General features: G+C 40.6%; 16 protein-coding genes and 3 long non-coding RNA genes across 42 annotated transcripts; 5 read left to right on the top strand and 14 right to left on the bottom strand.

Annotated features, from left to right (window-relative positions):
- Positions 1–2,204: 2,204 nt before the first annotated feature.
- Positions 2,205–4,792, bottom strand: LOC148326102 (putative G protein-coupled receptor 148). The gene is made up of 2 exons (XM_088311319.1): positions 4,596–4,792; positions 2,205–3,438 (listed from the first exon to the last, which is right to left on the bottom strand). Exon 2 carries the CDS (start codon positions 3,386–3,388, stop codon positions 2,426–2,428), a length of 963 nt encoding a protein of 320 aa, XP_088167445.1. The 5' UTR covers positions 3,389–3,438; positions 4,596–4,792; the 3' UTR covers positions 2,205–2,425.
- Positions 4,793–5,611: 819 nt separating this feature from the next.
- mterf4 (mitochondrial transcription termination factor 4) lies at positions 5,612–7,648 on the bottom strand. The gene is made up of 4 exons (XM_088311317.1): positions 7,561–7,648; positions 6,926–7,340; positions 6,674–6,858; positions 5,612–6,180 (listed from the first exon to the last, which is right to left on the bottom strand). The coding sequence occupies exons 1-4, from the start codon at positions 7,585–7,587 to the stop codon at positions 5,779–5,781; spliced, it is 1,029 nt and encodes a 342-aa protein (XP_088167443.1). The 5' UTR covers positions 7,588–7,648; the 3' UTR covers positions 5,612–5,778.
- Positions 7,649–8,210: 562 nt separating this feature from the next.
- Positions 8,211–18,039, bottom strand: pask (PAS domain containing serine/threonine kinase). 2 transcript variants are annotated; one of them, XM_088312129.1, is made up of 22 exons: positions 17,702–18,039; positions 17,531–17,622; positions 17,398–17,461; positions 16,743–16,942; positions 16,334–16,504; positions 16,057–16,191; positions 15,188–15,322; positions 14,867–15,068; positions 14,367–14,548; positions 14,164–14,275; positions 13,819–13,996; positions 12,840–13,048; positions 12,608–12,737; positions 11,887–12,428; positions 11,527–11,669; positions 11,262–11,429; positions 10,951–11,076; positions 10,230–10,364; positions 9,951–10,150; positions 9,455–9,588; positions 8,916–9,065; positions 8,211–8,803 (listed from the first exon to the last, which is right to left on the bottom strand). In XM_088312129.1, the coding sequence occupies exons 2-22, from the start codon at positions 17,600–17,602 to the stop codon at positions 8,643–8,645; spliced, it is 3,549 nt and encodes a 1,182-aa protein (XP_088168255.1). In that variant the 5' UTR covers positions 17,603–17,622; positions 17,702–18,039; the 3' UTR covers positions 8,211–8,642. The 2 variants fall into 2 exon arrangements, with proteins under 2 accessions (XP_088168255.1, XP_088168254.1); XM_088312128.1 differs by having other exon boundaries at positions 17,398–17,622.
- Positions 18,040–18,731: 692 nt separating this feature from the next.
- Positions 18,732–53,493, bottom strand: kcnab1b (potassium voltage-gated channel subfamily A regulatory beta subunit 1b). 2 transcript variants are annotated; one of them, XM_088311398.1, is made up of 19 exons: positions 53,357–53,493; positions 51,969–52,138; positions 51,128–51,321; positions 49,480–49,651; positions 46,801–46,975; positions 45,480–45,942; positions 35,109–35,152; positions 33,167–33,204; positions 32,350–32,429; positions 32,016–32,060; positions 31,584–31,628; positions 29,614–29,657; positions 24,862–24,948; positions 21,914–21,999; positions 21,000–21,120; positions 20,823–20,917; positions 20,600–20,720; positions 20,326–20,414; positions 18,732–19,702 (listed from the first exon to the last, which is right to left on the bottom strand). In XM_088311398.1, exons 6-19 carry the CDS (start codon positions 45,692–45,694, stop codon positions 19,613–19,615), a joined length of 1,200 nt encoding a protein of 399 aa, XP_088167524.1. In that variant the 5' UTR covers positions 45,695–45,942; positions 46,801–46,975; positions 49,480–49,651; positions 51,128–51,321; positions 51,969–52,138; positions 53,357–53,493; the 3' UTR covers positions 18,732–19,612. The 2 variants fall into 2 exon arrangements, with proteins under 2 accessions (XP_088167524.1, XP_088167523.1); XM_088311397.1 differs by lacking the exons at positions 49,480–49,651; positions 51,128–51,321; positions 51,969–52,138; positions 53,357–53,493 and having other exon boundaries at positions 46,801–47,123.
- Positions 53,494–58,329: 4,836 nt separating this feature from the next.
- Positions 58,330–59,457, bottom strand: LOC148326098 (ras-related protein Rap-2b-like). Its single transcript, XM_088311234.1, has one exon. The coding sequence runs from the start codon at positions 59,123–59,125 to the stop codon at positions 58,577–58,579; it is 549 nt and encodes a 182-aa protein (XP_088167360.1). The 5' UTR covers positions 59,126–59,457; the 3' UTR covers positions 58,330–58,576.
- A 2,607-nt stretch (positions 59,458–62,064) lies between these two features.
- On the bottom strand, positions 62,065–118,131 carry mbnl1 (muscleblind-like splicing regulator 1). 13 transcript variants are annotated; one of them, XM_088310564.1, is made up of 15 exons: positions 118,064–118,131; positions 113,157–113,366; positions 112,216–112,514; positions 107,277–107,437; positions 99,368–100,298; positions 78,679–78,849; positions 77,222–77,443; positions 75,035–75,274; positions 73,504–73,557; positions 72,086–72,239; positions 70,467–70,502; positions 69,171–69,262; positions 68,840–68,884; positions 68,139–68,210; positions 62,065–67,136 (listed from the first exon to the last, which is right to left on the bottom strand). In XM_088310564.1, exons 5-14 carry the CDS (start codon positions 99,539–99,541, stop codon positions 68,154–68,156), a joined length of 1,245 nt encoding a protein of 414 aa, XP_088166690.1. In that variant the 5' UTR covers positions 99,542–100,298; positions 107,277–107,437; positions 112,216–112,514; positions 113,157–113,366; positions 118,064–118,131; the 3' UTR covers positions 62,065–67,136; positions 68,139–68,153. The 13 variants fall into 13 exon arrangements, with proteins under 13 accessions (XP_088166690.1, XP_088166691.1, XP_088166692.1 ...); XM_088310565.1 differs by lacking the exon at positions 107,277–107,437; XM_088310566.1 differs by lacking the exons at positions 107,277–107,437; positions 112,216–112,514; positions 113,157–113,366; positions 118,064–118,131 and adding an exon at positions 111,352–111,494.
- Positions 118,132–118,219: 88 nt separating this feature from the next.
- LOC148326096 (cullin-3-B-like) lies at positions 118,220–127,651 on the top strand. 2 transcript variants are annotated; one of them, XM_088312179.1, is made up of 16 exons: positions 118,220–118,550; positions 120,929–121,126; positions 121,208–121,321; positions 122,308–122,468; positions 122,885–122,999; positions 123,079–123,307; positions 123,383–123,528; positions 123,884–124,060; positions 124,143–124,313; positions 124,384–124,491; positions 125,352–125,476; positions 125,544–125,640; positions 125,716–125,850; positions 125,933–126,119; positions 126,934–127,079; positions 127,152–127,651. In XM_088312179.1, exons 1-16 carry the CDS (start codon positions 118,446–118,448, stop codon positions 127,281–127,283), a joined length of 2,346 nt encoding a protein of 781 aa, XP_088168305.1. In that variant the 5' UTR covers positions 118,220–118,445; the 3' UTR covers positions 127,284–127,651. The 2 variants fall into 2 exon arrangements, with proteins under 2 accessions (XP_088168305.1, XP_088168306.1); XM_088312180.1 differs by lacking the exon at positions 127,152–127,651 and having other exon boundaries at positions 125,933–126,036; positions 126,934–127,077.
- Positions 127,652–128,413: 762 nt separating this feature from the next.
- On the bottom strand, positions 128,414–131,583 carry dhrs12lb (dehydrogenase/reductase (SDR family) member 12-like b). Its single transcript, XM_088312182.1, has 10 exons — positions 131,397–131,583; positions 130,639–130,772; positions 130,479–130,561; positions 129,866–129,961; positions 129,713–129,794; positions 129,572–129,633; positions 129,367–129,471; positions 129,200–129,290; positions 128,698–128,835; positions 128,414–128,624 (listed from the first exon to the last, which is right to left on the bottom strand). The coding sequence occupies exons 1-10, from the start codon at positions 131,450–131,452 to the stop codon at positions 128,458–128,460; spliced, it is 1,014 nt and encodes a 337-aa protein (XP_088168308.1). The 5' UTR covers positions 131,453–131,583; the 3' UTR covers positions 128,414–128,457.
- Positions 131,584–132,611: 1,028 nt separating this feature from the next.
- Positions 132,612–138,463, top strand: ap1s3b (adaptor related protein complex 1 subunit sigma 3b). Of its 2 annotated transcripts, XM_088312183.1 has the most exons (6): positions 132,612–132,865; positions 134,107–134,285; positions 134,429–134,537; positions 135,581–135,718; positions 137,734–137,792; positions 137,978–138,463. In XM_088312183.1, exons 1-5 carry the CDS (start codon positions 132,863–132,865, stop codon positions 137,776–137,778), a joined length of 474 nt encoding a protein of 157 aa, XP_088168309.1. In that variant the 5' UTR covers positions 132,612–132,862; the 3' UTR covers positions 137,779–137,792; positions 137,978–138,463. The 2 variants fall into 2 exon arrangements, with proteins under 2 accessions (XP_088168309.1, XP_088168310.1); XM_088312184.1 differs by lacking the exon at positions 137,734–137,792 and having other exon boundaries at positions 132,613–132,865.
- A 48-nt stretch (positions 138,464–138,511) lies between these two features.
- scg2b (secretogranin II b) lies at positions 138,512–141,979 on the bottom strand. Its single transcript, XM_088312181.1, has 2 exons — positions 141,832–141,979; positions 138,512–141,009 (listed from the first exon to the last, which is right to left on the bottom strand). The coding sequence occupies exon 2, from the start codon at positions 140,988–140,990 to the stop codon at positions 139,224–139,226; it is 1,767 nt and encodes a 588-aa protein (XP_088168307.1). The 5' UTR covers positions 140,991–141,009; positions 141,832–141,979; the 3' UTR covers positions 138,512–139,223.
- A 6,719-nt stretch (positions 141,980–148,698) lies between these two features.
- Positions 148,699–174,826, top strand: LOC148326091 (uncharacterized). 2 transcript variants are annotated; one of them, XR_015846128.1, is made up of 5 exons: positions 148,699–148,907; positions 159,088–159,198; positions 166,697–166,837; positions 169,178–169,390; positions 172,681–174,826. It is a non-coding gene; the product is annotated as an uncharacterized LOC148326091 (long non-coding RNA). The 2 variants fall into 2 exon arrangements; XR_015846127.1 differs by having other exon boundaries at positions 159,088–159,213.
- acsl3b (acyl-CoA synthetase long chain family member 3b) lies at positions 151,338–165,664 on the bottom strand. The gene is made up of 15 exons (XM_088310952.1): positions 165,435–165,664; positions 162,980–163,445; positions 161,122–161,299; positions 160,929–161,038; positions 160,097–160,235; positions 159,559–159,709; positions 159,115–159,238; positions 158,912–158,983; positions 158,700–158,839; positions 157,978–158,150; positions 157,647–157,721; positions 157,387–157,578; positions 156,871–156,985; positions 156,648–156,805; positions 151,338–156,063 (listed from the first exon to the last, which is right to left on the bottom strand). The coding sequence occupies exons 2-15, from the start codon at positions 163,328–163,330 to the stop codon at positions 155,906–155,908; spliced, it is 2,136 nt and encodes a 711-aa protein (XP_088167078.1). The 5' UTR covers positions 163,331–163,445; positions 165,435–165,664; the 3' UTR covers positions 151,338–155,905.
- Positions 174,827–178,270: 3,444 nt separating the features above from the next.
- On the top strand, positions 178,271–203,154 carry pax3a (paired box 3a). The gene is made up of 9 exons (XM_088310420.1): positions 178,271–178,601; positions 178,814–179,049; positions 180,086–180,215; positions 180,301–180,444; positions 192,802–193,001; positions 194,344–194,509; positions 195,037–195,260; positions 198,573–198,836; positions 201,971–203,154. Exons 1-9 carry the CDS (start codon positions 178,517–178,519, stop codon positions 201,986–201,988), a joined length of 1,467 nt encoding a protein of 488 aa, XP_088166546.1. The 5' UTR covers positions 178,271–178,516; the 3' UTR covers positions 201,989–203,154.
- A 6,948-nt stretch (positions 203,155–210,102) lies between these two features.
- On the bottom strand, positions 210,103–214,605 carry LOC148326089 (collagen alpha-1(XII) chain-like). The gene is made up of 9 exons (XM_088311287.1): positions 214,590–214,605; positions 214,412–214,432; positions 213,370–213,390; positions 212,101–212,115; positions 211,842–211,862; positions 210,985–211,578; positions 210,756–210,779; positions 210,366–210,433; positions 210,103–210,300 (listed from the first exon to the last, which is right to left on the bottom strand). The coding sequence occupies exons 1-9, from the start codon at positions 214,603–214,605 to the stop codon at positions 210,211–210,213; spliced, it is 870 nt and encodes a 289-aa protein (XP_088167413.1). The 3' UTR covers positions 210,103–210,210.
- Positions 214,606–217,498: 2,893 nt separating this feature from the next.
- On the top strand, positions 217,499–334,795 carry LOC148326086 (uncharacterized). Of its 6 annotated transcripts, XR_015846189.1 has the most exons (8): positions 217,499–217,625; positions 218,508–218,668; positions 219,552–219,712; positions 220,654–220,791; positions 246,016–246,093; positions 256,025–256,112; positions 259,659–259,836; positions 259,926–260,786. It is a non-coding gene; the product is annotated as an uncharacterized LOC148326086 (long non-coding RNA). The 6 variants fall into 6 exon arrangements; XR_015846192.1 differs by lacking the exon at positions 256,025–256,112 and having other exon boundaries at positions 217,500–217,625; XR_015846191.1 differs by lacking the exons at positions 259,659–259,836; positions 259,926–260,786 and adding an exon at positions 334,429–334,795 and having other exon boundaries at positions 217,504–217,625.
- On the bottom strand, positions 224,721–227,564 carry LOC148326088 (uncharacterized). The gene is made up of 7 exons (XR_015846096.1): positions 227,490–227,564; positions 226,886–226,909; positions 226,303–226,317; positions 226,011–226,025; positions 225,408–225,428; positions 225,092–225,106; positions 224,721–224,741 (listed from the first exon to the last, which is right to left on the bottom strand). It is a non-coding gene; the product is annotated as an uncharacterized LOC148326088 (long non-coding RNA).
- Positions 228,824–244,831, bottom strand: LOC148326087 (uncharacterized). The gene is made up of 44 exons (XM_088311522.1): positions 244,748–244,831; positions 244,597–244,649; positions 244,440–244,514; positions 243,901–244,115; positions 243,731–243,812; positions 243,017–243,414; positions 241,756–242,269; positions 241,450–241,646; positions 240,977–241,366; positions 239,828–240,120; positions 239,469–239,737; positions 239,283–239,360; positions 238,939–239,076; positions 238,602–238,858; positions 238,432–238,516; positions 238,279–238,338; positions 237,853–237,987; positions 237,513–237,769; positions 237,336–237,420; positions 237,030–237,248; positions 236,728–236,787; positions 236,298–236,432; positions 235,958–236,214; positions 235,781–235,865; positions 235,475–235,693; positions 235,173–235,232; positions 234,744–234,878; positions 234,404–234,660; positions 234,227–234,311; positions 233,921–234,139; positions 233,619–233,678; positions 233,190–233,324; positions 232,850–233,106; positions 232,673–232,757; positions 232,371–232,586; positions 232,153–232,290; positions 231,530–231,786; positions 231,363–231,447; positions 230,683–231,291; positions 230,237–230,448; positions 230,006–230,159; positions 229,616–229,923; positions 229,405–229,537; positions 228,824–229,180 (listed from the first exon to the last, which is right to left on the bottom strand). The coding sequence occupies exons 1-44, from the start codon at positions 244,822–244,824 to the stop codon at positions 229,038–229,040; spliced, it is 8,181 nt and encodes a 2,726-aa protein (XP_088167648.1). The 5' UTR covers positions 244,825–244,831; the 3' UTR covers positions 228,824–229,037.
- A 13,835-nt stretch (positions 334,796–348,630) lies between the features above and the next one.
- ephb1 (EPH receptor B1) lies at positions 348,631–493,226 on the bottom strand. 2 transcript variants are annotated; one of them, XM_088310307.1, is made up of 17 exons: positions 492,910–493,226; positions 452,830–452,894; positions 436,057–436,738; positions 406,055–406,210; positions 397,433–397,768; positions 385,830–385,954; positions 379,125–379,287; positions 373,411–373,519; positions 372,502–372,566; positions 367,261–367,449; positions 366,688–366,935; positions 364,502–364,717; positions 356,167–356,316; positions 354,008–354,201; positions 352,869–353,024; positions 351,524–352,704; positions 348,631–349,012 (listed from the first exon to the last, which is right to left on the bottom strand). In XM_088310307.1, the coding sequence occupies exons 1-16, from the start codon at positions 492,968–492,970 to the stop codon at positions 352,596–352,598; spliced, it is 3,024 nt and encodes a 1,007-aa protein (XP_088166433.1). In that variant the 5' UTR covers positions 492,971–493,226; the 3' UTR covers positions 348,631–349,012; positions 351,524–352,595. The 2 variants fall into 2 exon arrangements, with proteins under 2 accessions (XP_088166433.1, XP_088166434.1); XM_088310308.1 differs by having other exon boundaries at positions 367,261–367,383.
- Positions 493,227–500,455: 7,229 nt separating this feature from the next.
- Positions 500,456–572,684, bottom strand: gpc1b (glypican 1b). Its single transcript, XM_088311447.1, has 10 exons — positions 572,051–572,684; positions 532,307–532,465; positions 519,007–519,234; positions 518,744–518,907; positions 510,372–510,537; positions 510,147–510,277; positions 508,070–508,198; positions 507,624–507,757; positions 506,503–506,678; positions 500,456–503,884 (listed from the first exon to the last, which is right to left on the bottom strand). Exons 1-10 carry the CDS (start codon positions 572,208–572,210, stop codon positions 503,673–503,675), a joined length of 1,659 nt encoding a protein of 552 aa, XP_088167573.1. The 5' UTR covers positions 572,211–572,684; the 3' UTR covers positions 500,456–503,672.
- Between the last annotated feature and the right edge of the window lie 4,032 nt (positions 572,685–576,716).

Here is a 576,716-nt window from a genome sequence, read left to right as displayed (position 1 = left end):
CGTGGCGGCAAAGCACTACTTTTGTCCAAATGAAGCATCTGAATTTATTGCAACATACGTTTTTGGAACCACGATACCACAGTAATTTTGTCTAAACTGGCTTCAAAACGCTTCCTCGACACCAAGGTAACACCAAAGCAATACTTTTCTTCTTCCTAAATCAATGAACCGGTGAATTTCCCAGTTCACTGTGAGGAAACACTGTCAACACTTGCATTCAGAAAAAGCATTTACGGCAAATAATAATACAATGTTCTTATAAATGAAACCCCGTGTGAAGGCCTAGAAGGTGACCAATGCTGTTTTGGTTTGTTGACAAGTGTCTTGTGTTTAAAGTAGGTCACCTCATCCCACGTCTCACTGCACGCCCTGAGCACATGGCTGACACCGGCTCTCTCTCTCTCTCTCTCTCTCTTCTCTCTCTCTCTCTCACTCTCTCTCTCTCTCTCGCTCTCTCGCACTCTCGCTCTCTCTCTCTCTCTCTCTTTCTCTTTCTCTCTCTCTCTCTCTCTCTCTCTCTCTCTCGTTGCATGCGGTACTCCTGTCAAAGCGGCTGCTGATGCTGTCAAACATCCGCCCCTGCGCTGTCACACACATACGCACGAGCACACACACAAGCACATCGAGTGATGGGGAATTTAGTCCAGTTGAAAATCTGTGACACGTAATTTTTTTTCACCTCAGTCTTTGTTTCTATAGCAAAGCTTTACCATGTTGACCTGAAAACACATAACATTATACATCTATTACATGGCAAACTGAAAATCCCGCTTTTACTAAGGGGACTTGCCAGTGTCGGGCTCTTAAAATCATGATCACTCACATTTAGAATGAAATGCTTTGCTGGTTTGTTGATGACCTGCCATCAAGAATGTTTATTGTGATGTGGCACAAGTCCAAATCCAGAATTTATTCCAACGGATATTAATCTCCCGCCAAGATAAATGGCCCAAACGAGCACAGTTATTAATTAGCACCGCTCGCACTGCCTCCATCAATAGAAATTTAGGGTGTGCAGCCGTGAAACTGCTGCCCATTAGAGAATAATCACGTCGTCCAAACTGTTTTGTCAGTCATCAAACGGGATTAAAGAGCATTTCAAAGTGTACGTCAGTTAAATGCGATTTGGCTGGAAAGCATCCGTTGGCTTCTCCTGGCAGGTTGTTTCGTTCCAATATATGAAGAAAGGCTGCCATCTAGTGGTAGGAGAGGAATGACATGTCATTTTTCAATCGTTTTTTTTAAGGATTATCTGTAAATTCTTTTCAGAGTTTTCAGGATTACATTTATTACCATGTTTCATTCACTCATTCTCCAAACCACTTATCCTCACTGGTTTATTTGTTTAGGTGAGAATAAGAGCGTCTTTGGGGAGTGTTTTTGATGGGTGTGAGAATATTTTGGGTGATTTAAATTTTTTTTTTGTTGTGTGAGTTTTATGAGGAAGAGTTGTGTGTAAGAGTTTTTGTTGCGTGTGGTAGGACTGAGAGTCGATTTAGATTAGGGGTGTTTTGGTGAGGGCAAGTTTTTTGGCGAGGGTGAGAGAGTATTTTGTTGCATGTTGCATTGTCATTTTTATTTAGGTGTGAAAGTATTTTTTGTGTGTCATTTGTTTTAGGTTGTGAGTGGTCTCTCAGTATGCACAAGAATTCCTTGATGAGTTTTTATTTCCTGTATGAGGTTTTATTCGCATTGAGTTTTTTGCGTGTGTGCAATGTTTTTTTTTTTGTAGAATGTGAGGGGTTTTTGCTGTGTGTGTTTTTTTGGTATTGTGAGGTTTTTTTTGTTGGACTTTTTTTGGTATGAGGGGTGGTATGTGAGAGATTTTTTTTCCTGCCTGTGTCCTTTTGTTTTGTGTGAGAGGTTTTTGTGTTGATTTTTTTTTTGGGTGTGATAGTTGTTTTGGTATGTGCAAGAGATTTTTTGGGTCGGTTTATTTTGGCTGGGTGCAGCACACTTCTCTCTCTCTCACTGCTGTGCTGGTGGCCCTGCCTGCAGAAGCAGATTGGGCTGCTTTAACATGTTATAAATCACGAAAGTTGTTCAATAAATATGTGCTCAAAGGCATTTAAACAAAGTCAAGTTTTGGACTTTTTATTTTTCAAAAATTTTACACCATTTTACCCCTTTTTTCAACACATGAATATCGGCTTCAAATACCAGTTATCGGCCTCCATGATTTCTAATAATCAGTATCGGTATCGGCCCTTTAAAAAGCATTTCGTTTGTTCAGTAATAAAAACTCGGAGCAAGCCCTGGAGACATTATCGGAGGTGCTTGTGGATATGCTCATTCATCCAGTTCCATTTAATTCTCGGGGCATTGAATCGATCGTTAAACTTTCATTATTGGACACGCGTCAGACCGTCGGATTCCAAGAAATGGTGATTGTCGTTTTTAGCCGACATCACTAAATTAAACGTGATTACGCAACAGTGATCTGGCTGAGTCTTCGGTGGCGATGCAGCAGCTGTAGTAGCGTGTCGGAGATCTCGCGGTAGCGCAGCCCGTACAGATAAGGAGCAAAGGCCCTGGGAAGCAGCATGAACACGCACATGTTGACCGTGCTGAGCCACACTCGGGCATCCTGGCTCACGTTTTCACTCTGAAACAGGAGCAGCTCCAGGGTGAAGACGAAGCCGGGGGCGAAGTAAAGGAGGAGCAGAAACCCGTGGGCCAGCACGGTGACCCGCGCTCTGGAAAAGCGGCTCTGCCAGATGCCTTGGGTTCGGGTTTCCATGTAGAGGCGAATGTAGCAGTAGAAGATGAGCACGGCGCAGATGAGAGCGCCCACAAAGAAGTAGATGTTAATCCCCGCCGTGTTTTTGGCCTGAATGAAACCCAGAGAGATGAGGACGAGGCACACGGCCGCGTTCCCGTACAGGTTCTCCCTCTCCATCTCCGTCAGGATGACCAGCGTGAACGGGTAGCTCGCCGCCAGCACCCACGCCCCCAGCAGGATTCTGTGGGTTCGAGCGGGCGGGAGTAGGTCGTGGTAGTGCAGCGGCCAGCGCACGGCCGCGTACGTGTCCACCACCATGAGGGTGACGGTGAGGATGGCGCAGCAGTAGGCCGTGACGGTGACGGCCGTGACCAGCTCGCACACCAGCCACGGGACCTCGGCCTGAGCCGCGTTGAGGATGGCGGTTGCCAGGTTGAGGGTGAGGAACAGCATGTCCGCCGCCAGCGTGTTGGCTAGCAGGAGGTAGCGCGTCTCCCGGCGTAAAGCGCGAGAGGCGAAGATGCACGCCAGCAAGACGGGGTTCACCAGCATGGTGGCCAGGGTGACCACGGTGGTGGGGATGAAGAAGAGCTCCAGGTGCCACCGTCGAAGGCTCGCCACCCATTCCAGTGTCAGGTTGGTAATCAGGATGGGCTCGGTGGCCATTTTGGCTTTCGCTATTCTTTAGCTTTTCAAGTTTTTCTTTCAACAGCGTCCTGTTGGTAGATGGTAGCAGCATTGTTAATGAAGGGGATCATCTCAGAATATGGACAGTAAATGTGAAAATTAGCATTCTTTTAATACAGTATATGGTTTGTAAACATGTATCAGTTACAGTAAGTGTAAAAGGTCCACACACCCCTGTTTAAATGCCAGGTTTCTGTGATAAAATGAGACCATGTTCAACATTTTTTTTAAATTGAACATTCAATGTCACCTGTAACCTTTAAAACTTTTGGAGCGAGAAAAAAAGAAAAAAAAAAAGAAATACTGTGTTTGCACAAGTGTACACACCCTCTTATAACAGGGGCTTCAATTAGAATTAGACAATCACATTCAAACTAATTCATTGGAGTTCATTCACACCTGCAAAATATACGTCTTTGACACACCCCAGTATAACATTAACAAGGTTTATTTATTTAATTTTTTTCAAGTTCGGCTGGCCGGATTAAAATGTTAACGGCCCCCGGGCCGTAGTTTGCCCACGCCTGCTTTAAGTAGTCTGATTTCAAATTTGCCTCTCAGGGCCAACTATCTGGCCGATAACAAAATCAGCAATTTGCAGACTTTTGATTGGTTGGTCAGACAAAGTCAAGCTCGGCTTGCAAAACACATCTGTAACTCATTAATACTTTTAATCTTTGGAAAGTATATTTTTTGGGGGGAATTATATTTGTTTTTTGTCATGTTAATGATTCTGTCTGAAGTCTTAACGGCTCCAGATGACCTAAATTGCGCAATTGTATGATTATGTTGCAGTGATATTTTTGCTTTGACATAAATGGATCTGTTGAAAACAAAACTGCCATTTGGAACATTTCAAATCAGAAGGGTGTTGCTTTGAGATAATAGGACCACCGTGTGTTATATAACATTTAAATGTATGCAGTTTGAAGATGGGCTCAGCCCTCTGTATATGACGTCAGTCTTGCTCATAATATGCAAAGTCTAATTCATTGTGAGGCTGATGGGAACAAAAAAAAAAAAACATCCATTGTAAAAATATCAATACAATACACACATATTGTGACTTTTAAGTACTATCAGGATATCTAAATTACACCATAAAACATTTAAGACAAAATAATGAAAATCGATATATCTATTAAGACTTCAACATCCTTATCTACAAATAATTGCCTTTTCTTACCTCACGTCCATGCGAGCGCGGTGCACGTCGCGCGTCCATTCGAGCTGAAATCTTGTGTAAATCACAGGGTGTTTTTCTGCCGCCTGAGCTTATCTGATGTGTTCCTTGTTGACCCGAACAGATGATTATGGCGATGCAGCCAAGCCACGGCCACTTAGCCGTCACATAGTAACAGGGTGGAGCTTTAACAACATTACTTACAAAACGCTTTTTACTTTTCCAGCGGCATCACATAATTGTTGAAGGAACTTGCGGGAAACTGGACTTTTAGTTTGCATTGGAGTTAAAAGACGCAGTTAGTGTAGGCCTCTTGATATATTTAAAAAATAATAATTAAAGGCTGACTTAAGATTTTCACAAGGCCACGCAAATGCGGAATTATATTTTGTATAAGTTGTAGAATTACAAGTGAATATTAGGATATTATGACTCATCATTTTCCAAGGATGTCCGAGTTTTGTTTGTGCAAAAGATAATTTTTTTTTGTAAATATCAGTTTTAATTTGCGTGGAAGGGGGAATCACAAACAATTCAACATAAGAAACATTTCAACTGGACGCTTATAATGGCAGGATTCATTTCATAAAAATATTAATTTTGCATGACAAAATGACAATTATATTTTTATTTTTAAATTGATTACAAGAAAACAAATCATTTAGAAGAGGTGCAAAAAAATAAGTTATATAATATAACTTCTGACTATAAGTATTTTTTCCAACCCCAGGGAGTTAAAAATGTTTACTTGCAAAATTACAACTTTATTTTTAATTTCACTGATTTCAAGTTTTACTACAAGAAAAAAAAAAGTAATAAACTTGGAGATTTTTCAGAGGAATATTCTCAAATTTTAACTTTTTTTCTTGCATATTAAATAGTTTAACTTTTATTATGGAAACATAAATATTTAGAAAGTCTGTTTTATTAAAAAAAAATCTGAATATGACAAGTCCATACTCATATTTCTGTGAATTTATCCTTGTTGTATTTCCTTCCTCAAGTTAACATACAACTCATAAGAATATTATCCATTTTTATTCTTGTAAATTCACCAGTTTTAAGTTGCAATATTACCCCCCCAAAAAATTTCACTCATCGCAAGATCATCAGAGTCAACATTTTGATGTGATTGAACATTTCATTACCATGATGTATTCTTTGCCGTGCCTTCATTCATGCGTCACTACTTTCTTTTTTTCTTCCTGTAGCTTTCCTTGCCTTCCATCTCAACTTCCTCTTCCTCATCATCATCATCATCATCGTCGCTGTCCTCACTCTCGGCTTGGCTGTTGCCGTGGTGACGCTCCTCTTCCTGCCACTCTCTTGCCACCAGTCTCCGAAAGACGTCATACTCCTCGGCTGACGCGTTGGCCGCGTGCGACAGCAGGAAAGCGTCCAGGTCCACGTTGAGGACGCTGTCCAGTTTGGGGTTTACGATGGCGGTCTGCCCTTTCTTGTCGGGGGTTTGGTACAAGCCCCGCCGCTCCAAGAACAAGTGGCGCGTGCGCAGCTCTTCCAGCGCGGAACGGAACAACCTGTGCTTCACCATCTCTGCTTGTTTGATGCCCATTCGGAAGTAGACGTACTGTGGAAAGAAAAAAAAATAAATAAATTAAAAAAAAAAAAAAAATCAGAAAACGTGTTGAAAGAAGACACAAAAGGAGTTGGCTTCTTTGTAAAAGTCAATAAAAGCAGCAATAAAAGAATATGTTGACAATGATTGATCAAGTTCAAAGGAAGTTTTTTTTCGAACTGCCCTCGATTCCATTATGAACAATGTCGACAAATATGATCAAATAATTGGTAACTTAATGGATAATGTGGATTGAGGCGGTCATGTGACTAATTTACATGATATAAAACAAAAGTGTGCGACTTGCAGTTCGAGGTGGCTCGAGACCCCCAGCCTCAAATTACAGACCACAAAACTGAACTGCTGTGTCATGCGCTGATCCGCCATGAAAAAGAGACTGTGAAGGCCCGGTTTAACTTGCATTATAATTGTACTCAAACAACATTGGAAGTATCAGCGAGTGCACCGTAGTTAAGCGTGGAAGTGCGACTGATGTAATCCTGACCTGAAACTTGAACTCCAGCTGAGCCTGGTCTTCATGCACGATGGCCGGACTGTCTCTGAGGATGTGGGTGACCTGCTGCGTCGTAAAGAGACACTTCTCCTTGAGGAAGATTGTCACGTGCTTGATCGTCTTCACCGGCAAAGTCAGGATGGCAGGGTGGTGCACCACCACCCGCTGCAGACTGCCTGGATGGAATTACACTGCTTTAATACAATCACACACAAGGGGGGAGGGGGGGGCGCACCAGCTCACCTTCGACTAAACCGAGTTTGCGTAGATTGCTTATCCGCTGATGGAGAAGTGACTCCTTGATTGTGTAAAGATCAGGACATTTAGTCAATACCTTGAGCACGCTGGAGGCGTTGATGCCCAACATGAACAGAACTGTGAGTGTTGACAGACAGTGTTTAGCAGCACTCCCTCCTCTGGCTTTGGACACCGATTCAAAGATTTGCTCAGCCTGTGTTTGCGTGAACCCCATGTCAATTAGACAAGGGAGGGACAATTCTGTCTGCAGGGATGCTGGGTCATTGTTGGCAACATTCGGTTGCAGGTTGTAGCTCGGAGAACACAGCAATCTACACTGCATGCAAGGACGTTGCAAACATCTACTGGACTGAAGCGGACTGAGCACGGATGAGGTGGCATTTCTCACAAGCCACAGGACCTGTGGAAAGATAACATTTCTCTTAATACTGCCAATTTAGTTAACAACTACCATTGGTACTAGTGAATCAAGGTTAAAGCGGTTTGGGGGATGTCAATCGGTAGTATTGACGAACAATATGAATCTCTTAAATATACATATATGATTTTGAAATAAAATATATTCTAAATTAAACAAAGTAAAAAAACGTCAAACTAATGTTTTGGTTGTATTTACTCACCCGACGAGCTGCAAAACCAGCGTTCATGCTTTGTCCGTCTCGAATATACGTCCGTACATCAACGGGCGCGGTAAATCAATAGTTCCGCATCACACAAAACAACATTGGTTAAAATGATTTGTTTTGAATTTATATACATTGGCTTGATATAGCATAATACAATCGCAGAATGCCTAATGTTTTGACATATATTTTATATTTATGTACTAAAATAAAAATTATATGTACTTATGTATCTATTCTTTAATTACATACTGACCGAAGACAGCGGTGATAGGCTCCAGAACATGAATGGATGTTTAATTTTAATTCAATAAAGTTATAATCTATTGTGCATGGTAAGAGATGGGTGATAAGTAGATTCAAGTTTTACATAAAATATAAAAAATAAAAAACAAATTTACAGTTTTGTTCAAAACTCTTGGGCCAACACTAGCTTGTAAAGTATGAAATAATTTGATACAGCAAGTTGCATTCTACTTAGCTCCTTTCTATCTTTTGCAATAATTATAGCATTAAAACAAATCTAATGGTGGCCCAAGACATGCACATCGTTTTCAGAAAAGAACTCATGTCCCCGATATAGCAACATTTCTTTGACAAAATATAATTTGTGTGACAAATTGGTTAGCATACACAGGAAACTGGACTTTTTCCAAAAGCTTTTTTTAATGTGAATAAAGTCACAGAAACTTATGGCAATTGACCACATGAGGTAAAATAGTGTTCCATGTCAAGTTTGTTTCATTTATTACACAGGAAAACATACACTTAAAATCATAGGAAAATGAATTGCATTCATGTATAAAAATAAATAAATATTATACTTTGTATTTCATTTAGTGTTAAAATAAAATTGATACTTATTGAACAAGAAAAATAAAAACTTCCTTCAATTAGAGGTGTCATATTTTTAAAGTTTGAATCATCGGGGTGAACTCAAATATGTGAGGTACTGCTAAGATTTTACTGCTTTAAAAACAACTAAAAGAATAAATAAAAATTAGGCAAACTGAAGAAGTTACAGTAACTTCTACAGACAAAACAAACATTGGATGGACGTCTGGCCTTTTATTCAGTCTCTAGTTTTCATTGAGGTACTTCTGGAGCTCCGATTCCAGGGCCACCATGGACAGCCGGTCTTCCTCATCCTCCTCCTCCGGAAGAGTGTCATCACCTTGATCTGGGAACAAGTCTTGGGCTCCAAATGTTTGGGGAAAGCACTCGTGGCGTGGCAGTGAAACTATTAAAAAGAGGAACACAATTCGATGAGTGCATTGTTATTCCTAATCCTGCACATCCAACACATTTGGGAGTGCGTGTGCTGCTTTTTAGATTCATGCTCGAGTACTCACAATTGCTTTGAGTTGCGGGGAACACCTCCGTCCAGGTATACTCGGCCAGTGAAATGGGCTGGCTGATCCAGGACTGCAGAAGCAGCTGGTCCAGGGTCATCCTTTGGGTGGGCTCATGGTGCAGCAGCCCACATAACATGCTGTTCAGTTCTGATACATACAACAGATTTGGGTTAACATACCTAATTACAAACTGCATTTTGTCCAATTATTTCTTTTGCTATTTGCGGCAGGCCTCAGTTACCTATCTCATGCATTGTATAGGAAAATCGCAGTAAACATTAAGTACAGTTGACTTATGAATGCCCCACTTTCTTTTTGATGAAACATCCAGTGAATTTTGGCAAAAAAAAAAAAAAAAGAAAAATCAGCTCATGTGGTTATCTTGCAGTGAGTCTGTTGTGTTTTGAGTTCACAATAACGGAATGATGGCATTTCCATTCATTTCAATGGAGCAAGTTGATTTGAGCGACAAGACGTTACCTTCATGACCATGGTACAAATTAAACTTTGAAGTGAAAAGGTACCCATGTAATTACCTGAGGAGAGTGGAAAAGGGGGCTTGAGTTTGGCGTCCAGGATCTCGGCCACACCACAGAAGGGGTTCTCACTGAACAGCAGCGTGTAGAGCAAAACCCCCAGAGACCACATCTCCAACTCGGGACCCTTGTAGCTACACAAAAGACGCATCAGCACACATTAACCACCCGCCAGATAGATTTCAGAGGAACTCGGTTGTGTCAATATGACAACACAGCAAACGTGTGTTCGTCACTTCATTCACGTCTAGCAAACGTTTTAAATAACTTTATGATTGTTGTATGTGTGTGCAAGTTAAAAGGCATGTCGACAAGGTTTATGGTCCATAAAAGTCATAAAGGAGTGGAAACGGTGCTCTCACGGCCTGATTCTCTTTTCAGGTGTAATGCTTTGGGGGAGCAGTGACAAACAAATGTACACTTTGGCCAACACTGTGGTAATAAAAAGAAAAAGAAAAAGAAAAAGTATTTTTGCAAAGATGGTATACACACGTACGGGTTTCCTTGAAGCACTTCTGGGGAGCAGTACTCCAGCGTGCCACAGAAATTGTAAAAGAGCTTCCCCGGTGCCATCGTTGCCGCAGAGCCAAAGTCGATCAGGCGGATGTGGAAACACTTGTCAATGATGATGTTCTCGTCTTTAATGTCTCGGTGCAGGATGTTCTTTGACCTGAGGTAGAAGACCGCTGCTACCAGCTGTGGAGTAGAAGACAAAACATGCAGTTTAGGAACCATTTAGGACCTCGCACCATTAGACACGATGCAATGTACGGACCTGTCGAAAGATGTAGCTGGCCAGGGGTTCGTCCAGGCGTGGCTGCATGTCGATGAATTCAAAGAGGTCCAAACCGTCTCCGTGTTTCTCCATCACCATCTGGAAATAACTGCCGTTCTCGAAAACCTCCAGCACCTGGTGGCAGAGGCACGCAAAAACACACATGAGGCAGACTGTTAGAAGAGTAAGAATTTGCCCGAATTTGCGCTTTTCCCACTTTTTGGACATTTAATGTTCTTTGTGTGTGTTGTGACTGTTTCCAGCATTTATGGCTCTTAAAATTATCTAATGAATCCTAAAATGAACAGAGAGACAGTGCAAAGACAACAGAATGGCAATGTTGTGGCTGAAATACAAAAACTAAAATTGAGGGGGAAAATAAATAAATAGAGTGCTTAAATAAATAAATAATTGGGATGCGCCGTTCACATTGTTTTTTATTACACAATTAGTGACAAATATTCCATACGACAAAAAAAAAAGAAACCAAAACTAATATGAAACAAAAAAAAACTAATCAAATAATGCTTAAAAACCTGAATTTAAAAAGCAAAGCTCAGAACAAAATCCAAACCATCACCAAATTAAACGCTAAATCCCCAAACTATTCTAACCCTGCGTAGAACCCGTGAGATCCAGACAAAAGCAAAGCGGCGACATGTTGAACCAACTGGACTTCTTTTCATTACAATCCAGAGGTTTTGGAAGCCAAAGCGGTTACCTTGACGATGTTGTGGTGTTGCACTCGAGTCAGGATGGCAATCTCCTGACTGACTCGCCCCAACATGGGGTCGTCGACCCAGCAGTCGCTCACGATCCGCGCCTTGCTGATGAACTTCACCACAGTCTGCAAATGCGAATGATTCACTGAGGTTAAGTCGACTTTTCTACCACGAACACATGAAGGTACTTTACATTAAATTACTGTATTTTTATTTAGCACAATAATCTGTCCTGCTACTTCGACTTTAGTACAAAGTGTGACTATTTTAGCCACCTTTGACCCATTTATGTGTATGTGATTATTCTTACCTCTTGTCCATCACAGCGCCGAATTGCCTTCCAGACAAAACCAAAGGCGCCTTTGCCGACAGCTTTAATAGGCTTGTACTCTTCTTCAAACTGCCCATCACATGCCCGAGAGTTTTCGAGGTCCAGGGTGGAGCGCAGAGCCTCACCATGACACGCCTCTTCGATCCTCTGAGGGCGCGATGCAACAATAAAAACATACTGACGTATTAAGTCTATGAATGTATTACTTGAATAGCCCCCCCCCCGCCTTATTTTCCAAACTGACCTCCCCAAGACTGGCTGGCGATTTGTCGAGCAGGGATCGGTCGCTTTGCGACATCGACCAATGCTGGCCGGGCTTGCTCAGCCACACGCAGAACATGCGTTTTCCATCGGCAAGGTCAGCTCTCACCACGTCACACTGCACCACTGGAGAGATTATTTGAAAAGTGAGCCCAACTATAGGAGAGAATTCAAATAATAATACGACAAAAGTCTTTCATTTGCTGAGCCAGTGGGATGTTTGTATTTTATTGCATTTTATCTTGATGTGAAAGTTTATGGAAGAGCATTCATTCCACTCGGGATAATCTAGTAACCACGAGGTGGAAAGAAAACTATTGAAATGAGGTGAATACAGCCATACCAACTCTTGTGCCGTCTCTGTGGTAAGCACTTCCTTCAAAACGTCCTTCCAGCAACTGCGGGGCATCTGACTTGAGAACATCTTTTTCCATCTTCTGTTTCTTTGGGGTGGACGTAGCAGGGAGGTCCATTGTTGACGCGACCTCACCATGATCGCCATTCAAGCAGAACTCCTGGCCGCTTTCTTTGTGAACGGACGAGAGAGCAGGCCACTGATCTGTCCCTGCGTGGTTCTCCAACTGCTCCTCAGTGGAGCGATTCTTGGCCTCCACTTTGATGTTGACAGGCCGATCTTCCGGGTCAGAGTCGAGCGGGGAGGGTGCGCGAAGGAGTTCGGCCGTATCGCAAGAGGTCATGGAGTGCTGGTTTTCATCATTGCCCTCCCGGAGGCTGATAAGCACAGCACTACTCAGATCCAGGTCGGCCAGGGCTCGGGTCACCAGGTCGCCGTTGCTGTTGAGGTCCAGGAAACAGCTGACCCCTGCCTGGCATGGATCAGAACCACCGTGGCCAGCAAACTTTTCACAAAAGCCGGAGGAAGATCTGGAAAACAGAAGCATTTAATATTTTGAATTTGTCCACAAGGGAAGAAATTAACTCATAGTAAAATTTTGGAAGAGTGTGGTTTAAACACACTAGGGAGGCAGGTCAATTAGAAAAATAAAACACACACAAAAATATATATATATTCTTTTTATTAGTGTTAAATGTGAGATCCACACCTGCTCTCCATTGAAATAACCTCAAAGCTGGAGTCTTGCAGGATGGATGGACATGAGCGTCTGTCTTTGGCAACACCAGAAGACTTGCCCCCCCCACTTCCAAAAGCATGTCCATTCTGAGTAGGAGGGCCTAAACAAGGTGGGAATACAAATTTGAAAAATAACATTAAGAATTCATTTTTATTTTGCAGCAATTGATTTAGAAGGTGCAAACCTGTATGATAGCTAATACCTGCAATAATGTCGTTCGCCGGGAGCAGTTGTTCATGTTTAACTTCTGGTTGCTCAGTAGAAAGCATGCAGGTGGTGACGCCCTCTGGGTGGTCCACCCAGGCAAAAGTCTTCAGGAGAGCTTCAGTGGTATCGCCTGTGCCTGACGAGTGGCTAATGGCAGCAGCTACCTGGGCTGCTTGCTGCAACAGCTCGTCGGTGTCATTAGCACTGTGGAAAGAATGGATAACACCTTAAATCGCACTCACTCTGATTCTCCAGGTTATCTCCCGGCAGCGTTTTATTTTTGTTTTTATTGAATGGACTCACAGGCTGTTCTAGTGAACATTGTATCGCACTACACCGAGGGTTTTATGTTGCCCACTCAGCATCCAATGCAACCTCCCCACTCCACCCACCATCTGTGGTGTCGTCTCAAGGCTTATTAGCAAAATGTTTTTATTTTTCCTCATCTTTTGGGATTTAGATCCGGCGGTGTCGTTAATATTTAGCAACTGTAGGCCTGTAAAGCCCTTTGACACACTTCTGAGAATAAGGGCGTTGTAAATAAATTTGACTTGACCTCTGAATAACAATGCTGCAGTGCATGTCCACCAGATGGCGCAAGAGACACAATGAACTCCAATCTCAAGCGTCAGTCTTCAGTGACTCATTCATTTAGAGGGGGTCGGAAATTCTTCAGTATACAATGCTGCAATGACCTAAGCAAAATGTCTACAAAAGTCAGAACGCATCGCTGTAAACTATCAGCCCGACATAATGCATTAATAAAGTCAGAATTAGAGCATACAGCAGTTATAAAAAAACTTAATAAGTGTGCCGTATTTTGATGCCAGTGGTTTACTCATTTATGCCACACCTTGCGTAACCTCAGAATGTCATATGGTTTGTGTACTTTTTATGCAGAAAAAAAAAAAAAAACTCCATCAAAGTCCTACGGATTAACCGTATGAAATGCCTCTAATGAGCAAATGACTTACTTAAACACGCGTGTGGAAGAGACAGCAGGGGACGAGAGCGTGGACAGGGCACTTCCTCGTTTGTCAAGCCTGGTGCAGTTCCCGGTGAATATTCGGCCTCTCCCTGTGGAGGATCTCCCTCGGCAGGCCTCCTGAACCATGGCCATGTCCCCCGCCACCAACGAGGATGGGTCGATGACTGAAGTCAACGGAATAATGAGTAGAACAAACAAACAAATAATGGAACAAATGAAAGCACTCTTGATCCTCTAAATGTACGGTGGGCCTACTAAAGAATGGAGCGCCTGTGTATATTTACATGTAAACCACCGAATATGGTAAAACACGTGCGTTTTAAATGCTCACCAGATTTCGCTGTACTTTTGACAGCTTCTGCTTGAGACTCTGGGAAGGGACTAATCTTCCTGACCGAATCAGACATCCATCCATAGAAACCGGGCATGAGGAAAGTGACACACTGTTGACGACAGAGAGCAGCGGTGATAAACGAGACTTGTCAAAAGACGCCATGGCCTTCCGGCCTTTCGCATCTGCTCTCATTGGCCAACCTTTCCTAGCAGCTCGCTCTTGCTGTAGCCAAACAGACTGAGCGCCTGTTGATTGTGGATGCTGCAGATTGAACCGTCAGCTTGCAGGAGGAGGAGGCTGCTCAATGGGGCAAACGCCCAAATGGTTCCATTGTACTCCAGTGTGGAGCTTGGGGAGACGACCCTGCTGTCTCCCTCCATGTCTGTGTATGGAAACCCATAAGAAGAAAAAAAATACATTAAATCTCGGGCAAGACGAGTCGAACCTTTCAAGGACTAGGGACTATGGTAAATATTGCATAATTTCACTTTATTTTTTTTTTTTTAGCCCACACCAATTAAAATGTTGAGCGTAATTATTACACCTGACAAGTAGGTGAAAGTTGTTGGAATTTTTAGGTCAGAGAAGATCAAATGTTGGAGCGGTTCCATAACGCAAGCGGTCAGTTTATTATATAATATCAAACGGCTGTGGTCTTGACGTTTTTAAGTGCGCCGCAAGTAAAACATGAACAATTTACCAGACTGCTGACAGTGTCCAGGTTGCAAGTCTTCTGCCTTCTGTGCATCTTCTCTGCCAAGGCTCTCTGTAGAGCACGCAAGCCTCATCCCACTGTGTTGCTGCTGGGGTCTTGCGCACTTTACCGCCCCCTGAAGCTTAACACACAGCGGCACTGATGCGCCCTCTCTACTTTTACCACACACTCTCTGAAGCCTCAGCATCTATGGAGGAGCAAGAAAGCAAAAGTCTGATATAACAATCCAAAACAGGAGCATGAAGTGATTGTGAAACGCAGCTTTCCTTTCCTGAGTGGTACCGTGTTAAAGCAAAATGTGCTTACTTTCGGCAATGCCTGACAGTGCAGGGGGATTTGTAAGGAGGGGATTAGCTCCATAACAGAAAGTCCTTTTAAGTCTTGCGGATGGTGGTATCCATGGAGATGAGCAAATGCCGAGTCACAGGTAAGAATTTTGCCCTAAAGGAGGATAAAACCAAAAGCGTTTTTAAAATAGGTGCAGTGGCAATGCGTTTTCACACACTCCTAACATCATCAAATGAGAGAAAGTTGTCAGCATGGAAAGAAGGACTGAGACATTACAAACTGGTAATTAAAGCAAAAAAAAAAAAAAAAACAGTGTGAAAAATATGAGGTCAGAAAGTAGGTGCTGTTGTCACAAACCCAAACTATGAGTTTTCACATTTGATGTTATTTTGTTCAGTGCGCGAGAAGAGGAGAGTTCTGGGAGGAGAACTCATGGCTGCTGTACTATTAGAAATTTCTGTATCGTTGGATTGGTCACCGTTGTCCCGTGGAATGGGCTGCCAGTTCACCTTATCTCACACCAAGTGTTTTTTTTTCTAGTAGGGTCAAGTCGAAAGACTATCGAACAAGGCCCCTGGATTTTTCCGACGCTTGACGAATGCATCAAAAACGCATGCACGTAGGTGACTCCCAATAAGTCGTGAGACGGTACTCAGGCATGCATTGTATTTTCAGGCACGTTATCTCGTATTTTCATTATTTTTGTACACTTTACTACATATTGTAGATATTTTTTTTCCAAGGTTGAATTTGCTTGTATTAAATTATGTAGGTGGACTTAAGGCAGTAACTGGCCAGTACCACATACCCACAGTATGACAACATTATACACACTGCATGTTTAAAAAGACTACAGGTGATAAAAAAAACAAAAAAACTTCACTTACATCTTGAGTAAATGTGAGAGAAGCGGAAACCCGTTCAACATTCTCCATCTTGACAAAGAGATGTTCTCCATTTTGTGACACTGTCTGGGTACACACCAACATTGGTATCTCGCCAGACATTGTCACAACATCAACCTACAAAAAGAGTAAGACAATGGAGAATGAACATTTCACCATGAGAACAGATTCCAAGTATTCCGATAATCATCGGTACACATGGATGACAAGGAGTTGGTTGCGATTAAGGTCGAGATGTCTGAGTGGATCTGCAACATACCACTTTCCCAGATACCGATGCAACACTGCCATCCATTAACAGACAGTCCTCAGGCAACGCTTCTTCCAAGACCTGAGTGGTTTTCTTCAAAATGGACATCATTTTTTTCCCATTCAACTCTTCTGGGGTGCATGCAAACAGTTTGTAGGCTTCATCATTGGCTGATATAATCTAAAAAACAACAACAACAACAACAACATTTTTTTATTATTATGAATTAAAACAGTTCCCCCATATTTTATGAGCCAAGGCACATATTTTGCATTTTTCCCCCTTTATATTGCATCTTATAATTTTCTACTTCATCCAGTAGATTTCCCTGGAGTGGGGAAACCAAACTCATCTTCTCACTAATATGCTGGCTGCAGCAGAGATTGGATTCACTGATGGAAACACTAGAGAACTGTACCTCTCTGCTTTTGCGATCTACAGTCAGAAGCACTTTGTTTGGGTTGAGTTCCAGCGGCGAGACAGGCAGCCCCAAGTCTGTTGAAACAAGCTGACCATAAAGCTTGTCCTGTGTCTCCGACATTGTGGGTGGGCGTGGTAGGGCGTCAACAGATGTGGCCGAGTCAGGAGGCAGGCAGGATGATTGGGGCTTTGTTGCTGCTATTGAAGTACAAACATCACAAAATGTAACAAAAATTGAACATTGACAGCTAAGAGAAATGAAGCGAACGAACATTGGGAAGGACTGAACACAATTTCATGGAACCATTACTAGAACTTCGGTGGCAAACAGCCAAGGAGGTTTGCTGACCGCCCACGACTGATCAATAAATTGCAGCTTATATAGGTATGCGATAGGAAAAGGACCCGGTTCTGAGACATTGATTTGTTTTGAGTTGGAAAAAAAGTGGTAATTTTTGCCCGCTTTTTGAAGTCTTTAAAATGTCATTGTCAATGTCCATTAACATGTTGACAGTTTTTTCCCCAAGATCTCCTCAGTGGCATTGGTCTTGTTGGTTTAAAAAAAGAAATAAATAAAAAGGTTTGATTTGTCACGAACCCTTCTTATTTCGTTTTATATAGCGTGTTACGCGTCTTATGCGGCCCTCTCTTACCAGGGGATGAGCCACAATAGTAACGTCGCTGCAATTCCAACAAGTTTCTTTTCTGGAGTGGTCTCTGCGCACAAGGGAAGGACCTGTTCAAGTCGAACTCGTCCACCAGCAGGTCGGAGGCGAGATCAGGTACCACGCAAATAGTAGCTCCTCTCTCCACGAAGTGTCGTGGGGCTTCAAAACGAGACTCAGTGGCGAGCGACATTGTTGTTGTAGGTTCTTCAGCTGCAATCGGTGACCCACGAGAACGGAATTACTGGCTTGTAAATGTTCAAATGAGAAGAAATGTTGATGCAAGACTCACCAAATCAAATGAAATGCGTCAGAAACATACAATGGACGCCGTGGTTCGTTGACGATAGTCGACAAGGAAACGCTAACTCCCCTGTGTTATTAGCTTAGCCAAGTTAGCATGCTGTCTACCAATCGCACTTCAAACTAAGTTGCGTTTCAGCGACCTCAACGCGGAGTCGATACAGCCGCCGTCGTTTTTAAGACGTCGAAGCCATGGGCAGGAGAAAGTTTGGAATCAACACATTATGTTTAGCTAACGACAGACTTTTTTTTTGTTGTTTTTTTTTTAGTTTTCGCAAATCGCGGGCTTCCAGCACCAGCTGAATAAATGATATATACGGAAGTGCTTTGGAGCCAATCAAAGGTTACGGTTCGAAACAGCTTGAAACAGGAAGCGCTTATTGGATAGACTAAGTGAAAGAACCGCCTTTTTTCCCCGATGGTGACAGCGCCACTGGCCAATCAATTCAATTTCATTTTATTGAATTAGAACTTTACTTTAAAAAGTGTTCAATTCACCCAAAAAGTTAAACTGAATAAATAATGTAACACAATGAGAATAATAAATATATTATTAATTCTAACAAAATTATTTTTTTAAAGCGCATCAAGACCAAAACTGTCACACTCTTTTAAATTGGGCCAGAGACTCCCTTCACATTAGGATACAGGAGCTGCAGAGTTTTATTTCACTGTAGTTGTACACTCTGCGTTTTGTGTAAAGCCGATTATTGCCACAACTACGTCTAAATATGCACCAATTTAACTTAACCTCATGAGGGTCATGGATGGATGAGTTTTCTATCCCAGCTTATTTTGAAGGAGAAGTGGTACATATATATTTCAGAGTGTCATACAAAATGCTGGCTTGTCTTAACAGGGCTACACTCCCCGGTGTGACGATGTCCCAGTACATCAGTATCATGTATTGTATTGCATTCAATTTTCCACATTTTTTTATGGTTTACCAGGCTTAGTTTTCAAGCTTTCATAACCCTATAAAAATTACGTGACCCTTTAAAAAAAAAACATGGCACCAGTTAGTTATAATCGCTTTATTTCTATGTACAACTCCGATGAACCACGCCGAAAATCCACATGAACAGAGAAAGCAAAACAAAGACTGATTTAGTAAAATGGCTTCTGGAAGAAACTGGTCGGAGCACGGCGTAATAATGTGCCTTTTCATTAACTAGGTCTATATGGCTTTGTTGCTTTAAAAGCTCCTCTTACACTTTCATCATCTCGCCAACCCTGACAATGTTTAACCACAAGAGTTGAACTAAAAAGAGGTGAAGGTAAACAATAGGAGAGAAGGCGATTCCTGGAGGATAGTTAAAACTGATCATCAAGTAAAACACATTACAATCAGTACAGCACAGGTGTTTTGGAAAATATATTAGCTGAGATCTTCTCAGTTCATCCTGTACAGGAACAATTTATCAAGTTGACACTTCAGCTTGAGCTGCAAAAGGAAATGCAAGGTAGCATCGAGTCTGCCGAGACGAGGCACAATTACACCGGTTACATTTCGTTATCAACGCCTCACAAACATCTAGTGAGGCAAAATTCTATCTTTAAAAAATAGATGCAACTTTAAGTTATTCACTGCACGGCAATGATGTCGCTTGATTTTCGTTACCTCATATAGACTTCATTGCACTATTCTCCACGCTCCACAAAAAAAAATAGGATGACTCCATTCCGGAAATGATCTCGTTGGATTTTCTCACTGCCGTGTCTGCTCGCTGCCATGGGTGGAAGCATGCATTCTTTGTCAAGGAGCTCATTTTATGATAATGACAAGAGGTTGAGGCATACACACTCACGCACAAGGCCACACGAGCAAAGTTGGCCATGGCCATATGTGTGACCTCTGATACAATTTCCAGGGACAGTTTTCGAAGACTGTTGGCTCATCCTAATGGTGGTAGTCTTTTTTGCTGTGTGGACGATTCCCCAGTATGTGATCCACTTCTGAGGCGATGCCCGCCGTCATCTTTGGAATCACCTAAAGTTCACACGGCATTGCTTTAATACATGATCAAACAAACACTGACAGCACTCGCTTGGAAAACGACTAAAAATATACGTAGCGGAACCTCGACAGTCAAACACAAACCATTGCGGGATGCAACACGATTTTTGTTGAGTTAGGTGCGTTTTTGGGTGCGGAATCCAACGAATTGTTGCAAGCTTTGAAAAAAAAAACATGAAATAGAACTTGCCCATGGTGACAAGGTTAAGAGAAAAGCCAGAATTAATTCTCTTAATTCCTACTATACTATCTTTGTGTTTGCAAATAACGAGAGTGCGGACCTATTGGGAGCCGCACACACCTCTCACCCCGTCTCAATTGTGACTGCACAAACAAGTTGCCACGTAGATGGAGGTAAGTCCAATCGTAATCAGCTCTTCTTACTACAGTCTTACTATCGCTAATCAGTAGAATAGTTGGAATCTGAACGTTCACGCAGAGTTAAACCTTTGATGTTGGCTCACTTGAGGTTTAGTGACGTCTCATTCCATCGATCATGCATGGTGACGCTGCTAAAAAGTACGACTTTTGGTGCAATCCTATTTTGAGATTCCGCTGCAAATAATCAAAATTCAATATCATATGACTCAGTCTACCTGAATGGCTCCGAGATTCTCTGTTAACTGGCTTGGATTGGAGGATCCCAGCAGGACCGAGCTCACACCCTCATTCCTCAAACACCATGCTGAAACGGAAAGAAAACTAGATAGATAAACTTTATTAAATCCTGAGAGGGAAATTAAAGCATCGGGAGAGAGGATATTGCAAAAGCAAAAATGAAGAAGTGCATTTCAGATATTGCAAACAAACAAAAGAGTTGCAGTTTACGGCCCTCGGAAGTACTGAAATTTTAAATAGGAAGTCTCTCACCTATAGCAAGTTGGGGTAACGTACAACCAAGTTTCTCCGCTATATGAGCTAACTCCTTCAGCTTGGCTTGTTGTTTTCTTCCATCCTCGCTCATTATTTTTTCCCTTAACCACTGGTACGGCTACAAGATGAAGCAAAGAAAGGAGATTAGTGCAGACCAAATGATCCGGTTGTTGGATGTTTGTGCACTAGGTTGGTGGTCAAAATGAAGTTCAACGTGTACCTTCATGGAGGCCCTGGAGGACTCCGGCACACCATTGTCATATTTCCCAGTGATGATGCCGCAGGCCAAAGGAGACCAGGAGACCACACCTACCCCTGTGATTAAACAACGAACGGGTCGATGTGAAGGATTTCAAGGGAAGTCTTGGAGGATGGCGGGGTGGGTGATGAAACCAACCGATTTTGTGGTAGAGCTCCGGCAGCTGCGTTTCCACTTTGTCCCTTTGGAAAAAATGATACTCGGCCTGCTCACAGACTGGCGGAATGAGATTGAACTGCCTGGCCACTGAGTAGGCCTCCTAAATAAACCAGGATAGACAGAAATGGAGGAAAGAACCAAATAAAGTGAACAAATATTTATCTGCGGTCTGGCATTTGCAAATTTGCCGATTTATGGATTTTTAGGGGGAACCCATTTAATGTTTCTGGCGCCATCTTGTCACATGTTGTGTTGAAAAGAGGGGGGGGGGGCTTCTTTTCGCCAGGCATAGCCTCGCCAAATAGAAAAAAATACTTTGTGACGGTGGCTCTCCTTTCCTACATGTGAGAGCATAACAGCAAGTAAGAACTTCTGGTATTTGCCTACCCACAAATGGCAAAAATCCATGAGTAGTTGAAGTTCACCCAAAACTGATTTGTAATTACCTATAGATGCCACCAGGTGGCGGAAAAGTAATGATTTGGTTTAAATTAAGCTCCTCAACTCACTTCAATTCGTTTCTTTGGCACCAAGATGGTGCTAAACCAATACTTAATTGATTGCCTGAGCATAAAATTAAATAACGGAGGATAGGCTTCGAAAAAAATCTGAATAGGCAAATTTGTGATTAATGAGCGACAACTATGTAAGTACTGTCCCTCTGTATACTGTAAAAAACCTGATCGTTGAAAAAAAAAAATAATAAATTGCGGTCCAAACAATTACAACAGTACTCATACCGGTAATCTGGCAGAATTTGAGCATAATAAATAATAAATTAGCAAAGGCTTGATTTTCAGCTAATGCTAAAAGATTCATATAAGCAACTGCTCCGTCATGTAGGGTGTGTTAAGGATTTTTCCAATTAAAAATGATTTACTGTGATCACTCACCATGATCTCCATGGCAGACCACCGTGAAGTCCCCCAGTACATGGACATTCCCTGGTTGATGACATGGGTCATGGCTCTCACGATCTCTTCACAAACACACAACGGGGCAAGAATACAAAAGTGCCGTTAATTATAAATAGTTTCTTTTTTGTGTGCACAAAGTAACTATTTAGTGAAGAAAACAAAAGAGCCAGGGGGAGTGAAATATATATGATAATGCTTTTGTCTCTAATGGACCTTTAAATTCACTAATAAACCATCTGCCATACAGGCAATTAGAGTTATGGATGCAAGTACGGAAAATCTGTATGAGAAGAGAACACAGCAGGGTGTGATTAAAAAAAAAAAGTGTTTCTTTTTCTTTTCATCAGAAGTTCTCCCTCTGGGCCATCATGTGCCTCAGCGAGAGACAGCATCATCAGTGTGTGTGCGTGTGCGCCAGTCTGTCTATGTGGGTGAAGCAGGTGGGTGGAGGAATAACAGCTCCAAAAACAAGGGGGAGTGATAGATCAGGAAGACTGTAAATCCTGTTAATCAAATGTATTTTTTTTATGGACAGTATAATACAAAGTAAATGCCACTATAAAATAACTTGAGTCACAATAATATGTGTAATTTCCCTCGACAGGATCGCAACGATGCCTCGAACACCAGCTCAGGTGAGATATCAGGCATTCATCAACAAAAACCTGCTCGTATTTCAAAGAAGACATTGCGGGTGATGTTTTGAACACTTGAACTAATTATAAATATGGCTATTGTTACTGACTTGATAAAATGCACGAATCCCAGATACAATCTTGACAAATCTCAGAGCAGTGGAGATTGATTTACAAATGCAAAGGATTTATAATGGAATTTATTCATTGCTTGCCGCAAGTCTGTCTCCTCATCTGATTCTGTCTGGTCTATTCTCACATTTAGTTAATTGAATGAATTCAATGTGCTGGATTCGGGTCCGTCAAATGAAAATGACATGGAGTGGGAGAGTTTGGCTGCAGGCTACGCAGTCTATCTATTAAAACAAAAGAATGATTTTGACATTGATGAGTGCTTTTGTTTTCATTCGCCTTCAGGTGCCGTCCCATCAATGATATTAAATGGGAGTCGTTTTTGTTTTGTCGGTTGACACAATGATTGAAATGACACTGTTGAAATGCAGTTTTATACGGTGCTGTGCTATCACTCATGGTGAGAGGTGCAACAATAAATTGCCTTCAAGAGAAATATGTCACGCCTGAGACTGTCAAGCCTGTTGGATCAGGGCATGATTGTCTTTGTCGTCCTAAAAGCTAGATCAAGGATCAAGCAAGGGTAAAGAAAGAAAAAAAAGAAGAAGAACAACAGAGAGTGATAAGTGGATCTGAAAAGAAAGGCAGTGATTGTAACAAAGGAAGACGTCGCCCCCGTTACATCACTTTTTGGTGCCTTAAGTGACATGCGTTGCCTCGCACAGTCAGGGACACTCAAAGTCACGGGAACAAATACAAACAAACTGCAACTGTTAGATGATTTTGCATATTTATTCAGCACCCTGTTTGTAGTAATGCCATGGGTGCATCATTTGAATAACATAATATTGTGCAATACGGTATATATGCAGAGGGGTGCAAATAAGTGGTGCGCGGGTGCGCATATGTACTCCAGTTTATGTCTATCACCGAACATTTATGCATCATGCATTTATTTATTTATTTTTGTGCGTAATGTTTTGTTTTTCGTTCAGCGTGCCAGACTGCCCCCTAAATTTTGGCATTTTACCCCGAAAATTTGAGACAATAAAACTACTACTAATGATGTATCCTTGTGTGACTATTAAATTTGCAGCCTTTTTTTTTCTTTTTTTTTTTTCTATCCTTGAATATTTTTTGCACCATACTTCCGCCTATTGGTTACTAATATAGTGAAAATCAGTGGAAATATAAGCCCCTTTTATTCTTGTGCGCCACTAAATTTACTAAGTTAGGTGCCATGGTGCTTTGTAATAAATAAAAATACAAATAAAAATAAAAATAAAAAATAATAAAAAAAATAAATATATAAATGAAGTTGTCTCATTCAGGAACAACTTGTTCAAACCATTGAGTCTTTTCTCAAATCAGTAGAACTCCGCCATACACCCGTCTCTCAAGCTCCCCTGCAAAATGCAACACATGGCGCAGTGGTGACGATCAGCAAAATATATCTACGTTAAACTGTAGTTCAGAAAATATAGGGGACTGGAGTCGCTGCCCTGGAGAACTGCGCTAAAGTTGTGCAATAGCAGAAATCTGCACGTACACTCAACTTGAGTGATGTGACACTTGAGATACGCACAACCACAAACGAGAAACGACAAATGCAAATATCAACCATGTTTCAAACTCATCGCACGCTGATCATCCTGATAAACTCTCAACAGGTCAGTTTATCTGGACAGCGAGGGTTTAGTTACCTGATTTTAACCCACAGGCTCTACCCCCCCCCCCCCCCCCCCTCAGTGACGGTCACAAAGGAATAACATGTGGGGAAGAAATTCAAGGTGGTGTTGTGTGTCGAATGCAGCACCGAATGTTGGCGGAATAGAACACTTGTATCGAGAGAGTCCGACCCAAAAATACACCAGCTTCCCCTAAGGGGACCAGATAATCCTGCTTCTGAAGATCAGGGAGGGCTCAGAGACCCCGTGGAAAGTGGTGATCCCACCGAGACAGAAAGAGAGTGACACCCGGAGGCAAAAATAGAGGACGAGAGTCAAGGCGAAATTGTCCGATTAGCGGGGATGCGTGTACGTGTGACAGAGATAGATACGCAACCACTCAAATGCTAATCCTGTCAGGCCACAGATGTGGTGAGGCCCTTCCACTATTTTCTCACCTTCTCAAGTTGCTGGATAATGCGCATCGTCCCCGCCGCGACCCTCAACCACCCGCCGACTACCTAGCCACGCCTCCCCAGCAACCGCTTACCCTCCATGGGGGTGTTGCTGTCCGGTCGGTTGGCAAAAACCACATCGACGTACTCTAGCTGCATCCTCTGGAGAGAGCCCTTTAAACCTGCAGTGGGAACACAGACATACGTTGGAGCAATAATTCGATATTCTTAACATCCATGTCCTCGCTTTGTCCACGCAACTAAGACAAAATTTTTCCACTTCGCTGTGTGACTTCTGCACACTAGAACAAGGGTGTACAACTCCGCTTCTTGAAGCTTGCTATCCTGCATGATTGGATGTTTCCCCCCTCCAAATGACCGGATTGATGTGTTGGAGGGGGGAAACATCCAAAACATGCAGGATCGCGACCCTCAAGGACCGGAATTACCCACCCTTGCACTAATGGGACAAGGCTGGCACATAAGTCGAACAACAACATGTTACGAGAGAGATAAAACGACCATTCAAGTTCCACTAGTAGGCTCCAAGAGACTACTAGTGCATGACACATGTCTACCTGTTGGAACTAGTAGTGTTACTAGTGCAGAAGTTTATTAGTAATATTTTATGGAGTCATATTCGGTCAAAGTGGCACTAGGAGCGGAAAGAAAAATATGAATGAGACACAGTCGTTCGACTAGCGTGCTAAATTGTCTTTCTAGTGTGTAGGAAGAGCGTACTAGTATCTGGACTGGAGCTCAAGGTTACTAAATAAATGCTGAAATGGCTTTCCATGAAACGGAATTTGATAGTGTGACAAAATTCATATTGGATATGCAGGAGTCAATATCAGCGCTTTGTATTTCTAACACTATCATTCCAAATATTCAAAACATGAATTTGGAGTAGAATGCAGCATACAAGTAGCCTTGAACTTTTTTTTTTAAGCATCAGTGAAGGCAAAGTAAATTGTGCAAACAATCAGTGAGCCCGACGACTTTACTTTTGTCAAAAGTTCAGGATTTTTTTTATTTATTTATTTTTTGGCTACCAAGGCTAAGTAAATGAAGCATTATGAAAAATGTGTGACTGCTCGAGGCGGTAATACTTTCATTACAATATCACATTTGCGAGCGCCACACATTCTTCTTCGGCGAACTGAAAGTAATGTTCGTATTATAATAGAACGCTGGATGTTTGCAATCAACTATGAGAGCTTGCACGTCTACAATAGCTGAAAGAAATACGGATGTTATGTCGCAAAGAGGGAGAACAGCTGAGAAGCAGTGATTAAGTTTCGGAGAAATAAATACTTTTCCTGTTGGATTTGGCACGGTTGGACGTGCCGCTTCTCTTTGAAACCAGAAAGCGCACGCAATTTCTCAATATTTTAATTTATTTCTTCACATTTACTTTTTTAGATAAATTATATTATTTATTTTATATTTCTACAAAACAGCGAGCTTACAACAACAAAATCTGGGTCACCTCCAAGTTTTAATATAGAAAGTATACATATAGTAAAATGACATCAAAAAATGTTACGTGCTGTTGTAATAAAAATGTATTTGTACATTTTAAGGCCTCACCAATATTGCGTAAATTACAAAGTTATTTTGACTTAACGTTTCAAAATTTGCCAAAGTAAAGCAGGAAGAGTGGACCATTGTCCATTTCAGGAGACTATTCAGTGTCCCATTTGGCACATGAACAAGAACAGCTGGAAGATGGAAAGTTGTCCCAAATGAGGGCAGCAAATTAATAGATAGTCAAGGCGGACGCCATACGCAGATTCCACTGTTGGAGTGCGCAAGGGAGATTAGTGCCGCAGGCTTGCTCAGCAGCCACTAATCCCGATGGAGATTTCAGCCTTTCCCGTCACTCCTCATTGTACGTTCCCAAAATCTGAAACACCCAAAACATGAATCCTAATCTGAGCCTGCACTGTCATGGCGAGCAGCGTCCTCTGTCTTGTAGATTATCTTAAATGGCTCGGAAGGGGAGTCTATTTTTGGACCACGAGGCAAGATGTTGAACAACAAAGATATTCTAGTGTTTGCTATGATAATATATTCACATTCCACGAGAGCTTCTTTGAAAAGATGAGCTATTCAAGGAATTACTCGGTTCTCTGGGCTAAATTTCGGAGAAGACGCCAAGTCAGACTCATCTTGCAGTCATCTCAACAGTGCTCATCTGTGGTCCTCATTAAAAGCGTTTTAGGGATGAGTTGGAGGGTAAAACTCAATTTGGCATTTAATTTAGAAACCAAAGATCGCCCAAGGCTCCGAGCTTTGGGTATAGTGATAAATAATGTTTATAAACACACAACAGGAGCAGAAATTAGCTTCTTAGTGACTTTCGTATGAGCTGCATTGAGATGCTGAGGAGAAAATCGGCAGCGAGATGTCATCACTTTGTTCTCATGAGACCAAACAGACCGAGAAGACTCTTCATGGCATTGCTAACGACCTCTTTAAATTCTTCTGCTAAATCACGCCAATTAACTAAGGAGGTCCATGAGGCTTCACATATCCATTAAATGTAAATGGAGATTTCAACTAGTGGCAATTATTGGAACAAACTTTTTTTATTTATTTTTTTCCATTTTTATTATTCTCGTTTTTTTTTTTTTTAAAGATGCTGTAAAGTAAGTTCAGCGATTTGTTTGTAAATAGTAATAATAATAATAATGTTAGAACTACTGTATGTACTAATCATTTATGGCGCTATAGTGTTAAACTATTATTCGCCATTTCACATTTACAATTTCTTGAGGGCGTGGCTAAATGGTAACAAGTGACACACTTTGGTTCAGACACAATATATGCCTTTAAATGAGTTCCTCCGTTCACTTCAGTGGTTAACGGGAGCAATTTGCAACAAACAAGCTAGCTAAAATAGCTAGCTAGCTCTGCCCGAAAATGCACTTTCCCTTCAGGTAGTTTGCCGCAAGTGGCCGCTTCACACAGCCTTATTTATGGCTGTGAGTGGCTCCACGTCATGTAGATAAAGCCTGAAGATTGAGGAGGAAGGGGGGGGGGGGGGGGAAGTACAGCTAGCGTGCGTTTGAGCTGGCATGGCTGCTTTAGAGCACCCATGACGACCCAGTGGGATTTATTCAAGCCACAGGAGGGTTTAGGAGGACAGATTTATTTTGGAGGCTCAAAACATGGAGCTAGGCTGGCGGAAATAATTTTCCAGGTTATATTCATGGTATTTGATTGACACTTGAGAGGGTTAGCATGGCGTGCTTTCAGCGAATTTAGTGGACACAACCACAGCATTTGAGAGTGGAAAACTACTTGATTTTTCATCATGTTCATGCCTAATTTTCAACACGTTGCAATTTGTTTAATTTTTTAATAATTTAAATTTGGCAAGGTTGTAACTTTGACCTGTGTGTGTGTGTGTGGGTATGCTTGGGAGTTGCTGTAAAGAGCAATAAAAAAAAAGGTTTTAAAAAAGGTCGTTTTTTTTTTTGTTTTGTTTTTTAAACACTCTTCTCTAAGGTGTGTTAAATGTAGAAAATATTTATTTTCACGCCAAAGGGCCTTTAAAACAAAAATGAAAAAGTGTATGACATTTTTTGTCCACCTTTTATGATGGCATTTAAAACGCACACACAAGCCAGAAAAAAAAAAAAAAGCCACTTTTGCAGTGAATCTTAAGTCCCAACTTTCATGAGCATTCAAATTTAGAGGTTCCACACTAATTTGATTATAAACCATTACAATACAAGCCAATTATGTTCTTGATGTCATGCTTCGCTTTTGCCGATTGGCTGGTAGACTTCGATTATTATTTTTTTTTTGTGCGTGTCACACTTACAGTATATTGCTTCTGAACTGGCTTATGTGTCTGGCGTACTTGAGTGATGCAGCGATGTTTTAAACGTTGCTTAATGACACCATCACCAGACAAGAATCGCCGTTCATCTCACTGGTGCCACATCTACCCCATAATATCCTCAACTCTCTGCCGCTTTAACATGGACCATCCTTGTGCTTCATCTACGCACAGAAACTCTCACTTGTTTGAAGGAGAAAGTTGGAGTAGCTGCTGTGAATGCTAATTTTGTGAGTGAGCGCTGAGTCACTGCGAGAGGTGCAATGCGCAGTGGGCTAGAAGGCATGTTTGGAGGAGGATTGCGAACATATGGGAATTGGGCCACAAGTGTTTTGTCAAGCCAAGTATAGCGTCAAAAATATTGTATTGTCTTTGACTCAGAGGTTAATTTCCCCCTTGGGTTTCAGGGAAACAAAATAGTCGATCACACCCTGAAGTTGTGTAAGATGTATTGAATCGAAAATGTCTTCACTTAGTAGACGATTCATTTCACACCTGCTGCACATGTCTAACCCACGCGGGCCCAGTCATTCCCTCGTTAGCATCAACCAATCGGCATCGAGTATATAATTTCCACGTCACACGAGCAGACATGCAGCCAAATAAAGAAAAGTGATTGAAAAGTATACAACACGCTTATTTTTAATTTATTTGGCTTTATGAGTACCGTTATTATAAAATAATTTTCCATATGCAGGAAGAATTGCACACAAATTGGCCATCAAATTCCCCTAACTAATTAATAACCAATTTATAAACAATTTATTAACCTTTCAAATGGGTGGCCCAGTATTCAGACAATTGTTGCAGACTGCAGTCATTATTTATTCTTTTTTTTTTCATGAATACCTTCTAACAGACAGGATATCAGTGAGGTGGGATTGTACAGAAAGAAAGACGAGGCGAGGTGCGTGCAGATAAAAAGAAGAAGATTGGGAAAGGGCAGTGGGGATCGGCGTAATGAGGTGAGAAAGCGGTTGGGGAGAACATCTGTTACCTTCAATGATGTGTTTTCGGTTGAGGCCTCGCTCTGTCTCTGCCCTGCAACATGAGGGAAAGAAATTCATGTGAGCAATAAAAAGTCTACACACCTCTGTTCAAATGCAGTTTTTACAAGTAAAAAAAAAAAAAGGACCAAGCTGATTAATTTCAATTCCCTAAAAGAATGTGCCGTGGTCCAATGAAACCGCGGTTGAACTTATTGGCCATAATTTAAAAATAAAGTAATTTCGGTGCAAACGCAACAGTACTCATCATCAAAAGAACAGCATTGAGACAGTGAAGCATGTTCGTGTCCGGGTCATGCTTTGGGCCTGTTTTTGTTCGGCTGGAACTGAGGTATGAGAAAAGGCGGAATGAATTATGAACACTGTCGGCACAAAACCTTCAGGCTTGTGCGAGTAAGAAAAGAAAGGTAAGGAAAAGTCTACAACTGAACTTTAGAGTCAATCGAGCATTTGAAATTATGGCAGGTATGTGTTAACTCTTATTGAACATAAGTTTAAATGTGATTGGTTAATTTTGAACACAGCCACATGCCAGTTATGAGGGGGGTGCACACTTTTGCAAACACAAATGTTGACTATTTTTAAGTTCCCACTTCAAAAAAAATAAATAAATAAACAACTGGTGGAAAAAAGATGACATATTGGTCTCGTTTCATTTCTACAAGGGTGTGTAGACTTTTTACATCCTGAAGCAAAAAACAAAAATCAAACAGTCATCTCATTTTTGTCCAAACTTTAACACAAAGTGCAGGCAGTGTTGATTTTACGGTGACAGAGGACAACATTAGCATTCCGCCTTGCTTTCGCTATAATTGAAATTCGATATGCAGCTACACTGGAGGGAGCACCTAAATGCTTCTCTATCTTATGTTTGCAAGTTACTTGACATCGATGCGGTCTTTTGGAGACATACCAGTTTCTTACCAGTTATTTTAACTTCCGTTCAAACTTTTCCACGCTTTATTCTCTCTTCTGGGTAATAATTGTGTATTCCAAACATGTGTAATGATAATTGCATACATCCGTGGCTCATTTAGCTTTTGAGCGCATGAGTGCATTCAAAATAATCAAATACAGAGAGTACAATAAGTGTTAAGTGGTTTTAAATATATCCCATGTTGACGATAGCTTGTAGAATTCAGCGGTGCCCTGAGACACTTTCCGAGTTGAATTTGTTTATTCGTCCGGTCTCATTAAGATGCAGTAAAATGAGTCGTTCTTCACAGAAGGTAAAGAATATTATCTCTCTTAGGCAGGTCTGCCCCCAAAAAGTATTTAATTCCAAATACGGAAAACAAGGCAGTGAAGTCCAAAGAAACGCGGATTAAAGTAACAACACAAATACTATGAAAAAGACTCCTCTGTCTACATGTGTTTCGCCACCGTTTGTGTTCAAGTCAATATCGTTTCCCAATTATGTGTTAGCATTCAGATAGCTTTCATAAAATATGCAACTTGATTAAACGCATCTAATTATTTTTATTTAGCTTGATGATCAACTTCAGTTTGAAGCCTCTTTTTTTGAAGCCTTGTTCACTATCTGCCAAACAGCTGCTTGTCGTTAAGTAAATTAAGCTCAATGCCACCATAAATAAATTGTAATCCGGGTCATTTACATCTCAAGGCACCACTGTACTATTAGCTTTAATTTGATTGACCCACTTGCTGCTACACTTGGATAACGTGATCTATCTTAGATAATGTGAGAGAAAAAAAAAAAAAGAAGATAAAATGTGCATGTACAAATGGAGGCAAACTTCCACTTGCGTTGTGACTAATACAGGTTGAGCAGAGACTCCAGCAAAAAACAAACGCAACAAATGATGGAGCAGGGACAATTTGTGTTGCCTTTGGGTTTAAAAAAAAAAAAAAAAAAAACTACAACAACCCCCGGTCATGCTTGTAGAGAATGTTGTGTAATGCCCATCTTGCAACACACATTCTTCACAGACACACTTACTTTCCTCCCCAGTAGAGTTTCGTGGTGATCACCAAACTGGATCGCCTGAGGGAAGACAAGCACAATTTTGAAAACCAAGACCTTTTGATTTGAAATCTGTTACTGTGTGTGCACGCATTCAGTGCATTTAAAAAAAAAAAAAAAAAAGCTCTTGTGACACCAATCCAGGACCTTTTCCGAGATGTCTTGTATGAACTGTAGAAACGAAGATGAACCTCTAACAAAGTTTTTAAAAAAAAAAAGGAGACGTATATGAACTAGTTATGTTTCTTCAAGTTTCAACAAAGTTTGTGTTGCCATGCTGTTGCCGTGTCACACAAAGGTCAGATTGCAATGCGAAACGAGTCATGTAAACACGCTTTTACATGTTTGATTAATTTCATGTCAAGTCACAAAAGGGTCTTGGGAATGTCTACGCAGCATATACAGTACCTCCAGCACTTTTTCCTGATGATGTTTCCCAAGATTATCTCTGCTCTGTAAACAAACAAAAAGCCACAGGGGGGGGGGGGGGGGCACAACAGATATAAATGATGATTAGATGGAAGTAATTTCTTTGAGCGCATGACTGTTATCTAACATCAACAGCAAAATCACAATATTATTCCTGCTTATTATTTACAGAGGCTATGAAAGTAAAAAAAAAAAAAAAAAAAAAACATGAACATAATGTGCGTCCCCAAATGAGGAATACATTCCACAAGGCCTAGTGCTGCATTGTGGAATGAATAAATTGTTTAAAAAAAAAAAAAAGACAATCACTCACTTTCCGCCTGAGTACACCTCTGCCGTGTCAAACAGGTTGACCCCGCTCTCGTACGCAATAGTCATCAGCTGCTCGGCCACCTGGCACCGACAGGGAATGATTGGCCTGGTGAACTTTGATGCACTTTCATCACACGTCACACAGATTGCAAACACCCACTCAGCTTCAGACTTCAAAAAGACGAGCCTTTGAAATTCCCTCAAGAAATGAACTCATCATCAAGTCTGCAGGCTGCGAGCTGATTAAAGTTTTTTTTTTTTTTAACGTCGCAGTCTATTCTGGCCCTGGGCTAATCGGAGCCATCCACGGATTGGCTAAAATCAATGGGATGGCGTTCTTCAATTGTGTAATAATTTTATAGATTCACGTTATGACCATCAGTTTATTCAAATGGCGCTCCGGTGAGTTGACACCCGGTGAAAAATACTTCCACCCTCTGAATTAAAGCCTGTTATAAGCTTCGCAAAAAATTGTTGAAAAATGTGATTAATTGCAACTAATCATGGATCTATTTGGGGATTAATTTTTTTTTTTTTTTTTAATAATCACTTGACAGCACTAATATATATATATATATAATTTTTTTTTTATTATTATTTTTTTCTGCGCAAGCTTTTATTTCTACCAGTTTTATCGGTTAATTCCTCCTTTGGTGTTTTTCCCAATGAAGTCATTTTACAAATGTGCCACATGGGGAGCATTTAATTGGGTGTCACAAGAGCTCAGTCGCTACAGTTTGGTGACATTAATGAATGAGTTTGAACGTCTGCTCGTGTCTTGTAATTGCTGAGGGACGGAATTTGACGCGACGTCTTACCTCATCGGAGATCTGTCCGCCGAATGTCACCCACGTGCCTGTTGAGCCAAACATCAATGTCAAAATGTTTGGAATGCTCAAAATAGCACAGCCAAAGGATTAATCCTGTGAGCTTTACAGCATGTCTTAGAATGTCAATTTTATTTTTAGACTTGACTAGAAATTTTAAAAAAAATAAATCAATCCTTCAAAATGAACCACATGATGAGTTTGAGGGGAGCTCCTTTTGTTCTTATATGTTTCGTGTAGAATGCTAATGATGAATAGAAGCTTTATACAAACATTATATTAGAATCGCATAATTCTAGACACAGCCACTGGTAGGTGTCACGGTGCCAAAACATGGTGGGTGGAATTCCAACTACCGAATTGTACATGTCTGCAATATAGTCTATCTATTTTTTTTTCACTCAGACATTCCAAGTAAATTTTACAAGAAGAGTTTTTGAGTAAATTTATTGAATTAAAAAAAAAAAAAAGCCACTCTCTTGGTGTATGAAATGTGTGTACAAAAATGTAAAGTGGATTCAATCTTGGAGTGACTTTTTCAATGTAATGTATGGTATTGTAAAATGTAGTCAAAAATTCTTCGTGTAAAATTTACTAAAAAATTCTGAGTGAAAAAAATTCCTAGGAATTTTCAAGTAAATATCACTCCCCATTTTTTTACAGTGTAGAAACAAATAAAAACAAATGATTAAAACAAGAGTTTGCCTGTACATATATTACATTTCTGGCAGTTGCCACTACTAAAAATAAAAAAATAAAAAAATGAACATTCTCTTGAGCATGTTTCTATAGATCTGAGGCTCTGGCAGTATTGCGCAAAGATACAGCAACAACTTTATTTGCAGTATTAACCTTTTATGTCCGCATTAAAAGTCTCAAATTGGGCCGCTGCGGCTGCACAGGCAACACCTGTTATCTGCCCACAGCTCAAAGAGGCTCAAGAGTGAATCACGGTATTGCAGCCATCTATCAGTACGCATCCCCGTATGAAGGCTCATGTTCGCTCGGAGGCCATGTGCGAGTGGATTTACCAGATAATGGCCACAGTGTTCGGGATATCTACACAATTTAATGAGATCCAACAGATGAGCTGCATACAAATCGACATTTGCAAAAGATAATAAGATTCAGTCTTGGTGTAGCTCCGTAATGCTCCACACAAAAGCTGTTCCTAAGAACACAATTATTTCATTATAATTTATTAATCAGAGTACTGATGTTATAAAAAAAAAAAAAAAAACGAGTCATGCATGCTTGGTGACTCAAAAAATATTTATTTACATATCTCATTTATTTTTTCTTTTATTTTTCAACATATAGACCTATTTTATTTGAGGAAATTGATTTACAACACCCTGTATATGTATACCGTATAAAAGTGCGCCGATGTTTCTGTGTGCTTTGGCCGCATTCCTTTAAATATCACTGCACATATGACGACCAATCTCATTCACGGAATTTCTCTTCAAAAAAAAAAATATGCCTCAGGGTTTGCTGGTTCTGGAAAACACTCAATCGTTTCATTGCTTTGTTTTTGCTGCGTTTTCTTTTTTTTTTTGGTGCCTTCACAGACGCCATGTCCCGCAGGCAACTTGGCACACGCACACGCTGCAGTGCCGAGTACACACACAAATTAATATCCAGCGAGTATGCACACCCACACGCAAGCATTGTACAAAATGAATCCATGTTTGATGAGCGATTATTGTGCACCTCTACAGCTAAAATATTAACGAGGAAGTATTAAAACACATTTGCATTGTCTCACTTTCAATACGTGCGAATGATGCATGCGACTACGAGATTATAAGAATGGAAAAAAAAAAAAACATCCTTCTGTGCCTGCGTCTCGTTCTCCCTCAAGTCAAGTTTGCACTTGACTGCTTGTGAAAATCATTAGATGTGCTCTCTAATGCTAATTAAATGTACTCACCGAGGCCCAGACAGGAGACACGCAACCCAGATTTCCCAAGATTCCTGTGGAGGGAAACAGAATATGACTAATATCGCTTGTGTTTCAGGCTCCAGATGCGATTTGTTGCATGAGACAGCAGTTGTCGAGCATCTGTGTTTTGACAGATTAATTTTTAGTAATTATCAAAACCGGCACTTGCGATGCTGCCTTGACTTTCAAGTAGAATCCGTCCCACGGCCATGCTCGTAAGTCAAAAACACTCGTATCTCTCCGTTTGCTTTTTCGTGAAAATGCAAACTTGCTCTCAAGGAGGCACCGAGGCCATTGGAAAACACGCTTCTCTGTTGACGATGATCGCTCTTTAATTCCCTCCTTCCTAACTTCCGAAGCGAAAGACGCAGAGCTGCACTCTCATTTCTCGTTAATGCCGAGGAAGATGAGCTAAGTTGTTTTTTTTTTTTTTTTGCTGCCTCCCTCGCCTCCAACATTGCAGATGGGCCCTCGGTCTCGCTTACCATCAGAGCGCCAACTGCGAGGCGACAACATGTGTGGCAATTCTGATGACAATAGCGCAGAAAGTGGCAGTGAGAGCGGATTATTCTCCGTCCAGCTGCCACTCGTGTCTTCCCGCACGAGATCTTAAAGAAAGAGCGCGAGGAGGCCATTCAAACAATGAGATGGATTTTTTTTTTTTTGTTTTTTTTTACACACTCAATTGAGGCTGCATCCGAAGGGACAAACTTATTTGGCGATGCAGCATGGAGCTTTCATTGATAACTAATGATCTGTCCGATTCAAGCTTCCACTCCTAATAGGCAACTCGATCATCGTCGAAAAATATCTAAGAGAGATAAACGCCAGTGTCAACAAAGCAGTCCAGTCGTCTGTGACAATAAAACCACGATAACAAATGCGTCCTTAAATCGAAACTGAGCAGGTGAGAGAACGTCACTTTGGTGCAAGGCATGAGTAAATCGCCAAAGTTGAGTGCCAACTAAATTTCAATTTCAAGCAAGTTGATTCAATTCATTAAGTGGGTTAGACAATTTTTTTAAGTCAAGCCAGACAGTTGTGTTCAGTCAAATAAAAGCCTAAGAAAGCTTTTTTTCCTCCCATTTTTTTTCAATAAACATGAAAAACTGAACCAAATTCTCCTTATATTTGATTCATTGATAATCATTTTTGAGGGGTAGAATTGAATGATGTATTTTACTAAGGATGTAGCTGATTTTTATCAAAATCAAATGTTGGCAGCATCCTTAGATGTTTAAGGCAAAAATATTTTAAGAGGGTCTCGATATATTCAAGTGATAATTAGGGATGCACCAATTCCAATTTTTTGTACTCACATTTGAGTCGGCGCAGATGCAAGGTATTATTATGTCATCAAATTGTGACGAAAAGGGTTAAATTAATTGACTTTTTGACGTCAATATCCGTCAATGGCAACGAATGAGTCAGCCAAATATTTTTTAAAATATATTTTTTTTAACATAGCACAAGTTAAATACAGATACAGCACTTTTTAGATTAACGACTTGCTATTACTGATATTTTAAGATCCAATTTTGTGTTTCGAAAATAAAACACCAGGTAGCCTGTGCGGCCTTGCAGGACGGAGGAGGGTCACGCAGGCGAGCAAGCCTCGTGATGGCAGCACGGGCTGACTCGGCCGAAGCTGAGCGGCATGAAGTGAGCGACGGTGCTTCATCATCCATTTTGTGATGCGCAATTTGCAGTTGGCTAAAAAGTGTTATCTTCTGTTTTCTTAGGCCTGTTTGCAACTCAGCGGTGACTCAAATTGAGAAACCAACGGGCCGCTAGAAATTAGTATGAATCATCGCGTTTGATGACTTAGAAAGCAACGCCGCCGAATTGTTTGGGAATGTTTAGCTGGCTAATGAGCATTAAATGAAACTTTGAAGCAATCGGTCAATCAAGCACATTATGACAAATCATCAATCAAACTTCAACCGGAGAGACAAAACCTAGCTTAGTGCTAGCTAGCTGGTACAACAGAACACAGATGGATTTAAACTTTTTACCAAAAGCTAAAAAAAAACACAAACAAATTTTATGATTTCTGTGGCAAAGCGACGGCGAGTCCAATTCCTATCCAGCTTCTTCTGATAAAACTATTCAACCCAAGAGTGTCTGCATCTGAGTGATCTTTGCACTCCTGTATAACAAAGGCGATTAAGGTAATCAGAACAACATTTTATTGATGACTAACTGCAGAAAAATAGAGAAAAGAAGTACGATTTGGGGGGGGGGGAGAGAATCTAAAAATAAAATTCTAATTTACTAGGAAGAATATTAAACATCGTGAGCATCTCACATGTAAAAAAATAAACCAAGGAGACGGGCCCAAATGCAAGTTTGGGAGATAGCTTGGGAACGTTGGCGATGAAGCCTCCTTTCTTGTGATTTATAATAGAAAGGGTGCTCTGATCTTTGTGTGAGTATGTGAGTTCTCAAAGGGTATCTGAAGACAAATCTTGCTCCTTGCATGCAAAGCGCACACATGTACGACAGTTTATCTGAATGTGTTGTTTACATGGGATTTTTTTAAATGATATTTCTCTAAATCCCGAAATAAAACTGAATGCAATTCATGAGCCACAACATTTAAAATGTGAACCTTAACGACTGCCAATACAGGTGCTGTATTAAAAGATCTGCCACTTTATTTGAAGCCCAAAATAATTCAAATATACTGTATAGCTAGATAACTAGCTAGCTAGCTAGCAAGCTGTATAGCTAGCTAGCAAGATATTATCTCGCACTTTCTCGTCTGCTTTCTTCCCCGGAGTGTGATTGAAGCGCATGCCTGGCTTCCGTTCACCAATTTAGTCGGCTTCTGATTGGTTCTCTTCTCACTTTGTTCGTCTGTTCCATTTTCTGAGTACTTTTCTCCGACCCGCGTCTGATTCCTTCTTCTGGACTCTTTTGTTAATTGACGATTTAGTTAGTGTCATCATATCGACGAACGACTTCTATTTTAGTTTTCCTTTCGTTTTGGTTTTAAAAAAATATTTGTGACGAAATAAATTATTTTTTTTAGTCAACGAGCCGCATTCTGGATGTACTGCAGCTGTCTTTTAGCTTGTTTAGAGAGACCAGTTAGCAGTCTGTTCCACTAGTCTAACCTGCTCTAGACAAATACATGGATTAGTCAGTCTTTCTGAGCCAAGTACAGACACAATTCCATTTATTTGGCAATATTTTTAGACAATAAAAAGGTGCTGCTAAAACATGGCCGCAAAATTCAGGTCAACGTCTAATATTCCCCCAAGGGTTCTTCTTTGATTTTTGGGTTTTAGAGAGAGTGAGTCAAGGTGACTGATAACATTTTCTCTTTTTTTTTCTGTGGGCAGTAGACAATGATTTCAATTTCGTCTTGCTAGAGCTGAAGAAAATTGCTTGCATCCACACATTGATCTGTTTGATGCAGTGACAGAGTAAATCTACAGGCACATGTTCACCTGCCATCTGTGACATTTAGATCTGAGAGTCAGATACATACTTGCGGTAGATCACATTAATAGCTGCATAGTAGCTGGCTTTAATGGAAGCATTTAGAGATTGAACAACAGGGGGATCGAGATTGACCCAGGGGGAACGCCACAGGTCAACGTATGTACTGTGGTCGGGACAGGCTTTAAAACCAGTTTACAGCAGTAGCAGCGAGTCCCATCCGGTCGGTGTTCAACATGGCTTCATTTGCGAATTTTATTGTGAAAATTTCAGAATGCCGGGAATGATTCTCCAGACCATCGTGAATAAATTTATTATTTTGTGAAAATGACAGGAGCTTCCATGATGTCATGAATGAGCTCACCATCTTGAAGATGAATGGTTTTATATCTATTACATTTTGGGATTTGTGCAGAATTTTTGGAATGTACAAATCTCTTAAATCATTTCCACAATTACTGAACTCGACACAATGCACTAGAAGCCAATCGTCCGACCGTGTATAAAGAATGATAAAACACAACATTAAACAGTTAAGACTCCATCTGAAGGACAACCTGACTGTGCACATTTAAGACATCAACAACTTTGCGAGCCAACGACTGCGCCTCAGTCCCTCGTGGCTGGATGGTGCCCCAAAGAAGCCTTGAAGAAAGATGACAAATGAGTCACTTGAAGACGCCCACTCACACAAAACCTGTCACCACTTATGAGCATCCCGCCAGCCAGCCGCTATCCAGTATGGAGCTTCCATTCCGACATGATTCTATTCCAACATCGATATCCTGCTAATAAATCAACATCTGGCTGTTATTGTCCTTAAATCCTCCGACAGAGTCATGCGGTCAAACCAAGGCCTTTCTTGTCATTTTATTTTTCATAAATTTCCTTACCCCAGATTGCTCTAATCAATATTTGTCATTGAACTCTTTTGTCAAGTAAACAGATAAAACTCCTTGTGCCCCTGAGGGGATTATTGTAGACAAAACAAACCCACACAAGTCAACAGTGATGGGCAGAAAAGGATTAGCCAAAACCCGCCTCTTCGGTTCCCACTCGTTTCCCTAATGGCCACCACAATGTGCTCATGAAAGCAAACAGGGGAGAGAGAGATCTCCAATCGCGACATATAAAATGCCGTTGGGAAATGGAGCAATTTGAAATGAATGGATAATAAACACGACAAAGGAGGAACAAATTAGTTAGGAGGAAAAAGGAAGCGGGGCAGACACAAGCAACGGTCTAATAGGGCCGCAAATCCGAGCCTGGAGTCAAAGCACATCACACACCCTCTACGCATAAAGCATTCTATATGACAAAGAACGGCAAACAGAGAATGACAGGCTGCTCCCGACAGGCTCCTTGCACAGTGCGCATGCTTGCAATGAGCGTTTGCGTGTGGAAATGTGACAGCATTTTTTTGTATTCACTTCCAAAACTTTGAATGTAATTAAAAGTCCTTTAAGACTTCACCCCCCACAATTTATGCTCACATCGGGCATTTGAGAAAATGTTATTGATGCTCAAGGGAGAGCATTCTTTTTACATTGACGACTGTTGACTATTAACCATCTAATGCAATAAAAGTGAGTACACACCCCACACGTTTATGTACCGTGTTTTCCGGACTATAAGCCGCCTAGATTTTGAACAATGCGGCTAATAAAATGGTGCGCTTTTCTGTGGAGTTTTCTTTCACAGGTAGGGGGCGCTCTATAGTTCAGAAAATACGCTAAATGAATCTAGATTTTTTTTTTTTCTCTTGGGTCTGTTCTGTTGTTGCCGTGTTAAACGGCACTGTTTTAAAAATCTGTTTATGTACCTTTATGTGTATTTACAGCACAAAATCGTTCTGTACATTTTTTTTTAACATAGAAAACTGCGGCTTATACCCTGGCGCGGCTTGTATATCGTTATTTTTTTTCCCATTATTTATTTATTTGTTTTAAGAGTTGCTGCGGCTCATATACAGGTGCACCTTATAGCCCGGAAAATACTATAAATACATTTTCCTATTTATCTTTTCATAGGACAACACTGAAAAAGTGACACTATGTAAAAAAGCTAGAGTGTGACTGTAAATTTATTGTCCCCTCAATAAATAAATAAATAAATAAAAACTCTCTCAGCAAAAAAGTGAGCAAACCCCTGAGTGAAACTGTCCGACTTGGGCTCAAAATGTAAAAAAATATTTACAAAATGTGAAGGGGGGGTCAATTAACTCTTGTGAAACTATATTGGGGTCACCAGTTTGATAAACAATTCTCAAATTCGCTCAAATTGCCATATATTCCATATTTTTTAAGACAGGAATTTACGGCCAGCGATCATATTTAAATTATTCAGATCCAAGGTGATAGCCGTTGACTGATTGATTTTGCAGGTTACAAATCTTCCAACCATGGCAAAGGTCTGTGTGCTCTCGCTTCAACAAACAAAGACATTAAAAGGATGCGTGTGGGAAAAGCTACAAATCTCCCCCACACTGAGTAGCTGTATTTCAGAGCCGGTGGCCTGTGGGTTGATCCTTTATTGAAGAACATGTGGGCAGATCTGAAGTGCCTGATTCACTGTGTTGTGAATTTCAAGAGAGAGCTTCCACCCTATCCCCCCAAAAAAAAAAAAAAATCACATCAACAGAACCGAAAAGCAATCACGCAGAAAGTATGTCAGAAGATCACCACAGGTTTCAAAACAAAGTGAATCCAAAATTAAAATCTGGATGGACAGACGTACAGATCGATAGATTAGATCTTTAATTCCCACGAACGAAGCACAAGTCCGAGTCATTATATTCTCAGGGCATCAGCAGCTGTGTTTTGTATCTCCTTCATGCTTTTCCAATTATCTTTGTAATTACAGTCTGTTTGCAAAAAAGGAAGACTCAGTTGACTCAAGTGGAAAACCATTACGCTTGTATCAAACAATCGATGTTTCAATTTGAATGCAAGATGAGTTCAAAGTTTTTGCTCATTTAAGTGAGAGCAAGGACATCTCGGCAAGAGGGAAGCCGGGTTTGCTCGAGGCTCATATTATCACAGCTCAGGTGCTTTGCGTTCTAACGCCAGTTACATTTTGGGTAAAACGTACTTTTGCAGTAAGAGCAGCATCAGAAGGATGAACTCCTACCAATTTTTTTTTCTCTGTTAATCATTGAAAAACTCACCAGTTTACGTTTTTTTTTGTATACAATTATTTATTATTATGTCATACAATTCATTTCACAAGTGAATTTCTGCTCTGTACTAAATAAGGATAATAATTAAAGGCATAAAACAACCTGGCGGGAACTGCTCTTTGCCCAAAGTGGAGATAAAAAATAAATATATAAATTCATTAAAAAAAAAAAAAAAAAAAAAAAAAGAGCAGTTTGGCTGAACTCACCCAGTCAAACTGTGCACCGGAGCGAAAAGCCACATGATGGCCTCTGTCAGTGCGCACAAGCATGCACGCAGCCAAGCGACAGCAGACATGCGGGCACGCATCCATTGTCAACATTATTAAAAAAATTAAAAAATACAAACACCGAGTGATGGCAGACAGTATGTGTGTGCTTCAATTTACCTCAAAATTTGCTCTTTGGATTCCTCACGACCAGTAAAATTATTTCAATGCTAAACAAAGTTTGAAGTTAAAGTTTAGCTTTGGGAAAAAGTTGCGAGTAAAATGTTCTCATCTAGTGGTCAGGAATGGAATTGTGGGGACACTTTAACCAAGTGGGCGTTTTAACGTACTCTACCCTGTACTTTAACAATTTATTAAAAAAAAAAAAAAAAAACATTGCTAACAAATTTGCGATTTGTGTACTACAAACAACGATATAGCAGGAGAGCACAGTTGTGTGGTCCACTTTCCAAATCATTAACGTCACCCCAAATAATCGTCCAAAACCTGCATGTGCATCGTCCCAAAAAAATTCAGATTGGTCGGGCCGACTCCTAACTCTTCCAGGCCAGACTCAACGCAAGCAAAAAAAAAAAACGGAAATAAGCGAGAGAATTTTCAATCTAGCAACAGCAGCATCCTCTGCTACGTCACATTTGGGCCAGTTTTAAGCTGCGTGTATTCTCCCATGTGTAAGCAAAGGTCAAACTGCTACGAAAGGTTGCTCGTGAGGGACCCTGCAGTTGGATCTGCACTATTTTGGGATCGCCATGACAACTAAAAAAAAACGCCGCAGGTGGTTGTATTATTAGTTTATGCTCCGTATCTTCTTTTGCTTCGACTTCCTACGCCTTCGGATGCGCCCGCTGTGTCTCGCACATCCAGTGCAAATACATTATTGGCTCATGTATAGAAGGCAGCGTGCCAAAGCCAGCAGTTACAAAAAAAAAAAAAACACACACAGGCGCGTCTGTCAGAGAAAACGTTTTTGGAAGAGGTCAATCTTTTTTTTTGGTGTGTTTCAGTGAGGAGGAAAAGATTTTCCAGCAAATGTCTTCCATGCGTTACAGAAAACAGTATAACAGTGAACCTCAATTTGTCCTCAGGGATACGTTCCCGTCCTACCCGATATATGTGAAAAACGACCGCCTAGAGAGACCATATAAAAACTATATTTTAGAGTTTTGCCAGTCATGCTTTATAAGCATTTGAACTTTTCAAAACACAAAATTGTAAACGTACTTGAATACACGAAGAAATTGCAAGCATAAAATATATAGAAAATACTGCATATCCTAGTGTCTGTGTGTTAGATACAATATGTGCCTTTGAGAGGCGGAGCCTGGTCAATTTGAATTTTCTTCGACACTTTTGTGGTGCAATACTGTTTTAAGTAAGTTTTTTAATCACAGTTTGAAACATTTAATTTAAGAGTTTATAATAATCAAATCATACCAGCTAATACAATGAAAACAACAGGGGCCCCAAAATAGAACCCTGTGGAACACCATGTGGCACTGGGGCGGAAAGGTACTCGCAGCAGCCAAGACTAACACAAAAAGTCCTGCCTGCCAGATGTGCAAATTGACCTGTGTCAAAATCCCTGGTCCCAACCTGCCCGCCGCCAGAATCATTTGCTTAAAACCGCCACTTGTCCTAATACGATGCTTCGTCATTGGACTTGCTTAGCGCTGATCTGCAATTCCCATGTCGTTATGGAAACGAGATGAGATTAGGTGACAAGCAGACGCTTATCACACACTCAGCTGCGCACATCTGTTATGTTCTGCTAATTGCTTCTTTTCCATCAGCTGATTTTAGTTCCCCACTTTTCTTTTTTTCCGGCGCTCTCCTTTTGTTCCGTGTGTCCAACTACAATCCCCATCCTCTCATTGGGTCCCGAGGCCTGAAAACAGTGTTAAAAGTTGGAAGCCAACCTATGTTCCAAGTTGAGAGCCCACTCATTAAGATACGAGAGTGTTGTTTACTCAGCCCAGCCTCGTTACAACTCCCACTCGGGCACACATGGACGGCTCTACCGCATGGCTCGATTACACTTAACACTATATTGTTACATAAATCGTCTGCTCAATTGAGGGCTTGCCAAGCAAATTAGTACCTCTTTGTTCACAAAGCTCACTTTCTGGTGACAAGATACCCACTACGGTATTTACAACCTTAACAACAGTGCTGCAACCATTAGCTAGGGGGTTCACAATATAATTTATATAATTTTTTTTAACACTTTTAACAATACATACCTACATATGTGGATCAGTGTTCAGATAAAACAAACATAATAGACTAATCCCAACCCTGCTAATTTAGCTTTGGACCAAATAAATGTCATTAAAATCTGAAATCCTTGCATAAATGAAGTTCTTTTTCAAGTTTTATTTTTTTTCATGAACAAAAGCTTTATTTTGGCTTCTTTTCCAGAATAAGAGGCATAATATTAGATTGCGAGAAAGATACAGCTAGCTAGCAAGCTAATGAGCTATCTCACTCGCTAGCTCGTTAGCTAGCGAGTGAGATAGGTAGACAGGTAGAGCATTTAAAATTTTAAATTAAAATTGCAACTTTTTATCCTCATAAAATACATCTTAAATCTTGTTAAAAGTTTTTTTTTATTTGGGGGGGGTGGTATGAAAATATTCTCATACTAATACCAACACTTATGTTTCAATATATTCTCTAAAATATATACAGTTCTTAAATTCATTGTATTTCTTTCTCAAAAAAAAAGGCAACATTTTTAATCCCAATGGCATTTAGGAGCCTTTAGCTATGCTCTTTTTTTTTTTTTTTTTTTCAAAGCAACAGGCGTTTTTATGTTTAGTGTATCGGGGCTCCCTGGACACAAAAAGTTGAATAACCTATGCATTAAGCAACTGGAATGTGGTAGTTGAATCTTAAAATAAAATCTTTAAATAAATTGAATTCATTGCCCCCGCTGGGCCTGTGTGTGCATAATATATCAACAGTTTAAGGCGGATTTATATTAATGATGGTGGCTTTAAGCCTTAATAAGAAAGGAACCAAGTGTTCTGCAACAAACGAGTGTTGTGTCTCAGCATCAGCTATGGTCAACAGCAGGTCCTTGTTTGTGTTCTTATTTTTCATTTGTCTATTCGTTCTATTCACCAATCACTTAAAAGTGCGTTTTTTCCGAAGCAATTAAGTGAAATTGGATCATATCCCACAGCACACCTGACGAAGTCTCACCGCACAATGGTTGGAAATCACTGTTCTCCAATGGAGTTCACCGAGTTCACATTCAGTTGGTAAATAATGGTAGAAATCTGCAAAAAGATCGCCATCTTCTTGTTCCTTTAGACAACGTGGGCACTCACCCACATCCTCCCACTGAACGCCTGTTACCGCTCATCTTCATATTCACAATCACGCCTCCAGCATTCATCTCATTTTCTATTCCCACAGAGCTTTGTGCTCTCTCTCATTCAGCTTACTCCACGCATCTGAGTTTTGATGCAAGAATCGAACAGGGAAGATCACGAATAAACTTACCGGTACTTCATGCCGGTGAGCTTGGCGGTGGACTCTTTGAGGTTGTGGTGGTAGCGATGGGTGAAGGAACCCAGGCTGCGAGCGATCAGCGCCACGGTGCGAAAGCGAGCCCGGGCCTGGCTGGTGGTGTTGGGGCTGGTGGTGTTCTGCTTGCTGTGCTCGCCGTTGCGCGGGGCCTTCAGCCCATGGTCTGTGCACGCGAAAGACACCTGCATGGTTGTGGGCACAAACAAACGCCGCAGCCACGAGATCCAGGGAGCTGCTCCTTTTTATGACGACGCGAAGTTGAAAGTCCGGGCCAGCTCTGGTCACAGTTGTGGAATCTCATACGGAGGTCACAGGCAGGAGTGAAGGTGCATGAGTGTCGTTTTTTGGGCGGGGGGAGGGAGAACTCAAGTTGATGTAGCAGCCATGCTGGTGTGTGAGGACTTAAGAGTGAGATCCTGCGAAAGGATGACACCACCTGAAAATGTGAGAAAAGATGGAGTGGAAAGGAATGAGATCATTTTTGCCCAATTGTATTCGCCCCAAGTCTATTCATAATGTCTTCAAAATTATAACAATGTCTCCTGCTAATCTTTTGTTTTTTTTCAGAGCATTGGCTATTGGCTTCTAAAAGTTATAAAAATGGAAACGACTGATTTTGCTTTCATACAGCATTCCCCTAAAAAGCGACAAATAATTGACGCCACCCCCCCAAAAAAAAATTATATTTGCCTATAGATGCCACAATATGGTGAAAATGCGCAACAATATTTTAAATGAAGCTCCTCAACTCACTTCAACATACCTTCTTGGCAGCACGAAGCCACAAGATGGCGTCAAAGCACTATTTTTGTTGAAATGAAGCTGCTCAACTCACTTCAACATACTTTCTTGGCACCAAGAAGCCACAAGTTGGCGACAAAACATTATTAGGGTTATCTTTCTCTTTGGCCCTGATTGGCTGCTGCTAAAAAGTTCAGAAGTCCTAAACTGTTCTCACTTTTGGACCTTCGTGTGGCGTCACTCTTAAAGGTTTTGCTACTTGTATGTATGTATGTATGTATGTATGTATATATATATATATATATATATATATATATATATATATATATATATATATATATATATATATATATATGGGGGGGGGTGTCTGTATATGAATGGGATCGTACTTCTATTTCAGTCAAGCACAACACAAATAGAGTGACACTGTATCGAAACGCCGCAACAAGCTCTGCTGCTGGAAAACTCCAACATGCTTCCACAGACAAAACCTCAACATTGCATACCCAAAAACACAATCTCCCAAAATCTTCAAAGAAAAAAGTGCCCTTACATGCAGTGACTTGTCACTAATGTGTCTTGGACGAGATTGCTGACTGATGAGTGTCCACACTTGAGCTCTCGTCAGACCCCAAAAACCAGCTGCGTCCTGACCCAAAAGTCCTCCGGAAAGGTTTTAGCGACCCCGGCGTGGAAGTGCGAGCGCTGGGCTTGATGATGAAAGGACTCTGAAACGATGGGAGACGAGCAGAGAGGGAGAGGAGGAGAAACTAAGATGCATGGTAGCTCACTTGAGAGAGAGGAGGACGGATACAGCGAGGCGGCGGAGAGCAGCGTGCGGCGAGCGTAAAGGAGAGAGTCTGACTGGAAGAACTGCGGTGTTTTGCTTTGTGGAGAGAGAGAGAGACAGAGAGAGAGAGAGAGAGAGAGACAGAGAGAGAGAGAGAGAGAGAGAGAGAGAGAGAGAGGGAGAGAGAGACAGAGAGAGAGAGAGAGAGAGAGAGACAGAGAGAGAGAGAGAGACAGAGAGAGAGAGACAGAGAGAGAGAGAGAGAGAGACAGAGAGAGAGAGAGAGAGACAGAGAGAGACAGAGAGAGAGAGAGAGAGAGAGAGGGAGCGAGAGAGACAGAGAGAGAGGAGGTGTGCTCTAAGTGAAAGCGAGTTGATGGACATTTATTCATGCAAACACCTCCGGAATGATGCTAAGATGCCGTCTGGAATAATCAACATTCGACTTTACAATTCACCCCATCTGTGACACACAGTCCCTTTGCGCCAATTGCGCTTTCTCGCTGAAATCAAAGGAGGCCAAGTCAGACACGGGCAGATGGGGAGTACATGTCGTGGAGTGAGGCGAAGGCGCGGGGAAGTAAAGCATGATGAACTAAACGTTTGAGGAAGGCGTCTTTACTTTCCTTCCCCCCACTGAGCTGTAATGTGACAATGTAGGATTTCATGCTTCATTCAACACTCGTGTACCTCCAGGCCGATGCAGTTTATTTATATCCTCACGGTTGTGTTTGATGAGGGCGAACCACTTGTGTCGCTATTAAAGACAAATAAATCAGCTCAGATGCAGTCAGGTACTTTTTAGAATGAATTTCTGCGATACGCAGAATTAATTTGGACATGTTGACAGGAGTGTATAAGCATTTAATGTAGGTGAATCTTATTCAATAAAAAATAAATGAAAAAAAACATGGCGGAAATACACTAAAGGAAGCTTCCAGTATGTGCATGTTCGATTTATTTTTCTGTCAAATCTGCCGCCATGTCAATTTATTTTGTCAAGGACCTTCAGAATCATTAGAGCTGGCACATGTAACTGAAATGACTGCTTTCCCTCAGAGGGCCAGCGAGCTGTCCAACAATATCGTCAGCATTTTTCCATCCTCTGATTAGTCGTTCAGAGCAAGCCAAGTTCGACCAGTAAACAACTGTAATGACTGACGGATCCCGATTTGAGATTAGCACAGTTTTTGAGTTGAAGAAAAAGATTAGAGGTGAATCTCAGTCAGTTTTTATTACAGTGATTATGAGGAAGTGGAATGCAAATATGTCGGAAGTTGGACATTTATGCATGGGAATGTTTCATGGTAAGTATTCTGCTACATTTTTATCATGATTGATTGATTTTGACGAGGAATACCAACGGCACCTTATAGCGATACCGCCCCAAAGGGGAAAGACGACATTTAGCCACCCGTCCTCACAATTCCTGTCTTCCTGTAACAAGCCATCACTCGCGCCACTGAGGCTAAAAACGCCCCTCAACGTCGATCCCATTTCAAAGTGTGTCAGTCAAAAATCGTCAAGTAGAACGTGACGTTACGTTCTTGTCTGGAGTCCCCGGAGGAAAGAGTCATTCACCCAGAGGCGAAGTTCTCTGCTCTAATTGCTCCAGTGAGACCCTCTGATCGAGTTATGTCAATTTTGCGGCAAAGACGCGGTCCTCACATACACAGCGAGTATGAAGATAAGATGCTGTGCGTATTCTGGGCATGACGGCTTAGATTTAAAACCCGCTTTGACCTGACTTTCTGTGTCACACTGTGAGGAACATCTGGTAGTGAGGCTCAGATAGAGCTGCCAAAACACCGAATACAACCATTAGATAACCAGTTGAGCCCAAACACTTTCAAAAAACGATGTTCAAAAGTTACCTCCGTTTAAATACAGTGCTGAGGTTGAATACAGCGCAAGTCTATTTTTTTTTCTAAGCCGCTTCTCCTCACGAGGGTGCTGGTCCTATCCCAGCTGTCTTCGGGCAGTAGGCGGGGCACACTCTGAACTGGTCGCCAGCACTCATCACTCTCACACTCACACCTAGGGACAATTTTGAAAGTTCACTCAACCTAACATGCACGTTTTTCGAACGTGGGAGGAAATCGGAATACCCGGAGAAAAGCCACGCAGGCACGGGGAGAACATGTAAACGCCACACAGGAAGGCTGGGAGCTGGAATCGAACCAACGACCGCTGCACTGTGAGGTCGTCGTGTTAACCAGTTGTCCTCCGTGCCGCCCCCTCATGCAACATATTTTATTTGACGATGAACAAATTACGCCATGCCTCCCGGGGTCCATTATAAACTCCTATTCAAGTTCCGAAATGTGGTTCCCCGCCTGATAAAGCACAACAAGCATTCTGCAAGCCTAACTAAAAAAAAAAAAAATGTCACACATTCAACTGGGTGTCCAACATGTTATTTCCCCCCTTATCAGTACTAACCTCCTGTTGAGATTAAGAGCGAAAGCCTTTTCCAAGCCGCACGTGACGTCACCGATGCTGCAGTCCCAACGTTCCCTCCTCCGGATCACTTCGAGCTGAAATGGTTTTTCCTCCGCATTCTCACCCGGAATGTGTCTGTTATCTCCTCTCGCCTCACTGCGCTCTGCCCTCGCTTGGAATCAACAGACAAAGTGACAGTAACGCTTAAAAACATGACTGAGTTCTATATAATGCTCTTATGTGGTAAAAGTTAAATACAACTGAACTGTACTTGTGAAATGTACTGAATTAAATGTATTTATTTATTTATTTAAGAATCAGTGATTATGGCAAACCACTAGAGGGAGCCCTCATACCACACTTTGAGTATCACAGAACGTACTTAAGAGTTGGCGTGGCTGCTTAAGAGCGCCACGTTGTTGCGGTGTGGGGAAAAGTCCCGCAAGCACCCAGTAGATAAATTCCAGCCACCAGAGCATTTAGCACATGAAGGCACAAGAACGACGCTAGACGAAAGTAGCACCCCATGATGTTTCCAGGTTGTACTCATGGTGTATGATTGACACAGCAGAAAGATTGCTTGATTTTTCACAATTTTGACATCTCATTTTACACACTTCCCTGTAGTGTGTCAAATTTAGAAGACATTTATGGTTTTAGTATATAGATGGTTTTAAGAATCCATCCCATTAGTACTTTTATATTGCACGTCACATCTTGATATCAAAAGCCATTTAAGACAATGCGAAGGCTTTACAGAGACACTGACTGAATAGCACGTTGCGCGTGTGCAGCCAATTATCCTTCAAGGCAAAACATTTGCACCTCCTATAGTGACAATTGATCAAACACACTTTGAGCACTTTATGATTAACGACTCAACTGGCGGCGTGTGGACTTTGGCCATGTTGACTTTATGGCTACTTTAATTTGTAAAAGGGTTGCAGCACAGTCTAAAAGCTCCCATGGTATGATTTAGTAGCGTGCAATAAACCTGTACGTAAAATAGATGGACTGGACAGTTTTATTGATATTAAAGAGAGAGAACTGAGAGTAAACAAATCACAAAAACAATGATTTGATGACACATGCGTTAGCTTAGCATAGCATAAAAGGGGCAGAAGAAAGATTAGATTGGCTACCTGGCTATAAATAGTCAGAAAAAAATTGCATAGCAGAGTAAAACACTCAAAAGTGAGAGAAATTAAGAAATAGATATATTATAATAATGCATATTATAACTACAGACAAGAACGCACTTCTCAGTTTTCAATGCCAAACACACTTGATGCGATCCTGACCTCATTTCTTATTCAAATCCTCACGCTCTCATAGCATTGAAAATGTTTTCTTTTACATCAAGACGTATTATGGAGGGAATTAGCATTAAGGATGACTTTTCCTGATCAGAATATGATGGAGGTGTTTCTGTATTTAAGAGGCCTGTTCAACTCTAAGCCGTGCTTCTAGTGGTTCATAAATCATGCAAATTATTTGAGTTGTCAGCATCGCGCATGGGTAATAAATGCCTCGACATGGGGTGCAATACCCTCAAGCTGTATTAAATATCTGAAGTGAAAAAAATGTCATGTATATACATGGAGCGTATTTTTAATTTTATGAAGGCATGCACATTGCTGTGTCGTACCTCAAGAGCATATTGCCCCAAAGTCTGGACACAAGCACATGGAAAAAGCTCCTCTTAAGCTCCACTGGCTGCAAAGCTTCCTAGAGGACAGCTGGTGGGATTCTGGAGTGCGAGCATTGGGTGCTCCTTTCTCCCCACCCCCGCCTGGTGAGCTGGATGGAAGTGTGACAGCAGCAGTCCAGCTTGCACTTGTCCTGAAATACATACAGGAGGCATGGATCATTCCCCGCAAGATGACAGGACACTTTATGGATCATCATCAATATGCTGAGTAAAAATGTGGCCTGGAACTTCCAGGAAATATAAATCTAAATAGACAAACTACAAAATGGCATTTATAGTCTCTATTAAATTTTGTTGTGTAGTTGCAATCACCCCATGTGCCAGAATGATCACACTTTATAACTGTTTTATATATAAAATTATATATATATAAAATTGTATATATATATATATATATATATATATATATATATATATATATATATATATATATATATATATATAAAATTGTACATCTATATACATATATATATATACACATATATATATATATATATGTATATATATACACACACAATCATATATATATACATATAGATATATATATATAATTATGCATGTAAAAGGTCTTCATAAAGGTCAACAGCACCGAGTGCAACATAAAGCCCAAAAAATAAAGACTGTCTAAATATAAGTATGACTGAATGACATGAGTAAGTTGAGTAAAGTGGAATTTCACATATTCCATCAATCAAGATGAACCACTATAAGAGGATATACAGGATGTCAACCAACCACAGCAGGAGCCATTACTATATTACCAACTGTAAGACCATACCTGTGAGGTCACCTTTATTCTTGGTTGACGGACAAATGAAGACAAAGGAGGAATCTGCGTGAGCCCCGTGGCGGCTCCAGCGAAACAAGCCCGTTCGTCTGGGAGGAAAGCCAAGCCAAGCCACGGGGATATTTTTGTCCCAAATATCAGCATACATCTGTTGTTGTGCACTGTCAGGAAAAAAAAACAAAAACAAAACAAAAAAAAGAAAAATTGCAGCTGAGCCATGTAATCTGCTCTGGTAACACTTCCTGAGAGTAGATTATGAAATGGTGTCATATTTTCATGTTCTCCTGCACAAAATGTAAATGTGATTAGTTGTCAATATAATGTATGTTCCTATTTAAACAGTTAAAAATAAACGTAAAAAATACTGAATTTGATTTATTTATTTTGGTTATCTATTCAATATTTGTATTCCAGTTCTTTCACAATTCCAAAATATTGATGTGGATAATGAATGCATGTTTTGTATTTACATTTGAATACTGTACCAGAAATTAAGTCTCAAACCTGATAAAGTTGGTCTGAACCTGTCCGCCCTCTAGTGGTCCAAATGCGACGTTACATCACACTTTCACAACATAAGGCAAAAAAGTCGGAGAGCATCATAACATACCAGAAAAGATTGCCTGGCAACCAGTTCAAGATCGAAATTAAAATTCAATAACATAGTTAGCCTAAATGGGTATTTTTTTATTTCATTCAGTTTGGCCATTAGAAAAAAACAAAGGTCGGTTGCTTCCGAATGTGATTGTTGAGCAACAAATATGTCCAGTTCATCAAGAAATGTCTGATTGCAAAATGTTTGAACCTTGGACTGCTAAATTGGATTATTGGTCCAACAGTAGAGCACGAAAAACCCCACTGTACCAGAAATCATATATTAATAGCACTTAATTGTCTATAGGATATTTTTCATAAATCTCTCATGAAGTAGCAATAAAACCTTTGTGATATTTTTTTCGCTCTAAATATTTTAGTGAATAACTATGAATTTATTCAGAACCGTCCACCCTGTTTCTCACAAATAAGTAAATAAAGAAAATAAATAAATAATAAATGAGTCAAATTAATATTAATATATTGTGTCAGAGAGCATAATTATTTCAAGAACTTAAAATAATTCAATCAATAAACTATTCAAAAGTAGAACAAAACCGAAAAAAATCGACAAATATGCGAATCTGCGACTGCGAATATACAGAGATCGACTGTCGTGTTAAGTTGTAATATCACCAATCACCACGAGATGGCAGACGTGTCTTAGTTTCGCTTACATTAACCTTTATACTGCTTTATTGTACGACGGAAGTAGGCCGAATATTTTATTTATTTGACGACTATGAATTCTGTGCCTGTTTAAAGAGGGTCAACATTTAGTTTACCTGCAGCGCTGGCAATGGCAGGTGAGTCCAATACAGGACTGGCAGTCTCGGCCACAATTGTTGCAGATGTGGCTAGTTGGCTCGCTTTTCGTTGGCTGTGATCTTCCTTTTTTTCAGCTGTTTGCGGAGAACACTGATGATGATGATGTCTGTAAAGCGTGATATGAACGCCCTGGACATGAACACAAAGAGCTGGGAAGATGTACTGCAACAGCTGACTTCAATTAATGGCGCAGTGTTCTCTGTAGGGAAAAACATACCTCAATAATGTTAAAACTTTGAGTGAGTTGATTTTATTTATTCTAACAATGTTCAACGTATTTTGCCCGTTTGCACGTCTTCTGTCCAGATATAAAACGGCATTTTTTTGTCATCAAGTTAGCAAGTGCGCGAGCCTCTAATCTCGTTGCACTCTTGAGTACAATGACAAAAAAGGGATTTCTAAATTCTAAAAAAAAAAAAAATTCTAAAAATTCTATGCCGCCCCCCACCCTCCAGTTGAAATGATGTTTTTTTAACATTGCCTTTTCCGACAGTTGACACTTGAGCAGCCGTGAGGTGAAGTCATGGGACCAGCTTCCTGACGCTTCTACTCAAATCAAATCACCAGAGCCACCGCAGTGAACTTCGATCGACCTTTCCTCGTCTGTCTTTCTCCTTTTTGTGCATTCCCACGGTCATGTCACTTGTAAATGTTTGGAAGATCGTGCTACTTTGTGTTAAGATCCTGACAGGACCTCATTTTTTTTTATCTTGCAAAGCCGTGCAACATTTGACATTATGAACTCATTTTATTCGACCCGATCTAGAAGAGGAAGTAACAGTCGGTTGCAACATTTTGTGAGCGACTGCAACACCGGAAGTGTGCCGTCACCCTCTACTTCCTGTCAGCTATACTTGACATACTGACACTACATGCATGTGATGAATACTATGTTTGTTCATGTTAAACGCACTTGCCAAGCCATATAACGAAAAAAAAAAAAACACGCACATCTGTGCATCAGATATTAAATTGGACAAATCCGAAACACAAGCCATATATACTAAAGACACATATTACAAAATGAATTCTTTTCAAACTAGCTTCAAATACAGCTTAATAAAGTACCATTAAATATGTAATTTAAACAGGGGCGTGCGGTAATGGGGTTTCAAATTATTGTTAATTTAAGTTATGTAGATTTTATAATGGTGACATCTTATTTCCATTTTACCCTCTGGTCAAAGTTGCAGTTGCAGTGTCACATTACAGATTTTCTGGCCTTGGATGTGCCACTGTGTTACAGCCTCACCACGATAATGAACATACCACCAGCCGAAGAGCAAAATCGCCAAAATCGTTTTTTAATTATCTAGTGATTTAGCAATGATGCTAACGTCACCTTTAAATAACTATTTAGAATAGAATAGAATAGAAATCCCTTTATTGTCATTGTACTCAAGTGTGCGGCATAACGTTACATTACTTTCGATTAATACTCACTGTACAAGAAGTGCTTAGACCGCAGGTGTCAAACTCAAGGCCCGGGGGCCAGATCTGGCCCGCAAACTCATTTTATGTGGCCTGCAAAGGGCAAATCTTGTGCATCAACTTCCTGTTTCTAGCAGATTTTCCTCACTTTTAACAACATTGAGATATGACATATTAGCATTTATTTGTTAACAATCCTCCCCTTTTTAAAATAAATTGAAAAATTGTTGAACCAACACTTATCTGCTTCTGATTTCAAAACTGGCTTTCCATCAATTTGTTGTATCTGATCTAACACATTAAACAAGTCCTACTAATCAATGTTTCGTTTCTGCCATTGCCGTAGCGTCCATTTTTCCCCTCAAAATACCGTTGTTCATATTTGTTGCGTGTCTGGCTACACGGCTGACCGACAGTATGAATCCATACAGTGTTGACAAGCTGCAGCATTGACAAGCGGCGGCGCTGATGGTGACAGCGAGAGGACAAAAGCTTCATTGCCGAAGTGAGAGAAACGCCTCTTTCTCCACATTGCGAGCGCGTCTTTTCATTCCCGCTGGCACGCTGACCTCCAGTCTGGGCAACGAGGCGGAGACACTCATTGGCCGCTTTGAGGAGATGCCGGCGGCCAATTGACGGCGGCCACGGACGCCACAAAGAGGCCTCTCTGTCCTCGGCGCCTAGGCCTAGAAAACATGCGGCGGGAAGAAGGAAGCGGCTCTCCTCGGCTAAACACACTTACTGGAAAGGCAGACCGCTACTCAAACACTTCCATGAAGTGTTGTTGGGACGCAGACAAGCCAAGCCAAGATGGCCTCGGTCATTTATTTGCCTTGTAAACAAATTGACCATGGTGGAACTTATTAATTTTCATGTCATGAATGCCAAACGTCAAATTCAGCATCAAGTACTGCAAGAGAAAACCAAAGAAAAATGTCGTAATAAATTCATTAAGTTAAACAATTAAGAACACCTGTCAAGAGTTTAGTGCATTTTAGGTCAATCCTGAAATGATACCAGGGATTGTATCGGGCCGATACCAGCCATAAGGTATCGATGCCTTGCAACGGCAGCCGATACCAGTAACTGATGTTTTACTACCAGTAAGTAATATTATATTACTATTTTATATTATTTTAAGATTCAAATACGTGTTCTTTCCAATGATCTTACCACACATTTACTTAAATGTAGCTTGTAAGACAAGATATTTCAGTTATCAATAAATTATATATATATGTGTAACGTGGATTCAGTGAGGCAAGCACTCATTGGTACATAAAATGACTTTTTTTTTTTTTTGTATTACAAGTCTCAAAACTGACAAGGTTCATCACAGATTTTGTCCAAAGGTAGAATCATCACAATAAAAAGTTCTCATCACATCTTCAAGGAAAAACAGAACAAGTGAACACCATCGCTCATGGCTTCTTCACCGCAGTACCTCGGCATTGGGGTCTGATTGGGAAAACTCTGCAACTAACGACTATAAATAAAATCAAAAGTTCTGATTGCCATGGAGACGCACTGCAGAGGAAAGGAGGGCTCGTCACTTGGCACAGTCGCAGGGAAGGCACTTGACATGCGGTCGACGTGACGTGACGTGACCTCATGCAGCGACAGCAACGCACTTAAGGTCCTTGTTCACTAAGTCCAAGTTCCGCCGTTAATACACTTCCGACATATCGGAAAAGGTTTAAAAAAAAAAAAAAAAGAAGTAATTATCCAGAAGTTCATACTAGGGATGGGCATCATTCACAAGTGTGGATTTGATTGTCGAGTAATCACATCCAGGGCCGGCCGGGTACACCCTGGACTGGTTGGCAGCCAATCACGTTCACACATGGAAAATTTTGAGTCTTCAAATCGGCCTGATGCCACAATAAAAATAATAATGCTCACCGCTAAGACACATTGCTGCTCATCAAATCACATCCTGTGGCGAAATTAAGCGCAGTACCTGGCTGCAACCAGCAGAGGAGCTGTTGAGTCAGCCTCAACTAGTTTGCAACCTTAAAGGAGACAAAAGATGCTAAGTGGTTGTTTACTTGGAAAACAAAAAGCGGGAAAAAGATTATTCCATCCATCCATCCATCCATTATCTGAATTTAAAATTGAAAGATTGGTATTTTCTTTCCTTGTTAACAGCATAATTGCCCACATCATTTTTAACTTGCTGTCAAAATGTTTAAAAAAAATACCAAATTGCGTCCTAAACATTTTTTTCCACAGTCAAGTCAAGGTTTGTTTTTTTCCCACCCAAAATGTTAAAAAATGACTTAAGCAATTATGTAACCATGGTAACAACATTTAAAATGACAGGCCATCGTCTCCATCGTCACAATGCCCATCCCTAGTCAAGTGCCCCATGCTTTTACGGATTTTCACTCAATATCCGTTTCTGCCACTAAAACTTATTTCAAAAGTGACCGACATAACACTGACTTCACCACTGAGCACAAAAGATTATTAAAACAGTACATGTAAGAAAAAAAAAAAGTCTCTTAGGTTTCACGATAAGACATTCCCACTGAGGCACATTTCCAGAGAAGTGTCAATACTATACAAAGAAAGCTATATTTGGAAGAAAACAAAAAATTCCCCAAAAAACATTCAAGTACTTTGCCATGTAAACACATTTCCATACTAATAGGGTTGCAAAGTTCTGTGAATTTTCTAAATTGGAGACTTTCCATGGGAGTTAACTTAATTTGATTTAAAGGAATGAATTGGTATTCGGGAAACTTAAAATGTTGAAGGTTGGCTCTTGTGAAGGATTAAAAAAAAAATTAGGACTATTATAAGTAAGCGGCAGTTATTTGCAGATTTTCATTGTTTGCAAAGGAGAAGGATAGAGCGTATCGCGGGGGTGGCCACGCTAATTGGGGAAAATATTTTTAGCAGAATCCACACTTCAAGTACCTTGATTTACAAGTTTTTCAAGTTATGAGCTTGACGCTATGACAGTTAGTCCATTTTTTTCCTTTTCCTGCTTTGTGTTGCCAGCTAAACTTTGCTACGCAATTAAGGTACTGTAATGCGCTCACATCCACATGTGGAATCTTATTTACAATGGTAGAGACCAGGATAGGCCGCAAATGGCGAAAATCTGTGACTCATTGATGCCCATTGAAATGAACTTGGGGGTGAGGGGGGTTACAAAATCCCACAATAATTCATTACCCCCAAAAATGCTGTTATCAGATTAATGCTTGCCTGGAAAAAAACATACACACATTATCACCTTCCCAAAATAATGGCCTAGGTGGTTTTTCAGGGAAAATTTAAAACTTACCTATATCCTGCCTATATTATAATATTAACTAATAATTTAATTTCAGGAAAAAAATGACTATGTTCAGTTTTAGCAGGAGGCCAGCATTATGGGGTGATAAAAGCTAAACATTTTTTGGGGGTGAGTATGATTTAGGCCAGTATTTTAAGAGGGTCGTGATATTAAAAAAAAAAAAAAAAAAAGAAAAATTGAGGAAAAAAAAAAAAGACAAATCAGAGAATATGCAAATCCAAGGGTGCCAAACATGTCCATTAAATGCCCCATTGAAAAGTTTCCACTTTGGAATTTGTCCAACTGTTGCTCTCCTCTTTGCAACTGTAATTATTATACATTGTTGGTCCATTTGTGCGAAACCATAAGACAACAGTGTGAGTAGAGATACTTTAAAAAATAAAAAGGCATGATTTAAAAAGCACAACTATCTGATTGCGTGTTTTGTTTAGTTTTTTTTTTAGAGCAGAACACAAGAACAACACTGGTCACCTCCCGCAGGAACAGTGGAGTAGTTCATCTGTCGGACAATTTCTGCAAACAGTTCATCCACAGAGCCTTTGTTTTTGGCCGAGGTCTCCATAAAGGGGCAGTTCCAGTCCTGGGCCAGCGCTTTGCCTTCCCCGGAAGACACCTCTCGCTCGGCCTCCAGGTCCACCTTGTTGCCCACCAGGATCATGGGCACCCTCTCGTACCGCTTCACCCGGATGATCTGGTCCCTCATGGGTTTGATGTCCTGGAAGCTCTGCTGGTTGACCAGACTGTAGACCAGGATGAAGCCCTGTCCGTTCTTGATGTACAGATCCCGCATGGAGGCGAACTGCTCGGTGCCGGCCGTGTCCAGAATCTCCAGCACGGACGGGGACGAGTCCACCTCGATCTCCTTCCGGTAGAAGTCCTCGATGGTGGGGTCGTACTTCTCGATGAAGGAGCCCGTCACGAACTGAACCGTCAGGGCGGATTTCCCGACTCCGCCCGAGCCCAAAACAACCACTTTGTATTCCCTCATGGCCAAGTGTCGAGAAAGAGGAAATAGACAAAAACCTCCTTTTTGTTATCCCGCGACGAAGCCTTTGAGGCGAGCAGGCCGGGAAGGTTGCCTCCTCGCCGGGACTCGCAACGGAGAATCAGACGGAGCGCGCGGCCCCGCGGGAGAGTGGCCGCTCCCTGGACGCTGGCGGCGTCAACCGAGGCGCATTTTCGGCGGTACACCGATTGTGCAAGTGCGCCGAGTAGCCCGAGAAGCGTTCACGCTTCTGCTCGCTTTGCATGGCATTTCCTGCCAACATCCTCAGCGCGTCCGAAGCCCACAGCCTCACTTCCGCTTTCTTAAAGGAGACGTCACTCCCGACATGCAGAACAGAGACGTGAACATAAATCAGCCTTGATTTCAACTGGTGGGCGGATCGATACAGTTATCGGTAACCAAGACAGTATCAATATCAGATCGATAATGTACTAGCAGTTGGCTCGAGTCTGCGCTGCTGTGAGTCACTCACAAAAAAAACTGTAACCAAAACCTTTGTTCTACAAAGGGTGGCTTTTTTGCCTTTGGGTGTTGTTTATTTTGATTTACTTAATTTATTATATTTTAACGATGCGTGGAACTATCAATGTGGAGTCAACATTTTTGTCTTAGCTATGACTGTAAAGTCATTCAAAAAGTCAAACGTAATGATAGCGTCGTTCAAACCTCTTGGTAAAGTTCTTAAAACAAAGGCTAAATGGCGTTTCCTTTGGCAAAAAAATGGAAAAATGTTTTATCATTAGTCTACGTCTTACCAAGACATTTGAACAATTTTCTTGACGACTGAATGACTTAATCAATATTCTGTCGCTAATATTTGATTGTGGATTTTTTTTAATATTATGACTATTGTGGAATGTACTCCAATATGACGGAATAAACAAGCATGACAATAAATGAACAGCTTTTTGGTGTGTTTCAATGACATAGCCTAGTCAAAAATGTTTATGAACTCCACATTGACAGTCGCATGCTTCTGTAATTTTTTTGTCAGTTGGTATTGTTATTTTGTTTGTTTGTTTTGTATTTTTCATGAAGGCAAAACGAATGCTCCTGGAGATAAATGTTTTATTTTTGTATTGACTCCCTTATCATACATTGTAGTTGGAAACTAGTTGGATTCGTACGTCTTTGGAAGGCAAGGACTACGTTTTTGAAAACGTATATGTACGTTTTATGTATTGAATGAATTTAAAGGAGGAAAAAAATATTTTCTATTGACTAAGAAACATCATCCTTTGTCCTTTAGTGATAAAAGGTAAACAACATAAAGGCAATTGAAGGTCATGAAAATTAACCAAGATTTTCCAATTTCATCTAATTAATTTCTTCATGCATCTACCTTAATAGAAGAAAACTATCAGTAGCTTTATCGTTATTGATGATACAACTTGTATTGGATCGATACCAAAAATGTGGTATCACTCACCAGTATTGACTACCACGCAAGGAGGGGAACGGGCCATTGTCCAGACATGTCCAAGGCCGTAGACATGTCTGGACAATGACCCCCGCCCCCAAGGGACATGAGATAGCGGGATATATACACAGAGGTGACCCAAGTACTCAAACTCCTGAATGTAAATATTATTTAAAGGGGAGGCAAAACCCCAACAATCTGTTACGCTATTGTTTCTTATGCTCACTTCACTCAGTACTGCGAGACACACACTAATTCACACCTTGCGAGAACAAACTGGATTTATTAATCACTACTCCACTTGAAGGTGTGACTGTGTGGGGGGATAGTGTGATAGAAATGCGAGAAAATGTGTTCACTGGCATTCTGCATTTTCAACGGATGCTTTTCCAAAGCAACATTATATGCATTGAGTATAATACAGCTTCTTGGATACGATTAGAGGGCCTAGTTTTTTGTTTGTTTTCTACTTATGTAAAAAAAAAAAACAATTTGCCGAGTTGTTTTTGAGGTATATTTTTAAAAATGCAGAAAAGCCAATTTTCACATTAGCAAAACATACATTTTTTTTGTCAAAATTTGTTGCCTTCAAAACTTTTTAAAAAAATTTTTAACAGTGTGACTCTGGAATAAATTCAATATTTTACACCCTTCAAGCCTGTGATTGATGGACTCCCTCTATTGGCGTGGGAAAAGAATCACTATCTGAATAAAGTTGAGTTGTAATCAACTTTCAAGTTTTTTTATTTTTTGGTTTTGTTAACAGAATTTTTATTTTTAAGTGCTCGAGTGATCATAATGAATTATATAATTGACATGTAAGCACATAAATATGACATCACTAAATGTTTTCTTTTAGAAAATGTGTAATACAGGATTAAAAAGCTTTTTTTTTTTAGAAAAAAAAAAAGGTGGCCGTCTTATTTTTATGAAATAATATATTATTAAAATTATCTCGTGGGAATAAAGTATTTTTTAACTAATTAACGTTACCTCATTAAACCTTTGAGTATCATAATTTTACGATCTTATCTTGGAACAATCCGGCGTATTAAATGACACGTCACATTGCAGATGGACAATAACCCAAAGTGATACTGAAAAAGCAACCATTTTTTTTTTTTAAGGCAAATAAATAGAATGTCATGCAATGGCCAACTCAATCCCCTGACCCGAATCCAATTGAGCATGCATTTCAATTGCTGAAAAAACAAAACTAAATACAAGATTATTGTACTCCGCGGAACATATGACATTTCAATATCAATGTTCATCACAGGGTTCATTTCCCGTCATTTTCAGTCGTGACCCAGATAACAACACGGGCGGTCTCGTGGGCACCATCAGCGTACCCTTCCACATCTGTCACACACGAGCCTCAATGGAGCTGTTCCAGAACTAATGTCACGAGGTCACCCCGAAGGCAGCGTGTGATGCCGCTCACATGCGCGCACGTCACAGCAAAGGTCGCCCTACATTGAAAATCAAAGACACACGCATGTTGCATGAGCAAATCAAATAAGTTTTTATTTATTTTTTTTTTTTTTCATCCATACAGATAAGAGTCAATTATGGCAACAATCAAGTGTGCATAAACAAATCAGACATCATCTTGTCGCAAGTGTTAGCGAATACATAAGTGGTAGTTGCACTTACAAGTAAAAAGCGGGCAAAAAGCATTGGCGCGCGCGCGTGTGTGTGTGTGTGTGTATGTGTGTGTGTGCCCCCAGCAGGGAAGAGACGGTCTGAACGTCTGGTTTTGGAGAATCTGGTGCTTTGGTTCTATAGCAACAATACAGCAGCTGCTTTACATTCATTTTCAAGACTTGCCTTTGCCCAAATGTGCATTTGGCGAGGCCGGCCTTCACCTGCTGAGCGCACAGTCTGGAGAGCAGAGCAACACAACTTGCTATGAGTCGACTGGAAATATATACTGGATATGGCTCTGGAAAAAGTATTTGGGTTGGATGAGCGCTCATATTTTCATTATTCTTTAAATAACATATTTGCTCGGAAACTATTTAACCACACAAGCGTAAGATGAGTTGTTTTCGGAAAAGTGTTATTTCTCCCGCCCCGCTGTGGATGTTATCTACTGTACGGATTATTGTGAACTTTTTCCTTACATAGGTTTGTGTTTACATGGTTTTACATGCAGTCAAATCATAATGGAATACAATTTTTTTTTTGCATTTCTTTCTTTCTTTTTTGGATCAAGTGAGCGGTGTGAGCAGTGATGTGGCCAACAAATGAAAGAATGTGATCATTTGAAGGGGTGGGTGAAGCAGGACATGGGGACCATTACCCCCCCCCCCCCAAAAAAAAAAAACAAAAACAAAAAAAAAAAAAAAACACTCCCAGGCAAAACGAGCCACTGATAAAAGAAGACAAAAAGCGCATAGCTTTCTCCGAATGCATTGGCCAAGAAACTAGTGCCCTTCTTTGCAAGCAATTTTAGCTGGTCTTCTAATTTATGAATTTAAATTAATCTAACAAAATTCCTTATAATTATAGATCTTTTTTTTTTTATTCAAAATAATCTCAATATGATACACATTTGTCTCTGTTTATTTGACTATATACAGAAGTGCAAAAAAGTCACAACCTTCGTCCCTTAGGTTTGAACTCATCATCTGCAGCATTTCTGACTTTACCAGCAGGGGAAAGTCTTCTCTCCGATTCTCACCAATCACCCCTCCCGGAAAACAAACAAACAATAATAATAATAATAATAATAATAATAATAATATCCAAACACCCCGAAATCTCAACTGCTCATTTTGGCCTGACATTCAGGGCAAATTTAAGAAATATTTCCAACCAAACGACATAATTTTTCTTTGAAATGGATACAGTAGAAAACAAGGTTTACCCTAAAACATGGACAATCTATAGATTGATACAATATATTTTCAAACATGATCTTGACACGTCGACAAGGAAAATGGTCGCTGCTGCGATCACAGCCAAACCAATTCCGCGTGTTCCACATATCAAAACAAAACATAATAATGTAACACCAACTGAAAAAAAAAAGACATCCAGCTATATGAATGACGTGAATATTTAAAACGTTATCATTTATAAATGGTTTGAAAACAAAACAAAAAAAAAAATTATGAATGTCATACGACCTCAAAATCTACGACGGCTATATCGATGCTGTCAAGTAATATAGTAATATAGTAAGGCAAAAAAAAATAAAAATAAATCTACAACTATGCATCTCAAAAAGATTCAAATCCTTAAGTAGTACATAAAAGCTCTTAAATGGATTTTTAAGAGAAGAATTGTTACCTAGAGAAAAAGAGAAAGCACAAACGTATTGTAAGCGGCGTGTGAGATAACTAGAAAACATCATTGGTGCTCTTTACCTGCATGGTGATTGACAAGTTTGGGCCGTGACCCATTCATGGTCATCTAAGGCTTTGTTAGGTACAATACAATCGCTAAAGACGCACAGTCACACCTCTGTGGCAACACACCAGACAGATAAAACAACAACGGTGGTATGAAGACAAACTCATGAAAACAAAGTGAGACGCTGTAACGACTTTTGGTTTCTGCGGTTAAACTTTCGGGGGGGGGGTTTAATCCCATTGTGTGTTTTTGCTTAAGGCAGCGATTCCCAACAAGAGATCATTAGGTGGGCTGCGAAATTATTTCTTTGTTCATCTATGCCAGCAACATACCAAAAAAAAAAAAAAAAACAGGCCCAGAATCCAGAGGAAATCAATTTGTGAGAAAATTGAGACAAGATGAAAATTGAAAAATAATTTTAGTACTTTTTGCGAGATTTTTGCTAGGCGGTGAGCCAAGGCATTTTTCTAATCGTCGCGGTATGCCCAAATATGGTCAATCCTTACCACATAAATCGCTGGTAAATTCTACGCTATATCGACACATTATTATTCCAATTTAAAGTGTTGAAAATAGCTTGAGGACAAATATTTTAACTCTCCCGGAAGTGTTGTAAAATCCCGCCTCTTCTCTCCATACGTGGAATCCGTGCATATTATGTCACCTCAAGATTGAATAAAGGTCTGGATGTTTTTTTTTTTTATAATGAGAAGATAGTTAGGTTTGACAATTTTTTATTTATTTTTTTTGGCATGAAGATGAATTTTTTCGTTAAGTTTATTTATTGCATCGTCCGTGGCTCTACAAAAAGTGTTTGTGAAGAAGATGTAACCTGCGTTTGTTTGGTTTGGGGCAAAGCTACATGATAGTGATGGGTAATTGAAGCTTCAAATCTGCTTCATGAACCAGTTGTAGTATTCTTAGAGTCCAGCAGATGGCGCGCTCAGTTCAATATTTGGCTGAAAGCACACTGACTTGCCATTTTTTGAAACCCTTTATTGAAACCAACAGTGCCATCTACAGGACGCAAAAATACAACAACTGGTTCATGAAGCAAATTTGAAGCTTCATTTTCCCTTCACTAGTAAATGACAGTAAGACAAAGAAATAACGGCGCCAGCCTTAACTGTGAAGAATCGACGAGAATTCATTTTGAAATTTTCACTCAAATATAGTGCACTTTAAATTTATAATTGATGGATATTAGTGCTACAGTGAAAAGAAAAGAAAATACAGGGGTTTGTTGGACATTCTGAATTTAAAAAAGGCCAGCAATGAACTATTTTGCATTATTGCCCAGGACAAGAACAAGCACGCAGTTAGCGCCTTACGGTATTTGTTTCATATTCATGGCCGAGAAGTGTTTTTCAAATATTTACTGCGGTAATGGCTTCAAGTGCCAGCATTGCAACTAACGCTCTAAAGTTGTAATATTGTGAGGAAAGAGTAACACCCAAGAAGAACGTTAACATTACAATAAAAGAAAAGTCGTAAGTACTAAAAGATAAAACAAATAAATGTCATGATTTTTTTTTTTTTTTTTTTTGCAAAAAGTTGTAATAACACGAGAATAGCTGTAATATGAGGAAATATGTATTTGTTATAAGAGTAAAATTGTTGAAAATGTTCTATGAATAAATGTCCGACATTACAAGGATAGTTATGAGGGGGAACATTTTTTGTTGCAAAAATGGTGTCAGAAAATAAATGTATTTTTTCAAGAACGAAAAATATATCAAAGAAACAGCTGTAATATGAGGACAAAAGTATAAATCTGAGAATAAAATTGTACTTGAGAATAGTCACGAGAAAAAAGACAATCCAAGAATTCTGTGATTTTTTTCCATAAAAAAAAGTATGTAGAAAATGTAATATGCAATATTATAATATGAAGACAAAAGTCTGATGATGTCATCAGAATAAAACTGAAAAGTCAAAGAACGGTAAATAGATTACAAAAAAAAACATTGAAATGCGGTAAAGTTAACATTTTGCTTGCGGCTTTTCACGTTTTCTTCTATTTAGGACAATTTTTCTGTCCAGTGTAGCCCTAATAACACTTTTAGGATTTTAACAAGGGTGTGTTGGGAATCGCTGCCGTTTGTTAAGTTTGACTCGATAAACAATCAACAATTTTTTTCCCGCTATCTTTTCAATGACCTAACAGACCTTTGTGTCTTACATTGCCACTAGCACGCAGCTCAACAGTTTCTTTTAACAACAAGCCAGCTGAAGCTGCACACTCCGAATCAACAGGCTTTAGAGTCGATGGACTTGAGCGACAAGACAAAAAAAAAAAAACAACAACCAAAAAAAAATAAAAAAAAATAACAGCACTCTAGCTGATGAACTACACTTATTTTTATCTCCATAATTAAAAGATTTAAAAACACAAAAATTAGCACAAAACCCACTTCTAAAATTATTAACATTTCTTAAACAATATTAAGATCCATAGAACATTTTTTTTCTTTGAATTTTTACCCTCGGTAAACAAAAAATAACACTGCTGAGACAACACTCTGTTTTTTTTAGCTGTATGGCCTCCATGGCACATGACAAGGTGAGAAGAGCAAGCCTGGCTGTGCTTTCAAGGTACACAGGTATGTTGGTTTACCCACAACATTCATATGTCCACAACCCTCATTTATTCATCCATCCGAGTCTAGTTTGACTAGTAGCTGTCCACGCACACAATACTGCACCCGCTCCATCGTCTTAGCAGATTCCCCTTTCAAAATGGCTGTGCCGTTCTCATTTCGATTCAAATTCAAGGTGCATGTCTTTTTGTAAACGATGTAATATGGCTGATTAATTAAAACGAAAAGAAAAAAAAAAAGGAATAAAATAAATCTTGGTCGCCTGACGTACCAGAGGTGTACTTTGACTCGCGCAACGTCACTCTTTGACCTTCCCCGCGTCCGGTGAAGTGAATTACAACCAATCGAGCGCTGTGATTTCGATGTACAGCGGTGTGATGAGACCCACTGAGCCGTCTCCCTTCGTCCCTCCCTCCACCCCCCCGCAGGCACCAAGATGGCCTCCTCTTCTCTCTTAGCTTTTGACATGTGGGCAGATGACACAGGTCGCACCCTGGATGTTTTTAACAGATGGCAGACCCTCCTCAGCCCCGTTGCTTGACATTCTTAAGTTTTATGGAAATAAAGGCTGAACTGTTTCGGCTTGGACGGTGCCAGCACACATTCATATGATCTGTAATGGGAGGGAAAAAAAGGGTTGGGGATTAGATACTATTTGGAGGTTTTGACAGGAAGACACACAAACAACAAAAAGCTTGCGATATGTGGCTTTGGAGTTCAATTTCAGGATGAACTTAAACTGGATCATAACTTTATGTACACTTGAATCTATGTCCAAGGTTTTGCACAACTTGCTGATGGGTAACAAGGATCTGAATGGCCAAATTCTCATTCCAATCAGGTTTGAAGCCCAAACCAATGAAAATGCTCCATATAAACCCGAAGCCCCAAATCACAGCAAAAGCTGAGAATCTAGGAAAAAAGTAGCAATATAAAACAACCTACAGAGTTGTCATAGACCGATTTTTGGCGGGGCCGATATTTGGCATTTTGCCGATTATCGGCATTGGCCTTTTTTTTTTTTTTTTTAACTTTCAAGACCGATAAATTAAAAGCTGGTTTATTTTGGCTGGCTTCAGCACAATTCTCTCTCTCTCTCAGCTGTGCTGGTAACCCTGCCTGCAGAAGCAGATTGGCCCACCCACAGGATCATCTGATTGGTTCCTTGTGCAGTAGGTAGCAGCCAATCAGCAGTAAGCTGCTTGTTTGCTTTTTCATCTAAAAAGATCGAAAAAGGCTTTAACATGTTGTAAATCACTAGTTTTTACTTTTCAAATTTTGACACCATCGGACCCCTTTTTTCAAAAAATGAATATCGGCTTAAAATATTTTTTTATCGGTTTACATGACTACTACTATCATTACTATGTAGGATTTAAAAATCTGTGATACAGTGAAGTTGCATAAAGAAATTGGACGTCCTTGACGATCCTGCTTTTTTTTAAATTTTTTTTTTTTATACAGTTCCTTGTTAGAGAACAGCAAGTTGTGTAAGAACTACCGACACATTAAAAAATTTAGTGAAAGCCAAATGAAGTTTTCTCGTAATGTTTAACCAAATATCCCAAACTTTTTATGAGTAGCGTTTGTGTGATGGATATAAACAGAGACTCACTGTTCTTGAGAGGAACTACATTTGAGTCAAGTACTTGTGACTACTCAGATGATCTGCAGATATTATTGGAATCTGGGGAGGGGGTAGAAAGCAGACATGTGATTAAAGTGAGTGCGATTCAAACACACAATACAACTGCGCAGTCCTAGAAAACACAGATTCACGTCATCCTGCCATTTCATGAGAAGTTCTCAGCTGGAAAAACAAACAAACCAAAAAAGGATAGAGATGACAGTAGAAAAGCTATTAGACTACGCTCAAGTGAGAGTCAGCGCATCTTGGACGGCATGAAGAAGGGGAGAGCATTATTATCATTAATAAGGCAGTGAAGGGTCAGTGAGTTGGCTCCCCCATGCAAATCTTAAGTCCTCCATGTTGTTGACCTGCACAACTCAACAGCATAATGCACAAAACTGGCTCATCCTCAAACACGTCTTTATACAGACTTGCGCCCGGAACAATATTCAAACTGTTGGGCTGGAACATGGTAAAGCTGGGATTTACGTGCTTGGAAGCAGCGGCGAAAAATTTCAAATGAAAAATTAAAAAAAAAAAAAAAAAGAGGAAAAAAAAGCCAAGCACCAAAGGGCACAGAGAGCAGCTGTTGCACGAGCTGTGCGAATGGTGAATGTAGGGGGCGGTAGGTTAAAAAAAAACCCAAAACAAAACAACAAAAAAAACAACAACTACCTCATACATACCAATTGCATGTATTCGTTGGTAGTCAACTTTGATAAGGAAGAGTCCTCAAAATAGGAAAGGACAAAAACGGGAGTTACAACGAGGACACACATTAAAATGCAACACAATTTGTTTCTCAAGAAGGAAAGACGAGTATTCCTGGTACACATTGGCAAGTTGGACTCTAGTGTAGGCCAACAAGAAGGAGCACCGCCTATTTTTCTTTTCTTTTTTTTTTTTTTTTTGGCAACCCACCCGCTCGCTGTGAGCATCCATTGATCGTCCGTGTGAAGTGAGAGCGAGTGAGCGAGAGAGAGGGAGAGAAAAGAGAGAGGCGGTTGAGGTGCAAACCTGATTGGTGGAGGCAGTTGCGAAGGGAACGCTTGTGGCAGATGTGGTGGCTGCAGACACAGTGACTGGGGTACCACCGTGCATCATGGGAACTTTTTGGGAGGGGAGAATCATGTAAGCAAAAATACACAGAGGAGCAGTGTGGCCACATACACACATATAAACACACACACACACACACACACACACACAACGGAACAGAAAGGGAAGGCAAGAGAGCGCCAGACAGGAAGTACTCGAGGGATTCGATTTAACGCAGTCCCTTTTGTTTTTCTGCCGACAGACGGTGAAAGTGTGAGTGAAGTTTTTTTTAAATTTTTTTTTAGTGTGAGTGAAGTCTGAGGACTAAACGAGACAAGTCATTCCAAACAATTGCACGGCAGGAAATTATCCCCCAAAATGATTCATTTGCTTTTCACCTATCTATGCCAACGCCATATATTGACAGGCAGAGCAATTAAATCACAGGTGTCAAACTCAAGGCCCGGGGGCCAGATTTGGCCCGCGACCTCATTTATTGTGGCCCGCAAAGGGCAAATCATGTGCAAATATAACGATGCTTATGCGGCTGCAGAGCGAGGACGGGGTGATTTGCTCTCAAGCCATTTCAACACTTTAAATTGGACATTAATTTGAAAAAAAAAAAAACGTAAATAACCATCGAGGGACCAACCCATGGAATCGATTGGTGGAAAAATATGAAATTAACCATATTTGGAAATTTCCACCCGACAGCGAGGATATGTTGACCGACAGCTTACTGAAATAGTTTTAGCGTGTTTCAGAAACACAAGATCAAGTAGGCTGCCCGTTCCTCGTTCTCCGTCATATCGAGCCGCTTTGTGCAGATGACAACAGAATATCAATAATCCAAAATCAATCAACAATTAAGTCGAATAGTATCTAGAAATAGTCATGCCGGCAGAGGCGGGAATGTTCAAATGGATCTCCCTCGGTGTTTAATGGTTTGAAAAGTGTCTTGTACTCGTACGTTTGACAGCCAGAAGCAAGGACAAGAAGCGCGAGAGGGTAAGTGGTCAAGCAACACAGCAAAAAAAAAAAAAAAAACATCACTTGAACTAAATACAACAAATACACGTGAATGAAGGTCAGACAACACTGAAATATTTGTCTATTACACACACAAACACACACACACAAAAAGTGACTTTTGTAGTGGTGTCAGCAGCGTAGTTTGCCACATGTAACTAACACAACTCAGATTACATTTTGGTGTCACATGCGAGCCACAGACAGGAAGTCACACAGAACTGAAAAAGGAGAATTGGAACCTACCAACGCCGGCTGCAGGGGTCATGCACAATATTGAGCCTGCCCATCATGCAGTGCAACAGGAAGTGGATTGGATAAGGGGAAGAGAAATCAAAACAGCCCGTCACAAGGTTCGTTAGAGTGAGAGGGGAGAGATAAGATGGGGGAAGCTTAATTTGGCTTGGTCAGTCATGGTACATGTAAATATCTACATGTCGCAAAACATTCGAAACACACGCGTGAGGAAGGGTGAACGTGTACAGAAGGCACACTGGGCAGGCTGTTAGATTACCGTTAGATGTCAACACAGCCAGCATCTCAGCTCCACCACCAGCCCCAGTCATTAAATAGGAGTGACCACATCAAATCAGCAAACTCGTAAACTGTTTCAACTGAAAACGGTCCGTTTTTTTTGAGGTCATGAAAATGTACACAGGTGCCTCGTTTCCACCAAGCGGGACAGTTTGGTTCGGTTTGATACGTTGTTACCTTGACTATATTTATAAGTTCTCATGTAGCTAGAAAAAGAGAAGTGTGAGGAGTCTCTGTTTGGTCTATCATTGCCCATAGCCTCTCAAATTCCCACAGTGTCGCCTTTATTTTCACCTGATCCTCTTTGAACAATACTACAGCTACAGCTATCAGGGCGCCATGTTGTTTGTGATTTAAAATAAGTAATAAATGAATAATATATTAGGGAATGTACGATTTTTCAAAACATATCCCGATAAATGTGCAGCAAGAGTCGTTGCCTGTAATTGGTTTGCGATTGCTCAGTTGAGTCACTTTAAGCGCGTAGACCCTCACGAGGAGCTGAATTGCAAAATTCACAACAGGTGTTTGTTCCATGAATGTCCCAATAATTGTCCCAGTTTACTTACAATTGGTCAATATACAGCGTTATCTAATCGACGAACCCTAAAAATTGGTCAACGGTATATCGCCAGTGCAAGGCTTTATAACGGCATGTTCACGGACGGAAGTGGTCGAGAGGTCCAGAGAGACTGGAAGAGTCACAGAAAGGCATAGAAGCGGCAGCCTCGGAAACGTATTTTTCATTTCGCACATCATACACCTGTTGACAATTTTGCCTTTCAGCGTTTTGTTAGACAACAGAAACAAAAAAGAATTCAAACGTCGAAAAGTGGTTTCTGTGCATTCAACAGTTCCGAGAGGGTGAAATCAAATTGGATGAAGGTTAAAGTGCATTTTGGGTTCATTCTGACATTTCACCCAAATATCTCAAACTTTTTGCGACTGGTGAAATTGAATGGGAAGATAAACTGCGTACGAGAATAAAAGGAGGATTCAAATTCAACCTGCGCTGTGATGAACCGAAGTGAACTATCCCGCTTGGCGGAAGCAATGCGCTTTGAGAGAAATTAGTGGGAGGTTTGTGACTTCTAAGCGGCAATGCAAAACGAACACTGGGGCGTCTTGAGTAATCTATCTTTGTAATGTCCCTCTACCCAAAAGTAAGAAAACAACAACCACAAAATAAATAAATAAATCACACGTGCTGAATAGATGTTCCGCAATGTTATGAACAGCCATCAGTCCAACTCCAGCCAAGCGGCAGCCGAGTTAGGCCGATCCGGGCGTGGTCCCGCTGATCAGAGGGGGCAAGCTTGCGGTTTGCATACCTGATGGGAGGAAAGCAGCCTGCTGTTGAAACTGCATGCTGGCCAGGGCCTGTTGGTACTGGAGCATGCTGGTGTTAAACACAGCAGAGGCCCCGTTGGCTTTCTCCAGGGCTGCCCGCTTTGGCAGGGGAGCCATGACACTGGGGGCGATACCCTGCCCAGCCAGATGAGCGCAGGTCAGTGATAGAGAGATAAGAGTGTGTGGAGGGAAAAAAAAAGATGAGTTGGGGGAAAAAAAAACAAAAAAAAACAAAACAAAAAAAGGAATATATGTTAGAGGACATCATAGGAGACGCATTACATCATCCTTGTGTGTACATCAACAACATGATCATATCATCAGTAGCAAGCAAGCAGCACTCTTGACACATGTACTACACAAGCAGGAGCATGGTGCCTACTGGAGCTACTGGCTAATAAGCATTCATGAGTTCTCATCTTCACCGGGAATATTAATTTGGTACTGGCGGCTAACTACATGCAACATAAGCAAGCATTAACAATTAAAAGAACGACAATACAGCTGCTAACAAGAGGTGGAAGCACAGAGAGAGAGAGAGAGAGAGGCTGCACTGCTAGCTCCATGATAAACTGTGGAAGCCGTGTTAAGTGATGGTTCACGCGCAGACTAAAGTGCAAAAAAATAATAAAAAAATAAAATAAAAAAAAGGGCTCAGGTAGTGATGGGTAAATGAAGCTTCAAATCTGCTTCATGAACCAGTTGTAGTATTTTTGAACTCCAGTAGATGGCACTCTTGGTTCCACATTGAGCTTGAAAGCACAATGACTTGCCATTTTTTAAACCCTTTATATAACGCAACAGTGCCATCTAGAGGAATTAAAAATACAACAACTGGTTCATGAAGCAAATTTGAAGCTTTATTTTCCTATCACGAGGCTCATGCCAAAGAGCAAAAATCTCCTTGGAATGAGGCCACCTTTGATGTCTGACGGCGTGACCCATGTCTTTTGAATCACCCGGGATGGTGTGATCCACCCACCCCCCTGTTAGTCTTAGCCCCACCTGACGTGCACTAGCAGCGACACATTCATGCACACAGTCGATAGCTCCAAAACAGAAAACGTTTGGACAGAAGACAGAGAGCCATGCGACCATCATAAAGGCTTCCCTAACCCTCACTAGCTTTGAGTTAAAAACACACGACAGGAGATGAATTGATTGCGGCTCTTTGCGAATTCATATTTGAGGTGACCTCATTTGGAATTCCCCTCCACCCGAGCACTCCACGGAAGCGCCGCAGTCACTTCATCGCACGCATTCAAGACAGAAGGAAAAAAAAAAACAAAAAAAACAAAACAGACATTGCACTGAGACGGAGACGACCAAATAGCATTAGTTAAAACACTGCTGTACAACAAAGCCACATGCCAAGCTAAAAGGTGAAAGGTCATAGTACCAGGTCAAAGGTTGCGTCGAGGGGTCGCTTCAGTGATTTGACAGCCGACTGAGTCTTAATTAGCAGGCAGCGAGCACATGATGGCAATGGGCCAATGGGGTTCAAGCGCATTAACATAAACCAGCAAGCAGAGGTGCATCATGGGGGCAGCAGTGCAGTTTGGGTATAGGTGAGAAAAAAAAAACAAATAAAAAAACAAATCATTGGAATGCATTTGTACAAGGGGATTACAGGACTAAGGCATGCACAATGTGGAGACTAGCTCTACTGCTCAACGGTTACATGATCATCATGATACTACGTACAGTACTGCTAGTCTACATTAGTTAACGTCACACACAAATGGATGGACGTAGCAACGAAAACATTGTTCACTCAGTATTTAACTCGGTAAGCAGATTAAACAGAAGACAGTGAACCCCCTGTGACATCGCCGTTTATCGTTCGCGCTCAGGCTTTATGTAACATTTTTAAGAAATTATTTTTCACAGCGTACAAGCAAGTCTGAATCTAGAATTGCGCCTTCAGTGTCGTACCGCGTTGTGCCACAAGAGGCTGAACTACACTGAGGTCTACTAGAAAAGCTGCATTGTAATTAAGAGCAAGAAAGAAGAGCCGGAGAAGGTTCCCCACTGAGCTATAACATTTTAGACATTATTGGAAGAACAGCGAGAATATGCCCGTGAGTTTGTAAGTGTTGCTGCTCCATTTGTGTTTGACGGCAATTTCTGTCACATCAATGCTAATTTCTGACAGTCCGTGTATGGCAGGCGTGGGCAAACTACGGCCCGGGGGCCACATGCGGCCCGTTAACGCATTCACAACCAGCTAAATAAAAATAAATAAATAAAAAAATGGAAATTGACGTCTTTTGGTATTAAATGAGTTAAACGTTTTAATCCGGCCCGCCGAACTTGATAAAAATTCAATGAATAAACCTGGTTGATGTTTTATTTTCTAAATACTGTGGCGCGTCAAAGCGAGATATTTTGTTGTAATGCTTTTGTTCACTTTTCCTTTAAAATTAAATGTAGTTTTTTTCTTCGACGAGGTGAGTTTACCAAAACACTCCATCTAATCTGCTCCTCGTCCGGCCCCTCTGTCAAATTTTAGAACCCATCGTGACCCGCCAATCAAAAAAATTTTTAACATGGTTTCTGTGTCGGGAATTGTCAGCTATTGCGAGTCGTCTGAAACATATTCGCCGCGATAAAAGGGGGTTCACCGGACTACATCTGAGGACGTTGCGCTGTGCACATCCTAGTCAGAGTCACTTTGCAATAATTCACTTCCAGCTCTCAGCCGCTCTACATCAACAGTAGCATATAAGAAACAAAACCAAAACAAAAGACAAAATGGCTGTGCGAGTGCTAAAAATGCACAATAAAACCCGTTTATAAAGTCAGGAGGAAGGGAAGTAATCAACAGGAAGCACCAAAAAAAAAAAAAAAAGTCCTCCAAGAAAGGAAGGAAACTATCTTTCTGTTTGTGGGCTCGGATAAATGTGACCACATTCGGCAAGTTTGCTCACCATGGCAGCGGCGGCTGAGGCCTGGTTCACCTGGTGCTGGGTGGCCTTAATTTTAGCCTGCAGGTGCGCCGGCGGGTGGAAGTACTTGCACTTCTCGCGGGAGCACCGCCCCTTGATGTAGTCCATGCACACGGTGACAGTGTTGTCGTTGGTGTCGATCATGGTGCTGTCTGCGGGGTGGGCAAAGCGGCAGTCGTCCTCCCCCCGGGAACAGTTTCCCCTCTGGTACTCGCGACACACCTAAGCCAGAGACACGGTCATAAGAATATACAGTGGTATAACAAGTGGTGATTTGTTTTGAAATCAAGATCATAGCTTAGTTTATTCATATTCCCCCCAACCCAAAAAAAAAACTGAATAAAATCAGGGCTGCAACTAATGACTATTCTAATAATTGATTAATCTTTTCATTAATTTGTCAATTAAGCGATTTATCAGATATAAAAAAAAACCAAAAAAAAAAAAACACCTCATCTGCAATGGTATTTGATTGACAGGTGAGCGAAGCGTTGCATTCATGGACACGCCCACAGCGTTTGAAAACACAAAAACAAATGAAAACAATACAAAAATTGACGCCGCCATGCTGAGTTAGCGAGTTACGTGACTAATCCACTTGCAGTTGTAACGTCCGACATGTATTTTGTATTTAATACAGAGCAGTGACACAAATGCAGGTCAACAATCATCATTGTGATGCTTTTGGAGCTTCCTTATTCTGGCTTCACATTATTTAAACAGCATTTCATTGGCCTATGAGGTTACACTGATTATGCCTGACACGATAAAAAAAAGAAAAATGTAAAAGCAGCTGGTAGACATTTAGTGCGCTATTTCTTTTATTGTTGCAAAGTTGCTCATGCAATTTATAATTACATTTTTGTTATAATTTGCCACAATTTTACTGGCATGCAAGCACTTTATGCTCCACCATTTTTTTTTTTTTTTGCTCTCATAAAAACAGCACGGCGCGAAGCACAAATCACTCTGCTTTTTATGTTTATGCAGATTAAGTATGAGTCATCAAGGCTTTTATCTGTCTCTGTGGCTGGTGCGCAGTTCCAAAAACTACAATAAAGTTAAAAATGGATGAGACCTGCAGTCTTTGAACAAGAAAAAAAAAAGGACTCATTTGATCATATTCCTCCTTGAGGTGCGGTAGAGTCGAGCAGTGACTCCCAATCACTATGCTGCAGCACATTAGTGCCAGCTGTCGTGCAGGAAATTTCCTAAACTCACCTAACTGATCCGAGAATTATACTTTATTCACTACAAATATATTTATTCATTTACAGATGCTATGCCAACACCAGGCAGAGTAATACAATGCGCTTCCACTAGAGGGCAGACGACAAGGTTAATCTGTTGCCGTCTCGATAAGACTTTATGCAGTATGGGAAATTCAGTTGTCATTCTTATTAATAGACACAAACAAAGAGCTGCAATGAGGAGGGATTAAAAATCAATATAAATATAAACAGGAGAAAATAAAAGAATCAGATGTTGCATGGTAATGGTAATTATAGACAAAAAGTCTCAACTAATTAGCCCATATTGCATACTTAGTACCACCGGTCAGCATATGCGAGTGTGTGAGAAAATTGCGACTGAGATCAAGATTATTTCAGCATACGGTGTATACTTTGGAATGTTTTTGTTTGGTGGTGTGCAGTAAGATCTTTCTAATAAAAAATATGTGCCTTGGCTCAATGGAGGTTGGCAAACACTGAAGGAAAGCAACTTTTGAAGTTCTTGTGAGACAATTTCTGTTGTTCACGTTTGGGACAGCAGGGGGCAGCACAATCCAAATTAAAAATAATAAATAAAAATTCAACATGTGTAGTTTGTAGCGTGTTTTGGTTCAAACAAAAGCTCAGTATGCACATCTGGATACTCGCTTGCTGATGTAAATGATTGCAAGCATTTGTGGTAGTCTTGCATCATTTCAATCAAGATCTAAATTAGGAATGATTTGTATTCATCATGATCTCGCCACTGCTGATTTGAGCTGATGAAATACAAAACGTCTCTTGGTAGTTTCTGTGATGAAAGCCACATTTGTTGTTAAAATTGTACATTTCCGAGTAAAAACAACAAATGCCCCATGAGGAGTTTTCGTTTGAGTTTTTTTTTTTTTTTCAGACGCGTCCGGTTTATGTCATTTCAAGAGAAGAAGGCTGCAGTTACCTCAAGTCTGTCTGTTCTCAGCAGTTTCTGGGCTGCAGCGGCAGCGTTGGGGACTTGGCTGACGGCGGGGCTGGAAGCCATGAGGACTGGGGTGCTGGGTAGGATCTCTGGAGGCATCAGGCCTGGCGACACGGGGCTCAGGTAGGGATTAAACGCCGCGACGGCAGCTGCGGCCGCAGCGTTGCCGTTGGTGGCCAGGCCGGGCGTCACTGAGAACATGGGCTGAAAGATGGAGGAAAAGAGTTTAGGGTGATCTCGTTGTGCAGACAATAAAGCAGAAGATAAAATCTGCTGCACGCAGAGATATTAAATGAGCTGCATTGTCTCCATTTTCACAAGTCTGCAGTCTCGCTGGGAGACAAAATGTGGGTACGTTCATGCGTGTGCTGAGTGTTTTTTGAACGTGACACAAAAAATGAAATGGAAAGTAAAAACACAAAAACACAGCACTTTGCTTTCTATATTCAAAAAGGAGTGGGAAGAAGAAATTGCGTCCCTTCTTTATATACTGTTAATTCAAACATCCATTCTCCTACGATATTATTATTATATCATTATTATTATTATTAAAATTCAAAATCTTTTCCGATTGTTCATATTTTAAATTATATTTCACTCCCCTCTCAAGCGCTAAATAATTTTCAAAAATGATTTCTGCTAATATTTTATGATTTACTTTGTACACTGTTTGCAATTTTGACTAAATCTGCGAGTTGTAACAATTGTGGCTGCAAGAGTGTGATCCAGATGGCCGACTGGATTACCCTAATTGACCCTTTTTTTTTTTCAGTCAAAAGTAAACTGATGAAATGTATGTAGTTTTGGCAACAAATCTGTACACAGTAACTAAAACAATGTTAAAATGTTAAGCTTACTAATGACCTAGAACCTCTTTGACATCTACTCAAAAACAGTTTTTAATCTTATAGAGCCCACCAAATGGCGCCAAATGACAGCTTTTATCTAAATCAAGCTCCTCAATTCACCTTAAATGACGCCCAAGATGCCAGTAGATGACAAAAAAGCAATACTTTTATTGCTTTGGCTTGAGTACAAAACCAGCTCGGAGAGTTTAGGGCTGCATCAATCAATCATAAAACATGACTAATTTCATTACAAAAAAAAAAAAAGGTCAAAGCAAAATCCATCCATGCAAGATAAAGTAAAATGTGTCCCACAACAGCACTTCTACGATTGCCAGCGCAAGGTAACGCGTCCATGTTAGCACTAAATCGTTTTAGTGACGAAAACAAACATACACGAGCTGCCAATTGGCCACCTGTCAAGTCGCTCAAGAAGTAGACTTGCTAACGGGTTAGCCAACTCTACACTCTGACACCCATGTCACTCACCGGGTCACAGATACTACATGAAGTACAAAATTTCCATGTAGGTGAATGCCGAACCTCCCATGAGTGGGTTCGTTGTTTTGCATGTTTGTGGGCGCGTCTCCTCACCATAGGCGATAGCTGCGTGGCAGGCATCATGGCATTGGCGAGCTGCATCTGCTGAGCCAGCATGACCATGTTCTTCTGCTGGATCAAATTGTTTCTGCCATTGATCTCCAGCTGGTTCTTTAGGTGCGGTGGAGGGTGCAGGTATTTGCAGTTCTCTCTGGAGCAGCGGCCCTGAAAGAGGAAGGACAAGGGTTTTCCTTATCTTATCTGTATTTATGGGCATTTAAAAGGTGAAACCGCTCATGTGGAGTCGTGAATGAGTATCTCAAATGTGTCTAAGTTAGTCGACTTGACAAAACTTAGTTAGCCCTCAAAATGGACTGACCCGCGATTGGTCGACAACCAGTCCGATGACTGTAAGAGTTTGCATTTTTTTTTCGCACCCAAGTCAGAGTCAAACTCATTTGTTTTTAAGTACTTGCCGACATCAAGACTGGGGTTCGATGCATGACAAGGGAAAAAGAGACCAATCAAATTGTTGTAATTGTCTTATTAGTTTTCAATTTAAATAAATGTATCCAAACATGACAACTATTTATATGGCTGTAAGTCGACAATGGATCAAATAAAGTAAAAAATGTAAATATTTTATTCTTAACTTTAGAAATTATGAAACTTGAAAAAACAACAACAACAAAAAAAAAAAAGATCTTTTTCAGCTCCAACCAATCTCATGACCAGATCGGACAACTTTTCAACTTTTTATCATCATGAAAACAATCCCGCTTGTTTCTTAACGTAAATTAATGTGGTACATTTTCATTTATTTTTTGGGGAAAAGGCGCCAAAAGACGACCAATCATGGCTCACCTCCAGAAAACAGGTGAGCTGCGATTGGTCGCCATCTGAGCCCCTAGCAACCATGATGTCATTTTCAGTCAACAGAAGTGAAAAAAAAAGAAGTGAAACGGCCAAAAACGGGTGCATTTCACGATTTAACTCATTTTCCACAAACGCAATATTAATCAGAATGACATTTTCGACCGGTGAAGACGCATAGGGGGGGGGGGAGCCCAAACACAAAAGGCATTAACGCATGAACTCAGGGTCATGCAACAGGTGGCCTGAGCACACGCCACACATTACGTGACGTAAAGGCCAACACAGACGTTTTGGAAGAGACCGACAGGCCCGGTTGACCTCACTGAACAGCCCCCACTGGGAGACGTCTCAGTACTCTGTCATGACTTCACTCTCCTTCGCTTTCAGTCATACTGGATTACCAGACAGGTGCAAGGGTGAGAGAGGAGTGGGGTCACGGCGAAGAAGTGTACTTAGATTGCAGGGGGCGCTTTTGGTCCACTTAGTGTGAAGTTGCTGTCTCAAGTTGTTATTGGATCTCGTGGCGACTGAGATGCACACGTCTGTCTATATATAGTGTTGAAATACAAAGTGGATATGCAGATGCAACTCAACAAATTAGAAGTGCTTCTTTATTTTTGTGGTTTTATGAAAAAAAAGTGAAACTGAATAGAAATTCATGGACAGCCAATTTTATTCATATTTAAAATCATATAGTTTATGTCAAATTTAATTCCGGGGGGATATTATGACCAACATTAGAAAAAATATAATAAATATTTCACTCAGTGTGTACTGGATTTATACCACACATTTTGATTTGAACTATTGAAATCAATTGTGTTTACCACAATATTCAAATTTATTGCAATGTACTTGTACAGACATGACTAATTGATAATAAATCGAATTGTAGAATTCACGATATTGCTGATTTTGGACTTACTATTTTTTTTTGTCACAGTTGGCTTTTTATCGTATGGTAAATCTCGATTAGATCTTACTCCTTGTTTTGACGGTTGTTTAATAATCCTTGCTATTGGAGGGGGACAGGGACTTAGCAATACCGCAAAAAGGAAATGGAAAAAAAAGTGGAAAAACTGCAAATGATTGATGCTCCCTAAAAAAAAAAAAAAAATACTATTATTACAACCGGTAATTTAAATTGCAAATATATCATAAGCTATAATCCCAAATCACCCTATAACATTTAAAACATTACGCTTAACAAATGAATACACAAAAACACCTAAATCACAACTTGCATTTGAATTTGTACTAAACAGACCCATGCAGCGAAAAGATTGCATGATTCATGAACATTTTTGCAAAAGGTTGATTTATTTATTTATTTTTTTGCTTTTTTTTTCACGATTGATGTCAACGCTAAATCTAAGCCGAGCTGCAGGATTCTCCTCACCTGGGTTGAAAAGTGGAAATGACACTTAAAGCGTGTGTGTGTCATTCAAAGAATGCAGTGGGGGCGATGGGGGCAGAATGGGCTCATGTGTGTGTGTTTGTGTGTGCTGTGCAGAGGCGACAGATCACGTTGCGTTCACCCTGTTTGACCCGACACATTGACAACCGGATTGGCAGGTCAAACGCGATTATAATGCCTAATAAACATCCAGTTTTGCTGGTAGCCATTAAAAAACAACAACTCATGTCCAAATAGCTGAATCATTTGCATTAGTGGAGGCGGTGCAGCCATATTCACTGAGCAGTGAGCGCTAGCCCGCGTCAGGGGGAATGTTAGAACTTGCGCAAGTGAAGATCAATACGGATCACCGCACGCCGAGTGAGAACACAGATGTGATTGAAAGAAGAAGGATGATGATTATGATTAGCGAGGAGAGAACATCACCCCTTCCGCTATGTTTGTGGTTGTCCCTCTGATCGTGACATCAACAGCCTCGAGTCGCGGCTCGAGACGGTAACCACGGCAACAGAGGAGCCAGACACTCTCAACGCGACATCATAGTGATTCCTTGAGTTGTTCTGATAAGTGAGTTGCACAGAAGCTTGACAATGAAAATACTGAGAACATCCTGCCCCGCAGTACGGACCATGAGGTGGCCTCCTGATGACAGCCCCTTTGGTCCGGTGTTCCTTTTTTAATTAAATTTTAATTAAAAGTACACGCAAACACTGGACAAAGTTAAAAAAAATAAATAAATAAATAAATGGTATTCGGCATGCTGTATGACATTATATATGTGACAAAAAGTATGACATTATATTTGTGACAAAATTCTAAGCAAATTTGGAGCACAAATGTGTGTTTTCCCAGCAGATATTTTGAATGATATTTTTATTCTTTATTTTTTTAACTTAGATCAATTCAATTGTTTTTAATTTGATCTTATTCGATGTAATTATATTTTGTTTTAAATAAGTAAAAAAAAAATTCAAGACAAAATGAAGTACATACATTGTGATTCAGCACATAATGTTTAAAGAGATTTACTTAATCTTTAAATTGACCAGTTCATTTGACCTTTTCATGGTTGTTCTGACCTACTAGTTTAGGTCAAATATTATATTTAGAAAGAAATATTATACAATAACACTGTGCCTTATGCTGGCTATAAAAAACTATATATAATATATAAATATATAAAAATAATATTTTTAGCCGTCTCAGGGGGGCGGCCATTTTCTCACTTCAGTCGACTGAAAATGACATTACAATTGCTCAGAGCTCCGGGAACAACCAATCAAGACTCACCTATTTTCTGAAGCTGAGCCATGATTGGTCATTAACTGAGTACAGAGCAACTGTGTTGTCATTTTCAGTCGACAGAAGGGACAAAATGGCCGCCCTGTGACATGTTTAAAAACAGTTGGATTTTACTGCTTAATTCACATTCCGCAAACGCAATATTAATCAGAACGCCATGTTTCCACTAGTGGGCCTACAGAGAACATATTCTTGCAAAGACAATTTTTGGTGTGACTTCCCCTTTAAGAATTTGGCACAAACTTAGTATTCGACTTTAGTGCTCGAGGTGGTACTAGTACACATTATAAAGCAATTGAGAAATTTGTAAGATTCTTCCATCTTGGGTGGCGCTTAACATGCGCAAGGTTCTGGTATCATATAGACACGTATCTTTTCCCCTGGGTGAAATCAGACTTGCCAAAAATACATAATGTGGCTACCGTGCGGCCTGATTGATGATGCTAAATTGTAAAAACACGTCCCGCCCTGATGGCGCACTCGTCCTCCGAATGGTTACACACCCTTGCTTTTGAAACTTTGTGAGGTTTGAACAAACAATGAAGTGAGGTAAAAAGAATGCTGGGTGGGGCTGCGTCCCATCCTTTTGGAGAGGAGAGGAGGCATGCGGCAAGTGGTATGCATGAGTACAGATGCACTTTGCTTCACCTAACCATCTGAACAACATCATACTCCCACGGCGAAAACAGAAATATTCTACCCCCCTAAAGGAGAAGCGAGAGCACAGCAGATAATGCGACTCAGTTATACAATACTGCTGCTGTTTGGAAGATTTAGCAGCATTTTTGGCTGATGTGTAACATTCAAAACACTCCGAAGGATCAATTTGCTTTTCAAGTAACAGTCAACCCAGTTGTTAATAAGTGCTTGCACAGATGTAAAAAAAAAACAAAACTAAATACTACTCACAGAGATTACTTTCACAATTATTGGTACCCGTACCGTTTATGGATCAATGCATTATATTTGACTTTGGCTTTGCAAAGTGCGCAAATGACTTTAGATTTCTCCAACCAGCGTCGAGCAAGTTAAGAGTCCATGTTTGTTCATCGTTGCCCCAGTGACACGTCGACCCCCGGAGGCATTAAATAGAACTGCATCAACTGTGTTCTTAACGCTATAAATATATTATATTTACACTTGACATTGACAGTGCTAATTAAAGGGGACGTCAACCCCAAAATTTTCTAGACAAAAATATGTTCTATGCAGCCGCACTAGTCAAAAAATTGCATTCTGATTAATATCGCGTTTGCGGAATATGAGTTAAGCAGTAATATCCACCCGTCACTTCTGTCAACTGAAAATGACATCACAGTTGCTCAGGGCTCAACTAACGACCAATCATGGCTCAGCTTCCGAAAACAGATCCCTGAGCAAATGTGATTTCATTTTTCAGTCGACAAAGTGAGAAAATGGCTTTCCCTGAGATGGCTAAAAATAGGTGCATTTTGCTTATTTTAGCTCAAATTTTTGGGCGGGTTGACGTCCCCTTTAAAACATAAATAATCTATAGAGGACCTCCCAAAAGTGAGTACACAACTCACATTTTTTTGGGTAAATATTTTATTACCTCTTGAAATGGCACAGCTGTGATACAAAGTAGTCAGCGTAAAGCTTCTAGAAGAGTGTAGGTTGACTGTCCCATCGAAAATAAAACAACACATAGCCATTAATGCCTGAGTCAGCACACGCCCGCCATGATTACCCTCAAATAAGGCTTTTGCTTTTGTTGCCTAACAGACATTTTTGGCATGCTGTGATGAAACCGAGCTTGAACTTTAGGACGATTATTCCAAAAGATATGTTTGGCGCAAACAACACGGCTCATTATCAAAAGAACACCAAGTAAAAGCATAATGCTCTGGGGTAGTTTTTTTTTCTTCAGTTACAACTGGTAGAGGGAATTATGAACAGTTCCAAATAGTCAGCATTCGCACAAAACATTCAAGCTTCGTGTGGAAAGCCAAATAAAGTGTCAGGAAAAGCCTACTAGAACATCTGAAATGGATTTGTGGTTATCCGAGGCACTTCAAATTGTGTCGGGTGTGTGCTCACTCAATTAAGTGAAAATGTGACTGATTCATTTTGAACACAACCACATCCCAGTTAGAACAGAGACTATGAGTCAGGCCCTCGCCAACGTCCATGACCTTAATGGTGGACGGGTAAATATTCCCACAGACGCACTCCCCAATTTGCGGAGTGGAAGCTATTAAATCTGAAAAAGGAGGATTCTATTTTTGTGCAATATCAGGTTAGTTCCAAGTCCATGAGGGACGGAGAGATTTGCGGTACTCTCTGTATCATAATGTTTACATCTCATGATAATTAGGATCATTGGAATCTGTCGTTCGGTAGGGATGGCTCGGATCCCAGTATGTGAGGCTCTACTGTTCTTTGGCCCGCGTTCCAGTGACTTCTGTCCAAACATACCCGGAGATGAAAGCGCTTTCTCCTCTCGCGCACACTGTGAATGAAGCTTTGTGTTGCCGGCCAGCAGCAGCCACTCAAAGGCTCACGCCCGGTGGTTGGTCTCTTGTTGAACATGCCCTACCTCAAATCCAGCAGAAAAGTACGGTAAAAAAAAAATATTTAAGTTGATAACATGCCAACGATGTGCATATTCACGACGTTGGAATCTTTTGAGAAGCACTAAAATAAACGACAGAAATGTGATAGTTATTCAGTGGTTAGTCACTGACAGGGCAGCGGTTGACTTGCCACTCAGTTACTTTGAGAATCTGTGAATGAATGGATTTCGGTTTCTACGCGCTTTGTGATTGACAGGCGACACGCTCGGGCTATTTACCCAAAGTCAACTGGTATGGGCGCGAATGAAGTTTCGATACTGAACATTTGGCACCACAAACTGAATGCAAACTCTTAGTAAAAAATAAATAAATAATAGCTGCAGACAAGCAAGTGATAGCTGTGAAGAGATGAAGATAAATCAACCGTCTTTCATCAGAGAGAACATCGGTGCACTGAGCCCAGAGTGACCCGGCCAAAGTTTTTTTTGGAGATACGAGTCATCCTTTGGCCTTTTTTTTTGCTCTGACAAAATTACACCTTTAAAACAACCTCATAGGTTTGTCTTGAAATCTGCTAGCTTAACGCTAACACATAATGGGAAATACCAAATACAGCCTAAGACAATAGATCAACATGGGGTTTAATTCTTTACATTTGGTTTAATTATGATCATTTTTTTATATATACAGAAAAATATTGAAGTTAAAAAAAAAAACATTGCAAAATATGTGTATGGTTTAATCAGGGGGAGGCTGGAACGGATTAACAGCATTTCCATTCATCTCAACCAGGACAGATAATTTGTGATACAAATTGAGTTAAGAGCAACATAAAAAAAAATTAAACCCATATCTCAAGGCGCCACTGAAAATCCATATTGAAAATGAATACTGCTGACAGCAATAAGTCTTGAAAGTCCTGACATGGAACATGCACTTTGAGAATATAATTAAATATCAACAGGATACTTGCTTTGACGCAGAAGAAAAAAAAAAAAAAAAACTTTCTCTACAGAATGTGGTGATGGACAAAAGGCAAATCCCAGTGCTTTACTAGAACCACACTTAGCAACTGTTCCTAAAAAAGAGTGAAAAAGTGAGCCACGCCAGCTCGGTTTCTTGTTGCCATTGCATATCTATTTCAGACCCGGCACAACACTCATACCCTTATGATTATGTGCATAGCACACACTGATGCTCATTGCACTGCCGAGTGGTCAGGGAACGGATATGTGATCAGGACGGCTTATGAAGACGTGGAAGGGTGGGAGTTGTTAATCTACGATAATAGTTACCGTTTGCCCCTGGTGACGCATTACCACCCTGCCTGAACAATGGCACAAAAGATTATGGGTGAGAGTGCAGCTATAAAACTAAGATACACGGAAGCATTCTAAACATTGAGGGATAAAATGTGCGGGAATGTGAGTTGTCTATTCTAGATGGAACTGGCAAATATTTGGACAACCATATCTGGACATGTGATCATTGCAGTCAGAACGAGTTGGTCCTTCAGTCTCTGACAGCAAAAAATTGTCCAAAATGTTCAATTCAGGAGAGCAAAAGGTCGAGCACAAACAAACGTGATGCGTGCTACGGAGGTGCAGCATCTTGAGATTTTTTTTTTTCTTTTAACCTATTAAGTTAACTTCAGCAATGCCAAAGGCTAGACCAATATGTTTTTCATTCTGATGGGTGCTTGAGTCAGAATATACAAAATCTGTGAGTAAGCAGCGCAATTTTGTGACCCATTGGAAAACATTAAATCGTCTGATTTTTTTTTTTTACAGACTTTTAAAGTGAAATCAAAGATTTGTTTCCAAACAAATTAATCATGTCCGACGATACTGAGATGAGTGTTGAACTTCACTCATTCACTCCCATTGACGGGTATATACGTCGAAAAGTCCATTCATTTTACCTATGCAGGCAGTGAATGTAATTGTGTGTATGTGTGTGGGGGGGGGGGGGGGGGTGAACTGTCTTACAGAAAATTTCAGTTATTGAGATTTTTGAATGAGGCTAAAATGGCGCCCAGTGACACATTTATGCCCCTCCCCCATTATACAAAAATTTGAGCGCGACAATTGCACTATGAAGTTCGTATGCTTACACTCGAAAAATTATTCTTTCTTTTAGGAGAGCCCGCTCACACATACTAAGATACATTTGTGCAGCTCAAACATAGTAAAGTGCGAGCAAAAGAATGATTCCAGACGAGGAAGCATCCACGGGTGCGTTTTAGCGCTTGGCTTGTTTTGTCATAATTTTGAAGCCTCATTGAAATGCTTGGGGACTTTTTTTTTTTTTGTTAATCATTCAAATGTGTCTAGGTTGTTGACAATCCTCTCTGCAGTGAGTCAAATTTAGATTTTCACTTGACAGGGACTTTAAATTTTGCTATACAAAAACATTTGCAAATTGCTCTTGGAGGCTTTCGAGTAGTTGATTCCGTATAGTGCTCGTCACGGGGCGGCAGTCTTATTATTTGTGTACACACAAACAGTCGAACAGCGTGAGTTATTCACACCCGAGAGGGTGTTGTTTTGAAGAAATGCCTCAGGTCAGATGTCACGTACACAGGAACTCTGTGTCCAAAGTTAGACCGCTGTGGATTTTTTTTTTTTTATTATCTCACCCCTTGCACTGCATTTGTTTTCCCCTCCACAAATGCTTTCCTGTGAATTTATTGTATGGCGCTTTTGTTTGGGCATTGCTGAGGGGTGCTCATTTCTCGGCTGTTTATCTCAATCGGGCATTTCTCTTTTGAATTTTTTTTTTTATTCAAGACTACTATTTTTTTCACTGGTATTGTACAGACACACAGACGCGCACACACACACAATAAGGTACGAAACGTGAACTGTAGACGAATAGAGACTTTGAAGACGACACTGGTGGCAACTTTGTGTAACACACCTCAGCACTTCAAGAGGGGGGGGGGGGGGGGGGAAACCTGAGCGACACGCCACTTCCTATCTTTGATCCGTGCGCTCCTTTTCTATCTCATCTGCAGTTTCCATCTGAGCTCTGCGGCGCCTGCATTGTAAAATGTACACATGTGCTCCTCCAAACAGTGAATTTACAGAATCAATCCGGCACATATTACACTAATCTGATCTCAAAAACGCTAATCCTATCTGCAGCTCTAATCCCACTGTCAACTGGCCTAATCCTGTTTCTGTATGTGATTATCCCCTTCGGACTTGGCACCAGCTAAAGCAGGATGTTTTCACCCCCCCCCCCCCCCCCTCGTCTTTCTATTAAGGACGAGAAAGCCGACAGCAGAGTAGGAGTAATTCAATTTGTTTCTGACACTATTTTTAAAATTATGTGAAGATTTTAACCTGAAGTAAAACAGGAGAATACATTTGGTGCTTCTTAAGGCACTTTCTCATTTAACTGAGTTAAGCGCTTAAATTGGATTGCTAATCGAGATGATATACGAGCACTGTATGGTGTCAGAACAGAAAAAAAAGAATAAGAGACTCATTTGATGGTGCATTGCAGCATGGCTGAGCATCGGCAGACCCGATCAAAATGAAGCATAAACAGCACAGATGCTAGACACAAGAGGAATTTATAGAAAATTCCTTCAAGGATCACCTGGAAAATTATTATGTGGGTGGATGACCTTTAAAAGAGCCCGTAACGGAGAGAGACTGCCATTTCCAAGACAGTTTCGAATATGTGCTTGTGCAAAATACTGTCAAGCGTGTAAATAAAGACCGCACCCAGACATCCAGATGGATTCTTCGTCATATTCAAAGCAGTAAAAAAGGCGTTTAGCCTCAAGGTTGGACACCATTAAAAAAAAAAAAAAAAAAAAGCTGCATCTCTCTGCTCCTCCCAACCACAAATGAGAGGCTAATGAGTGGTACGGCTAAAATTCCCAGTGTTTTTCCAGAGTGGAAATCTATTTTCAGTATCGCTTGTCCTCATTACGTTTGACGGGTGAGTTGAAGCCGGCACCAGCTGATTTGGGAGAAGAGACGGGCTAAACCCTGGACTGGTCGTCAGTCAACTGCACATATAGACAAACAAGCATCCAAACAACCACACACACACACACACACACACACACACACACACACATCAGCACCTATGGCTAATTAAGAGTTGATTAACCTGACATGCATGTTTTGGGGGAAATGGGAGCGGTGAAAATCTACGCAAGGACGAGGAGAAAGCTCGTTTAGAAACCAGAATCTGTATGTGTATTCCTAAAAATGATGATATACTCGTGAAAGTTGAGGCTTCAGGTCAAGCCTTACATGCAAATATACCAATTATACAAACCAAATGTAAAAAAAAAAAAAAAACAAAAAAAACAAACTAAAACTGCAGCGTACAAATTCAAATGCACCGTTCCCCTCGAGCCCCGCTGCAAGTAGTAAAAATCCTAGAGTGTTTGACACCACTAGGGAAAAAAAATCATCATAGTGAATAGGTTTACTTATATAAGGGCTTAATCCACACCATCCGGCACCCAAAGCACTTTCCAAAGCCTCATATGCACACATTCACACATCAATGCGTGGCTGGCAAAGAAGCCGAACCGGCGACCCTTCGGTCACTGGGTCAATGTTCACATTGTAGCTCAATTATGATATTTTTTGCCCATATGGGACACATATCTGATATTAATCGGATACGTATGTGACGCATCGGCGGTATCAACGCTCATCGGCAAACATCTGATCAATACATCATCAATCACGCTCTGCACGGGCAGGAGAGAAAGCTCGGAAGAGTGCCGACATGGTCATTGAAAAGTTCTTCTGAGTAACAGTAGTTATTTTTCCATTTGGCTTTAATTTAAATCGCACTTGAAACGTGTAGCATAAAGTGGACACTTGTGGTGATAGTCGTAATTCAGCAACGCAGACGGTTCATTTATTACCCGTGGCAATGACGTGATGTCTCCATTAAATAAGGCGATCAAGGAGCGTTGACTCATATCCCCAAAATATTTCGACCTCCTCCCGTCTCATTACTCCGGCAACATGAGATGGTCAAATGAGCCCCAACACTCGTGTCACATCATGCATTGTGTTCACATTAGAAGTCGCATTTATTTATAATGCGAATGAGTCCATTAGTTGATTGGATTTCACAGTTAAAAAATAAATAAATAAATAAATAAGAAGTGATCTTTAAAGACTTAAAAAATAAAATAAAATAAAATAAAATTAAATTAATAAATAATACCATTCAGCATAAACCTGACAGGAGTACTGTAGTAAAAAGCTCAGTGGAAAAAAAAAAAAAAAAAGAAGAAAAAAGAATCAGCACTCAGGTCCCATCGTATACCTCTAATTAGGTTTTTTGAGAAACCACCGTGCCTGAGCAAGAACACCCAATCAAAGCCAGAAGGTGTGACCGACGTGGCGTCAACCCTTTGCTGTGCACTCGCAGGCACACACTCCGAGCCGGTCACCGACACACCCCTGCAGTTTAAAGATGAACAACATGACATCAACATTATTTGGATCAAAACAACACCGGCACTGAACTGCACTTCACAACAGAAAAAATGCCCAACCTTAATCAAGACTTTGATTAGAGTACTTTCAAACTCAAAAGGCAACATGTTTAAGCGGCAAACGAGTTTGGCTAACATCCATCGCCGCCCATGGCATGATTCTTTTTGTCTACATAACTTCAAGACCAAGTCAATACACAGCATAACCGCAAAAATATGCACATCAAACTTCGGATCCAATTTCACGAGTGACATTTTAACAACTCATCATAAAAAAAAAATTTAAAAAAAAGAGAATCTTGTATATATTGGACGCAAAGCCTGCATGAAGAAGCTAGAAGAATAAAAACTGACAGGCCCAGACACTTCTATCCTATGAAGGAATGCGCTTATGAAAACAAAACAGTCGCATGGTTAGCGCAGCTGGGTTGAATAATAAAATAAGTCAGTTATCAACTATGATTCGCATGTCGGCGACAAGCGCTAGCGGCGGCCGCGTGTGTGCGTGTAGCTTCCGGCATCTGTCTTTCATGCTCGGCAACAAGAGGAAGAGAAGGGACTGAGTAAACCTGACTGACGGTTTGAAACACTTCACGTGAGGGAGGGGCGGCTTTGCACGAGGGTTGAGTAAATGACGCTATTGCCCCGGGGTGCTCCGCGCACCTGCCAAGTGGGAGGATAATGGCTGAGTTGGGCTGTCTGTAGGTGGGATTGCAGGCGTGCGAGAAAGAAATGAAGAGATGTCATTAGGAAAAGCCAGAGCGCTTAGAAAGTTCCTAACTTGGAGTGCTTTGATTCCCTTGAAGAGTGCGCCTATCTGGACTACGAATCCGGAATATTACCCTAAAAAGGGAGGTGGGGGGGGTGCGGGGTTGTTGTGCCAGAGTTTACACCAGTATTTCCTGGATATGGCCAATCATCGTAAATTTAGGCTGCAGCGAACGTCTCCTCCCCTTCAGCGCGAACACGAGCCAAGACATTACCACACAGGCACAAGCAAACATAAAAAAAAACAGAGCCAAAGAAAATATTAGAAAGTCTGTTCAGAAAATAGTTTCTCACAATATGTACCCTTGTATTCTAAAAGTCCGACAAACATGTTTGGAAACTTTGGGTTGCTAATGCACTTTGTGGCTCCCCAGATCCCTCAGTGGTGATGGAAGAGATTTGCAGCATGCGAGAGGCAGCCAACGATAATGTTCTGCGTGAGCCGAAGCGTTGAAATAGCCTTCAGGAAATGATGATGAAATAATGAATGATTCTTTCACAGTATGGAAGGATCCTCAGCTAAGAATTGAACTAAGATTTGAAGAAAATCAAATTACAATTGAAGTAGAATGAGAAATTTTTTTTTTTTTTGCTCTAGTGTTTGGATGACTCACGACTTCCAAAACATTTGTGCTGGCGAATATTTCCTTGACTGAAATAAATCATATACATGGAATCTTTTATGGAACACGGCACAAGTTTACCTCTTATTTAATTTTTAACTTTAACTTTAAAAATCCAGCTGCATGATTTTCTCACAGCCACACAAGTGACTTAAACGTAACCTGTAACACGAGGCAACTCAGTCACGTATCTCAGTATCTCAGTCTGAGCAATAGGGGCATATAAGAGATACGAGAAGAATGTAGAGTCTGGTGGATATGAAAAAATAGGACGGCAGACGCCATGTTACCTCAGCGTGTTAACTACAGAATACAGCCAGTAAAGAGAAATACAGGATTGCGTCTTCAGAATACGACAAATTATAAATTGAAACTGACAGCACATCTGAAGTGACAACACTATCATGTGCTGTATCTGTGTCATAACATCGGCGTATTTTGTTAGAATATGAGTACAGACGTAAAATTATCTGCATCATTTATGAAGCCAACCGACAAACAGTAGAAACTACTTTTCCGTTGTTTTGTCTTGCAAATACCATATTTTCTTTGGACTATATGTCGCACTTAAAATCCTTTCATTTTCTCAAAAATCAAACAGTGAGCCTTATAAGCAGGTGTGCCTTTTTAGAAATAAATTTTACTTAGAATCCGGTGTGCCTTATACAATACGGTCAACTACGGCAGACGTGTGCGACAAACAGCCAGGCAACATTAAATGATTTGAATCTCGGCTCTCCGTCATCTCTACGGGAAGTAATCTTTCAGAAAATGAGGATTTAAGATTATTTAACAGGATAACCCGAGTGTCAGCTGTCCAGGCATCAATATTGGTTCCTCATCTGAACACGCACACCCAGAGGTGTTTATGGTGAACGGGCATGTCCGGGGCGCATACACACGGGAGGTGGGATGACAGAGAAGTGCTCATTGTCTTAGCAGTGTTATAAAGGGACTCAGTGTGATTGTGGGACAGAGTCAGCTGACACTGAGAAGAAAAAGGGTCAGTGATCTGATGAGGGTGTACACGCCGCGGAATGGTCAGCAAAAGAATGCCTCAGTGCAAGAGCGTGTAAGGCATAAATCCCCCCCGCTAAACATAAGGCCCTTTTGGCACAAAAGTGACAAAGCTATAAGAATAGAAGCATCAAAAGCAATTGCGAGACAAAAACAAAAGCCCCTGTAATGTAAGTGAGCTCTTAATAAAACCCGAGACGACAACACACCCCCGCGGCTTTGTGTCATAAAGAAAGCTCACTTTGAGAAAAAGCTTTACACTTTATGGATGACTGAATTCGGGGTAAATTCTTGAAAGGATTTCACCGTGGATGCACCCACAGATATCCAATTAAAAATCCAATTAGGAGGGGAGAATTTATGTGTGGAGTGAAACAGACAGAAGTCCGTGTGGACCCCGGAGAGGGTCGGGCATCACCGTAGGATTGGCTGCAAATCAGCATGGTACGACTGAAAACATATCGGGCGGATCAGAGGGGTGAAGAACTCGTCAACGCGAAAACATTCGTCTTAGTCAGATTATTTTGGGCATTATGATACTGCAAATACATGTTTTCTTTGGACAAGCGCGAGGGAGCAAGCAAACAGCCAAGCAAGCAATGGTAGGATCACTTTTATGAAGTCCTCATGCTGCAGATAAACACTGAATCAACATATTGATAACAATCAAAAGGAACGATTAATCTGTTTAGCATCAAATCACCTTTCGTAGGCAGCACACAAGTTTCCCACGGGTTTGTTCACACTGATGAATATTATGACACATATTTTTAATAACCCATATAACTAATAACCATCTCTATAATAGTAGACTTTTATTTTTCAACAATATATTTTTTTCCTCATTTTTATTGAACATATAAACAGAACAGAAATGAATATAGTCATAAGTAAAAAGATTTAAAAAATAAAAATTATTATTTTAAATATAACATATAATAACAGAAGTTAATAAAATATCAAGAATTAAGGATTTAATGCTGCAATTCAGTTTATTGTGCTGCTCCTACTGGTGTGCACACCTTGGCCACAGGGGGGCAGACTTCATCTACGATTACTGCAGTGCTTCTCAAATAGTGGGGCAGGCTCCCAGGGGGAGAGGCGGGTTCGATGCTGAGGGGAGCGCGTGTGAACCTGGGGAACATTGTAATTGCGCATACACTCCAGTAGTTGGCAGTGGCGCTCTCCTTGCCCAGTGTGCTTAGCAAGTTTTAACTCTATGGGGTAGGTTTGTTTTGCAACGAAAATGCTATTATATATAGTTGCGGCGAAGAGTGGGTGGTGGTGGGTGGGCGTGAATTGTTTTCTTCTTCCTAGGGGGGCGTAAAAGAAAATAATTGAGAAGCACTGTGTTACTGTAAGTGATTCGGATAGATGCTGTTTGTATTATTAATCTTTTTATTTTCTTTTAAATCAAGGATTCCTTCCACAGTCCAAAGACATACTGCAAAAATAGGGAGTGATATTTACTTGAAAATACTAGTATATTTTTTAAACAAATCTCACAAGAGTATTTGAACAAACGTAACAAGTTTATCAAATTAAAAAAGTGACTAGAGGGTTGAAGCAGATTTTTTTTTTTTTAACAGCAAATTTCATACACAAGCTGACTCAAAAAGGTGGAGGAGGATCAAATGCAACATCCAGGTTGATAAACGTGGATGAAATCCATCCAATTCCATATCTTTTTACAACCCAAAGGTACTGCCTAGACACTGGTAAAAGTCTAAACAATGTGAAAATTTTCCATTTCTTGTAAAGCCTCCTTTATAATACCCCCCTTTCAATTTGCGATTTTTTTTTTTTTTAAATGAGTGTTACTCATGAGAGTTTACAGTACATCAAGCTGGGCAATTCTCCTTTATAGCAACTGCTCCATTGGCTACTAAAAAGGTAACGGCAGCTTGAATGGGGCCATGTGCATTGTGTCATTTGATTTAGTGTACGCCGTGTGACAGAAGTGTCAAATAGACATTAGCCCCCTGAACCCAAAACCGAACACAGCAGCACACTGCGCGTGGCATGTTGATTTCATTCCCAAGCAGGATAACCGCTGTCGAGTAGCAACGTAACTAATATTTACACCACCGTGTATGTGTTTTGTGTTTTACCTGACTGTGCTACCTAACCACTCCACATAAACATGCTGTCATAGCATGAGGAGAAAAAAAAGGGAGCTGGAGAGAAAGACCAATAGAGGGAAAGGGATAGAGAGAAGATAAGGTATGAGGCCTTCGGCTCTGTGGGAATGTAATCTTGGCTCCGAGTGGAAACCTGCTCCAACAGCACCACGAACGCAGACAAAACACGCATGTGCGTGTGCACACGGTCGGCCTGTTTTTCCTCAGACATGATGGTGGTGGGTGTGTCGGGCGAGCAAGCAGACAGACTAAGAGGTTAATGGCATGGAGGTATGTATTCAAACTTTGCTTGTTCTAGACCGTTACCGCGCCGCTTGTTTTACGACAGAGTGGGCCTTGTTTGGTTAGACGAGGCTCTGCTGCTGGTGGGTTCACATCAGGTCAGGGTGGATGTCGTTTGCCTAAAAACACATGGATCCGCGTGCGCGTGCGTGTGCATGTGTGAAATGTGACCCATGGGTGTGGCCTGAGGTAAAAACCAGAGTGAGCGGGAACTCAAGATGGAGGGAAAGTGAAAATAAGCACCAGTGGAAAGAAAAGGAGTGACAAGAGTAGGCTTGCTTCAAGTGACTTATTCAGTACATATTCTTTCGAAATAGAAATGAGAAAATTCAATAGAAATAGATAAATACGTTTATGTCATGACAATAAAGAGCCCACATAATTACCTAAACGATGTGGTTGCAGGTAATTAGACTCCACCCATCAAGGTTAGCATACCTCTCATTACTGTTTCTCCTTCTGTATTGGAAGTTGGTTTTTAAATATTTTTGTATATTAAAAAAAAAAGTGCGTTCTAAAATGTGTTTCTTTCTCGTCTTTCCAAAAATATTGAAAAATGACTTCGAATTATGGATGACGAGAAAATAGAATATCATAAAATAGCAAATGCCGCTGAGATCACAAAATATAACCAGTATACATTTTCAGCAGAAACGATTTAAATTCCAAATAAGTCAACATAAACTTCACCGACTAGCACACCGTTGTTTCCGTGTTTTTATTGAACACAGCATACTGTATAAACACTGCAGGGTGGAAAAAGTATGGGAACCTTTGGATTTAATAATTGTTTGCCACTCCTTTGGCAACAATAACCTCAAGCAAACATTTCCTGTAGATCAGACCAGCATAGCAGCAAGAAGGAAGCAGAACAGGAAGAGAACAATTCCGCTTTACAAAACAGTATCAATTTTGCATTACTCCCTCATGAATGAGTCAAATTTTTGAAGGATGATGCCTATGCGTCCAGGGCCTGGGGTAGCAAAGCAATCCCAAACTATGATGTCCCCTCCACCATTTAAAGCAAGTAGAAGCAAGTTTTTTGTGTTTGGTTTCACACGTCCACAAAAGTTTGCCAGCAGTGCTGTGGAACATTCTTCTATTTTTTTTACACCTTTTTTGGACAACAGGAGCTTCCTGCATGTGTCCTTCAATGACATCCATTGTTGTTTAATGTGTTACTTATTTTAGATTTGTCAACATGGATGTTAGCATGCACCAGATTTCTGTAAGTCATTAGCCAACACGCTTTATTTATTTTTTTGTTCTTACAGTCATCTTTTACAGACACTCCTTGGGAAAGTTGCTTCAGTGCTGAACTGTCTTAATTTATAGACAATCTTTCTTTTTACGGACTGACGAAAATAAAGGATTTTAGAAATACCGTTTCAGCTTCATGCTTTTTGTCTCAGGCAGGGTTAACATCGGACAATGCTTCTTTGCGAAGAGAAAACATGTTTTTATACGGCTGGGCAGCTTTAACCAACATGTCCGATCTCGTCGCATTAATTGGACTTTATGTTGAATGACTCCTGAATCCAATTGGCTCTCGGAAAAGTCCATAGCCTAAGGGTTGGTGTACTTTTTCTAAAAACATTAAAACATATAAATATCTATTATTATTATCAGGATAAAGATCACATCATAATTTGTAAATCTAGGCAAGTCCAGAAGGTTCACATACTTTTCCGGATGTGAAAATAAATAAGTGGAATCCTGAAAGTTGAATGACCAAAAGAACACAGCAAAAGAAAGTAAATAAACTGGTTACATATTGACAGGTAGCATCAAAATCTATTTGTGGCAGCCAAAATTTATTTGTGGTGGGCTACCAAAGATAAATGTAGATGCTGTAATGTAAGAATTCGCATATTCTATCAGTTACGGCAATTTAACTCATTCAAAAAAAATAAAATTGGATCCTTGACGTCTTTAGCCGTCAATGGCAGTAAATGAGTGTCGGATGTGTTCCACTTATTGCACCCGCATGCCCACTGCAGGAGCCTCACTTTCCAATTTGCGAATGTTACAAGTGTGACTATTTGCAAGGATCGCACTTAACCTTTCGCTCAGGAGTTAATCATTAAAAAGTTACAAGCCAACTTTAAAATGAGGGGGTCCAGCCAGCCATTAGCCTTCTCTAAATATTTACACCTCTTCCATGTCACTGAGCCGCCTGCGCTGCACCAAACAGAGACGCAGACAGCAGGGAGAGAGCAGCGTGCTGGCTAATTTGCACACACAGCAAGGCCTAGTTGAACATATTGATTATCTTATTTGACGGAGATATCTAATTAACGTCATGAAAACCTTGTTTAAAAAAAAAAAAAAACAGCGACCCAAATTCCCTATTCGACAGCTAAGTAACTTGAAAAAAAAAGAGGCCAGAGAGAGAGAGAGAGAGAGAGAGAGAGAGAGAGAGAGAGAGAAAGAGAGAGAGAGAGAGAGAGAGAGAGAGACAGTTGGTGAAACGACTCTGGTTTTGGGTGTGACCTATTCAGCTATGCACTGATGATCATGTGAGACCTGTTCTAATTATACACTCTCCAGAAGAAGGTCGATCCTCACTCACATGCACTAAGAGTGAGCACACGCAGCTCCAAGGGGCTGCAGTACAGTGAAGAAGTGGGCGGAGTCAAACCATGGCATAATGGGGGCGACAAGCGACATGTTAACCATGAATGTGTGTGCTGATTGTTTTAAGTCATCAACTCGAGTGTAAACCTGTGACGAACAAACCGAGATGCAGGACAACCATATTCGCTATGTTTCATTGCAAGAGGAAAAAATATGTTCATGGTTTAAAAAAATAAATAAATCACCTTCATTAAAACTCCCACATGAACAATTTATGGTCTTTCGATAATGCAAACTATTGGCAGTATAAAATCTTTTGAGAAGACTACGGACCATAAAATATCATTTGACCCCTTTAGAAATGGAAGTGCCACGAAAGCAAGTCGAGATGACCCTCATCTTTCTGAATGCTGTGATCCCTGTGTTCAATACAGGGTAGACTTTCAACTGACACAGCAGTCCACCGGCAACGTGCAGGCTGAAACCTCTCCATATGTGAACACGTGTTTAAATTGTCATTCCTGCTGACAGAATCAGCTACCGGCCGGGAAAAAAGTAGCTGGCAAACATACACGGGGTTCTTCGGGGGAACCCAGGGACTTATTTTGGTACTCAGATGTGCACTTTAATTTAATTTTTCTTGCAAATTAACACATTCACAACCAGCCGAGTAAAAAAAAAAAATAAATGTATCTTTGACGTCATTAGCTGTCAATGGTAGTAAATGAGTTAACTCATTCACTACCAGCCAAGTAAAAAAAAAAAAAATCAATCTTTGACGTCTTTAGCCGTCAATGGCAGTAAATGAGTTAATGAAGGAATCACCAAAGCCCACGCTCGTCTCATTTCTTTCCGCTCGTATATAATTTTCATTCACATGAAGTAATCCGGGAATAGCCCAGCTCATGCCCGACGACATCCCCTCTGACCACATCTGGCTGTCTTCTTTCCGAGTGGACCGACCAACTGTGCTCATCCTCACCCTGCCCTGTTCACAAACTGCCAATGACCATGAGTCACCATTGTCTGCGGGGAAGGATGCATGCTCAGAAAATGCACAAGTAGGTCAAAAGTTAGAGGTGAGGCCCCGCCCATGTTTTGAGATTTGAGCCCTGATAACATTTGGCTGAAAGATAAAGGGAAAGTTCGATTTCTTGCTTTTGCTTGAAAAGTAAACGCATGCACGGTAGTAAACGTTTGTATTCATATCAGACAAACAAAGCCCCCTCGAACTGCCTCAAGGCACAGGAAGTGGTTTTAGCGCGCAACATGATGGCGCTATCACCTCGCTTCTCTCTAGTCGTTCAGGCATGTGGAGCAAAGGGCATCTGAGTTGCTATGTGACAATCTTTTTCATGAGAGCTTTGTGTGTTGATGCTCTAAGATTCACGCAACAGTGTTTACAGTGTACTCACACACAAATGTGACTGACTGGATGAGAAAACAAAACAATTTTAAATAAAAAGTCGGCTTCCTGAACCCAGCGAGATTTGACTCCTCTCCCCACCTCTTTGGGCTCTTAATCACATGTTCCCATCACCTGACCAGAAATGGGCGGAACGAGGGAGAGCACACGCTGGGACCAGATGGTGCGCTCTCCACTGGCTGTAAAAGACTATTTGTAGCTTGTGACTTTATGTCTGCCACTTATCAACGGCCTTTATCATGCACGTCTGGCCCTGCGAACGCTCACCAGCAACTCGCTTCGTTCGCTTTCTTACCTTGAGTGAGTCGAAGCAAGCGATGACCCGTCCGTTTTCCACCTGGCAGCTCTTTGCCGGATGAGCGAACTTGCACTCCTGGTCCGAGCGGGAGCACGTGCCCCTCTGGAACTCCCTGCATACCTCAAGCGTCAGCCACTTTGTGTCACGGATCTGTGCTATGTTCATCGCCATGGCAACGTGCTGGCACGATAAACAACTCCCAGCTGAGATCGGTTCGAGGGTTGATCAAAAGTACCGCTGTGGGTTTTTTAATCCACGACTTCGCTTTATGTTTGTGTTTTTATGCTGATTTCACCAGCCAGGTTGAGATGACTCGTTTAAAAAAAAAAAAAAAAAAACTTCAGAAGTGTCCAGGGTGAAATGTTGCAGGACGAAGTAAGGCCGTGAATGTTATTGCGCCATCTTCCCGATCAAGTACGTTGATTTTATCCAGGAGGTAGCCTGCCTGAATGTTCACTCGTATTACTCACTGACTCCTCTTTTCTGAAACATTCACGAGCCAAAGTGGCATAGGAGAGAAAGCCCTCTGGTTAGGATGCAGTGAAGCAGGCAACAAAGGTGAGAGTCTGGGTGTAGTCTGCTTTGGGGGTAGGGGGGATTAAGGACACTGAGGACCGTGTGGAGGCTTAAAGGGTCCAAGGCGAAGGTAAGTAAAGGCAAGGTGTGTGATGCTCTGCGTGGGCCTTATGGCGGATTTGGGCTGCTGGGCTGTCAGGTGAGGCTTAGTGGAAGCTGCAGCCCACCGGGAGGGGCGGATGGTGATGATGGCGGATGGACGAACGGGTCGGAGCGCAGTCAGAGGAGGGCGCGGCCACTTTCCCTTGCGCTATGGCAGCAAGCGAGCGAGGCAGGAGGGGCGGGGAGAAGATAGAGCTTCAGCGGTAGAAGCAGGTCAAAGCTGCGGCACACATCAGCAAAGGCACTTCCTCTGCGGGGAGAGAGAGAGAGAGAGAAAAATGAGATGATACAGTTTTTTTTTTTTTTGCGCCGCTCTTTGGGATCGTGTTGTGAACTTTTGTTTTAAGGTCCGACAAAAGTATGCAACGGTGTGGATGAAGAATGTGTAAAAATGTCAGAAATGCGTCAGTTGTCAGCTAGACAAATAAAACTTTCACCCGCCCTGCTCTAAACACACATGGTGTGCACACACGCTCATCACGCCACGCCGCACACACTCAACACACTGGCGCGTACAAAGCAGCCATTCAAAACTTTCCACCACGTCGACGCAATGAAATGAGATGAAAAAAAAAAAAAAATGAATAAAAAATCCCGTGTCACTTACAGCGGGGTGCAGCCGAGCTGGCCATTGCAAATATGTCTGAAGATGAAAGAGGGGGAAGAGAGTGAAAGAAAAAGGGGAAGTTGAGGCAAGGCACGAGGCGAAAGAGGTTAGTCATTTCCCTCCTTGCAAAGTTCCGTGAGCGTGTGGGCCAATGGGAGCTAGCAGAGTTGCAGCAACATTCTGGGCTGAGCGCCAGGTGAGAAGAGGCGGAGCCTAGCAAAGGCTGACCTGCCTGCTGCCAGAGTGAAAAAGAGTCAAAACCAATCACTCGTTTTTTTGTCAATACATTCAAACATAGGAAGGTGTTCTGTCATCTCCAACAAATGAGTTTCGAAAGAATTTTTTTTTCTTTCTTTATAATTTGCAAAGTACTTTCCAGTTCTGGTGAAACCATGAGTGGAATTTCAAATGTTAGGCTCCCGAGGGATGATTCTGCCCTTATCAAAGAAGGGGAGGGGGGGGGGGGGGTTCAGTCACCACACCCTGTTTAGAGAAATCATTTTTCCTAGTACAGCGTGTGCACTTTCAGTAATGCGAGGAACAGGAACTGCGAATGTTACGGCACTGCAGCACTGCAACGTGCTGTAAGAGAGCTCTGCACCAGCGCAGGCCAGGTCATGATGACCAAGCATCACGGTTAGTTGTGTGTTTCAAACGAGGAAAGTTGCGACTCGCTTGACATTGCACGGCACCTTGGTAGCAAAAGTAGCCTCGTCGCTATGATTGACCTTTGAAATGCGGGTGTTATCTTCATACAAACACTGCACTGCACACAACGAGCATTATTTGCACACTAGCAAAAAAATCTAATTATACAAATTTAAAGCCGTTTTTTTTTTTTTTTTCAAACTTACAAAAGTTACTATTCTGGCCATCTAGTGCAGGGGTGGGCAAACTTTTTGATTGGCGGGCCACAATAGGTTCTAAAATTTGACAAAGGGAGCAGATGGAGTTTTTGTAACCTCACCTTATCGGAGAAAAATAAATACATTTCATTTTAAATGAAAGTGAACAACAATATCTATGTCTTAAAAAACCCCACAGTATTTAGAAAATAAAACATTAACAAGGTTTATTCATTTAATTTTTTTCAAGTTCGGCGGGCCGGATTAATACGTTTAACGGGCCGCATGTGGCCCCCGGGCCGTAGTTTGCCCACACCTGATCTAGTGGAAGAGCATTTCGCTGTTCTGCCAGACACTATACGTCGCTGGAATGGATAGATGCAGAATGATGCATTTGTTTAAATTAATCATTTTTGGATCGAAAGCCACTTTTGCCACAATTCAGCCAAGGTTGGTAGCGCAGACGAGACTTTTTGGAACATACAAAAAACATCCACCCGGTATGTTAAAAAAAAAAAAAGAAATCATCTGATCCAGGATAAAACATTAACTACCTCAAATCAGAATACATTTTGTTTAACCTACGACTTTTGGATTTTCGGCCACCGTTCATGTAACCAGCTCGTCGGCACGACTGATTGGTGCCACTCAGTGTGTATTTCAACTAAAATAAACGGCATTGCCACAGAAAATGTTTTCCAGCAACTGCCTTATAAGCTTGCGTTTAAATTGACAGAGCCAAAGAATGATAAAAGTGCAAGAAGGCAATAAGTCTATTAAGTTGATCATTTCTAATTAGTTTTGTTGTGCAAAAAGACACCATACTGCACCACTTTCGGCACCCGCCCCTTGGAGTATGAGCTGCACCGGTATGACGGCGATGTTTTATTCAAGTAGTCTTAACAAATTATGACAGCTGAAATGCCCCAAAGAAAAAATGCATACCATGACCAACGGAGCTGTGCTGCTCTTTCAAAACTGGGCTGTCGTCACAGCTAATAAAATTGCCGCTCAAGATATGTATTCATACACTCACAATACACAAACGAGACACAAGCAAACACTTGAAAAAGTGAATTGAGATAAACATTGACAAACATCTACAGCTGTGCAACAGCTAATGAGGTGGAGTGGAGCCATCACTTGCGACGTTGTTCACATTGACGGCGCCATGGGCTCGCTTCAGTCAAACCAAACGCGCTACTAGCTCAATATATGAAAAGCTGCCAACCAGCCAAGTTTTTTTCGACTTTGCCATTTTTGTGTAAACGGCGAGGCTTCAGCGCAGTGAAGTAATCCTCATAATAAGCGCCCGATATGATCCATCATGTCTGAACATGGATATCCTTCCCTTATTGATTGCTTCATCTTCTACCAGTAGGCCAAGCCCTTTTTTTTTTTTTTGCAAATTCATTCAAATGGTCCCGAGACCTCTCTGGTTTTGAAGATCGACTTTTTTCCCCAATAAATGCTGTTTCACAAAGTGAAGCCTTCACTGAAGTCACTCACTCTATGGAGAAAAGCATACCGCGATATGGTCTCCGTTCGAGTGCAAGGTCTTAGAAAGCTGGTGCAAGGTCAACGGCGCTGGCAGAAGGGAAGACGGTGAGAGAGCTTCCTCTCACAATGTAGAAACATTGCAAGGCAGAGACATGAGGAAGTGCTTCAAACATCAGATCATGGACGGTTTCTGACATGAACAGCAAGGCGAGCATGTCTTTCTTTTGCTTCACTTTGTCGGTGAGTCATAAAAGCAACTTTGTGGTGAGCGTGCCCTCACGCTGCCAAGCCGGGCTAAGCGAGAAACCTGCCAAAGCTTCACACCGACGACGGGGCACAGACGAGCACAGACAGAAATGCAGGCACAATAAAGAGTAATGTGTTTAACACAGGCAGGTCTCGGAGTTGTCAGGATGACTAACTACTTGAGCACCGATGAGAAAACAACAGAGAGGAGGGCGCGGTTCACAGTTGAGATAGGCCTTCCTGAAAGCGCACATGGGACGATTCACTATTAGTCAAGTGACACTACAGCCAACAGTCGAGTTGAAGTTTATGCGGCATTCTGAGAAATCCACGTATCGCGCTTGTTTTTCTGCAACATCTACTATGGCAACGGAACGTAGAAAATGATAGCTTCCAGCCAGAGCTTCTATTTTCAGCTTTTGACTGCAGAGGAGAAGGTTTGCTTTTGTTTGCTGCTGCTGGGTTTCAGCATACTGATAGAAGTGGAGGCAGGGTGACAGAGCGCTGAGATAGGTCATCAAAGTGGAGGACGCCAGGAGGAAACGCAACACCGCAGGGCTCCATGATGATGCCGATGCAGCTACTCGGAATATCATACTATGTCAATAACGCCCTCTCTGACCTTTACATATATGTTTACCGCTGTGTCTCTTGAGGGTTCCACAAACACAAACAGGACATTAAGAGAGGACAGTATAAAGAATATAATGTGATGGAAAATTAAGTGAATTTTTTTTTTACATCTATATATAATTTTTTTCATAATATATATATATATATATATATATGTATATGTATATGTGTGTGTGTGTGTGTTTCTACCGTATACCCGTAGCATTAATCCCCCTTCTCATCCACAAAGTCATGGTTACCTCACGACTATTGGTTAAACTTGGTTTGCAGAGGCATTAAATAATGTATTGAGGTCGTCTTAGGCCAAGATCGTACAAACAATCCCCATTTATTCTTCCGTAAGTCAACGTCTGGAGACAAGGAGGCCTCTTGTTTTGCATGCAAACATACTGACGAGCTGTGTCCCATGGGTGCGTATACTAAAGTTCTCGTGAATATAAGATTGTGTGCAAGACTGCATTTTTTTTGCATGTTCGTGTGTGTTAAGGATGTCGTGAAGTCAATAGATATTAACGACAATGGCCGGCCTTATGGCTTAATGAGAAGCTCATTGGCTCTCGTTTATGTCGTCTGGGTCATCGTGCTGGAACATCAGCAGCAACTCACGGGTTGATTTCGATAAAGTCGCGGCTGACACAATTAGGGAGCGGTTTGATATCATGTAGTCATGGTTGATCATCCACTTACAATTGGGTCATATTAGCCACTACGATTAACGGGAATTTCCAACCTTTCTCGATAGGCTATTCATTGCCTTCATTCAGGAAAATTCTGCAATTATTTTTTTAAGCATATTAACTCAGAGAGAATTTAAAAAATTGTCACATCCACAACAACAACTAAGTGCTTCTTCATTGGCTTTGTGCCTCCTAGAAATTTGTAATTTAGTTTAATATTTTATAAAATGTAACAAAAGAAACCAAGTATGACAAATCAAGGTAATATAATTCTAGGGTTTTGTTAAAAAAAAAAAAGACACCAAGAACAAAGGCATCCATACAAAACATAAAACTGGAAAATTAAAATTCTAAATAAATCTCTAAGGGCGGGTGAGAGCACAATAACAATAAGGCCTTTTCCCCGCTACCGTTATCTGTATGACTTTCATTGAGTTAATAATTTTCAGGGAGCACAACCAAGCTCATGAGGTGCGATGAGTGCTTGCCTGGCTATCTAATAATGCAGACGCAAACACGTCCAGTGGCCTGCTGGGGGGAAAAAAACAAGGGTGGGAGCGATAGAGTAACACTTTCGAGGTCTCATGGTGTGTGATTAGAGAGGGAGTCAGCGATAAAAAAAATTATCTATTAGTTAAAACTGTCACATGATTAAAATGCTCTGGGAAAGAAAATCTGCAATATTTCTGTTCTTGTTGATTTTTAATTGACTGTACATAAGGCCCCCCCCCCAAAAACAAACAAACTTCAAACCGATATATAATAACACTCCGTTACAAATAAGTTATGCTACCAACGTAGCGTCCGTGGCTAACTTGTTTCAAGTGATAGTGTTAGTTTAGTGTCGGTAGTGCTGCTAATTTGTTGAAGCTAAATATTCATTTGCTTGCACGCGATTATAAACGGCCATGTTCAGATTCCTTTTGACTTCTGCATGTCTGGAAACAACAACACAAAAGAACACGACAGCCACTTGCTAATTTCTCCAGAACCAGCATGACTCAGACTGTCTTTTTGGCAAACAGCTGGACTGAGGTTTACGGTCAACAAGTCTGATTATTATTACTCATGTAAAAAAAAAAAAAAGTACAAAATGAATATTAGAAAAGGTTTGTTTTTCCTAAGCAAGGAATTTCATTAGAGTTAGAACGAGGGGCTCCCAGTCAGCCGAAGTTGTGACATAATGCTGAAAAGTGGTCATAACACAGTAATAACACAAAGAAAAGCCCTCTTGTAATAAAGGCTTAACCTGTCAGCACCAATGCTGTCAAGCATATAATCCCGCCTCCATATCATGGATGCAGAGCTGTTCAGTGAGAAGAGCACACACCGAAGGCTTCTGCGTGACTAAAATTAGTTTACTAGTCAAATTATCTTGCTGCACACGTTTGGAATCTAGCAAAGATCTCTCGCTGCATTTGTGTACATACTTGTGATAGTGCGAGCGCATGAACGCCACCGTCTGAGCTACCTGCGGACTCCCACAAAGTCACAACAAGAACATTCCACATCACTGCCTAAACCACAGACACACTACCCGAAAGGAAGCCAGGAAAGATGTGAGGGAGGCGAGTGGGGAGGGGAACGAAAGATAATTGTTTAAGCCTCACAAGACTAACTCACTCATCTTCGCTATCATGACTTTAGCATGCAGTCATTTGGGCCGTTTCTGAGTGAGGGCAACTTTTGAAAAAAGTCGAGACTCTTCTAGGCCCACACACTCGCTCAGACATTTGGAACATATTTTGGAGTGAGGTAATGTCATATGACTCGAAAACCCCCCCCAAAAAGAACTACTTACTTACAATTCAGTTCAAACATTGAGGAGTACGTTCCCTTTGCTTGTTTTCCTTCTCCGACTTGCCCCCCCGTTTCCTTTTCTCAACTTTGTCCCTCTCTTGGTAACTCCCCCTCGACCAGACACATGCAAACACTCACTGAGTAGCACAAACACGCACACACCCCTACACGTACACACACTCCCACAGACAGAGTCACCCTCCAATACAAGCACAGACTCTCCTCCCGCGACCCGGAATGCTTGGCAAGATTCTACTGTACTGAAATACTGTGCATACCATATAAGGTAGCAGCAGTTTCACATGTCACATATAATTTACATGCAGCGGGGTGGTATTTTGCAGTGCACACACGTTGAAACACACACACACACACACACACACACATGCAAAATCATGCTTCCCCTTTTGGGCTGACGCAGCAATGGAGGGAGAGGCAGAAGGGAATCAAATGTTAGCCGTACGCTCTGCAGGACAACTCCAAAGAGTGTTGAGTCAGACGGGGTGGGGGGGCAACGAGAGACGAGTGGGTGATCTATTGATCCCCGCGGCTTCCTGGATCAACAACGGCCCTCCGCACACATGCACGCGCTCCCATACACACGTTAGAAAAGCTGCTCGTGAACCAGCCTCAGGAATTGGCTAATGAGACTGACCGCTTTAAGGCAAGAGTGTTTCGTACTGCGTGCGTCAGTGCTAGTGGTGATAAAACAAGCTGTAACAAACAGACATTAACCCTTCAGCACAAATGCTGGCGAGACACGGCAATCATGGAATGCATGCTGGATACACAAAACAATCCCCGTATTGTCGCCGATGCACAGACGCCCACTTTGGAAAGTCAAGACTGCAGCACCCACAGGAGGAAAGATCGAGATTAACCACCGAGGCTGGGAGGAGGGTTACGAAGCGAGCTCTTACCTCTCACATTGCTCTCCAGATAATGTCTGAGTGCTTCCGCGTGTCGACCCGACTCTCGTGTTTGTGTGTGTGTTCAGACAGGCTGCGACAGCAGACCCCCAGGCACCGGCTGGACCATTCTCAGGCAGGCAGGCAGAGCACAGCACAGCACGGCAGAGCGACTGGCAGAGGAGAGGCAAGCGGGTGAATCAGCAGCGAATGAGTGGAGGAGCTGTGCGGAGACCAGCGCCACAGTGCGAGAGGGAGGGAGGGGAGGGGAGGGGAAGAGAGGGAGGAGGAGTGTGTCTGCAATTGCGTGTGCACGTTGCAGCGTTGGCAGTTACGCCAGTGTCTCGCCACCGCTGCCTCCTCAAGCGGTCGAGCTAGCTGTGTTGAGGGGAGAGCTGGGCCGGTAGGTTTCTCCCTAGCCTTTGGATCGTCTGTCTGCCGCCTGAGGAAAGCGTATGGGTGGGATGTCGGGGGGTTCAGTAGCAACAGCTGTGAAGGAGGACGGCGATTAGGAGAAGGCGGAAGCTCTGACAGCGCAGGGCCTGCAGTCCCCTCATCTTCCTTCGATATCTTGCTGCAGGCGGGCCACGCCTCCTCCCCGCCGCTCCCTTCATAACAGCAAAATATTCAGACCCGGAAGTAAATAGGGAAGACGGGAGGAAAAAAATGTGAGACTTGGGGAAAACACGGCCGTGAGATAAAGGGGATACAGGGAGATTGGTGACAAGAAGCCATAAAAAAAAGAGAAAGACGAGGCATCAAATGGAATGAGATTTGTAGAATCCAGAGAGGAAAAGAAAGGAGGGCAAATATAAGCAAAACAAGGAAAATGACGAACAGTTCCCTTACTGCTGCTTAACGCTGCTTTGCACAATCAGTGGTCAAAACTTATTTTCATATTTTGTTACTGTACAACCAGATGAACTAAAGAACAAGGAAGCATCACCTCCTAGCAGCAACAAATTACAGACAGAGAAGCGGCAAGATCTGCTATCGTTCAGGTTTGGTGCAACGCAGAACAATAAATATTTTGATTCGACCATGATGTGATAAAATTCAAGCGGAGTTGATTGTTCAATTAAGTCATTGACATTTTTTTCAACCCAGTAGAGCGGTCCAACTATTAGTTTTTCTTTTTTTTTCCAGTTTTACATAAAAACACATTATTAGTCTGGGATATAAATAAAAAAAAAAAAAAACGATTACAAATACAAGTCACCATTATTGCTGAATGCAGTTTTTCCTGCATCCGTTTTTCTACAACGAGCTGGTTATGTTGATCGATGGCTACTTCACCCATTCGGGCTCAATCTGAATCAGATGAAAATGATGCTTGTTTAATTTTTTTTTTAAATTATAAACAAATTGAAATTCATAGAAACTGGACTTGAATAGCTATCCTTCCAAAGACATTATAGCGAACATAACAAAACCTGAAACAAACACAAGCGAATAATAAAACCTGAGACAATAAAAACCTAAAAGCAGCAACTGGAAAGACAGACAAAATAAGAGTGTAGAGAATTGACAAATTTAATGACATTGACTTTTGCTCCTCTCTAACTGATGTTCTCGTTGCCATTAAGCCCTCCAACACACCGACTCCCAATCAGAAACCGACACTAAATCCATCTGGGGTACACCGAAAGTTCTTGTACATTCCGAGGAACATTGGCCACCTATCACATGAAAACAAACGCTTCCAAAAGAAATGCAAACGGTTGCAGTTTCCGGTCAGCAAGATCATTGCAAAAAAAAAAAAAGCAGACACAACAAACCCCGGTACAAGGTTTTAATTTCTTTTAGACTGCTTGGCATTGCTTGATGACTAAACTCCAATTCGAGTGCTGAAAGTGCATTGGAAGAGCTTTGAATGCATCTTCCCATTCCCTCCCAATCTGAAAGAGTTTCTAATTTGACACCGTTTAAACACAAAGCTCGTGAAAAGTCATCTCCAATTAACGTGCTGAGCCGTTAAACCAAGTGGTAGCGGCAGGAGTCACAGCTGCAACACTAACTTCCAGTATGTGGTCGCAATGTGCCTGCACACCATGACAACAGCGTGTTTAATACACAGGAAGACACGCACAGTTACGCGATTAGGATTGGGCAAAAGACAACGTGATGGAGATAATGTGTCACAATGCCACCAAAGATCTGGGCTCTCCAAAAACTGATGTGGAATTTCCCCTTTCGACTCAACGCCTTCTTTCCCCATCCTTGAAAATGATTATTGACTTGTCCATCATTTTGGCTGAAAGATTAATTCTCGAATCCACATCTCCTCCCCGACTACCACCAACACTTGCACGTGTTACAACTGCAGCCTTGTCCAAACGAAAGTGTGATCCAAGTTTTGCAGACGCCAGATGGGTTGCTCATTTAAGCGATTTAAGAAATGTTTCCATCAGGAAGAAGATCTGCTCCAATGTACAATACAATAGAAACCAGTTCGGTGTTTGTTGGCTTGCATCCGGTAAAAACGTCCTAGTTGAATTCAGTTTTTGACAAAATAAATGATGTGAACCTCGATTGGGATCCATTGATGTTTTTTTTTTTAATACTACACTGATTGGTGTTCAAAATAACTAATTACATGTACAGAAGGAATAATACTTAAATGCAACTAATCAATTCTTTTTATTAATGAAAAATTAAGTGGCATCTCAAACTAATACTATAATAAAAAAATATTTGAAGCATTTGGAAAAATGCTGCTGTTAAGGCTCAATGGGAATAAAAGAAAGTGAAAATTTAAAAAAACAAAAAAAAAACGTAAACCACCGTTAACACTAACCAACCGAAAACAGGAAGTAGCGTGCGTGTGTGTTAACGCAAAATGGAGTTTAAGGGGATTTCCACTAACTGGACACATCAAAGCAGTTAATTTTCAACAGTTTGAATGCTAAATGACTGCAAGATAGTAAACGGATGGAATGTTCCGCTAAGGGATGAACACAAGGAAGGAGTTAGTAGGTTGTGTGCTCACATGAAACCCCCTTGACAAATCACCACTTAACTTTTCACCATTGTTCAAATGGATTTTTCCACTTTCTCTCCTTCCCTGATGAGAACAAATTTCCACCTTAAACCGTCCTATCGTGTCAGAGCTCTGCTATTTCCCAACCTCCTGTAAATGCCACTGGCCGGCTAATGTGAACTCTCACTCTCCTGAGGAAATGTCCCCGAGCATTGGTGTGCCAACCTCTGACTGCTCATCTATCACTAAGCCGCAAATACACATTAGGCTTCCATTACAGAGCATCACAGCGATACGACTGCAACGGAGCACACAGGCTGCCTGCAGAAAGGCCAACAGCTGGGAGCGGCAATCAAACTAACCTATTTAACTCGAATTTATTTTGGTGGCGGTGGAATCAAAAAGCGAAATAATGCCAGCCGGGTCATTTCCTGATTGTGTTACATGTTATTTTAGGACCCGGTGAGGCGTATGCTATGTAAACAACTAGGCTATAAATATACAGGGCACATTTGTAAAAAAAAAAAAAAAAAAAAAAAAAAGACAAGAAAACGAAACAAGACAAGTTGTAAATATATTACTGCTGAAAACGCGCCGTGGAGACCTGTGAGGTTAGCGCTTTTCTTACTTTTTTTTTTGTTCAAATGTATTTTCTCTACAGAGAGGGACAGAGGGAGGCAGGTGTAATTCAAGCAAGCTGTCAAGTTTGAAATACAGAGCGAGGAAATAGCACGCTGCCTCGTCTTCATCTGGCACTGGAAAGAATGTGTGCGTGCATGTCCGTGTCTGTGTGCGCGCCTCCAAACACAAGCTGAAAGCTTATCTTGCAGATAAAAAGGAATCGAATAGAAACACCCTTTTCCGAAGAGGCCTTTCACTTGGGGCTTCTCGCAGGTTCTCTGTCTAGATACGGCGTGACATACGACTGCAAATAGGAAAATATCGAACAAATTCCCTGAACGCAAATAAAAAAAACGTGGAGACACTTTGACAATTGAACTGGACGTATGAATTTCATAAGTTGAAAAAAAAAAAAAAAAAGCCAAACTGATTCATTACAAACACAGCAATGAGCAGAAATGAATAATATGCTTCCAGTGAGCTTACCTGTGTGTATCTAGCGCCGAGGTACCACTTGGACGAGCAAAACCACTTTAAGCAAAGGTCACGCTGACGCAATGCACGGCACCATGAAGGAGCATATTCGCTTCCCCCATCCGTCTGCTACTTTCCTCACTCTCCCCTCTCGCTCACTCACAATAGCGCCTTCTGCTTAGCAACGGCCATACTGCAAGTGTGGTCAGGTTTACAGCGAACCATCACTGCGCAACATCACGTCTCCATGACAACCACGCCGTTATCTCATTTGCATCTTCTGCTTGCATTATCTCATGCCAAATATAGTCACCTTATTTAGCTCTCTCTGCATGCCCTTTTTTTTTCCTAACTTCCTCTTCCCCTCCACTTTCACAACTGTGGTTTTTAACGTACGCTACAAACATATTGAGATGCAGCTCTTAAGTCAACAAATTAAAAATGAGAATTTAAATATTTCACCTCATCAAGACATTGAGTAAACTGTCTAAAAATGATCAAACATCTTTGGGATGACCTACAACAGACATTTTGAGCCAGGCCCTCACTCAGGTCAATCATCAGCAAGCTTTGACCTAAAAAAAAAAATATTCTTCTGGATAAATGGACAAAAATATCCAGTCATCCCTAACTGTTATGGCTGCAAAACTGACAAACAACCTCAAGTGAAAAGACTAGGCATCCCAATACTTTAGTGCTCACAGTTATGTTTGCATTCTTGCTGCCAGTGATTGTGTAGCGAGAGGAAGTGGTGGAGAATGAGAGCAGTTTGCACCGCGCAAAGATAAAGGTAAATCAGGAAGTGGTTGCTTTTCAGAAAGCCCAAAAAGAAAAGGGATGTGATAACATTTTCAGAGTAGGCAGGTTTCAACTCACCACCTTCAGTTGGTCTTCAGTCAGGGCCTCCACCTATTTCTCCCCCCAAGGACTGCGTCGCTGGAAGTATCACAGGAATGTCGAGGCAGGCCTCTGGAGCCTACACAAACACAAATACACACACCCACACACACACACACAAGCAGGGCCACTAAGCAGCACTCAGCACCTGTCTATAGCTGCTAGTGCACAGAAAGCGACAGTCAATCACGCTGGACAGCACAGCAAAAGAGTAGAAAAGGGATGGGTGGGGGGAAAAGAGGGACTGATGGGGAATGGATGATTGTGACTCATCAGCACTGGAAAGACAGCACAACACAACATAGGTGGCACATTTGTTACAAATTACATTCAAATCGTGTGTTTTATATTTATATATATATATATATATATATATATATATATATATAGATAAATCAGTAATTAATTGCAATTAATCACATTTTTCTATTTTTTATGAAGCTTGTAATTTACTTGAATAATGTCTTGTAATTAATGTAAACTCACCAAATATTAACTCATTCACTACCAGATGAGTTAAAAAAAAAAAAAAAGCCGTCAATGGCAGTAAATGGGTTAAGTGTATTTTCATTCAAAGACTGTTCTAAAAGGTATCATCTTCACAAGCTTTTTCCTTAGAAACAATTCTCAAAATGTTTACATTTAGTTCTGCCCACAAGAAGCACACTCCAGCAGTGTTGGTTTGCAAGGCCCAGTGGTACCTCGAGCAGGGTGTTTTGTTCGGAGATGATGTATTCAAATTGTACACCTAATATGGCACAGTATTTGAATTTGACTTTGCATGATATGCAAAATGTAAATAAAGCCGAGTTAAAATATTTAACTGAGTTAAAAAATACAATACAATACAATCCATATATATATATATATATATATATATCTCAACAAGGTTTCTCAGCTCCTCATCTCATCTGACTCACCAGGCAGGGCATCAGAGGCTGAGAGCACCGCCCGGCCTCTCCTCTTCTGGGCTGCAGGGATGCTGGGACTCAGGGAATTGGAAGTCAATGAAACCATGCCTAATTTAGTCTTCGCTCCTCCTTGAGCTGCCAGGAATCAAGAGTGAGACTCCTTCCCTTTTAGGGCTCCCAGGACACAGCAATCGGCGAGTGGCACGCCTGCATTCCGAGCTACGCGAAGGGGTGGTGGATGAGAAACAAAGAGGGGATGGTCACAAATGTGATTTTTTTTTTTTTGTAGCTCTGTAAACTGTGGAAATGTAACAAATTGTAACAAAGTACCTAACTATTAATTTTTCAGTTTCAATTCACAACTATATTATAAACCCATTCAAGGATTTGGCAAAAGGAGCATTTGGCAGTCACAGATCCCAATAACTAGGCTTGATAAATAATCATGAACTCTATACTTAAACAAGCCGCTTAAACAGACTCCCACACCATGTCACGTTATGTCATCCTTAAAAGCCCATGTGCAAATGAAACTGTGGGCTGAAGTCTATTTTCTCTTTTTACCTTGATGGTACTAAAATGTATTACCTGTATTATAGTTTATTCTAAATGGCGACAAACTAAGGTTGAAGATATTTTTGTTTCAAACATTAGACATTTTTTATATGCATGTGCTAAAATATGAACAACACAAGGATATTCTATTTAACAAAACTGTCTGTTAGCGTCACATTATCAATTTATTTTTCAAAGATACCTACGCATAACAACGGGAAGGCATCTCTGATAATTCATGCGTATTTAAAAAAAATATATACAAACAAACTAATTACGCACAAAATGGTCTGGGCAAAAAAAACAATCTAAGCAACTCTGAACCATTTCCTTCGAATCCCTGATGCATCAAACACAACTAACTTCCACATATTAATTTCTTTGCGCAAATGTACTGTTCGTGTTTGCCTGCAAAGTACAATGTAAAGAAGAAAGAACTGACATGAACAAAATCTTATCAAGTTATCTTGACTCATCGGAGGATTGCCAAGACTGAGGGGGACTATATCAAATACATCATAAGTGAGGTAGCAGGCAGGCCACTTAGTAACCTAGCAACGAGCAAGTGCAACATGGCACCTATTGTAATTCTAAAAACTCTGCGAGATGAGTGCCCGGCATTATTACATCGCCTCCGCCAATCACAGGAGGATCTGAGCCGTAAATAACAAGACGGCTCCCTGGACCCAGCGCACGTCAGTGCCCAAAAAAAAAAGTCAACAAAAGCTCTCCTCTTGTTCTCGCCTGGATTCTTCTGCTTAAAGGACGACCAACAGAGGCAGACATTTCGTTTTATGGAGTGCTCCGACAAGAGAGTAGATAGCGACCAAAAGGGAATCAAGTGGAGCCTATGATTAGTGAGTCATAATGAGGGTTGTGGGATGGGACTATATTATTAAAGACGAGCAGGAAAACCTATCGGTCTATATGTGAAACACTGGCATGCTGGATGATGAGGACGAGTAACGCAAGGTTAAAAAGTCTGCTAAAACAGCTCTGTAAGCCTCTAAGTAGCAAAAACACCATTATAAGCACTTCTCTTGTAATTTGAAGAGCAGACGCTCCCTTGAAGAGTCGAGAATCTTCTTTATTATTACCACTGAGAGTGCGGGTGAGTCTGCGAAACAGCTCAGCCACCGGGGCCTTATATTTAGATTTTATGAGCAATATCGAGTTCTGACCTAAGACGTTTTCAACGGGGTGATTAAAGATGTCATGTCCACTGGGCAAGAAGTTACGACAGCAATTACGAGCAGCCCACATCACACGGCGCGGCGAGGACATTGGTACATACGATCACCCCGATTCTCAGGTGATAACAGATGGGATGAATGCCTGTAAATAAGACCAAAAAAGTAACCACAGATTTTAGCAGCCATTTTGAAAGTCATCTAAGAGAGTGGTCCAAAACCACCGGGCCACGGCCGGATACCGGTCCACGGGCCACTTTGTACCGGGCTGCACAGATAAAAGAAAAAAAAAAATTGCAGTACTCGCGGCTTATTAGTCGATGCTAAAATTTTTTGAAAAGTGACCGTTTTTTTCTCCGTTACATGTCATGATGCTAATTGTCTCAGTTGCATTACATCGCATTACAATATTAAGCTAGCAAAATGAGTAGGACCACATATCAAGCCTGCTTTCCACAACATTGGGCGAGAACCAACCCCAGTCGACGGTCCGCAGAAGTTTGGGACCATTGTGGGACTAATAAAGGGAATATTATTATTATTATTATTATTATGAACCCGTCCGTGGTGGAAAAAAAAGGTTGGTGACCACTGATCGAAGTGGTTGCATGATGGTGGTTGTCAAGCTTTTTACTTACTTAATACCGCCTAAAAATTTTTTTTTATAATAATTAATTATTGTAAAATAATTTATTAATTATTCATTTATAAAGTTAGTCGAGTAAATGTTCCGGATTAAAGTAGCGCATTACTAGCGACCGCTGAGTACCACTGGACAGGATGGAGCCACTGGTACACGCGCGACACTTGGAAAATCACTGTACAAAACAATTTGACTCATGATAACAAAGACACTATTGTGCCTTTTTGTCATAAAAAAGTCACAGATAGATTTTTATCATGATGTTGTTAAAAAAGATTTTCCAGGATTGTCTTGCATTTTGTAGCACCTTCAGGGCTTTAGTGTGTCTGGTTCCGGTTAGTTTGACTTCAGCATAATCAAAAGTTCGAGAACTTGACATTTCTCAAAATTATGTTCAATAAGTATCTTATGATCGGTCACAGGAGACTCTGTCATACCTAACAAGAGCTCTGTTGACTGGGCAAGCATTCAATTCATTCAATGCGTTGTTTTGTTTTTCTCCATTTTTCTGCAACACTTAAGAGAGGAAGAACAAGAGAAGGAAAAGAAAAACCTTGGTATGTCAATGTTGTGAATCAGAAAGACATTCGGTAATATTAAAATTCAATTACTGATATCATCATATTAGCTGTCGGACATACAAAGGACAAAAAGTATTTCTTTAGATGCTCGGAGATTGTATGTTGAGAATCCTCGTCCCCATCGGCTTCCAATAGCCTACATTCCCTCTTTCAAGGTCGACAGCAGACGCAAATTAAATTACTTGTCCTGTTTTGTGCCGCTGGCGCCAGGTCAACAGCAACTTGGCTAAAATGATGAGCGGGGGGATTCTGAGGGGAGCGGCGTTTTGTCCTGACCCCTGTGGTGTCATATTTGCAGAGCAACGATGAAATCGAAAACAGCGTATTAAATTCAGCTTTTGCAATCACTTGCAATGAAAGAGAGAAAAAAAATGACTTTAGCTTATGCTATCATGCTACTGAAGTATGTCATCCGTCTGCACACAGAATCCCAGTTTGGAAATGAGTTTAGGGCAAGACAAGGACACCCCTTCAATAAAATACACTTCCATGTTTTGCCCATTGAGTATTACTTGTTCCTACAGAACAGTCAAATGTGTTTAAAGTTGTAAAACCGTATAAAAAAATTAAAATTGTATGGAGTCTGTAATTCCTATGGGTGGGTCTGGAATGTACCCGTAATTTGCATTCCACCTGCTGGGAAAACTGAAGTGGATGTAATATCAATGGATGTACGCAAAGAAATGCAGAATTATCCAACGCTCTGCAGAGCCTTCTGGCAAGTCTGTGAACATGTTGCATGGCTGCCTCTACTGAGAAAAGTTTCTCTACTCGGCTGAAGACGTTGCTTGCTATCAGCACTCAAACACACAATGATGAAACGTAAAATAATGAAGCCCAAAACAAGCACAGAGCTACAGCAACATCATAATTGGATATCATCGGAGGATACAAAAATCAGCCAGTTCATAAAAGACGGCCCTGACTTTGGTGGCTGATATTAAAAAAAAAAAGTGCTTTAGCAATGCAATTCCGCAAGCCACAGACAGAGTTAAACAGCGACAGCATTACAAGATTTAAAAAAAATACAGATGTTCTTACATGCCAAGCGCAAAGTTTGAAAATAAAATAAATGCTGAATGAAAAAAGCATTCTGCTGGGAGGATAAACTATTCTTAATAGAGGGTTTAAAATGTATGGGTTGAAACCTGATGCAGACAACGGAAGTGTAAAAACAATGTACACGAGAAAAACAGGAAGAGCCAAGGACAAAACATTTCACAGGTGCAATCAGCGCATGAAACGATCCCATCTACAAACAACTTTTTTGCAGCCGCCAAAGTCCAAGTTGTACATAGTATTACAGCGACTTTTTTTTAATCCGGTTAAATAAATGTTTTAAATTTTCATGTAAAGCTCAACACAAGTTATAATGCACTATTTAGTTGAATTTAATTATTGAGTCAAATACATGGTACTTAAATTAATAATGTAATATTTATTAATGCCATGTTAACCGTTCATTTACATGCAACTGTGATTTTAACCACGTATGTGCAATACAGTTTTATTGACTGCTTACAGTTTTTTTCTTATTGTTATTATTATTATTATATTATTCAAACTATCCATAGCGTGCATTAATAGATTTAGGGGTAAAGCCTCTGCCTTGTTTTTGATGAACACGTGGGCCTACTATGCTAATTTATTTTAATAGTGGTCATGAAAGTTTGAAACACTACAATACTAATGTACCATTTGTAGGGTCAACTCCATTTGCTTATTTAACTTATTATTAATATTATTAATTAGCAATTTAATCGTCCATTACGTGTGGGCACAAATAAGTAAAACCGATTGTATTTGTGCGCACGTGACTTTATTCACTGCCTCAAATTAACATTTTATGCGTACTTTACATACCAGTTGGGGACACAATTAAATATTCTCAAATCTTCTTCATTTTAACAGTCTGAAGTAGCTGCTACTGAACATCAAGGTGCTTACCAGATTTTCATTTTTTTTCCGTTTCATTTTTGCCGCATGCAACGCCGCTGTTTTGGCCTGACTCTGCTGTCACGTAGAATATCGCGAGACTTTAGTTTATATTACGTCATCAGTCGGGTCTGCTGTGGGTTACAGGTTTTATTTATTTATTTTTTTTTAATAAAATCAAATAAATAATTAAATTTATTCCTCGAGGACGATTCTTTCACATTGGCTAGTGGCAAGCGACATTTTTAATGATCGCCCCCCTAAAATAGGCGCAGCAGCTACGTAATTATTTGTCGACAACACTAGCTTATGAGGTCATAATGTCGTTTGTAACAAAGGCAAAATCTCCGGCCAGCGCGCGTCCTTATACAAAGCTCGCCCCCAAACGCATCTCATGCGGTCTCTTATTATTTGGGAGCGTCACTTGTCCATGAGAATCATGGCCAATCTTAAGGGCGAAACCAGGAAAGAAGCCAAAATGAGGATCCGCGCCTTCCCTGTAAGTATGTGACTTCCACCTCCCAGACAGTTGAAAAAAACAAACTTAAAAAAAACAAAACAGTGCAAGCAGGTTCCCCACTGGCATGTGAAAACGAATACAATGCCGACACTGTGACAAGCGAAAGCTGCCACAAAACAGGACCGACGCCATGTCAGCCACATTAGTGAGTTGATCGCCTCTGACGAGACAAACTGGACAGCAGTGAATTTGTTCAAGAAAAAACGAGAATAACACTCTAAAATGCAACAAAAGTGTTGTGCAATCAATATAGAGGTAACCCTAAAATACCATAACGTTTACACACACGCAATAAAATAAATAAATTCTAAAATGGAGATCCATCACATTGAGCGCACATTATTAAACCCTGACTCTCAACCCAAAGAGATCATCAGGTGTGCAGCAGGAAATTATCAAATTCACTTGGTCTGAAAATGATTTGCTATAATGTATCAATATTCATCTAAGTATTCCAGCAACCTGTAGCAGCAAATAGCACACTATGAATCCTTACTTTTTACATTCGAAAACATCTTATGACTCACCACCAGCTGAAATGTTTGACCATGTTTAGTTGAACACAAAGCTACATTTAGTTGTATTAATGGCACATGGATACTCAAGTTTATTGTACCCTCTGCCATCTAGTGGAAGAGCATTTAGGTACATTAGTTCAAGCTATCAATTGCAATGCCCTTGCAGTCATTTTACTTTGTCAAATGGGTTGAAACTGATATTTACTGCACGTGTATCACACAAAATCCTCATACCTACACAATCACAAAAATGGCAGATTTTTTTTCAATTATTAACATTCCATGGTCAGTGACCTTGGCTTGTTCATCCTTGTAATTTGCAATAAATAAAACCCTGCCCAATTGGATAGACTTGTGAAATAATATTAAAGTCACCAAATTGTGGCATAGGTTGGTACAATGTTCTAATTTTCGTCAAAATGGTGAAAAAGTGGTGAGCATGTCTGCCATACAGTTCGAAGGTTCAGTGTTCAAATCTCAGCTCTTGCTTTGCTGTGTGTGGCATTTGCATAGCCAGGTGATCTCACTTACCCGCATTGTCCAAACACATGCATGTGATGTTTGTTTAAGAGTTGAATGACTGTGAATGGTCTTTGTATGTGCTCTTCGATGTGCAACATGTATAGAAAACATGTATAGAAAATGATTGGATGGATATTCTCCACTGTACCATTTACAATTATGGGTGTTTTTTTTTCAGTGTTAATGGTCAAACAACCGAGGACTTGGCTGAGTGTTTTTTTAGTAGTGTACAAATCAAAAATTAAGTTATTACATCGTAAAAGCTCTGTCACTCCCGTTTTAAATAGTGGATGGTAGTCGTGGGAGGGATCGATCCAAAAAATTGATCCAAGTCAGTATCAACATCGGATTGATACGAGTGTGATGCAGTAGTTTATTTAGCTCTAGCGCGTAAAATGCAACGCAAAAGCTGGTATACCAAAAACGTTTGTTCTGCACAAGGTGGTTTATTTGTTAACTAAAGATTTAGGGGATTAAACAAAAATGTTTTTGCAAGTTGGTTCAACTAATGAATAGAAGGATGCCTTTGTTTAATTTTTTTGTTTATTTTTTTTCCATAAAGGTAAAAGTGCACTTCTGAGCGAAGTGCTTAATTTTCATATTGCATTCCCTGAACGCACATTGTATTTGAAAAATAATTGGTTTCTTAAATGTTTCATGAAATTTGGAGTGATAATCTTAAACAGCTTGTTTATTAAAGAAAAAAATGCTGGAAAAAAGTGCGACAAAAGGATTTTTTTTTTTATTTAATGTCTGTTTACTCATTTCTGAACAGTCCCAGGACTGCGGAGGAATAATTAGTTTTCCGCTGATTACTTTGTGCGCTTTGTTCATTCAAACAAACCCGCAAAAATGTAGACATAATAATAAAAGGGGGAAATAGTAGTATTTTCTATTTACTGATAAACTCTGTTTATGTCCTATAATTCAAATAAAAGGAAAAATCATAAAAAGCACACTTGAGGGTTATGAAATGAACAGAGATTTAACAATTTGGTGGCACAGCTACATTGAATAAAGAAAAGTATCAATATAGGCATCAGTGTTGTTGTTGGTTTCGGATTGATACCAAAATGTGCAGCATCAAACACCATTTGTGGATCGTAGCTGATGAATTTGGGAGTGTATAAGGCAAAGAACCAGCAGATTGACTTTAAGGGCCTCACATTTAATGTCTTAAGCTGTTGTGCTTCCTCTTCAAGTCCTGTGGCGCCCTCTAGGGGAGGCGAAACACACACACATGGAAAACATCTGCTTCATCACCACATTGAGCTATGATCTTCTTACATTAAATCTGCTTTCATCTATCCATTTTAGATGACAATGGATGAGAAATATGTGGAGAACATCTGGGCCCTGCTAAAGAATGCCATCCAGGAGATCCAGAGGAAGAACAACAGTGGGCTGAGCTTCGAAGAGCTGTACAGGAACGCCTACACCATGGTGCTGCACAAGCACGGCGAGAAGCTCTACACAGGCCTGAGGGAAGTCGTCACAGAACATCTCGTCAACAAAGTAAAAAAATAAATAAAATGATACCCTTGTGAATTTGTGTATGAACCTGCTGTTGATGAATACATTCTATGCCGTTTACAGGTACGCCAGGATGTCCTCAAATGTCTAAATAATAAATTTCTGCAAATCCTAAACCAAGAGTGGAATGATCATCAAACTGCCACCATCATGATCAGAGACATCCTCATGTACATGGTAGGAAGGCAGAATGTTCCTTTTTTTTTGTGTGATGTGATCCGCCCAGATCAGTCATAAGCACTCCTACCTGTGATGGCGTTTTTACGATGCTTTTATCTGATTAGTATATTTTCATTCTTCTAGTACATTGGCAAAAAGAATTATTCTTTTGTATCGACAGCTTGGCCAACCTTGAAGTGTGAAATATTTTGTTTTGGTTGGAACAGGAGATGGCTTGAATGTACTTGAAGCCTGATGTGTTTGTAGAATTGCTTGTGAGATGTTGATATGGCGAGGAACCATGCTGTCAACACCCTAAAATCCTTTGCAGTAATATCTCAATACAATATTGCGTTTGTGGAATATAAGTTAAGCGGTAAAATCCACCCATTTTTAGCGGGGGCGGCCATTTTGTCAATTCCTGTCGACTGACAATGACATCACAGTTGCGTGGTGCTCAGGTAACAACCAATCACGGCTCACCTGTTCTCTGAGGCTGAGCCGTGAGCAACTGTGATGTCATTTTCAGTCGACAGCAAGTGGCAAAATGGCCGCCCTCTGAGTTGTAGAAAAAATGGTGGCTTTTATTTCTTAACTCATAATACAAAAACCCAATATTAATCAGAATGGCGTGTTTAGAGAAGTGGGCCTGCATAGAACATGTTCTTAACTTCCCCTTTAAAAATTGACCCCATGCGCCATGTTAGTTCTTGTAAGTGCTAAGTAAGGGATGGCCGAGTGGTCTAAGGCGCCGCGTTCAGAACCCAGTCTCCCCAGGAGGCCTGGGTTCGAATCTCGAATTTCCCCATTGTGGGACTAATAAAGGGAATATTATTATTATTATTATTAAATATTCACATTTCCTCTCATTTGTCCACTGATACTTTGACAAGAAAAAAAAATGTAAAGATTATTTTTAATCTGGCAGCGCCCTTGTCGCCATCAAATTTCATGTTCCCTTCATGGTGTGAACATCAACAGCAGAATTTGCTCTGCGATTCCAGGACCGAGTTTATGTTCAGCAAAACAGCGTGGAGAACGTGTACAACCTCAGCGTCATCGTATTCAGAGACCAGGTGGTCCACTACAACTGCATTCGAGAACACCTTTGGCAGACGCTACTGGACATGATCAAACGAGAGAGGAGAGGCGAAGTTGTAGACAGGTATGGAGGATTATTTGGTCTGAAAGAGTGCTCCCGTAGATGCGATGAAATGCTTTGAAGGTTGCACTTTTGTATATCGTGATGTGTGTATGCTGTACATTGACAAATCAAACGTGAATAACGCTTCTAGCATGCGCGAGCTAGCATGCGCGAGCTAGCATGCGCCCCGTAGTGCGGCACGCTCAGTATAAGTATTAAATACAGAAATAGCACCCTCTACTGGTGCTGCACCCTTTGATACAGCGCATCTTTTGGCCGTAAAAATACGGTAATAGCAAGGGAGTAACTCCTGTGGGGAATGTCGGAGTTTTTCTGTAATAAAGTTGAGTTGAGAGTATACAATGCTTTAAAACCTCAATTTTCCATAATGTGCTGCCCGGCGGCGCTATTATTGACGGTAAACATTTAAATTGCAGGGGATCCATCAGAAACACCTGCCAGATGCTGATGGTTCTCGGCCTGGACAGCAGGATTGTTTACGAGGAAGACTTTGAGCGTCCCTTCTTAGAAATGTCAGCCGAATTCTACCAGGTGAGTCCCTTCCGGGTGCCCGTGTCCTCTTGAGGGGACCCGGTGTCTATCAAGTAACACCCCATATTGGCCCGCTTAGATGGAAAGCCAAAGATTTCTCGCAGAAAACAGCACCAGCATCTACATTAAGAGGGTGGAGGCCAGAATCAACGAGGAAATTGAGCGCGTCAAACATTGTTTGGACAAATCGACGGAGGATTCCATTGTCAAGGTGGTGGAAAGGGAGCTGATAACGAAACACATGAAAACCATAGTGGAGATGGAGAACTCCGGCATGGTCCACATGCTCCAGAATCGCATAACAGAAGGTAGAGTAACAGTGAAAATATTTCCCATGTGAACTTTCACACCCAATTATTTTTCTCCTTACTTCTGCCCTGCAGACCTTTTTTGCATGTACAAGCTGTTCAGCCGTGTGCCCAATGGCTTGAAAACAATGTGCGATTGTATGAGCTTGTACTTGAGAGAGCAGGGCAGGGTTCTTGTGTCAGAGGAAGGAGAGGGCAAAAACCCAGTCGACTATATCCAGGTACACTGATTGGAGACGCAAACGCCACATTTGAAACTACTGGGAAATATTTTCAAGTATTTACATTTAAGTACTTGCCGAGACCAAGCACCAGTACTTCGTGATGTCACTGCGTCTTTCAGTTTTTAAAAAAAATTAATTTATACCAAAAACAAAACATGTTTTTTTTTTTTAATGATGACTTAAGTGTCATCCTGTTTTTAGAGAAAAAAAAACTGAATTTTAACGTCTAATTTCATGTTTTTCCAACACAATATTTCACTTAACTCATTCACTGCCATTGACGGCTAAAGACGTCCAAGATTTGCAGCTTAACTCATTGAGAAATGTTGTTGTGTTGTTGCTTCCTTAACAGGGCTTGCTTAACCTGAAGTTGGTGTTTGACCATTTCCTCCATGAGTCTTTCAACAATGACAAACTATTCAAACAAACCATAGCAGGAGACTTTGAGTATTTCCTTAATCTCAACTCCCGCTCACCAGAGTACCTGTCGCTCTTTATCGACGATAAGCTGAAGAAAGGAGTGCGAGGGGTATGCCGATAGAAATATCACACATCCTTCATCCTGGAAATGCGCTTATGTTATTCTTTTCCTCTTTGGTATCGTTATGAAGTTGACAGAACAGGAGGTGGAGTTGATTCTGGACAAAACCATGGTGTTGTTCAGGTTTCTGCAAGAGAAGGATGTGTTTGAAAGATACTACAAGCAGCACCTGGGCCGGAGATTGCTGAGCAACAAGAGCGTCTCGGACGATTTAGAGAAGAGCATGATCTCCAAGCTCAAAGTAAGATAAGGTCGGTTGTCTGAACATCACTCGTCCAGTCGTTGGGGCTCATCGTCTTTGCTCTTTGCAGACAGAATGCGGCTGTCAGTTCACCTCGAAACTGGAGGGGATGTTTCGAGATATGACCATCTCCAACACTACCATGGATGAGTTCAGGCGACACATACACGTCACGTCGGTAAGACCCTAAAATGGTATTTTGCTTCAGGTACCAAGTCAAAATAGGCCGAGTCTAAATCTCTTCTGAAAACGTTTTGTTTTGGGCTATTCCAGTTTCTCCCCCCACGATATCAGAACTTGAGCGCCGTCGTTCACGTCACAATTGCGTCGCCCATTTTCAACATTTCTCTTAATGCAAAATTTTCTTTCATAATGATGTGCCAAAGAATATTCGAAAATACTTTCAGACTAAAAAACTAATTATTCCACTCGGCAAGTTCATCAATTTTTAAATAAAAAAAAAAATTACAATTTTTGCTCACTTTTCAAATCAAAAAGGAGCTAATTGAAAAATATCTACCCTGAACCACCATTATTCATTTTTTAAATATAGACTCTCTGCAAATATCAATATTTCATATACAAGATTTAATTTAGGGTTGTCGTTATGTTTATCGTCACAAAAAAAGTCAGTTATATAGTCATTTATTTTATTTTATTTTTTTTTTTTTTTTTACTCATTCGACCTAGATGGACCTGTGCAAGTCAAATGTTTGGGAGCAAACGGGTCACAGACATACACAATTATTTCAACACAATATTTTATTTTATTTTTTTTATTATTATTATTATTTTTATTTATTTATTTTTATATATTTTTATTTATTTATTTTATAATTCTTTTCAATTTAAAAAAAAAAAATTCCTTCGTATTTAGCACACTTGTTAGCAACGTCCTCTGTGGTAAAGTTTATAAGACATTTATTTTCACTTTCAAAAATTATATGGATAGTTATTAAAATAAAATGAGATTGCGAGCAGTGTATGGATCATGACTGTGTTCAAAATGACTCAATTCTCTGCCCCAACCTTGCTCAGGCTTCTCTATGTGGTGTGGACTTGACTGTCCGAGTCCTCACAACCGGTTACTGGCCAACGCAGTCGGCGACGCCCAGATGCACCATCCCACTTTCCCCTCAGCACGCTTTTGAGGTGTTTAGAAGGTAAATAAATTGACGTATCACCAGCTTTTAGTTAGTACTTGTTTTTTGAGATGTTTCTCTTTGGCAGGTTTTACCTCGCCAAACACAGTGGTCGACAACTCACGCTACAGCATCACATGGGTGGGGCAGACCTAATTGCGACCTTCTTCGGTGCTTTGAAAAAAGTAAGTGTCCAATGCAAATGTTCGGGTTGTTAGAGGACTTTTCTTGGGTTGATGTATCAAAATGATCATCTCAAGGATGACGGTTCCGAAGCCAGCGTGGGAGGTGCCCAAGTGAGTGGTTCAAACTCCCGGAGGACCATTCTACAAGTTTCCACCTTCCAGATGACCATCCTCATGCTTTTCAACCACAGAGAATGCTGCACTTTTGAGGTTTGTTGCATCTAAAGCTTCATCCTTTACCTTCACCTAAATTATATGTTTACAAGGATTTTTTTTTTTGATTTTTTTTAAGGAGATCCAAAATGAGACAGATATTCCTAGATGGGAGTTAGTGCGGGCGTTGCAGTCTTTGGCCTGTGGGAAGCCCACGCAGAGAGTTCTCACCAAAGAGCCAAGGTCCAAGGATATTGAAAATGGACATTTGTTTACAGTCAATGACCAGTTTACTGCCAAAGTGCACAGAGTCAAAATACAGACAGGTGTGTGCATGACACGACACATTCGCAGCCTCTGCACTATTTAGAGCAGCGATCCTCAACTGGTTGGTCGCGGAGCCAAAAATGGGTCGCGGAGCTATTTTAGGGTGGGATGCGTATGTGACTTGTCTGATTTTTTTTTTGGGACAGTCCGACCATCTCAATTCCGACAATATCCGACCGTGGTCACTCTCATATGAGGTCGAGTATGTATCTGATTTTTCCAATGCACCATTTGGGTAGCACAGCCAATTGACAATTCTTCGTGAATCCGCAAAGCTATTTTGAGTAGCGGTATTTGACTTTAATTTAATCACATGGAACATGACGGATAAAGTGGAGATTGTAGTAATTCAGCCACACACACGACTCATCTTTAGTAGACGTCGCCATGAAATCAGATAAAAAAAATCTAAATATTTCTACCTCCTCCCGCATCACACCTTTGTAGATATGAGAAAAAGACGAGCCCCTCGACGCTGGACCATATTTACTTCCGTAAACACAACGTTTTGAGTGTCGTCATCTTTTTTTCTGCGCATGATGCGGGTCACTTGGAGATGCATTTAGTTCACACTCCAAACAAACTGAAGTCGCAATTGATATGCAATGTGAATGATTAGACCCACAAAAAAAAAGAAAAATCAGATTTCACTCCAAAATCCAAATTGAGCATTAATACCTTCAGTCTGAATTTCGCTCATTTTTATTACTATATCGAACTGAGCCTTGACTTGTGCCACATGAAGAATTCTTGCGCTTTTTGTGTTCAAATCCAACCTGAAACAACTCAACTAGTATCCTGTGTGCTTCCTAGTCGCTGCTAAACAAGGAGAGTCCGACCCGGAGAGGAAAGAGACACAGCAGAAAGTGGATGATGACAGGAAGGTTATGATCGAGGCAGCCATAGTACGCATCATGAAATCCAGAAAGAAGATACAACACAATGTCCTGGTGGCCGAGGTGAATATTTCTTCCTGGTGTTGCCAGCTCAAATTGCCGCTATTTGACATTGTGTGTCTTGGATGTGCTCAGGTGACTCAGCAGCTGCAGGCACGTTTCCTCCCCAGCCCCGTGGTCATCAAAAAGCGCATAGAGGGACTTATAGAGAGGGAATACTTGGCAAGGACTCCGGAGGACCGTAATATGTACACCTACATCGCATAGAGGGGGCTGTGCAGAGGGGGGAGGATGGACAATTTTTATTTTACAACTGCAACATACTCAAATGGGAACGAGATCTCCGCGGAAAATCCATCACATCCTCAGAACGCGTCTTCCTGTAATCAAGGGGGCGACTTTCATTCTTGAACCCCGGAGATGAGACTGACCAATCCAACACGAAAAGAAATCTGCACCTTATTTTTGTTGTTTCAATAGTGTATAGAAAGTAATTTATTTTCAAAAATCTAGATTGTTACAAAACAAAAAAAATACATAAAATGCTCAATCGCTTATAATTTAAATACGGTGAAGGCAGTTTCATTTTGTATAATTGAATGTCGACATTGTAAATAAAAAATTTCAGTTTGCTGCCTGTAGGGGATTTTTTTTTTTATAATTGTTCTCTTGGAAGTACACATGCTTTTAAACTGCATGGGTATAATTACAAAAAAATAAAATAAAATAAACAGTATTTGATACCTGGAGCCATGTGAATATTTTATATATGAATTCCTCCCACACAAATATTGTGTCAATTGAAGATTCTAAATTGCCAGACAAGTTTTGAAGTTACATCGTGGTACATTCATGAAATTTGCCAAATACTCAAATCCCAATTTCGAAATCACTTTTGGCCATGAAAAATTCCGTGATGGCCCTAAAATCCCAAATTGAGTTTCTTCCTTTATAACTGAAGATGTGTTGATTTGAAGCCCCTTATGTACTAAAGTTGAATGTAATTGATGTGTAATGTAATTATCATATATCTGTATAAAGTGAACGTCTATTACGGTGCTTGGGGTGCAGAATATTAGGTACTCTTACAACCTCGAGACCAAAAAAAAAAACAGGTTTATGAGCCATAACTTTGAAAATAAAGATTTTTTTTACTCAGTGTGACCGTTTTTGTACCAAATTATCATGTGTCTGCAGTTATTACGGTTCTTAAGATGAGTGTCTCTGTACTGTATAAGAATGACATCTTTCTTAAAACTCATTCGCTACCAGCTAAATTAAGAAAAAAAACATCTTTGACGCCTTTAGCCGTCAATGGTAGTGAATGAGTTAACGAGCCCTGGTAGAATGAGTCTTCAGAATACCGCAGTACTTTAAATAACCAACACCAAAATGTGTCTCATTCCCCATACTTGATTTAATTGGTTATAATCGTCAACATTTATACTATTTGGGCTTTGCTGGGCCCCAGTGGGTCATTAAGCGCCGCATTAGGCTTCGACTGTACAGCTTTGGCCAGCATCTCCAGCTGAGAGATGAAAGTCAGAACTTCTACTGTAGAACTGTGAGTCCAAGCGAGAGGCAGGTGCGTTGGGACGGCCTTCCGATCTGCAATACAGAACATTACGTGTCAGCGCGTGACAAAGACGAAGGAAGACACCTTCCAGAGTGCGTTGCCCACCTTGATAGAACTGCCCGCTGCGGGTTGTGCCAGCAGCTTTGGATAAGGCCAACCATACCACGGTGTCGGCTCCTTGCTCTGGACTGCGCAGCCTCTGCCCCATCATACTGTGGAACTGAGGCATTGACGAGGACACGGCTGCGGATGAGGAACAGGTCCATTTTAGACATGCCATACACTTTTTGTACTTCCTGCAGATTGGTATTTTTTCATTTAGCAAAGTTTAATTTAGAGGCATGAATCCCCCCAAAATAAAAATGAAAATAATAATAATGCCAATAAAAAAAAAATTCTATTTTGCAGTTTTTCACCTTTTGTTGGGTGTGTGGATTCTGGTCCCCACATTTGGGGATAAACGAGGAAATACTGTATTGCTACTGTGACATTTTCTGTTCTATCTAGCTATCTAGTCTATAATTTTATTTCTTCAGGGGGACTGACTTGCATGATTCCTCACATATTTGATATACCTCATGTCGGTTCTGAACGTTTTTGACAGTACCTGGTGTATCTACCCAGCCAGGGTGCATCACAGAGAAGTGTACATCAGGGTACTCTTTGGCCCACTGCTCTGTCAGCACCACCTGCTGTCTCTGTGAAGAACCACAACAAATCATTTATTCTTCAAATAGGCAAATCCTGATTCAAACACATTGTCCCCCTACGTACTTTGTTTTGGGCGTACACCATGAGGCCATCAAAGCTTCCTTTCTCTGACTGCAAGTCATCACTCTGGAGCTTCTGGACCAGCATCCCCCCCGACGACACAGTGATCTAACAGAGACATAGTGTGCTTAGAGCCTTCGACAACGGGTACTACTAAGAGTGTACACAAAAGTGTCACTGTGCGGTCCACTGGTGTGCTGGTTCATACCACCCTCGGATGCCGGCTCTTTTGTAAAAGTGGTATGAGACTTTCAGTGAGAAGGTACATCCCTGAAGAGATGGACAAAGGGCAGATGTTAGAAGATTGTCTCATGCATACTGTATGAGTGCAGTACATGAGGTCTTTTACCCATTGTATTGATCGCAAAATTCTTCTCCAGAGCTTCGGCATTCACCTCTCTCTTGTGTATCATGCAGCCCGCATTGTTTATCTATTAGATAATAACATTAAGCGTTGGCTTTTCCGGAAAATATGACTACTTTGTTGTTAGTCAGTACATACCAAAACATGTAAAGATGGATACTGCTTCTTGAAGGCCTCTGCAAATTCCCATACTTTACGTGATTCTGACAAGTCCACAATATGGACGTACACCTCCTGCAATGAAGATGATTAAAAAAATACTGACGTTTATCAGGAATTTTCCGCCCCAGGTTGATTAGTAGCAAGAAAATTGGTTCTGATAACCAAGACTAGCTTGAGTCTTGCTGAATATTGAAAATCCTCGCTGAGACACAGAGCAATAATTCCTGAATTTAAGAATATTAGAATTAATCTAGTCACTACCTTTGCTATTCAGTCCTCATTTAAAATAAGTATAGTTCTTGCTTGCAAATATTGTAAATAGCGGACTGAAATTCTTAATAGATAAACTCTCATTAGGAGCAAAGAACTTGCATGTACATAATGTGCGGCTGTTCAAGGCGCACAGTCCAGAGTTTCAGTCGTACCAGTCCAAAAAAATGGATCATGAAGAAGGAAAAATCCAAGTTGGATTAAACAAAGTCAGATTTTGGGGGGGAATTTATTTCACAAAAAACAAGACCAAAAACAGAGCATCCATAAAAGGTGTGGACAGACAGCTGCCATCAGCATGATGTCGACGACTACTTACAGTATTCCCAGATTCATTAACGATATCACCCTTGGCCTCCTCGGCTTTATCTTTGTTCCTGCAGACCATGTGTACTCTCCCGCCTGCAAGCATAAATGGTTTCATTTAAATTGGACATAACAAAATGGAGCAATGGGAAGCAATTTACTTCAGCGTGTACCTTTCTTGGCTATAGCCATGGCAGTGGCTTTGCCAATTCCACTATTGGCCCCGGTGACCATGAAAGACCTCCCCACAACCGACACATCCAGGTCCTCGGGCTCAAAGTTTTGAGAAGCTGCTTCATATCCCTTCCTAAAAGAACAGAAATATAAGCACACGCTTAGCAAAAGGATCGGAATGGTATGGCAACCACGTGACATTTTAGGTCATTCATCTCAATCAATGATCGATTCAACACCAGCAATTCCCAGAGAGATCACCAGGTGTGTCGTCGGAAATTATCCAATTTCACTTAATTGGTTCGGAAAATAGTGTACCTTTGTTCTGCCATCGATCCTAGTGACGTAAAGTGACAAGCAGAACGTGATAATATTTTTGTGTCCAACATAACGGCTAAAATTCACACTGAGACAGTACACTTGTGAATACATTGAGACCATTGCGTCATTATTTCAGTATAGTATATATTTTTTGTGACATTTTTGTTTGGTGCTGTTTAAAGTATGTGCCTCAGCCCAATAAAAGTTGGGAAACACTGCACAAGACAAACCAACTGTGAATGGGATGATTGTGATGGCACATAAAGGATGGCTTGTGTGGTGCCATTCGGTGATCAGGCCTTTCATAATTCCTCTACATAAGACCCTTTAACTTAAAGAAATACACACAAAGAGAACAAAACCAACACAAATAGGAGATCAGTGATACTATACAAACATTTTGCATCAGGAAGAGAAATTAAAATACTTGACTGACCTTGTATATTGGTGTATTCCATTTAAAAACCAGATGGCGTTTCGGTAAAGGGACATGGCATCAAATGGTAACTTTGCAGGAGCCTGAAGCCACTTGCGTCGATTTTGGACAACAACTGTGACAGATGAGTGTCACATGGAGAGGGAGGAGGAAGTAGCGTCATGGCGCCCTCTGTCGACACCGCAAGACTCTTGCCCGCAGCTCTAGAACGTCAGTGCATCCGCCGTATTGGATGTGGCACAACTCACCATAGAGAGATGCACTTGGGACTTTTATTTGCCACAAATTCAGCTATGAGATACCTCAGAAAAGGATGTTGCAATGGCCGAGCATGCTTGTGAAATGCGGAACTAAACTCGAGTGCGAATTTGCGAGAATGTGATGAATGTTCACCAATTCCTGCCTACTTTATTTATTAGGAAAACTACGCATTTAGTAAATATTCAGCAACAACACATATTTGATTTGATTCCATGCAAAAATGTTATATACAAAACAATGATCATAAAAGTCAGCATCTAACATGCGGGCCTACTTGCTGAGTTATTCTGTTAATTCTTATTCCACTATGAACACAATATTAATCAGAGCACTGTGTTTTGACGAGTGTAACCAAATACAATGTATCTTGCTTTCAAAATATTACGGCTTGGTGCCATTCTACAGCACATCACTGTCAGTAAAATACTTCCCTCTTGCACTAGTTGTACACTACTTCTGTGGCATACTTTTTTTTTTTCATTTTACTTGCAACAGACCGACAAGAAACACCTTAAAATTATTTTTTTTTTTTTCGTTTCTACCTGGTAAGATTCAGGAACGGTGCTACACCGGTGATAGTGGGCGCTAGAGCGCTGACAGAAATCTGCGTTGCCCAGTAAAGCAGTGAAGCCCCTCCTATATTTTATTTGATATTCTAAAATATGAGTGTAACACTCCTACTGTCGAAGTCAGCTGCCCTATCTCAAATTATCTAATTTAGTCTTAAACCCGTGGTTCAAGTACAGAAACCTGTATATGAATAATGTTGTCTCACTTGTCACATCCAAGATGGCGGCGACGTTGACGCACAAATTCCAGTCAAAGACATAATTTATTTTTTTACACTGTCGATCCTGTAAAACTCCGGCTAGTTCTAGTTTTGTTTTAGATTTTTCTCCAAATCGCGAAGTGGATCGCGTGATATTTCTTTAAAACGCCTGCAATAGGACCAAGCGTACCCCTTACAATAAGCCAATCAAGGTGCTCGCGGTGTGCGCTTCCCACCTCGTACAGCGGCATGCACCGCCCGGTAGGAGGCGGAAGTAGGGCAGAGCTCAGCAACTTTGTTCACTTGTGGCTGTCGACGGTAGACGGCAGGACGGCGAATTTAATGTTATGTTTTTTAAAAGGATATCGTGACCCCGTGTGAGGGTTTAATTCAGATATTTGCATCTGCGGGACGCCTCGATTAACCGGCTGACAACATGGTAAGCGAAGCTCAACGCGTGCGGAGAAAAGATACAAAGTTAGCATCACCTGTTTGCACCTGTTGCCACCGGGAGGTTGTTGGCATCAGAAACCTAACAACGTCATCGTTAGCCAATAATCTCTCTTTTTTTAGTGTGTATGTTTTGTTTTGTTTTTGGACTTGCAGTCACCTTTTGCTGAGTTTAAAGGAAATATGTAAATACGTTCTTGTTATCGTGAGAAAAAAAATCTCCAACCGTCGAACAGCAAAACAGGTTTGGTCACTTTGCGTTGTTTTATGCCTTCATTTCCCGTTCAACTGAAACTGATCTTTTTGTCACTTTTTTTTCGCCCCCTCCACGCTTGACGCATGGTTTTTACATATAGATACGCGTAATAATAAAATAAAATAATTGCAGTATAATTTTAGTAATAATACATTGTACCCATCTCATGTCTAAATGTGAAAAATAGTTTATGTTTAAAAAATATTTTAAAAAACCCATTGTGATTTACTGAAGTTTTACATTATAACAGAAACAAAACTATATCAATTATAGAGGATCAAGGAGATAAAGATAGAAATTAAATTCTCAATACATTCTATCCAGTTAGTGTGGGTTCATGCATTGTATATTTGCTCATTTGGAAAGAAAACACAATACTCTAAATAGGGGTTTGCTGATTTGATTCTCGTATAAATGTTCTGATACTACACACCGATACCACGGCACTACCCTGATGGGCATGTTCTAGGTAGGAGCCTTGTCGCGATACGTTAAAGGACAGTGACGACGTGACAACATTTTTAAATAAAAAGAAAATAAATAAATAAAAAAACTGTAAGAAATTGATACCCAACAAAAGTTTATAATGGCCTATAATAATATTTTTTTCACAGTAAATGTACCACACGCATGCTGATTACTCTACAAACCACACTTTCCGAAATGCATATTCTATAGACAGGGTAATTACATCAATAATGTGCACAAAAATAACATTCTAATACCATACAAATGCCTCAGTCATTTCTTGTAGTCTTTCAGGTTGTACCTGCAGAGGTGTTGCAATCATTAAAATGTTTGTTTGGGCAGTCAAGGTATTCTTTGAGCCGTGGCACTAGCAGAACACACATTACTCTAGTTAATAATGTCCTTGGGTAATCAGGCGTACAACTACTTTTTGTGGTATGAGGCCTGCGTTCACCCCTCTGACTCGATATCCCCCGCTGTCCTTGCTGTGTGTCCTGTGTCATCAGATGCGCTTCCTGCTACTCTTTAGCCGCCAGGGCAAGTTGCGCTTGCAGAAATGGTACACGCCCATGTCTGACCGGGAGAAGAAGAAGATCATCAGGGACATGACCACCGCCGTGTTGGCACGGCAACCGCGTACCTGTAACTTCCTGCACTGGAAAGACCTGAAGATTATTTACAAAAGGTGGGCGGGCCCTTGCATTCTTTCTTTACAGCCACTTACAAAGCAAGCGTGTCTGTTTCTTATCTTCTCACACCCTGACTTTATAATGGATCACGTTACCAACTGACTTACTGATCTTATTCTGTCCCCTTTTCCCTTTTTAGATATGCAAGCTTGTATTTCTGCTTGGCTATAGAGAGCCATGAGAATGAGCTGCTTGCTTTGGAAGTAATTCATCGCTACGTTGAGCTGCTGGACAGATATTTTGGCAATGTATTTTCCCGTTCGCCTTCTTCAATTCTTATTCAAGTCGCAGTAGTCGTGTGGACAATCTACTCAGTTCTATTAATAATCATAATAATCAGTTTCGGTTTTGATTTTAAAGCAAATTTCCCATTTAGGTTTATTATATTTGATGTATTACAATTCCCTGCCTATTCTTGGTTAGGTATTAGTAAATTTACATATCAGCATTTTTTAGGGGAGTGGTGGTGAATCTAGCTCTTGTTATTCCCCCCAAAACACTAAACATGTTTTTGTTTTTGTGGTCTTTCTAATGATCGAAGATGCCACATGATGGCGCCAAACCCTAGGACCACACACTTCCGAACCAGATGAATGGCATAAATGGCACTTTAAATATGGAGATATGCGTGGCAAAATATGTCCTCTTAATATATTTCATTTTTCACAATACATGTCTCGATGCATGTATAGAACATCCACTTTCCTAACCCAAACAACAAAATATAGCGTAATTTTTATTTTATTTTTGTTTTGTTTTGTTTTTTTGTGAAGGCCTGCTTTGCACAAAAATTAGCGTGCGAGGGTGGCACAAAACTGCTCAGCAGCAAACGAACATTAGGTGAAAGAACTAATTTTGTGTATTTTTTCACAATAATCAACTCACTCAAAATTCTATTTTTATTGACGTACTATGTTTGCCCTGCCTATAATTCCGAATCCACAAAAATATTAGACCTACTCACGTTGTAGTATAGAAGTGTAACATTCAGTAAACCCACCCCCCAAAAAAAAAATATATATATATTTTTCCGAGGCTTGCAAGAATACCCATTGTGAACAACTAAAGTGTTAATCTTCTATTTATAAAATGTGTGAGTCATAAACGGTCAAACGAAAAGGCTACTGTGAAGATATTTTAGTGCAAAATCCTGCGGAGTGCCGCTTTAATGAGAGATAATGCTGCTTATCGAAAGCATATTTTTCCTAAAACATTGTTTTAAGGTGTTAGGGGTGTATCTGTTCCACAGTATCCTGTATGATCTGAAATAATCCCTGGCCTCCTCTTCCAGGTGTGCGAGCTCGACATAATCTTTAACTTTGAGAAGGCCTATTTTATCTTGGACGAGTTCCTCATGGGAGGGGAAATCCAGGAAACCTCCAAGCAGATTGTGAACCGCTCCATCGAAGCCTCCGACATGTTGCAGGAGGTGAGATGCTCTGACGCGCAAATCGACACGACACAATGGTGGCATGAATGCGGAACATCTGTTTGTGACGTGCGGCATCATTAACAAGACCGGCCACGAAGGCAGCCGAATGAAACGCCAGTATTTTTAATGAGCCTGCTTTACTTTCACTCATCACACATTGATGAGCTTTTAGAAATCCCTCTGTCTGTCTGTATTTTTAAATCAAAGTAGCAATCGCGTTTTACCCGAAAAGATTTAACACATTGTTTTGAACCACTTAACTGCATTTGCATCAGTGTAAGTATTGCAGTATATGACTGCACATCTCTATTTCGTCCCACCCCTAAAACGCACATGTAAGAGGCATTTACATGGACAGCAGTAACCTGACACCCCTAATACATGGTAGCTGCTTAATCAGATATGGACTGAGATTTTCTTTTTACCTGGTAGTGTCTAATTGAGAACATTTCCTGAAAGTGCTCACTAATGGAGTATTGCTGTCCATGTAAGCATTGCCACCGATGCGCTCAAGGTGAAGGCAACACCAGTCACACACAGTTGCGGCTTGTAAGAATAACTTGTTTGAATCTGCTGCGGACCGGCTTCAATAAAGCTAGGCATACACTATTATAGCAACAAACTGGTTTGATTTGCACAGTGTATGCCCTGCTTTTGTCTGTGGGCCTCTCTCTCGGACTCTCCAGGTGGCATTAGTTTGACTCTTTGTAAACATAAAATAAAATGTTTGGGTGTGTTTGGTAGATTATTTCTTGTTTATAACACTGTTTAATTCCCTTTGAAATGACTGGAGAGACTAATAATGTAATTACTTTGTATGTTTTTACACAAATGATGGCGCAACACATATAGACAGACTATTACAACGCTTGGGCTAATTTTATTTATCCTCTACAAAGAATGGCTAATCTTACTGCAGCCTGCTGAGCAATTGTGACTAGTTCTTTCATGTACAGTATAAGCGTATTTCTGGATTATACTTCCCCCAGTGTACAGTTTTCTACGGAGTCTACACCACAGGGGTCAAACTACCATCTTACATGGTTTAGGTTAGGGGTGACGACCCCGATTATTTGAATCCGCTGTGTTGGAGGAAAACACAACCAAAAACAGGCTTACTGCTGGACTTTGTCTATAAAATTGTTATAGGTACACATTTGCATAAACTTGTATCCAATAACACACACACAAAAAAAATGTACATCGATCTACAATAAAGAATCATTTAACGTTGCTTTTCAGCCTGAAGCAGAAGACTTAAAGTACTTAAAAATAAAAAATCAAATCATGAGTGCCACCTACTGCTGTGGATATGCAATTACACTTTTCTAGTATGGCAAGAAAAAAAAAAAACACATTCGCCTGTCTCAACTGCCTGAGCCAAAAACAAAATTAAATTTTTACATTTGGCCCGCACATCCTCAAGCTTAATGTTTTATATTTGTTTTCCTTAGTAGTTTACTTTTTTCCGGTAGTCTAATAAACTCCAAGCACATTTACTGCCGAGACGTAATCACCCAAACACAAATGGCCCAACTTTTTGTTTTTATGTTCATCTTGGGGAGCAGTAACTTTCCTACTAGTTTTTGCATTGAGCTCCAGCATGGTGACGTGTTGTTTCAGTGTAGTTGTTTGAATGAATGCGAGCGTCTGCACTAGTCAGTGTGATGGTCCGGTTCGATTAACGGCGGTGCCGCTAAATTGCCTTCTGGGTGTTTGCTGTTGTGTTTGTGCTGCCTTTTTTTCCACCCTTGTGAGTGTGCATCGCTCTCCCTCCCTCTCTCTCTCTCTCTCTCTCTCTGTCTGTCGCTCCCTGCCAGTGTTAGTTGCGAGCGGGAGACAGATTTTGCGTGGGAGGGGTCGGGGTGGCGTAGGTCTGGCGGACAGCTCTATGTGGTCAAGTCGTTTTCTTGGGTGTGTTCTGCTTCTCAGTAAGGCTCGACTAACACCTGAATTTGGAATTGATGCCGTAGCCATTAGGCTCCCATTGATTATGATCATTATCGCTTCAGGATGGCAGCAATGATTGGTATGAGGTGGAGCTGTTTGGACCTTGAATATGGACAGACAGGTTAGATGTTCTGCTTGTGTTAGTGACTGTGTGTCGGTGTTCTCAGCACCTTTTTTTTAATTCCAGGTGATGTGTAAACGTGTGCCTCTGAATATTCATCCTATCACACAATTGAGCGTTAAGACCCTTAGAAGGTGATTTATCCTCTCTTGTGTGCTTTTCTCCCCCCACCCCCTCTTTTCTAGACAATGGAGGAATATATGAGCAAGCCGGCGTTTTGACTCAGGAAAAGGGACAAAGTAAGCTCAGGGCCAGAATATAAAAATACAACGATGACATGGGAAGTGGATTCATTTTGATCCTGCTTTAACATTCTCAAGAGAAGAGAGAAGGCTTCATTTACAAGTACATTTTTTTTTTTGGTCCTGCACTCATTTGAAAGTGAAAGGGGTGCAAATATTTTACAGGTGTGGTGAATGTTATTAATATATGTGATTGGTATTTACCATTGTGATTATTTATGATCTAAGTCTATTTAATACAAACAATTTCATAGTCAAACAGCAAGAAGCACATTCCCGAATGAAATGTTGAATCGCTTTTTAATCCGTCTAATCTCAGATTGATTGTGCCTGAGTTGTTGCGAGTGTGGGTGTGGAAATTATTATTATTTTTTTTTATATAACAAGTAAATTGTATCTTCTAATTAAATGTGTATTTTGAGAAACCAACTTGCAGTTTGTTTTTTTTAATAAGCAACACAACTCAGCAAGAAGAAAAATAATACCACTGATGCTTTATTCATCTGTGCTTCATCACACATTATTGAGCATGTACAAAATGGTTTAAAAATGAGCATACATAGCACAACCACTGGTAGGCCGACAATGCAGAGCTTCGCGGTATGAAAGCGATCGGAAGGCAGGCTGATATTTAGACTAATAAATAACTATCCATAATCATAATTACAATAACTTCACGAACCCTGAATATACGCAGAGCCACGGCAGCACTCATTCCAGTCAACTCCAATTGAAAAGAACCCAGATTATATTCTCAAATGTTTGGAAAGTCCTGGGATCTTGAGAGGATGCCATAGTTTAGAGTTATATTCACACGTACTTAAATGTGACAAACGTCAATTCCTTTTAAAGATAATGTAGACTGTTTCTACAAACACAATGTAAAACTTTAACAGTGTCACAAAACTCAATTAGAAACTCTTATTCGATATTTATACTCATTAAGAATTTAGGACGAGTACAAGTTGCAAACCCTGTCTTTTGAATATGTTGGTTTCATCTCCTATGACGTCATTATATTTCTACAATGACCTTGCAGCAAATAGGGACTATATGTATACTAATATATATATATATATTATTTTTTTTTTTAAATTAAGGTGATATCAGCTATGATTTGTACAATAAAATTTGTAAACTAGATCACATCCACCATACAGAGAAAGTTTAAATACTATAATCATAACGTTTACATTCCAGCCATAGCTTTGTCACGGTGCTCCTCTCCTCCTCCTCCTCCTCCTCCTCCCGACGCAGTGCCTGGGGTGGAGGTCTTGGCCTTCATGCCCTCCTCCTCTTCCTTGCTCTGCACCTCAGTGGGCTTCTCCTCCTCAGCCTCCCTCTTGGCCATCGGTCTGCTCCCAGAGTCCGCCTGGCTCAAGTAGTCCTTCACGGCCCTCTCGTACAGCTCGTAGGGGAAGTGGCTCTTCGTCTGCGCCTGGGTGTCCCGTTTGGCGATACCGTTGGGCGGGTACTCGGTGAGGATTTTGGCCGCCAGATAGGTGGTCACCTCGTCCTCCACGTCGCCGTCGTCGGTGTTGTCGTCGTCGGCCTGACGCCGAAAGGGCATCTTGTTGAGCTCGGACAAGAACAGATTCTCCCTGCGCCCGGCTGGAGGCGGGATTTTGACCGATCCCGCGTTTGGTTCAGGGTTGGTCCCCGCTGAGATCCTATCCGAGGATGTCTTGACCGGTCTGGGCATCACCGGGTACTCGTTACTGATGGTCTCCACGCCGATGATATCCAAAAAGTCCTCTCGGTCCATGTCCTCGGGGGCGGCGGCCTTGCTCTTCAGGGGTAGTCTTCGGCTAAAGTAGCGGACTTTTGGGGTTTGTCCGGTGGTGTAGCGGGACAAAGTGGGCGGCGGGTTGCGGTGGAGCTTCCGTAGCTCCTCCGTGAGCAGCATATCGATGAGGTCCTGAGGGGGGACGTGGAGCTTCAACGACAGCTCCAGAAGCTCCTTCACCGTACGAGGATCCACGATGGAGGGGCGGATGAGTCTCTTTCGTTGCTCTCCAGTCTGGTCTCTCTTCTGTGTCTGATCGGTCATCTCCAAAACTTTCAATAGGTAGTAATCGACCAGCTTGGTGTCATCGTCGGCGTCCTCCTGGTCCTGACCCGAGCGTCGCTGCACTCCCTCCCCGTCTTCCTCCTCCTGATCCCCGAGGGCCCTGTCTGCTTCCTCGTGACTCCCGTTCACCATTTCCTCGGTCTCCTCTCGTTCCTCCACGGGAACCCACTCCTCCCCGTCCTCATCAGTCTCCTCGTCCTCATCCCCAAAGATGTCTCTCTTCTGTCCTACAGCCATGGGCATCCTCTCCAACTCCTCGAAGATAGAGCGGAGGTTGGCGAGGCTCTGGGGTGTGTACTTCTGGTCCAGATCCTCTGTTGCCCGCTTGGAGGCATCAGTGTTCTCCTCATCCTCGAACATCAGCGGGTACTTCTTGTGAGGTCTCGGGTAATTGGCGTAATCAGCTGGTGAGCTCTGAACGGTTTCTGTCCCTTTGGTGCGGTGTCTGTATAGGCGGCGGTCATTCTGGGGCGTTGTTGCCGGGCTGAGCTTGGCCTGATCCTGGAGGGACTTGAGCAAGGATCTCATCAACTGTTCCGCAGTGATGTCCTGGCGCTCCGCGGGAGCCTCGTCCTCCTCCCCCGCCTCCTCCTGCTGTTGCCGCTGTTGCTGGGAGGCGAGCTGAAGCAACACCCTGAACTTGTCCACTTCGTCGTAGTCGGAGGGCGCGGGTCCGGGGCGACCCGCGTTACGCTGCTTCAGGTTCTCGATGTACTCCAGAGCTTTGAGCAGATCAGAACCGGCCGGCTGCCCTTCGTCACCGTCACCGCCTCGGAGACGGTACTGGCGGGGGAGAGACGCAGCCTGCACGCTGCATCCATGGAGGAGGATGGCGAGCAGGACCACGGCTGCCCCCGCGGGCAACTTGTGGTGGAAATGCAGCATATTCTAGGAAATTGATCACCTGTACACAGAAAAACAACGTAGATGGTTATCGAGATGTCCTTAACCCATTGACGGATATTGACGCCCAAAAGTACATTCATTTTACCTGGGCTGGCAGTGAATGATTTAATTATATCAACTAAAAAAAAAAAATACAGTTTTTGCACTTAGGGTTTTTTAAACAAAATCTCACTTTTCTACTCATTTTGTGTGGAAATTCCTTAAATTTTCTGTCTCGTTTTAGAGCTATTACACACACCATTAAGATGTTTTGATTTTGTTAATATGCGCATTGCTTTTGTTCGTTTTATAACGAAATGTGACTTTTTTACTATATGAGATTTTTTTGATGAGTCTTGTTTTGATTTTTCGTATAACAGTGGAATAAAAAATAAAATAATTGGTTTTCCTGAGATTTTTTAAATATTATACTAGATGGAATTTCGTGAATTGATTTCATATTCTGACGTCATTAGGTTCGTAACAAATTGGGAAAAATACCTCTGGAATATGTTGTCTATATTTGTCATTGTTCGTCATCTTATCACACACTGCTTAAATTCAAACAAATGTATGTATGGATCCTCCAAATCTCCATCTAGCTGTATCCATGCGTTTGCTCAGGAAGCGTTCGTTTCTATCCATCCATCAATCAAATCTCTGTATGACTCATTCCTCGCGTTCCGAGGAGCAGCGTCGAGATCTAATTGGACGGCAGCTCAAAATAACAGGACAATTCCATCCAAGATATCCGAGATTTCCATTCCAATAATACACATAAAATACATTATGAATCCGCTGCATTTAATGGGTGAAATCGTCGGAGAAATACGCTTCTTACCTTTGAAGAGGACGCTCAGGCAACAGTGGAGGTGTTGGGCATGTCCTCTTGCAGCTTTGTGTTGTGTTGTGTTGTATTGTGTGTGCAGCGCTTGGACAGCTCCTCCGCATATATGAGCAGACACCTGACTAACGCGTCATCGTACAACGCACACATGCAAGAACCGCCCCCCACCCCTCCCATTAAAAAAAAAGAGCCCGTATAAATGATTCACGTTTTTATGGCATGGCATACAAAAAAGCTCGCAGAATTAAAAATAGCCCTCGAATCTGTCTTGTTGCACGGTGAGAGCTATTGATCGTCTATAAGGAAACACACTTAGTTAAATGCTGCAACAATAGAAATAGAAATCCCTTTATTGGGAATAGGGTGCAGTTACTTTAATGCAGAACAAAAATAATAATTTATTGCTCTACAGATGGGAAATTAATGTTAGGATAGAGCAACACAAAATATGTTATATAGACAAAAACAAACAAGGACCAGATAGAGAGAGAGAGAGAGAGAAAGACAGACGACGGTGAGAGAGAGAGACAGAGAGAGAGAGAGAGAGATCATCGTGATTACATACAAAAGCAAATTAGAAAACAGCATTAATAAGCATTAGCACAACTCAAAGTGCTTAATTTTTCCTGACAGTTTTATCATCTTTATGTAAAGTTTCTTTCTGCATGCCAGCGGTTTAATAAGAGTTAAACCCTCCAGTATGACTCACAGGCGCTGTCGCAGTTTTGCAGCCCCTCCTCCTCCTGCTTCTCCTTCCTCCTCCTTCTTGAGATGAACCAACCAGACAGTGATAAACAGCCTCCGGTTGACTAGGGGCCAAAGCTGCGGCACTCCCACCGGTGAGAAGATGGCGACGCAGCGTGCCGCCTGCCAGATGAAGGGCCACGCATGTGGAGAGTGACAAGATTTATGGTGAGCTCCACCAGGCTTCTAAAGAGCACTTGTTTCCTTTCATGTGATGGTGGTAATCAAATGTAAACCCTTGCATCACAGATCCATTTTATACAGGTCTCGTCCTCAACAGAGTTGTACGAGATTGAAGCCTGGATATTTCTCCCCATATTTCAAAAACACACTTTTTAGGTTCATCGAAGCTGCAGATCACTAGCGACCCAAATGAAGCCCTACAGAAAACACACGGATGACACTCTCATAGGCTCCCATCGTCCATTTTTTATTGCAACACAGCTGGTTTTACATCCCATTTGCATCTCAGTCAAGTCCATTAGCGCCGGTAATCAAAGTCGAAGCCCTCTCTTGATCCGCTCCTTTCATCGTGTCATCAGAAAAAAAAACATCACTTCTTAGTTGTCATCAGCCTCTTGCGCTGTCTGGGAGGATGAAACACAGATTTAAATCAGTCATAAAAAGACAGATTGTGTGTTTGTAAAAGTGCTTTACGGTCCCACAGTCATGACATCACATCCCTGCGCACGGGTTAGGCAACAAACAAATATCAGTCTGTGCTTGCGGTCTCGATAGCCATTAGCAGATTGCTAGATTTAGGCAGACGAAGGCATACAAAAATAGAAAGGGGCACTAAACGACCAATCGTTGAGTATGTCACATTGTTGACTCTTTGTGGATGGGTTGGAAATGTAAAAAATGTAAATCCCTGACGTCCTGGTGTTGGAAGAGGAACTGGTCCTTTGACGCCTTTGAAGGCTGACTAATGAGCATTCCATGCAGCGTTCAGAGGACAGTTTAAAATAAAATATCACTTTCTTTCAGTAGTGGGGTGGTCAATGCGTTCAAGGCCTTCTCTGCTGGCCTAACATAATCACAAAATCATGATCATATTCTTTACATGGATGTCATAATATATCCTAGTGTTGAATTTTTAGGTTAGGATTTTTATCCAATCAGAATTCAACAAGCTCGTGTTGCTAGGTAGATTTCATAATACCGGAAGCACGCGCTATCGCTCGGAGGCTTTTTTTTGCGGGTGTCTGTTCCGCATAAGCATGGGCGTTTTTACAGTTGATAGACAGTTGCGATAGCCAATCAGATCACGATTTGGTTACAGTGAGCCTTCTCGCTGAACGTGATAAACGCGTCTTGTGATTGGATAGCGCTATGCGTAATCAACACACCCGGGAGTCCGTTCCTGGCGACCGTTTGAAAATCGAAAATATTTTCTTGCTTTTTTTACAATACAATACAATACAATTGTGTTTTTATAGCGCAAACCACAATGGCCGAAGGAGGGAAAAGTATGGATTTATTTTCAAATACACTTGCGAGGCAGTTTTCAAGACGGACATTTCACGAGAAGCTTGGTCGTGTCCAACACTCACTTAGGACTGCGTAAGTGTGTTTCTGTATATCATTTCTCCAGCTGTGGTGTCATAAATGATGGCGATATGTGGGGGATTTATTCAAGTGAAATGCACGCTTCGCCACTGCTTTTTATGTATACTTGAAAAATATTGACTTAATGTCTTCATTAGAAGAGCCATACTGTACATCAAAGCATTTCTCTAATTTGCTGCCCGGTTCTCGGGAGGAAGACTTACAAAGATGACGTACATTTGTGGTGGTTAGTTTGAGCGAGTCCTCTAAACACCGTGTGTAGAATAACGTAATTTTTCAAACTCTCAAATGGCTAAGCCGTGTTTCAACAACGCGGCAGATTATGTGCCTAGAGTCCATTGTGGCCACTGAACTAAAGATTGTATTCTTCGTGTGCCCCCCCCCTAAAAAAAACACAAAAAAAACCACAAGATGTGACAGCCGTGAGGAAGAGAGAAAATCAAACACCTCTGAGGAGTGTGAGGGCGGATGCGTTGCACAAAATTTTGAGGGACTCACACAATTTTTAGTTTTGGAAAAAATGGGTCACCGATGGTGTGATGCTATACTTCATGGAAATATTTCAAATACAACACTGAATTCCTTGTTAGCCCCTCCCCTACCTCGTTAAAGAGTCCGTCATGATGCTAGCCACTTATTAAGCTTCTTTGGTTCAAATTGGAATATTATTAGAATATTCCCTTGGCCAACTGACATTTATGTTATACACTGTCTGCAATTGAATGGACACATTTGGTTGTTATAAACTGATGCGATTTGAAGCCTTGACTAAGTATGAGCATGTTGTAAGGTGCCCTTCAAGGGTCAAAAAGGTTCACTGCTGTCTCAGTTGACACAGGCAGCGTTATAGTCAAAAATGATTATAAACCCATTTCTCGTGTGAAATGGCTTCAGAGAATTCAACATAAAATTAACCTCCCCCCCTTTTTTTAACCAGAGTGGATGCTCAGTTGACAAACAATTCAGTCAGTTCGCATGCTCCGTTGTGCTTTTTCTTTTGTCACAACATTGCAGGTATCTCTATTGTTTTTGCGCTATATAAGCCCGCAGTATGCCTCCAAAGAAAGTGTGAACTGCGAACGAGTGAGAGTCTTAATAGGAAGAGTAATCGTGTTCCTACTGGGTTTAAAAATAATAATAATAATCATAAAAGGACACAAGAGCTACACATGAAAACGCTGTTAGTGTTTGTGATCTTGCTGCGCAGTTTGGTATCTATACTAAATTGTTCAGATGAAAGTGGCAATAAAGGCAGCCAGTGGGGCGCAAGTAGCGACTGTTATGATGAAGTAGCCACTTTAAATTTAATATGAGGTAGAAGATCACTGGTGGTAGGGATTGGGATTGCACAGTGATTTGCTAGTCATTGTATTGTGTTATTTTTTTTCATAACTATGTGTATTTTCTCTTCTATAGTTACTGTATTTATTTTGAACTAAACATCGATTAAAAACAAGTGACATAGGTGGATCATTTTTCTTATTCATGTTTGTGTTTGAAGGACTCAACTCAAGTATCAATTCAAACAATGAATCCAGATTTTGCTTTATTTTACAATCCAAAGTCATTCAAATATGAGTCACTGTGAGCAGAAGATGGACTCATGCTCTTTTGTTTGTTTTCATCCTCGTCTTCATCACCACTACCCCACAACACATACAACCCCCCCACCTACCACCTAAGCAAGGAGAGAATGGCACACCCGTTGTCATGGCACATCTTCTTTTCATCCCACGTCTCCATGGCGACGCCGCCTCACGGCCTTTCAAGTGCCTCCACCTTTTGTTTCTTTGCACGGGTTTGTGTTTGTCTTCTTCTCCTCCAACAGGCACCTCCTCTTCCAATAGAGTCACTTTCTTTGCTGATGCACCAATTATGGTGCCGGAGACATTGTGTTGCCTAGGCTGTCAGAAGGGAGAATGGAGCATTAATTGAGTGTAAGGTTGGAGCATATTAGGGTGGGAGTCAGTGAGATTTGAGCAGACGAGTGGGATGGAGGTGCAAAGTGTGGCTCTGCATGCGTTTCCTGTTTGAAAAGGTCACGTGTCGATGTACTGTCACAAAAACAGTGGGAGAGGGCAATTTCTGAATTAATGAGCTCAACCGGGCTTCAATTCCTTTCGCCACTAATGGACATCATTTGCGTAAAAGAAGTCAGCTCCTGTATACACTTATGAGTTTTGAGGTAAAGATGGCAAGCTTTGTGCTAAAAAGACTTCTACTTCTGAGACTGTACAATGATGGGGAAATGTTTAATGCATATAAATAATCTTTTCAGGTTTTTATGTCATGCTCTTTCATCCCAACACATTTTAAATATAGCTTGCCAATCTGTTAGTGAGCAATTTTCATTTTACAAAATAATCTACTCAATGTTCCGATGTGTCAGACAATTAATTAATAATTAATTAATTAATAATGCCTTTATTAGTCCCACAATGGGGAAATTCGAGATTCGAACCCAGGCCTCCTGGGGAGACTGGGTCCGGAACGCGGCGCCTTAGACCACTCGGCCATCCTGGCAGCCAAAAATTCGAGATTAGTCATTATCTGGATGACCACCATTTGTCACCATAAAATGAATAAACTAAATTGCAAAATATTGCAAAATACTTCTTTACAAAAATCAGTTGGTGACATGGAAATTTATGGAGCACCTCCTTTGCGTCTTGGGACTATTGTCATAGACTTTATGTTGGGTGCCTGTTGTTCCATCAAAGGTCTGTTGGTGGTCTCAAGGTGTATGAAGTTGGTCAGATTCACATGAGCATACAGAAGGTCTACTTCGACTCTACTTGCTAAATTTGTCTACTTCTAGTGCTCTAGCAAATCTACTTTGTAGTAGACTTCTAGTCTACTATCTGAACTATTCTAATTCTAGTCTACTAGCTGAACTTGTCTACTTCAAGTCAATGAGTTAATAATATTTCTAGTCTACTAGGTCATTTCGTTTGTTCATAATCTACTGGCTGAATTTGTCTACTTATCTACTATCTTAACTAGTCTACTTGTAGTCTACTAGCTAAACTTGTCTTTTTATATTCTACCCTCTAAACTAATCTGCTTCTAGTTCACTAGCTCTATTAGTCTACTTATAGTTTATTCCAACTGCTTACTTAAAGGTCATACGACAGCATCCCAATTGAATGAAGTCCTGGCTTTGACTGGCCTCTCCAAAAACTTAATTTTGTTGTTTTTATCCATTCAAAGGTGCACATGCAAACAACACAAAAGTCTTTTTTGTGAATTATTTTGTTTTTTTATTATTATTATTATTATTGTTATTAGCATTTCATTTACGTACTCTTTTTGCCATTTAGGCTTTTATGGAACCCTTTTTTTTGGCCCTAGAGGTCCACTCCACTGCATTTTATGATATTATTGGGTTATATCACTATAAATGTTCTGGAATGAGGGGCTTGTTAATGATCTGAAAGGACAAATGACTTCTTGATTGCTTCTTGTCACTTTCAATGTCTTAAATGCTGCTCCTCCACATGGCTCTTTTCCTTCTTTTTCATGGATGTGCGTCGGCGGGTGGGCTCCTCGGTGCTCTGCCTCATCCCTTTCAACAGTAACGACGCTGTTGCATACGAGCAAACAGATTATGTTAGTGTCTATGAAGGGCGAGGGGAGGGCAGGGGAGGGTAGTGGGGTGGGCGTGTGACGCACACACACTGACGTCATTGGAGCGGCTCAGGCACGATGCATTTGGGATGAAGAAACAATATCACGCCAAGGGAGCATCATTAGAACGTACGCTGTCATTCAGTGAAATACATTTTCTATTTATAACAGCGAGTGAATGCACCACAGTGTGACAAACATTTAAATGAAGTTGGGTCGATACGGCCACATTACAGCCTTTAAAAATTTATTAAAGCGCGGTTTTGATTGCCAGAATCAGAGAGGAATTAGTTTAGCATTTATTTTTGTTCTTCTTGTTGTTGTTATTATTATTATTATTATTATTATTATTATGTGAGACCATTCTAGCTTTATATGATAAGTTGGAGTGGTGATGCATCTCACTGGTGCACAACACACACACACAAAAACTAAACCTAATACTTACTCATACAAACTAATATGAGGCATTTTATAAAAAATAAAACAAATAAAAAATTAACCAAGCCTCTTTGAAACTAATTAAAACTAACAAAAAAAAAAAAAAAAAAATCACCCTACAACTCATCAAAGCTGAAATTTGATTAGCCCGAATAGAATAAAATAAAATAAAAAGTAAAATAAAATAAACGGGAAGCTGCAAAACCAAGACACATACTCAGAAATGAAGCCAAAGACTGTTGGAAAAAAATAAGCATTCCATGTAGACTAAGTTATAAATGTAAATTTAAACGTAGGTCAGTGATTCTTCTTGAAGGCTTGAGTGGCTGACTGCGTGCCACCGGTTTACAAAATGTGTCACTATAATAATTGGACTGAATCTGCATGCTTCATAGTTAAGTGTGACACACCCGGTAGTTGTTTGCTTCCGCGTGACGTTTGATTACTGTCAGTCCTTGCCTTTCTCCGCAGTACATCGATGCTCTCAACCCTCAACAGAACTTCATTCATACACCCACGGCTTTCATTTCGCCTGCTCTTCGACCTCCTTCCAACAATTTATGCTTCTTCCCTCTCAGCGCTCGCTTCTACAGCCACTCCCAGTTGGCCGTGTGATGATGCTGTCCTCAACCTTCTAAGTAGACCACCCCCCCACCCCCCTTCGTTGATGCTATAAATACCCAGCATTGGTGAGTCATCGCCCGGACGTATCGCCGCCACCCCCCCTCATCTTCCTCTCGAGCTGTCGCGTCATCACTGCTTTGCTCTGTTTGCACAAACGTATTAACAAACCTCACGCATTTTCGCACCTCCACGATGGCCCACCTCTACTAACGATGTATTTGGTAGTGCTCTCTTGACTGTGTTTGCTTGGTACTTTCAATGGTACTTGTCTGAGCCTCCTCGCGAGACTGCGACCTGAATGCAGCGCCTTAGACTACTCTGCCATCCTGACAACTGGTCGTGTTCTCTTGGCAGAGCGATCTAAAGCGCCGCATCCAGGTTGCAGTCTCCCCAGGAGGCGTGGGTTCGAATCCCACTTCAGGCAATTCCCCTTGAAAGTACCAACCAAGAACCAGTTGTCCGGATGGCAGAGGGGGTCGGCTTCCCAGGAGGAGTGGGTTTAAATCCCACTTTAGAGTGAACTGGGGGTGAGAGCAGAACAATTAATCAAATTTAAATTGACATTACACTGTAGTAGAAAACAATTATGAAATTGCAAAGGCTGCAAATTGGGAAATTTTTACATCATTTATTTATTTAGGGTCTACGTAAGTTCAGTGCTTGAGAAGTGCAGTTCACATGTTTAAATAACATTGTTTCATGAAAAGTTGAAGTGACGCCCCACTTGTTTTGTCGAATTTTTGTGAAGTTGTCATTGTAAACAGTTAACTGTAATTTAAGTACATCATTTCATAATCGAAAAACTTGGAAGTTCGCGCATTAACGATGAAACAAAAAGACATCGTTCTTGCGTTTTTCCATCCCTTTAAGCAGCACAAATGGTGCAGCAATACATGTAGATCGAGCAGGTAACAATGCTCACAAGCATATATTATTTATCCTCTGCAAAGAATGACTACTATTACTGCTGTTTACTGAGCAATTGCGACAATTTAATTCAACTATTATACTAGCTCAAGGCATCCCTTTATTTGGCGACTTCTATTAATTCCCTGCCTATGTTTTCATAATGCCGATTATATTCAAATATATATATATACCAACATCCACACAACAAGGACATTTTCGGTCTTGTACTTTGGCCTAATCGCAGTTTATCCCTTTGCTCTGATGCACCTCAATTGGACCCCGGGACTTAATTATTGCTTCCTCTAGTGGAGCTATCCTTGAGTAAACTCCAATATGGTGGAGCATGCCCAGCGAGTACTTCTGAGTCAGACGAAGAGAGAGAGAGGGGAAAGGAGTTGAAACTTGTTACATTAGCAGTGGGACAGCAAACAGAGCGACCGCAATTATTTCATCTGGAAGATGTCCTTCCTTTTTCCGTGGTCTTAGTGGCGCAGTCACGCCACCTCAGTTTCAAGTGAGGTGATCGTTATGGGCAAGAATTAGATGCATCCCGGCAAGGGTTGTGTATATTTTTTTATGCACATAATTGAATATCCATAATGATTATATTGGTTTTTGATATATTGTCACTGTCTGGCAGAGAGCTAGTGTCTCAAAATATGATCATTTTACAGTTTACTCCAAAAGTAATGGAACGGTAAGATCAATTTCTTTGTTTTTTTGATATACAGCATACTGAAGACATTTGAGTTTCAGATCAAAAGAAAAAGAAACCAAAGTTCAGAAGTCCAGCTTTTATTTCATTGCATTCACATCTCAATGTGTGAACCAACTCAAGACTCCAAACTACACACAGGAAGGCCGGAACCGGAATCGAACCCACGACCTCCGTTTAGTTATTTTTAATTTTGTTTTTATTTTTTTTGTTTTAATTTAGTTAGTTTTTAGGGTGGCTATTAAGTTTTTTTTTTTTTTTTTAATTTTGTTTTTTTTCCCCAAAAACACAATTTTTGTCTTAGTTTTTTGTTTAAGATCTTTAAAAAAGACCATGGATAGTATTGTGTAGTAAACAATTAAACAAAAATATTTTCCAACATTTTGAGAATACAGTGTACATTTTTAAGAGTGCACATGGTTTAAATTGCAATAAGCGCAGTGCATACAGCTTCTAAAGTCAGTAGCAGGCATGCATGCATGCATTCGCCCTAAAGCTTGTTGGCCAATGTAATGTGGATTTGTGGCTTGAATTGTGTTCGTTTTTTTTCTTTTTTTTTTTGGTTCATTGTTCTGAACAGTAGACAGAATGGAGAAACTCCCAGAAACAAACAAATCATACTGTATATTTAAATCTTGAAGTGAGCTTCTTGTGAGACTGCTTCAATGAAATAATCGCTCATTTATTAGATTGCATTAAGCTCTGATTAAAGTACGCATCATAGAACGGCGTGTTCTGTAACCATCGATAAACCACACACACACACTCAAAGCTCTTTTGTTGCCATAGGAACACCAGTTTCAGGATGATCGGAATCCATGTGGCTGGTCATACTCGTCGCATGCCGCATCTCACAGGAACAAAGAGCACACAACTTTTAAAAATTTTATTACATAATATCCAAGGCCAAATCACACAGATAAAGAGACGCTTTAAGAAGCCTCTCGCCCCCCCCCAGACGTTGAAGAAGAGGACTGTTAAATACTGTACACCAAATTATTATTCACAATTCATAAATTATTATTAACCTATTCACCATTACACTGTGAAATTTGACCCATTTATATGTAATGCACCAAGATACCACAAGATGGTGCCCAAAACCCATATAAGAAGCAACGGATTTCGAGGAAGTACAGTGAACATCTGCAAATTCGGAATTCGGCTATTCAAGGCCATTTGGGGGATCGTTGGTGTCAATGAAACAATTTTAAGCGATTCAACGAGCTTCATTTCGACAAAAGAAGTCCACCGCCATTTTGTGGTATCTATAGACCATTACAGGTGATACCTTTTGGCGAGTGTCAATTACTCTAGACTTTATTTCCTATCTTTACTCTATTGAATTCATACATCTTGACTGAAAAGATGTGTGGGGGCGGAGCTAAGTTTAGCCTGGGTTGTTGGTTGGAGAGTCTTCATGTGTGTATGTACACTTTTTTTCAAAATAAAATTCTAAATGTAAGATGGGTTTGAAAAGAAATGTTAACATTTTTTGCAAGATTGTAGTGTATTTATAGACCAGTATAGTTATATTTCACACTCTTAATATAGGCGGTTCTTAAAGCTGCACTCCGCAGGATTTTGAGTTTCGAATCGCGACTGCCGAAAAATGAACTTTCTTAAATGGGAGGTGAGGAAGGGAGCGGAGGGCACTGGACTTGTGCTGTCACATTCATGTCAGAAGGCAACAAGAATAAACGAGCAAAAATATACAAGCAGAATTTGCATTGCTGGGTGCTCAAATGTCTGAACTTCATTCCATGAACCCAATAAATTTGGGTTTGGGGGTGGGGGAGAAAGCAAATGTCGCAGAGAATCATCGCCACAAAGCTACAGTGAATAATTGTACATGAATTAAAATATGCATTTTTCAGAACCATTTATATATATTTATATATATTTACAAAATGCACTTACAGCATCACACATGAATTTTCATTGTTACATTAAATCTGTAAAAAACAACAACAACAACAAAAAAAACAAATCACACCACACAAGTGAGATTAATTGTGTGATATAGAGGAGTGTATGTACTAGTACCCTCTGGTCTCACTAGTAGAACAACTGACATTGTAGGAAAAACTTCACACTAGTTAACAACTGCATGCTACTAGTATTACTCGTGGCGTTAAAAATTTCAACAGGAAATTCACTCGTAGTACTAGCAGCACGCAGATGTCTAACATTCGGTTGTCCTATTAGTATGCCAAAGTTGTGCAGAAATCATTTTACTAGTATAGTGAGGATATGGACTACATCCTCTAACCGCTTTCCATAGAAGTGTTCGTTTCCTCACGACGCTCATTTGGTACAGTTGGGCACATGCTACAACGCCAATATTCACTGTCTACGAGGGATGGGCGTGACTACATTTGACTGAGGGGAGGTTTTTTTTTTTTTTTTGGTTTTGGTATATAATTTCAATGGGAGACTTTCTCAGAACTCTGCTTTTCTGCCAATGTCACACTGAGCAATATTCAGCAGCATTAACAATTCATTTCACATACTGGACCAAATTCTTTACCGATGAATTCATCAATTATCATCCCCAATTGCCCATCCCTTCAAGTTTTCAAATACAACCAAAGCACAGTAACAAACCTAGACATGCTTTTCAGTGTCGCTCTACCATCCTGCGCTTTACTCCTACGTGTTCCTATGTCGTTCTACTGGACTTCTATGACACCGCTTGAGAACTGCCTTTTAAAAAAAAGTTCCACGGTGGGGATGCAGTCTTTTCTCTTCTCTTGAAATATTCCTATGTAATTTAGACTAAAACTGGAGAATAAATATTGCACAATCATTTTCTATTATTTATATTCACAGGTATTTAAAAAAAAAGATGCCTGAGGAGGGAATATAAACGTACTTGTAACAAAAAAACAAAAACAAAAGTAGTGGGAGGAAAGGCAAGGTAACTACAGTACATTCCCTTCGAGACATCCTTTCCCATGTGGTAGCTAAGTCACACTTAAATGCTTTATTGGTAACTTAAATGTGAAATTTTGGTGGTGGGAAGCGAACTGTCCATGCTGCAACCCGACGAGAAGGAAATAACGTAACAAAAAAAATATCCACAAGATGACAAGGCGCATCGTGACGTGAAAGTAACCGTAAGATAGTAATGAAAAGAGGAAGATAACAGCAAGTTAGCTGCAACCCAACACGGCGCAACATGATGAGAATATAATGTAGTAAAATCAGTTGCGGCTCAATGATGTGTATCATAACAACAAACCGATAACAGTAAGTTATCCACAACCCGACAAGGCGCCTCATGACAAGAGGAACTTAACATAGTAAGTTAGTTGCGACTGGCTAAGGCGCAACATGAAGAGACAGAACATAGCATACTAAGCTAGCTGCAACCCAACCAGGCGCAGCATGATAACGACAAGAACATAACGCGCAGTAAGTTAGCCGCAACCTGACAGGGTTGACAACCTGACAAAAAGTTTGCTGCAACCCGACATGGCGCCTCATGACAGGAGGATCACAGCGTAGCAAATCATTTGCAACCCAACAAGGCGCGGCATAAAAAGAACACAACGCATTTAGCACGCTGCAACTAATTTGGCCCAACCCGAAAAGACGCAACACAACTTGAAGTTACTCGCAACCCGACATCATGCATCCTGACAAGATTACCACGCATACCAATAAAGCGCATCATGACAAGAATATAACAAAATACCCTCAACCCAACAAGGTGCATCATGAGAACAGAACGTCACAAGACAGCCACATCCCGACCAGGCGCATTAAGACAAGTGTCACATAACGTGGTAAATTTGTCGCAACCCGACAAGGCGCAGCACGACCTCAATAAACGTGAGCTAGTCGTAACCCGACACAGACAAACACGTACTCAAGTAAACAAATCATTGGGATACGAGTTTAAAAAAATATTTTAAAAAGCATCTTTGGGGGGAGGAAACATGCAAAACAAAAACGAGTAAAAGTAGCGACTAAAAAAAAAAGATGCTGTATCATATTAAAAGAATAAAACCCTCAAATGAACACAAAAACATATGACTGATCTCTCACGGCTTTGCAACACTTTCTCCACAAAAAAAAAAAAAGACAAGAAACAATCAACGAAAGCAAAGATTTTAGATATTATTTGGAACGAAACGAGAGTAGAAGATCACAATCATTCCAGTATGGTGCGAGAACCATGAAATTCGCATATCGCTGCCGTCGGGCGGAATCCTTGCACCTCAGAAATCATTTCAGGAGAACTCCCAAAACATGGACATTGCATCATCAGAAAGAGCGCAAGCGTTTTCCAACACTTGTGATTGGTCAAAAATCTGTAAAAATAACAACCGTACGTGCAGAATGACCAATCGATAACATTTGTGAAAATATACTAAGTTCACCAAATTGTGACGAAGGAGGTTTCGACCCGACGCCAGCGATATGCTTTTTACTAACGAAAAAATATATATATATTTTTTTTTTCGTGACATTTTTCAACCAGATATTTTACTTTAGAAAAAAAAATACTGAACAATGATGTCACAAAATTGATTAAAAAGGTCATTTGCCAATTTCGTTGTTTTGTTTGTCACTATAAGCCATTAGCATAGATAGATAAACAAAAATACATTATTGCTAGTGAAAAACATTTTCGGATCAATGAAGTCAAAAAGGACAAAATTCGTTTAATTTGACTGAAAATTACTATTAAGCACAATTATTTTTATCTATGCCAACAACATAGTGACATAAAGAACACTTTAATGTACTAGATGGCAGAAAGTACAAAATTAAATTACTATTTGTAGTTTTTCAAAATTTTAAAGGCGCAAATTTTAAAAATCTCTCGCTTCATCTTCCACCCATGTTTTTATTTGAATATTGAATTAGAATATTTTTCTGATTTTGTTCTTGGGGGGTGTGATGACCCGAAATCACAACCACTTTCTTTGACATTTTTGTTTGGTGGCGAGCGGTGACATTTTCCAAACCTAAAATACGTGCCTCGGCTCATTTAAAGTCACAAAACCCTGACCTAGTGTTCTCACTCTAACTCATGAACCGTTAATGAGGCGCCGCTCACATGAGCACAATTCCACCTCGAGTTTATTTTGGCCAAGGCCGCGCTGTACCAGTGGTCGCCTCCAGAAATTGGTGGAGGTGCAACAAAGGGGAGGGCGGCTGACGCTCAACTGCGTCCGTCCAAACCTGATATTTGTCTCCCTTCGTGCAGAAGTCCGCGCATGGCCTTGGTTGCCACGGCAACTCCGAGGGCGAAACGTATCACAGAGCGTGCGAGTCACTGGTTGTAATGAGGTTAGGAGGACCAGTTAAGATGGTTGATCGATCTTGTGTTTTTATCGAAATCATAAGGCACCCCCCAAGTTGTTCTTTCAGAGGCATCGGAGCTGCTTGTGTTGGTACGTGCGCTCGTGCGTGTGTGGCCGTGTGTTATTTCCCTCCGTACATCCTCTCAATGTCTTCTTGGTAGTGCGTTTTGAGCTCTTTGCGTTTCAGTTTGAATGCATCCGTCACCAGGCCGGTCTCTGGTGTCCAGGCTTCCGCGCTCAGCCGCACTTTTTTGGGGATCTCGAACCGTTCCAGTTTTGCTGCGTGGGGGAGAGCAAAAGGTAGGGTGGGGGGTGGTGAATGCGACCTTGACAAGTAGACGTGTAACAGACAATCCCTGCTGCTTCACAATTCATTTTACGCTGATTTTCTGTTTTTATTTCTTTCTGAAAATGTTGTCACTATTTTTGCACTCAGGCCAAATCAATTAGAGTTTTGATTTGGCCCCATCTGGTGTAAGATTTAATTTGTTTTTTTCACCTACTTTTGAAATGTTTTGTTGGCACATCATGCTTCGTTGAAAGTGAAATTTAAGTGCAGTGACTGATGGTCCATGTGGTCTACTTTGCTGTTACAATTTTCACGTTTATTACCGTTGCGTAGACACCAAGGTGAGTTTTTGTTTGCCAATGTGTAATGTCATGTCAGTTTGTGAAAATGTTATTCAGGCAAGCGTGCAATGCTACTGATAAGGATAAAATGTGTCAAAGTAAATTGTTACATTAATGCTCGTTTAAATGTAATGTTTATGGAAAATTATTATTATTTTTTTAATACAGCTCTTGTACTGAATTATTATTGGTCATGCTATTATAGTTAGGAAAGGAGATAGAAAACTCCTTACACGAGATAGCAGCTTCTGTGAGGATGCGGAGCACTTCCTTCTCCATTTGCGGATTGTTGCAGATGTCTTCCCACGTTCCCCGCACCTGCAACCGCTCCGCCAGTGCCATCAGCAGTTTGTGGTTGGGCACCACAAAGCTGATCACATACGACTGGTCACTGCAAACCAACGCAAAGACGGTTAAAAAAAAAAAAATTACCTCTTTTTGTCAAAAGGGCGTTACCTGTTGGCATAGGCACAGATGTTGTCTATTAATGGGCAGTTCTTCAGAACAGCTTCCACTTTTCCCAAAGAGACGTACTCGCCCGCCTGTAGTTTCACCAAGTCCTTTTTGCGGTCTGTGGGAAGATAACGTGTCACTATCATAAAAGATCTCCTCTATATTGTTCATTCTGTGGTTGAATAGCAAAATGTGGGAACATTTGACACCCCTCAAGTTTTAATTGCCTCAACAAAATGATGGTTTAGAGGTACTTTACATTAGAGAGTAAACAAAAATTTTGGTGGCAGGGAACTCTCCTTTTTTTTTTTTAAGAGGCTGTGTCTGTATGACTGTATTATACTGCCCCCAGATGGCCAAGTTGTGCACACCAGAAGGAGCAGCATGATGCACAAACGTTTTTTTTTTTCTATTCAATTATGTTGTTACTACTGTATACGTTTTTCACCAAACCCATTAAAATTACGATTTCACCGTTCATTTTCATTCAAACATGACATCTATTACCAAGTTTCTCACCAATGATCTTAAGGCATCCGTCAGGGTGAACCTCTCCAATGTCTCCAGTGCAGAACCATCTCTGGCCTTTAGCGTCCACGTAAAAATCCTCGCGGTTCTTGGCTTCATTTTTGTAGTAACCCATTGTCACATTGGGTCCGCCAATCAAGATTTCCCCGCGCGGGTTGGGCTTGTCCGTGCTGAAGTAGCCTCCTACAGATGCACAGATGCACCTTCAGAACCGGAAAACTTTGATTCGAAAGTTGCTTTGCTGGACTTACCCTCTTCCCAGTCCTTGAGCATGATTTCTGAGCAAACAAGCGGCGCGCCTACCCGTCCGGTGCTGTAGTCCCAAACTGAAAAACATAAAAGAACGCTAAATGCATTTACTGCTAACGCTTAATACTGTAAACACCCATTGTAGGCAATAGCGACATTCGAGATAAATTCAAGACTTCCCATCGAATGTTAGGATAAAATTTAGTAGGGATGTAACGATAACCGCAATATTGCGATATTAAAATTGCCACAATATCGTCGCCATCATGTCACGATATTAATTGGAGTAAATCTGTTTAAAAAAAATAATAATAATAAAGAAAAAGCATGTACCTTCACTGATGGTGCCTGCTCCACAGGTCTCCGTGAGGCCGTAGCCTTGCCCCACGGGGCAGCAAAGGCAAATGTTCATAAATCGCTGCGTGGCGGCCGAAAGCGGGGCTCCGCCTGAAAGCAGCAGCCGTGTGTTGCCCCCCAGCAGCGCCCGGACCCTCTTGAACACCAAACTAAGACATTCAAAAGGATAAATGGTGAAAATAATTTAAAACACATTCTGCTAAGAGGAAAATTAGACATCAGCCATTAGAATATTGATTCTCAACGTGTTCTAAAAATGGACATGGTGAACTTGTCTAATGTGCAAAGGGATGTCATTCCATTATTTGGGATGATCCATCCCTTCCAAGCTTCTGCTTAGACTTCAGTGTAAGGATAAAACAATTAGCAGAATTGTGATGTGCTCCCTCTTACCTATTCCAGTTAAGCGGTGAGTTGTTGCATTTTGAACTAACTGCAAACATTTGAGGGAGGACTGCTGACTTCCAAGTAAAGTGCATTACAGTAATACAGCAGAGATGTGATTAAGACAAGGTATACTGTTTCAAAGTGCAGCTGTGTAAGAACAAGCTTCACCTTTGCCGGATGCCTAAGGTAAAAAAAAAAAATGCAGGACTCTGGACTTTGAACTGTTGCTTGTTACATTCACCAATGTCAGCAAAAGGAATTTTGCCAAGGAAATTTTTTCCTTTTTTTTTTGTGTGTCAGACGGGCATTACCTGTCACAAAGAGGCGTGCTGTAGCCTTTGGAAATCTGCTCCATCTTGTAGTTGTATGCCAGCACAAAGAGCGTCTTCTGAAATTTGCTCATTCCCTCCACTTTTGTCATCACATTCTTGTAAATACGGTCCATTATTTCCTGCACGTCAGGCATAAAGGACATTAGTTCACATTCAGCATGCGGAAAACGCAACAACATTCAAAGACCCACCGGCACAGCCGCCATGAGTGTAGGTCTCAACATGCTGGTGTCTCCTTTACTGCCCTTTTTTATTTTGGTGGACTGCAACAATGAACAACACATCGCATCAAGTCTCTGTCAAAGTGACGTTAGGATACACAAAGAGTGACTTTGACGGTTAAATCTGCTCAATGTAATGTTTACAGGCGGCACGCATGCGGTTTTACGCTGACCTGGTCGGCGAGAGTCTGCGGGGAGGAATAGCCGATGCGACAGCCGTGAGAGACGCACACCAGCTCGGCGCTGAGTTCTAAAACGTGAGCCAACGGCAGGTAGCCAATATATGTGTCTGTTTCACTGCCAACACACAAACAGCTGCTCAGTGTCTTTCTTTTGCACTTAATGACATCATTTTCATGCTTTTTCACTTCAAAATTAATCTAGAAAGAGTGCTATTAAGGGACCATATCAAAAGATTGAGCATAATTAATTTTCACTTCCTGTACAAGTCCCAATATTTTTGACCAAGCAGTGTATTGTTTCCGCGTGCTAATGGGCCACACGTGTTTGTCAGCAATTATCAGAGGCCATTTAGCTCTGAGGTGCAGTGCATTAGACGGTGGTAATTACACAGAGGAAGACTCATAAAGGTCTTGGTCAATTTGATATTTGCATACTTGAGGTTGGGGATTCGCTGTGCCATCCCAGTGATGCCGGCGATGATGTTGCCATGGGAGATCATGACACCCTTGGGGATGCCAGTCGAGCCGCTGGTGTACATGATGACGGCGATGTCCGACGACTGCGGCTGCCTGCGGTTGGTTGCTACTGTGCGCGCAGACAAAATGGCAGATTCGGGTTAGGCAAAGAGATGAGTGAAGCCATCTTGTGCAATTAAAAACTGGCAGTCATAAACTCATGGACAGTAAACTCCTTTTTTCTTGACCCACCAGTGAAAATCTGCAATAGAGAGATTAAAAAAAAAAAAAAAAAAAGCGGATACATACGCGTTCCCCTATCACAACTTTTTTTTTTAATTGAAATATAATACAATATATACACAGTGAGGTCTCACTGTAAGCAGATACGGTGACAGTGCCTTTTTGTGCGCCGAACATCAATCCAATTTCACATCAGGGTGTTGGCATTTAGCCCCCTCAGACCCATCCCATCAGCGTACATGCAGGCAAAATGAGAAAGCTTTTTAATCCTCACAGTTTTCAGGCCTGGATCCCATCTCTTTAACAGCGTCCATGCTGTGGATCGTGATGCCTCTGGGGATGTCCTGCCAGCTCGACAGCTTCTTGTCGACGACAATGACATATTGAAGCCTCGGAACATCGCACAATATCGCCTGGTGGGAGGAACAAAGTATTACGACAAATACATTGATTTCATTGAAGCCCGTACTTTGAAATGGTACAGTGAACCCCTTTATATCAGATTAGAGCAGATTTATAAGCATTTATTTCCCTTTTTTCAAAATGGGTTTTGAGAGCAGTTCATCTTGGTCGTTTCACATTACAGTGGACCCCCGACAGGGATGGGGCATGATCACAAACAGAAAATCCACAAATTATTGATGCTTTCTTATCATGACCTTGACAAAGTGATCAATTCTATGGCAAACAAAAAATGTGAATAAGCAGGGGATCAGGTTAAAAAAAATGCATGCAAGTGGAAATTTACACAAATATCAAAATAATCAACAAACACAAGAATTTGCAAATGCCAAACCACAAATGGGTCTACCAGCATTAAGCAAGCCAGCGTTCATTGTTTTTGGTTTGATTCCACATATACAATGCTGAATTAGTAAACGTCAACGATGGGTGACAAAGAAACACCTTGCAGCAAGCACGCCATGCATCTTATTTAGAAACCGGCGCGAATGACAGCCTTCTTTTTAATTTCTTCAAGTGATGTTATACGATAGACTCGCATTTATCGTCAGCCAGGGAGGGAGATCAAGGAATATGGAGTTTTATTGTAATACCTTGGTGTGTTTTAATACGTTTAATGTGTAGGTACGTTTAAAAGCAGGTACCTTGAGACGACCCTGCAGCAAGTCTTTACTAGTGATGATGTGGGTAACCTCGGTCTCGTTCAGACCGTGGGCGATGGCCAAGGGTCCGAGAGTGGCGTACAGGGTGACGACTGTCAAACAAGGGAGAAAAATTGCAAATCAGACAGAGTACTTTAACATCTTGGGTTGGAGCAAAAAAAAAAAAACTACTCACGTGGGAAATTGTACATGAAGCAGGCTTGAGCTGCCACGATCCACTCGGCTCTGGTCTCGCAAAAGATGGCAATGTTGCACTGAGGTTTCTGGCCGAGAGCCGCTAGGCCGCTTCCGAACATCCTGGCTGCCTGGTATGTCTCATCATACGACAGCCAGTTGTAGTTCCCAAGAATGACCTGCGCATAGCAAATAGAACGGCACTGCGTGTGTGATTGCTTCTCAGATCACTTTGTAAGCAACGGTCCTTGTATCCAAGCTGATCGAATTCTACAAATGATTCTTGAGACTTTTGAGGATGGCCGATGATGGTCTCACTTCATTCCTATTTTGTCAAACAGTGCCACATGCAGGGCCCTTGTTGCTATGGCACCGACTGTCCTCAGTGCACAAAACGACTTTTGTTTTCTCTTGTTGAAAATAAGCTCAGTGTTTGGTTTGTGTACAAAACTCTCCTAATTAATTACACTGCAGTGAAAATGGTGGAAAACATTTGACAGTGCAATAAGTGAAGTCGACTATTTTCAGCAAAGCTCACTTTCTCTTTTCTTGAACAGCGCATGTCCATTTTTTAGATGTACACTAGCTTGACACACAAATTGAATCGATTCAGTGACCTTGCAAGGGCATTTGAGCCTTTTTTCACTTCAGACAAGCAGCTGCACAGCCGAAGTGTTCTTGAACCTAAAATGTTGGCTCGCGACACACGGAAAAAAAAAAAAACAGAACAAGTGACGGCTCATTACTTATAAAAAAAAAATGGGGCACTGTTAAGATGAACCACGACAGTTTTATTTTGTTTGACTCTAACCTAACATGGTTCACACTCTCATAATTAAATGTTCAAATGTCAGTTCAAACATTACCTGTTAAAAGTAAATGGATCGAGGTTTGTTCCTAAAGCCGCAAAGTAACCACCCAAATTTGTGCGTAAACTGAAACATGCTGTAGTTACAAACATGCGCAAATGCAGGAGTGAAATCTTAATTACACTTCCAGGCCATTAGTTGGTATGAAATAATTCAATCGAAAAACAGCGTTCATTCTTGTGCCACGTGACGATTCTTACTCTACGCACCCTTGGTAATCTTGATGTCATCATGTTGGGACCGTCAAGGACACTTTGTATTTCATAAGGGAATATTATTCGAAATATGAACAAATTGGACGTCAGTCATCCGTTTGGAACGCAATGTGTTTGAAGGTTTAACTAATTTAAACGAAGTGCCAAACCTTTCACCAATAAATGAAGTGACAAGCACTGGATGTGGGCAGCTAACTTTGTAACAAGCAGTAGTGAACCATTTCTCCTAAAATAAATAAATAAAATAAAAATGATAGTTTCATTCGGTTTAATTCAACCCCTTGGTTAAGTTTAAAAAAAAAAAAAAAATTAGTATTCAATCAAACTGCATGAAGCACTTTTCACACTGCACTCGCTCAGTGAGAGAGTAGCGCGGCAACGCAAAATTACTGTTTGCCGGCGTGCCCATATATGGAAGTGCTGACGTAGCAACCTGCCAGCAAGTAAAAAAAAAAGAGCTTTTGCAGCTGGTTCGACCGCATCTGGACAAAATGTGTTTTTCATTGCTGGAAAAGAAAGCCTCAACTTTCTGCTCAATTTAAGGAGGAGGAGCAGCAGAAGAGAAAACTCATGGCTCGTCGGGAATGTGGATAGTATAATCATGCCGCGACTTGTATATAAGTCAATAAGTCTGCCGAAAAACACTCAATCACCCTGTCAGCTCCTCTCCAACTGGCACATTTTCCAATTTGATGATTAGCGATCCGAGTGTTTTGAGCACGGGCAGCAAATTCAACTCGCAAGTCAAGGCATCACTCTATGAATGTTGTCTCACCTTCTTAAAGACCTTCCCGTTAGGTTGGGGCTCATCCTCCTCACTCAGGACTTCCCTGGTCCCCAGACAGTCCCTCCGGGGGAACCTCTTGGCCGCATATTCAAACACTTTATCCAGCGTGTCCACCCCGGGGTGCAGCCACGCCACCAGCTCCTGTCGGCTGTTGATGGCCCTGTACGGGCCGGCTGGGTGTCCGCTGATGGAGCGCGCTTTGATGCGGCGGGCCCGTTCCAAGTTGGTGCCGGCCCCAGAGAGGAAGTACCAGGGTATGAAGGTGATCACAGAGTAGACCCAGACCACAGAACGGAAGACCTGCAGGAGCAGGGGGTTGATGTCCTCCTTCAGCTTCATCTCGGGAGGAAAAAGTCACTTGGAGAGGAGAAGCAGACCAGGAGATGTTGACAAAAAGCAGAAGTGGCTGAAGATGGGTGGGAGTGTTTGATTTCTGGGAGCGCGTCAACACGACCTGCAACGCAAGGAAACGTGCACCTTAGAAAAGTCGAAAACTCGACTCGTCGAAAAGAAGAAAACTATACAACCCCGCAGACAATGGTAAATGAATCCACTCGTGCCTGAAGCTCACCTCGGTCTATTTTTAGCACCTTTTCTCAGTCAGCAATATTTGTCTTAGGAGACCTCAAAATTATTGGTCGGTGTGCATGACACTGAGAACGGCTGTTTGTCTTGGTCAGCCAATAGTTTTGACGATTAAATGCCGATATAATCTTACTTTCTCATGAAACAGTGAATAATGTGGCGCAGGTATGGGCAGGAATTAAAGGACATGCACGGCTGACAATATGTTATTCTCCATCCTTGCCAAATAAGACACAATGTCTGCAAGTACAGTAAGTTGAAATGGTTTTCATTCATGCTTAGTGTGCGTGTTAAAGTTGGCTCCTGTTTCAGTTGAACTTTTCCTGTATATCATATTTCAAATGCAACTCTGTCAAAGACATTTTTTTTTTCATGTTAGAAAGCGCTCTGGTGTTGATTTTCAAGACATCACCTCATGGCTAAGAAAATAATGGGAGTATAAATAAGATTTTAAGTTATTAGGCACAGTGCAGAAATCATGTTTTGCCGGTTACTATTTTGCTATATTTATGGACTAATTGAAGTTGACCCAACTCTTGATGCTGTAATGCAAAATAAAGGTATATTTACTTGTGCAGCTAAGATGCTTATACGGGATACCTTTCAGCAAACTAATGTAACAGTCGAGAGTAGAATGTAACACTGGACAATGAAGAGGGTTGGGCAAACATGACAGAATGCAAAATATCTGTCTGAAATGGTGTGTGTTGCTTCTCTGGATGAAAACAATTATGTTCCATCCCGAGATCTGTGATCTTAACACACTGGTCCTTTTGGTGACTTTGAGAGCTAAAAAGAAGTCAGACGGAATCTAAAGCATTCTCTATTCAGCCTCCAGTATGCTGGAATGCCCTAGGAGTGGAAAATAGAGCAGCTACATTTTTAGAAATCTAGACTTAAGACTTTTTTTTTTTTACACTCTCAAATTAGTTCAACCACACATAGTCTACAGATTGCCTCTTTGTCCTTTCACACTTGAGATCTGGATTTGGCCTGTTTTACTGCCGCTTCTCCTCTTACCTACCCGGTCATCTCTATTGTGGATGAGGTGGCAATGATCGATGTGAGGCTGGAAGGAATCTGCAGTGACCGGGACGGTCCTGAGGAAGAACCACCTCCACAAAAGTGTCGCCGTGCGGCATGTAATTTCATTAAATAGACTTTCATGCTGTTTAACTAATATTGCACAACACAAAACTAATGTGCAAAGTTGCCTAATTGGCATACTTTGTTGCCTGGCCATCGTGCAAGGGGTATTCCTCCATCTGTGGTCCCTTCTCAAAGTTACTTTTTCCCCCCTTCTTGCCCGGTTGTGGGGTTTATATGAAATGTTGGCCTATGAAGGCCTTTGAGACTCTTTAGCCATTAAGAGCAAACATAAATCAACTTGACTTGACTTGAAATGGAGAGGTTGTGATCAAGTATCGATTACTTTGGCCTTAAGACCCACAGATATCACTTGACGAGCTCAAGACACATGACTACGGACTGATAAAATAGATGAGGTTTTTTCCTTCCCATAAAGCCTATGTGAGGGAACGTGGTTTAAAACAACATATAGCGCCCAAAGGGACATGAGGTTTAAATTAAAAAAAAAAAAAAAAAGTCTCTTGCATGTATCCAAGCAACTAGCTTGGAAACGCGCTTGCGAAAGCGAAAGCAGAAAGCATTTTAATCGGTTTCCATTTAGACACACAGCAGCCGTTGATGCGATCCAAATACGTTTAAAGCACGTAATTAATTCACAATTAAAATGGTATTTGGGGATTGCAAGTCGCGCAATGTGAAGTGCCGCGCGCTTTAGCATTCCGGTTGCTAACAATCGGCAATATGTGCAAAGCGTTCAATACATCCTCACCTCATCCGCTACGTCTGGGCTTCTGCCGGATCGATTCAGATCCTGTTATCCTTCGATGCGAAGTTCCGACATTATGTTGAGACAGTTTAAAAGCACCCTTTATTTGGCTTAAGGTCAATATTTCAAGTATTTTATAAAACCCGTATAAAATTGAGTAAAATGGTACATTTTAGTGTCAGCCAGGCTTGAAATCCAGCCCGGAAGCGACTGGATGACGTCGTGGCGTTTGGCGGCCCGTGATTGGAGGACTGTCGGTGGCGCGTGCTCGAGGAGCGGAGACGTCAGTTGGGTTACTATCGGTCAACTTGACAGAGACAAAAGCAGAAATGGGTCGCTGTTTATTAACCCATTTATTTCGTTTCGCTATTAGAATGTATTAGACTGAAACCTGTTTTATGTTTATATGAGCAACTATCAGCAAACTCATCAAATGTAGCCATATTAGTGTTTGTAATGATGTATATATTTATGTATGTATGTATGTATTTATTTATTTTACCTATTGGTAAGTCAGATTCACTTTGCTCAATCCATGGCGTTTGGGCACTTTTTAAAATAAATAAAACCAAACAACGTTATTCAGCAGTCTAATGTCGGATAATGCATTGGGTAATTTCGCTATCATGAGTATTTTTCTCCTTTTTTAAGAACATTAGTCGGCGGGGGGGGGGGGCGGAAAACACATTTTCGTAATCAGATACGTATTATTAGATTTATTTAAGATATTTTATGTATCTTTTTAAGGTAATTACTGTGTTGCAGCAGCGACTGAATAATACATTGATATTCGATACGTATGATGAAATTGAAGTGAAAAACAAGTGATGAAATCCAAAAAATAGTTACTAAAAATATAATTGCGCAGTACTGTGTAAAATAAGAATAGGATGTGCAATGCAGGTTCGTGGACCACAGATACACATGCTAAAACACTACATGTTGGCACCAAATATTGGACATGACATATAATGCTTATATGTTGCGATTGCCTTATGTTGAGTGACTAACATTAAAAAAAAACATCCAACCTCACCTCATCGTTTTTATACAATCTTACTACAACGTCAATGCAATGTGTGCGTACCTAATGAAATGCCCAGTAGATGCAAATGTTAAATTTAAAAAAAAGAAGAAGAAATGCCCAGTGAATACTTGCGCTGCATTCTCTCTTTTACACAATAGGAGGCAGTGAGCAAAATGTTTTTGGTAGGTTGTGAATGTTCATCCATCCAATCCATTTCTATAACCTCTCATCCCTACAGGGTCCTGGGCAGTTGAAGTCTATTCCAGGTGACTTTGTGCGAAGGGCAGTCTACAAACAAACTGACAGAATGAGCTGCAACTGCCTACACAGAAAGCAAGCAAGTGAACAACTACACCAATCACTGGGGCAGACACTAATTGTAAGATTTCTTCTACCTCTACATTTCTAGTATGAAGAAAATTGAAATTGAAGACGCAATATACAAAGTTCAATCTTGAAATACTCATTTCATGAGTGTAGAATAATTTATACTGGCATGGCCAGCCGTATGCCGTTAAAATCTTCAAACGTGCCATGGGAAATTGGGTGTGGTTTGGGAGTAGAATAGTAGTTTAAATTTGAATTACAGGAAGTAGAATTAAAATTCAAATAAATTCATGGTGCAAAATTAAAGTGTATTTAACAATGAAGCTTTACAGTAAGCCTACATAGAACATGAATTTTATACAAATATTATTTTTTAAAACTTTATGTGCACGATGCATAATTATACTAAAGTGTAGTGTAGTAATAGTTTTTTTTAAATTTAGCCTACTCTAATAAAACAGGTCACCAAAATTGTAAAAATTTTGAAATTGTTTGATGGGATGAACAACACTTCATTTCCCTGCGTACCTTGCATTATTTCATTTTATGACTTTGAATTAAATAAAATAAATGTATATTGCCAAGCTTTCCAACATTAAGGAAACGTATCCTTAATGATAGTCTCTGTAATTCCATTTGAGTTGTGAGATTCAGAATTTCGCACAGCACTGCATGGTGTGAAGCATTTCTTCCACATCTTTCATCGGGCACATTGAAAGCGAAAAGGCCAGGTAATCCGTGTTTGACCCTTTGATCGTGGGCACTTCCTCGCTGCCCCTCGGGAGCATTCGCACACTTGTTAGGTCATACGTCCACTTGTGGGTCCAAGTCAGATGAAAACGCAGAGACGCGATCACATGACGTGTCAAAGCGTGTGTGTAATAATGTCACTCCTCTGGGCTATGCCTCTGAGATGGTCTTTGACATGGGCAGATGTTCGTATCGAGAAGAGCGCTTTCATCCCCCCCCCCCTGTGAAATGTGTGTCCAATCTGATAATGACACTATGATGCGCACGCTCGGGCCACATCTTAAGAGCGACACGGGCAGACAGGAAATGTATCCCCGTCAGTGTCTGTTTCTGGGTGACCTCTTCTTCCTGAAAGGGCTAAATAGCGGTTCCTTGGGGAAACACCTTTGACTGAACTGACCTGTGTCATGTGACTTTTTGGGCTTCCTTTCAATGACGTGAAAGCAGCAGATTGTTAGATAGGGGGGGGGGCAGTAGAGGCTCCCAATAAGGCAATCTTGTTAGAGTCCAATCAAAGCTAACCAGGTAACTCCTAACTCGGCGCTTAATAATGAAGCCCCTTGGTGTCCAGTTGGACTCCCAGAAATCAAGAGACGCGGAGGAGGGAAAAGCTTGTGTGGGGATTAGGGAACAAAAGGATCCTTCTCTGTCATCAAAGAGGATCGGCTCCCAACTCATCCCTTGCTCCGTGGCGACAGCTTTTTCTTTTTTTTTTTTTTCGGGAGAGGGGAGTGACGGCTGGAGGGAAGTCGGGAGGGAGGGCTGCAGCCGAGCAGTTTGATGGCGGGGATGCAGATTTCAAAGTAATCTTTAACTTTAAGCCCTGCGGTCCCCTATGAAATGAAGCTGGCGGCCCCAGACACTGTGTTGCCTGTGGCTCTCAGTGGTAGGCTGCCACCCCTCCTTTTCTCTGCTGCTTTAGTCACGGTGGCATTTAAGTGGTGTTACTCACTGACTGGATGACCAAATGAAGGGCTGCCTTTGAAAACCTGAAAGAGGTGGATTTTTTTTCTTCTTTCTGCTCCCGAGACCAGTGTCGCCTCTTAAAACAACACTAAGCCCAGATAAATGCCCACTGTGTTAGTTGGATTCCACAGACTCTTAATCCAAAAGGAGACATCTTTGTGACTTGTGATCAAATAACACAAATTTTGCTGCTTTACCGTTTTATATACATACGCAATCAACTTTTGTAGACAATATAGCAGTCCTCAAAGTCGTGTATTCTTTATCCTCTGCAAAGAATGACTGATATTAATGCTGTACTAATTAGCTGAAATGTATTTTGTTGTTTTGATGAAAATTATCGCCATCTCTCTGCGTTATACTTCCACCAGGTGGCCACTCAAAGCCATCGCTGACTCAACTATACATTCCACTTGCTTCTCTAATCGTTATCTGTCCGTTATTGGTTGTGTGTTTTATTTGTTTTAGTTTGCCAGAGAGACTTGTGGCTTAGGCGCGACTGTTTCATCCGTCCAACATGACCTCTAGTGATGTTTGGTTCGTTTTGACGCAATCAAACGGAGCCAGGCAGTCACATGACCGCTCACAAAGCCTTGGCAGTCAGCTAAAAACAATAAAGTGGATCAGTTTGAACATTAAACGTTTCCATGAAACACTTCATTTTCTAAATTTGCAGATGATAAGAAAGATTCCCTGCAAGGATCCCTGGCCGCTACAAAGAGGGAGCAGAGATGATGGAAGAATTTTGGATCCAGGTGGAGCTGGTACTTTGGACAAGCGTTCAAATACGTATCGTTTCTTTTCATGTCCATTCCCGGCTTGTTGAGCCCATCACTCGCGTCAACGTGGCCCTCATTTCAGCTGCTGCACGACAAATAAGAGCTTAACGGTCAGTCTCCCGCTGAATGAAAAGCTTTGGTTCTCGTTTTTTATAGCTTCTGTCACACTTCATTTTTTTCCCCGATATTTAATCGGTTTAGACAACCGGACCTGTTACTGCCATGTGTGCACGTAGCAGGTCGTTAGTGGAGTTGTTCTATTCTTGTGGGTTATATGACTCGGAAAACAAACTTAAGGCCGTGAGATGATTTAAAACCCCTGGGAGGTCATCTGCACGTCTTTTGTCCCGCTACTTTACAACACTACTCATTTTGGCCCCCTGCCCAAAAGTTATTTCTCTCATCTTGTGAAGGTGCATGTACCCTCAGGGTCATTGGCTCGGAACCCCCCGCTGGGTCAGTCCACTGTGGGGAGTCAGGCATTGGTACAATAGCTCTTGTTGGAAGAAAAAAAAAAAGTGGTGGCGAACAGGATTTTAGAGTACATCAAGCCTGGTCACTTTTTGATAAAGAAATGGATCACAGCATTAGAAAACATCCAATACTCACTTGAGTACTCATCAGTACCCAGTACGGCACGGGGTAGAACATCCACACTCCACACAGGAAGGCCGGAGCCAGAATCAAACCCACGACCTTTACTGTGAGCCCATCGTGCTAACCTGTCATCCACCGCGCCGACAGTTGAATCAGTACTTCTTCTTTTACCGGTGTGCGTGTGAGTACTTTTTCAACCTGTCTCTCACAAATCATGCTACGCCATCTTAAAAATTTTAAAAAATCCTTTAAATGACATGACTACAGATACAGTCCGCTACAAAAGTATTGGGACGGCAAGGTTGATTCCTTTTATTTTATAGTGTTAAACAACTCAGTACCATCGCTTAGTTGCTTTCTTTTTCCAAGTCATTCCAAATTGTTGTATCGGCTCTGAACTTTTGTCACATTTATCATTTTTCTCCGAAACCCGAGTGTCTTCATTGACCTTGCTGTTCCAATCTTTTGGAGGGGACTGTCTACTGTAAGCTGACCCCCGCCTCAGTAACTGCCGTCATTGTACCATTTACACCTCTAAATACAAAACGGGGGCTTCTGCTTTCGGATCCCAGCGTTTATTACCGCGACCCACTCGCTCTAGCTGCTTCAGGCACAAACCCTGGACTCGGAACTCACACCAGAACTAACCACCATCCTAATCCTGTTGATGGATGCCGTGAAATTGATTTCCAAATCCCTTCCCCAATTTGTCACAAGTTGGCGTCATGTGCTTACAGTAGATGAAACCGAATGGACGATATGTTAGAATGCCAGCAGCCATTTTTTGTTCTTCTGTAATTCAGCACCACAACAACGGACAGCGCCATCAAGTGTCCTCCTTCATCACACCAGCACAGGTTCTTAAAATTTTAGGGCACAGGGATATTTTTCCAAGCACAGCTTTATAATCATAACGCTAAATGCCATGGAAATTAAAAAGCTTCTTATTTTGGAGATAAAAACAAAAATTCACGATACTGTGAAAATGTCGTACTCTGGTGTCTTGAGATACAAGTGACCTGATTTTTTTAATTTTTCAAAATGCAAGCCATTGTTCTATCAATTATGTGCTTTGCCTCGTGAGCGAAAAATAAAATATAAATCACTCATGACAAGCAGCAGTTTATCAGATATTTTATTTATCAATTAAAATATTTTGCTAGTCACTCCCAGTTAAAGATGACTGTCAAATTTAACATAAAATGACGAGTATTACGCCTATTTAAAACAACCTGCCACTATCTTAATCCTAACACAAATGCCATAGACAGGGTACTGACTAGCCATCCTTTTTGCGATGGATATTTGAAAACAAATGGTGCAACAAAATATCTAGGGAGACAGCGTAACAAAAATTCTTTATCTGCCGCAATAATTGACAAATATTATTTCAAGTTACTCTTTTAGACTACTGAACTTTAAATTGGCCCAAAGCTAAGATAGAAAGGAGGAGTTGGTGTATTGTGTTTGTTTCATCGGCATGCCTGTTCCCATATGCAGGTATGCTCTGTATTAAATAATACGACGTAATCAATTATTCCAAGTGATTGTGCGAACCCACGAGCTACGGACCGCGGACCTCCGGTGATGCTGTCAAGCATATTTAAATATTTGTGATACTTTATTTTATGCTGCGCTCACATTGGCATCTTCACTACTTTATTTTTTTCATATTCATTTGGAAGTGGTCTCATCGCGATTCCTTGTGCTTTTATTTTATTATTATTTCTTTTAAATAAAGGCATGTCCTAATCATGCGACTTAAGTTAAAAAAATATTTTTATTTTTGCTCTCAATTTTTTTTTATTTAGCATTTTAATTTTCATAATTAGGCGTCAATAACAGTAACAACAGTATTATAGGAAAGCGCATGTCCAAAATACTGTGAGTTTGTTCACAGTGACCAGCACAATAATGAAATATTCTTCCCCAAAATGGTAAAATGTACAGTTAACATGTGCATGCAGCTGTTTCCATTCAGACAACTGAATAAGAGCTTTGTGTTCAACTAAACAGGCCCAGATCTAACACTAATTACATATTTGAGTACATTGAGATAACATCATCATTATTTCTGTTTTTCGTGAGGTGAGATAATATGTGCGTTGGAAACACAGACAATTTCCTGTATTGAGTGGATTAGTGCCCTCGTGTGGCTGAATTCATCAATGCATCTCTCTTGCAGATCTGCATAAATTGTCATGCAGTTAATTCCATGAAGTAAAGTGTGGAAACCGCAATGAGTCACAGACATTGAGCGCTGATAAATATTATCACTTCTGTTGGTCACATTTTGACAACCACCCACAACATCATGACCACCTGCTACAGGAAAATGTTGAGTATATCGAATGCATTTGTACAGAATGTTACCTTTCTTCAACTGATAATGTTCAGTTTGGGTTGACACTGTCAAAGAGGTGTCAATTGTTATTTTATTATTTTATACTGTATGCAATTGATGCAAATTGAACAGATTCAGTGCAAAAGCCAATGTTTTAATAGTCAATTTGTGATACACTATATTGCTTTGCAATCAATGGTATTGATTGCATCAAGTGCCCGTGGAAGTGTCAGAAACACAATTCAAGGTGTCTCACACGCATGCACACAGCATGAGCTGTAGAAGGTATGCCACCTGAAATACAAGTAGATAAGAATCTCTCCTTACCTTTTTTTTCATGATGGGACCATAAAACCATTAGCTGTTTCCAGTGGTCATTTGCCAAACTATTAAGTGTTCCCTGCATGACCACAGGCTGCATTGTTAACAAATTCTGCTCTTCTTCTCTTTCTTTTCCAGCCAGCTCACCTGGCTTCGCCTCACGGCTCCCTATTGTCATGGTAACGGCGCTCGGTTTGAGCTCGAGCCCTCAGCTGTTGTGGGTCGTATGTATTTGATCACATCAAACACATCGGGAAAAAAGTCCCTCTTTTCGGCCGTCCGTCGTAACGATAACACCCCCAGGCGAGTAATCAGAGAGTGGATTTCCTCCTGAATGACATCCCCTTTCTCACACTTTATGGCGCAACATCCCACTGGAGATGTCGGTAGAGCTCATCCAACAAGGTACAGTTTGTAAAATGCAAATGGACAGTCATTTTAATACCTCCTGAAAGTCTACACACCCCTGTTCAAATGCCAGTGCTTAGTGGTATGAAAAAAAAGTAAGACCACAATAAATGATTTCAAAACTTTTTCCACCATTATTGTGACTTATACCTGCGCAACTCAATTGAATCAAAAATCTAAATCATTTTCAGGGACGAAATAAAATGAACAATTGTAAGAATCCGGTTGCAAAAGTGTGCACACCCTCTTACACTTGGGATGCGGCTGTCTTCAGAATTAACCAATCGCATTCAACCGCCTGTTCAATGGAAGCTCGCACACCTTGTAATGCCTCTGATTGGACCCAAGCCAAGTTCAAGCAGTTCTGGTAGGCTTTCCTGACATTTTCTTGAACAGTTCTGTTTTGTTTCTGAGAGTTGTGTGCTAACATGGACTGCTTTTTTGTGCCATTTATAATTCCCTCCACCAAAGTTTCAGTTGAAGAAAAACTGCACCAAAGCATGACGTTGTCACCACCGTGCTTCACTTTAGGTCTGAGATTTTTTTTTTTGTGGAGATGAGCTGTGTTGTGTTTGCAGCAAACAGAACCTTTCGGAGTTATGCCCAAAAAGTTCAATCTTGGTTTCACTGGACCATAACAAACAAAATGTATTATGGTCAAAAAACCCTGTCATTTGAACAGGGGTGTGTAGACTTTTTATATGCATGTAGTCAAGTATGTTTTATGTTTTTTAACATTCATTTTTTTTGGTTGTTGAAATAACTGAGGGGAAAAAATGTTTTTTAAAGAATCAGTTTGTTGACGCAAAATATAATTGAATTTATTGAAATGTTCAAAACAGCGCAAGTTAAACTTTTTCCAGTATTTTCTTAACATATACATTTAACTTGAACGTCGCATTTTAATCTTTGAACGATATGGATTTTGATCGTTACGTTACAGTACCTATGTCCAGATTGCGTTCCAATCAGCGATAGAAATCTACATTGTTTTAATTACAAGGATTCGTTCGCAAAATAGCAAAATGTCCCTAATAATTTTAAATTTACTGTCACAATATAAAGAAAAAAAAATCCATGCTAAAACTTTTTTTTCTTATGTCTTTTCAAATGCATTCAGGGCATGATAATCCACTCAAGTTCAATTGAGGCAAAAATGTTCAGAACGGCTATTAAACAATTTTTTTTTATTACTGGCATTCCTGTACTGTTTGACTGCGTAATAAATATTAGTGTTTATCTTCCTGATTTCCTTGAAGCGGTGCATAGGATTCACGACTCAAGATATTTATGTCATGTGCCCTGTAAAAACAAAAAATATTACAGAAAAAAAATATGTAAATGTCATAGAATAAAAAATGTAAGAACAATTAAAAAAATAATAATAATAAAGATTCATGTGCTTCTAAAGCTGACTGTATAAATCCAGAGGAAAAAAAGGTAACACTTACTATTTGTAGTTCGAGTAATAACTGTGGCTTTTTCCCATATGCATAATGCCTATTTTAGTTTTGGAAATGAATTCCTTTGGTGTAAGGCAGACAACCGCAATGATTATCTAAATTTGAGCATGCTGAGCGGTACAATAAATGAGGGATTTCTTCTCGGCAGTCCGAGCAGGGCCTCTTGCTTATCACTTTCCACGCCAAAATCCACAGCATTTGTATGAGAGCCATGAACTAACTTTGTCTTTGGGGAACAGCAAATGACTACTTCTTGTAATGTGTGCACTTTGAAGGGCTGTAGCCCTGAAAGGCCCGAATGGCTTCTTCTTGTGTTTAGTGAAGGCAACACACTGTTTCTTTTCAGGGACATTTTGTACTTCATTTTTAATGCATTTTGTCCGCCGCCACAGTACATTTCTGACTCAGCTTGCTCTGCTAATTGATTTGACACGCTGGATCCAATGTCCTTTTCATGATAGTCAAACTTTACTATGACTTTTATGGACATATAATGTTTCCACATGTTCTCTGTCCACACAGCGCTGTGTTTTTTTTTTTTGTCTGCCTAAAGCAAAATGCAAAGAAAATATTGAATATAAGATTGAAAAAAGGGAATGCAAAAAAAAAAAAAAAATATGACAATATTTATTTGGTGTATTTTCTTGCTTGATTTGCGTATTCATCAATTCCTTTCAAAGTTATTAGATTTCTCTTAATAGTCATTTTAGGGAACGTTACTTATAACAATGCACTGATTTGTCCTGCGGGGGTCATGACCAGTTATATTTTAGGGATGTCGGCCCCTCAGCAGCCTATTGTCTTATTCCTGGGGGAGAAGGAGGCAAAAATGTATCGGTCTGTTAAACACGCCCAATTATCATAATTATCACGACTTGACAAGGTTTCAGTAAGTCAAATGATCCCTCATGTGCTTCTATGTGTCCCTAATCGAGCATTTGCACGGCTGTGTTACACTGCCGTGTGTCTCCACCACATGTCCACGCAGTTCCCATTGTTGCTGCATCTATTTGATGGAAGTTTTTTTTTTTTTTTTTTCGAGGGTGTGTTGTGTGGTTTTAAAAGAAAAAACAAAATAAAGAAGACACTCACCACATTTTAGTGCACTCATCATGTGCAACCCCGCTTTTTAAGGTGTTCACTGCCTTGTTGTAATACTCAGCCTTCAACATATTAAACGGAATGCTGAATTAATAGAAAAAGCAACTAGTATGGATAATCCAATGCATCACAAAATCTCAAAACAAAGGCGTAAACTGAGGAAGTAACGGAGAAATTTTCAAAAAGTGAAACTAAAAGAAAAAATGTCAATTGTAACTTAATATAAAAGGGGGTGGGGGGGGGGGGGGGGTGAATGTTTGCCCCGTGTTTTTCATCTAATACCAGCGAGTGAAATTAGAGCCATGATTTTTACGAGTGTACGTTGTAAGATAATAATGTTCTGGCCTTAAGGGGGGGGGGGTCTTTGTCAGCCTGATTTTTTTTTTTTTTTTTTATCCCTACGCAATGGCTGTCGAGTGTTTTGTTTTTTCTGGGACAATAACAGGATATGATTTTCCTCCCAGGAGCAGTAAATTGTTTTTCAGCAAAGTATTTCATCAAAACTTGCCACAAAAAAAATATTATTAGACATAAAAACACGAATCTGTCTATTTATTGGCAGTCATGGATAATTATAAATTTAAAAAAAAAAAAATCACAGTTAGTTTTAGCTGTCACAATATCAATGAAAAAAAAAATTAATCACGCCTCTGATCAAGTGGTAACCTTTGGCCTTGAAGTTCTTCTCAGCTTGCATAAAAGAAAAGCATGATTCCGCAGAGCTCATCTTGTTGTCCAGGCAATGGATTTACTGTTGATATACAAAAAATAAATAAATAAATAAAAAACTACTCACCCCAATTTTTATAAAATAAAAGAAAATTTTTTCACACTAAATGAATCATTTGACAATATTCCTCATGACAGAAAGAACACCAAATCTTCACTGAAGCATGGCGGCGGCAGCGTCACATGCTTTGGGGCTGTTTTCCTTCCGCTGGAACTGGAGACTTAGACACGGTGGAGGGGAATGATGAACAATTCCAAAACAAAAAGTAATGAGTGTTAGCACAAAACCTTCAGGCTTCTGCGACAAAACAAAACAGAAAAAAAACTCTAGTCCAACATCTGAAATGGATTTCGCGTTGATCGGAGGCACTTAAAATGCCGCCAGGTGAGTTGAGATTGAATGTGATTGGTTGATTCTGAAAAGTCACAACCAAGTTATCAGAGGGTGTGCGCACGTTTGCAATTTGATATTTATTGTCGTTTTCATATCACAAAAACCTAGCCTTGGATCAAGGGGTGTGTAGACTTTTTATAGCCACTAAATTTTGAAATTGTACCTTTTAAATAAAAGCACCTTATTGATAAATTTAGTAAGATAGTTCGGCCTTACATTCATCAGTCACATCCATTTAAGTGAAACTTTATCGTTTATTTTCAGATGCAAACATTCCATTCATTATCCAATGTTGCTTTTGATTGGAGGAGGTGTGTCCTAATGCATAATTAGTTGATTTGATGGCCACTTCTGTCGGTAAACAATGACGTTAGTTACTTACAATCCAACGTCATTAATAATAAAATTCTGACAGTCAATAATGCAATTAATTTGTTTTATTATTATTTTCGCAAAGATATATAAAAAGAATTGGGAACAACAGTGAGAGCAGAAGCTAATGTTAAAATCTGTTGAATAATATAATGAACAAATATCATTTTAAATGGTTTCTAAAATATCCAAAATACTACGGTTTATTTTTTTAAGTATATTAAAGTAATTGTAAATACTATCTTAACATGGTCAAAAAGAACACTAAATGATGTTCAGTAATAAAAACAGTCCTATACACAACAGTGTGTTTTCATCGGAAACGAGAATTTGTCCGAGTGATCTGAATGTTGAAAAGTAGTGCACATATTTAAAAAAAAAAAAAAAGTAATGCGTGTGTATTTTAGTGTGCTCAGAGAAAACATGTTTGCAAATATCTCTTTTTAAAAATGGCCTTGTAAACATGTTTATTAAAATGTGTGATTCTTAAAGTGTGGTCGGGGTCCCTCTCGTGGTACACAGAAGAATCACTGCTCAACTACAGTTAGTTGTATTTAACTTGTTTGGACAATATATTTATATTTCATTTGGAAACTGTTTGTTTTGAAACTTTTATTCACATCTCTTTGGTATTCATGTGTAATGCATTTTAATTTAATCATTGTTCATGTCTTATCATTTGACATATTTATCAGTGCAGTCTCAATAATATTCATACTGTGTACATTTTTTGTGTGGCCTACAATGACATTTACGAGGAAAACCTTGTTTTTGATCAACTTCGACTTAATGAACGTGACCTACGCTAATGTATTTACTTAAAGAGTTTTAGCTATATTTTTAGGGAGTACTTGGTGTAAAAAAAAAAGTTCGGCTAACACTAATTTAGATCATCCATTGTTTGCAAGTAGTCTGAATCCCACGTGGGAAATTAAGGTAATCACCTGACAATGTGTGGTTGTGTTCTGATCCTACAAGACAGCAATCTGGTAAAATCGTTAATATCCTTGCTCTTAAAAAAAAGCTGTGAAAAAAAGTTGCAACCTGCATAAACTTGTGACATCGCAGCCAGATGACCCTCGTGAGGTCAATCCACCCTCCAGAGGAGTTAACACGGGGTCCAATCAGAATGCCCCGCAGCCTCTGGACGTCCGGAGCCAGAACCAATCAGCGGGCTCGCCTCCGAATCAGAGACACAGCCACCACAGATAAAATTGTTTGACTATCCTCCATCCTCCCAAAACATCCTCCCAATCCTCACGGGGACGTCTTTCCGAACTCCATGAAGTTTGCTCCAAACCTCCAACAGAACTTTTCCCAAGTTCGGTTCTTATTGGTGCGCGCAACCTATTGAGCGAGGAAAGCAAGCAGGCAGGCGGGCTATACCCTGCAAAGCGGTGTTGTTCCACTTCTTTTTGGGAGGGGTGGGATTAAAAACGAGAAGAGAACAAATACTTTTGGGACCAAGTTTTTTTTTTTTTTTTTGCCTGACACACGGTCAAGAGGAATGACAGCACTGGCAGGAGGCTTAACGAGAATGATGAGACCCGGTCCACATCAGAATTACGCACGGGGAGGCTACTCTCTGGAAGGTAAGTCCATTAAAATTTAAATAAATAAATAAAATAGAATTAAAAAATTGCCTATATATAGGATATTTATGTGCAATACATATACGCTTTTTTTTAGTTAACGGCAGCACACGTGTAATTGCCTCCCACTATTTTCCTACTTTCCCATCATGTTAATATTTGTCCGCATTTTTTATTTTGGGGATGACCCCACTTGACTGACCCATCGGCAGTGTCCACCCCTCTGGGCCAGGGTCGCGTCAACCAGCTCGGCGGCGTGTTCATCAACGGCCGGCCTCTGCCCAACCACATCCGCCACAAAATCGTGGAGATGGCCCATCACGGTGTCCGGCCTTGCGTCATCTCCCGCCAGCTGAGGGTCTCCCACGGCTGCGTGTCCAAGATCTTGTGCCGCTACCAGGAGACTGGATCCATTCGGCCCGGAGCCATCGGCGGGAGTAAACCCAAGGTATGCAGGAAATTGAATTCAATAGATTGAAATTGTATTTCGACATTAATTTGACCTTTTACGATGTTGCTTTTTTTGCATTGACCATTACCTCCAATTGTCATCGGAAAACTTTATTTAAAAGGGTGTTGATATGTATTACAAAAATATTCGAACAAACAGCATATTAAAATATGCTCCTTGGTATTATATTAGTATGTTTCTCCTTTTTAAATATATTTTAGATATGGATGCATTATATCAGTAATATAAGCATGCATTTTTTTACAGGGAAAAAATACACATTTTTTAATGCTGCATATAATGAGTCATCTTTTTATTCCTTCCCTTTTAATTTCGTAATCCTAAAGAAGCAATGTACATTTTGGGGTCATAAATCTGAGCATATATATTGGATTAAAAATATATATATAATTTTGGAGTATTATTGCATATCTATAGGAATGAGCAGAAGCGTTTTTCCAGGGATGTAAGCAGAAAAAAAACATGGTGGATGCAAAAAGTGATCGATTTTATTATCATTCCCTTTCGTGCAGATTTGTTATAATACGTTAAAAATAAGCATGCATTTTTGCTTGCACAAATTTGAGCTCAAATAGCATTACTAAGTGTATAAAAAGTCGGCATGGTTGTTTTTTGTTTTGTTATTAAAGTGTTATAATGCATGCTTATAGATATAAGAATGCTTTCGTTTTTTTGCAGAAATGTGGGCTCCAACAAAAATGCTGTATATAAAAAGTTAACATATTTTTATTATTACTTTTTTGGAATAAAGAAATCTATTGGATGATAATAGAAATAAGCATGATTTCGCAAAAATGTGAGCTCCAACGAGAAAAAAAAGTGCTGGATATAAAAAGAGATCAGATTTTTATTACAAGTAATTTATTGACTGTAGCTCATACTTTCGATAAGCTTCATAGAGCTACACCATGTGTAATCCTTTGCAGAAATGTGAGCACAAACATCATTTTTTAATGAAGTGCTGGATATAAAAAGTGATCATGTTTATTTTTATTATTCCTTCCTTATAAAGCAAAGTGCTTCTCTCGAATTGGACAAGAAGATTGAAGAGTACAAGAGAGAAAACCCGGGAATGTTCAGCTGGGAAATTAGGGACAAGTTATTGAAAGATGGCATCTGTGACAGAAACAGCGTTCCTTCAGGTAAATTAATAAAAAAAAAATCTCCACAGTCGAAGATAACTTTTGATTATTTCCTTCAATGTTTTTTCCCCTCAAAAAAACAAAGTGAGTGCCATCAGCCGCGTCATGAGGTCCAAATTCGGCGGTTTGGCCGACGATGATGAGGATGGCGATGAGGTGGTGAAGAGGGAGATAGAGGAGAACGAACCGAGGACTAAACACAGCATCGATGGCATCCTGGGTGATAGATGTAAGTCCGTTTCGTATTTCTGTGGCACATTACGCAACAATGGTCAGAGCCTCTATTTTTGTTTTATTTATTTTTTTAATTCAACGAAAATGCAAATTTATTTCTCATAACATCGTGGTCAAAACTGTTTAAAATCCGTTGAAACTCACACCTCCGTTTGAAGCCGACTAAAGGAAAATAATTTGAACTAAACGCCAAATAAATAAATAATAAAAAAACATTAACGTTCGTTGAAAAGAAAATTAAGTGATAAATAATTCGCCTATTAAAAAAAAAAGCACAATTCGATTTGTGGAAATGGAGTGGAGCCAATTGACACCTGTTGATTTAAGACCTGTTGCATTCTCTTTTCGCTCGAGGAAATGGAGACTCAATGGAGTTAATGATTGATGACGACTGTAACTCCCTGTTGGCGTCCTTGTCAAATCACGCACGTTTACACACACACATTTCCCCTCCACGTAAACACGTCGACGTCCTGTTAAATAATAAAAAAAAAAATATATAGGATAAGCGGTTCAGAAAAGGAAAGGATGAATCTTTGATACATCGTAAACACCAAAAACAGGTGATTTGCGCTCAATTTTGCGCATCTAAATTGCGCTTTTGTCACGGCTCCGAGCGCAAGGAAACACGCTCCTCGGTCCTAGATTAAAATCCCAACCCTTTTTTCTTCTTCACTTTCATCTCCTTCGAGGATTGAGCCCCCCCCCCACCCGCCCCTCTTGCCCCCTCACACCCCCCCCCTCGCCTCGGGCGCCCACATTCACGTTTTATCTGGGGGCAATTCTCGTCCCTAAACTTCATCCAACAGCTCCTATTTAGAAATGAGTTTGGCAACATTGTAAATAAGCAGTTTAATATGTGCACCCATTTATACTAAATAAAACTTAAAAAAAAGCAATTTAAAGCACGTTTTATGTATACTGTGCATGTATAAAAATGTTGTCAATAATAACCAGGTGTAATTGTCATATAAAACAATTTGTTGTTCATCTAAAACACTTTTTTTTTCACCGTAATTTACCACACAGACCATTTCTTCTCATTTCCTTATTTCCCAGATTTGTTTTGTTGATATAAAATCTAAAGTGCATGATAAAGCTAAGCATAAAAAAATAAATATGGAACATATTATAAAACATGACAAATAAGAATAAAGTGAGTGTTTTTTTATGTTGAGAAAATGTAAACATATACAGTATGTTCTTTTTGAACATACATCAAATATATATAATCATGCATGCCAAACAGATGATACATGTGGTTTGTTATCAATGTTTTATGGTAGATAGATAGATAGATACGTCGGTTGATAACGAGATAGCTAGCTAACTTGCTAATGAGCCAGATAGATAAGAATTGGCATACTAAATAATGTGCAATAATAAAACATAATAAAAATAATAATTAAAAAAAATAATCAAAGGAGCATGGTGAAAAAAATAAAATAAAATAAAAAATTTAAAAAAATAATTAAATGAGGGTAATCTATGCTAATATGCAAATATCTTGGACTTTTTGGAGTTTGTTGATGGACTCCTCATACGAAGTATTTACATCAAATAGGTGACACACTACAAACAGCTTTCCTCCCATTCATATACAGAACAGCAGTATATCTTTCTTGTGTGTCTTTGTGGAAGTAGTTGTTGTTTTTCCCTTTTATGGCTCCTCATTAGAATGTGAAAAGGCAGCTTTCGGGGGCCGGGGAGGGGGGGACTCGAGGAGAGTGTCTTCTGGCCAAATATTGATTAAGTAGGTGTTTGCAGAGGCCATTGTTGCGGCGCAGAGAGGCCTGTTGCTCTCTGCCCCTTTCTCCTCCAGCGCCATTGTTGCCTTTCCTTAAGTGCTCACATCAAAGCTGACTCATTTAGATTTATTTGTCTGGGAAAAGGACAACGAAAAGGTTTGGGAGATGCTTCCAAAATGCCGGTCCGGTTTGGCCTGGGGTCTGCATGGCATTAGCAAAGCGGGGCTGTAGAGCTGTTGTTTTTGTTTTGGGCGTTAAGCGTGTGCAGAATTTTAACAGCAGCGCTCAAGTGAGTTGTTGGTGCCTATTTATCGCATGTGAGCACAAAGCTTTTGAATTCGTAAAGGGGCGATCCATTACAGATCCTGTAAGGTCCATTTAGAATTTTTTTTCTGAATACATTTATAGATAAATGCGGAAAATGTGATAAGACAGAGAATTATGTGGCACTAAATTCTGGTGGTCTTAAATTGTTTCCCCCATTTCGGTTTTCCTGATTTTTTTTAAATTTAATTTATTTATTTTATTTTTTTAGCTTTGCTTGGCATCCGGTACAAATCTCTTCTCCTCTTGTGTATAAGAACTTGAGAAGTTATTAGTTATAATTACCTGTTATCTCATGTGCTATAGTGGCAAGCGCATTACGACAACCTCACACTTTTCACTGTCAAATATAGAACACGAATTTATTTTCACGTAAGTGATCGCATCCTCGCTTCTGTTTACTACTGTTTGCATTTTAGCGTCATTGAACTAATTCAAGCAGGCCAAGAAAGAGGAGTCGCCACTCTTGCAAATATCCATTTATGGCAGCGGGGGAGAGCAAGGCAGGAAAAAGAAAAGCTCAGAAATGCAAACAGTCAAAGGGATAACTTTTTCTTTTCAAGGGAATCCCGCCGTGCCACGATGAATGAGGGCCCACTTCTTTCAAATGTGTCATGGTGAACGCAGTCAACATGTAATAATTGCGCTCATTGAGGTGCATTCCAGCAATCTGCCGCCATTCTGCGGCCTCAATTGTGCGGCGGGGCAGGCGAGCAACCCCGAGGGCCAGGAGGAATCAAGCTTTGACAAAAACATGAAAGATTGCACCGCCGAGCGGGACTCTGTTTGTGTAAATACGCCGACTCGCCGCCATTCCGGCGTGAGGTAAACTTGGAGCAAGCGAAGCGAAACCGTAATCCAATTCAAAAGCTTTCCAACATCCGAGAATATAAACACCAACGTTTTTCTAGCAGGGCCGCAACCTTGTTAAGGGGTGATGGCGTTTCCACGGTGAATGTGTTTTAATATGGGATGTTTAGCGAGACAGTAGGCCTCAATGCTGCCCGTGGAATGTCTGCTCTAACGGCTACAGTTCCGTTTTTCCTCTCAGGGCAAGGATGGAGACATTTCGATGTGGGCCTCACTCTTTGTGTTTTTAGGGCTTATAATGGCAGTTTCGTCAAGTGGGCCAACCTGAAAATAGTTTGCGGGGACTGTGCAAAAAGTCTTAGGCCTCTAGCTTAGCTTTGTTGTTTTTGTGTCATTTTTCACAGCAGCTTTCGTGTTGACATAGTGAAATGCTAAATGCGTGGGACAAATTCCATTTAGAGGCGAGTTCTAGCAATTTGATGTTTGAGGATAGGTTCTTGCTGTATGTGATCCAAATACTGTATGGTTAGGCCCCAAATTTGTCACATCCTGGCCAAATTTGATTGAAAACACTTTTTATTTGGTGGGCTCGGAATCTTATGGCTGGAAATAATAAAAGGAAGCGACCCCAAAAAATTAAACATGTAAGATATATATATATATATATTTTTTTTTTTTTCTATTTTTTTTTAAATTTTATTTTAGAAAACCATTTTGCCAGAAATTTCTACAACCAATATATAAATTATAGTTTTATATCGCCCAGTCCAGTCATATCCAACATTCCATATTTGCAGTTGATTAGAATGGCCTAGATCACAGGTGTCAAACTCAAGGCCCGGGGGCCAGATCTGGCCCACCACCTCATTGTATGTGGCCCACGAAAGCAAATCATGTTCATCCACTTTATGATTCTTTCTAAAATACCAAAATTGCAAATCCTAATAACTTTTAAAAACATTGACAAAATGCATGTATTTTTTTTTTTTACCAACCTCCCTTTTAAAATAAATGTAATAATATGTGAACAAACAGTTTTTACGGATCTGTGATTTCAAAAATCGTTATTCCTCATTTTTTTTCTGTACAAAATATATAAAATGAGGCAATCATACATTTATTTAGGGTCATACCAAACCATAACAATGATGTTCCCCATGACAAAAGTGAGTTTGACACCCCGGCCCCATGCCGCTAGATCAATGATTCTCAAAGCATGATGGGTACATGGACTCCACTGCCTCAGTACAGTCCCGTTGTATTTAACCTTTATGTTCAATATATTTGCATTTACTCTCTAAGAACTTTTTTTTTTAAATATTCATTTAAATCCTTTTATTTTAATTAAACTTATCCACAGTTAATTTTATTTATTTAAATTTGCCAACATTTAAAGCCGATTGTTAATGTTCCGCTTCAAAATTGGAATTAATGTTACTGTGGCTTATGATGTACAATATACTTTTTAGGAGTAAAACCTGTCTCGTTTATGAGTACTTGATATAATATGAGTCATTTTACAAACGTAAAAAAAAAATAATAATAAACTGATATTTTTGTGCAATATTGCTAACACTTGCTAGCTCATTTTGGCACTGTATTGCAAAAAAATGATGGCTAACTCCATATATGGCCAGGGTATAAATCCTTTTGGGTTCAACTACCGTGTATTAGCATTGCACGTGTATTTTATTTTGAAACAATATTCTGATACACAGGAAGTGATTCGTTCCTATATACCCCAACAAAAACAACTCTGACTTTTGCACACGACTGTGTACACAGAGTGCTGGAATGCCTTCCCACTGTCCCTCTTCTCTTATCTAAACACGCTTAACACTTTCATTGGAATGATTCTCAAGACTCTCCATTGCCCCCCCCCCCCCCCCAACCCAAAAAGAGAAAGCAAATCCACTCGAGCTGATCTGCAACTGAATGCGACTCTATGCTTCATTAAAGCCTCTTTCTCTGTTGGCACCAGCATTGTGATCCTCCCAATATTAATTCAAAGGACAATTAATGAATTCAAGCCAACTTTGAAGTAATGGGCCAGGGTCTTGCCCTGTGCCGGCCCCCTAAGCACTGATGTACTCTCCTCCGCATTCTCCCCACTAACCCCAGAGACACCGTGAAGTGGCTGAAAGAGAAGCCATGAGCAATGGAAGGTCAAGGAGAGGAGCCCCAGTAAAAAAGGAGCTCTCTATTTCCTTGGAAGTATTAGCCAAGCAAAACTCTGTGATGGGGAGGATAAAGGAGTGGGAAGAGAAAAAAAAAGGGGGTCGGGGGGGCGAGGAGACTGTGCAAAGAGGAGCACAATGGGATAGTTAATTGACTAAAGCCAGACAGCGTTGTCAATCACTTAACTTTGTTTAGCCTCGCTTCTTTTTTTTTCTCTCCCTTTTTGCCCTTTTTATCATTGAGCACATTGCACATTATGGACATGCCAGCACCACTGGGCCCATGTTTTGAGTTATGCCTTTTTGATTCAGTCCCGAAAGTAATCGTTTCAAGAATATGTCAGTATAAACATGGATGCTGGAGGCTTGCAGCTTCCTACCGTTAGAATTTGCCTTTATACGCCACCACCATTGAGTTGGGAAGAAAAAAAAAATATATAACACCTGTGTACAATTTCAGGTTTCATTTTGGAGGCTTTGCATAAATGTTGCATTGGAATGAGCAGCATCATCATACATGAGTGGTGTTATTAGAGGTGTCCAACACATACCAGTACAATGATAACTCTTGCAAAGTGAGGTTGTAATCTTAAAATATATATATATATATTGGATGTACTTGATTTTGACGAGGCCCACACTCTGCTACTCTTCTAACTATGGTGTGTGTAACAAGTGGTTAAGTGATACAAAGTGGTTTTATTGTTCCTAATAATTATTTGATTTATTTAAAAAAAACAGTTGTTTGTATCTTTTCTATTTTTTTTTTTTAGTCATAAAACATTTTGTTTGTCATTTCCGGTTAAATTTCCACTTTAAGAAATCATCTATGACAATACCTGCAATTTTTTCCAATAGAACAGAAACACTGGATAGTTGCACAATAAATTGATTATTTTCTTAATTTCCATCATATTTTGTATGTTGTCAAACATATCATGTTCACCTGTCATAGTGAATTTTCAATTGACCTAAAAAAAATAATAATCAGAAAATCGAAAATATATTTGTACTAAATTACATTATACTAAATTATGTTGCTAAGTGAAGGTCTTCTATTGTTCATTAAATTCCAACATGAACCAAAAATGTCCATTCTGTCATTTCCATTAACATATCTTGTTACAGTCTTTAAATCCATTAAAATACTTGAGATGCTTTTCCACGTTTCAACTCACTCTCACGTGCTCATTGACTTGGCTTTTGAAGAATTTCAGTTTTTATCATTCAATCACAAAAAAATGGTTATAGTCACAAATATTTATGAACACCTGAAAATGTAGCGACTGTGCACAAAATAGAAATGCATTCAATTCCTATATGACCTAAACCCGAACGTCTACTTGATTGTTTTATTTCAAATCTCTTGTGGTGGTCTTTGAAGGTAAAATCCATAAAAATCGTTATGGTTTAAATACGTAGGAGCCGAACTGTAGTTAAAAGGGGACTGCGAGGGAAAAGTGCAGGAATGTGTTTCTTGTGCCTCTGTGAAGTGGACTTGGCAGGTCAGCAGTGAGGTGATCTTTGCAGCAAAAGTGCGCAAGAGCTGTGAAAAGGTCAGGGGCTAACCGAGGGTCACTTGACTGTTAAAACTATCAGGCCCCATAGAGGAGGTTAGAATAATGTTTAGGGAAAGGAGGACTATTGGCCGCGCCGCTAACTGTCTCTTGTCGGAGGCCGTTTACATCGGGCGTTTTTTAAGTAAAATCAGGTCAAACAATTTGTTTGTTCAGATGTTTGGAGGACTGAAAATCAACAAAAATTGGCTTTAAACGTTGCAATGAGTACACTGAGTACTGTATAGTCGTGAGCCAAAAGTATTGACAGCCACTCCATTGTTTCACTTGCTTTGCAACTTCATGTTTGAATTAGCATTAGCTTTAGCATTAGCTTGTTCAAATTATAAAAATCTGTAGCATGATTGAGAGAACCTGAGAAAGAAGGGTAGATTATATTTAAACAAAATCTATTTATTTTATTTATTTATATATAGATTATATTTTTTTTCTCAGCATACGTTTTTGTAAAAAACATGCACAAATATTTTTGGTAAATACTGGGGAAGCAAAGTGAATGAAACATTTGATGTTGTGTTGCAATCGGATGAGATGCAGTATGAAACTAAGAATAAGAAGAAGAGGCAGAGAAGGTGCCCAACTCATTTCCAGTCATGGTTATTATTCCCACAGGGCGAGAGAATATATGCATGAGTATTATTGGATGCTCTATTTGTGTGTGTTGCTGCTCTGTGTGTGGTAATTAACGTGGTGGTTTTTAGTTTTATAATTATGGCAAAATTTATGCTAATTCACAGTAGCCCCTCTATCGCACCTTCAAGTCAAGGTGGTGGTAATGAAACCAAAAGTAGAAGAAGAAGATGAAGAAAAGAAGTAGTCGTCATGGCAACTAACGCGTGATGTATACAGTTTAGCATTTGGCTTCCGCCACAACAAGGATTTACTATTCACAGCGCCAAAAAGTGCAAACACTAATCGAGATTTTCACTTTGGCCACACTGCAAAGCAGGATTCCATTTTTTTTTTCCACATCACTGTGATCAAGGTTTGTTTTGACAACATTGTACCCAAAATTGTCAAACTAGTTCATCATGTAACCGTCCCCCCCTCCAAATCTCGTGTCACTACTTTGGAGGCTTTGTTGTGGTTACTTCTGGTCGTCTGTCTCACGCAAACACAAGCAGGCTAGTTAGTGCCCAGTTTGAATAGAACATGCCGCCTGTTGCTGCATCCCGCGTGGCTTCTCCGCTGCTTGCTTTGTCCCTGCCTCGAGGGTGGATGAACCACCGTGAAAGTGTCACCTAACTGCACCACAAGTGGAACTAAATAATAAGCGGCGCACACCGGGCGCGTATAAAGCCCATGCGCTACCATTGACGGCCTTTGTTCGTCAGCAATATTCGACAGAGATACATCTCTCAATGTCGCATCGCCAGCTAGCTCTTTGTGACACGTCAACCGCCTTCGGGCTTATTCACTCTATCTTTTTATGTCCATCATGACCATCGTTCCCCCCCCCCCCCCCGCTTTCCCATGCAGGCAGCTGCAGGTTACTGCATGGGGGCTCTTTAGCAAGTCAAGTGAGCAGCCCACTCACTCTCATTTTTACCCCCCCCCCTCCCTAACTGTTAACCCCAACTGAGCCTATAAGCTGTCAGTTAACTATTCTTTTCCTCCCATGCATCTGCTCGCTTCGACTCTATGTGGGCCTGCCAATATTTTATTCAGGGTGCCGACTCGCACTATGAGCTGCGCTCTGAATAGAGCCAGATCTACTTCCCTGGGCAAATAACTAGTTCATTTGTCTCTTCTGCCCTTTGTTTTGCATTGCCAACACATGTCACAGGCTCAATTACCTTCTCTATTAACAACTCTTGGAGGAAGGGCAAGCCGGCCCCTACCAAGACGAGGCTGTAAAGTGGCCCATATGCTGCGCTTCCCTTTTCCTTTGCGTCACTATCACTTTTCATTTCCCTGTCCGCTTTCCTTTCTCTCCCTGATTCATAGCTTGCTTTCATAATTCTCTGACCATGCAATAGAATAGAGAGCATTTATTGTCATTGTGTGGTGCAGATATAAAATGAATCAAGGTGCAACTCTAGGTTTGTAAATTACTGGAAAAAAAAAAACCTAGAGAATTGTAATATAAAAAGTGGACTAAGGTGAGAATACTGTTGTGAATAGCAACACGGCACAACGGAATAACTTTATACATAAAAATAGCAGAGTCACAAATATTTTAATTTTAATTTCTTATCCGTTCGAAAATAATTTTCAGACTGGAAACGAGTTTTAATTGCCCGCACTCTTTCTGCAGATGTGTCATACCCGTTTTCGTCGTTGTCTCACAGTCGCGACCAGAAGCTATTATTTCGCCATAATAGATCCTACATCTGTTCAGAAGAGACCGCCGTATAGCACACCCCACACACCCACAGTTTCTCCGAGGGTGGCAAAAAAAAAAAAAAAAAAGAAGGAAAACCATGACACGTGCACGTAAAGAATGGAGTGTGCAATTTCATTTTGTGGCCAGAGGGGGCAGTAGTGTTAAGAAACTCAAAGTCCTGCAGAGTCCAGCTATAAAACTAAAGTCGGGCACTACAAATTTGCAGATAGTTTGATTGAATCACCTGCGTTTTTGAAGATTTTTTGGTGTTTGTAAAAAAAAAAAAAAAAAAAGGGGGGGGGGGGCGTCATAGTGTAGTCTCGGGCCATATGCAGCTCCGGGGCCGCTAGTTGCCCATCTCTGGAATAAGTGTTGGTGTTACTGTGAGTTCAGTGCAGTACCTCCACCGCTAATTTGCAACATTATCCCCAAAAAATTTTAGCAATTTTGCCGTCTTAAAAAATAAACATCTTTAGATTTAGCAAATCTACTCTACGACTGTTTTAGTGTAAGGATAATTTTTGCCAGGTTGATGCCAGAAATTTTTCTGATGCTCCATTCCATTCATTCAAGTTTATTTTTGAAATTGTTTATTCTCTGTTAGATGTACCAATGCTGCAGGTGCAGTTCGAGGAACTGGATGTTCCTCAAATTATCCTAATTACCCCTCAGGAGATAATCTCCTGCGGCCTAATCAGCGTCGAAGCTTCACGGGTGGCTCAGTGGCATAATCCACCCGTTTGCCGGGGCTATGTCGAGCCCCAACAACCTGCAATAGTGCTAACCTGTTGAATTCACCCGATGCAAAACATGACCCAAAGTCTCCACTATCAATCCAGTTGTTGCATGCTTGTTATGAGCCGATTAACCCACATCTTATAAATGTCTGTTTTACGGCTAATTCTGCAGTAGCCCCAATTTCCGCCCCCGCAGTAATAATCTATCTTTCTATTAAGATTCTTGTCGGAGCCACAGCCAAACTGTGAGCGGCCATGAAGTATTTTCAGCTCCCCAGAGCTTTAGCTCCAGCGTAAAATTTGATTTGGGTGTTTAAGTAAGGAGGGCGAGGCCTCCCTTTGTGTGTTTAGTATCCTCTTCTGCTGCTTGTTATGGAGAATGTGTGGGAACAAATTCGCGACCGCGTGCGATCCAAAGTGGCCTCGTTCGGAAGGTGGCGACGCAGCGGGGAGAGCTTGGCGCCCGAGTACCCATTCGCCGGCATCTTCAGGTGCCACCAACCTCCTCTCCAAGTCGACCCCCACACTTTTGCCTCGCCATCCCTCCCCCCACAAAAGCCAATGCCCCTCAGGCAGTCGAGGGAGGGGGTGAAGGGGTTCTCCCCTGCTGTGCCCCTCTGCATCCCCCAGTGGCCCTTCTTGGACCCCTTTGTGGCCCAGGCCTCCCTTCCACCCTTCATTCCCCGACTACAGCCCCCCCCCCCCCATTCCTCCCACTCACTCCCCTGCTGGGCAGGTGACAGGCCCCTGAATGCGGGCCCGGGCGTCCCTGATGGCTCCTACAGATGGAGCGTGGTAATCGGTCCAATAGAGGCCTGCCACGGGCTTTTCCCTGCGAAGATACAAAGGCTTGGCCACATCACTTCCACAAAAAAAAAAAAAAAGACAGAGTGAGAGAGGAAGAGTGCAAAAAAGAGCGCAAAGTAGAGGATGACAAAAGCAACACTGTCATCCGCCATTAGGATCCCGTCTGTGACGGAGTGTTTTCTCTAGTTTCTAATAATAAAAACAAGGAACAAGAGAGGGGGGGGGAATAAAAGGGGCAAAGGAGGCAAGAGCCACCCCCACCCTGCAGTTAACATGACTTACTGTGCCAATGGGGGAGCTTTATGAGCTCCATTTCCCTCCTCCAGGAATCCATTTTGCGCCATCCTTACTTTTCGGACGTTTTTGTTTGACGCTGATTAAGGAATGTTGCAAATCCACACCAAAGCGACGCTAATGTTTGAAGAGTATCAAGTGATGTTTTCCTGCCCACCGCATCAACAAACCCCAAATTCAAAAGGGATGGAAAGCGGGACCATCCCTGCTTTAAGACTCCAAAGTTGTGATGCATTTAACATTAGAATCTTTAAAGTCTGTGCACTGTTATGCAATACCAGTATTTGATCTGTGCGTGGTTTTTTTTCAAAATAATGTTTTAATTATTAATACACAATATTTCCTGTGATCTTTTTTTTTTAATCTTGCAGGAATAAACCACATAAGAAAATCTAAAACTAACACAAAAACTAATAAAAACTAAAGCAAAATCTTAAAAAAATAAATAAATAGAAAGAAATGTAAAAAAACAAAACTCCAAGTTAAAAAAAAAGACTATAATGAAAATTCCCAGCCTCAGAATCTGCGCAGGCAATTCGGAGCACCGCAGACTTCCCAGGGCCCAAATCCGTGCGTAATGCCTGGTCAGACGCACACTGGCAACCGGTGGAAACATTTCCTGCTTGGCTCCAGAGGCAAAGGGAGATCCCTGCAACCCCCCTCTCTTTCGTCTCTGTCTGACTTGGCACTTTTTAATTAAATCTTTAAATCTGGAGGGCAGGACGAAAGTGAGGAGTGCGTCTGGGCGGGAAACAGACGAACCTCTGTGCCGGCGCTTGGGGTAACCTTCTCGCTTCTTGTTTTGCAATGTCAAAAAGGTGCAGTGAACCCTCCTCATGAGCTTGAGAGGTCCCTCTGGAGTGGATTTGGGAGTGGATTTTTTCTCTCTGAAGTCCATCTGTGTCGGACACATTGTGCCAGACAGTGTTCTTTGAGCGAAAGCCTGCAAAGGCGGAGACGTAGCAGATGCATGTTTGTGACTGAGAAAGAGAAGGGAGACTTCATACGCGTAATTGGGGACAATAGCGGGCTGTCACGCTAGTTTGCGAAGCCTAATCATTATTTAATAGACGGGGTAACCCCCCCCCCCCCCCCAAACAATGCAATAGTCCTCGTCCTCTACTCGAAAGCCTTCATTGATTCAAGTCTTCTGCTGAATTAGACCCCAAAAGCCATCCCTCAGTCGCCCACTCGCCCTCTCCGGCCTTCAACTGAACAAACAGATTAAGAAGCACCTGCAAAGGGCCGAGGACCCTTAACTCTGGTACCCTATCGGGATCGCGCACAGCATGGCTCAGACCGGGAGAGACACAGAGTCCCGGGGAATGGAAGCCCCGATGAGATCTAGTCCTCTTTAATCCGTGTTCAAGCAATCTCCGGCTTTTGATCCCATCAGGAACCACCGAGGAGTTTAAAAGAAGCAGGAGAAGACAATTTAAAGTGGCTCCATGCGCTGCATTCACTGAAACCTTTTGTCTCGGATTTGGCTTTTATATCACGGCTTAGTGCGCCTCCGTGGGACTCCTCAAGTAACACTTTATTTGTTTTGCAGCCAGCCACTCGGACGAGGGCTCCGACGTGGACTCCGAGCCGGGCCTGCCGCTCAAGAGGAAGCAGCGGCGCAGTCGGACCACCTTCACGGCGGAGCAGCTGGAGGAGCTGGAGAGGGCCTTCGAGCGCACGCACTATCCCGACATCTACACGCGGGAGGAACTAGCGCAGAGGGCTAAACTCACCGAGGCTCGTGTTCAGGTTCGCGCTCTCGCATCTCCCCCTAAAAATCCAATCTTGACTGTCGGGTGATGAGTGGCTCTGTTATGGATCATGCGGGTGTTAAATGGCCTTGGGATGTTGCCACGCATTCCATGCAGCCGCAAGACATGTGTTAAATCCTCAAACCCTCGACCCCGCTCGAACCGGGAGGCGGGGGGGGGGGTGTCCTCAGACTTGTAGACTGACACACTGCGCCCACTGTATGTGAGGACAGCTTCCTATTTTTGTTAGCGCTGATGTAAAGATCCCCAAAATACATCACGGCTAATTCAAATGGTGTGCTGATATTGGCTTTAACAGCTGGAACAGCCCTCTGGCTTTATTTGAACCCGGTGACTCGCCGCAGTACACAAAGATGTCTGTGGTTTCACTGCACGCTTCACATGTTAAGATCTATATCACTTCAGCTCCCTGTAATGACAAAGAGAAGCTTTTTTTTTTTTTTACACGAAGCGTTGGAAAAAGTCAACTTTTCTTTAGTGAGGTCAGCAGATAAGGCAGGGTTTCCCAACCATTATCGAGTCAATGCACCCATTTAGAAAGCCCTCGTGGCACAACACCAAACAGAAATGTCAGAAAAATTATCTATACTGAAATAATGATGAGCTCGTCTCTATTTACTCACAAACCGACTTCAATTGTGAATTGTCAATTCTGGGCCTTCTGAATTGAACAAAAAGGTGATATACTTGCAGGAAGCCATGACTTATTCCAATGATTGCTCTCTGAAATGCTGGAAGGGGGTCACAATTTTTCAGCAGTGTTACTGGTGGGGCCACTTCGGAGCACGGACTTCCTAACTGTATAACAAAAATGCTATTTTGAATTTTTGCATTTGTGGAAAATACGTGCGCTTATTATATTTCATTTTTGATCATACATTAATAAATAACAAAAGAACTATATACTGTGGGTTTTTTTTAGTTCAAAGGGCTTTCTTGTAAAAGTAATTACCACTGAACACAAAATCAACATTAAGTTTTTTTCCACAAAAATCAACTCACGCAAAATTGTAATATTATTGAAGTGGTAATTTTTTCGTGCATATCACTGCATCAACTGCAAAACAATTTTTGAACCTACTAACTTTTTGATATAGGGCAGTATAAGACCCAGTGTAGTCGCAACTAAGAAATATCTGCCATCTAGTGGTGACTGCTGAAATTACACTTGCACATTTGAATATTTGCAGATTTTTTTCCCCCCTTATTTTTCCCAATTTCTTTTCACATTTAATTCAATTATCTTGAATTGTTGTGTGTCACACGGCACCCTGGTTGGCAATCACCACTGACCACAGTTTTTTTCTCTCTACTCTCAGGTGTGGTTCAGCAACAGAAGAGCCCGGTGGAGGAAGCAAGCGGGAGCCAATCAGCTCATGGCGTTCAATCACCTCATCCCGGGCGGTTTCCCTCCATCAGCCATGTCGGGCCTGCAGCCCTATCAGCTGCCTGAGAGTCCCTATCCCGCAACTTCAATCGCTCAAGGTGAGCCTCGATGGAGAAATTCACTTTATTAGATGTGGTAGTGTTGTGATGTGTGTGAGCGTATATTGGGTTATATTTGTCACATCGTCACCAAATGTCACATGTTTTTACAAATCAACAATGTTGGTCTGTAGCCAAATGTTGAAAATAGCTTGGAAAAAATCTATTGAATGTTGGTCTAAAAAATGTTGTAACATGCCGCCGCTTCAACACTCTGCGCAAGCTGAGCAGCATGATGTCGCCTCAAGATTGAACGGCTAAATGTTTTTTTTTTTTGACTGACCATTTAGATAACAATAAATGGAAATAGGCTGGATACATTTGAGTAAGCCCATTTTGTTCAAATGCATTGCTGTAATGCTTCAGTGCAGAAAAATGTTCACTAAAAGCAGTTGTTTAACTGCTTTGTCAGCTCTTTTTTAAAATTGTATCACTCATCAATTATATGCGCCTCACCTACACACTTTTCATAATCTCCACTTCTTGAACTTTAAAAAAAAAAAAAAATCTTTTTTTATTGCGAACAGCAACTGAACAGCCCAGCACGGTCCACCGACCGCAGCCCCTGCCGCCAACATCTGTGCACCAGAGCGGGCTTAGCTCGTCATCCAGCGCTCAGGAAGGAGGTTCGGCGTACTGCCTTTCCTCCGGACGTCACGGCTTCTCAGGATACTCGGACAGCTTCGTGGCCCCGACCGGACACGGCAACACCGTCAACCCTGCCGCCATCGGCAACAGCCTCTCACCTCAGGTCGGTCCGCGCAGTTTGACGTGATTTTGCCTTGACATTGATGAGATCCTTGTTTGTGTTGAAAAAAGGTTGCTTTTCATTTGTGTTCACCCAGATGGGTTGATGAATTTGCAATGCGGCAAATGTCAGTCTTGAGAGGACGGCGGTATAATGTGTTTGAGTGTGACTCTGGCGTGATGACACAAATCAAAACTGAAAAGACAATTATGAGCGATTACACAGTCATCAGGCTCCATCAGTGGCTTCCTACCGGGCCAGAAGATGCTCTAACAGGCGGAAAACGAGCTTTTAGCCCCCACAAAGGCTGCTCGGGCTCAAATGCAATGCATGGTGGGTACTAATTCCCATGAGAGAGAATCTCAGCGTCCTGTCAGGCGCAGATAAACCCAAAGTGCCTCGGGCAGGTTTGTTACGAACCTGAAGGTGTGAGTTTGTATCCCAACATGAAGGGTTATCTTTAATATGGCCTTGCACTGTGAGGAAGTGATACGTGGCTCACAATCAAACCGACGGCTTTGAAATGAAGAAGCAGGTGTTGCCGATAAATCGTTTTTTTTGCTTAAAACATTTGTGATATTCAAATATGATAAGGTGTGATAAACCTTTATGCCGCACATTGTTGGTTTGCATCAATATTTTGAGTGGATTGCACCTTAAAGCTTGCAGACTGTCCTGTCCTGTCAATAAGTATACTCACGGGGTCAAAAAGCGACTGGCATGCTCATAAAAAAAGGCCAAAGGTTGTGTGGCCTACTGGCTGGTTTCAGCATTAACCTTTAGCAGGCAGCGCCGCACACAAGGTCTTCCATGGATACGGTGTGGCAGGAATGTCAGTCTGGAATTGCAATCACACATTTGCCTCGTGTCTTAATTGAAGGGAATGAAGTAATCTACCCTCTTATAACGCGGTGCGTAATTTATGCAAATGATTCACTTTGTTGGCTCATTTCTTTTAATTTGTGTATTCATTGCAGCTGTTTGAATGCATATTGCAATGCTGAACACGCCACCTTTCAGATTAGGAAACAATTAATTTTCTGATTTGGGCTAAATAAGAGAGCAGAAGTGATTACGTTCAATGACATTGAGAGTTAATGAAGACTTTAAGAAGTTTGCAGTCATGTTTTTTTAAGGCTTAGTTTTTGTGAAGGGGAGCGTTAGCAACGTCGTCGTTTGTTGAAACCCTCCTTATGGGTTCTCCCTTATTTCCTTATCTGAACAGCAACTTTGTGAGTGAGCCGCATTTGTTGTAGATTCAGATGTTCGGTTAACTCCAGATATGGTCATATCAGGACCTAGTGGCTGATATGGATAAGGTTGTCTTTAGATGAGCGAGATAGTTGTCGGAGAAATTAGAGAGCTGTGATCGGAGCAGTCGCGGCCTCCTCTTTAGGTGCAAGGTCTCTGACAGCCCTCTGCTGATCTGGTGCATACCGAAGCAATCCGTTCTCACCAAGGAAGCGAGCGCCTGGGATTTGCACCCCACTGAGACCTAATCCCCGGAACAACCGCAAAACAGACATGCCATCACCAACTGCTGCCGGAGAAATGTCGGATCACCGACGCGTATTATTTCCTAACCCTACACGACTATACTTGAGAATAAAAATTGTGCAATCTAGCAATGCATAATTTTTTCATGCGATATATAATTAAGTTATAGCGATTAGTTTTATTAATTTTTGGGTGGCAAAATATTCTCTTTTCATTTCTATTTTCACAGAATAAATCAGTTTCACTCTATCCTACTCTAGAATTATATTTATTTATGTATTTATTTATTTTATTATGCAGTTTAACTGGCAATTAGATAGCTAGGTAGCTAGCTAGCTAGCTAGCTAGATAGATAGATAGATAGATGATAGATAGCTCGCTAGCTATCTAGCTAGCTAGCAAGCTAGATAGATAGATAGATAGTTGAAAATTTAGCCAGCTAGCTTGTTAACTTCCTGGTTAGCTGTTTAGTTCTCTTTCTGTAGACTTTACTTTATATATATATATATATACATATATATATATATATATATATATATATATATATATATGTATATATATATATCTATAAAATTATCTCATTAGTTAGTTAGCTAGAAATCTAACTAGCTAGCTTGTTTATTCCCTAGCTAGCTGTTGAGTTATCTATCTAACTAACTATCCAACAAAAGAAGTATTGTATGAATGATGAGCCCGATGTTTCTTTCTCTTACCGTTGATAAAGTATTGTGATCAAATCTGATTGTGTGTTAATGTCGAGGTCAACACGAGTTGACAATATGTGATGTCTGATGATTGACAGCCTAGCGGTACATCACATACATCAGTCATCAGTCATGATGAGCGCACACGTGCCAGCTGGCCTCCAGTTTGGGAAGCCTCATTTTCTACATCAAACAACCTTATGTCTTTGTCATTCATTATTTCCATTTCAACCCCTCACCTCTTCTTTTCATTACACAAACTGTAACTCTTTCTCTGTAAGCCTTGTTCGATGTCACCCCTCCCCCGCCCCCCTTTTTTAAAAGACAATTTCATGACTTTGATTCTCACGCAAACCTGCGCGCAGCTGCTCGTGATGTATCACCACCGGCGCTACACCCTTGACATCAGAGCAAAAAAACGACAAAGAAAATATGCGCACAAGTTGCAGCGCCGGTTCGACATATTGGCGACGTCTCACCCTCACACACACACGCGCGCACCCCCGCACACACACACACACACACAGGCCTACCCCTCGTTCCCACGTACCCTTTTGGCCTCTAGGCCTCACAAGGACACGGTGATTTTAGGGCATCAAGAGATTTTGAAGAAGGCCGTGTCTTAGAACAGACACACCAGTCTGAGCGCAGGCATAAACATAAATTTAGGACACTTCAAAGTTGCTTGGAATTTCATTTTTTTTCTCCAAATTATTGAATGCAAATATTTGACTAGATTAGGCTCGAACAACTGAACAATTTCTGATTTCTGATTTATATATGGAGTTGTGCTTATTTTATTATTCTTTAGAATGAATTATCACTCTCTGTCTCTCGCTATCTTGCTATCTGTGTTGCTTGCTCGGTCCGCAAGTCTGACAGTGAAGATCTAATGAAAACCTCCCAAAAGTCATCAACTCTCCTTGTTCCCGTGTCAGTGAAGCAGAATAAAAAGAAACCACATGTATGAGGTTAGCCAGTGTGGTCTGACAATGAACAATGACTGTGCCTCCGCTTCTCCGAGCCCACCTGAGTAGAGTTGATTGAATGCCTTTTTTTCTGTCTTCTAATCCCCCCCCCACACACCCTGGCTTCCCTCTGTCTCCCCCCACAGGTGATGGGCCTCTTGAACCCCGGCGGAGTGCCTCATCAGCCCCAGAGTGACTTCGCTATCTCCCCTCTGACCGGAGGCTTGGAGCCTAACGCCGGCATGGCAGCCAGCTGTCACGGATCCCAACGACTGGAGGCTTTACCGGGTCTGACCGGCATGCCCACCTTGCCGAGCACTCAATCTTACTGCCCGCCCTCCTACACCTCGCCAGCCTACGCCGTCGACCACCATCCATCGTACCAATATGGACAATACAGTCAGAGCAAGGTAGGCCTGAAATCCATGCATCTATTTTCTAAAGCGTGCAATATTTCACAAAGGAAGTCATATAAATCCAATCAATGTCACAGGAATTCATGAATATTAACAAAAGGTATATTTTATGGAGAATAACTTTGTATAAATAAAACTACTAAAAACCTTTACTGAAGATTCTGTGGCGTAAGGAGTCCAGTGTAAAACAATTTTTTCATTTATTTTTATTTCAACCAATTAACATGAAAATTTAGAAAAATGACCAAACTGACATCCATGTTTTTCACAGGAAAGCTGCTTTTTGCAAATTTAAGATCCATATTTTTTAGGATAAAATGCACTCTCGACTATTCTGCATTCCCATATTTGATTTTTTTTCATTATTTCAATATTTTTAAATATTGTTTTTTTATCGTTTTTTGGGGCGGGGTTCATACAAAATGCATATTAAATTTTTACCATCATTTTTTCATGAATATTTTTGGAAGTTGAGTTTTTTTGTTTTCTTTTTTCACAATGCATAATCTGTGTTTGTTGATTTTTGGTTTAGTATGTCGTTTCATGTTTTTTCCTCGTGTTTCCTCTTTTTAAAACCGATTGCGTCCACCTGCGATTGTCGTCCTGTTCCCAAATGTTAACCAATCAGCTCCCTCCAACCCGTTGTGGCTTGTCCAGGTGTTCCTTGTTGTCTCGTCAATTTGTTTGTATTTAGTTCCCTATTTCATTTCTCTTCCTGTCGGGTCATTGTCCGTGTCGCTTGTTGTGCTGAGTCTCTTGTTTCTTAGTATTTGTTTGTGAATTTCCACCATTGTTTTTTTTTTTTTTTACAGTTTGATGTTTTTTGTTTATCTGAGAACCTTGTTTGGCTTTTTTGTTTAAATTAAATACCCGATTGAACCACTCCCTGCCTCGCTTCGCTGCATTTGGGTCCTCCGCCTTAATCCTCCACCGAGCCAAAACCAAAACCTTGCCAACTTGATTGAAAATGCACCTAGTGTCTTGTCACGTGGCGTTGATGTGAGTGTCAGGGTGTGAGCTGTGGCCGACAGCAGCTCCTATGTGTGCGTTGATTTGTTTTACTGTCCTCACGGCATTTGATAAACCGCTGCAAAGCGTCTCAGAGACTTTGGCTTTTCTTTCCCACATGCAAAGACATTTCCTGGAGTATGTATTAGAAATAATCCAGCAGTTTTATCACACTTTTGTCCTTCAGTTCTGGTGTGTGTCCCTTGGTTGCTTTTGGGCAGTATCAGACAGACAGATGTACTTTAGGTTCAGGTCCATGCTCAGCTTCTTAGTATGACAATGCAAGAAATAATTACCATTCTTCGCAGAGGATAAAGAATAGATGCCCATGATGCTAATTGTTAGCCTGCGTGCTGATGTCTACCCATGCTTTGTTTTTTTTTTTAAAACAATATATAGATTTTTAGTTTCGACTAAATATATCTGCCCAAATAAATCTTGCTTGTCACTTTGGTAAGTCAGCCGCTGACTTTTTCACAAAATGCCAACACCATGAGAAAATGTATAAGTTGTTCTCACCCACTATAAAATGATTTTTTTTATATATTTACACAAATTTTACACTTGTCGGCCCTGCAATTAAAACGGACAACATTCTTTTTCTACAAATATGATGCATTCTCTTTTTAATCGTAAGTATGCTCGTCTATTCATTTATCTCCGCCTCGATTGAGCAATTGGGTCTAGGATTTCGGACTTACATAAACAATGCTAATTGCACCGGCCCTTTTGATGAGTGCCCGTCTCGAATGGGCTGGGCCTGTGCTGAGATTACATGTACGTACATTGTTGGCCTGCTTACCTCCCGTTTACATTACACTCATCAAACGAGCCACGTCGCTTGATGACGCTGAGGCAATCCGGGGGCCGTGGGGGCTCCCTCGCTGTCCTTTCATGACCCCCGTGATGATGAGCTGGCCCATCGGACCCGAGTGCGGCTCACCTATCCATGTAATGACCCCCGTGTTGGCTTGACTCAAAGAAAGGAGCCACTTACCTAAAAGTGTGTTTGACAGGAGGTAGGGGAGCGGGTGGCTCCTCGTGGGGTACACTAGCACATGTTGACTGGCCCATCAGTGGCTACATCTTGATCTCATTAATTTCGCCCGTCCTGGGAGAGAACCGCATGTAGGTTTTGGGGCATGTGTGTGTGTGCGCGTATGTGTGTGTGTGTGTGTGTTAGGGAAGGGGCTCTTTAACAGGGGGCGATTATGACCCTTGGCAGGCCGGTATTGAAACCATGTGTCCAACAGGAGGTCAGATTTAGTTATTGATCAACGGAGCAGAACTAGAGCGATCCAGGCGGGGGCTTCATTCTACCGACCATGTTGGGTTCAAAGGGAGGCTCAAGAGATCCCCAAAGCTCTTCACCTGTTTTTGTTGGAGGTTTATTGTTCAACCGGGGATGACACTTTCCATTCTCACCTGCTCTTAAACACTTTTTTTTTTTTTTTTGCTCAGCATCACACCTCGAAGAATGGAGGTGGCGGGGCGGGAATATGCTCTATGCTTATGGAGAAGTTTAATTGTGGAAAAAAAAAAAAGTTTCTTTAGTAAAAGTTTTGACTGCGAAATGCACTTAAGTATGAGATTAAAAAGTAAAAAAATGCTTTTACTGTCAATTATAAAGATTATATTTTTCATATTTTTGGGGATATTTCTGTGAAAGCGCCACACCAAGCAACAGTTTGGCGTTGTGAACAAAATTTCAGGAATGCGGCTTCAGGTTCACTGTCGAACTAAACTTAAAATTGTCAATCTAAGACTATAAGAAAGATCATTAGTTGTTGTGTATTTAAAACAACAACAGCCTAGCTTAATGCTAACAAACATTTACTAACAGTCAGCACTGACAGTCATAGTTTTACAAACAACAATTTTTGGTGTGATTATTTAGTTAAAAAAAAATAAAATGAAAATAAAATATAAAAAAATATAAAAGATTAAAAAAAATAATAATAAATCATTATATATATATATATATATATATATATATATATATATATATAATCATGCCGCACAAACATTCACATGACACCACTGTTACAAAACATCATTCATCCATCCAACCACCCGGATTTTTTTTGAACCCTCATTTTGTCTTCCCTTCTCATCTTCAGGTCCCTTTTATTATTTAAAGCCGCCTTCTACTCAACCTGGAGTCTTTCCTGCACCGCCAGTCTTGACCCATTCCAATGCTACCCCCACTGAGACCCCCATCCGCTGCTTTTGCCAACCACCCCAAGGCTGACCAGAGGACTGAGAAAGAGATGGCAAGTGGTGCTGGTGAAGGAGGCTTCATCGCTGTGATGCAGGACGTACTGATGGCGGGCTGGACGGGAATAATTAGGACCAACGGTGCAGCCTCTCCAGTTACCTCGTGCGTCTCGTCAACCGCCGAGCCCGCTTGTTCGTGCTTGGAGCGGATAAGGAAAAGCAGGATTGAGAAGGGGGCGTTTGGGGGGTTCTTAATACATTCAAGATTCTGTACTTGATTTTCGCAACGTGAGGCGGACTAGCCCCATTTCCACCAAGCAGTGCATTGTCAAAAGTTTTGTAAGGGGTACGAAAATAACACAATGGGTGCAATCAACAGAATCATCGTCTTATCTAAACACCTTTGATTAATTTTTTTTTTTTAAACCAACTGTTTTTTGTTTTTTTTGTTCTCCGGGACCAAGTTGACCGAGGTTGAATGGATTTTTTTTTTTCCTCGGAAAATGGCCAGATGTTCTTCTGAAGGTCGGCAACGATGGAAAAGACATAAATCTACCCTGATGTGGTTTCTCGTTGAGGACGATTTAAACACGACCGTGCGGGGAAGAACCACAGGTCGCGTGTGAAACGAGACGAGTAGACTACCCAAAGAAAGTGCAATACCGTCATACCTCATAAACGAGCGCAGACCACATGTACACGATAGTGTCCTATAAAAAATGCTCCGATTATTTTTTGGGGGGATTTTTTTCTTGTACCGTCATTCATTTTTGGTTGTGTGCATGACCATTCAGGGGAACTTGTGCAGATTGATTGAAAAATTGAAGCCAAAAATATAAGAAAACATTCTCTACAGGTGAACTCGTTTGACTTTTCTTTTGCATGTATTGAATTAATTTCCATCAGGATTTCTCTTCCATTCCTTATTTATTTAGTTTTACTCTGTCTTGTGTAATTACATACTCGCAAGTGCTTACGTAAGTCTTAAAACAATGTTTATTATTCCTGTTTTTTTTTTTCTGAAATGTTTTTGTATCATTCTCGTTTGTCTTAAATATGATTTGGTTTGAAGACTTTTTTGTGTACAATACAGCACTATTTACTATTTATAATAAACAATGTAAAAAAAAAGAAAACGGTCACGTTTCCCCATTGAATTGAATGGAAATGCCATTAATCGATCCCACAAAAACCCAACAAAAAATATTGTAATGTGTTTTAAGGAAAATCGGACTCTTCACTTAAAAATAGAGTAATATGCCGGTTTCATGATTTCTTGCTTAAATTCAGTTCACTGTAATGCTGCGTGTGTCCATCTTGGCCACCGGGGGCAGTATGATGCAGTCATGAATTACAGTCACCACTTCTCTCAGTAAGTAGGTGAACAGCAATATTAGTCGTTCTTCACAGAGGATAAAGAAAATATGTCATTTTGATGGTATACACATTTTGTTCCTTCATTTGTGTTCAAATATCCGTTGCATAGAGCTTATAATGAGACGTATGTCAAATACATTTTGGGGGGAAAACAAGGAAAAAAAAACACAACAAATGATGCAACTCTGGTTGCTTTGGTTCATCATTTAAGGATCACCATACCCTGAATGACACCTTTTTCAGCAAGCACAATGCATATTTTTTTTTTTTAAATGACGAAGGCTATCATGCTATTAGGCTAACAATTTATATTCCACAGAATTTTTCCTGACAGCATTCGCAATGTGTCCGTGAACTGCACAACTGGTCCACTCTCCTGGAGCACTAAATCATAAATATATCCCATTTCATAACCACTCCTTTTGGACAAATTCCTTCTCTCGAGGGGCTCCTTCGCACCCCTTGATGACTAAAGCAGAGCTGCGGTAAATCACTCGGGCACCCACTGGCCCACAGACACACTTGGACATCAGTCACTGACATGGCCGCCTGGGGTTCAGAGGCTCCTATTGCCAAAGAAGAAAAAAAAAAAAAAAAAAAAGAAGAAGAAGAGGGGAACACCGTTAGCCACCTCCACAAAAGGCTGCGAATATCACTGGTGAGTTTTTATCACTTTTCTTTCTGCTCATGTGGAGGATTGAGGGATCAGGTGTGCAGCTGTTCGTGTCATTCATGTGTCAAATGATTCAGTCTGCTAGTGTGGGAATACATACACGGAATGCATATGTTGTTTAAAGACACTTGTCGAAGCGTTTTTGGGATGTGCTGTATTTATTTAAGTTGAGGTATGGTGACCTTTATTAGAAATTTGCAAATAATCGTGAATAGATTATAAATTTAAGAAAATTATAGATACTTAAATAGAATATAGAAGTCTTTTTTTATTAATTACTCATGTATTATTTTTTAAGTAAATATATATATATATATATATATATATATATATATAGTTTTGTTTTTTTTTTAATAGTGATTATTCTTTTTTATTCTTTTTTTTTCATGTTTTCAATTCATTTTTTTAAACTGCATTAGCAATTTTATTCCGCAGGTGATTCTTTTTTAAAATGTTTTCAATTTTATTTATTTATTTTTTTAACCTACATTAGCAATTTTATTCCGCAGGTGATTTGATTAGCCTGGCCATCCCAGAGAGTGGATTCCCTGTATCTGTGGTCCCTTCTCAAGGTAATTTGCGTTTTCTCTTGCCCTCTTGGGGGGTTTAGATCAGGGCATGTTGTCCTATTTGTCAACCGCGGGCATGGGAAGCCCTTTGAGGCTCTCATGATTAAGAGCTATTTAAATAAATTTCACTTCACTTGACTTGAACTGTAGAATCGCATTTGTTTTGGGATTTTGGCTAAAAACTGCCAAACAGTTTTTGACCAGTTTTCTTTAATTTCTCAGCACAGAAAAGATGAATCTTAATGACAAAATCAAGGCATACACAAGAGGTCGCTATCCGGGGAGTTTTAAAATTAATTGCTGATTGAAATTAGAATTGCTTTACATTAATTATTTTTCTTCTTCTTTCTTTTCAAGAGTGAAACTTTAATTACAATGAGTAAAAAAGTGGACGAGGGGAAGCGTTGGGGTGGTGTGTCAGTCAAGCAGCAACACACTGGAGACAACTTAACCTTTGACCCCGGCCCTCTTTGAAATGAGTAGACTACTTGACCGGAGGTGACAACAATCCATGAGTCGGTGCGCCTTCCAAGCACTCAAATTGAAAGTGAAGTAAAGCGGACAAAGGAGTTGAAAAAGAAATGTTTCCAATGGGAAGAAAGCCAGCGAATGCTTTGAATCACAATGTCGGAGTGGAATGTTGATTGTAGAGTCACTTCTCTTTTTTTGGGGATGGAATTTAACCGGAAAAAGAATAAAAGTAAGTCACCAGTCTTGGAAGCCGAGTTTTATCAGTGCAAGCGAAACCTTATCGGAACGTTCAGCATGCTTCTCTAAAAGTGGTGCACTGCCTGCTGTGATTGCTTTGTGCGCCTCCCTCCATGACACTTTCTTACCTTTTTATTCTTGAAAATAACATTCGGCTCAGCCGTCCAGCAAAGCTTTGGACATGAACCAGACTCTCCCGTCTGCTCTTTTGTGCAGATGCCAACGGGCACCACGTCAACAACAGGCCTGCTTCCAGCCACCCGAAGACCACAGAGCGCTGCAACAACATCAATGTTTGCATTATGCTCTCTTCGAGTGTTTCAAAATATTTGTTGAACTTGGACAAAAAGTGCAGCCCGTTAGCCACAAGTTTACCCAAAGCAGGGGTTTTAAAACTTTTTTTTTTTTTTTAAACCTATCCTACATTATTTGCTGAAAACTCAGGCCAAATCCTGGTCTAATATAAAAGTATGGCTTTGGTGCCATCTTGTGGCAACTTAACACCAAGGAACGATGCTGAAGCAAAAGATAACGATGCCAAACTGCTGTGAGCTTAGTTGAGTTCACTGACAACACAGAACACGTTACAGACATTTTTCTTGTGGTTTTTTTCGGTGGGAATAACGGATTAAAAGTGTTCCCATTCATTTCAATTGGAAACGTTGATTTGAGATCAAAGATGCTCGTAATTGAAGGCACCAATGTAATTAGTTTCGTAATTTAGTTTGTTTTATTGGCAAGCCAGTCCCCATAGACTGGTGTGAACTTTTTATGATACAAATAGACTGAATTGAAACGGAAGAAGTTTGACTTGTAAAATGAGATGAACCCTTGTGAGGAGAATCAGTTCAGATAATGGAAGTAAAATGAGATGACTGTTCGTAAACCATATCACACTCATACATACATATTCAATCATTTTTATTGTAGCGACACACACCTTAACCTCTTTGAAGGAAATGCCACATTTAACGTACAGACAAGTTCATTCCTATGTTAAAATGACAGCAAGAAACTCGCTCACACCCTCTCAAACTGAGCCGAATCGTAATCCCACAGAATCGAACCGAATCGTTCCACATTAAAATGAACCGTCGTTGAATCGTATCGCATTCCAGGTGTTAAGATACAGTATGTATCGAATCATCTTTGATTGGAAGGATGCACCACGAAGGATACAGCAAGATCATTTTTTGCGAATTCTCGGCCTCGCCGTTTGAGGACTAAAGATTGGACGAGGGTAATGTTTTGATAGTTTCCAAGCCAAAGAAACGTCAGCATAGACTACTTTAGCCAAAACCTGCTTGTGATTTTGGAAAAAAAAAAAAAAGTACTAATGTTCTCTCTCTCTCTCTCTCTCTCTCTCTCTCTCTCTCTCTCTCTCTCTCCCCCCCTTACATTTAACAATCAGAAATGTCACGCGAGCCGGCCCGCTGGCAGGAATAGACAGCTGCCTCTGATGATCGCAGGGAAGGGTGGAAACATGGAGAAGTGTGGGTCAACGGCCGGCTGGAATCTCCTCCCGTGAGGCCCAATCAGGATCAATAACACACACCCATGCGAGCGCTCACACAACACACACGCAGTGATGCCTAATCAACTTGATGTGTGGTGGCGTTGGAAGGATTTAAAAGTAGTTTTAATTTCACAGAACATCCGACATTGTGGTCTCAATGCAATGTTTTGGTTTATTCAACTTTGTCTGTTTTTTTTCCCCAAATTCTTAATTTAAATGGGAGGTTGACCCCAAAATTGTCTTTATAATGATATGTTTTGTGTAGTCCTGCTATTCTAAACACAGTACTTGTGTTAATCTTGCTTTTGTGGAATTTCGCAGCAAAATTCACCCGTTTTTGTTTGTCTCAGGGGTCGGCCATTTTGCCACTTGCTCGTAACTGAAAATGACACCACAGTTGCTCAGGGCTCAGGTAATGAACAATCACGGCTCAGCTTGCGAACGTCATGTGACTCTCATATTAGTCATTTTTCATAAAGAATAAAATCAATTTTAACCTGAGAGCACTACTCTATGATCTGTTTACAAATGTTGCACCACCATTTGTGTTCAAATATCTGTTGCTTTAAAAGGTTAAACATCGCAATATGGATACGATTAATTTGCTTGTAAGCATTATGCTGAATGGAAGTTCAAAGCAAAGTAATACACAACATATTCAATTGTCTTTGTTTCGTGTTTTGCTTGACAGTAAACTTTCACTGTGTGGGGCATAAACAGTTTGAAGCCCCGATAGAAAAGAAAGACTCGTCTGAACGAGAGTGCGTATATCGAAAGATGAGTCATTCGTATTTGAAGGTGCGACTGACTTTATTGGAAAAAAGCTAAATATGCTCCTGGTGGTTGGCACGATGTCCTCACAGTGCAGAGGTTGTGGGTTCGATTCCGGTTCCGGCCTTCCTATGTGGAGTTTGCATGTTCTCCCCGTGCCTGCGTGGGTTTTCTCCGGGTACTCCGGTTTCTTCCCACATTCAAAAAACAAGCATGTTACCAGGTGTGAGTGTGAGTGTTGGTTGTTCGTCTCTGTGTGCCTTTCGATTGGTTGGCAACCAGTTCAGGGTGGTGTTGATGATGCAGTTGCCACATTGATATCTCTCGAACTGTGTCAAAAGTAATAATTTTTTTTTTTGAAGAAGATTTTTTTTTTCATTCAAGTGTATCTAATGTGAGTGTATGCACATGCATGTCAACATCGCTTCAGAATAAAACACAATGACGTCCCTCACTCAAATTGGCCGTAATTAAGACCAACAAAAAAAAAAAAGGCAATAGTCACCAGAAACTGGGCGACATTCCTTCACCATTACATGGTAACTGATCTTTGGTGCGTGGACGCACGCTTACAGGGCGGCTGCAACCTCGCGCTGACCTCGTCCGATCTTAGTTTACAAAGTGGTGACGAAACGTCAACCGCAGACTGCGGAATTAACTTCAATTGCACAGCCGGAATTTGTGGAGGGAGGAGGGTCCGAGATCGTGTGCGTGCGTGTGCGTGTGTGTGCGTGTGCGTGTGCGTGTATGTGTGGGCGTGTCTTACTTTAAAAGAGAACACACGCTTCTAATTTGAGCACGCGCACGCAAATATGACCTGTTCTGATCCGGGGATGATGAGCAGAGGTGGGAAGTAAAACTTTTGACTTTGACGCCCGATATTTGAAACGGATATCTGTATTTTCAACTCTTTATTTTGTCAAAATAGGCGTGTCGCTTGTTTTCAACCTCTTGGGTCGATGACACAATCTAAAAGTGTAATTATTGTGTGCTCACCAACTTCCGCGTTTATTTTAGTGTACTTCCACGAAACGGAATTTTAAAATTGCATAAACATTCGAGTTTAACTCAACAGACAGCTGCAACTCCATAATGCCCTTTTTCATTGATAAAATGCCAGTTGCTCTACTTTTCCACTCCCCAATTCCTGAACTCATTCACAAATCCACGTCCTCGAATTTGCCTCACGACTTCCTCTCATCTCCGCCATGATTGTATCGTCATTGTTCCAAATTTCAGCTGTCACTTTCATTCTAAAGAAACCCGGTTCCGACCCCAACCACTAAAATAACCTTCGCCCTATCTCCAGTCTATCATTCATTTTAAAAGTCCAGTAAAACGTCGTCACCGCTCCACTCAATTCACTTCTAACCTGCAACAACCTTTACGAGCCGTTTCAGTCTGGTTTCCGTCCCCTCCGGTGCGGCCTTTGACACCATTTCACACACCATCCTTTCTTCCATTGGCATCGCCCACACCGACCTCGACTGGTTCCATTCATACTTCAAATACCGGACTCAGCTAAAATCCTTTTCTTCCAAGTCCTACCCAGTAACCTCAGGTGTGCCACCCTGTGTGTGTCCTTATTTATTATTTTACCTTGGCACAATTTTCCAAAAATGTTTATTCACTACTCCGCCAATGACAGCAGTATTTCTCCTGCAAACTCAGCATTTCACTCCCACTCACCTCCCTCACCTTCACCAATGCCTGCGGTTCGCCGTCGATTAGCTGCTTGATATCAGATTCACCAACGGCGAAGGGGTGAAGAAATGAACTCATTTACACATGCTCTTCATGCAATTAAATCAGCCAGGTCAAAGGTTTGTGAGGACGGACAGCGCTTGTCTAATTTGAACGATCCGCTCAGAGAGGTTGCGGCAATCCCCGGGGCTATGAGGACCTGCTTCCATTTCCTACAACGTAATTGCCTCATCCTCTTTTAGAAGTGGGGGTCACCACATAAACTCTCCCTAAAGTTGTTCTTCTTGAGATGTCGTGTTGGAATTTGTCTTTTTGATGGAGACTCAGCACACTTTGGGTACGTCGTGAACCGGTTGCTTGTCAATCACAGGGTAATCACATTAATCGCAAGGAACAACGTTTGACAGTAAAACAAAGAGCAAAGACAAGATTGTCCGCAAGCTTTGGCTAGTTCACCCGTATGAATTATGGGTCCATATGAAGATGGACTTTTTAGTGCCGGCACTGGGCAGAGGCGGGCGCTGTGCCTGGGCTCCCCGCTCGGACGGCGTACTCCCTTTCAGCCTTCAGCCCGGCAACACAGGCCCATCGCCAGCTCAGAGGAGGCCATCTCCTCACGCTGTCAAAGCGTGCTGGAAAGTGCGTCATTAAAATGTAGACTCAGGAATGGATTCATTCAAAGTGAGGATTAATCGACTTTTTTTATTGTCAGGTTTACGTGAGCATGCAATGTCGTCGTCGCCGTGTACACAAGCACACAATAGAATTGCCAAACTGGAAGAGAGGGCATCTTCTCTGTTTGCACACGGACAAGTTAAAAGTTGGTCAGGGTGGTATGATCTGGTCCGGGGTTACCGTTGTATTAAAGTCAAGTTGGCAGTCGGTGCAGAAATCACGAGTTATGTTCAAGATGAACTGTGAGAGAGCAAACATTCAGAACGAGAGCAGGAATATGGACTTCTGTGCTATACGCCACTTACTTGTTGGAGGATTTCTGTCACGTTGACTCCCTGGACAAAATTAACCCGAGCGTTTAGATGCATGTACACTGTTGGGAAATATAAAGAAACCAAGTTACAAAGTGACTGAAAGTACACACTTTGTTTCTCCTTTTGTCTTTTCAGTTGAACACTACTTGCTTGTGCCTCTGACGCACAGCATTTTCTCAGAGAAAAATACAAAGAGTAACAATTTCTAGATGCTGATTTGCTGCCATCTACTGGCGAAGGTAGAGCAATGCCAATTTTTTTTTTTTTTTGGTGGTGAACAAGTAGATTTGCTCCTATGAATTGCCAGTACAATGTGTGCGTGCACGTGTGTTTGTGCGTGCGCGCGCGCGCGTGCTTGTGCGCGCGTGTGACAGGAGATACCTTGTCCTTGCCTCATGGGGTCGTCTTCACCGAACAAAAGACAAAATTACATTATTTTAGTAGCAGTATTCAAAACTATGCAAAAAAACATTAGTGTATATATATATATATATATTTTTTTTTTTAATTTTATTTTTTTTAAAGCGCTTCTGTCCTTTCATTTACCCATGCGCTACGCCACAGATTGTAACCCAGAAACCTAAACTCAGGAGCCTCTGTATGTGCTCACCTGGAATCGGTTTGTCGTCGACTATGGTAGTGCACACGGTTTGCAGCACAGCATCGCTTAGTCTTTGAAGAGTTTGGAAGCTGTCAATAAAGAATGTGAAGTTGTCAGACGGTCGGCTGGCAATGGAAATTAGCTCCGGCTGGTTGACTAGTCCCACTCCGATAGCGAAGACGATGACCCCGTGTTGTCTGAGGCGCCGAGCGGGCTCCGTGACGTTGTCCCCGGAGGCTCCGTCTGTGAGGACCACAGCGATCTGAGTCACCCTGTCGTTGGCTCGGCTTCCGGCGCTTTCCGTGAAGTACGTCGTCCGTATGAAATCAATGGCTTTGCCCGTCAGTGTAAATCCCATCCGGTAGGGGAAGTTGTCCAGTGCGTCCAGCAGAGATTTCATGTCCATGTGCTCTGTCAACGAGAACTCTTGAATAGGCTCTCCGCTGTATTGTGCCAATCCTACGCGGACATTGTCAGGACCAATTTGCAAACTGGACACCACGGTTCGGAGAAAACTTCGGACCTCCTGGAAATTCACAGGGCCGATGCTGGAGGAGCCGTCCACCAAGAAGACCACATCAGCCACGGTGGCATTCTGACATTCTGAGAGGGGAGAGTAAGCACCTTTTCATTTTTTTACCCATACATTTCCTTGAACAATAAAATTAATCAATGGGGAAATTGACCGTGTTTCAGAAGCAGAGATGTGCGTAATGTAGCCGTTAATGTTTAACATGAACAGCAAAAATTCGAAAAAAAAACCTTAAAAACAACTGTGGATAATGTGTGGACGCAATTGTGCACTTTTACGTTTGATTTTTCTTCTGCACAATATAGTTAAGTATAGTATTTGTGTGAGAGGTTACCTTCGATTATGTTAGGAGGAACTGAAAGTAAAGAAAAGAGAAAAACAAGTTTTTTATTCCATTTGAATTTCCTGAATGCACATTATTACCTTACCTGTGAGGCATTTGATAATTTATTTTTCTTTTTTTAATGACTGTGGCAAAGAGATAATGTGCAAGGTTGTGAGGTGGATATTAGCTGGTGCCAGGCGATGAACTTGGATTTTGTAGATCATTCTTTTTGGTGTGCAATGTGCAAAGTATACGTGTGGGAGGTTACCTGTGGTGTTGTCTCCTTAAAAGTAAATGAAAGAGAGAAAATATGAATTAAAATTTAGGAATGGACAGTATTACCTTACCTTACAGTATACATTAGGCGAATATTTTTAGAAATAATTGCAGGTATTTTTTTGTTACGTTTTCAGGCATTTATTTGTATTAATATCGATGGCAATTGAAATCAAATGTACTTGTGCTGGTTCTCCTCGAACAGTGATTTCCAACCTTTGTTTGTATCTTGTTATATATTATAGTCATAAAGTTGCTGTACCCAAATTATAAGTTCGATATAATGCAAAAATAACAACAGGCTTCATCTAAGATAGTTGAACAGAATTGCAAAAGTCTAGTTGGACGCAGTTGGGCATGTGAGTGTTTTTTTTTCACTTTAAAATCAAAGTTCTGGTGTACAATCTGGAAAGTAAGTTGCTACTATCGCTACATGTGACAAGCTAGTTAGTTAGCTAGTTTTTGTTGGCGGTCATTATACGTTATAAACCATCACTAAACGTTTTGTGAACTTACCACAAGGCTTTAGTCTTGTCTAGTCTAGTTTTTGGTTCGGTGAAAAACTTACAATGACGAAAATAATTTTGCATAGTTGTCGCCAACGAAATGACGAAATACAGGATTTTGTAGACATTGTTCTGGTGTACAATCTTCAAAGTTTACGTGTGGGAGGTTACCTTTTCCAAGTTCCTTGTTTGCCTTAGTTTTCTGTTTAATAAATGCCCTTTAAGTTACCCCTGCCTGGCTTCCCTGCGTTTGGGTCCTCATCTTCCTCAACCCTGACAGTTTTTGTCCGGTGAAAAACTTGCGTTGATGAAAATATTTTTGCCCATTTTTCACTTCCGAAATTAACATGACCTTGTAGATATTTTTTTGGTGTACAATGTGCAAAGTATACGTTTGGGAGGTTACCGTGGTGGGCGAATCTTAAAAATAAAGAAAAGAGAAAAATGTGTTAATTGTTACATTTTTAACTCATTCACTGCCATTGACGGATTAATACGTCAAAGATCCATTTTTTTCACTCGGCTGATAGTGAATGAGTTAATTCGTGATTGATCATTTTTCCAAAATGAAGAGATAAAAAAAGTGTAAAAAGCACTTAACGAATTTCAGTTTCCTGATCAAAAAATATATAAATTGAGCTTTGTTTTTGAAAAATGGGCCACCGTTGCTCTTTACCTCCTTTAAAAGTTTAAGCTACCCTTGAAGATCTTTTTTTCCGGTGTACGATGTGCAAAGTATACGAGTTGAATGTTACCTGGGCTGGTAGGGGTAGAATCTGAAATGTAAAGAAAGGAGAAAAACGTTGCAAACTGTTATTTATTTCATTTTTATACATTATTACCTTATTTGAGATTTCTGTGGCTATGGGATCATATGTGTAATTATTTGTAGCAAAAATAGCAACAGGCTTAATCTAAGAATTTTAAACCTATTGTACAAAAGACTCATATTTCCTTATTTTTATGCAGGCAGTGTTCGGGCAGCTAGGCGCGGTCCTTCATCGCTTTGGCGCCGCGGTCGAGCGAGAGAGAAAGAGAGAGCCGGACAGGGCAGGAGTGCGACCAGTCGGAGCAGTTACGGCGAAGCCTCCACAACACCTACTTTATTTGCTTAATTCTTTGGGTTGGACGTAAGTGGGCACTAAAAAGTTTAAGCTACTCTTGTAGATCTTTTTTCCCGGTGTAGGATGTGCAAAGTATACGAGAAAATGTTACCTGAGCTGGTAGGGGTAGAATCTGAAATGTAAAGAAAGGAGAAAAACGTTGCAAACTGTTATTTATTTCATTTTTATACATTATTACCTTATTTGAGATTTCTGTGGCTATGGGATCATATGTGTAATTATTTGTAGCAAAAATAGCAACAGGCTTAATCTAAGAATTTTAAACCTACTTTATTTGCTTAATTCTTTGGGTTGGACGTAAGTGGGCACTAAAAAGTTTAAGCTACTCTTGTAGATCTTTTTTCCCGGTGTAGGATGTGCAAAGTATACGAGAAAATGTTACCTGAGCTGGTAGGGGTAGAATCTGAAATGTAAAGAAAGGAGAAAAATGTTGCAAACTGTTATTTATTTCATTTTTATACATTATTACCTTATTTGAGATTTCTGTGGCTATGGGATCATATGTGTAATTATTTGTAGCAAAAATAGCAACAGGCTTAATCTAAGAATTTTAAACCTACTTTATTTGCTTAATTCTTTGGGTTGGACGTAAGTGGGCACTAAAATGTTTAAGCTACTCTTGTAGATCTTTTTTCCGGTGTACGATGTGCAAAGTATACGAAATGAATGTTACCTGGGCTGGTAGGGGTAGAATCTGAAATGTAAAGAAAGGAGAAAAACGTTGCAAACTGTTATTTATTTCATTTTTATACATTATTACCTTATTTGAGATTTCTGTGGCTATGGGATCATATGTGTAATTATTTGTAGTAAAAATAGCAACAGGCTTAATCTAAGAATTTTAAACCTACTGTACAAAAGACTCATATTTCCTTATTTTTATGCAGGCAGTGTTCGGGCAGCTAGGCGCGGTCCTTCATCGCTTTGGCGCCGCGGTCGAGCGAGAGAGAAAGAGAGAGCCGGACAGGGCAAGAGTGCGACCAGTCGGAGCAGTTACGGCGAAGCCTCCACAACACCTACTTTATTTGCTTAATTCTTTGGGTTGGACGTAAGTGGGCACTAAAAAGTTTAAGCTACTCTTGTAGATCTTTTTTCCCGGTGTACGATGTGCAAAGTATACGAAATGAATGTTACCTGGGCTGGTAGGGGTAGAATCTGAAATGTAAAGAAAGGAGAAAAACGTTGCAAACTGTTATTTATTTCATTTTTATACATTATTACCTTATTTGAGATTTCTGTGGCTATGGGATCATTTGTGTAATTATTTGTAGCAAAAATAGCAACAGGCTTAATCTAAGAATTTTAAACCTACTTTATTTGCTTAATTCTTTGGGTTGGACGTAAGTGGGCACTAAAAAGTTTAAGCTACTCTTGTAGATCTTTTTTCCCGGTGTACGATGTGCAAAGTATACGAAATGAATGTTACCTGGGCTGGTAGGGGTAGAATCTGAAATATAAAGAAAGGAGAAAAACGTTGCAAACTGTTATTTATTTCATTTTTATACATTATTACCTTATTTGAGATTTCTGTGGCTATGGGATCATATGTGTAATTATTTGTAGCAAAAATAGCAACAGGCTTAATCTAAGAATTTTAAACCTACTTTATTTGCTTAATTCTTTGGGTTGGACGTAAGTGGGCACTAAAAAGTTTAAGCTACTCTTGTAGATCTTTTTTCCCGGTGTACGATGTGCAAAGTATACGAGATGAATGTTACCTGGGCTGGTAGGGGTAGAATCTGAAATGTAAAGAAAGGAGAAAAATGTTGCAAACTGTTATTTATTTCATTTTTATACATTATTACCTTATTTGAGATTTCTGTGGCTATGGGATCATATGTGTAATTATTTGTAGCAAAAATAGCAACAGGCTTAATCTAAGAATTTTAAACCTACTTTATTTGCTTAATTCTTTGGGTTGGACGTAAGTGGGCACTAAAAAGTTTAAGCTACTCTTGTAGATCTTTTTTCCGGTGTACGATGTGCAAAGTATACGAAATGAATGTTACCTGGGCTGGTAGGGGTAGAATCTGAAATGTAAAGAAAGGAGAAAAACGTTGCAAACTGTTATTTATTTCATTTTTATACATTATTACCTTATTTGAGATTTCTGTGGCTATGGGATCATATGTGTAATTATTTGTAGTAAAAATAGCAACAGGCTTAATCTAAGAATTTTAAACCTACTGTACAAAAGACTCATATTTCCTTATTTTTATGCAGGCAGTGTTCGGGCAGCTAGGCGCGGTCCTTCATCGCTTTGGCGCCGCGGTCGAGCGAGAGAGAAAGAGAGAGCCGGACAGGGCAAGAGTGCGACCAGTCGGAGCAGTTACGGCGAAGCCTCCACAACACCTACTTTATTTGCTTAATTCTTTGGGTTGGACGTAAGTGGGCACTAAAAAGTTTAAGCTACTCTTGTAGATCTTTTTTCCCGGTGTAGGATGTGCAAAGTATACGAGAAAATGTTACCTGAGCTGGTAGGGGTAGAATCTGAAATGTAAAGAAAGGAGAAAAATGTTGCAAACTGTTATTTATTTCATTTTTATACATTATTACCTTATTTGAGATTTCTGTGGCTATGGGATCATATGTGTAATTATTTGTAGCAAAAATAGCAACAGGCTTAATCTAAGAATTTTAAACCTACTTTATTTGCTTAATTCTTTGGGTTGGACGTAAGCGGGCACTAAAAAGTTTAAGCTACTCTTGTAGATCTTTTTTCCCGGTGTAGGATGTGCAAAGTATACGAGAAAATGTTACCTGAGCTGGTAGGGGTAGAATCTGAAATGTAAAGAAAGGAGAAAAATGTTGCAAACTGTTATTTATTTCATTTTTATACATTATTACCTTATTTGAGATTTCTGTGGCTATGGGATCATATGTGTAATTATTTGTAGCAAAAATAGCAACAGGCTTAATCTAAGAATTTTAAACCTACTTTATTTGCTTAATTCTTTGGGTTGGACGTAAGCGGGCACTAAAAAGTTTAAGCTACTCTTGTAGATCTTTTTTCCCGGTGTAGGATGTGCAAAGTATACGAGATGAATGTTACCTGGGCTGGTAGGGGTAGAATCTGAAATGTAAAGAAAGGAGAAAAATGTTGCAAACTGTTATTTATTTCATTTTTATACATTATTACCTTATTTGAGATTTCTGTGGCTATGGGATCATATGTGTAATTATTTGTAGTAAAAATAGCAACAGGCTTAATCTAAGAATTTTAAACCTATTGTACAAAAGACTCATATTTCCTTATTTTTATGCAGGCAGTGTTCGGGCAGCTAGGCGCGGTCCTTCATCGCTTTGGCGCCGCGGTCGAGCGAGAGAGAAAGAGAGAGCCGGACAGGGCAAGAGTGCGACCAGTCGGAGCAGTTACGGCGAAGCCTCCACAACACCTACTTTATTTGCTTAATTCTTTGGGTTGGACGTAAGTGGGCACTAAAAAGTTTAAGCTACTCTTGTAGATCTTTTTTCCGGTGTACGATGTGCAAAGTATACGAGATGAATGTTACCTGGGCTGGTAGGGGTAGAATCTGAAATGTAAAGAAAGGAGAAAAACGTTGCAAACTGTTATTTATTTCATTTTTATACATTATTACCTTATTTGAGATTTCTGTGGCTATGGGATCATATGTGTAATTATTTGTAGCAAAAATAGCAACAGGCTTAATCTAAGAATTTTAAACCTACTGTACAAAAGACTCATATTTCCTTATTTTTATGCAGGCAGTGTTCGGGCAGCTAGGTGCGGTCCTTCATCGCTTTGGCGCCGCGGTCGAGCGAGAGAGAAAGAGAGAGCCGGACAGGGCAAGAGTGCGACCAGTCGGAGCAGTTACGGCGAAGCCTCCACAACACCTACTTTATTTGCTTAATTCTTTGGGTTGGACGTAAGTGGGCACTAAAAAGTTTAAGCTACTCTTGTAGATCTTTTTTCCGGTGTACGATGTGCAAAGTATACGAAATGAATGTTACCTGGGCTGGTAGGGGTAGAATCTGAAATGTAAAGAAAGGAGAAAAACGTTGCAAACTGTTATTTATTTCATTTTTATACATTATTACCTTATTTGAGATTTCTGTGGCTATGGGATCATATGTGTAATTATTTGTAGCAAAAATAGCAACAGGCTTAATCTAAGAATTTTAAACCTACTTTATTTGCTTAATTCTTTGGGTTGGACGTAAGTGGGCACTAAAAAGTTTAAGCTACTCTTGTAGATCTTTTTTCCCGGTGTACGATGTGCAAAGTATACGAGATGAATGTTACCTGGGCTGGTAGGGGTAGAATCTGAAATGTAAAGAAAGGAGAAAAACGTTGCAAACTGTTATTTATTTCATTTTTATACATTATTACCTTATTTGAGATTTCTGTGGCTATGGGATCATTTGTGTAATTATTTGTAGCAAAAATAGCAACAGGCTTAATCTAAGAATTTTAAACCTACTTTATTTGCTTAATTCTTTGGGTTGGACGTAAGTGGGCACTAAAAAGTTTAAGCTACTCTTGTAGATCTTTTTTCCGGTGTACGATGTGCAAAGTATACGAAATGAATGTTACCTGGGCTGGTAGGGGTAGAATCTGAAATATAAAGAAAGGAGAAAAACGTTGCAAACTGTTATTTATTTCATTTTTATACATTATTACCTTATTTGAGATTTCTGTGGCTATGGGATCATATGTGTAATTATTTGTAGTAAAAATAGCAACAGGCTTAATCTAAGAATTTTAAACCTACTGTACAAAAGACTCATATTTCCTTATTTTTATGCAGGCAGTGTTCGGGCAGCTAGGCGCGGTCCTTCATCGCTTTGGCGCCGCGGTCGAGCGAGAGAGAAAGAGAGAGCCGGACAGGGCAAGAGTGCGACCAGTCGGAGCAGTTACGGCGAAGCCTCCACAACACCTACTTTATTTGCTTAATTCTTTGGGTTGGACGTAAGTGGGCACTAAAAAGTTTAAGCTACTCTTGTAGATCTTTTTTCCGGTGTACGATGTGCAAAGTATACGAAATGAATGTTACCTGGGCTGGTAGGGGTAGAATCTGAAATGTAAAGAAAGGAGAAAAACGTTGCAAACTGTTATTTATTTCATTTTTATACATTATTACCTTATTTGAGATTTCTGTGGCTATGGGATCATATGTGTAATTATTTGTAGCAAAAATAGCAACAGGCTTAATCTAAGAATTTTAAACCTACTTTATTTGCTTAATTCTTTGGGTTGGACGTAAGTGGGCACTAAAAAGTTTAAGCTACTCTTGTAGATCTTTTTTCCCGGTGTACGATGTGCAAAGTATACGAGATGAATGTTACCTGGGCTGGTAGGGGTAGAATCTGAAATGTAAAGAAAGGAGAAAAATGTTGCAAACTGTTATTTATTTCATTTTTATACATTATTACCTTATTTGAGATTTCTGTGGCTATGGGATCATATGTGTAATTATTTGTAGCAAAAATAGCAACAGGCTTAATCTAAGAATTTTAAACCTACTTTATTTGCTTAATTCTTTGGGTTGGACGTAAGTGGGCACTAAAAAGTTTAAGCTACTCTTGTAGATCTTTTTTCCCGGTGTACGATGTGCAAAGTATACGAGATGAATGTTACCTGGGCTGGTAGGGGTAGAATCTGAAATGTAAAGAAAGGAGAAAAATGTTGCAAACTGTTATTTATTTCATTTTTATACATTATTACCTTATTTGAGATTTCTGTGGCTATGGGATCATATGTGTAATTATTTGTAGCAAAAATAGCAACAGGCTTAATCTAAGAATTTTAAACCTACTGTACAAAAGACTCATATTTCCTTATTTTTATGCAGGCAGTGTTCGGGCAGCTAGGCGCGGTCCTTCATCGCTTTGGCGCCGCGGTTGAGCGAGAGAGAAAGAGAGAGCCGGACAGGGCAAGAGTGCGACCAGTCGGAGCAGTTACGGCGAAGCCTCCACAACACCTACTTTATTTGCTTAATTCTTTGGGTTGGACGTAAGTGGGCACTAAAAAGTTTAAGCTACTCTTGTAGATCTTTTTTCCGGTGTACGATGTGCAAAGTATACGAGATGAATGTTACCTGGGCTGGTAGGGGTAGAATCTAAAATGTAAAGAAAGGAGAAAAATGTTGCAAACTGTTATTTATTTCATTTTTATACATTATTACCTTATTTGAGATTTCTGTGGCTATGGGATCATATGTGTAATTATTTGTAGTAAAAATAGCAACAGGCTTAATCTAAGAATTTTAAACCTACTTTATTTGCTTAATTCTTTGGGTTGGACGTAAGTGGGCACTAAAAAGTTTAAGCTACTCTTGTAGATCTTTTTTCCCGGTGTACGATGTGCAAAGTATACGAGATGAATGTTACCTGGGCTGGTAGGGGTAGAATCTGAAATGTAAAGAAAGGAGAAAAACGTTGCAAACTGTTATTTATTTCATTTTTATACATTATTACCTTATTTGAGATTTCTGTGGCTATGGGATCATGTGCAGTGGTCATCTCATTAACTTCTATTGTAATAATTTAACTTAAAACTGTTGTGGTAATGTTTCTAGGCTGAAATAATTGAGCGTTTCTTGTCAATCAATGTTCAAGTGTGCAGTGTGCAAAGTACTCGTGTGGGAAGTTACCTGTGTTGTCGTCGCCTTCAAAGTAAATAAAACAGAAAAAAATCCATTTTAATTCATGAATGGACAGTATTACCATATCTAGACATTTAGTCAAAATTAAGATGACAATACAATTCCAGTTAATTTATTTAGCGTATTTCACAACAGCTGGAGCATATACAATAAATGCCGGAAGAAAAGCAGAACAACGACAGTCTCATGTTGAGTCGAAAGCTAAAGAATACAAATGTGTCTTCAAACGGGTTATAAAGGTTCACAGAGAGGGGTCTTGCCTAGCATTTAATTGAAGCTCATTCCATAGGGAAGGACCGGCGACAGAAAAGGCGAGATACCGCCAGAGGCTGAGCTTAGTCCTCGTCACCTCAGCAGCATTTGGTCCGCAGACCTGCGGCAGCGGGCAGGTGCGAAGCGGTGGAGGAGCTCAGAGAGATACGTTGGGGTAAGGCCATTTAAATATTTGAGACGAACAGAAGTATCTTAAAGGGACCAACAAGTTGCTACTATCGCTACATGTGACAAGCTAGCAAGTTAGCTAGTATTAGTTGACGGTCCGTTTTACCTTATTGTTTGAACATTATCGCTGTTTGTGTAATGTATATACCATCGTTAAACTTTTTGTGAACTTACCACAATGTATTTGTGGTGAACATTGTGTGTTTTCAGGTTTGTTGTGTTTTTTCCCCGCTTTATTGTGCCCACATTCCTTCCCTTCAAAAAATCAAATATCCTCTTTTTTTCTCCAGTTCAGTATAGCAGAACTGTGTTCATACACCACGGTGCCTCTTTCTCACGGCTCAGGAACTAAAATGTCCATATATTTTAGCCCAGATGAACCATTATGAACTATATTTCTATCTCGTTTTAATTAGTCCACGAAAAAATCATACTGATGTCGTCTGAGTTATTGATTAATAATGGAGGCTTTAGTCATGTCAAGTCTAGTTTTTGGTTTGGTGAAAAACTTACGTTGACGAAAATAATTTTGCCAAGTTTTCGGCAACAAAATGACGAAATACAGTATCTTGTAGACATTGTTCTGGTGTACAATCTGCAAAGTTTACGTGTGGGAGGTTACCTTGGCCGGTGGTGGTAGTATCTGAAAAAATAAAAACATGTTATTTATTCCATTTATTAATTCACGATGAAAAATTATTCAATTTTTACTGTAGTGGTAATATTTCTAGGCTGAATTTTTTTGGTAAGATTTTTATGCAAAGTCATTAAGGTTTGTGGGACTTGTTCTGGTGTGCAATGTACAAAGTGTACGCGTGGGAGGTTACCTGTGCTGTCGTCACCTTAAAAATAAATGAAAGAAGAAAGTTTAATTTTAATTCACGAAGGGGCAATATTACCTCATCAATCATTTGCCTTTTGGTGAAAATAAAAAAATAAACGATTGTGGCGATGGGATCATGTGTGAATTATTTGTAAGATGCAAAAATAGCAACAGACTTAATCTAAGAATATTAAACATGCTTTTATTTGCTAAAGACTTTGGGTTGGATGTAAGTGGGCACTTAAACATTTGAGCTGCCCTTGTAGATCTTTTTCCGGTGTACAATGTGCAAAGTAGACGTTTGGGAGGTTACCTTGGCCGGTGGTGGGCGAATCTTAAAAGTAAAGGAAAGGGAAAAACGTGTTATTTATTCCATTTTTAATTCATAATTGATAATTATTCCAAAATGAAGAGATAAAAAAGTGTAAAAATTGTTACCACTTAACGAATTTCATTTGGTGAAAAAAAAAGAAAAATAAACAACTGTGGCTATGGGATCATATGTGTAATTTGTAGCAAAAATAGCAACAGGCTTAATCTAAGAATTTTAAACCTACTTTATTTGCTTAATTCTTTGGGTTGGACGTAAGTGGGCACTAAAAAGTTTAAGCTACTCTTGTAGATCTTTTTTCCGGTGTACGATGTGCAAAGTATACGAGATGAATGTTACCTGGGCTGGTAGGGGTAGAATCTGAAATGTAAAGAAAGGAGAAAAATGTTGCAAACTGTTATTTATTTCATTTTTATACATTATTACCTTATTTGAGATTTCTGTGGCTATGGGATCATGTGCAGTGGTGATCTCATTAACTTCTATTGTAATAATTTAACTTAAAACTGTTGTGGTAATGTTTCTAGGCTGAAATTATTGAGCGTTTCTTGTCAATCAATGTTCAAGTGTGCAGTGTGCAAAGTACTCGTGTGGGAAGTTACCTGTGTTGTCGTCGCCTTCAAAGTAAATAAAACAGAAAAAAATCCATTTTAATTCATGAATGGACAGTATTACCATATCTAGACATTTAGTTAAAATAAAGACGACAATACAATACAATACAACTTAATTTATTTAGCACATTTCACAACAGCTGGAGCTGTAACAAAGCACTTTTCATATGCTGTAAATTAAATTAGCAGGAAATTAGATCACAAGTTAAAACACATAAACAGTAGAAAGCAGACGAACATCGAGTCTCATGTTGAGTCGAAAGCTAAAGAATAAAAATGTGTCTCCAAACGAGTTTTGAAGTGGACAGAGAGGTTGCTTGCCCAATAAGGCAAGCTTTAGTCTCGTTTAGTCTAGTTTTTGTCCGGTGAAAAACTTGCGTTGATGAAAATATTTTTGCCCATTTTTCACTTACGCGTTACCTGTCTGAGTGGGAGGAGTATCTTTAAAGAAAAAATATGAAAATGAATAAAAACAAGTTGATGAAATAAAAACAATTTGGGACAAAAGTCATTAAGGTTTGTGGGACTTGTTCTGGTGTGCAATGTACAAAGTGTACGCGTGGGAGGTTACCTGTGCTGTCGTCACCTTAAAAATAAATGAAAGAAGAAAGTTTAATTTTAATTCACGAAGGGGCAATATTACCTCATCAATCATTTGCCTTTTGGTGAAAATAAAAAAATAAACGATTGTGGCGATGGGATCATGTGTGAATTATTTGTAAGATGCAAAAATAGCAACAGACTTAATCTAAGAATATTAAACATGCTTTTATTTGCTAAAGACTTTGGGTTGGATGTAAGTGGGCACTTAAACATTTGAGCTGCCCCTGTAGATCTTTTTTCCGGTGTATAATGTGCAAAGTAGACGTTTGGGAGGTTACCTTGGCCGGTGGTGGGCGAATCTTAAAAGTAAAGGAAAGGGAAAAACGTGTTATTTATTCCATTTTTAATTCATAATTGATAATTATTCCAAAATGAAGAGATAAAAAAGTGTAAAAATTGTTGCCACTTAACGAATTTCATTTGGTGAAAAAAAAAAAAAAATAAACAACTGTGGCTATGGGATCATATGTGTAATTAGTAGCAAAAATAGCAACAGGCTTAATCTAAGAATATTACACATACTTTTATTTGCTAAAGACTTTGGGTTGGACGTAAATGGGCACTAAAAAGTTTAAGCTACTCTTGTGGATCTTTTTTCCAGTGTACAATGTGCAAAGTATACGAGATGAATGTTACCTGGGCTGCTCAGGTTAGAATCTGACATGTAAGGAAAAAAGAAAAACATGTGATTTATTCCATTTTTATTCATGAATGTACATTATTTCCTTATATTAGGAATTCACTGTGACATTTCAATTTTCAGTTACTGTTGTAAAGGGATCATGTTCAAGGATCTGAGGTGGATACTTGCTGGTGGTAGTTTGATGAACTGCTAATAATGCGACCTTACAACTAGTTATAACTTTACTAAACTTAAATAATTAAGATATGCAGAAATAACAACAGGCTTCAACTAAAATCTTTTAACATATTTGCTGAAGATTTGGTTGGAAGTAGTTGGACACTTTTGTTTTTAAGCTTCCCTTCTAGATCATTTTGCTGGTGTGCGATAGGATACGTGTAAAGTAAAGTAAAGTACACGTGTGGGAAATTACCTGGCCTGGTTGGAGGAGTATCTTGCAAGTAAAGAAAAGAGAAAAACATGTTATTTATTCCATTACAATTTATGAATTTCCAATATTCCCTTATCTATTAAACATTTAATGATTTAATTTTATTTTTTCCACCAACGACTGTGCAAATGTGTGCGCCGCATGGTAACTTGTGAAAAATAGTTTCAGCGTCCCTTTTAGATCGTTTTTGTGGTGTACATAATATACGTGTGGATGGTTACCTGTGCTGCCGTTAACTTAAAAACAAAGAAGAGAGAAAAATATTAATTAATTTAGGTTCACAATTAATCAGAACATTTCCCCACATGTTATCTATGCCATTTTAATTAATGAATGCACTGTATGACCTCTTTTGGTGAAAAAAGTTACGTGCTAATGATATGCTTAAAAAAAGTTTAAAATGACATTTATTTGATCTGGTAAATCATTTTTCTGGTGAACAATGTGCAAAGTATACGTGTGGGTGATTACCTGGCCTGGTGGCATCAGTAGCTTAAAGGTAAAGAAAAGAGAAAAACTTATTTATTCAATTCCAACTTATGAATATACAACATTCCGTTATCTATTAAACATTTGGTGATTTTATTTCATTATTTTTTTCCCCCCCAACGACTGGCGATGGATCATGTAAAAAGTTGCAAGGTGGATTTTGGCTTGTGGCAATCTGATAAGGCAACCTCACACTCAGTGTTCACTCTCAGTTGCTCGCATAATCAATCGTGTACTTGTTTTCACCCTCACGGCGCACAGCAAATGTGTGTACCGCGTGATAACTTGAAAAATTGTTTGAGCTTCCCATGTAGATTGTTGTGGTGTACTAAATATACGTGTGGAAGGTTTACCTGCGGTGCCGTCATCTTAAAAGCAAAGAAAAGAGAAAGATGCTCTTTAGAATATGAATGAATTTCAGTTCACAATTAGTCGTGGTTCAGACTCAGCTGTGCATATTCTTTGCGCACAGTTATCTGAGTGTGACTAACTTTGCCCAATTATTTTAAATCATGAATGTACTGTATGACCTCATGCATTGGACATTTGGTGAAAAAAGTTACATCCTAATGATGTGCTTAAAAAAAATGTAAATGACATTTATTTGGTCTTTCCTTGTAAATCATTTTTCGGGTGTACAATGTGCAAAGTATACGTGTGGGAGATTACCTGGCCTGGTGGGAAAAACAACTTAAAAGAAGAGAGAAAAAAAACCATGTTATTTGTTTCATTTCAACTTATGAATATACAATATTACGTTATCTATTATACATTCAGTGATTTTGAAAAAAAAATATTTCCCAACGACTGTTGCGATGGATCACGTTCAACGTTGTCAAGTGGATATTAGCTTGCGGCAGTCTGATGAACTCCGAATAACTACTGTACTGTAACTGACATCATAACGTTTAAAAGGCTCAATTATTGGTAAGATGTGCATAAAAAGAACGACAGGCTTCATCTAAAAGATTTTCACTCGAAGATGCGCGCATGATCAATTGTGCACCCTTTCCAACCTCTAACGTGTGCAGCGCATGGTAATTATATTTATGATAAATTTGAAACCTGTCACTGACGGATGGACTGACGAATGACAGAACTGTGTTTTTCATCCGTCAGCGGAATCGTCGTTCACCGCATCCTGACTGACAGACCGACCGTCACCGGACGGACGGCCCTTTTCTGATATTTTTGGGCACTTTAGTGTTTGAGATTTCCTTGTAGATCATTTTTCTGGTGTACAATGTGCAAAGTATACATGTGGAAGGTTACCTATCTCGCCGTTATCTGAAAAGTAAATAAGAAAGAAAAAGCAAGTCATTTTCACTGCTTTGGAAGGGACCAATAATACTCATTTGGGGAAAAAACTAATTGACCAAATTTGATCCTTATCATATAATCCTAAGTGCATTTTTGTTTTCCAATGATTATGGCGATGGGATCACGTGCAAGCTTGTCAGGATGATTTTCGCTTGCAGCAATCTGATGAACTGAAATGTTTGAACTTTCCTTGTAGATCATTTCTCTGGTGTACAATGTGCAAAGTATACATGTGGAAGGTTACCTATCTCGCCGTCATCTGAAAAGTAAAGGAAGAAAAAGCAATTCATTTTCTTTGTTTTGGTGGGGTCATTATTTTTTACAGGAAAACAACAGATCCACTGCAAAGTAGTATTCATTTGGGGGGAAAAAAAAAAATTGACCACATTTGATCCGTATAATATCCTTTTTTTTCTGCTGTACAGTGTGCTAAATATACACGTGAAAAGGTTCCATAATAAGAATAACTCTGACACTTTTAATTCAGTTGAATATTGGTACACTGCAATGATAAATGAAATGAAATAATTAAAAAGTAAAATAAAACAAAAAAATTGTCGTATTTAGTGCAGAAATTAATATTCTTTCCATAGCTCTGACTTTTCATTTAAAATACATTTACGTAAATTCACCTCCTGTATTTTTTTCATGCTCATGTTTTATAAATAATTTTTATCAGAATAACAAAATGCAATGTAACAAGTCTTGTGTGTATGGAATTTTTGTTTTCGTGAAACAATAATACTCGGAATTCACTGGAGGAGGTTTCAGAATCCCAGTGAGGCTGGAAAATGCATACAGTGCCTGGATGTAGAAGTGGATCTTACCAGGTACTTCTCCGGTTAATTGCGCTGGAAAAAAAAAAAAACATTTTACCTTATGACTTAATGATGATGAATTCAGTCCAATTTTTTTATTATTATTTTTTTTTTTTGCAATTTAGTTCAAGTCTAAGTCAAGCATCGATTCGATTCCCGGAGGCTTAACTTTCACTTTCACTTTCCTAGGCGTCGTCACTTTGCATTTATTGTGATACATTTACATACACATTTTAAAACAGTTAAAGAAAAGGCCACGTTTGTGCTTTCTTAAACCAAGATATTACTCACTTTTTTTTCTTTTTTGCACATCTTTTGAATGTGCCACTCGTCTTACAGTTTGTGTCCAGGCATGGTCACTAATCCTTTTATTCTAAATCCAACCCTGCCTACATGCTCCATGCAAAGATTGGGATAATTTCATATCCTTTCAGGACCTCAAGAAAATGTTATACAACAATTAAGAAACTCTAAATCCAATATTCCATCGTCTCTGTGTTTTTGTCAGGTATTACCTGTACCTAACTGAAATCGAAATTTCTTTCATCTTTCTGTTTTAAATACAAATTACAATCACTGAAGTCTTTCAATAATAAATGTAATAAGTACTCACCATTGCTCAGCGATATAGACACCAACAGAAAGAAAAAACAAAAAAACTGATCCATGACTGACTGTAGCGCCTCACGTCTCACATGAAGGACACCTTCAAATATGATTTAATTTCTGTGATTTTTTTTCCCCCTTGTCAACTAATTGGAAGGCACACCCGCTGCATTCAACTGGCAGGAATGTTGTATGGTTACCTGAAGAGGTACAACAGCTTCATGTCAGTTGTTAATTGCCCTTCTTTTTTCCCTCCTATTAGATGGGCCAAGTAGGTCGGGCATTAAATATGAACAAGCAAGTGTAGAGGCAACAACGTAATAATGTAAACCACGTAGCTGCAGTTTTCATGTCGATGCCTTGAGGCCAGTATTGGTCCAGCACTGCCAAGTTGGTTACAATTGCATGACAAAAACAAAACACCTGTATAAATCTTTTGTCAGTAAAGTTCAGGCTTTGTTAATTAACACAAAGTAATAACACAGTAATAACACTCAAAATGCTTTCACTTTATACATTTGTGATTCTCTCTCTCTCGCTCCCTCTCTCTCTGTGTGATAAACAACTGTGTCCTCAACAAAATGAAACAACAATTTAAAAAAGGGAAAAGAAAAAAATCACCCTTGAAATACAAGGAAGTTGGTATTAAAAGGTGTGTCTGATAGTCTGTTAGTCTACCTGACATACTTCTTATGTAATTGTTATAAATACCTTTCCAGTCGAACAAAGTGTGTTATCATTATTATGCATGAGTCAGAAGGTTAATTATGTTCTGTGGTGTGATTTGAAGAAGGCTATAGCCGAGCCCTCGGAGGTTGGGGGCTATAAACTATCTATCTATCTATAAAAAGCATAAGTGGCCATTCTACAATTGCTATTTGTGTGTTTATGCTGCAGCTTTGTCAATCTCCTCTTGCTCAGTTAAAGTTTGACTCAAAGTGTGCGGCTTAATTTGTAGTTTATAAACTGTATTTTTTGCCTTGGCGACAGTTTATCTCAGGAATGGATTAATTCGAAGTTGTACTCTTTTATTATCAGGTTTACATGCGCATGCAATTAAGTTGTCCGTGTTTACACAAGGTTGTATTGGGTATTGGGAGGTTTTCGCTACATTTCATCACAGTACACTGGTAACAGGAAAAAAAAATGTAGATGGTGATTTGCTGGCATCTGCTGGTGAAAGGACAGCAATGCCGTTTGCTATTGGTGGCAAACAAGCTCTTGATTTGATAGATTTGCATTTTGTCATCTGGAAAATTACGTAATTTTTTTACTATATATATATATATATATATATATAAAACTTTTTTTTTCCTTCCAAAGAAATAGTAATATGCATCATTATGGTATAGCAGCATTTCAGTTTATTGAATTCAGGCAAGTACAAACAAACATAACTTTAACTGTGTACATATATGTAAATGTGAATTTTGTGATTTATTATTCAGGTTTAGCTTCGTCTGAAGTCAAATAAAAACTTATATGAGGGTAGATATTGTTGCTGAGCAGTATCCTGTGGAGTCTTTGTGCCGCAGTTTCCTCGTTGATTACTTCGTCACACTCTCCAGCTCTCTCCAAACTCTTGAACAGTCTTGGCCACCGTGCCATCCGGTTTCATCCTGTCATTCAAAATTCTACCGTCGAAGTTGCCGCACAGGCCCCCCACCTTCCGTTTGTACGTACGTGGTAGAGTTATTTCTGCGGAAATAAAGCATTTGATTTCAGAGTGAAGAAACAAACCAAAAATATTTACAGGTGATAAGATTTGATAGTTTTTGTTTAAATCATGTCATTTCTGCCCTATCTGGTCTAAAATTGTCGTTTTGATCTTGTGATATTGGAAAGTTGTCACAGTTGTCAAAAAAGGTATGCTTGGTATTTGACTGTTGAGATCCTTCCCCCCCTAATACTAATATAATCACCTGCGTCACTTTGTCCACCATCAAACATTATGGAAAGACCAAAGTCGGTCTCGAGATAAATCCGGGAGGATTTCTTTTTAATCTTCAGACCAAGAGACGGTGAAACAGGTGTCTTAGTTCTCTGTCCATCCACCTGCAGGGAAGCAAAACCACAAGTTTTGAACAAATAATAAAACCGCAAAAAACAGTGTCACATGCCGTTGAAACTCACAAACAACTTCTGCCGCTTCTTGAACTCCACAGTATGATTGTACACTTTAATTTTGAGATTTAGCAATCTGTGGTGTTCTTCATGCTCGTTGCTTTCATCGTCATCATCGTCATAATCTTCTTCACTACTTCTCTCTTCATCCTCAACATCATTTGGTGTATTGGTGCCCTCTATGTAGACATCCTGGAGATTACTGGGCAAGTTTTTGGTTCGGACCAGCACATATGAGTGTTCTCCCTCAAAGTCATGCTTCATGTTGTCAAAAGTCCTGTACATGGGGTCTCCGTTTATTCTACACTCATCGAAACCTGTTGTGAGGCATAAATGTAATATTTAGAATTGATTAGAAATACAAAACGTAAGTTAAAACACGTTGATTAATGACTGTACCCGTTTTCTGGCAGTAATAATGCCCCTCTTCATTCTGAAAGCAAACAGCATTTCCTTCACACTCCTCTTCATCACACTCAATCTCCCCAGCATCATCTTCCCTCTCACATCTACATTTTTGTCTGCAGTGTTTGGTATACCACACTTGACCAAACTGAAACGACAGAACACACAGTAACATCAATGCACTTGGACTAAATTGATCCAATGACATTCTCAGTTGTCACTTACTGTGTATTTATTCCCGTTTCTGTCCACACATCCACATTGTTGGATTGGCACACAGACTCCGAGCTCCAGCACATAGCCATCATCACACACACACCCCGGCTCACAAACCCCACTGTCATTACAATGTGGGGGACCGTTCAAAAATCTGCAGGTTGGACTGCAGGCAAAGATACAAGGGCTGTAATGACTATTCCGTTGGCAGGATGGCGCTGCTGAGAGAGTGCGAGTGAGAGAGAGGATCAATTAATTTGAATTTAACCATATCACTCACTCTTCGTTTGTGCATAGCTAGCACTTTGTTTAACTTATACAGTGTACAAATTGCACTTGTCTTGGTGAGTCCTCCAGAGCGTCTGTATTAGCGGAATATTTTACGTGATAAAGCATTGTGTTGGTGCTATCGACTGCCGGTTCTTGCAAGGTTCATTGTCTGTCAATGGACTCACTTGATTCAGGTGCAGTTGGAGGCTGCGGTCTAACCGTTGTCGCTGGTTGAGATTCATTTGGTTGTTGTGGTTTGCTGGTCATCGTTGACTGTGGTTCAGTTGTTGCATTTGGAGGCTGAGGTTCGGGGGTTGTTGATTCAGGTCCGGCTGTTCCCGTCGGAGATTTGGTCGGAGTTTCTGGTGTCACTGATGTTTTTGGGTGTGATTCAGTTGTTGGTTCATTGCTTTCTGTTGTTGGAGGTACGGGTCTTGCTGTGGAGTCAGGGTATGTCACGGGTGCTGTCACTTCTTCAGTTGTTGGTTCAAGTCCTGGATCTTCTGTTGCTTCATCTACTGGGTGGCTGGTTGATGATGGGCGAGCTGTGGTAGTTGTCTGAGGTTCACTTGTAACCGTCGGACCTGGCCTTTCTGTCGTGGCACTTGTGTTTGAGTTCTTAGTTGTTGTTGGTCTGGTTGTCTGTGTTTCGGTGCTGGTTACGTCTGTTGTTGTTTTTATTGTAGGTATTGGTGGTTGTGTAGTTGATGATGTGTTTTGTATCGGAGGTTGAGACTCTTCAGTTGTAACTGATTGAGTTGTCGTGGGTGCAGGGGGGGTAGGCTTAGTCAGATCTGTAAAATAAATCACTTTTAATCAACCGAAACCGGTTATGAGTAGACTGTGAATTCAAATCGATGATTACCTGAACAACGCCCACTATACAGGGATACATCATCTATGGCCACATCAGACTCTTCATTAGAACCTCGTCGACCCTCAAAAATGATCTAGTATTCAGAGTACACTTTAATTCTCCTCTCAACACTTCGCTGAAATTATACAGGAGGAACATTGTTCGAATTTCCCTACCTGAAAAGATCCAGTTGTGGTAAAGTCAACCTGGGCCAGACGCCACACATTCCCTTGATTATTCCTGATCCAGCTAATAGCATTAGCTTTGTTGTCTTGCAGCAAGTATACGTGGAGGCCCATTGTGTCGGCTGAGCCATACATATGATACCAGAAGTGCAGACACTGAGGACCGCCGGCAGAACATTCGGAACTGATGAGACGAGCCGTGTCTCCATGTGACGCGCTGTTGGCTTCAATGTAGAGATAGTGGCCGTCTAGATGACGACAAAAGAGGTTGATGAGTTAACCTTGTATTATAAATAGCAAATATGATTTCTTAGGAGGAAAAAAAATACCGTTCTTTAGGAGTTATGGTAGCTAGTTTTACTGGTGCTACGATTAATTGAGGAATCGGCAACTAATCGATTAGCAAATTAATCAAGATCTATTCTAATAATTGAGTAATTGTTGAGCGCCATTGTTCAACTTAAAAATAGATTCAGCCTCTCAAAAGGAAACAATTTTGTACCAGAAGGCATGGCTGACTTTCTTTGACTTCTTCTGTAATTATCATAAATAACTTACGAGCCTAATGAACATAAAGGGAAACTTTACTGCAAATGAGTCAGGAGGTTAATTACGTCCTGTGGTGTGATCCGAAGAAGGTCCCGTCCTAAATGTTGGGGTTGAGCCACTTTGTCTTGTCCAGTCAAAGACATCAGTAATGAGCTGATTCCACTGGCATAAATTGTTCTCAAAATTACAGTCGAGTTGGCACACTGGAAAGTTAGAAATATTCCATTAGTGACAGCACATTAAAAGGAGGCTAGAATAAAATAACTTCGAACAATCACTGTACCTGAGTGAGGTGATTGACTCTGTTCATCTTCAGTAAAATTATGAATGATATTAGTTGTGGCTTCAATGAACGGAGGCGCTGTGGCATTTGCTACAGGTGGCCAAGCTGTGGTCTGGAATCCATCTGTAACATTCAATGCAGGAAGCTCTGTAACGGCAGGAAGAGTAGCGTTTGCTTCAGGTTTCGGTGGCGGGGTCGTGACCACACCGCTTAGATCTGAAAACAGAAGTTAAGGTTGGAATATTGAGTGGCCAATCCTTGAAACGACCAATACGTTTGTATTCAATGTGCATTTTTCCGACCTGAGCAACGGCCATTGTAAAGTTTTACATCGTCTATGGCGACATCCGATTCTTCATTGGAACCTCTGCGCCCCTCAATAATGATCTAAGGAAGGGAAAAAAAATGTGGTATTCGTCTGGTATTCTTTTTTTGCACCATTGCAACATCGTTTGCTGACCATATTTACATGAACATACCTGGAAAGCTCCCGTGGCCGTCATGTCCACCTGAGCCAAGTGCCACATATTTCCTTGATCATTCCTCTTCCACCAAATAACTTTGGCTTTTTTGTCCTGCACGGAATATAAATGGAGGCCCATAGTATCGGCCGAGCCGTACATATGGTACCAGAACTGCAGACATTGAGGACCGGTGGCAGAGCAAGTTGAACTCATGAGACGAGCCGTGTCTCCATGTGACGCGGTACTGGCCTCGATGTAGAGGTAGTGACCGTCTAGAGAAGAGAAATCAAAAGGTCACTTTTGTGAAATACGTTCTTCATCGGTGTGTTTTACGCTGGGTGTATCCTGGTCGTACCTCCAGTGTGGTCAGAGGCGGGGCCTGTCATTGGGGTCGGCGTAGAACCACTTTGCCATGTCCAGTCAAAAGCGTCTGTGATCATCTGATTCCAGCTGCAGGAGTTTCTATCGAAGCTGCAATTCAAGCTACATACTGCAGAAGAAAAAAAAAGTAACAGTTGCGCAAATTCGCAGTCAATTACTCTTCAAAAATGATATTTCAGGCTAGTGTCCTTACCTTGTAAAATTTGAAATCAATTTAAAAGCAGAACTACCTGGACGTAGGCGGTTTTACAGGGTACCAAAGGGTGGCAGCTGCCACCTTTACAGAATTCCTTGCCACCACCCCCGTTGGCAATGAATCTATCGATTACTTAAAATGCTCGCTGGACTTATTTTCCGATTACTCAGCTAAGTCAATGTTAAGTTTAACTTTCTTTGAACTAACCTGGATCTGAGGGAAGGACATCTGCAGTTAAGGGAGGTTCTGTTCCACTTTCCAGACTACCTAAAGAAAGAGTTCAATAACACTGTTAAATCTTGATAAACTGACATTTTAATTGCAATGCGACACAATCAATTTTTATTTTAATTGTTGATTACTTAAGCAAGACTCGAACTGAATGGAAATGTCATCGATTGCCATCGTCAGAAATATTCCATTATTGATAGCACATTAAAAAGGAGGCTAAAATAAAAATAAATTCAAAACTCCCAAGTAAAAAGAAAGTCATCCAACAATCGCTGTACCTGAGTGAGGTGATAGGCTCTGTTCATCTTCAGTAAAATTATTAATAATGATATTAGTTGTGGCTTCAATGAACGGAGGCGCTGTGACATTTGCTACAGGTGGCCAAGCTGTGGTCGGGAATGCATCTGTAACATTCAATGCAGGAAGCTCTGTAACGGCAGGAAGAGTAGCGTTTGCTTCAGGTTTTGGTGGCGGGGTCGTCGCCGTACCGCTTAGGTCTGAAAACAGAAGTTTAGTTTGGAATATTAAGTGGCCAGTCCTTGAAACGAGCAATACGTTTGGATTGATTATTCGATTTTTCCGACCTGAGCAACGGCCATTGTAAAGTTTTACATCGTCTATGGCGACATCCGATTCTTCATTGGAACCTCTGCGCCCCTCAATAATGATCTAAGGAAGGGAAAAAAAATGTGGTATTCGTCTGGTATTCTTTTTTTGCACCATTGCAACATCGTTTGCTGACCATATTTACATGAACATACCTGGAAAGCTCCCGTGGCCGTCATGTCCACCTGAGCCAAGTGCCACATATTTCCTTGATCATTCCTCTTCCACCAAATAACTTTGGCTTTTTTGTCCTGCACGGAATATAAATGGAGGCCCATAGTATCGGCCGAGCCGTACATATGGTACCAGAACTGCAGACATTGAGGACCGGTGGCAGAGCAAGTTGAACTCATGAGACGAGCCGTGTCTCCATGTGACGCGGTACTGGCCTCGATGTAGAGGTAGTGACCGTCTAGAGAAGAGAAATCAAAAGGTCACTTTTGTGAAATACGTTCTTCATCGGTGTGTTTTACGCTGGGTGTATCCTGGTCGTACCTCCAGTGTGGTCAGAGGCGGGGCCTGTCATTGGGGTCGGCGTAGAACCACTTTGCCATGTCCAGTCAAAAGCGTCTGTGATCATCTGATTCCAGCTGCAGGAGTTTCTATCGAAGCTGCAATTCAAGCTACATACTGCAGAAGAAAAAAAAAGTAACAGTTGCGCAAATTCGCAGTCAATTACTCTTCAAAAATGATATTTCAGGCTAGTGTCCTTACCTTGTAAAATTTGAAATCAATTTAAAAGCAGAACTACCTGGACGTAGGCGGTTTTACAGGGTACCAAAGGGTGGCAGCTGCCACCTTTACAGAATTCCTTGCCACCACCCCCGTTGGCAATGAATCTATCGATTACTTAAAATGCTCGCTGGACTTATTTTCCGATTACTCAGCTAAGTCAATGTTAAGTTTAACTTTCTTTGAACTAACCTGGATCTGAGGGAAGGACATCTGCAGTTAAGGGAGGTTCTGTTCCACTTTCCAGACTACCTAAAGAAAGAGTTCAATAACACTGTTAAATCTTGATAAACTGACATTTTAATTGCAATGCGACACAATCAATTTTTATTTTAATTGTTGATTACTTAAGCAAGACTCGAACTGAATGGAAATGTCATCGATTGCCATCGTCAGAAATATTCCATTATTGATAGCACATTAAAAAGGAGGCTAAAATAAAAATAAATTCAAAACTCCCAAGTAAAAAGAAAGTCATCCAACAATCGCTGTACCTGAGTGAGGTGATAGGCTCTGTTCATCTTCAGTAAAATTATTAATAATGATATTAGTTGTGGCTTCAATGAACGGAGGCGCTGTGACATTTGCTACAGGTGGCCAAGCTGTGGTCGGGAATGCATCTGTAACATTCAATGCAGGAAGCTCTGTAACGGCAGGAAGAGTAGCGTTTGCTTCAGGTTTTGGTGGCGGGGTCGTCGCCGTACCGCTTAGGTCTGAAAACAGAAGTTTAGTTTGGAATATTAAGTGGCCAGTCCTTGAAACGAGCAATACGTTTGGATTGATTATTCGATTTTTCCGACCTGAGCAACGGCCATTGTAAAGTTTTACATCGTCTATGGCGACATCCGATTCTTCATTGGAACCTCTGCGCCCCTCAATAATGATCTAAGGAAGGGAAAAAAAATGTGGTATTCGTCTGGTATTCTTTTTTTGCACCATTGCAACATCGTTTGCTGACCATATTTACATGAACATACCTGGAAAGCTCCCGTGGCCGTCATGTCCACCTGAGCCAAGTGCCACATATTTCCTTGATCATTCCTCTTCCACCAAATAACTTTGGCTTTTTTGTCCTGCACGGAATATAAATGGAGGCCCATAGTATCGGCCGAGCCGTACATATGGTACCAGAACTGCAGACATTGAGGACCGGTGGCAGAGCAAGTTGAACTCATGAGACGAGCCGTGTCTCCATGTGACGCGGTACTGGCCTCGATGTAGAGGTAGTGACCGTCTAGAGAAGAGAAATCAAAAGGTCACTTTTGTGAAATACGTTCTTCATCGGTGTGTTTTACGCTGGGTGTATCCTGGTCGTACCTCCAGTGTGGTCAGAGGCGGGGCCTGTCATTGGGGTCGGCGTAGAACCACTTTGCCATGTCCAGTCAAAAGCGTCTGTGATCATCTGATTCCAGCTGCAGGAGTTTCTATCGAAGCTGCAATTCAAGCTACATACTGCAGAAGAAAAAAAAAAGTAACAGTTGCGCAAATTCGCAGTCAATTACTCTTCAAAAATGATATTTCAGGCTAGTGTCCTTACCTTGTAAAATTTGAAATCAATTTAAAAGCAGAACTACCTGGATGTAGGCGGTTTTACAGGGTACCAAAGGGTGGCAGCTGCCACCTTTACAGAATTCCTTGCCACCACCCCCGTTGGCAATGAATCTATCGATTACTTAAAATGCTCGCTGGACTTATTTTCCGATTACTCAGCTAAGTCAATGTTAAGTTTAACTTTCTTTGAACTAACCTGGATCTGAGGGAAGGACATCTGCAGTTAAGGGAGGTTCTGTTCCACTTTCCAGACTACCTAAAGAAAGAGTTCAATAACACTGTTAAATCTTGATAAACTGACATTTTAATTGCAATGCGACACAATCAATTTTTATTTTAATTGTTGATTACTTGAGCAAGACTCGAACTGAATGGAAATGTCATCGATTGCCATCGTCAGAAATATTCCATTATTGATAGCACATTAAAAAGGAGGCTAAAATAAAAATAAATTCAAAACTCCCAAGTAAAAAGAAAGTCATCCAACAATCGCTGTACCTGAGTGAGGTGATAGGCTCTGTTCATCTTCAGTAAAATTATTAATAATGATATTAGTTGTGGCTTCAATGAACGGAGGCGCTGTGACATTTGCTACAGGTGGCCAAGCTGTGGTCGGGAATGCATCTGTAACATTCAATGCAGGAAGCTCTGTAACGGCAGGAAGAGTAGCGTTTGCTTCAGGTTTTGGTGGCGGGGTCGTCGCCGCACCGCTTAGGTCTGAAAACAGAAGTTTAGTTTGGAATATTAAGTGGCCAGTCCTTGAAACGAGCAATACGTTTGGATTGATTATTCGATTTTTCCGACCTGAGCAACGGCCATTGTAAAGTTTTACATCGTCTATGGCGACATCCGATTCTTCATTGGAACCTCTGCGCCCCTCAATAATGATCTAAGGAAGGGAAAAAAAATGTGGTATTCGTCTGGTATTCTTTTTTTGCACCATTGCAACATCGTTTGCTGACCATATTTACATGAACATACCTGGAAAGCTCCCGTGGCCGTCATGTCCACCTGAGCCAAGTGCCACATATTTCCTTGATCATTCCTCTTCCACCAAATAACTTTGGCTTTTTTGTCCTGCACGGAATATAAATGGAGGCCCATAGTATCGGCCGAGCCGTACATATGGTACCAGAACTGCAGACATTGAGGACCGGTGGCAGAGCAAGTTGAACTCATGAGACGAGCCGTGTCTCCATGTGACGCGGTACTGGCCTCGATGTAGAGGTAGTGACCGTCTAGAGAAGAGAAATCAAAAGGTCACTTTTGTGAAATACGTTCTTCATCGGTGTGTTTTACGCTGGGTGTATCCTGGTCGTACCTCCAGTGTGGTCAGAGGCGGGGCCTGTCATTGGGGTCGGCGTAGAACCACTTTGCCATGTCCAGTCAAAAGCGTCTGTGATCATCTGATTCCAGCTGCAGGAGTTTCTATCGAAGCTGCAATTCAAGCTACATACTGCAGAAGAAAAAAAAAAGTAACAGTTGCGCAAATTCGCAGTCAATTACTCTTCAAAAATGATATTTCAGGCTAGTGTCCTTACCTTGTAAAATTTTAAATCAATTTAAAAGCAGAACTACCAGGACGTTGGCAATTTTACAGGGTACCAAAGGGTGGCAGCTGCCACCTTTACAAAATGCCTTGCCACCACCCTCGACATTGAATATATTGCTACTAAAAATGCTCGCTCGACTTATTTTCTGGTAACTCAGCTCAGTCAGTGTAAATTTTAATTTTCTTTGAACTAACCTGGTTCTGAGGGAAGGACATCTGCAGCTAAGGAAGGTTCTGTTTCGCTTCCAGGACTACCTAAAGAAAGAGGTCAATAACAACTTGATATATTGGCATTTTAACTATAACATCACAAAATGTATTTTTTTTTTAAATCAAATCATGGATTACTTGAGCAAGACTCGAACTGGATGGAAATGTCATCGATTGCCACGTCTGAAAGAGCAGTAGTGCCTCTGATTCCCTCCACAATGATCTGACAAGGGTCAATATATGTGAAGAACCAAAGTCAGACCAAAGAAATCTTGTGAGGAATCAATGAAATCCACACATTGTCCAACCTGAAAAGGACTGACGACATTGATATCAACTTGTCCTAGATGCCATGCTTGCCCATGGTTATTTTTCATGGACCAAATCTTGGTAGCTTTATTTCCTTGGAGCAGGTACATATTAAGTGCCATAGCGGTGGCATTGCCATACATGTGGTACCAAAAGTGGAGGCAGGCCGGGCCGCTGTAATGGCACTCGGAGCTCAACAGACGAGCTGGATCTCCATGTGTTACACTGTCGCCCTCAATGTACAGATAGAATCCCGCTAGGGGGACAATCACACAGGCAATCAGTCATAAAGTGTTGATAATATCATGCAGTATGATTCATGTTATTTGCTTTTACCCCCAGTGGTGTGGTCATGATTTGGCCCACTTCCCGTTGTTGGGGTGGCACCGGAATATCTAGTCCAGTCAAAGGTGTCCTGTATGAGTTGCTGCCACCCGCACAGATTTTTTTCAAAGTCACACTTTATGGGACACACTATAGGGAAAGAAGTGTTCGATAATTAAATTTCACAGTGGGAATATTACATTTAAAATAAAACTTGACAAAAATTGTACAATATATATTGTACGGTATATAAAATAAAATACGGTTCTCATAGCTATGAAAATCTGCAAATATTGGGTGCAAAGTTCATGATTTCATTATACGACTGAAAAACTAAAATATTTAATCTCTCTTACAAGGTGGATCGGGTGTTTGAGCTGGAAGGGTTGGAGAGGGTGAAGTTGCGAGAGGCTTTTCCGTAGTTTGGGATTCCGCTGAAAAGCCCAAAACAAAAAAATCAAGTGGAACCTCATATTTTTGTACGGAACACTGAATTAAATCGTTTCATCGCTGTTCTCATCATCAAGCCGCACATCACTCACCACAGACTGAACCTGTCGCCCATTGAGGTAGCTCCACCCCGGCCACACGGCAAGCAACCGCATACGATTCAAGAGATTCACATAAGGTGTATCGGTTGCCACTTGTGGAACAATAGTCGTAAACACAATTATTGATGTATATGCTTGGGTGAATGATTTCATGGCACGGCGTGAAGACTTCGTCAAGGATGGCAAAACACTCAATGTAGGCCTCATTCTCCTCCTCGTCATTCTCACAGTGTCGGGGATCATTTGGGTGGGAAACGCATCTTGGGAGAAAGGATCAGTGGAGAATGATGACCATTACATTTATGACTTCAAGGCTGTTTGGCTCTCTATCCGACGGTAAAATAACTCACTCATTATCGTGTGGAGCCCTCCAGCTATCGCCAAACTCAAACGGGTCTTTTGAATTTTGGCCGCTTGGTTTTATGAAGTCATCGTCCTGCTGTTCTGAGTAGGTACCGCATAGGCCACATAGTTGATATTTGTAGCTCTCATCCACTTGCAAGAACAACCGGTTGTTCCCATCTATAACGATTCTTAGTCCAAAGGTTGTCTCCAAGACAACATAGCTATTATTTCGGTAAACCCAGACGGAACCATAAGAGGCAGTGGTGGAAAAAGGGAGGCCGACGTCGGTTGAATTCACCTGAAGTGACAGAGAGAGAAAAACGATTTTTGTGATCTCTTCCACAATATTTTCTTACATTGACTTGTGATGTTTGTCGTTTAAAGTGCAGTGAAATGGGTCAACTGTGAGTCCAAGCGTTCAGAAACTGACTTCCTCTCATGACGTGACCGAGTAATATCTGACCACCATAAACATGTCGGTTTGCAATCATGCTCACGACAGCAATGAATTACAACGGCAGATTTAGAACAAAGTGCACCTTGTGCCATAAACGTCATGAGAACATCCCGTGTTAATTATGCATTTATAAAGGGATGATATTCCTTTGGTGAATGAGTGCACCATGGTGACCTAATTTGTCATTTGAATAAATGATGAGATATTTTAATATGCAGAATGTTAAGTATTTTTGTGACCTCCATCCATCCATTTCTACACTGCTTATCATAATGTTGGAAGCTTGACTGACCCTATTCCAGCTGACTTTGTGCAAAAGACACTTTGTACTAGTTGAACTCTGCCACTGAGCGGGAATCGAACCCATGATGCCTACATATTGTAGATTCTGGAAACTGAACTGTCACACAATCATTGTTGTTGTGCGAACAATTTAGTGTGAAAATATTAGTGTGAAAAAAAATTACTTGAGCCAGACACTAAAAGTTAACGTGTTTTGCATTAAGAACATATAGTACTGCAATGAAAGAGGACACAATTCAATTTGTTACAAAACGTTTTTGCGATTAATTATCTAAAAAATATGATTTCTTATATATATATATATATATATATATATATTTATTTTTTAATTTTTTTTATTTTACCATTCAAAAAGTGCTAAACTATTCCGACAATGATCTTCCATCTTACTTACATAGACTTTGGTGCTCTGATTCAATGTCAGGTGCAACTCCTCAATTTGGAGAGTCACAGCATCCAGCTTGGACCGGGTCAAGTTATGAAGGGGAGGATGCATGTTGTGACCGGTCACCGTGAAATGGACTGAGCTTTCTGCTCCACACGTGGTAGCCAGTGTATAACTGCACCCCCCTTGAAAGTCATACGCCATCCCGTCAAAGGTAATATAGTGCGGATCACCGTACACGCTACAGGTGGCAGGTTTGATCGGGAAGCATCCTTTGACTCCATCCTCAACCTTACAAGCTTCACTTCTGGCGCATTCCATTTGAGTGCACTGGATTTTGTTGTTACCCATACATTGGCACAGCTGCAAACACTCTCCTTCCATGACCGTTTGTCCTTTCTGCAAATTGATTTGTGAGAATCGATCATAGTCTGAGACATTAGGCAAATCTAGTCATTGATTCTGTCTGAATCTTGTCCTACCTCATAGTGTCGACCATAATGCCAGCAACCACAGCCCTCAGTTGGAACACATTTGCCCCCGCTGAGTTTGAAGCCATCGTCGCACTCGCACTTCTCCTCACAACTTCCACAAGATCCCACTAAATCCGCACTGGAGCACACGTCAGGACATCCTTTAGCACATGAGTTGTAATGGCTATTCTCACCACACTGTGGAGCTGTGGGACAGAGAGCGATTACCACACCTTTTAAGCGGCATCTTTTTATTACAGTCATCTATTTCATACTATTTATTGGAACAGAAATTAAAGCAATGAAGTAGCATACGGCACATTGTAGCGCTCCACCATGAAGGCACAGTGACTCCAGCATCTCTGCAGATATCGGCGTACGTCTGTAATGTGTCACAGAGCACTGAAGGGTCCCCGTGAGTGGAGCACATTTTGTTCACGCATCCCCTGAAGTAGCTTTCTGCTCCCAGAAATGAACGGCATGCTGCAAATGGTCCAGTATTGGAGAGGAGGACTCCACATTTTCGCTCATTGCCATACTCGGCTTCTTCTGCAGGCTCACACTGGTGAGGAGCTAGAATCGTTTTACAGGTGGAGTTTAACTGCTCAGGATTTCTCATATCATCTTCTCGAAGATTGTTAAAGTTTCCACATATGCCGCAGACTTTCTCTGAGTAAACGGATGGCAGGTTGACATGAACATCGCCCGCGTTGTCGAATGACACGGAAAGGCCAAAACTAGTTTCGAGTACAACAGCTGCCAGGTTACTCTTGATTTTGACTGTGTTGCTCCTGAATTTGAGTGGAAGATTCCTCCAGATTCCGTTGACCTAAAGGACAAAACCAGTTAGACATTTCTTTCTTGAGTTGATTAGTTATTGACAGCAGATAAAATAACTGCCCATAACTTTCTGTCACGGCTCTATTTGAAGAAAAGTCTTTTAAACGCATTACGTTTGCTAACCTGTCGATCTTTGATCTCTGAGCTGTTTGGCCTTAAAGTAATACTGCTGTTTTCTAAAGCATACAAAGCCGGAGTAACTATCGTTTGAAGACAAATTGATAGCCAGTTAGCCTCAGATAAAACTGTGTAGTCATTACTCGTGACAGTCCGATACCGATTATTAGTAGTCATGGGGGCCGATAACCGATATTTAAAGCCGATATTAATTTCTGGAAAAAAAGGTGTAAAATGGTGTCAACATTATTGAAAAATAAAAACTCCAAAACTTAACATGTTAAAGCTTTTTTTTTTTAAAGATTTTAGAAAATAGACAATGTTGTCAAGTAAGAAGCTTACTGCTGATTGCTTGCACTAGTAACCAATCTGTGGGCGGGTCAATCTGCTTCTGCAAGCAGGGCCACGAGCACAGCAGAGCGAGAGAAGTGCTTTGCAGCGAGCCAAAATAAACCAGCTTTTACTTTATCGGCCTTTAAATTAAAAAAAAAAAAAAAAGGGCAGATGACGATAATCGGCAAAATGCCAAATATCGGCCCTGATAATCGGCCCGGCCAATAATCGGTTTATCAATAGTCATTAGTCACACCCTTGAATTGTCTTACGATGGTTTACTCACCACAACTCCGTGCGTCCTCCGTTTCAAAAGAGACACCCTGTCATTCCCCACAGACACAATGACCTGCTGCACAGGTGGAACTGATGAATTCCCATCATGGTCACTGACCACCTCCACGCTAAAGGTGGACAACGGCTCAGAGGGAGAGCAGGTCTTTGCCAGAATGTAGTTGCAGGGGGCCGTGAAGTGAAATAACACTCCATCAAAAGTGCTGCAGTCTGTGTTGCTATGTATAGTACACATCCCATTGTTAGACGCCTCCCTGGGGCTTCGTCTTTGAGGACCACAGCTTTGACCCTTCGGACACTCGGAGGGAGCGCAGGAAAGCTGTCTGTCTGAGCAGAGGCAGCGAGTGGACTGGTCTGGCCATATCTCTTTGTTTGGATCGCACTGGTGTCCTGTGGGAACGGAGACCCCAATAAATAATTACTTTGTATCCGCCAGCTCTACGGAGTGGGACCATGAAGTGATATGTTGAGGCATTTTACGGTCTGAAGTAGGGCTGTGCAATTAATCGAATTATTACTCTATTTTTATCATATATATATATATATATATATATATATATATATATATATATATATATATATATATATATACTTATTTCATTTAGATTTAAAATAATAATAAAAAAATAATTCATTAAAAATAAATAAATAAATAATAAGAATAAAAAATATATATTTATTAATTATTTCTATAAGAATTACTCACCACATGGTCCTCTCCTTACTCCAATGCTGTTAAATATGACCTGATTCTCCAAGGACACAGTTTTGACTGCTTCAAGGACAACCTAATTAAAAGACAATTATTGACATTGACTCGCATATTAACATACGATAAACATTTTCAGATTCATTTTTATAAACGGTTCTTCTTACCTTTGTCCCAGACTCAATGATGTTTAGTGGCACAAACACCTGTCGCCAAGAATCTCGTACCAGTGCAGGCATGATCCAGATTTCCACTAGACCAGTACTGGTTTTGAGCAAAGCTCGGAGTTTTGAAGCATTAGGAGGGACCAGGTACCAGAACTCAAGACAGGCTTCACCTTGGTCCAGTGCCTCACTTTCTATTGCAGCCACCGTTATAGCATCTGGAGGTCAAAAGGCAGTGAGACAATCCACATATGCCGCATTAAAAAGAAATGTCAAAGTTTTAATCTAGTGCAACACATGTAACTAAACATTGTATGTAATTTATTTATTATTTCATTTTTTTTATTGAAAATAACTGTGCTAAACTGTCTGCCTATATTACTGATCGGTTAGTTAATCAAATGCAACGGTGGTTTCCTGCAGAATTAAATGGAATAGTAGTGCAAATAAATCTCAACAGTTAAATGTTGGTGCTTTTTCCCGGATATGAGAGTCGGAAAACCTAATACAGAAGCAAAATTATGTTTTTATCTCTTTCTTACGTGATTTGTAGTGTCTCGTTGTCCAGCCGCAGTCTGTGTTGCCACTTTTGCCAAATGAACACTGTGTTACATATTCTGTCAAGGAGTAGAAAAAAAATTTCATTTTTGGAAAATCATTGTTGTGATCTTTTGACAAGCCATAGCAATGACCTCATACCTGAATCTCTCCTCCAGTCGGGTAACGTAATGGATGAAATGTCATTTTCTGACCTAATAAAATGGGGAAATATATTAGATCTTTTTCACAAATTACCTTTTGCCCAAAACACAGCATCTTAAGTGGAAGAGCGTGACGTTTAATTTATTACCTGCATTGAGTCCCCGTCTGAGTTAGAATGAGGAGAGTCACTGTGACCAACAAATCTGCGCAGAAGCCTCCAAGCATGGCTGATCCCTTAACGCCAGCTCTTCTCTCGCTAATACGCTCACCTTGACGATCTTACGAATGGATGATGAGGAGTGACTTGTTTTTGTGGGGACACGGATGAATGAATGTGACCTTTTTCACTGTCAGGACAGAGTGAGGACGCTCGCTTGTGTCACTCTGCGGAAGGAAGCATAGGGTGTAAGGTTTTTATAGCCCGACGGTGAACGCGGTGATCACTTTGGTGGGTGGGGACAATCATTTGAAAACAAAGGACTGGGTCTGTGGCATAGGAAAAAAAAAAGTTCTTTGACTCATGCCAGCTGCGACCCAGTTACAGGAAATGTCAATAGATAAGGTCAGTGTTTTAGTGTTGCTAGGTTGTAAAAATACAGATATGAATAAATGCTTGAAGAAACGCATCAGTTGACAAAAACGTGTCGTAAAAGAGAACAGCAAATGGATTCATAGTTACCTCTGGATTTAAAAATAAATAAATAAATAAATAAATAAAAAAATCAGAGCACCAAATTCTATGTAAGTAAGATGGAAGATCATTATCGGAATAGTTTTGCACTTTTTGAATGGTAAAATAAATAAATAAAAATAAAATAAAATAAAAAAAATGTGTGTATATATATATATATATATATATATATATATGTATATATATAGCAGATGGATGGAGTGTTTTGGTCACCTCACCTCATCGGTGAAAGATAATACATTGAATTTTAAATCAAAGTTAACAAAAGCATTACAACAAAATATCTAGCTTTGACACACCACAGTATTTAGAAAATAAAACATTAACAAGGTTTATTCATTCAATTTTTTTCCAAGTTCGGCGGGCCGGATTAAAACGCTTAACGGGCCGCATATGGCCCCCGGGCCGTAGTTTGCCCACACCTGTTTTAGAGGATAAGTTGCAATATTCTTGCAATCATTTTCACATCATTTTTGATTTTTGTTAGCTTTGTGAATTTCCCCTCCTAATTATTCTTGTACCATTCCGACTTTATGCTCGTAACTTTTGTTTTTTTTCCACCTTTTCCTCTATTCACTTGTAGCTCTTGTTGAAACTGCCTTATATGGAGTGTGTCAGAAAAATTCCAATACCCATGTCCCTATTTCTAACTGAAACTATAAAGTACAAACTCCCTACTCAACCAACTTTGCTCTGTGTGATTTTTTTTTTTTTTCTCTCTCAAGGGGACCATCAAGTGAACCGGTCTGAAAACATGGACGACATCAAGATGGCTGTGACGACGGAGCTGTGTCACAATGAAGGTGTGATAGTAATAGCTGTAAAAGTATGTCATGTTCTTCAACTCCGGAGCTTTTCGGACACACCTTGTATATTCCCTCAGCGTAGGGAAAAAAAACTTCTCACAAGGTGGACGTTTTTTATATTTGATGCAGTTTCAGTCAAATTAATTTGATCTATTATCTCTTCATTTTCATTCACTTTTCAGGCGGTTATATTAAGCTATTTTCAGCTCAAATTGGAATAAACTCGCAAATTCATCATCAACCCTCCCCAAATAAAAGACAATTAAATTTACCCATCATTTAGTTATCTTATTCAATCCATATTCCCGACACGCAGCTACGGGCTTGTCCGGATAATGTTAAAAAAAAAAAAATAAAAAAAAATTAAAAAAAAACAACAACCTCAAGAGCTCCATGACAGAGGATATTGAGTGCATCTCGCTGCGCACATCATCGTGCAACCGCAGTTGGGAAAAGAGATAAGAGAGACATCCACCTTTTACATTCCACAAACCCCAGCCAGTGTGTCAACAGAGCAGCCCAAAAACAAACAAAGAGAAGGTCTTTGTTAAGCAGCTGGAAAGTAGCTATCACTGCTGTACATTTGCAATACAACTTAAGTACACAGTCGATAATACTTGGACAGGACATAAGTGCTTTTTGCGACGGTGATGCAACCCATCGGCTGTTATGGAACAGACGGCGGATTTCTCAGTTGATAATGCCGATTTATCTTTATGTGTCTCAGAAATTCAACACAAGTTACACATAAAAAGCAGCCACTCGATTCTTTGTTGAAACAGTCGGCAGCATAACCCAAGTGCAGGTATTCAAATCCGTTTTGTCAACCCGGTTAATGTTTTCGCACACTTGGTTATTCATTTGCTTTGCATCGCACGTACTGTACCGTAAAGCATTACTCAAGAAAATTGTGAAATTGAACAGTCACGTCTTTACCGCAAATTGTACAAGGGGAATAACTGGAAAGGGTTGGCCTGTCTTAAGATAAGACTTTAAGTGCGATCCGCTCAAGAGATATAACAGAGAAAGTTCCATTAGGATTGTTGAGCAGCATTTTTTTGGGGGAGATTGCGGCACCCATCCCAGAGGGACGAATCGAGTTTTCTGAATCGGAATGTACATGTAACAATCCGAATAATGACTCTCGAGTCTATACAATAATTAATTGTTATCCTTAATGACGTCCCACAAAATCAATAAACCTGCAGCTGTTCGCGCACATCCTGCCTGTCTCGAGCAAACAAAAAGGCCATGTATCAACCTCGCCCACTGAAGGCAACAAAAGGGCCAGTATCAAGCAAAAGTTACAAGTGGCGAGACTAAAATGCTCTCAGACTATGAACTCGCTTGTTTGCCTCCTGTATGTTTTTTTTGTGCAATCATCACTTTGCCTCAGTTAACTCCTGGTCGTTCCGGTGTACTTGACAATTTGGTGGCTGAAAGTAGGCTAAACTTAAAGGCAGTATGCCAACCTGGTGATATCCTCAGCTTTAGTGGCAGGTCAAGGTCACATGATTTGATAGATAATGCGTTTTATCACGGCCGTATGTATCTTGAAATTGAAATGCAAATGACACTCAACAGTAAAATAGGCCATGCAATTTATTTGCAGTGCAAATAAAATACTATGTGTGTACTAGCGCTGGGGAAAGAAAATGGTCTAACTCATCTAAGTCATTTATGCAATTTACTGTTTATATTCTTACTATTTTTCTGTGTATCGCCTTACAAAAAACATTTCAGTAAAGTGAAGTCAACCACAAACATTGGCCGACACAAAATGTCTGCCTCAAAATTATAATTGATACTTTTAAAGCTCACAACTCTTGTTTAGGCACAAAAATGTGTTGCAGACTGACACATTCACTCAGTCAAATTCAAGGTTTGGGGTTGCTTTCAACTAAAGAAGAACAAAAATAAACTTACTTACTTACGTATTTTGGCCGTCATTTTTTTTTTTATCATGATGTGTGATATTGTCATGATTTAACTGTGTATTTTTTTACAACTCTCTCTACAACTTTTCCTACTGAATTTGAGTTGCTGTCAAAAATTCAGAACATTATTTCACAAACCGTGAAGTCTTCCGCCACTCTGAGTTTCATTCCCCTTTTTCACCAGCAGGTGGCACTCTGTCTCCTTCTGAAAGTTGTCTTAAATCCTTTATCGGTTCTCACTCGGAGCATATTTTTAAAGCCACAATAGTTTCTGCCACTGATAGAAGTTCGATTCAAATGGAATGAATTGAACAAACATAATTATTTTGATTCTGAAAAAAAAACATATACAAATAATAGAATAGAGCATATTTTTTTTTAACATGGATTTTCTGTGACCGTCAGATTGAATGGGCCATTCACGCTCCGGAGTTGGATGAAAAGAATATGAATTTAATTACAATAATAACTGATCTCGCCATCGACTCAGTTAAACCAAGATAATTATCATTTGCAGTCTGATAAGGAATTGGGTCCACTGATTTTTCTCACTGATAAGCTCCATGCGCTGTTACAATACTCGGGCAGACTGTGGCCCAGTGTCCTATCTCCCCTCAATTAACTTCAAACTGCTCTCCATTACACGCAACAATGAGATACGCCATTTCATTACCTCATACGGCCTCCATTAGTGCCACTAATTGTTTTTCTTTTTCACCATCTCTCCATCTTGTGAGCTAAGATGCTGACAATATCCCGTGTTCATATAGAGATGACAGGATGCAGGTGGTCAAGGAAAAGAAAAAAAAGGGAGCATATGATAGACTTAGTTGATGTTTTGTGTACTTGTGTGATTTATCAAATAGCGAAGGAGAAAAGGGCTCGCTATAACCTTCAGACATACTCGACAATTACCTTTTAATTGGCGTTGTCTGAAGGTGATGAATCAATTTCATCACCTTCAACGTGTAATTGACACTGGTAAAGAAACTGTAGTTGAATTTTTATAAACGTGTCATTTTATATAAATGAATAAAATTAGGTGTTACACAATCCGGATTTTGGAGCTGATTGGCCATTTAAAAAAAAATAAAATAAAAAAAAACATGATAAATTGAAAAAAATATTGAACACCATCAGCACACTCTCACAGTTGCTGCTGTCGACCACAGCTCATGTTCCGACGCTCACGTGAAGACTTGCCAATGTCACAAGCCACTCTTCCATTCCCCTAATATATAATTGTGGTTAATGCAGATGAATTGTCATGAGTGATTATTTAGTGAGGTTTTAAAAAAAGCAAAGTGTTTCCCGTAACGCCATCATTATTTCTGATTAATCGGTGGAATGCTATGCAAGACCTGCAGCCCCTGTCCAACAAAAGCCGAGGAATCTATAATCACACGTGGTTGACTGCTCTTCTCTGTTAAGTTGCCGTCTGTTCATGCTAGGTGAGCCAAGGTCTTTCTGCTCTTTCAAAAAGAGTGAACAGAGATTTTCTTATTTATTTATTTTTTCCTCCCATCTTAAAACCAGCCGCCTGCTCGATGCAAATGGAAGTGGTTGGCTTGAAACAAACCAGACAAGCCTTTTGTCGTTAAACGGAAACAAAGTGCAGCAAATATTTCCTCCTTGACTTTTCATCCATGGTTGTAAATAAAAACAAACCGCATTGTAGCCTTAAATTTTTGCAACAACAATCACAGCTGTATGTTTTTCCAGTAAAACTCAGAAATGTGACTCGACTTCCCCGAGGAAAGAAGTCTCTTAATTAATAATGCAAGTAGCATATGAGACCGTGATGTCATCCCCAAACGGGCCTCCAAGGTCGAAAAGCACACACTGCACTGACTTCATTTCATATTTTAGATTTTGTCTCAGTCAGCCATGGCTCTCATTGCCCTTTCGGCCGAATTGAATCCCAATCCGTCCAGTCGAACGTGCCGCGATGGCCACGATGTGAGGCTCGGTATCCCGTCTTCAGCTGAATTCGTTTCCGTCATGCCAATCCGGGATTTGATTCGCTCACACAAAAAGCCGAGACCAGTTTGTGATGAGGTGCTGGTCTCCAGCCGAGGTATAGAAATCACATCTACGCTGTTTTACATTACGCTGAGAGAGAGTGACAAATGGGAAAAAGAAGAGAAGTTGAGGAGCTTCAAGCAAAGTAAAGAGGTTGCCCGGCTAAAGTGTGGCGAAGCATGTGAGCCCAATCAAAGCTCACACACATGCATGCACACACGCATACACAATTAGAGAAATGGAAAACGAACCCTTTGGTATTGTAATTACGAACTGATCTGCATATATTCTAATAACAATGAATTCGCCCAAGGTGCCCTGATAGGAAGAATAACATTTCCCTCTTTTGCGGCATAACAAAGCATGCTCAGTTTCATTTATTTCATTATTTTGTATTTATAGCCTAGAATAGTTTTCCATGCAAATATTTACGGTAATGATGACTTTACCATTGCGATTGCGATTTAAGTACAAATTTATGAGCCCCTTAGGAACGCGACGCCATCGTAAACTGGGGATCCCGTGTGGTATAGAACATTGACTTAAGTGCTTGTATTCAAATATTTGCTTCAGTTGTGGAATTACAAAACCCAATGACAACGAACAACTTCTTTCAATGCCAGAAGCGTATCTTTAGGAGTGACAATAAAGTTGGAAGGATAGAATTATCAAAAACATTCGGAAATATAAGGATTACAGTTGAACTAAATGGCCGGCAAAAATTGTGTCCGGTTTTATACTTTATGTAAAGTTTTTACACATTACATCTCATATTTAAATAAAACAAAAAAAATAATAAAACTACAAAAATGAATCAACACGTTTTTGTAATGCAAAGCATCCGACTTTGGTACTGGTAAAAAAAAATAAATTCATGTGGTGTTTTTGTAGTCGAGTGGTTACAACAGCTTTGTGAATGCTGGCGTCACACTGAACAACCCGATCACGGACTGATAAGCCCGCCTTTCTTGACTGAATCTTGTATTGACACGCAGGAACCGGGCAGCCTGCTGACGTCTCTGGAGGACTTGGAACACTGACATAAAATGACCCCTCACACATTTCCAAGTCGATAAACAATTTGCGCACTACAAAAGAACAACAGCCACCATTCTATTGCGCGAGCAGGAAAACATGCGTCCTTTTAAAATGTCAAATGAAACAAGCCTTTCCAAGGGTGCTGTGTTCTATTGATTTAAACTGGGCTCATCATTTGACCACCATGCTCAATTATGGGCTCCCTCCATATTGGAAACAGACGAGCGGAAAAAGTTTTTTTTTTTAACAAATTGTAGAAAATGTTCATAAATCTATTCATGTGGCACATAAAAACAGTAAAAGAAACACATTTTTAGTAGTGACTGATTATCGGCTGGGCCGATTATCTGGGCCGATATTTGGCATTTTGTCGATTATTGGCAATGTTTTTTTTTTTTAATTTCAAGGCCGATAAATTAAAAGCTGGTTTATTTTGGCTGGCTGCAGCACACGTCTCGCTCTCTCTGCTGTGCTGGTGGCCCTGCATGCAGAAGCAGATTGGCCCGCCCACAGCACCATCTGATCGGTTCCTTGTGCAGTAGGTAGCAGCCAATCAGCAAAAAGCTGCCTGTTTGCTTTTTCACATCGAGTCACACGGGAGGCAACAAGCAACAGACTTTGCCCAAATTTTAATAATGTCTCTTTTATAAAATCTAAGAAAGATTGAACATGTTTTAAATCACTACTAGTTAATAAACTAGTTTATAAACAGGTGCTTCAAGGCAATTGAACTAAATCAAGTTTTGGAGTTGCTGTTTTACAAGATTTTCACACCATTTGACCCCTTTTTTCAACAAATCAATATCAGCTTTAAATATCGGTTATCAGCCAACAAAAAGCATATCAGTCTATCACAAATCTTTAGGCCCTTTCCTAAATCTGATAGTTGTTGGTATATTTTCTACAACTTTCCAAACTGTCCCAATTTGTGTAATAATGCAATCCTTTTCCTTCGCGTTTGTGTGTCTATTTGCGTTGTCCTGTGTGATGTGTTCTTCAGGCCTCAGTGCCTCCGTGATGGATCCTTATGGCCCGGTGGGCATCTGCCTCCGTTACAGCTGGGCCAGCCTAATGAACTGGACCCATACACTGTCATAATCAGATTAATTACAATGTTCAGGTACAAAATGAGCAAAATCAATAGGGAGAACGTGAGAAGCCGGTCCGCGGCGAAAGGATAATTAGACACCGTTGACAGGCGTAGTGTCAAGGTCAGTGGCGAGCTGAATGCTTCCAAGTCAGCCCAAGTTAGCACGCACAGGGAGCAAATTAATTTCAAAAGAAGTCACCAAGGACTCCGGTGTTGTGTGTGCATGCTGTTGTTGCCCGCATATGAAAATGATGGAGATCCCTGATACTTCAGAGAGACATATGGTGACAATGGTCCTCCTTGTTTGCCCCCGTCACCTCTCCAAGGACAGTTTGACACCTGGCGTAGACTTGATACGGGAGACTGAGATCCCGGTATGACTGGAAATATATCTGCAGACACATTTGCATAAACATGTCAGTTGAGACTGCATAAGGAGTCGTTTTTGAGGATAAGTGTCAGGGCTGAACTGGGGAAGATTCGATGCAAGAGGAGGCTCAGTCTTTATGTTTATTTAACGTCTTTTAAGGGAATTAATAGCTGCTTTGTAGTGATTTAAGTGACACCATCACTAATCTCTTCCATGTATTTAAAACGTTTGCAAAAAGACACCATCGTTGAACAACCAATTTTTTTCAAGTCAACGCTAAGGTGATGAAAGTTGAGCCCACTTTGATGAATCGATGACGTCACGAATAATTTTTCTCCTGCAATCGCGTCGGCTCACTCACTCTCCCTGTCGTGCTCGCTTTCACAAGCCTCATTTATCCAATCACAATCAGACGCTCGTTCATCCATTCCCAGGACACTTTCATTGCTTTTTTTTTTACAGTCGGATGCCAAATCAATGCATCCTGTCTTCTTTCAAAATGATCCTGTTTAAGTAACCCTTTGTTTTGCTTAAAATGCCAATGACAGACTCATAAAAATGCTTGAGCTTGTTCACGCATATCAATCAGCTAAATTTTTAATCAGTCGGTAACTTAACTGCTCCTTCAGGGAAAGTGTGTCAAAGAGTAATAATGAGATGAGGGATTCACATGGCAGTGTTTTGCAAAAAAAAAAAAAAAAAAAAAAAGGATAAAGGTGCTTTTTCTTACCTTCCTTCATGAATAACTACAATTGCAGATTTGGTGGAGCAACATGATATGCCCGGGTAATACACTTGAAGGTGAAAGACTTTGAAATTTGCAACTCAATCTGTTTCTCTCTCTTTCTCTGGCGATATAACGATATCCAATATCGCAATACGATATCACGATATAGCATGTCGGTATGATAATTATCACAATGTTGTGGGGAGGTTGGAGATATGGTAAAAATTCCCGATACTGCTAACAAACAAAAACATGATATTGTACACAGAAATATAAAAAATCGCAATACTGTGTTTTTGTACATAATAACAGCAGTGACAAATAAATAGGCGTTCCCCTTGATCTGCTGATTAGCATGGGTCATAAACATCGGTAGAGTGCTGGAACTGCACAAATGGAAAACAGCGGGATTTTTAACAGATTTGCTGCTATTAATTTTCGACATGACAACGACGATATTGTGGCAATTTTAATATCATGATATCACCATTTATTTTGTTATCGTTACATGCCTAAAACAAAGGAAATTGAGTTATACCCACCTAAATAACAAAAACTATATTAACCAAACCCATGAATATGTGTATATGTATTCGTGGGTCCATTGTATTAATATTGTTTTGATGCCATCTTGTGTCATATTGGTGTCAAGGAAGTATGATGCTTTTGACTGAAGTGGTGCTTTGCTGCTACCTGGTGGTGAATTACAGACCATTTTATCTGGGGAATTAATTATTGATCAATTATTCTTGCCAGGGTTCGATCCCAATACGCCCCCCCCCCCCACTGTCTTCATTTCAAAATGATTTTAGTAAATAGAACCAGAACGCAATGGATTCCCTTTAACAATGTAATCTCGTCAACATATTTCAGAATTGTATTCTAGCAACCCACAATATGAATTATCGCCTTTTTACCAAAGAGAAATATTTATAATAACGCTCCGCTTTGGATGGAACGCCAATAAGGAAGCTTTCTGATGACATGACAAGCTGTCATGCAAATTTCAGCATAAATGCTGCCACTGAGTCAGTAATTGACTGCGGCTGCCCTTTGCTAGCCGCCGCCTCTCCTCCTACAACGCCCAAGTGCACATTTCCATGCAAATAGACTTGAATTGCCTCACCAAATATTTCAAATACACACATCATCGCTCTGTGCCGTTTGAAGCTAAATAGTGAAGTGTATCTGGCTGTCTTTTTCGGAGCTTCGTTGAAGCTACGGGCCCATTTTCTGTCTTTTGCTGACAGCCGTGATGTGCGCGAAGCTCTCGTTCCTCAGCTGGGAAATCAGCCTCGGTACGGCGCAGTCACAAACAATCAGCCCTCATTACCCACTACGCAGTGCTACTTTTCTATCCTATTTAACTACGATGTCTAGCTAGCACGTGAATGTGCCAATGTGTTAGTCTTGCGGTGTGTCTCATTTCGATTTTGTCTATGCAAGATAAATTGGAGTACTTTTCATTGAATTGCTGCTTGCCGTATTTCTTTCGATGTCTAGCCTGATTTAAAAGCTCCGCGGTCAGAGTGTTGTTGGTGTTACTTAGACCTTGTAAACCTTGCATTATGGAAACCAACTGTTAAATCCAGACATGCTTTTATCTGTCTAAAAAAAAAAAAAAGTGGCCCGAACGTTGAGCACTCAAGCAATTACCTCTTTGCCTGATGGAAACAGGTTGCTGCTCTTTCTGCCTCTTTGAACAACGTTAAACACGTGTAAGGGACAAGACGGTTTGAAAAATTTGTTTGACTTAAGTTGCACAATTTGGAAAAATAAAATGACAAATGTGCCATTTTCGAATAAAACCTTGGGCCACATTGTAGGTACAGTTTCCCCTTGGAGGGGTGTTATGGCTGTAAAACGGTACTCAACAACTTGACGGACAACTAAAATAAAAATTGAAAAAAAAAAAAAATCTTTTTTTTTACTTTTTTACTGAAAAGGACAGAACAATTTTGTACATAATCAGATTGTTAAAACAGTGCCTTTTAACACGGCAACAACTTTGCTAATTAAAACAGAACAGATCCAACGGAAAAAAAAATCGAGATTTATTGAGCGTATTTTCTGAACTAATTCAAAATCTAGGAAAAAAGTAGCGGCTTATAGTCCGGAAAATATGGTAAATCAGAACTCAGGATTGAACTGTATTACTTATTATTACTGTATTACTTATTGTATATGACAATTCAATATTTTTCAGCAAGGAAGTTGACATACTTGATTTGCTATTGCGGGCCGTAAAATATGATGTGGCGGCCCATATCTGGCCCCCGGGCCTTGAGTTTGACACCGGGTGGTGTATGGAGTTTAAATCCTTTCTGTTTTTATTTTAACACTCAAGAAAGAGTTGTTTGTGTTTGTACAGCCCTTTTTTTTTGATCCATGGACGCGCGTTGCTGTTAGGATTAGGCTCTTTTCTCATTCTGAGTAAGTCCCTTTCCCATGCACGCAATGCTTCACTGCTCATTAAAAGCAAATAACATGCTCGTTTGCATTGACTCGTAACGGTATTTAGCAAACAAACTCAATAAGTCTGCTGAGAAGTTTTGTGTTAATAACTTGCCCAAATATATTTGCAAACTCTGGAAGTTGGGCACTGGTAACACCCGAGAGGAAAATTTAAGTAATTATTTTCCTCATTTTGGTTTGCGGCTTAAACCTTATTTTTTTTCTCAGAGATTCTTGTGTACCGTACTTAATTGACTAATCCATACTTGGGGATTTTTGTCACTTTTCAGAGCTTTAATGGGGGTCAGTTGAAGCCAAACAACTAACAGATTGGAAGCGTACAAATTATGTGACAGAAATGGAGAGCAATGCAGCAAGGTAAAAATTTTAATTCATAACTGTCATACTCCACTTGGATCTGTAAATTTAAATTTGCAATATATTTTGTAAAAGGCAAGCGCAGCCGAATTTTTGTTTATAAATATTCTGTCAACGATAACTATTGAAGTTTATTATTTTTTTTAATGTACACAAAACAGTCCTGGATCCTGACTTATGACGCTTTTTATTTTCCATATGTGTTTGGATGCACTCTACAGTGCTGCTTTGAGATTTGCGTGACTCGACTTAAATACAGTACAATGAGTAAATTTTGGTGCTTTGATTTAAGAGCAAAAATTCAAGATACAAGCATCGTATCGTGGCAGTGAATTCTATTCAACTCACTTCAAAAGAAACAGATCCTCATCTAGTAAACAAAAAAAAAAGCGGCTTCATAATGTGTATATATATATATATATATATATATATATATATACATATATATATATATACATATAATTTTTTTTTTTTTATTATTAATTTTTTTTCTTTTGTATCGCAGTGGCTGTTTTGTTTCATTTCGGGGTTTCTATGAAACATTTAAACAACCAATCCATTTACCCCGCAGGACGTAATGGGTAGAAAAACAGCAGCTGTTTGACTCTTGCATTTGAAAATGTTGCTTATTCCAAGAGACAATGAGAAAACAAAACAAGCTCAGCAGGTAGGGGGCTGTCGTCTTCCCTCCAGATTGTCCAGCACCAAATGAGAGTTGCCAGTGCACATTTAGCAATTCAAATGACCTCTGCTGTTTTTCGCATTAAGAATGTGGCATCGAGTAAAAGCTTGATAATGGTTTTCATTTACCCCCCTAGTCAGATTAATCACATCTGCATCGGTTCAACTCACCGCTCTGGTTGACACCAGAACTGAAAGTGGCAGTGGATCAGGTCAATGCCCTCACTGGATGGACTGATGCCGTTTACGCAACGGTGTCCATATTGATACAATTACTAATAATTTAGTAGCAAGAAATGACAGGGGATTTATTATTATATTTAATCGCGTTTCATCGTTCTTTTTGGAAATATGTCTTTCATCAAATGATTTCATTCAGAAAAAAAAATGTTGGACATTTATTTACCATTAATATTTTTGCTGCAACTTGGGATTTGTGTCTTTCGTGCACTTGGAATGCTCTTCAAAAAGAAATGTGGTCGACTCTTAAATATTGTCCAAGTGGAACTTCTGTAAAGAGCTGTCTGTGCACATTTTTGTGTTTGCTTGGATGAAATAGTGTGTAAATGTGATCTCTTGTTTAATGCATCATTTAATAGATTTAACATGGAAATATTTTCTGGAAAGAAAGAATTAAACAGTTTACGCATCATGATTAATCCAAGGCAGCTCCTTCTGGTGCGCGCAAACATTTTTTGGCAGATATATGCTAATTAGCTCCTTTAAATGTTGTATGCTATTGTGAATGTAATGGATTGTCAATTTGAGAGTTCAAAATCTATTTTATTTTTTTGGGGTAATTTTTATTTATTTATTTATTTTTTTTTTAGCCAAGCCTTAACGCTAGCCATCTTGCAGTCGCGGTAGCACAAGAACCATCCAAGGGCCGTTTGCTGCTAAAAACATCCGCCAAAGCCTTTTGATAATTAATCATTCAGGACTGAAGGTTCCATTTGTGGAGAATGTGTCCATTTGCCGCATGGTCGAATAACTGAATAAGTCAACAAAAACAATGAGAGAGGATTTGTTCTTGGCTCAGCCATTTCTCAAAATAACCCTCCTTGAGGCTAAAATTGATACGAGAGAGCGAGAGGAATTGCGGCAAGCCGACTTGGTGTCTATGAAATAATAAAGATGGAACACGACGGTCATACTTTCTTCAGCGCTTGTGTTTTTGTAGCATCGGAACGGGTATTAATAAGCCTTCTCGATGTCTCGTTCCTGAATCTTTTTACTGAATGTCGACGATAGCCGTGGGGCGCAAGAGAACCGATCAGGCTGGGATGATAAATTTTGAAACTCCGGGAGTCGATGTGAAAAGACTTTATAAAACACTCCATAATTACATCTGGTCCTCTGTGTCTTGTCAGCTCTAAATGAGAAAGAAAATGCAAACTTGACGAGAAGAATAATCTTTAACGCATCAAATGAACAAAAGGAGTGAATAGATGCAGAGTTAGTCTGGAAACAAAATGCAATCTTCGCCTCAGAGGTGGAAACGTGTTCTCCAGGGAAAAGACAAAAATGATAAATCTCTTTATCTAACGGCGGATGTTTTTCTTTGTCGACTCTATTATATTACGGATGAACTGCTTAGGATTTATAAATAAATTGTAATTATGACAATATTTTTTTTTCATTGTTATCTGAAATGGCTTATTAGCTCCACAGAATTATGAAACAATCTTTTCCTGCATCGTTAGCAAGACGCAGACAAGCCAATTTAACAAGGATGTTTGGGTTTAAAGGATTGTTTGAATCTGCTTTCGGAAGTTTTCATTTCTGCATGACCCCCTTGTAACTTTTTCCGTCTTCTAATAATGTGAAATGTTGCCAACACCCTTAACACTCCATGGTGTCAATCATACTTGTTGAAAGTTATTCTTTTAATACTGCATCTGCATAAAATGCGCTCTTCAACAAAAGTTGGCGATATTCAACTTTGATATGAAATTCCCAAAAATGCATCATAACTTCATGTGGATGAAACTTACCTTACGTCAAATGCTTGGTGTGCAGCCAAAAGTTCCCACCTGTAATTTTTTTTTCCAAATGGTACACTTGACTCGTGTAAAGCCTTAGGTTCATCCTAAAAATCAATAGAACAATTTTTTTTTTGTACAACCGTACGATCACGATGAGATTTTGACTGAATAATTAGTGGATAGTTAACTACTTTATTTTGTAAATTGTGTTGAATTGATTGTGGCGGAATTTGTGGCCACTATTTGACTGCATCCAGCAATCTCAACTACTTTGCCATCCATAGCAGGACAACACGACCTTAGCCACTGTATGTAATGTTAAAAGTTAACAAAAAAAAAAACACAACGTCTCTGGCCGACTGACATTGCTGAACAAAAACGAGCTGCTCAACGCCAAGCTGTCTGAGCTATCTCCCCGCAAGTGTTTGTGTCATACTTTGCTTTCAAAACGGTCTCACCTCAGTTGTGTCTATCGTCTTCCCCTAAATCAGTGCTTCTCTATTATTTTCTGTTACCGCCCCCGAGCAAGAAGAAAAGAATTTGCGCCCCTCCCCACCACCACCCACTCTCCGCCGCAACTATAAATAATATTTTCATTGCAAAAAAAAAAAATTCACTGTAGAGTTAATACTCGCGGTGTAAGGAGAGCGCCACTGCCAACTACTGGAGTGGATGTGCAATTACACTTTATTGTAGTACGGCGGGGAAAAAAAGCATGTTCCCCCAGGAGGTTCCGCCCCACTATTTGAGAAGCACCGCCCTAAATGGAGGACCAAAAGTCGTCAAAAATCTTGCATCTTTGTTGCTGCGCAACCCTGAATTAAACATCACATAGCTTCCTCCTCACCTCCTGCTTTTCCTCCCTCTCTCCTGCTGACAGCTAAACACTGAAGCCTGCACCCTACTGATTTTCATCAAAATGACATGGATCACACAATTGCTCGCTGGTCTTATATCGCACCGAAATGTAAGGCACGGTTGGAAAGAAGAAATAGGAAGCTGAAATGGGGCGACACGTACAGAATTATCTTCGAGACTTTGGAGAATTAACGAAGAAGGTCAGTTAGATCTACTGCGACCTATCTGTTTCTTGAAAACTAATATGAGCCCTTTGTAAAGTTGACCCGTTTGGTTTCTTCACCTTCAGCTCTCGCACGACATGTCTTGGCAACTTGAGCGGACTTAACACAATTAATACGTGCAAAGTGGGGCCCATCCGTAAATGGACGCAACGTGAGGGCTGTGTTCGCTACAGGAATGCCCGACCCTGTTTCTGCATATCTGCTTACAGTTTTTATTCCTGCCAACTCCTTCTCCTCCTGCTGGGTCACCATCCTGCGTCTGGACAAGTGACCAATTTCCAGGCATGAGTCCTAAAGTGTAGAGGAGGCCAACTTTGAAAAGAAGGAGTACCCTCTATCTTTGAGTCAGACTGTGTAGCGTAGAGTTGGATTCATTTTGCCGAGTAAGTGCTCGGAATCGACCACACATTCTATTTTTTACATCGAAAAGTCCATCAAGAGCTATTCCACCCTTGTTGATTGTCAAGATGACTCACAGGTGGCCTATATTTTTTTCAAGTGTTCTAAGATTGTTTGTCACTCTCAAAATTAGACAAACTAAGGATTTGCCTGACAATTTTTCTCGCATGGCATTACAGTTTGATATCGTTATTTTGATGTGTGGGGAATTTTGTCAGCACCGTTGCTACACGTATACTGGGACCAAAATTCGACCTGGGAATAATGAACGTTGGCTGTCATCGTTGGGGATTGGCCTCCCGAAACTCACTATGACCACGACGCCCCTGCACACTGTCACTTCTGCGACGTTAATAAAACTATCGCCGTCATCCACTTCAAGCATGAACGATCAACTGTCGCACATCCCATTATCGAGATGTCAAATGTTAGAAGCGCTAACGTTTTTGTATAGTCTTTCATTTCCTCACTCAATGAGAATCGATAACGAATCGGTAGTATCGATAATGAAATTGGAATCGCTTGATCAATCAATACTCATCCCTATTAATAACTTTTAATACGTTTTTTTGTTTGAAAATGACCTTTCAGATATGGTAGGATCACTTGTCGGGCAAACCGGTCCGTATTCTTTTTAGAATTTAAAATCGATTTTTTTCCCGATAATTTGTTGCAGGGTCAAATTATTGCAACTGTCCCTGATGGCGCATTGTGGTCGTCCATATTAGCGGAATAAGCATTGTCGCTGACTTGATGTTCTCGATTGACCCATGTAGGGTTTTAGTCCAGCTTCCAGCCGCTGCTCCAGCCCCGTAATAACCTTGAACCGTATAGAAAGTGGAAATAAACGGATAAAGATGTGTCAGTTGGCATCAGTTTGAAACATGTGCCGCCAACAGCTGCAGGACATAAGTTGAACGACTCAAACACAGTGTGAGCTGTCAAGTCGCGGCTCTCCGACCGTCCGTTTTTTGAGGGAGTACTTCAGCTGTTAGCTTTGACTTCTTCGCAGGTGATTTTACGCTTGGAAAGTAAAAGTAACACATCGAAAATTGTACAATGAATGGACAGCTTTAGTCTGGATTTTTCCGGCGGGAGTTAGTGAAAGGAGTTGAGCTGACTGAGATTGAGAATCAGTCTAGCAGGTGGAGGATCATCTCTGCCCAGGTGGGTAATAAAGCTCTTCTTACTCGGGTTTATTTTGGCTTATAGTGGTGGGAGCATTTGTCGAATTGAAGGCTCAGCGTTTAAAATCTCTGATCAACCCTCAGATATACTCACGCTTAGCCATTGCCTTTGGCGGCAAAGGTTCTTACCTTGTGATGTTGGGCCGAAGAGAGAGAGCAAGTGGCTTGTAAATCTTTTTTCTCTTGGGTAGTGGTGCAGAGTTAAACACGTCTGCTGCAGATAGCAATCAATTGTTAAAACACGGCCCTTCTGCCTGTCGTGAGCAGCGAGCAGGGCGAAGGACGGCTGACCACACGTAACGTGATTTGATAGAGTCTGGGGTTAGTGTGCACGTTTCAAAAATAATTTCACATTATGGGGTTCATTGCCTCAAGACGAAACGGGTTAACAAGCCGACCTTGGAAACTTCCATCGGAGGAAAAAAGGATGTTTATGATGTATTGTTGCGATGTCAGATCAGCACCTAATTTGTTCTCTCGTTTCTATGTGATTTACATCTAAAACAAAAGCTCAAAGCGGATTTCTGAAATAGTCAGGTAGAACGCATGCTGCTTAAATGCAATCTGCAGGATTTGTTGCTCGGATTTTCAGAAAAAGAAACACATTGCGCAATTGGTTTGAGTATTTAAAAGTATTCTACCTCTTGTATCGTTGCACATCAAGTTAACATTCAAATTCGAATACTGTAGTATAAAAAGGTGAAATGATGAAATGTCTTGTATAAAACAATGACAAGTTGTTATTACACCATAACAAACATTTAAAAGCAATTTACGAGTATATAAAAGTACAGAGGTGCCTTGAGATAAGAGTGACTCATCTTACAAGTATTTCCACATACGACCCATCATTCCACCAATTATCTGCTCTGATTTGTTAGAAAATCTTTGCGATACAAGCAATGTATGCTGGCAGTAAACTTGTCCGCAATTGACAAAAAGCAGCAGTTGGTTAGCGATTTTCCCAAAGAGAGACTTCAAGCTATTTATTGCCAAACTCAGGTGGAGTTCACTAAGCATGGCTAATAAACAATGTGAAACGCCATAGACAGGCTAATCAATATCATCTATTTCATGTGTGGGCAAACTACGGCCCAGGGGCCACATGTGGGCCGTTAAACGTTTTAATCCGGCCCGCCGAACTTGAAAAGAAATTAAATAAATAAACCTTGTTAATGTTTTATTTTCTCAAAACTGTGGTTTTTCAAAGACAGATATTTTTTTGGAATGCTTTTGTTCATTTTCATTTATTTTTTGTTTTTCTCCGATGAGGTGAGGTTACCAAAACATTCCCTCCATCCGCTCCTGGTCCGGCCCCTCTGTCAAATTTTAGAACCCATTGTCGCCCACCAATCAAAAAGTTTGCCCACCCCTGATCTATGTGATGGCGTTGAAACTTTATAAGCACTGATTATACAAACACAAATAGTGGCGCAAAACATGTAGACAGACAATTTAACAATCCACAAACATTAATGGCATTCCTATTCATTTCAATAGGGAAATATATTTGGAGATATGAGTGATTTGAGTTTCAAGCATGGAATAGAGCTCCTATCTCAAGGCAACACGGTCTAGCTAAATAATTGATACTGGGAAAATATTGTCTGATCTGAATATTCACTCAGTCGTAGTTGACTCTTTCTTCCAGTCTGTTTTTCTTGTCTCTAAATAGCAATCAATAGTTAGAATCTGCCCGGCGTCAAGATAGACACTGCATATAGCCGCAATTCGGAGTTGATGGTGCTTTTTCATTAAAGCTGACACCAGTCTAAACAAAGCAAGCCTATTTCCCTGCCACCAGACAAACACAGTCTCCATAATTGTAGCAGATAAAAGAGAAGCAGGAGGGAAAATTGACTTTCACGTAATGGGGAATCACTAACTCGAGACCACTCTATTTTTTTTTTTCTTCCAGCACCTTTCTGTGAAGGCTGGACGACGTTAATATCTTGCCACTCGCCATGATTTGTCAATTTCTGCTCCAATTATCTTAATTATCTTGCTCGGTAATAGCCATCTCCCATTTGTTATCGATCCACCTTTGTATCCTGCTGCCTATCTGTCAATTTTTCCGACTGTCAGTTTGTAGGTCGGTCGGGTTGTTTTGTTGGAACTGGGGTTTTTGTTTCATGAAATAAATAAATGATATCTGCGCAGTGGAGTGGAAAGCATAACGAATGGCAGTTGGAGAAAAGGCAATTTAGGGAGAAGTGCTCTGCCCTGCTGAAGGAGCAGAATGTGTTTTTTTTTATGGTGAAGTCTAACCAATGCATTACAAAACACATCACCGGAGGTTTATTGAAAAAGCCAAGTACCCTCTCACTTCCCTCTATGAAAATGGACAACATTATCATGGCCTACATGGTTAGGCTACGACAGTCACTTTCACTTGGACTGCGGGGAGAGGCTTTTTTTATTGCGATGGCATGCAGACATTGAAGAGCGCCAGGTGAACGGCGGAGTAAGAGGTGGTTGCGTGGCAAATCACTTACATAACAGAGGTGAAGATGTTTCACAAAGCGCAGCGTGTGGCAGACCGCAGACTGACACACGGCTTCGTTCTTCACAGCAGGTGTTACTGTGCATATTATAATATAGTCATCTAATAAAATGACACGATAGTTGCTGTCCATATTTCTCTCAGACTCTCAAGACTACTTTTGAGGGATTCCATTCTCAGATCCTTTCTATTCCAATTCAAATTTGCATCGGAAAAACATATGCATTAAAATTTCTGCCGCTATATCGATTCCACACACCGGTAATTGTGATATCCGCAACCTGGAAGTCATCGCGACTTCCTGCTCCATACAACGGAAAAAGTTTGACCGCTCTGTCATAATTGGATCCAAAACGGCGACATGTAAATGACTTCTTTGGCATGAGTTTTGTCGTCTGTAGATCATGGCATCCAAACGAAGATGAACGGTAATGACCGTGGAAGAGAGAGTGAAATGCATGATACAAAGTAAAAAAAAAAGAAAAAAAACAAGAAATCGACTGTGGCTCAGTACGATTCCGTAAGTTTACCTACTCCGAGGCTTGACGGACGAAGTACAGCGGCGTAAATGAATGTGTCCTGGAATGCTTTAACTGTTGTCGTGCTAAAAACTTCCCGCTAACTGGACCGCTAATTAGCTGGAAGGCTAGCTCAATAACGCCATCTACGGGCATGGAGGACTTCGAAGCGTCCCGCGGCTGGCTTCAAAAGTCGCTCGACGTCAGCTGAGCAATGCCGTCTTGTGTGGTGAGGTAGAGGAGGTAAAGTTAGAATGTATTTAACACGCCAGGTTCCCTCATCATGATCAGAATTCGTTTCGTTCGTGTGCGGCTCCTCAGAAATGATGACGGCTTTTGCAAACGCTCGATCAACTGCGCAAGCGGACACGTTAGCCAAAGCATCAATGATTTTTTTAAAAAAATATATATTTTTCTATTCTGTTTCGTTGCCTGTGTCGTCCATTCAAAATTTAATTAATTAACTTTGGATCATTTGGTGCAATTGAATCCCATCCGATGTAACCATTGCTTGAATACCAAGTAGCGTGCGTCGTGGAAAGCTGAATAAAGTTGTGGCATAGGAGAAGAGTGAAGCCTTTAATTCTCTCTGTTATTCTCCAATGTGGCCGTGTGGGTCATTTGTGAAAAAGCAGTATAGTGGGTATAATACGGCCTTGGATAAAGCGTGAGTCTCAGTTCAAGGGGAATGAATGACAGACACTGAGGCTTTATTATATTAACACTTGGAGCCTGAGAAAATCGGCCTTTCGCTACAAAAAGTAGGTTCACGTCAGTGCAACATTGTTGCCGGCATACACCATGGGAAGAGAAAAAAATTAGTTTCCATTAATTGAAGACGCTAAATCAAAGGTGAGCGAAACTTTTTGATTGGCGGGCCACAATGGGTTCTAAAATTTGACAGAGGGGCCGGACCAGGAGCAGATCGATGGAGTGTTTTGGTCACCTCACCGCATCTGAGAAAACAAATACATTTAATTTGAAATCAGAATGAACAAAAGCATAACAACAAAATATGTTTTTGACACACCGCAGTATTTAGAAAATAATACATTAACAAGGTTTATTCATGTCATTTTTTTTCAAGTTCGGCGGGCCGGATTAAAACGTTTAACGGGCCACACGTGGCCCCCGGGCCGTAGTTTGCCCACCCCAAAAACATGCAAAATGGTAGGTGAATTGAACACTCTAAACTGCCACTTGGTGTGATTGCAAACTACGGCCCGGGGGCCACATGTGGCCCGTTAAACGTTTTAATCCGGGCCGCCGAACTTGAAAAAAATTAAATGAATAAACCTTGTTAATGTTTTATTTTCTAAATACTGTGGTTTTTCAAATACATATATATTGTTGTAATGCTTTTGTTCACTTTCATTTCAAATTCTGGTCCGGCCCCTCTGCCACATTTTAGAACCCATTGTAGCCCGCCAATCAAAAAGTTTGCCCACCCCTGGATTAGATGATTCGTAAATCTACCAGTTGACTGACAGCTATGTATTTGTTTCTTCTGTCAGAAAATGTGCATCAGCGTATGCCGCAGGCCAACGCATCAAATCTGCCAAAAATAATGATAATGACATGTCGACCCTGCCGAACAACCTGCAATCCTACTTGATAGCGTGATATAGTCGGAGAAAATCCTACCGAGACATTTTCTCCTGGTCATTATGGTTGAACTCCGTTTTAGGGAGACATGAACTGATGAGAGTGTGACTTGTGGGCGTATCCCACCCAGCGGAGGTTGGAGAACTCGTACAAAAGGTTTAGTGGCAAAAGCTTCAAGGTCTCGGTTTGGCGATTGGACTGCGGATGAAAACTAGAGGAAAGAATAATGGAATTGCCCCAGGTCAAGGGGAGAGAAGTAATGAAATGCAAGCAAATGTGGAAAGTGATGAGGTTGCTGTGACATCTTTTTGCTGGCACACATACAGCCGACAGCAATTATTTCCTTGATGTTCTTCTTAAGCCTGGGCCAACAGAACATCTGAGAGATGAGGAATTGAGTCCCGCTGAATCTCAGGTGACAATGCTACTTGGAACCAAGCCCCTCTGAAGAAGCTCAGGTCGTAGCGGAACGGCAACAAACCCGTTTATTCCTTGGGCACTCTTCGGGGACTTGTGCCTTCCTTGCTTCGCTGGTGACGCTATCTCAGAAAGCTCACAGGTTTAGGTCAGAAAAAAGGAGACAAACAGAGTAAAATGAAATTTACACAACACAGGAGTAGAAACAAATACTAAAGATGGGGGGGAGGAGGGATTACGTACATGCGGGAAAGCGAAATGGTGGCGGAGAAAAAAATAAATAAATCACACGATCAAACGCGACAATCTTCCAGCGGCGAGCTCTCATCTTTCCAGCGTTTAAAAACCTAAATGATGATGATGATGATGATGCAGAGAGCAGGTGTGCGCTGGTTTGTTACATTCCCTGTGTTGTTAGTAAATCCATGACCACGGAACAAATTAATTTAACTTCCAAGATGTTCTTTTTGGAAAAAGCGTTTCTCAATTCGAACAAATTGGAGGTCGGCCAGCATCCCGAAACATATTTTGGTCATCCATCGTGGTTTTAATTGCAGCATTTATATATTCTGACCGACACATTCACTTATTTATCCTCAATTTTTTTTTTTTTTTATAGGATGACTTTTTGTGCAAATCTCAGACATCCTCTTGGAGTAATGACACCAAAAACATGTCTTGGCACGTGTAGAGAGTAGCAGATGCATTCTTCTGTCAGCTCCTGCAGGACCGATAAACATGCTGCCGCATGTACGTACATGACAAATTCAACTGAGAACAACGTTAAGCGTTGACCTTCCGGTGGATTTTTTACAGTCTGTCAAATATGTTGTTAGCCGGGCAGAGAAATGTATCTCCAGAGGAAATGTTACCCAAGGTACACGATAAAAATTCAGTAAACACTTCTTGATGCATATATTAGGATAACGCCATAGGTGTCAGAACAGCTTAATTTAAATATGCATAGAATTCCAGAAAGGTATTTGCGACAAGCCACTGACTGGCTGAGGATTTACCTAAGTCGAGAAATGCATTTCTAAATGGCATGTTTTGAATTCCAAAACGAGTCTCTGTCACGTATGGTTGGTATTCAACTTTTGCTTGTTGTACAATTTCATTTTTCCATGCTATTCGCCTTCGACTGTCTCGATTTGGCTTCATTATTGTCACAGCAGTGTGCAAAATTGCTCTTTGAAATTCAAAAGGCGGTTCACTGCAATACATAGTCCTTACCTTTTATCGATTATCCTTCAAGTGGTTTTGACAGAGACTCTTTGGAGAACTCTGAAACAAAATTAAAACCAAGGAGGAAGAAGTTGTGGGATTTTCTATTATGGGTGACGTCTGTCCGTCTGTCATAACTTACTGAAAGCAAGAGAGCGGCGGTCCAACCTTTGTCTGGAGTCCTTGCATGACCACATAAACAAGAAAAACTTGACAATACCGCTTGAAGGAGCCTCACAGCTATGAGCAACAAATTTGACTTGTTTCGTGTTTTATTATGGACACACTCATGCAGCTGAAGAAAACATACCTTGCTGTATTTTTGCTCACGGGATTATGCAAGCATTAATTTACCACTCAAAACTGTATGAAAATAGAATATTGGCCCAGTTTGTTGGTTGAATGAATATTGCAACGTCTTAGCAAAGGTTAACAGAACGAGTGGATGTGAGACGTTTAAATTGCAAAATGGGTTAAATTACCAGAGATGAGCACTTTACCATATTTTGCTGTTCCGTCCTTTGTTATCCCTTCACAACCTGGGCACCCTTCCGTCATCGTCCATCCATCCTTAGTCTTTTAAAGCACTTCTGTCCTTGCATTTCAGCAGTCCATAGCCCCCCCCCCCCCCCAAACAAAAAAGTGTCAGCAGAGGCTTCATAATTCATAAACATTATTTAAAGATCATTCTCCGGCTAATTTCCTATTCACGTCCACGTACTGTAATCTCCGGATGATAAAACACACTTGATGAAAAGCCAAAATTGCTAAATTCAGTGATTAAAAACAGATTTCTACATTCATTTGCTGCTTCGGACTAAAAATTGCGGGTCTACGTGTTATTAAATGGGATATTATCTATATTTCAAACTCCCGGAGATGCTTTTTACCCTGCAAAAAACACAACAGCTATAGTGACAGAGCGTTCCGGAACCTTTCTCAGACTCTCACACTAGACATATTCACAGATGTGTTCGGATCGAGGTCGCACTGTAGAGATGGCTGTATTTATTGCACTTCATCCTTTTGCTCAAATTAAACGCAACTTGAGACGCTTATTTTGGCTCTCAATTGCTTCTTCACAGATTTTCCCCTCTAGTTTCTCTCTCTCTCTCTCTCTCTCAGTTAAACAAGCTATTATTCTGCCACAATTATAACATAACCAAAATGTCCAAGTTTGTTCCTATTTATTGTGACACTTTTTTTTTGTGCTCGCTCACTCTCTCTGTCTCAAATACACACAAACATATGAGATGCAGGCATGGCCACCCTCTCTGTGGGATGCTTTCTCACCAGAAAAAAGAAAAAAAAAAAAAAGTGAATGTCGAGAAATTGGCATGCAGCAAGCATGGAGCAGCAAAAGGCCAAGGGGCGAACAAACAAGTATAGCCTGATGAAATGGAAAAAACAAGTACGGTACAATCTGTCATTGATTAATTGATTGCATTTGTGTTAATAATTCATAATTTACTACGATACAGTAATCCCCATATTCATTGCAGGGTTTAGTTGATGAAAAATTTTTTTTTAAATAATTGATCCCTTAGTGTTAAATACATTTTAACTCATGAAAAATTCTTTCTTCATCCATACATACATTTGTTTTATCGTTCAAAGCTTAAAATACCTCTCCCAGTAATCACATTGAAACCCTTTTTTTAAACTCATAAATGTATTTCAACACAGGCAAGGCAAAACACCTTTTATGTTGAACAAAAGAAAAACAAAAATGTTACTGCGGTACTGCGATAGGTCGTGTTTGACAAACATGGAACACAAAGACGATAGAATGCACAGAGTGATAAAACGGGAATAAAGACTTTTGGATTAACAAATATTTTCTATTTGTAAACATCATCAGTTTTCCGCTAAGTCAAATTCCAGCAGTTTAATACACGATAGCCCATTTGTGGTAAAGTCACAATCAGTGTGCTTGTTTAATGAATGTTTTTGCAACTTTCCCAAACGCTGCAGCAATGGCATCAGCAGAATTGTTGCAGACGCGTGCCAATGTTTTCACTCCTTTTAATTATTCATTAAAAGCACGCAGTCTGTTTGCTGAGATAAGACGCCGGCTCATTCGCATCGTCTGCAGCCCTGTGAGCAGCATGGCGCGCTCTGTGGGCTGCGTTTTCTTGGAAACAACTTGAACTCAGCTGGACTTGGACTAATTCAATTCAAATGTCTGATATTTTCAGTTTGACCGGGTGACTCTACTCTTTTTCCAGCAATGCTTTGCCAATTTACCTTCCCTGTTGATATTGCAGGATTGGGATTTAAATTGCGTTTTTTTTTTTTTGGTAGACTGAGAAACTTATATATTTATATATATATATATATATATATATATATATATAATTTTTTTTAAATTTATTTTATTTTATTTTTTGAAAATAGAAGGTTTTAGGCAGCCCCTCTTAAGGTTCACTTTTGAAAATATATGTTCGCCAACTGGAACATAATTGCCAGACAATTCCCATAGACCGTAAACGGATCCCACATTTTGAAACACTATTTTACAACAACGTAATTCAGGGAGGCGGACAAACCTTTGAAGTTTTGATATCATTTGACCATCTTTCGTTGCAACGTTGTTGCATTGTGAGTTGATTTGTTGCGTTACCAGTGGATTGTGGCTAATTCCCTGTTCGGAACACCGGATCGATATCAGATACAGACTCTCCGCACTTGTTTTTGAACTTCATTGTTACTCGCACTTTGTGCTGAGCAACTGTCACATCGGACATTAAAAGTCATCTCCACTGATTGCCGTTATCTGCTGTGCTGCGTTTGTGTTCTACTCACACCTGTGACTATATCCGTTTCAGTTTGACAAGGCTTATTCAAGCTGAATTTTTCCTGAAAGGCAGAGATGCAACTGAAGAAAATGATGTTGACCCTTTCATTTCCCGTCAGCTGAGGTCATACGAGAGGTGTAACAGAGTTGAAACAGCTTCTGTAGGAAAGTGAGTACACACTGTTACGAGTCTGTCAGGCATCTTCGAAAAGTTTATTTCATTTCCGTTTAATTTTAAGTGATTAAGTCTCGTGAAGCTGCATATGTAATGACAATTGTAAACTTTACTTACAAAAATAGACATAAGGGTTAATAAAGGTTTTATGACTGCAGCCGTTTGAGTTAATTGGCTTTCCGTGTTATGGAAAATATTATTCTGTGACTACACGTCAAAATGATAAATATCCATGGTGAACGCATTGACTGACGCTCAAGCTTGAGCGCAGCTGGCGTGACAGGTGCAAGGTCCTGCATTACCCCCTATTTGTATTCATCTCACTATAGAAGAGTGAAGGGGTGTGTGCAAGTGTGTGTGCAAGTGTGCATGAGGCTGGATTAAAAAAAAAAAAAAAAGGAAAGTAATCAATTAGGCTTTCAAGGGCTCCTCTCTCCTTTCCCTCTTCTAATCAGATACAGCACTCCATTGCCAAAAATATCACAAGGCGACCTCACAAATGAAAAATGAAGCACTCGCCGTGGAAATCACATGCTAGTTCAGTGCTAATACGCGACAATAATCCTATTTTGCCATCAATATTGATAGTAATTAGTTAGTAATTAATATTCGTAATTGCCCTTATTAATAGTTGAGACGAAACAATGTATATGTGTGCCCTAAACTATGATAAAAAAAACTTTGGAATGTCCTCTTAAACTCTTTTTGCAATATTAACCTCTAAGATAAATGGCTTATAAATTATTTAATTTAGAAACAATCCACAGAAAGTACACATTTTCATTCGTACGGACAAGACTCTGTAACTTCCACTAACGACCCAGGCTAAACCAAAGCCCCCCCCACCAGCATGCAAATACTTGTACGTATCGCTTCAATATACTCCGTAAACTATTCCTTCTTAACGATAGTAAAGCGATTTGGCGCCTTTTTAGAAACAACACAAAGTAAGTTTTTGTAAGTTCCACAGTCACAAAGTTGAATCGCTAAATGACTGAACAGCAATCTGAGTAAAAACCTCTGCGTCTGTTCATTGATGTTGTCTCATCGCTATTTTATGCCACGGCCTCTCATCATTTAACCCCCAAAAGCGTGCTGCGCGTGCCCCCAATTCAAACCTGAGCCCAATCCTCTAATGTGATGACCTGACAGCTGTGACCTTCATGGGAACCTCGGGAACGACCTGCAGGTGTTTATCTACTGCAGTAGAGGACAGCGTCAGACATCTCTTTGGGGAATTGCTGAGGAATTAGATGGAACAGAGGCGAGAGAGACATAGTCATTTGTCTGGGCTGCGTCATGTCGAGCAGAGTCGGGGGTCGCAGGTGGGATGGAGGGCAGGGTGTTTACTAACGGCACATGATGAGCATGGACTGCTGGCGGAGCAGAAAGTCACGGGGCATGTGGAAAATAACCCCAAAATGACCGACACGTTCGTCATGGGTGGTAAAAGTACTCACGCGCTTGTTTTAAAGGGGAGGTCAACCCCCAAATTGTCTTTACAAGAATATGTTCAGGCCTACACGTCCAAACATGGCATTGTGGTAAATATTCCGTCTGTGGTTAAGCAGTAAAATCGACACATTTTTGTACAACTTAAGGGGCGGCCATTTTGCCACTTGCTGGAGACTGAAAATGACATCAAAGTTGCTCAAGGCGCAGCTCACGACCAATCTTTGCTCAGCTTCAGAAAAGAGGTGAGCCGTGATTGGTTGTGAGCTGGGCTTTGAGCAACTGTGATGTCATTTTCAGTCGACAGAGGTGACAAAATCACCACCCGGGGGCGGAACGGTCTGGCCCCTCTGGGTCGGGTGTCGACAAATTTTAGGAATAAGGCCGGAGGGTCGAGACCAGAAGGGTACCTGGGTCGCCCCCAGAGGGCGGGGGACTGACCCGCAAAAGGGTCAAGTGCCCAGCTCTGTCCTTCCTCCCCATAGAAGTGTTTCTTTTATTTGTCTATTTTTATGGGAGAGCACCAAAGCAGAACACAGAATTTATTTCCTGAGAACTAATTGAACAAGGCTGGTCATCTTTCTTTGATTTTTTGTGGTCATCACGGTGCCTTCTGCTTATTTAAGGACCTCGACAACACTGCGTTTCTGCAAATAGGTCACACCCAAACTGGCAATCAGACCCGAGAAATATTTCGTACCTAGTTCATTTTGACAAACTGTGAATTGTAATTATATCGGAGAATTGCCTGTATTTACTCGCAAAGGAGCGTGTGTGTGTGTGGGGGGGGGGGTTGCAACATGCTCCCCTTGCCCCTCAAACAGCACCCCCATCTGTCTGATTGGATTGTAGGCCCGGGAATTTCCGGGCATGACACAAGAACTGGAGGAGACAGCCCAGACTGAGTTCCCTCCCCACCTGCCCAACACGGTCTCACGCTGTTTTTAATTTAATATGACCCTGCCGGAGGGGATTCAGAAGCAGCAAATTAAAAAATAAATATTTTGTTGACGTGTAAAAGGTTTGGCAATGTATCAGTTTCCGTCAAGTCACAGACTGAAAGCCCCTCAGAATGTGTCAATCCCTAAAGTTTGGAAATGGATTTACTGTATCCATTTTTCTTGCAGCGTGTGTGTTGGTAGTCCTAACAAACAATTTTGGAGCAATCGTATCGTCATACTACTGAATTGTAGAGCTGTCACTCATTCACTGCAGAGGATGGTTATATTTGTCAGATGGAATCCAACAGTTTACTGCCGCTGACTTGGTCACTCAACTTTTACAAACGGGTCGAGGTTGAAGAGAGTCTTGCGCTGCTGGTTTGTGAAATTCAGGTTTGTAAACCTCTGTAATGACCAACACATATCTGTAGATGGCGGCGTTGCTTTGTTTTCGGATTTGAGCTCAGCACAGTTTTTGAGTAGATGAAGATAAATTGTTACAAATGAATCCTAAATTCAGAGAGTCATTCGTGTTGATTTGATTCGATTTTTGATTTTTAGTTCCCAATTTTGATTATATATATATATTTTTTTTAATTGGTGCCTTGTTTGTCTCTGTACCCTCAAGTGTTGCTGCAATACGCGTTGATGTATCGCGTAAGCGTGTACATTTTTAGTGCATTTTAAATGGAACCAAAAACTACACACTATGCCGAGTTGCACTATTACTATGTAACTACCTATAAATAATAAAAGAAATACTTGTAAACATATTTCACTTTTCTTGAGCTACAATCCATTTTTTTTAAAGTAGAAGTGACTGAAATCATATGAAAAAAAATTGAGAAAATGCTCTGAGCTAAGTTGATTGTTGTATTTTTTTTTTTAATTTCACCCGAATACAAAACGTCAATCATCTACACATTCAAAATGTGGTATGTGCCTAGCGAGGGCGAGGGAGAGGGAGGGGGTGAGAGAGAGAGAGAAAGAGAGAGGGGGGAGGAGAGAGAGAGTGAGGGAGAGAGAGGGGGGGAGTGGGAGGGCGGGAGAGAGGGAGACAGACAGAGAGAGAGAGGGAGGGAGGGAGAGAGAGAGAGAAAGAGAGAGGGGGGAGGAGAGAGAGAGTGAGGGAGAGAGAGGGGGGGAGTGGGAGGGCGGGAGAGAGGGAGACAGACAGAGAGAGAGAGGGAGGGAGGGAGAGAGAGAGAGTCAGACAGACAAAGAGAGAGAGAGAGAGAGGGAGAGGGGGGTAGGGAGAGAGGGAGACAGACAGACAGAGAGAGAGAAGGAGGGAGGGATGGAGGTGAAGAGAGGGGGGAGGGACAGACAGAGTGAGAGAAAAATATTGCGCATGTCAGAAATTTTTTTTTTTTTTTTTTTTTTGTGATTTTACCCTTATATCTTGTGTTCTTTGGCCAGTCAGAGAAACCCAAAGAACATCAAGCCAGGCTGTCCTTGTCATTAGCCCAGCATGGACTCTTACTCTTTCTCTCACTCTTACTTCCCCGCTTTATCCCGGCCCCGGGCGGTGGCCGAGGACAAGAACGAAAAAGGCAGCATGAAAAAAATGGAAACAATAGCATCTGATTATGTGGGTTTGGTCTTTTTGCACTTGGGAAATGGTAGTAATAGAGAAGTGGCCAAGTCCTTGGGAGTCGGGGACTGAATGACGGAGTGAAAACAATGACGGTTATGATGAAGTCTGGATATGGCCTCAGCGAGATGGAGCTGTCAGAGAGGGCAATGGAGTCTCCTGTGGAGACACCCTGATCAAATAAGATGTTCGCTGGAGTGCTGCACAGAGAGGGCGTGTAACAACAGACCCCTTTTCCCTATTTTCTTAAACTACTCAACACACGATGACATCTAAAATAAGTAAAACATGAAACATCAAATGAATTTGGACAGATAGAGATGAAGACAAAGCGAGAGCTTTGGAAAGTCCTCTGGTAGTTTGAGCCAATAGCAGCATAACGTAGCGGTCGGGACAAGCCGAGACTACTGATTTCGAAACTCGAGTGGTTGAAATTTAGCGTTTTTTTTACTTTTATATGACCTAAACAATATGTAAATTGACTATATTGAATAAACTCAATAGTAGTATATCCACTGAAGCATTTTTTTTTATTCTTACTGCTTATGAACACACACTTTGTTAATATTCTTGTTTCTGAATTAAATATAAAAAAAAGAAAAGTGTTTTTGTCTTGGAAACCTAAATCTAAAAGATTACGGACTGGAATACCCATTAGAGGGCAGTCTCTCTCTGTATTTATAAAGCAGTTTAGCAGTTGCTTTCTCCCATTGTTTTTTCCTTTATTAAAATTCGACTCTCAAACTAATTAACAGTAACACACTCTCCATGTTTTCGATCCTCCTCCTCTTCTTCCTCTTCCTCGTCAAATTGTTCTCCGCTACTACTTTCTCCCATTCAGCTTAATGTGGGCATGGAGCTTGCCTTTTCATTTTCAGTCACGTCAGTGCCGATGCAAGTCATGACACTCTTATGATCAGTTACTCGTGGAGATGCAAACTCGCGTTGTTCGAGTGTGTTACTACTGAGACGTGTTACAACTGTCCTTGATCTCCTCTCTATATGTGGGGGGGGGTGTCATTGTTCATTATATTCGGCTGGGGTGTCAAACTCATCGTAGTTACGCACAACAAATTGATGGTTTGAAATCTGAAGCCAGTAGGTAATTGTTTGTTCAACAATTTTTCAATTTATTTCAAAAGGGGGTGATTGGTGACAAATGAATGTCAATATCTCAGATCTAAATGTTGTTAAAAGTAAAGAAAATGTGCTAGCAACAGGACGCGCATGATTTATCCTTCGCGGGCCACAGAAGATGAGGTTGCGGGCCAGATCTGGCCCCCGGGCCTTATGTTTGACACCTGTGCTATACGATGTACGTATCCTGCTTCATGACGGATCTACTAAGGTGCTGCATTTCAGTACGACATCACCTCCTGTGTATGTGACAAGAACGGTGCCAGGATTTTTTTTTTTCTCTCCCAGGGCACTGAGGAGGTTTGACCGCGCTCGCTATGTTGCGGGAAAATAATTGATTTTTATTACTTGACTTTCTATGTAAAGTAGTTGCCGTTTAATATGCTGCGCGAGCACGTTTGACATGAAATATGGTTTAAGGGAGTTTGACTTTTGCTGGTGGAAGAAAACAACCCATTTTAATGCCTCTGCAAATTTTTACTAAACTCCCAAATAGTCGGCAGATTGTGTTCATTGTTGGTGAGTGTGATTTATTAAGGTTGGGACCTTTTTACAAAGATCCCAAATAGGGGGCACTTAATTGCGTAGACGCTCACGCTAAGAGATTGCATGTGCTGGAAAAAAAAAAAAGGTTTAGGCAGCATTGATGATTTGGGAGAGCACTGCAAGCACAAAATTAAGTTTAAAGTGATTTTTTTTTTTTTGCTTTAACTTGTACCAAGTCTCCTTCCCTGCGTAAAATTACGTTTAAAACTTGGGATAGCACACCTAATATTTGTTTTATGATATTCAGTCGAACTCGTATTTGCATCCAAAATCCGCATTCACAATCCGTTTCGCATTTCATCAGCGAGTCCTGAATCAAATTTACGAACTGTACTTTGAGAAAACTTAACGTTTACATTTGGACAAATTAGGACATTTAAAAATAAAATGCTGCATTTGAGCGTCCTCCAACATACTCATCATTATTCTTCAAATCCACCATGCAGAAGTGACATCCGAATAGCTACGCATCGCACAGAAAAAGATCAAGTCCTTTTTTTTTTTTTTGATACGACAGCAAATCGTTGCATGTCCATGGGCGGCCATGATTCCTCAGCAGGTTTCTCACTTTGACTGCTGCGTTGCCGTCTTGACCCTTAGATGACTGAACACATCACAAATTACCTGGAAATCGCACTTTTAACATCCTCATTACACGTTTTAAAAATACATGCAAAAGTGCCTTTGGCAAATCCTCAGGCTTTTTTCCTGGAGCTGCCGAAAGATCAATGAGATTTGGAATTCTTAGAAATCAAGCTAGGAATTGTTCTGGGGGAGAAAATTTTTTTTTTTTAAATTCCCCTGTCATTCACAATAATCACAATCAAAATAGACCAATATGCTGCGCATTTGCATATTAATTAATTTTTTATTTTTTTTTAAAGAGGTGACAGTAGGAGTGATGGTGACGTTGCGGTGTTTATCGTCTTGCCTCTGAGAGTTCCCCGATGAGAAGAACGCGGAAACATTCGGAGGAGTTCTTTTATTTCTCCTGTAATGAGCTCATAGCCGGCGGGTTGCTGTTGTCTCCTACCGTGTGTTCTCAATTGATAGTTTCCCTTTCAAACACACCTCAGCAACCCCCTGCGGCCCGCGGAGCCTGCTCGCTATTGCGCGTCATTATTTGCCCTCACGCCGACGCCGCGAGCGAGGAGGAGATCCTCCGTCAAAAGGGAAAACGAGTCCAGGCTGTGTTCAGGGGGGGACGTCATGTCATAAGTGTACGTGTGAAAATGGCTTCCTGTTATGCTGATGTGTCCTTTTTTTCGGAGGTGTTAAAAGATCCACCTGACAACTCTCCGCGGGTAACCGGCGGTTAATCCCTCCGCTGCGTTTACATTCAAGCAGGTCGTAAAGGGATTTCTCAAACGGCCATTTGCGGTGTGGCTGTGAGAAAAGGCAGTGAAGAATGAAATGGATCTGCGCTGTGGGTTTCAGAAAGTTAAATATCACTGAGGTACGGATGAAGAAAAATATAACTAGTGTATTTTTAAGACCCTGGAAAGTGGATTGAGAGATTTGTTTCTCAGTGTTTGTAGATAATTGCTGAATCTTCACTTTGGTTTGTCCGCTGGCGTGGTTTCTTAACTCATTCATTAGCAGCCCAGGTAAAATGAATGTACTTTTTGTGCGTCAATATCCGTCAATGGCAATGAATGAGTTAAGATTATTGGCCGTGAGTGCGTGCCCCTTTTGTTTTTATCTTTTTATTTTTTTTTTCATTTAGTTCGTTTTAATTAGTTTTCAGGGCGGCTTTGTTAGCTTTTATTATTTATTATTATTTTTTATTTATTTATTTATTATTTGTTTAGTTTTTTAGTTTTAGTCTTAGTTTTTTGCTTTAAATATGTGTTTCACTTGTGTGCAATATTAAAACAAAACAAACAAAAAAAAAACAACGATAAGTATTGTGTACTAAAAAAAACAACAAAATTTTTATGAGAAAACATTTGGATGCACCCTAAGGCTACAATGCCGTATTTGCCAAGTTGACTTTTATTTTGTGATTTTGATTTTTTTTTAATATATAGGCTGCATCTATTTTTTTAATATCAAAATGATTTCATTTAAAATTATTTGAATTTTATAATTATAATTTTTAGAATTTTAAAATCCCAGAATTCTCCTGTTTTAAATTATTTGCCAAAGACAAAAATGAAGGACATTTTCTCTACAATTATAGTTTGGTAAGTGTAAAATGTAAACGTTTAACGCGCCGCATGTGGCCCCCGGGCCGGAGTTTACCCACACCTGTGCTAAACTAACATTCTTCTCCATGGTGTGTGTAGTCAGTTTACAAGACAAATACATTTTCTCTTTACAAGGACTTTAAGACACTTGTTGGATCGGCTCATTGCTGCTCAGTTCTGCTCATATGAGTCGCTTTTGGAATCTTTTATCATCGCAAAAAAAAAAACAATATCTGTTAAAAAAAAAATAATTTAAACTGACTGCATTGTGGCTATGCGGCAAATCTGCAACATCACAATAATAAAAACCTTCTAGATTTAAACCCTGCTTAAAAGCCGAGCGCGATCCGAGTGTTGCTGTGGAGTCAATTTAATGAGTTGCTTGGGTGATAGATTTGTTTGGGAATCTCGCCATTAGTAAAGAACACAAACAGGTTTTTTTTTGTTCTTTTCACGCGTGTGTTCCAAAGTGGTCATGTTGGGCGTAATTAACAAAGGTGTGTTGGCCTAATGAGCTTCCACGCTTGAACCTCATGAGAGAAATTAAATCTGCTGGTTCTCTGGTTTGAGTTCATCTTTGCGGAGGAGGCGGGAGAGATTATTGATTATCTCTTGCTGTTTCGGTCCTGCACAACAAATCCCAGTTGAGGATCTATGCAGCACGAGGCCTTCGCAGTGCAGGTTAAAAAACACGAGAGGCGTTTGATTTTGCTTTGCAGAAAAATTCTGTGAAAGCATGAATAACCGTTGATGTTGAAAATGCCTTTTTTTTTGTGCTTCGGTTTCTGCAGCGCGTTTGTGACCATCGGCCGTGCAGTTTCTGGTGATTGCTCTGATTTTATGTCATATCTAAACCGGCTTCATAGACTTTTACCATCTTTAACTTGGAAATGTGGCGATAATATCTATTGTCTATCGATACTCGGGTTGCATTCTATGTCTTTGGCTGATAAGAAATGGGGCTATGATTGAATTATTGCTGTTCAAAATATGGTTGCTTATGTGGAATTGATTGTTCATTAATCATGCATTGGCTAATCATTTTGAAAAAAAAAAAAGCCATCTTGTGACGTTAATTTTCCCTATCATCAATCATGTAAATGTATCCAAATGCCCTACTTCAGAAACTAATTTAATTAATTTTATATCATCATGATCCAGCGAAGGTTCATGCCAATTTTCCATTATCAGTACTTACAACAAAGTACTTTTTTTTTTACCTGTTTAACGTTTTTAGGCTTAAATCTCACTTGAGCGTGATCAACAAGAAAAACTATCAAGACCCCAGCTAATATGTCACTTCATCACTCATTAAATGTGTAATTAATCACTTTGACACTGGCAGCTCGTCCCAGTCACAAATTTTATGCTCGGCTTGGCCGCCTATCAGCCTTCATTGTCCCTGGAATCTTTATGGACAAATAACCTTTCCTTCATGCACACTTACTGCTTGTATATGTTGCAGCACAAAACAAGTTCAGTTTATTTTTTATTTATTTTTTTTTTTTAAAGATTATGAATTATATTGAATGTGAGTAAATTGCGTATTTCTAAGTGTCACTCGAGCATTTAGTGCATGGGCATTGCAGAATTTGCATTGACATATATGTGACTGACTCATGCCTTGAGGTTTCAACCATATTGAATGTGGCAAATGAAGCGATTTGAGAAGATGCCTCATTCATGGTTTGCTTGAATTTTTTAATTATTTGTTTTTTTGTTTTTTTGTATTTGGCCTTTATCACATAATTTTGAAGACATAATTTGCTGACTTTGTTACAACTGAAGAGCTTATCCACGTCTGTCTCTCGATGCTGCATAGTAGCTTTCTACATGCTGTGAAAAACGTACTTAGTTCGTCAAAGCAATCCGATAAGACACATTTTAAGTCCTGTAAACCTTTATAGGGCATTCTTTGGAAAAAATAGAGGAAATCCTAAACTTGAGTCGCAGAAAAGTCTGATTTTATCCTTTATTTTTTTTAAATATTGCTCAAATTTCAAATCATTATCACATTTTTAGTATTGATAAAACAGCAATCTTTTTTGTGATCTTAAAAAGTAAATCATTTACTTGTAAGCGATTATTGACTAGGATAAAATCATGATTACCCCGCTGTGGAGCAAGGCATGTGTCAATGGAAGGTACTGTCACGTCTTCTATAAAGTCGGATGTTTTACAATTGATAAGTGTCGGAGTTGAGAAACTTAATGCACTATTTCTTCCCCCTTTATTTAGAAAGACTCTGTTAAGTTCTGCCTCTGCATTATGCTCAGTTAAAATGTATGGAATAATTATGTCATATGCAACAGAATCGTAGGGGAGGCAGTTTAAATTCTGCGTGTGAATCTAAAAGATTCTCATCATCATCACTGTTGATAGTATTATGAGAACTGTCTATCAGACGTGACAGTCATTTCCAGGGAATAACTCTTGAAAGAAAATTGCGTTTGAGTGTCTGTGTTTGCATGTGCGCGCACAGTTTTGGTCTGAATAAAAATCCTTTTGTTAAAAAAACAGCTATCATATTATATTTGGAAGACTTGTCGCTGCAGGTGGTGTATGAGCAGCATCAGCGCTTCTTCCCGCTAAGATGCTATGACAGCGATGAGATGAAAAGTTGGTTTAAATCTTTTGCAGCTATTTTCTGTGGGGTTTGTGAAAAAGGAAACAAAAGCACTTGAAGTTGTCAACCAGCTTGTTTTGTGAGCATGGCATAAAAAAAGGCGGCATTATAATTAATTTTGATTGTCAAATGTGTTGTAAATTTCGAAGAGGGTGTAGTTTGATAATATTTGTTTCTATTTTACTCATATTTTCTTTGGTAGCGGTAAGATTTAGGTTGATAATTAATTAATAAATAATTAATAATTAAGGCCCTACCGATTAATCGGCAAGCGGATACTCACAATTTTGAAATGGCAAACATTCTTGCTGATTTTTTTTTTTTTACACCATTAACATATCACAAGAAAAAGATCCAGCCCTTGACAAAAATACAAAAATAAATAAATTATCGGAAAATAAATCAGGTGATTTTTGCAGATTTTCCTACCTCTCATAAAGTTAAACAAATACTAAAGGACAGTAAAACTCATGTAAATTCCTCAAATTTTCTGCCTGTAATTCACATCTATATTGTTGTAAATAATAATTAATTAATCGGACGATTAATTGATGAACAAAATTTAGTTATCCAAATATCGGAATTGGTATCGTACTAAAAACAAAAAAAAATCAGTGTGTCACTATTAATAATAAAATTACACATTCTGATAAATTTGCTTTAAAAAGTACAATGCTGCTCATACAGTGTGTGCGGTGGTCTCGGCACCCATTGGCAACACTCGCTGACTGGAAATCGACTTGAATTGCGTTGTTCATTCAATTTGGCTGGTTCCACGTTCTGTTTCCCTCAAATACATACACATCGATTCAAAGATTTGTGCATCGTGGACGTTGTAATATCGCATGCTACTTTCATTAGGCTGAGTTGTCAGGGGCCACCGTCTGCATCATCTTCGTGTTTCCGGGTCCCTTTGGAGTGTCAACAAACAACACCAATAGTTGTTTTTTTTTTCCACTCTCTCCAGTAAATTTGGATTCTGGTGGCGTCTCTCTGACAGCAGTGAGAGCAATTTAGTGTTTGAAAGCTTTTAAAAGGATCCTCTTGAAAGCAGCACAGGCGTGGAATGAGGGACGAGAACAAATAGCAGATGGTGTTGAAACTCTGTGGTCACATCAGGGGGTGAAACAAAAGCTCGTTTTTCATTAACGCTGAGTACAGTAGTTTGATAACAGCGGAATATGATTTTATGCACACTTCCTCCTTCATAAAGCATTCTGCGCTCAAATACAGACAGCTGTATGCGTTTGCAAGAAAGAGGTCAATGATCATAAATGCAGGAGAGGAAACATCATAACTGGAGAGCTAATTATGTGCTGTGTACTGGGCACAAATAAATGAAGGGAGGGACTATGAATATCGATCAGATTACAAATCAATTTATTAGCATGGCTAATTGTTTGGCCGCAGCACTTACAGAGAGTTCGTTATTTTCACCGGCCACTATTAGTGAAGCAATTCACTAATCAGGACTACAATATTGCAAGGATGGGCATTCCATTCCAAGGACGGAATGGTCCGTCCTGGATGGACGCCCATGAGAATTTTTCTAGCCTTTTTGTGTGGAGTTTGTGAGTTGTCGCCAGAATTTTGTCGTTTTTTTGCCTGGTACTTTGGTTTCCTGCCACATTGCCTGTTTAGCTGTTTTCATATCCAGGGTGCACTCTGTCTCTTGCCCAAAGTTAATATTAACTCATTCACTACCAGCCAAGTAAAAAAAAAAAAAGAAAATGGATCTTTGACGTCCTTAGCCGTCAATGGCCGTAAATGAGTTAATAAGATATAAAAATATATGGCCGCGTGGTGGCAACTTTGTCACGGGACACTCTGTGCATGCTCAACCACAAGGAATCTTGGTCGGTGTTTGGCGCACACAAAAACAAAAAGCTCGATTAAGTACGACGCCCAACTTTTGGAACGCGCCGAAAGAAAGGAAGGAACAGAAGAACAAGTGTAGATGCCGTATAATTGCATCTCGATGTCCGTGTGTCGCCGTTTCCATCGGGTACCACTTAAGCCATGTAAACGTGTTATTCCACAATCGGAATTTTGAACTTAATCCGAATATTGACTGCACGTAAACGTCATCACTGCTGTTTCCAACACAAGTTGCCGGCTGCAGAGAAAGATTTTTTTTTTCACTTCCAAACTTTATTATCAGTCTTTTATAACCCGTCCTCTTGTCCGCTCTCTTCGCCCTTCCTCTAATCCCTCTCTTTTCCTGCTCCGATCCTTTCTGCCACTGTCGCCAGGCAGCGGCAGCTGCCGAGAGCGCGAGAGGCGGGATTCAGAGGTCATTTTGCGAGTGCGGCTACTAATTAACAGAGATGGAATTAATCATTTCAAGGGAGATGAAGTGGGCACGCAGTTCAGACCTCTGCTTTATCTCTGCGTTTTGCTTTCTTCTCTAAAGTGCTAAAAAAACACTTAATTCAATTTCCATGGACACACATCTCTCCCTTCTCGGATTATGACTTGTTTTTATGGATGACATTTAATGCCACATGTATCGTTTCTTTCCCATCAGTGCCACTTCAAAATGAAGCTGCCTTCCTGCATATAAACTGTTTTTATGTTCCTTCATAATGTTTTTTTTTTTTAACTCCATGGCACTGACTGTATGGTGCTTTTCACGTCTTTATAGCCGCTTTATTTTAGTCGTTTTGAGACATCATCGACTTGAAAAAGCTCGTCGTCTGTCAGACGCACGTTCAGATGGATTGCTGTGTTGTAATGGAAATGCAAATCCCTGTGAAATAGCTGAGCTGACGTGGCAAGCCAGGCAAAGTCAGCACATTTCTAAGGAAAAGCGGATTATGAAGCTCATCCATCCAACCGTGGGTCGGAGTTGTTGCTTACTAGTGGCTATACTAATATATATATCGGAGAAGAGACCTTGTTAACTCATTCACTACGAGCCCAAAAAAAAAAAAAAAATGATATTTGACGTCTTTAGCCGTCAATGGCAGTAAATGAGTGAAACAGGACACATATCGACAAAAGTATTAAGGGGCTATTACTCAACCACTTCATTGTGTCATCCTGATTTTTGACTCACTCATCCAATTACAAACTTATCGGAATTTAGAGTCGCGCCAATATTTTTGCAATCCATCCCCACTGATGATAATATTCTTGCAATGAGTTACCCTGCAGTGGACTTGGTGATATTTAAGTTCCGACTGTCTGGATTTGGGGAGCGTCTGAATGTGATAAGATAGCGATAAGTCGATGGAGAGGGGGGACAAACTTTCGATTAGTCAACGACGACTCGACTATGAACGTCAAATGCAAAAAATATGAAGTCATTCAACCCAGAGGATGATGTTGCGTTCCAAAACTGTCAGAACAAACTCGTCCAAATTGTCCACTGGAACAGAGAAGGTCCCTCCGACAACTTTTGAAGGATACATTTGTCTTGGGTAAGATGAAAAATAGCTAATGTCTTTCTCTAAAAACCTGGCGTTTAATAATCAAGTAATAATATATGTATATATAATATATCATATTTGGGTTAAATGATAGTGAACAAAGATGACAAAGGAGGAGATTCAGTCAGTGTAGTTCTTTCTCACAAACCGAGAAGTTCTCACATTTCACTTGAAACCACATCAAATCGCTCCTACTGACTTTTTACATGACGCATTTTTTGCAAAACTTAAACTTAAAAAAAACAAAAAAAAAACAGCGCAAACCATTTATAGTGTTAGAATATTGCAGGTATTTTCATCTAGAATCCAATTTTCTTCCAGTCGAGTGCATATTCAAGGTTCAGCCTTGCCGCTGATGAATGGCAAAAGAGTGTTTGAGTTGTGCTTGTGGCGTTGAATAAAATTCAGCCGTAGCTTTAATTCATTTATGCTGTGCCTCCATTTTTTTTTTTTGGTACATTTACTGCTGGAAAATAATTCTGTTGTCAAGGAGCGGCTAACGTAGCAACTTAGCTGAATGTTTAATTGAGTTTGTAATTAATAATTCACTTTTGGGACGGCGAACGACAAGCAAGTGACTATAGCGAAGGCGGTGCCGTCTCATTACAGGTGATGATATCGCAGCCGAGACAGATGCCGTAGTTCTGCCGCTGCCAAGGAATCAATGACATGGCTGCCAGTTCAAATCACGCTCACAGCTGTCAGGAAAATGAAGTGCCGCTCAGCTTGGATGCGAGACGGACGGATAGATTGTCTTAAAACTAAATTACACAACAATGGAATGATGGATGAAAATATATTAATGTCTGTCTTAAAATAACATACGGCAGTCTGAAAAGGATAGAAGGCAGTCGGTGAACATCATTTCACAGTCTTCCTTTTATTCAACCTAAACTTTTTGGAATTTTATGCCATTGTATGTATGCCACAAACAAGTTCAGCAAATCTTAATATAATTAATTGATTCCCACCACATGATAATTGGCGAGCTTTACATCATCCGCAAATGGAGATCTTGCACTTCCTTCTACTCATACTTTGCATGCGCCGATATTCTGCACAGACTCTAGCGACTTCACGCCTCTTTTGTGATGAATTTAAAGACGAGAGGAGCCAAGTTGGCTGTGTTCACTCCCACAACGGCGCAAACCCACATTTCTAACTCTGCTCCTAAAATAACAAAAGAAAGACAACTCCTTGAGTTGAACCATGCGGCTCAAACAACAGTGCGGTTTTTCTGTGGATTTTTCTTTCACCGGTTGGGGGCGCTTGTATAGTTCAGAAAATACGCTAATTAAATTTGTAATTAATTAAAAAAAAAAAAATTATTTCTCTTGGGTCTGTTCTGTTTTAATTAACAAAATTGTTGCCATACACCGTTTTAACAATCTGTTTATGTACCTTTTATGTGCATTTATTTATTTATTTTTTTTTTCAAAAAAGAGCTGCTGCGGCTTATATACGGGTGTGCCTTATCGTCTGGAATTACGGTCGTTCTGATAAACCCACAATAAAGCAAAAGTGCTTTTGTTTGGACAATGTAGTCGTGTCGGCTGCAACACACCAACAAAGCGCGTGGAGATGACCTCAGGAGGTCCTAGAATGAACCAAACTAAATTAAGATGTGAAAGTTGCGCCCTTCACAAATTTTGCACACGCTCAATAAAATGCTCAGAGACAGACGACAAGCAAGTGCGGGTCTGCTGCAGTTGTTGAGTGGAGTCAAACTGCGCTTCAAAATCATTTGAGGCTCACTATGAAATGCAAATAAGGCGAATGGTTTAAATAAAGGACATCCGGGTCCACGGTGACGTTAATGCAAATATGCCCCCGGTTGAAATTGTACGCATCCTCCGCTGGTTACCAAGTCCATGTCAAGGGGGTTATTAAGATAAAAGCGTATGAAATTGGGAGGGGGGGGGGGGGTGATATGCATGATGATACCATTTTATGTTCTGGTTCGTTTTAGTCAATTAGAGGGATGCGCAATACTTTTGCATCGCTGAGACGAATGCTGACGCTCAGAGGGCAGAAAGCAGCCCGGCGAAGATGTAATGTGGTAATAGAAAGTGAAGCCTTTGATATCGGTCCCCGTGGGCAGCTTGGTTTTGAATCCCGCAATGGGAGCGCGTGAATCCCGACAAGAAGACTGCAGGGTCAGAGCAATGCTGGGAAACAACAACACACGCTGAATACATTTGAAAAATGACTATCCTTTGATATTCAGATCCGTTCGCGGCTGTGAAGCGCCGCCGTGATTTATACCAACAGAGTGCGTTTAGGAAAATACATGTTGACTTTTTTTTTTTTTTTGCACGAACTAAAAGCATATAAGGTTGTGGCATACATCCACAAACATGAAAGTGACATTTTTCATTGTACTATGTCCTAATTTCCTGATTATATGAAAGCAGAGACATACTGTTTTGTTTTTCCACCAGAGACGAACAAGACTCTCGCCTCAGTAATTAATAGAGCAGATTTTTTATTATTTTTTTTTTTACACCAGAGCTGACCAAAAGATTTGAGTGGAAATGAACCAATTAAGCAATCAATCGCATTAATCAGACATAATATTCTCAACTCAGTCAGCAGTATTATCCGTCTTTGTTGTCTATTTTTGCACAAAATGTTTTCTCATCGCCGCTAGATCAGGTCTCAATTCATCCGGCACAATTGTGTTGGTTATCCATTTAAATTTTGAGCACAATCTCTTTTGTGCTTGTTCTCGCAGGAATGTTCTTGGATTTTGTACATATTGTCATTTAGTTGAATTGCTAAGAAGAGAAATTTAGGGTGTGATTGTCAGCTGCGACAAAATGTTATGGTCCTAAAACATTTCCTTCTACTTAAATGTGATAAATGCATCACTTACTTGACATCCAGCTGCCATTTTTTTTTTTTTTTTTTTTTTAACCAGTGTTTGGATTTCAAATGATCGGGATTTTCGACGAAATGTCGGGTAATATGAAAGTACGGATCATGATGTCTTTGGTCTGCTCACAAAGTTGGACAGATGAATTACCATACGTCAGTGGTTACGGACAGAAAAATGTATTATGGGATGTACTTGGAAGCGATCAACTGTAGTGGATTTGACATTTACTTGAATAAATATGTTTTTCTATTCAATTTATTAAACCGGCAATTCTCAGTGTTAAAACACATCTACAAGAATGACGGGAGTGTATCCGCTTTATCAAATTTGATTTGCAGGAGGTCCCCGGGTGATGAATTGAGTTCCGTTTTTTTGTTTAGTTTGATGGTGAACTTCAACTGGGTGAGACTAGAAACAGCTTGAAGGCATTTTTTTTTAAGAATTCTTCAGTATTCACAGCACATCGTCGCATCTCAGGCATGCGCTTGAAAGTCAAAGCAAAATAAAGAAATAAATGAATAAATTCCAAATCGGTTGACTAGCCAGTGTCACCTCACTACAAAAGTTTCATCAAAAGTTTTTATTTTTGCAATTTTTTATGCCTTCACCCCAGATAACACCAAGAGTCGTAAATGCGTCCAACAAAATGCAACTTTTCCGTGTTTTCACGCAGGCCGGTTCCGGTGATCATTTTTTTTCCTGAGCTAGGTGTGCTTCTGCATGAAGTCTGTTAATATCGGCTCATGATGGGAAAATGAAGCTTCAAATTTGCTTCATGAACCAGTTGCTGTATTTTTGATTCATGTACAACTGTTGGTTTCAATAAACTGTTTTAAAAAAATGGCAAGTCAGTGCGCTTTCAGCCCAATGTTGAACCAAGAGTGCCATCTGCTGGACTCTAAAAATACTACAACTGGTTCATCAAGCAGATTTGAAGCTTCAGCGTCAGCTCCTATCTGTTGTGTCATGACGTCCCTCTCATGTTCCCAGCGTAATTTCCATTGTCTTGACGCAATCACTCCCTCCTTGATAGGTGGAATGTCGCGATATTACCGTCCTCTTCTTAGATGATTGGACTCCCCTTTCGCCACTCAAACGCTAGAACTTCATCAGCAACCAGTCGGTGTGATTCTGACAAGGATTTCAATGACGGTCCTTTTTCGTATAATGATCTATAGGAGTGTGAAAAGCAAAGCGCATGGTCATGCATGTATGGATACACAATCAGTGAAGCTCAAGCAGCTTTCAAAACAAATACGCGTGACTGCTCGAGTGCGCACGTCACACATTGACGCGCAAGCACACGCGTGTATGCGCACGTGGAGAATGGCTTGTCGCCACATATCATGCATGCCAAATTTCTAAGCAAAGTGATCAGGCCTGCAGGGCTCATCGACTGGCTTAGTGGCTCTTCACGCACCCTCAGGTTGGCGAACGTGCTGGCAGCTCCATTATAAAAGAGCAGGTGATTGCATTCTATCGCATTCCCCAATCCACGCATGACTTGCCCGGCGCGGCAGTCGGTGGGAGGAACCAGCCTGAGCGCCATTCCATTGGCTTTATGTCACTTTTAATACACAACCCAACGCGAGGATGGCTTCACCTTTTTAACACTTTCCCAAGATGTGAGATTCTTCACATTGGGATTCAGTTTGAGTCAAGCTTAATCAGCTCGACACTCCCAAGAATTTCCATGAGAAAAACAAAGTTTTTTAACCAAATTGAAGAGCAATATCACCACCCAAGTTGACAGAATAGAATATGAACATGATTGAGCAAAAAAAAAAAAAATTAAGGCAGTCACGCGCTCCACCAATCATTGCACAGCTTAGAAAACAGCTGAGCCGTGATTGGTCTTTACCTGAGCTCTGAGCAACTGTCATGTCATTTTCATTCAACAGAAGTGACAAAATGTCCGGCCCGGAGGACTTTTCTGCTTGACTCATAATGCACAAACACAATATTAATCAAAATGACGTTTTTAGACCAGTGAAGAACACAATACAATACAACTTTATTTATTTACTGCAAAGAATTTTGGGGGGATTATTTCCCCTTTAAGCAATAGATATTTGAACACAAAAACTCAGGTAGACAGACTACGTAACAATACACACAGAAAAAATAAACAAACTACTAAAATATCTGTAGTTACTGAGTCACAGTAGTTGTAAAAGTCTTCTTTGTGTCTGCATGACTGTATTTTACTGCCCCCTAGGTCCCACACTATTAGGAGCCGCAGAGACTTAATAATGATGCACAAACTGTTTAATTCTTTTTTTTTTTTAAATATGTCATAACTATGTTATTATAGAGTACAATTTTATCGAGTATCGTGTTCCATAATAGATAAATATTTGTTGTAATTTCGGGGCAGCTGGAACGGATTAAGGGTATGTCCGTTTATTTTAATTGGGAAATATAATTGAGATCCGAAGGTGTTTGGATTTAAATTAAACTCATATCTCAAGGCAAGACTGGATCTCAGCTTCAATTCCTCACCAAGAAACCTAAAAAAAATAAATAAAAAAAAACGTTGTAATATATCCTATAGAAATGAAAATAGCAGAAACCAGCCCCATATATTTTCGGCCATACCACGGAAATGTTTTGCCTCAAGTAATTCAATTAAATCACGGTAATGAATATGATTTTCTGCATGGTATTCAAATACATCCAACAGCAGTTCAAGTTATTAACTGGCTCCTGTTAATTTCTGGCTACATTCCAAAGGGAAGTTAAGCGAAGGAATTTCAGGCACATTCAGTTATCAATGAATGGGAATTAGCCCTTAACTTCACAGACTTGGTGAGGCGAATGATGAGGTAGGCACTCACAAGTCATCATGCAAAGCGTCAAACAGTTCAGAGTTGCTCAGCGCAGTTTTGCCTTCAAGGTCGGAGTGTTACAAAAGAAAATACAGCAAGGACAAATTATGAGAGAGAGGTTGGGTGATGACGTCACTGTTTAATGCAGAAAACAACACGTACCCAATGTCGCCTTGTAAGTGACCATTCCTTATAAAATGCCTTATTTCTCCAATCTGCCGCATTAACAGGCTAGTTACATGTGTTTGTGAAAGCAGATGTTGTTAACTCCATGTTTAAAACGAGTCGTATCTGACGTTAGCATTTGTTAGCATCGTATGCTAGCGGACCTTATTTTGCTAATTCGGCTAATTGTGTTAGCTTACTTAAGTTGTATTATCTGTCCTCATTCAGTATGTATGTTCTATAAGTTAATATTCACGCTCTAAACAACTTAAATACACACTTTGTGTTGGAATCATTTGTATTTTATTTCTTTCATTTTTGTATGCTAGTGTAGCCAGAAAGCAATGTTAGACATTTGATACGCTGTATTAATACATTGTATTTTGTTTATTGCAGTTTTACAAACAACAAATAGTTATCAAGAGATGAATAAATGGACTCTGAAGGCCATACAAACGTCTCATCTGTTAGCTGTCTGTCTAGCTGGATAGAGCAGTCATACCGTCGTCTAGCGAGGACAGAACAATTACTATTAAAAAAAAAAAAAAGTGAAAATTCCGCCCGTATATTCAGAGAGCGAGGAATCCTTGATTTGGAATTCAATGTTACTCGAGAACTTGTCATGCTGTTTGTGATTTGAAAGTCTTTTTTGGTTTAATTTTGCTCTTCAATTTTTACTTTTTTTTTTGTTTAAAATGCAGACGGGGTGATTGAAGTTTATCAGCAACCAAAAAGAAATAAGTCATAGTGCCATTTTTTTTTTTATAGCAGAATTCATCGCAAGTGGTTGTGTTGGTCACTCCCGCATAAACGGCATACTGAAGATGATCCCGTAAGAATTCAGTCAGTTTGAGTTCTTAACGTCTGAAAGGATTCATGAACTCATTCCCTTCCAGCCGTTTTCAAGACGTACGGAATATTGCGTGATCTGTGACAATTTAGGCAACACACCTACCTAAAAAGAAACAGAAGTCTTCTTTTTTTTGCTGATTGGAATTCCAGAGGAATGAGCAACTTTGTGTGCCTTGAATTGGTCACCAGCCAATCACAGGGCGACGTAAGCATTCCCTCTGATCCCGAATACAAACGACCAAGTCGTGTCCATTTAATCCCAAAGTGCCAATGTAGCACAAAGAACCTTGCCAACTAGCATCGAAACAAAACGGAATAAGAACAAATTCCACAATTGAATTTGAATTAATGCTTCAGTCAATTCTATCAAATGTTTTTGTCCCTCAACTTACCTTATATCCCCAGTCTGATAAATCGCAAGGTCACAATAGCATCTCGCCAGTCAGTCGTTGCGATTTTAAGCCTTCCCTCCACTCTCGTCCATCTTCCTCATGTCACTTCCTGTGCCAGCCAGCCTGTTGGCTCCAACTCAGCCTGTCTTGCTGTCTTGTCCTTTCAACGCCGGGCGTGGGCTGATGATTATCACAACAGTGTCCGCACAAGAGTTCTTCTTTCTGAATTTTTTTCTCCCAGCGCCGTAGTTGCACTAGGACATGCAGCAGTTGAATTAATTAGACTGGAATCAATTTTCTTTTTTTGGGGGGGTGGGGGGGTATTTATAGTCATTGATTTATTGGTGTTGAATTTTCACATCACTAACAGAAAAAATATGCATTTTACCCTTTCTCTGATGTATTGATTAAAGATTAATCTTCATTTTGTTCATGTCAGACAACCTCTTAATAGATTTTTAAAAAGATCTATAATTCACAATTTTATATAGACAATTGTGAGGATTCTTTTAGCCATGACCATGAACATTTATTCTAAGTGTATGATAAATGAACATCTGTGTTTAAGGGTTCGCAATGGCGGTGCAAATGGCGTGTGAGTGAGATCTATATCATATTATATTCCGCTAGATTTGTTTTGTGACATCACCCCTGCACACCGGCCTACATCAAGTGTACGTGCAGTTTGTTCCTTGGCCGTTTTCTCTCCAATGCAGTGTTTACTTTGGATGACCGATGCAATCTTCCCCTGTATCAGCTTCTCAGGTCAATCTATTTCTCATTACTCTATCCAAGCAATGTCATCTTACTCTGGACACACACACACACACACACACACATCTATTTTAGTGAAATTAGCAGCCAAAATGAAGATAAAACATCTGTTTTCGCCGCTTCCAAATGCACATCATTCTATTTCTTCTTCTAAGTTTACTCGTCATTTTTCCCGCCATCGACTCTCTTTCTCTCTCTTTGCTATTATTCACTTCGCACGTGTGATTTACTTTTTATTAGGGGATTAAAAATCAATTACACAGGAAGCCATGCGTAGGTGTGATTATAGCTGCGCATGACGGCGCCATTCATCACAGGACCACCCTTTTCTGGAGCCGCCGGTTACACAACGCGGCCGTCGTTGAGCATGAACTCTGGCCCAATGTTTGCATTTTTTTTTTTTTTTTTAAACACAACTCCCATTACATCATACAGAAAGGAGAACAAAGATTATGAGGTTTTAAGCAAACTAAAAAGAAGTAGGCATTAAATGGACTGCGCAAACATACAAGGAAATTCTTAACATCCACTGGAGTTGATTAAAGCCAATTATGTCAGCTAGCATAGTCATTTGCTGCGACTCCAAAAACCGCTAAGAGGCTTAACAAGGTACGTTGGAAATGGTCTCAGCAAATGCCGTTTTCTCTTAGCTAGCCTGATTGAGTTATAGTCTTGAAATGCGATTCATTCAAATATGAATCGCTTTAACTGTAAATGAGAGAAATAAGAGCGTTGGAGTAAGAAAGAACAACTGCATTTAAAAAAAAAAAAAAAAAAAATGAATAAATAAAATCTATTCAGCAGTTGGTGACCCATGTGTCCTTCAGTTGCCGAGCTGAGCCAATAAACCTCAGAAATGAGTTCATTTTTTTGTAATTAATTTAAGAGACACTGGGGAAAAAAAATTGGGAGATATTAATATATTTGAAAGATCTGGGGCGTTAGCTTGACATTTTACTCTGTGATTTATTTTATTTTATTTTTTTAAGGTCAATCGTCAATGACACCTTGAAATAAAGAGGTTTCATTTTCCTGGAATTGGTCAAAATGGAGCTGCACCAAAAACACCTGCGAAAAAATACCCTTGCTCTTATGTCTGATGTATTAATTGAGTTTTGAAATTAAAAAAAAATGGATGGACTCAAAATTTCATGGCAACAAACCAATCAAATTTTAAGTTGGGCATTTCGATGTTGTGAAAATTGCCTTTCTTTTCTTTTTCAGGTCAGCCTTCAGTTCTGGATTGATTTATTTCTTTTTCAACTCAGTGACAGCCAGAATATCGTGATGTCAGGATTTAAGCTCTTGTCTCGCAGAGAAAACTCAAAGCCGTGGGATGCAGACAATCCAAAACTAGCGCGTCTTTGTCTTAAGCACCCTGGAGGCTCTCGCACAAGGGATGAGGACTAAACCAAACTCCGTTAACACAAACTTGTCCTTTTTCGTAGCCTCGCTGCCGAGCGCCATCATCCTTGTCTTTCTAAGATACGCAAAAAAAAAAAAAAAAAAATCTGTTTGTTTTCTTGCTTGAGTTCATATAGTTCTGGCCGCTGCCTTCCTGCTGTGAGCCAAAGCAAGAAGAATTTACCATTCTCTGCGTGCCTAATAATCTCCCGTGTCCTGCTCCCTGAAATCTCTGCAGTATTCTATAAATATTGCGTTGTGTGCCCTCTGGATGTTTTTCGCTTTTCACCACAAAAAAAAAAAGTCTGCTACATTTCTTCTCCCCATCTCAACATCGCTTCTTCGATATTGTTGCTCTTAAACACCAATTAAACGTGTACTGCATTCCGTACATTCAGTTAATATTACAGCAAAAATATTGAGACTGTCAATTTAACGTTCCCCGACGTTATAAATAGCACAAAGCACATCTTCCAAACTGCCACTCCCTCCAGATATTTTGGCAGTTAAAAAAAAAACTGACATCTCAATCTTGCAGCGCTCAACATTTGGGAACATATTTTATAGCAATGACTCTGATACATCAAATGTAGAAGCATCGTCGACGTTTGTGTGTACAGTGTCTTGATGTAGACAGACAGACATTCCCCATTCCTTTCATGTCTGTCAGATTCCGGACTTTTGCAGAAAGGCACGTCTGTTTACACGGAATGGTTCAAAGATAATTTACCTGGATTAGAGGAGCCATCTGCGCCTGCCATCCCAAATTGCTTTGGAGGTGTCTCAATAAATACTGAGCAGGCTGCATGGCAGGCAGTGCAATGGAAAAGGCACTAAGAGGTTTGATTTGAAGGGAAGCATAATACTCCTGTTTACATCAATTACTTACTTGCATCAAAGTGATGACCCCCCCCCCCCCGACCCTCCCTCGACATTCCTCGAAACTCCTATGAGATAAACGGCACAAGAGTTTAAGTTAAAAAAATAAATAAAAACAACAAAAAAAGAAACGCTAGGTACATGTCAGACTAACGAGACCCCATACATGAAATTTGCGCGTCAAAATTTCCCACGTAGAGGAACATTGAAAAGAAAAATTGCCAAAGGGTGTCAAAGTGTCACATTGCGCTGACAGCGGGAGCGACATTTAGTCACATTGAAAGCGAAAATTACATAAAATGTCTCTCTGCATCATTGCTTGCTGCATTGCGCTGCTCGAGATTCGTCAAGTTTCTGCTTTTGTCATGCTTCATGCTGATCGAGGCTTTTCGTCTACTACCGCACAAAATAATTTTTTTCTTATCATCTGGTGTGTTGTGAGTTGGGATTTCGATTGGATGCACAACTCGGCTCCCTCGTGGAAAGCATTGTGTGAAGGCTTGTTTGAAGTCTACCTCGTCGGTTTGAGACAGTTCTCGCCATTGGCTGTGTGTCTTGTGAGGGAAGAAGAAGCACGAAACATGCCCAAGGTGAGTGTATTGATTTTTAAAAAGGCAGAATCTGGTGGGATTCAAAAAACATGCCTGAATGCAGCAAAAAAAAAAAAATACTCCCTCTTCCCCTCCAACACGGCACTGCTGCAAATATAATCCTAAGGATACATCTCGCATTTGTCTTTTTGGAGGCTTACATGATATTCACTAGAACCACAACAGTTCCCAGTCAATCCAAACAATGACATCACATCACATGTCATGCAGACTTTACCTGGTTTTGATGGCTCAATTTTCAAGAACCCTTCCCCACTATTCTTTAAATATATCCAGTACATATGCAACGTAACTCAGCCGCTGCCAAATTTGGTATCACAGGATGCATTCATATTTTTTAATTGCTGCGTGTGCCGGCTCTTGAATTCACTCAAGCTGGTGTTGTTCCATAACGTAGCACTTTGAATTAGCTGGCAAGCTGTTCCGGCCCTTTTTGCAGATGATGTAACTATGTAATAATAATTATTATTGTTATTAGCATATTATTATCATTTGCTCCAAAAGACCAGAGGTTGAATTGCCGTGAAACTTCAGCTCTGTCCACCTAAAATCATGAACTTCACAATTGTTAATTGTGTTCAGGTTTGGAGTGGAATTTTATTTATTTATTTTTTTTGGTAAAGCCATCGCAGAAGCTCGGCAGTGATGGCACAGAGGAAAAATGTGATGTGACCATCCTTCCATTCATTATCGAAGCTTCTCATCCTCACGGGGGTCACGGAGGGTGCTGGAGTCTATCCCAGCTGTCTTCCGGGCAGCCACTAATTATAATTGCCCGCCCAGCCACTTCACCCAGCTTTTTTCTGACTAACTGGGAAAGAAACTCTCACCAGTTTGACCTGAATCTTCTCCGAAGCCTCCTCCCAGTGAGTTGTGCCTATTGCACCTCACCACGGAGACATCAAAACAGATGCCCGAGCCACTTCGTAGCTCCTATTTATGTGGAGGTCCGACTCTGAACACATCCCGAGCGACGTAGCTTCTCAGCCAGAGTCCCGAAAGCCTTCAAAGGAAAACCTCCGACTGGTTGCGAGTCTATGGGAAAAGAGACCTGTTTGGGCTGTACCCCACGGGTGCAGTCCGGAGCACCAGACCATCGAGCACCATCTCTAGGCCTGACTCCTGAGGGGTGTTCATGTGACCCTTGTCCGGGCGAGAGAAAAAGTAGCCGATTCATTGTCATCATTATGAAGGTTTCTTAGCTGTGGTTTGTCTGGTAGAAACGGGTCCTCGGTGAACCCGCCAGGGGCATAAAGGCCCAGACAGCTTTGTTTGCAGGAACACAAACCCCTCCAACACAATAATGTGATAACTCAGTGAGTGGCAATTACAATTTGGTCTAAAAAAATATCAAAAGTATGTTACCTCCATTTAAGCCCCCCCCACCACCCAAAAATAAATAAATAAATATGTTCGGGTTATTTTTGGCATTATGAGAGACTAATAATATTAATCTTGTAGTGGGGCACTTGGAAAAGCCCCTTTGTGTGTTCCTTGACGCATAAGAACCCAATCAAACACTTTTCAACTACAAGAAAGCCAGGAGAGCCTCTTTTAGGTCCAATGCCAGCGGTGCTCCAAAATCTTGTCGAAACCCTTTCCCAGAAGACTGGTAGAAAGATAGCCACTGAGGAGGAACAATTGTGGCAGCTGAGGCGGAAAACATTCTGAATATAATTTGTTGCTGCCATCTATGCTGAAATTGGATCTGGGAAGCTTGGACCGGAGCGACCGTATCCAGATTGTTTTACAACTGCTGCAAACAAGACAATAATAATTCAGTTTAATTTCTGTCACAAATATATGTATTTATATTTGTCTTAGACGTCAATGTGGGCATTCAGGTTATATTTTTTCACACGCGCTAAACTGTTCACCCCCAAAAGTTTGGGTGATGATTTTGTCAAAATCTGGCTGTACTCTTTATGAACCTTCCTATAAGTTTGAGCCATGGGATCGACAATCTGCTGATGCTGCGTGGACCCAGGGATGCGCACATCTTTTTTGCTATGTCAGACTCATATTTTTTATAGATACAGTAGTTGTACACGGAGGTATGCCGGTGTGTATGCACGAAACAACACACACAGCAAAAAAAAAAAAAAAAAAACATCGCTGGATGGGTTGGCGTGAGGAATGCTCATATCGAGTGCATCCTTATGGCCCGGAAAATATGTTAAGTCACTTGCTGTTGCGTTTTTTTTTCAGTGCTACAAGGGTTGTAATAGATGCACATGGGTTCCGTCAAAATTTTACAAGAGTGAGAGCTCAAGTGAACATTCATTTGGACGATTCTTGTGTTATAGTAAAATTGACAGATGCTTAGTTGGCTCGATGAATTTTCCACATCCTTTTTTTTCCAAGTGAGAACCAACTCTCCTACAGTCCCCACTCTGACTTTTTAGGCCCGAGTAAGCTTCAACATGAGTGTGATGTTCCCTCCTCTGCCATTTAGCCATCGCACGACCTTGCACAAACTCAAGAGGCCATAGCCAGCAGCTGCCCGCAGGGGTGACAGATTTACACAATCAAACCTCTAAAACTCCCTGCAGCTGACCTGAGCGGCGGAGAGAAATAAAATTCACAATGCATGTTACAGCCCCACCGAGGCTGTCGTCCTCTGCAGCTCAAGGCCTGCTGTTATTAGTGTTCATAATAAGAGCTTTCCCATACGCTTCTGTCCACAAATGTTATGATTGGGACGTAACATGTTATGACTGCACCTTCGCAAACTGCGATTCGGGTCAAGTGAGGGACGGTTAATTGGACCGCTAAAGAGAGCCAGGGAAGCATGACTACCTGCTGTACTTTGACAAGACTCCAAATTGATCTGAAGTTTGCTTTGCTTGGAAGCCAGAAATGTAATTGAATGCTGGCCTTCTATTTAACGGTCTGGTCAAGTCTTTTGAAAGCTGGGAGGGAAGTCGAACGTACTTTTGGTTCCTCATTAAGCCCTGACGACTTATCTTTGACACAGTTATGCCTACTTCACAATAAACCTGATTTCCAGTTCTCCTCTTGGGATAAAAAATAAAACTTGGTGAACAACAAAATAGACAGATTTCTCTATGTGCAGCGCTTTGGGCTGAAGAAAAAAATAAAAAAGGAGAAAAAAAAGCAATTCTTTCCATTTTCCATCGTCATCCATTGTATTTTGCTACAAAAAGGAACAACTGTCCAGGAGGCACTCATCACTTCTAAACAATTTCCAAAAGGCATTTTTGCACTCAAGTCCAAGTGCAATGTTAGAATTATTGCACTCCTCATGGTGAAAACATTCCACAATCAATAAAAAAAATTATTAAAAAAAATATATATCTACAAATGTACAACTCATATCCTCTGACCAAACACTATATATATTTTTTGTGATATGAATCTCAATTTAAATACCCTTGAATTGCCTCTAATTCCAATATACCCCAAGCAAACAGAAAAACAATGTGGGGAGAGCGAGAGAGAGAGATTGAAATTGATCTTCTGATCTTGAATCAACTAAGTCGGTTTTTGTTGTTGTTTGTTTTTTTTGTTGTCTGTGAAATTAGATCCTCTCCAAGCGGCCTTTAAATTTACGTCCATGTCTTGGCTTTAATTTGAAGAGCCATTTAAAAAAGTGCTTGATTGATAGGTCGTCTTAGTTCCTCTTCACTGAGTTTGGTCGGGGAATGGGGGGAGATAAACATGCCAGACTGGACTGTGATTAATGGCTTGATAGTGCGACTCGTCTAATGCAAACCAGAAAATAGCAAGGCTGAAAATCCGTTGAAAGCAATTTGTTCCATTTTTCCAGCCACTTTGTCTGACATCAGAATAAAGAAAGAGGATTTGGATAGGAACCAAGTAGTCCGCACTGTTAAAAACAGCTAAGTGACACATTTTGACGTTGAAGTCGTGATTTAAATATATGCCGCCGCTCTAGTCCGGAATTTTTATTGTCAGCGTGAAGGGCAAAGTTTTTTTGACCTCAGTTTCGATGCATGCTAATTTATACAAATGTAAGCATTCCTTTCCCGCAGAAGGAGTTTCTTCTTAGGAGGTAAGGTCCTTGGCTGAAAACCCCAAATACCCCCCCCCCCCTCAATCCCTTGAGAACTCGTGAGTGTCGAGATGGAATGGAAAGCGATCGTTGGAAAATGAAACGAAAGCTTTTTGTTTGGTCTGCTGCCTCTTCACTTAAATCCCTGCGTACTTTGTGTGGGAATGGGATATTTTCATCAAAATAAATATCACGCGCAAAATGTCCTTATCGTAAAGAATTAGGACGGTAGAAAGATGGTCATATATTTGGAAGGATAAAAAAAAAAAAAAACGACAGTGGTAAAAGATTTTGCTCCGCGGCTTCCTCATCCGAGCTAATTCCTTAGCCGTGCAAATTTACCAAAGTCTTTGTGTCTAATTGATTCGCATAGAGGATGATAATCTGCGTTCTGTGATAAGAGGGTGCTTTGAGTACCATTTTGTTTGATATGAAAATAGAATATCAATCCAAGTATTTCACGCAAAGGACAAAAGTAAACGAATTACCACAAATAACCAGCCAGCTGAACTGGATCCAATTATTATTCATTTTCCTTCTGCATCGTAATAAAGTGCATCTGAAATCCCCACTGAATATGAATTAGCCGCGTTTCCAGCGTCTGGAGGTTAATGACATGAAGAGCTGTATACTTGATGACTAAGTGCTCTTGTAATCAAGCCCTTTAGGCATATGGTGCAATTGCTGGTAAGACACATGAGAAATGTCATGCAAGGTTCTGAAGAGTCACACTCGGCTGCTGTTGTTTGCAACTCGCTGTCACAGGAAGCAAACAAGACGAACAGAAAATGATTTCAATTTTCCTCAAAGAAGCAGTTTTCTCCCGTCAGGGTCCTACAGACGTCAACATTTTTCTCCTCGTGAGAACAGACTTTGTGGCCTGTTGCACATTGAGCCATGCGGAAAAAGGAAATTACAGTTGGTGACTCTTTGCCGCGAAATGAACGCTACACGTGCACCTACCGCTGCTCTGCCACCCTGCATCGAGTTGTGACACTTTAAGTACAATGGAGAATAAGTAAACAACAAAGATTGATTTCAACAATCAACATCCATTTTTATAATGAATACAATTCATCTCAGCGGCGGCCATTTTGTCATTCCTGTCGACTGAGAATGACATCACCTTTGCTCAGATAACGGCCAATCATGGTGCAGCTTTCAGAAAACAGGTGAGCCGTGATTGGTCGTTACCTGAGCAAAGCATCTGTGATGTCATTTTCAGTCGACAGAAGTGTCAAAATGGCCGCCCCCTGAGATGGCTAAAAACGGGTGGATTTTGCTGCTTTTATTGCGAATAACTTCTGCGTTGACTTCCTCTTTACGGTTTTCGTTCTTTAATCAAATTGCAAATAGCCAATTTACATCCCAGGAAACCTGAATGCTCACATCACCAACACCAGTGACAAAAGTACAGAAAAAAAAATAAAAATTTTAAGAGCTTTTGATGTCGAGTATGTCAGCCATACAATCTAGTTGAGTGAATAGGCCTATGAATTGTTTTCGACCGCAGGTGTCAAACTCATGGCCCGGGGGCCAGATCTGGCCCGCGTCTTCATTCTATGTGGCCGGTGAAGGGCTAATCATTGTGTGTCAACATCCTGTTCCTAGCAGATTTTCTTTGCGTTTAATAACATTGAGATATGAGATATTGATATTTGTTACCATTCCGCCCCCTTTAAAATAAATTGAAAAATTGTTGAACAAACAATTACTTACTGGCTTCTGATTTCAAAATTGACTTTCCATCATTTTGTCATGTATGTGATGATGTAAGACGATTATTGATTTAGATGGCTTCACACGTCACAGTCATCCACAAAAATGAGTTTGACCCCTGTTTTAGAGGATCGGCCTGTTACTTGTTTTTTTTTTTTTTCCTTTTTTTATTTTATTTATTTATTTATTTCATTGGCCTACAGGACGGTTATGGTTAAGCACCACATGGCCATGAAAAACGTTTTTTTTTTTTTTTTTTTCCTAATGAAAAGTTCCCACATTTTCCCCACCCATACATAAAGCGTAAGTCATTCACCTTACCTCTGTTTTGTTCTCTTAATTGAAGGTCCTGTGCGCCAAGTAATATCTTATAGGCTGACATTTTACCCAAGTCTCCATCCTTGTCACATCCCATTTTAATGACCATGGTGTTTTTGTTTTCATTTATGTTTCATTTCCATGTGTAAATGAGTAGCTGTGTTTTCATCGGAGTGATGGCTTTAATTTCCAATGTAAAACGGGGACTGCGTGTACACACATATTTAAATGATTCATAAGTCTGAAATCATGCATGTGCACTCAAAGACATTAGTTGTGTGGGTGCTGATGTGTGCACGCTGCAGCTTTTGCTTTAATGATCCTGAACTTGCTTGCAAAACACATTAAACGCAGACAGTTACAGTTTAGGTCAGGGGAGTCCAAACACATGGTTCAAAGTTCACCGTGAGCCTTTTTGATGATCATTTTCTGAACAAGAATGAAGGAATTTCTAACTGATTTCACTCATATTGAAAGTATGAGCTGTATGATTGGGCTTGGAGACTCACAAACAAATCAAGCATAACATTCAATTAGTAGATGTATAAAAAAGTAATAATTTTACACCTTAATCAGAAAAATTTTACATTCATGTGTATTCAAAAAGACAGAAATATCTAAAAAAAAATTAAAAATTGTGTCCTACTTGGTGTTGAATCTTCCCCCCAAAAATAAATACGTAAATCCAAAATTCACATCTTTACATTTGAAGCCTGAAATGTGACAAAAGGGTTCCGGGGGGGGCTAATACTTTTGCTAGGCATTGTATATTGAATTCTAACAAATATTAAAACAAAGTATAATAAATAATAGGAATCAGATATAAATAAAAACACATTGTGAAAAATAAAATGAATTATTGCAAGAATGTTGCAATAAGTTCTCCAACATGCTTGCTTTATTTCATGCAAAGAATTTGATCCATAAATTGCACACAGTTTATGGTACCCACTGAATAAGAATTTGACTGGAAATTGGGAAGAGATCCGAACATCAATCCAAATTTCTGACTTGTCTAAATAACGGTGGAGAAACATTGACGTCGTTGACTGTGACCTGCTAGCCTTTCTTGACGGCCTTGTTTTTCATTCCTTTTGCATCCGTTACAGTTTCCTCGCTTGCCCGCAGAATGCAGCGGCAATCTGCCACGTTGCTGAAGAGATGTCATGCTGGGTCACATGCACGGCGCTATTTCCATTCCCCAACACGCCAGGCCGTACAGGTTGTTTAGCATTTCGCGCGGGGGAACGGGAGGGGGGGGGGGCTCTTGTGTTACCTCGCAGCCGAGCACAAGGGTGCTTAGGGATGTCATCTCCTCAGAGCTAATTGCCGTGCCCTTCTCTTAACGAAACAAGCGCGGGAAATAAATAACTAATGTGCCCCTTGGTTTGCTCATTAGCCAACTCCAAATTCCCTGCTCCGCAACTTTTCTCACCCTCGCCGCCTCACTCCGTCTCACTTAACTTTGGCGCAACACAAACAGGCATGCCTCATTCATCTTCATGTTCATTTCACATTCAAGGGTCAACCTGCCTCTCGGTCGCAAGTGAGAGTTCACACTCGATATTGTAATTCTTGAGCAATCGAGTGAACGAGGCGAGGCGGTTTTGATGTATTTAGTGCCAATTCGCAAAAGATGTTATCTCAAGGCTATTTGCTCGCTGGGTCTGTACGCTAGAAGAAAAGCAACTTATCCACATGTGAGCAAGCGCTTTGCGACTAATGCAATAAAACTCTCTTTAAAGAATTGTCAAAGAGAACTCAAGACGCAGCGTAGCGTGGTTAAGCATCTGAGAGGAGGGATGAGAGAACAACAGCTGTGTCAATAACAGTAATATTCTGTTGACGACAGCAACAACAATTCTTCATACCGGTCTTCTCTGGCCTCACGACGAAAAGTTTGTTACATGTAATATGCAAAGTATTAGTCTCGTGCAAAATGTACGCTTTATGCTACAGTTGTCCCGTACTCACAGCAAAATAATTTTTTTGTTACTGTTTAGATTCATATTTTTAATGCTAAAATATTATTCAAAATTATTATTGGTTGACAAAAATTGGTATAAAAATGTGAAATAAGTTTGAAAATCCTCATCTCTGTCAGGAGCTTGCTGATTTTGAAAGAAAAATGTTTTTTTTTTGTTTTTTTTTTTCGGCAGGTGGTCTCATGATTTTGTAAGCATTTTACTTGTTATAAACCGTTGGCGGTCGCTCGTTGGGTTACACGGTGCTTGAGTGAAGACACGAACCACTTTCTACTTTCGTCACAATGTGTTTACCTTGTCAAACATTCGATTAGAAGTACTTTGTAAACATTACTAATCTGAAAAATGCAGGTAATGTGGAGAAGGAGTTAAGACACGCGTCACTTTCTTTCCATCCCGAATTCCTTCTGAAAGAAAGAGTTAATTAATTAGGAACCTGGTCGCAACGACACTTGAAAACAATGGTTCTGTTCTTAAGTTTTTAGGAGCATTAATTTAAAAAATATATATATTTTCATTTACATTTGATAATAAAATAAATTCTTTGTACAAAATGTGCTCCTTCCAACGAAATATTTTTGACCACATATTTCTGAATGCCACAATTGATTTAGCAAAGCACAGACACCTTCAAAAAAACACAGCTCAAAATAATATTCTGAAGACAAATCAAATTATAAACATCAATAAAACATGATCTGAAACAAGTGTGCCTTTACATTCCATGTGTAATCATCTTTTACAAGTCAACTCCAAAGGCAAAATGTCCTTGATAAAACTTGAGCGTTAGTTTGTCCACGCTCTACATTTTTCGTTCTCCATTAGCGACCTATGGCTGAGATAAATCCAACATGGGATCAACGCGCTCACAAGTATTACTGGACCAAATGAGCCATGCTAGTGTCACTTTGATTATCGTCATCCATTTCTTTACGGATCTCCATTAGATGGATTCTCAAACCACGACAGCAAGTTTCACGCACGAAAATGTCAACCTACTTGGTGTCAGAAAATGTGTCTCTTTAAGTGATTATGCAGTAGCTTCATCGTTATCGTAACATTTACTTTTTTTTCTAGGATTTTTTTTTTTTTGTCTGCCCACATCGTTATCCTCCAAGAACTCCTCTTTTAAGCATCGTTACTTTGAAATGGAGCAAATCCGCGTGCGTTCTGTCCAACCCTTCTTTGGACAAAACGACGACAAAAAGTGCATAAAGACGACTAGATGCACAAAATCTTTCTAAATTTATCGATCACATTGCTCAAAGCCTTTGTCAGTCGATAGCTTTGTTCAGTGTATCGATGACTAAATGCTATCATGCTCATTTGCAGAGCTGGGCACTTGACCCTTTTTTGACGGTCAGTCCCCCGCTAGCTTGGTACCTTCCGGCCTCGACCCTCTGGCCTTATTCGCGCCCTACAAAAATACATTTTTAAAAATTCAGTGCATGATGCCGTTGATTTATTTGAACATCATTAGCTGGCTAATTTATTATTCAAATTTGCTTACCTTATTATATGGGCTTCTTATGGTCTTATTTGTCTCCTTCTTATTCGTCTCATCCTTCTTTCTTCTTCTCCATGAACGTGCCCAAAGCAAGTCAGTTCGCACTGTTATAGGGATTATGGTGTTCCGTTCCACCTCCAGGACAGAGTCCCCAGCTCTCATTTGATTGCAAAAGCTGCATTAATTAGTATGTAATACTGTACATTTTAAATGCATACAAATGAGTTGAATATAGCCCAGTGCTTTCAAAACAATTGCCATTTGTTTGCTTCCAGGAAGTCACCGAGAATGAGTGTAGTCATTGAAATGTAAGGCCACAGCCAAGTAGCTTAGCAAAGCCGCTGGATTCCAGTAGTTGATGGAAACCAATGCTCCGTAAAATGAAAAAAAAAAAAGTATACTTTTCATCTACTGCATATAAATAGCCTTAAAGATTCTCACAACTTTCCAGTCGTTCTTTTAACTATTAAATGAAAGTCAATCAGGTCTCTTGATTAACATTTGAGCCATCTACCCTCAGAGTGCAATCAAGCAAATGGTTGATTGTTTAAACGAGAAAATGTCTGTATAATTAATCAAATTTGAAGATGAATGGCATGAGAGTTTTTTTGGGGGTGAACAGAATCGATGCCAACGCGACCTGACGCAAGTGTACGATAACACCATCCAGCATCCCGACCAAACAAAAAATAAATCTCTTAAAGTAATGACCCTGCATCCCTTATCGGGTAATTTTGGTTTCAGAGCTCATCTCAAACCTAATTAGCTTTCTTCAGAGTGCCATACTCTACCTATATAGATTTCCTATAATGTTCCCACACAGGGAGCACATACACTCTAGGCTACATGGACGTGAAGTGATGCACGATTTGTGAGGACCTTGAATGTTTAAAATTCCCAACATGATACAACCAAGACATTTTGCACAACTTGTTGTATTTGCTTGGGATGTTTAATTAATTTGAACTTTTATTTATCCATTTTTTTTTATTCAAATAGCTTCATTTAAATTTATTTATGAGTTTTAGCATTAATTTTAGCTTTTTTTTTAAATCATTTATTTTATTTTTTTATTTTATTTTTACTGTTTAGCGCATTTATTGAGTTTTTTTTTTAAGGATTCATTTATTTATTGTTTTGAAGTACAACAATTACCAAATGTCTGTCTTGCTTCTGTAAGGACAAACGGTAATGCCATGCATGTCTGTGTAAGAAAAGACAATAATCTATCGCCAGACACTGATAATGTTCCTCCTCTACGACTGGTCCGTTCTTTGATACGAAACGGTCTGAAGTAATATTTTGCCAACAAACAATTGGGAAAAAAATACATACGAGATAATTAAAATAACACTTTTTATTAATTTCACTATGGATGGCTGCTTTATAAAGGAATTATCCGAAGTAGAATGAACATTTTCTGATAGTCTTCCTTTTTTTCTGAAACTTAAACCAGATGTCCAGTTTGATATTTAAAAAAAAATGTTTAAAAAAAAAAGAAGTCATGACCCTGCCTCCAAGTTTGTTTTTAGAAAACCAATAAAGACAGTGGCAACATTTGGACACCCTCATATTTATGCACATACTAATAAAGTGAAGTCACCAGAGCTATCTGTCAAAATCAAGAAGCAATATGCAGGAATGATTAGTTATGCCTGACTGAGTTTGCTTAACATTCTCCATCTGCATGCACCGCTAAGGTATGGAATAAGCAGAGTTGGGAAAAGCGATGTGTACTGACAAGGTTAAGCTGATGCAGATGCAGTAGAAACACGCCGTGGACAGAGGTCACCAAGGTCTGGTCACTGGAAAGGTTCTTTAACCAAACGATAACAAAAAAAAAATAAAAGCGCATACATGCATAATTGAGTGAGGAGTGCCTTTGTTAGCATCCGCGGCTTAATTGCGAGTGGCCTGAACTCTTGCTCTGGTTTTCGGCTTATATTCTGATATATAATACATTCATCCATTTTTGTATGTTTGTATGAATTTAAAAAGAATGAGAATCAAGTCGGCAGTGTTCACTCCCACAACGGCGCTCACGGAAGGCTGGGCACAGAAATAAGGCCCTTAATGTTTACTTGAACGCTCAGTTTAAAACAACTTGCATATTTTTTAGCATTTTAACTCCAACACAATAAACAACTAATATGATATAATGCCTAAAAAGTAATAATATTGTATGGTGATTGTTTTTTATACCACGTTGAGGCTCGTCGCTAAGCTGTAGCTTATTATATGGTGACTTTTAACCTAGGTGGATTTTTGTGTGTCTCGGAGTGGCAGGAGGAGGTTGATTTTAAATAATTACTTTCAAGAACTTTGAATAGAAGTTGCAAAAGATGCTTCATTTTGTTCATTGATCTCTTTCTTTCTCTCAGTTTTCCTCCTCTCCTTTTTTTTTTTTCCCCCCTGTGCGCCTGGCAGTTTTGGACATTTTGACATGTTTACAAAGTTCTCAGGGTCACGTTAATAAATGTGTGTGCCCCCTCAAAAGACAGCGAGCTGGAAGTTTACCGATCAGCTGGAGGAGGTTGTCACAACCAATAATATGAACTATCATTTACTTAAGCAGCACGTCAGCAAAACCTCAAAACTCAAGATGTGTTCTTAATTACAGCGGGGCTTTAGATACAAGTGAGTAGACTTTGGGGTTTTTCGAGACTTTTGAGATTTGGTATGTTGGCGGTGACTCAACTCATTTCACAACAAGAGGCATTTTGGTCAATAGTAAACGATTCTTTCAAAATGAGGCTTCAATCTACACGAAACGAGAAGTTTACTGACAAATTAAACATCCAAAACAAAGTGAATCGCATTTTAGCTTTTGTGTTTAAAACAACCACATGGCTGACATTTCAGTCATGTAGCTAATGCGAAATAGCATCTTTGTTGGGGTTACTATATTCTTTATCCTCTGAGTAGACAGTCTAACATTCGTGCCATACTGATGAGCTGAGAGAGGAACGGTGATGTCTTAATAAACAGAATATGTCTGCAAAGCACTACTTTTGTCAAAAATCCCCTCAACTGGGGGGCGGCATGGCTCAGTGGCCGTCTTTCAACCCAAAGCTTGTGGGTTCCATCTTCAACCAAGATATAGTACGGTAAATGAGGAAACGGGGAAAAAAGCGGGCTCCTCTCTGTGCTGGTCGGCAGTCATTCACGGGGAACATATCGAGACAGCCACCAAGTAGAAAAAAAGTCAGGCCGGTGAATCCTCTCCAGGACATCCAATTAATATTCTTTAGTCAATGTAAAAGCCTGATCCAGAGAACACACAATACTTTTTTTTTTTTATATGATTTTGGAAGTCGACAAGCTTATATTTATATCCCAAAACATTTCATTTGGTTGGCTGGAAACCAGACCTACTCAAATTGCTAACTGCAGTCTGGGGGGAAGATAAAGAAAGATATGATGAACTCCTTTCTCCGAGCAATCGTGACGTAAATATTTGAATCGAAGTTTTATGCAGACTTGTTAGATACATAGAAATGGATTTTCCATCCAATGTTCACGATGGTCAAGTAGACTTTTTTAACCCGTGCATATTTTTTTATACATTAGTAATCCACTTTTGTTTTGTTCATTTTTTTTTTTTTCACTGTAAGTGTCCCAATTCTTCTCCAATGCCGAAAGCTACTCGGAAGCGCTGCTTCATTTCCTGACCTAACATCAACCTGGCTGTCATTTCACACTCATTTTTCATCGGAAATGACACGGGGGCTGACCACATACTGTGCACACTCGCTGTGGAAGACATCACGTGTCCAAAAGCCTTTGCTGCTTAATATGATTTGCTTTCGAGTCCAACGGGCTTTAGTGGCACACAGCACATTAGATTCGGATTACGGTGACCAGGGTTGTGGTTTTCTAAGACCCCCGACTGGGAAGAAACCCATGTTACCTGTCAGACTGAAGAACGAAGATATTGTGTCTTTGGTGTGTCAAGCTGTGACGTTGATATTTTAACACTTTTTTCAAGAAAGAATTAGAATTTTGTACAGCTGCATGTGTTGCACGGGGATGGTTGGGAATAAAATGGTTACATTGCAGTGAGTTCTGTTAGATGAACTGTTCCATATAATCTTCAATGCAAGTAATCTTGGCATTACTTCACAGGCATTCGATTTCATTCATATGGCGCCAATTGTTGGCGCCTCGCAAATCAAGAGACCAACTTAACCTCACATGAGCAAGCATGAACGAGGCGACATTCGCAAGCAACGCTGCTGCCTCTCAGGAATAAGCCTCAAACAGACCGGTGATGGTCTGTGCTCCTTTTCTGTACCGTTTAGTGGCTTGGCTGTAGTTTTGATTTTATGGCCTCTCTGGAGGTTTGATTTACCGCGGATGTTTTTGTTTATTCTGTACGCTGTGCGTTTACATCCGATGTGTACTCCAAAGATTCCGACAATAAATTCCAGTCTGGGAATATCTGACTCCGTGTTTGTTTTCCTCTTTAAACTGCCGTAGGATTACTCTAAATTGCGCCACATGGGAGTAAAAAGTCCAAACTGTGTCACTGGAACCATGTACTGAGCCAGGAACAAGGAAACTAGCGCAGTTAACCTCGCCTGTTGGGACAGAGCCCTCTAAAAAATCTGCAATGATGGCCCTTGAGCAAAATCTCTAAATGAAGCTCTTCCACAATTTCGACATAGTTTCTTGTTATGGAGATGCCACAAGATAGCAGTGCCAAGGCACTACTTTTGTCTTAATGAAGCCCCTCAACTCACTTGGTCATTGTCCCTGGTGAACAAAATGCGACAAGATTGCAGCAAAGTACTACTTTTTGTGAATGAATCTCCTCTACTCACGTCAACGTTCGCACCAAGTTGGCAACAATGCGTTTTCTTTGGGCGTGTTCCATAAAAATGTGCCTGCTCAATTTAATTCCCGTAAGCACATTAATGCACAGCTTTACTTAAACACTATAGCAGTAGTGTAGTAAAGGCTCAGTTTAATAATAATTAATATTTAATTTAGTTCCCGTGAGATCACGTTCGCGCATTTTTCTCTAGCATTGTTCTACACGTTTTCCTGTTTCTGGCTTTTACAGTTCAGCTTATTATTGGATGAATCCTTATTTCTTACCTCGTTGATGCTGCTTTAAGCCTTAAATTGATGACAAAAACGTAAGTACATTTAGTTCTACCCGTATCGTTGAGTTAATTACGGTTTGTATGCTCGTGAATCAGTTAGCCACATTAGCCTGCTAGCATTCGGCTTTTGCCATTCGTGGTCATTAATATGTGACTTTATTTGCAATATTGTTAGCCCTTAAACCTGTCACCTCTCCCACAATTAGTGAACACTTGTCAGTAGCTGGCCCCCAAAAGGCCTGACGGGTATCCAAAAGTCTGCATACTAAGTACATGTACTTTCTTTTTGAGAATGGACACCAAAAACCTACATGCCCCAAAAAAATTATATAATATTGCATATTCCAAAATATATCACCGCTGGTATTGTAATGTCTTGGTTGAGTCCCTGCAGCCTAGTTAAGCCTCGTCCGATTAGAAAAAAATAATTACAAATTAGGTTAAGAACACAAGCGTGTTTCCTTTTGCTGAGTTGGCAGAACTCACAACGGGAAGTCAATATTTAAACACAAGCATGGCAAAAAATAAAAAGCTCAGTTCACAGCTTGCATCTTCGCTCTGTTTGATCTTCAAGGCTGGTGCGTTCTGGCCTCATCAGTCTTTAATGTGGGTTCAGCCTGGATTCCGGGGACTCAATCCCACCATTTTTTTTTTTTTACAATTTCCCAGCTCACTCGGGTCATGCATGGCAGGAGGCTAAGAGCTACCTTTTCTCATCAACGCCTGTGAAGGTGCCCTCGCGCTGAACGTATTTCTCCTGCTGTGCCGAGCTACCGCTGAGCTTTATTTTCAAACACACCTACGTATAGAAATCCTATTTCTGCCCCGTTTGTGTGTTCGTTCGCATGCGTCCAGAGAAGATGAAGACAATGAAGAACAGATACTTCGCGCTTAATACCACTTAATACCAAGGGAAAAATGTGAACCCTTTAGAAGTATTGGATTCGTATTTGTAGCCACTTATGATCAAATCCTTCATCAAGGTCACCACAAGGATACTTATCCTGTTCTGCTTCTCTAGAGTATTTGAATGTGTTAATTATCTTGGCCAAAGAAAAATCACAAGGCATGAGGTCCTTTTTTTTTTTTAAGTAGTATGTTAGTTTATTTAGTTGCATAAACCAGAAATGAATTTTGTGAATATGAATGTGTTATGTGTTTTATGTTATAATTAGGGGTATGAATTTGAATCAGCTTCTTTTTGAGAACTGGTTCCCAGTAATTTGATTGCTAGAAATTGCTTGCATGCCGCTTACATTTCAAATGAATGATGACATCATTCATATAATCAGTCGTGTTTGTGTGAAGAATATATATATATATATATATTACTCATTATTTTTGGTAATCGATTAATCTTTTATTGATTTTAATTAATGTTTGGAATGTCAGCTTCTCAACATGAAATATTCTCCAATTTCATTCAGTGACACGTTACCAACGAAACCAGTAAATGAATCATAATTCATTTAAGCTTGAGCATTTTCAATTTGGCAGAAGAAAAGGAGCCTTACTTGTTCTTGTTGCTAATGTTGGACCGCTTGTTTAAAAAAAAAAAAAAAAAAAAAGAAAAGCATCATGTCAGGATTTAAATTCTTAAAGACAAGTAAGGCGAAAATCAGCGTGGCGTTTGTACGCATGACAGATTCACACAGTTGGAACGATTATGGTGAGTACGTGTAATTCATTTTTTCTTCTTGGTGTTTGCGTCAGTGAAGAATCAAGAGTACATCATCTTTCATTTATCTGTGATTCCCTGAGACATCCCCGAGGATGTCGGAATTGTAGCCTGTCCTTCATAGACACACCAACTTGGGTAAACCTTGAGTTCATCGTGTGTATGTGCGTACGCTGTTTGCGAGGAAGGACAGGAGAGTCAATGAACAGGAAAGGCAGACTCCTGCAAGCGGTAATAGAAGGCCATCTTGCAGCCATGCCAACTGTGTAATCACGTGGAATGTCATTACAAATGTGCTTCATTTGTTAACTCGGATTCCGTAATTCGACTGTGGCCACCCTGTATAGATGTCTTGTATGATGTGTACTTTGCCGTTAAATGAAGGCTCATTTCTGGGAGAAGCAGGCAGAAGGATTTGGATGAGGGATGCGCTCCGTGCCTTTCCGCCATTTCCCTGGTTTGCTTTTTGAGTCTCTTAATCCCTTGGCAAACTGTGATGAGACTGCAACTCCCTGGGAGTGCTAACAGCACATCAATAATACATCCAGTCCAGCTGCATCCATCGAAACACTGCAGACACACACACACACACCCCCACTCGGCATCACTCTTAACACACACATGCATATACCCTTTCTATTCTCCCCCAAACTGCGGCTTGACTCTGTGCTGTCACTGTCATAAAAGCCCCGCATTATTTATTCATGGCAGACCCAAAATGTGAGCTAAAACTGTGCAGAAAAGATGTGACACCTGGGGTATTTTCAAAAAAAGCTGCGCTATCATACCACAACAGACTGATTGCTCAGTGGAAAAGAAAGGTGACAAGTGTCGCGGAGGCTTCGCCTCTGACAGTGGGTGCCTGTGTTTGCATTTGGATATAGCCGAGGTGGAGGCTTTCCTTTCCTTTGGGTGCTGGAAAAATGTCAAGTGGATGCAAGACGAGTGTCCATCTCCAGTATTGATTCTTTGTGTAAAACATTCGGGGAGGAGGAGATAAAGCTTGCAAAATATTTGCTGTATCAATTATACTACGACAACTGAGATCACAGCAAACACGTGCGCTATTGATAACAAATAAAGGATGACACACTGGCTACGTTAGTTTGTTCTTTTATTTCTGCTGTCTACATGGAGTGTTTGAATCTGTCCTCTGTCGTATTCTAACGACCGGGTGAGAGGCTGTGAATGCAGATGTCTCTGTTTATTATTCCGCTCTGCAAAGAGGTCAGGAAAAAAAAAAAATAGGAGACACTCGCAGAAGTGCAGTGGCAACCATCCAGGGTAACTAATTAATTTGTGCACATACGGTGAGTGCATCTTTTGTCTTTCTCTGGAGGTTTGTCATCTTTGGAGACTTTAGTCAAGGCCAAATGGCTTATTTTACTTACACACATAAACTCTATCTTAAAACCACCAGGCCCCATCTGGCTTGCTACTGTGAAATTGAGACCAAGGTCAAATATTAAACACATGGGCATTATTCCACAAAAGTTGAGTGGAGTATAAATAAACATAGCTTATTATGATTTGTAATAAGAAATCTTTTTCGAATCATTTTGAATTAATATGTTTGCAATTTGACCATCATGAACGCATCACAGTCTTTTTTTTTTTTTTACAGTGGTTAACTTGTCTCTTCTATGGCTGATTAAAATGGCACTGAAAAAAATGCCTCAGAACTACAGTTGATAAAGGTTTTATAATATCCACAATTCAACTCTGGAGCAAATGATTTCCTTTCCACTGTTGCTCTTTCGGCCATTCACTGACGGGCGTGGAGGCTTCCAGTACATTCGTCAAATGAAATGCAACTGTTATGTGAAGTATGTTCTGCAACGGGGAGGCGTGGAAGAGGGTCTCGCCACACGTTGTCTTTGAAATCCAGGCTTGTAAAGCACTGTAATTGTGAACCACTGAAACAGTGCGGGGTTGTGCCCTAGATGAGTGGGCAAGTGAGAGTGCCACAAATGATTGACACTTCATAAGTAGAGCCACAATATGGGACCAGATTGCTGATTTTTATTTATTAGATTTTTTTATTCCATCCCTACAGTGGTGACGCATCCTGAATTTCCATGTAAATTGGAATGAACTATTTAACCTATACAAGTACACGCATTATACATCATATTAATAACGTAAATAGTATATAAATAATGTTAATAAATAAAAATAGAATAAGATACTGTACTTAACAGCAATGCTGAGAAGTGGTTCCATGATGTGAAAAAGTTTTTTGTGTAAGCGTTCACACTACATTACAAATGCGACCTCGGTCTGTCTAGTCATGTGTACTTATGCGCCGCAGAAGTGATGCGCATGCGCAGATGAAGAGAAGCGGTCACTCATGACGTCATGTTTACAGGAGGTAAATGTTGTCCGCGGGGCATTTCAACATTGGAGCGAATCGGTAGGAGATAGAAATAGTGCTATGTATATCCAATTTATGCTTCACGTTTTAAGTGTGATTGAATTAAAGTCAAATATAAAGTTAATCGAGTTACTCAAAACAGTTTTGCAGATTCGATCGCCCACCTCAGCACTCGCTGTGCGCACACGCGGAACGCATTTTCGGATGACGTCATTGAGGGCGAAAGTGACCGAGCCGGTCTCACTCTGGTCACGTTGCAAACAAACTGATCCATATGGAAATGCCGGACGAGACTCAAAAGTCAACTCAGTGTCTCCAATAAGACAAAGCAAGTGAATCCTTTGTTCGTCACGTGTGCTGATTTTTGCCGTGATGTACGCGACCGTGGTTTTGTAAAACGCTGTTTTCTGCGATTTTATTCTTAATATTTTTTTCAAAACGTCTTGGTCGATGTATTCAAGGTGTTTTCATTTCACATTCCACACGTTTGTTCGATGATGCTGCGATCATTATGTAGTCAACCGAGGGGGGGGGGTCTTGTGTTAAGCTTTTAATGTTGGTTCACGTCGCGCGTGGAATGGTTGTAGCAATCAAAATGTAACGTTAATCCGCATACCTCACATGTCCTGACAGAGTCGTATTGATATCGGCGCAAGCTGTGCCTTGAGGTTATTGGATTTCTGTTTTGTCAGGTTGTTTTTGCCAACATCAACTTGGCGTTGGAGACAGAATCTCAATAATGATTGTGCTTATGTAGAGACGAACCTCTCTGCATGAGATGTATTGCCTAAAGGGAAACAGATCAAATAGGGATGTGGAGGGAACTCAGATAGAGGACGGTGAGATGCATTTGACTCCAAGCTGTGGCGCACACTTAGAGGTAATCAATATTTGCCTCCTGCTTTCACAATAAGAGAAGGAAATAGAAGTGCTGGAGAGGGGCAAGTAGTAGTCAGACTGTTACCTCCATGGCGGGCTCACGGTGACACCTGAGCTCGCGTCATGTTGTATTTCAAATATGGTTCCCAAAACACCTTGAAGAGCAACAGCAAATATTCAAAATGCACAGCTATGGGATTTGTTTTTAATGGCATGTTTGTTACACATTTACTGTCAAGCGTGAGTAACGAGCTAGCCTAAATCCCCAATAAGACTTGATAAACCACTTGAGTCAAAATGCTCATGGGGATTTTTCATTGACAGGTCAATATGTGTTTCCTTTATTTTTAATGTGCTACAGTCGTCACTGCTCATTTCATTTAGTTTTGTCATTTAAGTCTCGTCGTGACTAAATAAATGGCATCTTCTCCTTGTTGAGGATGAAAGTCAGCTATTAAGGTGGTTTGCATCTTTTTTATTGATCCTCTTCTTTTCATTAAGTCAAATAACTTGTGTGGCAAGCAGCTTTTTTTTTATGGAAATGACTCATTACTGGAGTGGAAATCAGACTTGGCCACATGCAAGGTTCATTAGAAAAAAATGCAAATAATAATGATTATATAAATATGACTGCGTGCATGTTGCCTTTGTGTGAACATTTTAAATGTGTCTCTGCTGAGACCCAATGACAATATTCTCAAATTCCGGCCACATAATGCAACTACAGGAAGCTGAAGTAGTGAGAGAAAATCCATATAAGCACGCAAAATGATTAACAGAAACCTTTTTGGAAATTCACCAGAATGAGAAATATATATGAAATAAATAAATAAATACAATTAAAAAATCAACATTATTTTAGTCTGCAACAGGATGGCAAATGTCAAACGTTTGTCCCAAGAACTGAACTTCCCTCAGGCTAACGCATATAGAGACTGCATAGTAAAAAGTATTATTATATACGTTCGAGGAAATTAATTTTATTCCAGTGAACACTCATCATCACATTATTTAAACTTACATTGTTATAAGTGCACAACATTGTAAGTATAATCAGCGTGTGGAGCCCCTTTGCAACCCTACTTGAGACACACCTCTTAATCAACTAATTAATCAAAAGAGCTTGATGTTTTAAATGCTGCTTAATTACATATTTTTATCTGTGCGTACTTATATTTTGGACAATGCAACGCAGTAACTAAATAGTCACACTTTTCTGGGCACACTAATCTACTCACACATTTAAAAAAAAAAAAACAGTTCAAGACTCTAGTCTATTTTGTCGACAGGCGTGAGTTTGAACATTTGTTTGCAGAAATGGATATTCCGTCCCAGAGAATGTTTTTTTCTTTTCTTTTTTATAAAGGACGGACTAAGAAAGGATGGAAGTGGGTTTTTGCTGGTCCCTGTCGATATCCCTAAACGGGTCAAGTACCGGAGGTATAGAATTAAAATACTTCAACATGGAGCAGAAAAAAATCTTATAAAGCTGTTGAGTGAGCAAGAGTCGACGTTGGCAAAAACGCAGAAGAGGTGTGTGAAGAACCAATTGAGAGCCAAAATAAGTCTTAAATGGGTTTTAATTTGAGCAAAGGGATGAAGTGCAATAAATACAGCCAGCTCTGCAGTGGTTCGAGCTACTCTGTGAATTTGTTGAATTTTAATCGGGTGGTGTCTTTTGTCGTCCGGAAATTCCGGTAAGCGGAGAAATGCAAGGACGAAAGAGCTTTAAAATTACGAGGACGGACGGGAACGCATCATGATTATTTTATGAATAAAGATGCAGCGACAATGACGCAAGGGTGCCCAGGTCGCCAAAATAGGGTCACGTGCCCATCCCCCGTTTGTTTGTCTGTAAGCGCATTGCAATTGGCTGGTTTGGTTCGGACAAATTTATCGTTCCAATTTTGTGGGAATAGTTTTAAGAAACTCTTTTCTCTTCTCAACAATGTCCCTCTAGCCGAGCGCAGACGCTTTTTACGTGAATAATCCCTTCAACAATGCGAGCCATGAGGCCCTCTTTTAGGTCCAACATCAGTAAGCTATAAGGAGTCGAGTCGTGTAGGTTCAATGATGAGGTGTCCCGATACTTAACGGTCTATCTTGTCTGGCGCTAATATTAAACAGGTGCTGCGACGTGTTGAATTGCTAAATAGCAGTCGGGCGCTAACCCCACAGAGAAAGGATCTGTGGGCGTCTCCCGGTCGACTTCAAAGAATGCTTTGAAGTCGCGGCGTGGAGATCCATCCGTGTGTCGTGTCTGCGCTCGGTTAGCTAATGCGAACAGGATAGAGGCTGAGAAAATGCCAAAGAATAATAATAGCAGTTGAGCCTTGCTCGAGCAGCACTTGACGTAGACGATACAAAAGTAGCTAAAGCCGATTTACATTTGTCATAATGTTTTTTTTTTTATCACATTGAGTAACCTTGAGTCTCAACCCGGGTTTAAACATACCGATAATTGAGCTTAATTAGAGCCTGCTTCCCCATTTCGATTGTCTGAAGAGGTCTGATTATCCTGCAGTGTAGAACAGTCTGCTCATTAAGTAGGACAATCAGAAATGTTAATTTTTCCATATTTCCTGACTGCAAACACCAAGGTGGGTGGATCCAATTCGCAATCGAAAAGCTTGCGTAGTCACAACTGCTCGTTTAAAGCGATTCTCAAGTCATTAACACGTAATCACGACAAGAACAGACTACAAGCGCATCATTGTGACCCGCTATGCTAACAGTTAGCCTAGCTTTCTTCTATTTCTTCTTTCACTACTTTCTTCTTCCCTTTTCCAGTAGCCTGAATTTCCCGTGGCAGCAATTTTCCTGAAATGACAGCGCGTTGTTGCCGCTAAGCACTTTCAAGTAGGCAACATGATGACTGAAGGTGTTGGGAGTAGGTAGGAGGCAGAATATTATTACTTCCTTCTCAGTCTTCTCAAGTCAATTTGAAAATTGTAGAGACACTTTGAATGTGGATTATGAGACTGCCTGTGAGCTGTCATCACATTTGTGGGGGAAGAGGCTCCATTTTCATCGAAAATAGACATTGCCAAAATCTGGGTCCTCCTTGAGATTCAAATGTAAAAAAAAAAAAACACAGTTTGTGTTCTTATGTTTTATTTGATTCTCTAGACCCGTCTAAACATGTTTTTGATGATAACATACAATTTACTGATACTTATGTTATTATTTCTTAATTAAGATAATGAGTTCATCAAGTGCATTCCTAAAAGAAAACCGAAATATTTGCCTGATCATTTCCGACTTTCTCAGACAAACCCAGTGGAGGTAAACAAGGTAAATTCAATAATTCTTCATTCCTGTTCAAACTCTTAAAGCATTGGGAGTGCTTTGGAGTTGAATACATTAAAGCTCTTCATGGTGCTTGACAGTCTTGTCTTGTTGAGGTTTTGGACACGCTTCATTTATTAGCACAAGCAACTGTGTCCAAACTTTTGATTTGTGTTGATTTTTTTTTTCAATGCTGTAGCTTCAACAGTGCTTGAATTAACTTTGGCAACACAATTTGATATCCTTCGATTTTTTTTTTGTCAAATGGAACTATTTGCTATGTGAAGCATTCGGTTTATTTCTGTTATTAAAATGATCACAATAGTTAGCGTCAATTAAATCAGACCAACCTAATTGGACTTACGCTTGTACTGACGAAGGCGCAGTGGTTCAACTTGGGTGTTCTTGAAGTGGAATTCAAATATGGGGCTGATAGCCCAGGAAAAAAAAAAAGGGCATTTATTGTAATTTATTCAACGAGAACCACCATCGTGAACAATCACATCTTTTGTGTGTTTTTCAGAGCAACTGATTTGGAGTCCTGTTATTCCAGCTGCAACATGTTGGATAACTATTTGAAAAAGTATTCCCACCAAAGCCACTGAGGCTGCACCACTATTAAAACACTCTAAAGTTAGGATTTTACATCAATAACCTTAAAAAAAATGTCGGTTAATCCGAGGAGTAGAATATTATTTTCTTTCCTTGCTATAATGATGTTGAATTGATATGCTGTATACGTTTAGTTTTTGTTTCTCGAGAAGAGAAGGTTTATGATTGGGACACTTTAACTCGGGAACAAATCACAGTTGGAGCAGGGTTTGAAATTTTCATAACCAGCCAATATAACGATACAATATAACTCGAAAGAATTTAAGAATTTCTACTGGACATTTTTTTTTTCTTTTTTTCTCCGACCACACTTTTATCATCACTAATCAGAAGGCTTGATATCACTCAATTGTGTTTTTCCTTTTTGAATTAATTTAAAAAAAAAAAATTTTTATCAAGAGTGTACTGCGATGGCAGCCTAATCTGTTCGCTTTCCCCGCATCAAATCTCCGGCTGCTAACCCTCTCCGAAAGCTGATTGGTCAAATTGTCCACAGTCGTATCAGTTTGAAATAAAAATGAGATGGCTTCAGCAGATTGCGTTTCGTATTCCGTCGCCTCGGGCCGCCTTGCAAGTTTTCCCCTCCATTTCTTCCTTCTACAACAGCAACCTTGTCACCGACATTTCTGCTTTTCTCACACTCGTGAATTTCTACAGCGCTAAATCCTTTCTTCCATTCCGTTCCTGATGCCACGGTGTGCGGCCTCCATTTTCGCCGCCTTTTATCAGAGCTGCATTTGCCGTCCGGATTTCATGAGGAACAATGTAGGAAAAAAAGGCAAATGTAGATGAGATGATGCCGAGATGCTTTTACTCTGTTGAAAGGAGGAAATGGAAGTCGTGACCGGAGGTGTACGCTCCCCGCAGATTCATTCTCGGTGTTTATTACGGGTGTTTGAACAGTGCAACCCAGCACAATTCTGGCCTACAGAATGTGCACTACCCAAGACAGAGTTGATGTATTTGTGTGTGCTTAATTTATTCAGAGTATAAACTATCAAAATTGAGTGGGATAATTTCCATGGCAAGTGTCTGGTGTATTTATATACTGAATATATATATATATATTTATTTATTTATTTATTTATTTGTTTGTTTATTTTAAGTTAAAATCCTTTATCGGTCAATCATGCAGGTAAACAATCATTTTAAATAGTCACCTGTTTTTTTTTCCCCACATAGACGCTCACGATCAAATTGTTTGGAGACAAATGTGTTGCCGATTGGGGGAGTTAAATATTTAACCGCCTCCGATAGTGTGTAATTAGACAAAGAAATACACATTAATTTGGGTCATTAATCATTAACAGCTTGTAAATGGCAATGAGTCTCAGTTGATAAATGTTAATCTAATCCATCAATAAGTGATCATTAGAGTCGAGTGGTCTACGGGGGGGGGAAATTTAGTCTCTCTAAAACCGTTTGTGTGAATCAGCAACACGCATACCCTCGTTGCTTTGAATTCAATTTTCGCCCATGTGAAAAATCGATACGATACATACAATCTATACTTGACGAGCATGATGGTATTTTCACATTGACATGTTAAAAGTGCTGAACTGCAATGACTACAAAGACAAATGGTTGATTTTTTTTTTCCCCCTGAGAACTGCAAGTGTTTATTCTAACATTTGGGCTCTCTGTCACTTGATGCGCATTTGGCATTGTTTAAGGTGGAGGGAATTTACATTTAAATTGAGAAGTGGGGCTAAGTAAGACAACAAAAGCTGCTTGAGCCAGGCTGGTATTTATAAAATATTTATGTCTCAGAACTCCTGTCAGCTTTTGGACTCCCTGGATTCCCTTGAAATTGTGTTTTTTTTTTAACTTCTGGAAAAGAAATAGAAACCACATGGAGGCAATTGTTTGCAATAGATCTCCCATTTCTCCCAAGCAACATTGATCAAACTCATTAAAACTCCCTTTGGAACATGCATGACCGGCAAATTGCACATTAATGCCCAACATGATTGCTTTTCTCGGTGAAAGTCTGCCTGAAACTTCGCTTTTAGAGTCACTATTGATTTTGGCTGTTGATCACAGCTGAGTTGTATTTATCTCTTGCAATATTGCCCCCCACTTCCAAGATTGCTATGAGTTTAACCACTCAGGAAGTCGAACAAACGCCGCTGACCCTTAACCTCGCCTAATTTGCGCAAATACATCACACACTCCCATCAAATTGACATAAACATAAAAAAATAATGAGGAAGAACATAGTGGCCGTGAATCAAAAAGCTCTTTGTGTGCCTAATTGAAAAATTAAATAGCGTCCTGCGTTTGGTTATGGCATGATTAGTGACCCGATAAAATATCAACTGGATGCCAGTCCAAGGATCTAGGGTTACATGGATAAAAAGAGGTGAAGTTTAATCTAGTTCCATTGAGATCTGGACTAAGGGAAAAGAAAAAATCGCTTCAAACAATCTATTTTTCTGTACATAAGCACAACCATTTACATGGCCCAATCCAGATCAGATCCGGAATAAAGTTGGTTGGAGTAACCGGGCTCAAACGATCCAATGTTGCTATTTAAATTTTAAACAGCATAATGAAATGTATTTGTATCACAAAATATGGAGTGTCGCCAAAACATCCTTCAAATGCAGCAAGTCGTGCAAAATCAAAATACAAGCAAAGACACAACCATAAAGCACATGCAGGTTGTAATCGTGAAACTAAATAACACTGACAGTGTTGACATTTTGCCTGCTTCTAACTTGCATCAATTATTATTCTTGCATCTCTCTGCTCCACCGAAATAGAGATAAACGATGGAGATATATGTCAAACCAAGCAAACAATTTCCGAAGAGGCAAATATTGTTCCACATATTATGAGCGTAGACATATACCTCATTGAAATTGTAACACTGTTTCAAAACCCGTTTCTTTTGTATTCACTTTTTTTATCTGGTTACATTATTTCACTGAAAGTCAGGCTAATTTGTTGACCTTAAACTCAAACTTTTATCACCGGGAGGTACACAAACAACACAATTGCGACTGGTCATGTTTGCAGCTCAGCTATAAATTATAGTGGGAATAAAACTACAAAACAACTCTTGTAATGACTGGAGATAACACTGAATTTCAAATAAAGTTAAAGCACTGAAGAGATAAATGTAAAAATAGAAATGTTCTGTTCGCAGTTCATATTCAATTTGGATTCAGTTGTCGCATTTAAGTTACAGCAAAGTAACTTTAAACATTTGTATAAATAATTGAGTGTTTTTGTGTACAACGTAGCTGTTTCGTTCCGCGCGGTCCGCAACCGGAAGTGGCGTCATCAAACCGGACTTTGCGTACACGGAAGCAGGAAGTAAAGTAATCGATCGCCCATGCGAGGGAAACGTGACGATCGTCAGGTCTAATGTAGCAAAATCCACACACATCTTACGCTTTTGGTAGCATCGTGGTTATGTACAAGTTTGTGTTGTTAACAATGCACAATTCCGTGATGCTTTTATGTGAAAAGATGTTAATTTGGCAAAGTGGATAAAAACATTAACTTTCATGCTAGCACTCGCTAATTGCGTTAGCACAATGATGTCTCGTTATAGCAGTTGAGTTAATGTTATCTTATTTAGCTGATTTGTGAACGTAAAGTAATTCATGCAGACTTTGACTGTAGTTTGTTTAATTGCATCATCTGTGACTTGAAGGTAATATTGCCTCATACTGTATGTTATAGTTTCACCCTTTTCTGCACTATTAAACCTGTGGACTCAAGAGTAACGTCTTCAGAGTTGTGATGTAGAAGATGAGTTCAGCTGACTGTCCGAACAAGGCTAAGACAGTACAATCAAAGTCAAGTTTGCTCACTCCAAACATCATTGATCAATATTACCAGGAAAGACCAGAGGCAATAACTGTGTGGCTGATGCAATATCAAGAAGAAGATGCAGCACATGGCATAAGAAAACAAATATATGAGAATGAGAAAGGATTTATTACTCATAGGGTTAATCTCACACAGGTGCACACTGTATAGCAAGCTTGGAGTCATTGTGACAGTCCTGCTGGAAGTCGCCTTCCTGCTGTACGTTAGTACGCTTCTCATCAGCTTAGCCTCGTTCCCACTGCGTGTCCCATTTCGCTGCGCTACTAACAGTAACGCGACACAATAGCTTCATTCCATGCTTGCTCCCGGTCAGCCATATGACAGAGTGAGCCTGCACTTAAAGTAAGAACAGCTATAGTGCAAGTTGCGGCTTTGGCAGGAGTCAGACTTCAGACTGTGTTGCTTTAGGCGCCTCTCGACAATGACTCAATAGTTCTGTAATCGGTACAATGAATGAAATGCAGTGACATCCATGCACATCTGCCTAGCTCAGAATCGGTCTGCCTGGGCTTTGATCATCTTTACCAAAATGGCATTGGAGCAGCTGTGCCGCAATTTTTGCGTCTGCCAAATTGGTGCAGTGAGCCTTGCGTCCGCACAAAAATCTGGATACGCCAGCATTTGCGCATGTGCTCTCTATGAAGATAGAGCCATCTACGCATCTCCACAATTCTATTTTGTCAGGATATAAGATCTAATCATCATTCAAACATAAATGCATCAAGCTTTTAGTTAGAATACGGTTTCTATTAGCGCGTAGGTTACTACTACCTTGTGTGTGTGCAACCTTGAGTCGTTTCAAAGCCAATAATTGCAAGTTCATGTTAAAAATGAAACTGTATTTTCAGTACCATTGAATTATTGTCATACGAGGCTGAAGTCAGTGGCACCCAAGACTCAAATCATTTATTTTTTTTCTCTTTATTTGGACTTAATATTCTACCCTAGAATTTCCACTTAACGAGTCCATTGTGGATGGTGTATTGTCGTCGATAAATCCAAAAAGTCAACATGCCGGCCCGTAACCCCTGCTGTACCACATTGTAATATGAGAGGAATACAAATAAAAGGTGTCACCTTATTAGCAGCATATTAACCAAAAATTGATTTTCGCCTGAAATGAAATGTCAGAATAAATTACTTGTGAGCCACGAGAAAAACAATTTCTTCGATGTCTTGCTACAATCTACCAAATAAATGAATCTGTTTCTCACCAAAATAAATAGAAGGCTACTTGGAGAATGTCATTCCATGAATCCAACCCATAGATAAATGCCAGCATGTCAGTCATGCCCCGACTCTCATCCGATAAATGATTTCCTTTGGCTATGTAGATATGAGCGTCAGTTCCTACGTCACTTCCGCATATGCCCCGAGAAGCCGCTCCGGCACAGCGGTGGAACGTTTACGTATCTCTTGCCAAACTTGCAACAATGCAGTGGTTCACTCGGACTACGAGATTGTATGAAGATAATGTCTGTATATAGTGTGAAATCTTTCTTTATAAAACATTTCCATATTTGCCCTCCACCAGTCTGATTCCCAAAGCAACGTCGCATTGACGTGACGTTTTCGACAGGCACGCAAAAAAAAAAAAGGATGATCCTCGCAAAAGTAGCAGTAAATGTACTACTTTATCATTTTTTACTTATTACTTAGCAACTCAGAACATACAAATGTAACAGACAGAGGTGACAAACATGGAGTCAAAGAAATATAATGCATAAATATATCATAACGCGTGACGTCATCAGCAGACGCGAAGGCGACCGAAGGGCCCCGTTCACATCTAGCATTCCGTACCTATCTAGTACCGACAGGCGTACTTGTAAGTGAGCGTACTACTGCAGCTGTTTATGACGCCGGCACTCTAAATTTTGCCTGTTGCTAAGTCTACCAAGGAATGATGACGGATGCTCCAAATAAGCTTAATGAGAGAGCGAAAGTTGTGTCTGTAAGTGTTTTGCATGCTTTCACCTTTGATTTACTTATAATTACCAATGGATTTAGCTTCAATGGATAAGCCAATCTCTTAAATTGGATTCCTGCTTAGAGTAGTTTCCCTCAAGTTCACTGTTCCTCGCAGCTTTGCCACTCCTCCTCTTGAGCCGAACTCCCCTTCCCGCATCCTTCATCTGGTGCCACTCTTGGATTAGAATATCAGAATGTTCCTAGAGGGCGGGGAAAAAGAAGAAACAAAAGATAAAAAATAACGGCGGAGGGGGAAGCAAAAGTTAGGCGCTTTGCGTTCACTTTTGATGTGGTTGTCATGGAAACAGCACAGTGTCCGTTCCGCTGGCGCCGGCGGTGGCGGCGATAGGGCTTGACTGATGCATCTCTCAACCAAATGATGGGGATGGAACCGCTGTTCTCCGACTCAGTGCGTGAACACAAGCTGGGCCTGCGAGAGGAGCAGACTATCACCCCACTGGGAGAAGCCCTGAAAAATTGTCGTGACGCTCGGGCAATAGTTTTGCGGCATCCCAGCAATTAATAGGGCTATAATACACCAATTACCGCAGCATTTTATTGTCCTCTTTATCGCTTGGTGTCGCTGGAAATTGGAATCTGAAGTCATTTTTGGGTGGGAGGTAGCGCTATATTTTATTTAGAGCAGATTGCTGAGTGTGAAGCCTCGCTAAATTAAACAATAGCTCTAACCATTCCTGTAGTCTCGCTGTGATAAACACCGGTGAAAATCAGTATTTTTGGTCCTGTTCTTGGTATCTCAGACCACAGCCGGCTCTTTCTACTCAGAAGAGTGAGTGAATTGATGAATCGGGTCGAATCGGATCACTGACCACTTAGGAGTCAAGCGATTCATCAATAGTTCAACCTCTGAAGTCGAATGCCACTGACGTCATCGAATCCAGAATGACCATGTCGAGTTGTAAAAGAAGAGTAGGAAGAACTTTATACCAGCTGATGAACTACTTTTATAAATGCCGGACATTGTTTAGTGTGAAGGCATTTCTTAAGTGTTAACCACCCACCAAATAACATCGGTATACTCTGAAAATTAATTGTAATTCTCCTGTTTTATAAGTGGCTGTGCACGAGCTATTCCTGACCAGATGTTAGGACTGCTACTGAATGACATGTAAGAATAGTAAGCCACATGTGGACCAGCCTTTCCCCGGAGTGTTGGTCTCTCTTCTAGCTCTGTGACCTCTGACCCAGGAAGTCTAATTAGCCAGCTCCACAATAATGCAGATGAGGAATGTACCCTCGGCGGCTTTTCGCACAGTCACAGTCAAGGTCTCCCGCAGTGTCCCAAAGTAAAATAGTCTTCAGTGTTTCAAGACTCTCACGAGCTCTAACAGCATTGACTCCTCCTGGGCAAAGTTTTTTGGAAATAACTTTTTGGTTTCAGTAATATCAATGTATTACATTTCATTTGGTGTCTAGTCCCAAAAAATCTCTGACTCTTATCCTTACCAATGAATTGATTTATCATGCCATGTTTGCCGACGTGGTTTCTTGTGCGAAATAATACTTCTGCCTTTATAGCAACGACAACAGAATTTTACAGAAATATTTTCATTTTTGTATTCATTTTTTGACAAAGGAGTGTTTAAAATAGAAATTAGACCCAGACACGCTATATAAAGTTCTGTTGAAATGCTCCCATAGGTAATAATGTCATAATTGCACACATCAAGCGGTACGTTCAAGAACTTTCGAGGAAGCCTCGGAGGCAATAATAACCAAACTGATTGACATTTCTCTGTTGTTCACGTTTGTAATAATATGCTTTCAAGTTAGGCATGGAAATGACTTTATCACCATATAATGACAGCTCAATAGCTGTCAGGATAGTGTGTGGAGAATAACATCTTTATTGTTTTCCATCTTTGTATGCTGACAGAACGCTGTCTCACAATGGGGGGAAAAAAAAAAAGTTTATTTGATGTATGATTAATGGCCGTAGTTATTCAAAGTCCTGCTTTTTGTTTTGGAGTGTGTCAAATGGCACCCAATTAACTTGAAACCTTTTAACCGGCTTTTATTTCACCTTAGTACTTAGCGATGTGTGTAGAAGGAACGTATGTTCCACTTTCAACTTTTGTGGGAGTACGTTACTCAAACATAATTGTGGTCTGATCAAAGCTAATTCGTACGTATCAATAACCAGCCTTCCATTCAGTCCACGTCTGTTGGTTCAACGCTTTGGATTTTGAAGGTTTGTTTTGCCAACAGCCAAAGTGCAGAGCTTTTTTTTCTCAAACATTTCTTTCTGCGGTAAAAAAAAAAAAATCAGCCAAGGTGAGACTCCATATTCATGTCCACGCCATTCGCAGCCCATTAGCGGCGAGCGTGTAACGCTGGACCCTCACATGTTGCGTTACTCAAGAAAGAGTGACTCACACACCCATTTGGGTCTCAGCAAATAAATAGGAGTGTGAAAGTTGAGAGCGTTGTTATTTAACGTAAAAATTGCAAAGAGATCCGGGCTTTTGATTTAGCTTAAAAAAAAAAAAAAAAACTCAAAAGATTTCATTGTTGTCTTGTCTTCTCGCGACTGAAACTCAGAACCAGTTCTCCATTACCACTTTCAAATTCAAGGGGATGTTACCTTGAATGTTTTATGTGCCCTTTCAATGGACACAAGCTGTAATTCTTTCGTAAGAGTTGGCCAATGGCTCATTAAGTAGACGGCCTTGCTAATATGTTTGAAAGACTTGAATGCAACATTAATGCTCCTTTCAGTGTCTACCAAAAAAAAAAAAATGATGGGTCACATTAGAAGAGTGACTTTGTTCATTACGTTGCCTCACCAAGACTGTGATACTGTCTGTCGCGTGAAAAAAAGCAGAAGAGGCACAATACTATATATCAAATAGTAACAGATCGATTATCGGCATGGCTGATTTTCCGGGCCGATATTTGGCATTTTGCCGATTATCGGCATTGTCCTTATTTTTTTTTAACTTTCAAGGCCGATAAATTAAAAACTGGTTTATTTTTGGCTTCCTGCAGCACTCACACTCTCTCTCTCTCTCTCGCCCCCCCCCCCCCCTGTGCTTGTGGCCCTGCCTGCAGAAGCAAATTGTCCCGCCCACAGAACCATCTGATTGGTTCCTTGTGCACAGGGTAGCAGCCAATCAGCAGTAAGCTGCCTGTTTGCCTTTTCACCTCAAGTCACAGTCTATGGGAGAGACTTTTCCGAAATTTTAAAAAACGTCAAAACTTTTTTCCGTAATGAACTTTAAAAAGTGTTTTTTCGAAGATCTAAACAAGCTTTAAGGCGTTGTAAATAACTAAAGTTGTTCGATATGTGCTTAAAGGCATTAAAGTGAAGTCCAGTTTTGGAGTTTCTTTTTTTTTTAAAATTTTGACACGATTTTACCCCTTTATTTAAAAAAAAAAAAAAAAAAGAAGTCGGCTTCAAATATCTGTTATCGACCTCCATGACTACTAATAATCGGTATCGGCCCTGAAAAAGCATATCATTCTATCTCTAATATCAAACGTTCCGTTAGATGAGTTTTTTATTCATGAGAAAGACCAATTCAGCTATCATCATATCAACAACAAATTAAAATTCCCGGAGCGGCACATGGATGTTTCTCTGCATGGCCCTTCTAGCGATGATTTCAAAAATAGCTTTCGATATCCACTGTTTAGTACGAACGAAATATACCTGACGTCCACCGCCCTTTTTTAAGTTACATACAGTCCAACCTTCAGTTGCGTGCCGACATTCTGACAAAGCTTTTACCTTTCCCAGAAAACACGTTTGCCTCGCCACCTTAATGAAGAGGCTCGACAGCACTATACAAATATTTTCATGACGAGAGTCCTCGGTGTGTTTGAAGCAGACTACTCAGTGCACGTGGAGGCGGTTTGTCGGTGGAATCAAGCAGGTTTTGACAGGACAAGATGTATCACGGACTCCAAACGTTGGGACTCCTCTTGTCTTTTGTGTGATATTCAAGCGAGATGCGTGCGTTCCTCGCCGTGTCTGTGACATGATTGTGTACAAGCTGACTTCAGTGAGAACGTTGCGCTGTCGCGCCGTCTTTCTCTGCTTTTCAGTTTTAGCACGCATCACCCCCTTTGTGAAGCTCTTTTTTTCTTCTCTCCTTGAATCTGTCATACAGATACAATTCTGAATTAGAAAAAGAAAGAAAAAGTCTCTTCTTCCATACGGTTTCCTACTTTCTTTTATTTGGACACGGTGAATGGGTAGAACGGTGCCGTGGGACAATTAGGCAAGGCCAAATAGTGTTGCGATGTGTGTGCTCTCGCCCACAGCGAAACGGGCAATTCTAATTGAGATGTACAAAGCGCACTATGATCTTGTGTTGATGCTGTCGTGTGTTTGGACAGACAAATGCAAATGTATCTTTTCAAAATGACAAGGTAGCATGTCGCGTGCTCATTGGGCGTGCGGGAACATCGTGTTGCCTTGAAGTTGTATTACTCTTTTCAACATTTGCTTTGCTCTTGTCGACTTTTGTGCCGAGGTGGAAACTTTTCCAAAAGGTGGAGATTTGCATTTTAGTTTGGTTACGTGGCATTATCTACCATATAAAGCACCGTTTGGAGGGCGCTGCAGAAAAATGATCACGCTTCCCCACCTATGCGATATTTTCCCGAATTATGTAGTTTACGAATCTTACATGACCTATTAAAATCTCAACTGTTATATTCTTTGTTGTTGTTGCGATCTGAATCGGCAGCATGAAGCCCTGATCGAAACATAACATAACATGTGAAGCATTTCAGTTTGTGCATGATTCAATGTGGCTACTTGGCCACCAGAGGGCAGTATAATAGGAACATACGTTGAAATGATAGCAACTAGGCTCAGTAAACTGCAGTAATGTTTTGCATTTTCATAAAAATTTGCTTGTGCGTATTGTTATACTCTCTAAGCGTGTCATCAGTGTTTAAATATTTGTTGCTTGAAGAAGCAATATGATAACGCTCCCCAAAAATGAGTCAGTCAGAATGTTGGCTGGTTAAAATGAGAGCACTTCAACCTCAGTACAGGGAAAAGTTTTGAAAATTTGTTTGTAGAGAAATTATGTTTTTGTGGCCATTTTTGGGAACATTTTCTTTTGTGACTTATTCTCAAAACTCAACATAAATTGCACAAACTAAATACTTGCGATAAGCGTAGCTTGGGCAGTCGAAATGTCACGTACGTTGGTATGGACGATTTAAAAATTTTCTTCATTTCATTTAAACAATTTTCCATTAAAATGGCAGCCTGAAACCTTTTTTTTTTTTTTTTTTAAAGAATTGTTTGCTGTGCTTGTATCGCAAATTTTGGCTCACAAGTTGAAGCAAAAAAAAAAAAAATCCCAGGTCACTCCTATCTCAAGGCATTAGAAATGACAATAAACGATTACATCTACCTAATTGTGCAAATGTTCCTCATCTTGTTGCTAAGTTGGACAAACTATCACGAATGCTCTCCCACGAGCTGATACAAAGGTGTAAAAAAATAAAAAATAAAAAAAAATCTTGAGAAACAGCCAGAAATACTTAGCCGAGACATTCATATATTTTCCCAAATTTCTCACCGTAATTTGTTCAATAGTGACTCTACAAGTCAATGCTGAACTCTGAGTAGTCAAGATCCCGAATGCGCTGCTCTTGGTTCACTCTGGAGCTGTGATGAGTTCATAAAGGATGATGCATTATTTTATGCTATATGAAATATCCATCTCATATGTTTTTTTTTTTTTAACCAACCTGAAATTTCCCTCCCTTAATGTCAGTTACATTTTATTGAGGAAATTAATTAATGACCATAGTATCGCCATATTTCCTGCATTATTGGTATGATTAATTAAGTAATTAATCTTTTTGGGGAAATAACTGCTTTTAAAAACTCAGTCAAATATTCACACATTGTTAATTTGGGCTTTTCATCCCTTGCAATTTCCAAACTAAAAGGCACATTTCATTTGTGGAAGTGTCAAATGTAATAAACGTAAGTATTTGGTAGCTTGTCTGGTTGACGGCCGTCGAGTCGGGACCGAATCAGAGCGCTTGACAACAAAACCATTGGCGAGATTTCAATTATCCGTCATTTAGGCCGTGGAGCGGAGGCAAGACCTGCTTGAAAGACACATTGAGAGCTCCACCTGGCAGCTAAATGAGAAAGCCAAGATCATTTGCATTCTGTGCCCGAGCTGTTAACTTGTCATCGGGCGAGCGTGACGTTCGAGTGAAAATAAACATCTACAAGCTCCACTCTCTGGAGTTGAAAACCAATTTTTTTTTGAACATCCATTATTGCCATGTTCACCTATTTATGCTCTTGTTTTTCACAGCACTATTCCAATTTAATTTATTATCCATTTTCGCCCTGCTTGCTTGTTGGCAAACACTCGGATAGTTTTACACGCCATGAGATTTTTGTCTTATAACAATGTCTTGATGCTAATATCCAGTATTCTTTTCCTTCAAAACAATTCACCCCGAATGTGACTTTTTTTTTTTAAATCTTAATCTGCCAGTGAAAGGAAACAAATAAACGCTTGGCCCTTTTATTATGATCACACTAAATAATTAGTGTTGAAATCTTGAACAGACTTTCCACTATTTATTATTTATATTCCAGTATTTAATATGAAATGCACATTTTTCCCCACACAATTTTATTTTTGATAAGATGATCGCGACATTTCTTGCCAGTGGGGTGGAAGCACGGACATGCGGTCAGCGTAGGATTGTGAGGCAAGGCAAATTAAAATCAATTTGACATGGATATTACATTAAATTCTAAATTAATGACGAGTTCCATGCTCCATACCTTGCGTTGATTTTCTTTTACATTCCAAAATATGTCGAGTTAAGAACAAATATATTTGCTTGGTTTCTTTTACCGCTTGATAGTTGTGCAAGCACTCAGAGGACACGGCAATTTGTCCTCACCTCAGGAACAAGTCCATTTTCCAAATGTTTATGTTGGCTTAGCCAAGTTTACACTCACGTACGGGGGGGGGGGGCAGGCTGGCAGGGGTGGGGCTTGCAGTGTTAAATCTGTTGTTTTTGTGGCTTCACTCTGAGAGCCCACGAACAACTGTCGTGGCGTAACAACTTTTTAACTTTTTTTGGGGATATTTTTCAAATATTAAAAAAATATATGTTAAGTTTTATTTTGGTGTGTTCCCCTTTTTTTTCTGGAAGAAAAGAATTCTTTGGATTTCAGATTTTTTTTGCAATGAGCCTGAATGATATATATTTTCAGGAGCAGACATACAGAAGAAATGATTGAATTCTCCCATTTGTTTTGATTGGATTTTTTTTTCCTGTGGTGCAGTGGTTTCTTGCAAATCAAATTAGAGGCACAAGATGGGGCCAGAGACGATTCGTTTTTTTTTTCCACAGATACTCTTGCTCGGGTATTGACTGTTGATTTTTTTTTCTTTTGCTCGTTCTATTTTCTCATCATACTACATTTTAGCAGGCTTTTAAATACATTTTAGCAGGCTTTTAAATAAGCTAAAATAAACAGTTGATCTTTTGGTTTCTATTTACAAACACTTTGCCAGAGCTGTGCCTCACATTCTTTTTTTATTTTTTTTATTTATATTTTTAATCCTGCAGTGTGCAAAGCTATCTGGCTGGTCAGCGAAATGTTCCTCACGAGCAACTCCGGAGTCAGCTTGTTTCAAGTTACGCACAGTTCTATTCTTCCATGAGATAAGCAATTTCTTTACTCCATATCTAAAGAGCTCGACAACACGCAGCTGCGCGGATAAGGCTGATAGGATCTCTGTTCACTCAGAAAGATAGATTGCATGTCTTGTAGACACACGACTTAACAATCGTATTAGCCCAAAGTCCCCCCCCCCCCCCCTGCAACTTTACAGAAGTCCTCAGGAAACTGCAACTTCTTGCTTACAGAGTTATGTGTGGCATGAAATGATGTGCCAGATTTAGAAATAAGGCACCCATGTTTATTCACAAACAACGCTGCGAGCCATTGCACCCCCGTGCAGCGTACCTGCAGACAAGCCACTTGTGATCTATACATAGAAGTAAGGCAAAACAACTAAAGCACACGTCAGTATTTTGAATTGATGTAGCCCATTCAATGGAACACACACACACGATAAATGTAACCTAGTCGTTTCATATTCTGCATATGCAAAAAGTTTGGACCAATTTTATTATTCATTAACACAGATACTTAAATTATCGAGATTGAGTCATCAAACACTACTCAGTAAACTCAGTTGGAAGTCAACCCCCCCAAAATGATTTGCAATTAAATGTTCTATGTGCCTGCACTAGTTTAAACGCGGCATTCTGGTTCATATTCCGTTTGTGGAATTTGAGTTAAGCCGTAAAATCCACCACTGTTTGGATGTTAGCTGAGCCCTGAGCAGCTGTGATGTCATTTTCAGTCGACAGAAAGTGGCAAAATGGCCGCCCCCTGAGATGGCGAAAAACAGGTGGATTTCACTGCTAAAGGCGTTTTTCACAAACGCCATATTAACCAGAATGCTGCGTTTCGATTCGTGGGCCTTCATAGAACACATTCTTAGAAACTCATTTTTGGGTTGACTCCCCCTTTCAATTTCTCTCGGGCAAACATACTGACTAACTGTGTCACTAAAATGAAACACTATGATGCAAGTATAACAAATGAAAATAAGGAATGTTGTTAAAGGATAAAATGGGTCTGACGGACATGCACAAATCCTTAAAAAGATATTGGTTCCCACACGCAAGAACACACACGCCGATGACAACGTAGCCGCTGTTATCATCAAAACGTCCCCGATAGTTGTCAAATGAGAGCGCGTTTACTCAGCTCATTTATCTTATGCTGTCCAATTTCTCCGACAGAACTCTGCAGACGTGCACATTCCCCAAACCAAGATAAGGATCTAGCGTTTTTCACTTTGCACTGCTAGCATCTCTCAATTCCCCGTCAGCATGCCAGCTTGACTTATTTCTTTTGTTTTATGCCAAACAACGTTGAATACAAATGCATCGACTTTTACAATTTATTAATACCTGTGGGCAATCATGATGACATTTAATTGATTTTTTTCCCCACCACTTTATTAATTACCGTACACGTTAAAACACGTTTATTGGTTCTCGTGCACATTTTGACCGATTAAAGGCCTGGCAAGGCGACATTAAATTTTTATTAAGTAAAGCCGAAAAACAACATTCATGTGTGGCCGAAAAGCAAAAATGCAATGTAAAATGTGATCTTGGCGGCTTTTTGTCCCAACATTTTCCCTTCATATGCTATCTTGCTTGCTTTGTAATTTCCATTCATTTTCAATTTTGTATCAATTTTCTTTGCCTTATTTGCTAGTCCGACATGGTTTCATGAAATCGCGTGTAAGCGTCGTTATGCTCAACACAATATGGTTTCTGGGAATTTTTTTTTTCTCGGTGGCGCATGATTGAAATAGCCCTAAGTAATTGTAGAACGCATGCTTATTGCATGTCTGATGTGGCTCGAAAGCAGCTACATGCGTCGTTACGTTTTCCTCCACTGTGGATTACAGTAATTGACAATCTATGCTTTTTATTTCAAAGCTTTGTGATTGCGGGATCAAAGTAATTTGATGCAGCTGCTATCCGGTGACAGTTTCATTAGCTATATTACATCTCCATGACGCCCGCAATTATCGCTCGATAGTTTGACAACCTGTGTAGGATAAACTACGTTATCCTCCTCAAATAATTGGGATCTTGCATTTTTAGGGTGCGCGAGTACTCAAGAGGAAAGGACTGGGACGACATGGAAAGTCCAATCGAGATGCAAACCTGATCTGACTGTGAGGAAGCAGAGGTCTGTCTGTCTTTTTTCATATCCGATATTTAAATTATTTAATTGATCACAGTAATCTATATTGCGTCAGGGCACATACTTTACAAATCTGCGCATTATTATAGTGTTATAACAATTTAAGTAAAGGATATTTGGACATAAACATAATATACCAAAGCATATATTCTTTATCGTGTGCAAAGAACAGCTTATATGACTGAGGCTCATTATGTCTGAATTATACTGCCCCCATGTGGCCAAGACAAGCACACCAGAGGGAGCAGCCCGATATTTATTGAATTGGCGCAAAGCATGTTTAATTCTTTACATTCTATTATGTCAGAATTATGTTTTTTTTACTAAGTGCCATAGTATAAAGTGATATTTATATTGTTCAAAATGTCTATTTTTGAATTAGTGAACAAATTAAACTCATATCTCAAGGCACCCTTGTACTTAATTGATCTGTTTGTCACTATACACTGACCTATATAGTTAACGTGAGAAAGATTATCGTCGTAAAAGAGAATTTTCAGACCATCTATCGCAGCACACTTGAGGATCTCTCACAACACAGTGGGTGGGAATCCCTGACCTAGATTATGCGAGATGTTACCAGAATGCTACAATATATTCTACACGGATGCTTTCAAAATTTGACCTGGATAGAAATCATTTTTCATGTTTAAAATGAATGCCAACCGTACTTAAAAAAAAAAAAAAATACAGGCCAACATTCAATCACTGGACAGTCTGCTGGAGCAACGGCGCCAGAGCCACCCAGCAAGACCAGCAAGCCGCTGGTGATAGTTGGAATCTTACTGGTAAGAAATCTTGGCAAGAGCAGGATAAAAAAAAAAAAAAAAAACTGAAAATGATGTTTTTGCAGGTAAGCACGTACGCTGTTCTGTTTTTTTTTTTTTTTTTTTTTATCAACAAGGAAAACAATTTGGATTTGTCAGAGTTCACTTTTCAGACAACAGCGTTGTCAATACAAGACAGATAAACAGAAACATGACGGGAACTGAAATGAGAAAAAAGAATAAAAATTTGTAGACAACTACGTTGTGCCTTGGGCAAAAATAAAACAAAAAACAAAAAAAAAACCAGGATGATCTGGCAAGACTTTCAAATCTATCTTGGCATGGATCCAGCTGCATGAGCGAGGCAGGTAAAGATCGGTGTGACATCACACAAACAAACATCCATCTGTAGCGACAGCCCGCCAATCTTCCCTCCAGTGTGACACGAGCGTTAATTGGCCTGACATGAGGCGAGAATCTGCTATCTAAGCGGCGGTCGCCGGGTTGCCGATTGACATCGCTCGGACCCTCCGAGGAGTTGACCCAGTAAAGCCGAGAGCTTATCTACTTCCCTGTCGAAGTTTCTGCGGCACACACGCCGAATTAGGAACGACTTCAAGTGGTTTGTGCGCATGCATGATTAGACGTGCAATTAAGGGTTTGTTTTACGACGCTGTCTCCACATCACCGTTCGCCCTGGGTGGTCTCTTTGAGGACCCGGCGCTTCCAACTAAACGCAATCATCCACAACGTCGGCAACAATGACGAAATAGCCGAGCGCTTCGCTTCAGTGCGGCAAAAAGGATTCAGGCCCCGACAAGGTTTCATTTCAACAGATAAAAATGCTAAAGTGTCAACGATAAATCAACCAAATATAAAAAGATCCAAATCGAGAGATCCCAACACATGTGAACAATTGTCACATTTTTGCACCGTCGCTTTGGCCTAAACCAATAAAGTCTACATTGTGTGCGATGTCTGGACACGAATGGAAGTTTTCAGTCTGACTGCCTTTGACAGCAAGTCTCTGCTCCACTGAACAATGTCGCCATTATGATTTCAGACTCCGGGACCACGCTTGTAAACCTTTTAGTTCCTATTTCCTGTGACATTAAACATCTTGTCTGCCTGATCTGGAGACCCGGCTTGAAATGGAGCCTAATCCCGGCTGCCAGTTGGACCGGACAAACTGAGAAACGCGACACCAGTCAATCACAGAGAAAGCTAAACCCAATAAGGAATGTTTTGCTTTCACGGTGAATGCGAATATACTCGGCAACTAGTGTGGTGCAAATCGTCTTTATTACACGGGTCAGCACCATGTTTTAAAGCTTTGATAAAGAAATTGAAAAGAAATATGAAATGAAAGAAAATCCGATAACGACAGTAAGGGGGGAGATGTTTTAAATTTAAAATTTGATCCGCACCAAAGGGTAAACTTTTATAGCGCATCGTTTGCAATAATTGTACATTCGGTTGTCTCATACGATTTATTTTGAGTATAAACTATCATTATGTGTAAAAATCCTGTAAAGTGAATTTTGTTTCTAAATACATTCACGTTTGGTGATAATTTCTGAAACTGCAAAGGCTCACTCCACAAAAGTGTGAAATTGTTTTTTGCCATTTCAGTTTTGTGGATTTTCTAGGGGGCGTGGTTAAAATCAAAATGGCAGTTTTGGTAACATCACCTTATCGGAGGAAAAAAAATACATTTCATTTGAAATGAGAGTGAAAAAAACATTACAACAAAATATCTCTCTTTGACACACCAAAATATTTAGAACATGGTTTATTCATTCTGTTTTTTTCCAAGTTTGGCCGGCCGGATTAAAACGTTTAACGGGCCGCATGTTGCCCCCAGGCCTTAGCTTGCCCACACCTGACTTAGTGCTTTATTTTGACACAAATTGTCTTTTTATTTATTTATTTTTCTTAGTTGAAAGCAGCATTTGCATTCACGAAGAAATATATTATCAACCCAGCGGAACTCATTTGAAAACTTTTCGGCCATTTTTTTTTTTTTTTTTTTTTTTTTTTTTTTTTTTTTTACTCCTTAATTCTTGTAAACAAACAATGAAGGCAGACATAACAGTTGCAATTCAGATGAGAGTATATCATCGTTGAGATGACCTCTCTCGTCACCACACTGCAGCATAGCTTATTTCTATTCGTTGCCCCCTCAGTCCAATGTCAAAGGTCGCCCGTTGAGTTATGATTGTTGGGACCACTGAGTATATAGAGTCGGAGTTAGGGTGCTAGGCATGTCTCACTCACCCTTCAGCTGTCGTAGATCTCTCCCCCTTGAGACTTGGCCTCTGCTGAATGACAGGTGTTAGTAATGACTGGAGTTCAGAAGTCTTACCGAGCACAGCTGCATGCAGCCTCTGGTTCGCAGTCTCCTTGAGAATTCCATCATTTAGTGGAAGTTTTGCTTCAGAACAACTGGCGCTAATTAATATTACCATTTCGTCTTTTTTTTGCACTTCGAGTCAAAGCAATGGGCAATTTTCAAAGTTTGGTCTTCCTTCCCATGGACGTTTATATTCGTCGACTGGTATCGACGGAGAAATGTAATGTATTAGTCAAGTAGGTTTTTGAACGAGTGGGCGTGGAAGAGGGTCTTGCCAAGTCTGGCTGTGAAATTCTGATTTGAGAGAGAGAGAGAGAGAGAGAGAGAGAGAGAGAGAGAGAGAGGGAGAGGGAGAGGGAGAGAGAGAGACAGAGAGAGAGAGAGAGACAGAGAGAGAGAGAGAGAGAGAGAGAGAGAGAGAGAGAGAGAGAGAGAGAGAGAGAGAGAGAGAGAGAGAGAGAGGAGAGAGAGAGAATAAAGACACAACAACAAACTAGAATAAAGACTGACATATACTACGAAGTAACAAATGACAAAAAGAGCAATAGAAGAGTAGGAAACAAAAAAACTAAAAGAGCAATCGGCACAAAAAGCGCTACTGCCAAGTCGGAATACAACAACTTAATTAATCAGAGGAAAAGGAATGAAAAAAAAAAAATCAAACCCACACAAGTGAGGAAAAAACCCCCAAAAAGAGACGATGAAGAAAATACAACTTGACTTACTGCGAATGACAACACAATTACAATTGAACGAGCCAGACAGAATGCGGACAGCAGAACACAAAGGGAATGATCTGCTTTCTTTCGGGTGTGGCCACAAGGAGGAGAGCAAATTGACAAGGGAACCGAGGACAAAGATCAAAACGGATCAGGGCATTGTGAAATGTACACTTCACTGCTTTTTTTTTTTTTAAACAATCTTCACTTGTCATTGTCATGCTAGCTTGTACAATTTAAGCTAGTTGTTATTTGCGTTAGCATCTGCTCGGTTCATTAAATTTGTGCGTCAGCTGGAGCCCATCCCATCTTACTTTGGGCCGAGTCAATCACAGAATGAACAAGCGTTTTTGGAGTCGGGACAACATGCAAATTCCATGCAGTAATTTGGATTATTATTATTATTAAAAGCTTCATATGTGGGGAAGGAGTTTAGTTTAGCCTGGGTTGTTATAGGAAATGTTCTTTGCTTGTCATCTATGGTGGAAAAAAACCTCTAAATCCGTCAGATGCTCACTGAGCTGACAGGATTTGCTGACAAGACGGTTTGAATTTGAACTTTTTGTGACTTTGTTGGCATATTTTGCGAGAAGAAAATTTGAACGGCAATATGTGCACGTTCTGATGTGTATTTGGATTCAACTGTGTTCCGCCAAGTGCCATTTTTTTTTTAAGCATGCGTCGCGCTCACCTCCACACACAAGTGGGGCTCTTCAAATCAAGATAGAGGAGTGATCCAGCGGATGGAGTGGGGGGGGGGGGGCTCATTATGGCGTCGCACACTCCAGAAAGTGAGCGATCAGCCTGGAGGCCCTCAGTGGCTGACAGCAGCTGCATTTCCTCGCCTTATGGGGGCGGCAGCGCTGCTGGAGATGGTAAGTAGAGAAGACAGTAGAAAGGCAAACGGGCTTGGGAATGGGATGGAGACTTCCAAAAGGGAATTGGTTATCGTTTGGCATTCGTCGACTCCTTTCATCACTTTTGATAATGCCTCACATGTGGGAAGTAAAGGGAATAGGGAGAAAGTGTTGTGGAGGAGTCGGGTTTCTGATGCTGGTGATTTTCTACCTCAACTCTGTGCAGGTTTATTATAGTCTTGGTTTGGATTTTTCATTTTTTCACTTTTGTTTTTATTTATTTATTTATTTTTTTTAATGGTTTTAATTTAGCTTTTATTTGTTTTAGTATTAGTTTTAGTTTTTTTTTTTTTTTTAGAAATCACATATTTGTCAAGTACTAGATTTAAAACAAATAAAATAAAATGATTAAAAATAAAATAAATAAAAGTTTAATTCCCAAATAACTGTTTGACCTTCCTTCTTCTGTACGCAAATTATTGTTTGTTTTATAAACGTAATATCAAATTTCAGTTAGTTTTATTTTTTTTCACCGTATCATCAAAAATGTTTTTTTTCAGGTTAATTTTTTTTTTTTTGTAAACTTTTCTGTTAATTACAATAACATTGCGGTTGTTGCTGCTGACTTTTGGGGGTTTCGCTTTGCGAACAAACACTCGCGCTCCAGGCAACAAGGCACGTCAGCGTTTGGAATAAAAACCTTCAATCAGGAACAAAGGAAGGAAACATTTTCTTTGAGATGCACAAAACATTTTCACAAAGGGTTCCAGCAAGAACCAGAAATTAACCATGATTGGCGCTTTTAAAAAAAAATAAATGATAGCACAGAATTTTATAATTTTTTTTTTTTTGCAATAAATACACCCATTAATTTCTGTCTAGTTTTTTGCCATAAGAAGGTGAATGGCTGTCAGCAAGAGAGCGACGCAGAAAGACAGCGTTCAAAAGACATTCTGTCCTGAGCAATTATACAAGCCGTGGCTGTGTCTGTGTCTCAACCGACACGTTCCCTCTCCGCTGTCTTTAACAAGCCATCGACTCTCCCCTGAGAGCCACTTAGTGTGTCCTCTACGCAGCCTCTTGAGGTACAGTTCACTCAACCCCCCAACCCCCCCGAAACACGCATGCAACACAGGCAGGAGGAAAAGCTCAAATGCCGTCCACGCGTGCGTGTCGTGAGCTAGCGAACATGCATGTGTCCGATGCCGAGCCTCCACAAGAGTGACCCAAAAATGTCATGGATGCCGTCTTTGAGTCCGGCTGCCAATTAGACATTGTCAGATTCCTGGAGGCTTTTTTTTTTTGTATTTGAAATGAGTCAATGTATTTTATTTTTTTAATTGGACTTCTCGACTTGAGGGATCCTAGTCATCAGAATGAAGTGCATTAATGATACATTTCAATACAGTTAAAATTCAAATGCAGTGGTGGTCAGAATGTGGCCAAGGGGCCATTAGCCACCCATTGCACATGCATATTCGAATAATAAAACGGTCAGCGTCAAAAGGTCCAATGAAATATTAATAAAATGCCCGACAACTACTATTACAAAACAGCATATTGGCGTAAAGTCAAGAAATGAGGACTGTTGACAAGATTTTGCAAGATTTTTTCGATTATCGGCATCTGCCTTTTTTAAAAATAAATATATATATATATATATATATAAAAGTCAAGAAATAAAAATCCGGTTTATTTTGGCTCGCTGCAGCACACATTTGTTTCTCTCTCTCTGCTGTGCTAGTGGCCCTGCCTGCAGAAGCAGATTGGCCCGCCCACATCACCATCTGATTGGCTACTTGTTCAGCCAATCAGCCGTAAGCTGCCTATTTGCTTTTTAGCTCGAGTCACACGCACCACGAGAGAGGCGCCGTGAGCCAAGGAAGGTAACACAACTTTGCCTAAATTTTAATAAATGCCCTTGTACTACAACAAAGATCTAATAAAAGCTTTAACATGTTGTTAATGACTCGTGTTGAATAAATATGTACTTAAAGGCATTTAAAGTCAAGTTTGCAAATTTTTATTTTTTTCAAATGTTGCCCTTTTTTCTAAAACTGATTCTCAGCTTCAAATATCAGTTCTCGGCCTCCATGACTAAGAATAATCGGTATCGGCCCTGAAAAAAAAGCATATCGGTTGTCATTGGGACTGATGAATAATGTAATAACCCAGAGCATCGCACCAAGGACCCTGAGACGTAATTAGTACAAAGTGCGCCCAATCGTATGACCCGCATTCCTCCTGTCCATTTCCAATCATTCTCAAGACCGATTCCGAGAACCTTAAAGATTCCGAGCGACCTTGCTTTCGAGCTGCTTGTCCAAACTTGCTCCTCATTCCTCGGCTTGACTCTTGTGATTCTTCCGCCATCCACGCACAAATCATCCGAGCATTTGTAGTCTGCACTCCCACTTCCAATGAAAATATTATTTTTCCACCCTTGACCTGTTAGAAGCCACATGCCTTATTTTTTTTTTTTTAAAGCTGTACTGCATTTAAACAATTGTGGTACTATATTGCCATTGACAATCTCGGTATAGCAAGTTTCTAATGACCTTTGACCTTGTGACTACTTTTGACTTTTACTCTCAGCCAAATTATTAATTGTCAATTGTCACTATACATGTGGTCAAATTAAGTCTTTCAGTTTATTTTGAGCCAGAAACGAAAACATTTCCGTTTTTTTTTTTTTTTGCTGCATGGTGGCAGTGAACTCAGTCCATCACTTACCAACAAGCAGCACTTTGGGAGATTGTCAACAAATATTTAAACAGGCTTCAAGCCTTTTATTGTCTTTCTCAGGCTAAGTTTACTGTCAAACTAAACCTAAAACAAAGAGTTGTGTACTTCAAAACAATTATCTTTCTACCATAAAGTTATTTTAGCTTACTGCTAACAATTTCAAACTCCGAAGTCGGGCTAACAATGAGCATCGGTGTCACACCTAATAAGTAATATATGTTTGGTTGAGCAACACATGTAGACAGACAGTTGCAGTTTTCGTGAAACTCTTCTGAAAATCAAAATCTGATTGTTTTGAGTTATGACTGAGGCCTCGGAATGAATTAAACTCTTATCTCAAGGAATAGCTGTATTTAGATTCTCTACCTTCTGCATGTGCTGTTAAAAATCTGCAGCTAAACACTAACCCCTTCGGACTACTCGTCCCCCAATTTGCAGTCTGAAATGTGACAAATGATCATCATGCAGTGAGCGTATTTCTAATTTCCGCACAGCGAAGCAGGTTTGAACATATTCGCTTAGGCGCTACAAATTCACTGAACGACCTGTCGATAATTCAATACGACCTTTCTTTATTCATGTTTTGTTTCACATCAATGCACTTCACTTTGGGGACGGAAACAACAAAAAAGCTAAAAGTTTGTAGCTTCCTCTCGCGGCATTTTGTCCGTCAAGGTCACGTTATGAAAACTAGAAAGTGCAATTCCTGAAGAAATTGCGTGTGAAGGCGGAAAGGCTGGAATTTTTTTTGTGGAAACATTTTGAATGAGACTGAATGTTTTTGAATAATATTGAATGACTCTGAAATATTGAATGAGGTTGAATGAATTTGAATCATCGTGAAATTGAATGATATTAAATCAAAGTGAATAATATGAAAACTGAATGACTTTAAATCATTTTAAATGGAAGTAAATAACATTGAACAACTGAATGATACTGAATGACATTGAATGATTTTGAATGACACTGAATGTTTTTGAAAAAAACTAAATGACACTGAAATAGTGAATGAGGTTGAATGAATTTGAATCATAGTGAATGAAAGTGAAAGATTTTGAATCATAATTAATAAAATTGAATGATATAAAATCAAAGTGAATAAAGTTGAATGATATTAAATCAAAGTGAATAAAGTTGAATGATATTAAATCAAAGTGAATAATATGAAAACTGAATGACGAAATAATTTTAACTGGAACTGAATAACATTGAACAACTCTGAATGATACTGAATAATAATTGTGAATAATAATGAATGATTTGTGGATTTGTGACGTCACTTCCGGTCGAAATACGTCACTTCCGGGCGCGTGACGTCACCTCCGGATTTGTGACGTCACTTCCGGTCGAAATACGTCACTTCCGGGTTCGTGACGTCACCTCCGGTCGGAATACGTCACTTCCGGCTTTGTGACGTCACTCCCGGTGGGAATACGTCACTTTCGGGTTCGTGACGTCACTTCCGGGTTTGTGACGTCACTACCGGTGGGAATACGTCACTTTCGGGTTCGTGACGTCACTTCCGGGTTTGTGACGCCACTCCCGGTTGGAATACGTCACTTCCGGGTTTGTGACGTCACGTCCGGGTTCGTGACGTCACTTCCGGGTTCGTGACGCCACTTCCGGGTCCGTGACGTCACGTCCGGTTAAAATAAGTCACTTCCGGGTTTGCGACGTCACTTCTGGGGTTCGTGACGTCACTTTCGGGTTTGTGACGTCACTCCCGGTAGGATACGTCACTTCCGGTAGGAATACGTCACTTCCGGGTTTGTGACGTCACTTCCGGGTTTGTTACGTCACTTCCGGTAGGAATACGTCACTTCCGGGTTCGTGACGTCACTTCCGGTTGAATGATATAAAATCAAAGTGAATAACATTGAAGAACTATAAATACTGAATTGGAATTAATGATTGTGAATGATACTGAATGGCAATGAATAACACTTCCGGGTTCTTAACGTCACTTCCGGTTCACCTCCGGTCAAATTGTGTCACTTCCGGGTTCGTGGCGTCACTTCCGGTTCACTTCCGGGTTCGCAACGTCACTTCCGGTCGAATTACGCCACTTCCGCCTTCACATAATGATATGAAATAGACGCCAGCGATCGAGTGGGAAGCGTTTGACCTTCGCTCGCTATCAATCTCCCCATCTCTCTCCTGCCCCCGTCTCATTTCTTCCGCAAGCCGTTACGTCAAGGAGCCCTTTGCAGTCAACTCCCTAATTAAGAAGACCTTGACGTGCGCATTTTATCCGTTGTTCCTTCTCATTTTGGTGGGAAAATATTGCATTGATTTTTTTTACAGGAATCGAAGGCGGGGAGAGCTGAGGGTGGCTCTGTGCGGGATTACACTCTGCGGGGGGTTTCAGGGATGGGTGGGGCACCCCGCGTGTGTGTGTCAAATGGGGGCAATGTCCTTCATATAACCCCAATCGCTTTTCGAAACAAAAAATGCTTGAGGCGTCGGTGCCTTTGCAAATCCTCCATACGTCTTGTTTCATCTCAATCCTGATTTGGTGTTTCTGCAACGACCGAGGAATGTTTTTCGATTCCCATCACATCGTCACATTTGACCTACGACGAGTGTCTTTATCTGAGCAAGTTATTCTTAGCATGGAAGCGAAATGCTAAGTGACGTCTTGATTAGGTTCCGAATTCACTTTGGTCCATCAGTGACTTCACTTAATGAATGAGGGGAATGCAAACTCTCAATCAGGGGCAGGAGAAATGTATTCAGCAGACGGAGGGATAATGCGTCACAAAGGCCAAATGGAGCTTTGAAAGCACGAAAAAAAAAAAAAAGTAAGATGAAGGTCAGGTCCCTTTTTGGCTGGACCGCATGTGGCTGCATGAGTGCCGCACGGTGACTCAAAGGCCTTAGCGCCACCAGTTGGCGTAATTCTCACGACTCACCAAGTGGGTTCACCTTGACAGCTTGGATGGATTTGTGGAATACTTGCAGGTTTTCAATATCCTTCAAAATTTTGAAAAAATAAATACATTTTATGATCAAATAAATTTGATGTCTTGTTTGCATTCATAATTTTTTTTTCTTTTGTACCCCGCCCCAAAAAAATCATTTGAATTTTCGTGATCTCAATTATCACTAAAATAATGTAATAATAATAATAATAATAAATAAAATAAAAATAAAATGGATATATTATACTGTAAGGCTAAACACATGCATATATTGGATGTTAAATTACACTCTCCTTCCACAAAGGAATGTAATCTTTAAAAAGCATCTACCACTTGTACTACATTTAATTTGTTTTTGAGGATGAGCCCTAATCTTGTTACATGCATGTCCCAACACTCACCCTAATTAAACAATTTGAATACCGTTTAAGTGTAGTGAAGCTTTTTTTTTTTCAGTCTTAGCCTCTGCACTATCAGGACCATTTCGTGTGTCGTCGTCGTCTTTGTTGTATAGCTTTCGTTTCGCCGTGTTCACCCACTGTCCTTCACTCAGTATTCCCTTAAAGTTCGCCACAACCACACTTTTCCCCGCAGTGCTCAATGCATTGCTTTCTCTCGGACTCACTTGCCTTCACTGCAGGAGATCCCCCGCTGCGTGCCAATCCCTTTCTCACAGGTGATTGCTCAGAGAATATTGATTAAGGCGAGATTTACTGAAGAAAAGTCACTTTTCAAACTTGCTGGGAAGTGGAGGGCCGAAGCGCGCGCACACACACACGAACAGACTGACTCTGCCAAGTCTAATTGTTGCGATTAGAGTGACAAACATGCCCAATTAAGTGGAATGAATGAGGGAAGAATGCCATAAAGGACATTACCACATCAATTGCAACACAAGTGCAATTAAACCACTTCAATGAGTCGATGTGCTCTTTCCCCTCAGGGGCCAAAAGGCACCTTCTGCAAAAATATGATTTGTGTCAGCAAAGTTGCAGGACTGGTCACATTTCAAATCCAAACTACAAACGACTAGTTTTCCCCTATCCAGCGCTTCTTGAGCACAACCTCATACACCCAACATCCGGGATCCTTCACAATTCCAAGGCAACGACCATCTTGATGTTGTCCAAGTCTTCAAAACGAGACCCCTGGATAATTACTTCGGGAAAAAAAAAATTACATGGAGCCAGGGTGGTTGAGTCGTGAGCACGGCGATATTCTGCTTGGCCAGGAAGTGTCAGATGCTCAGGTTATTGTGAGGAGGTGCGTTATTACGGTGAAGCAGCCCGTAGTGATCCTGCTACAACGCTTGCCTCTCCTCGCACACCGAACAAAGCTAACATTGTTTGGCTGTGAAATGTATTTTCTTTGGTGCGCATTTTCTGACACACTTCGTTTCACAATTGTACTTTATAGTCTCGGGCGGGGTTCACCAACTCAAATTATCAGCTTATGACCAAGGTCTTTTGAATCAGGGGTGTTGGACTTTCATGATAGGGGCGCTCAAGGCCTGATGGGCTTCAAGTAACGATTAGTTTCAAAATCAATCAATCTGTCAATTATTTTGTTGATTAATCGACAAATCGATAATCAATTAAATTAAAATAGAATTTCATCTCCTTTATAAAAGAAATAGGACATTATTTCAAATAAAAAAAGAAAACATAGAAGAAGCGAAGAAAACCAACGAATCGTCATTCAGTTACTGGTTTGTTCCATGAAAATATCGGAAAATGTTTTCCAAAGTCAACGCAAATATTTTATTTTGATTCAAATGATATTAAGGGAGGACAAGAGAAATTGAAAAATATTTACCGTCGCGAAGCTGGAATTCTGCGGATGAGGAGGAATTTCAATTTAAAAAGGCATCTACAACATCATTTGGTAATCAAGTAATTCCCGATTAATTTATTTATCCATTGCACCTCTAATATTCTCCAATGCCTTTGGTCAGAGAGAAATGATGGTCCCATCTTTCAGTTTCACATACAAAAATATAAATTTTTTTCATCATGCAACTCCATTAAAAGTCCAATTATTGTGAGAAAAAAGTTATTACGCTGTGGATATAATTAATATCAATTAGTATCAATTTATTTTTCGTTATATTCAAGCTACGACTCCCAAAAACTGGATTTGCAAACACAAGAGCAAAATTCAACGTGGAAATAATTTCCATTTGTGTGTGGCATTGTAATCAAGCATTTGTATCACGCCTCAAGCGCGATAAATAATGGAGTTGGCGGAGGTTTTCATCTTTGGATACACTTTCCCTATTGTCGATTTACGGTGTCACTGTGAGAGCCAGCGAGTGTTGCGTATCAAACATTTTAAAAAAAGACAGAACGTTGGCTGCTTCCTGAATGGAGTTGGCGTCCGCTCGTCTTTGGCGCCGCCCGCCGTCTGCCTGCTACAATATGACGCCAGTCATCAATCAGCTCAGACTCTATAAAGTGTTACGGTTGAGTGGGAAGAGTTGGGACGCATCCTCTCATCTTTTGACTCACCTCTTCAAGCATGTTAACACTTGGAAGCATACTTTTGGGTCTGGAAGAAAACAACATCGCAATCTCTTCTCGGAAACTCAAGTTTCTTTTGGGAATGTAGAATTTAGACAGAATGACCTTTTAACTCTACTATCTTGACTTTTGAGTATGTCCTGCTTGTGATTGCTACACGTTATAAGCCAATTGTTATTTTTTTTGTCTTGTGAGCGAGCTTTAGATACATACAAGGGGCGGCCATTTTGTCACATCTGTCGACTGAAAATGACATCACAGTTGCTCAGCAACGGTAACGGCGAGTCACGGCTCACCTGTATTTTGAAGTTGCGCTATGATTGGTCATTACCTGAGGCCTGCGCAACTGTGATGTCATATTTAGGTGACGGCATGTGACAAAATGGTCACCCCCGACATGGCTAAAACAGTTCATTTTGCTGCTTAACTGACATTCCGCAAACACAATATTCATCAGAAAGCCATATTTCGACAAGTGGGCCTGCATAGAAGATATTCTTGGAAAGAACATTTTGAGGTTGACTTCCCCTTTAAGGTACTGTAAAACCTTTGCATGTGGGCAAGGCGAGCCAAAACCACAGATGCACTTTCAGTTGAGTGAATGATGACTACTCAAATCACACACACTAATTCTACAGTACTGCTATGGAATTATTTACACCGTAAATAAATAAATCATAAATATAAAATAAAATATATTTATTAATTAATATATATTATAGTATATTATATATTTATTAATATATATATATATATATATAATATAAATAAATCAAACTCAATATAATTTTTTTTTGTGTTTTATGATCACAGTTCCTATTTTTTTTCATGTGTTTATTCCTGTTATCAGTTCATTTATTGAACATCCTATGCCCTAACCAAAAAATGGCGCCATTATGGCAAGGTTATCGTGACATAAAAAAAATAAATCAATCAAAATCTCACTGAACATACAGTATTGTTGTGCTTCATCTTTTGTATTATTTTAGACTTTAGAGAGATTAAATCTGATATTTTCTGTCTGGCTCATATCATGAGTGATGGCTCCATTATTACCAGTGCAAATGTAAGCCGTCAGTTCTTTGTGAAAGTAAACACGAGACATCAAACATAGTGCCGATAAGCTCACTATGAAATTACTGTCGGCCTCCCACCTCTGCTTTGATGACTAATTCACCGTTTCATAAATTGATCAAAAAAAGATGCGTCACACTCTTCGTGATGGACTTGTTTCGTCAAGGCGTTTATTATGTGCATTTTAGTACAACAGTTTTCAGAAAGTTACAGCTTACAAACTCTTGGACGTGTACTTTGTCACAATTTACAAGTGGCCGCTATACAGAAATGGACGAATAAAGGGAGACGTTCTCACGCATACTATGTACCTGCGCCCATAGAAATGTCTGTACATAATCAGGCTCGCGCACGCACGCACGCAAACACGCTCTCCGCCTTGCACACACAAACAAAATCCATCGTGTACCATAGAATGGTGTGAGGTTGTGACTGGTTTCCTGGCGATCGTGGGGCTTCTTCCTCAGAAGTGACTTTAAGGTCCGTGCATGTGTATTAAGAGCGTGTCAAGCTTCTCTGGAGCCTGAAAGAAACAATAAAAAAAAGAGAAGAAAGTTCCATTTTAGGGCATGATTGAAGCCGAATCTCGTCTAAGACATCGAAATGACAGGTGTGAAATCGGCAACTTGGAGAATCACGTTGATACTGACAGAGACAAAAAGGATATGGCGAACCTAAAATGTATGGAGGACTGAACGTGCCAAAATTAAATGAATAAATACACCATGAAATGTGAAAATAAAACAATTAATTAATTAATTGTTTCATACATGCATAATATGGAATTAAATAAATCAGATAAATAAATAAATTCTCCATTAAATAATGAAATAAGTGTCATTCAGTTATTATTAATTAATTTAATTTATTTATTATTTAAATGTGGGTTTAAATGAATTGATAAATAAATTAAATATATATATATTTTAATTATTTCATTATTAATCAATGAGACTTATTTAATTATTTCATGGTGCATTTATTTATGTATCTGATTTATTTAATTCCATATGTAATGAATGAATGAAACAATTAATGAATGGCGATTTTAAGTAAACATTTCATGGTGTATTCATTTATTTAATTTTGGCACTTTTAGTCCTCCATGCAAATGTCAGCGTTTGCAGAATGAGTCTTATCTCATTCACAGGCTCTTGTGTCGACAAAAGCAAACAGATGAGACGGAGCCCAAATGGAGTGCAAATGACTTCGAATTGAATCCCACTGCAGGTACTCGTGCCAATCTTAAGCAGCATTTAAAAATACAGTCATGAAAACTTTCACTTTCTACAGCGGACGTAAAAAATGCAAAAAGAAAGAGACGTTATTCCAGCTTGAATCTTCCAAACATTTGAATTGGATCCAAATAAATCTGCGATTTGTGCGCACACCCTAAAAATATCTGGTGACAAATGAGAAAATGGACGAGTTCTTTGAATCCCACCCAAGGGACAAAATAAGCTTTGTTTCCAATTGTGTTAGAGTCTTCTCGCCAACTGGAAGAAGTCTTTATCCACTACAGCTTGGATGCTCATACAGACTTGCCATCATTTTTCCAATATTGATCTGTGTTTAGACAACTATTTAGATCAGGGGTGGGCAAACTTTTTGATTGGCGGGCCACAATGGGTTCTAAAATGTGACAGAGGGGCCGGACCAGGAGCAGATGGACGGAGTGTTTTGGTAACCTCACCTCATCGGAGAAAAAAAAAAAAAATCATTTAATTTTCAATGAAAATGAACAAAAGCATTACAACAAAATATGTCTTTGACACACCACAGTATTTCGAAAATTTAATTATGTTCAAGTTCGCCAGGCCGGATGAAAACGTTTAACGGGACGCATGTGGCCCCCGGGCCATAGTTTGCCCACACATGAACTTCAGAAGGAAAATTACATTTCAAAATTCACATCGCACAGACTATCACACTCATTATGTTTGGATTTTGAAACATAATCAGTGAAAGGACCAAGCATTCGTCCAAAACAAGACAGTTAATCCCGAAAAGTATCTTGCTATCATAAGCTTCTGCGACATTACGCAATTTGTACGTAACACTGTACTGGAGTATGCAAGTACAGCCATACTTGTTAGATCATTCCAAACCGCTGCCAACGCAATTTTGGCGACTGTGAGTGTCATGTATGCATGACACGAAAAGCCTTTTTGTGCTCATGCAAATATAAACACCACTGGTCCGCTGTCAGAATGGCATCGGGCATCTGTTGGCAAACGTTAGCCCAGATGCTCATCAGAGACGCCAAGCTGACTCACTCTGATTTCTAGCGCCGCTGTGCTTTTCAAACTTGCATGTCGAGTTCCAGCCGGCGTGGTCGTGAGTAACCTTAATGTGTTTTTTACACAAGTTTTTTTTTTTTTTTATTGTTAAAAAAAAGTTTCTATTGTTTGTCATTTTATGTTTAATGCTTATATCGTCATCATAGTTAATGTATTATAATTAATGAAATAAAACAAATTCTTATTTTTATTTTTTTATTTAAGGATGTTTGTCTTAAGTATAAGTAATAGCAGTACCCGCTTTTGGCATTGGTGAGCATTCAAGAGTGAATACACTCGTGCTGGTATCGGTTGGGAAAAAAAATTGGTATTGAAAGTCCAAACTAAAACTAATGCTAAAACTAATTAAAAAAAACGAAGCATTTTGTAAAAAAAATGAAACAAATTCACAGTAAAAATGAACTGAATAAAAAAAAATAAAATAATAACGGTTGGAAAAATAATTGGTATTGAAAATCCAAACTAAAACTAATGCTAAAACTAACTAAAAAAAAAAAAAACGAAGCATTTTGTAAAAAAAATTAAACAAAATTCACTGTAAAAATGAACTGAATAAAAAAAACAAAAAACGAAAAAAAAAACTGTGAGAAATTAAAAAAAAAAAAAAATCCCAAACTAATATAAAGCTTCGTATCTCAGAACACAATATTTGGTGGGTCAGTCAAAATTCTCTTAAACATCTGGCAGCAAAGTTAAGTTTTGAATCAAAATTGAATGAAAATTTTGACACTCACCGTGAATGTGGGGCCGGCCAAACGAGGAGGTGCCTTCCTTCCTCCATCGTGGATGAGTGCACGAGGAATAAAAACAGAAAAACTGTACAAGTAAGTGCTCACTAGCAAGAGACAGCATGTGTACACCCACATTTAACATGACCTCCAATAAAATGCTTTTTGGCAACTCCTACACAGCAATTTTCATGTAGCTCTACAATACCAAAACTTCACTTTTTTTTTTTTAAACATATCGGTCACGTAACGGTTGAGCCAAGTAAAGACCCTGGAGCTCGACGATGTCCAATCCCAAAGTCCGTCCGTAAAAAGAGATCCAGGGCATCTTAGGAAGCTACACATTGCATGTGTCCAACCAAGTCTTTGCCAAAAATGCAAGCGAGAGAGTTCTGTACATACACATTCATGAGCATCACCTTCAATATGAAGGTCTATTATGAAAGATATAATTATATTTAGCAAGAGATAAACATATTTATATTCTCTGACCGCGGGCAAGGCCTCCCACCCACGACTCTACAGGTAGTGTTAAACGCAAGACTTGAGCCATCTTGCGATGGAGATCAAAAGACAAAAAAAAAAAATGGAAGCTAAAAGATGACATGAGCGCTTCAACTGTACATCCCTGTATTCTTCTCCCCCTAATTACGCCTACTGATTACTTAAGTACTCTACCACTTTACTCTGGCCAGGTCAAGGCATCTTCATTGCACACGAGTTAAAAAAAAAAAAAAAAAAAATCACAGCTCACATGTTTCTAAAAGAGTCCAGATAAAAGAGGTACGGTACAAGAAGCGATCCCGACTACTGCTGAGAAATTCCCCCAATTTGGTCAAAACCACCACAGCTTCCTTGTGTGTCAAGTGTGGACCCTGAATTCCTCCGTGTGGATTTTCTAAGCGTGGAAGTGTAGACCCTGGTCTCCTCGTGTGGATCAGATTAAGACAACGGTCTCGACCCTGGCGCGTTGCGGCGGATCGGGGGTCATTCGAGGGCCGCAGTTGCTGTTGGTGGCGGCGGCGGTGGCGGTGGTCCTCCGAATGCTGCCCGCTCCGTGGCACGGCGCCCCCTGTAGTCATGCCATGGCGGTGGGGGACTGGCTCATCTGCACCCTCATGGATTGGATGTTACTGAGGATCTTCTTTTGGTGTCCGGCTAAGGTCACGCCTATTCGCAGCAAGTCCCTGGTGACAGCCAGATGGGTAAACAAAAAAAAAAAAAAAGGAGGATTAGTGTACTTTGAACGTCTCATTCAGTTTGTTGGCTGTGCTGAAATTTGGTGTATATGACTGGAAGGGCTTCAAGTGTCACGCGAGGTTCCAACAGGCACATGCTAGCCAAAACTTACTCTGCGGTCATTTGAGCCACCAGCTGCAGGGACGTGAAGCCTGAGTTGAGGAAGTTGTCTCTGTATTGGCTCATCTTGATAGCACCCAGCCAATCTTCCACCGAGCTGAAGGTGTTGAAGTCGGGTATGGATCGGTCGAGCAGTGGCTGAGAAGGCCTGCGGCAGAACAAACGCCCAAAATAAATGAATAAATAAATAAAAATCTGTTTTTACAATAGTGCTCAACCAAACTGAGATTTTTTTCCCCTACAAATTGTAATTGCGATTTAATATGCATTTTTTTTTCGTTATCTACATGTTTTTTTTTTCAAACACAAGCAATATATTAATTAGCTTAAAAATAATTTCAGATTTATTCGACATATTTTTAGTCTTAGAGGTTAGGCTGATATGCAAAAGCACCATGAAAAACGCCACCTCCACTTAAATTAGAGTCGTTCTCTTTCTAACAATTTTCTTCAATTGCTACCAAACGAGGTTGGCGTAAGCATAGAGTCAGTTATTCGTAAAAAAAAAAAAAAATTTAAAAAATCACTTCAACTTTGAATATTTCAGGAAACATGCCGACTCCGCTTCTTCAGCAACAAAATCTCGACACTATATAAATAAATAAAAGCGATCAGAAAAATCCAAAACCACCAAAATACCAATGTAGTTAAAGCTGTTGTGATTAAAAGAAGGAGAGCATTGAAAAAAATAGATTTTACTGATTATTAGCTGGTATAAATTGCGCATAAATTGGATTTTTTTTTTTTGTGAAGTTCATGTGCTGCTCCACCGTTTGTGTTCAATTATCATTGCTTAAAACACTAACGATGATATAGATGCTATTCATTAGCTGATCTATGGTGTTTCCTATTTTGTGTTAGCATTAAGCTAGTAGTGGACTTTAAGGAAAACACGATGCGGTCACATGAAATACACTTTTTGTTTTATGAGTAATTTTGATGCTGACTCGTAAAGTAAATTGTATTTTAGGCAACCAAATACAAAGTAAAAAAAGGGAATTTGAAACGAGAGCGATGAGTCAGGTGTGACGCAATCAACTGTAACAGTCTGCAAGTAACGTCTCCGTGCGGACAACAAAGATACAAACGAGCAAAAGGCGTAAAATAATTGGATCGTTCTTCTGGACTCACACCGCAGGGATGTTGGCGACAGCTTTGAGGCCGGCGGGGTTACGGATCATCTTGTCCAGAGTGCTGACGATGTCTGCGAAGCGGGGCCGGACGTTGCGGTCCTTCTGCCAACAGTCCAGCATGAGCTGGTGCAGCGCGCTGGGGCAGTCCATAGGCGGCGGCAGACGGTAGTCCTGCTCGATGGCATTAATCACCTGCATGGCACGTCAGGGAGGTGCACGTTTTATCGGCGCTCATATTGAGGGGATGGATAATTGCCTTTAATATTCTGGCACCACCCGTGTTGCGAACTAATTGCGCATCCGCCCCAACATTGAGACAATATACCAGAGATAAATATTAAATAAATATTCATAAATGCAGACAGCGACACTGCTGTCATTTCTTTGTGGCTTTGCATAATTTCATTTACTGTTTTTTTTTTTTAAATCCAATATAATATATTTGTTAAGTCCAGTTCAGTTGTATTTAACTTTCAAGTGCATCACATAATCATTTTTATTTTTTTTTAATCCCGTACAGTAAATTTGTTAAGTCTAGCTCAATTGTACAAATTTAAAGTATTAATCTTGCAATTAATCTTTTAAAATTGTTTGTTTTCAAATATATATTAAGGCATTTTTAAATTTTTTTTATTTGTGATCAATTATTTGAATACAGCTTTTTTTTATTTTCCCATAATTAAACGCAGTGTTCATGTTCAAATGAAAGACATTACGTGACTGCATTTTTAATGTTGCTCATAATGGAAGCACTCGATAATGAAAAATATTGGGGGAAAAAAAAAACACAGACTAAAATTAAAAAATGAATCGGCACCACAAAATGTTGGTACGCTGCGACGACGATGACATCATTAACACATCTTCACATCGCTGCACATCTTTACATTTTAGTCCGTGTTTTACTTCACTGTACATTTTCTGTCTGCAGATATAATTTCCCATTAAAATGCATCACTCTGAGATAAGGACCGGGTGTGAAATTGAGAATTAAAGATCCTATCATAAAAATAAATAAATAAATATAAAATCAAATGTGAAGTTTCTCTGCACTCCGCCGCAGAGTTGAGCACAACTCAGCAGAATCTTGACAAATGATCCACACGGAAGTTTGTGCGCGCTGGAAAATCACATGCGTGGCGAGGACAGCCGGACATGCTGAGTGACGCCAGTTGCCGCCACCACGTTGGCCTCGGCAGGCTGCCGTTTGCTGCTGGCCCACTGAGGCAGCATCTGTTGCATTGGATGCTCCTTGCGGAGCAGCGTCCACTCGGATGGGCCGATCGCTTCGGCGGCTGACAGAGAGAAAGCCAGCGCCGACTTTGGGACGAGTTCCAAAAGCTTGCTTGTGTTTCTGCTTTGTGCGGGTGGATCCGATCCAAACGGGCGCAGGAAACAAAGCAGCGCTCTCAAAAAAAAAAAAAAAATCTCCCCGGGAGGTAAAGGGGAGAGTGGGAGTGAGATTCGGCCTGGAAGACGTCCTCGCTCAAAGTCAGAGTCAAGGACGTTGTCGAGGATAATCGAAGATGATAAAAGGTGTGATTTGGCGCCATCTCCCTCATTGCTATAGTTGAAAATTTTAAATGGTAATATGATTTCTTTGTGTTTTTTCAATCTCTATTTATCTCTTATGTAACTCGTCGTCATAATACGTTTATTACACTCGTAATATGTGAGAGGATGCACATTATACCTTGTAGTGAGCTACTTTTTATTTCTTTACTTTGCTTTGGACTGTTTTGAAAGCTGAGGCATTTGGCAACCATCTACATTTAAATAAGGAAATACGTTGTATAAAATGCTACGGGTGTTTTTATGGTCATTTTACTGGAAAGCAAGGCGAGAAAAATTATAATGGGATTAGAGTTTCCAAGAACTCATTATTTTAGCTGTCATTATCTTATATAATAAATGTCATCCCGATTGCTTTTAGTGTGCGTTTTCATTTTTTTTTTTTTATGCACCTTTTAAATTGAAAAGACAAGCGTGATCAGTTATCATTAAGATGCTGCGCTTCAATTTTTCTTTCTTTGAAGAACCGTTATTGTTTGATAACATGAAGGATATATTATATATATAAAATAAAAAAGACTAAACAAGCATCTAATGTCCAGTTTCAATTTGAACAATATTTGATTGCGTCATTTTTCCACTTACATCCTGATTGGACATGTCCCAGTAGGGCCTCTCTCCAAATGACATCACTTCCCACATGACAATTCCGTAGCTCCACACGTCGCTGGCCGACGTGAACTTCCTGTATGCGATGGCCTCCGGCGCGGTCCACCTCACAGGGATCTTTCCACCCTGAAGAAAAAAAAAAATGTCTCAGTACTCAAATCTTTTCTTTCCGTGCATTTTAAGTCTTCATGTCTCACGTTTCAGCTTCGAGTGCAGTGAGAGAAGACAACTCAGATATTTACCGGCCAATTTCTATTTATTCAACTTCACGTCTCAAGTCAAGTCCCGAATCTTCAACTTCTCAAGTTGTTTACTTTTTATTTTTATTTTATCAGGTTCAGTCAAAAGTCACCAAAAGAGTGACTCCGATGCAGCAATTGTCCCGAAAAAAGGCGTTTGCCCTTCACGCATCGACCAAGGACGTCCAGCCCCCCCCCCCCCTCCCGCCGTTTAAATTAAAGCAGATAGGCGTGGGCTCCTACCTAATCCATTGACTGCGTCCGCTTGTAATTGGACTACCTGATCCTCCAGCGAAGCCATGCGCTCTCTTTTCATTGAAACTGACAGCTGCTTGTCCAATTTCCCAAATAGGCACGCAGAGGCATTGATAGTTTTGTGTAAACAGGCAGACTGTCAAGCTGCGTCTCTTGAGCCCCACCACTGGTTTAATAATGCCAATTAGCCCAACCTGAGAATTCACAGATAAGCCACAGTTGGATACAGACACGGAGGAAAAACAAAGCAGCCCGAGCGAAGGGGGGCCGAGATGGGGCTGAATGCACACAATGAATAGTAATCCCAAGGATTTCCATGCAGCGTTTGACACTACTCTTAAAATGTGTGTTCACGCCGCTCGCTTTAACGTCTGCGCTCGTCAAAGGGGAGGTGTTGAAAAGGTGCCGTTCGCTCGGGACACACACCGGATTGCCAAGCCGACCGACTCGGAGAAACGGAAACAAACTTGTCATTTTTTGTACATTTTCTCCAAATTTGAACACTCAAAGAGGCAAACTAATTAAACAGAGAGGAAAACATTTCACCGCCACACATTTTCCTTCTTATTTATTCTCACTGACTTGCTCCCAGGTTTCACATTGAGGCACCCTGCTTGGAAACAAGCTGGAATGGCCCGGGCAAAGACATCGGCTTCACAAAGAGACCGACAAGTAATAACATTTCCAAGGCGGCCGGGTCGGGAGGCAGCAATGCAAACCCTTCGGTAATTACTGCTGTGGGCCAGTGATAGCGCTGCCAAAAATGCTGGCTTCGTAACTCCTCAACGGCTCATGCTCCGAAAAAAAAAAAAAAAAGAAAAAAAAAACGATAATAGGAAAGAAAAAAGTGTAATTTACACTCTCCCCAGAAGAGAGAAAAGCATGTTAACACCACGAGGGAGTTGCTTCGAGGGAAAGTGATGATGGAAATTAAAACAGACCTTGTGTCATCAAGTGCTTCGTGAGGCCCACGGAGCATGCAGAAAACTCTTAAATCATAGACTGCCATTGACGGCTAAATCCGTCAAAAATCTATTTTTTTTTACTCGGCTGGTAGTGAATGAGTTAACGATGGACTAACTGTTCTTTTTGTTTGCCTGCAGTGATTGCATTGGATGCCGATCAGATTTTTTTTTTTCTTTAAATTTGCCGTGACCGTTACGTTCATGACAGCAGAACTGTGTGAATGCAACAAAATCTGATGAGAGGGGCCTATAAAAACCTGGAGGTGGTCATTCGTTGGACTGACATGTCACGATCTTTTCAATATTCCCCACATTGCCGCATTTGAAGCGTGTTTTGGTTCCGTTTCGCTGTGGTTCTATTTGAAAATGTTTTGACCGACTTTATCAAACATTCTTGTGCGGGGCCCAGCAGGGGAGCTTTGGGCAACTCTGCCGGAATCCCAAATGTGCCCCAAAGTCCACGTTTCATCAGAACATGAGAAACATAAGTGACCTATCAGGACATGATGGACCAGGAGGGAGCGTACTGACATCCGTGGCGTGTCTTTGAATTTCCGGGACTCGGCAGCCACAGCCGCCTGCACAGCCGCCATCCATCCAGCAATGGAATATGAGACAATTTAGCGAGACACGAGAATGGGGGGGGGGGGGGGGGTGTCTAAAATGCCATAAAACCTAATTACCGAGAAATCCTGAGCTGACATTCAAAAAGCAGAAATGAAAGGAGAATCAGGGATGCCATTGTTGAGTCATGCCAACAAGTATGTCCGGCATGACATTAATAGAGAAAATACGATCAAAAGTTGTGCAGCCAGTAACAGAAAATAACATTTTCAACAGAAACTATGTGCTGGTTGATTGTTGATGCGACAAAAAAATAAAAAAATATCCTCGAGTGCGTATAATTGCTGACATAAACCACCAGAAGACACTTTGCAGCCGAAAACAGCGACAGTAACATTTGTAGGTCCATTCTCCAAGTAGTCGACACATTTACTGCATCAATAAAAGTGAGATAAATTATGTTGAGACTCGTAAGAGGAAAAAAAAAGGGAGTCAGGCACTACATCTTGAGTAAGCGCGCACCAACTTCAAAGGAATATGATAAATATGAGTAAATGCACCTCTTGAAGTACAGTCACCTCCATTATGCAGCAAATACCACAAACCATAAAAAAAAAAAAAAAAAGAGCGACCCGGAATCCGGCATTCTTGATAACTAATCTTTTTTTTTTCACTTTGCACTTCCCATCTCCTATTTCCTCCACTCCTCCAATTCAGCAATCCATTTCCCAACAATGCACACTCAAATGGACTTGAGCCCATTTATTTGCCCAGGCAGAGAACTCCATCAACATCTTTTTAATGAAATCCTGAGAGCAACGATCGCTGGCCCAAAGTGAGCAGGGTGGAGTGACGCTTTTGGAGAGGGGAAGAAGAGCGACGGCACGGTGAAGAACGGAAGGAAGCAAAGGGGTGGGAAGAAAAGAGGAAAGGCGCATGGTGAGATGTTGGCTTTGGAAGCCACCCACGGGAATGAGATTGGCGCGGGTCTTTTAACACATTTATGTTCATGTCATGCAGAGTTGCAAGCGAAAAAACGATATACGTGGCTGACGTGCGATCTATTCACTAAAAATATCCTTATACTGCTTGAGCAAGGAGTGCAAAGTGCCAAAAAATGGTCATCCATGTAGAAAAAAAAAAGAATCTCGATTTAAAAAAAAAATGTGCACTTCACACTGTGCCTCCCAAGGTTAATCTTTGCGCAAATGATTGACAGCCCAATAAACTCAATTATTGTACTTGAGATAATGTCTTCCAGATGACCGCTATGTGGCCACACAGTAGAAATATCTATTTGCTTTGATTTCTCAGCACAAGAAACCCAATTCCCGATGATGACAAGTACAAGTTTTTATATTTATTCTTTTTTTTTTTTTCCCCCAAAGCCTTCACAGCTCATTAGGAAGAGTCAAAGTTGCCAGGATTAACATTTGCAGTACAAAATGAGACAGGAATTCGGCCTTCCAGCCATAGTTATGTTTTCATAAGCAAGGTTATTTTAGATAACGAAAACTGATGAAATAACTCAAACTAAAAAAAAATAAACAACTAAATTAAACCACATTTCACGTCTACAAAACTAACTAAAACTAACTAGAATTTTGAATTTAAGATTAAGAATTTTAAAATAATATTTTTGTTGAATTTTTACTATGCAATACTCATGGACTGTTGATTAATTTTGCACACAACTAAAACACATTTAAACAAAAAAAGAAAACTAATAATGAACCTAACTAATACAAAGTGTAAAAAACTAAAACTAACAAAAACAACGCCACCTTGAAAACTAATTAAAAATAAATTTAAAAAGACAAAACTCAAAATGAAATAAAAACTAACTATAATTAAAATTCCAAAACAATAAATAGTATATACACACACACACACACACATAAATAACATCGAGTATATATTATAATGTCGCATTTTCTCTGCCAACTCTGGCTGCTGTCCAAATTACACAAATTTAGAGGCATTCAATTTCTGGGCTAACTGCATGTTCTGATGTGCTAACTTGAATTAGATCATCTTATTTGCCGGATCCGTTTAATGGAAGGTGTCCAGTCTAATTTGAGCTCCTCCGTGCTCATCTCAGACTGACCTTGGCCTGATAATTCATTTACAGCATGTGGAAAATAGGCGAATACGCTCTTGCAAATTAGTCTTATCAAATTGGAGCACAGTATTAATGGACTTGATTCTTCCCTTATTCACTATCTTTGCAGTGATACGTACGGGCGGGAATGAAAAGATCAGTAGAGCAATGTTGAGGTTACCTGCAATGAAACCGATTTAAAGCAGTACAAGCCAACTAGACAGTTGATATCGTCACTGGCGGATGTTGTCAAATTTGTAGTTTACGTTGAGCATTTTGGCATGCGGGGTGATTCGAGCGTACATTAATTACATAGTAATTACATAGTAATTACATATACAGTGATGTTTACGGTACTTGAGCTGTAAATAGACAGTCAAATAAATACACTGCCACTGTTGGACAGAAACCTATGTCCATATATGGTCAATTTCAAATTCGATCCCACGTTTTAAAGGGTTAAAAATAGCTTTAGAACAACAACAATGGGAGATGCTTGGATTTTGCCCAAAAGCCATGACATGCACTGAATTCAAATTAGAGCAGTGATATAAATCCACGGTGAGTGATTTCGTAGAACACAAAAGCCTCGCAACAACCACAGATGGTGAATCAAGGTCTACTTTATCCTGACTCTGGCAGCACGGCGGAGGGGGAATCAAGGTGGAGCGTTTCGAAGGTTGTCCCAGCCGGTAGCTACAGTATCATCATTTTTTATTTCCTCCCGTATTGTCCATTATGTGCGATTTGGCATCTTCACAACAGTACTGTAGTTCACAGCGGGTATAAATTCTACGTATTTCCGAAAGCTAGTCCCCCAGAAGCGGCGGTTCTAGCCTCTGCCCCGGTGGGGAAGCCGGATACAGATCGGGTTCGGGGACTTACGCTTATCACGGGGGTGCGGGAGAATTGGGAAGAGAGAGGCGGACCGTCGCGCCACATGTGCACTTTGCAATCGTTTCCACTGGCGGATGAAAATAAGCATCTGTGCCCGTCACCAATGTGGTAGTTTGGAGTCAGCCCATGCTAAGAGCAGACGAGAACAGCAAAGCCATTCCATTTGAATGCATGACTCCTCTCAAGCAGCGTGACGCCTCCTCCAGACACTTAATGCTGAATTTATGTTGCACGAGAAATGCAGAATATTTTTAACCTCGCCTGTGCATGCGTGAACAAAGGTTTTTTTATTTGAAGATGAGAAATAGCCCGAGGTGTCAGGCCTTGCAGAATGAATGACAAGAACGGGAACAAATTGTTTAGTTTTTTTTCCTTTACCTTCACTTATACTGGGATCATCAAAGGCAAGAAAAAACAACAGGAAGCCACCTTAACTTTCTTAGCAGTATTTGAAAAAAAAAAAATCTATCGGGGGAATGTCAAAACAAAATTTTGATTTATTTTATTTTTATTTTATTCATTTTACATTGGCTTTTTTACCAGTTGCTTCATAAATGTTAGCTGCTCAATATTATTGAATTTGTTCGTGACTGTGGTTAAAATAGTCACTTGCCAAATAGTGAGCCCACAGTAAACAAGTATTTTACAACTGTTTTATAATGATTTAAATAGTTTACAAAGACAGTCTTCAGTCAGTCCGATGGTAGTTTTTTTTTTTTTTTTTTTAATGACTTATCATCCAGACATTCACATCATTTAATCAAAAAACTGCCCCTGAAACTTGCATTTCATAAATAATGTAATCCAAAATGGAGCCTGGGGCGGGAGAAATGATGCCCAAAAAAAAAAGAAAAAAAAAAAAACAAGAAGCCAAGTGACAGAAAAGAGCAGCGCGAGCAGTGGAGCGGAGCGGGGGAAAATGTCGATCGGGTCGCGGGGATTTGACGGACGAGCTTTGTCGCGAGCTCCGTGCGACCTCGCCTTTCAACCTCTCTCAGCCTCAACGACACAAACAAACACGGCAAAAAAGGAGAAGGCGCCTGGTGTGCGGGGAAAAAAAAACCCCCACAGAAATATGCACAGAATGTGAAAGGCAATGACCATCCCAATCCCAAAATTAGAACTACATGCAATGTCATCATCATGTCTCGTCTTTTATGAGCCAGATGTCTCCTGATTTTAGTCAGCACCCCCCTTGGATGCGAAAACCCGGCAGCATCGCCTCGACGTGAACCCACGGCCACATAAAAAGACAATGACCAGCAGGTCCTCTTCGCCATACGTGGCAGCGCACCGCATGCACTCTAATTGCTCCGCCAACAAGCGCAAAGAACATTTAGAAAAGCAGTGTCGGAAAAGAGGTGATTAATTTGTCGGGGTGGAGGAGGTCGATGCCAATGTAAATCACGGCATGTTAGCGCAATTTAATTTTCTCCCGATTCCCTCGGCCTTGTCTGCGGCGGCAGCCTCGCTTGCCGATTGGTTTGCGACAGGTCATAGCTGAGCGGGTCACGGAAGGAAAGGGGGACCCGGGATCGTTTAATTATGCTGTCGTCGAGCGAGTGAGGCGCAAACGGCCAACACCCCCACAAGCTTGTTTGCACGTTCACCTTCAAAACCTTAAACACAACGTACAGTTCTGTGCAAAAAAAGCATCGGGCCACCAGATTTTGAGAATTCAGCACGATGAGAACGATGAAAGGAACGTGGACACCTGAAAACCAACTAGGAGAATTACAAACATGTTTTTTGATGAATTTCCCCTGTCTTCACTTTTATTTAAATGATATTTTAAGAAATCTTCTTTTGAAGCTCCAGGCTATTACCTGCTTGCTTTTGATCTCCGCTTTTTGCATGTGTCAAAATACATCACAAGGTAGTCCCAAAATAGCCCTCCTTTATAGCATGAGGTATTAATATTCAGATTCATCCATAATATATACAGATTAACCACAGAAGTACAAATATGCCGTATAATCAGAGTGTAAAGAATACATTTGCATCAACTGTCCCCGAGGCAAACAGAGGAAAGGTACAACTTCAGAAGAGCATTCTTAGAAACTGGCAGTCCAAAACAAAAGGCAAAGAATCAATGAAGTGAAAAGTATATGAAATGTGTCAGAGAAGTTTTTCTCCTCAAAGTAACCGCCCCCCCTTTTTCTGCCACGCCTTAACGAACAGCTGAAAGGATTCTTTTGAGATCCTGCAGCACCATTGTCGCGGCCATTCTGATGTCATCCACATTTTCAAAATTGCTCCCTGTGATGAGCCCCTTGAGATTGGGAAAGAGGGGGGGAAAAAATTAAAAAAAATTCTTCTTGGCCAGGAAGTGTCAGATGCTCAGAGCATTGTGAGCAGGCACGTTGTCACGGTGAAGCAGCCACTAATTGTCTTGTGCCTTTCGTCCGGTCCATATTGACGCGGAAAACTTTGTTGTATTTTGGGGTTGGAATTAAACCAGTCCTGCAACTTTTCTGACAAACCTTGTACGTGACTATTATAAGTCCGCACAACAATTGTTTTGGATCTCACCAGACTCCGTGGGTGTACCTAATTATATGGCCAGTGAGTTTCCGAGCGACCTCCAAACAGTGTCATGACCCTTGATAAAATATCAATAAAACAATCTCGTTCACACTAAAATCTCAAAGCACCGTAAATGAGGTAAAACTTGACGAAATAAAACACCGCCTGTGCCTCCACATTGTTACTTATAACCCTGCACACACTTTTGCCACACACACGGCGAATCGCACAAGCGTGCGTATCTGAAGGCGTTATGAATGAGGAAAAGGAGGAGGCGGTCGATGAACTAACGATGGCGGCTGATAATTACAGATCTGTGGTGTGGAGGAGTTAATGAGGAGCCAAAGCCTCCCATGATGCCCCCTGTAATAATGAACGATGAGTGAAACGAGAAGGCGGGAGGAAGGCAGGCAGGCGGAAGCGATGGGAGCTGTCAGTTGGAAAGGGGGAGGGGGGGGGGGGCGCCATGCCCTTTGGTTCCCGTGCACTCTGGGCATGTCAACGAGAGAGGAGCCTTCCCAGGAGGAGGCTTGTCTCCCCACTAATGAAGATGTGACAGAAGCAGAACCGCGGCCCGTGACTACAGAACACCGGAAAGAGGACCGATGATGGCGAGGATGAAGAGAGGATGGAGAGCTCTGGGAAAGGTTGAGCGCTTCTCCAAATAGAAAGCTGTCAGACTGACTCAAAACGGATTTGACGGACGTGATGGTGATAGAGGACGATGAGAGGGATGCGGAGAGGAAAAGCCGGAGCGTACGCACCAAAGAGCTGGTGTAGCTGGGATCCGAGGTGTCCTCCTGCAGGTAGCGCGACAGCCCGAAATCGGACACTTTACACACCAGGTTGCTGTTGACCAGAATGTTGCGCGCCGCCAAGTCCCGGTGCACGTAGTTCATCTCGGAGAGATATTTCATGCCGGCCGAGATCCCGCGCATCATGCCCACCAACTGGATCACGGTGAACTGACCATCGTTTTGCTGCAAAACAAAGAGCAAACAGCAGGAATAAAAAAAAAAAAATACGTCTCTTGCACTGTCTTCTGATTGGTCAATATCGAAAAGCAATCCAAGGACGACGTAGGACGTCACGCCGTGCGGCAAGATATACACTAATTTCTGACAGGCCAGACTTTTGTGGCGGTGGTCGCGAAGGGACCCAGACGTCAGATCGTTGAGTTTGTCACAATACACGAGCTACGATGCATCAAGACGACTCAAAATCAGCTATGAGACATTTTTTTTCTGCAAGACGGCACAAAATTGTACTACATTACAGTCTTGTGATCATTTACGTACTTGAAAATGGTGACTTCCAGCCTGCCACCAAGCACTTTTAAAATACCTTTTTGTTTGTTTTTTTTGTCATGCTGTTGCTTTAATAAACATGTTAAAACAATTGCAACTACTGGGCTAAGTCGACGACTGAAGTAAAATGACGTGACTTCACGTCGACGTGTGCGCGTCACATATCACGTCCTGACTAATGTGGTGACGCATGTAAAGGGCAGATTGGAATCGATCGTGTCACATGCAATCACAATGACAAAAAAAAAAAGACAGCATTAATGACATTTTCATATAATGTCATGTGCTATTGGCAGAAAGAAACATTTTATGGAAATGTTTTGCATTTCTATTCATTTTCATTCCAGGAGTAAAATTATATTTATTTCCTAAGAAAAGGAAAACTAGCCGCCAACCTCTTCACTCTACTTGTGTTCATTCAACAAAATTGTGCAAGCACACGGTGCTATCTTTTTCTCTGTTTAGCGTGCGGGCGTCGTGGCCATGCCCCTGTGTGAATGCTCAGAGGCGCTTTGAACATCGGAACAAATACAAGGGTGAAACGGATCGATGAAAACAAGTCGGAAGTGGCGGTTAGCAAAGCCAGCTTCAAAGAGCCCCTTAAAGCCCGCCTAAGATCAAAGTAGCGCCGAGCAGTCATCCGTGAGATTGAAGGAGAAAAAGGCTGAGGTGAATTTTGATGAAGTTTCTTAATATAAAACAAAGAGCCAGAAGTCCAATCATAGTTTCAGGGATTAACTACCGTATTTTTACGGCCAAAAGACGCACGCGGCACCAGTTGAGGGTGCTATTTCTGTATTCAATACTTACACTGGGCGCGCCGCACTACGAGCCGCATGCTAGCTCGCGCATGCTAGCTCGCGGATGCTAGCTCGCGCATGCTAGCTCGCGGATGCTAGCTTGCGGATGCTGGCTCGCGCATGCTAGCTCGCTCATGCTAGCTCGCGCATGCTAGCTCGCTCATGCTAGCTCGCGCATGCTAGCTCGCGGATACTGGCTCGCGCATGCTAGTTCGCGCATGCTAGCTCGCGCATACTAGCTTGCGCATGCTAAGGCCCAATGGTTGAGCGAGTTACTCAGTCTACATCATAGGCGCCTCGTTTGTTTTGGGGAAGATTTGGGACTTTAAAGTGCGCCGTATGGTCGCGAAAATACGGTACTTGAAAACAGTGGAACCTTCTAAGCAACATGTATTCTGACTACGATTGAGATGTGAACCAATGGTGGGACAAAGTCTCTGAAGTCCGACACGGTCCGAGAAATATGCCATGTAAGAATAAACGCTAATTGTTATTTAAATGACGGCTGATTTTCTTACTCTAAATCTGATTGCATTGGGCCTGTGAGGCACCAGATCCAACAGATGGAGCCGTGCTGAAAAAAAAAAAAAAGATGGACCCTCGTAGGAAGTGTGGGGTGCGGGGGGGCATTTCTGCCAATTTTGCGAGCCAAAAGCATCAGACAGACATTTTGTTTTCATCTGCGTGGTGTAGAAGGAGCCTCTTTTATGGGAGTCATTCATTTGTCTCCCATAGCAACTGATGTCTCACTTGCGTTTGGTCCGACTGTTAGAATTCATCAATGAGTCGACTCATAATCAAATCCTCGCTAACAATCGACATCTCCTCATTAGAGTCACTCACCCTGAGGAAGGAGTCGAGGGCCCCGTTCTCCATAAACTCCGTGACGATCATGACGGGTCGACTCTTGGTCACGACTCCCTCCAGACGGATGATGTTGGGGTGGTCAAACTGACCCATGATTGACGCCTCAGACAAGAAGTCCCGCCTCTGCTTCTCGACGTAGCCCGCCTTCAGGGTCTTGATGGCTACGAAGATCTCCCTCTTACTGGGCAGCTTCAAACGGCCCTTGTATACTTCTCCAAATTCGCCTGGAAGAATAAGACGGCGTCATCACTACGCAGTTGACGTGACGCGAAAGAAACACCTGAGAGCAAAGAAAACAGCTTACCTGATCACTCGGAATTAAAAAAAAAAATCAAATAATTACATCCTCTGATTTTTGGGGAAAAAAATGTCAGAACATATCAGAAATTTACTACAATCGGAAAAATAACTCATTTTTAATGCAATTCCGGCATTTCCCACGATAGCTGGCGTATATCCACGCTTCCCCCTGATTGGCTGGCTTTGCAACCCCCGACTAAATTATGTGTTACCATAGCGACGTAAACACAAGAGTACAGCATTCGCTACCTGCGCCGATGACCTCCTCGATTTTAACCGTCGAGACGTCGATCTCCTTGGCAAACTCGTGGACGGCTTCGTTGGGGTCTTCGTACGTGAAGGGGTCGATGTAGATCTTCATCCCTGGGGAGCCTGAGAAGTGGGTCGGGCAGCCCAGTGGTGAGGGGCAGTTAGACATGTCGGCTCGCAAAGAGAGTTCTAGAACAACCAAAGGTGCCCAGTGAGAAGAAACTCCTCTATTATTTTTTTTTTTTTATCCATTTGCCTGATGTGTTGTGTTAAAAGCCTGATGAATACAATTGACCCGAAGGTCGTAACTTCAATCACATTGCGACACAGCCGTAGTTCCCATCAGTGCAAGCTTTTAACACTATGAGGACAAGTAAACTTGATCTACGGTTCTCCTTAAGATAAATGAACGGCTACGACTGGATAGAAATGGTTCTTATCGCACGCATCGGACGCATTAGAGAAAATGGGTGGAAGGTCAAACAGGCAATTTGAGTTCCATGTAAAGATAAAAAAGTAAATGTTGATTGGTGGAGTGAGAGGTTGCGAAAGGGGACGCAGTTTGTCATGAAGCGGAACCACAAATGACCAACGCAATTAAAACCTGGATGGTGGTCAATCTTGATCCTCGCGGAGCTGCTGTAATGTTATGTTCTTCGTAGAGGAAAAAAATAACAATTTTAAATGAAAATGAACAAAAGCATTACAACAATATATATGTCTTTGAAAAACCACAGTATTTAGAAAATAAAATAGCAACAAGGTTTATTCATTTAATTTTTTTTCAAGTTCGGCGGGCCGGATTATAACGTTGAATGGGCCGCATGTGGCCCCCGGGCCGTAGTTTGCCCACGTCTGATCAAGAATATAATGCCTGTGTGGACTGTTATATTTTTTATCAAATATTGCTCGAATGATTAGAACTCAGCGACGATGTTTGTTATCTTGTTGATGTGTTATTTGCTGTTTGATATTTTGCGGTTTGTCAGCATTACGGTAAATCAATTTTGAAGATTTGTTCACTCTCTGTCAACGGCCGTTTGAGCCTGCCTACTGAACATAATTTCTGATGTCCCTTTTTCTTTTCTCGTGTCTGTCATTGTATCTTAACACTCCATGAGAGACGAGAGCGGCTTTTTTTTTGTGGGGGGGGGGGGGGGGGTGTCATAGAAAAATAAATAAATAAATTTAAAAAAAGCAAAAGGTTAATCTTTTAACGCTGGCTTTTTCCTTTGGGGAAGTCTAACGGCACAGATTGCTGGAAGTTTTCTGACCACAGAGGTGCTCGACTTCAGAGCTCCCCCCCTGATGAGTAAAACGAGATAGCGAGAAGAATGAAGGCGCAGGTGAGGGAGATCACACAATCAATGAAGACATCTATTTTTCTCTACCCCCCCCCCCCCCCCCCGACGTGCAGTCTTTCAACTCTTAAATAGTGCAAGACCCAATTTTGCCCGCAGCTTCCCCCCACCCCCACCTACAAGCTTATAAAGAGATAAAAACCGCCGCGCCATCAACTTTCTTTCCTCATGCCACTCGCCGATAAGTAAGCGCAGTTCCCGGGACCCGCCAGTTTGAGCGGGCGAGCACGGCTGCAGAAAAGCACTTGGAAACACATTCAATACATTGCGCTGCTCCAAGATGGACATAATCGTAAACAAGCAGATGTCAAATCATCATTTCGACAGTGGCGCTTGGAGGCAGACCTCTTTCGCCGCGTGAAAAAAAAAAAAAAAAAACCTTGGCGGGTATGATTGGAATGAACCCATCTCCATCAAGTCCATTTGTGCCCTTTTTTCATTTGCATAACACACGCGGGCGATGAAGGGGGGGGGGGTTCCCCGAGAGATAGCGAGGGGATGAGGTCTGCTCTCGGAAGGATCAAGGTAGCTCACCTCCATCTTCACTTAAAGCTGATTCTGGTTACGGCTCTAATTGCCTTCAACCTTTGCCTGTGTGAACCTAATTGCTCATTAGAGATTCCATTCAGATTAGATTCAAGCTAATCCATTAGAGGGTTTATCGCTCGGCATTCCATAAAAAGCGTCTCCTTTAGAGATGTTGCCGCAGCACCACCGGTAGCGGTAGGATGCTCAAGAAACATACGTGGCCGCAAATGTACGTGCGTGCGTGCGTGCGCGTCCTTGTGCACGTAGATAACAGCAGCCCATTATTTCCCAGTCGCATTTCTAACGCCACTTTTGGAAAATAATTTATAACCCACAGTATGTAGCGCGCTGATATCTGGACTCATCTTTTTATGGCCATGTCATAAAAGAAACAGCAATTTTCTTAAATATTTCACAACTCCCTCATCTTAGTGTGGGAAGCAAATGTATCCAAAGCACCATTCTATTTTTACTCAGCCTTGAAAGCATCATGTCACTCAAAACGTTGACATGATGCCTTTTCCCAATTAGATGGATGAATAAAATGGCAAAATGACAAAAATTGGACTGGCTCCTGATTTCTTGACATTTTTTGTATTCATGCATTCAAGTTGATGAATTACAGTTAACAGCACTGCACTCAAGCGTTTTATTTTTCAACCATGTCCAGCATTTACCTCACGATTGGTTCTCATCTTCTCTTCATTTAGTAAATGGCCCAAATGAATCCACAAATCAACGGCGCAACACTCAGGATGAATTACTTTGAACTTTGAATAGAAATGCCAATTAATGGCAAAAACATTTACAAAAAGGATACGATTTTTACCGATTCCATTTTAAATTCCGTTTAACAATTCAATTCTTTCGTGATTCTCTTATCAATACTACTCGCTCGCTTGCTGACATTTTGTCACCTTACTTTGATCATTGGAAATGGACGTGTGGCAAATATTCCGGCACAGAGCGTAGGATGCGTATTAAAGCGAGCGATGATGTTGGCGGGAGGCCGACCAAACAAATCAGCGGCACCTGACTAATGCGAAGAAATGATCGCCACTCAGCGTTGGGAATGTCGATTTGTTTTCTTTTTTTTTTTTGTTCCAACTGCATTGCAAAAATTTTCAGCAGCATCTGTCTTGACACCTGAAAATGAGGACACATCACCTGACGGGTGTGGCAATGGCGCACGTCTCAATGAGAAGCTGACACATTTTTGGAAATTTCACCCAAAACAATTGCTTTAGCGCCTCTTTTTTTATTTATTTTTTTTATTGTCGCACTGAATACTGTAATTACCAAACTGTCAGTCCCGTCTTGGAGGAGAGTGAAAGAAAACAATGCATGATGGGATGGGCGGGGGCGGGGGTGGGGGTGGGGGGGCGATGAGGGTTGGAGGGACAGAGGGCGGTCTGCATTGTGAGGAAAAAAAAAAAAAATGAATAGGATCTCTTATCAGCAAATTGACGTTTTTGATGATTGATGACTGATTCGTCTGCAGTCTTCATGGCATTTCGGTTTGGGCTCTTTTGGCCCGTGGCAGCTTTAATGAGTCCTGTTTGCTGTGGCAGTGAGACAAAGTATGTGTTGGAAACACTGCCGCGTCAGGCTCGACAAAGCTCTATCCCCTCGAGTGAGCCCCTACAGACAGCGAGGTCGGTTTTTATCGGAGGCACAAAACTGTTTGGCGTTTTTTTTTTTTTTCTGCTGTGTGTTTGAAGCTGTGTGTATCCTCCAGGCTCCGTCCCAGTCAGTGTCAGGGGAGTGCTTACTATACAACGAACTCAGAGCTAGAGTAAAGCCCTGAGAGATGAATGTCTATTTGCCCGCAAAGAATGGAGAATGAATTTGGCAACGGTGGCTGCTTGCGACCAATGTCCATTTCATGTTTAGATCGACATGATCATAAAAAAAAAAAATAATAAAATACAAGAGAATGTAGAAAATGATCAAATGTGGAATGATGCTGAAAGATATGGAATTCTATTGATTGGTGAAAACATTTGGAATAGTTGCTATGTGGGAATTGCGGGAAGGTTAAAATCTTTCCCAAAGTGTCTTGGATGAGCTGAACATTTGGAATTTTGAAAGGGAATAATATGAGTCTGTTTTGTTGACATTGTGGTCACATTTATCGATGAATACTAATGACATTTTCATACTTGAACTTGAATGTCGGTGCTGAAAGGAAGATGTGCCGTCGCTGAGGTAAAACGATTCATGGAATGCTGCAACTACAATAATTTGATGATAAAAAAAAAAAAAAGCTTGAAGATTTGCTAGGACCATTTTTGAGCTGAAAACAGCCAATGCAAGTCACTCAGTATTTCAGACGACGCCTTTTAAAAAAAACAATACTCGAAAGCACACATAAATGCAACAATAATACTTGCTCCTCACAAGCACATTTATTTTCATATTTGTTTTGCTACTATTGTTTGATAATGGAAAAGCAAGGTTGACTCGGTTACTCGATTAAAAAAGTTTGCGCTACAACATCAAGTTGACCTAATGAACACAATTTTAAACGAGCAATCCATTGCCCCATATAGTCCTTTTGAAATGTGTCGCAATTGTTGATAAAATTTCATGATTTTTCTTTTTTTTTTTTAATAAAATATTTTTCAAAAGGCTGTAGCTTGAAGACGGTTTGTGATGAAGACATCCAGGAAATGAGCCTTAGTGCAATTTTTCTACTCTGGCGCTGAAAGAGTTAAAACCTAGGAAAAGTTTGTAATTCATGAAGGCATCGAGAAAATATACTCTACATATACTTAGGCATGAATGGGGACTGCCTTGATATTGGATCCAGACTAGGGCTGTGTAAGTAATCGAAATCCAATTTCGATTATGACACTTTTACAAAATTGGCATCTTCGTAAAACTTGATTATTATACATCGTATATTTTATTATATACAAAAAATGTTACAATAGCACTAATTTTACAATATTTAATACTATAGTGAGTTCAAAATTTGGGCAATTTATTGAAATTGTTTATTGCCATGTTAGAACAATTCTATAGCAATTCATTAAGTAAACTTCAATGCACTACTGTTTATTTATACGAGGAAAACATACTCCGATTTTTTTTCTTTTATTGATTTCCAGTTGAAATAATTTTGATTTGTCTTAATATTGTTCCAATTTACACATTTTTACGCATTAATTTCTGTTTAAATAATAATCATTTGAATAATCCTGATTTAAATTATCACTAAATTAATTAATTAAAATTTTTTTTTTATCATAACCGAGCAGCCCGATTCCCGGCACACCGCCGATGGCTTCCTTTGCAACACATCTGAGCTATATTTGTCAAGCGTCTACAATATTGATGGTGGACTCACCTCTTCCTGTACTGTAATGTTGCAGCTTGTCACTGTAGACTGCCTCCTTGGTGTAGGCCCTTTTCCTAACCCATCATCGAGGCGACAAGAGAAGCAGACAAATGGTGACCACATGACAAATGTTGTAAACAAACTGCAAACGGCACCGAATAAAACACGTCGGCAACGGAATCGGTCGCACGGCGGATTGGGGGACGGAGGGGAAGGTTCACCATCACGACGGCAAATGAAGCTCGTGAAAATGAGCTGAGTTTTAATTTGATCTCGATAGGATCACTTTGCTTTTCATGTGCCATCAAAAGAGCCCGGCCTTTTTTGTGATGGCTCAAAGTTGCGCACGGCTCAGCAGAAAATGTGACCTTCAAATATCTAAAACGAGGGCGTCTTAGCGACGTGACAGGGTGACCGGCGAATGCCAACTTAAATCGGCTCGACTTTACTAACAAGGCAGAGGTTGGAACAGTTTAACTTCTCCACGAAACTATGCGGCATTGTGGAATATGCTAGCTTGCATTCCTGGAATATAACAAGCTTATTTGCATGTTTATGGACCAAGAAGTTCCCAGGGATATGATTATCAATGTGACTGCAGGCAAATATGGGTGATATTGTGGCGAGAGGGGAAAAAAAAAAAAAAAGTAAACTTTAGATGATTGACGCCTTAACGCAAAGCAAAGTGGTCATGTATGGTCACATGGGTGGCGGGGTTACCATCAGGTTAACATTATTTGCGATACATTTACATTGACATGAGTGTACCCCTGCATTTGCTTCGATGCCCCAAGGGACAAAATGGCGGAGGGAAAAACAGCATGAATAAAACAGTAAACGGATCGGATTTCATAACAAGGAGGGGAAAAAAAAAAATAATATTTTGCACTGCGGGCGCTTCAAGAAAATGGTGGTTACCTGCTGCACACGATGGAGATGGCGACCAGCGAAACGATGAAGACCACACCTGCAGCCGCTGAGCCCGCAATTAGAGGAAGTTGCTCCCTCAGCTCTGATTTGAAGTCATCTAAAATGCAAAAAGACACGTTGGCATTACAACAAGTAACAATCGCATTTTATTACAAAACGCTCCGAGGGGAATCAAGCGTTTACATCAAATTTATTTATTTATTTATTTTGTTTTTAAGAATTTGCTCTGTCCGATGCCACCTTCTTCGGATTGAGCAATATCTTAAAGCCTGTCATGCATCGCAGACTTCACTCTCAGAGCGAGGATAAAATCCACCCAGAATAACAATGGCATTGCTTTTTGTCATCATTCTCGGCGAACCACGAAAAAGTCTCCAAACTAACAAAAAAAAAAAAAAAAAAAAAAGCATTCTATGATTTATTTATTTTTCTTCACGGTCCGGCCTTGGCCGATGTTCGCACTCTCATGAGTGACATACCCGCACGATATTATGTCTGCGTTGTGGAAACAATTAGACCTGCTGGCGATATGTTTCAGTTTATTTTGCTGACTGTCAAATGTACCTGTTTTCTATACTTGTGCACACGTGCACACCAGAAGGTGCAGGAAAGCACCGTGCTACCTTACAAGCGACCCAGATTGAAATATTGGCTGTCGCTTGGCACGTTTTCCCCATCTTGAGTTGCCAGTAAAACTTTGGCAAACAGTGAGCAACACTTGGAAAAAAAAAAAAGAGGTTGTTATTTACAGTCAATATAAAACAAAAAGATTCATGTGACGTTGTTAAAACAAGCACTGTTCTGCTGGTCAGCTAGCTTAATGAGGAGAGAAAACACAAAACACCATTGACAGGCTAATCCAAGTAGCATCAATGGGTTTGATCTAACAATTTAAACCACTGATATCTGAACACAAATGGTTGAGCAACAAGTGTAGACAGACAACATAATAATACTCGGACATGTATTTTATTTATCGTCTCCAAAAAAAAAAAAAACGAATACTGCAACTTAACTGGAACTTTGTTAATTTGCGTATGCATGTATTATACTGCCCCCTGGTGGCTGAGGTGAGCACACCAGAAGGAGCCGCACAATTAATTTGGATGCATAATATGTTCGTTTTTTTTTTTTTAATTAAATTTTTTTTTTAATTTCTGTATGTTTTTATGAAATACAATACTGTAGAATGTTTTTTTTTCTTCATTTTCTTTTATGTGTGTGTTGGAACAGATTACAGTGCTCCCTCGCTACTTTGCGGTTCGGTTATTGCGGATTTTTAACTATTGCTGTTTTACGTCACAATTTTGCCGGTGTTTGAACGGTTTCCATTTGTACCGTGTGACGCACAGGCGCACCCTGTCCTCAGAGCGCGCGCCTCACTGTTTTTTCTGCAGTCTGAATAACCAAACGGCAAATTTTAACAACGCTCTGAGTTTCCAAATGGTTGGAGTGAAGCAATGCGGGCTTGGAGCGTATTTCCGAGCGCACGCGAGAGATCGTAGCACCCAAAAATCTGTGTTCCCTCATCATGGGTGCTTCACTTTGACTTTTGGAAAAAATGGAGCCCAAAAAGAACAGGCAGAAAGTAAACGGTTGGAACGTATCACCCGCGAAAAGTGAGGCAACACTGTAATGATATTTGAGTTCATTTCAATGGAGAAAAATGATTTGAGATTTACGAGGTTGGTCTACCGAAAAAAATTAACTTGTAAGTCAAGGCACCACTCGATGTGTTATATATGCGGCTTATAAAGCAGCGCCGTTTAAGAGTGAACAATTTCCACTTTTTATTTTTAGTGGCTGCAGTTTATGTACCCATGCGCTCAGCAGACTGAATTTTATGTTATGGAAGGTCAGTACAGCATTGCTGACATAACAAATCGAATGATGGCCCAAGACTTTGGCACAGTGCTGTTTGACCCCAAAATAAAAAAATAAATAAATAAATTAAAAAAAACACTTTAAAGGGCATGCTCGCGTGGGTTCGGCTCTTCGCGTGAGAGTGCGTCCTTTGTGCGTGCGGAGCAGCTCGACTGGCTGTCTGACGGATAAAGAAAACATACAGATGTCTCAGCTGAGAGGCGCTGACTGAAATCCGGCGAGCTTTTGGCAGCGCTGACTGACAAGTTGTGTTTGATAAACTGAGACTGAGCAACATAGAGAGCGAGGCGACGTGGGACTGGAGTGAGAAAAAAAAAAAAATATGACAAGGGGGCCCTCATCTTTCAATATCGTCATACCTGTAAAAAGAAAGTACGCTTTGGAATGCGGTTGCACAATGTTTGAACTAAATGACATTGCGCATAAAAGAAAACCGAAACATTGTGGACTCCCGAACACTCCGGCAAGAACTGGTTATCTCCCTCGACATGTTTGTTTGAAATTAGACGAGGCAGCTTTATTTAAGTGGCCCGTTTCATAAACAAGGCATGGCAATGTGCTTCACACAAGCAAAAAAAAAAAAAAAAAAACAACACCTACAAGCATTCACAAACAAAAGAGTTTCTGATATTCAGAAGCAACGGAGACGAAAAAAATAATTAAATTTAGTTGCTTTCTATTAAACAAGTGATGAATATTTACATTAAATTTACTCGATTTTTTTTTCATGGTGACCATAAAAAGAAAAAGCGAGGAAGATTAGTAGTTTACATTTTATAAATATAAATGTATATTTTAATTTCTTAGTGGATTTTAATTGTTTTCAGCTGGGGTTTTTTTTAGTTAGTTTTAGTATTTGTTTTTTATTAATATAACGAGTATGTGCTGAGTGCAAGATTAAAAAAAAAAATAATTACAGTAAATATTGAGCCATAAAGTTAACTACAGTTTGAAACTACAAATGACAGTACAACCTTCCTTCTTCTGCTGTCCAGAAATAGCAAAATAAATACATTTGATATAAATAATAAAATGAAATAAAAATAGCAGTTATTTATTGTTAGATTTAGTTTTAACCACGTGAAAATGAAGTTTCAGTTAAAAAAAATAAATAAATAAATATATATATATATATATATATATATATATATATATATATATGTATAAAATGACTGATGTAGCAATGAAAGCATTGCATGATTTTTCAAATTGAAGGCAAATGAACTGCTCCTGATTCAAACTCTTTGTGTAGAATAGCCCAAAAGAAGAAAAAAATGAATTTTTGAATGACCGCATTCTTGCAGCGATGCGTGGGAGTCGCCGGGACGCGTGAGTACACGGTGTGACAGGAGCTCGCACACGCTTCCAGCTCGCACATTTATCAAGAAAGTGCGACTCCCGCGCGCACGTGCTCGCTCGCCTTTTGATGTACATCGGGTGACGCAGGTCAAGACAGACAGACAGCGGGAAATCACACTGTGACCTGTTCACTTGTCAACAGGCGCCGTTTGCAATCAGTTAACGTTTAGGGGAGACATCAAGTCACCTTTCCAGTGCAGCAATAACCTGTTTTTTTCGGCACACGTCAATCAAACTGCTGTGTGTGCCTTTACAAGGACACGTTGTTGTTGCAAACGGTTGGAACATTTCTGATGAATTTGGCATAAGAAATCCATGCGAAATGGCATTACCCAACAGCATGGAAATTTCTGAAGATAATATTTGTAAGCAGAACTATTAAAAGTTTTTATAGAACAATCACTTCATTCACTGAAGAACAAGAACACGAATGTTGAAATAAAAATCCCTTAACCCGTCAACCTGCCCCATTCATATATGAACAAAAACGCATTCTACCGAACAAAAACGCATTCTATCATCCATCAATATGGATATATAAATTCTAATTTACAAAAAAAAAAAAACCTCCAAGGAAACTTGCTGGTGCCAATCCAAAAATGATGACAAAAGTGACGTCCCACTATATGAATGTTTTGGGGATGAGAATGAGAAAAAAAAAATTGGTATTAATAAATAAATAAATAAATGAATAAAAAAAATCAACCAATGAATTAGAAAAGAAACAAATATTTCAAAAAAAGAGAAAAGCGCACACAAATGAATCAGAATTTCCCCATGTTATTATTGAAGAGGAGTTTTTCAATGAAGGGCTGGAGTCGCCCCCCCTCAGTTAAAAAGTTAAAAAGATAATAGTTGTGATTTCTTCCTAATAGTGTGTTTTCACTCATTCATATATTGCATTCTATTGAATTTCAACCACACACTGGTTTAAAAAACAAAGCGTGTTGAGGAGACGGAGGCAAACCAGCGTCAAGGCAGCAGCGGGTGGAGCCTACGGGTCAGAGCGTCAGCAGCTCGCTGCCGCCTGCCGCTAAGTGCTCAGACAAATATCGTGTGGTGGCGGCGAGCCAATAAATGAAAAACAGCGGGCCTGAATTACGTGCCCTTGTTTTGCGGCAACATTTGTAAACACTGAGAGGAAGGAGGGGCGGGGGGGGGGCACAACATCTGTTTAAGCCACTCAGGTTATTACAATGGCTTCCTTCACCGCTATCAAATTTATTCTTTTCAGTTTGATTAATTTCAGGCTAATTTTGGAGTTTGAAACACCCGCACAGTTCGGTTCCGTTAGGTAAAAATCGATCAAAATTAACCCATTCACTGCCATTGACAGATATAGAAGTCAGAAAGTCTTTTCACCGGGGCTGGTAGTGAATGAGTTAACTCGGTGCTTTTTGCTTTTTATTTGCCACCACATTCGTCTGAACCACAAAAAGGCGGACGCAAAATTTTAACTTATGACCTGCTAGCAGCGGTGATGAATTGTTTAAGTTAAAAAAAAATAAGTTCAACTGACATTTTGGTCAGCTGAAACAAAGTGGCGGCACGGTGGACGACTGGTTAGCACGTTGGCCTCACAGTGCAGAGGTCATGGGATCGATTCCAGCTCCGGCCTTCCTGTGTGTACATTATATGTGCTCCCCATGCCTGTGTGGGTTTTCTCCGGGTACTCCGGTTTCCACCCACATTCCAAAAACATGCATGGCGGGTTGATTGAACACTCTAAGTTGTCCCTAGTTGTGAGTGTGAGAGCACTTTCATTTCAGAACAAGCGTCGCAGGTTTCTGCAGCTCTTTAAAAGCCTGCCCTCCCTCCTTTTCACTGTTAAAACCCCCTCTCATGGCCGCCCCCCAAAAATCTCATCAACTACTAATCACTGCACTCCAACGCTGGAATGGTTGGGTGAAAAACCAATTAGCTTAGCATTGTGGATCAAGCACAGTTAGCTGCACAAACAAAAGACATCCTGCTTTCGACATAAGGTCTACACGCACACACATACGCGCACATATGCGTAGAGACACACTCTTGAAGGGAATTAATTTTTAAAAGTGCAATTGAACGCTACCCTCCACATCAATCTCACCAACGAATAATACCGCAATAACAAATACAATGTGAGACTTCAAGTGTTGGCGTGTGTGTGTGAGAGAGAGAGAGAGAGAGAGAGAAAGAGTGAGAGAGAATGAGAGAGAGAGAGAGAGATAGCTAGAGAGAGAGAGAAAGAGAGAGAGAGAACGAGAGAGAGAGAGAGAGAGCGAGAGAGAAAGAGAGAGATAGCTAGAGAGAGAGAGAGAAAGAGATAGATAGAGAGAGAGCGAAAAAGAGAGAGAGAGAAAGAGGGAGATAGATAGAGAGAGAGAGAGAGAGAGAGAGAGGGAGATAGATAGAGAGTGAGAGAGAGTGAGAGAGAGAAAGAGAGAGAGAGCGCTCTCTCCTCGCTTGTACGTTCTTACCATCTGTGAGGGTCTGGAAGCACATCTTGCTGCTGAATTTGCCAAACCCAGCGACGGTCCTCGCCCGCACCTGCACCACGTACACGGTACCCGAGCGCAGGCCCTCCACTCGCACCGTGTTCGTTTGGCTCCGCAGGATGGTGGAGTTAATCTCTGCGTGGTCCTGAATGCAGGAATGTGCACACAGCACACATTATGCAGGGAAATAATGCACAGAGACGATGAAAACGGAAACAAAGAAAAAAAAATAAAATAAAATCCTTCACCAAAATTGCTTAAAAAGTCTTTCCAGGAAGATGCATGTCGTCCCTATAGGCACGGAAAAGGAAGATTATCTGCTTACGGCGTAGCTTCATTTATATAGTAACAACACAAGGTCTATAGTGGCGCGGCATTAACACTTTTACAGAACAGCTTTGCGCATTTGTCTCGTCAGATGTGCTTTATAAGACACTTTAATTACCGCAATATGCTCCGCTACTATATGTTCCTGCGTTGTTTACCGAGGTGTAGTGGGAAGCATTTATGTTCACAGCTCTAATAGCTCTGCTTTATCAAGAAAGAAGCCATACTGGCTAACATAGAGTAAGTCAGGGGTTGGCAATGTCTGGTGCGCGGGCCGAAATTGTCCTGCTATTAATTACAATTAGCCCGCCAGATGATGATGAAAAACAACGGAGGATTGCCTATTTTCACATTGTGGGATTAATAATGGCCATCTGTCACAATAATCACGGTGTTACAAGTTCCTTGGTATAGCTGTGGTCTTGTTACATCCAAAATAATGAGCCGTTGTGTTTATCATGTTCCTCCAGTGTACCTGTGTGTTCTTGTGTATCTAACTCGAATTTTTTTTTTACTTAGAAGGCAATCATATTTGAAATGCTATAAATAACAAACACATGACAAATATTGGCCAATTAGTGTACAGATGACGAACCTTATTGCAATACAGTGAGAATTCACACGATATTGCAATAAATATCATACTGCAATATCAATATCACGATAAAACCATTTTTATCGTGATATTGAAGAATTTGGTCCAGGGACAAACTGAGTTGTTGACACTTTCTAATAGGGCTAAAGGCATGCTACAAACATGTGACTTTAAAAAAAAAAAAAATATATATATATATATATATATATATATAGATAGAGAGAGAGAGAGAGAGAGAGAGAGAAACTGTGAAAATGTGGTTTAATAATTGAAAAGCTAGACTGTGGCTTATGAAACAAGTATGGCTGCAATAAATATGCAAAAAAAAAAAAAAAAAAAAAGCTTCATCTAAGGAAGCAACGACATAAGGTCGGAAATGATAAACAACGTTATCGCTATTCTCCAATCCCAACGGTTGAATTGCTTCATTCTGGTTGGTTTGCGATTGTGGTAAACACAGTTATCATCGTGACTACTTAGACACACAATCGCTTTAGCGCTTATTGGCCTGATGAAGACAAATGTTTGCGCTCCTCGCTGCAGAACATTCTATTTTTGGAAAATAGTTTTTTTTTAATTTTTTTTTTTTTACCTGGTTTATTAATTTTCAACCTTTTGTCTATGGCGTCGCACCATCTGTTCGCCCATCAATGAGCCGGATACAAAATATATATTCTTTAGGTTTAAAAGCAGCAAAAGCACACTAACGAGAAAGCAGACAACATCCCCCTAAAGCGAAGGGACACAGTCACCAGGTCTTTGTGCCGCGTCTGAGTGCAAATAGACCACTTGGTGAGGTCAAGATGAGAACACTCCCAACTCTGCAGCTCTCCGAAAGCACGGCTCCATCTGTTGAGTTTTCGGAGGAAGACAGGTGACCCGACAGATGGCAAACATCCAATGGGGGAGCATCCCTTGTGGGTGTAGCAGCTTGGAAGGGCTCTTTCATGCTGCCAGTCAAATGGGGATTACACACAAACACACACACTATAAAAAAAAAAAAAAGGTGAGCTGGTATTCGGCAGAAGGTTGACGGGATAGCCAAGAAGTTGCATTCACCGTAACCTATGCGGGCACGAAATCGTGTGTTTGCACCCAAAATATTTTAGATAAAGTGCCCCAAAAAATACCCGCCTAAAACTGAGAGCTAATGTTGAACAACTAATTATCGACTACCTGGCACCTTGGAAACACATAAAAGGATCAGCAGCGGTCAAATTTGGAGACGATCCATTCGAATTTTGTGGCTCTATTGTAATCTTTTGGCAGAGATGATCCAATAGTTGTACTTTTCTTGGCCAAAAGTGAGCGCAACAAAGAACTCACTTCCCCCGGTCCACTATTTGCATTTTTTTTTTTTTTCAAGCAAGAAAATGATTGTCCACCAACCTGGAACGGCATTGTAATTAACTTGGAGAGTGTGTGCATGTGTGTGTGTGCGCTTTACCAAAATGCCAACCACGCAAAATGGACAGCATGGCGACTTGGCGCAGAGACACGCATGGTGGGGTACCATGTGTCCTCCTCACAGGCTCACGCATGGACTCACAGACACACTCACACATGGGAAGGGGGTGCAGTATTTGGGATGAATGAGACGATTTAAAAAAAAAATAAATAAATAAATAAATAAATAAATAAAAAGGTCATGGAAATGTATTATGGAAAAAATAAAATACAGTGACCCCTGTTTATTGAGTGGGGGGGAATGAGCTGAATAAATATGCGATTATCTTGTTTAACGTCACTTTGCCCTGAATCCGAAACAAGTGCAGGCAATGGATGACGCTCGCCCCCTCACCATGATGTTCCTCATTTCCAATTTTGGTTCTAATTTCGAACACGATTCCCTCTCATCGGCCCGCTGAGTGGTTTTAAGGTGCTGTTGTCGCTTTTTTTTTTGTTTATTTGTTATTTTTTTAAGGCAGCTTAATGAGGACTTTAATCACTTGTTGGCCTGTAATGTAAATATCGTCATTGATCAGTTTTGTTTAATTGTGGCAGCCAAAACTGGAATCGCGATTAAAATTAAATTAATTGTGTAACCCTGCTCCTTGACATGTGAATCTGTTATTTCATGGTTGGAAAAGTTCCAAATAAAGATACAATTAAAAAAAAAATTAATTGTGTAACCCTAATATAGATTATATGTGTGTGTAAATGTGTGTTTTGACAATCGGGCAAGGTTTTTGTGGTGCTATAAAAAATTAAATGTTTAATATAACGCTAAAATGTATGTTTTTTTAATTACTTTTATTTTGAAGGTCAACCAGATTCTTTTAGAGCAGGCGTGGGCAAACTACGGCTCGGGGGCCACATGTGGCCCATTATACGTTTTAGTCCGGCCCGCCAAACTTGAGAAAAATGAAATTAAAAAACCTTGTGAATGTTTTATTTTCTAAATACTGCGGTATGTCAAAGACAAATATTTTGTTGTTATTCTTTTGTTCAGTTTTATTTAAAATTAAATGTATATTTTTTCTCCGATGAGGTGAGGTTTACCAAAACATTCCATCCATCTAGCTGCTCCTGTCAAATTTTAGAACGCATTGTGGCCCGCCAATCAACAAGTGTGCCCACCCCTGTTTTGGAGGTACCGCGGATGACTGAAGAAAGATGCAAATCGTGTTTAAAATTATTTGAACATTGAATTAATGATGGGATATATACACCCAAATTAAAACAATACAAGGACACTTTATTCATGTAAGCAAGACAGAGGTGAAATAAAAGATTTCTTTATGCGGCAAATGTGGGCAAAATTCAGTCGTCTCGGTTTTCAAGTTCTTCCTTGCAGCAATTTTTTGGTGGGGGGGGTGACACTACCCTACATTCCATTCACCTGGAGACTGACGAGTTAGTGAAGTGTGGAAACAAACCGACAGGGAGTGAAGAAAGCCGTTCCGAGGGAAGACATGCAAAGCCCCGCTTTTCGATTTGGAATGGAAAGTCGTCAGTAAGACATCTTTCATGCGTCTTCTAATGTGCTGCGGGCTAGTTTGACGAGTTTGTGTGAAATCTCAGAGTTGTAGAGGTCCACAGAACTTGGTAACACATTAGGGAAAAATATTTCTTTTTTGCTATTAAATGTCACAAAGTGCTGCTGTAATTCAGAATGAAAGCACTTAAAGCATACATACGCTCACTCGCTCGCTCTCGCACTCACTTTCTCCCTCTCCCTTTCTCTCTCTCATGCACACAAGTGGCTGTTCAGCGCCAGCCTTAATAGAGGGCCTGACCTCTGCTATGCTTTGTTATTTCCACCCTGCCCAAATTTTCAGGAAAATAAGACTACACCAGTTTGGAAGCCGGAGGAACAAGCACTGTATTTCACTTTTTTTTTTTTTTTGGGCCTCTCGGATCTTTCATTTGAGCATCCTGAGACAACTTGCTTTAAACTTGCATCAGGAGGTGAGAGGAGCCTTCAGGCGTATTTGGACTTGAAATTTGCATGCAAAGAATTTGCAGTGCCTGTTTGTTTTCCTTGACTTGCTGCAGTCAAAAGTGGACGCTATTTAAACGGAGTGTCAACCCCAACCTCAACCCTAATTATGGAAACCGGAACCATGCAAAAGTAGGTGGTACCATCGTTTCAACAGCTACTTATTCTCGCTCAGGATCTGAGCATTGCCATTTTGAACTGACTATGAGTAGAAAACCCCCGAGGGTAAATAGCCCTTAATATGTATTGGAACGCAACAAGTTCGACTCTCAACGCACACACCCCAGAATTGCATGCTCCCCGGAACGTGGGCCTGCAATATGTGGCACCCGGGCCCAAACCTCACACATTTCGGTACACGTCCAGCTAAAACCAGGTATGCATAAATTGGCACCGGGGGCGGGTTCTCGCTCCCCGGCATGGAGGCTAACGCCCTAACTCAAACAATCATTGGCCAACGGAACCTTGTTTTTCCCCCACACCACTATGCCCTCTATAATATCCTTATTTATACTTTTGTATGTCAAAGACACAATTATTATTATTTTTTTAATTAGGGTAAATATTAAAAATATTAAAAATGATCCAAGTCATTGTCTAAAGTGGATTGATTAATAATAATGTGATGCGAGTAAAATTGTGACTTTTTGACCTGTTTAATCATATATTTGTAATTTCCATGTTTACAGGAATAGTAGAAGTAATAAAATAGTTAGCTGCCAAACACTCGGCAATTTGCTCGAATATTAAAATTGAGTTAATATTCTTTAATTTTAAATTCATCATTTCTTTTTATTTTCTTAGAGATCTCACAGTCTAAGACAAACACCATTTCAATAAAATGTTGCAGATTTCAATAAGCCTTTTGCTGTGGAAGTTGCCGTAACAAATTGAAAGTGAGCGCCTCAGGCAAGATGGAATTTGCAGGAAGCTGACTTTCCGCAGGGTTAACGATTACTTGACATTGCAAGGCCTGCCGCATGGGACAGTCGCACTCAAATAAAACACGTGTACATCGGACTAAAAATGATACGATGGTTTGAATCTCATGCAGTGTGTTCCTCCGAATGATCCCAGTGCAATTAGTCGCTCTGTCCTTAGTGATTCCCTAATTTGCGATTATGCCGTGCTCATCTATTTGCGCGAGCACTCGCTACGTAAACATCAATAGGATTAGGTTTCATTGATATTCATGAACTAAAAGGAGGCTGTATAATTGTTATTTACATGACACTAAGCTGTCTGGAAGACACGTAAGCTTCCTCAAGTCCTTTGGGATTCAAATCCGTTTCGTAAACAAAGCAAAAAAAGAGGGCGGGGTAGCGCGTTAGAGGGTTTGTACGAGCTGACTCAGGATTGCCTTCGGGAAAAAAAAAAAAAAAAAAGATATAATACATGTGAGTTACACATATTGATCCATGAACCTTTCCTAAATTTAGTTAGAAATAAATAATTCACATGATAATTTATATACTGTATGGATTTCAATTTATTATTCAAGAAGAAGAGGTTGAGGAAAAACTCAGCGAACCCCGTAAAATGCAAAAGTGCATGACCAACACGGCACGGCCTATCGATCAGTTTTAGGAGGACAAACAAGGGGCCTGAAAAGGAAGCCGGAGCCTCTGATCTCTCGCTATCGTTATATCCAAGGCCTTGGGAAATGGCTGCAGGTCAATATCGGAGCAGCATAGGCCCCGTCGGGTTGGGCTGGCGACTTAATAAAGCAGACGCATTGTGTGAGAGCAGACCGATCGATGTGATTCAACCTCCAGATGCGATGCATTTTCACAGCGGGGCAGGCCGCTGCACTGCGAGCACAGGTCAACACGTGTGCTTCATCTGCGGCAGGAACCCGAGGGGAGCCATGCGGCAAAAAACAATGCTAACTTTTTATTGTCGACCTGATTGACGATTTCGCTTCATTTATTGTTATTGTGTGTAAAAAAAAATAAAAAATAAATAAATAATAAAAAATAAAAAAAAAATAAAAAATATATATATATATATATATAGTAAATAATATGTAATATTATTATAAATAATATGTAATATTATTATAAATAATATTCTCATATACAAAAGATGGGTTGGACAAACAATCCCCAAACAGCCAAAACAAAACGGAGTTAAAGGAGAGCTCCATTTTGATCCTAGTCGCTAAGCGTAGCATAACCTACAAGACTCCCATCAAGACTACAGAAGGGAAAGCAGGCATGTTGTTTGAGAAGAAGTACACGTTTAACACAATCAAACCAACAAGTTATATTGTCAACGACCCGGAGCGATTGCAACATTCAATCACTTGAAACGAATATCTTACCTTCTCATGGTAACGTAGCTCATAGTCCAGAATGATGCCGTTGGGCTGTTCTAGTTGCGGCCACGACAATGTGAAGCTATTCATGGTGGAGCTGATCTGGTGCATGATGGGAACAATGGAGGGAGCTGCAAGAAAGAAAAAAACACACACACACACACACACACACACACACGGTCTTTAAATGTGTCAATCAACTTGCATACGCTCTGTCCAATGAGTCTATGACTCTTTAAGGTAATTGAAGTCAACATGATTAGAATCACCAGGAAGTACGGTAGACGTCTTAGGCAAACATTGTCTGATGCAATCAGTCGACTTCAAGTGTCCAGTAATCACATCGCCACTATGTAGGAGTTTGGATTACGTGTTCAGGGCAGCAAGCCAGCCATTTAATTTGAGCCGCAAAGCGGAGGTAGAAATGGAACAATGAACTCACGATAATATTACAAATGAATATACCAACTACCCCGGCAGCCTCAGCCAAATTAAATAGAACTACTCAATTCTCGAAAAATGATACATTGTTTTAATCTTCAGGCGTATCGTACGCTTTTCATCTGAAAATGTTATTTCAACATTGATAATTGGGTTACATTCCTGTAGTCAGACACAGAATTCCAGAGCTTTTTGCAGACGACGTGCTTCAGTCGGATTCATCGAGCCGCTATCTTCAACTGGAGTTGCAGCGGTCTGCAGCTGAGTGTAAAGCACTCGGGATGGGATTTAGCACCTCCAAATCTGAGGCTGTGGTTTTCTTTCGCTCGGAAAAGGGTGAACTGGAGTGCCCTCTCCAAGTTAGGAATGAGATCCTGTCGTAAGTGGGGGAGTTCAAGTATCTTGGGGTCTTGTGATGGGAGGGGGGATGGGATTGGTGCCGCAAGTGTAAGTGATCGGTGCGTCATGATGAAGAAGAATCCGAACCAAAAGGCAAAACTCTCGGTTTATCGAATCATCTAAATTGCCACCATCTATGGTCGTGACAAATAACGTGATCATGGATGCAAGCAGTTGAAATTAGTTTCCTCTCCTGATAGGTTGAGAAGCTCAATCATCCGTGGGGAACTCAAGAGTACAGCTGCTGCTCCTTCGCATTGAGAGGAGTCAGATGAGGCGGCTCGGGCATCTGTTTAAGATGCCTACTGTTGAGGTGTTCTGGGGACAGCACATTGGGAGAACTCGGACACGTCTTCCAGCAGACCTGCGAACGTCTTGGGATCCACCCAGAAGTGTCAGAGGAGCCAGATGAGGCGGCTCGGGCATCTCGTTTGGACGCATCCCTGCTGAGGTGTTCTGGGGACAGCACACTAGGAGGAGAACTCTAACACAGCTTACAGCTGGCCTGCAAACGCGTTGGGATCCTCCCAGAAGCATCAGGGGAGCCAGATGAGGGGGCTCGGGCATATGTTTAAGATGCCTACTGTTGAGGTGTTCTGGGGACACCACATTGGGAGAACTCGGACAAATCTTCCAGCTGACCTGCGAACGTCTTGAGATTCTCCCAGAATAGCTGCAAAAAGTCGCAGGAGAGAGGGAAGTCTGAGCTTCACTACTTCGATTGCTACCCATGCCACCTGATCCCGGAAAAGCAAAAAAAATAAAATAATGCATGGCTGGATAGCACTAACTTTGCCCCATCATTATTCGTGTCTCATTTTTCCACCTGTGTTGCATTTCTGTGTCCTGTCAGCTTCAGCGACATGACTTCAACTGACTGCCTCAATTATCCCAGCCAGGTAGTCTGCAATTTTCTCTTCATTCCAAAAACGCTGTCCGTTCCTCTTGCAACTCTTCTTTGATGCATGCACTCCTCGGCCTTCGCTTAAGGGACTGTTTTATTGGACAGGAGGCAAACATCCATATTGGGGGTGGATGTGTGTGGTATCAAAACTTTTAAGTAGAAAATATGGACTGTACGTGCTAAGGTAAGCTCAATAAAGCACTGTCAAAAGAAATTGCAGAAAGACTCGTCATCTTCAACTCAGGGGACGTTAAGACTAACACTTGAGGGTCCGGGGACCCTTTTTTTCCCTCCCAGTACAGGTGCCATATGCCAGTGCAGAATGAATTACCCCATCTTTATCTCTCGGCAGACATCCACACACGTGACATTTACAGATTCACTGCTGCCTTGTCACCGGTGACAGAAACATCAAAGAAGTTCAATAACCTCGAACCTCTGCCTGAGAGGGGGAAAATCCATTTCCCCAACAAGTTTTGTTTTGCATCTATTTGTTATGTTACTCTGTAATTTGGGCCCAACTGTCAGCTTTCTAAATGTCACAGGCTTACCAAGAGAGGACGGCGGTCTTTGCGTTTTGAGATCACAGAATGTTTTTCAAAATATTGAACAAGCTATATGCTAAGATTTCTTCCATAAAAATTTAACTCGGGGTCTCACAGATTTTTTTTTTGTTAATTGAGACCTAATATTAAAAAATAAAATTCCCAACACCTACAATATATTCAACAGGGCTGGGTATTGATTCAAATGACCAAAATCGATTCGATTCGATTCATAAGGGTCCGATTCGATTTGATTTTCGATTCAATCAAGGAGTTCACACAAGACCAATTTTACTTTCGTATGGAAAGCATTCTCAGAAGAACCGATGCTGTAACGATGTGGCTCGGTAAAAATATGAATATTTACATTAAGAATTTAAGCCAACACCGTTACTTTAACTACGCACGTTTTATTTAACATGACCTGATCAAAAAAATAAGTGATAACATCTCACGCGATCGAGGTCACGTACATTTATGGGAAAAAATACGTTATTAAAAGCATCAATACATGGTTTTATGAATCGATATGAGGCAATGAAAAGGAAAGTCGATTAAAATTGATATATTGATTTTTTTTTTTTTTTAAACGCAGCCCTATTCAACACCATGAGTGAAAATGATTTGACACAAATCTGAACAGCAATTCAAAGTCTGCCAGATCCAAACAAACCGTATCATCAGACAAGTATGTTTGATTAAAAAAAAAAAAAAAAAAATTGCAGTGGCTCATATTGAGTTAAATATATTTCGATTTGTAGAAAAGACTCAAAATCTCCACCCCATCAGCAGCCATTTAAAAAAAAGAAAAGGAAAAAAAAACACAAGCCCGCGTGCATGTGCTCTACATTCTCCTCCCATCACTCACTTGGCTGTTGGCCTGCTCACTGCTGAGGCCTCATCATTTCTCCACCTGGCCTCAACTTGCCATCTTTCTAAATAAGTCCTCCAGTCAAAAGGCTGCAAATGGCATCTTCTTTCAATTTAATGTCCCTTTTTATCTAGTTCCTGAGTAGTTGCGCAATTTCTTTTCCATCTCTTATCCGTACTTCACCCTCACAGAGCCATTCTACAGTCTCAGGAGTTCTGTAAAAGGAAAATAAAAATAAAATTGCCATTCATTTGGCATCTTTGCTTTTTTAGAATTAGATGGGCTATTCTGCGGTTTTAATAGTGGGTAAATATTTCAGAATCGGAGTGCTTGATAAAATGCAAATGTGAACAAATATTTGGGTTTCTATTTATCCTGTTGGTTGGAAGGGATTGCGTGGCATCTGCCTCCCTTGGCTCTCACCTCAATCCTCCCCTCGACAGAGAGCGTGAAGACTGAGCGTCACCTTTGCAGCACTTCAGCCTCTCAGGCTGCTTCATGCTCCAGTAAGCGGAGGTAGGTCGGGCTCCCTGGGCCACATTATCAATTACTGACCACTGGCACATGCTGTTCTTGACAGAACATTGGGGGGGGGGAGTGCATTCCACATGACAATTCATTCTTTTTTTTTTTCATGTGTTTGTACCACACAAATAATAATAATAAAAAAAAAATTAAATATGGAATGGTAAGCTATTCAGGCTGATTGGCTTCCTCTTGAACTTTTCCACATCTTGTCAAGTTACAACCACGAACATCATTTTATTGGGATTTCACGTACGCATACATTATATACAATCCACATATTATTTGCTTGCAAAATTAAAATTGAACTTGTGTAATTCAACTGGATTTTATGTTGGCGTCGTCACGCGAAAGGAGGCTAAATATGCAGTTGTCCTTCCAATTCGCAATAATGTGCTAATTAATCCATCACATGCAATCGCAATAAAATACATTCCAATTGGTGGTTTTAAAGTGAAATGGTGTGAGGAAAATTGAAGATTCAAATCCGTAGATGGTATACATTTTGGTACGGTCTACATTTTTGTGCTTTGCAAGCCTCAGGAATTTAACAGTAGACTGTTTTCTCAACATGTCATCTTGAAGTCAAAAATGGTGTCATAATAAGAGTCCACTTTGGTTCCTTTGGGTAGATTCCATTCTAATGTAATCCATATGACAAGTTATGGGATTTGTGGAACAAATTTACAACAGCATGCAGCACAGAACGGTTTCGGGTTTTAGTCATTGACGATCAAGATATTGCTGTGGCTGCTCTCGACTTTCTGCCGTGGCAAAGCAAGCCTGAAAATGACCTCTTGCTAAAGTCTGCTAGAGCCATGTGGCATTCTGTCCGCTGAATATTCAACGTCTGGATGGTCTGAGTTTGGTTTAATACATTTGATTCAATATCATGTGTTAAAAATGTATCGGTGCAGAAGGAACTGGTCAGCCACAAAGGTAATTGTAAAGATTTTTTTGGTTGCATCACTCATGGCTCACAAGAGAGAGTTTTGGAAATATGATGTAAGCACAATTTTTTTTAATTTTATTTTCCTGTGTGCACGGCAGTAATGATATTTTAGTTCGCTATAAGGTTCAGCTAATGTTTGAGTACACTCAGATTTCTATTGCAGACTACATAATATATTTAGAGACGTGGCTCTCAGTGTCCGGTAGCATTAACTCATTCAAACCATAAGACGTGTGTGTATACGTTTTCAAAATTGTAGTCCCCGCCTCCCAAAGACGTATTTATACGTCTTAGCCTTTTTTTTTTTTTTGCGGCATAGCTCCATGTTTTTATATCTTTAGAACACAATATTCTGGCAAAAGTGGCAAAATCAGTCAAAATCCAGAAAAACAACGCTATGATTGAAGTGTTTCCTCTCGTGAATGTGGATGGAATTAAATGAGTTAAGGATTTTTTTTCATCAAATTTGACTCCTTTGGACTATGGGGTTGTAAACAACGTTGTCCTTGTCGGAAAAAAAAAAAAAAAAGCCAATATGTCTGGACGAGGTTGAGTTTCAGCCTAATGACGCACCACTGTCCCCTCCAAGTGTGTCCCCCGCTGTCACCCGGGGACACTGATGCTGACAATGATTGGTGACTGTGTCCTGCTCTCCTCTCTCCCCCTCCCAACCATTGCTACCATGCTCTACTTTTATCTGGCCCAACTTGCTGCCCCTGGCTTTTAATACGGAGCTGGGCTCGCCATTAATCAAAGTCAGAGCCTCTCAGTGTCTGGCTGTGACAGAGGGAGGCAGAGAGAATTAAATGAGAAAGAGTTCAAATGTAGTGAAGAAAAAAAGAAATATTGATAAAATTGTCAAGCAGACCCAAGGGACTGCATCATTAATTTCACGGCATCGCTGTCATTTTATAATAATTCATTCGTTATGGTGAAGTGTAAATGCTTCAAACTGTCCTGTGGAAAGGGATGATACTTCACTCAACTCAACTTAAGCAGGTGCGTATTAGCTCAATATCGTGAAGACGCATATTCGGTAGTCCAAAGTGGCCCGCGGACCGATGGTTAGGGACCACTGCATTAACTGAGCAACAAAAAAAGACTTTGAACTGATTGATATTGATAATATGCTAATTGGTAGAAATATAAAATTACTTAAATGATGGTTTGTGATTCTGGCAAATCACTTCATAAAGTTGCGTCCTAATAAGAGCTCAGCACGTTAGAAGAATAGTGCAGCCTGCGAACATGTGTCCACCGTTGTTGTGTCAGGTGCCGATGAACAACTGTCATTCCTATTAGTGACGTCTCAGAGGACCAGACCTGTTATGACTATGTAGTAACGTGATAGATTATTGCCATATGATAGGTCAGGAAAGAGCACTAATAAAGTTAATAATAAATCAAGTTTTAAGTTAAAAAAAAAAACTTAACTTAAGGAAAATATTAAAATGTTTGTCCAATAAATGAGTTGAAAAATGGTACCCCCCAAAAAAAAAAAAAAAAATCAGTCACGTGTGTGTCACATACTAGAAACTCTGTTCGACTTTCTCCTCCATGGCAGCAAATCGTGTTTGGAAAAGCTCTTCAGACACAAGAGCCATAGAAAGGATTTTTCTAGTGTATGTTTGGCGTCTTTGGTCAGAGCGATGCTGGCTCACAATGTAGGTCAAGGATGATGCAGCAGCACGTTGAGAAAAATATTGAATGTGGTCCACTAGTCGGAAAAGAAGAGACTTGTGTAAAGGAGGGAAAATTACCCTGTGGTGTCGGTTCAATGGCTGGGAGGGATTACACAAGAAAATGATGACTTTCGCGTCTCTTTGTAGTCTCGGTATTTCGGTTTGTTCGGGATTGCAGCCAACACATTTGTCTGTGGCAACCCGCAACTTATGTGATGTCAGGTTTTGGAATGAAGGCTGGAATGTGAATAGTGATGATGCGATTAAAGACTTAAGGTCGATAGAAAAAAAAAAAAAAAAGAAAAAATTCTTGAAAAAAACGAAAACGAGATGTGTATAGGTCAGCAACTTTTTGACATCTGATTTAAGTGAAGGCACACCACCCGTTGGATACACACTTAAGAAAAAAAAAAACTCCATTGTCATTAACAGTTAATGAGATGCATTTACGTGAAGACACTGATCAAGTTAATGATAGCTCACAAGAAGGTACCATTTATGGTTGGGGTGTGTAAATATTTGGGTGTGCCGCAGCAACTTCAACTGGCGCAGTTCTAACCAAGCCAAGTCCAAACTTCTTAGATACACGGGGCAGTCCAGTTGCGATCGATTTAATGACCTCGACGATCCCACAAGCAAAGTTAGGAAACATGTAAAATGCAAATACTTTTTTCCTTTTTTTTTTCTTTTTTATAAATCTCTGGTGGAGTTCCGATAGTCCACTGATCATCCTAGGAAATCACAATCTCCTATCATGAGTGAGTTATATTTGGACAGGCCCATGGGCTACAAATGCGGTCCACACAGCGGCCGCGGGCTTCACGTTGGTGACCGATGGGATAGCATTCAGAAAAAAATATTTGTGTGTTTTCTTTGGAGAGCAGAGGTTGAATGACTTCGTAAATCAAATTATTGATCAAAACGTCCTCCAAGACGCACAGTAGAATCCTGGACGATTTCATTGGTCTCGGCGGCACATTCGCTCCGCTACCCTACCACATCCCTTCGACTCTCTTCTCACCTGCGTGATTAATTTCTATTCACCTCCCCCTGCCATCTTCCCTTCTCCTCCCATGAGTACTCGTATTTATAACGGATGTGACCTCTTACTTCCCGCGACAATTTTCTCATGGCCAGAAAGCACTGAGAATAAAATCTCACCCCGGTTTTATTTGATAGTGGGGGGCTGTCGATTCATCGCTCCCAATCATCAACCTGGTGAAGTTTTATTTTGGGCTGGATAGTAGAACGATCTTGCGATGTTCATTAAATGGAATTCTGACTTTGATGCTGATGAAACTTTTGACGATGTTTAACAAACAGCTTCATTTTAAGGACAAATTCCTTGGTGCTAAAGGCTCTTTGGCAAAGGATGAACAGTAAAATTCAATCCCCCCTCGGGCAGCCAGAAGACAAATACGTAATCTTGCAAATTCATCGAGCGAAGCTTTAAACTGGCAAAGCAACAACAACAAAATAGCGCCGCGTGTCGATGGTGCGGAATTTGTCGTTAATCATAACCTCAGGCCACTGAGGCAACATTGAGAGCGCAACTCGGTGGCGGTTGATCCAGTTTGCGGCGTGACGTCAATGTGAAGTTACTTGAGTTAGGTCATCCATGAACACCCGCACAAATCCTCCGGCAGCACATTGCTGTTATGAGTCAAACCCGTTACGATCGAAAAAAAAAACATCGGTGATATTTCGATATCAGTTAAAGATTTATGTATAATATCATTACAATAGAAGCACGTGAGGTGCAGTTATTATTTTTATCCACTCGAGACGCCAAGTTCCCGTTCTACACTGTAGTATCTGCATGACTGCGTGTGACTTTAAGAGTCAGGCAAGGGACCGCACTGGCATAGGAACAGCTGTTGAGAGAATTCAGATTGATTTTTAAGTCCAACAGAAATGATGAAAAACAATAATTGATCATTCATTCTCCACAAAGTCGATCAAGGAAAATTAGTCCACTGCACGTCCCATGCGAGGATCGTCGTCGAATCCTCGGCAGCGCCGCACACCTACATGCCGCAGTTGCAGGCTCATAATAGCGGCGACAACGTTCATCTAATCACCTTCCATGTTTTATTCCTTTTTCTTCTAACGCATGGCTCTTTTCCAGACTCATTTCTGAAAGAAATTCCTTGACGAAACAAACCATCTGGCGTGACAGGTTCCAATTAAATGCCAAAAGATGTTTTATTCCAACGAAAGCCACGATTGCAGGGAACAATTTCCGATGACATGAAAACATGTTTTTTTTTTTTTGGTGAACCAAACGGAGACTATATTTAGATGCTTTTAATATTCTTCCCAAAGAATTCGACATCGTCAACTTCCCCCTTGTGTAACAGGAACAATGCAATTACCTGGCAACAAAAGGCCACAAAGAAGAGAACACCCGCTTGGCAGATTACACTTCATTACCGCAGCCAACCTCGATAATAGACATTGGCATTTGTTCGTCTCCATCTATCTGTCAAGCACGCTATTAGCCTGTCAAAGCGCTAGAGACCATCCGGGTAATAAGGTCTATTTACTTTCCTTTTCCTCGCATTCACTGGCATGGTTGTACTGTTTGGTTGTCTTCCCTCCGACTTCCGACGAATTCTTGAATTCAGTCGGTCAGGAGTTCCATCAAATTTTAAAATAACGTATGACAAAAACAACTCGTCATCAATTTTAAACAAGGACCTTACGCTGTGTGACATCAGTTTAACTGCCATAATATTATGTCATTTCATTAATTATAACTTTATTATTTATCAAGCGATTGGCAAGTTTGATTTAATTGATAATTTTATGCATAGTTGTTATGCAACTTTTCTTTTCCGATTTGTGAATCGTGAGATAATATTAAAGTAATTATATTGTTTGTTGCACCGGGCACGTGTTTTGGAGGTGCACTGATCAGACTCATGCGGCTTGTGTATCGTTTTTTTTTTTAAGAGTTGCTGCGGCTTATAAACGGGTGTGTCTTATAGTCCGGAAAAATTGTAATTGTCAGTTTCTGAAGTGATTTTTCTGCCAAGATTTGGAGCTCATTCCCCTCAGGATTATTGTGCATTATTATTTGCATTATTTTTTTTTGCCGCTAACAAATATGTTTAAACTCGTTCATTTGATAGTGTTGCTGTCATTTTCTTTTCATTATCTTTGTAAATATTGTATGATGCAGTTGTGTATTTTTTCTTCATATCGTTGAATATGTGTTCCAGTTTGACGGTGACAAATTAATCCATTTATTTGTAAGAAGATGCGAGGCGTGACAATCAGCTTTCGTTCATTCACAAGCTCAATATATTACGCCGATTGTCATCATAAATGAACTTTCTGATGATTTGGACTTTTTAATCAAATGAGATACTCTGTATTCTCTTGCATGCACAACCGATCAAAACATATTTTATAACGAGCTTCAGATCCATGACACCTCGTCGTCACTTTTTTTTGAAGACTCACATGAGATTTTGGAGTTTTAAGTGTCGAGCTGAATTACATTTACGCATACAGCATGTTCTGGCTATGAAAAACTAGATTTATTCCCGAACATGTTTCTGGTGCCGAAACAATCTGATATAAATTCTTTGTGGTTGCAACTAATGTAATGAGATTTTTCTCGCTCCTGACAAAATAATGGAAGCGTGACATGCTCATTTTTAATGGCCAGCGCTGACAGGTGCGACGGTGCATGACAACAGGACAATCTGACGCAGTGAGTCAGCAGGCAACTTCAAAGGCAAACACAAAAGTGTTCACCTCATACGTCAACTGTGGCTCATCTTTCACCTGACTGCAACTCCACGTTACCGTGAAAGCCTGATAGATTTGTGTCCCTTTGAGTGCATGTTTAAGACCAACAGGAGCATGAAAAGGCCCCAGCAGGAAAGGAGAGTGCATATATTCGTGGAGTGTCGAAAACACGCTGAAGGTCAAGTTGAAGAGTTGGCTGAAAGTCCAACACACATGCAACCAAACAAATCGTTTAGATGGGAGAGCAGCGTGAAAACAGAAGCTATCCATGGATTTATCTTCAGGTCTTCTTGCAGGCTGGCGACACAAGGCTGCTCAAAATACAATAGTTTGAACAATAACAGCTTCAAGTCTCACATCTCATTGGAGCGCAATATTTTATTTTAAGGATGCAAAAAGCAAGAAAACCACTAAAGAACAAATGATCTCCTTTCTGGCTTTGTTGGAATTTGTGAAAGGAAAATTCTCGACCTCAATGGTGATGCCCGGCAACATTAGCGTCACCCAACGAGCTGGTTCTCAAAGTACGATACTGACAACGGTCTTCAATCCTGTTCCTCGAGGGGCTGGTGTCCTGCCGGTTTTGCATTTCTCGCTGCTGCAACACACCTGATACAAATGATCAGGATCGTTATCTAGCTTCTGCAGACATTGACGATTATCTGATCATTTGAATCAGGTGTGTTGCAGCAGGAAGAAGTGGAACAGGCAGGACACCGGCCCTCGAGGAACAGGATTGAGGAACCCTGCTCTTGACCAATGTGCTAGAACGTGCACATGTGCCGCTTAAAACGCCGAAATTCGGATATTTGCAGGGTACTTGAGCCTAAATCAAATCAGCCGTTCAAAGGCTATTGCATCCAAATGACAAACCACAGAACGTCATACTAAAAAAAAAATAAAAAAACATCACAGACTAATTTTGACATGTGGATGTTTTTGAGAGGGGTGTAGCAGCAGAAGTGGAGACTCGCCGAGCGGCGTTGTGCTCAAAACAAAGTCTCATTAAGCAAAGACGCAAGCAAAACAACAAAAGCCGATTGTCAGCCTGCAACCTGCAGATGTGAGCCCCAAAGGGAGAAAAAGACAGAGGATTTCCAAATGTCGCTATGCAACTTGCGAAAAATAGCAAAAGTGGCACGACCGCTATCATCGGTTGGCTCTGGAAACCAAACCACAAAGAAGGGAAACGGACGGCGCCTGTCACAGAAACGGTGGGAATATCACATTTCCATTCTTTTGTTTTGATATGGGCAAGTGAGGGATCTGAGAATATGTACGTTGGCCTTTCACCAGCGACCATTTTGCTTCATGTCTAACAGTTTGTTCTGACAGTTAAGCTATGTAAAACCTCTTTGGCACCACAGTCAGCCATCCTGAGACGCTGAAATGCACATTGTGAAAATAATGTCTTCTAGATTGAAATTTCTCACAGAGCCAAGAGACACGGCTACAGATGTTGACCAAAGACATACCATGAAGTAAATGACGACTTAAGGCTAATTACTCCCGTATTCATCACACCACTTACCCGCCTGGTTGGTGGTGATGTCGATAGACACATGCTGCGACGGATACGGACTCTTATTGCTGACGCCGTTGACAGCCTGGATCTCGAAGCTGTATAGCGTGTGCGCCAGCAGGTTGCTGATGAACACCCTGGTGTCGGTCAGACCCAGCTGACGAGGGACAAATTCCACATTGTCGTCACAGTGGGAGCAGGCGCGCCGGTCGGCCTGACACTTTTTGCACAAGATGTTGTAAACCACGTCGCCTCGGCCGCCCGTCTCTCTCGGAGAATGCCACTCCAGGATCACAGAGGTCTCGTTCACTATGGATATGACATTCCTTGGGCTGGATGGGACACCTGTAGAGACACACGGGTACGCGTAAGCTCAAGGCCGAGGAATCCCAGATTTGTATAAGGAACAATTTAATAAGGAAAAATTCAATGTTGTGCAATTTTTCCGTAATTGGGTCGATTTAGTGAGCGTAATGCGTTGTTGGCAAAGGCCACTTTATTTCTTCTTTTTCTCTTTCTTCAGAACAATTGGAATGCTAATTTATTCCCCTCACACCCAGAGGGATCATACAGCGAAACGTTTGTGTCTATCAAACATTGGTTATTTAGCAAAATGCAGTGTTGCATGGAGTAGTCTTATCCAAGTGGCTCTGGAGATTCACGCTCGCATTCACTCCCCCAGGAGCAAAACCTCCAAAATGATATTCATGGAAAAATCACGCAACGATAAAACAAAGTGCTTTGCCCGAGTGGCGCATTCAGATTCGGGTGCTTAAAAAAAAGGGGGGGGCTCGTTCGCCATCACCCAAATGGAGTACGCTTCTTTAAGAGTTCAAATGACGGAGTAGATTCTTGGCTGCGTGTGGGACTCCCTCAAGACACTCGCTGATATCTTGGCCCAAAGATGGCATGCGAGGGCCATTCACAGAGCAGCACAGTGCCTAAGTTGCTTAGGTGCGCTTAGGGTTCCCCGGAGAGTGAATTTGATAGTGATCCCTGTGAAGTCTGACCTTTATTTGAAAAGAAGTTAAAAAAAAAACATGTAGTAGCAAAAAGTACTGTATTTTCCGCACATGTATATAAGCCACAGGAACTCTTCTTCTCTTCAGCAAAGGGACATAAACAGATTGTTAAAACAATGCTTTTTAACATCTGTTTTAATGAGCAACAACTTTGCTCAGTAAAACAGAACAAACCCAAGAGAAGAAAAAAAAAATCACGATTTTATTTAGCGTATTTTCTGAACGATAGAGCGCCCCTAGTGGTAAAAGAAAAATCCACAAACTAGCAGCGGCGTTGTATTAGCCGCATGGGTCAAAATCTAGGAAAAAAGTAGCGGCTTACAGTCCGGAACATACAGCATATTGAAACGTAACTATTTCTCCAATAGATTGCAAAACATTCTTTCTTTATAATCTTACTAATTTTTCTGTTCGAGTGTCAGGTGCACTAACTTGTCCGTCTCCAATTTTGTTGGCATTCTTCATATCGTCATAATTGACAAGCACAGATTCACCACCAAATGTTTGTACTCAGTACGCAAAAGCTGCTTCACGATCTAAATTTGTTAGTCAAGGCTTGGATTCCAGTTATGGAATATAATCGTTGACAGCAATACTTTTTCCTTTGTGGAATTTGACCAATCGTCCATCCAGTGAGGGAGGGCGGAGGAATCGATAAATATCGCCCTGTCAGACAGAGTCAATTTCTTAAAGTAACATGTACGGTTGTGGACATTCATAATCGCTGAAATGATTTTTTTTTTTTTTGCATCCATATCTATGTAAACAATGCTGTGGAAATATGCTAACCGGCGTTTTCAAACAAACACGCTCCAGCTAAGGCGTCACATTGTTTACAAACTATGAAGGAGGCTGATAAAGGACGACAATGGCTTTCCTAAGACCAACACAATTTGTGAGTGGATCGTGGATGCTCGGGCGAACGTGTCTGCTTCCAACATTATTCGAGCATTTGCAAAAGCCGGGATAATTTCTGAGCGGTTGCACAGCAACGAGATTGACTCTGACAATGATGAGAGCCAACCTGCCGTGTTAAATAATCAGTTTTGCTCCTGCTGCCTTTTTAAAAACACGCTAGTTTTAGCGGGCAAGCATGCTACCGTATGTTTTAAGCTAACATGTGCCGCATGTATACAGAAAATGCACCCGCAACTGAGACTGCACCTTTCAATGTGGTGCGCCGGTGCGTTGTTGAGAAATGAACCACTGCTACTGGTTCAGTATGTTGCCACTGACACTCCAAAGAAAGACTTCAGCCTTTTCAGCATAATATGTTGACACTGACTCGATTAATCACTGTCTGTAAAGCCTTGTGAGATTGCCCTCTAGAGCTGAGACGAAGCGGATCCTCGGCTCAACGCTCCAGCAAGGAGATGTCGGTGACAGGAAGAGCACGACCCTATTGGTGTGATTATTACGGTCTGGCTGAGAGGACAACATCTCCACGCACCTGCTGGAATGGACCATAATTGGCTAGTGTATGGGGAGGACTGCAATAGGCCACATACCGCAAGACGTGTCACTACTTCACTTATAGTCACGTCAAGTTATCCACATGCTTGTGTGTGTGTATATGCACGTCGACCAAACATATAAGGAACGCACCGCTGTCCGTGTGGAACGCGCACGTGATATGAACACATGTGCCTGAGATAGCGTGTTCACATGTTCAGTCTCCATCTGTATGATTCACACACCCTTGGAAAAAAAAATAACTGTGACTTATGTCATCCATCTCAGAGGGTGACACCGGCCCCCTCAGCCTGCTGTTTCGGCTCCAGCTAAGCTACACGTGTGCTGGAATGATGTTGGAAATCAGATGTGACTGCCACTTATCAAGCGATTTGCAGCCCATTAGTACAGCGAGCCCATGGCAGTTTTAATTGGCCATAGGATTTAATTTGTAGAGAACGTTCCTTACAGGCTCTCAGCTGGTCTTCATTTGGCCATGTCAGTCACCATTGTTTATGCTCAGAGACACGCTTCTTTCATTTATCGAGTATTTCAGGGGAGGCATATCATCATATCCAGGCACGCTGCGTTGGGAACGGGTCTTTAATTTAATAGTTAAATCAGAGGAACCGGTGCAGCCTGCAAGTTCAAATGCTCAAGGGCAGTGAGTGGGTGGATTGCAGTGCAGATGTTATTTGTGTCCAATTCGGGCTATTAGATTATGCACAAACTTTTTTTCCCCTATTACAAACGTTGATTTTTGTGCTGTTAAAAGCAAAAAAAAGACGCATTTGGGAAGGCAAGGGCGTTTACAACTTCTCCCTCTCAAATTCCTCCCAAATCCATGTTAGGTTACTTGCAGACTGAATTGTCCAGGTGTGTACGTGTTAATTGATGATTGGCGAACTTTTCATGGTGTACTCTGCCTTTTGGTGAATTGGATTACAAGTAGAGGTCCTAAATATTAAGATACTATCACCAGTAGCTATTGTGGCTCTTTTCTGTTGATATAAAAAAATAAAATAAAATATATGAATGTGCATGATCTTAACACTGAGACTACCAAGATTTTTAAACTATGAGACCTACCAGAGACATCATTTTGACAGAATGCGCGACTAAAATGATTGTTACTCGCTGCTCGAGTGTCAAATAAAGACATTTTGTTTGTTAAAATTCTGTTGTATCTTTTAATGAGAAACATTTGCCTATTGTCCCATGAAGCTCTCACGCGGAGACGTGAGGCTCAGCTGTTAAAATTACAGCTGGTTTGGTGCCGAAGGAAAGGAAACGCGTGTTGTAAAAAACTTTACTGCACTTCCCTTCGAAGAAGAGGAAGTAAATCACAAGTACGGCACACGAAGCAACTCCGTCCCGAGTGTGCTCCGCAGCTCCTTTCCATAGTGGAATTATTAGCTCATTATTTTATTAATTTCGACTGTCTGCCATATACTGGCCACACTGTCATGACAATCACATCTGGCATTTTTTTACCACGCGCGACACGGCTCCTTTTGACCGGCGCAGGGAGACTTTTTCACCCAATGAGATTTTTTTTTTTTTTTTTTTTTGGCGGATCATGGTGACCAGCAGCATTTTTCAATGCAGCTGCTGGTTGCCATGGAAACCTAGTAGCACTGACCTAGCTCAATGTGCTTAAAATGAAGTAGAGCCGTCAAAATGACTGCTTTTGTAGTTCTAGGGTTAATGCTTAGGCACCATGAAAATGATCTTGCAGGTATCGGTGTATGGAAAGGTCTTGTGGCTTCTGCTCAAGATGAAGCTGTCGTGCCTGTAGTGAAAATTGACAGAGGCTGTAAAAGCCAACAACCTAGTTCCTTCCCCTGGATGCTAATATGAAGAGTGCCCCTGTGTCAAAAATGAACCCTCCAGAATGTTTACTCATCTCTCCTTTAGAAAGGCCGGCCGGGGCCCTCGTGTTTCAGCTCTTTTAAACTGTTTGTTTTTGTGTTGTTGAAACAGGCAAGAGGGAGCAACAGAAGGTCCCTGTGTGCTGATACCGATCACAGCCAGAGTAGCTAAAAGGAGCGCTGAACGTTTGTGTGGGTTGGTGAGAGCTCAAATATCGCGCGTGATGAGGACTAATATTTTGTGGGTGTCTGAGAGACAGAGATGGGGGAGGCGTAGGTGGTCCGCTCTCACTCTACACACACACACACTCGCCAGCTAAACCTGCACGATAGAATGAGATCCAATACAAAAGCTGTATTTTAAAATTCAGCTGTTCCGAATAATGCTCAGTCGATCAAAACGGCCAATAAAATATTTTATGATGTGGAGTGTGTTGCAGTGTAAAACTGCCCCACAAAAAAAAAAAAAAGCACAAAAGGTTTTGCAGTGCAATGACAACCGGGATCTGCAGTCGTCTTATGCGGTAATGCAGAGATGGATGGATGACAAAATGTGTGTATTGGGTCCAGATGAGCTTCAACTGTCTTTTCCAAGAAATAAGTGGACAGAATGTTTTCTTTTACCCTCCAGTTATTTAGACAGCAACCTTTTCTGTCTGTTTGCCTGACATATGCACACACACGCACATGCACTGCAACCTCGGCTTACGAACGACCGTGTTTACAAATTATTTGAGTTATGCACACATTTTTTTTTTTTTTTTGTAAAAAAGCTGCCTCTGCTTGAATACGTTTCGCTATGCATTCTCAGCATGGATGAGGGAACTTTGTTGAGCTTCTCGCGCTATTTAACCGTCATTGTAACTCATTGCAATATATTTTTTTTCTTTTAATGATACCTCAGTATGACTCTTAAAGGTTAGTGCTGGCTGTAAATAAAAAAAATTAAATAAATAAAATCTCTCACACTGCCTACATTCATTATACATTGTACATTATGTACATTATGTATATAATATATATATATAATATATAGATATAGATAGATATATCGCTACCTATAGATTCAAAGCCCATTCCTTTAACAATCCCCCATATTTTATTTTCTTGTATGATTCCTCGCAGCACAGTGCTTCATTTCTACATCTTATTCCCCCCTTATGACCCAATCAGCAATGGTTCCGCTGCCTGACTTGCCTGAGCTACCACTCAGCTCGTCACACCTCCTCCGACTCACATACGGTGGGGGGAAAAAAAAAAAAAATCATTCTACAGGCCCACGGAAATGTTTACTGATTACAACATTCTCGCATTTTTTTTCTTTTCCAAAGAGACACGAGGAGAGGCAGGACTATGTCTAACCGGGGCGTCAAAGTTAGTTCGCTGAGATGGAGTGGGGGTGTTGTGAGATACAAGACTTTCTGCTGCCACCGTTCTCGCAGGCTTAGGCTGGAGTCCGCAAAAGATGCCAGAAGAGATGAGATAGTTTGGCCTATCTCTAGGGAAGAGGGATGAACGGGAGGGGGGCGATGACGTGAGGCTCCCCGCAAACAGAGCCAGGCGCTGGACAATCCATCAGCGAGCTAATCAGAGCGATCTGGAGCACACAGGGACCAGCTCCTCAGATGCAGGCCTGCAAAAAAGCGCTTGAGCTTCTGCTGCCACAGAACGGCCTGATTTCCGCTACACTGTTGCTCTTATCAGGCCCGACTGCCGTTGAAGAGATTCTTACAAGGATGATCTCGCTGCCTACCCCTGCTGAGATCTAGGCAAGCCGGAGCATCGAGCTAAGCTTCTCTTCTGTAGTCAAAGACGCATTGTATATGCCGTTGCAAGAGGATCCTTGAACGCAAGTTTGAGGAGGAACTGCGGCGTCTTTTTAGTGATCAAAGGGGTAGTTGACATTTTAAAGAATCCCTCATCCCTTCATGAAAGCTACTGTAAAAATTGGATTTGATTTTTCCTTTAAATTGAAAACATTTTTGTGACAGAAGAGAACAATGGCGAGATGTCAATTAGGTGAGTTTGGGAACAAGCGCAAGACGGCACTTGGCAGGCAGTCCAAGCCAGTAGATGAGCTGCCGTGTCCCAGGGGCAAAAGCTGCCACTGTGTTTTATCCAAGTATTCCATGACTCGGTCCTGACCACCCTTCAGGTGCCTGAGTCGAGTGATGAAGCCACTCAGATAAGCGGCTTTTGTGTCTTTACTGTCTTTGTTGGAATGATGAGAAAAGTCACCCCAGAAGAAGGAAATTAACTCATTCAATCCATAAGACATACATATTCGTTTTCAAAAACGTAGTCCCCGCCTCCCGAAGACGTATTTATACGTCTTAGCTTTTTTTTTTTTTTTTTTAACCATTACTCTGTGCTTTTATAGCATTAGAACACAAGATTCTGTTGGCCTTGAAAAATCAGTTAAAATCCAGAAAAATGCTGGAATTGAGGGGTTTCCTCGAGTGAAAATTTCTAGGATTAAATGAGTTAAAAAAGATTAAATCTTATTTTAAAATGTATTTCTTACACTCTCACATTCGGTTAAACCACAAATGATGTGCAACTAGTCTTTTGTCCTGTTTTGCATCTGCATTTTGGCCTGTTTTGCTGCCGCTTCTCCTCTGTTTTGAAACTCACACTAACCACAGATGAATGACCAAAGATTTATTGAACGCCTAGATTTGCTCTTCACTTACGACAAATGCAATCTAGGTATGCAATTTCCTTACTATGAATAACCAAATACGTGGTTGCGACTTTCGGCTTGTGTCCTCGTGTGTCGCCACAGCGAATCACTCGTGTGATGATGCCTTTCCTGATACAACCCATCTATTATCCCGCTTTGGTCTGGCAGTAGCTTGTTATTGTGAGCACTGTCTGCATAAAAGGGAACAGCATCGAACAGTCTGCCTGGCTCATAATCATCTATTATCTACCGTAAGAACAAGCATGATCTTGGAGTTACGCCATCCAATGAAGACGAAGACACAATTAAAAGGATTGAAGTGATGTGGTCAAACAGAAAAGAGCAAGAGCGGCTGCGTTTCGAAAACTACAGCGGAACAAAGTCCACTTGGGACCTCCTGGAAAGATGACTTGGGCAGAGCTGAGGGCCTCGAGGTACAAGCAGATGGCGGACTCGATGGAGCAAGCACTAATTCACCAGAGATGTGTTGTGTGCTGTGCCAAGGGAGGCCAGACATGATGAGAGAAGCTCCAAAGCCTGAAGGTGTGGATGAATTCCTCGGGGAGCAGTTGGAACAGCCGAGCAGACAGCTGTGCTGCAGTGGGACCCCTCCACAGCCTTAAGGCATTTATTTTAAGAGATTTAAATAAATAAATAAAAAAGAAAACAACAAAAAACATGTTTTTATGCCCATTTGATTCGCTAGTAGAGAGCGATTACAAAAAGCCCCATTAGCCATGACTGTATAATAAAAAGTCTAAAATGCAAAATCATACTATTAACCTGCTGTGAGAGGAGCGGCGGAGAGGTAAATACATTTTTTCTGCATTTCTCTGCTGTGCGTATGTGTGGCAACAGGGACAGCAGGACGTCTCAGCATTTATTTTATTTTTTTTATTAAATCGTAATAAGTCAACTATGATGCTGTGAGAGGTTTTATTGGATCTCCAACAGATCGGGACAATGTTGCTTTGCAGTAATTAGGACTTGAGGGAATGACAGCAGACAGAAAAGAGTGTTATAATTAAACCAAGAGGAACTTTGACCAAGGTGAATGCCAAAATGGTGAGGGAATAGTTACAAAGTGTTCAAATGGAATCGAAAAAAATTTGAATTCAACCAAGATAAGACAATTCGGGATTTGACAATTCTTTGTTTTAATAAATTATTTGTTGCTGCCACGCATGATTACATGAGGATGGTTTAGTGGTTTAGTTCGGAAGGACTTTTGCTATCACGAGGGTTTAAGGAAGATTGGCTCTGTTGATGGCGCGCTGCTCTCTGCTAAGTGCAGTGTGAAAGTGTGGCGTTAAAACTGCAGCATCATCATATCCATACCAAATATTATATTATTATCATATTATTACATTCCATTGACATTGCTTTAAAACTGAAAAGAAAAAAAAAAAAAAAAAACAGTCACCCAGAGCGGAAAGAATCCCGCTCGGGAATTCCACTCTCTTGTGAGTTGACGTCAACCAGACTAAGAGATCAACTTCTCTGACGTTATGTCGCATTGACGTAAAAACTAAAGTGCTTAGATGCATATGTCCTATTTCAGGCGGCACACTGTCAGAACATTTATGTCATGTCATGTACTCACTGGTGCAGGGTTGGTCTGGCTGGTCAGCGTCACCCCGGTAGTAACCATTACGGCAGACGCAGATGGTGGCGGCCTCAGCGGTGGAGCGGCTGCTCGGAGGGCACTGAAGACACAGACCGGGACCCTGGGTCGATTTGAAGGTACCCGGTGGGCATGCTGGGAAAAGAAAAAGACTGAATCAGTTGGGTGGAAAAAAAAAAAGACAAAACACGGCTTAAATCCACAAGGATGGTGTAGCCGGTTTTCAACATGGATGAAAATAGACTGAGACAGACAGGAGACCAAATTGAAACTGACTGAATTCTGTCTAAAGTGGATTGTGTTACGTAAAATCTTCAGAGGACATACTTTCTGCCTCTTACGGTCTCTGAACACAGATTTGAAATAATGGGTGTTCTCATGAGAAGTTAGTCATAGTTTTACAGTATTTTGTTTGACATTGACAATAATCTGGTCACTTTTATGATGACTTTGTAGAATAAACGATCTGACGCATTCAAAGTGTGAACGGTAAAGTTTCTTGTCTCAGAAAAAAAATGAAATTGAGAATGCAGCCCAAGTTTTAAAGCAATGTTTTCGCTTTTGGCGTCCAAAAATCAAAATAACTGGACAAAAAGCACTGAAAATCAAGCTGTTGAACCATATACTCACATATTGCGGTGCGTTCAAAACAGTGGTCAAAGCCTTCAAGGCCTTCTCTTCTGGCCAAAAATCATCAAGAAATCATGATCATTTTTATGATAATAATTCTAATAATTAAATAATTGAATTTACATATTCTATATTTATATGAGATTTTTTGTCCAATCAGAATTCAGCTATCTTGTGTTGCTAGGCAGATTTCAGAATACAGCGGCACGTTCTTCCCTGCTGGCGTCTGTGCTGTGTTTGTCAACGGCTCTCACAGTCGATAGCCATTTGCGATAGCCAGTCAGATCAGGAGTTAGTTACAGTGAGCCATTGCGCTGGCCTTCCGTTGAAGGTGATGAACGCGACTTGTGATTGGATACTCACTTGTGAGGAGGCAGCGCTATGTGGAATCAACACCCTAGAACACCAGAAAGTCGGAAATGGTGACCGTTCAAAAATCTCAAATATATTCTCGCTTTTTTTTTTTTAAACCACAATGGCCGAAGGAGGGAAAAATTTGGATTTGATTGCATATACTTATCCTTGCAAGGACACGACAACACTCAGTAGTGTGTAAGTGTCTCTCGAAATGTTATTTGTCCAGCCGTGGTGTCATAAATGATGGTGTTATGAGGGAGATTTATTCAAGTCGGACTAAGTAGCATTTCACTGAAGGCGTAGGTGGGAAAAGCACGGTCCGCCGCTGGTTCTAAAAGAAGGTTGATGCAGCCTGTTATATATATATTTATATATTTTTTCAAAGCCATCAAGTCAATGGCAAAACCGACATCTAGAAGCCAAAAAGCAAAGTGAGGTCGTCACAGTTTCATAATCAGATTTGCATCGACATGTGACAGTGACATTGCTTTGTTTGCACAATGACTATTAGATTATGAGTGGCCTCCCACGGGACGACTGTCCGTTCCGGTGGTGGCCGACTGTCAGTCAGCTGGGGTGGATTTAAAGAACGCATTAGCCCTTAATTCCAAAAGGCCACTGTGGAGGACAAAGATTATTGTGGATGATATGAGCGCTGGAATCGAGGCAATAACCTAATTTGTTTACCATCACATCCCAGAAGAATGCAAAGCGGAGACGGGGCACAGCACAGAAGGATTTACTGACTGTAATAACCGCGATAAATGTTTAATGGTTCCGCTGCTTTCCTGACGCTGGAGGACGCAATGACGTTGCTGCACCTCAAGAGGGAAACTGTAAAAAATTAATTAATTTAACATCTTGCTGATTCTCCTGTTTCATGAATTTGCAACAGTGAGGACTTGACAAATGTAACTTTTGATAAAAAAAAAAATAAATATATATATATATATATATATATATGCAATTTAAAAAAAAATCACTTTAAAATATTTTTGCAAACATCATTGGGACTTAACAGTATTTAACGTCATCTGAGGAAAAAAAATATTAAATAAAAAAATTTAAATAAAATTATTCATCCCGATGCCAACGAGTGTTTTATAGAAAAGATAAGCTAGTACGGTTTACAGAGGGGGGGGTCGCAAACGTACTGTTTCCTTGTTAGCCCAGAAAAGCACTAAAACACTAATTGGCATTGTTTTGAAGTTTTATTTCTTGCAAGGTCACAGGTGTGTGCGACAAATGATTTACGCTTCGTAAATCACCTTTTCTGTCTCTGCTTGGTTGTTTTTTTCCCTCAGGTTAGCTAGCAAGCGAGACACGCGACGCAACCAGATATTTCATGTCCTGTCAGAACCTAGCAGAAGCGTGCTACATCTATAAAAAGAAAATGAGGTACAATTAGAATAAACCATTTCACACCGTGGTCCTCAACCACCGGGTCGCGGGCCACTTCGGACCAGCCCGCGGCAGTCCGCATAGATGGAAGTCAAGATTTTAATTGTCTTGGTCGCATTACGCTAAAATTAAACACACAAGCTAGATGCATCGCCATGCTGATCTACTATTCTATGAAAAAACTGATGAGTTCACTGATAAGCTTCCGGAGAAGGCTATTGAGTATGAATGAAGAAACTGGGTGAAGGAGAAAGAGGATGCCTTAACTCACACACCTACACACACACGCACACACACGCTGTGGCCATTGCACCCAACAGTGAGTGTCTGCCATATTTTGATGCAGCCGCCAGACACACCGGCGGGTAACTGACTGGCCTGACGTCTCGTCACAAAACGCCGCTCAGACCCAGTCACCACACAAACACACACAAGCATCGCATACACGCGGGACTAGACCCCAACAACCACAAACAGCTTATAAAACAACCCCAGGAGCTGTGAGGCAGATTAAAGCCGCGCTTCAAAAGGAGCAAAACAAACTGCAATGCTGCGATTGCACCCCGGCTATCTTAGGAGCGTGAATAAATGTGTTTGCGCATGCATAGTCGTTCTCTGTTTGCAGGAAAGCAATATAAATGCCAGCATAGTTTCTGTATGTGTATGTATGTAATTAGATCCGATTTTACATGACGTGTCTCCTAATACAAGGATATTGAGACTGTTAAACATTGGCCACATGGGGAAAGAAAGAGCTGCGATTGCAATAACGTTGTTAGGTAGCAGCCATTGGAAGATGATGAAATACAGATTAAAGATTTGTGACATTGGAATAAAACAAATGGATTGCGATACATTGTTCTCATTGGTCTAAACGCATGAACACGTTTGCTTCTGAAACACTTCACTAAAAGTTGTGCCTTAGTTGACCCACAATTTGAATTATTCATCTTAAAGGGGAAGTCAACCCTAAAATGTTCCTTATAAGAATTTGTGCTTTGCGTGTTTACTAGTCTAAAAATGGTTATTTATCATTTATTATAATAATAATAATAATAATAATAATAATAATAATTTTAAAGTTTGTGCCATACGATCTAAGCAGCTTTTTATCCATCTCATGTGGCGGCCATTTTGTCCCTTCTGTCGACTGAAAATGACATCAAAGTTGCTCAGGACTCAGGTAACAACCCAATCAGCTTTAGAACACAGGGGATCTGAGACGGAAGTGACAAAATGGCCGCCCCCAGGTATAGCAAAAAAATTCATTAGCATTAGCATTAGCATATTGTATTAGAACAAGCATGTTCAATCAATTAAAACACTGAAAGTGTACTGTGTGCCGTGCTCCTTAATTGACCCTCAATTCTAATGTTTCATCCCCTCAAGAGACTTCTCTTTGAGTCCATCAGAAATAATCTCACTGCTAAGGCCTCAGCATTCCAGTATGAGTCAAACAAGCTGAGGCCAATTCCCTGACTGATACAAAATATGTGCATGAATCCTACCATTAAATTCATGACAAAGCTAATCTGCTTCACAGAGAAAGATAAAAAAAAAAATTGGGCGAGAATAAGAAAGCGATACGCTAACAAATCCGGAGTCGTTCCAAAGAACAAGCAACGGTGCGCTAAACTTCATCTAAAAGTGCTCCGACATTATTTTGATCGGATTTCGGAATATTTGGCGTGGAAGAGGCCAAGAGTTCTTGTCCTGTATGGACTCGTCACTCACCAGCTGCGTTGGTTTTCCGGCACAGGAGGAGGATAGAACATTAGATCAACAAGCAATTAGTCTCCCCTGTGGGAGAATAACCCACAATTGAACTGGCTGCATCCAGAAACACAACATTCTTCTCTTTCAAGTGGTCTCCACAGAGATCCCCCCCAGCACCTTTCTCTCCTCCTCCCTTTCTCATTTCACCGCTGCCCCCTCGCATATTTTTGTCTATCCCACCGGTAAGGTATTGTTTTCTCTGCTCTTCCACCTTTCTTTTCCGTTGTTGTTTGGCTCCACATTGATTGACAGCTTTGCATCCTTGTTAGCTTGACCTGACTTTTTCTTTCCTACTATCAAGAGGGTTCAGATAATTTTTTTTAGCAATACTTTTTCATCATTTTTCAATAGCGTGTCAAAAAACGTTCACTTAATTTCCGAGATTGAAAACGAACAGGTTTCAGACCATTAAAAGAAGTGAGGTGGGGAAAAAAAAAGCACAAGGACATATCTGAATCTTTGTAGCTATTAATGCATCTGAATCGGAACACAGACTGTCCGCGTTCAAATGGACACATTTATTGAGATTAAAAGCTTGACAGGAACAAAAAACATTTTTTGCGTTTTTGCATATTGCGGACCCATACCGATCAAGGTTTAATTACGAACGAGAGGCGTGGTTTATAATCCGATCTGAACTAAAAAGTGCGAAAAGTACTATTTCCAGGATATTTGGTCAATCTGCACATGTCAAAATAAAATGAAAATGGGATGCATGAACACATAAGTCCTAATCGGATCAATATTTTTAACATGTCCATGAAACCAGTGCATGTGATTTGAATCCGAAAACTCTGACCATATGAAAGAAATTTTTGTCTCTGTAGCCACGGTCACATTTTCGTTGCAACACGAGCAAAGCTAACACAGTTCTCAATAAGATTTACTGATAAATCAACTGACCTCCTTCACTCACAGCGAGAGAAATGGAGAACAACAGCGAGGAATACAATCTCCTGATATCCCAAGTCAAAGTATTTATGTTGTATCAACATAATAATAAATAAAAATGAGTAACAGATTCTCTTCACACCTCTTACAAATCAGACTGTCAAGAAATATCAGGGGGAAAAAAAATTCCCGTCTTTCTTCAGAACGTATGCTTCTGAAGTTGCATTAGACCAGTGCTTTTTAATTATTTTCTGTTTCGCCCCCCCCTAGCAAGAAGAAAATTATTTGCGCCCCCCCCCCCCCCTCCACCCACTCTCCGCCGCAACTATAAATAATAGCATTTGTGTTGTAAAACAAACCTACACCGACGAGTTAATACTCGCTGCACATAATGGGCAAGGAGAGCGCCACTGCCGCCTACTGGAGTGGATATGCAATTACACTTTAATTGTAGCACAGCGGAAAAAAAACTGCATGTTCCCCAGGATCACACGAGCCCCCCTCAGCATCGGACCGGGCAGGTTGTTCGCCTTTCACACTCGACAGTGATGTATTGATTTGCCAATATGTGTTCTACATAATATTAGCAACAAAAGTCGGGCTTCCATAATAGCTGATGTGCGTAGCCGGGAGTTAAATTTCAGAGGTTGGACTGGGCCGTATTCTTGCGAAGTGTATAATGAAGTGCACACGGCGGGCCATGCATCATACATGGAGGCACCGTGGCACCGTGTCACATTGCCCGCATGCGTTCGCAATGTGCCGTTGCAAAACGCGTCCAGGCCGTAAGAATTAGAATTAATTGGAGACGTGGGATTTATAGGTCGAGCAGAATCAGAATTACATTAGGCTGTCATAGAAGAATAAGCGGGCGCATGGAGGATAAAATGAAAAATTGCAGTAGAGGAGTCGGAGGGCAGCCAATGAAAAGGATTATGAACAAGATGGGTTTGGAAATGGCTTTCCTGCTCAACCCAATCAAGGTTCCAGTACGCAGAGTTTACCCTCGCCGGACTTGTTTCTGTGGCATGGCTTTAAAGTAAGTATCGGGATTAAAAGTAGGAAACTCCAAGGTACTCTGGAAAAATAAAAACTTACATCACGGCATGTAAATGAACTTTTTGCTCAAGGAGGGTGGCCCCAGAACGATGGTTTAAATTGGACAGCAATTTCAAATTGGACCTTCTTAATTCATCTTAGGCAAATGGCTAACGATGGGTAAATGAAGCTTCAAATCTGCTTCATGAACCAGTTGTAGTATTTTTGGACTCCAGTAGATGGCACACACTCAATAATGGGCTGACTTGCCATTTTTTTAAACCCTTTATTGAAACCAACAGTGCCATCTACAAGACTCAAAAATACAACAAATGGTTCATGAAGCAAATTTGAAGCTTCATTTTCCCATCACTACAAATGGCGAAGGTGAAACCCTTTCCCAGCAACGCTAAGAAACAGTAATTAATGTCTTCCTTAGTTACATCTCTAGATTATCTTTATTTTGGAGTCAGCCAGTCCTCCCTCAAGCATCTCCAGTTGATGCATAATACTGCTGCTCGCCTATTAACCGGCGCTCGAAAGAGGGAGCATATAACCCCAATTTTGACTCCCGGTGAATATTAGAATTCATTTTAATATAGTTCTGTTTGTCTGCAAAACTTTAAATGGCCTCGTCCCAGTGACCTCTCTGAGTTGCTCCACCCCCTACGCACCTGCCCGGTGCCTCAGGTCTGCCGACCAGACGCAAACGGACTACTAAAGGGAACCTCCGAGGGGATTGAGCATTTTCCTTCACTTTGGAATGACCTTCCGTTAAATGTTAGGCAAGCCCTCTCTCGGTCCCGTTTTTAAAACTCGTTTGAAGACACATTTTCATTCCTCGAGACTGTTCTGCTGCGTTCGTATCATTTGTGTTTCACTCTGTGTAAAGCGCTTTGTTACAGCCGCAAATGCTATGAAATGCGCTATACAAATAAAGTGTTATTGTATCATATATGTCAACAGAAATGTGAAGATTTCAAGGTTTCACGACAATAATGAAATGAGCGAAAAAAAAAACATCAACCCATGAATAGCGTTCTTTCGGTCAGCTTTGTGATGGACTGAGAAATGCCGTACAAACATCCTTGGCTTGGGAACGATAATACGAACTACAATGTGTAAGACGCTATACACATAAACGATACTCTTATTTCCACCCATGTTTCCAATTTTCATTTTAATGAATGCACTATTTCGGATTGTCTTGGCTTTCAAAGCCCAAACTTTGGCAAGTCTCAATAAAATGTGCATGACCCACAAAGGGACAAGAGTTTTTGAGTTTGAGTCACTGACCCCGAAGTACAACTCTTGCCCCCCCCGTTACACCCTTAACCCCGACCCTCATTTATCACATGGGGTGGATCATAGTCTTTGGAGGCTTTGCAGTCACACATAGACCCCCTTATTCACCAACACTCATACGGGCATGCTTATGATTAGGTTAAGACCCCAGTTGACCCCGAGTTGACTTTTTGTTATTTTGACACTGGACGAGACAGCTCTACTGCTCAAACCACAGGAGGGCGCATATGCCGTCAAGATTTGGACATCATTATTTTGCAGTTTGTCCGCAGACATCCCAAAACCAAAGCACAAGCAATGCATTGGTATTCAGTCTTCCTCTTCATCCGTCACTGCTTATTTTCCTGCCACCATCCTCATAATGAGATGCTTCTCCCGCCCAGGTGTTCATTTTCTCTTCAAGGTCATCGAACGGCACAATGCATTTCGTCGAGACAAAGGCCAGGTTTGAAACAAAGGCTTGTCAGAAACCACACAAAACGCCCACAGGCTTTTTGAAGTCGGATGCAAACGGCCTTTGAAAGGTGAGGTCTAATGAATTTGTGACATGGATCAACTGGGACTAAGGAAGGACACTTCAGATTAAATGCGCGGAACTTCTCACGCAAGCCACGACTAGTTGGAAGGCATCCGAGGTTCAGGGCGGCGACATCACTTGGCAAGTCTGGTCGGTGTCAGTCTCTTCTGACCTCAGTCGTCACCTCATCGCTTACAGAAGAAGAAGAAAAGAACGCGGGCCTGAGAGATTTTATCAGGCATATAAGGATGATTGAAAGAGCAACAGAAAGTAGTCCATCGCCTTTTCTGTGGCGGCGCTCAAGGGTTCCTCCCACAGAACACTCCCCCTGATCATTAATCATCCGTCCATTCTGGCCGTGTCACGACCCGTCGTCCGCGACCGAACATGCAACCACAACAGATTCGCGCAAACGACTCATTTTGTGGCTCCCCAAACGCGACTCAGTCAACGATACCGGTCCGAGCAGTTTACGACGTGTCAAATGGCCAAATATCAAGCCGCAGAAACAGCGGAGAAACAGAATCAAAATCCTGTGAGAACGCTGAGGCGTCGTCCAATTAGGCTTCAGATTTTGCTGAAGTGTATTTCTGGCTTTTTTGGGAGCGTAAAAGAGGCACTATATCGGAAGCACAAGGCTGCAAATATTTTTATTATATGTTGGGATATCGCTTCCTTCCTCACCGATTAAAAAAAACCAAAAACAAAAACCAAAAAAATAACATGGTTGACTGAATTCAATAGAGGCCGGTGCAGAAACAAAATATATAATAATTGGAGACAATACAGTTTGCGTCTTCAAATTTGGATCTGCGATCTGCCTGCAAATTAAAAACATCAAACAGGTGTCCGGTGAGCAGTTAAGAGCAAGACACACCGTCGCAAATTAAGATCTGTGCGTGTGTGTGTTCACCAAATGAGGACACCATTTAGCAGACAGCAAACGCCCCACGGGCAGACGGTTGCCATGGTAACCTCACAGCCAGTATTCTTTTTTTTTTTTTTATGGCCCACACCGATTCCTTTTGACGAGGCAGACTCGGAGGCAAGGCGAACGCTAAAAGTGCATTCATGAGTTTGTGTTTGTGCGTGTGTGTGGGGGTGTGTGTGTGTGTGCGCACAGCACAAGCATGATAACAATCAAGCACAGTATATAATCTCTTAGCTGTACATAGACTTCTCATCGCCCAGTGTTGTGTTGGTACTATCGGGCTCTGGCACACCGGCTTAGGTGAATGTTATTTTGCAGGGGGAGATGCGGCAACGCAAGGCACACATCATATCTTGCAGATAGAATGTTGGTCGGAGAGCAGCAGAGGGAAGAGATTTGGAAGGTGTCATTGGGATTCAGGGACACACTATGGCGCCAAACGGTTCCAGACTGGCAAGGTAGGAGAGACAAGCGCTCTACGAAATGTATCGTCACAGAGCATTGCCGGCACTTCAGTGCTGCTAATTAGAACCGGGCAAGGTATTGCGTGTCATGATTGTTCACAAAGCGGGCAAAATGACGGTTCAAAACCAATCAAGTGAAAAGTTCTGACATTGAAGTGATTAGCACAGTTATTGTGAAGCAAAATGTTTTTTTTTTTTTTTTAATCAGATGGCAAAACATCTGAAATTCATTCCAGAGTTGTTTGATAGGGTTGAGGTGATGTGTACCGGATTCAGAGAAACAGCGTAAGAGTTGGTTGGCTAACCGTTAGCAACTCTGCATGTTAAATGTTAAGCTTGATTTATTCAGTGTGAAATGATTCTAAACTTGGAAATTCTCACTCGTTAGTCTTCTATTATGGTCACTGAGGAAAAAAATAATCACCACAAAATTTTACGATATAGCAAAGAAATTGTAAATTACATAAAAAAAAAAAAAACATTGGAACGCCAACATGAGAATATGTACAATATAGTTAAAATCTGTGTATAAAGAATGTTCATAATTCAGATATTAATCACTTTTACGACTTGTCAACATAATTTGATTTAAGTGCAACATTGGGCGTGGGTGTGGCTTAACACAATTGTGTAAACGTGCATGCAAAGTTATGAAATTCAACAGCCACCTGTATTTTTGTCTGGTTTGGACATGCGGGTGTAAACAGTAAAATGTCACTTGACAGAAAGTAGCTTTACATTCATCGCCGGAGGATTTTGATTTGATATTTACTTTCCATTTCAATGACAGTGGAATTCTGCTAACGTGTATTCCACTTTCTGTTTCGCTAATGTGAACAAACCACCGCTGATAATTGGAATGCTTTGGGAGTAGAGTCTGAAAAACATCTTAAACTAACCATGTATCCTGAAATTCCAAGGCCCCTTTGCTTTTGGTTCGAACACCTGCTAATGAGGCCGGCGAAGGAGAACGGGCAATTAAGCACAACTAAACATAAGCGGAGAACAATGACACACACTGGAAAACTAAAGTCCCTTCACTGTTTACCAGCCGTAATTTGATTCCTAATTGAGCGCATGTAATTCACTGTTTACATGAAAATATTCTGGCAAACACAAGCACCCATGGTGGGATCACACAGCTGAGCGCGGCTTATTCTTGCCTCCAGTCATCCCAGAGAGCGTTACCAGTCCACGGGAGACTTTTTCCATCAGCCAACACTACACGGGCGACGCGGCTACAACAGTTAACCCACTCGCTGGCGACAGCGCGAGGTGATGCAATCAAACGCAATGTGGTGTGACGTGGCGTAGGGCAGGTTTGTGTGATTGTAGGCGTGGGTCGTGGTTGGTATTTATCAATGTGCAGGTGGATTTCCTTGTATGGCACTTCCGTTCTAGCTTTTCAAAAGTCCGTCCCCACGCAGCCCCCCCCCAATTTTTTTTTATTAATTAATAAAAAATAAAAAAAATAAAAAAAACAAGAGGCTAATGGCAGCGGTTTCATAAATCCTAAACATTATTTAAAGCTCATTGTCTGTCTAATTTCCTATGAACATTTGCTGGAATATCCGTACTAGAAAACAGACCTTAGTAAAAGCCACAATAGCTAAATTTAGCCATAAAAACAGATTTGTACATACATTAGCCACTTCGGACTAACAGCCGCGAATCTTCACAGTATTAAAAGAGGTGTTATCTATATTACAAACACGGGAGACGCTTCCCCCCCCCCCTCCTAACCACGCCAAACCCAGCTCGATTTACCAATCGTACAGGAACCTTTATGAGATCTTGTTGTCACACGAGGCAAATTCACAAATGAGTTGCAACTTAAAATGCTCATTTTGGCTCTCAATTGCTTCTTCACATAGTCACGCATATCGCTTCAATGTTTTTGCCCCTTCTCTCTCTCTCTCTCTCTCTCTCTCTCTCTCTCTCTCACACTCACTCACTCACTCACTCACTTAAAGGGCCAGTGCACATATTTTATTGTGCTCTGAATATTTTAATTCTATACATGCAGCACTTATTTTTTGTGGATGGATAAAGGGATGGACAAAAACCCACTCCCATGCTCGTTTTGTCTTTTTTTAAAAACGTCTCGTCCTCCATCCAGTGTCCCCAAAATTGGTGTCTGTCCAGCATAGACCATGGGACAAAATGCTAACATACGATGCCAGAAAAGACATTTGGTTAATATATCTAAAATATCATTTTTACAAATCACCCTAAGGGGAAAAAAAAGAAGAAAGTCTGAGATTTTACTCGGGATCTGGAGTCATTTTCAACTTCTGGACGTATTTTTCCTTCAATATTATGGTTGAAGAATTGTGCCCGTCAGACATTTCAAGTTGTAAGAAGCCACAGTAATCATCCGTGATTGCGCCTGGGAGTAGATTTCAATTGCACTGCACGAAGACAGATGTGTTCATGAAAAATTCTGTTCCATCTCATGACTGAGCAGAGACTGACGCCACCGGTTGGCATGCAACGCACCTGCAACACGAAGCCATCCAAAGGTTAGCGGAAAGCGCGGCTTATCTAAATTCATGTCATATTTTTACATCCCAACGACCTCTTCATAACCTTATCAGAAAGCGCAAACCTACTCCAGGAAAACAGACACGCCATAACATTTAGATGCTGTACAGCACGTGTGTGTGTGCGCATGTGCAGGTGTGTGTGTGTTTGTCCATACGCCGCTACCCGACTACCTGTCCAAATCTGGACAGCACTGACCTTATCAGGCAGTTTCAGTCAATATGCCTGCAGCGATGACACTGGCAAAGATACATTTGTTTTGTGTGATTGCATCTGTGTCCAAAAAAAAAAAAAAAAGAACTTCCTTGGGACACCTTCTTACAACAACTTTGTGTTCCCTTGGCCTGACAAAACAAACGGATTGCGAATAGTGATGTGGGATGAACGCCGGATGTGTTGATAAAGAAAAAGATCCAAATACTCTATTACTATTTTTTATTATGTAATATTTAAGTCCATGACTTCCATTCATTTCGCATTAGATGTGGAAATTAAGTGTGTGGAAAACTGCAATGTGTGACACGAATCTCTATGAATTACTTTCATCCTGCCGAGATGTAATGTGAATTTGCTCTGCATTCAGTTGATTATGGTTCACGGTGCCACGGTTGTGTCTGCTTTTAAAGGCCATGCAAAATGAGATCGAGCAGATCATGCTCTCCGGGTACGGCCGCGGTGTGTGTGTCATGACATTGTGGACTTTTTGAAAGACATCAACACCTTGTCCAGCTGAGAATTGGGGAGAACAATTTAATATGACCTACTGGGAAGACGGATTAACTCGACAAATGGCGGAAGGCCATTTAAAGAAGAGGTCTAAAAAGCAAGTACATGGACATATGCGTGGCGAGATACAAATGGAAAGAAATATATATTCCTTATATTTCTTCTTTATCAGTCATGAAATGAAGCCCTGCAGCTATCATAATGAATATATATTTTTTTTTATGGACTACAAAAGAAGTGTGAACCTGTCACAAGATTAAGGCTAACAGGAGTTTGACATACAGCGAGAAGAATGTCTGTTGAACTAAAGCCGGCAGCAGCAAAGCATAGCGTCGGATTTGATCTTTATTGACTCAATTACCAAAGAATCCTCGATGAATCGGGGTAACTAACTAACTTAAAACTCATTCACTGCCAGCCCGGGTAAAATGAATGTACTTTTGGACGTTTATATCCGTCAATGGCAGCGAATGAGTTTAATTCAAACTCACACATAGCAAGCCTAATGATTACGTACCTCACAAAATACAGTAGTTGTTCGTATAGTCACAGTTTGGCACTGGAAAATGAGTGGAATCTTCTGGGAATATATCCAGAGCTATTTGCTACTTACACCTGAACGCCTGGACTGGTGGTGCGCATCTCTCCAACAAAGATGATTCGATCCGATTCTCAAAACATGGGGTACGATTCGATTCAAGGGTATAACGATTTTAAAATGTAACGATTCCATTTGATTCGATTCAGTGGGATTACGATTCGCTTAAATTCGATATGGTGCAGCTGTAGCTTGTTCCATTTTTACTACTATGCAACAATTTGTAAGCCCGTCAAGGCAAACCATTTATATCCGATGTACATTTCCCATAAAAGACAATTCAGAGTGAAAAAAATGAAAATTATGTGTCCTCTAAAAAGTATTTTAGAATTGGATCTCAGGTGTACCTGGTGAAACCTGCGCATGCATACTTATTGTGTGTACACACAAACAGAACAGGACTGTCGCTAGCACACACTCTCTGGGCAGGACATATTGGATTAGCAATGATTTTTTTCCCCCCCTCTCCGTTGGCACCATCACAGAGGTCCCAGATTAAATGCCATACCCGCTTTACCACAGATGGCCTGGAAATAAATCATAGCATCTATACACACACACACACACAAACACATTTCCACACAAAGATAAACGCAGTCTTGCTCACACGCACACACGCAGGCGATATATAACACGTTTGCGCACCGAAAGACTAAACCACCTGTGCGGTCCAGTGCGTCTACTCTTTGTATTTCAATCACTGAATCAATGGTTTTAAATTGATTGTAGCTGAGCACGGGCCAGAGATGTTCCCGCTGGCTTGCTGCCCTGGCCCGCTATTGATTAGATCTGAGAGCCAATTGCTTTCACACTGGATTTAGGTGTTCCGGGACACTGAGCAAGGAGAGTGAACAAGAAGGAGGGAGAATTTCAGAGGGAAATTTGATGTTTCAGCCTCACAGCTACACTAACAAAAGTGTTCAAATCTGGACAGAAAAACAACCGAGTTAACAAGGCATGTCTGTGTTTGGTTTACATCATCATTGGCTGTCAATGGAGGAACGTTCACACAAGAAGAGCCAAAACTGAGGGGAAACACACAAATCAGGGACAAGAGGCAGAAAAAAAATGCTATATTATTAATCTGAGGACTAAAGAATTAAAATGTGTCTTTAAATGAGTTTTCAAATTGGACAGAGAGGGGGACTCGTGCCTTGCTTCCGTAGGGAAGGACCGGCAACAGAAAAGGCAGGACCCCCCCCCCCCCCGCCTTAATGCAGTGCTTCTCAATTATTTTCTGTTACGCCCCCCCCCCCCACCCCCAGCAAGGCGAAACCAATCCGCGCCCCCCTACCGCAACCCAGTCTCCGCGACAACTCTAAATAATAGCATTTCCGTTGCAAAACAAACCTACACTGTCGAGTTAATACTCGCTGCACATAATGGACAATGAGAGCGCTACTGCCAACTACTGGAGTGGATGTGAAATGACACTTGATTGTAGCACGGCGGGAAAAAAATGATGTTCCCCAGGGGCACACGCGCCCCCCTCAGCATCGGTAGTTTGGTGTGATGCGCTTCGGTCCATTTCGACTTTTCACCGTGAGAAAATAAACCGAACCGGGAGCACCAAACACATCAAACTGGAATCTTCTCTTTGTCACATTTGTGTACCAGCGGGCGCTATGTTAAGCATGTCACGGCCTCACCACCCACCCAATCACCTTCCCTCTCCATATAACAAGGACCTTCTCTTTTGAATAAGAAGGAAGGAACGGGGCTTAAAGGCCCCGGTCTCGACTAAGGATGTGCCCTTTTGTGCCCTCGAAGGCCCCTCTCTCAAATCATTTCCACAATCGTGGGGCGGGGGGGTTGGGGGCTTCCAATCCAGTTTAAGAGTTTGTGAAGATGAGGAATGGGAGCCGGCGCCGTCGACATGGACGAGGTTCACAAGAGCCAATAAGAGGGCCCCTCACCCAAACTGCTCACAGAGGCATTTCTCCGGCCCTATTCAAATAGCATTAGTGGGCTAAAAGTCCCATTGACTGCACAAGCTCAATATACATTTGGTTAAGACTTCTATTGTGCCACTCTTTTTTGTGACTGCTCTCCTAGTTGCACACAAGGACCAGAAGGAAAACAAATGCATGGAAAAAAAAAAAAAATGGAATGGTGTCTGAAAGCGTCTACAGGGTGGTTGCTCCGAGTCCAGATTGAGCGAGTCGGACGTGACGGCAGATGGCCAAACATGGCAGGCAGTTTTGTAAAGGTCATTTTACAAAGAAGATATGAAGGTTAAAAAGAGAGCGAGCGGTGGAGAGATTGTAAAATTGAGCGTATGAGTATGCGCGCTTTTGTGTCCCTATCGCTCAGTTGGCTTCATTCCCCAAAGGGTCTTATTATGCTTCGTGTTGGCTCTGACACAAAAGCTGTATCGCCGTGCATGCAGCTTCCCCCAGAGAACATTCTAGACGCAGCAAATCCATTTGTTTGTCAGCTTTTGCCTCGATTCGCACTCTGCGTGATCAGATATAATTCTCTTTGGAAAGCATGCCATTGTGCAGATGCAGACTGGCCTATAGTCCGATAGCAACACTTGCCCGGCATTAAGATACCATCTCTGCTGTTTCAGAGTGGAGTGACGGTATTTGGGAGAAACACGAGGAAATGCAGTCGGAAAGTAGTGACTGAAAAAAGTCTGACGTTTCTTTACCAGGGTTCTCACATGCCTCACTTTCAAGTCTTTTCAAAGTAGATATTATAGTAGAATTATTCAAAACAGGTTTATCAAAGTTTGGGAATTTTCATTGTAGCTTATTTTTATTTGGTTTAGACTTTTTTTTGTTTAATTTTCAGAATGTATTTTTTTTTTGTTAATATTATTTTAAATACTGTTCAAATTTAGTTTATTTATTTATTTATTTATTTATTAGTTTGGTAAATTTCTTGTCTGTAAAATTTTGAAAAAGTCTTGACAGTAAAAACAAAATAAATTTAATATTAATAATATATATAAAATATATATTATTAATATTACTTTAAAAACACTGAAGAGAAAAATAGCAATCCACAGACATCAAGTGGAATACATAATATTGCTTCTAAAGTGAATCACAACCCTAAAGTCGTACGGCTAAGATGGTTTCGCTTTCCATCCCTTTTTTTTTACCAAGTTTCCAACTTCTAAAGCGGATCTGTGGCTTGAATTCCCGTTAATAAAAACAGTTGAGATGTGTAATATTTAAATTTTTTTTTTGGGGGGGGGATAATTACTAGGAGAGCATTTGTTATCTAGCATCGCATTTCAGGCTCAATAAAGATTGTAAAAAACTGCTTTCAGGCGTTCTTGTCAACAAGATCAACATGCAACCAAAGAAAAATATTGTATTTGAATTATTTATGCTACCTTGTGTAGATGAAAGCAAAAAGGTGATTATCAGAGTGATCAGATTCAATAAAATGATCCGTGTGAGTTATTTTTGGAGCACAAAACTGCTTATGCATTTTATTTTTCACTGTGGGAATTTAGATGCCATGATTCTTTTATTTACTTTGACAACCAATTTGGAACGAGGAACACATTAAAATGCACACAGAAACCCTTAAGTCAAATGAATGAACCCTGAAAAGTTTTTATCCATATTTCATTCTGACACATTCGAATATTTTCGTGAATTTATTAGTTTTTTTTTTCCTCCAAATGTCCCCTCCTCTTGTCAAAAAAAAAAAAAAAAATCACTTCAACAACTTTTTACCCCGGCTGAAAGAAATAATTTTTCAATGCTTGCTAACGCCAGGATGGTCAGTCACTCCTGTGACATTAAAGCCCCGAGAACCTTTTATTAATTTCAGTTTTGAAAATGACATTTCACATCTGGCGACTGACAAAGTAATGAAATATGGTATATCCGTCTGCAATATTAATGCGATGGACCAAGATCGTATTTATCAATTTAGTTGAGCTTTAAAGGCGAAAAGTTGTCGCAATTGATTTTCCTCCTGAGTACAATTTGAATATTTTTCAACAAACCTTCCAGGGCTATCCATGAAATGATAATCACATCTCAAGCTTCTCCTTTCCGATGCGAAGTTGCTTGACATCGATACTTGCCTTTAAAAAAATAGGGGGATGCTTCGCTTTGATTGTTAATCCGACATACAACATAACAAGCTGCAGCTATCCAACACCGGACACATAATGAATTGAATTTTCCGTCGGAAATTGCAACTCAATCTAATCTGTAGTCCCGTCATTAAATGCCTGACAGAATGTCATTCAATTCCTCGTTTTAATGATATTAGTCAGAGCCTGCAAAAAAAAAAAAACACTCCAGATAAGTTTGAGTGGAATAGGATATCTCGCATGCGGCTGCTGAATTCAAATGGAGTCTCACTTCATTTAAGATTCCAAAGTGAGTTTAGCCTCTTTGGTGTCGGATTTAAATTAGTTAGCAGGGTAAGGAGGGATCACATCACATTTTGATTAGCCGTCAATAACGTATTCGGACATTAAACTTAATGACGCTTGATCCCTCGGTCAAAGACAGACCTCATGTTTGAAAATGAGAAACTGAACACTCAAGACACACACACAAAACCACGACGCACGTGGCTTCTCGGGGAAGTAATACCTATGAAGTCTGCTTCTGTTAATGCTGATGCGTTGGGAAAAAAACTGCGGGCCCGAGCCGGGGGTGGGAACTCTGTAAACAAACGCAACACCAAGCAGAAAGTCCTCAAATGGGGGATTAGTGAGCCACTCGCTTTCTTTGTCCATTTTTGTGAACGCACACACATGCACGCACATCCAGAATTATTCAGTCCAGGACGGTGGCATCACACTTGGCATGAGGAGATTGATCCTTTGTCACGGAGATGTGTCAACTGAATTGCACTTTGCGGGCCGTCACTCACGCTGACGTTTCTTCTTCTTGTTGAAACGCCATTAGCTCTCGGTGAAAACATGCAATTACACGCGCACAAAAGCAAGACGCAGATTACGGTAGTTGTGTAATTGACGGCTAATTACATAGTGCGAAGCTTCGGCGGCGGTGTTTGATATGGACCGGCCAGTTAGGCAAAGCCGAATCGGCGTCGTGAAGCCGATTACAGACGTGTCATTCGGAAAGCATGCGATGTTTAATCGCAATTAAAGTTGAGCTGGGATGTCGTTTGCTTCATAACGAGAACGATTGGGTTAGAAAAATCAGACGTGCAAAGTTCAGATTGAGTTGGTTATGTTTGGGTCATTTTTTTTTTTTCTCCCTTTCTGTGTTTTATGGCTCAAAATGGTGTTAATCGTGTTTGCTTATTGCTTAACTCTCGCTCATAGCAGAGCAAATTTAGTCTGCCCATCAAATGGAGCTGTCATCCGCACCCACTCAATTGCCATTTGGAAGCACAGACTTGTATCTTGACATGGGAACAAGTACCGCACTTTTTTCCTAGATTTTGAACCATGCGGCTAATACAACGGAGCGGCTTCTCTGTGGATTTTTCTTTGACCGGTAGGGGGCGCTCTATAGTTCAGAAGATACGCTAAATAAATCTGGATTTTTTTTTTTTTCTCTTGGGTCCGTTCTGTTTTAATCAGCAAAGTTGTTGCCGTGTTAAAAGGCACTGTTTTAACTGTTTATGTGCCGTTATGTGCATTCACAATACAAAATCGTTCTATACATGCTGTAAATCAGAAGTTTTTTTCCAACATAGAAAACTGCGGCTTATAACATGGTGCGGCTTGCATGGCATTTTTCTTTTTTTTTTAAATTAATTAATTTATTTATTTACGTAATTTTATTTATTTATTTAATTTATTTATTTATTTATTTATTTATTTCAAAAAGAGTTCCGGCGGCTTACTCGCAGGTGCGCCTTATAGTCCGGAAAATACGGTACGGTCACATAGAGCAGTAAGTTGTCAATGAAGCTAAGAAACTTAAACAAAAAAAAAAACTGCAGTACAAATATCACCCATTAAGTCACTTGAAGAAAAAAAAATTGATAAAATCGTAATACTTAACTCCCCTTTGCAAACGTTTCAACACCAAACATGGCGCAATCATTATTTTCACGTATGATGCACAGAGATGGAAATTAAAAAATAGTTTTTTGCAAACCAGTCCCCAGTAACGTGATTGTTTTTTGACCATTCCCTTTGGCGTATCATCTTGGAAAAAAAAAAACACAAAAGAAGCCGCAGAGCTTTGACCAGGGCTCAGCCTCCGGTGAGGCTTCTTGAAGTGCCTCATTCTCGTAGCGATTTGGCTGACACAGCGTAGGAGAAAGCGGGGAGCAAGAAAAGAGGAGGGGAGGGCGGGTTGAGGTCGGCGGGGAGGTTGAAGGATCATCGCTTTGATAGGGCCTTTGCCGCCGGTGAGGCCGCTTAATGCGCTTTGTTCTTTTCCCTGATTGGTCTCACGTCACGGCAAGATGAGGGAACAGCAAGAAGGAGAAAGAAAAATTCGAGGTATCGAGAAATGACAACTGGGGCTGCTTTGACGCTAATCTCGCTCGGGTGTGCCTCTCGGAAGGCTCCAGAGGAGACAGTTTCTTCAAAAGCGGGTCCATATAATCGTGCGGACGATATTTTACAAAACCAGGTAATATACTGCGTTCTTTTTTTTGTTTTTTTTAAAACAGAACCATTTGTTGCTTTGTGTCAAGATGAAAGTAAAAGTAAGTTTTCACAAATTTTACAATCCAAATTGTCATATATCGGAATGTCAAGCCAGTGTGGGGACTACAAAATAATACCACTAATAATGGACAAATGCATAAGAAAGAATGTAAAAGAAAGTCGAGTCCAATTTATGGTGTCAAAGTGTCAAAGGTCGCACATGACAAATATTAACAACATCCCCTGATTTTAAAACACAGGAGGGCAAGAAAATGATCAACGCGGGAATCTCCATCGCAGCGCCTCAGAGGAAGTGAAAAGTCACTCCTCGGAAGACTTTTGGAATGTTTCTCATCCAACCATCCCAAAGAACATTTGTGAGGTCAGAGGTCACAGATATTGTAACTTGGCTGGCTCACAATCGCTGAACTAGTTCAAAACCACAGGCCTATAAGGACCTTTCTTTGTACTTAAAAAGGGTCTTTCCCAAACTGTTCCCATAAAGTTGGAAGCTTCATTCAAAAATGAAGAATTAATTCGATTGAGCGCTCTAGCACAGCAATCACCAATTTGCGGAACAGAAGCATTTGCAGCTCGCATTAGCCATGCTATCGCTCTCTCTGACTTTGTTGACCAGCTTCCCATTGCATTTAGCTCGGCGAATGTAACATAAAGGGTATTGGACCGACAATAATTGCAATTCAATTCTAATTAGATCCTCAATCCAGGAGTTAAACAACACAACCTTGAGGTGCCCACATTCATCTCCGTGCTGCACTAACAAGGGAGGAAAGACAATTTCCGAGAAGTAGAAATGTGACCTCCCTTCCATCGAGCGAAACAGGCCCGGAAGTCTCCCCAGAAAAACAGCGAGTATTGATGGAGACTGCGAAGCAGAAAAGGCAAATGAGACAAAGTTCACACCAAATGTGTTGCGAGCGTTTCTGGCGGTGTGATTGAATTGAAGTCAATGGAGTTTGTGCGGGTGTGTGCAGGGCAGCGCGAATGATCCGTTTGGAGCACCGAAAATTCGTCCATTCACCCTTTTGGTGTGGTTAAAATATCAAAATACTTTGTGCGGCAACCAATCAGGGTTGGAGACAAGTGAGCGAGGACCTTGGCGTACCTGGTAAGTTTTATTTCTTTTTTTTTTCTCATAGCTGTTGAACTTTACCAAGACGGTAATATTTTTTTATCGCAATGTCGGCCACTTTGATATCGAAATCTTTTTTTTTTAATTTGTTTTGCCGGGGCACTTTTGCTGTAAAATTTAGCACAGTGTCATCGTCACAAAGCGAAGAAGCCCCTTCCCGTCCTCCGTATGTGAATGGCAGCAAATTAAGCGAAGCCGAATGCTCAAATGGATTTGGTGTGAACGTAATTTTAAGCAGCGCTTGCGTGGATACAATTTAATTGCCGCATTTCTGTCTTGGAGGGTCTTCAGCTGAAACATTTCTGGTATTTTTTTTTTTATTATTTTAATTAATTTATTTATTTTTTTGCTAGATCTTGGGCAGCAATTCCTCCAGAATCTCCACTAACCGAATTGTTTAGAATTTTCTAAGTCGCTTATCGAACTTTTTTTGCAGGTTTAATTGCGCTCAAATGCGAAAGTCATCAGTTTTATTTGTGAATTTAAAAAAAATAAAAAAATTAAATAAAAAAAACGCAACTATTCCTCTTTGAAACTTTCGTTGACCTTTTAGGTGAGTACTTAGCAAAGACAGGACACAGATAGACGCAAACTCTTGCTCATTGCATTTTCGATGATGTCTGTAGCGCCCTTAATTATGCAGTCATATCGCGAAAGCACAAAGGCGCCAACGTGATTGATGGAGGTCAGAGATGGAGTGAGAGGGTGATGCAGGGCCCCCCGTCGCAATGGGCTTTTGTGTTTCGCCAATGAGGGCGACATCGGCAAATTAAGCAGAGTTGCAGCCATCTGCCGAGGGCGAGGGGTCTTTTGTGTCTCACCGTGTCCCCCGTGTCTCGCACCGGCCTTCACACCCGGGGAGGGGAGGAGAGGAAAGGAGGGCAGCCGAGGTAGAAAGCGGAGGCCGGGCTAAATTGGAGAGGCAGGGTCAGAAAGGAGCTTTGATGAAAAGTTTTTGGTGAACTCACTCACACACACGCACACGCACACACAAAAAAAAAAAGCTAGCAAACTCATTTCCTCCAAAAGAGTTTAGGAAACACAAGGTAATCAACATGTAGCATGAAAATAATAGCATGTGTCCCTCCATGAGGGTGACGACGTGCGCTGTATGCGGTGGCTATTTCTATTATGTTGTAGGAAAAATAAATAAAAAATGCCGAGATTCCCCTCACATCATTAGCAGCGAGCTTCCATTACTGTGGGAGCAGCGCATCTGTGTTTGGGGCCATTACACACACTCTGTTTGGGCCGGCAATTCAAAGAGATCTTTGTTTGGGTCACACTCTTTCACCAGCGCTCTCGGCCTTCCCCCTATTCAAACTATTGACAGCCATGGAAACAACAAGTTTCCCCCTCTGTGCTCTTTTGGACACAAAAAGGCGGCAAATTAACGGGGGGAAACACTCGGCAAGGCGCGGTGGTCGCTAAGGGGTTGGATGAGGATGGAAATGTCAGCCCATGTGCGGCGGATTTTTTGCAGTCACTAGAGATCAGATCCGTTGAGAATGTAAGAAGAAATATTTTGTTCTCATGCGTGTGGGTTCACTGAAGGTACATTGTCGGATTTCACTGCGATTGGCTGGTGACCAGTCCAGGATGTCTTTCGCCCAACGTCAGCCTGACGAGTCAGCTGACACCAAATGAGGACGAGCATGAAAGAAAATAGATAATGCATCCAATCGACCGTCGAAACTGCTCAGGAGTGGCACAACATCTCACTAATATGTTGAAATGAAGGGCTGTCAAAAATAAAGCGTTAAATCGAGATTAATTTTAAAAACAAATCATGTGATTAAATATTTTAACTCAGTTTTATTAACTCATTCACTGCTAAACCAGGTAAAATGATTTTTTGGCGTCTATAATCGTCAATGGCAGTGAGTGAATGAATTAATTAAAAATAATTTGCATATCGTGTAAAACCAAATTCAAACACTGTAGCATATTAGCTGTGCATCTTTTGCATATCATCGCAGAACAAAACACCTTGCTTAAGTTACTTCTGGAGTGTGGCGTTAATGGACTTCATAAGTTTTTGAGAATTTCTTCTAAGAAAAATTTCTGTTAAGATGACTCCAATTACATTTGATTTCAAGATATTATTCAAGTAAACATTTGTTAAAAGCGAGACAAAATATAGTAGGAGAAAAAATTTGATTAATCGCAATTAATGACAACATTTTTATTGCAATGAATCGGTAAAAAAAAAAAAAAATAATCGCTTGAGTCAAATGCACCTGAGGTTGCACTTTCCAAAGTTTGACCAATACTTTTGGGGGGAAAAAAAAACATGTTAAGTCAACAACACTTTGAAGTTTGATCCCCTGGTGTGCGTAGAACAAGACGTCTGCATACTGTGAAAGATCTCAGCAAGCGGCAAATGATTAACTGCACGAGTCAGAGTTTTTTTTTAGGTGAGCTAACAAGAAGTCGTCTGGTTCTCGAGCGCCCTCGATTCGGGCTCCAGTCCTCCACGTGGGGATATTCGAGAGGCTACATCTGTAGAAATGTTTACATTTCTCACTAATTGGCTAAACAACACCTAACATGCGACTAGTCCGCTTGCCCCGCCTCCTTCCCCGACATCTGGATTTCAGCGAAGGGGCTGGAGGGCAATGAGTGAAGTGAAGCGGTTTCGGTCAGGATTCTCCCTGACCCCGACTGGGACGATATCTGAGGAGCGTTGCGGCGGAGGATTTTGCATGGACCCACCAGGAAAGGTCCTAAGTCGAAGCGCAACCTGAGGCGCTTCATTTCATCGAATTGCCTCTCACGCCGTTTGAACAACATTTCGCAGCATCGTATCATGTCGCCAACTCTGCATCTATTGCAACCTGGTTAAGTGGGATCACTCCATTTTTTCTCAAGGTTTCTACCTTTTTTTTTTTTCTCCACGAATCGTGTTTTCCTCTGTCTGGATGCGGTTGTTGATTTTTTTTTTTTTTTTTTTTTTACTGTGAGCCAATGAAGCCCTTTAAACACAATTTTTGTGATTCTTGACTTGACGTGTTTTGATTTTTCTTTGGTGGTAAGTGGCTTTTTTGCGAGTGAGGGGGCCGGGGGGGGGGGGGGGGGGGGGCAAACTTAAAAAGGCAAGAACAAGAGAACAGAAGAAATATGGAAGCTTCCCCCCCGATTAGCATACTCGTCGTTAATTCAGTGGTTAACATACGCTCAGGAAGAGTCAGGCAGCAACATAATTAGCCTCCTTCAAGGTGACTTAGTCGCCGTGTTGGCCGGAACGCAGGATGCTTCTGTGCAAAGTCAACTCAGTGAAGTTGACAAGGCCAATTGGGCTGGAATTGCCTCTAATAGTTCGGTGGGACTTTGTAGGTCCCCCTTCAGCCGGGCTCCTGACAATCAGGAAAGACGTATTAGGAAGTAATCACAGCCTCGCTCGAGTGGACACCGCCAAATCCCAACATTAACACGCTAATCAGACACTTGTATAAAGGCTATGATTTGGAATAATTGCTTTTTTTTTTTTTTTTTTTTAAATGCTAATCACACATGCAGATAGGTATGAACACAAGAAGTACTCAACTTGTTTTCCTATTTTCGAAGTACAGCCGTGATGTGTTTATGTACGTGTGAGTGCGTACGTGCGCTCTTTCCCCCATGATGGCAGACATTAGATAGGAGTAAGGCAGCCATGATGAATCGGCACTTAGCCCAGAGAAGCACACTTGCTCAATGAGCTGTGAATCTCCCGCTGCCACTGTCAGCCGGCAGAATGTTAAATAAAGTTATTTGAATATTTGTAATATTAATGTGCCAGCATGTCAAAAGCCCACCGGAGCCTAACGGGGAGAGGAAATAGAAGTGTATTCCCATCGCTCTGTAGGCTTGGAACAGAATTGATAAAGTAAATAAATATATGTCAGGGGTAAAATGTTGGCTGGTCGATGGATTTCTGGCTGGATAGACTTCATTATTAAGAAAAGAATAAGAAAAATGTCATGTCGCTGGATTATGATCGCACATAAAAAATGTCTTGTAAAATGTACACAAATAAATATTTTAGCCTTATGCGGCGTATAAATATGAAATTCCAAACGGCAAAGTGGAGTGCACTTCTAAGAGGGAGCGGGGCCGCATAGGAATTCAAAACAACCGTGCAACCACACAAATATCCGAGTGACAGTCATAAATCAAATGTAGGAGTCAGAGTACCTTGTGATGATTGTGGATTAACAGCACAACCAACTATTACAAAAATAAGAACAATTTATATGCTGCGAGAGAATGCGGATTGAAACTTTCAATGGGTAGAAAAAAAATACATTTAATTTGAAATGAAAGTGAACAAAAGCATTAAAACAATATGTCTTCGAAAAACCACAGTATTTAGAAAATAAAACATTAACAAGGTTTATTCATTTAATTTTTTCGAGTTCGGCGGGCCGGAGTAAAACGTTGAACGGGCCGCATGTGGCCCCCGGGCCGTAGTTTGCCTACGCTAATATAGACACAATTCAATCGATAATTGCCACATCCAAAACCAGAACAACATTTGACCCACACAAAGACTTTTTGGAGGTGGCCCCACTCGATTTACCGGCGAAGTGATCAAATATTTAGCAGATTGCTTACATAGCCAAAAGGGACAATGAGGGTAAGAAAAGGAGCGGGCTGCCCAAATTGGTTTTTCTGAGACCTGCGGGAGCTGGTAATGAGGATGGCACGCTGGCATCATCGTTACTGAGCAACAACACAACATGGTCTCGCTGCCTACGTCGCAGCAGGACACACACACACACACACACACACACCCCCCCCACACACACACACCTAACATGCAGACACATGATATCTGCCAATAATTAAAACATATAGATTAGCTAAAGTGCAATTCGCTCCAGGGGCCCACAAAGTACAGTCGTAATTCATTCCGTGATAACGTAAAAAAACAATCTTGTTCGGTCCATCAAAAAACAGCAACAAAAATAATTGTAATGTGTTGTTCGTTTTTTTTTTTTTTTTTTAAGAAGAAAATAACACACAAAGTATTTTCTATTCAAAAAACTTGAATTAAGAACATAATTAAGTAGTATAGTTTGTGCATCTACTGTGTGCTGGCCGGGGCCACCGAGGGCAGCATAATACAAACATTCATAATAAACCAAGAACGAAAAGCAGAAAAAGAACTAAGTCGTTTTTTTTACAGAAGATAAAGAATATATGCGTATGAATCATTTTGGATTGCCTGAACAATTTGTGTTCAAATTGTCATTGATTCATGTGTTAATGACCACGATATTGCCGTTTGCTCCCTTAATAATAATAATAATAATAATAATAATGATAATAATAATAATAATAATAATGATAATGATAATGATAATGATAATGATAATAATAATAATGATAATGATAATAATAATAATAATGATAATAATAATAATAAGAAGAAGAAGAAGAAAAAAGAAGAAGAAGAAGAAGCAGCTCATTTATAGTCTGTGTTAGCATTAAGCTAGCCACCTTTCGTAAGTTACTTGGTTTAGTTACGTAATTTAATGCTTCACATTGTTAATTTCAAACATGAACTGGGAACGTCAATAAAGTTGAAGCAAAGAACTTGGCCACTTGTCAATTTTTCAACAATCAATGATAGGCGGGTGAGGTGGCACGAATTTGCGCCCCTCACGGTGGATGCCTTTGGACCTTTTCACACCCCTGAGCAGAGGAGAAGAAACATTCAGCGCAAGTGTTTTCTTCCTCCCGCATATTCACCAGAAGGCTTCATCCTCATTGGGAGAGATACTGACATAGCACAAAGAGAAACTTAGTACAGCGGGGCGTCTACTTGCTGAAGGTGCTTAACGAAGAGCGGCAAGGGGATTGTGGGTATTAGTGGAAAAATATACAGTTCATCCATCTTTCTGTAAGATGACTGTTCACTTGTCAGGTCCTTCGGGGGGGGGGTTGTATACACTGTATACAGTACACTGTGCACAGCGCTTGGTTGTGCTTGTGGTGTAGTCGCCCGCCCGCTGACACAAGGCACAACAAGACTCCCACCCAAACTTCTTACTTGCCAATTACTGGGCTGCATAAAGGTGAGTTGCACAGAGGCGGTTGACAAGGGAATTCAGCAGGGAGGTTGATATAATCTTTAAACTCGGACAAATCAACAACCCAAAATGAAGATAAAAATTAATAGAGAAGGCAAGATTAATGAGGGACTTTGAGAGGGGGGAAAAAAAACACTCGGCCATAACTGTTAGTAAGACCTGATAGCAGTACATAAATTAACTAACATTAGTTAAATGAAAAAATGCCATCTCTGGCATCACCTCTCCCCAAGAAAAAAAAAAATTCTCCTGCACTCGCAGCACACGCTGACCTATTACCTTGGTCTTGAGGAGGTTTGCTGACACTAAAGAGGAATATCCACCTCTAGAAAAAAAATGCCTTGTTTGCTAACAAGCGGGCATAAGACAGCAAAGAGTGAAAAGACTTCAGGCAGCTAAGAAGATTGCGAATTTAACAACATTCCAGCTCGACATGTAAATTTGTCACCACGTCTAGATTTTTAAGTGATAGTGAATTCCAAAAAAACGTCAAATCCGCTAACATTTAGTGTTATCGTAACACCCCATTATAAATAAGACGATATTCGGCAAACGTTGCACCTGTGGCTAACTTTGGCCTGTTTACTGTGCTAATGCTAGCTCAGAATTGCTAGCGTCGCTATCTTTAAGCTTCATATAAGTTCTCAGGGACTTCCATAACGGCATGCCAATATGAATGGCCATAGTTGAGAATTGCGCTTGTGTACATTAGCGAGGGGTTTGACTAAAGCCAAGTGAGGCTACATTAAAATTTTGCCAGCAAATTTAACACTGCAAACTCACTCTTTCAGTAAAAATGCAACACTATTTTTCCGATTTCTTACAAATACATACGTCAGTCCTGTTTTGACATCAAACCAACATACTAAAATACACAGTCCGGAACGATATACAGTATACCGGAGTCACTTTTCTGAGTTGGACTTTTATTAGCTAAAAATGGCCGAAGCGAGAAAAGACAAATTTTTTTCATTGTATTTAAAAACACTTCTAGAGTTTTATTTATTTATTCATTTTTTTCAAACAAATTGGCCAAAATGAGTGATACCTTTTCCTAATGCAGACATATCATGTGTCCAATGCAAATGTTTTTCATTAACAGGATAGAAAAGAATAGAGTGTTTGGCTTTAACTTGAAATTTGGAATTTAGAGTTGGAACAAAGTAAAAGTTTATTTACGTACAAAATACAAGTCCTGTTCATTTTATGTGATCCAAGCTAAAAAAAAAATGCTAAGTCTTAACAAAAAGGATTTCTGATCATTTGCAGTACTTCTTGGTTGAAAAGGTCATCGACTTACATCAGATAACCAAAGTCTCACACTGCACTGCCGTGCATCTACACCACTCCAAACTGCAATCACGAGAATTATTTTTTTTTTCCCCATGCTCACGCATTTGATTTCTATAGTGGCGTCTGGTTTCTGTGTATATTGGAAGAAACTTTCTATGAGACATGATTATACTGATAATGTTGACTCAGCAGGGAAATCGTGCAAAAATCACTACTTGGAACTGAGTTCACCAAAAATATTATTTCCAATGGTTAATCAGTGTCAATAGGCAAATTCCCTCCTCTTGACAAAAAATATCCTCCCTGAAATGAAGTTAAACAAAATTAGTTCATTAAAGATCTGAACTTTTTTGCCAATTTCAATTGAAAGTCATTTGGCTTCAGCCGAGTCAAGCCAAGTCAAGTCAATTTTATTTGTATAGCCTTTAATCACAGACAGTCTCAAAGGGCTTTACATAGCCACAATCGACATCCCCGATCTTAACCCCCAGGAGGGCAAGGAAAAACTCAAAAAACATCATTAGGGGAAAAGTGAGGAACTGTGTACTGTGTATGTTTACTGTGGACACAGCCATACAAACTGCGCTTTGCGGATTGATGGCACTTTCATATCTGTCTATTGATCATAGCAGATGTGCATCAATCAATGTTATCTGAGCAGCGCACACGCTCCGGCGGAGCGCCAGAGGCAGGCTACTACCGGGAGGTGTCGTGAGCTGCTGGTATCATCACTGCAGTCTTCCGTAAATATGTTCCTTTGTTTACGTGCACGGAAGTTTGTCAATGTAGGAGGAGAGCAATATGGAGCATTCGAGGATAAACCATGTGAAAAAAAGACTGTTGCAGCTGGAAACCAAAAAGGACAGATTAGCCTCATCCTTATGTACATGTTATTATCCATCCTCCGGAATTTTACGCATCCGCACATCAGAATGAGGTAAAATTAAAAAAAAAAATTAATAAAAAAAACTTGCCATCTGTAACGTGGGCTGCACAGATGGACGGCGTTCCCTACAGATTAAGTATCAATGATAATGTGACTTTCGAGTACGCCCGAGGTGAACGTGATCAAGAAAGCAGTACGGCGCATTGTGCAGAGACGAACATGTGAAAAGCAATCAATTCAGCTTTCTTTTTTTTTTTTTTTCTTTGGGGATGTGGAAAATCAGTGACAGAGAGCATGCCGATGCGTTAGCTATCACATGGCAGAACTGTTATCAATTTGTGCCTCCAATCCGGACCTCAATCCGGAGCTTGCGGTGCATTTTTAATCATTATTAATTTTTTGTCAATTTAAAAAAAAAAAACAAAAAAAAAAAAACATCCGCCTTCATTGAATATGAATGGCGCTCTGAGGAATTCTCCAACTGTGCGTCATGTGACTACTTTTTGTAATTGACGGCCATCTCACCAGAGTGAGCAAAAGTGTAGCTACCGCGAATGCTCGTTCTGTTGAACTACGTGACGAAAGCAGATCAGAGGAGAGGAAGAAACACGGTTATTATGACAAATAACCGCTAAACTGCGGTACGTCCAAGCACGCTAAAGTCAGCAGTGTTAAGAAAGCTTCAAGAAGTTCAACCAGCTTCCTAGAACGGGTTGTTTTCTCTTTTTTGAATTTCCACAGCATGGTAATTATCACATCGCAAAACAACACGTGAAATTGTGGTTGATGAAGTTGCAATTAGATTGCTGCTGTGCACGTAATATTAAATATAACTTACCTCGACACACGTTGCCATTGTCCGGTTCAAATCCCGCCTTGCAAGTGCAGCTGCCAATTGGAACCATCCACTCGCCATCGCCATTACAGTACAGCTTTATTGGAACATCCACTTCCTCCGAGTTTGAAATGCAAATCCCCCTGGCGATAACCAGGGAGGTGCTTTCAGCGCCTGTCATCGTCTCCGGAAAGACGGCAAAATTCTGGACCACGCTCGGGCACTTCTTATAAAACACCCTGACGGACAGCAAAGACATGCAGGCGCCGTAATCCTGGAAGGCCAAATAGAAGCCGTTCTTGGAGAGTGGCCCGAAGCTGCGGACTTCCGTGTTGACCTTCATCAGGCGTCCTCCGAAGTCCACCTGGGAGAAGCTCTCGTCTGCCGCTATGGTGTCCACTTTGAGGTAGGGCGCCTCCATCCAGAAAGCGGTTCCCTTCGTGGCAATGACGGCGTCCGATTCGTAGTAGTAAAGATTGAACGTCTCCTTGCAGGAGCCGGGAACGTTCGGGATGGAGCTGCAGTCGCGCACCGTGAAGCGGATCTCCACGTAGATGCGCTGTGCGCCTCGCCGATCGATGAAGGTGGTGAGGAGCCAGTTGTTCTGACTGGGCTCAAAGACATTACACACCTGGTACGTCCTGATGGTGTTCAGGTTCTCGTCGTAGCCGCTCACCTCCTCCCACTGAGGAAAGAAAGGGGACATTTTTATTTCGATCACATACACACAACAAATTGATGGAAAGCCAGTTTTGAAATCAAAAGCCATGAAGTAATTGTGTGTCAAAAATCTTTCAATTTATTTTAAAAGGGGGGAGGCTTGGCAACAATTAAATCTCATATCTCAATGTTGTTAAAAGTGAATAAAATTTGCTAGAAACAGGAAGTTGACGCACATGATTTTGCCCTTTCGCGGGCCACGTAAAATGAGGCCGCGGACCAGATCTGGCCCCCGGGCCTTGAGTTTGACACTGTGGTTTAGGTTGTTAGCTGTCACAATCAGTCAGAAGTAATGTCAACTCAACTCCTTTCAATTAGCGCGAGCACTTTACTAAAATATATAAGTTAAAAATAAATGTCATTTTCTGACAGGCTCCCTTTTCATTGACGCTGAGCAATCGAATTGGTCAATCGTGTCTTGAAGTAGATGGAGAGCACTACGAGTCGAAAGTCGATGAAGAGTAACCAAGACCATGTCACCTTTTTATCATTATTGCTAAGACTTTAAAATATCTTCCATTATCTCCTCACATATGATAATTTATTTTATTTCACACTGCAGTCAATATTGACACTAACGAGGAACTCCAATTTCCTCGTCAATGTTTTCCCTAATTACTCAGTTATTATTTGTGCTTTTTTTTTTTCTTCCTTATCTTAAATCATTTCCTTCTGGCTTCCCGTTGGCTAAAATTATTATTGATGGTTACAGTGCCATCTGTTGCTTTTAGCAGACACAGCGAGAACACACTTAAAAGGGGCGATTAAATATTTTTTATCACTTCGGAACGTGGAAGGAAAATTGTTTTTAAAAATACATGCGTGCATGAGAACTATGCAAAACATTCTTAATTTTCTTTTAAAAATAATTCTGATTTTTTTTTAGGAGAAAAAAGAAGGTGGGCACTCAGGTGGTGCATTATACAAGGTGCTGCATAACAAATTCAAAATTAGGCTCGACTGAATTACAATTAGACAGACGACATGGCAGCATGGAAGACATTTGCATGCACACACAATCAAAGCGCAATGTAGGCCTTTTCCTCGCAGGTGCGACCCAGAAAGTATGTTGGACGAGCAACAGCGGCTCCCTTGGGGGTATCCACTGAGTGCGCCAAATCATGATGAAAATATGCCATTAACATTTGGAATCGTTGCAAATCAAGGAGACAAATCACTAGAAGAAAAAAAAAAAAGGGGGCTGCTTGGTTTAAAAAAAAAAAGTGCAGCAGTGTGAGAAAAAAAATGTGTTAAGGTCAAAAACTTTAAGAGACAATTTTCAAATCATTTATATGAGGTTGCAGAGGGCTGAAAAGGTGACTAGAGTCGCTTTTAAAATGCATTTTCCGAAGATTGGTAATAATACGCTTCGCCTTACCGAAGAAACATTTTTTTTGGGGGGAGAAGAGATTAATCTCGCCCACCAGCAGCAATAATCCAAACAGCCGTAGGCAAGGAGGAGTTAATGAGGTCTGCAGTGGAGCGAGTGGGCCTCCAGTCAGTTCATGCGGTTTTCGTGTGTGGACTGGATTTCTCTCGGTGCTTCCTCCTTCTGACCTTTCAAGCTCCAGCTGTTCGACCTGCCGTACTGGACTACTAAAGACTTTTGCGTAACGGAGACTCGTCAAAGCTGATTTAACCGTGGAATTTTGCCAATCAACATACTAAATAACAACCAAGGAAAGGAGTGAAGCAGAATTCAAGTGACTTGAAAGCAGCTGTGAGTGGATGGAAAGAATAACCTTGATAAACAAATTTTGGAATGTGTAAGAATGTTACCAAGGCAACCCGAAGTCTAACTGTAAGTGGCAAAGCTGTTGAAGGACGCGCATTGCCAATGTAAAGATGTAATGCAATTATGTGTCAAAGGCTGGATTTATTCTACAAGTTGCAAGCGGCACAATCCACGTTATTTTTTTTTTTGCTCCCATGTGGCCCGATTCAGATAACGTACGGCAGCGTAAAGACAAAAAAAAAATGCATGGAATAGGATATCCTGAGATTGGAACCAGGATATGAATTTACCCAAATAACACAATGTATGTTATATATTAAAAAAAAAAAAAAAAGTCAAATCCTGGCTACAGCTTAGCAAATTTATATTTTTAATTTTTATATTTATTAATATTTTTTAGCAAATAATCAATTAAGTAGACTGAAAATACAATTTACAAAGAGTCTCTTGTTTTCAGGAAGATCTTCCTCGCGTACATTCTTAGGAAGACCGTACTTGACAAATTCACGGCCGTACTTTGCATTCTTTATATTGAAAAATGGCTAATGTTTACTGTATCATATATATTTTTGTAACTAGGGAGAGTTGTCCGCAATAGGCATGCTGCCCTCATTATAGCAAACTTTTCCCTCCAGATTCGCACTCAATGCTATGAAGTTGCGTAAAATCGTCAATATAAGTCCGCAAAGAGTGAACCGCGATACAGCGAGGGACAACTGTAGTCACTATATCACAATTGGACACTTCGACCCCCGTCGGAAATCCAGCCTAAGAAAAACAAGAAGTTCCACAGATAAAATTAAAAAAAAAAAGTGACACCGCTGGCGTGATAAACGAGTTTACAGAAATCCAAGGTGCAAATTGAGTTTTTTTTCTACCCCCAAGTGCGACACCCTCTGAGCTCATGCTGCTCTCAAGTCTTTCCCCTTCCTCTCCTCTCGTTGTAATGACCATTCATCAGCGTTACAGGAACCTGTCCCTTTCAGCACTGCCTGTTCATTAATATAACCGGCCCCGGGCTCCTCTGCACCCGTCTGCTCCAGTCGAGGAGGGGGTCTTCACCGCCTCTCGTCTAGCCAAATGACCACCATCTTTCACCACGGAGGGGAACCTGAGGCGTCTGCGATAATGCCCGTCTCGATTCTGTCCACGAACTCGTTGGGCCGTGAAATAATGAACGAGATAGATATTTGGTGTCCCCATTGTGTCAACAGACGGGAATAAAATATTAGTCATCATTTCCAAAGCGAGTTGAAACTTTGCAAGGGAGTTTCCGATTGTGTTTCTTCGGTTTGTATGCACCTGCTGTTGCTCTGGGCATGTGAACACGGAAGATGTGCTGTTTGATATTTTGACAGCTGAGCGGCCTCAATTGTGATTTTATTGCTGCTGAAATTGCAACTACATGCCACATTCGTGCTAATATTTGATTATTCCAACCATTGGTATCTGGACTAGGAATAGACCGATTATCGGGTCGATATTTGGTATTTTGCCGATTATCGGCCTCTGCCGATAAATTAAAAGCTAGTTTATTTTGGCTCGATGCAGCACACTTCTCTCTGTCTCTGCTGTGCTGGTGGCCCCGCCTGCAGAAGTAGTTTGGCTCACCCTCAACACCATCTGATTGGCTCCTTGTGCGGTGGGTAGCAGCCAAACAGCAATAAGCTGCCTGTTTGCTTTTTCACCTCGAGTCACACGCAATACAGGAGGCAACAAGCAACAGACTGACAAAATTTTAATAATGTCAGTCTATTACAAGGTACAACTAAAAGAAAATTTGCCGTAGTAAACTTTCAACAGATGTTTGTTTTCCATTGAACTATAAAAAAAATGCAGCTGAGCCTGGGAGCTCCGTGCACTTTTAATTAGACTTTTAAAATGAACTTGTCTATTTTGTAAGATCTAAGATCGGTTGTAAATCACTAAAGTTGTTTAATAAACATGTGCTTAAAGGCAATTAGACAAAATCAAGTTTTGGAGTTGCTGTTTTTCAAAATTTTGACACCATTTGACCCCTTTTTTCAACAAATGAATATCGGCTTCAAATATCGATTATCGGCCTCCATGACTAGTAATAATCAGTACCGGCCCGAAAAATGCATATCCCTTCATTTGCTTCTGCGAAGTAAAAAAAAAATTTTAAAAAGATTATATGTGCCTGCCACTTTACCGAAAAAGGTTTTTCCTTGTTCTTCCCACCATAACTTATTTAGGAATGTTTGGATAAAACAACTCTGTGTATACTTGGACTATCCATTAGAAACCAAAAGCAGAGCCTTACACCGCTTGCATATATCATTTATACACACTCAAGGATGAACAAGGTCTAAGGAAAAGACATTGCCCATGGTTATCTTTATGTTCCTGACGTTTTTGGACCAGCGGCTGTTTTCCCTTTTGCGTATTGGACCACATTTCAAGCCGGGATGAGAAATGGATGTTGTCATTGTGGCAATCATGCCGGACACCGTGAAGGTGGACCGCGCATTAATGACAGAGAAAACAAAGCTTGGATGGCCGCCACGGATAACCGCTAACATTGGTGAGTCGTTCTAGAAGAAAGCGATTTAGAAATAAAAAGTAAAAACCTTTATGGAGGTTAACGCTGCTCCTTCAATACACCAGTGAACGCTCCAATCATTAGAACCCAAATGTAGAGAAAAATGGGAATATAGATTTATTTGAAAAGAACGTAATTTCACTATCAATGGAACTGTTTCCCACGCCCATGAATACATTTGGCCAAGTCTTGTCCTACATCAATTTTCAATGTCTTGTCTATATATTTCCAATGTCATACCTCATGAAGTACGAGTTAATAATTAACGCTTTCATACATTACAATCATTTTTCTTCTCTTTTTGAACTCAGGTTCACAATTCCGTGCACTGTTCCAGAATAAATAACATGAGTCAGGAAATTGACTTCTAACCTCCTATGTGATCTTTCAGGAACCAGAATGTGGTCTGTTAACATACATACGGACAACCCAAATCACCTCAGGCGCCCCGCAATTTCTTTTCTGGCAGAGGTCTGTGTGTAACAAATGCCATTCTAGATTTAGTCATCATTATATATTTCATGAAATTACAAAACGAGCCCTGGATTTTGTTCGACGAAGCAATCCACATCACAATCTTTGACCAAATAAATGCAGCCACTCAAATGGCATTTGTCTTCCTTCGCCGCTGATTTTTTAAGTGTGGCCATAACTTGTGTCATCACGCTTCCTCAGTTCGATGGACAGTAGTAAGTAGATGAAGAGCGGACGCATCCACCCAGCGCAAAATGTTTCCTTTCATGACCAGTCATACCTTGCCGAGTGAGAGACGTGAGGGGTGTAGCAAAGAAAAAGACAAAAGAAGAAAAGCACAATTATTGAAAGAGGTTAAGAGGACACGGAAAGTAAATCAGTAATTTATTCAGACTGATGAGCGCCTTATCCCCACAGCCCCAGACCGATGCCATCAAGACATCAATATACGCCCTTCATAAAAGCCGGTCATCACATTGATTGTCTGTCATGACTTTCAAAGGCAAAAAATAAATAAATAAATACGGGACTTAAATAAACTCCAGTCACAATGAGTACGGATGCGCGTATGTTGCCGGGGATGTCATGCTTTGAAACAGGTCAAAGTATTACTTTCTATTAGCCATTTTTTTTTTACAAATTTTGTAAATACATATATAGGAAATGACTCTTTCGCTTTTGTCGGGCGCTTATGGTTCTTTATGTTGAGCAACTAGCCATTATCATTTGATCAATCGTTAGCATCCATCACTGCTATTAGCGATCCGGACTGTTCTTTGTATCATTTTAAGACGTTTATCATATTATTATTTTTTTTTTAAACTGTGAGTTTGACGTCTGCTATGTGTGTACTTTGCGCTATGTACTATATTGTTGCCGGAGCACTGACATGCGATTTGCATAATTCAATTTCTTACTCGAGACATATAACATGAATTACATCCTAACCACAATTTCAAAAATCAACATGAATGGCTTTATATTTACTATTGAACAAAATACGCTGCAAGGGTGGCATAACCTAAAACTGGACGTCCCGCCACAATTTATGAGAGAACAAGAAGGGAAAAAAATGGTCAGAGAAGACAATACTCAACAGATTAAGCACAAAAAAAAACATCATTTAGGTTAATGGTGAACCTGAGGTCCACCGCCTGATCCTCAATGGAGTCTCACACCCTGCGGTTTTCAAATTCATCACCGTCAATTGATAAAGCTTCACGCTAGAACATATCGACGTGGAATGGATGATGATCCTTAAAGCCTCTAATATGGGGAAGGTCTTAACAAGAAATAACGAGAGTAGAAAAATCTAATCAGAAGGTGTCACAAAGACTAAATCAATAAATGTCTCTTGTCATCTCTTGACGAGTCAAAACTTCTACAAACTAATCTCGGGGATGAATGGACATTAAATTACAATTCAATAGGGTGCAACTATTGATTGGGAATATGTGGCAGTTCATGACAAGGTGGCTTAAGTTGACTTTCACGTTGGGGTTCTTCTTTGATTGCTATTGCCATCACGACTAAAACGCTCTGGTCAGCTCTACCTTCTTTGAAATCCTTCAAGAAATGTCTTTCCCGATCTATCTATTAGGGGTGTAACGATATGCATAAATCACATTTCTGTGCAGTACGGTTCTTGGAGGCTTTGGTTCGGTATATTTTTGGTACAAAAACAGAATTTTTTATTTTTTTATTTATTTATATAATTATTTAGTTGAAAAGAGAACAAGAAAACATCTTGTTTTTGTTTTGTTTTTTAAATAAATCAAAGCAACACTTTTGGGTTAATTACACTGTAATAAAAAAATAATCACTAAAAATAAACAATTAAAGGGCTAAAATGTGCTGTGACTATTACAGCACTCTCTGGCCCACCACGTCCATCTGTGGTGAGTGACACAGCGGACACACTTGACAGCTCGTTGGCAATATCCGCTTTGGTTCTTTTCATAAACTGAGCTCCGGCTTGTTGGTTGTTCGTATGCCGTAATAAAGGCATTTTTTCCATACATTTATTATTCATCTCGGCTTCTGGAGTGCTATCTCCTCTTTTGTGCCGCCACACTCTTGCACGCGTACGACACTCAATAGCTTCCGTGTGAAAACTCGCCTGCTCGCGAGTAAGCTCCTGCTAATGAATTAAATAAATGAATAAATACAATATAAATAAATAAATAAATAAAATTGATTTATTGACAATACGCAAGTGGACCGGACCGACTATGTCGTACCGAAAAGTATTAATACAGAAACAAATACCGTTACACCCCATCCTGGCTAGCTAGCTAGCTAGCTAGCTGGCTAGCTAGCTATATATCCATCCGTCCGTCCATCCATCCACACAAACTGAGAACTCTTCCAGGCTTCATTATTCTGCTCAATAAAACAGTGGCATCATAACAGGAGTTATGATTTAGAGATAAATTATAGCCCTCATACCATTAAAAAATTTATTAATTAAAAAAACTCAACACATAAAATGTAAAAAAAAAAAAAAATAAGGGAATGTTGTCAAATCCTCATCCATACTGTGCATATTTTGGTACAAAAGGACTATGTACTGAGTGTCAGTATTTGCTCACTCACTAATGTGAAAGTGCAACAAGATCCCCATTTGGACAAAGAAGAAAAGCAGCGGAACACATTCAGGTGAAATTCCCACTGCCATATTTGTAAAGACCAAGGTCTCTGGAGGACAGTGAATTATATGCGAACATGAGAAGCCAAGATTGAGATTGAACAACCCGCTGAAAGATGCTCTTTGTGTTAGCAGAGTTCACCGCTGACAAGAATCAGAAGGCAGATTACTATTTCTTTCCAAAGGCTGCGAAATAGCCGCCTTATTTTGATTGCAAAGCGACGCCTCATTTACTCATGTTTCCTCACAAGCTCAGAGACACATCGTGATGGTCTTTTTCTAAGTGTGCACACACTTGCACAGACAAGCAGACTGCAGCCAGTAAAATATGCGGCGGCATGATTGCTATTATCATTTCTGATCAGCTCCGTTATTAAACGAGGCCTGCTGTCAGGCAAGTTGCATGGGAATGATTATTTTGTAGGTGCATCGGAGGCCTCGTTCCGCCCGGCTGAGTGTGATGGATGGAAAGGAAATGGCGGTGTCTGAAAAATTCCCAATCCCACCAGATACCAGCCACTCCATAATTACAGTCTCGCAGTTTGATGAGGCTCAAATTGAACCGTGGCCATCTGTCTGTCGCTGTTAGGACAAAAGTCACAGAAAACGAGGTCCCGCCGCCCAGCCCGGATCAATACATTCGGGTTCCAAACGACTCTCTCAGAGAAAGAAAGGGCTTCACCTTAGCCAGCTGCCTAAAATGAAAGAAAGAAGATGGATCGAATTTGCCGCTCCAATTTAAAATCCAAGTTTGAGACCGTTGGCTTTACACATTAAGAAATTCAGTGGCATCCAGGCTTTGATTTCCTCTAGACAGGACAAAAATGGTCTTCAGGAGAAAGCGTTTTTTTTTTTTTTTTTTTGCTCAGCGGGACATAGATCCGACTGTCATCCGTATAACAGCAAAAGTAGTTAAGTTGGAAGAACTTTAGTGCAAATCGTTAGCTTCATTGTCTTGTTCCAAATGGGACACATTGGCACGTGAGAGGAATATTAAATTGAGATTGTTCAAATTTAGAAAAGACACCCCGCTGGCCATTCTATTACAGAACCGAGCACAGACATTGGGTCAGACTCAGCAGGTGACAGAATAACAGTGGAGTATTCGAAATTTCAGCCCGAAAAGGCTTTTTTGTGTCCATTATCGTCAACGTGCGTAAAAATATGTGCTTTCTGCATAGCATGACCCTTGACAAGTCTGTCCTCCAGATCTACACATACACAGGACGGGTTGGGTGGTATGTGAGTGAATGCATGCGTGCAAATAAGTGAACAGCTTCGAAGCAGACAATCTGCTTGAAGAGAAAAAGGACAATAAAAAAGATAGAAGTGTATTATAAAGCTGGATGTGGAAAAGGACGAGAGAATTTATTGCAAAGCCACTCCTTCATACTCCTGGAAGTCGTACAATATATTTTATTCATCCCTGGACTACATTCATTCCAAAGGAGTTTGCACATGTTAATCACGGCGATGAAATCCCCGTGGAAAGACATCAATATTTGATAGGAAAGTAGTAGAGGAATGTGGAACAGTGTCAAGTCCTCATGCCAACGATATCGAGTTGATATTGTACATAATGGTGGGCGTATCTGTGAAGCCGATTTGAAAATCTGTCTTTTGCACAAATGTTGATTTAAACAAAACAAAAAAAAAAACAATACAGGCAACCAAACATTGGAAGACGCAGACGTGTCGAGATATGAGGTCCTTCATTTTCCAAGACTAGCTTCCAATTTTTATTTTCATGCCGAGCAGCGGTCTGTGTATATGCAGATACAAGTGTAATTCTGTATCCGATCCATTACTCACAACGCTTGTATCTCAAACCCCCCCCACTGAAATAAACGCAAATGCCATTAATCATTTCCAGCCTCCTCTGCCTCTCCCCAAAAAACACCTGAATGTCTGTCATGTGTTTTTAACTCATTCACTACCAGTCAAGTAAAAAAAAATTTTTTTTTAATTAAAAATAAGAAAAAAATTAAAAAATGCCATATTTGACGTCTTTAGCCGTCAATGGCAGTAAATGAGTTAATAAGAAATGTGTCATAATTTATCGTATCAAAAAAACTCACAAAATGCTTGCAGATCAGAGCTAAAAATTGGCCGAACAGCAGCTCATATCTGGAAAAACTCACAAATCTCCTCACGTGTGTCTTCCTCACTGCCTCCTTGAACTTTGTTATCAAGCTTCTCCATCTCTCCCTTCCCAATCACCCCATTCTTTACTCTTATTTGTGCTTTTAAGCACAGCCTGTCAGTCTGTCAGAGGATTAATAATTGAGGTGTATTGAGTATGGTCAACAGATGGCCGTTACGGAGCTCTCGCTAGGCTGCAGGAAGTGCACACACCTGTCCAGTAAAAAGCCGCGGGACGTTGGATGGAACGCTGCAAACAGTTGCGAGAGTCGTGCCCCCTCCAGGCAGGTGCAATACCAACCACATGTGGGCACACACGCAAGAGAGCGGGAATAATAGTCAACATGCCAACAGCAGATGTGCTCTTTTTTTTTTTCAACCTGTTCTGCACCTGCGACAAGGAAACGAGTTCCAAAAAATCTCCGCCTTATCTTTCCAGCGCACACTCCCCGTTTCGCTTTTATTTCCTGCCCCCGGCGTTTATCCTCAGCACCCATCGAACTGCTCACTTGGCCGTCTCTTTATCGCACTCCACCGCGGGCCCTAACAAGCACAACAACTGGCCCCGGTTTCGACACGCCTGAACGCAACCTTCGCCTCCGTCGGAGCAGGCGCTGCCAACCCTTTGACCCCGTTACCCCCCCCCCCCCCCCCCCCCCGCCCCTAAACCCGCCCTCCCGTCCCAAAAGCCAGACTCCGACTGTGACCTGCGAGAGTCACATGAGTTAACCTCGGCTTACGTCCGCACACACACACACACCCACCCACGCACACACACAGCTGAGATTCTGCAAGGCTGCCACAAGCGTTCACACAAAATTGATCATCACCACCCCCTCCTCCCTGTGGGTTCTTCTAATCCCCCCCCCCACTCTTGATCCTGTAACCTACCCCCCTTTTACTCCTCTCTCACTCTCGTACCCCCTTTCACTCCCCCCCCCCCCCCACCCCTAATCCCATCTATTTCCTTCCGGATGAAAGCAATTTTAGCTGGTTCCCACTTTTATTTGAACCATTCGAGTATGATGCAGAGGGGGGGAAAAAAATGCAGATGACAAACTTGCGTTTTGGCTTGCGTGCTTGTCAGAAGGTCAAGTAGCTTTTATTTTTGTCTGGTTTCTTTGCTTTGCTTTCAGGGAGGAGCGCTTGTGCTTTCTTTTAAAGCATCTCTAGTGAGAATGTGTTCTATGCAGATAGAAGGGATTCAGCATCACTGCTCGGAAAAGTGCATTGAATACAAAAATCTCTTTGTAGACAATAGAAGCTGTGAACGTTCACGTTTTTTTTTCCCCTCGCTGTCTACTGTAAAAATTCGTTCTATGACCATTTTTTTTTTTTTTTTTTTACACACACGTTAGGCAGCATTTTCTTCCAGCAAACAAGTTAAAATGACAAAGCCTGGAATGTTGAAAACGCATTCATCCTTTTCCCAGCTCCTTCAAACATATTTAATCTAACAGGTTCTTTCTCTTGCATTAAATAAAAAATAACATTGAAAGTTTAATTGAAAGTCGCCCACAGCAGCGTACTAACAAGAACGATATCAACAAAGGTTTGAAACCAAAAGTGTTCTTGAAAGGAACCAAAGCCAGCTAGTCTCAATGCCAACGTTTTTTCTTTTTCTTTTCATGACCACCAAATTTGATGGCCAAAATGTACCATATCAGAAAGTTACCGGCTGAGTTTTAAAAACGGGATCAGAATGGTAGCAATGAATTCTCGGAAGTGTCTCTGAATGTCGTTGTTATGAAAAATATGGCTATGTTGATGAATTAGTAAGCAGGATTGCACTTTAACTCTCAAATCAATCTCAATGAAACAAAATAAATTGAATCTCAAATAAATTAAATGTTTTAATCCGCCCTGCCAAACTTGATATAAATTAAATGAATAAACCTTGTCAATGTTTTATTTTCTAAATAATGTGGTTTTTCAAAGGCATATAAATTGTTGTAATACTTTTGTGGCCACTTATGCAAAAAGAGGATCATTTCTTTGAAGGACAAACATCTTGCGTGTACGCGCCATCATCCATGAACCAGGAAGTAGACAGCTACCAAATTACTCACTTTTGCTTTTTTTTCAAATGATAAGTACTGTTACTACCGCGTTTAGTGTCTTTAAGAGTAATGAATAGTGCCACGACAGCAAAAAAACAAAACAAAAAAAAAAAACAACAACAAAGAACACCTCTAAAATATCGCGGCTGTCCAGTGAAAAACAGGTATGTCCATTTTATTTTGCAAGAATATGTTCTATGGATCCCCTCTGATCAAAACGCAGCATTCTGACTAATATTATGTTTTTGTAATAAGAGTTGAGCTGCAAAATGTCTAAAAACAGGTAGATTTTGCTGCGTCACTCTTATTCCACAATCGCAATTTCAATCAGAACGTCACGTTAAGACTACAGAAGGCACATAAAAAAATGTTATTGAGAATATATTGGGGTTAACTTCCCATTTAAATGCCCTCCAGCAAACTCCATTATTAATCAACAGCCACACTGCCTCCGAAACTCCATAAAATGGAGTTTAAAGAGACTCGAGTATGTGTCCTCTTCTTTCCTGTCTGTTCTTTCACATTGTTACAAGGTTGAAGGGCATTTCTGTGACTCAATATTTTATTCATAATGTGATGTTGAAGAGCAGACAGCGTGCGAGGGTGAAGCGGAAACAAAAAAGGGAAAGTCCATGCAGATAGAAAAGAAAGTACACGCTGGAAGTAAAAAGCCAGGATGCTCATTATAATGGAACAAAAGGTAACGATGTTGACTGTACACATCTGTTTGCCTCGTAAGCTGTCTGGCAGATGCGACCATCCGACGGTGTAGTGTGCACTTATGCCTCGGTGTCCGTGTGTTTACATTGCTGGAACGATGCTTGAGCAATCTGGCAAAGAAAACAATTCCTCTGGTTCATTTTCCCGTCAACTATGAAAGGTAAATTAAGGGAATATGGGAACGGGACTATGTTGAAATTTCTGTAGGCAATGATTACAAGATTGATTTGGTCAGTGTATCTGGCAATTTCCTTCGTAGCTGCCCGTTGTCTTAGAGCAAAAATACACATCTATTATAAAATTATTTGTATTACTCCACCTTTACAAAACTAATTCCAGTACAGTAGTGCCGTGTATCATTCTGAGAGCTAGGCCTTAACGATTTTAAGAAAAAAAATTTTTTTCCGATTTTTCCAACAGAAATTGCGATTTTGATTTGATCCACGATTTTCCTCACAATGTACATTTATGACCGAGATATAAAAACTTGAGACCTATTATTGCGTAGATCTCCAAACATAGTATTCTGTGATACAAAATATTGCAAAAATTATTGAAATTATAAATATGTAATATACGTTTGACATCGAACCTCTTCGTCATGATGACGTCAGCTGTTTACGTGTTCCGGTCTAAGAACATCTGCTAAATTGCTCATTCAGCTGTCATCCTATATTGATTGAAATACAACATTGCTGTTCTTAGCTTCTGGCTCTCCGACCTCATGCGGTTCTAGCCGGACTTCTGTTAAAAGTCAACTGTACACCGAAGCTCTTATTTTGGGTCTTTCTTGACTCTGTATTTCACTTTAGCGATTAGCACGCTTAGCGACTCTTCCTTCAACTCCTCAGTTAAAATGCTACTTGTTGGTGGGGTAGTTTACTTTTCACCAGGAAGGAGATGGTTCCGCATCACACAGCTTGTTGCTGCTGCTGTGCACAGATTTGCATGTAGTATCAATAAAGATTATACTGCTGTCGCGCAAAATTGCGATCTCAAAATCGCATTGTCTGAGATTGCAATTTCGGTCCCAAAACAATAAATTGTTCAACCCTACTGAGAGCTGTTTATTAATATTTACCCTAGTAGCTAAATGAAAAGGACAAAAAAATTGAAATGCCTCTCGGTATGACGCAGTGCATCCTGGAAACGTCATTAGCCACCTGGTGTTAAGAGAGTAGATTTATTGGACCAGCAGTATAGAGAGGGATGACGTTATGTTGCGGTTTACCCGACACTTAGCAATTGCTAGCACCCACTGTACGGCTATTACCACATAAGAGAAGCGTATTTCCCATAAGCCATATACATTTATGTTATGCACCATATAGACACGTGTTAATATTCACTTAGACGTTAAAGCAAACACAAAAGACATCCATTACCACTATCTTTAATGGACTGGTCCCGCCCCATTGCATGTGTAGTGGAAAAGTTTTCCAAGCTCTTGAACTTGAAGGGATGAGAACAAAACAATGACTATTGTGACTCAAGGTTCAAGTTTTACAGCAGCCCGGAGTGACATCATCTGCCACCGTGTTGTTCGTTCAAACAATGCGTAACACGAGTATTTTTGACTTCACCTTTGGGGTTAACTCGTCAGAGAAAAGATTCTGCAATTCCTGGATATGATTTCAGGTCTCACATGCACAGCACACAATCTCTTGTTGAGTTATGTGAGGGCACAGTCTTCCAAGAAGGGCAAGACAGCAGCATAGCGAGGTAGGTTCAACCAGTAAGAAGTATGAGTTATTCCCCTTCCAGCAGGTCTTTACTCGTCTGCAGGCTTACAACACGTGTGTAGCTTAAAAAAACGATGCTCAACACGGACAAGAGGCTCTGTGTGCCTTTAGGCTGGCTGAACTCAACTGTCTTAAGAGAAGGAGAGCGATAGCATTGTTGTTCTTTTTTATACTAACACAGTAAAAAACACAGAATGTAAAGGAATCGTAATGAAACTGTAAAAGTGGTGTGACGATGCAAAAAAAAAAAAAAAATGCGGAATAGTTAAGAATAAAAGACCCGCAATTTTAAAGTCTGCACTCAGGTTTTTGTCATGCATGTATGTACAGTGGGGCCTCCAAAGAGGAATGACCGGACTAGGGCTGAACAATTACCCAACGAGTCATTATTTGAACCGTTTATCCTCACTAATTGAATATTTATTGACATAGCATTGCAGCAGAATCCAATTTTCAAATGGCATAGGCTTCAATTTGGGGTCAAATATATAAAAATAAATAAATAAATAAATAAATAAATAAATGGATATTTGACCACAAATAGTAACGCAACAGATGTGCATAGGTAAAAGAACGATACTAGACATACATTCTTTATCCTCAGTAAAGAACGCCTCATTTTACTGTGCACTGATGTCATGTTTATCTTTCTGTTTTGTAGTGCCCCCTAGAGGCCAAAGCGCACACACCAGAAGGATTAACGCGGATCTATTGATATGAAGCAAAATATTAAGCCAAAACTCTTTAACTCATTCAATCCAGAAGACAAATATATACGTTTTCAAAATTGTCGTCCCCGCCTACCAAAGACGTATTTATACGTCTTAGCCTTTTTTTTTTTTTTTTTTTTTGCGACATAGCTCCATGTTTTTACATCTTTAGAACACAATATTCTGGCAAAAGTGGCAAAATCAGTCAAAATCCAGAAAAACAACGCTATGATTGAAGTGTTTCCTCTCGTGAATGCGGATGGAATTAAATGAGTTAATTCTTTAAATTCGGATGTCTGGTGTTATTACTGTATGCTTAGTGCAATATTTTGTGTGCTATTTTTCCAGGTGAAAACACTTTTCAAAAGTGGATGTTTTTTTTGGGTGAGGTTGGAACAGATTAATCAAACACAATGAATGGTATTAATGAAAAAAAAAATCAAGAAGACAGAAAAAAAATAAAAAACTGGGACGCTAATGTCGCGTTGTGCAGAGACAGAGGGGCTCGCGCCCCAATCTCTAACCATACCACAGTTTTGTTTAAGAGCCATAAAGGTTTATTTGACACCTGTGTAAAATGCCTCACAAAGACCTAAAGACCTGGAAAATGAGGGAAACAGCAAATGGCTGCCATCTTTGATAATATACAATACCCGGCCTGCGTTGTGGAGCATGTTAATGCATTATTGAATCAAAGCAGCTGGAACGAGACCTTAATATTTTCTCTTAGTGTAATCGTGCCATCGTACATCTGATACTGCGAGTCTATTAAACATAGAAGAACAATGACATTTTCCCGAGGACTTGGCACTTCCGATTTAATTCCCACATCTTTCATGTGCATGAAATGAACACGTTGAAAGTAGTTCCCTTAGAGTCTGAAAAAAAAAAAAAGAAGCTGTTTTTCATCCTTTTAGCTCTCCCCACTCACGTTCACCTTAATACCTCCACTTCCCTGCATAAACGTGCTATTACAGTATCATTACAGTGCCCATTCACTGGGACTTAGGTTCGGTGTTCTGGGGCTTTTGCGGGACACATTATGTCATTAAGTCATTACGAGCCACGATACGTGAAAATAATACCCATCATATGAGCTACACTGGGCACTACTTCAGTTTCACCCATGCCAGCCTTCCGGTCTATTTGCCTGTCTGCCTGTGGATCTGCATGTACATCGTGTTGCGTGTTGCATGGTCCTGAATCCCATTATCGTTGTCCAAAAGGAAAGGGTGGGGAAAGAAAGAGAGAAAATGAACTTACCCCAGAGTTAGGATACGCGGTCCAGCCCAGTTCAGCTGTGGCCACGCGTGTGTCCATCACAGTTTCTGTAGCAAGGAGAGAAAAATAAGGTTGCGGTCAGGAGTTAGAGCAAAAAGAAGCTTTTCTGAATATCAGTCAACTGAGATGAACTGCATTCGGGCCCGAGTGATCACTTGTCACGCTCATTCGTTGAACAGAGAACAGACTGATCCCTCAAAGCGATTCATCCATCTTGGCTAGACTTCGAAGGAAGACTAAAGAGAGGAAACTAATCTTACCACTCGAAGAATGCATGCAGTACTCTGCCCTGCTGTTAAAATTTGAGATGTTCTGTAATAGAGGTCCCCAACCTCCGGTACGTGGGCTACTAACAAGAACCACAGTTCGGGCCAGACACAATCCGCGGAATGGCTGGTAAAAATAAAGCTATTAACTCATACAATCCATGAGACAAACATATACGTTTTCAAAAATGCAGTCACCGCCTCCCAAAGACGTATTTATACGTCTTATCCTTTTTCTTTTTTTTTTTGCGTCATAGCTCCCTGTTTTTATAGCATAAGAACACAATATTCTGTTGGCCTCACAGAATAAGTCAAAATCCAGAAAAATGCTGGAATTGAGGGGTAGTCTCTAGTGAACATTTCTGGGATTAAATATGTTAAGGCAACATGATTAGCCCGCAAACAGTATCATAGCAGCAGCAGACGTTGAAACCACGCATGGATCACGTAAGTCGCATGAATGGGAGCATGTTGACAACTTGTGGTGAAACGAGTACTCAAATTAATGATAAAGGTTTTTTTTTTTCCTTCTTGTGCCGACACTGTCACTTCAAACAGACAAGTCAAGGAAGCGGCAAACATACTCAACAAACACACCGTCCCCGCAATGACTAGCTTCAAAATAAAGCTTCACAAAAAATACATTGGCTGACCTTTCCACTTCATTTGTCGCAGTTTTAATTGGCATTCCATAGTCGCCACCAACATCAACACAACGCCATCCCAAAATCACATTCAGTCACTAATTTAGGACGCTAACGGCACAAGTCTCCATCGTTGGTGGCTGCTACATGCTAGCAGCTAGCTATTAGCATTAGCAACAAGAGGGACCTCCCCCTCGCCCCACCAACACCCGGTTGTCGGTCCGCAAAAGTCGATAGACTTGTATAAACCGGGCTACGGGGGACAAAAGGTTGCTGATCGCAGCTGTAGGACGACTAATTGTGAAATCTACCTGATTGAAGTACAATTGACAAAAATGTTCTGGACTGTAACAACATCCAGAAGTGTATTTAAAACATTCACCTGATGTTCAAGATGAGGAGACTGCTTGAATCTCAGACCTAGTTTTCCATTTAACCTTAGTTTGAGGAAGGCTTTTTCGGAAGAGTTTTGAAAGAAGTAATTTGAAAGAAATTTTGAATAAAATATAAAAGCGATGCAAGCAATCAGGACTTTTCTTAGGTCCAACATCGGTCACTTGTGACCTTACAAATGATTAACTGGAGAAAACAATAGAAATTCCCGAAGGCTTACCCCATAATGTCCCACAATCGTCCCAACTTCCTATTTTTTACTTTTGCAGTTAAATTCTGATTGTCTTTGAGCATTCATTTGATATCCAAGGATAAAAATGAATACACCCAAGGTCGGTTTTTAGAGGATTCTTATTGTTCATCTTCAGCGTGACACAATTACAGGAAGAGACCTATCCCTTCCCTTAGCATATTTTCTGTTCACTTTGCCAGACAAAAAGACTGACCAAAAGGGTTTTATCTTTGACAAGAAAGGAAGGATGTCTTTTCTGTGAGTCTCAATGCCCCCCCCCCCCCCCGAGGAGCAAAAGCTTACCATGTGTAAAATTGGACAAAAAGTTCTAAACTGTAGCTTCCATTTTGAACCGTTCCTCTGTGACACAAAGTAGATAAATTAGTCTTGCAACTCGCAGGAGACTTTTACTGGCTCAGTATTGATTAATGTCTTCACGTTTGGCAATGTGAGTTCCCAAAAAAAAAAAAAAAAAAGCAGAGTAATTCACAATCCTCTCTGCATCGTTCACACACATATTTAAAGTGATGGACATGTTGGCCTTAGTAACGTGATTTATGGAGTCATAATTTAGCTTTGTCTTTTCTGTCCCAGAGCTTCCAATTTTTTAAGCCCAACAGGATATAGTTCACTTTTTTTACGTCTCTTTCTACAAGCCCTATGGAGTGGAGTTTGTTGTATTTGGAGACAAATAGGTGAAAGGAATTTCAAGGCGATCATCTGCAGGATGTCAGAGTGTTGCTGACTTGGACGCGATCCATTTAGCACAGCAAACAGTTGGCTAGCACCACCCACACGTGTTGTTGATGAGGGAGATGAATTGCAAGCTGCACACTCTCAGCCTCTCTTTCAAGGAGACGTTCCAAGCAACCCTTTAGCGCCCACCTTTTTACCTTCTCCACTTCAGGAAGCGTGCCCCCGCAGATGTCGCTTTTTTTTTTTTTTAAAGACGCACTGAGCTTAAAGTGATTTGGAAATCATTCCAAAATGGAGCTTTTGAAGCCTGTCATCCTTACATCAAGTGATCAAGGCTTGCAAAAAAAATAAATCAAAAGTAGCAAGTGCACCAGTGGCAGCAATCGGCACTCTCAGTCCCCACTTAGTAGGAGAAGCTGTCTTTAGACATGAAACCAATTAGCCTGGCTAATTCCATCACACCCAAATACACACACATTCAATCCCAAAAACAATTTTCAGTACGCATCCTCGGCGACAGCCGTGTTCACACCCAGCTTCCATCCCCCAATTTCCTTCAGATGAGCATCGCCTTGTCTTGTTTCCACAGCCTCAGCCCTGCCATGCCTTGCTGCAGACTTGCTGTCAGCTGGGGAGGTAGAAGCCGAGCGTGAAACCAGCCAATGTAGCAGGGCCTGCCAACACATTCTCCGGGGAAATCACAAGAGATTTAGTCAAATCACACGGGCTCTTGCTATTTCCTTTTAGAGGCGGATGGAAGGCGAGGGAAAGCACTGGATGGTGCTAACGGTGCAGACAAAAGGGTCAAATGCTCATGGGAGAGCTGGATGAACTGTGTCTTGTGACCTAATGTCTGCCTTTGACACCCGAAAGCGAGTAAATGGACTCTGCTAAGTGGTTATTAGCAACGAGGCGGGGCTCTTACACCTGACGACCGGCCTTTAAGATTTGGGCAATGTCCCCTGTTAGCAGGAGAGCTTAAAATGAGATGTCTTGTAGACTATTAATTAGAAGTGGATTTCAAAGACGGGTTTAATTTTAAAACAATCAAGTCAAAATTCATTCCACTTCAAATCGACACCAATACACAAGACGCACCGGAGTATAAAGCTCGTTGTTGATTTTGGGGGAAATTAAAGGACTTTATGGCCTGTGATGACAGTTTGTTGACCTTTGATGGGCATTAAAATCGATAAGTGACTGATAAATCGTCAAAAATGTTATTGTTTGGAAAAGAAAGTTGTTCATGTCTTGACGATTGAGTCAATCAGTTTACTTCTACCGGCTCCCGGGATTAACAGAAACGCATATACTGACGTCATAGATATATTTGTTGAGAAATTTTCGGAATAGGCGATTTAATATGCACCGATTGGCTTATCAATCGACATAAACCACAAATCTCGGTAGGAATGAAATCTTCATCGCAATGGGTTTGATCGGGTCACAATATTTCGAATTTTTAATCCAATCAAGATTTTAACTCATTTAATACCAGAAATTTTCACTAGAGAAAATCCCTCGTTTTACTGGATTTTGACTGATTTTGCGAGGCCGACAGAAAATTGTTTTCTAATGCTATAAAAAAAAAAAAGGCTTAGACGTATAAATACGTCTTTGGGAGGCGGGGACTATTAAGAAGAAGAAGAAGAAGAAGAAAAAATCCCTTTATTGTCATTGTACTCAAGTGTGCAACAAGATTAGAGGGCTCCCCTCTCCAGTGCAATACAACAATAATACAGACAAATATATAAATTAGATAAATAAATAAGATTAATATTAATCTGAATACTGAGTGTCCATATGAATGTCGCCACTCTCTCCAACAAGTCATTCCCAAGATGAGTGAAACACAACAAACTGGGGTCCCTCGCGTTTCAAGGGTAGCACCAGAATCCTGCGTTCTGTTGTGTCAGCCATGATCACATTACATACAAAACCGCCATGTGAAGAGAAAGTTCATCCTGTGTGCAAAATATTAATAAAAAAAGCTTATGTTTGACTTCACAACCACAAGTCATCAATCAATTGGAAAACAATAGCTTGTAGGTGTCGGACAAGTCATCTTTTGATGGATTTGAACAGTTACAAGGCTGCAGGATGCGCTGCGGAGATGCTGCAGAATATTAGTTACAGCAAATGATGTGACGGATGTGGTTTTGCTTTTCCAAAGCCAGCAGGCCCACGCATGATCAAGACTGAACCTAGAACCCTCTAAGATGGCACAGATATTCCTCATTAGGGACCGGCGATGGATCAATACCAAATGGTGGGCCGTTTCTACGAGTGCAGCGAGGGAGGGGGAGAAATGATAGAGCGAGGGAGACTGCATTAAACATTGATGGGGACCCTGTGGTCGCGATCGATAAGGCAGCCCTCTCTTTGCACAATTACACGTCAGCAAGCAGTCGCGTGATTCATCACATGATTACACATTGCGAACACTCGCACACACCCCAAAAGCGGAGCAGCGGGGGGGACACGGCGGCACTGCTTCACACGCTTTGAGCTTCAATGTATCTCTTTAAAGGTTTGCAAATGAGAATTGTAACATGTCTGTGTAATTCAAGCCTTTGTGGCCTGGATGTATGATTGCATGACTGCCGGTCGATAGAACATGTGCTGAAGCGCCTCTCTGAAGCCTCTTCAGTCAATAAGGCGGACAATTCTCCACAGATTTCCCTTCTCATCCCAGAACACATTTTTTTTCCCCTCATTCATCTATCCTTCAACACGTACCCCCAGAACCATACCACCCCCCCCCCCCAACCTCCCCCTTCCCCAGCACTCAAGGATGCTGACACACTTTGCAATTCAATGAGACAATCATGTCCAGCTGCTGAATGCTCGGCTTAGAGGACCCTCACTTTGTGATTGGCGCAACAAACTGAAATGAGATCTTTGGGCCTTGAGGAAAGAGATTTCAGAAGGGATGTATCCTTTCTTAGATGCGGAGTCAAGATGGGAAGACAAAGAGGTGGAGAGAGAGAGAGAGAGAGAGCGAGTGAAATTGGTGAAAAACCATGAGGAGAATTCAGCGGGGCTGAAATGAGCACTTAGCAGTGATGAAGCCCCATGGTGGCTTAGCGTGCTGAGCCCGGCATCTTAATACTAGGCTGAAAACAAAGTGGCAAACATGCATGACTGAAAGCTGCTGCGTCTCCCAAAACTAATCAGCCTGCCACTCAAGGGGATTGTATGAATAAAAAAAAAAAAGAAAAAAAAGAAAAAGAGCATTTCAAATAGAATTTCCAGAACAATTAAAATGGTGTCTTACACAGATAAAAAAAAATATTATTTTCCAATTATTTGCTGAGTATTTGTCATCGGTAAAATCTTTGAAAGGCTTAAGTAACGTGGTTGTTGCTTCCCAAGCAGGTCTGCAGGGTCCATTTGGAGTCTGCTTTCCAAATATAGTTCCTTGTTTTCCAAAGGTATCACAGTTGAGAGCTTGTTCATGGTAAATAAAAAAATAAAATAAAAAAACATAAAAGAGGTGCTCGTTCTTCATTTCTGAGTGAGTAGCAGACATGAGACTTATTTCATTTATTGCAAGACTGAGGCCGTGTCACTCATTCTGACGCCTTTAAATAGAAGATTCAGGACAGGCAACAGAAATACTTCAGAGAAATATGTTACTTTCACGTCTCCCTGAAGACGCCGATGACAATGTGACTGATTTGAAAATTGAACAGAAAGTAATCCGCCGTTCCTCCGAGACAACAAGCGAGTGGCACGCAGACGCGTGGATTGTAACTGCTGCGGGCTCGCCGGCGTGAACACTCTTAAGTTTGAACAGGAAGAAAGGCCAGAGAGCAAAAAGAGAAAAGCAAAAAAAAAAATAAAAATAAAAAATTAAGATGAGAAGCGAGGAGGTGCCAAGAGATCAGCAGCAGATGTTCCGACAATTATTATAAATGCAAGATCGGCAGAAACTGATGAAATTATTTGCTAATTTCATCAGAGCAAGGTGACATCCTTCCACCGTTTTGATTAAACCTTCCAAAACTATTCCCTACTTGTGTGTAATTGAGTTTACTGCGGGATGCAATACGTGGCCATCTTAAAATATTGTATCAGGAGTTAATCTCTTCTTCCCATTCCTATTTGAAACAAAACCAGACCTTCAAGACCCAACAGAATGTCAGCAGTTTTAAAGACACTGTTGATGACTAATGACGCGCTCACTTATACGACTCATGTGTTGCTGTTAACTCATGTGACATTTGTGTTACACGGCCCAAGATGGTCTTATTCATTTTTTCGGTCAATCGCTCATGCATCGATTGCAATATCACCAAAACAGGACACGAGCACGACAGCGTCTCATCTGTCCGTCTTTCTTTTACTCCCAAGCCTGGTCAAGGGAAAGCGCTAAGGCACATCATTTGCATTCATTAACATTACATTAGCAGAAGGAGTGATCTTTAGAAAGCAGGCTGCTGGAGAGTGTCATCTTTAATTCATCATATCCTCAACACCCACCCCTCTGGCGCCCCCCCCCTCTTTTTTTTTACCTTCACCCGCTCCCCCTCTCTCGTTCGTTCACTCATCCACACCTCCTCTTTTTCTTAATCCCAGTGTCACTTTTCTCCTTTTTCAATGCACGTTTTCCTCAATTTCCATTTAGCGGAGACCTTCAGTTTCAGCACTTTTCACCTGACTCATGTTTTTTTTTTTTTTTTTTTTACTATAGGAGCTTCCATTCAGTTCTCTCATCTTTACATCTGCTTGTTGCCAATGGCAAGTTGAAAGCAATTTTTTTTACCTCATTCACGTTCATAAAATGATAACGTAAAAAGAGCGAAGCCAAAAAGCATCAAAAAATAAGAAGAGAAAAATTTCACCAATTAGAAAATATAAAATAAAACATTAATAGAAATTGATACTCTAAAATGTGGACGCAACATTCCAGAGGAATATCCAGCCACAAATGATGTCATACATCTGTCGTGTACATTCTCGTGGATCTTCTCATTCACCCACACCGAGTCCTGATTCCAGATTTCTTCCTGTTCAAACTAAGTTTGTCGGCTCACTGCTTGTTCATGTTCGGGATGCTGATCCTAAACATAATGTCTGGTGAAATATACAACTCCATTCAGAATCGGAATGAATCTAAAAATAATTTCAGTGCTAGAGCAAAGATTATATAGAACAGCTTGCAAAGCAGAGCGGGCTGATGAATCCAATGTTAAACCAGTAAGCAGTCGCAGTAAGAAGCAAAAAAAATCTGTTGCTGGCTTCCACCAACCATCACAATTGTCATTACTACTTGGCCAGCCTGTCTGCTTTCAAGAAACCTGGCAATTTGCTGCTCCAAAATGAGGCAATTACAACTCTTAATAGGGCGCTCACCTCACAAAATGGCTTTTAGTGAGAGAGTGAGAGAGAGAGAGAGAGAGACTCCTCCCCCCCAACATGGCTCACAGGCCGGGGGACAACATTTTGGCTGCATTCCCAGTCAGCCAACCACACCCACCTTGTCACTTAAGTCCCACTGCAACTGCTGCGCGCAACCACTCCACTGTCAGTCCCCCCCCCCCCTCCCAAAAAAAAAAGAAAAAACGCAAACAGAAATGTGATCACTTTAATGACACCACAAAACGAATCCCCCCGTCGATGCCTACAAGTACAACTATTGATGGGGAACATAAGGATCTGATTACTTTAGAGCCGAACGCCAGTGCCAAGAATGAGTCTCCTGCTCAACTGGGGAAATGGAACATGATGCTCCATGGAGCATGATTGAAGTGGCGATGGGATTTAACCCTCCCCAAAAGTAAAAATATCAGAATGGAAGTCAATCAACTCCAGCGTTGACATTTTCTAAACTTCGACCAACTGAAAGTTGGCCCATGAGCACATTTTTGGCCTGGGGACGCAAGTGACTGACATCGATGAGCCTTGTCCAAGTCACGCAAGGGATTGTGTGAAGTTGACATTTTGCAGCATAAACTCGAGTTAATGGGCTATCTGGGGTGAATTAAATCCTCACTGCTTTTAAAGAGGAGCAAGAAATAGTGCTGATGGCACAAAATGTTGTCACTCAATAACGTTCTCCCGCAGTCTCGCACTTTAATTAGGTCAGTGTGGTTCGCGGTTAACAGATTTTTCAGAGCCACCATGTACAGTTATATTTGAGAAAAAGGCCCACAAAATTGTTTGCTCCATGATTGTCTTGCCAGTTCTCATTCATAGCAACGGAGATTTAGCAGGGCAAGAAAATTAAAGTTCCAAATATGAGGGCAGTCGGTACTCAGTAGAGGTGTAAATCGATGTAAATCAGGGGTGGGCAAACATTTTGATTGGCGGGCCACAATGGGTTCTAAAATTTGACAGAGGGGCCGGACCAGGAGCAGATGGATGGAGTATTTTGGTAAATGAAAATGAACAAAAGCATTTGAACAAAATATCTGTGAGTCTTCAGAAAATAAAACATGAACAAGGTTTATTCAGTTAATTTTTTTCAAGTTTGGCGGGCCGGATTAAAACGTTTAACGGGCCGCATGTGGCCCCCGGGCCGTAGTTTGCCCACGCCTGATGTAAATGCATGGAAATATATATATGACGTGTGTGTGTGAACAGATCCATATTCATTCAAAACTAAAAAAAAAAAAAAAAAAAAATGTTATTGACTCTTTTAAACTGGAATTTCAACATGCGCTAGCTACACCAACCTGTAAGGTTAGCGACAAAAGTTGCTGAACTGTAAATGCACTCAAAAGTTGCAAGATGACAAATTAAAATTTGGACCAAGTACAGCACATGAGCTAAGATTGGAAGAGTGCTCAAAGAGCCTGAGGCTTACTATTTCGAAAATGGCTTGCGCCCCAAAAATCTACGATAATCCCCATCCTTGTACGTGGTATGTTAATTATTATTATTATTATTATCCAACGTCGCTGGCAACGTCCATTAAAAAAAAAATTGACAAGGCACTTGAAGAGGCCAATAGAGATACCCGTTAAAACATGACGCAATAAAACCGCTTTTCATTGGTTGTTTATCTATATTGTGTCGATAGAACCCAGAGGACAAGGCGTACAACCTCATTGTATTACCGTCTTCATAACGCCGATTGACAGGATTGCGACGACGTCACTGGAGAGACGCTTTATGATCGAAGCGACACCCCACCTTAAACGAAACCGTCTAACCTCGCACACGGCCTCCGTTCATTTTCCGCACCCTCAATTTCACATCGACACGTTCTGTTCTTCAGAGGCACTTGCAATATTCATGAACACAAGAAAAAAAAAATTCTCACTTGAGCGGCACGCAGGGAGGGAAAAATAAGAGGTGCGTAAAAGCATGAAAGAAATGCAGATACCCACACGAGCATGCAGATAGACTCTATATATGCACACGCACGAAGTCCTTTGAATACCAGCGAGTCCAGCTGCTCCGCTGCGCACCCCCATCTGCACAGGGTGACTCTGAACTTGAACTGGCTGTTGCCCAAGCAATGCGACAATAGAAATGAAAATGAACATGACCTGCACTTTTAATCCTGAGTATATTTTTCCCTGCAATTCGACAGCTGGGCTAAAATCGCCTCCCAGTTCTGGGATTTGGGCTTCGAATCTCAATTCTGGTTTTCCAGCGTGGAATTTGCATTTGCTTCCCTGTTCTTGTGTGGGTTTTCTCCAGATACTCCAGCTTCCTCCGGCTCACCCAAGACCCAAATTCAGAGCGTTATAAAAACAGATGGATTGGACAACGAGTCACTGATTTGCCTGACTTTGGTGCAGGAACGGCGGACGACCGGTTAGCACGATGGCCTCACAGTGCTGAGGTCGTGGGTTTGATTCCGGCTTTCCTGTGTGGAGTTTGCATGTTCTCACCGTGCCTGCGTGGGTTTTCTCCGGGTACTCCGGTTTCCTCCCACATTCCAAAAACATGCATAGCAGGTTGATTGGACACTGTGAGCGCGGATGATTGTTTGTCTTTGTGTGCCCTGCGATTGGCTGGCAACTAGTTCAGGGTGTACCCCGCCTACTGCTGGAAGATATCTGGGATTGGCTCCTTGCCATGTCTGGATGCGCCACAAAAGAGACTGTCAGACGATTCCCTGACTGACAGAGAAAACCAGACAAGAGAGCCATGGAAGTCTGCTATCCTTCCCTCCCTTTATCTTATCTGTCCGTGTCAAAGAGCAACCTTCACCTTCCTTGAACCCACCGGAGCCAAATTTCAATAAAAGTCAAATTATCACTCTCGCCCATGAGGACCGGCGAAAGGCTTTCAATCTGAATCGACGGCACACAGAAGATGGTTTAACAGTCATCTGGAGGTGTGAAGAAATCAACGAGGAGTCTCGGCGGCGAGAGGCCTCAGCCATTTGGAGACTCTTATGAGTGTTATTCAATTTAGCTGCCATGTCCCTCGACCATTGGAGTGAGAGCCATCCAGGTAATTGATGCCTAAGTTTGCTCTTCCCCAGCCACACGCTCTCTACCACAGGGACGGGCGCTCGGAAAGGCTCGAGCGAAGGCGTGGTGTAATCTCGCTCCCGTAACCGCAAGTGAGATGTTCTTCTGGGATCTTGTTAGTGCTGCTTCGCCACATACGTACACAGCGCTTCAACGCTTGCACGAAAAGGAACATAAGAAGGGAATACATCTCAGGAGATGGGACAAGGCATTGTCGGGACGACCGCAAACACTCGAGCCATCTCTTATCGTCGTCGGCGTTTTTGCGATCAAGCCTCGAAAATGCAGTCCTCTACATGAAAAGCAAACATTGGATCTACTGTCTCGTGGAAGTCTATATTTTTGGAGATGGGCTTTGTTTTTCCTTCAGGGCCTTTTCCAGTATGGAGTGAGGGAATACACACTCCTCAGACTTGAATCTTTTGGCGTGAGGTTCTCTGATAACAAGGGAATGAAGCAGGGAGGGGGGGATGGGGTGAAAAAGATCGTTATGAGTGTATTTGTTACTCTGCAACGGAAAATAGTGAATGCCCTCTTCATGTGTTTTCCAGGGAATACCAAACAAAGGCTGATTCTTTGCGCGCCACTGAGGGCTTTGCGTTTGATCTACCTCCATGTGATGTTCTTGTCTAATTTCAAGCAACGATCGGCCCACAATTTGCTTTTGTTCCGCGATTTAATCAGGCCTTCAATGCCTACTGTCACTCATCTTTCCATGGGCCGCTTTGAATGCAAGGCCACTCTTCTGGGATGGTGAAATGTCATTTCACACACCCACACACACACGCAATCAGTTTTGCTGCAGGGATCGTGTGGGAAGTTTTGATCTTGTGCCACACACCCACACAAGCACACACACACACACTTAAAAACAGATGCACTTTAGAGCTGACCTTACACAAGTTGGCATTCAGGTTGCCTGGTGGCGAAAGCTTTTGGCCCAAAATGTCACAGTGGTCCAGTGACACTAGCAGGACGGCGCCAACATCATCATCAGTCAAAAACAACTCTGCCTGTTTTGCTTTTTGGGGAACACCCAACGCTTCTGCGACGTCTTACGGGTGCAAGTGGAAAACATCCATGAGTCGCTTTTACCAGACCCGCCACTTGAGGTGGTTTGCGGATGAGATGCGAGGCGTCCTTTCAGGAGACAAAGTGGCACGCTCGACAAAGTCACAGCTTAAGAGCCGAGACGCCTCGTTAGGCATGTGCCGGCAACTTGCTTTTAAAGCGCTCCTGCACTCCGACTCGACACTCTCTTCCGCTCATGTAAACACGAGACGGCGTACACATCAGTAAAAGCAGCTCCAGGCCGTTAAATAATTTCTCCGTTTGGTGTCAGTGGGTTAGAAAGGAAGTAAGTGTCTGTCCAGGGCGAGTGTGTGGGAGTGCGCATTTACAGAGGGGGTGTAAATCGCTCTGGCTGGGAGACAAGTGGTATGCAGGTGTTTGGACAGAACACCACTTCTTGTTGCAGATGAAATATGGAATGGCAGCAGCCACTCGGGATGAAATTCACCTTTGGAGATTGTAGGGTGCTGCTGTATTCTTGCTGGAGCGGCGTCTGAGCGCCACAGGGCTAAAACAAATATTGTAAAATAAACAAAGACATCCGAGTGCCATTAACGGCTGATCTTTTTTTTTTTTTTTTTTTGAGCACTTGCATAGATGTTGCACTTCAGGTTGTCTCCTCCATCGACAACACCAGAAGAGCATGATGTGTTTATTTGGTAGTTTCTTCCTACTCAGTTTTCAGTGTTGCCGCTCTCATTTCCCTTAGCGAAGCTCTACAATATAAAATATATTCAATCATCAATCTCCTTGTCATGCACCTTGAGTTGTTATAAGGCCATTTAAGTCCGTATTAATATAATGTTTATTGTAGGAGTTTTTAGCGGTTTGCAACACAGAGTCGTTTTTTTTTTAACTTGTCATGTTGGGTGTCTACTTTGATTAACGGGCCCCTTGGACCATCTAGTTTTATCTAGTTAACTACTTAAGTATTTTCGTTGTGATGCTTTATATTTTAATAGCAGCCGTATTTAAATATTTGAAAAGAGGACCTGGTTAATTGGCCCCGTCGTTGTCTGCGTATTTAAAAGTGTTGGAGATCAAGACAAAAGCGAGTCGAGAAGACTTCTTCTGGCATATCGGCCTATAAAATTTGAAACAGTGCACGTAAATCTTTCATCTGCTTGCAGCAAACACTAAAGAAGAAAAAAGGCAGGCTAATGTGCGAGAGAGCAGGGGGCGGGATGAACAATGATGTGATTGGCTAATGGGTGAAAAGAGGCGGATCATGGGGGGGGGTGAAACTATAAGTCTCACATAACTCTGTAGACAATAAAGAATGGCGAAGAGGTGCTTACTTTCTCCCAGATAAAGCAAGTATGCCAGAGGAGACAAATCCTGACAATGACTCAGACGAAACAGTTGTGGTGAAGAAAGGCAGGGAATTCGATTTTAGGGAAGCGTTCACCAAGTCGAGGAATTTCAGCGAGACAAATTCAATGTACAGTAGTTACTGTCGTTGATATCCATGTTAAGGTGGGAACATATTGTTTGCTTTAACGCAGTTCCTGCCAGACGTCTGTGAAAAGTTGAATCAATCACCCAAGCACTTAATCGCCGTGTTAAACGTGTCACTCTTAGATTAGCTTAGCACTTAGCATGGCTTCTCAGATTTTCTCGTCATTCCCTTGTCAGAAATGGAGCTTATTCGCCACCACGCAGGCAACTCCACATCATCGCGCACTAGTAGACAGCCGAAGTCGTTGCTAGCTAGCTAGCTCCTTCGGCGCAAGTAGCGAAAAGCTTCCCATGACGTCCAACTAGTCGCGCTAGGTGACGCGAGCCAAGTAAATATTTTTGGCACCGTCTCTGTGGTTCTTTTTCTTCGTCTACTTTCTTTTGCCGTTTCTTTTGTCCGTTCTTAATTTTGCTATTCATGAATTAATAAGGCGAAACCGCTTATTTCACCCTTGTGGTTATGTTGTCAACCATTTCCAAATAAAATGCAAATTGAAACACGTAAAAAAGGTTAGCCTGGATCCCTGCATTCGGGAGTATCGAAAACGAGACATAATCCGCGTATTTAGTTTGACTGTCGCTGTGTATAAAATGTGCCTAAGCAGAAGGAGAATTCAAGAGCAACGCTGAAGGCCAACATATGAAACATACAAACCACCATGATTAAGAACTCTCATCTGTGGTCACAATCTTGTGGTCAAAAGCTAAATTATTTCTTGTATGACTTCTCATTTTGTGTCATGTTTATCCACGACATTCTGGCGCTCATTCCTAATCCCTTTCCATGGGAAGCATTTCACTCTTAATCCATGTCTCTCACATACCTTAAAATCAGACTTTTCTCAACTCAGGTTCGCTCTAAGCTATTTTATTGATTGTCAAGCAAGCGTACATTTTAGTGGAAATCGATTCATGTTTGTGGCAGTAAAGTCACGGCTGTTGTGTTTGAGTTGATGCAGTATGAACACTATACTGCTTGTTAGTGGAGAGGCAATATTATTTTTTTTCAAAGTTGGGGTCACAGGGGGATATACAAAACTAATTTGGGTTTAGAGCTAAAAAAAAAACGAAAAAAGCCTTTTAGGATCCTGTTTAAAGCTTCTTGTCCCTGAGTTTGCCCCGTATGTGACTTTATTTTTATTTTGATAGCTTGACTTCATTAAAAGGAGTGAAAGACGTCTCCCACCACGTGTTTCGTTCCGAGGAGGGCCCGTTGGGAGTTAACACACGGGACAGCGGGAACACACAATATTTAGTAGGCGGTGATTCAGAAATATTTTCCAACATTTATCGTTAAAATCAAAAATGATTAACAAGCTATTTTCATTTTTAGAAGTGACGTGACTTTAAGAATGAAACTAACACTGCGTACTGTAAATAAATCACATCACATCTTTAGTTATGAACTTAACAGATACTTTATATAGAGCACAATACTCTATGACACTAGCGAGAGTCGCACTAGAATGTTCAATTCCCGGAAAATGAATTGAAAAAAGTGCTTTCGCGCACACACAGCAAGCATGACTCTCTTGTTTTATGACGTTTGTTATCTTCCGTTGTACCGCTATTAATGGATGGCTCTCGGGATGACTCGCACAGACTGCTACACCTAGTTTCTCCTCCCCTGTGGCGTAGTTAGCCCGGGTGTCCCTTGACGGCTTGCTCCTCATAATGAGCCAGACAGACCAAAACAAATGCAGGTGCATGCGGAGAGGCGTGAAGAAGGAGATAAGGCGCGCCAAGAGTGTGGTAGGATGCCAGGCAAGAATGAAAGTCACATCATGGATTTGTTCACCTTTGCATCCTTATCAAGGTGTGACTATTTGCCGCCATGATGAGATTTATTTAAAAATGTGAGCTTTTATTAAGGCAAGTAATCGTTAGATTAGTGCTTTCCAACCTGTGGAGCCAAAACCGATATTTTTGCATAAGCAAAAACCTCATGGTAAACCACAAAAAAAAATGCAACTCCCTCAGTGTTAATTTGCGGCGTGTAAAATTGAATGCAAAGCTGATGGAAGAACCGGTTTATTGTAGAAGAAAGTTGTGACGAGATATGTCGGCGAATGAGTTCATCTCATCAAATATGCAACAGCAGGTATTTGAATGTGCAAACAGTGAGTCATTCAGGAGGAAAAAAAAAAAAGACACCTGCTAAACTTAGATGCTGAGCAACACAATGCTGAAAGCACACGGCCAGACACAATTGCATTCATCTTAGTAACTTAAATCTAGGATACAAGCGAGTTTCAATGTTTCCACTGTTTATTACAGCGTAACACACCAAACCAAAATTGACCATGTGTTCAATAACACAAACACCACACAGGCAACATGTGTTACATCGAGCTAGACAGGCCATTTAGTTGACCTCCGACATGTCACCAACCACTTCCATCCATTGCTACCGCCACCTGGACAGCGAGCGACACGGCGCCTTGTATCAATGTGACCAAAGTTTTGACAAAGCACTTAAAGCCTTATTAGTGCGCCCTGTCACGGGCCGGTACGCTCAAAGTCCTGACAGTGGCACAGGTGAGCAATTTAGCATATTAGCCATCCGTCCGTGTGACAGCGAGGAGATAAAGACGCGCACGCCCACTGAGCGAGAGGACAACATGAAGTAGAGTGGCATGGAGACAACTGCATAAAAGGTGTTTTGACAGGTGTGCACACAGACACATCAAACATTTCTTGGCAAATAAGAGCCGCACGCAAAACGGATGTGCGACACACACACACGCATGCAGCTTGATGACAGAGGAGGCATTAGAAGAAGTCTCCGGGAGATGCCTCACCGAGCTAATTGACTGCGATGATCCGGCAGTAGCGTGCCTTTAAGCTTCTCATTTATCACCACGACGACAAGAAAAATACTTTTTATTTTTTTATTTTAGACACAGCAGGAGTATCCTGTGTGCGAATAAAAATCACTCCCCACTGATGCACGGCTTCAAATATGAAAATCGAGATCTGATACGACACAACTGCTCTGTCATCGTTTATTGCTATTTGTACACCTGCGGTTACTGGAGTCAAACAAAGAAGAATCTGGATAAAACATTCCTTGCCTGCTAAAATATCAAACAATACTCGCAGGTTTTTTTTTTTCTTGCATATTGATGGCAGGTGTTTAATAAGCGGGCATATTGCCTAGAAATTGGTGGTTGGACTACGAGGGGAGTGGGCGGGGGCGGCGGGGGGGGGGGGGGGGGTGAGTAACTGGGGCTTAGCCAATAGAGCTGTTTGGACTAGAAACATGCAGGTGGCACAGTGGTTGGAAGACAAGTTGAAATACTCTCTCCTTAGGGGGTCACCAAACCAAGTTGACCTTCCCTGCCTTAGTCCATTGTTGAAACACATAACTAGACACAAAACGCAGCTTCGAAATCACAAGCAGGCGTCTGGATCCCTTTTGTTTGCATTCCTTGTGTGTCACAAAGCAGCTATACATAGTGGGGGGGGGTGGCTGTAAAAGCGGTGCGCTGACAGCACGATTGATACAGCAAACAAAAGCAGAAAGCACGCCGAGTCCCACCGCCATGTTGACGCAGGCTGACGCTATTTGCTTTACATCTCGGAAATGGCGCGGAGCAACCTTTATCTTGTGCGATTCTTCCCGGAAGATAATAGATTGCGAACACAAAAAGTCTTGGGCGTTTGTCGGCCTCATCCTTACATTCTATTATCATCAAACGCGCGCAGCCCGGCTCGCTGACACACACGCTTCTGTCAACACTCCCCGAGGCGGTAGTGTTAATTCCTCCTAGCCTATTCTCAGTCACACATGGCCATGGAGGCAGTCGGCGGCAGAGCCTCGCTGCTAGATTAACCTTTGCTCTCGCCACAGATCTGTTTTTCCGCGAGGCCGGCGCAGGGATGAGGGTTCCTCGGATGGCAGATAGTAAGTCATTGTCAGAACACTGTCAGCGGCGAGCCCCGCATTAGTGGCTTTTTGAAGAGAGCCACTGTTGACGTGGGCAGCTCGCCAAGAGAGAGAGAAAACAGGCCCGATGCACCTCGGCGGCACTTAACCCGACCTCTTCTCCCCAGGATGTGGACACAGGGCGGAGGTGTCTGAGCGCCTGTCGCCCACCCCCCAAGGCCGCCGCACGTATGCATGTATGCGCGCCGCGTCAATGCAGGAGAAAGAAAAACATCTTTGAATCGTCTCGTTTTGTGCGGTTTTCCCGTCCGTGTAGAATGTGCGATCCTGTTTTCCTTTTCGCAAACCCCGCCCCCATCACCGACAACCCCTTGCGGTCTATGTTACATTTACCAGAGGAAAAAGGTTACTTGTCAAAGTAGATGTAATGAGCGTGTTCTGGAAAAATACAGCCACGGGCACTCAAGAGGCTCCGATAAAACACAAACAAGCACATGCACTTCTTTGGGAATTGCACGCAAGGACAAACTATTGATGGACATTGGACAACAGGGGAAAGAAAAAGAAAAAAAAAATCAAGATAAAAGAATCTCTGTGAATGTTTCCAACTCTTGGTGCGTAAAGTGATTAAAATGTTAATTCATGTAAACTTTGGATTGAGCGTAATTAGTCCAAGGTTAGTAAACGAAAACTAACAAAAATCACTGAAACTGAACTAGCACTTGTGTTAACAAAATAAAATAAAGGCATTAATTCATACACCAACTTTCGAGGTGAATTTATTTTAGTATTAGAGCACGGAAACAGTCATTTAGGAATTGTATTTTATTACACTACGTATACGTTGCCAGATTGTTTTCATGACACTATATTTCTTTTGAATTTTTAGAATCATGCACTTGACAAACTATATATAAATAAAACTAATGCTAAAACTAGTAGAAATTAAACAGAACCGTAGCATTTTTCATAACAATAAAAACTAAGAAACACACCCTAAAAAACAATTACAACGAACTGAATTAAAGTGTACTCACTTTTGCCTTGATTCCTTCGATATGGTACTAATAATCAATTCCACTAAAAAAAAAAATGTTTGCTGTCAATTAAACAATTCATCAATTCTCAAACCCACCTGCGACGTAACCATTCGTCTCATCCAAGCTGAGTAGACGTCAGAAACGTACGGTGATTAAAGCCTATTAAAAATCAACTGGCAAGAGAGGTATTTGTTTTGCTGCACGGATCGATCCTAAATGCTTTTCACCAGAACCGGCGGACCACTTAGAATTAGATTAACAATAAGCATTGATGAGTTCACATACCCACTTACAGCACTCACTTAAGTCAATATGATGGTGTTGCACGGTCGGGGAAGTGAATAGCTTAGACCTTCGAGCACGGATGCGAACCCATGCTCTAAAAGTGGATGATGAGGAAGTATTGCATGGTCAAAAAAAAAAAAACTGTTTAGCTACCATGATGAGAAGACATTGGCCTTTGTGTTGAAGGTTTTAGATCGTTTATTCCCCCCCAGTAAGAATACAATAGGCAACATTTCCGGCAATGGTCAAGGGGCAATGAACATTCCACTTCCATCCGCCTCAGATCTGCTCTGCCAACACCCCTCCTTTTAAATGGCTCGCAACGGAGGGAGGTAGGGAAAAAAGATGGAGGACAAAGTGGGAAGAGCGGCCACAGAAGCTTTGTACTTCATTGTGCTGCTTGAATAACACGGAAAGGCAAGATAGCGCCCGACAAAAGCGGAACAGGAAAAGGCTATTGGTGTTCTTTTCCACGCGCCCGCCGCTCCTCCCCCTCCCCACAACCCGGCGTTACCCTGGTGTCACCCACGTGAGTCTTTTTTCCAGCGCCAATAAAAGGTATCGGCGGCGGTAACGTGTCCCAAAGTTGAACTGCTCTCAAACCTCACATTCACGCCAGTCATTGAAGTTGGTTTTGTCGCGATTTCACAGCTTGTCGCCCTGTGTATAAGGTGCGGAATGGGCGGCTGGAGTTGATACTGGAATTTCGAGCTTGTAAACTTGTAAAGTGGTGCCGGTGAGATAGGAGTGAGCAGAATTTTTGCTTTAACTTGCGCGCAAAAACTTAGGTTATGACTGCTGTGTGATGGGGGGTAAACTCAACTCAGAACTTTACTGTCAAACAAAAAAATAAAACAGACTTACACGCAACCACACAACTTTGCCTTAGAGGCCGTTAGTTTAATGCTAGCACATAACTGTTAAACGCCAAAGATGTCCTAATAAATAGCGACTATTGTAACCATTACAGCAGATTGGAACACAAAGAGTGCAGCAAAACATGTAAACAATTTTGTGGGTTACTTCATGTTGGTATTACTATATGGCCGTGAAGAAGAAAGGGTCAAACAGTCAATTGGGATTTGGAGTTTATTTTACATTATTACACAATAGTGACCTTTTGTAGAATTTTTTCACTCACCAAATAATCCATATACATAAAAAAACTAATAATAAAACAACTCCCCTCAAAAAATTAATCGAATTTAAAAAAACATGGGCGAAAATGAATAAAACTATTAACCCTGGAACAAATAATTAATTTCAATGATCAAACATGCCTCGAGCTATAATTGTTTTTGACGTACAAGCATAACAAACTAAACTTGTATCTCACGGCCCAACAGAGACAATCCCACCAATGAGCAAGCTGTAAAACTCCAAATCACTGCAATGGCACTTTGTTGTCTAATCATCTAAGTTGTCTAAAAAGGCCAGCCCAGTAAATACCGACTCGACCGTTTAATGTACGCCTGCCACGCACTAATTAGTGCAGCAAAAAAGCAGCTACAAACACTTCCAGTCCAGATATTGAGCTCAATGTTGGACTTGCCTGCTTGCCTGAATTAAGGCTGTGTGGGCGGGCGAGTGGGCCATTTGGGTTTTAATGAAGCACTGATAAATGGGTCTCAGGCACAAGCAGCCATAAGTCAAAGCGCAGGCAGAAGCAGAAAGCCGACAGAGAGACAAGCTGGACGCCGGCGAGGCCACGACATCGCCACTCTTTTTAATCGCAACTGGACTGTCATGCTACACATTCACAACAGATTCATTTAGTGTAAAGAGCGGAATAGTTCGGATAGGAGCAATATGTGCAGGGAAGAAAAGAAAAAAAAATAATAGGACGATACTGCCAAAACAGCACATAAAAGCAGTGGATTGGATTACGTAAATAAACTCATCGAAACCTCGAGACTGTTTCACGTTACAAAGAACAGAGTAGCATCAAAGCGCATTATGCTTAATACACTTCCTGATTTATCGCATCGTTCAGAGTCGTTCCAATAAAAACGTCACAAGATTGCTCCTGGTATTTTACAGGCACATCTTCCAGTTTTGCCGCGAGGAACATTTTATAAATAAAATATGTAAACGCGGAGGAGATAGAGAGCTGAGGTTCTGAGAGCAAAGGAGATTATGTGTTGTTCGTTAGCAGAATGGAAAACATGCAAAGCTGCAGAGGCATTCAAATGTGAAGTAAGTAATAAGGGTGAGGCCGGTTTATTAAACAAATCCCAAGAATACAGTAACCTCGTCTTCTAAGGTTCTTTAGAGCGGCGATTCTTCGCTGTTGTCACCCTGGGAGCCTCATTTTCCGCTTTTCGCCAATGCAATTTTACAGAAGTGAAGAACAATAAAGAACATGAATTGTTTAGAAAACATAAGTGGGCAATATCAGATTTTTTTTTTAACATAAATCATGATTACATGTATAAAGTGGCTTTCAGAGAAACCGGTTAAGAAACTGAAATGGAAGAAGTAAAATGAGAAAACGTGGCCACAAAATTTCACTCATCTTGGCACTGATCTAATCTTTCTAAGAAAGTCCAAATAATGTTATTTCCCAAATAAAAGTTAAGATCTACCTGCGATACACTTTGAATATTTCACTGGGCAGTTTTCATCTTACATTTGTAAGTGGGTGATTTGCTGTCATGTTTCGCACACAAACAACGCTCATCTGCTTCAGTGGCCGCTTGACATCAACTTTGCTCATCGTATATTGACAAGGTCAAGGGGACGTTGCACACAAATAGGTCTCGTGGGAGCCCTCGAAAGAAATGTGGCAGCAATAGGAACAAAAATGTCACCTTTTTGACCATAACTCGAAGATACCAGAGTATCAAGTGAAGGTTCTTTCTTGGCTTATTTGTGCAGTTAGCGGAAAGTACAAAAGGAGAAAGGGAACAAAAACATCTTGAAATATGTTGCCAACTTTATTAGAAGACTGTCTTTTTCATGAGAAAAAAAAGGACTGCTAGAAAGCAAAACAGTCACATACTTTTTCATTCGGTCAGAATTTGTTTTGCTAGCTTGTTGGTACATAGCTATTAGCTTAATGCGACCGAGACGATTAGCATGTTGACATGCGTCAAGAGTCCGTCAAAGTTGGATGCAACGGAGAGAAGCCGGTCTCTTTTCAAAATAAAAGATTTTTCGAATAATAAATATGGTCAATTGGAAGTACTGCACTTTTTTTCTGTCATCTGTGCGCTGCCCTGTCATTGAGTCATTGATCAAGACTTTAAGGGCGATTGAATTAAATTGTCAGAGAGCATATATACATTTTTCATCTCTGTTTTCCAGAGCTGTGTTTTGTTTTCCTTAGGTTGTTTTTATTTTATTTTTTTTTTAAATATTATGCTTTGTATTTGACAAATTGGGTGAATGTTTTTATGTTTGTTCATATAAAACTATGTTAAAAATCAATAAATATATGAAGAAAAAAAATCAGAGAGCAAGCCATTTCCAACAATTGTTCAATAATTTGTAATAAAAAAAATGAAAAAAAATATGACAACTTGTGGACTGACCAAGAATATAGATTTGTTAAAAAATAATATCACATTTACCAAACAAGGCTTCGGCTTGATGCCAGTGATATTCATGCGCACATTCTGACTTGCCTAAAATGTTCCACTTTTAATCATAAGCTACCGTATGTCTCCTGCCAGCAAAAAAAAAAAAAAGGCCCCGCGGCCTCACTACCAGCCAGGCAGTCAAACACTTCTGGGCGTCCACCTGTGATGATTCCACATCCAGAAGCTTGGCTGGTGCCCTAAAAACCTCTCCACTTGTATTCATTCTGAAATTGTGGCCCAAAGCCAATACAAAATGGCTCCATGCGAAATGTGGCTTGTCAAAACTCAGGCAATGATGTAGAGTGAATGCCTGCTGTTTGAAATGTCTGAATTAAAAAAGAAAGCAATCTGACCAGACACAATCACACCAATCAAGTAAGCAAGACCACTTATGTGCTTTTGAAAAAAAAAATGATTGAGGCAAAGATTGAAGAATAAACCTCATTGTTGTTAGCACCATTCACAACAGCTACTCCAAAATAACGCCAAACAAACAACAAAACTTCTCCAGATTGAAAAATTACTGAAAAGACGGCGAGTAATTTGCAATTAATTTTTGTGACTGAAGCAATTAACTTTGGTTAGCTGTGGAAATAAACTCATTTGAACACTCTTGCTTCCATCAGATGGCAAAGATTTTGAAGCCTTTCAAATAAACGCAAGGCACCCTATTAAGCAAAAAAAAAACAAAACAAATTAATAAATAAAAATAAAAAATTTTTGCGGGATACATAAAAAAAATCAAATAAATAAATAAATAAAAAAAGCTTTGCTGTTGTCCGTTAAACAGAATGAAAGCAAAAATAATTAGTGATTACGTCCGCCATTCCCAAAAAGTTTAAAGTGCATGAAGTGGCAATCAACTGAGTAATATTTAACTTATCGCGATGCGGTTCAAACAATCCCGATCCTAAAATCCCACATCAAACTGAACTCGTTGAGATATTAATTTGCACACGACAACTACGACATGCTGTTTTCGGTCCACTTTTTGCCTCATTGCATAAGAGTCCACGCCTGAGTCAAAGCACAGACAGACGAGTCCTTGGATGCAAAGCAGTCTGAGGGTATCCGTCCTTCAGTCCTTCACAATGGCTGCTCAGATTACTCACTTGTCGGCTTCCATGCAGTGGCAGAGATATGAGGGCCATTTATCAAAACAAAGCCACAGCCCAAGTGCGAAAGGAAATAGTTATGCATATATTTGTCATGGAGCAGCTGCTTGGTTTCTAATTATAAAAAAGAGGAATGGAAATGATGTATGCGCATAGTGATCGGTTCGGGTGAAAAAAAAAAAACAACAACAAAAAACAACTTTCAAAGTCATCATACTTGAAAGGGAATCGTTTTATCAATTTTAGGGATCTATTCAAAATCATGGACAGGCGCCTGAGAGAGAGAGAGAGAATTTCCGAAGTTAAAAAAGGTAAGAAGATAGTGCCTAATCTGCTCATCAAAAAACGGATTTCACTTCACACAAAGAGCGGCTCGTCTGAATTCGCTATAGCAAAAAATCCTGCCGAGCTTCCGGAAGACTCTCTCTTTCCCTGCCCTTTATCCACGTTCCCCTTTTCAATGGTTAATCTCTTTCTTCCAAACCGGTAGGAATCGGCAGATTAGCGGCGGGGGACATACCTCATGCAAATTTGGAGCTGCGGCAATATATGTCGACTCTGATTATTTATTATAATATCACGCACGTGGGCAGCGTATGCAGTCACCGCACGGCTTTCATGTACGTAGGTGTCGGATGAGTGTGAGTGCTACGCTTTATAACACAGTATAATTTGCCATGACCAGTCCATCAGAGGTTCCTCTAATCCTATTTAAATTAACAATCTGTAACCCACTCACTGGCTCTCTTTCTCACACACACACACACACACACACACAAATGCCACAGCATTTTTTCCCCCAACAACAGAGAATGATAAAAACACGTTTTCAGAATCCAAATATCTTTCCGAGGCAGTCTAAATCAAGCTATCTTTAAATCCCTTTCAGTGTAATTTGTCGTTGATGAGCGCCCGTCTTCAGCGGGCACGGCAAAAATCAAAGCAACAGCACTCGCACTCGCACTCGCGCTCACAAGATGTCGCCTCTTGCTGAGCTTTTGTGCGACTCAAAAGGCACAGCAATTCTTTCACCAACCGAGACGTGATGGCCCAATCTGTCCCATCCATTCAAGGGTCGCTGCCATCAGCATCACGTCACTTTGCAGAAAACCAAAGATTCTCTTGCAAAACTTTGAAGTCACCCGTATTCACAATATCTTTGATCAAGCCAAATGACAAAAAAAATGTGTCACTGGACAGAGAGTCTGCAACACAGCAATTGTGTCGTTATTGCAGCAAACCAAGAAGCGGTAGATTGTTGGAAAGTAAATCGCAGCTGCAAGATAACAATCCCTCGAACAGCGAAACAGCCACGAAGACACAAAGTGATCTAAAAAGCGCTAACTCAGGAGGCTGCCGAGGAAGAATGGCTTCTGTGATGGCCTACTTGTGTAGGCTGTAAACCTCATTAATGACCCTTTACCCTCAAACTCGACTTTTATTTTTTTTAATTAAAAGTCCGCAGGGATAAAAAAAAAAAAAAGTGCAAGCCCAGTCATGCAAGTCAGCACCATTGGGGTATGGCAAGACGCTGTTGTCATGGAAATACAATACAGGTGCCCCAAATTCTCCATTAACACGAGTGATCCCTCAAAGAGGAAGAGGAATTGGAAATGCCAATGCTGTAAATTCCTCCTTTTCACCAAAATATCTTAACTGGTTTTCAGATTTTCGTAGCCCAAATTTTACTTTCGGGGTCATTAACCGTCACCAAAGTGCACTGCAGTGTATTTAGACATGCTGTTGAATTATTTGCTTTACATGAGCTGGGTGTGACAAATAAACAATTTGAAGAGCGTTTTGCCTCTTATTTGCAGAAGTGTTTGCTAAGTGCCCACACCCACTCTGGGGGGGAAAAAACAAACCAACAAGGGATATATATATATATATATATATATATATATATATATATATTTATTAGGGCTGTCAATATTAAAGTGTTAACTCCAAAATATATATTTTTTTAAATTCATGCGATTAAATATTTTAACTCAAGTTAACTTAAAAAATAATTTGCATATCTTGCAAAGCCAAACCCTGTACCCGTATTAACTGTACATCTTTAGCACATCATCTCACAACAAAACACCCTCCTTAAGTTACCACTGCGCCTTGCAAACCAACACTGCTGGAGTGTGGCACTTGTGGGCAGAACCAAATGTACTGCATAAGTTTTGAGGAAAGAAAAATGCACGTAAAGATGACTCCATTTAGATCGTATTCAAAGATCAAAGAAAGTCTTTGATTTAAAATACACTTCATATTTGGTGGTTTTACATTAATTGCAAGATATTAGTCAAGTAAATATCTGCTAAAAGCTTCACAGAAAATAAAATAGTAGTAGAAAACAATTTGATTAATCGCTATAAATGATGGATTTTTTGCCATTAGTTTAACATTTTTTAGCGCTTGACAGCTCTTAGTATACATAACATACATGTGTAGTATATATACATACATATAATATATACACCTTGTATGCCAAAGTTGAGAAATTGTAACTGACAACAACTTCTTTGACACGATCATCATAAATCTTGCATTATGTGTTTGTTTTGTTGGGTGCAAGTGTGTGCGTGTGATTGATTGTTTTTTGACGCTGCGCCCCCGTGACAATACATCTTGCGTAATGGTCGAGCGGCTGCAAGGCCTCCCTCTTCATCGTCGGTTGGCGTAAATCAGTTGATTTGGCTTCCTTCCACGGACGCGTCCGAAGAGAACCCAACAAACAGCATCTCACGTCACTCACACCGCGCTTCCCGAACCAAACACACCCACCGGCTGGCCTTTTCAAGACAGACTGCCGCTCGTGTCTGCAGGACATCCCTCCTATGGATTTGCTGCAATACATTGCCCCCTCTCATCATTTTGGCCTCTCAAATCGGCCTGTCAGAGTATTTCCACCGTCTCAAAAGCCCAGATGGCTAGAGTCAGTGGGAGTGAGAGGAAAGAAAGCCCCCCCCCGCCCTGTAACGGGAAGATGACATGCGATGCACGGGGGTTCAAAATCTTATTGTGGGACAAGAACAAAGTGATACAGCAAACGTGGGTAATCCCTTTTGCGACAGGCTTACCGGCTCCATTTCTGTCAATGACTTTAAGCGTGTTGGCAGACCTGCCTGCTATGTATATTTCCCCCCCAGGGAAACCATGACAGTGAGACAACATTACAAGCGCATTCAAAGCATCTACTAATGCCGCAACAGCACCGGTCTGGTCACTTGAATTGACAACTTTCAGTATTTAGAAAATAAAACATCAACAAGGTTTAGTCATCTAATTTTTTTCAAATTCAGCGGGCCGGATTAAGACGTTTAACGGGCCGCATGTGGCCCCCGGGCCGTAGTTTGCCCACAGCTGTTCTAGACTCTAACGGGGGGGGGGGTAATTTATGGAGTTGAGCAGGAGACCGGGGAATTTAAACATAAGAAAAGATTTGACTAAAGTAAGGAAAAAGAACACAAAAACTATTATAAAAATTTTACAAACAGCCTACAGGTAACAACAAAATTCTCTCATCTCGACTCGTTTCCAAATCACAGGCAATTTATTCCATGTGATTCACCCTATAGTTAGATGATTTATTAAATGTAAATAGTTAGACCTGCAATGTAAATCAAGCCAGATAAACCTTTGAAGCATTATTGTTCCAATAGAATTCTGGGGACGATACAGAACATCTGTGATCAGCAACAGTCAGATGGATGCGCTTGAACGAGCATGAAAAATCTCTTACAGGCAACAATTCATTCAAACGTCTTTGTGCTCAGACAGAAACGACCACCCAAAAGATATATGACGGAAGGCCCAAACGATTGGGATGTAACCAAATAGTTTCACCTCCCAATGGGACTCTGATTTTATTTTTTTATTTTTTTTTGGGCGCATTTACTTATGCGGCTAGGTTTAAGCGGGAGATGTGCTTTGAGAAACAGTGTGAGGTGAGTGGAATATTCAAGAGAGCGGATGGGGAAACGATGGAGCTTGAACTAAATGGGGGAGGAAGAAAAAAAAAAATGAGGCAAGGCAGACAGGGGAACTCATTAACTTCTCTTTAATAAAGCCTAAGCCACTTGGGGACCCTTTCCTTCATCTAGCTAGACACACACACACGCACACACACGCACACGCACACTCATGTTGTATATTATCAAGAACAATGTATATTATTCCTCTAAAGTGAGGCGCTCCGTGATGAAAATCTTAGATAAAAACCTTAATGCAATTTATCCAATGCCGCCAAACATTCCAACAAGCACTTATTCGGAATTAATTCGTATGCGCATGTTGAATAAAAATATTTTTAGTGCTGTGGAAGTCAATACCATGCAAGACAATATGTTACAGACAATCAGGTAAATCTGTCACGAAAATACTCGGTGAGTGTCGGATTTCATCCCTCTCCCTTATGCATGACGTGTTCAGAGGAAAAATGGAAATGAAAGTGGTGCAGGACCCAGTTCTGGATTCCCTCGGGTCATTGGCGTCGATGGAATAAATTTGCAGGCATGTCGACGTAATGCTCAGAGGGCATCGAGCCTTTTCTGTAACCGGTCCCTCTCTTTGGCAGCCGGCTAAATGTTAAGCAAACCCTCTCGCTGCCCATCTTTAAAACGTGTCTTAAAACTAATTTTTATTTGCTGCCTTTTGACTCAGCATGAAATTTGTATTTTGGTTTTACAGTTTTTATTGTTAATTTGTTTTATTGTTTGTTGTTCTGTGACTTACTTTTGCTCCACGCTTGTGGTGATGTGAAAATGAAGCAATAGCACATTTTATAGCTTTTTTTTTTGGATCATAAAATGTTTTCAGACCTTTTTTTTTTTTTTTTTTTTTTAATCATGTCAATCACAAACGCTGTTATTTTGCAATTGGATGGTCAAGGATGTGGAGGCGGAACTTGCGCCTGCCAGCACAAAACAACACTCGACAAGGCTCAAAATAGACAATTTCAACCCGAAGGCAGCACAGAACGTTTGCACGGTTCAATGACCAATCCCATTTTTTTTTTTTTTTTGCACCAACAAATCTTTAATATCGTTCCTCTCGAAAGGTGCGCGTGACTTCATTTCCCCAGCATAATACGCAACATCCATCAAGCCGATTTTCCAATTCATCATTACCATGCGCACAATCGCTCATTCACTCCTGAAACAATTTGGGTTATTACAACTAAAATACATTAACATTTGCGATGCATTAGCATACCCAAAGGGACCTGGTTTAACATTGATTACAAGTCACGGTGTGCATTTCGATGCCGCTCAGCCTCATTCTCACACACCTTCTAGCGGTGAAGCGTTCCAACCCCCTGCAGTGAAGCAGGTGCCGTGATATGCTCTTGCCTCCCACGATGCACGCTGACAGACATGCGTGCACGCAGACACAAACACAAGTGCATGCGCGTAAGTGCATGTCTTTAAAGACAGAGCTGTGAAGCAGAGGTGACAGGTCTCTCTGGTTGCGAGCCATCTTCAGCAAATGTAGCGCTAATTGCCATTCCCCCACTGACAGAGAGCAGCATGGAGTCAACACGGGAACCCAGATGGAACCCAATATGGCGTCATGGACTTTATGAGGGGGGATTATGGGCAAGAAGTAGGGCTGAAGGATTTGAGGGAGGAAATTGGGAAATTAAATACTATTTTGAGAGTTGATCCTGGTAATGAATTATGAATTTGGGCGAAAGGCGAGACACTCAGAACAATTTGGCAGCCAATCGCGCGGCACATGTAAGACAATTATTCACACTCACATTCACTCCTGTTGTGTGTTTTTAGCAAGTTGAAGTGTGTGTTCATAGATGGGGGGAAAAAAAAAAAAAAAAAAGTGTTCTCTCAGTGTCGCATGTTTTCACACAGGTGGGTTTTGTATCCGCAAATGGGGCTTTACTTTAATTTCCAAATCTGCAGACTGTCTCCACACGTCAACCGACATATTGGACATGCTTCACAAATATCGTATGGTAAATTTACTCAATTTAAATTTCCTATATTAACTAAAATGAAAATTGAATAAAAATTTAACAAAATAAAATAAAACAGAGAGAGTGCTTTTAAAAAAAAGATAACTACCAAACTATATTTTACATTTATAAAACATCTTAAAATCAACTTTAGCTTTAAAACAAGTCCGTTTATGACTTTGTCAATTAATTTCATACATTATTTTCTAGAGTTAATTTCAAACAGATTTATTTCAGGTGCACCGTTCGGCTGTACAGAGGACAGACGGTCAAAAGTCCGAAAATATTCCATATATACATATTAAAAAATAAATAAATAACTAAAACTAATACTGACACTAATAACAATTGAAAATAAATAAAGCATTATCAATTAACAAACGTATATAAACTAAAACTAACAGAATTTTAAAAGGACAAAAGTAAAAAAATAAATAAATAAAAAACTATGATGAAAAATCCCAAACTATCATAACCCTGAATGTGCCATTAATTTGATTTACTTTGTCTACTATAAATCCACAAGAGAAAAAAGATCTGAATTATGTCCGCCTTTTCCGTCTAAGAAAAGAGAGCCATCTCCTTGTTTGAGTGACAGACGAGGCTCCACTTCACACATTCAGTACATCATGGAAGGTGATACATATGTTGAAAAGCGGCTCAAAGTGTCAGGCCACACATAGATGCACAAATACGCCACGCCACAAACATGAAATGTCAACAGGCCATAAATCCCTCCGACGATTTCCAAAATGTTCCACAACGGAGTAAAAAACTATTTCCTGTCCCTGTCATCGGGTGAATTATTCTGTATTTTCATGCAATGGGGGCTTTCAACAGTATTTCCAGGTATGTTTATGGCCGAATCCAGAGGATATTCAGATCAAGTTTCAGTTTTTCTTCCGCTGAGTAAAACCAGTTTGGACATGACAGCGCACACATACACACCAGCAATTCCTGCACTGACCCAAACAAGCAAGTCAAGCACATTCCTGCTCCAAGCAATTTCCTCAATCTTCTCAGAACAGACCGGATTCCATTACACGCCGTACCTCGCTGTTATCTCTCGCGGAAGTATCAGCAAACAGAGTTATAAAAAAGCATAACCCCAATCCAAATGTCACCACTGTGCAATAAAAACTAACTGGCAGGAGCAAAAATATTTTCCAAACTTCTTTTGAGGAAAATCTTTTCAATTAGAGAGCCAACGTGATAAAAAAAAAAAAATATATTGAATTTGTCAATTATGAGCCAATTAGCAATGTGCTGATGTCACCACCATGTGAAAGGAAAAAGCAATTAGAAACCATTAGAGCACGAACGGCGAAAATCTACCGTCCGGCGCATAATACGAAGCGTGTCAATTAAAGTACGGTTTTGAAAATGGAGTTGAAGGTGAAGCACTCCACGACCAATCCAGCTTCTTGTCTTTTGACTCTTTTCTATATATTTTTGGGGAAATAAACCACCGTACACGGATGGCTGGAACGCCATACGACGGGGCTGAAAATGAGACGGCTGAGCAGATATGGTAAATAGTGTCTAATTAAACCCATGACAATGTTATATCGACGCCATCTGCTTTAATCTGCTACGAGTGCCGTAGATGTGGCGCTATATATTATTTCCGAAATGACTGTACAGCTGCCTCCAGAAATGTTCAGTTTAAAAAATAAATAAAAAAAATAGATAAAAAAAAAGCACAAGGGGGAAATAATTGGATGTTAACAGCACTCATCGTCGTAAAAATAGATTAAAAATTCTGTCATATTTACGTATAAAATGTTTTTGAATTGATGTCATGGGAAAGTTCCTATAGTTATCGGCACGGCTCACACCATTTGCTCAGTCTATTAACTGGGCCCCAAAACGCAAAGAGCGACCACATAAATGATGAAAAATTATGTTAGCGTTCATAAAAGCCAAATAATCCATCAGAAATGCATCCGCCTTTCAAACAAACAGAGGACGCTCATGGCATCTGTCATTCCCTCCCGCTGCTGTGATCCATCGTACCGTTACGTCGCGCACAAGTCACTATCAATCTTTAAGCCGAGGAAACAAACAGACAGAGATTGAAAGAAGGATTTATTTTTTTTTTTTTTGTAAACGCAATGACCAGACTTCACGCTTCTTTTTTTTTTTTTTTTTTCGTAAAAAGTTAATTGTTTAAGTGGAAAATTGCATTCAACCAAAGTCATCTTTTCAGCTACTCAACGTTTTCTGCAATGGTGTCCTCTTCCGGCACATTTGATGTCAAGTGTCTGAAAAGACTTTTAGCGCAATTTGAGTGATATATCCTGGAATCTGCTCACACAAACCGTGGTATGGATGACCTTGTCGAGAATCGGATTCTTCCTAAGGCCTCTCACCTACACTTTTGAGAAATTCACTTAGGAAGCAGCTTTCTAAATGTGAAAATGGGTGTAATGGATTTTGTTGCTGGTGTGAATTTTCTTTTTTTTTTTTTTTTTTTTTTTTTTAAGATTCGGTTGCAAAAAAAAAAATAATAATAAATTCAGGTAGCTTTATTGTGTTCACAACAAGACGTTTTTTTTTTTCTCATTTAAAAGATTTCATCTGATATACTGTATGGATCCACGTAATACACTGTACCCAGACGAATCAATGAGAAAAACATGAAACCGTGTCGAGTGCGATGTTATCAAGCAAAGTCATTAACTGCGTTTTCTCCCTGAGAGGGTATACGTTCACAAGCGTATTGGAAATCATCAACAAAAGATCAGTTCCTCTGCATGGAGTCATCGTAGTCACCCAATACTGACGAGTGCCGCCATGACATTTCGGTACGACTACATGCAGACATTCCCGTCGAACTGATGACTGGCTATCTAATAGAGTGTGAAGCTAACATCAACGCTTTAAATATGAGCAAGCAGGAAATGGAGACGACATCGGAATAAACCATGGAGGTTGAGGGAATACTTTTTATAGGATTTGATCTTGTTCAATGGACCCCTTGAACACCTGGCGTTTGATTTGTTAGATAATGGTATATGCGCTGGTAATTACTGTGTTTAGGCAGAGTCAAAGCTTTTATTATGGTCTGGCAGAATTGCTGACTTGAAAGCAAATTAGTCATTAGTTACACCTTGAATTGTTGCATTTGATTCTGGTAACAAAAGTAGAAATTAAAAAAAAAAATGTTTAGAAAATTTTATTTTATTTATTTATTTATTTTTTATTTTTTTTTAATTTGTCTGTTTATGATTGGTTGGCAGGCTACTTGGCGGTTCACAAAGTATAACCCAAGATTTTGCAAATGGACAGATGGCGCCGTTTTAATTGGGGTGGATTCTCTAGTAGGTCAATTGTAATGTTCCCTTTCTTGTGTAAGAAAGAATTTCCCTTTTTTTTGTTTTTTTTTTTTGTTTTTTTTGTTGCATAACCTTGCAAACCAACTACATAAAGATGCATAGCTGCGGGGTACAGCACTTAAAAATAACCCACTAATCAAACATCCCTGATACGCATAAATGAGAAGATAAAGAAAGAACAGGAACAACAGTTTAAAGAAAATCTGAAGTTAAAAATAGCACCTTGGTCGTCGTTGCTGAGCTTTGTGCCAGAATTAGCAAATGCGATCCTTGCTAATTGTTTGTTCGCTCACATGAAAAAAAAAACGCCTTCTAATCATTTGTTGTGATATGCCTTGGAAAGAAACCAAATTTCTCAACATCCGTCTTTTCAAAATATTATTTTAAAAATCCCAAGAGCATGTTCTGCTCGACATGCAGTGTATTTCGGAAAATACAGCAGTTACATCATCGGAATGTCTCTCATAGCGGTAACCACAGTTTTCACACTAATGCAAACGCTGCTCTGAACATTATTCACTGCCGATGAGATTAGTGTAAATAAAAAAATAAAAAAAGGCAAATCACACTCCCTGCAGCCATGCAAGGCGATGAACTCCCAGATGCGTTGCACGCTGATGCACTCTCCGTTGCGGCCTTAGCAGCGAGAGTCGCCAATCTCCTCATTAGCACGGAGGAGATTGTAAGCAGATACGGGTCTGTCCTCCTCCTCTCGCTTTGTCCTCTCACAAATGAGTCCTAATCCTTGTCCGCTTTCTTCCCTTGAACAAAATGAAGGTCACATTGTGGAGGACGACACAGAAAGGAAAAGTGACTCAAAAGAATGCAACTGTCTTCCGTCAAGACCCACTTGTGCGTATTCAATAAGATTTAGATTTCTCGTGCTTTTTTTTAAGCAACATTGTGACCTTGAGATACGGTGTAAGATTGAAAATGGATCACCATATTTTGCTCAGACAACCAGCAACCCACTAAAAGAATGTTTGCTTTGTAGACACTGTAAGCATATACAAATTGATCACGTTTTGGGAGCAAAGTTTCTTTCAATGTATCTTTTGCACTTTCCAGGTGTCAGCCAAGGAACCGCTTATAAATCAAGATGCTGACACTCATTTCCCATCACACTACACTTCAAATCAATAGTTAATTACCTCCAAAACACAGCATCCTCTTATCCAGCTCGAGAGGTGGACAGCAGGCCTGTCAGGTATTGGCATACGGTGCTATAAAGGTTAAGATAGATGAATTAAAAAAAAAGGTCCTCACACTGCAGCTAGCTACTTAGTTGGCCGTTTGGTGTTCGTGTCTCAGACACGTCATCATTTTCCCACTACACTATGTCCCCCGTTTTCGCACACATATGAGGACAATTTCTCTATGCTTGGCCCACTTTTGCCACGATCCCTCGCGGTTAGGTGAATAGTGAAATATGTTCACATGTCCTGAACGTGGGAGCTGCACTTACTCATTAATAATGACACAGGCTGCGGGCTGCAGACCCTTAGCTCAGTCTCTGCTCATTTCCTCCGTACAAATGACAGCCATGTGTGTGTGCGTGTGTGTGTGCGCGCGGAGGGGAGTTGGGAGGATACGTGGGGTGGTAGCGAGCGTACATACATGCGTGTGTGTCTCGGGTCACAGCTGCAAGTGTGCGCATAAGTAGTCCAATTATATTGCAGATGTGGGTCCCCATTTTGAGGGTACAACAAGTAAGTCCATTTCATATAAATCAGCATTGGTGCATGAGTGTGTGTGTGTCTATGAGGAAAAAGACTGCAGGGGAGTCGTCGCTGATTTAATCAGAAATGCAACAGCTTCCACCTATGAGCATAATTTCAGCCCCATTACGATTCTGCCGTTTCATTTCTTTGAGCTATAGAGATGTAGCTTCCCCTGGGCCGGAGAGTGTTTTAAAATATACAGCGCCTCATTCGCCATCTTGCTGCTTTAGTCAGACTATTTTGTACGTGCAGACCTGGAAGGATAAAATAATTCCAAGGAGTTTGCAATTTGCCCAGCCAACATTCCATCCCTTTAACCAGTGCTTCTCAATTATTTTATGTTACACCCCCCCCCCTAGGAAAAACAAAATCATTTGCGACCCCGCCCCACCACCCAATCGCTGCCTAAATGATAAATAATAGCATACAAACCTAGACCGTTGAGTTGATACTTGCTCCGCACAATTGGCAAGGAGAGCGCCACTGCCAACTACTGGAGTGCATGTGCAATTACACTTTATTGTACTATGGCGGGAAAAAAAGCATGTTCCCCAGGGTCACATGCGCTCCAACATTTTCAAACCTCATGAAAAAAAAAAACTCTCTAGGAGGACCAAGCCCGGCTGCATGGCTCCAGAATAAGTAAAAAATCGTCACAAGACAGATTATGCGGTTCCAGGAAGGGTGGCCAAATGAAATTTAGTACTGTATACGATATTGATTACAAGCAACTTACAGAGATTGGGGCGCATCCATAGCTCTTAGCATTGAGCCACACTTCATGAACAATTAGAAACTAAATCTGATAAGGCTTTCTCTTCTTGACGCTGTGCTCAACACGCAGCTTCTGAAAAGGGCTCGTCTAACTGGTCTCCATCTGCGAAGATGGGTCAATGCGCCCAATCAATTTTTAGCGCTGCCATTTTCCAGCAAGTGCATCTCTGAGGGGTTATCTCTTGAGGTTGCATATGCATCAAATAGAATTGACAAGTGTGTCTTTGGGGCTTTGTTTTTTTGCGCTTGTGTTGTGCTCCCGGGGGTTTACCAGGAAACAGATGACTTGCACAGTTTGAGGCTACACACCCCCAACACGCTGCCCCTTGCTCCTGTGCGGCAATATGTCTCGACGCTTGGTGCTGCAGTGAGTCTTACTCATTCCAGAGATTGGACCGATAGGGATTTAGACCTTATACACACACTCTAAGCCACCTGCCATGATAAGGTCCAAGCAACATGAGGGAAGGCAAGTGTAACTTGATAGCATCTCTGTGGCTAATCTCGAGATGGAGGAATGTGAAGAAGGCACTGAAAAACAACGGCACATAAATTCTACCACAAAGCGAATACAAAATAAGTTGGAGTCTGGAATTAATTGAGGCAGGAAACCAGAACATGGCAAAGTTTTTTCTTTTTTTTTTTCTCTCTCTCTCTCTCTCTCTCCTCTCTCCTCCTCATCTCTCTCTCTCTCTCTCTCTCTCTCTCTCCTCCTCTCCTCTCTCTCTCTCTCTCTCTCTCTCTCTCATCTCTCTCTCTCTCTCTCTCTCTCCTCTCTCTCTCTCTCTCTCTCTCTCTCTCTCTCTCTCTCTCTCTCTCTCTCTCTCTCTCTCCTCTCTCTCCCTCTCTCTCTCCCTCCTCTCTCTCCCTCTCTCTCTCCCTCTCCCCACCTCCCCACCTCCCTCCGACTAAGTTGAGTGGATTCAACATCGGGTTATCAAATCAAGACATATAGGATGGTACTGTACTTAACATTCGGATACACTTAACGATGTTTGATTTAAAAAGAAAACAAAAAAGGCAAAGCCTATTTAAAAACAACCAAACTATTTCTTGGATCCTAAAGCGCTTGAGTAAATTCAGTACTGCTGTCATGTGCCCCACTGTCCCTTTAAATACTTGTACAGTAACATACACAGATTGAAGTGAAATAAATAAATAAATAAAAAGGTATGCACACATACACACCCCCACCTAGCATCCACCATCTGGCCTTCCGAGGGCTCATATGTCTCTGGGGTAAAGTGAGCTGCTCGGTGTGCTGTGAGCGTGCGTGCGTGCGTGGGGGTGTGTGGGGGTGTGTGTGTGTATGTGTGTGCATATGCACGTCATGTTTTGGAGTGAGCAGAAACCAAGAGGCTGAGTGAGGAGTTACAGTTCACGTCAATGCTGCAGAGAAAATGTGGAAAAATGATATTGTGATGAAACCAATCCGCACGCACACCATTAGTTCAAGCTCCAGCACCCGCACATGAGGGCAGTACTTTTACACAACGTGCATCACATTATGACGCCGCAGGTACACAAGCAGCAGGCAGGGGTCGGCGCCACAGCCCACACCAGCGCATTGGTGGTCTTTTCACTATGGGTAAAATAAGGTTCCATTACGGAATGAGGCCATGTCTGCCGCTGCCCCCTGCTCGCCATAATGGCTTTAGCGCACTTGCAACAAGACAGGCAACTCACTGTATATTACACACACAGCGGTAGAAAACGGGAGGAAATTGAATTGTACATTAGGTGGTCTCAGCAGTTGTGCCTTTGGGCAAAATAAACTTGAGTCTTTTGAGTGATACCGCCCGAAGCAGAGAGAACAGTTCAGTGAGATGCTGAACTTCATGGGCGTATGTCACCAAGGACACATCCAGTGATGTCATCCATTAAGAGCAACATGGCTGATTTTTTTTTTCTGTCGTTAAATTCATACATAGAGCAGTACACATAAAGAACTCGGTATTTAATCATTGGTTATTTTAATTCAGTTAATTCGTAAGATGATTAAAATAAAAAAACACTAAAGCAATTTCGATAAATCTCGCGAAAAGACGCCAAGCCATATTGACATCATTCAAGACTTCAGGGCAACTATTTTCCACATTTCAATCATTCCAACATTCCCGAAACGCCCACACGGTGTCAAATTAAGAGTCCTAAATTTTCACAATGAAATTCCCAAATTTAGAAAGATTTTACACATTTAGCTTGACAGAGTCCAACATCAGGGTTGTTCCTTGCCAAATAACCGAGGGGGGGGGGGGGGGGGGGGGGGTTAACCTAGCATATTTTGATTTCAATGAAAATGTGTGTAGTTGTTGACATTGATCGGACAAATCTAAATCTCAAATTTCAGGTCAATTGGAGCAAGGGTGTGCAAGTTACACGTTTTCAGCAAAAAGGGGCGTGGCTAACTAACTTAGAACCCTTATTGCTTAGGAACTACCTGGTCAATCTTCACAAAGCATATATTGTTGGAAAGAGAATCGAAAAACGAGTCCAATTCCACAACAATGTACAAGATTGATGGATATTTTCCTCCCTTGACCTTAAACCTAAAATTTGAACTTGAAATTGACTTTGTGGATCACATGACCTTCACAATATATTTTCATGAAATGTAATCTTACATGTTCTCTAAACCTAGTACATTTCAGTGAAATAGTGTATACAATTTGGTTAAGCACCAAAAAGGAGTAAAATTATCTGTTAAAGGAATTTTCAGATCAAACATTTTCAGATTTTTGGGATGACATAAGGCATTGGCATAGAACGACATTTCAAACTCTTTTGCTCATTCAGGGCTACATTGTGAGAGCTAGCTCATTTACAAAATTCCTCAATTTTCACAATAAAATTCCCAAATTAAAACATATTCGACACAGTTATCCACCTTCCACATTTCTTGACCGATTCCAACCAACAAATTTCAAATATCCAATTATTCCAACATCTTTTGTAGTACAGTTCCAGCATTTCCATGCAGAAATTGAAAATACTTATAATTATTATTATAATTGGCTAACATGTGACATTGATTATTGCGTAACCATGCCTAGAAGTAATTGGCTAACATGTGACATTGATTATTGCGTAACCATGCCTAGAAGTCACTGAAACTAATCGGATCACACTACCTGGCCGCAAGCAGCACTATTTTGCCGTCGTAAGAGAGTCAACATAAAATCAGTTATGGGAAGTTAAACCACATCGACGCAGACCTCCGTTGTCGTAGCGGGCGCTACTATTTATAACGCAACATTCCGAGGGACCGGTTGTGGCTCGTTCTCGTATCAAAGTAAATCTGCATTTCAACTTAGCCGATGTTGTCAGATAACAGAGTTCCCGCAATTATGCAGTCTTGCTCAATTTCGGCTAGTTTGTCAAACATGCATAGACCCTGTCGGGCTCCATATGACCCCCCCACCCCACCCGCCGGCTTGTCTCACTTTCCACGCCCAGTCTACCGTTGTACCATATCCCCGGTCCCCTCCATCAACCATTTGGTTCCAAGCTGTTGAATGAGCAGGTTTATTTCAGCATAATTGGTTTAAGGGAAAACAGAAACAAGAAATGTCGAATTACGACCGTGTCTGGACCGAACCACACGCCACGGAGCGAATATGAGTAAGGGGAAGACTTTTGGGGGGGGGGGGAAGAGGGAATCAGGGATGACAGACATGAAGTAGATGCACCAAGTAGAGGTGGGACTGCTGTTTGTTTTCCTAATGGGATCCACGTCCTCATTCTTACGCCCTTTCACATTACTGTTATTGTACGGATGCCACCCAATATAAATTGAACATCGTTAATTAAAATTCACCCTCACAGATTTGATCACAGCCTTACATAAACATTTGAAAGGTGATAAGAGTGTTCGTGTTAATGTGACTTTTCAACGCTACACGCACACACAATAAAAAAGGATGAAAAGAGCAACAGATTGGAGTTCAGATCAGATTTGAACCTGCCTGTGGGACAAGCGAATTTCAATTAGTGACCCAAACAAGGAAATCACTTCCATCCTTGTTACCGGGGTAACCCCAAGAGTCCCATCCCTCCCCATCTGTTTCCCAACCTCACCATCTTTTGAAATAGAAAACACCCAACCCCTTTTGCGCACCCTCCACTAATCTTAATAGCAGAACTGACCCGTCGTCTCCACAACTGCATGCAAAGTTGAAGAGCACATACAAAGAGGCCGCAGTGGAAAAAAAATTAAAACAGTTAGGATCAGATAATTATTTGTCTTGCCACATTACAAGTTCTGTTAAATTCCAAACGAAAGAGCAAGCGCACAATAAAATGCGAGGAGATACTGTGGATGTCTGACCACAGCAGAATGTCCCTGTGGGTCCCGAGGCGGAAATGAAAAACACATTGAAGTGAGGACACATTAGCTTCTAAAGGCCACACTACTGTTTCCTGCGCAGATAAGTGTGTGTGTGAGAAATAAAAGAGGGTGGCAGAGATACAAAGACAGTCTGCGCTGTCGATTGTTATGATAGAGAACGGTGGTGAGTAACATATGGCCCGTGGGCTTTTAATGGCCTTGTGACCGCATTTGAACAGGCCGATCAAATCACCTCTTATTGGAGAGATGCACACCCCAAAATAATTAGCATAAATTCATCCATCTTCTATGTTGCATACTAGCTGACTTTGAGCGAGAGTGAGGGTGCACCCCAGATTGGTCGTGGGACACATACATTCCATATTTTCAATATACATCATATGATCAAATGAAAGGAAAGACCCCCCTCACCAACTCTATGTTAGGTAAATGGGGGTTTTTTTTAACAATCGGAATTGTTTCACATTGTGAAACAATTTCAGCAATGATAAATGGAGATGCATTGAGGGTTTCAGCATTTCTAACACAGCAGTTAAAGAAAAGGTGGAAATCACTATTAAAGCGGGTGATTTTCTCAAGCAACAAAGAACACTATAGATGGGCAGGACGGACGCGTGAGACACAGAAATGCATTGAAAGACGTTTTAAGCAAACACAAAAATAAAGCTGCTGTTCTCCACGTGAATGACAATTGCAGCATCTCTGTGAAAGTGCAGCAGCATATGCACAACAACATTCTCAAAGTGTCAAATAGAAGTCATCCCACACCCACCAGGAGTACACACGTTAGGTTTCTATGTATTGGCATTACCTTCCATTGCTGAACAAGTGACGAGCATCACGCCAAAGAGCGCGAACAAATCCACTCTCATGGCAAAATGTTGGCTCTCCACAGCGTGTCCACCCAAACTGCCAACACGCCCGGAAGGTGCACCTTCGAGGAATCCTTCGCTTCTCAACAGCGGGTACTCCAGCAGATAGCCACAGTGTCGGAAGTCACATTTCAAGGCGTAGTAAAACAAAGTGTGTCACAAGGGCGTTGTGTGCAAATGTTTCAGGTGGAGAAGGCAGCCCGTAGCGAGTGAGGGGAAAGTGGGGTGAGGGACACGCGCGGAGGTGAGGGGAGACCCCACATTGCCAGCTCAAAGCGCTGCTCTTCGCTCTGTGGCCAATCAGCAGCGGCGATCGGGACTCGCTGCCCAATCAGGAGTGTGGCTCCGCCTACCCCGGGCTGTCAAAACACCAAACTTCTTCGACCCGCTCCAAGCTGTTTCCGTTTAACTGTAAGGGAGTAGCACCCCCAACTGGAGATATTTTGAAACTACATCCACTAATCACTTCTTGAGAGTATTTCCATGATAAAGGCTCTTGCTTGCTTTTATTTTTTCCTCTATAACCACCTCAAAAATATAAATACGTGGCTCAACAAGTACAGTCATAATAATAAACTTATAATTAAATTAAATACAGTAGCGGTGTGGGCTCAAGATTATAATAACAGAGAAAACAGTGGGGAATAAAACTGAATGAAGGGAGTTATGGTGTATTTACAATAGAAATTAAGATTTTGGGGAGTTTATTTATTATTATTATTATTAATAGTATTATTATTATAGTTATTATTAAATTGTGTTTTGTACAGCTCTTTAATTGGTACACCTGTGGCTGTTGTGAAATAAGTTTAAGTTAAGTTAGCTTCTATTAACACAATTTTTTTATTGCAGTACATCACAATCCAATTTAAAAGTGAATGCATAGAAGTAACAAATCATGCATGTAATGAAGTAATGCAAGAAATACGTCAGTACACTTAAATATACAGCTTCAGGAAGAGAGCAGCATGCCTAAAGGCTTTTTTTGGAGGGGAAGTACATGTACCGGGTGGAAAACAACACAACCACAAGGGGAACGTGTAAACCTCACACAGGAAGGCCTAGAGCCAAGATTTGAATCCAGAACTCATTGACGGTGTGACAAATAATTGTTATTAATTCTGCTGAGGAGTGTGATGATGGAGTGGGCGAAAGAAGTACATGTCAGATATTGTGTCCTATTTTATTTTCATGCCACAATGACCGCATTATGTGTTCACCCACCGTTCCCACCTTGTTTTACACAGTTCCCATAATGAAGTCGCCCACTTACTCGTGCATAAATTTCACTTGTTCCCAGAATGGTCCTTAATTGCTTTGGTAAATTAAACCGCTCCTCCAAATGATATTAAAGAGCCACTGCACATTATTTCCACCCCTTCACTCCTTTTTCACTCTTTATGTATGCATGCACGACTCTAGAGATGGTGTATTTAATTGACTTTTTTTCCCCCCTGCAGAGACTCAGAGGACAAGGGTACCATGAGAGGGTGGCGTTTGCTGTTCCGTAGCCCAGAACGCAAACACATCAGGTCAACAGGATGTGTTGTTGACATGTTTTTACTTGCGATCACTAAAGTGGTTCTCGAACTTTTTTAATCAATTAACACCTCAAATATGACACATTGCTCCATACAGTAATGTAGGTTTTAGTCCAGAAAAAGTATACATATATTATAACGTAATACTCAATTTAACATTATGGTTACATATAATAAATAGAAAAAAGTACTTTTTTTTTTGTTTAAATGTGCTGCTCATAATATTGAAATAAAACTCAAAAGTTACATGCAAATTTATAGTACTGTAATTAAAAGTTCAATACAACATAATTGAACTTAAAAAAATAATTATGAACATGAAAAGTTAAAACTGTGTTTAGAAAGGAAGAAAGGAAGAAAGAAGGGAAGAAAGTTTAAACAGCTATATGCAAGCTAACCTACACGCCTCATTCAAACATTTTTTTTTTTATTTGTCTATGTTTTTAGCCATCTCAGGAGCGGAGATTTTGTCACTTCTTGTCGACTGAAAATGACATCACAATTGCTCAGGGCTCAGTTAACGACCAATCACGGCTCACCTGTTTTCTGAGGCTGAGCCATGATTGGTTAGCTGAGCAAGGATGAAGCAAAGCGTTGGCAACTTGTTCAAAGAATTTCGAAAATGCCTTTTTGATGTGCATAAGCGACACAATGATGTAAAGATGAACTATTTCAATTTTTAATCTGAGAAATACGACTGATAACATCCTACATAATGCAGAACATAATTCTCTTAGTGAGAAGCAAAACAAATCACTGGACCCAGCTTTGCTGCGAGCAAGATTGTGACAATCTAATCAGGACTGGCATGGTTGACCTTACCACTTTCTGTTTGTTTTTTTATTTTTCTACTTTGTGTTGTAATGCATAGAGGTTGAAAAAGAAGCAAAAAGCTTATTTCAACAATGTCTGGAATATATGATTTCAAAAATTGGGAGCAAAAGTAAAAAGTCATTGAAACAGAAATATGCATGTAAAGTACAGAGTAGTAATGATGGGTAAACGAAACTTCAAATTTGCTTCATGAACCATTTGTTGTATTTTTGAGTCCTGTTGGTTTAAATAAAGGGTTTAAAAACCTGGCAAGTCAGTGTGCTTTCAGACCAATATTGAACAGATACTGCCATCTACTGGAGTCCAAAAATACTACAACTGGTTCATGAAGCAGCTTTGAAACTTTATTTACCCAACCCGACAGAGCAGATGCCTGAAAAAAAAATATGCTGAAGTACTGTACCAAAGTATTTGTACTTTGTTACTTCCCTCCACTGATATATTGTGATGAACTTGTGCATTGTTCAACATGAAAGATCACAGCTTGGCCACTTTTTGCTTTTTTTTTTTTTTTTTTTGACATTGCCCTATAATGGCCATCTGGCCTTATTTTGTCCGAAACCAGTAGTCATCATGACATCCCCTTGTCATCGCTAACAGGAGCGGGAGACAGTAATCTGTTCCTGTTTGCTGTCCACACCGTGGGAGGGGGGGGGTGTGAAGAGGAAGGAAGAGTATGCGAAGGTAAAAACAATAACGCCGCTTCCGTTCGCATATCCTCGCGTACAACAACAGACAGAAGTGCATAGGCAATAACACAAACAGTGGCCGCTTGAGCTCAGTAGCGATAGTGCGCGCAGCCTCCCTGCTCCGTTTTAATTTCTTCTGGGACGGATTCAGAACAAAATGACAAGGACATTTATTAAAAATGGGAATTCGGTGACTCGAGTGTGATAATATGTTGTATTTGTGTTTGTTCACCCTTGGCATCTTGTGAGCTGACCTCACGTTTATTGCATTCTTGGCCTTAAACAGGTAGCCATCTTCTTCTTCCGCAGGCGTTGACCTTTACTTTGGCGTTTAGCTGAACAGAATAGCTGTGATGTACCTTAAAGGGGAAGTCAAGTCAAAAGTGTACGTTACTTTAATATGTCCGATGCGGCACCACTAGTCTAAATATTAATATTGGATTTGTAGAATATGAATTAAGCAGCAAAATCCAACATTTTTCGTATCCATCTCAGGGAGCGGCCATCTTGCCACTTGCTGGTGATTGAAAATGACACCACAGTTCCTAAGTAGGGGTGAGGCGATTCACTTACATCCCGATTTGATTCAAATCACAATAGTGAGTGATGATTCAATATCAGGTTTATTGCGATTTTTCTCAAACAATACATTGTTTTCTTATGTTATAATATTTATAAGTTTTTGTTTTGCTCCAGCAGCGTGGCCCAGGCACTGGCTTATTCAAATGACTTTGTGTGACTCTGCTGAATGCTTAAGCCGGCTGACTCACCACAACAATTTGACTCCACGCTGCCATCTGCTGGAGGAAAGTGGAGGAAACTCCATCTTTGCTTTTTGAAAAATCGTGAAAATACCGTAAGGGTTTAGGAGTTAAAGTTAGGAGGGTAGGGTTAGATAAATAGATATAGTTATTTAATTTATTTTCATTAAATAAATCAACCTCGTAGTTTACTTCTGATGTTAAACAGATAAATAATCCTTCATTTCTCATCACACACGAGGTTAATTAGGGTTTGTGTTGCTTCACCTGCTTGGTTTCAGCCAGCAGGGCTATTTCAAAAAGTTTCCCATTAACCGCATGGCCTCGTGCTCCCTTCACATTTCAGCGAGTGCCTCCTACAAACAAAGGGCTTTGACCTTGCCAACATTTGACACGAGGCAAATTGTTATTTTTTGAATCCATGTTATCATGAGCCGGCCCACTCGAGAGTCTCATAAAGTACATTTCGGAGGTGGACTCGTTAATGAGGTGAAACAAAGACAAAGCTGACAGCTCATCGCTTGCTTGCGGGCTCCTAGTGACAGGCCATCCCACTCTTTGTCATCTCCCCGATGCTTTCACAGGGACACTGTGACAACAGCATCCCTCTTTCCTGTACTCCCCCCCCCCCCCCCCGTCGACATCACGGAGCTTTTGCAGCCTTGAGTATACACACGACTCATATGGGTCAAATCCATCTGGCCTTTGTCTGCCGTTTACTGATTCCTCGTCATAGGCGGACCCTCGCAGCAGCCAACATTTTGGGAAAGGAAAACAGCACAACACTTGGATGTGTTAGATGAGCACACAGGTGGGACCAGAGCTCGTTGGAAAGAAGTGAGAGGAAGGAAACAGCCTTAATTGCCGAAAACCACGCAGGCAGGCAGTTGTACATAACACACTCACACCTCGGGTAGTGTTCAATCAACCAACTAGGCATGTTTTGGGATTGTGGGAGGAAACCGGACGACCCGGAGAAAACTTACGCAGACACGAGGAGAACATGCAAACCCCACACAGGTCATGCAAACCCCACACAGGTAGTCCGGAATCGAACCCACGACCTCAGCACTGTGAGGCCATCGTCGTTCACCGTGCTGCACTATCTATATATAGATTTTTTAATTAAGTTTATGCACAATGTGTACATATATTACATTTCAAAAGTTATGGCGGAAGATACTTTCACCAGATTTTGCAGAAAGCTCATTTCCATATGACACCCAAAACATGTAACAAACAAAACAGCATATAAAAGCCCTCAAATTGGGATACACGACTAAACTAAATCAGACTTAAAAAATATACTTCACAGACCAAATTATAGGCCACCACTTTAAAATAATTAGTAAAACTCAAAGTTTGTGTGGCCACCATTAATCAGTATTAACAATAACAAGCAATAAATATACCATAATAATAATAATAATAATAAAAATATTAATATATTTTTCTTATTAATATTAATATAATTAAAATAGTAATAATAATATATTCTTATTAATTTAATGTGCACGAAAAACAATACATTTCATTATTAGTAGTAAATATACAGTCATTGGCCTGGTTGCTGCATGGCGCAGTCGTACAGTAAATGATGCCCACAAGCCACAAGGAAGCATATCAGAAAACATTTTCCGATGGCTTCAGCTTGTGTAAAATGATACTTGGCCATGAGGCACCAATGCATGAATATTTATTTATTATAAAGATAATGATCTCCAGTCAAGCACAGGAGCAAAACAAACGGGTGAACCTTCTGACATTAACACTGACCTTTGAAGGTAACTGCAATCCTCGATCAGCAAATCAATAGGTGACGCTTGGAGTATTATCGGTCCACCGTCGACTCACACATCCGAAATGTCACTAACACACATTCCCATTAAGCACATCTAAACAACAAAGACCAATAATTGCTCCTCAATCTTTCCAAGGATGAAACAATGAAGCGGAACATTAGCGAATACCTCAGTACTTTTTTTTTTTTGGTGTGGCCTCTTTCTGTCATTATGTAAGTCTTACATCGTAGGCTCTCACCCAATGATTTTTCATTTAGGGCCGCACTCCCAGATCTTCAGCTCATTGGAGGTTTGATGGATAACCTGCCCAGTATGTGCGAGCGTGTGCAGAGAGGTAATATGTGGAAGTTGAAATAAATTTAAAAAAAAAATAAAAAAAAACAAGCACAAAACTTACTCACCTCAGGCTTCTACTTGAAAATAATAAATAAATAAATGTCAGGAAAAGCCCAATAGAACAACCACAAGTTGGACACGTTATCGTTGATTTAGTAGTTAATTTGAGCATCAAATGATTTCAAATTATTTCTTGAATTCATTTATTTTTAAAATCCATTACAACAAAGCAGCAAAAACGGTGGTATTTAGTTTTAATTCAACTAAAATGCAGGAGTTAGGGAGAAAATCTGTGTTTATAAAAATGTAATGCAATGTAAATAATTATAACAAGTAATCATTTGTTTTGGCGTAGTATATCCAAAATTCCATATAAATTTATTAAATCCACACTGAACTTTGACGTATCTATAAAACGGGGCACTTGATTCAAATGTGTACTTGTTAAATATAATTTCGCTTTAAAATGATTATCATACATTAACTGAAACGGACTAAATGTGTGGACTCAACACGTAGATTTATGATGAGGCCACAGCGCCCTCCAGTGCTCAAAATGTATTAGTGCAGTCTAATTTTCACTTGGTCAGGTGATGGGCAACTTGGATGTTGACATAATTTATCAGCTCTACCGGGGGTCCAACCAGATGTCAGAATTTTTTTTTTGTAAAAATAAGAATAAATAATGATGTCTTTTTTTTATTCAACCAATGTATTTACTTAGTATCTTTATACAAATCATTTTCAAATGCATATAGAAAAGATCATCTGCTTAATGAAAATAATAATAATAAAGGTTTTCTTGTATAAAAATCCACCTTCAAAGCAAGCACAAAACTGATGAACAGAAAACCAACATTAAACGCAATCACTCATTTTGTGCATGTTTTCACAAAAATCAACTTATTCAAAGATTTTTAATATTCTAATACTATGGTTTTTGCGGCATGTCATTCAAATCTCCAAATTAATAGGCTTGCTCTCGCACCTGTGTAATCACATTGCAGCAGAGGGCAGTAAAGTTGGTTTCTGTAAAATGAGGCATAAACATGACTTTTGAATTATTTACGGTACTGACCCAAATTGTCCACTAGATGGCAGTGCAAGCATTCGGAAACTTATCTCAGCCACGGCATGGCTGCAGCTCCCTATCCGCGGAAAAGTAAAACAGAAAACTTTTTGGTGCATCATTTAACTCTGTTTTGGTGTCTTTTTTTAATATGTAATATTTTTGTTATAAATTAGTTACTGTAAATTATATAAGAATGAAAACATTTGTACAACATGTATACAGTACAACAATGACTAAGTTACATTTTAAATTGTTTAATTAATTATAATTAAATAAACAAAAATGAGCATGAGTTATTTCATAAAATAAAAAAATGTCAATATTTCACACATACGTCTTTTATTTTTCATCTATAAATCTTATGACCTGCCCGCCTTTTAAAAAAATCAAATGTGGCCCTCGAGCACAAAACTTTACCAACTGCCCGCTGCGAAAGAAACACAACACAAATTGAAAATCTTATAATGTTTATAATTGACAATTTTCGATACAACAGCAAACAAGACATCTGCATTGTTCTTTTCCAACCTCTTTCCGGCATTTCTCCACGCCACAGATTTCTGATAACAGAACCAAAAGGTAAATAAAGACAAGAAAGCCAAACATGTCGTCGATGTTTCTCGGCCCTCCAAATTGTACTCAGTGGAGCATTGGTTATTTTAAACCAAACTTTGCAACGTGCCACCTACGTAAAATGAAGGATGAGACACCTTGACTGATTGGAGATCAGCGTTAAAGCACAAGTCTTGCTCTCGTTTTATTTTCACCGTAAAGACAACTCGCTGGGCCACGCTCATTTGCATACGCTCATCCTCAAATCAATAAATCGTCCTCGGAGGGTGTTGACTTTGCATACTGGTGGCCTCGTCTCTTTGTGCAGACAACGACACTTATCGGCCTCGTAAAAAGTGCAGGTTTTCATTAAAAAAAAAAAAGGCTTTGAGTAGAACCAAAAGGCGAAAGGAGGCAAAGACAAAAGCGGGTGAGGAATTTGAGCGCTCACGCTGTGAAGATACTAGTGTAAGGATGGAAGTGGTATTTGAATTGGAATGTCACCATCACAGCTGGAGTCCCTTCTCATTCATTATAAAGACAAATGTGTAATTTCACATTCTGATTCTGATTCAGCTCAAGGACTGAAAAAAAAAACAAAAAAAACAAACAAACAAACCCCTATGGTGCTCTTTCTTTTGGGAAAAACTCTTATTCACAACTGTTTTTAATGTCAAACTTGACCCCAACATCGGACAAAGTGACCAAGGCAGTCGAAGGCAGAAGTCATTTCACGAAGGAAACACACACACATCCGTGCTGCACAAACACGCATGACAACATCCCACTTTCAGAGTTATAAGTCAAAAAATGTGCTTGTTCAACTTAGACAAACGTCTCGACGTCTTAACATGGATCTGGAGCATTTTTTTTTTCTTGTTCTTTTCATATATGCAGAAAACAAAAAGGTTGTGTTTTGTTGATGACTTTGTTGTGACGATGCTTCTTCCACTTTAAAAAAAAAAAAGGATATTTTTTGTGAGGTGCAATATTGTTTTCATCCACTTGGGGTCACTAAACTGACGTTCTACGCTGTAGTGCCTGTGAGTGGTTAGTAATATGACAATAATCAGTGATCAATGCAAGCTCAAAGGCAGAGAAGAATTGGCACATTTTACACGGGACCGTTTTTTTTTTTTTTTTTTTTTTTTTACACATGGGTTATCCTTTAACATGGAAATAAATATCCCAAAAGGTGCTGGCAAGAAGCATTGTCACAACAAAGGAAACAATCCACAAATAACACATTTCCAAAACTTTATTTTTCCAAATTATGTTTTGTTATAGTGGATATTCCCCGTGTGCTGCTGAAGCAATGCTGCACTTGTGCCTTCCACATTCCACGATCGCACATCAGCAACACACCGAATGCGATACAGGGAACGGCCCGCAAATTGACCTGCTTGTATTAAAAAAAAATTTCTGGAACTTATGTCCTGTTATTTGCTGTAAAACCTCAAGAAAGCATTTCAGTGACTATGTTAAAGTGAGTTGAGGAGCTTCATTTAGACAAAGGTAGCGCTTTGACATCATCTCAGTGACAAATAACTACGTTGAAGCGAATTGAGGAGCTTCATTAAAGCGTCTAGTTCAAACATAAGATTCTGATTAATATAGTGTTTGAGGAAAAATAATTAAGCAGCATAATCCACTCGTTTGACCCACCTTGGCGGCGGCCATTTTGTGATGTCGATTTCTGTCGACCGCAGGTGACAGTAAAGGACAAAATGGCCGCCTCCTGAGATGGCTAGAGTAGATTTTTTATCGTAATTCTTATTCTACAAACGCAATAAAAATCAGAAGTACGGGCACAAACAAGATTATTGCAAAAAATAAAAATAAAATAAAATGTGGGGACTTGACTTCCTACTGCGAGCAGCAGAGGAATACTGTATTGGAGTGAAAAAAAAATCCCTTTTTGCAAATAAAGATTATGAACATAACATTTTATATCACTAAGTAAAATTATTGAACTCCCCCTGCCAAGCTTCTTTTCATCTTTCTGCATGTGGCGTTTATGGAACAAGATATTTCTTGGAAAATCCTAACACTGTGTTCCTAGTAAGTTTCGCCAGACAATGGATTGCTAACGAAAAAAAACAAAAGGTCATGAGAACCTAGAAGGATTTTGAGAACAGGTGGAAAAAAAAATATTTATCGAAAAACTAACTGGGAATTTTTTAGTCAAATGAATAATAAGTATGTTTTGTGCTGCGCCATCCAGCTTGAATATTAACGCAAACGGACACGACATTTGTGCAATTAAAAGGCGAAATTACAGTAAGGATGATTCATTGCGTAGATGCCCTTTTTTTTTTATAGCTCAGCCCTGTGGCAATCTGACCACGTGGACGCCTGCTCCTGTTCTGGTAGCCAAAATTCTGACCTGGCCCAGAAGTCTCCTGTCATTTGAGAGCTCACCCAAAGGCGGGGGCGAGGGGGGGGGTCTTTACGGTCGGGATGCCCGGGGCATGTGGGCGATATCCCGTTTCCCCCACTGTGACCAATCACACCAGTATGAATCATCGCTATTCGTACCTTTGACATGGCCCAAAAAGTGCTGATTTGGAGATTTGATGCCGTTCTTGGTTAGTTTACCTAAAAATAAAATCATCAGCATGTAACTTCTATTGTAACATTAGGGAGTGAAGAAAAAAAAAAAAAAAAACACTCCGGGGTCTATGGTCAGTTCTCAACAAATAAATAATCACTAAGTGCCATTAAAGGAGGACTAAGAAATGCATTAATGAGAGCGTCTTCCTCTCCCTATCAAGTGTTAGTGTTACACGTCTTACAGGTACACGTTGGATCTCCGATTACCCCACACACCCGAACCAGAAACATTAAAACATAACACGATCAGCTCTAACAGTGTCATATTATAGCGAGAGATGAAAGACAAGAGCGCGTTTTTGAATACTTGTAATTCCATTTTTCTTCTCATCCCAACCCAAAAACAAAGTCCGTCCAAGTTCTTTATACGAACCAAGTGAAGTTTTGGCAGAGTAACTAACACCCAAACCTCTCGCCCGCTTCCCCCACCTTTTGGAAACCCTCACGAAGCCCAAACCCAGTCCCAACCTCAGTCCCATCTGGCCGCGGTCCTCGCTGGCAATTATCGCAGCCGCAGCAGCAAAACGAGCAGCGAAAGGAGATAAGTGACGACGCCGGGAAGGTTCTGACTGACTGAGTCTTTCACCACCTTCTTGTTTTCCGGAGGGTAGGGGTACACGGGTCGCTGGGTGACGGGGGCGACCAGGCGAGGGCCCCGGGAACACACTTCGTCGGTGCAAATGGCGCCGCTTCCGGAACCGCTGGAATCGTCGCCTACGGAGACAAGATCTTGATGTGTAAATATCTCCCAAGTTCAATCACCATACAGACAGGAAGTCTTCAACCCTGTTCCCCGAGGGTGTCCTGTCTGTTTTCCATCTCACCCTGCCGCAACACCCGATTCAAATGATTTGATAATCAACAAGGTCTGCAGAAGTGAGATAACGATCCTGATCATTTGAATCAGGTGTGTTGTAGCAGGGAGAGACGGAAAATGGGCAGGACAGCAGCCCTCGAGGAACAGGATTGAGGAGCCCTGGTAGAGACAAGCCTCATTGACAGAGCAAATAAACGGTGGTGGTCCAGTGAAATTGGAAAAAAAAAAAAACTGTCAGATCATAACAAGCGTCCTGAAAAATCACAATTTCCGTGCTGCCCTTTAAACTCATTACACTCTCGTCTTGATAGTGGTAAAGATATACTTTTAAAAATTCATACATGTCTCAGAAATAACAGTACAAAATGGCTGCCTCATCCTGGCACTTAAGCTCACAGAACCCTCTGGTGCATTGCAACATCATAGTGAGGTTCCTCGGCACCTTGAGCCAGAAAAGGAAAAGAACTCTTCAGACAAAAGCAAAAGGAGAGAAAAAAAATTATATCCATAAATTGAACTAGAATCTTCAGAAAACATCATGACAAATCGTGACATTTCCTTTTCGGACGCATAAACAGCCAACAATGTGGCCTTAAAAGTTCATGACTTTGAACAGAGCTACGGGCCACTTGCGCAGTCCTTGGGGGCCACCTAGCGCCCACGGGCATCGAGTTGGTGACCCCTCTGCTCTAAATGCTTGATTCTGTTCAATTGTGTTAAAATGTTAATAAAGTACAATAATCTAGAGCGCTCGTTTTCTTTCGTGGGGCGCTGGAACGGAGCAATGGAATCACAAATCATTATCGAGACTCGTCAGACCCACGCGACGTTTCAGACTCGAGTCTCGGGTTTCCCTTTGCGAATGTTTTGGCTACCGAATCCCTTCGCTTAATTGACACCCTGATTCCAAAGAGCGTCTAGCATCACCCTTTCGAACCAGGAAACATATGAAGCATATTCGTTGTTCTTGAATTTCTCTTAGCTCCCACACAAAAGCGGAAAACGAATGAATCCTTTTTTTGGCTGCAAGTATTCCGTGTCGGCCATTTGACCGGACCTCAGGACTGCTGTTAAGTGTTCAAACGTCCTGCGGGCGCTGTCGGGAAAGGTCAGCTGCATTCGATTTCTGTCCGCTGTGTCCTTCTTTAGTTGCTAAACCTTCTGTTTCGACATCGCGGCGAGATGACTGGAGAGACCTGCCTGCTGCGAAAACACCAACAGGGAGTCCACCACGCTGATGCGGGATGACAAAAGTGTCTTGTTGCACACTCGGTGCGGCGCTGTAATGTGTTCAGACTGTCACTTCGGTAACAGCTTCTTTTTTTTTTTTTGGGGAGTTTAGCTCTTCCGCTCTCAGCTTTTATTTTCCCTTGGACAGTTTCTGTTCCAATGAATTATTTTTTTCCTATTTGAGTGTCAAACCAGGCACTGGGGATGAAAACACCAGAACCATTTTGTGAGTTCCAACACATACATTTCAGTCGTTGTGTCATCAATGTAAAATTATTTTACGTGATGGTATTCATTTATTATTCATTTCATATGTTTAATCGGCAATTGTAGTTTTCAAGGCCTTGACGGCTGGCCTAACATAATCAAGAAATCATGATCATATTCTTCACATGCATGTCATATTATATCCTAGTGTTGAATTTTTAGGTTAGACTTTTTATCCAATCAGAATTCAGCTAGCTTGTGTTGCCAGGCAGATTTCATAATACCAGTTGCACGCACTATTCGTCCGAGGCCTTCAGATGCAATCGTGCGGGCGTCTATTCTGTGCGTGTGAGGGGTGTTTACAGTTGATAGACAGTGCCGATAGCCAATCAGATCACGAGTTGATGAGCGGAAGGTCTTCTCACTGGCCTTATGCTGAAGGTAACGAGCTTGTGATTGGATACTCACTCGTGAGGGGGCAGCGCTATGCGGAAACTACAGACCCGAAAGTCGTAACTGGCGACCGTTCAAAAAATCTAAAATACATCTTTGCTTTTTTAAACCACAATGGGCGAAGGAGGGAAAGGTGTGGATTTAATTGCAGATACACTTGCGAGGCCATTTTCAACAAGGACTAAACACGACTTCAGTGAAGGCCTACGTGTGAAATGATTGTAACTGTTTTTATATTATATCTTTTGAGGTAAAAAAAAAAAAAATGAAGTCAATCCACATTGCGACAGCCTGTATTTACTCTCCGCTCAAAAGAACTCACTCAATAATGTCTAAACCGCTGGCAACAAAAGTGAGTACACCCCCGAGGTGAAAGTTATTAAATTTATGATTAAGAAATGATGAGAAATCTCTCTCAGTGAGGTGGGGTACACAAAGCAATTTTGAACATCTTAAAGCGATTTTTAAAATATGAGAAGCCCCACACATGGTGAGGAAAAATTGACGTGTGGCATTCCGGCGCTTAGAGTAAGGACTTGCGCTCGTGTCAGCGCGTTGTTAAGTGCAGCTTTCGTGGCAGTCGCAGACTCAGCTGCAATGCATGTTGGACGCTATTCGTACTCACTCGTGTCCTGGAAGTCGACGTCGTTGCCATTGAGAGCATTTTTCAGGCGGTGCGTCATGATCTTTAGCTGCATAATCTGCTGCCTTATTGCCATGTCCGGCTTGGTGATGTCGATTTCCACTTCGGGGTTGTTGATCTGGCTCGCCAGGCCATCGCCAATGACTTCGGGGAGGTACCTGGCACACAGGAACACACGTTTACCAGCTGTCAACAGGGGAGCTTGTGAAAATTCAGATAGGCGTGTATTGCTTCTTCTTGGACTTTTTTTTTTTTTTCACGTCACTAAAGAAAAGTACCAGTGAAGGCAAGTTGAAATTAGTTCTGTTTTCGAGTAGTTAGCTTCTTAAATTAGGAAAATCACACGATACAGCATAATATTGTACTTTAGAAAAATATTTGGTCAGAACATAATTAAACAGAAAGGAAAGACTTAAACAGTTTTGTACATAGTTAATTCATTGTGGCTCGTTCTTGTGTGCGCAATTTGGCCACCAGGAGGCAGTGTAACATAATCCAATAATTCAGGCTCAAACCGAAAACAAAAAACTGCTGTCTCAGTAAGCATTCGATTTTTTGCAGATATTTGTTATATTGTCTGTCTACATGTACGGATGCATCACTTGTTCAAATATCTGTCGATTAAAGTATAAATATCGACGCTATTTTTCTAGCGCGTCTATTGCTATTTTCATTGTTGGTTAGCAATAAGCTATATGCGGTTGATTTTAATATACAACGTGTAATTGTTTTTGTTTAGTTTGAAATTTGACAGCAAATTTTCCACAGTGGAAAAAGGGACATGCGTTTTTTTTTTTTTTTGTAATACTAGCGCACATTAAAAACATTTGAAAGCTTAACATTCCAAGCCTTGAGCAGATTCAATCCTCTACATGATTCATTTTGATCTGATAAGTTGAACAGAAACACCGAAGAGCAAGCTGACTCTTTAACTCATTGAAAGGTGGGCCACCTTCAATTTTAAAGGGTTCAAGGGTTTTTGCAATCCCGCTGAATCCCATTTGAAAGTAGAGAGCAAGGATTTATCTTAAAGGAAAAAAAAACGCTTGAGCCAAGAGTTTATTATAGCAAAAGAGACACTTGATGTCTCTGTCCGCCCGTACCTGGCGCGGGTCATTCCGTTCCAGCACCTATCTTCAGCGCCCGCACCCGTGGCAACTCGGTCGCTGCACAGCATTCTCGGGAGAGAAATCCAATATGGCTGCATGTCCCTCAGCCTCATGGTTACATCAGACACCTGGAGCAAAGTGAAGGACAGCAGATGTTCTTTTCGACTTTGTCCCCAAATTCCCATCATGACGTTCCATTGAAACATGGGGACGGGAACAAGTCCTGTCCGCTAAAGTGACTAATCCAGTCATGTGCTTTATTCACCCACCCAAACAATCATTCCCGTTTAATGACCTCATGAGTGGAAAGGTGAAACGAACATTAAAAGGATTTTATAGTCTGTGCTTAGCAGTCCTTTTTTTTTGCTCCATAAACCATCCCGTGATATTGGCCAGACTCTGTCATCAGGGAGCAATCTGTGTAATATTTTTCAGCTCACCAGTCGGCCAAGTTTGTTCGCACTGCTCGCTGACCTCTCCTCAACGGTAACCTTTTCGTTCTTCGGGAAGACGTCCACTTCTGTAGCGTCGACTGACTTTTCTCGGAGCGGGCCACACGCCAGTAGCAGCTGAGATGTGATAGAGGAAAAAAAGAAAATGAAGGCAGATATGGAGAGAGAAATGCAAAAAGTTAATCATAGAAGGTTGATTCCGTGTCTCTCTCTCTCTCTCTTCCTTTGTGTCTCTCTCTCTCTCTCTCTTCCTCTGTGTCTCTCTGTCTTTCTCTCTCTGTCTCTCTCTCTCTCTCTCTTTCTCTCTCTCACTCTCTCTCTCTCTGTCTGTCTCTCGCTCTCTCTCTCTCTCTGTCTCTCTCTCTCACTCTTTCTCTCTCTCGCTCTCTCTCTCTCTCTCTGTCTGTCTCTCGCTCTCTCTCTCTCTCTGTCTGTCTCTCGCTCTCTCTCTCTCTCTGTCTGTCTCTCGCTCTCTCTCTCGCTCGCTCTCTCTGTCTGTCTCTCGCTCTCTCTGTCTGTCTCTCGCTCTCTCTCTCTCTCTGTCTCTCTCTCTCTCGCTCTCTTTTTACGCTGCACCTTGCTTCAGAGCTTTAATTGGCTCTGTTATCAATACCTAACTGACACTAACTTTCAATTATGGAACTGCATTGCCCGTCATTTAATAGTCCAGAAATACTCCAGCGCACTTAGTATCGGAGCTACAAATCAAAATAACAGTCCCGGCTAATTTGCATGATCCCATGAGTCAATCAGACGACAGTTGAGAAATTAAGGATCCCCATGAGCATGATATAAATGGAGCCCTGGGAATACTGTAAGACTGCAATCAATCTGTCATCCCGTCTGGCCCTCTGAGGTTAGCCTCCAAAATATGAACTTTCACACATAAATGGAAATTAATAATCCTGTTTTAAGCCTCCAGGCGAGCCTTTCCCCTAAATCTAACCGAGGCGCCTCGTAAATTGAACTGTCACTATCGGAAATGTGGTGTTAAAACAGAGGGGTGCAAATGACTTTCAGGCACATTAACGCACAACCGTTGCATCCTGCACGTCTCTGCGGTCTGCTTTTAGGAAGGTGTAAACAAAACAACATATGCCGTCGCTTTGAAGTCGTTAGGTTATGTAACCAGGAAGTTATCTCCCAGAACACTAAACGGGACGCCGTGCACATTAATGTGAAGTCGGAAGGGATCAACCGCAGAGCTCTTAAACTCGATTTAGAAGATGACACTTGTCTGCGGCACCCAACCGGGTCAGAGGTTGCGCACCAGCCGGCAAAGTGTCCTGAACTGAACCGCACCGGAGTCACAAATGAAACAAACGGGTGGATTCAAGTAAAAAGTTTTTTCCTCTAAGATCAGATCAGATGTAAATAAAACCTGAAACAGGAAACTCTTGTCTCTGTTAGGGTGTGATTGTTCGTAATAATTTACTTTGAAGTTATGCTGTCCTGTTTTTATGTTGAAATTGTTCATGACAAATCCTATTTCCCATTGAAATGAATGGAAAAGCAATTATTATTATGAAAGCATTGCCAGAAAAAACGCAACAAAAATGCTCGTCGTATGTGTTATAATAAGCAATACTTTCGAAAAACATATCAAAATAACACAAACAAATAGAATTTAAGTTTGTGGATCTTGATTAACCCACTCTCCTTCTGGTGGAAATGATTTATACTACAGTCAGGCAGTCACAAACGAAAGAATTTCTCAGCACAAATAATGTACATTTATCGCACAGATAAAGAATATATTTTCTCCATCACCGTTTATCAAAATATTTGTTGCTTTAAGCAATATATAACACCACCAGATAGATGCTATTTGTTAGCCCATCTATGGCATTTTACATAATGTTAGCATTAAAATAGCTTGAAGGCAAAGTTATGTTTTTTTAAAAATACACAATTCACTTATTAATGTATTTTATGTATAAAAGGTCTAATATGGACGGTTGGCGCTTGGCCCCGCCCCGCCCCACCCCACCTCCACTATTTATATCACTTTGAGCTTTAAAAACAAAAACATTCCTACATGTTAATGTCCGAAGAATGTTCTGACCTTGCTGTTAGTGGACTCCATATTCTCCACCATGGTCGTCATAGCTTCTGATATGCGGTAAGGAAGAGAGAGGACCACAACATCCAAACCGGATGGGCCATCGAAGCGATCAGACACCTGCATCATAGTTTCTACAAAGATAAAAGTCAATGAGTCAGCGATATTCGTTCTTCATCCCCGTGTTGAGTGCACCAGAGAAAAAACCCAACATGTCTGTCATCCAACCTGCCAAATGCCGCCACTCGGTGTTGAGGTCCGCCTGGTTGGCCAGACAGCCCTTCAAGACGTTGCTGCAGTAGTTGACGCAAGGTCTGGCAGAGGCCATACCTCGGCAGTGGGGACAGTAAGTCATCCTCATAATGGCTCGCATGCACTCCTGGCTCAGTGGCACCTGCGGAGGACATCAGAAACATTGGAAGCATCTGCATTAAGGTGCATTTAAAACACTGAAAAGTAAATACAGAGAATTGCTTTCAACTAGATGATAAATGTTCGAAGATAATTGCTGAAAATATGGGGAACTGTTTCGTACTCATTTGAGGAGATGGAGCGTTCAATTGTTTGCCAACATTTCAGTTTTCCTGATGTGCTTGACCGTGGCTAAGGGCGCATCCGTTTTCCAGTTTGTAGAACTAAAATTTGATTGACAGTCAGCAGTTAAGCACTTTCAGCAGATTTTGCAGAAAGGCTTGATTTTTTTTTTTTTCAATTTTAAAGCCTCATTTTATACAGAGAGTTCTTTTCTTTTTTTAATAAGAGAAAAAAATATTTGACAACTCTATACAGTGCTATTCTACATCACGGCAACCTACAGCAAATATTGTTTGATTTAATCGCGATTAAACATGCTCTCACAAAATCAGTATTCATCCCAAGTTATTTTGCGCTTGTGTTTCCGCTATAACAAAGTGTTCTGAAGACAAAAATAAATCAACAACTGAACCTAACTTGAAGCAGCAAATAACAACGAACACACAAGTGATGGGAGGTTATCGCCTATGATGACCTTCACAACTTTTCATTTGGCAGTTCCCATGGCAACAACTTTGTAGGACTGCTTTTTTTTAATTTTTTTTTTTTTTTTATATGTTGTGCGGCTGATGAAAAGGCTCTGACATTCATACAAGTACGCTCAGGCTCTCACTCCATCCTTTCTATCCCACAAGGCTGTGCCCTCAGGAAAGGGCCTCGGTGCGTGAAAAGTGAAACTGGGTTAATACCAGTAAGCTCTGCTCACGAGGGCGCACAGCTATGCATGCAAAACCTTCGGAAGTGAGCGTGAGGGACGCCAAGTGAGAGAAGGAAGGATGCAGCAAGCCCGGCTATGCATACAAAGCTTCCTTCTTCTGCTGACATGCGGGCCTGCCTGATGATTTTTTTTTTTTTTAGGAAACACGGCTTCCGACAGTAACGTCACATAAATACGACTATATTCTGAAAGTGGGACGATCATAAAGACCTGGAGGGAAACCAAGCGGTTGAAACAGCAAACACACCACAGACCCGTGAGACTTTAAATATAGATTGAAATCATGTTCAGGACAAAAGTGCATCAGCAGAAAGCGTGGACAGAACAACGTCCCTTGTTAGAATACATCATCAGATTATTAATAGAGGATTTGAGGTGCCTCAGGAGCTAAAATTGGCAAGCATTTAAGCAGTCGGAAATGCTTTTGATATTTTCTTATGCTTAAAATGTTCATTTTGCAGATTTGCCCAATACGTTTTTTTTTTATTTTTTTTTACATAATACAAAAACAATAAAAAAAAAAAAAAAGAAAAAAATATTTTATGTGAAATGATCCGATGTTGGTCTTGAAAATAACAATTGTAAGCTTCTCATGAGGTAGAAAAACATTTTTAAAAAAATCCGTGCTAAATTTTCATGATTGGAAGTGAATTTGTGCATAGCGTCAAATGAGTGACACGGAAAAGCAATAACCACTTTCCCAGGCTTAATCTAAAGTCAGATGAGACATGAGTCACATCCTCACTGCAAACCCTCCTTGCCTCCCATCCTCGCTTCTGCCACTCATTAGCCGGGGATGAGTCAGACAAATACTTTTTTTTTTTTATTCTGAGAAAGGGAGATTGCAGAGAAGGGAGAGAAAGATGGGAACGTTTGTAAGTAATGTCTGAAAAAAAAAAAAAAAAAAAAAATAGGATGATGCAGAATGTTTGAGCAGCTTTAAAAGTTCGACCAAGAGGAATTGGCAGCGGAGTTAAAGGCTTGAAAACTTGGGGATGATGTGGATGATATTTCAAGAGGAGACGTTCCTTAATCTGGTTTCCTCCCTCATACATATTAATGCTAGGAATTTTTGGTCGGGAATGACATATATGGAAGAAAACAAGACTCTTTGCAGCGCTAATTGGCGGTTTACTCTTTATTCTCACGAAGCACTCAGAAGGAGAGGTTGCCAACAATATTTGTGACAAAGCCAACAATTATGAAATCAGACTAAACTAAAATATTAAACATACTTAGATTTCATGATAACATCTAGGGGATTGGAGGGATTCCCTTCTACTCTCAACCCTGTCGACCTCGCCCCCCCCGTGACATCTTACCTAAAGCCAACAGTCTCAAACTGTAACAAAATCGTGTTACACCACCTGCGCCACAACTTAGACCGGATTTTATCCATCCATCCATTATCTCTTCCGCTTGTCCTGTGCTGGAGCCTATCCCAGCTGTTTTCAGGCAGTAGGCGGGGCACACACACACACACCCAGGGCGTTCAAAAGTGAACGCTCGAATTGCCCCAACATGTTGTTCATTGCCCATTTAGAAAAATGTAATCTCGCGCTCATTAATGTATGTGCAGGTATTAAAGCATACTAGCCAGGAAATGATCCGATACTGATGGATTGGATTCCTACTTTTTAATAATTGCACATTGCAACACATTTTGAATCCAGCTATAGAGAATTGCATAATAACTACCATTTGGAAGTCAGCATTTGTCACTCCTCGACTGAAAGGTGGTGACTGACCAAATCACGATAATTATAGGCCAATGTTCAAATTGCCTGTTTAGGGTTTACGAATGACCCGTTGAAAGATTTGTTGATGCCAAAAACCATTTTAAATGGATTACACTCTGGTTTCCGAACAAAACACAACAGAGTCACATTGGCAGTGTTAAAATGACATCATCAGCGTTAATGATTGTAACGATAATTGCGCTGCATTGCCCTGAAATCCCAAAGTCTTTGGACCACTCTGCCTTGCGCCAGAAATCGAAACATTGGAATGTCTTCAAAAGCAGTCAAAAGTCTTGAGTGGTGGAACACAAAGGGCTCTATTTTTGTGGACAGCGCATCAGCGGCGGAACACTGGTTTTGCGTGCAAGTGCAATTGCCAATTTGGCAGAAGGATCTGAGACAAGCTGGGTGTTCCAGCGCAGCAGAGATGCGTCTGGTGGAGTGACAATTTGGTGGCAGAAAGTCAATCTAATCTGATGTCACCTTAGGTCTTGTCTAAGTCTTGGCGCAGGGTGGAGTCAATTTGGTGAATTTGATGGTGGCACAGGCAGAAAGATACGGACCTCCTTGGACATAGATAATTCAAGACTTTAGCGGTTATTACCAGCTCGCTCGGTATTTAATAAGAGTATCCGCTCAAGTGTGTTGCCAGATCATGGCCAATGGTGTAACAATGTTCCACTTATGCACGGATCGCTGGCATTATGAATCGTCCTTTTATGCGCAGAGAATGATGCCATGTCACCATGCGAGAGTACAAGTGTGCAACATTTAAAGGAAACGAGAGGAGCCGCTTTGATGTGGTAGCAAGTGAAGTCAGCTGGATGTGGTGCAGCCCGCCCACTGTCAAAACCGCCGGCCTACGCTCGTCTATGAAATTACCAACACTCGTTAACCAGACTGCAGAGTTCATAGAGTTCAGGTCTTTATTGAAATCCTGCGTATACTAAAAATGGTCTCCCCAGAGCTCCCAACAGGATCCCATTTTATTTTATTTATTAACTGATGTCAAATTTCACTTTTATGAAGATGACACTGATTCCGATTTTTCAGCTTCAACATTAGCAAGTTCTATAGAACATCGCATGCTGCCTTTAACTCATTTAATCCCAGAAATTTTCACGGAAGTTAACCCCTCAATTCCAGTGTTTTTCTGGATTTTGGCGGATTTTGTGAGGCCAACAGAATATTTTCTTCTAATATTATACAAACATGAAGCTGTGACGTAAAAAAAAAAAAAGAAAAGAAGAAAAAAAGGCTAAGACGTATAAATACGTCTTTGGGAGGCGGGGACTACTTTTTTGAAAACGTATATCTATTTCTTATGGATTGATTAATAGTATTCAGAAATATCTATCTTGTATTCATTCGTACAATCGTGTAGAAAACCAGACAATATTGTTTTTTAAAGGGGGGCTCGAATAGATAAATGGAATTCCCATTCAATTCAATGGGGAAGATAAAAAAGTTTTGAGTTACAAATGTGGTCACACAACAAATTGAAGTCTTAAGTCAAGGCACCACTCTAAAAAAAACAAAAAAAAAACAGTCAAATTAGGAGACGTGGGATCACCATGGAAACGACAGATACACGTTCTCCTCATCACAAGCCATTGCATCAGCATCATTTTGTAATTCTTATTTTATGGCGTAATTACTAGATAATTACATATTTATTTATTATTTATTATTGAAACCAATGCTGAGGCTTCTGGTGATATCAAGGGAGCAATTTGGCTGCACCCTTGCTTCCACGTCACAGTCAACATTAGAAGACACATGCACGCAATATGTAACAGTCTACCTGTCCGAGTGCACCGTCCACACTCCTGTTCTCTCGCTTTGTGACTGTAATTAGCAAAGGGCCCAGTGTCGCCGCATCCCATTGTGTGATAGAACGAGCGGATTCACACACCTCATGAGGCTCATGGCCTACTTCCTGCTCTTCTATACCCGAGAGGAGAAAAATGTCTGGCGATCGACAGTGATTAATATTTTACCCGGCCGGTTTCACATCTTTCAATGAAGTCACATTACCGGTCACACTCTGCTTTTTCTTGATATTATTTTACCGTAGCTTGTTTGCTTTCTATTCCTGTCCTAATTGCAATACACCGTCACGCAAGGTGCATTAAGCAGTTGAAATTGTAGAAATAAAGGCAAGCTATAAATAAAGCAGCTGCCTGGTGAAGACAGTGATAGTGAAGAGAGGAGGGGAAACTCATTTGTTCAAGAGGAGACACTTGGCAGGATGGATGTTTGACAGACAAGAGAGAAGCATTTTTACGATGTTTCTGTTGCTTTTCTCGCTGCCTCATTAATCTTGTGATTGTGTACAATACATTATTCAGAGTCGACACACAAACCTGGATTTTACATTGTGTCTTTGACTAGAGTCAGGCACATTTTTGGCTAAAATTGTCACTAACAGACACTGACAAGGGGGTATTGGTGTTATTTTAGCCCCCGACAGCGAGTAAATGGGGTATGATCTAATTTTCTCCTTTTAATAGTGCTGTGATTTCCTAAATCCCGGGATAATTATGTACACATTTTCCTCACATCATCAGTTGTGAAAAGAAACGCAAAACAGAAATAGTGACGTGCTGGAATTGTGAGCGCTAATAAGACTGGTCAACAATTTTTTACTACATTTTTTTAATCATAGAGGCAAGTAAACTATACAAAAATCATTTATTTACATAATAATAATAATAATAATAATAATAATAATAAAAAAAATAATAAAAATAATAAAAATTATAACAATAGTGATAATAAGTAATATATTTTTTAATATTTATGAATGAAGGGTTTGGCAACAAGTAGATTTTTTTTTTCTTAAACGTAGCTATAAAAGGCGTAGTAAAATGCGTGTTTTATAGGTCAAAGAAAAAAAAAAGAGATCTCAAAATGTAATTTTTTTTTTTTAATTGGCATTAATTATTAGTCTATTTAGGGACACAAAGAAATTTCTGATTGAAATGCTTCAGACCGGCGAAATGAAATGCAAATGACGAATCTATGTGCTGTACCGCTCATTATTATTTTGACATACAAGCATTCAATTTGAAAATTAAAAAGTTCAATATTTCCAAACCTGCTTCGCGGACCCACCACCTGTTGCTCTCAGCAAATCACCAAATACATAGGCCTTGCGCAGTCAAACAGTAGCAAGACAAGTAGGGCAAATGTTTTTTTCTCACTGTATTTTCATTCTCAGCCTCAAATATATCATCAAGTAAAGAGGTGTATTATTCACCTCTGCTTCCCCACACGACGTGTATACTCCTCATGGGGGCAGCCCTTTCGACACCCCTCTCGCCCTCGTGTCAGACTGGAGATATTTTTCACCCATGCATCAATACCGGCCTCCCATTCTCACAGCCAAAATGATTTCTCAGACTCACTCTGATCTTAACTACACTTCTTTCTTATACACGGCGGATACTGTTTCTCTTGGGAGATATCAAGCCTCGCCACGGACCCGGGAGACATTTTTTAGCGGGGGAGTTGACATTAAGTGGTGTTACAGGGGGATGACTCCCTGAGCCGAGGGCCATACTTCATAAAGCCGCTCGTTTGCACCAACATTGATCTGGAAGAGTAACATCAAGCGTGGATGAGTGCACATCCTTCTTGCTAATGAGCCATCCTTAGTTCTTCGCAAAGCGCATGTTTGGCATGTTCACATATAAAGGTTGGGCTGATGCATCTATTTTTATATATGGTATACGGTATTTGTGAAGGTTATTTAAAGCACGGGTTCCCAGCCTTTTTGACGACACGACCCGGTGGGAGTAAGAGAGAGAGAGATATATGCTCCAGACATTCTTTGTAACATAATACCCCTGTCAGGCAAAGTCTAACACATTTCCACCAAAACTTAAAAACGCGGACTCATGTGAATAGATATGAAATAAAACGCATTTATCATATAACACGCAGTGGCGCATACCGTTACCATTTCTACGTATCACTTCCCTAGCTCGGCTCCCACTGTGTGGCCTTAGTTTGTTCTTTTGTGTGCATTTTCTCGGGGAATTCGGGCTTCCTCCCACATTCCGCTCACGTATATGGTCAGTTGATTGGATGCTAAATCATAAAGGGGCCCCACAAATTGTCATCAGTGCAACTCTGGGGCCACTAAGGACTACTCATTCCCTAACCAATTGTATGACAAAAATGAGATTTTAAGTACGGACATAAGTAAATAAATAAATTAAAAATAAAAAAATTAAAATTAAAATAATAAAAAATAAAAAAAAAAAAAAATATATATATATATATATATATATAAATGAACAAATAAATAAATACATAAGTAAATAAAGTATCCATCCACCTCACAGGTGCCACAAGATTCCAGTTAGACGGCAAGATTATTGCACAGATGTGCCTTAGGATGCCCACACTAAAAAAAAAAAAGCCACTCAAAATGCGCATGGACTGCCAAATTCCCTGAAACACCTTCGGAGACGGCTTATGGTAGAGAAATAAACATTTTCTATGAATAATTCATGGCCAACAGCTCTGGTGGATATTCCTGCAGTCAGTATGCACATTTCAAAGTAGATTTTAGGTTTTTATGCTATTTAGGCTTTTGAAAGGTTAATCTTACTTTTGATAACTTCCACAACGGTAAAGTTGTGTGTTTACTGGAGTTATAGAAAGTTTTCGTTAGACTCGGATTGGAATACGCAACTCATGTATGGCCCACTTATTTAATTTGAGAAAAAGAATGAATCAAGCGAGTGCAATGTTTATTTACACGTAGCTTGCGGGCCACTTAATTTTACATGATTTTAGTTATGGCGTACAACATTATTAATATATTAGTAGATTTTGATTTTATCGAAAAAAAATCTTTGATATTTGAATTCTACTTGTGAAAAATAAGGAGCAAAAAAAGATAAATGTTGCGACAAGTCCAGAGTGTACCCGCCTCTCGCCCAAAGTAAACTGTCCAACTCACTCGTGATCCTGAACAGGAAAACGCAGCCGAAAGGGAATAAAACAATAAAATGAATTAAATAGGTCTGTATTGTGGGGTTTTGTGGCCCTGTTCGGTTCCCACCGAAAGTTAATGTCCTCGCAAGGAGCTCAAGTGATTGTATTATGGAGACATTCAAAATGGATGCTGCGAAACATAAATAACAGATAATAAGAGATTAAACATCAGTAAAAAGCTTTATTGGGCTCGGAGTCATTTGCACCAACAACAAGAAAAAAAAAAGAGGCGCCATGCACGGTAGAAAAAGCAGGGCAATAACAATGATTGCAGTTTCACTTTAGACCCTTGTGTCAAACTGTGGCCCGCGGGCCAAATTTGGGCCGCAGTGTAATTATATTTGGCCCGCGAGGTTATACCAAATACTGTTCAAAATGATAGTATTTTTAAAAACTAAACCTTGTATTGCATTAATAAAACCACTTATAATAAAAATTTGCCCCAAAAAAAAAAAAAACTGCATTCCTATTGTTTTTAGAACATTTCAATGCTGGCCCAAAAGTTTGACTTTTTGAGTTTGACACCCCTGCTTTAGTCGGAATCTGTTAAGGCACCACGGAGTCTAATTAATGTGACAAACATGTGGACGAAGCATTACCTGGGAGACTTTACGGACCACCTCTCCGCTGATGACCAGTCCCTGAACAAAAGATCGGGCGGCCACAAACGTGCGAGTGACCTTCGTCTTAAGGTCACGGGGCACCTCTCCGAAAGGATGAAGTGTCTCCAGTTGTTTCGAGACACACTCCAGGTAGTCATCCCCTGCAGTCAGGAAAAATACATGAAATCATTCTCTGTTTGTTTGTTTTTTTGGTTTTTTTTTGAGTGAGGTTACCCCACAAATCCGATCATTGTGCTTACCGATGGAATACTGCTTGTTTGCGTGGAAGAACAGTCTTTCAAGAAGCCTTGCCCAGAATTCATTGAGCGCTTCTTCCAGGTTGAGGCTGGAGCCGCGATAGTAGTTCTTCAAATCTGTGTAGAGGTCGCCGAAGACGTGGGAATTCTGCGAGTAGAAAGATCTCCAGGTGGACATGAACGTCTCCTGTAGTGTGGTGGCGGAGCTGTTCAGCAACTCCAGGAAATAACCTGACAACATGCAGAAAAGAAATGACGTTACAACGAAAAGTATTTTGAGGACAAAAGCACAGAATGGACATATTAAACATATTTATATTCTAGTATTTCTTTTTTTAATGAAATCTGCCTGTTGTCCTTTATATGGTAAAAGTTGCCCATATGTGCATGGCCTGCGGACGCTCACAGCACTTAGTTACATAATATGTTAAAATGCTAAGCTCATCCTGACCCATCTGCATGGAATTATCGAAGCAGAGCCTCGCTTGGTACACCGTCTCTGTCCTGGACTCCCACTTCTTGGCGAACGTCACCACTTCTGTTTTCTGCATCTGCGTCCATTAGAACCAATCAAGTTTCGGGCAGAGTTGAATTGCTGCCAGTTGTTACCACAGTCGCCGCATTCGTAGAAGCTTCTGTCAGTGTGCTTTCTATTTTAGGAGTTATTTTTGGAAGCCAAAGTAACAACTAATGAGTGCTGCGACTTGGAATGTTTAAAAGGAACATTTTCGATCGCGCAGAATTCAGCATGACTAAATGAGGTCGGAAAAGTTTTGTTACAGCTAGTGTATTCCCAATGATATTTTTTAATAGTCCATTTTGGGAAAAAAACAACAAAAAACTAGTAAAGTTTGGTGTCATGATTGCTGTTTTTTTTTGTTTTTTTTTTATTTATCATTGTTTTTTGTAGATTTAGTTTAATTTCAAGCTTTCTGGTTTTCTTCTCTTCCTCAAGTCTTCAAATTACGTTTCATTTCCGTCTGTTGGCAGTCAGCAGTTTTTCTCTTGTCAATCAATCCGCTCCCTCCAGCCACTCGTGTCTTGTCCCGTTGTGCCTCGTAGTCTCGTCAATTTGCTTGTCTTTAGTTTCCTTGTTTCTCCCAGATTGTGTCGAATTATGGTTTACCCAAAGTCTTCAGTGGTGATTGTTTTGTTTCCTGTTATTTTTTTTTTGCTACTTTAATTATTGATTTTGTGGGAGTGTGCTAATTCAGTATTTAGAATTTTCCATGATCCTTGTATTTTTTTTGTAATCCCTTTTTTTTCGGGGTTTGTATATAACTTGCACTCCCTTGGTTTCGGCACTTTTGCCGCCAACATCACCACAAAACCCTGACAAAAGGGAAACATTCAACTTTTTTTCCACATATGTTTTAGCGTAATACATATGCAACCGATTATTTCCATGTCCATCTAATGTAAGTTGTGTAAATTACCTTTGTCAGATAACAAAAATGGCAAAACATGATCTATTATACATCTTACAGTTGACAGTTTTACTATAGTTAGAGCGCCTTTAAATTTAGTAGCGTTCTCAGTATTAGAAAAATGGCTGTTCATGTGCTGGATACCTGCTGAGTATATCACTGTTCTTATTTCATATACTGGCCGATATACAGGTCAGGTGATTGGCCAATAAACCGGTAGCTGCTTTTTTTCACCCTCAATTTTGGTATCGGCATCAACCCCAAAAATCTGCAACTTTTCAAGGTTCAAATTCAAGTCTTGTATCAAGGGCGATGGATGTTGGGCAATATCTCTTGGCTCATATTCAACCTTTATACCCAGACACTGGGTAAAAAATGGATGGCTTGCATCAGGAGGCACATCCGGCATAAAAAAACTCTGCCAAATAAATCACGCCAGTGACTCCCGGTGGCAAAAGAGCTGAAAGTCATAACAACAACAACAACATCAAAGGAAAAAGAACTTATTGATTTTTAAAAATATTCAATACACGATCCAAGGCTGCTGAAGTGAAAGATCAAATAGGTTTATTTCCTCTACACAGGCTGCACTTTTCAGTGGCTGAACAGTGACAGCGATGTGAGTTCTCAAGTTGTTTAGCAACAATGCATGGCAGCTGACTTCCAAAGAGTCCGCAGCTTAATTGTCTTTAAAACGCCTAAGCCCAAGAAATTCTTTGCAAGAATATGTTCTATGCGCCTTCATTAGTCCTGATAAAGATTGCGATTATGGAATATGAGTTAAGCAGCAAAATCCATCTATTTTACTCCATCCCCGGGGGCGGCCATTTTGTCACTTTCTGTCAACTGAAAATGACATCACAGTTGCTCAGCGCTCAGGTAACGACCAATCCTGTTTTCTTGTGTGACAAGATTAATAACGTAGCTTGCAACCGCAAACGTCACTTAATTAGTCCAAAATATATTGCAGCGGTGCCTTTCGATACACGCGACGCCACTTGGCAGATTTTTTTGATGACAAGCGCGGTCAGGTGGGGCGCAGTTTGGCAAAGCATTTCTTCAAAAAGGAGGCTTCTAGTTAATTGCCACTCCCCAGTTGAAGTTTGCTGCCAAGCTTAACATAAAACAAAGATAATTAAATATTGTATATTTAAAAAAAAAAAACATCACTTTCCCTTTAAGACCGCTAACGCATAATAGGAAACAGCCTATTTGAACACAAGCAGTTGCAGACACGGTATCACAATACTCATGGGAATATATTCTTTATCCTCTGCAAAAAACGACTACTATTACAACATGCAGGAGATGTGAAGGTCTTTACGTGCGTCTTCACGACAGCTACACCACTCCTATTTGAACTGTTTAATTCTTTACATCAATTTAATTATGTTAGTGCATATTTCAATGAAGCGAAATATGACAGAATCCAATTTTCCTTACTAAAAACACACATTGACTTTTATTTGTTGTTATTTTCAAGTGGTTGCAATGGATTAAAAGGAACTTCCTTTTATAGAACAATTAAATGGGCTTCCACTAACCTGAGTATAGATTATTATTTAACACAGTATACTTTTCGGACATGACCCAACAATGGATGGGGAGCACTGAGCTCAGGAAAACAGCGAGCGGCGTCTCTGTCTCTCATTCCACCAGATGAGAAAACTAACATTCTTGCAGGCGACAGCAGAGTAGCACATGTGTTAGCTCAAACATGAGAGAGCGACTTCAAAAGTGACAGCTTAGTTTTTAATCCTCAATTGAACGGATCCCTGCTGGCTACTCTCAGCCACTCTGGCTACAATCATTTTTAAACAATATATATGAAATATACTCGACGTTGCCGCAAATATTCATCTCCATGCTAATAGACACCCAGATTCAATTGTAACGGCAGTTTGCAAATACCGGCAGTTGCCAGGTGCATTTAGGACACGACTAAACAAACAAACGCCACACATCAAATTGATTGTCCCAGGCTACACAGCAGACATCACTACACCTGACATCTACAGTAGAGTTCAGAGAAATTACGGCAGGATGAGAACGAGTTAGAAAAGCTTTGAGAGTGGATTTATACCATGCAGGAATGAAAATGTGCTTGGATGGAAAAATAATGCATTAACAAACATTCACCAGTATACCAATTTTAGATCTGACAAGTTTAACAAATTATCTTCATGATATTTAGTAGTATTTAGTAGTGTGTGCATGCATTATGCTACCACAGTATTTAGAACAAAAAACATAAACAAAGTTTATTCATTTAATTTTTTTCAAGTTTGGCGGGCCGGATTAATACCTTTAGCGGGCCACATGTGGCCCCCGGGCCATAGTTTGCCCACACCTGCTATAGTTACACATTAGCAGAGGAGTGAAATACCATTCTAGCTGAGGCATTAGCACATGACTTGTAAGGGAATTGTAAATTCTTGTTCACAACGTCCCGGCAGTGATTTCACGTGTTGGAGGTAGAAGCTTTATATTAAATATTCTTCTTGGGGGGGGGGAAAAAGGCAGCACTTAGTTGCAAGCTGCCCACTTTTTCGTCACCCTTGAGAGCGAGTGAATAATGATCGTCATTAGACTGACACAAAGACCCTGTCAAAAGTCTGCTTTTTGTGTGCAACGGATAACCTTTGTCGACCTTCAGTTCGTGCCCGGGACTATACCGGTAGCAACACCTTTTTTTGCCGTCTCCCCCGATCCACTTTCATCATGTAAGCATCAGCATCCACGCTGCAGGGAAGAAGCAATGGGAGGGCTCGACTAAATTTGTATTTCCAAGCTCATCGCGTGCAACAGAGGACGCATAGAGGGCAAACTACAGTTGGGAACTTTTTACTTCTAACCATCCAATTTAGTCGTTCAACTATAATTTTTCACAACATTGAACGACTCGCCTTCTCATCCGCATCAGGCGATGTTGAAATGCCTACTAAGTCTATTCCCGAGCTGCTTTATTGGACTCCTTCAGGTAAAATTGAGTTTGCCATAAACATGCTCTCTCACGTCCCCACAGCGCAGTCGTCAAGCTGATCTTGTGTGAAGTTACTGACATGAGATCCGCCGTAATAAAGCGGTAGCATCGACGTTCCTTCAACTGTCATTCAATCGCGGCTTGATCTGAGCCCGTGTTCATCCCACAGAAGGATTCAACAACGGAGAGAGCACATTGCATCTTGATCCAGAATCATTTGGCTTAAGCGTGGCTTTTCTCTTCCACTGAATGGCTTGAAGTCAAAAGGGTAAGAGGGGGCATCAAACTTGACTAGAGTCACCTTTCCTGTTGTGTTGCAGTTCAAATTGCCTTATTATTTGGCAAAAATGACAAAAATAATTCTGGTTTGTAAACCAATGTAATGACTAACAGATTTGTGTCGAAAGATTGGATTGGAGATCAGCACAGATTCCGAGATGAAGACAAAGATTAGGGGGTGAATCTCATCTTGCTCAAATGATTATGAGGGAGAAAAATAATAACACATGGGAAGTCGGACTTGTGTCGTGGTAGGTACTAGAAAGAATGTGGATGATGCAGTTCATGGAGTGAATGATGAATACACCGAAAATAGTTGCCTTCACATATTGGTACATTGATAACAGTTTTAATCTAAACATTTTCTAAATGAAACAAGAGGTGTATTTATTATCTACTCAGATCAGCGAGAGGTAAAGTGATGAACATTTAAATACTTACTAATGGAGTTAATAATACATTTTTGTTTAGTTTCTGATTCTTTTGGATAATTAAACACACCCCCCGGCCAAACTGACCGGAAATAATCAATTCTGTTTCTGAGAAACGAATTCAACAGGAGGGTTAGTAAAAAAAAGTGAATATTATCTATGACTGTGCAGGTGCATCTAATGAAGAGCAATTGTGTTTGGTTCTTATCTTTGTTTTTATTAAAAAAATAAATAAAGTTTATTCCCCACCAGCCGGGATGTGCAGGAAATTATTCAAAGCTTTTGGGAACAAGAGGGATGACCGAGGCTGACTTGTAAAATTACATTTTGTGGCAAATAATGGTAATATTTTGCAACAATATTAAAAAAAAAAAAAAAAAAGAAAAAAAAAAAGCCTGACAAATGCATCAAATAAAAAAAAAACCCAAAATCAGATAGTCAGTAAGTATGCTCGGACTGGAGGACTGACAGGGTAATTGTCCATCAACGTAAAAGGCCATGAATTTAAAATAAGAGATTTATTGACTTTGACAGCGCACGAGAAACGTGAGGAAAAAGAAAGAGCATAATTGAATTCAGTGGAAGTGGGAGACAAATGAAGGTCTGAGCTACAAGCAATTTCATATAATTTTAACATCGGACAACCTCTAATTGTTTTTTTTTTTTTTTTTATTCACCTTGTCTATTTGATAAATATTGAGCTTCTTCGCTTTCTTTGATGATCATGAAAGGAAAAGCTCAAGGTTGTACAACGCTAACAAATTTCATGCATTTTCATGCTGGATCTGTTCAAAGCCCATCATTGGTAAATCCAGATTAATCCCTCAGAAATCTCTTAAAACATTTGTTCAATATTGTGTTATATTTTATATCTTTATCTATGGTCAATTTAGAGTTTACAAGTTTCCAAAAAGTCACTTTGTTATAAAAATGGCATAAATGCAGTACATTAGTAAAATTATTTGTGAAAAAAAAACAAAAAAACATCACCCCTCTCTGGCCCCATCCAATACCTTCAAATAGATTTTGAAGACAACCACTGCGCCCGAGGAAAAACAACCAATCACAGACAGAAGCCGGTACTGAAGCGTGGCTCATTAGCCGTGCACTGGCGGCACATTCATAGCAGGCACACCGCCGTAGCCTCGCGCTGACCTCTTACTTTGGGCTTCATGAGCTTTTCTGAAACCACGGCGGAATAGCCACTTCCAGAAAACAAAAAAATAGTTTTGACTTTTAAGTTTTGCGCTACATATGGGACATATTCTCCCAAAACATTTCAGTTTCCGAATGGTACTGCATCCGTTTGCTCTTGCAGCGGCCTTTCCCCACAAGTACCTTACGCTACTTTCTGGTTATCGCTCTCCATCTGTGCAAAGGCAGTAAAAGCAAAATAAACACAAACAGACATAAGCAAATATGGCTGTCCTGGGCACACTGAATGCACAGATGACGATTTAGGCGCCATTACACACAATGTCACCCTCCATCAATAACGACTCACTCCAAATGTGCTGAGGCCATTTGCTTGGCTTTACATTCGATTAAACGTTCCCTTATATTAAAGCAGATGACACATCACATACCGAATCTGTGCATCATTTATCAACAGGCTTTCCTATAGGAAGTCTTCCCGTTCCTCCGTCGTGTCGCTATATGCGCCATTTAGCACAAGCGCTTTCTTCATTTGTATTCATTTACTCCTCCGTTCTTCAAGCACCCATTGGCGTTCTTCCTCATCTAACATCCCACTGTTTGCTTCCGTCTCCATCAAGTCAGCCACTGCACTCACCATGCTCCGGCGCGCTATCCATCATTACAAGAGTGATGAGTTTAAGGCTAATTAGGCCGGCCGACTCCGGCGATGGAAAGTGATTTGCATGAAGATAAACTGAGTCGATCGGGCGCCACAATGGGTTACTCGTGGAGACATCCAGAAGCGACCTTGGAAGGCCAAGGTATGGGCTGATTGTGGTTCGAATCCATAATCCAATCACAACTGAGCACTATTAGACATAGAGCAAGGAATCACAGAATGGTGCCTTGGGACAGGAGTGATCCAATTTACGAGTTTTTTTCCAGGACTTTAGCCGAGCCATCGGTCAGCCGAATTTTTTAAAATTTTGTTTGACTTGAAAAACTGAGGTATGAGCTACAGGGGTGGGCAAACTTTTTGTCTGGCGGGCCACAATGGGCTCTAAAATTTGACAGAGGGGCCGGACCAGTAGCAGATGGATGGAATGTTTTGGTAACCTCACCTCATCTGAGAAAATAAATACATTTAATTTGAAATGAAAGTAAAGAAAAGCATTACAACAATATATATGTTTTTTTGAAAAAAAACACAGTATTTAAAAAATAAAACATGAACAAAGTTTACTCATTTAATTATTTTCAAGTTTGGCGGGCCGGATTAAAACGTGTAACGGGCCGCATGTGGCCCCCGGGCCGTAGTTTGCCCACACCTGTACAAGCACCATACTTTGACGCTGAACGCAATTCAACTCACTTCACAACAAGAAGCAGTTTGGTGCATAGTGAGAAAATCATGAAAAGAAATAAAGAGGCGAATTAACAATTCTTGGAAAGCGCTGCGATATTTTTTTTTAGGTTTGAATTATTTCAATGAGAGGTAAATAAAGGTTAAAAAGCCAGTTTTATACAAGCGTACGTCACTATTTTTTTTCCTCCAGTAAGTGCATACGCTTCCTTGTGTAAAAATATAACGGCGCCAGACAGAAAAAAAACAAACGGGGGAAAAAAACATAATTCATAAATGGCATTGCAAAGAACACTAAGATACATTTTGTAAAAACAGTCATTAGCAGCGCAACAGCACTGTCATAAATCTTACTTTCATGAAGGTCATTAAGCCATTTCATACTTGTTGAAGCATTTAAGAGAGGCACTGATTCTTTGAACTTTAGTGTAATTATTATTCTATTCTTTGCGGTATTGTGGGAAATCCATTTATTTACAATCGCCATAACAAGTGATGGAGTGGTTGAGATATATGACATGCGGCACAGTCGCGACGCCATTGCTTGTGATGCTCGCCAGCTGTCAGGCAGGCATTTGACCGAGTTTGCTCACAGTCTCTTTTCTCTTTAGGCTGAGTCGAGACATTTGACAGAAATGAATGCGACTGCAACTGAAATGAGTCGAGAACAGAGGAAGTAAAAGACCTCTGACTGCCCATCAGCTGCCAGTGTAGTCTGCAGATCATTTAGGATTCAAGTCATTTCAAACCATAACAAAGTTATGCCACCATTGCCTTGGGATTTCATCTAACGCCTTTCTTTTTTTTTTATTTTCGATTTTTTTTTTTTTTTTTTGCAATGACTTGGAAGCATGAAAGCTCTTATGGGAATAAATAGGGGTTATTATGAAGAGTTAAAAGTCAGAAAGAGAATGGGAATTTATCTATAAATGGAATAATAATAATAATAATAATAATAATAATAATATTCCCTTTATTAGTCCCACAATGGGGAAATTCGAGATTCGAACCCAGGCCTCCTGGGGAGACTGGGACCTGAACGCGGCGCCTTAGACCACTCGGCCATCCTGTAAATGTTGATAGAGAAAAAACCTTCAGTATATTAATATGGGCGTGAAAAAGAATTATAATTTAGTCTCACAAAACTTGAGTTTATGAGTAGACAGCACGGTTGTGTAGGTTTGAATCTCTGTTGAAACATCTCTTTGGCGTCGTGCCTGTTTTCCATCTCTCCCTGCTGAACACATCTGATTCAAGTGATCACATAATCAGAAGCTAAATAACGATTCTGATCATTTGAATCAGGTGTGTTGCAGCAGGGAGAGATGGAAAAGGGGGCAGGAAACCGGCCCTCAAGGAACAGGATTGAAGACCCCTGATGTAAACTCTCTGAAATGTCTCAAGAAATGGAACCGAAGTGAACGAACGAATTAGCTAGCTAGCTAGCTAGCTAGCTAGCTAACCAAATAGTGACTCAAGTAACGTCACTAACTAGCCATCGAACTAACTTGAAAATTGTTTAAAAAATAGACACATATTTCTGCTCGGGTCCACTTTCCTTCAAGAACTTGGGTCCTTGTTGGCTTTAAGGATCCTCATAAGATTAATTTTCAATTGATACTCTTGGAATGAGCTGTTGTTTTGTCATTTGATCAAGTTTGCGGTCGAGTTTTTATTTTTATTTCATGTCACTTTGCTTTGGAGTCCACCAGTATTTCCAGTTGGTTTAAAATCACGCTTGCTCATCTCTTAACTGGTTTGCATTATTTGCCTGTGCACTTTCAGGTTCTTTTAAGATTTTGTTATTTGTCGCAGAATGTCTACATGGTCTTGCCCAGCTTTATTCCTTTGAGTTCAACTGCTCGGTGTCTCAAGTCAGTTGAAGAGCTGCTGGAGGTACTGAGGTCTAAACAGAAGTTCAGACGAGATTTATCTATCATACTCTGGGGAAAAAAAAAAAAAAAAAAAAAAAAAAAAAAAAAAAAAAAATCGGTCAATGGCCATAATTGGCGCACCTGCACAAACTAATGAGATCAAACAAAAAAAGGGAAATTTACATCTTCTTTAACAAAGACGCGAATAATCGGTGGAAACCAACTACCAACACTAATCACAGTGTTAAATAAATAAGTCTTAGCATAATTGGATTTGCATCGACAGAATTGTGGATACGTTCCTCATCAGCTTGTGGAGGTGTCCCTAATGTTGTGCCCGGTGAGAGTACACAAACACAAACCCTGCGTTGCAGATGCCAGTAATGGCTCCTCTGGGTTTTGTCACCACCTGCCCGCTTTCTAGGTACCGTCTGTCTCGCACACCTGGCTGCCATCCACCATTTTTCAATCCCATCACTCTGCGTGTGTCCTCTTTGACCTTTTATGCAGTCCTTTAGATTTGGAATCCAAAACTTTTTTTTTTTATTTTATCTACACTTTCTTGTACCATCAATTTCCATTCCCATCTGTTTAGCGCTTCCCATTTCATTCCTCCCCTTTTGTGCATTGTTCCACAGTCTTCAAAGCTTGGACCAGAAAGCCGAACAAAAAAAAAAAAATCCATCTCCACGCATCAATCCCATGCAGTCAAATTACAACCTGACAAACAAATAAAGCCACATCAGCATGCTCACATATAGATTACATATACTTGCAAGACCCAGATCCTCCATGTGTGCATGCTGGTCCTCTAATCTGCGGTCTGGTGGCTTGCTTGGGACCTTTTCCAAAGTCAGTGGACCAAAAAAAGGACTAGGCTGCCTGGGCTGGAGCAGTAACACCCTACACTTAGTCACATGGCGCAAGCTAGTCCACACCCTGCTAAACATAGCCAGATGTGTCAGGACTGGTAGCGTGCTATATTGTCACTGGTGCAGCCATTAGGACTCAAGGGGAAGTGGTTGGGGGGGGGAAAAAATGTAGTCCGCTGCTTGCTTTAAACATGCTAATAAAAAGAATCTTTTGCATGCACAAGGAAGGAAATTCCTAAAAGGGTGTCACAAAAGTCACTATGCACTTTCTTTATGTGAAATCTTGTTTTCAGCATCAGACAGATGTGAGGCCATCAGCATTTGGCAGTTTAAACCACGGGTGTCAAACTCAAGGCCCGGGGGCCAGATCTGGCCCGCGTCCTCATTTTATGTGGCCCGTGAAGGGCAAATCTTGTGCGTCAACTTCCTGTTTTTAGCACATTTTCTTCACTTTTATTTGTTACCCTTTTAAAATAAATGGAAAAATTGTTGAACAAACAATTAGTGGATGGCTTCTGATTTCAAAAGTGGCTTTCCATCAAGTGGTGATCATACATTTAGACGGGTTCACAGTCATAACGGCCCTCTGAGGGAAATCATAACTACGATGTGACCCGTCCACAAAAATGAGGTTGACGCCCTTGGTTTAGAAGTTGAATTCTGTAATTCCCATGTCCGTGGCTCGCCATTTAACATTGAAGCCGCATTGGAAAACTGTCGGAAAACGTGGTTTGAACTTTGAACTCTAAGAGCTGGCATTCGTAGTAAAGCGATGAAAAGTCTTTCCGCCGGAACTCAACAGCAAGAAAAGCTCAATTCAGCAGCTGCATCTGAGAGTGCAAAAGTTTTACCTGTCCCGCCTTCATGTTGTTCAAAGACTTAACAACCTTAAATTGGTACAGGCCTCAAGTAACCGGAACTAAGCATCAGATACCGGTGGCCTCACCGGTTCAATTGATAATTGAAATGAAAAGAAGTGAAAGTGACTTTGGGGGAAATCCTGTTTCGATTAAGTGGCAGCAACTTCGGCCCAGGTACCTCTAGCCTATTGTTCAACTTTCGTCTTTCGAGGAGACGGTCGGTCAACAACACGTTTTTTTTTTAGAACTCAATGTCCCATAAACTCCATCCCCGCCCTCCATCAACTCATGTCGCCATTTGATGTTAACTGGGGTGAAGTAAGGGTACACAAAAGAGGGGAAATACGCAGCTGAACCAAGACTATGACAATGTCGAATTGACATCTTCCCTTTGTTTAAACCAGATGTATTATTCAATGTCCAAACGATTCCGTTATAAGACAACAAAAAATGCGATTCTCTGCATACTTTCTGAGGAAAAACCATCAAATGTTTAGAGAATGACGCTGAATAGTGTTTATGTGTCGTCAGCATTGTTTACCGGCTCTTCTTTTTGCTAAATGAGGTGTTTCCCCCAAATTCGGAAGGTCAAGAACCGCGAGATGACACACGCTAACGATGGAATTTGCACGTCCGGGAACGCTTTGTGCATTTGTGTGTTTTGGCCCTTCAGCGGTATTCCTTTGGCACAGCAGCAACGGCACCCGCGGCGAGAAGGAGCGGGACTGCGAGAATGAAGGACTCAGACCGATAGAGGGAAAGTAAACAAACGTCATTCGGCCACTAATCACGGCCATGGCAAAGGGTCAGCCGAAGTAGCAAAGCCTCATGTGACAGATCTCTCCTCAACTAGCGGCAGAATGAGTCCTGCTCCACGTTAGGCACACAATTTTGAGGCTAGTGCACTGGAATTTGGAATATCAAAAATAATGTTGACTGAATCACGGCTGGAGCCAATACCAATTTTGCAAAGAAATGTAGCTTTTTGATTTAAGAAATTATAAGAACCGTGAAGAAATCACCTGACATACGCGTTGCTTTTATTTCAGTAAATAAAATAAGAAGTTTCACTAAAGTCGGCTGAAACTCATAGTTTTTTTCATAATATTTGAAAGATAACATTGTGTAAACTCTCCCCGCTGTTACTGTTACGTATGGAACAGTGGGGTGGAAGTGCGCAACAGCTTGCTCACGCACTCATTTTACAAAAAAAAGAACATTCATTTCACACATGATGGGTGGGTAGGCCTTTGAGGGACCCACTATTTTTATATATGCAGTAAAAAGTCATTTTTCCAGAGTAAGTCCCCTTTAAAGCGGTCAGAGGGTCAGTATTTTCACGAGATGTATCATTGTAAAAGAGTAAATGCTCTCTCAAGAGGCAATTTAATTCCAGTGTTTTGCGCACAAAAATCATTGGGAGAGCTTGATGAAGTAGTTGACTCATAAGGTTACGCCAAAACTGATTTGAATGAAATTAGGACTTGATTTAAAATGTTTTAACCAAGGCGTAATGAATTTAAATGCATAAGCTTCGGTAAAAAAAAAGAAAAATACATTGGGGATAATAAACAAAACGGGCTGCATTGTCATGCATAGTCTTTTATTTATCTTTTTTTTTTTGGGGGGTGGGGGGTATTTTCATAGAGTACAAAGGGGGGGCGTTTGCGCTGTTGTGGGAGTGAACAGTGGACTTCCTAGCCAATGAAAACGGCTCCCTCATTCCCTTTACATTCACGACAGGAAAGGTGTGCACAGTCAGACATTGGGGAAGCAGAAATAGACTTGCTAGACAATCAAAGTGCCAAAAGTATGATGAATGGCAACCAGACCACCACTTGCGGATGATGTAAAGTTGGCCGGGGTGATCAGAGAGTTCTAGTTCAACAAAAGATTGATTTGCCTTAAATTGGAATACTAACCACATGAGAATGAATTGTCATAAAAAAAGGAATACTTCCAACCTTCCAACACATTTTCTGGTTTGCACTCACTCATCACTTCTACTTCATGCATCTTCATCCATTGTTGTATGTTGGCTTTGTTATGTTATGTGCGCACAGGTTTAGAAACTCACCATCGAAAGCCTTATACTGTCCTCCGAGGGAGACCTGTAAGGAGCGTCCGGCGTCTTTGAGAAGTCCCTCCAACTCTCCGCGGCTCAGGATGGCGAGGTTGTCCTCCATATCGCTGGTGCAGCAGGTGTAACCCTGAGGACAGATGCGCAGGTGCTCCCCTAGTGGTTGGAGTTAGAACGAGCAAGGATGGCAAAGAAGCACAAGAAGGTAGAGAGAGAGAGAGATTTGGGTGGGGAAAAAAATAACAGAAGAAAGGCATTAGGAAAACTGGCTCTGTCAATGATGTCAACTCTCAGCTACTTTATAATCATCTGTAGAGCAAGCTTGGACATGACAATCCCGGCTAAACTAGCAGTGGCTGTGTTGGCATTCAAGTAGGCACGGCTTCACTCGTCCGATTACCTGGCGAGATGCAGACAGGTCTTTGGCAGCAACGAACGATAAATGCACAAAATCAAATAGCATGTGTGCGAGCGCAAACGCGGCCTGTCAAAGCTTCTGTGTATGCTCTCAAGTCAAGCTGCGACATAAATCAGAGGAAATCCGTGTCGAAGGCAAATTGCACTTCAACCAAGCAAGGATTTTTGACGGATAAAACATGTGGGTGGCGTTCATTTACATTTTAAGAGATGCTGCGTTCCGACTTCATATTTCAAGCACAAACACTTTGTAATGAGATTGTGTTGCCTTTACAGAGATGATAATGCTCAGTTTGGGGCATTTTAAAAATATCCGTCTCAACACAACTCAAAATAGAGTAAGACAGTGCAACACACTATCTTTGATTGATTGGTTATCATTAGATATCGGTTACCAAATCATAGTGTTGAGTTTTTTTTAGCTATTTTATTGATCATAAAGCACACAAGTTTATTTTTTGTTTCATAAATACTAATGATAGACCGATTATCAGCGGGGCTGATATTTGGCATTTTGCCGATTATCGGCATCTACACTTTTTTTTTTTTTTTTTTTTTAACTTTCAAGGTTGATAAATTGAAAGCTGCTTTATTTTGGCTTTCTCTGCTGTGCTGGTGGCCCTGCCTGCAGAAGCAGATTGGCCCGCCCACAGCTCCATCTTATTGGTTCCTTGTGCAGAGGGTAGCAGCCAATCAGCAATAAGTTGCTTGTTTGGCGTTTCACACAAATTTTGACAACATTTGACCCCTTTCTTCAACAAATCAATATCGGCTTCAAATATCGGTCATCGGCCTCCATGACTACTAATAATCGGTATCGGCCCTGAAAAATGCATATCGGTCTATCATTAATAAATACATGTCTGAGTACTTTCATCATTATGATTCCATATAAAATGCACACACTCATATTTCAAATTAGAACAACTTAGAGGTGCATCCGCATCATAGGTCGTGTTCAATTTCAGCAGATTATATCAAACTGATGTTCAGAATTCCCCGGCTGAACTAATAGTACCAAATAAAGAGTCTGGGATAACTAATAAAGTGTCTGGTGGGTATGATTACACAGACACGCAACAGATGGAACAAATCGATATTCTGGGTGGAGGGGAGGAACTGTGCAAAGCTTGCATCATACTGGATGTGGAAAAATGAGAACAAAGTTCTCAACTTTGGAAGCAGCAAAACGGTCGTAGGATGAAAACAATGCATGCGAATGTTCATTCTGATGAGACTTAAATAAGTGAAAATGATCGATTCATAGACTGGAAAAAAAAAAACATATCAAGCTACTATTCTTTTTTTATTGACATTTTCGTCCATTTTTTATTTGACAGACGTGGATTGCAATGTGTTGCAAATAGAGTGCAGGTTGCAGCATTTCCGCCCTGATTGAGTTATTGCCTCTCTGAAGGAAGCAGCTGACTGAATCTCATCATGTCTACCTTGCACTGAAAGGCCCGATGCTGAGAAGCATTCAAGGTAATTCCATTTTGCCGGCGACTCCTATCCGTTTTCTCCTTCGCTTGAGTCTGTTATTATATGGAGGTATTTTAATCGATTTTGCACGAGTTGGCCTCCAATTTTTTCGAACTTCTTAAATAATTTTTCAATATGTGTTAAGAACTTTTTTTAATGGCACTCATTAGTAATAGCTATCATGCAAGTAAGCAGTCTTTCTTTTTTTTTTTTTTTTAACTATTGTATTTTCCGGACGATAAGCCACTACTTTTTCCTAGTTTTTGAACTATGCGGCTAATACAACGGTGCAGCTTTTCTTTCATCGGTAGGGGGCGCTCTACAGTTCAGAAAATACGCTAAATAAATCAAGATTTTATTTATTTTTTTCTCCAGGGTCTGGAGTCCATTCACAGTACAAAATGGTTCTGGACATGCAGTAAACAACTCATTTTTTCCAACATAAAAAACTGCGGCTTATAGCCTGGCGTGGCTAGTATAGCGTTTTCTTTTGTTTTGTTTTCTTTTTTGGGGGGGGGGGTCCGAAAAAGACTTGCTGCGGCTTATATGCGGGTGCGCCTTATAGTCCCGGAAAATGCGGTATTATACCTGCAATTTTCAAACTGTCGTATGTGAACGAATAACTGGCCAAGTACATCCATTCATCCATCCATTATCTGAACTGTTCAGTTTTATTTAACTTTTACCCTGTACATTTGCAATTAATCTTGAAAAAACTGCTTGTTTTGAAACTTTTATCATGTTACAATTTTGATTACACTTATATGTGCACAACTGTAACTAACTAACGACATTGTAAGGCAACAAACCAAATTAGTTAACCAACTACTTGACAAAGGAATGAGCCCACTAACTAACTACTTACATGAATAACAACTTCACTAACTGCTAACCAGCTAGTCACTGGACAAATGAACTGCTAAAAATGTGTTGAGATTCATCTCCTTACAAAGCATTTGACTTAAATGTACCGTGGCAGGTTGATAATTAAAAGAAAGCATGTTTACCGCTTTAATTAACTGGACTTGGCTCGACTTAATAATTGCAAAATCCACCTCGCCCCCGAATCTCAGGTGAATTTTATCCTCCCGGTGTGTGTGCATGTCAATGATTATGTGTCTGCCAAGTTTCCCTAACTGTCCTTTAAGCGACTCATCCGGGCCAACTTTGAATCGCAGGCAATTAAAGGCAATTTCAGCCCCTTCAAACACTAAAAGTAAAGTGGAGTGTAAGGTGACATTGGGCACCTCTCAGCACCTTCTCAACTGGTCACGCTGCGACACACACCCACAGACCCACCAGGAGAGCATTTGGACTTTGGAGAGATGTGGGTGTGTGTGGGCGTGTGTGCATGTGTGTGGGTGTGTGAAGTGAAGAAAAGAAAACTGCCCGGGGAGGATAAGTAGAGGAGATGAGAGCACAACGCGGCAGAGAGGAAAACAGCGTCAGAAAACAAGGGAATGAGAAGCAGGAAGATTTATGTTGAAATAATATACAGTCTGCTTAGAGGTCAGCAGCAATCTGTCACCCGCTAGGCTGCTTCTTTAAATGCCTGCACCCTGCGTGCGTGTGTGTGTGTACGTCCTATATCACTTTCCTCCAGTACAACCTGCTCGCCGCGTGTCATTTTAAAGGACACGCAAAGAATACTCGCAAATACACATAGGGGCGGTATTAGTGTCGAGTCTCTATAAATAAAACTCAGCATGATTGTTTTCCAGCTAAAGTCTGCGAGTGAAAACACACGTGCAAGAGCACGCACACACCGCACACATATACGCGAGCCTCACGGATAGAAAAGGTCAGCTGCAATAGAGCATAACAGTTCTAGGTGGCTCGTGATACAAACATGGCCCACTCTATAAACATCAGTGTGTTTGTGGACGTCAGTTCGCATCTATTCAGGTGATAGCACTTCAAACAAAGTACAGAGGGAATGTTTTCCGAGCAACCAAACACGTGTTGTCGGATTGGACTCGTCCAATATGAGCAGAATAAACAATACACTGCAGTGACAAACCACGGCCAACGCAATCACAATAACAAACGGACTAGAAATTTATCTCTGCGCCGTTGTGGGCGTGAACACAGCCTATGAGAGTGGCTACTCTTATTCCCTGTAAATAATAGGGGAGTGACACGTTCTACATAGCTGGAGTCCATGCAGGAGATTGACGCACGCAAAGTACATATTTCAGGAAATGTTCTCCTTGCGGACGATCACAGATCACCACTGTGAAGTGGACATTAGGACACCGCTTGTCACCCCAATCTTTTGTCTGCGTGGCAATTAGTTAGGTACATTGCAAGCTATTTGGTAAGCATTTAGTTTGCCAAGTACATAGCTTGGTCGCTTGTCAGCAGTTATTTTCTTAGGTACACTCAGCAGCTAGGTAGCTGCTTAGCAGTTAGTTATTTTGTTAGATTAATAACGAGGTAGTTTGCCAGCAGTTAGGTTGTTAGGTAGATACTATAGTAAGATTGCGAAATAGTTTGTTTAGTTCGTCAGTAGTAAGTTGAAAGTTAGTAGCTAAGCAGCTACATAGCATGTTTGTTCAGTACAGTACATATCTAGTTAGCTAGTTATAAGTTAGTTTATCATGCGTGTGTTGCATAGCTAGGTTGTTAGCAAATACTGTAGTTTGTTAGGTATACGGCTAGGCAGGTAGATAGCAGCTAATTAAGTACATTGCTTTGTAGCTGGTTAGCAAGTAGGCCAGTTAAGCAACTTGTTAGCTAGCTCGGTAGCTAGCTAGGTGAGTTGGTCAATCAGTCGCTTCGTCAGTTAGTTGCAGTTGTTACTCAAGTCTGCTTGCGTCAGGGTCAAGTCAAAAAGCTCTGAATAAGCTACGATGCTAATATGGACTGTACTATGCGAGAATATGTTTTCAGTGGTTTTAATTGGTTGTTTTAACCCTTTTGTTTCATGTCAGGTATTATTATATGACAAGAAGTCTCAAGTCATTGCAGCTGTAAATGTTTTTTTTTGTGTTTTTTTTTTTTTATCTGCGTCTTGAATTGGATCCCATTAGTCTGAGCAGATGCAACTAATGTGGTGCTAGGGAAGGAACTTAACACTGCTTGGGATGTTTGTGCTTCTAATGGCAGACGTGAAGAGACAGCCAAAAGCCTGCTTTCATTACATATTAGAAATCTGCTTCTAATACATCAGAGATTAGCCTGTTTTTGCCGTTTCCTGTCTTTATTGCTTCTAAATCATCCCCACAGCCTGAATAAACGTCATTGCAGCCATGATTGATGGGCAAAACATGCTCATAACACAAACGCTCACATCCCGCATACAAATTAGAGTACAGAGAACCACACATGAATAACTGGCACCAAATTCAATGATCTATTCAAATATATTTAAATCAACAGGGTTGCTGTTCCGCTTTCATCAACCTCCCGCTGTGAGGCCAATCAGCATGAAGGCAGCAAGCCAATCAGCCACACCAACACTCTAAAGACTGTGTGTGTGCATGTGTGTGCGTGTGCGTGATGATTTAATAAGGGCTCGTTTTCATTTGAAGCGCTCAGGCACTCTTTCCTTCTTGCTTTTGACAGGCTCAGATGCTAAACGGAGAACAATTCCTTAACCGGCCGCTTATCGTTGTTCACCAGGGTGGAATGCTTCCTATTAAACAGCAGTTAGCGGGATCAAGCATGGTCGGTAATGACGATGCACGGACCTTAACACGGTTGACCGACTTCATTTTACAGCTGTGCGCTTAGTCTAGACCAGGGGTGGGCAAACTTTTTGAATGGCGGGCCACAATGGGTTCTAAAATTTGACAGAGGGTCCGGACCAGGAGCAGATGGATGCAGTGTTTTGGTAACCTCACCTCATCGGAGAAAAAAAATACGAATATTCATTACGAACCGTACGGTGCTGTACTATTGGAATAATGGAAAACGCACAAATGCATGTGTGCACCCACGCTGGTTTGAGATTAGCAGCCTAATTCACTCATTAGTGAATACTAAACAAACGCACGCTTGAATCGGGGATTACAGGTGACATAAAACGTTGATCCACTATTTAGTGCCATTGTGCCACGGCCATGATTCAACATTTAAATCCAGTCCCCGAGAACATACTTGTTGCATGTTTGCCACATACACTGAATGACCCCGTCGGTGACCCGGGGGGTGCCAGACTCGTCATTTTTATATACCCTATTCAGTACTAAATTCCATTGCACTCTCTTATTAATTTATCTAATGTATATATTTGTCTGTATTATTGTTGTATTGCACTGGAGAGGGGAGCCCTCTAATCTCGTTGCACACTTGAGTACAATGACAATAAAGGAATTTCTAATTTCTAAATCAGCCGCAGGCTCACAGAAATAGCTTCCTCGTGGCAGACGAGATGGTAGCTTAACAGCACGGGAGTTACACAGCGACACTTGGATCATCATTTTATCCTGCTACGCCAGCAGACCATTCGACCTTTTGGCCAGTTAATAGAACCAATGACACGTTATTATACGCCATTGGGATACATTAAATTTATAGACGATCCTCCACGACAACCACTGATGCAGCATTTCTTTTTTTTTTTTTTTTTATGTGCAGATCACAGTTTAATTTGGGAAGAAATTCTCTGCTGTTTAGCCTCAACATCTTATTTTCATTTATTTATTTGATTTTAGTTTTCTGACGCATAGGGCTGACGTTTTAGGTGCAGATACTCACCAGCAATGGATTGTCCAAATATTGTAATCAAGAATAACAAGAAATGTCATTTTTGTGGAATGGAAAAAAAATAAATGCACAACATTTGCACATATTTTAAATTCTTAAACTTATCCGGGTGAGAGTCTCTCATATACTGTACTGTAAATCTTGAGTCCATCCCAGCTGACTGGGCATCAGGCGTATTTCATCCTGGACTGGTTGCCAGTCACAGGTCACTCACATTCACAGTGAGTGAGTCATTGATGTTCTCCAACCACACGTTTCAAAAGCAGTCACTTTCTACAATCCTTTAATAAAACGGGGCAACATTTGACTAGCTGGCTAACTAGACTAGATTCGACTGGCCAAATGGTCCATCCGATGATAAAATGACTTCCACAGCCATAAGTAGTTTTTTCATTGAAACAGCAATGGCTGGGATTACTTAATATTACGTGACCAAAATGGGCCTGAGAGACCGATTCAAGTAGGCTCGGGAGCAGCAGAGGACACTCAGATGATGAGTCAAAGTCGAATATCACAGGAAAGAAGAAGAGAAAATGGAAAATACTTGTTATCTCCTGCAGGTGCAAAGAACAGAAATAAGCCCACCGACAATTACTTCTAATGTTGAATAAAAGCTAGCATGTTTTATTGCTTTTAGATCTAGCATTGAAAGTAAGTTGAAGCATAATGTAATGAGGAGTTGAGAGGAAAAGCACAAACGGTGTCCACTGGCAGTGTCTTTCGTTCTTTTTTTTTTTATTATCACCCATAGCAAACAAATGTAAAACAGATGCTGCGATATCAGACTTCAGAGCAAGTGAGACGGTGTCAGCGTTAACGAGGAGATGGATTCGACATGGCGATGTGTCATGTTACACGCATTTCATGTATGTATAAAACATGTCTGGTGCAAAAAAAAACGAGTGTGGGAACAAGCTGGGATGGACTAAGAAGAAAACTACTGCAAGGTGGTTTAATAAAAAAATGTAATTAAATAAATAAAATAAAAAAAATAAATAAATTAAAAAATATATATATATATTAGGGCTGTCAAAATTAAAGGGTTAACTCTGGAGATTAGACATTTTTAACTCAGTTAAATATTTGAACTCAGTGAACTCCGTTGGATTTACGTCAAAAATAATTTTCATACTTAGCAAATATTGTACCATTTCATCTGTACATATTTAGCACATCATCTCAGAACAAAACACCCTGCCCAAGTTACCGCTTGGTCTTGCAAAGCAACACTGCTGGAGTGTGACTGCTTGTGGGCAGTTATGAGAAACGTTTCGAAGAAAAATGACTGTAAAGATGTCTCCATTTAGATCGTATTCGAGAATCAAAGAAAGCAGAAAATGTGATTAATTGCAATTGATTATATAAATTAATTAAGTAGTTAATTTTTTTAGCACTAAGAAAAAAATAAAATAAAAGGAATTTACCACTCAGAACTTTTCTTTTTTTTTTTTTTTAATTGAGTGAGCCAACAACTCTGTAGCAAATAACACATCTGACATGTTTTTCTTCAGCAAGCTAACCAGCCAAATTGGAAATTGCATTAAAGAAGAGTGCCTCTGCCACATTCTACACAGTCGGCACAATTCTCGATGATTTCATCAACCCATTACTCAATTACTGTGGCCATTCATAATTTGTACATCAAACTCTACCTGTGAAGGAAAACATGACACAAAACAGGTCGATAATTGAACGATTTTTTTTTGTTGTTGGACTTTTTACAATAATAACAACATTAGGAGTGATCAAAAACGAGAAAAACATTTTATCCCTAAAGTTTACATTTAATATCATTGTAAGCCTCGGTAATATGTGCAATTTGACACTGAACTTAACTGTATGAAAATAAAAAGACTACTCAAAAATAACCTCACACACTTTGACGATCACTGCACTAGTGCATTTATTTCTCTGATGATGGATGAAAAAGCAACCTTCCATCCCATCTACTCCACTCCAGCACAAAGCTGTTAGCGATCTGCTCCCCGGGAATCCAAATTTCATCTGACCTCTACCAGCACATTACCTGAGTCGCACACATCTCATTTAATGAAACTGTTGTCAAGAACCAATACAATACTTGACCGGCTTCCCCCCCAAGGTTAAGCAATCCAATGAATGTTAAGCTTGGAATATTTGCGTTGCTGCACACAAAAGATTTACAAGTGACCGATTAAGAATGGTTTTGTAGTGAATTTTTTGCTGCGATTTTTCGAAGCATGCTTGACTGACTGCTCAGATAAGCATGCAGGCGTGTCAACTTTTCATGCTCTCTAAGTACTTTGTTCCTTTGTCCAGTTTTATCGATGGACACGGCGAGCAAACACACGTCGACAATGTTTACCACAAAGTGTGCGAGTGCCAGCTGCTCTCATTGGTGGAAATGACCTGTCTGAATCACTGAACAGGTCCGGTCACGGCGCTGTCGAAGATACTCAGAGCTCGCTATGCTTTTCCAAGCAATCTCACTTGACAGGTGTTATTTCCATTTTTTTTTATTTGACTCTGTTTTTTTCCCCCCGAAAATTCATTTGACACAAATATGCCGAGCCACACGCTGTCTCCTAATTCCACCCTCCTCCTGCAGGTTGGAGACACGTCCCGTGTGCCATTTCACTGAATCACGTTCAGAGGTGGAAAATCAGTGCAAAGACATCTGAGGAAAAAATAAGTGAACACATGTCAAAGAAAGGGAGTCATTTTGGACAAGCTGACCTCATTTGGGAGTCTGGAGGACTCGGGTGTGTTGTTTTGCTGTATTTTTTTTGTGTGCGGGATGGATGGGTTTTCCACTCATGAGCGAGCAAAAAAAGTTTATGACAGCAGGCATCAACAGTTTACACACACGTCCTGACACATGATACACATGAAAACAAGAGGAGCGTTTTTTGACCTCTAACTGGGAAAAGTTTGGGTTCTTATTTGGGATCCTCAGCTGGCCAAGCCTCGAAATTTAACAGCGAGAATATTTACAAAGTTAATTCCGTATAGTCGGAATGAATGAATGCTAAGAAGGCCTGCTATGAATCAAAACGGCAACACCCACAGAGGCGCATGAAAAGATTATATAAGATACACGTATCCGTATAATGCGCTTATACACGATATTGTTACGTAACGCAACAGGTTTTGCATGGAAATTGTCGTGTAGAGATCTCGCAATTATCATTCCATGAGGAATCATGCTTGTGTAAATGATCCAATTTCACTTCATTGGTCTGAGAATGACAATGTATTGACGACAAAAAAAAAATCTCTTTATTCAACCTGTCTTTGCCACAAACGTATTGCGGGAGACTGAAAAATTAAATGTTCACCAGGAAATACAATTAACAATGCAATCATTGTAAATTAAAGTCAGTCCGTCCGTCCAGCCATCCACCCAAAAATGGCGAGCTGCGGCAAAGCTAAGTCCACAAACATGGAAGACAAGTTTAGGGGTTTAACCGCCCCCCAAAAATATTTTTATTTCAGAGAACTGAATCGAATCAATCACGATAAATAATCAATCGTCTTTTACTGAAGAGATACAACTTTGAAGGAAATGCCACATTTATAGTATCACGTTCATTCATATGTAGGGCTTGGTTTAAAAAAAAAACAAAGAAAAAACGCTATATCAATTTTTAATCGATGTTCCTTTTCATAGCCTGTTATGGATTCATGAAATCATATATCGCTACTTTTAATAACATATTTTTCCCCATGAATTTATATAACTATGAGTGACGTAAGATTTCACCCCGCGAAAGTAGCGTATTGAAACAAAATGGCAGAAGCAGTGAAGTCAGGGCCAACAAGCATGAAGGCAGATATATTTATTGTTTGGATCAGGTCAAGTTAAATAAAATGAACATAATTAACGCAACTGCATTGGCTTAAATAATAATTTTCGAGTTACAGCAAACAGTTTGTACTCATTGCAGAATTGGTCCTTCTGAGAATGCCTTCCAATACGAAAGTAAAATCGTTACTGCAAGCGAATCAGGAATCGAGAATCGAATCAGGCCCTGTGTATCGAATCAAATCGATTTTGGAAATTTGAATCGATACCCAGCCCCGTTCACATGTACATTATGTAAAATGACAAATTCTTCATATAGCCTCTCGAAATGACCATATCAAATTAAATCGGAATCCCACTGACTCGAACCACTCCGCTTTAAAACCAAACCATTCTTAAATGGCATCCAGATAATCATTAAATCATCTTTTATTAAAGAGATGCACCATTGAAATAATCCAATCCCTTTCTTCACTTGTTTACGACATTTTGATTTCCCTCACTTGAATTCAATTAACACTTTTAATACAGAATTTGAACTCTATGTGAGCCCTTTGATTGACTGGCAACCAGTCTACCAGGTCATCTGCCTTTCACGTGACATCAGCTGGGCCCGGCTCCAGCCCTCAGCGACCCAGACTACGATATGTTGAATAGAAAATGGATGAATGAATACATTGGGAGTGTTTCAACACATTTTCTGTTGTCGCTATTTGGAATAACACAATATGCTCTATTCCAAGATTGCTACCATACTACGAAACTACTATGCCGGCATAGAAGCGGCGTGAATACAACTCTGTGCTTGTGCACAGGTATGCAAGAGAGACTAAGCTTTTTTTTTTTTTCCCCCAGCTTGACTCCTCTCCCAGCAAAGCCTTTCTTTTTTGGCAGCCTCAACTCTTGATGGGGACAGAGCAAACAAAGCAGTCAAGCTCGCTGCTCTGTGCACCTCTGCAGAATAGAAGATGACCCTGCTGTTGTCAGGCTAGTCAAAGAAAGAAGAGCTATGGCACATTCAGACACGACTAAGTAGTCGGCTCGGGCTGCGAAATTTGAAAGTGGGAGAACAGGATTTATATAGTGCTGTCAAGCCATTTTTTTAACAAATATTTTTGTAATTAACTATGATTAATCGCATTTTTTCAGCTATTTTTTTTTATGAAGCTGCTAACCGATTTTGTTCTGAGATAATATGCTAAAGTTGGACAGCTAACGTGGTACAGTTTTTGAATTTGTCTTTGGAAAGTATTCACATTATTTTTGAAGTAAATAAAACGGAGTTAAATATTTAACTGCGTTAAAATGTTTGAGAATAATCTCATGAGTTAACACTTTATGTTGCTATAAATCAAAATCATGTAGTATCGCTAGCTAGCTAACTGCATGTCACAATTGCGGCGGGTAACTGCTAATGTTCTTATATAGTTGGGAGGGGTGACTCATGCCGGGTTCAAGAGGCCCCCTTTTTTGCCACACCCCAAAAATCAAGAAAAGTGAAATTATGAAAAACAGCTCAATGTCTTCAAAATTGAGTGCTACGTTTTTCTCCATCTTTGCACGTTTTCACCAATTATCTTCAAACATAACTAATCCTTGAATTCACTTGAGAGCGTTTCCAACTTTTGAAGCTTTGTTACAAAGCAATTAAAAAAAAAAATCCTTAATGGCACTTTTAATTAAATCACCGCACAAAACACATCATCCACCTATTTCTTTTCCACACAAATAAGTGCAGGTTTGTTTTGAAATGGAGATGGTGCTCCGTGCAGTCCTTTTATTGAATCCCGCTTGATGTCTCTTTGCAGCATTTGCGGTAATAGATTTAAAAGATAAAACTTCAATCAATCAGAGCTTTAATCCACATCATCAAGTGAGGGGAGTGTTAAATATTGGATTTGCACTGACCAGACAGAATTTAAAAGGGAGTGAAAGAAATGCTGGCACTTTTCAACTGAAGGTATGGCCAAGTCTCACAATTTAAGTTCAGTCATCCTTCTAGCATTCCGGCGCCAATACTGTGCCGCCCCCCCCCCGCCCCCTAGCCCCGCCCATGCCTCTGGCCACAAATCTGGACTCCTGAGGAACAGATCCACCTCAAATATCATCAGGTTTTATTTATGGCTGGGGCAAGTTGGCAACGTTTACCTTAGTGCTTTTTTTTTTGGTTGTATTTTTATATAAATCAGGATAAATGGCATTTGATGGCACTGCCGTAGTAACTTTGAGCAGAGGCTGCTCGCGTTACACTTTCTGTTTAATCATAAATTAACCAGACACTTGTAGCGCCAAAATAATCGCCGCCTCCGAAAAGAAAAGGTTGTGGATTACGTCTTTTTTTGTGCTCCTGTAAACGCGCAGCGAATGTTCGCAATCTGTGAGTGAGTCACATCAAAAGCCCGATCTGAAAAGAGGCCTGACACAAGGAGAGCACTGTTACGCCAAAGCGTTTACGTGCCAAGCTGTCGATTTTGAAGTCAGGTCACGACAGGCTCGTACTTTTTGGCCTTTCTTCGTCAGCAAAATGTCTTGTCAGCAGACAAATAAATACAAGCTGATGACATCGAGACGGACAGCGTGGCAAAAAGGCGACCAAATGGGGAGAAAAAGAAGATAAGGACGAAGCCAAAACAATCATCTCAGTTTTGATCAATCTTGCGAGGATCTCATGTCATTGTTCTATGTAGGCCACCACCATCGCTCATGTAGCGAACGTCATCTCCGTCCTTAGCCACAACAGTGAGGGCATTGAATAGTGACCGGCGAGCAGGCCGAGAAGCACCAGCTGTGACTACTGGAAAAAAAAAAAAAAATACCAAAAAAAGTAACTTTGTGGGAAGTCGTACTGCCTCTCAGGATGTTTGCGGTGTACCCGAGTCTTGACGTAAGAATTCATTTTAGATGACATCGTTCCATAAGATATGAGGAAAGTCCCATCAATTTGTTTGGGGAAAAAGCACCACAGATTCATTCAGATCTCTTTAAGTATTTCCACTCGGGTTGCTCAGTTGTTTTTTTTTTTCAATGCCTTCTGCATCTCGCCCTGCTCCCTTGTTTTTTAATTCCGTTATATTTTCGTAGATAAAGACTTGTCTTCGTCTGGGTCCAAATTCTGTTTTTCATGTGACATCTACTGTATGTGCGGAGCTTGAACCATTTAAAGCACATGTGTCAAACTCAAGGCCCGGGGGCCAGATCTGGCCCGCAACCTAATTTTAGGTGGCCCGCAAAGGGCAAATCATCTGCATCAACTTCCTGTTTCGAGCATATTTTCTTCACTTTTAACAACACTGAGATATGAGATATTACCATTTATTTTTTACCAATCCTCCCCTTTTAAAATAAATTGAAAAATTGTTGAACAATTACTTACTAGCTTCTGATTTCAAAACTGTTTATGGGTTCACAGTCATACCGGCCCTCTGAGGGAAACCACATCTACAATGTGGCCCGTCCACAAAAATGAGTTTGACACCCATGATTTAAAGTATGGACACCAAATGGTTGCGCAACGTGTAGACACACAATATAGCACCAATCACAGTCAAATACTCGGTCCTTTGCGTAGAACGACGATCATTAGTGCAGGGCTGATGAGCTCAGAGAGCAGTTGAGACATTAGGAATCCCACTTGAGTTGTAGGCAGTATAAAAACAATTGCTGCAAAAAAGGGAAAGGACTGCCAAAAACCACAAGTGCGACCTAAGTAAATAAACACCAAATGCGTCTTTCAGTCATGTTAGCTGGCACGACAGACGAGCACAATTTAATTATTTAATTTATTTAATATTTAATTATTTCATTTCTGCATGTTTTTGTAAGGTACGATATGAAAAACATTTTTTTTTTTTTTGCGTGGGCTGGCTGGAACGGATTAATGGCATTTACAGTCATTACAATGGGAAAAGATGACTTGAGATACAAACATGTTGATTTACACTTTACACTCGTATCTCAAGGCACCACTGTAATAGTGTTGGTTGCTCAATCATACATCAATTTTTTGCTCACCAAAAAAAAATTGCAAAGTAATACAATTACTTGTCTGTGCAATAAATTGAAATCTAGAACGCTTATAAATTGGTGCAAGTCAAAGCAGCACGTTCTTGTTAACAGAAGTGTAGGTTCCCACTGAAATACTCAAGAATGGCTCCATTCTCGTAAAACCCAAATGTTGTATTGGTTCTTGTGTGTCCGTTTTGTTAGCGGAGGTAACAAGCTACTTCCTGGTTGATGAATAAAAACTTAAGACTATACTACAGTGCTTGAGTTGTTGGTCAAAAGAGATGGCTGCGGCATTACGCAAGCAAAAACTGAGAAAATACCACAAAGTGGGGGAAAAAAATGTGTTCTTTATCTTTGTTGTTTGCAGGCAACTTACTGGGGCAGAGAGGATGACTTCATCCCTTTGCTTTCTGGGACAAAAGGATTGTGCTCCTTCAGATTCAGATGTGAATGTAATGTGCCACTATGGCACCAATGAAAAAAAAAGAAAAAATCCTCTTTTTATTTATTTTGTCTCATCTGTAGGCGTACCAATTTTTTTGTGTTATTCCCCCACGCACATTTTTGTATATGAGATTTTATTTTTTAATTTAGCAAAAGTTATTCCACACATTTCTCCATATTTTGGTTGTGGTTGCCATTTTCACGTTTCAAATATAATTTAAGGAGTCAGATGGAAAAGCACATAAAATTCATCCATCTTATTCCTTAACTTGGCATGCTCTTGCAAACAACCAGAAATAAATGGGCTTCAATAAATATGGCTGCCATTTATTTAAATTTTTCAGATTAGCATTTTGACATTATTGATTCTCTATGTTAGGCGTGGGCAAACTACGGCCCGGGGGCCACATGCGGCCCGTTAAACGTTTTAATCCGGCCTGCCGAACTTGAAAAAAAATTAAATGAATAAACTTTGTTAATGTTTATTTTCTAAATATATTGTTGTAATGCTTTAATTCACTTTCATTTAAAATTAAATTTATTTTTTTTCTGCGATGAGCTGAGGTTACCAAAACACTCCATCCATCTGCTTCTGGTCCGGCCCCTCTGTCAAATTTTAGAACCCATTGTGGCCCTCCAATCAAAAAAATTTGCCCACTTCTGCTCTACGTGGTCCATTTGAGTGACACGTTCATTGCATTTTTCACAAATGCAGTTGGATGTTGACTGTATGAGATTTGATGAAAAAAAGAAATTCTCACAATTGCAGCATTTCGAAAGGAAATCACTCGTCTGCAAAGTAGCAATTACACCGAGAGGAGTTAAGAAGTAACGCTCACAACTGCGACCAGAACACACTCGGAGGAAGTGGAAAATTCATTTGTGACTGAGTGCAAAAGCTTGTGGAGCATTTTACACATTGTATAAATATTAGCTTTTATTTGTTCGTTTCTGGATGATGAATCTGGTGTTAAGCCGTTTAGTGACACGCCTAAGACATTTGCAATCCAAAAGCTCGTCCAAGTTCCAATGCAGGAGCGGATTTGTGGCAGCGTTCTGACAGGTAAATGTACCAAATGTGCGAAGGAATGTTTGTGTTTTGCACTCGGTGTGCCTCCACCTAATCCCTCTTTCAATACCGGCCTGAAAGAGGCCTTTTCATAGGTTGTTCTTTGACATGCACACACCGGGAAAAAAAATCTGCTCTCCTGAACTTGGAAGTTCTCGTGCTTGTGCTTAGTGTTTTCCTCTGTGTTTACGTGCACTTTGACTTGAAGGTTTTAGATGTTGTTTTTTTTCCGTCATTTGCAAGGTTATTTTATGTTTCCCGCAACGCTTTGCTCCTCTCCACCGCCCTTATCCTTAGATTTTTTTTTCGACATGCCTGCCTTTTTCAGATGAAAATAATTCTATTTTAGATTCCTCTCCGTGTCAGTCTTTGAACGTTTCCCTGTCTTTGCATATTTGACTCCTCATTCTTGTCAACCACCCACCTGCATTGAGGCATCTTAAGTTACTGATGCATAGTTTGTTGTCGTTGAAAAACAAGCCCTCCTTTTGAATTATTATTCAACTTGCAAAATGGGCGCTAAAAGTTTCCCTTCGCTTTCACTGCTCCGGATTAGGATTTCCGAACGCATCCCCGTCGGCTGCTTGCCGTAGAAAAGAAATGTAATTATCAGATGTAGTCAGCCATGTGATTCCTAATTGAATGCTGAAATGGCAAATGAACTAGTAAGGTTGAAAATTAAACAAGAGCAAGTTTTATCTCAGCTCATCTTTTCCAACATAATAAACGGAATGTCCTTTCCTTGGTTAGTGTCCAAGTGCAAAAAGAAGGGAGGGAGGGGGAAAAAAAAAATGCAAGTTTCATGAATGGTTGCGATGTGGTAATGGGAGCGGGACAAAGCGTCTCGCTCACTGGAAAGAGTCATTAGAAAGTGCTGGCTTGTGCTGAAAGCCTCGATGGTTTCTCCACTCGGAGGGGAGTTAAGGCCTGAGAGAAGCGGCGAGGGAACGTTAAATGGGAGGCCACAGGGAGACGGACAGACCACTGGCTCCGACTAAAAGGGTCCACGGATAACAAGGGAGACGGAGAAGCGGAGGGTGGGCACACTCGCAAAGAGTATGTTGAGATATTAAGGGCATCATTTTGCAATGTGAAACTATACAAGTGATACGTCGTCATAGGAAATGATTTATTTCAACTGTCTTTGACGACTAAGAGTTCATCTGTAGAACGTATGAGGAGCAATCATGCGTTGCCAAAAGTGGAATTAGAACAAAATGGTATAAAAGGATGAAGTGAAGAATATCTATTTAATGTTAACAAAATTATTATTGTCACGACAAGAAATTCTGACATGGAAGGATTTCTTGAAACTGTAAAAATAGGTAGATTAAAATAAAAAAAAATTAAAATGGGGTTTTAATCTAAATTTATTTAGACCATTTCAATAAGTTATCATACCGTCGGCCTTTTACGGAAAAATAAATTTGAAAGACGCCCATTTAAGCAGCTATGCAGGGAGACTTGAGATGAAAATGCAAGTAAAGTAAAAAAAAAAAAAAAACTTGTCATATGGTGATTGAGTCTGTTGTCCAATTGCAAAGTCATTTCCCAAAAAGAGAAAGGAAGCCTGGAAACAAGCTAAAATAAGTGTGACAAATCATCTCTATTTATTTTGGCGGAAGCTCCCTGGAATTGCCAGCGGATCCCTCTGTCCATCCGATGAGTTCATTCGGAATGTCGCTGCCAAGACTGTGACGACGTTTGACGCTAAAGTCCTATTAAAACACATCTCCACTCTGACTACGCCATATCAAGCACTATAATTAATCGCTACTGCACCTTCCCCAGCCAGCAGGCAACTTTTCCATCAACTACCTACCCCCCCAACCCAAACCCTCGCCCAGCTGTGAGGAGGTGTCATCAAAAACTATATGGAAGATTCCTGGACTTGAATACGTGACTGAAGGCCAGCGCTCGTCTGACATCATGTAGCCTCTCCCCACGTTATAGCCATCTACAAAGCCCACCATTGTGCGCCCGCTTTTCCCAAATGCACACCCACACCCAAACGTGCTCACCAGCATCAGTCAGTCATCAGACAAAAAGAACACTGTTAATTAACTTCAGATCTATCAGCGAGTACGTAGCCAAGGCAGAGCGGGCACGTCAGATCACGCCCGACTTTGCGGCGAGCGGGAGAAAAAGAGAAGAACACCGCAAGTTGTGGTTGTTTTCACAGATTGACATTAGAAGACGCAGGGCGGGGGTCCACTTTTATCTCAGATGTGCGCCCTACTGCGTCTGTGCAACAGGTGTGCTGTGTTTATACAAGTTCTGGAGTCATTGTGTGCGCTAAGCTTTCTACACGCCCTGACTGGAGACGTTCTGTGGATCTGTCAACGCTCCAAAGCGGCACCGAAACAAAGCAAATGATATTTTTCAAAATACTTACAATGTTTAACTTATCTATAAAGCCTTTTGATAAATGTTTGACAAATGACAATGATGCCCTTCCAGCTCTCCAAGAAAACATTTAGAAAAAAAACTATGTAATCCAGTATGTACTGTAGTTTTCGGGTGTCGCTCGTGCGCCTTTAAGGGGCGTGGCCTAGTTTAACTGGACTCCAGTTGTCCTTAAAGCAGCTCCTTTCGAGTATTCTCATTTGGCTTGTATGTGTTTAACTGCATAATATTTTGTCATCAATTTATTTTTACAGTTAATAAAATGTATTTGTTTTGATGTTATATCGGGTTATGTATTTATAGTTTAAATTATAAATACAGGCAATTCCTGTACAAACATTTTTGATGGGGCTGTCAATACTCATGTTTTTTTCACTATTCCCAGCAGGCCTCTGTCCTTATCTCTCGCAAATAGCGAATGAAAGATGGGACGCACAATTAAGTGTAGCGATTTTGCTTTAGTTCTCAAATTAGTCATCACCCTTTGCAAGTTATATTTACTAGCCCTGTTATTAATGATGAAAGTGGAACATGGGGACCATGAAAACAACATTTTCTCCTAATTATACGACTGCTCTGCTGGCTTGTGTTAATCATCTTCAGCAACCGAGACAACAACAACAAGAAAAAAAGATGCTCACACTCCATGGGCTCCAGTACGAGATACGATATAACTAATATTAAATTAAGCTTCTCGGGAGCGTAACCTGACCTACATTACACCTAAATGTGTTTTCACATTAGCTTCGAGGTACTGCGCAGTGTTTCCACGGTAACAACAAGTAAAGAAACATGGCCCATAATGAGGGTTTCGTTTTTGAGCATGTAAATCATTGGGGAGGTTGTTTTTTGGAAGTATGCCGTTTATTTCGAAGGTAAGCAGATGGCCGTACAGCTAAAATGTTTGCACTAATTTCTAAATTTTGATTTGACTAAAAGAAGTCAAGTAGAAAATACGAAAGAGGAAGATAAATTAGTTTGAGTATTTCAATGTCATGCTAAGATTAGCTGTTTTAGCTCACCATCTCTTTCACAGGCACCACCTATGTTAGCATCTTTGACTAGCAAAAAGTGGATAAGGTGGTGCGTCATTAGCTGTGAAGTGGCGTATTTTAATGCGAAGTAAACATTAGCAGCTCAAATTTGCCCTAGACTGCCTGGTTTGGTCATCATTAGCTCGGAGACTGACTAGTTCAGAACAGCGGCAAACATTAGCTGCTTGCACTAGCCACAAGTGGAAAGGTTAACGGGTCATTAGAAGGTGACGGAGAATGTCAGCGATGTTTCTAATGTTAGCTGCGATCAGAAACTAATGATTAACCGGCTAGACCGCCATTTCGCAGTGCAACTTAGTATATCAGTGCCACTGCGAACATTAGCTGCTATTGCTAGCCATAGACTGACAGGCTAGTACAAGACGAGCTATGAGAGCATTTCATTGCCACCGTAGTTTTGTGTTGGTTGTTTTCGTGCTGGGCAACAGAAGCTTGCTGGTCTTGTGTCTTTTTTTTTTGTTGCAGTTTTTTTTAGCAGGGAGTTGTTTTTTCATTTTTTTTAGGGACACTGGCAATGTTAGCTGCTTGCACTAGCCACTGTCAATTCAAATTCAACTAGTTTGCTGTCCACAGAAGTATAACACAATGTCAATTGTATGAAGTTGAGTAGGGCAACAATATTTTTTAAATGTGACATGAGCATGGAAATATTTAGATACAATTTAAATAATTCAAATAATCTCTGAAAGATAATCAGGCATTTTATGATACACCTGAGCTGAATAAATGACACTCAAAAATGTTTTTTAAGTTGCAGCATTTAAAAAAAAAAAATCACTATGGAGGGAGCGGCGCTGGGTTGTTTCTTTTGCCGCAGAACAACGTCACGTCAGAGAGCAGCATCAAAGTCTGCTTTGGGCTAGAAATAGGGGGGAACAGAGGAGGAGGTAGAGGAGGCAGCCAGGAGTTACAGCCCCCTATGTCCCCCCTTTGAGAATCATTACTTCAAAAAAATGCCCAAGAAAAAAAAAAAAAGGAACGATTGTAAGGTGAGTGGAAGAAAAATCCCCTTTACTCTTGGGACAGGAACATTTTTTATAGTCTTATTCTGGAACGTGTCTCAAGGCAGCATCTTAGCTTTCCTTACTGACTACAGTCATCACTGCGGGGATGGTTTGCCAGTTAACCCGGGAAAATGTGTGCATCCTCAAAATCTTTACAAGTGCCATTTTTTTTTTTACAAGTGTTACTCTTTGAACAAAAAAGATAGACTGGCTCATAAAAAAAAAATCCTCCAAAAAAGTAGACTACACATTGAACGAGCAATCGCAACAAAAAATGCAAGCAGATTAAAAAGAAAAAAAAAAACATCTCCAGAAGGACACACAAAGCCATAGCAGTGTAACCTTGTCTAACGTCCATTCTAGGAAAAAAAATAATAAATCTTGCTAGGCTGCTGAGTGCAAAACATAATTTCACTTTTCATGCACATGAAAGCAGTTGAGGGAGTACACACCCACAACTGTGCTGCTACATTGGTTTCCTGGGCTAGAGATGGGTTCACATGCCAGAATTCCTGCTGAGCATTATGTATTTCAGTGTGGTATTCCCATGGAGCATCTTTGGATTACAGTTGCTAGATATTTTCCACAGGTAATCATGGGAAAACCCAATTAAAATTACTGCAAGTGAGTGTTGGCAGATGGGCATGCGAGACTGTTGCACACTACAGGTAGCCAGAACATTGAATAAAAAAATTCAAAGAAGAAAAAGTAGTCTTCTGAAGGGCTTTTTAGTTTTTGCTAACATGATTGGAAATGCTACTCCCATGCTAATGTTAGCATTGATCGAAGCAATTTTACAAATAGTGAATATTTCATCAAAAAGAGTTTTCAATTATTTACGTTTGCTACCAAATAAAACAAACAAACAAACAAAGAGGATTACAAATTGGGTATTCAAAACAAGAAACGAATATTGTCTTAGGAATGAGCCTTAATACTAATGTGAATGGAAAATGCTAATTACATACCAACATTAGCATCAATAGTCAGTATATTACAAATACTGAAAATGTATTTAAAAAAAAAAGGTTGCAAGCTATTTAATGCCACTTCCATTTGAGTTTTACTTTCATCTTAAAAAAATGTAATTACGAATTGTCTGAAGAACGCTCCGCAAGCTTAATGCTAGCATGAATGGAAACATCATTGACATGCTAGCGTTAGCATTGATTGTCATGATTTTACAACCGTTTAAGCTATGGATATTTGAACGCAAATGTACTGTATTTATTAGAATATTCCCTTTTTATTCTCTAATAAAAACAAATATTACAGAAAATCATTGAGTTGTAGTGTAGTAGAATTACTCTATTCTTCGTTCATGTCGACATGACTATATTATACAGTACCAGTTACCAAGACAGGTACTTCAGAAAAAGCAGCCCACTGATACAGATGCAGCATTAGATCATGATTCACAAACCGTTTCATGCTTTTCATTTTATTTAATTATGTATTATTAAATCATTACTCAGTTTTTTAAAGTGCATTATCAGAGAAGTTTATTTTCCTTATTAAAAAAAAACAAAAAAAACCGGAATGATTACTGGCGTTCTCATTCATAATCACTGGCGAAGGATGATTTGAGATAAAAATGTTTTGAGTTATGATTGCAATCACGGAACAAAGTGACTCAAGGCACCACGGCACTGATTTCCAATTATAAACTGCAAGTGACTACGAGAAAAGCTTGATGCAACATGGCGCCGACGCCGCCAGTTATTGCTCAATTGCACCGTGCTCATCCAATTTTAACGCAAGCAGACAGGGCTGTTACACTATATCGCTATTTCACATGGACAACAATGTCTGTTCGCAGGGCAATTAGCGATGCACAGTTCAGTGAGAAGCAGTTAGCACATATTTGCTTTTCAGAAACGCTGCAGCTAGCCAAAGACCTGGAATGAAGTCGTCCATTTTGCTTTCACTCACCTCCAGTCCGGTGATAGACATCAGCGGACCACAAAAGCCCTTCTCGCAGTAGGTGGCAATAAAATAATAATAACATATAACACGACCACTGTGAGCATGTTCAGCGGGGTATTTATAGCAGTGCAATTTTGCATTAGCCACTGTGTTCTCGAGAGGGATGTGGGCTATTTGCAAAATGCGGGAAGTTCAGTACAAGCGGGCCCACTTGGAACGACAGCAGCATGTCATTTAGCCCGCAAAAGAGCCGCTGAGACGCCAAACACAATAACCATCCGTGGCTGTTGGAGAGACAGTAAAGTGCTTTTGTAACAATGGCGAAAGCTGCATGCGGGGAGAGATTGCAACCTGACAGGTGAATGTGCTTCATCAGAGCAACTCGAGTGGTTTTCTGCCAGAGTGGCCAATGTCCTTCCAGGTTATATTTATAATCCATTCCATGCTAATCTATAGAGGGAAAAACATAACAATACACACACTCACACACACAGACACACTGCTATAAATATCATTCAAAATGCATAAGTAGCGCTGTGTCATGTTATCAGTGTGCTCCGATGTATAAGCCTGAACATGTAATTACTTATGGATGCTCCAATGTCGCCACTTCATACACAATTGAGCAAAGGTTTAAGGCCACCACGAGATGAGTGATTTTTTTAACATTTACCAATTTACAATTCATTTTTTTTAACCTGCCCTTTTTTTATTAACTGAACAACTCTCAATTTAACAATTTTTGCTGAGGTCAAACGCAAAAGTAATTCTCATAACTATGTCGAAGTCAGTTGAGGAAGTTCAACTGGACAACTGTTGTGCTTTGCCACCATCTTCTAGCATCTTGATGCCACCGAACAATGTGGAAGTGAGCTGAGGAGCTTCATTTTGACAAATATTGTCCTTTGTCGCCATCTTGTGGCATTCATACGCTCCTTCTCCCACAACAGCAATTTGAAACTGATATGTCTTCAACACTTCTTGGCTGAATTACCACAATCACAATACACTTTAATTTTATTTTGGAGTCGACTTCCCACAATCAGTTCCGGGTGGCTCAAAACAAAAAAAAAAAAAAAAAATCTTTGACGTCTTTAGCCGTCAATGGTAGTAAATGCGTTAAATCGACCCTATTTTAAAATTTGTCACCCCAAACCCCAAAAATGACCCAGCCGGACGCACCTGGGAAGGACTGCCCAACTCTGGAGACAATTTATTCGATTTTCTACAAGTGGCTTACTAAAAGCTCAAAACTAGGATAATATGTTTTTAGGTGCAAATACGAGTATGAATGGTTGTTTGTCCACGCAACCTAATGAGGACGAGAAAGAAAACGGACGGCGAAACACATGCAATTAAAATGAAGTTAGTTTTGATTAAACTGAGTGAATTTATGTTGTATGCAGAGAGTGATTTGACTCCAAGCAGCACACTTAGTGGCACAAACACGTCCATAAACATCCCGTACGTACATTTCTATACCGGTTGAGAAGCTAGAATGCCTAAGCACGGAGCTGGACAACTTTTCGCCATCCTTCAACATCAGCACTGTGAAAGACGCCCAGACCATTTATCCTGACTGTCTGAAAACAAAAAAGGGATGAGCAGCTGTGCTTCATCAAGGACACAAAGCCAGCAGAGATGAGGTGAGGCTGGCAAGGAAGCCAAAGAAAGCTTAGAAGGAAAGCGGGAGCTTAAAGCTGATATATGGAGCCAGGATATGAATATGAAAAAAAAAAGAAAAAGTTTTTCAACTTTAAGAGCATTAAATGTCTGACAGTTGGAGAACAAACGTAAGAAGACTCTTCATGAGAACATCCAACCAGCATGTCGACATCACTGTAAAGATGATCCGCATCATTTTGCAACAAGAATTCTGGTTTAAAGTGTCTTGTGGTGTCCTACCAATGTTTGATTCAATAAGGAACTGGTTTTGGATGGTGGCAAAGCACTACTTTTGTCTAAATAAAGCACCTCAACTCACTTCAACATCGTTCCTCGGCACCAATTTGCCACAATTATAGCACAGAATAAAAGAATCTGCAAATATCCAAAATCGTGACGACGCAGAGGAAAGACTCTCAACCACATTTCAGTGGGAGCATTTCATCCATCATCGCACATCTCCAGTTGGAGGTTAACTTTTGACTGAGCAATGAAACAGACCTCAAGGGAAGAATGCGATGGTGTTAGCAGGGTACCAGACCCACTAAGAAGACACACGCCACAGCAGGAAGTCATGCACTCTAACACGGTTGATATGCACACAAGATGAAAACCTGCAGCAGAGAAGATACAGATATTTTTGCCACAGGCCAGCTTCCATTTATGTTATTTTACCGTAAATGTATAAATTCAAAGAAAGTTGTTGAACAAAACATTTAAGATACAAATATTGTATCACTTTCTTCGATGTTTGGCCCATGTTGATATATGAAGAACATCAAATTAAAAAAAAACAAATGTGACGTCACTAATTAAAATAACTACGGAGCCCCTGGGGTGATATGCAAGTTAAAAACATATTTTTGCGTTGACTTGCAAAAAACTTTACGATCCCTCGTAAAGTTTGCGAGATATTTATTTATTTTATTGCAAAGGATTTTTTTTTTTTTTTAATGCGCATATTATGTACTTCCAGGTCATCTCGGCAGTATTTCGCAGACGGAAAGAATTATGGTGGACAACTTCCACACTATTTTGGTTATCACTCGATTCATATATATTTCGCTAATTAGGAAACCATGCTTAATATCAAGAAATGATTTTATGTGTTTGTATTTAAAGCGCATTTCACAGTACTTCAATTAAATTTGACCAGAAGATGACCCGGAAGTACATAAACACGCATAAAAAAAAAAAAGAAAAAAATTAAACATTCCCTCATAATATTTATCATATTATATGACATTATATTATTATATTATAGGATATTATGTATTACATGATATTATAATATTTATTTATTCATATAATTTAAAAAATGCGTAATTCTCACAAACTTTGCGAGGGAATGCACAGTTTGATGAGAAACTGAGAAACTACTTCAACCCCAAACAGACTCATAATTAAAGTAGCACCTAGCGCCATCTAGTTCTCTTCTTTAAAGCAGCTGGAAGGAAGCAAAACCAATGAAAGATTTACACTCAAGGCTTTTAGTTAAAACCACATGCTGGCCAAGAGAAGCACGCGCTGACATAAAATAGAGCAGATGATATCACAGACAAAAATCACTGCATTAAGTCATGGGGTGAAAGGTTAACACGCACATCTATAAGGGGACTTGTGGATTTGCAAAATATGGGTTTTACCAATTTAAATACGCTCACATTTACATTAGACTCTTCAAATTACTAACTGACTTGATCAAAAAAAAAAAAAAAAGGGAAAAAAAATCTAATAAAAACGCACAAAGCAGGCGCGTGTATTCAAATCTCCACACAGTCTAACGGGCAAAGCAAACACATTAAAAAGCGCACGAGGTGAGCAGCCATGCGCGAAGCTCAAGTTGAGGGAGTTCATTTGGAAGATGTCAAATATTTATGAGAGAGGAGGACTGTGCTGGGGAGGAAGATGAGAAAATAGGGAAGAAGCAAAGGCAGGCACGCCCGAGACAAATGAAACCAAGCGGAGTGGTGGAAACGTCCTCCGTTCTGACTGAGCGGGAGAAAAATGAGATCTAAATAAGTCACTGTCATTTCGAGTTCATTAGCTCACCGCTTGCCATCACCCCCGGGGGGATGTTGGGTGTGCATATTAAAGATTGAACCACTTGTTACACGAGTTTCAGCTTGTAAAATAAAGTAGTTACACAAGGGAATCGACTGCGTGGCTGGAAGTCTTTTAATATCACTTCAGCTTGGGATAATATCATCATACTGTACTTACATTTTGGACAGTATTTCATCATCAGCGTGCTCAAAGCGAGGTACACACACACACACCGAGTTTTAACAAGTGATTTTCAAAACGTGAGCAAACCCACATGACGAGGGGGATGAAAAAATGCCACCCTCCAAAACTAGATGTCTGTTGTAATACCAAGACTGACCTGTGAGAGGCAGCACATGACATTTTCGATTGTCACCGGTTTTCCGAGCAGATTGGGAACGGGAAATTACTCTCAACATATTGTTGTGAATCAGTAAATTTGTTGCCATTGTTTTTATTTACAGTGGGGCCGCATCAGATGCTCCCCCATCCGCCCATGTTGAAAAATATCATTGATAAGCATACAGATCAAATGCAGTGAAAGAGTTAATCCAATAAAACATTGTCTGCTCTAATTTGTGTTTCTTTTTTGGGGTCAATTCATGTGCTTGAAAACAAAATCAAACAGATCAAAGATTAATAGAAGTCTTATCAACAGTGGAATGTGAAGAGACTCCCCTCCCAAACACACAATAATCCTCCCTTTCGTTATGGTGGAGTATAGGCTCGAAATAACATCATTTTAGTATTTCTTTGCAGCAGTTTACTTCTTGGAGGCGACTGTATTTTAGTGCTATATAATGTCATTATGATTATTACAGTTTTTTTCCCGAAGTTCAAAACTCTAAAAATGTGTCGCTCTGTTTGTAAAATTATTTGTAAATTATCACAGAAAAACTCACATGAGAAAACATTTTTAGATCATTAATTCACTTTGTAGTCAGGCTAAGCCAGGGTTGTTATAGTGTGGGAATTTTATTTATAGTTATTTTTAATTTTATTTTGATTTTTAACTTTAGTTAGTTTTAAATAATTTTCAGGGTGGCATTTGTTAGTTTTTATTAGTTTTAAACACTATTTGTTTCAGGTCGTTTTCTTCTTGCTGAGGGGGGGCATGACAGAAAATAATTGAGAAGCACTGATGTAAATAGAGTAACAAGCTTGAATGAAAAAAAAAATACATCTTGAAATTTGGACGCCTGAGTGTTGAAAAAAGTATCACCTCAAAGTGACGTATCTACCTTGTGTACAGATAAAGCAAAAGTAAGATGAGTTTTTCTGGCTATCCACAAATGTATAATTGGCGTATCGTATAACTGTTTGATACAAAAATGCCATTTTTACGAAGCTTTGAAGAGTTAATCGACACTTATTTGCTTTTGCAGGAGAAGTACGCTGTTTTGCCATTTTGCAAAAACAGCCAACAGTTACAAAAATATGCTTAAGCCATCAGAAATTAATAATGCATTTCATTGTCATTTTAGGTGAATCAGCGTATACTAAATGATGACCACAACTACTCGAACTATCTTTCATGCGGCGTCTTGCTGATCTGGCATAATTATTCCTGCAAGTAAGTCAAAGTGATCGGTTGTCTGTTTTTATCTGCCGACCAGTCCGGGACGTACCCTCCCTATCACCGGAGGAGGGTCTGGAACAGGCTGTGTCCTGATGAGGACAAGCGCTAAAGAAAATGGATGGATGAAAACGTAGGAGAAAATGAAAGGGACTGGAACGAGTGAGACTGCAAGGCAACAGACCAGATGAGACATACTGGAAGTGAGGAAAAAAAAAAAGTGGGCAGAAAAAAAAAGCCAGTCGGGTAATGAAAACACATTTTTTACCAGAGAACAGGATGACATTGACGGTAATTGCATGTAATTATGACTTTGTCGACGGGTTACTCGTCTTCCAAGACCTTCGTAACGCTCCGGTCATGCCCACTCTTCCATCATCTACTTCCAAGGTCCAAAGAGCCGCGCTGGTCAAGCCCAACAAGCAAACCACGACTGGGATTTTTGTGAGACACACACCAATGATGTCAGCATCAAAGCAGATCTTCCTATCTAATTACGCAAAAATGTGCTGAAGACGGCACAGCGGATGCGAGCAGGCATGGGAGTGGGCCGCTGAAGGAAAAGTGGGAAGAAAACTCGCCAAAAAGACGACAAATAGTGCTTTAGTCATGAGAAGAACTAATGCAGAGGCAAAGCGGTGATCTCAAGGATTACGATGAAAGTGCACTAAAACGCGGATAAGTGTCTGTTTGGATTCCAGGAAGTCAATAAAACGACACTCAGTTTTCAACACAAACACAAAGCGGGGGAACTTTGGGAGACATGAAAATGTATTCCCACAGAAAGATCAAGAAAATAAAGCATTAATTAAATAAAAAAAAAAAAAAAAAAACTTCCGTCAAAACATGCTGCTTTAATCTTGGGAGGCAATTAAAAAAAAGCCTGATTGGAATTGATGATGTGAAATCATAAACATTAGGCATCAAGTAGAAAAAGTTTTTTTGGGGGGGCTGAGAGAATCTCTCATGAAAATAAATGCAAGCGAGCGGCTATAAACGAAGAAGGAAAAAGAGAACTTTAATGCATTATTTAGCCCCTATTTCTCTGCGCTGTCTAAAATCCATACGTCCGTTTTCGGTGACACTTGCCCATCTGAGGTGAGCTTGGAGGGAGAAAATGGAAATTCCACTCACGATTCGAACTTGGCCGCACTAAGCATAGAGATAAATAATCAATTGAGGAAGCCTCCGCGAGTTGAGGGCATGCAGACCATGTCGCCATTTGGAACCGGGAACCGGCTTTCTCTTACATCTATTTGAATGCAAGTAACTCAGTTTGGCTCCGATAAATTAATCATAGCCAAATTCTTGACCGATTTTGAAACTGATTGGTTAGTTAGAAGCATCAGAGATTTAAGATACCAGAGGTGAGTAAATGAACAATTGGTGCTTTCTAGTGATAGACCGAAATGCTTTTTTTTTTTCACTGCCGATACCGATACCGATTATTAGGAGTCATGGGGGCCGATAACCGATATTTCAGGCTGACACATCTTAGATCTTACAATATAGACGAGGTAGTTTTAAAAGACTAACAAAAAGTGCACAGAGCTTGTAGTGCGTATGAGTCGAAGGGAAAAAGCAAACCGGCAGCTTACTGCTGATTGGCTGCCACCCACTTTACAAGGAACCAATCAGATGGTCTGTGGGTGGGCCAATCAGCTTCTGCAGGCAGGGCCACCAGCACAGCAGATAGAGAGAGAAAGCGAAAAGTGTGCTGCCAAAATATACCTTTACTTTTAATATACTTTTAATATATCGGCATTGAAAATTATTAAAAAGGCCGATGCCAATTATCGGCAAAATGTCAAATATCGGCCCCGATAATCGGCCCGCTCGATAATCGGTCGATCTAACATTTCTAATGTCTTCAGCAATAATAAATCAACCAATAAATTTCGGAATACAATTAGTGTCTCTTTCAACGATTTTATTGATTTTATTTTTATTTTGGTGGGGCTGGAATGTTTTAACAGCATTTTAATTCATTTCAATGGGCAACATTAATTTGCATTGGCAACATGATGTGCTTGGTCACCCCAAACAAATTTAGAAGTCAAAGTGCCAGTCTAGATTTTGCTCCAGTTCTGCAATAAATGCGCCCTGATAACACACTTGAAAAACTGTCAAGTCACTTCAGACGTGTGGTGGACTTGTCGGAACCCTCAGACTCCATTCGCCACTGTACTGGCGTGTCGCTCCTTGAGAGGAAGCCCTAAAGGAGCTGTCAGCAGCGGGTGCTCTCACAGTGTGGGAGCGAGCATTGCAACTGGAAACATGCAGCTGCTTTGCGAGTGATTATGGAGGCTGATGTTTACACCTCCAGGGTGGGGGGGGGGGGGGGGGGGGGTGCAAGCTGGAGACAAAGAACATATTCACAAGTCCTGACCCACCTGCCGCGTTGGCCTCACACACTCACAAACACACACAAACCTAATTACTCCCACTCTTCGTGAGATTGTATATGTCGATGTGATGTTTTAATAGCAATGTGTGAGCAAAAAAAAAATGATTGCGGGAGGGACGCGAGATGCGGTGTCTCATCTTTATTAAATCTGCGTTGTGGCAGCCGAACACATTTCACTGATTGGTGCACGGATCCGACGCCACCTTGCTGATATCAGATGGATATCTTCGGCTGGAGACAAGCTTCAGGATACGTATAAAGGTTCGTGTAGAGATGTGATAGTGTTGAATATAAAGAGACAGGAATAGATGATATCGCGGAGCAATCTGTGAAATGTGTTCGTCATTTGCCTGCTTTTGATGTCTGGCTCACGCAATAAAATACCAGAAGATATCAATCTATTGATTACATTTTCTATCAAATAACTGGATCGGAGCCAGAGGGAAATACAATGTATGCTCAGAGGTTACTGTAGATTTCCTCAGATTACAAATCATTTTCCCTACAGGGAAGAACGGAAGCAGAAAGGCTCAGTTGTGCTGTCACCGGAAATCTTTTTAACCTGGACTTTTTTTTATGGAAAAACCACGTCACACTGCTTCATTGCGCTACAAAGAAGAGACCAGTCCAGAAAAAAATGTGCATCACCAAATCATCGTTTCCTATTGAAATGAATGGAAGTGCCATAATCCGTTCTAGCCTTTAAAAAATTAATAAATAAATGTTGTCATGTATTTTTTAATAAAATAAAAATAACACACTACCATATTATACTACATAAAAAACATAATAGTGACATCAATAAATCACAGTTTTTTGACACAATTTAACCTTTCATTGTGCTGCTCATTCTGGTGGGCGCACTTTGGCCATCTGAGGAAAGTATAAGACACGCTTCCGGATGTATTGTAGGCTCAGATCTTCTCTCAACTTCTCAGTACGGCAGTAATAAGAGTCATTCTTCACAGAGGATAAAGAATATATGCCTACATGTGTTGCAGCACCGTTTGTGTTCAGATATCTTTTGCTCTAAGGGTAACAACACCACCGCGCAGATCCAAGCAAATAAAAGCAAAACAAAAGGCCAATTGATAGCAAAAAAAAAAAAAAAAAGTCTTCTATTCATAATACCCGCCTTCACATCGAGTCACTTGGCCAAAAACAAGATCACCTGGGTTTTTGCGCCGAGCCATAGCTGACCGCCTGATGACACTGTCAAAAACATTACGTCAAAGCCAAGAGGTAAGCAAAGAAGCGGAGAGTTCTCGCATGCAGAGAGATTTGCAATCGCTAAAGACATCAGTGGGAGTCGAGATAAAACAGTCGTTTGGCCTCCATGAGAAAAAAAAAATCTAATCTCTTGGATGTCACGTGTGCAGTTGCTATTTTAGATTCGGGGCTGTTGCCCACATCTCAACGGTGGCGACCATTCCCGGGTGTACAACCCCTTTCACTCAAAGTCATCTGGGCTCCATCGTACCCGCAACCCCAATTGAGGACATCGAAAATGGATGGAAGAGTGTATTTATAAGCCAGTGCACCGAGGCATTACATAATAGAAATGAAACACTTTTGGGCTTGTTATCAAACCACTCATCCAAAAAAAAAAAAAAAAAATGAGATGCAACAAATCATCAAAGAGTGTAATTGCATGCCCGGTTGTCATAGTGGCAAATTTCCCCTGCAAGGAACCAGAGGCCATGAACAGAAAGTTCATTGCACAACTGCCGAGCCGTGTATTTCTTTGGGGTGTGTCGGCCTGCAGAAGTCACACTGTGCTTTAATGCGGGCGTTGGGCGGTGAATGTTGGGTCAGCTCCGCGTCCGAAAGCAGCAGGAGCCACAACCGCACACGTTCCTGTGACGTTGGGGTCGTAAAACAAAGCCGACAAAATAGTCAAGTGAGGCCGAGTGGAGTGCTCGTGTAGATTGAGGCGTAGGTTCAAGTCCCATTGAAGCTCATTAGCAGTTAAAGTCACGACCAAAGTGGAGATGATTTCCAGGAGCATGAAAGCTGCAATTCTGATCTCATGTTTTGATGAGCGTTGTATTGAACAGATGGAGCTTAACGTCCCATAACTGACGTCAAATTGTCTTCTTGAGACGGCAAACTAGCTAAGAATGGAACAAACCGTGTCTAATAGAGTCTTCAATGGGAATGTGGGGAAGAAAACCCAGGCAAGCACGGCTAGAACACGGAAAACTCCGCAAAGGAATTCCCGACCGGAGATCCGAACGTGAAATTAAGAACTTCAAACCTGTCAATCATGGTAGCCACGGCAATGAAGATGAGTTTTGAACAATTATTGTACTTTTGCCACAAAGCATTAACTTGTTTGAAGGACGAGCTAAACAATATACTTAAAACATTGATAGCCACATGATTAAACTCTACAGTGATCTAAAAAAAAAAAAATGGGCAGATGCTCTCCCTTATCAGGGCATATGCAGCACTTCCTTGATCAGTGTACTGTTTGAAGCTCTCACCATCCGACTAGACGACACGAGCAGAAGAGCGGAGAGGGACGCCAAACGACGCCTTCATGGCACATTTCCTGTGGCGTGGAAGCGTGCCAAATGAACAGCAAACATGTGGCGCACATTTGGAGGCCAAAGACAGGACCGGGACATGTACTGGATGTCGTTATGATTTGGCCTTCGCCGGCTTATTTTTAGCATAAAATCATCATGCATCCAGACCTTGCATCAACAGTTTTGCTCTCCGCAAATGAGTCACTTCAACTATTTGATTATTTTCTATATTTACATCGTACATGGGAAAAGCTGAGACTTGCCGACTGCTTGGTCACATTTAGACACGATTATATTTAACTCTTGCCTATGAAATGAAAACTAGAACAGCATCCAAAGGAGCAAAGACCTCTGTAAAGGCAAAAAGGCATTCATCTAGTTTGTGTGATTTAAAAAAAAAAATGTAGATTGATATTGTTTTACTTTAGGTGACAGCAGAACAAATTAGGTTCTGGAAATTGAGATTTTTTTTTTTTTTCACCACAGCTGGATCAGGTGAGTCAGTGCTTCACTCGGACCCAATGCAAGTGGACTATAACAGTAAAAAAAAAACCAAAGTTAATTCCCTGATCCAAACCTTTAAAGTTTATTAGATGACTTAAGGACCACTCATGAAGGTTTCTAATTGCCTATATATACCACTAGATGACAGCAAAGCACTACTTTTGTCTAATGAGGCTCCTCAACTCACTTTGACATAGTCCCTAAGCGCCCGACACATTTCTCATCTTTTGGGTTCTAAAAACACCCACAAAGGATTTCAGTTGTTATTTGAGGGTACACATGCAGGAAACAATTTATGGTTCTTAAGGGGATATTAAAAAAAAAAAAACTATTTGGTTGCTTTCACAGTACGCTTCAGGTCACTGTCCATCTGCACTGTGAAGTGCCGTGTTGTGAGTTGTGAAGCATTTTGGCTGAATATGAGCATCTGGACTTCAAAATTCATCATGTTGTTTTCGTCAGTAGTCACATCATCGCATTTAACGACTTTGTCGTTGCTGGAAAGTTTCGTGCAAGTTAGATATGCACTTTTTTTTTTTTTTTTTTAATAATCCTGCAAACCTAATTTTAACGTTATGCCCCTAAGGTGATACAGCACTGCATTATTTCAGACGTCAGCATACCTCAGGCGAAGCGCAGTTAAGAGAGGATTAACCTTTTGCTGCTTTTTTTACAACACTTATTCCAAAGAAAGAATAATTCTACTAGAGAAGTTTTTTTTTTTTTCATATATATATATATATATATATATATATATATGACAGTAGTTAACTTTGTCCACTCCTGCGACAATTAAGATAAAAACCAAGTCACCATGCTGGGCAATTTCCCCGTGTAGGCACATGCATGCTGACTAGGACGTCACGCACACACGTCAACAAGCTCAGACAAGAAACGCGACGCGGAGATTCGCTTTCAACTCGGATACAAACAAGTGTTGATCTCGCCGTCTTCCCGCATTTATGCTGACAATCTCCAATTAAGCTCTGTGGCTCTTATCTGCAAGTCTGGTAAATGAGTTCCACTCACAATGCGGCAAAAATGGAATTCTGTGTCATGGTTTGGTTTAAAGCTGGAGAAAAAGCAAGCTCCTCTATGAAAGGGATGGACTGTGGACATCTGCCAAACACTTATCTCCATTTGCAGTATTTACTATTCATGTTTGTTGGGCTTGTCTTTTTTGGGCATTTTTGCTGGTTTAAGTACTTTCAGTTTGAGAGTATTTTTTTTAAAAACTCTGAGTTACTATTGTTTTCATCACCATTTAAGCAGAATGATGCAAATAATTAATTACTTGATACACTTGGCGAAGTGCGGATATCTGCATTCCAGAATGCTATTCAAGTTTGATTCTACACTACAATCATTCGAGGAAATCATTATGGAACGAAAAGATTGAACATGTTTGAATAATGCTTCTTTTTGCAAGCTCAATTGAGATTAGTGAATTTGATGTGAAAGAGTCTTTGTCTGCGGGTGCCTGCCTGATGGGCTCGGGGATGTTCAGAAGCTGAAACACATAATAACACCTTCAACCCTTCAAATGCGATGGGGGGCTTTTGTCTCTTTTTGTCTGGGTCTTTACACGTTTACCAGCCGTGACAGCACACGACAGGTTTTGATCGCTGTGGGTATTTGCGTGATTGCATGGCCCGGGAGAAACTCTGTGAGAGCAGAAATGGACTTACTTAACTCATTCACTGCCAGCTCAGGTAAAAGAAATGTAATTTTTGACTTCTATATCCGTCAATGGCAGTGAATGCGTTAAATGGGAAGTCAACCCCACCCCAAAAATCCTTTGTAATAAAATGTTGTATGCGCCTTCACTAGTCCAAACATGACAATCTGGTTAGTATTGCGTGGGTGGAATTTGAGTTAAGCATCAAAATTCACCTGTTTTCAGCCATGTCAGGCCATTTTGTCACTTCTGTTGACTGAAAATGACATCACAGTTGCGGCTCACCTGTTTACAGAAGCTGAGCCATGATTGGTCGTTCGATGAATAATTGTGATGTCATTTTCGGTCAACAGAAGTGACAAAATGGACGTCCCCTGAGCTGAACAAAAACTGGTGAATTTTACTGCTTAACACATATTCGACAAAGACAATATTAATAAGAATTATTTTTAAGATTTTTAAGATTTCTTTTTTTATTTGACATCCCCTTTAAGGAAGCGTTTGCAGGGTTTTTTTTTTTTATTAATTTAGATTTTTTTAATTTTTTTTTTTTTAGAAAGAGCCAGATCAACCTATCAGAGACAGAAAGCATGACTGACAGAGTGTCAATCCGTTGTGCGATGGTACTGTCCTGTTAGCTTGGACTTTAGACGAAATGAAAAGAAATGCCCAATCCCTCGTTTACTAATAACTGGACAAGACGAGCGAAGCGAAGCAGACGGAAGGGTCCTCAGGTGGCAGAGAGAATTTAGAAGCAATGCCGAGTAAGTAACATTTCTGCAAAGGTGTGCAGTAAGAAGCGGCACATCACCCCCGGCCTCACATTCAATCCGCGTTTACACCGAGAACGTGATATCGTTGGGCACATATTTATCGACGTGACGTTCATGCTGTGATAAAAATAAATAAATACATAAATCAAAAGTTAGACAGTATTTGAGCATTTTTTTTTTTTTACCACTGAGTACTTTCTGTTACTCAGTTATTTGCTGCTTTGTTCATTGTTTATCAATTATGACTATCAGTCAATAGCAGAATTCAGTCAATATTTCATGAATGTGTATAACGTTTTTTTTTAATAGGCTTCAACAACAAACTAATTTAATTTGGGGAAGGAGAGACATTTTCAGTTGTTTATTAAAACTCATTCATTTCCAGCCAATTGAAAACAAAAATATTTTTGACGTCTTTAGCCGTCAATGGCAGTCAATGAGTTAAATGCCGTACAGCAGGACATGAACAGGGCACTCAATTAAGAGCTTCTGTTAAAAAAAAGTTTAATTTCATAATCTTAAACGTGTTTAAAGCACATGGGAGGCGAAAAGCTGGAAAAAAAAACATGTGGTCCGTAGAATTTCGTTCACAAATTGCTCTTTTTTTATTTTATTTTTTTTTTTTTAACCACAGCTGAGCTTCGGCTTGCTCGCAACTCCAAATTTCGACTCAAAATCAAAGCAAAAAATAAAAACCGACGGAGAGATGGCTCTTAATTTGAAAACCTCTTAAGCCAATGTACCAGTCGAATGGGATTTTTCTTTCCCTCCCGTCGAGGAGCTAGATTCATTTGCACCTCCGACATCAGTTCCCAAATATGGTCCTTTTCCAATAAAGGCCGAAAGGATGTTTGATGCACGGCGCATCACAAATGCTATTCCTGAAATTTAATCAGTGATAACATTGACAAATGTCATCCGCAAGTTTGTAGTCTCATCATCACGCTGACAGTATAAGAGAGATTTCCGCTCGAGATGCGTTTAATAAACATTTCGACGCTTGTATCGGTGCGGCTGCCGAGTTCAAAACAAGGCCCGTCGCTGCGGGCGACCGTGCCGACCGGCCTGTCTCTCTCTCGCTACCACAGTGGAGTCAGTGTGCGGCTCCTAGCAGGGGTGCTGAGCAACAATCTCGCACAGCACTTACAGATGACATTTCAGAGCACAGAGCAGCACACTGTCAGCCTCTGGCAACTGGCAATCAACAAAAACAAAAACGCAGCACGGGGATGCCCGCGCTGGAGCAAAACGTTACCAGCTCCGTCTGCACACGTCCCTGGCATCTCGCCTTGTTTATTTTAAATAAGCAATCAAGATTGCAACTATTTTATCTCATTTAAAGTGCACAACAGAGAAGAAAATGTGAATTGAGGAGCATTCATCACTGACGAAAAGATAAGTTGTTGCTGATGGTAATTATCCACCGGGACAAGGCGGGAGGAGGGAAAAAATCAATCATCCTTCTTTTTCTTTTCTTTCGGAAAACAATAACAAGAAAGCCGTGTCCGCAACTAATTGCACTCTACTGGGAAATTGAACAGTTCATTCATTTTAAGTCACAATGACTTTTGTTTCTGCATAACGGATTTATTCCCGCGCATCATTAAACCTTGCTCCAACATAATGATGTAATTGAAATTGATCACGCGTTACTCAACGGATAGCCTACATAGGATTTCCTTTATGAATTCAATTATTTATTATATTATATTATATTATATTAATATATATATGAGGTTCATTTGACTGACTATACATGTCTTAAATCATGGGCTAAAGCTCAGTAGAATGAAGTATCTTTTAAAAGCAAGCATTTTACAATTAATGGTTGGATTTATTTTTTTTTTTTTTTTTTTAATTTGCAGTGCCACAAAGAAATATGTGCGTGATGGCAGTCCTGAATTGGTTTCATACTAGCTGGGTGACCTTGAGTGCAGCTTGGGCAAAACATGAGTCTGATCAGGCCCCGGTGTCACAGCGGGGAACATCCTCAGCCAAATGTCAGGGATCAACCTCAACATTAAGGTGGCTCATAATTGGGAGGCATAAAGTGGAGCTTTCATGTTTTTACCAAGGTGTTTAATATGCCAGACTAGAGCCACTCCAGAGTGGTTATTTATGTCCTCCAGGCTGGAGACGGAGACACGGGGAGGAAAATAGTCAAAGCTTCCTTTCCTCTCCTTGCGCCACTTCACTATCTAACCTGGACTTGAGTAGAGCTCCATATCATTGATTTAAAGAAAGGAGGTTTTTCGTTAATGCATTATGGATTACACACATTTGAGGGAAGAAAGGCAGTGAGGAAGAGCTCGGGCATTCATTATTTCACTACAGGCCAGCCATAAAATTCAAAGTCTCGGGTTACTGCTTGGTCCTTTGCACCTTTTGATGTATGGTGACATGAAAAGTTTAATTACAAGCCCGGCATAATCTTCACACTCTTATAGTTGACATTCTTGTTAAGAGAGGCTGGACTCTGGTTCTTACTGGCTGGCCTCCACTGTGTTTGTTTCCAAAGGTCACAAAGGTATGCTCTGACTCAAAAAGTCACATTTTCAACAATGAGCCGTTGTGCCTCCAAATCAACAATGATGCACTAACAATCCATGCCCGGGATGCAGTATTTACGACTTCACTGCATAAGTTTCTAATCGGTTCAGGGTAGCCGCTGAGTTGACTCGGAGCGACGGACAAACTCCACCCTGAACTGGTCGCCAGGCAGACACAAGCAACAATGAGTCGCCAACCATCCACACGCACATTCACACCATCACTGAGTGGGAACTGAACTTACATGGAAGTCAGGAACATGAACCACTACACCAGTGGTGTCCAAACTATCACCCAGGGGCCAATTTGTGGCCAAGCCACCAATTTTCAGAGGCCCGCGGTTTATACTAAAAATAACATGTCATGGCCCATAATGGGTTTTTTTGTGATATAGAGGGGGAATGGGGACTTACGCAGTGGGGCCCCATTTTAGCCACACATTCACATATTTTCAGCAATTATCTTCAAACATGTCAAATTATTTAGAAACATATTTGAGTTCACCTCACAGGAATTTTAACGTCTTATGGGAATGATGGGTTGCAAATCCCCCAAAAAGTATACAGTGGGTCTGAAAAATAATGTATTCTGTTGTATTGCTGTTTCATTAGACATTATCCATCGGCTTGTCAGTGCTGGTGATACCTTCAAATTACTGCTTGGGAACATAGCTCCAGTATGGATTTTTTGAGCCCTGTAAAAAGACTCAAATAAATGACCCTTATAGCGTACATTGGACCTTGGGGGACTCCACCATCCCTCACAGTACATTCCGAACATCAAGCCCTCGCTGTCCAGAAAGCAACCTTTTCTATATAGGAAAGTCTCATACACATGCACCATCAGAGCCTGCTGTCTTTCCTGTCAGTGCATGTTTCCCACTGTACCTGTCATAACTCAAACTGTGCAATGTGCATATGTGTGTGTTTGATGCATGTGAAAGCCATCCACCAAATTCCAGAAGAGGCACACATGTAATCATCTAAGCCGCAGAGACGCTGACATTAGACTAGGGATGACACAGTGATGAGTAACACGGTGCTCTCACAGCTCGCACTCAAGTGACCGGCTGCTCATTTATAATAAGCAACAATTCCCAGCCGCCAGACTTCTCCGTATCGGTGTGTGTGTGTGTAGCACCACAAAGTCCACAATGAAACAAACGGCTTGTTTTCAAGCATGGTGTCAAAGTGTCAAACACATTTTCTGATGAGCCATCAAGCAAGCGAACAGATTCTTAACGTGTCTGTGTGGAGTTAAGTTAAAAATTGTTACCTTGGCACAGTGTCACAAGCAATAAATAAATAAATATAGAAAATAAACCCCCTGCGTGGTTTGAACATGACCTACAAGCTCACAGCAGTGCATGGAAGTACGTTTGCAGCAATTAAATAAATAATAAAGACCAGCAGTATAGGCAACATGTGTTAGTTAAACTGTGATTGATTGACATTTGACATACAAACCGATAGATAAGGTAATTATTTAAATGATTTAGTATAATTCATTTGCATTCGTGATATGCATTAAAAATATTTCACAAGGCATTGACTGGATCGATATAATAATTACAAGTACCTTTTAAATTGAGTTTAACAAAGTCAAGTACACTAGTATTTTTTTTTGTCTTTGTTTTGTTTGACTTTTTGGATCGCCCTCGCGTGGGGCATTCAGGGACCGAGCCAAAGGTCGGAGATCTTCACACTCACCGGATATTTCGGATTGAGGAATGCCGTCCAGGGGGAATCCTTTGCCGCTATAAAAGTGCCTTATATCCGAACAACTCCTGGCTTTGCTGGCGCCTTTGTCCCCGCAGGCTGTGGTCGTGAGCGAGCACAGTACCAGCGCTGCCACGATGAAGGAATCCATCCCGGCACAATGTCAACTCAGTCAAGTGCAAAAAAATGAAGGGGGAAAAAATCCGAGGCAATTAAACCCAAAAATAAAAATAAATAAATAGACGGAAGACAGTCGCCTCACGGTGCGTTCAATAATCTCTCCACTCCCGAAGTGACGGAAGACGTCCGGTCAAAAAAAAAAAGAGAAAAAAAAAGAAAAAAGAAAAAGCGTGTCACGCGGTGCGCTAAAACGAGTCAACACTTTGTTTAGAGGTCCTGTTGAGAAGAGGAGAGTGACAACGAGGAAACGGGAAAAAAAAATAAGTCAGTCAGGTCAGAACTAGTCCAGCGTGGAGCTTGTCGATGTGCCGCCTGCGTTCGCGCAACCTCATGCACGACACGTCTGTACCGGCAATTAGGACAAGCCGGGAGGGTAAGAAGGAATCAGGGAGGGAGGGAAGGAAGGAGGCGTTTAGGGGGGTCTGATCTCAACTGGGAAGTGCGCACAGTTAACGCTTTTCTCTCTGTGGGATGATTCAAATGCTCTGACGCGCTGTGGGAAGACGAGCAGCGGCGTAGTGGGTGACTGAATGGAGAGGGGGGGGGGTTAAAAAAAATCTAAATATATAATAAAAACGTGCATTGCAGAGGTGCAGCGTTTCACAACTACTGCTTGTGACTCAGTAAAATGCAGAAATATTACTCGTTTTTTCCACAGAGAATAAAGAATATATGTCTGGGAGTATTTTTTCTGTTGTCTATCTACATGTGTTACTGCACTTTTTATGCTCCAATATGCATCATAGCAAGCACCAAAAGGCTTCTATATGTTCTCTTTGTTAGCATGTCTATGATGTTTCATTTTATGTGTTAAAATTAAGCTAACAGACTGGTTGCATCTAAATATACAACACTAAATTACGTGTTATATGCGACACAAATGAATAAGCATTAACTGCAGTTATCATATACACATATATTGATGCTCAGTTTGTATTCAAATGTTTGAAGTGTTAATACCACGTCCACATTAGCCTGGTGTTAACCATTATGCGTTAACATTAGCGACATGCTAAGCTATGTGGTTGTTTTGAGTAAACACGAAGGAATTGCGTCTGTTTTCTGGTTACGTGATCGACACCAACATACAGAACCAAAACCAATGCGGACAGGAAGAAAACAGGGAACTAAATACAAGCAAGCTGACGAGACAACGAGGTACACCTGGACAAGACATGAGTGGCTGGAGGGTTGACAAGAAAAAATGGACCCAGGAAAAACATGAAGCAAAACTTAACATAACAGATCCTGACACTGCTATCCTTTTTAATGTTTCTCATGATGATAATTGAAGAGCTAAGTATTTTTTAGGTGGTGAAGAAAGCTTTTTTTTTTTTTTTTTAGAAACACCGATATAGATGACTGCAGTCCCAGAATAAATCGTGTTCCAATGTATATTCATAGAATAAGGCATATTTTGGGATTGCATTACATGTCATTGCTATTCAAAGAAACATCTGTCATCTTACAGCAGGCCGAGGCTGAGCGTGGCTCTAATAGCGCCGGAATGTTTACGACGCATCCTGACAACGGCCAGATGTCCCAGGTGAACTGTAGGCGTGTCCCATCATCCCCCATCCCGCGCCCTCCCACCGCCGGTACAGAACAGGTCAGCGCTGAGCTTCTCTCTCACTCTGCTGAACACGTACACACGGCCACATCACTCCTCGCGGCGCAATTTAACGGCCGGCGAGTCCCAGCGTGCCTTTCACCTCTCACCTGCTGGTCCTCTACAGTTTCCCCGCTGTGGATTTTGCCTGACACGGTTCACCTTTGCTAATATGTTTTTTCTTGTGTTCTTCTCCTGTGTGCCAACCACCTGTGTTATCGTGTTCTCATCGTACAAAAAGCTCCAGTCAGTGTCTACCGGCCGAAAACTTGGACTTTAATCACATTTCTAGGTGCCAGGGCGTATCTATGAACAAACTAAAGTTAAAAACATCAGTCTGCGATTTCTTGAAAATAAAGATAATCTATTGCAGATTTTTAAAATAAAGCACGGCAGCATATTTGGCTCGTGGTTAGCACATCTGACTCCCAAGTCTGAGCTTTCGAGTTTGAATCTTGGTTCTGGGCTTCCTGTGTGGTGTTTGCATTTTTTTCCCCATACACTTGTGTGTGTTTTCTCCGGATATCTCGGCTTCCTCCCCGTGACAAAACTTTGCATGCTAGGTTCACCCATCCATCCATTTTCATCCGCTTATCCGGCGTCGGGTCAGAGGTGCAGCAGCTTCATTCGGGAAAGCCAGACTTCCTCTCAACAGCCACTTGGGCAAGCTCTTCCAGAGGGGATCCTGAAGTGCTCCGAGGCCAGTTGGGAGATTTGTCATGAAGGCTTCTGAAAAATAGATGCCCCAATCATCTCATCTGGAGAGACGGGCCCCAGACGGAGGAAAATCATTTGCACTGATTGTATTGGTGATCTTGGTTTTTTTTTTCATTTATCACCCACAGCTCTTGACCAAATCGAGAGACCGATGCCGAGTCGGAAAGCAGTTGCCGCACCGATCCGCCACTTCGCTCACTCGTGAGCAAGAACCCAAAATACTTGGAACTCCTCCACGACAGGAAGTTCTCATCCCTGACGTATACAGGGAATTCCATCGTCGACCGAGTAAGAACTCCGATTTAGAAGTGCTGATTCTCATCCCAACCGCTTGACAAATTGGTAATTCCTCCAGCGAGAGTTGAAGAACGCGGCTTGATAAAGCCAACAGAGCCACAACATCTGCAAAAGGCAGCGAGAGTAATAATGAGCCAACCAAACCTGACCTCGTCAACAGTTTGGCTGAACCGAGAAATTCTCTTCATATAGCATATGAACACAATCCGTGACAAAGGGGTTACCTTGGCAGAGTCACTGGAAAATAATCGAACTGACCGACTTCAATGCGGGCCAAACTCTGACACTGGAGCAGGTCCACTATTCTGGACACGACAAAAACCACCCAGCTCCTTCAGAATACCACATTTGACATTCTGATGGACCTTGAAAACTATCACTTAGCAGGGAGACTGACAAGTGAGATCTCCATGTCGTTGGAACACACCCTCAGTGGCATCACTACAGGTTTGCGAATCCTGAGCTTTTTAACCACTTTGGCACCCCCAACCCCAAAGACCCCACCGCAGAGTCCGCCGAATCCCCTTCCTCATTGGAAGCCATGTCAATAGAATGGAGTCCGAGGTGTTCATCCATCAACTCAAAACATCCTAAATTGAGTCAGCCACGATACGCAGTGTTAATAGTGCACACTTCTCCCTCCTGAGATGTCAGAGCGTGGGCCAGAATTTCCCTGAAGCCATCAACAGTAAGTGGTTCTCCGTGGCCTCCTTTCACGTCCGAGTTTAATCCTCAGTTGACCACCAAAGCTTGAATTCTGCTTGGCTTGCTGGTACCCATCAGCTGTCTCCCGAGTCTCACATGCCAAAAAGGCCCAGTAGGATTCCGTCTTCAGCTTGACAGCATCTCTCACCACCGGTTGTTAGGTTCACTGAAGACTTTAAATTGCCCACTGGTGTGAATGTGAGTGTGAAAAGTTGTTTGTCTACCTTTCGCCCAAAGACGGCTCGGATTGGGATGGGCTCCAACTGACTCTTAACTGTAATGAGGAGAAGTTGCATAGAAACTGGATGGATTTAGAAAACGTGATTAAATCAATAATAGTTATTTTTCATCCTGCAATGGCTTGTAATATTTTATATCAGTCATGTTGACAAATCGAACAAAATCAGCATCTTCATCCACATATAAACAAATTTTATTAGAGTATTTTTTTTCCTTGCTCACCTTCCCTCTGCCAATCAAATAATTTAGTAGTCGTAACGAATAATGTGAAAGATAATGAAAAGGATTTTAGTGCAAGTTTCTCGAAAATATAGTGCAGTGAATTCAAACCCCCCAAAAAATGACTTCAAATGCCTTTTAACTCTCACTATGACATTTCCTTTTTATTCACATGCTCGATCATCAAGAGCACTTTCATGGAATGTGGAGGGAGGAAAAAAAAAAAAAAGAGAATCTCTTTAGTCAGGTCGAGTGCGTGTGTGTGAAATGGAAGCAGACTGTCTGATGATGCCACTCGCGTGGGAGATGCTTTTTATGGATTGTTTGTGGACGGAGACGCCACCACGCATTATGGCTCTGACACATGGAGATGCTCGCTTGTTGCCGGAAATAAGCATCAAGCGGTCACACAAATACTCAAGTGAGAAGGTGGAGGAGGGAACGACAGGTGAGATGACAAATAAAGCTCATCATCATGCCACTAAACAGCCATGCGGTGCCACAAAATAACAATCAGACAAATCTCAAGATTTTGCCGCAAGAAGTGCCACGCAAGGAAATATCTTTGGAGGAATGTCATATTAAGATATTTTGGGAAAGAAAAGTATATTTTCAGAAAATATATTTTCCCATATAAAGTAAATAGTATTGTTTTGTCCAATAAACCACATTTTGCCACAAAAACGACCA

The sequence above is a fragment of the Idiotropiscis lumnitzeri genome, chromosome 12 (assembly GCF_059441095.1).
Source record: "Idiotropiscis lumnitzeri isolate Australia: NSW breed Sydney's pygmy pipehorse chromosome 12, RoL_Ilum_1.0, whole genome shotgun sequence".
In the NCBI taxonomy this organism is placed as follows: domain Eukaryota; kingdom Metazoa; phylum Chordata; class Actinopteri; order Syngnathiformes; family Syngnathidae; genus Idiotropiscis; species Idiotropiscis lumnitzeri.
This window is presented reverse-complemented; position numbering and strand designations above follow the sequence as displayed.

Coding starts and splice junctions, on each gene's coding strand:
- LOC148326102 (XM_088311319.1), bottom strand. CDS start 3,388: ATGGCCACCGAGCCCATCCTGATTACCAACCTGACACTGGAATGGGTG.
- mterf4 (XM_088311317.1), bottom strand. CDS start 7,587: ATGAACGCTGGTTTTGCAGCTCGTCGG. Junction 6,859..6,925: donor CAAACTCGGTTTAGTCGAAG/GTGAGCTGGTGC, acceptor AATTCCATCCAG/GCAGTCTGCAGCGGGTGGTG. Junction 6,181..6,673: donor AGCTGGAGTTCAAGTTTCAG/GTCAGGATTACA, acceptor TTCTTTCCACAG/TACGTCTACTTCCGAATGGG.
- pask (XM_088312128.1), bottom strand. CDS start 17,602: ATGTCGCTCGCCACTGAGTCTCGTTTTGAAGCCCCACGACACTTCGTG. Junction 13,049..13,818: donor TCTTCCACACGCGTGTTTAA/GTAAGTCATTTG, acceptor TTCTTTCCACAG/TGCTAATGACACCGACGAGC. Junction 9,589..9,950: donor GAAGTGCTTCAAGGAAACCC/GTACGTGTGTAT, acceptor TCTTTTGTGTAG/CTACAAGGGTCCCGAGTTGG.
- kcnab1b (XM_088311398.1), bottom strand. CDS start 45,694: ATGCAGGTGTCTTTCGCGTGCACAGACCATGGGCTGAAGGCCCCGCGC. Junction 24,949..29,613: donor CCGAAAACACATCATTGAAG/GTAACAGATGTT, acceptor TTCCCACTGCAG/GTTTAAAGGGCTCTCTCCAG. Junction 20,721..20,822: donor CCTCCAGGGCCTCCATGAAG/GTACACGTTGAA, acceptor TTCATCTTGTAG/CCGTACCAGTGGTTAAGGGA.
- LOC148326098 (XM_088311234.1), bottom strand. CDS start 59,125: ATGAGGGAATACAAAGTGGTTGTTTTGGGCTCGGGCGGAGTCGGGAAA.
- mbnl1 (XM_088310564.1), bottom strand. CDS start 99,541: ATGGCGATGAACATAGCACAGATCCGTGACACAAAGTGGCTGACGCTT. Junction 77,444..78,678: donor CCACGCAGCTATCGCCTATG/GTGAGGAGACGC, acceptor TCCATCTTTCAG/CCCATGTTCTCAGTGACGCC. Junction 73,558..75,034: donor CCTCAGCCGCCGCTGCCATG/GTGAGCAAACTT, acceptor CTGCTAATTAAG/ACTCAGTCGGCTGTCAAATC.
- LOC148326096 (XM_088312179.1), top strand. CDS start 118,446: ATGCGGTCTCTTATTATTTGGGAGCGTCACTTGTCCATGAGAATCATG. Junction 121,322..122,307: donor GAGACATCCTCATGTACATG/GTAGGAAGGCAG, acceptor CTGCGATTCCAG/GACCGAGTTTATGTTCAGCA. Junction 123,000..123,078: donor TGTCAGCCGAATTCTACCAG/GTGAGTCCCTTC, acceptor TGGCCCGCTTAG/ATGGAAAGCCAAAGATTTCT.
- dhrs12lb (XM_088312182.1), bottom strand. CDS start 131,452: ATGTCCCTTTACCGAAACGCCATCTGGTTTTTAAATGGAATACACCAA. Junction 129,962..130,478: donor TTAATGAATCTGGGAATACT/GTAAGTAGTCGT, acceptor TCTTCATTGCAG/GAGGTGTACGTCCATATTGT. Junction 128,836..129,199: donor TGGCTGGGTAGATACACCAG/GTACTGTCAAAA, acceptor CCTCATCCGCAG/CCGTGTCCTCGTCAATGCCT.
- ap1s3b (XM_088312183.1), top strand. Junction 134,286..134,428: donor CTGAAGATTATTTACAAAAG/GTGGGCGGGCCC, acceptor TTCCCTTTTTAG/ATATGCAAGCTTGTATTTCT. Junction 135,719..137,733: donor CCTCCGACATGTTGCAGGAG/GTGAGATGCTCT, acceptor TTATCGCTTCAG/GATGGCAGCAATGATTGGTA.
- scg2b (XM_088312181.1), bottom strand. CDS start 140,990: ATGCTGCATTTCCACCACAAGTTGCCCGCGGGGGCAGCCGTGGTCCTG.
- acsl3b (XM_088310952.1), bottom strand. CDS start 163,330: ATGAAGCTGAAGGAGGACATCAACCCCCTGCTCCTGCAGGTCTTCCGT. Junction 161,039..161,121: donor CTTCATGTACAATTTCCCAC/GTGAGTAGTTTT, acceptor CTTGTTTGACAG/TCGTCACCCTGTACGCCACT. Junction 156,064..156,647: donor CACAGAAGCTGCTATCTCGT/GTAAGGAGTTTT, acceptor TCCCCCACGCAG/CAAAACTGGAACGGTTCGAG.
- pax3a (XM_088310420.1), top strand. CDS start 178,517: ATGACAGCACTGGCAGGAGGCTTAACGAGAATGATGAGACCCGGTCCA. Junction 178,602..178,813: donor GGGAGGCTACTCTCTGGAAG/GTAAGTCCATTA, acceptor ACCCATCGGCAG/TGTCCACCCCTCTGGGCCAG. Junction 179,050..180,085: donor TCGGCGGGAGTAAACCCAAG/GTATGCAGGAAA, acceptor TTCCTTATAAAG/CAAAGTGCTTCTCTCGAATT.
- LOC148326089 (XM_088311287.1), bottom strand. Junction 213,391..214,411: donor TTCTACCCCTACCAGCCCAG/GTAACATTCATT, acceptor TTTACATTTCAG/ATTCTACCCCTACCAGCCCA. Junction 211,579..211,841: donor TCCTCCTAACATAATCGAAG/GTAACCTCTCAC, acceptor CTCCCCTCTCAG/AATGTCAGAATGCCACCGTG.
- LOC148326087 (XM_088311522.1), bottom strand. CDS start 244,824: ATGCTTGGAGGCTTCTGCGCAGATTTGTTGGTCACAGTGACTCTCCTC. Junction 241,367..241,449: donor ATTATGGTCGACACTATGAG/GTAGGACAAGAT, acceptor ATCAATTTGCAG/AAAGGACAAACGGTCATGGA. Junction 234,879..235,172: donor TGTCCTTCCCTCAGATCCAG/GTTAGTTCAAAG, acceptor TTTCTTCTGCAG/TATGTAGCTTGAATTGCAGC.
- ephb1 (XM_088310307.1), bottom strand. CDS start 492,970: ATGAGAGTGGATTTGTTCGCGCTCTTTGGCGTGATGCTCGTCACTTGT. Junction 385,955..397,432: donor CATCACCACCAACCAGGCGG/GTAAGTGGTGTG, acceptor TCTTTCTTGCAG/CTCCCTCCATTGTTCCCATC. Junction 356,317..364,501: donor CCAGCTACACCAGCTCTTTG/GTGCGTACGCTC, acceptor TTTTTTCTTCAG/GGTGGAAAGATCCCTGTGAG.
- gpc1b (XM_088311447.1), bottom strand. CDS start 572,210: ATGGATTCCTTCATCGTGGCAGCGCTGGTACTGTGCTCGCTCACGACC. Junction 532,466..572,050: donor TCCTCAATCCGAAATATCCG/GTGAGTGTGAAG, acceptor TCCAACCACTAG/GGGAGCACCTGCGCATCTGT. Junction 508,199..510,146: donor TGGAGTCCACTAACAGCAAG/GTCAGAACATTC, acceptor ATCACATCTCAG/CTGCTACTGGCGTGTGGCCC.